General features: G+C 45.5%; 1 protein-coding gene across 3 annotated transcripts; it reads right to left on the reverse strand.

Moving 5' to 3' along the window:
• Positions 1-56,368: 56,368 nt before the first annotated feature.
• Positions 56,369-379,433, reverse strand: TCF7 (transcription factor 7). Of its 3 annotated transcripts, none has more exons than XM_086931528.1 (12): positions 378,752-379,433; positions 375,196-375,262; positions 371,427-371,533; positions 173,459-173,591; positions 155,257-155,347; positions 133,862-133,972; positions 130,279-130,441; positions 117,229-117,336; positions 84,869-84,958; positions 82,430-82,478; positions 71,137-71,209; positions 56,369-58,872 (listed from the first exon to the last, which is right to left on the reverse strand). In XM_086931528.1, exons 1-12 carry the CDS (start codon positions 378,953-378,955, stop codon positions 58,554-58,556), a joined length of 1,515 nt encoding a protein of 504 aa, XP_086787654.1. In that variant the 5' UTR covers positions 378,956-379,433; the 3' UTR covers positions 56,369-58,553. The 3 variants fall into 3 exon arrangements, with proteins under 3 accessions (XP_086787654.1, XP_086787656.1, XP_086787655.1); XM_086931530.1 differs by lacking the exon at positions 378,752-379,433 and adding an exon at positions 376,062-376,127 and having other exon boundaries at positions 58,407-58,872; XM_086931529.1 differs by lacking the exon at positions 84,869-84,958 and having other exon boundaries at positions 58,407-58,872.
• Positions 379,434-576,716: the final 197,283 nt, after the last annotated feature.

The raw sequence follows: 576,716 nt of genomic DNA on the forward strand, positions 1-576,716 counted from the left end.
GAATAGTGAGTAGTGAGTGCAGAGTAGTGAGTAGTGAGTGCAGACTAGTAAGTAGTGAGTGAAGAGTAGTGAGTGCAGAGTAGTGAGTGCAGAGTAGTGAGTGCAGAGTGCAGAGTAGTGAGTTCAGAGTAGTGAGTGCAGAGTAGTGAGTAGTGAGTGCAGAGTAGTGAGTGCAGAGTAGTGAGTAGTGAGTGCAGAGTAGTGAGTGCAGAGTAGTGAGTAGTGAGTGCAGAGTAGTGAGTAGTGAGTGCAGAGTAGTGAGTAGTGAGTGCAGAGTAGTGAGTGCAGAGTAGTGAGTGCAGAGTAGTGAGTGAAGAGTAGTTAGTAGTGAGTGCAGAGTACTGAGTAGTGCGTGCAGAGTAGTGAGTGCAGAGTGCAGAGTAGTGAGTGCAGAGTAGTGAGTGCAGAGTATTGAGTAATGAGTGCAGATTAGTGAGTAGTGAGTGCAGAGTAGTGAGTAGTGAGTGCAGAGTAGTGAGTGCAGAGTAGTGAGTAGTGAGTAGTGAGTGCAGAGTAGTGAGTGCAGAGTGCAGAGTAGTGAGTGCAGAGTAGTGAGTGCAGAGTGGGTGTGCAAAGTGCAGAATAGTGAGTGCAGAGGGCAGAGTAGTGAGTGCAGAGTAGTGAGTGCAAAGTGCAGAGTAGTGAGTGCAGAGTGAGTGTGCAGAATGCAGAATAGTGAGTGCAGAGTAGTGAGTGCAGAGTGAGTGTGCAGAATGCAGAATAGTGAGTGAAGAGTAGTGAGTGAAGAGTAGTGAGTGCAGAGTAGTGAGTGCAGAGTGAGTGTGCAGAGCAGTGAGTGCAGGTGCAGAGTGGTGTGTGCTGTTGAGTGCAGAGTGCTGTGTATTGGCAATGTAAATGACAGTGCCATTTATTTATGATTTAAAGAAAAAAAAAGAAATGTCATGAGCAATGCCAATAGCTCTACCTTTAATGATGCCAAGACCATTGCATTGCAAATGCTTGTTTTCTTCCTGTAGTAGGAGTACGGGATTTTCAAGGAGAGTCCTTTAATATTCATAAGGCCGGTTACGCCGCACAGCTGACAAAGTTTCCAACCACGGCCTCTCTGCTGCATTTCAAACGAGATGGTGCTCCTCCCAACGGCGTGGGCCGCCGTGTAAACAATGAATCACCAAATGCCCCGAGAGCTTTAGGAGGGCACACGGTAACCAGCCAACCATCCGGTCTTCTCTCTGCTCTGTCCGTTGGTACCTCCGGTTGAAGACCAAGTCTCATTCACCGAGTAGTTGGCGGGTGAGGTGAGGTTTACTCCCACACAAAGTTGGGAAAGAAGATTGCACACGTACTTACCGATTACTACGGGTCCTCACAGGTGCTGATAGGGTGGTTCATTACCACTGGTGCTCATATTTTCTTAATAGTTTCTCTGAGATTGTTGTATAATGTGTTTAATTTTGCAGTAGCATATCACTCTTTGTAGGTCCTGACGAAAGCCGGTCATGGTTACCTTTACGGCTGAAACATGTTGACCTCCCACCTATTGCCATATGATAGTCATTTTTTCATACTATCTGGTTGTTTTTAATCTTGACATCTAGACAATCCTGAATAAACATATTTTTTATCCTCTTAGTCATTTTTTGTCACGATCACTTCGCACTGCACATCATCAGCACCACTGTTTTTTGAGAGCACCCCTGGATGGATTAATTATTGGATAGAAATCTAGTGTTGTTTAGTTACTCCAATTGGGGTCTGGCTAAACAGATTTCACTCCGTCATCTCCCAGATTATGATGCTCCGCCAAAGGTGGTGGGCTGATGGGATTTGTTTCTGAGCGTGCTGCTTCTCAAATTGTGAGTGTCTGCTGTTCTTGTCCTCTTGTTCCTTTGTACTTCGTTTGTCAATAAAAGAGCTGCAGGGAATGTACAGGTATTTCTTACAAAATAATTGTTGTGACCTTTGAATTGAGGTATGAACAATTTGCAGAAATGCAAGCAAACATGTGACAGGGAGCTGTGTTCAGAGAAGGGAGGCATTCTTGGATGGGAAGTAGGAGAGTCATTTGAAAGAAAAATACTACCAATAGACCACTGCTTCATCAAGGACCGCTCATCATCTCAGGGGTAGCAAGAATAAAATAATGGCTGGATGCATATATTGGTAAATATGAAGAGATTAAGGCAGCGCCCGACAGAAACAGTAACGCGATCATAATGTGATACACGGAGTAAGCAATGCAAACATCAAGGAGATTCTGCAAATGCAGGAGAAGATGTCTTCTGCTGTTCATCCTTAAAGTTTGTCTCACCCTATTAATTACAAAAGCAAAGTAGATCCTTTGGATGCCCCTGGTTTCATGTGGTGATGTATTGTGCTCCAGAAATTGAAAGGGTGAAGAAGGGACTCCCTTCAGAAATCCCTAAAGACTTTGTTAGGAAGGGGCTACTGATAAATTCTCCTTCTGTTCTGCCGTTTGGAGGATGGTAGGGGTCAGGGTGCGACTGTAGCTTCTATATCTCAAAGTGAGGCGGTTTCAGAACCAAGCCTGTTCTTTTGTCTGCCCTAATTTTAGCCCAGGAAGGCTGAGGAGCAGTGTTTTCATGCATTGTTTTCATGATTACTGGCATAAAATGTACATTTGTCTGTTCTAGACATCTCAAAAGTATGGCATGGTTGTCATAATGTCATCTAGCACGAAGGGATCAGACTTTGATCTCAGGGCACTAAATTAGTTCAGATGCACCTGAAATGCCCCTTTTCCTTTACAGTTGCAAGCCAATCTATAATGATGCTGCCAGGATGGGCCACCAGGTTCTAATGGAATTAGATAACCTTTACCATGAGCTCAGGGGGTCGAGACCAGACTGTGTTTTTTGTGTACAAGTTTGGTGATTCTATTACTAATCTTGTTTCTAGTCATTACTGCAGCATTTGCATTAAAACCTAGGATATTGAAATCAAATGTTAATGCTTGAGCTGGATTTTTCTCAGTTCATGTTTATCAACAGGCCATGTATGTACTTTTACACTCTTGCAATCTGATGTATCCATAATACCGAGCAATTTAGGGTAACACCTCAACTTGGGCGTGGAAGAAAAAAAAACTAAATATGGAAACTGTGGTTAGCAACTCAAAGAAAGCCAGACTGCCTGTTTACTTACTATATAGAGAAAGGTAAAGGGTGTGCAAAGCTGGAAAAGTTTGGTAACGCCACTTTGAGAAGTCCATCAATCAATTCATCTTTCTTCGACTATGAAATTGCCATAAAAGCACACAATACAATACAGACACTGTGCAAAAGAGGGCAAATACACCATATTTCATGGATCTTTCTAGATCTCATATGAGCCATAAGACATTTTCTTGTATATAGCACATAAAAACCACAAAAAAGAGAAAGTGCAGCATAGCTTGTTTGGACTGGTTATTGCATGGGCATGTCCTTAGATAATGCTCATGTTGATGCCCAAATTGGAAGCATAAAAGATATTTGAGAGCCCTGAAACTAATCAGTAAAAACTGTGACCAACTCCTATTTGTATTCCACAAATAGTCTGAGCGACACTCCCTTAAAATAAAATGAAAGTAGTCTAAAACACTGGTTTTCTTACTCTCCACCCAAGTCTGTCTCTTGCAGCTTTCTCCAATAATAAATACTTCACTTGCTTACTACAAGCCCTAGTTTGTGGCCCTTTATCCAGGAACATATCTATTAGGCCTACACCTTTCAGAGAATTTTTAACATAGGCCTGCCTGGGGGTGGACAGACCCCTATCACATACCAAACAATCATTAATTATTCTCTTTATTATTGTGGCACCTATTGAACGCCAAATAGATAACCACAGGATGGCCGGATGACTCTGAATATAGTTACTCAGGTAACCTATGCCCATCTTGCTGTGACAAATGAAGTGAGAGGAGGATACAGGGATTGATAACCTCCTACAGAAGTGATTTATCTCCCTCTGGAGGATTGTAAGGTCACACAGGCCACATACTCCTGCACCATAGGTCGCAATAGGAACACACTGTGCGGAGTATATTTGAATAAGGGGTTCAAAGGCCTCCCACCCTTTGATGATGGCAAGCTAAGCAATGATCCAATTGCTCTTGAAAACGTTACTCTACACTATGCAATATTCAGGGACCGCGAGTCTGAGGAGCTAAAATGAAACCCCCAAATAGGAAAAAGTGCCAGTACTGGATAAGGTGCTCGCACCTACAGCAATGGAAAGTAATTACGAGTGCTTCGGCCTACAAGGCATTAAAAATGACTTTGTAAAATCTGTCAACAGATTATCCATAAAATAATAAAGGAATAGGTTGAAAGACGCAAGGATTTGGGAGTTCGCACAATTAAAACTGCGTCATCCTCATAACCACCCTTCCTGCCTTACTCATTAAAGTAAGGCAGGAAGGGTGGTGCCACATACTAGCGGTGTGTTGGGGGTGCTCTTAGTGAGCTCTACACTAAGCTCATTTATTTATAAGATAAAAAGTAATGGCGCTAATACACATCCTTGACGGACACCCCGATTAATGCTAAACTCGTGAGAAACTTCCTCCTTACTGCCAAATCTCACTCGAGCCTTAGTGCCTGTATGTAAGGAAAACAATAAGTGCACTATAGATGGGTCCATTTTTAAGTTAATAAGTAACTGCCATAATTTTGCCCAATTACCACACAGTCAAATGCCATTGACAAAGCCATGAAGGCAAGAAACAGACTTGACTGTTTGCCCACTGTATACTTCCCAATGATTAAACTTAAATGTAGGCATTGCTCTATTGTCCCAATGCCGCTTCTAAAACCATATTGACAGTCATTTATTACATTATTATCATTAACCCACTCTACTGTTCTATTGTACAGGACCCTCCCCAAAGTTTTTGCTGGATATCAATCAAGTAAATGGGGCGGTAATATTTCAGTTCTGCCCAATTTCTTTTCAGTCATGACAATAGTCGAGGAAGTCCAAGAAGAGGGGATTGAAGAACAATTCAGACCGTTATACACATTTGTGAACAATGGGGTCCACAATGTTCAATTGCAGGTGATGATGTTGATAGGGACACTGCCAGGCCCTGGTGCTTTGACACCTGTACTTCCTCGAATAGCGATCTCTACTTCCTGCACGGAGATAACCAAACACGGCGGGCTAGCCCCTTCCCATAGCCGCAGAGGGATCGGGTTGACTGTTGTGAGGGACTTAAATAATAGAACAAACGTTTGAGGAAGTAAAAGATTACGTTTATTAATTTAGTAAAAGGGCCCACAGGGAGCCAGCAGAAGGGACGCAGTCACTGGCAGAGCGGAACGGCATCTGACAGGTGACAGCGGTGACATCACATATGTAGTCTCCGAACATTCGGAGATGACAGGCTGTGACGCATATTCATGGACATAGAAAACATATATGATAAAGAAAGATAAAATAACATATTTAACATCTCCCCTTTTTCCCAAACTGACACAAGAAAGATTTTGTATGAACAAACACATTCATTCCATAACATAGTCCTCAAAGCGTTTAGGCATCTTGACAGCTCTTCCAGATTTAGACTGAACACCCGAGGTACTGGGGCACACATTGTCAGTCATTGAAACACAAAAGGGTTTATCATGCTCATTGGACTGTACCACTGCAGAACTGTCAATGTCAGCTATTTTGGCACTTGTCTTTACCAAAGAACCCCTTGCTCTCTCTCCATTGTTCATGGAGGTGTTGATGCTATCATCTAAAGTTGAATAACCTTGGTTTCCAGAAACATTATCCCACTCAAGTACACTCTCGTCCAGACTTTTCTCTTCTTCGTCTGTTTCTCAATATGATCTTTTCCTGCCCTTTTTTCAATGCTACAATGTCATCCTTGCTCCACCATCCTTTTCCTTCAACAAGAACAGCCCCACCAGTTGTTTCGCACACTTTCACAGGCTTGCTGAACTTTGTCTCCCCCATTGATACCATGGTAGGTTTCCTTATTAAAATCCAATCACCTGGTTTCACACTCTTCTCTCTGACTTTATTCACCATATCTGAATATCTCTTAGTCTTCTCCTGTTTGTTAACAATGCGCTCTTTAACCTTGATATCATTGTCATTTATTTCATCCGAAATAACTTCTTCATTGTACCATTTGCTAAACTTACGCATAAGTATAGAGTTACATTTTCTACCCCTCAATAGATAAAAAGGCGTATGTTTTGTTGTTTCATTTGGCGTGTTAGTGTACGCGTTTATTTTCTCCCTAATGAACTCCTTCACACTCCTTTTTGATGCAATGGCCGCTTGGACACCTTCTTTAATGAATTTGTTTACTCTCTCCACCTGACCATTACTTTTAGGGCTATATAAAGGTGTCTTCTCCGGTTTGATTCCGGCATTTGATAAGAACTCTGTCATTTTATGCGAAATTAATTGAGCCCCATTGTCTGAGACTAAGATTTTTGGCTGCCCTTCATTTGCAAAGATTTGTTCCAAAAATGTTATCACCACATCTGTTGTAACTGTACTCACAAATTTATAGTATACCCATTTAGAGTAATAATCCGTTAGAACAATTAGGTTTCTACAGTCATCCTGCAATATATTAAAAGATCCAGCAAAATCAATGGTAACTTTTGTCCATGGACCATTTGGAATTTCCACAATCTGCAATTCATTTTTAGAAACCTTCCAGTGCTTGTCGGACCTTAGGCATTGTTCACACTTGTCAATGTAGTCCTTAATTTTGTTATCTACTCCTGGCCACCAATAATGCATCCTCAGAACATTCCTTGTGGCAGTGCTGCCAGGGTGACCTTTATGTGCCAATGTAATTATTTTCTGTCTTAAACCTGCTGGTGGTACGAACAATTCACCTCTTTTCAGGAAACCACATTCAATGGTCAGTTCATCATTTACCTACAGGTAACTTTTCATTTCACTGTGCACATTTCTGATAGGGGGCCATTTGGATTTCACATGACCCATTACATTTAACAAAATAGCATCTTTTTCCGTGTTTTCCACCCATTCTTTTTCTGTAATGGATCCTTTACACATGGCAGTTGCATCCACCAATGCCACCACGCACTCAGTGTCATCGAGTGATTCTTCTATTTGACCACCAACTGGTAGACGGGATAGACAGTCAGCTCTACAGTTCTTTCCACCTTTTATGTGTCTTATTCCAAAATTGTACTCTTGAAGTTTCGAAAGAAGTCTTATCAATCTTGAACTTGCCCTGCCATTTCCACGTCCTTCACCATCCATCATGTAAACTAACGGTTTATAGTCAGTGACTAAAATGAACCTTTTACCCCACAAATAGTCTTTTAATTTTTGCACGGCCCAGACACATGCCAACGTTTTGCGTTCAATGGTACTATAATTCTTTTCAGTTTCATTTAAACTTCTAGATATGAACGCGATGGTATTTTCTTTGTTAGCATGAAGCTGACAGAAAACAGCTCCGATCCCTTTGGCGCTTGCATCTACAGTAACTACATTTTCCAGTTCAGGATCATAAGGTCTTAGAGCGGGAGCACCCGCAATTTCTTCTTTTACTACTTTGAATGCTCGCTCTTGGTCAGTAGACCAATTGTATGCCACATTTTTTTCTAAGTAATTTCCTCAGTGGTTCCACCTTTTCAGCATAACCTTGAATGAATTTAGCATAGTATTCGCTGAGGCCCAAAAATGACTTTAAACTCTCCTTATCTTTTAGATTTGGTGCATCTTTTATGGCCCTCACAAGATCATCTTTTGGAGAGATTCCTTCAGAAGACAATACATGACCTAAGTACTCTATTTGGTTTGTCATAAACTTGCACTTGTCCTTTGAGACAGTCATTCATCTTTTTTTTAAGGTACCCAATACCTTTTCAAGAATTTTCAGATGATCATGCACAGTCTCCGAATGTATTAGGATATCATCTTGGAATGCTTCGACACCCTTCATTCCACTAAATAAGATGTCCATACATTTTTGAAAAACGCCTGATGAGGAAGCCAAACCAAATGGTAGGCGGATGTATCTGTACGCACCAAATGGTGTGATAAATGTTGTTAACTTCTTCGATTCTTCCGTCAAACACACCTGGTGATATGCAGCTTTCAAGTCAATTAAGGTGAAATACTTTGAACCAGAAACAGATTGTAAAATGTCTTGAATCTTTGGGAGTGGATGGCAGTTTACTAGGATGTTCTTATTTAGACTTATAAGGTGTACACACAACCTTATTTCTCCAGTTTTTTTCTTTTTAGAAACCACAAAAGCTGATACCCACTCTGACTCATCAGCTTCTTCGATCACCTCTTCATTGCTCAATTTATCCAGAACTTCTTTCAACTCCTTTCTTATCGACAATGGAATTGTTCTCACCTTATGTTTACTAGGAACAGCACCATCTTTTAGCTTTATTTCATGCGTGAAACCTTTCACACAACCTATTTCATCTATGAAAACATCCTGGTATTTTTCAATAGTACATTTAATTTCATTCCGATTGTCATCTAAGCATACACTGTTCACCCGATCTTCACTCAAAATTATTGGATCCTTTGCCCCTGGTTTTAACAACACTCCTAATTTCGCCAAGTCTCTCCACCCAATTAAAATCCTCTCTTTTTCTGCCACATAGATCTTGGTATTAATCACTCTCCCTCTGAATGTAACGGTATCACAGAAATATCCTAACATATTTATATCATGCTCATCAAATGCTTTTGGGTTCACATCAGTCTCCATTAAACTTACATCATGCTATTTCTCCTCAAATAGTTTATCTGATATGGTTGTGATCGGTGATCCTGAGTCTGCCGTGAATTGCAGCTCAACATCACCAATTTTTGCATCTCCTATTGGTCCTTTTAATTTCCCATCAACCATTTCTACATATAAAATTATACTTGCACACATTTCTTCGTCATAGTCTACTACAGTATTTACATTTACACTACTATATACTTTTTTAGTTTTACTCAAAGTTGAATAGTGTCCAAATGTTTTACATTTTATAAATTTTTTACCTATTGCAGGACATGTTTTGCAGTCTGCTAAGTGCTCTTTTGATCCGCATCTAAAACAACTTAATTGTTTTCCTCCTACCTTTCTCTCACTCCAATTTTTCTCATTGCTTTTGTTCTCACCTTTTCTTTTGTCCTGTAGATAAAATACATTAGTATTACCACATGCGTTAGACAACTCTTTAGTAGATACCATTGACCTCTCTATCCCTTTTGCGATGTCTACAACTTCTTGCAGCGTCGGTTTTTTACATGCCAGCAATCTTTCCTGCACCTTTTTTGAGTAACAGTAAAATACAATCTGGTCTCTGATATAAATATCCGTCATGTCCTCAAATTCACACTCTTTTGCTATGAAGCGCAAACATGCAATATACTCATCAATGGTTTCCCCTTCTTGCTGTTTTCTTAGCGCAAACTTGTGCCTTCCTACCATTATGTTACTCTCTTCATCAAATTGTACCTCAAGTCTCTTTATTGCTTCCTGGTACTCATTTAATGGTATAAAGACTCCTGGAGGACTTTCATACTCCGGTAAGCTATTGAACACTTCCTGCCGGGCTCTCCCTAGAAGACCAAATAACAATGAACACTTCCTCTCAGCATCATATCCTTTCCCATCAATGGACAATATAATTCTCAAATGCCCTAATCCATTTTTTCCATCTCATTGCTGGTTTCCCAGGCTCATCCAGAAAGAGTGGTGGCACACATATGTTATTACTTTGTGCCATATTATTTCCAAAACTTTTCCTTGTTAGTTTTATTTTTCCTTAAAATTTTGACAAGTAACTTCACTTCGCAGCCTCAAGTGCTGTTCAATAGGTTGCCAGATTCCTTTATTTATTCATTTACTTCTCCTTTGTTTACTTGCTCAAGTTTATATTATGTGTAGTATTCACACTTTATTTCCTCTTAAAATTGGTTAAGCGCTTTAATTTTGAACAGTTCAAAACGCAATTTTTGCCATCACTCGCACTCTATGTAAATAGTACAGTCTCCGTGTTTACACGGAGGTAATTTTTTTTCTCCAAAATGGCCGCACACTTTTGACGCTCGATGACGTTTGTGGCTAGCAACCAATGGTTATATAGATACCAAGCCTTCATTTCCCAGCATGCCTCACGCGTCACAGCTGACAGGATTTCCTCAGCGCGCTTACGCCGGCAGCCTTTTTCTCGCAAGTGACTTCCCACGCTGCACTTACTTCAGGTTCTTTAGAGTTACTTTCTGCATCCCGTTTACCGAAACCTCCGCGGTGACTCTTCATTCAGTACCGCGATTCTTCTCATAAAGTAATCGTCACCCGTGAGCCCATGTCGGATCCCCGTCCTCGTCGCCAATTGTTGTGGGGGCCTTAAATAATAGAACAAACGTTTGAGGAAGTAAAAGATTACGTTTATTAATTTAGTAAAAGGGCCCACAGGGAGCCAGCAGAAGGGACGCAGTCACTGGCAGAGCGGAACAGCATCTGACAGGTGACAACGGTGACGTCACATATGTAGTCTCCGAACATTCGGAGATGACAGGCTGTGACGCATATTCATGGACATAGAAAACATAAAAGATAAAATAACATATTCAACATTGACATCTATGTAAACATCTTTAAAATGCGGCACACTCTCCTCCCCATGTATGTGACATTCAATTGTCTTTTCTATATGATCAAGGGAGCGCATGGTGGAGACAGCATTCCTAAAGGTTTTGCTGTTTGGTGTATTAGCAGTAACGGCCAGCAGAGCCCACTGCTGTGTCATTACTTCAGCCCTTCTTTTATTGGAGACTGCTTTATAAACCTTCTGTACGGCAGTCACTAAGTCGCGTCTCGCTTCAACAAACCAAATAATCCGTTAGAATGAAGCAATGCTTGAATGGCATTGCAGGGGATGTTTTCAAAACTCTCCAACAGATACCACTAATGTACTACTAATGGCCAATAGCACCAAGATGGCCATTCTTGGGTAATAGTGCGCTCTATAAAACTATTTAACATAACATAGCTGTCAAAGGTGTGCCGTGTAGGGAACATTATTCTTTGGGAATTCATTGAATGAGATTGGCGATTTATGAAAACGCCGAATATTAATGGTGTTCAACAGTTTTGTTTATCCTGCTGTGCAACATCAGAATTTTCAACTGGTGTCGAAAATTGAGTTTTTGGAGAAAGCTACCTCATTCAGTTACCTTTTTTGTAGTGTAGCTGGTAACCCTTACCTAGTCTTGATGATCGTCCGGAAAGGTAGGACCATCCACAAAATATCGACAGATTATATCCTTGTAGGGCAGTGCTCTTCAAACTGGGGGGCGGGCCCCCCTACGGGGGTCTCAAGTGATTCCAGGGGGGCACCAGACCCTGGCTAAAGGAAGCATTGTGCTGATAACAGTGCTTTGTTTTCAGCAGAAAACAAATGAGCGGCAGAAATCCGCTTTGCAATAGGCCATCACACACATCTTTTGTCATTTATATCCTGGCTGGGAGAAAGTGTCAAAAGGGACTCCAAATATTCTTCAGTATTGCTATATTGTTTCTGCAAACTAATTAGATCAAATGTGAAAAAACATGTTTATGAACCTGACATATTCCTGAACCAAGCAAAAAAGAGTGGAAAAGAATCATAAACTGAATGTTTGCTATGACATTCCTAAACCTCAAAATGCAACTGTACTAATTAGAAACAATTCCTTCTTGCTGCAGTTATCTATAATAAAATCATGAGCTTTAGTTTAAAAATCTAAATATTTTCCTGAGCCATGCAATGCGGAGGATACATTATTTGGCTATTGTCTTTACGTTTATGGACTCTACCATGTTTTTCTTTGTGTTGCATATGGCAAAATTATTCAGTCTTTTCTGGGACATAGTTGACCGTAGTCTTGTTTTTAATCATTGAAGACCACTGAAGCTTCTCTCAGCCTAACAAGCAGAAGCTGGAATAACTAAAATAATCTGTAGTAGCTCCCCAACCTGTGTAAAGAAAGCTCTTTCTTCCAGTAGCATTTTTTTAGTATGTCTGCCAGTTCCGGGACTAAACAGTACTTGAGATGAGAGCGGAAATAGTCTATTTCTTGGTATTGAGCAAAAAACAGCTTTTCAAGTTTTTTACAGGTTGCTTTCCTGGTCAAAACATTGTTTAAGGTGAAGAGATACTGATCTAAAAGTTCAAATTAATGAGGGCGCTAGTGGTCCCAGACTGTAACTGGATGAATATTTTCTGATGGCCAACCACTTGTCGGTTTAGAGATTCACTTAAGTTGTTGCACTTCAGTAGCATTAAGATTGTACTTAGCAGTCATATTGTTATTGGAGTAGAGCAGACTGTTAAAAAACACTGCAAAGCTTACGTATTGCACTCTTGCTATGTTTACAGCAGGTAGTAGTCCTGATATAGTTTTCTGGCGTCCTTGCATGGCAACATGCAAACCTTTCAGTAGCTGCAGTGCTTGGAACGCAATCTGAAGCCTTAGGACAGGCATGCCTTTCAAGAACACGTGTAGACACACAACCTGTGCCCTTAGAAGTTGACAAATCTTCTAAGGCTTCCAGAATAAATTTATAGTTATCCATTACTTTTTGTACAACTTTTGCACAGACCGTACAGCATGTTAAACACAATGGCTTTATTTTCAACACATTTGCAGGGCCTTCTACTGTATGCTGGATGAGGTCTGAGAATATTGTGCGGCATGTCATTGATTGCCTACACAGATTCCCAATTTCTTTAACAAAGTAGTGCATCTTCCATTATGGGAAATGTATGTGCTGCAGCCTGCAGCGCCAGATTTGTACAATGGGTTCCACAAGGACAAAGTGCAAATGGTTGTTCTTGGCATATTAAGAGTTAAGCATTATGATATTTTCTTGCTATATTTACTGCAACAGCAGATGGTTATGCTCTCAGTCTCGACAGGGAATGACCGTGATGACATAAAATATCCTTTACAAGTGTTGCAATTAGATTCCCAGCGGTATTATCAGTCTGATACTATCCAATAAAATGCCACTGTGGTACAGTCAGATGTACAGTCAGTGTACCAGATATATCCTGTATATCACCAATTACTGCATATGGTTTGTCACCAATATGTTTACAAATTGGATGCAAAATAGCATGGGACAATAACTAAAGAGCTTGATTTTGGATGTCTCAACTGAGATATTTCACTTGATTTGCTGTAATCCACTTGTTTTTTTTTTTTTTTTTTAAAGGTACATTCTCTGCTAGTGCAATGAAAAATTGATTTGAATTCCCAACACTGTCATCAGTAAATTGAAGTGCAATGCCATGGTTTGCCAGAAAAACTATGGAGTGAATTATTTTCTTATGACAAACCCAAGCTTCTTTCTGTTGTGATAACTGTAGATTGACTGGTTGGCCTCCTATATACTGTGCCAGTTTTCTTAGTGCATATGTATAAGTATAAATATTATGGTGCATTTTGAACCTTTCTATTGATGTCTTCCAATTGGTATAAACAGTGGTACAAAATGATTCCTATGTGTTCTTGGATGGCTCAGCTAAATTCAATGACTTGCACAGTGAAAGAAAATCACTCATGCTACTCTGTTTTGGCAATGCAGCCAGGAAAACTCCTGGAACCATCTTCCTAAAAAATGCAGAATGCACTTTTTCTTAGTTTGTTACTGTGCTATAATGATTTGAATGGGCACGGTGCTCATGTGATTAGTTTGGCGCCACTGAACTTCTGAGTATTCTCTCACTATCCAGAAAACTGTTTTTGTTGCATAAGTTCTGTTGAGTGATTCATCTGTAGCGGTAAAAACTGCACAAAATGTTTGTGGGCTGGGAGCACAATCACTGGTTAGGTCTAAATTTCCTGCCCCAACTCCGTATTGAATATCGGTCTGCAGCTCAGGCATGACATCACAATGCTTTGGATTGGTTTCCAAGTGATCTGCATAAAGGTTACCTTCACTTTACTGATTCTTCTCAAAGAATTTATTGATGTCCATTCCAGGAAAAGGAAAATGCTACTTACCAGTATGCATCTGTTCTTGGCATGTAGAGCTGCAGAGTCGTACACTTAGCAATAGATCGCCACCTGGTGTTGGGCTCGGATGATTGCAGGTTGTTGTCTTCTTGGAAGAAGTCTTTGTAGTCACGCGAAAGGGGACTCCTCCCTTGGACAATACTGCGCATGGTCATCGACTCCATCCTCAGATTGTTTTTCGCCATGATGGGAAATGATGGAGTTAGTAGAAGTAAAGAGAAAGGATGTCCTTGCGTGTACATCTAAGTAAGATGAGTTCTGGAACGGATACAAGTCCCGGGGAGGCGGGAGGGCGTGTACGACTCTGCAGCTCTACATGCCAAGAACAGATGCATACTGGTAAGTAGCATTTTCCGTTCGAGGCATAGGAGCTGCAGATCGTACACTTAGCATTGATTGTTCAGCAGTGTCTCCCCTAGCGGTGGTCGCTTGTATCCATTGCAGCATTCTGAAAAAGTGTTTTAAGGACAGCTTGGCCTATTGCAGCTTGCTGCTTGGCTTGCACATCCACACAATCATGTTTAGTGAAGGTGTATATTGTAGACCATGTTGCTGCCTTGCATATGTCCTCTAGTGGTATATTTCCTAAGGAAGCCGAAGGAGGCTCCTAGTTTGCGAGTGGAGTGCGCTCTAGGAGGAACCGTTAGTGTACGTTTAGCTTTTTGATAGCATATCTGAATACACTTTACAATCCATCTGGCAATTCCTCCTTTAGAGATGGGATTGCCCTTGTGTGGGGGAGAGAAAGATACAAATAGTTGTTTTGTCTTTCTGAAGGATTTAGTCCTGTCTGTGTAGTATAATAGAGCTCTTCTAACATCTAAGATGTATAATGCCATTTCTGCAACAGAGTCCGGTTTTTGAAAAAAGACTGGTAACTCTACTGATTAGTTACGGTGAAAAAGATTATTAACTTTTGGCAGGAATTTAGGATTGGGCCTAAGAACCACTTTGTTAGGATGTATCTGAAAAAATGGTTCTTCTATTGTGAATGCTTGTATTTCACTAACTCTTCTGAGAGAGGTGATGGCAACAAGGAAGGCAGTTTTCCATGTTAGGAATTGCAATTCACACTTATGTAAAGGCTCGATGGGGGGGGGGGGTGCATAAGTCTTGTAAGGACCACGTTTAGGTTCCATACTGGAGCAGGTGGTAACCTAGGTGGGATTATTCGCTTTAATCCTTCCATAAACGCTTTTATTGCGGGTATTCTAAAGAGAGATATATGTTGCCTACTTTGTAAACAAGCTGCAATTGCTGCTAGATGCAGGCGTATGGAAGAATAAGCCAAATTGGACCTTTGTAGGCGTAGAAGGTAGCAAATAATATTTTGAATGGAAACATCCAGTGGATCAATGTGATTGTTGCTACAGTATATTGCAAATCTTTTCCACTTAGCAGCATAACATGCTCTGATAGTGGGTCTCCTATCTTCTTTAATCATGTTTATACAGTCTGGTGGTAGGTTTAAGTAGCCGAACTCTAAGACTTCAGGAGCCAGATCGCCAAATTCAGTTGGCTTGGTTCTGGGTGTCTTATTTCTCCATGGTTCTGTGCTAACTGGGATGGCGTGAGCCGTAATTTCTGATGTGGAACCAGTGAGAGGTCTAGTAATGTGGTGAACCACGGCTGACGTGCCCATGTGGGAGCCACTAGTATTAGTTTGAGAAACTGTTGTCTGAGCTTGCGTACTACTAGTGGAATGAGTTGGAGAGGCGGAAAAGCGTATGCAAATCTGCCTGACCAGTTCATCCATATTGCATTCCCTTCTGACCGTGGGTGTGGAAACCTGGCGGCGAAAGTTGGCATTTTGCATTTTCGTGGGTGGCAAACAGGTCTATCTGTGGATGCCCCCACATTTGGAAGAATGGTTGAAGAACTTGTGGGTGCAACTCCCATTCGTGAATCTGTTGTGACTGACGACTTAATAGATCTGCTATCTGATTGTGAATTCCTGGAAGGTGTTCTACTGTCAGGTGTATGTTTTGAGGGCTATCCCATCTCTAAATGTTCTGTGCAAGCTGGGACAGTTGCAGAGAGTGTGTCCCCCCCTGTTTTTGTATATAATACATGGCTGTCATATTGTCCATCCGGATTAGGACAGCTTTGTTTTGTGCTTGTACTTGAAAGGTTTTGAGTGCTAGGAAAATTGCTAGCAGCTCCAGATGGTTGATGTGGAGTTGTCTTTGTTGGTTGTTCCATTGGCCTTGTGTGGTATAATGCAAGAGATGGGCTCCCCATCCTGTGAGGGGATGCATCTGTCGTGAGCACTATCTGTGGAACAGGGTCTAGGAACGGCCGTCCCTTTGTCAAGTTTTTGGTGTTCCACCATTGCAGAGAGCGATATGTACGGCTGTCTACCAACACCAGGTCTGTGAGCTGACCTTGAGCCTGATTCCACTGTTGTGCTAGACATTTTTGTAGTGGGCGCATTTGCAGTCTTGCATGAGGAACCATGAAGATGCAAGACGCCATCATGCCTATTAGTCTCATGAACACTCTGGCTTGGAGAGAGTGCTGGTGTTGAAAAAGGGAGACTAAGTTCTGAATGCTCTGAATCCTGGCTTGACTGGGATACGCTAGAGCTGTAGATGGGTCTATGGTAGCTCCTAGATATTGATGAACATGCAAAGGCTCGAGGTGCGACTTGGTGTAGTTTATTGTAAACCCTAAGTCGTGCAATGTCTGAATTGTTTGTTTTGTGTGTTGTACACACTGGTTGAACGACCTTGCTTTTATGAGTCAGTCGTGGAGGTAAGGGAAGACATGTATCTGTTGTCTTCTGAGATGTGCTGCTACTACTGCTAAGCAATTTGTAAACACTCGTGGTGCTGTTGTGACCCCGAATGGAAGGACTTTGAACTGATAGTGTTGTCCTTATATGACAAACCTTAGATACTTCCTGTGCGCAGGATGTATAGGAACATGAAAATAGGCGTCCTTTAGGTCTAGTGTCGAAAGAAAGTCTCCCTGTTGTAGTAATGGGAGTACTTGTTGTAACGTGATCATGTGAAAATGATCCGATTGGATGTAGTGGTTGAGGGGCCTGAGGTCGAGAATTGGTCTTAATGTCCCGTCCTTCTTGGGAATTAGGAAGTACAGGGAGTAAACTCCTGTTCCTTGTTCCTCTAAAGGAACTACTTGAATAGCCTATTTTTGTAGAAGTGCTAGAACTTCCTGTTAAAGCAGAGTTGTGTGTTCTGTGGCTATTGGACGCTGCCTGGGTGGTATGTTTGGGGGGGTTGCTGTGAGTTCTAGGCAGTAGGCATGTTGGATAATCTGTCTTACCCACCTGTCTGTTGTGATGGAGTTCCAGACAGGTAGGAACTGTGATAGTCTGCCCCCCACAGGAGTGGAATGCTATAGGGGAGGCAGAGGGTAGTCACTGTTTGGGAGTGGAAGAGGAGTGGTTGTTATTACCTCTACCTCTTCCCTTATTGTTGTTGCCTCTGTATCCTCCTCTAAAGTAGCCTTTGTTAGAGGAGGTTTGTGTGGGTGTCTTAAAAGATGATGTTGTATCTGTGCTGGTCTGCTTGGAGCCTCCTCTATAAAAGGAGCGGCGAAAAGAACCTCAAGTATGGGTGGATTTTTTATTTATTTATTTATTTATGCATTTTTATATAGCGTGGACTTTACCCGAAGGCGTCAGAGCGCTTCACATTAGGAACAGAAATAAAACATAATGAGAAACATTACAAAAGAGCAGATTACAAAAGCATACGTTACTTACATAAGGTAATAGTGACAATTGTGAGCGAACAAAATACATGAGGTAGTAAAAATTGTGAGCAACCAAAAATACATGAGGTAGTAAAGGTAATAGTGACAATTGTGAGCACACAAAATACTTGAAGTAGTAAAAATTGTGAGCAACCAAAAATACATGAGGTAGTCAAAAGTGCACAAGAGGAAAAGTGACAAGTGTGCAGTTATAAGAGAAAACAGAGTATAATTTGAGGTATAATACTGCAATAAGTGCTAGGCACAAGAACAAGCGTTACGTAGGCAAGGTGGCACTTGTGCAAGTATCAAAGGTAAAAACATGTGAGAGGTAGCAACCATGTGTTACAAGGGCAAAGTGGTGTGTGCATGTTTAAAAGGGCACCTAACACAAGTACATGGAGAATACTGCAAAAAGGCAGACACTCCAACCACAGGAAAACACTGGGAAGGCACTTCCATGGTCATGGAAAGTAGAAAATATCAGTAGTGGGAAGTCTTCCTCCAAATAGCAAGAGGACGTGAATTACTTTTGGAGGTGTCTCTGGAGGAGGAGAACTTTGAGGTCCCTTTTGAAGGCCTGGGAGGAGGCGGTGGTCCGGAGCTGAGGCGGAAACGAGTTCCAGATTCTCACTGCATTGCCTGAAAAGGATTGGGCCATTGTTCTTTCCTTCTTGAAAGTGGGAGGTTCAAGCAGTAGATTCTCCGCATTGCGTGAAGGTCTAGAGCCTCCAAAGAGTTTCAGTTTATTCGCCAGGTAGCGGGGAGAGGAGGAGTGCAAGGCTTTGTGGGTGATACAAGCGGTCTTGTAGATAGGTCTAGCCTTGCAGGGAAGCCAGCGGAGGGTGGATAACATCGGTGTGATGTGATCGCTTCTTTTGGCCCCATAAATGAAACGAGCTGCTGAATGGAAGACAGACTTAAGTGGGGACAGGTGAGATTTGGGGAGGCCAGTAAGAAGATAATTGCAGTAGTCTAGTCTGGAGAGGACCAGCGATTGCACCAGGGTTATAAGGTCCTCCTCCGGGAAGAAGCGACGGATTCCCCAAAGAAGGCGTCGTTGGTAGCGAGCAGATTTTGCAATAGAATTGATGTGGGGGGTTAGATTGAGTTTTTTGTCTAGAATGACACCCACGGATTTTGCGCTGTCGACAATGATGTATTTATTGTTTAGTAGATTCATCTGATCCATCCATGATTGAACCGGGGGAGGAGAGAGTGAGGAGGAGAAGAGGAGGAATTCAGTTTTGGAGGGATTCAGAATCAATTGATGAGATGACATCCAATTTTGAATGGAGTCAAGAGTAGATCTTAGGATGGTGAGATCATGAGTGGAGGCAACCTTGAGGTAGAGTTGAGTGTCATCTGCATAGAGATGATAGTGAATCCCAGATTTGCTTAGGAGGTTTCCCAGTGGTTCTAAGTAGAGATTGAACAATGTGGGTGCAAGTATAGAGCCTTGGGGAACACCTTGACCCACCGCCACAGGAGAAGAAAGACTGTTTGCTATTTTGATCATTTGAGATCTGTCAGAGAGGAAGGATGCAAACCATTTAAGCACAGTGCCCTCCATGCCCATTCTCTGTTGAAGAATATTGAGGAGGGTGTTGTGATTAACAGTGTCGAAGGCTGCGGAAAGGTCAAGGAGAATTAGCAGACAGGACCCCCCTGAGTCGAGTATCCTCAGCGCATCATCAACCACTTGCAGTAGGGCTGTTTCAGTGCTGCAGTTTTGGATGAAGCCGGACTGACAATTGTCAATAAGATCATTGTCCTTGATATGATGAGAGAGTTGTTTGGCTACACATCTTTCCGTGATCTTCGCAAGAAAGGGAAGGTTAGTGATGGGGCGGAAGTTGTTGAGGTCATTCGCATCAGCAGTGGGCTTTTTCAGCAGAGGGGTGACCTGCCCAGTTTTGAAGGAGACAGGAAGGGAGCCTTGCCAGAGGGAGAGGTTGATCAGAGTGGTCCAATAGGAGAGGGAATGGGTATAGAAGTCAAAGGCAATGGCACTGGGGATAGGGTCAAGAGAATGGTTGGAGGGCTTTGTTTCGCGTATGCACTTGAGAAGGGCATCTTCAGATATGGGGATTGTAATGCACCCATAGATTTAGCTGTGTCCGTGTCTTTCTTCATCTTTTCTAGTGTGTTGTCTACTTCTGGCCCGAACAACTGGGTCTGATTGAAGGGCTGGTTCAGGATGGTAGTCTGTACCTCTGGTTTGAAACCAGAAATGCATAACCACGCATGACGTCTGAGAATGACACTAGTATTAACTGCTCTGGATGCTGTGTCAGCTACATCTAGTGCGCATTTAATTGAGGCATTAGTTATTAATTTGCTTTTTTGTAAGAGCTCTGCTGCCTGATTTTTGTATTGATCTGGGAGGTGTTCCATTACTTTTTCTAGTTGGTCGTAGTGAGCCCTGTTATAGCGTGAAAGTAAGGCTTGTGTGTTTGCTATGCGCCATATGTTTGTTGCTTGCGCAGCAATCAGTTTCCCTGACGCATCAATCATTTTTGATTCTTGGTCAGGCGGGCGCGTGTCACCAGAGGTCTGAGAATTGGCTCTTTTACGTGCATTAGACACTACCAAAGAGTCTAGTGGCAGATGTCCCTTAATGTAGACTGGATCAGATGGTGCTGGTCTATACTTTTTTTCTATTCTGGGATTTAACACCCTACATTGTACCAGGTCTTTAAATATGTCTTGAGCATGTTTAATGACTCCTTTGATCATGGGTAATATTTGAGTAGACCTTTGTGACTGCTCAAATGTGTCCAGTAAGAAATCCTCCTCAATGGCATCAGAGTGCAATGAAACTCCATGGTAAAGGGCAGCTCTGTTTAATAGATGATTAAACCCAATACTATCCTTTAGAGGGGAAGGTTTTGTTGGGTAGTACTGAGGATCAGGGATGTCTGGCACATTGTGTGGTGGAAAATTATATACATCGTCATCCTTGGGATATTCTGGATTGACATCCTCATCTAAAGGATATGTATGTGGCTCTGGTACGTAATTCCCCCCACCTAAATCAAACTCCTCGTCAGTGTGGTGTGATGATGCAGGAGATTGAACAGGAAAAGCTATAGGTTTGATGTAAGGAGGGATAGGAGAGGAAGAAGGTGAAGGAGAATAAGGTGGTGAAGGTGAGGAAGGGTGCATTGGAGAAGTTGCACAATCCTTTTTGGCAGGAACCACAGGTGAAAGTGGTGTCTCTGCTGGTCTTTTCTTGTAAGGAATTGCTTCCACAAGTCCAGTTTTTGGATTAATATGGACATTTTTCTGTTTAGGATCTGGTTGAAACAGTTCTTCCTCCTCTATAATCTTCTTCGGCGTCGATTCTTTCGGTGCCGATAGGGGTTGCTTAGTGTTCTTTGCTTTAGAAGGAGTGATTGAGTCCTGTGGCAAATTTCTCGGTGCCGAAGGTGGTTTGGGCTTGGTAGGCTTGTCAGAGGGTTTAGGCGAGTCTGTATCAGGCCTTGGAGTCTTTGGTACCGATATTGAAGATTTCGGCGTGGTGACAGGTTTCGTTGGGCCTGCTGCGCCGGAATCTAGCTTCCAGTCTTTATTCTTGGAACCGGAAGGTTTCGGAGTCGAAGCATTCGGATCCGGTGCAGTTTTTGGCTTCGGCACCGATGTGTCTTTTGGTTCGGGTGCCGAAGGGTCCTTGTCTTTTGGCACCGAAGGGCGTTTTGGCTTCGGTGTCGAAGGGTGTTTCGGTGCCAATGGAGGAGGTGGAATTGGCACATGTGTTTTTTTCGGCACCGAGGCACCGAAAGGCGTAGTCTTTTTCCTCGAAGCCGAGCCCGAAGGCGGGGCATTTGAGGGTAGATCTCAGTCTCGACTGGGCCCCATGGACGGAGTGCCGACCGCTGCCTTTGGCTTGGGTAGTGTATGTTGTGCAGGGGCAGGGGTACTCACAGGCTGCCGAGACGGAATCAAGTCGTCTGAGTCCTCTCCCCTTGATATGATCTGGAGATCAGGCAAGTCTTCCTCTGTGTTGAGTGGAGCCTCGTCCTCGGAGATATCTTCGAGTGGATCTTCGTCTCCGGCGACGTCCTCTCCAACGATCTCCTCCTCAAAGATGGCCTCCGGTGCTGGCGCTGATCTCATCTCGTGTCGGCGAGCCCTCCGATCCCGAATGGTCTTCTTCGATCGGAAGGAGGCAAAGTCTGTGCAGGTCGACTCGTCGTGTTCTGGGGAGAGACAGAGGTTGCAAACCTCGGGATGGTCGCTATGAGGGCATTTTGCTCGACATACCGGGCATCTCTTGAATGGAGTTCTGTCCATGAGGCGTAGGCCGTACGGCGCCGATAGGCCCAATGGCCCGCGTCAACGCACCGGAATGTAGCTGGTGATGTCGAAAAGTCTATTCGATGTCGAAAAAAGTTCATATAAAGTTTTACACTTCGAAGTTGCAGAAAAAGTCTTTTCTAGTCGGAGCGGAAAACTTTCATCCGAACCCAGTGGCGGAAAAAAACAATCTGAAGGATGGAGTCGATGACCATGCGCAGTATTGTCCAAGGGAGGAGGCACCTATCTCGTGACTACAAAGACTTCTTCCAAGAAGACAACTACCTGCAATCATCCGAGCCCAACACCAGGTGGCGATCTATTGCTAAGTGTACGATCTGCAGCTCATATGCCTCGAACAATAAGTTTGCAACAATCACGAAACAATCAACTGCGGATTAAAAGTTTCACACAGTCTAGTGTGCGTATGTGCAGAATGACATGTAATCAACACTGGGAGTTTTAGGTGCAAAACTCCCAAAACCTGCCTCAAACAAAGATCCACTCCCAAGGCAGTGTAACAGTGAGAGGAACTGGTGCAAGTGTGGGCAAAGGCTTCGTAGAAGGTCTATCCCGCTGCTTTATTTGACACTGTTAGGCTTGTCCAGCATGAAGAGCATTATTAGTCCATGACTTACCTGACTAACCATATGTTTTACGGTGGCATAGATATCTACCTGAAAGATCTCCTTTAGCTGAAGGTGACAGGCAGTAGAAATAAACAGTTCTCCAAAATCGAAGTGCTTTTGAACTCCTGGCAAAAATAAATCTGATGGGGAACATCACGGGACATTGTAAGGCTTTTGATTCTGGCCAGAGTAATACAAGTGCAGTATTACATAACTGTTTAGTACACACCATAGAAAGGGAAAATGTATAGATGACATGAGGGCTCAGAAAGGAAGTGCATTATCACAGTTGACCACAAAAGTACCAGTAAACATGTCAGTAAAAACATGTAAGCATGTCCTTCCTGCACCCGTTGCAAGTGTAAATGTTTTTAGCAGTAATTCATAAGACTCCTCCCTCAGAGGATATTTAACCATATCCTTCCATTGGGAGTGATTCTTAGCATAAGAACGTTTCATGTATGAAAACTCAAGACATGTTAACATGTCTTTCCAGAGAAATGCTTTGAGTTAAATTATTTTCCCTAGTTACTTTTCCTAGAAGTAAACATATATTAAATCTAGTATGCAGTTTTTACTCCACAGTCTTTACCCTGCAGGATTATACCACACAGCTAAGAAAAATGCAGGTATGTACCACACAAGCCTTTTTGATACTTTACTACACACTACTTTACCTAGCAAGTATGATTTTTTTCTACATTTTAAATGTCACAACTATTGTGCCATTTCAAAAAAATGCATTAAAGGGTTATGGAATGGGTAAGGGTTTTAAAGGTATTTTTAGGATTCAGGGTTGATTTAACTCCATGGCTGCTAGAGCAATTCCCGCTGGGTGCTGAAATATTCAGAAACCCATGCTCCATGACGAGCTCAGCTCGTCATGAGTGTATGAGAGGAGTACATTAAGATAGAGGGTAATAAGGATCTACAGGGTTTTTAGGGTTCACAGCTGGGTGCAAGAGATTTTTAAGGTTCAGAGGTGGGTAGGGGTAAAAGTAGGTAAGAAGTTTTTAGGGTTCAGAAATGGGTAGGGGCAAAGGGAGGTAAAGGGTTTTAGAGTTCAAATTAAAGGGAGGTTTTGGACTTGGCCCTTTTGGCAGGTTCACCCCTAAACTTTCTGCTTTTATATATGACCTGATGTTAGTTGTTTTGGGCTTCTGCGGACTTTAACACTGTGTCCCAGTGTAAAGTGGGTGCGCAGCCTGAGTGCGTGTGGTGAGATTGGCCTGCCCTCCCATAGGAATGCATGGGGGAGATGTTTGTCCATGGTAATTCCTGGTGTAAGAGGAGTGCAGGGGCAAGTTTGGTATGTGCGAACTCGAGAGAATAAATGCTGCGCAATGGTGTGCGCAGATTGAATGTGTCGAGTGGAGAAGTGTCATTTTTAGAAGTTGGCATTTCTGTGTGCAGTGAATTGTCTGTCTGGCTTGTGAGTGACAGGGGCTGGCTGGTTTGCTTGGCTCCAGAAGTTAAGAAGGGTCTGCCCAGTGGTGAATAGGGAGATCTGCATGTAGATGGGAGGGAGGAGTTGCACCTGGGACCTGAATAGGGCTGTGCCTACCCTCCATAAAGCTGGCTCCGCCCCCTGTGGTGCGTCTGATGACCCTGGCCCATCCTGTGAATAGAAGCAGAGGAGCTGAGCAAAACAAAGTGCTCCCAAACCAGTTACATCTTGTTTTCCCTCAACACTGTGCTAGGAGACAAAGGAAATGTGTGTATAAAAAGGGGCTGCTGCTGGGCGCCAGGAGGAACCGCCACTGGGTGCTGCCTCCCTGATGGAGGGCCCTGTGAGCTGGCCCCTGGGCCCAGCCTTTGCCCCTCCTTCATTCAAAGACTTTCCCTCGACCTAAACTCTAGCGCCTGGGAGCGCTTTATCCCTCATCCAGAAGAGCGCTTTGGTTCCATTACTCAAGAAGCGCTTTGTTGTCCTGAGGAGCGCTTTGCTTTCCTCGGGAGTGCTTTATTTGCATTTCCCGAGGAGCAGCGCTTCGGACTTCCGCGGCAGCACGAAGCTGCGATCATCTGTGTGTGGCGGGTTCGGAGGCAGGTGGAGGTAAATGGTGGTTATAGGTTTATAGGGTTCAGGGGTGGATAGTGGTAAAGAGGGTTTTTTAAGATTCAGGGGCAGTTGACGTAGAGGTGAGTGTGTTTTAGCATTCTGGTACAGGTAGCTGTATAGGGAGGTAAATATTTTTTTTAACTGAGAGGGAGGTAGAGTTAAAAGGAGGCAAGAGGGTTTTAGGGTTGGGTATAAGTAAAAGGGGATAAGGACTTTTAAAATTCAGCCTTTGGTAGAGGTAAAGGGAGCTAATGGAATTTTACAGTTCAGAGACAAGTAGAGGTAAAGGGAGGTAACAGGTTTTAGGGTTCAGGGCCCGAAAGAGGTAAATGAGGGTAAAGGGTTAAAAAAGTGGGTGGGGAGTGAAGGTGGTTACCCCTAAACAGAAAAAGGATAACAAACAGAAAAAAAGAGTACATCAGAGTTGGCTGTGCTGGGGTTGTAACTAACTTTGTCTTTTAGGTCAACTACAGATGTCAATAGGGATCGCTTAAATTGCTGCCCCTGTCGGAGACAGGTGTTTTGGTCATAGCATTGCAGGCGCTTTATGCCTATTTCTCTATTACAATTAGCCTGATAACCTTCTCCACCTTTTTTGCAGGAATCCTTTTCAATACAGGAAGGCTTGAGTTATTCACATTGTAAGTTATCTATCATGGAATAATGGATTTCGATGATAACAGGGAAGAAATGATTGGTGATCTATTTGATAAGAAAAGTTATAATGCTGTACAATCAGCTGTTAAATTACCGTAAAATTATTGCTCAAGAAACAAATGTGTGCATTTAGAGGGTCAAGAAACAAGAACTGGCCAAATGGTGGGACGGCGCTACCTTAAAAAAGTATGTTGAAAATAAGAGAATTCCACATGGACTACACATTTTAATATTCCCCAATTATGAGGATCTTGACCCAGATCTATTAGAAGTATGGGAGGAGGGACTATATGTGGCCTCCTACAAGATGATGGACAAATTGGTAAGGAATTCAGAACGTAAGGTCAGGAAAATCAGGGAAGAAATAACAACAATTAGAAAAGGAAATAAATGACACAAATCTAAATGAAGCTATACAGAAAAATCAGGCCATTCTGAAATAAGAGCTGGCGAATTACCAGATATATCTGAAAGATAAAAAAAAACAAAAAATCCAGAGAGATCACGTTGATTATTTATGAAAGGGGTCACATATTTACCTTTGCCAAAAAATATGATGACATTAGCACAAAACCAGCATCAAATCACCCCAATGAAGGTAGGGTCTCTAGCATCTCCTCAAGTAGCACATCACTCTCCTTTATAGATAGTGGCCAAGGTGAAGGGACCAGCACGGGCGCGGTCTCCAATCCACCCTCAGTTTTTTTTACGAGAGGTAAAATGTTACCGGTTGGGCAACAAAGGAAAATTTCAACGAAGAACCAGGAGGGGTGGCAAAAAAACACGAGGGATGGGGTAAAACCCAGAATGGAGAACACCCAGAGCAAGAAATAATGGAGAATGTACACCATACTATGGGCAGTACTGGAGAAGTGAAAGGAGAAAGTACATTGAGTGTCATTACTTTGTCATCTAAAACATTGTGTGAACATGAAATGTCCGTTCTATGTAGGGGGTTACATTTTTGTCCCACTGAAAGACCTATTTTTGAGAATGTACACTTAGATTTGTTCAAGTTTGTATGTAAATTGAAATTAAAAAGTACTTTGCTGAACATCCATCTATGCAACATCCAGTACTTCATACCATTCGTGACTCGTAACTCTCTAGATCTGATTTGAATGTGACCGATCTAATTATGACATGGCATGATGAAGATCTCAGGAGATTTGGTACAATTTGCACGAGAACTAAATATACAGGAGGATGTCAAAGTGGACACTGGGTTGTGGAACAAATCTGAGTTTATACCACCAAACCGTGGCAATAATGTAATTGATGAATTTTTTCATAGAGTGACACAGGAGTTATATCTTCTAGAAGACACATATGTAAATAGCAAAAGATGCAAACATCAATCTAGCATGACCAAGGAGGACAGAATTTTCCTACAGTCAATTAGGTATGATTTGAATTTGGTAGTACATGAAGCGGACAAAGGTGGCAATGTTGTTCTAATGGATCTTAAGGATTACTTGATGGAAAAGAATCAACAACTTGGTAACACCACATGCTATGAAAGACTTAGGTCCAACCACATAGCCATGATCGAAAGAAACATCAATGGCAGATTGACTGACTGGCCTGAATCATGTCATAACCGATTTGGGATACCTATACCTTCTAGCACACAATTCCAGATATTCGAGTAAATATGTAGTTCCGAAAAATACACATGTGAGGCCCTTTTTCACCAAGGAGACCGATTATGGGGGACCAACTGATGTATTGCCGAGTATGTGGATACGTTCTTCCGACTGTTTGTTCAGAACCTTCCCTCATACCCGAAAGACAGTATCCAGTTACTATGTAAGTTGGCAGACTTCAAATGGGATAGTGACAATCTCACCTTTGTCACTATGGACGTAGAGAGACTCTATACCTGTGTCCAGAAGAGCTGTGGTCTAGAGCTTCAACACATTTTCTGTACAAGCGGAATGCAAAACATCTGGAGCATACACATATGCTTCTGGATATGTCTGAGAGGATTTTAACACAAAATGTCTTTATACACAATGATGTGTGGTATCTGCAAAAGCAGGTGACTGACATGGGCTCCAGGTTTGCCCCATCCTATGCAAACCTTTTTATGGGTTTGTTTGAGATGGAGCATGCCCGGGGCTCAGGCGTGAAGGACTGGATTGAGAACATCATTTTCTATGGTCGATATATCAATGATGTTTTTGTGATTTGGAATGGCAGCAGTGAAGAGTTGGAGCAATACTATACGTGCCTCAACAACAACAAGTTTAATGTTGGGTTGACTGTCACTTGCTCCAAACAGGAGATAGAGTTCTTGGATCACAGGTTATATATAGATGCAAATACAATACAGAGTGACATTCACAGAAAATCAGCGGCATGCAATAGTGTGCTCCATGCTGCCAGCTGCCATCCAAAATCCACAATTGAGGCCATACCGTATGGCAAAATGGTAAGGGCCAGACGCAATTGTAGTCAAGACCACAATTTTAGGAAAAGCATCAAAAAGATAAAAAAATGGATTTTAGTGAAAGAGGCTATGGGGAAACCGGTCTCAATAACACGGAGAAGAAAATAAAGAAATCAGACGGAAACTCTTGCAACCACCACTAAAAAAAGTAATCCCACCCATTAGACAGAAGTAGCATTTATAACCGAACATAGTGTGTGCAGTGTCCATATTTTTTAAATCTTGAGAAAGAACTAGCATCTTTTGACATCGAACACTTTGCCAACTGGCATTGTACCAAGTAAACCAAGGGTTACATTCCGAAGACGCAAGGCTTTAAAGAATCTGTTACGCCCAAGTTATGTTAAAGAAACAAGTGTCACAACTAAAACATGGAAACTAGAAAGGCCTCTTGGTTTTTATATATGTGGCAATTGCTGGGTATGTAGCATAGGTATTAACAAACAGGTATGCTTTCAATACAATAACACAAGGACATTTTTGATTAAGTCTTTAATGAACACCATATACACAGTATAGCTCATTAGATGTGCGTGTGAGAAAATATATATTGGCAGCAGTATACGTAGCCTTAAAGTTTGTATACAAGAACATGTCAGAGGGATTAAGAACAAAGGATGACAGATACCCTGTTGCTGCCCATATACAAGTGAATCACCCAGAAGACACTGGAATTTCTTTTCATGCAATATGTCAGAAATTGTGCCCGGTAGCGCCTTCCTGGTGAGTAGTCTGGCAGAACTACTTTTCCCAGAATGCTGTTGGTGAGGTAGTGGAGCAGCTATTCAACACCCCGACGCACCTTGGCTAGCGTGCGTAATTCTCCTATCTTAGAACTCCTCTCAGCTGAGAGAGTTCTGTTCTCTTGAAGGAAGCCCTTTCTTTGTTCCTTTTGGGCTGTGGTATTTCCTGTTTCGCGACCAGTCTCGGTGTGTTGCGGTGAAGGAGGAACCGCTTAGACGTTCTCTGGAAGGGAGCACGGCACGAACTTTGCTGCGCTGACTGCTGATCCTGGTTGCAGTCCCAGCGTCTAGCAGTGGAGTAACCGCATAGACACTTTTCGGGGTTGTGTGCGGTTTAGACCAGTCCTTGTTTTAAGGAGATTCCTGTTGGCATTTTCAGAGTGCTGCTGTGAAGTGGAACTGCGTATTTGCATTTTCCAGGAGGTAGGATATATTTCCTCTGCTATCCTTTGTTTTCCTGACATTTTCACTTGCCACCATTGGGTCTCAATTATGTCCAGAGAGGAAGTCCGGCATCTATTTGCTCTAATCTTGGGATTCTGTACATTTTTGACTTCTCATTTTTGTTGCTATGAGGAAAAGGTAAAACCGGGGGAATCGGACAATAAGTGATGCAAAAGGTTAAACCTAAAAAAGGTCATATAAAATCGGTCCTGTGCATTATGGGTCAGTGAGAGATGGGGTTCCCTTCCACTCTCCATTTTCAATAATCTGTAAGCAACAACTGTGGATTTGCGCTCTTCAGTGGCCGCCCTGCTTACAGATGTCCATTCCCCATACATTTTCTTGACTCTCGTTTGATCCTGAAGAGTAACTGCTTCAGGCTTAGTGAAGAGGTTCTTACAGCCAATGTCCTCTAGAGTACACTTTACATATTTTAGCCAGGGATTAGAGCTCCCTTTGTCTCTATTCAGACAATCTGTGATAATTTGTCTACTAAGGCCTGCCTCGGGGTTAGACCAGATCTTCACCCAGGCCAAAAGCGGCCTGACCTTGATTTGATCTTTGATGTAGGGTTCGCCCAGTTCTTCATGTGTAATATAGGCAGATGTACTATGTGGGACTTTCAGTATCCGTCTAAAGAATTTATTTTCCTCTGCCTGAACCGGATGTATGTTCGCGAAACCCCAAACTTCAGCCCCGTAGGCTGCCTTGGCGCAGCATATTGATCTATACAAATTCATCACTTGCTCGGGGGACCATCTTCCCAGCCTTCGCCCATAACTCTTTATTGCCCCAGTGGAGGCCACCAGTTTTGAGCAGTGTTTATCCACAAGGAGTCTAAACTTTTAAAGCCCGTCAAATAATAAACCCAAATAGGAGAAGGACTGAATCAGACCAATTTTATAGGTGCCTATCCTATAGGAAAATTTCTTATCTGGTCTGGCCCCCTCGAGCATGACAGGATTTGTCCAGATTTGCTTATAAATCAAGTGCTAAAATGCAGCCCAGCCGCACGCCACTGGTGCATGTGAATGATAAGGTCCTACTTCCGTCTTGGGTAAAACGGACAGACGCAGTGGTATTCCAGTACAAGGCTTTAAGGATGTTAACTAGGTCCAGGTCCGCCCCTAGGCCTATCATCAAGGCCCATAGCTTCTCCCTGTTCACATGATCAAAAGCCGCAGAGAGTTCCATGAACCCCAAGTAGACCGCCTCCTTGCTGGCTGTGGTGTACTTGGCGACCAGCAGGTAGAGGTTCAGGCATTGGTCCGTAGTTGACCTTCCCTCCCTTGTGGTAAATTTAAATTACCTATACTTAATTTATGCGGTAAAGTTCAATAAGAATAACTCAGTCAAAAAGAAGAGGCAAAATCCGTGATATTTGAGGTTTATAAAGGGGTTTTATTCCTTAAAAAGGAATTGGTATTGGTTCGAACCAAGGTAGCATACCATTCCGTCACCACGTAGGTTCGGGAAGGGACTGACAGACAATACTTTATTGACAGTTATTCGTATATATAGTCAATGCATTACAGTAAAGACAGATGCAGTAGGCGTAACAGCTGAGAGGAGAGATAAGAGTACACATACGTAATGAAAAGGCGTTACAATAGGAGTGCATGAAGGCGTGTACTAGAAACATCATTAAGAAGATGTCACAAGTAGGTGGATCCATAAGAGAATCCTGCAGTGTCAGCAGAAATACATGACAGAGATGCGCGCGCAGGCAGCATGACGTGTGATTGACGTGTAACTGGAGGGTGAAGGGGACTTGACATTTAGCCCTACATGAGGAGACAGAAGTCTGGGATGTCAGATCAACCTAATCCCAAATCGTATCTAATATCTCGTGTTTAAGGAACTGTATTATCTGGAAGGAAAGGTCTCTCGGGCAGAGGCTATTCTATACTAACTGTGAGTGCGTGTATAAGCGTCTACGTGTCTGCATGAGATGCGAGGGGGCATGGGCCTACCATGGTAACAGGAGCTATGAATTACTTGCACGGAGACAGTGAGGCCGGGCCCTTTGCTCTGCAGCTGGAAGGATGTTTACTTGAACTACTAGACAGGAATGTATTTTTCGAGGAGCGGAGCAGATAACTTGAAGGCTGAATACAGTCTTGGCAGGCAACAGGCCGAGCCAAGCACCGCTAGCCGCGCAGGGAGTGAGACAAAGGTCACGGATACAGATGCAGGCCCCGGCTGACACATTCAGAGGCAGAAGGCAGGAAAAGGCTCGATGGCAGAATTCAGGGCCTACTTCGCCAGAGCTGAAAAACGTGTAAAGTACACCACATAAAGACGTTAGCAAGGCATACTTAGGAACGGAATATTCGACCCATTCATGGTGGATCTGAAAGAGGACATGTTAACGTTGGACGCAAATGTATTTGAGTCTTCATAGCTGGAAGTGGAGGGAACATACATGTACTTGTAGCGCGTACACGGAGTCGTTGGGGTCTAAGATAGGGGACACAATTGATGATAAAAATTCATATTTCCTCATTCCCTCCTTGTCCCCTACGGACCCTTCATGATATATCGATCCTCATTAATCGATCAATCTGTTCACGTAACATCATTTGCTCTTCTTTCTTCTTATGGCGTTTTGAATGGGAACTTGAATGTGGAATACATGATGTGGCACACAGGCCGCAAATCGCTGGCCCACATTGCAGACATAGGCAGCAACTGAATACTACGAGAAGGGCAATGCCTAGGAAGGATAGGACCTTCCATCCCCAGGCGGTCAACGTGGTCCAGAACCAACCGGACCAAGTCCAGGTGCCTGGATTCTGGTGTATCAAACTTGCAATCTTATGGAGACGGGTTATAGCTTTATATACTGATGGCGCGTTTTCTGGAATGAAAACACAGCAGCTTGACCCGATGACCTTACAGGCTCCACCCCTATCGGCCAGGATGACGTCAAGGACGAGACGATTTTGAAGAACAACAACCCGCATAGCAGACTGTTCCTCTGTTAAGTTGCCTAGGGCAGAAGTAGTTTCATTCACTACTGCTTCGAGGGTTCTAGTTAATTTGCGTATCAGTTTACTATTAAAAACAGCACCTAAGTAGGGAAAGAAACCTTTATTGAAGTCTGTGTATTGCTCCCATGCCGTTTCAGTGTAATCGACAATCGGGAGATCTCTTCGGAGTCTATGGTTTACTAGATTAGTATTTCTATGATAATCAGGAGGGGCTAGGAAAACAGGTGGCAGAAGGAATGCAATGTAACAGGTACCATCCCAATCTAGAGGTAAGCGTATATATGCGGTATGACCACAAATGAAGTAGGAATGACGAGTAGCTCTGAATGTAGACTTGCCTTGATCACTGAATTCGACCACAGTAGTACATTTACTATGACCTAAGTGTACTGAACCATTTTTCCTAACACATAATTCACCTGTGACTGGTAATACTGACATAGCAGGCAAAACTGGTGCAGCTTCGGATTCAACATTCAAAATCATGAGGTTAATGGTAAAGTTACCTAATCCATATACTTCATTTTCTAGATCAGTTCCTGTCCTTGTGGGAAGTCCCTCCTTGTTAGGGTAGCAGTCTTTAAGCAAAACTAAGTTCAGGTTTCCCCAAACCCAATTTCCTTCATAAACTATAGTATCAGAATCTAAAGAATTAATCAGTCTAAACCATGCACCACATGAGCCATTGTGTGTGAACGGGTACGGAAAGAGGGGCAGAACTCCCTTGTATTTCTGGAAGGGAGGGAGTCGGCCACATATCCAACAATTTGTAGCGTTGTTGGTCAGATGGGAGTGATGTAACATACTAATGAATGTGTTGTTGCGCAGCGCAAGTCTGTAAGACAATTCATGCGGAGGCAATTCGCTAAAAGAATGTTCGGCAGTGACGTTGAAAGCAGAATGTGCACGCTTGAAAATAGGGTAATAGATATGCAGTAATATACTTGCAGCAATAATCAGAAGACTTAGAAAAAACATAATCAATAATGTCACTATACAGTGACTACGAAGTGATTTACAATATGCACGTTTCTTGAGCTGTCTCTGTCTATCTCTCTCTCTATCACGGTCTAGGGGATACATGTCAGAAACTAATTTAACCGATTCACCTAGGGGAGGACTTAAACAATTAAACTGTCTGACTTGCTAGACCGTAGTTTCAATCTATATTCTTGAGATGCGGTTTTCTCAACCAGGGGGAGTTTTGAGTCAGTCTGTGGAGGAGGGCAGGGCTGAGAGTTCAAGTCAGAAGGAAGTCCATGAAACTTTTTAATGTGGCTCGAGTGCAGCCACCCTTTCCTGCCCTCAATCTTCACGGCGGTCCTCGTCGTCAGAAGAACCGATTTCGGGGTTTGCCAGCGGGGTTCCAGCGGACTTCTCCGGTCGAAATTACGTACAAAAACAAAATCCCCAGGGACCACTTCATGGGGCTTCACCTCGGTGTTGTCGGGAAAGGCTGCAGCTACCTGTGAACGACAAGATTGTAGTGCAGACATCAAGGAAGCAAGGTAATCTGTCAGCATAATACAGTCAACATCTGTAATTTTACGAGGTATGGGCGTCCCCCACATATTTGGTGGCCTACCGAAGACCACCTCATACGGGGATAGCCCTGTTCGAGAATGCGCAATCATTCTCATGTAGAAGAGCGCAACTGGCAAAGCTACTATCCAGTCAACGCCTTTCTCTCTGCAGATTTTTGAAAGTCGGATTTTCAGAGTCTGATTATGGCGCTCCACGAGACCTGCTGCCTCGGGATGCCGGACACAATGGAATTTCCATTGATAGCCTAACAGGAGTGTAATGTGTTTCACAAGCTCGGATGAGAATGGCTGACCGTTATCTGAGTACACGATACGGGGCAAACCATACCGTGGGAAGAATTCGCGAACCAGCTGCTTGGCAGTGGTCGGAGCAGTGTAATCTGGGACTGGATATGCTTCTGTCCATCGGGAAAGTGCACATACGACTACGAGGACATATTTGAATCCTCGACAACGTTCCATCTGGATATAATCCATCTGGAGGACTTCAAAAGGGTGATCAGGAGGCTGAAATCCACCTTGCTCTACGGGAATGCTTTTACCTGGATTGAACTGACAACAAATCATGCAAGTACGCACTTTCTGTTTGGCTGCTGCTCGTAAGTTTTTATTGAACCATATGTGTTGAATACTGTCTAGCATGGCTTTTTCTCCTAGGTGTGCTGGACTATGTATCGTATTAATGATGACTTGAACCATAGAGTCGGGGAGAAACCATGTAGATTTTCCCTTAGTCATCCATCCCTGATCTGTTTGGATCCCTCCTAGTTCAGTCCATTTCTTGATTTCATCTGGTGTAGCATGTGTCTGTATGTCAATTACATCATGTGCGGGATCCCTGACTGTCATGCAATGTGTCGATGTCGGAACTATTGTCTTTGTCACGTCAGTTACATGAGTTTGATTCTGAGCAGTTTGCTTAGCTGTTCGATCTGCCAGGTCGTTACCCTGGGAAATGATATCGGTGACTTTTGTATGTGCTTTACACTTCATGATAGATATTTCAGTAGGCAGATGTATTGCATCTAACAGAGCTTGAATGAGGGGACCGTGTTAAATGTTGGCACCGTGAGAAGTTAAGTAACCTCTCTCTCGCCAGAGGACTCCGAAGTCGTGAACGACTCCGAATGCATAACGTGAATCTGTGTATATGTTAACTTTCTTATTTTTGGCTTGAATACAGGCTTGTGTCAGAGCGATGAGCTCTGCTGCTTGAGCTGACAGGGTGCCGATACAATTGGTTTCAATAACTTTGGTGTCTGTCGTGACTGCGTAGGCGGCCACTAATTCACCTGTATTTGTTCTCATACATGAACCATCCACATAAAGTGTCAGGTCTGGATCTGGTAATGGGACGTCTGTCAAGTCTTGTCTGGGTTTCGTCGTAATAGTAATGACTTCAATACAATCATGTGCCAATGGGTCTACGCCACTTAATGGCAAAAGTGTGGCAGGATTTCATGTACTACAGCGTCTGATTTCTATGTGTGGCTGAAACAATGTCAATTCATAACCTGTCAGTCTTGCTATAGTCAAGTGTTGGGTCTGTGTACGGTTTAAAAGAACTTCCACGGAATGTGGAACTTGCACTGTCAATTGATGTCCTAACACTATGGAATCGCTTTGCCTGATTGCTAAAGCTGTTGCTGCAACTGATTTCAAGCACGCAGGCAGAGCCTGGGCTACTGGATCTAATGTGCTAGAAAAGTAAGCACATGGTTTGTGTGAACCTGCTTGTTCCTGAGTAAGTACTGACAAGGCAGTACCTTCGCGTTCTGTGACAAAAAGTGTAAAAGGCTTACTGTAACATGGTGTTGCTAAAACAGGTGCTTGACATAAGGCTTTCTTTAAGTCTTCAAAAGCTTGTGTATGTTCTTGAGTCCAAGGGAGGACAGTCGATGTCGCTGCCTCCTGGGTTGTCAACTGAATGAGTGGTTTCGCTAGAAATGCATATTGGGGAATCCATTGTCTACAGTACGAAGTGAGGCCTATAAAGGCCCGCACCTCCTTTTGTGTCTTGGGTGGTGACATGTTTACAATTAACTGGATGCGATCAGGTGTAAGCTGTCTCCCCCCTTTGGACAGCAAGTGACCAAGGTACACAACTTGCTGAACACAGAATTGCAGCTTCGAAGGGGATACCTTGTGCCCCTTGTCGGCCAGAAAATTTAAAACCGTCAGTGATGCTTTTTCACATTCGGGTTCGCTTCGGGCGGTGATCAACAGATCATCGACATACTGAAGTAGGGCGGTGTTAACAGGCATATGGATACTGTCAAGTTGTCTTTTCAGTGCTTGGCTATAGATGCTGGGGCTTTCTGTGAATCCTTGAGGTGCGCGTGCAAATTTGAAACTTCGTCCATTTAAACAGAATCCGAACAAGTATTGGCTTTCCGGATCGATTGGGACGCTAAAGAAGGCGTTCTTGAGGTCAATTACAGTAAAGAACGTTGCTTCTGAATCAATAGCTGTCAGTAATGAAGAGATATCTGGAACCACGGGATAGTGTGGTACAATGCATTTATTCAATTCCCGCAGATCAATAACTAATCGATAAACCAGTGGTGCATTTGGGTCAGTACGTTTAAGAACTGGAATGATAGGAGAATTACATACATTGGAGTCGGTCTCTACGACCACTCCTTGTGCAATGAGCTTGTCAATGATTTTCAGTAAAGCCACTACAGCATCTGGGGGTCACTTGTATTGCCGAATTCGTGGTAATACCACTCCTGCTTTGAGTGTGACTCGATATGGTGTAATGTGAATACAACCTACATCAGTGGGGCCTTGTGCCCACAAATGTGCAGGGACATTCTGTAATCGGTGATCCATGTCTCTCAATACATAGTGACCTTTAAAATCTCGCAAGAATAATCGTACTCCTTCCGGAGAACAGCATATTATAGCTCCTAGAGCTTTCAGTGTCTTTATAACTAGCAAGTTTTCTGGGCATGATTTTGTAAGCAATAAATCTGTAGTCCGTGTCAGAGGACCAACTGCAAGAGGAAGAGGTTGTGATACTTCGTTAATAATAGGTTTTCCTGAGAATCCAAGGGAAACATTCTGTGAGCCTGAGAGGGGTGCCCCTGGGACCTCATCGTGACTAATCGTTGTTCTGCTTGCCCCTGTATCAATTAAAAACTTTCTGTCTTTCCCTAATACTTGACTGTGTACATAAGGACCCTCTTGATCTACAGGAACCTCAATAAGAGGTAAGCCAACCTCCCTCTCTAGGCTGTTTCATGTGTATCGCTGGTAATCGGGGTAGTCATTTTGTGCATACTGATACATCTGTTGTGTCGTGTTTTGTGTTGCGGCAATAGGCTGTGGCTGTGGTACTGCTACTGTCTGTTGTGAAGCTGGCATAGGCGGTATATGCTGTATATTCTGGGGTACTTGTTGTTGGGCTTGATCTTGTCTAGGTGGACGTGGTCTCTCCTTGGTCTTACCCGTGGAGATATTGTGTTTCAGAACTGCACAATCGTTTATATAATGACCTGGCTGTTTACAATAGTTACATATCCCTTTAACAGGAGCCGTCGAATTACTGGGCTGGGTCGCACCCTTTTTGTGACCGTCAGCTGGAACTGACTGAGCAACTAACATTTTCATTTTCGTGTCTTTCATACGTCTTTGTTCGTGTTCTTGTTCTTCTCTAATCCTATTCTGGTGGTACTGTAACATTTGCAACATTTGTGAAGGGGTATTAGCTTGCCAAGTACTCTCGACTTTTAGTACTCTGTTCTTAACCTGGGGCAGTGAATTCTCGACTAATTTTGTTACAAAAAGATGTGGATATGATTCGCTACTTGCTTTCAGGCCGCTGTTAATACCAAAACATTTTTCAAATCGGGAATAAAAATCACTAGTGTCCTCATCGGGTTTCTGTTTACAGGCTGAGATTGCACCCCAGTCTTCCTTTTTCGTACTTAATAAACGTGGCAATACTTGTACTAACAACCCTGGTAACGCTTTAACTTTGTCTCCAAGCCCTAGGCCTGGAATTCGGGTATTTTCTTCGTTTTCTAATGCAGCCCAATCAATCTTTGCATTTCCCACTTCCCATTCTTTTTCTTTGAGTTTCTCGTAAATACCAGCAGGCAGTAGTACTTTCAATATTTTCATAAGGTCAGGATAAGTGTAATCACCCATGAGTAACATGTCTTTTATTTCGCGATGAAAACCTGCTGGATCTTTGTCATGGCTGGGCACTAATTTTTTCATTTCCAATAATTCTATTTTAGTTATGGGCGTGTACACAAACACGCGTCTGAGCGTATTATCATCATTCTTAACTGGGTGCACTTCTTGTAACGGATTCTGTCTGTCTATGTAATACATTTTCCTTTCCATGGAGTGTGCTGAATCAGGCTGTGGGCACAGGAAGGCACTATATCTGTGCCGATGTTCTAGAATTACTTTAATTAGATCGGTACCTAGACCTCTCCATTTATTCATGAGTAGTTCTGCTAATATATCAGACAGGGGACCTGGATCGGAGTGTTGGCTTCTATACAATATGAGTAGGTGTTGTATCATGTATATACCAGCTAAACGCTGTTCGCTTGGTGTCATATTCAAAAATGTGTGTGCTAACGCATCATCACTATATTTCTCAGGATTGTCAGCCCATTGTACTGCTGACCTAGCTAATTCTTGTTCGTCCATAGAATCGAGTACATGGTACCCCATTCGTTCTCGAAGTCTGTTGTCAGTGGCTTGGAATAAGTGTTCAGGCGTTCTCGGATTAGACATGGCTTCCTGAAAAATTCTTTTACTTTCTGGACGTACTGGACGCATTGAATTATTATAGGATCTTCCTTTACCTACATAAGCTACCATTTCCCTGTTCGGGCGCCAATTTTGTGGTAAATTTAAATTACCTATACTTAATTTATGCGGTAAAGTTCAATAAGAATAACTCAGTCAAAAAGAAGAGGCAAAATCCGTGATATTTGAGGTTTATAAAGGGGTTTTATTCCTTAAAAAGGAATTGGTATTGGTTCGAACCAAGGTAGCATACCATTTCTCTAACTGGTAATTGTGCTTGTCCTGCTGTCTCTTCTGGTGCGTCCTCCTCCCCCGAGGATTCAAGTTTGTCTGAATCTATTTCTGGTGCTGGCTGTCTTCTTTCATGTATCTTTATTACTGCATTTCTGATCCTTCGGTACATATTTTCTATACAAGCCTGTTTATCATGATTCCCGTCTGCTATATTCTGACCCCATCTATGAAGTGCTTTTATTTCTTCCGGGTTTGCACCCGGCCTATCCACTTCTCTTATTAGGCAGTTTATAAAAAACCGTAATATCTTGCCTTGAGTATCAACTTTTTGGTAAGCCATGGCCTCGCCAATACTTTCAGGGCCTACCCCTGTTTGGACAAAATGATATATTCTATCTAGATAATCAACCATTCCAGGTAGTGTCAATAAGAAGTTTGTAACTCGTCGCAATCGTACTGATGCGAGCATCATTCTATCGTCATTCTTTTTACCGGGTACTGGATCATATCTACAATCTGCAAGGCGTTCTTTATATATGTCAAAATCGGCTGCTTGAGGTGTACGTTGTTGTGCTAGATCCCTATAAGTCCATCGATGTGTTGGTGGTGGGGTTTGGAAACCTATCGCCCCTCCTGACGCGCCTCCTGAGGCGCCGGATCCGAAGGGATTCGTTGGGTGTAAAGTAGGAGGAATAGGTGCAGGAAGAGGTGGAAGGACAGCCGGAAGGGTTGGAACGGGAGGAGGAGTAGCTTGTCGCGGAGGTGGGGGTTGACTATCTCGGGGTCGAGCGCCGCCAGTAGGGGGTGTGCGCGGCGGTGCGGTATTAACATATTCGGGGGCTACATCGTCTAGATAGGAAGAAAGGAAAATATCCTTTGCTGTTTTATGATGCATTTTAGTCGGGAGCATTGGAGGTGGCAGATCTTTTGGTACTTCCGGGGTGGCCTTAGGTAAACCCTCGGCCAGAAGAGGATACATACCATTCATAAGGGTGTTTCGTTGTCTATCTACTTGTTCTATTTTTACTCGGATACCTTCCTCAACTAATGCGTTTTCTCGGGCCTTGTCTGAATCCTCTCTACTTTTCTCTTCTTTTCTGTGTGCTTTTTCTGTACGCCTATGCGATTCTTTACGCCATAATTCAATGGCATCTTTCTGTGACTGCCTGGCTTTCTTTTTCCATAATGCTTCTTCTACTCTCATGATGCAATCTGCATCCCATGTCCCAGCAGCGGGCCATCTCTGATTCTCTGCTAGATCCTTGGTGTAGTCCACCCATAAATCGAGATATAAAACGGCATCTAGGCCATGTTTGTGGTACATAAAGTACCCTGGAGTGTCCCTAGGTGGAATGGGAACGGCTTCCTCGAGTATCCCTTTTCTAGTTTTTATCTGTCTTAATTTGGAGAATAACGGCATCTTAAAACTCAGGCTACTTGATCCTTACTTAGATATGAACACAATTAACACAATAATCACAATAATGAAAATCGAACAATCACTCATACCACGACATTTTGAAAACACATTAAAACATTTTAAAACGAACAACAATGATTAGAATAAAACTAGCTAACGACATGATACTGGATGTACTGCTAAACAGTACAGATACACCGCTACACAGTGCAGACAGGATATACTGCTAAACAGTACAGATACACTGCTAAACCAGTGCAGACCAGGTCTGTGTACCCAAACCCGTCTTGACCGGCACAAATTAATGCGCACGTCTAGATGCGTCCCCAGCAATGGTACTCACCGGGAAGCACGGAACGGAAGGCCTTGGAAACTGGACTGGACTGGACCGGACTGGACTCGACTCGTGACGCAGATACTTCGGAACTTCGGAACCTGGTGGGCCTCTGTATACCTCGGATCTTGCTCTCTCAGCTAGGCTCTGGTCGGGATCCTCCGCACTCCTCACCGCCTCGTCTGGGTGTTGATCGCAGCCTCAGTCACCTCCGTTGGCCTGAGGGAGATACAGGAAATCCTGCGGGTACGCGTAGTTGTCCGTCCGGCTGTGGCAGGGGGCTAGGCCTGCAACGCACCTCCGGCGCGTGGGGTGGGGGAGGGGTCCCTGTTCGGGCGCCAATTTCGTGGTAAATTTAAATTACCTATACTTAATTTATGCGGTAAAGTTCAATAAGAATAACTCAGTCAAAAAGAAGAGGCAAAATCCGTGATATTTGAGGTTTATAAAGGGGTTTTATTCCTTAAAAAGGAATTGGTATTGGTTCGAACCAAGGTAGCATACCATTCCGTCACCACGTAGGTTCGGGAAGGGACTGACAGACAATACTTTATTGACAGTTATTCGTATATATAGTCAATGCATTACAGTAAAGACAGATGCAGTAGGCGTAACAGCTGAGAGGAGAGATAAGAGTACACATACGTAATGAAAAGGCGTTACAATAGGCGTGCATGAAGGCGTGTACTAGAAACGTCATTAAGAAGATGTCACAAGTAGGTGGATCCATAAGAGAATCCTGCAGTGTCAGCAGAAATACATGACAGAGATGCGCGCGCAGGCAGCATGACGTGTGATTGACGTGTAACTGGAGGGTGAAGGGGACTTGACATTTAGCCCTACATGAGGAGACAGAAGTCTGGGATGTCAGATCAACCTAATCCCAAATCGTATCTAATATCTCGTGTTCAAGGAACTGTATTATCTGGAAGGAAAGGTCTCTCGGGCAGAGGCTATTCTATACTAACTGTGAGTGCGTGTATAAGCGTCTACGTGTCTGCATGAGATGCGAGGGGGCATGGGCCTACCATGGTAACAGGAGATATGAATTACTTGCACGGAGACAGTGAGGCCGGGCCCTTTGCTCTGCAGCTGGAAGGATGTTTACTTGAACTACTAGACAGGAATGTATTTTTCGAGGAGCGGAGCAGATAACTTGAAGGCTGAATACAGTCTTGGCAGGCAACAGCCGAGCCAAGCACCGCTAGCCGCGCAGGGAGTGAGACAAAGGTCACGGATACAGATGCAGGCCCCGGCTGACACATTCAGAGGCAGAAGGCAGGAAAAGGCTCGATGGCAGAATTCAGGGCCTACTTCGCCAGAGCTGAAAAACGTGTAAAGTACACCACATAAAGACGTTGGCAAGGCATACTTAGGAACGGAATATTCGACCCATTCATGGTGGATCTGAAAGAGGACATGTTAACGTTGGACGCAAATGTATTTGTGTCTTCATAGCTGGAAGTGGAGGGAACATACATGTACTTGTAGCGCGTACACGGAGTCGTTGGGGTCTAAGATAGGGGAAACAATTGATCATAAAAATTCATATTTCCTCACTCTGAACCCATATTGTGTATCCGTTATTAGCTGGTGGGTATCTGCCCATTCAGTCAGGTGATTTAGGACAACACGGCCCAGCACCTTCGCCGTGACATCAATCAAGGATATCAGGCGATAGCATTGGGGGTTGTCCCGGTTTCCTTTTTTAAATATCGGAACTATTTTTGCAGAGGACCAAGAGCGCAGCAGACCTGCCTCCACTGCCGCATTCAGGACGCTTGTGAGAATGGGAGCCCACAGCTCCACTTTACTAAGGTATAGGTCGGGAGGTATGCCATCAGGGCCAGGCGCCTTATTTTTAGTTAGTCCCAGGATGGCCCCTTCTACTTCTGCCAGGGTGATGTCTGGCCTTGCAATCAATTTTAGCCGCTGCCCTTCATCATTATTAATTTCACCCGTATGATTATATAAGTTTTTAAAGTGGGAATTCCACTGCTCTGGTAAAATAGTATTTAAAATCTGTGGGGCATTTGAGTCCTGGAAACACGGTTTATTTATAATTTTCCAGAACTCACTCAAGTCTCTTCTGTCCACCGCCTCCCTTAGGTCCTCCCAGGCTTGCGGTGGAGGCTAGATTTACGGGTTTTTCGTGCCTTCCTATATGTCCGCCTGCATTGGGCGATATGGAACTTATCCCTAGGAAGCAATTTTAGGCTGGATTTAAGCTCTTTATGTGCCTTTGAACATTCTTTATCAAACCATCTAGGGGTGGTAGTTAATATCCTAGTCTTAGTGGTCTTTAATAGTCCTTCAATGAGGTGCGCCATCTCTTCAAATGCAGTTACTACCGCAACCCCCTCAATATTGGGGTCTGCCCCTTTGGTTATTAAGGTTTTATAAAAACTATCCCCATCTATTTTGGAAAATCTAAGTCTCCTCCCCTGGTCTGATATCTTCTATACAGAACATATCCCTCGTGATACATTTTTAATAATTGGGCCTTTTAGCTCTAACACCAGGGAGTTATGGTCGCTAAATATGCTCCATTCTATATCTGCCCTGTTGACCCAAGCTTTAAGTATAGACAAGACCATGATATAATCAATATAAGATCGACAACCTCTGCCCTTAAAGGTGGGATTCAGCTCCCCGCCGCTACCTAATCCTACCAGATCCATGGTGTGGTACAAATTGTGGCCTTTCAACACCCTGCCTAAGTCTACCCCTTCAGGTGAATCCAGGAAGTGTGGCCCTTTCTCCACTGTGCAACGAGACCAATCCTTATAAAGTGGTCTTAGGTTTGCGCACAGATGACAATTGAAATCACCTACAAGAACTACGGAGCTGCTACTGACTTCACAGCCGACAACTTGGCATTTAGGGCGAGTCCAATTCTTTTATTGTATTTCCCTTCCCATTTGCTCCCACCGCATTGTACCAGTTAATCAGGGTGATGTTTACACCTTTTGAGCGGAAGCCCAAAGCCTGCATATTGTGTGATGACCAGTTGAGGTTGGACCAAACCCCTATAAGAAGATCCACGTATATGATAATAATAATACAGTTTTCTAGAACGCGAACAGTTAACTCAACCAGAGGTGTCCCGGCGCTGAGTGAGCAATACAGGAGACACTAAATAGCACCAATGGCTCAGATCTTGTGGTAAAGAGTCATGTTTTTAATCGCTTCCTGAACCCAGTTTCTGCTGAAGCTGACTGAATAGCAGGCGGGAGGGCATTCAACATCCTCACCGTGCTGGCCGAGAAAGTCCTACCTCCAAGACGCGCCTTTCTGACTCGTGGGGCGCGCAGATGGCAATAAGCATTTGACCGCAAAGATCTCGCTTCTACATACCTGGGGAGTATAGCTTTAAGATAGTTGGGACAGGTTCCATGGAGAGCTCTAAAAGCCAAGGTTAAGGCTTTAAATTTAATTCTGCTTGCCACCGGGAGCCAATGCAGATCGCATAAATGCGGAGAGACATGTTTGAAGGGGATGTGTTTTAACAGCCTCGCAGCCGCATTTTGCAAGGTCTGCAATTTCTGGATCAAATATTTAGGTAGGCCCAAGTACAGGCCATTTGTATAATCCAGCCTTGAGGTAACCGTCGCATGGATTACCATTTTGCGACAGTCATCCGGTAGAAGCATGAGGAACTTGTGCAGATTCCTCAGCTTACTTAAACATCCAGCTACAACCTGCTTGATGTGGGGGGAGAAGGAAAGGCTATCATCCCACCTCACCCCCAAATTTTTAGCCTTTGTACTGGGGACTGGTGCGGGGCCCATCTCAGATGGCCACCACAGGTCGGGAGAGGGGTCAGCGCCTTTCCCAAAGAAGATCCCCTCCGCCTTCCCCACGTTCCGTTTTAATTTATTAGTGTTCATCCAACTGGCAACATCGCAGAGGCACCCTTTGAATTTGGCAAAAGCTGCCTCGGACACTTCACAATAGGGGAACACAAGTTGGTTGTTGTCAGCATAAGAAATTGCTGTGACACCCCATTTGGCAATCAAGGTGAAGAGCGGAGCCAAAAAAATATTAAAGAGTAGCGTACTGAGTGCCGAACCCTGCGGGACCCCATACCCCAGCCGCTTTGGTTTGGAGCAATAGGGGCCCAGTGCCACTTTCTGTGAGCGATTAGTCAGATAAGACTTAAGCCACCCAAGTGCTTTATCCTGAAGCCCAATATCCCCCAAACGCTGCAGAAGTCTGTCGTGGTCGACCGTATCAAATGCGGCCGATAGATCCAGGAGCACCTGCATAGCTGATGCCCCTGAATCCAAAGACCACCTGACTGACTCTGCTACCTCAATCAGGGCGGTCTCAGTACTAAAGCCCGCCCTAAAACCAGATTGAGTTTCATGCAAGATCTTACTCTCCTCCGTGAAACTATTCAATTGGCGCTGAATCAATTTTTCCATCATTTTTCCTGGAGCAGTCAATAGGGAAATAGGGCGGAGATTGCTAAGGTCGTCCGGATCCCCGTTCATTTTTTTCTTCCAAAGGGAGTAGCGTAGCGTGCTTCCAGCAGTCCAGAAACACCCCCAATGTGATGGACTTGTTCCATATATGCTGTAGAGTGGTCACAATTGACTCAGACATCATGTTCCAAAGCTTCGGGGGAAGGGATCGTCCAGCGCCCCGTATTTACACCTCTTTATTTACTGTAATGCCTCCGTAAAAGAAATCAGATGGAATTGGCTTAGAGTCATGGTAGATGTATTTATTTCCTCAGTGTCTGCCATTACAGTGGGACTAGAATGGGAGAAAGTACCGTACACTTAATTTTATCATCAAAGAAATTGGAAATATCTTCACACAGAGTCTCAGATGGGGTGATTTCTGTTTCAATACTTCTGGGCTTAAAGAAAGACTGCACTATTTTAAAAACTTCTTTACTCGATTGTTCCGCTTCATGGATAGAAGTGGCAAAAAAATATTTTTTTGCTATTTTTATTGATTTTTGCAACTTCCGGATGGCTATTTTATAGCAAACCTTGGCTGATTCACAATAGTTTGCCCGCCACGCGCGCTCCAATCTTTTACAAGCCGACTTTTCAGCCCTCAACTCCGTTGAGAACCACGGGGCTGATGGGGATTCTCAATGCGACAGAGTGCGTTTAGCTGGAGCAATAGTCTCCACCATATCGCCTATCCATCGATTAAATGCAACTGACTCAGTATTAGGGTCAGCAGTCAGTGTGGGGGAAGGGGGTGGGGGGTTAATTGCCAAGACAGGTCCAATGGTGTCAGGCCGAAGGTTTTTCCATTGCCTATGCAGAAAGGAACGTTTGCCCGCAGCCTGGCAGCCAAACGGCAATGTGACAGCAAAGGAAATCAAAAAGTGGTCCGACTAGAGCAGTGGCTACGGTGCCTCTGCTATGGTTTCCTGAATGTTGGAAAAAATCAGATCAAGCGTGTGACCTGCTTTATGCGTGGGGCCGGTAGTAATTTGTATTAGATTGGCGGCGCTCAAGGTAGATATTAACTGAGCCGCCAAAGGGCAGCTAGACCTATCTCCATGTATATTAAAATCACCCACTACTATAAAGTGGGGATGAAAAAGGGAGCTTTGGACAATAATATCCATTAGTTCACTAGTGCTGGTCCCAATACAATCAGGGGGTCTATATATAACTATCCCGGCCAGGGACAGTTGGGGGTTGACTTGCAGGCAGAAATGTAGCCCTTCCATACCTATGATAGTGGTAGGTAAAGAGGATGTAAGCATGAATTTGTCTTTAAAGATAAGCGCCACCCCCCCATCCCTTCTGTCGCATTCCAGATTCGAGAAGCTCATTTTAAAACCCGGGCGGACAGCTAAGGCAATAGTAGTCAGATTGTCTTCATTCAGGCACGTTTCTGTCAGAAACAGGACATTATACCCTGAGTCCACCAACATGAGCCAAATAACCTGTGCGTGCCTACCGAGTGACCTGCAATTTAATAGGCCCGCCCTAAAGCTTAGTTCGGCGGGAGCGGTAGGAGGGTTGTGTTTTTGTTTGCCAGTCGAGATTGGTATTAAGTCAACCTCACATAACACTTTGCCACAATGCCGACACCCCTGAGGAAGATCAGTGTTTCCTAAATCAACCCTTTTTTCCCTACAGTGCTTCTCTGTGTTCAGCACAAGTAGATCCCCCCTGGATCAAGAAATCCCATTGCTATCATTGCCCTCACAAGCAGCGTTTCGGGCGCTGGCCGCATTCCGGTCGCGGACGGGCGCAGACGGGCTTGCCTTTGGCGCGCCATTGGCCTCCTGCTGCGCGGCCGTGCACCCATTAGTCTTAAATGGAGGAAGCCCGGAAGTGGAGTGAAATGAGGGGGAGGAGTCGCGTCCCTCCGTTCAAGCGGCACCAACAGCCGTGACGGGAAGGGGACCGACAAAGAACAAGGTGAATGCAGGGGGATGTGCAAAGTTCTGCCAGAAATAGTCACACACAATACAAATGATTAAAAAGATATAACACAAGTATTTTAAAAAGCGTTTTTTTCAGTCAACCAGCTCTTTTTTTATCCTGCAAGAAGCCTCTCACCACCAGCGCTTAGTCGCGCTGCTCACACCAACGCGGCCGATCACACTTGCGCTTTAATACTTTAATAGCAATAAGGGGTAGGAGTCATGTCCCTCCGTTCAAGCGGCACCAACAGCTGTGACGGAACGGGGACCGACAAAGAACAAGGTAAATGCAGGGGGATGTACAAAGTTCTGCCAGAAATAGTCACACACAGTACAAATGATTAAAAAGATATAACACAAGTATTTTAAAAAGCAGTTTTTTTCAGTCAACCAGCTCTTTCTTTATCCTGCAAGAAGCCTCTCACCACCAGCGCTTAGCTCGCGCTCGATCAACCCTCCCATGGCTCTCCCTGAAGCGGACTTTTCGGCAGGGACTGGGAACCCCTTAAACCCCTCCAGGGAGAAATGGTTATAATCGATCATCCAGGTTTCCTGAAGACATATTATGTGAAACCCGGTAATGTATTGCCTCCATTCCTGCTCCTCATATTTGGCCGCGAGTCCTGCTACATTCAAGGATATTATTTTTAATCCTTCCTGCCTATCGGGTCTTCTTGCCCTGGCCATGAGGGGGGAGGGGGGGGGGGGGGGGTTGGTTAGTTAAGTTTCCCTCAGTTACCGGAGTTTCATATGGGTCAGCTAAGCTATATGATTTTGTTAATTGGGTGCCTAAAGCACTGCTATCAGGCCCAGTTATCTCAATCTCAATTGCGGTACTTGATTGTGAGCTCTCTGCAATAGTTACCCACTTATCGTCCCCTCTCTGCAATAACTCGCGCCGCAGTGTTTGAGTCAGGGGTGCCTTTTCCTGTTCAGAACTCTTATCTCTGTCTTGGTTATGCCGGGGGTTTGTGTCTATCCCTAGTCAGTCCAATTCTTCTAGGGTTGACAAGGGGTCAAATTTATTCTGGAGGTCAATCCCTCCCTGGTTCCTCGTGGCTACATAGTGAGGTCTACGACTATGCCCAACCAAGTTCCACTCCCTACATCTCTGACCATCCATGGCACGCCCCCAGTTGCAGGCCCCCCTGGGATAGAAGAAGCTCAGGGGCATAGACCTGATATTACTCGAATCTGTGGTTGGGCCCCACCTTAGTATCTGGTCAACAACCTGCGTATTTTGAAAGTTCACCACCACACAATACCCGGTGTTATCCTTGGGCCTGGTTCCCACCCAGTTCACCCGTCGTACCTTTAGTATTTCCCCCTGTTCCTTGCCTACTAGGGGCCTACACTTATTTAACCAGAACATGGTTTTATTTTTGAGCTCGCCATAGGGCTTCAACTGATCTGATCTCAGCACCTGAACTCCTGTGAGGATAATTATGTAGGGGGCTGAGTCAGGAGGTAGGTTAAGGGTTACTGACGTGTTGGAATGCCCCTTAGTAGCGGAATTCTCTAATAGACACTGATTCACGGAGGGGGCGAAGCTTGTCTGTGGACCATAGATCGGTGTATGCCTTTTGGCGCTCCCTGGGGAACTTCCCTACTGGTAGCAGGCAAACTCGGGTGGGGGGGCTGAGTCAAGCCTGCTGATTGTGTGTTCGAGGGATCAAGGGGTGTATGATAGTGTTAGTTTGTTCATTTTGGGGGCTGTTTATAGATAGTATATCTGAGCTGATGCTGGTACCCTCCCCCAGTAGGGTATTTCCCAAGGGGGGGGGGGGATTGCTGCCACCGACCGACCCCTTTGTTTTAATCAGGGTTATTACTTTATCCAACCTACTGAGGATCGGTTTGGTTGACAATGAGTTGCTCTAGGTGGATCTGTAGGTAAGATATTATTTGGGCTACCCCCATTGGGGGCACTTGTGTGTTTAATTTGATCCCTCCAGGAGGCTTTGCTTCTGTGGTGGAAGTGTCTAACGGGACCTTATTCAGAGGGACCCTCTTACGCCTGGTTTTTTTCCCCGTTAGTTTTCCTAGTCTTACCCGTTTGTAGTGTTTCCCCCCCTTGATGTTGTCTCCTGTACCAGTGAGGTCCCTTCTTGAGCACAAGGGATATCGAATATCCCGAGGTCAGGGGAAACCAGTGATGGAAATGATTGGGCTTCTAGATTCTGCTGCGGAGTTGGTAAAACAGGCTGGGGGGTTAATGAGAGGAGTCTCTCAGTGCGCTCAATGTCAGTTGCTACTTCCCCTAGCGCTTTACGCAACATTCTATCGATAGCAGTTGGTTTATCCCTGATCGATGTAGGGATTCCTTTAGGTTTACTACTTTTTGGTGAATCCAGGGAGGTACATTTAGGGAGCTTTGAAGACCTGGTTTGAACTGCGCTTGCCATGTTGGTGTGCTAACCAGGTTTAATGATTCGGGCAACAGGAGGTTACCCAGGTTCCGAAACACTGTACACAGCTAAACATACAACAGTTACAGCCGCCCACTACCACGCGTCTCTAGTCCCAGTGGTGACTCACAGAATCGCCCGTTACTTCAATATACAAGATTGCTCCTTGTACTAACCAGGTGTTTGTCCAGTGGTGTTCACAGTCACTTCCAGATCCACATTTCTTAAGGACAGGGCCCGTCCCGTCATCCTCCATCCCCTGACGGCCACAGACGGCCCGGCCTTTGCCCGGGCTTAGCCCGGCGATGCCCACGCGCGTCCCAAGGGACAAGAGGCGTTCCGATGTTTAGTAGCGTCTCCGGGCGCAGCCAGTGACATCCCAGGTGCGCCGCTCGACCCTGGGGCACCTGGGAAATGCAGTCCCTCACTGCGAGGGGGAGAGCTGTGCTGCTGTTCCTGCCATTGCCCTCACGGCGCTCTGGTGTCAGGTAGGTGGTTTGCTCTGCCGTTGCCCTCATGGTGTGTATGCCACCAAACGATGTAGCCCCCAAATTCATTTTCTGTCATTGGACGTCTTCTCTTCATATTTTTTCTAAATATAGGAACTGGTATGTATCTGGGTCACATGATGTATGGAAGTTTAAAATGAAAAGAAAGAATGTTATCTGTTTAATCATAGGTTTTGTACCTTGTTGGATTATTCAACCTGACTGAAGATTAGCCTTCCTCGTGAATGGAAGATTGGTGTTGTCTTTTGTTATTGACAAAGATAGACTGAGTTTATTTGGTGAGATCACATGACTGTAGCCAATGTGTATGTAGATCTTTATTATATTGTTCTTTGTTTTTTAGGGATTCTAATTTCCCCGCTGCTCCTTACCTACCCTTCCTTCACTTGATCACCCTAATACTCTGTAAATACAAATATCGGAGTTGGGGATGTCGAGAAAGGGACCCTTTATTGCATCGCCTGGATTCTGAGGTGTTCTCATGTTGTAAGAGATCCTGACACAATAGACCATGTAAAAGGGAATGAAAGGTGTGGAGACAAGACTACTAGCCTGAGACAAGCAGATGTGAGATGGATAGGTCACCTCCACATTGTGGCATTCGGTCTCAACATCAACAACTAATTTCATCACTTTTATAGGTCTTGAAAGGTGTTTTTTGTCTGGACCATGACCAACATACTCATGTTGGACATATTTGAGTAAATCTTATGCATGCCTCTTTACGAAAGCACACGTAAAATGTGTAATACTGGTCCTCTTGGCCTTTAAAAACACTTTGGATTCTGTACTAGAGTCACTATTCTGTCCATTGTGCTTCAGAGGACTTAGGGTGTCAAATATTGTATGAAGGACGTGCTCTCTGCTGATAAGATCACTCACTATTTTGAATACAGCTTCAGGAGTCAGGTCACCTGATAGTGTGTGACACAAGCTAATTTTGACGCATGGCACTAATATATGCTAGGGATATTTTGTGATGTTTCAGATATGTTCATCATGACCATACATGAGACCCAGCCATACTGACTAGGCAACTGAGATCACATTTAAAATCCATAGTGAGATTTCTCTTGGGTAGGGCACTTATACCGTTATCTTTTCTAGTTACTGACAAGAGATGTTTTAAAATTTCTTTAATGCACATGTTTGAGGACATGTGAGCACATTATAGGTGCTTGCATTTCACGACTTTTGTATATTCAAAGATACCACCTGGTTTTGTTCCTAAAGAAAGAAGCCGTTTTTTATTCTTATGACAATACACCAGAAAATCCTTTTAGAAATACGATATATACATCGACTAGCCTTTGTGATAGTATGCTGTGGGCATTTACACCCGGCATTTTTTCTTTGTAGCACTCTTTTGGAATTACAATAGTTGCTCGCTTTGATTTTGATAATTGTCCGTCATTGGTGATAGTATCCTGAGGGCATTTATGCCTGGTACTGTTCTTTGTAGCACTCTTTTAGGAATAAACTGGTCTTTGTAGTACTCTTTTGGGAACGTAATAGTGCCTTCATCTTGAATTTCACAATACTTAACGAAATGTAATTTTAACCTTTATAAGATTGCCCCCAAATTGATCTACGTATCTCTTTCTTGTTTGTGAGAATATAATAAGGTCTTCACCTTGAATCTCGTGATATTTAAATAAACGCCATTCTAACCATTATAAGATGGCGACCAACTTGACTTAAGCTTCTCTTTCCTGTTTGTGGCAACATATATTTAACTTTCGCCAATCCCAATAAGGCGGCTGTTACGTTAGTCCTTTCTTATTGTCACTGACCGAACACAGGTGTGAGTGTCCTTTTGCTTAACTATAAAAGTAGCTTTGTTAATGGCGCTTATTTCTTTCCACTGAACCAGACGTCTTGCTGTCATATTTTGGGGCAATTGTACTCCTTAAGTAGAAGCTCACCATAATAATATTCAGTTAATTTTGTAACTGCTACGATATTGAATTGCTAGGCCAAAGCTTGTGACCGTAGGGATAACTGTTAAGAAGTAAGCACTGTGACTGATTGACATATTATTGTGCACTTTTGCTCTATTTACATATAACAGAGTGCAAATGAGACCATTGAGAAGCCAGTTGATACCAACATGTGCGCTCTTAAAAAGATAGAGAATAATAGTTCCTTTAAAAAGGGAGCTCGGTTCGCTTGAATACTACCAAACGTTAAGCCATTATATTCAGGAGCATTTTTACATCTTGAACAAATGCCCTCATAAATTATATAAATAAAGATTTGACCGTTTCATGGGTCACCCTTGGCTGTATGTCAGAGGGAACGTTTGGCGGTCGTATATGCAACATTCATACATACTGCGAAAGCAAATTGTTCAGTGATATTACACTTTGGACCAAAACTGCGTGCCATACAAACTTTATCTAATATGTCGCTATGTTTACCAGTGACTTTTAGTTGCGCTTTTACGCAATGCTTGCCTGCTATAACCGAGCTGTAGAGCCAATTGAGGAACTTGCGTATGTGTATTACTGTAACATGTCTCTTGTTATAGATTTGATCATTGTTTTTAGGCATGAGAGTTGTAATTCACATAACATGAAAAGATCTTAGAATTTCATATGCAATAATTAACAAGAGCACGATAACATGGCTCAATATTTACATTGTTAGAAACTATAAGTGCCTTTGAGAAAGAGAGCCTTTATGTACTTATGTTTCCCATGTCGAATGCACATGATTTACTGATTTCTCTTGCAGTTTTTCTGACTTAAATGTATATAATGATCCCCCAAATGGTACAGACAATTTGGCACTATTATATAACACGAATGTTTGGGTTTTTTAAATCATCAATATTAACTTATTTGTATCAATTGCCTACAAATTTCATTGGTAACAATATGATGTGACTTCTATCTTAATATTCTTACAGATATATCTTCAAAACCATTGTCTTTCCAATAGAAGGCACAAGAAGAACATGCGAGAATACAATTTTGCATGTTAAGGTATGATAGTACATCGTGGGTATTCTAAAACGTTACCACTATTGATAGATGTTATTATGAATTGTACAGCACATATTGAGTCCTCTCTCTAATTCATATTTTTCGGTATTTTCTGATTAGGAACTATGGATTATTGGTTAGCACTGTTAATTAGAGCAAAAAGGAATGATTGTACAAAATAATGTGATTAAATACACATGGGCTTGTTTCTCTCCCAGTGTAAATATGTGGACAGTGTATGTAGGTATTTCTTAGACATTCTTAACACAGATTCTGAATGGACCAGTTTATTATAACAAAGTAACGAATGGACTTTGTGAACTTAGATGGATATACTGTGCTATATCTGGTTCTTTGTACAGTGTAAATATATTTGTTTTTTAAATGTTGTTCATCTTGTAAATAAGTCTATGTTTTGTATATAATTTGTAGCCCTGAAGAAGTCCCAGATGGACGAAACGCATTGGCTACCAATCGCATGCTGTGCTTTTAACCCCTTCGGTGCGCATGACGCCCCCGGCCGTCATGCATCAAGGTGGGCCTGTTCGGAGGATGGCCGGGGGCCGTCCAAATTCCGCCCACTATTTAAATCGCCTGCAAAGGCCGAAAATGTGTGCAGCACCGAAGGGGCAAAGAAAAAGTGATGAATGAAGAAGTAAGGACTTCTTTTCAAAAGAAACAACTTTTAGATTGGTTGTCGGAGTTGGTTGTCTAAATTGATTGCTTCTTTATTCAAATTTATGAACTGTGGACTACAAATTCTGTCACATGGATCATTGACCTGGAAGTTGAGTGCCGAACCACTGGGTGTCCTATTCTTTAAAGCTCTGTTCACCCCACCTGTTTCAACCTTGTGCACTTCTACAGGTGTCTCCTCCTATGGAATGACAAATAATTTGTGCACTCCTTTGGGTGATCGCAGTGCACACTATTACACAACACACAGCATCCTCAAAGAATTTACATTTAAACGCGGGTAGAACGGTGGCATACCTTACGTACTTCTAGCACACTCACAGCATTGGTATGAACTCAAGTTTAACACACTGTAGACTACCAGAATTTTTTCTTTTGTTCTTGGATACATGGAGGTATTATTCCGTACTGACAAATGTATTTCTTAAAGTGATTGACATTTTGAGGAATATGATGTTCATATATACACACATGGGGGCATCATCATGCATTGTAAAAATCTTGTTAATGTGATTGACATTCCCAGGTATATGATGTTTATATATTGTTTTTAGCCCACTGAAATATTTCAAGAATTATTATTTTTTAGGCATGTTTCAGGCTATGAGTCACATGTATAGAAGCGCAGTGTTTATTTGCCTTGTAAAAGCGGACATGAACAAAATGATGTGCAAGTACTTCATAGAATGGAAACAGCATTTCCAGTTCAGCTCCATTCACAGTACGCGTGACTTTAGTTCATATTAACTGCATTCATTTAAAAATTGGTTTGTTATCCTTAACCAAAAGGAGTCTTATACAATGAATGCCTAGTGAGATGAAAGTGGTATTTTAATTTGAAAGTGATGGGTATTAATGAAATCTAGGGCAATATTTGAGCGGATTCCAATTGATTTTTAGGTCAAGCATGCTCCTGAACAAAACTTGATGTGACATTTCTATTTGATCTGTAAATGTTTAGGCAAAAACCAGGTTACTGAACCATACATGAATAATTGTTTTCTTTCATTCGGCATTATAAAATGTATCTCTTGATGGATAATTTTGGCAGGAACGCATTGAGGATTTGCTAAGAATTTAATGAGGATTAATGGATGAGGACTTAATGGATTGATTAAATTTAATTTCCCATGACTCTGGTAAACGTTTTACCTACGATTATTTGTCCTCCTCTGGACAACCACATCCAGACCTGCAGCGCGGGTCACTACCTAGAGCAGAAAGTGGCAGTAGGCTGATAGATGCTTTTTAGGGCTTCCTCATTGTCTACATGTCTGACTTGAAGGTGGCAAATGGATAGTACTCAGAAGTGACTGTGGCTCTAGATCATCTGGATCGGCCAGCCAGTGTGTGGCATATGAAGATTACAGTCCTCGTCAATAGCTGTGGGAAGGATGCAGCCAGCAATCACTGGTTTCTCTTCGTCACTTTCTCTGTCCTCACATAACGGCTGCATGGATTCACTCCCCACCTCTCCATACACATGATCATCACTTGGATTCATCATCAGAGACCTTTCCTTCAACACTCACATTGGAAATAAAACCTAAGTAGCTTGAGAATCGGTCTGTGTTATATGAAGTTTAAAAGCATATCTTCCATAAATCAGACAACAGACCCACCATCAAAGTCTTCTAAAGTGTTGTGAAATCTTCGGTCAGCACATGGCTAAAAATCACAGATGCACAGATGGACTGGCTTCTGAAGTGTGGCCAACATTATTTTAATTATGCTTGGTCATGTGACTTGTGGCACGGGTGAAGGCATGACTATGGTGCAGAAGTGACAGCCTTCCTGGAGAGGGACTATCCTAAAAGCATGTCATCATGGCCCTAACACCGTCTTACTTTTACGCCTCAGTTGTGGCAGTGCCATACTTGCTGTCACCTAGATTACACAGTGGCCTGTCAAAAAGCATTCTACATGCTACCCAGTCAAAAAGCATTCTACATGCTACTAACCCCGCCCTCCTGTAACATACTTATTTTTGACTATCAAACTACAAACAAGGAAATCTATCACACATATGGATTGGTGTGTTTATGAATCTATTTTCACCAAGAATATACCTACTCAAAGATTTGAATGATAAGATTTGAATGATAATGGTATCTCTGGATGGTGTACACGACCTGATGTCCTTGCAATATGTCCTAATTGACTCAACCCAAAATATTGTGTGGGAGTCTTCCCAAACTAGCAATTCAGATGACTAGCAAATCTGTGAGTTTGATGTATCCATGCACACCATAGCCTATGTGCACTGCCACAGGTTGTGGAGCAAGATTGAGACAGCGTGCATAGTTAAGATTGATATGGATGGGCTGACCAAGGTATTATTGTGCAACACACAGTAGACCAGGATCGCCTTACAGACCACATCTGGGGAGTACAGAGTGGGCTCTCATACTGTTTTTTTTGTATTTGGGGACTAAAATCAGACGCTGTGAGTTAGAGTACAGGGTACGTGTGGAGAGGTGCCATGAACATATAGAGGACATGTAGGTGTCAGGTTCGGCTTTGTACACCGCTTTCTGACAGAGACCTAATGCTTTAAAAAGACTTTTAAAAGCAATGGGCAGCAGTGAAGTGAGGTAAAATGGAAGCCAAAAGAACAATAGGTTAGAATGCTACCATGAACACTTGCTTGTGTTTATACTTATTGCAAGCATTCTTCCCATCACCGTTTGTTTTATGTATTTGGAATTGAAACCGGCTAAACCCCGCTTGTGTGGCCACATCCCTTAGGTACCTTCAGGCCTCATTCCATGCATCATCGTTCAGTCTTCCCAGCTCTTGTTCCCATTTGTCCCACAATGTATCCAGCTGTGGGAGGCAGTCAAGACGTGTGGGGTATAGTTGTGAGACTGACAGTGCAAGAACAGAAGGGCCTATCTCATGTTAGTTTTCCGTCCTCACCCCTCGGTGCAAACCTAATACTTTCCTTAGCCGGAACGCTCTATGAATTGTAACCTTACCACTGACATGCCGTACATAATTCACTGTCAGAATTTCATTAACCTGCTTAAGTGCATGTGTATATTTAGAAATCTACATGAAAAAGGATTCATTTAATTAACATTTTTATTTGATTTATATTTTTTATCCGATATGTAACAATAAAAATAATATAAAAACATTTTTAAAGAAACTTGAGCGCAGGAGACACAGATCAAAAGTACACAGTACCAGAGTTCCCAGAGATCACTTGGCAAAGTAACAGAGGTGTGGCCTACACATTGTCATCGACATAGAGAGGGACACAGCTTCCACCAGTGGCATTATGGGGACACAGTCCAAGGCACTCATGAAGATTACAGCTCACAAGGGTTTTTATTTGTGACTTTTTATTTTTCCGCCCTGTGTACACAAGTTGATCTTCAAGGACCATAGTGCGTTGTGGATCAAAAACGTTAAAAGAGGCAGAGTGAAACACTGGGTGGTAAATCCTCCACCACTTAGCTGTCCCCCCAACATGTCAACTCCCTACTTCGCTGTAAGGCTAACTAGAGGACTCTTATGAAGGGGAAAAAACAAACTTATTTAGCTAATTGATACATTTGGTCTAGAGTTATATACCATACCGAAAATCAGAAAATGCATTTTATTAAAATTGTTTTAGGCTGTTGTGACCAAATAACTAAGAACTGAATTTGCCTCGGTGGTGCTGGTACCTTTTTTACATTATAGCTCAAAGAGCTATTTGTAATGTCAGAAAAAACTGGCTGTATTTTTGAGCAAAGCTAACAAGAGCTTTTGAAAGCAGAGCCATTTGCTTGATTCCCAAGAGGTTCTAGATGGGGGGTGCTGTGGCAAACAATTTCATATCTTTGGTAGCATGCAGGCTACGAATAATCTGCAACAAAATGAAATTGGTCACGGCCATTTTGTATGTGTGGTGGCTTTGCCACCACTACATTGTAAGTGCTTACATGGAGGAAACACATCTGCAGTAGACTCTGCATACATACAACTGAATGCACCTCATGTCGCTTGAACGTGACAGGTAACTCTTCCTTTAAAACCTAAATGAGGTGGCATTTAGATCTGCCGTACCTACCCATTAAAACTCCGCGGATATATACGGTCAGTCACCTGCATTTCACTATTAATATCTAGGCTTATACAAAGGATTTTGATCCTTTCAAAAAGGGGACCACTTCACAAATACTGAAGGAGCTTCATGGGTGCAACCCTGTTGTGCATGGTCAGTTTGGAATGGGCATGTGTACCTGTCTGAACACCCTGAGACGAGCACTACATTACTAAGACGCCCCACAGCCCTATCCCTGTGACCCGGCACAGTATTAAAGCACTGGCCGAGACAAAGGCCAATGACTACTTTCTTGTGTCCTGCGCTCAATGAGCCCCCAATTGACTTCAGTTTTCCAGTGCAGCCAACTGGTCACTTTTTAAAAGTATAAAAATGTACAATTAAAACAATATAAAAAGCATTATAAAAACATTATCTAAGGGGAAAATGTATGAATTGAACTGTTTTGGCAAGTCCTTGATAGGCCAGTCTGTTGTGCTTTGCTACCACTGGTGTACAGAACGGACAATTCTGAACATGACGAGCCTGATAAGTGTAAACGTACACACATTTGTCCTGGGTCAGGATGTTGCTTCGCGTGTTATTCCCAAGTTCTGTTTTGCTCCTTCTTCATGGTAACAGAGTGCATTAAAACATCCACATACATTCCAAACTCAGTCTCAGTATGTGCTTCCACTTCCATCTTGTAAGGTCTACATACATTTCAATGTATCCAACCGGAGAGGCACTCATTGCACGGCTAGATGCAAGGGCTAGAGCCCAACCATAAAAATACAGAGGAAGTCTAAAGCTGGGGCAAAACCCTTCTGGCTACATGGGAAAGCTAATAAAAATAAAGCTCATGTGGTAGAGAAAACATTAAAGTCACATTTAAATGTGGGTATACATAAATGTCCTAAATGATTTTACCCTTCTCAGCCCGCTCCTCACCAAATAAAATTAAATAGTGCACATCTTCATCCAAGAACCCGTGATTCGAGAAAAAAAAACTGCACGGAGTGCTTGAAATTTCCCATCAAATCTCAGAGAATTAGATGCAGTTTTTTTGTATAATGTTTAAGAGACTCTTGTTTTCTGGGTGAACGACAGACCCCAGGATGCGTTTCGGGGCACCTTTGTAAAGACAGTCGACCACTGGTAAAAACAAAGTGCCAAATGCGTTTTGTATGAATTGTAAAAGATTGTGCAGCCTTTGCGCTACGTTCCCCTGGATGAGGCACTGTAGGAGGAGGAAGATGGACTCGAAGATCCAAGACCTTGCGATGCAGAATTGCAATGATGAGTAGGTGCCCGCAAGTCAATGGGACCTTTGTCATGATTGGACGAAGTCAGATGGAGACTTGGAATTTTGTGTTTGAAATCAGCAGGCCTATCGTGTTCGTCTGAAGTGAAACCAGAGGGTGACATGGACTGGAATACATCCACTGGAGAGGAAGGGAAGTCTAGAGCGCTTCCATCAGAAGAGGCGGGGCTGCCACAGCGTCCTTGTAAGTTCCGAATGCACTTCTTCTTCCGCCTAAGAACAGTCAAGAGAGTTATCTGTAAACAAAGGGTGAATGAATCATTTCACAGATTAAAAGCATGAAACCATTCTATCATTCAGTGCAAAAAACGTAAGCAAGCAAGAAAGCCCCCAAAGGATGCAACACCACCATACAGAAACCAAATAATAAAAACCCACTAGGCGCCACCTGATCAGCAAGCATTCACATATGCATGGTACCTGTTCTAATCTCATACGCAGATAACGGAGACATGAAAGCAAACAGGGTTCAGTGCATGCTTACCACCATGTCTATTAATAAAAAAGGATGATAAACACTTCTTCCACAACTGCCGAAGAGCAATGTTTGAGATGTCCCTGTTAAGATCCACCTCTCTGCGACTAAAGCAGATGAAAAGATACATTCCTCAAGGTAAACTGCTCTCCACAGAGACCGATTTCAATGTTTGCGTGCTTCAAGCCCTGGTTGTAGGCAAAAGCAGAGATGGGGACATGAGTGTTGCAAAAAGCAAACACCTACTGTACAGCATCAAGAACCCAAAGCACAAACACAGGCTTGAGAGGTGTGTTAATTAAAGGAGGCAAGAGACACTGGAAAGGCCAGGGAATGAGTGCCCTGAATTAGATATTCTGGAAGAGGCGTATGCCAAGATTCAGCGCACTCCCACCCTTTCTGTACAGGTGTCGTAATGAGTTTGGCGAGAATCACTACACCCCTGTTTTCTTGCCTCTGAGTAACTTGGCAAGTAAAACCAGATGAAATGTATGAGCAGATAGGCCTGAATAAAAGGCCTGAATAAAACATTGAATTCGATGCGTTAAGCACCGACTATCCCCTCATCACTTCCACGTCCGAATCCTTCCTTAAAATGAGTAAATATGTTCCATGTATCCATCTACACAGTTTAACTCGGGGTAATGGTATGTACCCGATGGTAAAAACCTCAGCCTTTTCAGACCTACTCGGAAGCAGGGCTCTAGAAGGTTTTCAGATGTACAAACAAGTGCTCGAGACTAATAACTGTACTATGGTTTTCCATGGAATATATACCCCGACTAGACGCCATTCTCCATGAAGCTGCACAGTGGAAACACTGGTGGCCTCACAACTCGATGAGGGTCCTTTGGGATGATCCGTAAGTGTTGAAATTTTTTATTTAAACCCTCACAGGATTTACATATCATTTTGTGTTTATTGTTATCACAATGAAAAAGTGATAGTAACTTGCAATCATGTAAGATTCATGGGAATTTAGCAGCAACAGGTTGGCTCTATTGTAAAAGTTGAGAGGTAAACGGGTGTTACCCTGTCTGTTATCCTTGTTGGGGGTGCATAGAGTGTTTTTGTTAGGTTTCTAGGTGGTGTTTCCATAGCACAGACCAAGCTTGGGGTGGTAATGGAACACTTTACACAGCAATAGTATTTCAAGACATAGGCATGGCTACATGGCACAAGGGGTAGGACGTTTATCCAGCCCTGGGGAAGTTGGACTCCGCATAGGAATGGTAGCGTGGTATGACCCAAGGTTGGGGAAGTCAAGAAGAGAAGGATTATGGTTGGAACTTAGATGAGTTTCCATATTTTCCGGACTGTAAGCTGGGACAGAAACAGTGCGGTGGGGCGTTCAGGGCAGAAGGCCACCATGAAATTGTTGGCCCCTTTGATAATCTCTAGGCACTTGGATGGCAATTCCTCCGGATTGTGTCCTTGCAGGTAAACATCAAATTAGCTCATGAAGGTATATATATATATTACCTTGACCATTAGAGGCTTTGGACATATTGTTTCGAAAATGGTACTAATGTACATTTAATGGGTATGACATTTATACCTTCACAGTACAAGCGTTGTTTAAAATACTGCATATAAAGGCCCAGTCTGTCCAGTCTACTGATACCTTAGCATGAATATTAAAAGCCCTCAGCCAATACATTGGCCTTAAAAGTGTTAAAAATGAAAAGCACGAGTTCACTTCGCACATTTGGAATACCAATACATGTTATCAATCAGAAGTACATAGCTATTTCTCGCTTGGTTTGCGCACAATTCGAAGTCCAAATTGCCCAGTAAGTACTCACCAAAGATAGATACCTAAACCTTCCTAAGCAATGTTCCAAATAATAAAAATTAACCCTTAAGATCTATGTTTACATATTTAAAGAGAATTGATGCTGCAACTATTCAGAGAGGGGAAGCACAGACATAAGTCTTAGGAAGGAGGGGTGTCATGCCATTTTCTCATCTGCAGGCAGTAGGACGCACCCTTCAGCAATGGGTGCATGAGGAAATCAAACAGTTTCTTTTCTGTCATCAATGAAAAACATGCACCAGAGTGTTCCTATTGGTCCCAATTGTTTCAGAATATTTTGTAAAGAGTTAATTCCGCTTTCTGAATATTAGTGGCTTTTAAGGTGGTTGGACCTCAAATTATGTTGCTCCATGCACGACCAGCACCACAACCACCGTTGTCTGCATCACTATCATTTTTGTATTTTATTTCCGGTTTCAAGTCTATTTACCAAGAAACATCACGCTCCTTGATATAAGCTGTGCCCATACATTGCGTTTAACAAGGTACCCCTTGACTGAAATTGCTATTAACACAGCTGATGTTCCATGACCAGGATCCGCCTAGAAGACAGTACTCTACCACACGCACCACTGGTCGCATTGCATAGTTCTTCTCTCTCTACATGCCCCCCTTCACTGATAGTCTGAAAAATATATTTTGTTTCGGATGCTTGCTTTAAAGATAAGCTCGATGTTGGCCATTCTCCTATTCGAAAGCATACTCTTGATTGACTAACACCACTCAAAATGTAGGGATAGTTTATCATTGGCTTAACATTCAGGCAGTACTGTGCACTCTTGGTATACTACTCTCGAACGTTCATGAAAGAATCTCTGCCTGTCCACTTGGCTTTCATGAACAAAATAGACTGTATTTACTCTGCTTTCCCAACTATTCAATCAAAGAATCAGGTAGCCATCTCTGGCCTCCCCAATCATGGGGTAATAGATAACAAATCACCAGTACTGGAGAAATTCCCTTTGCTGCAGTCGGACCTATAAGCCAGTCTAATGACCCAGGTAAAATCGGGCTCCCTCAGCGATTCGGCCCCCCCTAGCTTTTTAAGGACCGTTAGTCAGACCATCCTTCCGGTTATGCTGAAGGTACTCAATGCCTCAATCTCCACCAATATAGTTCCTCCTAAGTGGAAAGAAGCCAGGGTGAAGGCACTTGTTAAGAAGCCTAATTTGAGCGTTACCAATCTCAGTAACTATCGTCCAATCTCCTTGCTCCCCTGGGCCAGTAAGCTACTGGAAAAATATATCAACAGCCTCCTGACCAATTTTCTGGAGGAAAATAGTCTCCTTGATCCCTCGCAGACCGGCTTCCGCCCCAAGCATCGGACGGAGTCGGCTCTGTTGGCGGTCCTGGAGGAAACAAGGGGCATCTTGGATCGGGGAGGATCGGTGGCAGTCATCCTCCTCGATCTCAGTGCCGCTTTTGACACTGTAAATCATACTATCTTGTTGCAGCGCCTCCGGGAAATTGGGATTCAAGGAGGAGCACTGGAGTGGATCTGTTCATTCCTATCTAGTAGACAATTTCAGGTCTTTGAGGGAGCAACCATCTCAACAAGCAGGCCCTTGGACTGCGGTGTCCCGCAGGGCTCCTCATTAAGCCAGACGTTGTTTAACGTTTATATGAGACTACTGGCTGGGGTCGTTCGTCCGTATGGTATTAAGATCGTTACCTACGCGGACGATACCCAGCTGGTGGTCTCCCTCACGCGGGCTGGAGACCCTGTGGGTACAGTGGACCTGGTGGGATGTCTGAGCGAGGTCAGTAGATGGATGACCCTGTCTTGTCTCAAACTTAATGGGGACAAGACAGAAGTCATGATGTTGGGACATCTAGCACCATCTACGATCAATCAGATCTGGCCAGCGTGCCTGGGCACCCCACCCAGTCCCCAGGGATGCCATCAAGAGCTTGGGGGTCTGGTTGGACAAGTCCCTGACGTTTGACCATCAGGCCGTTGTATTATCTGCCACCTGTTTTGGCCTCATTAGAGTACTGAAGAAGATTCTCCCATTATTACCGTTTGAGGCAAGACAGATTGTGGTCCAGGGACTGATACTTGCAAGGCTGGACTTTGGAAATGCGCTTTACCTTGGGGCCCCAGATTCCACACTAAAAAAGTTGCAGGTAATTCAGAACTGTGCGGCTCGGACCTTGCTCCTGCTCCCCCGCAGGACCTCTGAAGGCCGGACTGACAAGATTACATTGGCTTCCGGTGAAAGATAGGATTAGTTTTAAATCCCTTTGTGTTGCCCATCAATCCTTTTGGGAAACTGGTCCATTGATCAGTCGCCCTTTAATTACTCCCTATCTTCCCAGCAAACAGCTCCGGTCTACTAATGCTTTACTGGCTGTTGTGCCAAAGGTAAAAAGGTCCAGATCAGGAGGTCGTTCCTTCTCTCTGAATGCGGCCAAATTGTGGAACAGTTTACCTTTTCATCTCCGGTCCAACTCGGACCTTACCTCTTTTAGGAAACAGCTAAAAACTTTTCTGTTCAACAAATAGTTGTCCTTTTGTATTCAGCCCTACTGAGAACACTTGTTAGCTTTCAGCGCTGGGACGCCTCCGGGCAGCTATTCTGCGCTTTATAAAACTGATTTTCATTTCATTTTCATTTCATGAATGCACCGCTTCTACAAACACGGAGCTTCCATGTTGCATCGCTACCTTTCAGGTGAAGGTCTCTGGTAGGTAACCAGCAACAAGGTCTTGCCTACAGAGGACTCATCCTGTCGATTGAAACAATCATATTGTGGCATCACATTCCATCACCTCCCCTACAAACTAGGCACAGGGAACAGTAGTGGACACTCGAACTGGTGGTGGGGGGAGGGGGGGGGGGGGGGGAGGGGGGAGGGAGAACACAAAAAAAAAACAAGTATAAATGAAGAAAATAAAACTTACCTGCTCCGGTGACCGCTGCCTTGCTCCAGGTCCTCACATTCTTGTCAGGAGCCTGATGCGCACTGCAAAGGTTCGAAGCTCACAATCCCAGCACTGCTCACTTGCTGGGATTGGTCTGAGCGCCTCAGTTCGGTGCTAAGACAGACTGGGGGCTTATGTTTTCTTCACTTGGCTGCAGGGCTCGAGTCGGGGTACCAGGCGGGTGGATGGCGTCTCCTCTTACTTTACCCGGTGGATGCCGTCCCCCCTGCCAAACAGCTGGACTTCACTCTTTGGGCTCTCTGGGACGAGATCGGAGCTCACAGGACGCTGCTCACGTGCCGACGTCTCAGATGCAAATCGCATCTAAGGGGTGAGCGAGGGGAGGCAATGAGCCCGATAGTGCAAACCATCTTTCGTGACCTCACTTCCTGTCAGGACGTCAATTCCGGTGACAGAGTTCCCCCACTTCTTTTTTTAGGACTTGTGCCCTGCTTAGCTTTACAACACAGCTCGGTGGAGAAAGGCCAAGTACCATGATTATGTGGGCCGGCCAAACCATCATGTTTACTTGGCGGTGCCCACCACTTCCCCCTCCTCCCTGGTGCAGCAGTCAGTATGGGATTGCCACACCCTTCCCTCAGCTCGCAGCCTGCGGGGCTAAAAATAAAACGATAATACAAATGTTTTATCATTTTTTTTGGGCCTTTGCGCCTCTGCTGGCTTTCAGCTGGGCGGGGCGCAGGGGGAAGGTCTGTTTCTGTTGCTCTGTTTTACCCACCTCTGAGTTTCCAACTTCAGACTGTCTGTGGACACACTGGTTTCTCTGAAAAGTGTGATTTTCATCTGGGAGTTATTTATTTTCCTTTGCATCCTTCTAAGTTTGGCGAATAGTTCCCCGACTCTGTGGTCTTTTTCATGTTGAGGGACTTTATTTTTCTGCTACTTGACACTGGGGTTAATTCATCACTGATTTAACAAGGGTTACATTGCCATCACCATTCAGTATTGAAATTTCATTTATATAGCACTTGCTACTCCTGACGAGGTGCTGAAGCCCTTTCACAGTTGTGTCACTCCTTACAACTTCTATCCTACTGCTATTATTCTAGGTCCTTAATCAGGCTACTTTCTTCTTTAACACTTTTTACTTCCTTTGAGACCCATAAATCGCACCATCTTGCAAGAGAAGCCATTTCTTTTGACATCCAAAATATTCATTTTAAATTAAAATCTGGGGAGGGCAAACCCGCTATTTAAGAGCGTGTTGCACATAGTTCCACATGGAAAGCTTGACCAGACAGGGGGAGCTCCTGCAGACTTGAGCAACAGTGCCCGGTTGATCAGAGGCAGGCCCGGCTTAGGATACTGTTCGAGGCAAGCACCCCATAGTGGTCAGCCAGCACTCTTCTCTTGTCTAGGCGGGAGTTCTCAAGTCTAGGCCACTGGGTAGAACAGTGCGAGGACGTCAGTGCACTGGCTTGAGGGATGTCACTGTGAATCGTGAACATTAATATGCTTGGTTACTCCCATTGCCCCCGTGATCTAGGAAAGGTACTTTAAGATCCGGAGGTGTGTGGTAAACCACAGCAAAGGAACAAAGAGCTAAGGAGGATCCTGCCTAAGAAAGGCAGCATGGGATACCTGCATCCGAACACGGACTTGTGCCCTTACCTATGCCCTGCTAGTACAGCCCAGACCCACATACACACCTCAAGCAAGGCAAGCAAAAATCTGATAAAAGACCTGAACTAAATCAAGACACTCCAAGTCAGCCTCTGAAAAAGTCACACTGTATAAAAAAGCATTTGATTCCTGAAAAGCAGTCATTTTGCTACCCCTTATCAATGCTTCGGTCAATTGATCTGCTGTGGACAGGCACATAGGTTGAATTCTGGAACAGATATGCAATTTCTTTTGGAAATTACTGGGATATTTGAGAATAGATCAGATTTGCAGTATGCTCAGTAGCCACTACCAGAAACAAAAACAGCAATTGCAAATTCTCCCCACTAACAATGGCTAAGAATATTCTCCTGCATGGAACTATTATCTGTAAGAGTGTTTTAGCTTAAAGTCATTTTCATTACATGCGACATCCAGTTCAAGGCTACACTCATTCTTTACTCCTATCCATTAGATTGTCTCTCCCAATGTCCTATTCAACGCAGCCAGAGCCCGTGGGAATCCCTGGAATCCAGCTCTACCAGTGGGGATAGGGGACATCCCTGAGGCACACTGAAATCCATCCATTCCCATTGAACTGGACCATACAGGATGTTGCCTTCATATTGCCCGCTGCAGGGGTTTCATTACGCAGGGTCACAGTGAAGTTACTTATCTTCAATAACCCTCTTTCTGGTAGAGACTATGTAACTGCAGATTCCTACCCTTTTGAATATTCTGTAGGAGTCAGACGGAATCCAGAAACTACTAAGCAGTACCTCGGTCTACACGGACAACGTTCTGCTACAGAAATGACATGTGGGACGAATATAGGTGTAACTCCCACGTGCTAACGTAAGTTGCTTTTGAGAATTTTTTTTCCCTCCAGACGCAGAGCCCCAACAGCATATTGGGTTTGACCAGTGTGCTGATTCCTAGACTTGGGATTTTACAAATGGGTAGAGACCAATTCACACAGAATGGAAGGGTCAGTGAGGAACTTGCATTTGGATAGAATTTCTGCCAGAAACAGCGTTACTGAAGGTAAGCAAGTTGTTTTTCTGATGGAGGCTTTCAACAGCAGATTTCTCACCATTTGAATATATACCAAAGCAGTAACTATTAGGAGGTGGGTATGTGAATTGGCTCAAACTAGGACACTGTGTAGGACCGAATGACAAAATGCTTTTCCAGCAAACCTGACTGTCCAGGCAGTAGTGCTTTGTGAATGTACGGAGAGATGCTCACGTAGCCGCCTAGCAGATGTCAAGGACTGGAACCCTGCAAGCCACCACAGTGATAGCAGCTTTGGGCCTGGAAGAATGGGCTTGCAGACCTTCTGGAGGCTACTTTTTGACCAACACAAAGCAGATCTTGAAACAGAGCACAATCCATAGGGAGATGGTACTCCTCTGCAGCCTTGCCTTTTTATCCCCAGTAAACCCCACAAATAGTGGAGTCCACCCGGTTAATATTGGCACGATCCAGGTAGAAACTTAACGCTCTTTTGGGGTTCAAGCAATGGAGTCTCTCCTCCTCCTTAAAGGGGTGAGGTGGAGCATAGAATACCAGCAGGGTGATGGTTTGACTGATGTGGAATTGCATCAATTTGTGCTGCACCAAACAAATTTATCTCAATAACAGTGTATACAGATTTTGTTGAGGAATGCCTGACTGCAAAGATGAGATCCACCACCTCCAGAGGAAGGTCAAAGGAGTTCTGCTGTTGTCACCGACTCCATGCACGAAGGTGGAGAATGCAAAGGCCCGGGTGTAGAAACCTTGCCTGTTGTTTAAACAGCAGGTTCTCCTGGACGGGCAGCCTGATCAGAAGACAGATGCTCAGGGCTATACGTTTTGGATACCATACACTCCATGCCCAAATTGGGGTCACTAGAATGACTTGGGCCAGTTGTTCCTGATCTTAAGACCTCTGGGCAGGAGAAGGAATATAGGAGTCCCAAATTCCCCTCCAAGCAAAAAGCATCCCCTAGTGAAAGGCCCCTTCGAAAATCCAATGCACAGAACTGCTGACATTGTGCTTGCATGTTTGGTGGCCAATAAATCGAGTCAAGTTTCTCCCCCTTCACAGAAGAGACCTTGCGCAACCTCCAGGTGAAACTACCATGCTGCAAGGTGTTGACTGCTGAGCTCATCTGTCCTAGCATTCAAAGGTATTGCCAGGTGGTTCATCAGGACGATCCATTGATGAGTCAGCACTTTTCAGAGGTGTAGTGCTTCCTGGCACAGGGTCCAGGACCCCATACCATCCTGCTTGTTGCAATAGCACATAGCGATGTTGTTGCCTGTAAGCATCTGCACCCTCCCTTTGATGGAATGAAGGAGCTCTTTCAATGGCAAGCAGAGGACCCTCTGCTCCAGGAGGATGATTGTGAGCCAAGCCTCAGTCAGAGATCAGAAGCGTCTGCTCTTCACCTCTCCCAGATTACCACGCCAGCCCTGGAGCGATGCATCGGCCTCCGCTGTCCAGTCTTGATGGGGCAGGGAGAGGGATCTGCTGTTCACCCAAGCACGGTGCAGTAACCACCACTGTAGATCTTTTGCAGTCTTGTGGTCAGAGAGGTCCCCTTGATGATGGGCACACTCCAGAGCATGCATATGCCACCTGGCATGCTGGACCAGCAATATGCAGGAGGCCAAAATTCCCAGTAGCCTAAGAGTCAACCTCAATGAAATCAGAGTCTAAAAGCTCAGAATCAAAGCCTGAATGTCCTGAACTCTCCTTTCCAGGGAAAGGGCACAAAATCAAACCATTTCCAGAGAATGGCTTTGATGAAGGGGAATGTCTGAGGAGTCAGATGTGACTTCGGGATGTTGTTAGCGAACCCCCTAAATAGGACAGGAGGTTTGCTGTACTCTGGAGGTGGCAGACAACTGCCTGGGGTGACCCCACCTTCAATAGCCAATCGTCGAGGTTGAACTCCTGACCTTTGGAAGTGTGCTTCTACAACCACCATAACCTTTGTGAACACCCGAGGGGAACTGGTGAGACCAAATGGGAGGACAGCTTACTGAAAATGCTCCATTCCCACCATGAACCACAACGAGATACTGCGATGGGCCTGGAGGGCAGGTATATGGAAATACGTGTTCTGCAGGTTCAATTCTACCACCCTTTGTCCGGGGTTGAGGGCAGCAAAACCTGGGCAAGTGTGAGCATCTTGAATATTTCCTGCCAGAGGAGGGCGTTATAAAAAAATGTGGGTCTACAGAAAGACAACCTCTGTCATTCTTGGGCACCAGAAAGTAGCAGGAATAGCAATCGCAATTTACTTTTTTCATGGCACCCTCTTGATAGCCCCTGTTGCCAAGAAAGTTGGTCCTCCGTCAGTTGGTCTGGGGACGATGGAAGGTGTAGGAGAGTGGTAATGAAAGGTAAAGTGTACCCCTTCCAGATTTTCTGTAGGACCCACCTGTCCTACTTAATGTTCTGCCAACCCAGCAAGAATCACTAGATCCTGTCTCCAAACAGGTGGCTGCGTTACGTTAATGGTAAGCTTGAGGGGTTTGGCAGGTGGCTGTGTAAGAGGTGGGGGAAGTTAGGTGGGGGGGCAGTAGATACTGCAGCACGTTGGCCCTGACAGCGGGGTCCATGGGAACTGGGGCCGTAAAACTGCTGTGCACCTGGCTATGGCTGAATTGGCTGTCTGTATACGGTACCTCTGCTGAGGCTGTGAAGGAACAGTAGGGCTGATGTTGGTGGGCAGATAAGCCTAGTGAGTGTGAAGTAACCTTACTTTTCTTGAACTGATCTGGAGCAAAATTAGCTTTCCCCAAAACAGGAAAGTTAAAGGGAATAGGATTTGACATCATCTGAGAAACCAGAGGACTGCATCCAGGTAAAGGGCAACGCTGGTGCAGACGGCTCAGCCAATCGACTTGGTGATGTCAAACCTACAATGAATTGTGAACTTGGCAGCATCACGCCCATCTGGCAGGCTTGGGCAAGGGCAGGTCGGAGGTCTTTTAAGACATCTGGAAAGACTTGCGCCACCGAGCATGGGAATAGCGGCCCAGGAGGCAGCTGGCATTCGTAGACCTGAGGGCCAAGCTGGTGGAGGAAAATACCCTCATCCCAAAAGTCTCCATTAGTTTTGACTTCCCACCAGTGGGGAGTAGTCAGGAAGGTATTTGGGTCTGTCCAACTTGTAGACCCCTTCACCACCAAGCTCTCAGGGGAGGGATGTAGAAATATAAAATGCAGGTGCTGCCAGGGAAGGGCATGGCAGTGGCGTCGCACAATCAGGTGATTGGCCAGGGCTCCAGACCGAGGTTTGGCTCCTAAAAGGGTAGGCGAAGGGCCTCATTGTAGAGCAGTAGATGTATGCCCTGGCTAAGCACCTCCATTAAGACACTGGCTGTGACCTCTAAGGTGGGGAGCTGAAGGTTACGAACTTTGGTACCCTATGCATGACTATGTTATAAGAACATTCTACCACCTGGCAGGGCCAGAGGGTGAGAGGCGGCCAGGCTCAGGAGAACTATCAAGACCAATTGCTTCTTGAAAGTCATCATAGCAATTTTGCTTCATGATATGGCTGCCCACTCTCATCACTCGCTTCTTAATCATTATTCGAATGCGTGCCAAATTACAAATGTAATGCATGTGTCCTTCCTTGTGTGGCGTCTCAAGGGAAGCAAAACTGGCCTTGGTCGAAGCTAGAACGCCACAAACTCAGACAGCACAATGGGCACCTCATCCCCAAGCAGTAATGGAGTTGGCATCGGCGCTGATGCTATGGGACCCGGCATGGCGGCGAAATCAAAATGGAAGCTGGCGGAGGCCCAGTTTTGGATTCTGAGGATCCAACTGTTGCTGAGGGCAAGCTCCAAGATCACACAAAAAGGCTTTCAGAAGGGATGGGTAAACAGTCAATTTTAAGGCGTTATAAATAAATATATTAAAGAAAAAAAGAATAATTAACTGCACATTGGAATAAAAATACTGCCCTTCGTTATTCATAAAGTGCATATCATCTTTGCTGCAATTAATCAAAGCAGGAGCTGGTGTAGGTTTCCATATATTCACTAGGGGAAAGCACTTATTAATAAAAAATGTCAAACACTAATCACAATGTTAAAACGTAAGGTGGAGGTACTCCAAACTAGTACCAAAGTGGAACACACGTTTGGTAGCTGCAGACCTACACTCGAGCAACCTCATCCCAAAAAGACGTCCCTTGCCTCATGTCACAAAAGGTAAGCTCCACCGCATGGTATTCCCTCATGCTAAACAGATGTCCTCCTCCAAACACCACCTGAAGCATCTGCTGCATGCAATATTTTTCACTGAACGCTTTTTGAATGTTTAAATTAGAATGCAAAATTAAAGCGAGAGTTTCTTTTTCTCAAATTAGCTGAAAAATGCCTCAGTAGTCTAGAATTCTACAACAGTGGAGTACAGGCATGAAGGAGAGAAGCACACAGCAATGCATACCTAAGCAAGAGGAGAGAAGGCAGCCACAAAAACTACGGGGAGAGCGGTTAATTTTGGTTAGTTTGGAGAGAAGGTGCCCTCGTATTTTCACTGGTGACGAGCATGCACGTAAGAGAGAGGCATGAACATACGCTGAGAAGCAAGTGGTGGAAGCAGACGGGAGAGTTTGTGATACACACCTGCATGGGCCGCACCAGTCCGTTTGTTGGCTGAGGCCAAAGCGAGCTCTGCATTTCTTAGGGGAGCCGGGCTCTGAACACAGAAGCATGCGTGGACGAGAGCAGGGGAGGCGAAGGCAGAGACACAAAAACAGAAGAAGGAAGAAAAGATGCAACACAAATTTAGCCACTTGAGAACAACAAAGAAACTTGCAAGCCGAAGTCAATGTCATCAGCACTGGGCAAATCCTATCTACAACTCTGAAATTAAAGAGTGGTTAGACACACCAAGAAAGAAACAAGGAAATCAATCTGAAACACCCAACAATCGCATGTATCTGGTTTCTTTACTTTGTGCGCTCTGACATCACACCGGAGTATGCTCCACGCGCCTTCATTATCTATTTGCGTAATTGTACGTAAAGTGTAAAAAGGCGGGGAACTTTAAATCCCTAAGGGTTTTCTGTAATGTATTGAACACATTTTCCAATATCCCAGAGTGACCTTGCATTTTATCCGTGACCAACTAGGTTGGCGTCAAGGCAAAATATAACTAGAAGGAATATCAAAAAGAATAATTTAGGCTATTTTTAGGGAGAAAACAAGCAAATGATTACGCCATCCACTGGATGGGAGCTGTGCCTCTCAGCTTTCAAAGTTCAAGATTTAAAAAATATCTTCAGTATGATGGTTTGGGGGAGCGACTAACTGCAGAGAACTTTTGCCTACAACTAATTCTACTTTGAGATTTAGTAATGTGACTGTAAGACCCGTTTTGAGGTGCCTCCAGGGCGTCCTACATACAGAGGTGTCACGATGAATCAATACAGGGCACTCTGGGAGGTTAGTGTCTTTTTCAATGCTGCTTGCCAGTTGGCTCGGATGCCCATGTCAAATGTTGCTACTGCCAAACAGCAGGATCAAAAAATAAAATGCACGAAAAGTATTCGCTTCACAGCACAGACTGTAGAGGCCCCTGGTCATTAACCTCTATATGACAAAATTAACTGGTGTGCAGCTTAATAACGGGACACTTTTACAAATTATTCGGTTTAATATCTTTGTATTGATGTTCAATCGAATTTCATAGACTTCCTGGGCTTACCATTAGCACTGGAGAAAACAAAGTTTACCATCTTGGACCAAACAACTGACTTATGGGACTATCAGGTCAGTAATCATCTCTGCGGTTATTGATTTGCAATCAGCGGTATCTGCAAATCAGCCGCCACATCCTGGCCTCCCATAGCCTATGAGGATTGGAAGGCAGAGAAGGAAGTAATCTAATCTAGCATGATATCAACCACAAGACCGTCCTCGAAGTATCCTGAAGGGATCCCTGCAAGGGTAGACATATTTGTATCTTGTGACTGCAGGCAAGCAGGAGTCATATTTTCTGTGAATTTCTATGCTTTTTTTTACAACTCCTTCAGCCAAAGTAACAAGGTTAAATTCAAAGCGTTTGAGGAATAATCCAGATGAAAGTCCTGTAGTTCTATTTCAAGATAGAGGATGTCTTGAGCAGTGTGGTAAATAAAGATGTTGACAAATCGTTTCATGCCAAAACGTACTTCTTTCTGTTGAGAATTACAGCTGCACACAAAAGACTATCTGCAAACGACTCCCGCTGCACAGATGTAACAAACCTTTTATCAATGATTGGCAGCCAGCACATCTTGTGACTAGTATGTCCGAGCGGGTCAAGGAGGATCCCTGTCTTGGAAGAGCTCATGAATGACTTCACAGGGCTAGTGACTAAATATAGCTAATAAACCTAGTAGTAAGCTATAAAAATAAGTATACCTGACCGCTTGTTTAAAAAAAAAAAATAAAAAAAAAAATGTAACCTATCATTTTATATTGGAAAGACTCCACTATCCAATAGGCACACACAGATTGTCAGTACATCATTTTGATGTACGTTGGGAGAAAAAAAATGGGCAAGAAAAAAAAGACAGTGACACTAATTATGTTAGATTAATGCTTCATATTTAATCAAAAGGTGTGTTCTGAGATCAACATAGTCCTTAAAACTGCAGACAATGCAGAAAACAATGCCAAAAGCTTGGAAATTAAGCTACTCTAAGATGTTTTAAACAAAATGTTTTGCTTCCAAGATATATTAATAATATAAGTGCATAGATGAAATCATGGCTATGGCAGAATATGACTCCGATCAGTATGCAGTCAAATAATTGTACTTTAAAGAATTAGTACCATCCAAAATTGGTACTTCAGAATGAGAACAGAAAAGAGCCCACTGCCTGTTTGACGCAACAATGTCTACTGGGCCGCCACTACGAACTGTTGGAAAGATTAAAGGACTGAAATCAGAAATATTCATTCTGCCCCCACAATGGGGACCATTGACTAAGTGCAGATTGGGCATGACTTCTAAAACACCACCTGGTGGGCGGTAAGTAGAGCTTGATGCCCTGCATGCTGTTTGGTCTGAATTAAAAAACATTGAGGACAGAGTCATCTATATTCCCAAACCTGTGTAACATGTCAACTCTTAGTTTTAAACTTTTATTTGAATCCTGACAGACAAGTCACTCCTTAACTTCAGATCTACCGCAACAGATTCACACAATCTACTTGAGCTCTACATTTCTGCTGATCAGATACCTCGGCCAACCAATTCCATCCAAAGTTATGGACTGGGTTGTATTGCTTTGTTGAGCATCCATCAAGGCTTTACAATATTACTTTCCATTTTTAACTGACCTCAAGTAAGTTTACACCTCATATGTTCTAATCTTCTCTGGATTCACCACACCCCCTCCTCAATCTTTGCTGGTTACTGCCCCTCCACCCCCGCCCCCTGCAGTGATCTACTCTCTGAACAAAACTTACTCTGGCAGTTTGGTAACCTAACACATTTAGGTTTTTCTAATGTTGCTGTTCCAGCTGTACACTTTATAAACTAATGACCCCTCTTTACACTCAAAATATCCAAAATCACTTTGTACCATTTTACAAACCCTAAAACAAAACATCCTAGGAAATCGAAGTAATTCAATCTTTGATGTTCAGTACAAGTTCAACTTTGATTGCACTTGATTTTCATCGTATGACAGGTCCACCAGTTTGTAAGCCATGCCACCATTAGTTGCATTCTGCTCACTGTTTTTAATCACTGGTCAACTCCTGCCATAGCAAAATGCATCCTTGAGAGGTGTATGAACTAAACATTTCACAGGCTCAGGAGTGATATTAAATATAGGGCATTACTGCCACTATACTAAATAGGAAGGTCGCTGACTTTTAAAAATGATGGCTTTGCCGCACCACTTATACCAGCTACAAAACCATTCCTTTCTGATATTGCATACATCTTTGCACATATGGATTCCATGCTTTTTTATAACAAGGGCTTCCCTTTGACTGCCTTCAACAAATGCTTCAGAGGTACATATAATGGATGGTGGTGGTGGCTGCAGACATCACCTCCGAGTGGGGGGATGACTCATGCAGTGATCCTGCCCTTCGCTCCCAAAAAGTGGGTTATGCAAGGGGTTTCAGATACCGTACCCACTATATGTCAAGTCAAGTAATTTGTATAGCGCGCTACATACCCGGAGGGTCTCAAGGCGCTTGAGGAGGGAGGGGAATTACTTGTCGAATATCCAGGTTTTAAGTTGCTTTCTGAATGCTAGGTGGTTTTGAGTGAGGCGGAGGTGAATGGGGAGAGAATTCCAGGTTTTAGCCGCCAGGTAGGAGAAGGATCTTCCTCCCATGGTGGTTTTGTTGATGCGTGGAAGAACAGCAAGGGCTTGGTTGGAAGAGCGTAGCTGGGGTGGGGGGGGGGTGTAGAAGGAGACTCGCGTGTTGAGGCATTCGGGTCCAAGTTCGTAAAGTGCTTTGTGTGCGTGGGTGAGGAGGCGGAATGTTATCCTCTTATTGACAGGGAGCCAATGGAGGTCTTTCAGGTGATTAGAAATGTGATCTTTACGCGGGATGTCTAGTATGAGTCTGGCTGATGCGTTCTGGATGCGTTGGAGTTTTTTCTGCAGTTTTGCGGTGGTGCCAGCGTAGAGGGTGTTTCCGTAGTCCAGGCGGCTTGTGACCAGTGCGTGGGTGACAGTTTTTCTAGTTTCGGTGGGGATCCAGCGAAATGTTTTTTTGAGCATGCGAAGAATATTGAAGCAAGATGATGAAACGGCGTTGACTTGTCTGGTCATCGAGAGTGAGGAGTCCAGGATGACGCCCAGGTTCCGTGCGTGGTCCGTCGGGATGGGTGCTTTTCCAAGGGCCGCTGGCCACCAAGAGTCGTCCCATGCGGAGGGGGGGGTACCTAAGATAAGGACTTCCGTTTTGTCTGAATTCAGTTTCAGACGGCTGAGCTTCATCCACTCTGCTACTTCTTTCATTCCTTGATGTAGGTTGGTTTTGGCGGTGTTAGGGTCATTGGTGAGTGAGAGGATCAGTTGAGTGTCGTCAGCGTAGGAGATGATGTTGAGGTTGTGTTGGCGAGCGATGGTCGCGAGGGGGCTCATGTATACGTTGAAGAGGGTGGGGCTGAGTGAGGATCCTTGTGGCACGCCACAGATGACTTCAGAGGCTTCTGACTTGAACGGTGGGAGGCGGACTCTCTGAGTTCTTCCGGCAAGGAACGAGGTGATCCATTCCAGAGCTTTTCCTTGTATTCCGATGTTTGAGGCGTTGTAACAGGGTGCTGTGACAGACTGTATCGAAGGCTGTGGAGAGGTCGAGGAGGATGAGGGCGACTGTCTCCATTGTCCAGTAGTTTTCGAATATCGTCTGTTGCTGCGATGAGTGCGGTCTCAGTGCTGTGCTTGGCTCGGAAGCCGGACTGTGAGGAGTCGAGGGAATTGTCGGTTTCGAGGAAGTCGGCGAGCTGGTTGTTGATTGCTTTCTCGATGACTTTGGCCGGGAAAGGAAGGAGCGAGATAGGGCGGTAGTTTTTGAGTTCGGTGGGGTCAGCTGTGGTTTTTTTTAGAAGGGCACTGAGTTCGGCGTGTTTCCAACTTTCCGGGAAGGTGGCGGAGTTGAGGGAGCAGTTGATGACGTCTCGGAGGTGTGGTGCTATGATGGAGTCCGCTTTGTTGAAGATGTGGTGAGGGCATTGGTCTGTGGGGGATCCTGAGTGGATGGAGTTCATCAGGCGGATGGTGTCCTCAGTGGAGATTGGGTTCCAGTCATTAAGGATGTTCAAGGGGGGTGAAGGTTCGGCAAAAGGTTGGGTGGGTTGGTCTTCGGGTTGGTTGTTGAAGCTGTTGTGGATGTCTGCTATTTTGTTGTAGAAGAACGAGGCTAAGGAGTCGCAGAGGGTTTGAGAGGAGGTGATGTCGTTGGAGTTGGCAGAGGGGTTGGTAAACTCTTTGAAGATGTTGAATAATTCCTTGCTGTTGTGGGCGTTGTTGTCTAGTCGGTCTTTGAAAGCGGCTTTCTTGGTTGTCCGGATCAGTTGGTGGTGTATGCGGGTGGCGTTTTTGAAGGCGTCCCTGGTGCTGGTGTTTGGGTCTTTTTTCCAGGCCTTCGAGGGAGCGACAGAGTTTCTTGGATTTCTTAAGCTCATCATTGAACCAGGGGGCGTTTGTTTCCTAGTTTGATTTGGCATTTTTTCAAGGGTGCTAGGTTGTCGGCGCTGTGGGTTAGCCATTGTGTGAGGTTGATGGCTGCTTGGTTAGGGTTCGACGAATAGGCTGGGGGGTTTTGAAGAAGCGATGTGGAGATCTGTTCGGTGGTGATTTTGTTCCAGTTTCTTCGCAGAGTGGGTTGAGGGTGGTTGTGGATTGTGGTCTTTTTGTAGGTGAAGTGAACACAGCTGTGGTCCGTCCAATGGAGAGCTGTGGTGCGACTGAAGGAGATGTGCTTGCTGGAGGTGAAGATAGGGTCGAGTGTGTGTCCTGCGCAGTGGGTGGGGGTGTTAACTACTTGTTGGAGTCAGAGGTTGGCGAGATTGTCCAGAAGGGTGGTGGTGTTGCTGTCGTTGTTCTTTTCCAGGTGAAAATTGAGGTCTCCCAGTAGGATGTAGTCCTCGGAGGGGAGGGCGTGAGGGGTGATGAAGTCAGTGATGTCTTCACAGAATTGTGCACGGGGTCCTGGTGGTCTGTAGAGGAGAGTGCCTCTGCGTGTTGTCTTGGGGTCAGTGTGGATCTGGAAGTGAAGGTGTTCGGCGCTAGCGAGGTTGACGTCTGCGCTGGTTGAGATGCGGATGGAATTCTTATGGACGATGGCGATGCCTCCTCCTGTTTGCTTGGTGCGGTCCTTTCGGATGATCTTGTAGTCTTCCGGGATGGCTATGGTGATGTCTGGAGCTGAGGAGGCGTTCATCCAGGTTTCTGTTAGGAAGGCGTCGTCCGGAGAAATGGTGTCTAGTAGGTTCCAAAGGTCGATGGCGTGTTTGTGGACCGAGCGGGTGTTGAGAAGGATGCATTTAAGGTGGTTGGTGTCCGATCTCCGTTTGGTGTTAGTAGATGTGGAGTTGGTCTTGGTGCCGTCATACTTGCAGGAGTTGCAAGTGAAGGGTCCATGGGTGTGTCCAGGTGCGGCTTGGGCGCAGTTGGGGAGTCGGCCGGGGTTTAGTGCTAAGAGGGTGGAGGCGTTGTATGTAATGCCGGAGGGGTGGGTGGTACGGGAACCAGGGGGTCTGGCGCTGGCCGCGGTCCAGGCGCGGACGGGCGTAGACGGGCTTACCTTTGGCGCACCTTCGGCGCAGCCGTAGCGCGTGGACGCTGCACGTTGGGTCATCAGCCTTAAATGGATAGTGGAGGGGGCGGAGTGTGGCAGGGGGAGCTGGGAGGCGGGAGCGTAGGGGGAGGGACGGGCTGCAGGCACAACAAAATGGACGGGGAGACAAAAATACAGGACCGGGAAATGCGAGCTGGCGCTGGGACACGGGCACAATAACAGTATGACTTAAGTGAAAGCAATGCACAGCGTTCCTAAATGCGATATGCAAATCAGGCTAAACAATGCGTAGAAATCACAGTTAAAGCAGAGTAATGCTGAGCGCTACGCAGACAGAGCGGGTGCAGATCCAATTACACATAGGGACTTGGAGGGAAGGACACAAATAGGGACTTGGAGTGGAAGCAAAATCTGAAAGGAGAAAACACACTTTGAGCTGGAAAGAGACTGCGTCAAGTCTCTGACCTGCGAGGATTTAAGTAACGGGACATCATAGGCACCATTATGAGACCTTTCATAAATGTACAAGATGAATATGACCTCCACTGACATCAGTTATTTCTCTACAGCTTTAACACACTCACCCCTCTGGATACAGGACCTGGTTGAACTCTCAGACTTCAGCAGACTAGAAGGATCACAAAATAACACAAACTTATCACTCCTCAGTTATAACCATCCCAGACTCCTACGATCAGCTGCACCGCTCCTGGCAAGAGGACTTAATATCACTGTCTAATGAAGACTGCTGGGAGGCAAGGGCATCACCACAAAACTGAGCCATCGCAGACCAATTTTGTTTAACCTAAATGAAATAGTGTTATCATACTTACCTTACCCATGCTAAGCTGTGGAAATAGTGTTACCACTTCTCCACTTTGCTTAAGATGTGCAACTCCTACTGGGGATTTCATCCGTAAACTATCGAGCTGCAATGTAATTGCTGGAAGAGGGGTGTGTACAGTCAAAGCTACAAGAGTGCTTGGCTACAAGAGTGCTTGGCTACAAGAGTGGTGCCTACCCTGGAGTTGGGTCCCACCCTAGAGATAGGTGACAGCTAAGTAGAAGTCGCACCCTGTAGATGTATGCAGGCCCTACGATTGTAGTGTGCACAATAGGGTTTTGTGGTAGTCAGTTCAACTATCTCCCCTGCTCCCTAAATGCCCCCTATGTGCTGCTCCTTTGATTCCCACTCACGTTCTGTAGAGTTTATGTTGAGGCCAAGTACTTCTGCCCAAGTTCAGATGAACATCCAATGAATGTAGCAGGAAGGACCTTTCTTTTGTCCATAGGCCTGGACCAAAACAATTCCAAAATATCGGTCTCTGATCATGCAAGAGCAACACTTGATCAATGAAGTGGTCAAAAAGCAAGGGGAAGTCTGCACACCTTATTCAGAGAAGAGGAGTGCCCTGACCAATAACCACATCCTGCACATTCCAGCAACAGCATCTGATTGCCTAGAGCTGTTTTACATGCCAAAACATAAATTAAGAGAGCTAGCTGTTCTCTACAGAGCTGTGGGCAGAACGTGTTCCCCCTAATGTTTGAGGTTAGCATGGAATCGGAGTAGACAATTGGAAGCAGGCCAACTACCCATGCCTGGATGTGAGCAGAATCTTTGCGCTTCTCCACTGATCACCTTTCATTTAACAAAGGTCTGCACACCTATATTAAAGGAAGGCAAGGACCAGAGTCAGAATCCTTGTCCATCTCTCTTTCGGGGCAAGGACTATGTCCCTAAAAGTGAGATCTATGATTCTGAGCCATGCTGACCATATGCCTTTGAATTGTCAGAGTCTGAGATCTAACCACATCTTGTGTACCATTAGGTTCTAGCATTGCTAAAACCAAGCCAGACTCAAAGAAGCTGAACCTCTTGAACGGCACGTTTGAGAAGAAACAAGTTTCTTACATGTAACAACAGTTTTGCAGATGGAATCTAGAAGCTCTTCTAGATTTACATGCTGTGCCCATATCCTGCCATTTAGTGGTTGGAGGTGGAAAGTGGTACTTGTTTCTGTTAAAACCAAACATATTGTGTGTGTGAAACCAGAACCCATAAGAGTAGACTTCTAAACCCTTTTGTGCATCTGCCCCTAATAAAGAAGGATTACAGGTCTGCGGCCGGTGTGTGGGACCCCACACAGCACTTTGGGTTGGTGGCTGATCTCAGTTTTGTGTTGGCACTGTGAACTGTGTTGGGCCTTGTGAGGCACAACCAACTATTTCTTAGCAGCAAGAGCAGAAGAGAAGTATTTGCATCACTGGCAAAGACTCCCAGGCAATACAAGGCCCTTCGAACGCTGCTCCAAACCGCGAAGGTGACTTTAAGATCCCCCTTTTCCACCCAATAGACTGCAGATTGCCTAAAAACTTACTGACGTTGGACTGTGGCAATCCCCGAAAAAAAGAGAGGGAGATTATCAACAGTAAGATACTAGTACATCTCACAAATACTCGAAGAACAGTCAGTTGTGCTTGGCTATGTTCACAAAGAATTGCAACTGAAAGAGCACCAGTGAGTTAGAGGGTGACATATGGTGTATGCTAGAATACTGTGATACTTGGCATTCATTATGCTCCATATGGTTCCTGGCTTCAGTGGTTGCAAGGACAATGACAACACCCGTCCTAAAGTTTACCCAGCTGCCCGAAGAAAACCCAACCCCAGCGAACGGGCATGACAACACAGAAAATGTGTTTCTTTTCCTTACATATAAGGAAGTCTTTTCACTTGGCTTATCTCTCAAACAGATGGAGTGACTTTCTACAGAACATCAGTCAGAACTATATAGCACCAGGGTGACTGTTCAAGATGCCAGGTCAAGAAGAACTAAAAGACCTAACAATTAACAGTTGTGCCCCAAATTTAAAAGTCAACCAGTATACGGCTTTTGTGCAGCAGGCATTTGGTCCTGAAAGTAAGAACAAGTTAAATTTTTTATTCCCTATAAGAATACCTACTTGAATCTTTAAATGGACTGAGCTTTTGTGATCACAGATCAATGAAGGTGACTGTGAAATTGATGGAACCAGTGTTTGCCAGCTAACTCAGCAGATACATCATAGAGACAAAGCGGCATCCCTGGATTTATTCTTATGATGCACATAATCCAACCAAACGCTCCCTGTATGTTTTTTTTTGTTTGGCATAGGCGAGTGTCACTACTCCCACACCTGTCTGAGTTGCCACACTTACTGTTTTGCTAAACTGTTCTTGCTTCTACACCGCATACCTGGCCCTCTTGCAGCCTAGTGCTCTACAACATTACATTCGCATTACAAGATGTGTACACCTGTTCTTAGGTATCAAATGCCTCCACTGAATAGACTCATGAAACCTGGCATGTACTGAATAAATGATTCTTAATAACTAGTCTATCAAATAGCGCTTCGTGCCCACATAACCACTTCAAAAGGATTACAAAGCATTATAGAGTGTTTTATCAAAATATTGATTTTTTTTTAAAACACAAAATTGACCTGCACTTACATGGGCTTTGCAGCCGACTACCTGCATATTGTCACAGTAACCAGTTGGGGATTTAATTGTTACATGGACAAGTCACAAAAGTAAATTTGGCCGCAAAATAAACTTACAAACAAATTTATATTTTCTACATCTACCAGGAATCTGAAAAGGGATTTCTGGCAGGCATACTCGCATTTAAGAGTGGATTTCCCCACCAGGAGTGTGGAGAATGCTGCACTCGTAAATTCCACTCAAGGGGTTGGGAGTGGGTGTTCGAGGAATGGTCCACCTTGGAAGTTGAGAAACACCCACAAAAAGGTACATTTGTGGTGACTCCCAAACTCCTATTTTTAAGTCCCCCTTCCCACTCTGGATGTGGTCAGAGGTTTTATCGAGACAAGCGTTGGAGCATTTCCCCTTCAAGGAGGCTCAATTTCCCTTATTCGATCTTCCCCATGGTTAATTCCAAAATGAACAGAGGCCTGTGAGAATAGACCCATAACATTACCAGAAGTGAGCCTGGAAAATCGTGCCTCACAGTTTTCCAGGCTTACTTCTAGGGATGTTTGGGAATTTGCAGACGTTTGCAGATCTTTCGTGAATCGGGCTCAATTGACCTATACTTCCCTGTGTATGCTTACCGTGACTACATGTTGGTAGCCGTATTTTGGAGCCGATATAAGAGCAGTTTGTTATCATTGGCCTTGATATTTTGACATACAACTCTTGAGCTGATGTTACCGGGTCCGAACTCACCGAGCATCTTGCCAACAGTATAATGGATCACATAACAGCTCATGTGTGATGTTGTCCTCAAAACCATCTGCCCAACAACTAACCGCAGAACCTCTGGTAACACCAATATGTGAAACTGATGTCTTTCATAACATTTTAGTCACTTAATATGTGCAAAATCAGAGTGCAGATCACAGTAGACTCACAAATTCTTACTGTACTTTTCTAAAAGAGAATAGTTTAACGGGCAGTATATAAGCAGCATGTATTCAATATTCTGCTTGTTGTTTAAAAAAAACAAAAAACAATTTTCTCCAAAAACAAGAGACCAATTGAAAAAGATATCAATGAACACAGGAAGATCTCTTCTGTTTAAGCCCAGACACACTGTGTCCATCGCAGTAAGATGTACCAACATGTCAAAGCCAGGCCCAGTGCTCTTATTACCTGGATTGGAGTCCTGCTGTTTTTCTCTTGTTCGTCTTTTCTTTTTGCCCTGTAGTGACAGAAAAATACATTGTCTTTCTTTTTTTAAAATTAATATGCAAATTTTCAATCATGCTGCGAGTTGAACGCTAAGAGCGTGACATGCAGAGAACGTGCATGAAGGTGCAGATCAAAGGGGGCCCTTACGAGACGCACAGGTGCCCAGCACAGACCTCTGTTTGGCACTGATCATTATTGAAAGAGTGGGAAACAGTCTGAAACACATGCTTTTAACTCGTCAAGAGATGTTATTCAATCAGCGGTGACAGCTTAGTTATTGGCACGCTATATTTTAAATCAGAAATGTTAGCCTGCTGGACGTACAAGTTTACCCAACTTCTCTTCAACCTGCCAGATAAGTGTGCTCCAGATTACAGCCAGGGTGCACAATCTTATCACGAGGGTCTACTCTGCCTTCATTTCATTTAGGAGAAAAGGCCAATTACAGGAACCAAGATGACTCAAACAAAGATTGCCCCAGTCGGACAGATAATCATTTCTAGGAATGACCCCCACATTTTAGGAACGGACAAACCACAAAATCTCACTTGTATAAAGAAACCTTCACCAATGCACTCCTGGCTACTATTGCCTCTACCCAATAGCGGACTATCTTAAAACACAAATAAATTGCTCCATCAGCACCTATTGCTCAGTTTCATCCCTCTGGTTCACGTTCTGGTAAATCTCGAAGTCTATCTAGTACCCACATTAAGAAACCACAAAGGTTTAAAGTTTATTTGCTTTTGGTGCCATTTTCTATAAACTACAGAAGCATCCATTTAGTATCATCTACCACATGTTTCTGTACAATACCTGGTCAATGTGATGCAGAAAACCTTATTAAAACAGTATCCGGTAATGAACTGCTTCATATTTTATCCTAAGTTGTATTTTAAGTGATGCGAATGATATAATTTTCCAACCAAAAAAACATGCTACACAAACGGATGCAAATCATACATTGAAACATGCCTGTGACATGCAGTACAACATTGCTAGAACAGTTAAACCAAAGCCCTGGGTTTTCAAATTGTAAGTCAAACACCCCCTGCGTTAGTTCAGTTCAGAACAGGCTGCCATTTAAACTCTGCACTCCAGAGGTCTAGCAGGGCCGGTGTCTCATGTCAGCATTGAAAGATTCCTACCCGCAACGGCACTGTGTGCAGGACACTATGTTAAGCCTTCCTTCTCTGAAGGATTTGTGTTGGTACTAGGAAGTTGTGAGCTACAGTGATCTGTATAGTTTAGAAGAGCTGTATCCGTTCAGATCCAGAGAACCACCCCGCTGGACAAAAACTAACTGTTCGGTCTTTGTGCCAAGGTTTGAAGTTAACTGATCTCTGCCAGAAGATGTGGTCTGGTCCCTGAGAAGGCATATGGCCTGGTACCTGAGAGGGCATGTGGCTGGCCCCCAAGAGGATATGTGGTCTGGTACTAAAAGTTGTCAGGTACTGAATCGTGTGACTATAGTTTTACTCAAGACTTACTGGTTTGAACAACTGATCTACAATACACTACAATAACGTTATTTGCAGGTATTGTGATAAAAACTTGGAAAGTCATTGGTACACACAGAAGGCAGAAAATAACCAGGAAAAGCCAATACCTGGGAGCTGGAGTTAGAGGTTGGCGGATGGGTTACTTTGTCACAACAAACATGAAGAATTTCACGTTCACATGATTACCAGTGCCGTAGGGTATAATGGTGTTATGTTACGGTGCACTATCCATCACGTTCGTGATTGAGTAACCAGTCAACCAAACTCTAAATCAGGCCACACGTCCTTTGAGGATGAAAAAACCAAGCTTCATTTCCATGAGTCGATAAAAACCCTGCAATAGCTCTTCATTACACACCCACTACACTGCCTCAGGGTACATCTGTGTCCAAATTACTAGCATAAACACAGAACTTTGACAGGTGGGTTGGTCCTCTGAGAAGCTTTGCCTACAATGCTGACATCAGACACTCACCGACAAAGACATACATTGAGCATTGCTGGTTTAAAAGTTTAAAATGGCAGCTCTGTAATGCCCAAAGCAGACGCTGCATCTTTAAACCTTCAGTACTTCTGTGGCACATATCGGTTTTTGACATCGCATAAAAACAGTATGTGTCTACCTAGTCGGATCTGGATGCGTAAAACATTTGCAAGCAGCAGTCACAGAGTTGTGCACACCGAATCTGCTGCACAAATGTAGCACCCACCCATGGCTAAGTCAAAAGTACTGAAAGGGTTAAGAAAATTCCATGGCCAGGGGACAATTCCACGGCCAAGGAACTGTGAAAAGCCCAGGGCTCCTGGAATTCTGCAGCTAACAGTGGGTACAGGATTGCAGCCGGCTGCAAGAAGGCAGTGCTGCAGAACTTGGATCTCTGCCGCAGAATTCTCTTACCCTTGCTGCAGAAAGTGGCCCTGTAGTGCCGCAGAACTCCAGGGACCCTGAGCATAACTGTGTGTGGTCAGAAACTGGAGAGCCTGAAGACTGAAGAGCAAGTGTTAAAATGTTAACATGGCAAGCAAAATAGATTTTAAGAAAAACTGTTCCTTGATGATAGAAGTAAATACAATTTAGTGGGTTCTGAGTTTGCTATCCATACACGGTTCTATGATAAATTGCAGAAACACTGTCCTATTCCTTACATTATTGGAGGTCTACACTTTATTTTTACATATTCCCAAATAATCCAATTTAGTGTTCGTGCTACAGCCTGTTCATCACTATAAGAGTACATTAAGAAGAACCCCGTTACTTCACGCTTTTTAAAATGGAAGCTGGCAGGTGCCTGAAAGATGTATCGTAAGAGGGCATGGGGCATCATAATTTGATGAAGAAAATCTACTACAGATAAACTACACAGTTTAATGACATTTAGGAGGATGAATGCATGCAACGAGCACCCACACCATGCTAATCGGTGAGACTCTGCCAAATTAAAGTTCTAATTTCAAGAAACAAAAACCAAAGCAATCAGGCTAAAACACTCATATGCATTTATTTTCTCAACACTAAAGCATGGAATGTACATTTTGGGTTTCGACTTTCGAGAAAAACATGCTAAAAAACATTTAGGTGTAATTCAGCAGTTTTTACGTTACACAAGGAATTCATGGCGTGCACTGTTAAAATGAATTTCTGGCTAAATACCCATGTGCAGGTAACCAATTAAACCACAAAATGCAAACTCAAAACCGGATCTCCACCGCTGATAAACCAGTGGTTCATTACAGTGCAAAATGAGAAGTGAAGCCGCCAGTGAAAGTACACCCGCCAACCTGAAACCGGGTCATTTTACGTAGACTTTGGTCACCTCCCATTTTTAGGACTGGACCTACAGACAGCTTTGGTAGTCTGATTTCCAGGATGTATTGCCCACGGTACTACGTACAGAGTACGTTTTGGATCAGTCCCTTGCTCACAACTGGATTTCGTTTTGTCCAACTCTGTTTCGGATTCTCATTCAATGTATTTGACACTTCGCTTCTTTACATCAATTCTCTTTGGAAGTCTTGCATCCTTCCACTTCTGGCATGAGGGGGCCACTGTGTTTAGTTATATTTATGGACTTTTAGGACTTCATCACCTCCCCCACCATAAATCCTTCCCAACCAGCTTGTCCACTGCACCTCTGTCCCTCCTCATGCTTAATTTTGTATTCATTTTGATTAGGCTGCTTATGCAAGGAGCCTGACACTACACAGTACTGCAGGCTGCTAGCTTCCATGTCGAAGGCTCCACATTCCTACCAATCCCCCCACTTTTAAGGTCTCGACTATTCGATCCAGTTAGGGATTTAATAGGCGAGATTATATAGTAAGCAGTCCGAAAAGTCTACCAAGCCTGTGTATCACGTACAATTCATGTGAGGCAGGCGCGTGCACATCAAACACCATCGGCTTCGGCATCAGACGTCAAAGGAAGCCGCTCGCACACCACCATTTGTGTGAGCCTAGACATCAGCCTTCAAAGGAATCCGCTCCCAAGCCGCTCCTCCGCCCCCTGCCTCAGACTTCAAAGGAATGCGCTCCCGCCCTCCCCTCACCCTCACTCACCCTCACACCCCCTCGTCCTCACCCTCACACCCCTCATTCACACCCCCTCATCCTCACCCTCAGACCCCCTCATCCTCACACCCCCTCACCCATCCTCACACCCCCTCACCCTCCCTCACATCCCCTCACCCTCCCTCACATCCCCTCATCCTCTCCCTCACATCCCCTCACCCGCCCTCACATCCCCTCATCCTCTCCCTCACATCCCCTCACCCGCCCTCACATCCCCTCACCCGCCCTCACATCCCCTCACCCGCCCTCACATCCCCTCACCCTCCCTCCCTCACATCCCCTCACCCTCCCTCCCTCACATCCCTTACATCCCCTCACCCTCCCTTACATCCCCTCACCCTCCCTCACATCCCCTCACCCTCCCTCACATCCCCTCACCCTCCCTCACCCTCCCTCACATCCCCTCACCCTCCCTCACATCCCCTCACCCTCCCTTACATCCCCTCACATCCCATCACCCTCCCTCACATCCCATCACCCTCCCTCACACACACCCTCCCCTCCACACACCCACACCCTCACACCCCCTCGTCCTCACCCTCACACCCCCCGTCCTCACCCTCACACCCCCTCGTCCTCACCCTCACACCCCTCACACCCACACCCCCTCACCCTCACATCCTCACCCTCCCTCACATCCCCTCACCCTCCCTCACATCCCCTCATCCTCTCCCTCACATCCCCTCATCCTCTCCCTCACATCCCCTCATCCTCTCCCTCACATCCCCTCATCCTCTCCCTCACATCCCCTCACCCTCCCTCACATCCCCTCACCCTCCCTTCACCTTCCCTCACCCTCCCTTCACCTTCCCTCACATCCCTTCACCCTCCCTCACATCCCTTCACCCTCCCTCACATCCCTTCACCCTCCCTCACATCCCCTCACTCACATCCCCTCACCCTCCCTCACATCCCCTCACCCTCCCTCACATCCCCTCACCCTCCCTCACATCCCCTCACCCTCCCTCACATCCCCTCACCCTCCCTCACATCCCCTCACCCTCCCTCACATCACCCCATCCCCTCCCTCACATCCCCTCACCCTCCCTCACATCCCCTCACATCCCCTCACCCACCCTCACATCCCCTCACCCACCCTCACATCCCCTCACCCACCCTCACCCTCCCTCACATCCCATCACCCTCCCTCACATCCCATCACCCTCCCTCACATCCCATCACCCTCCCTCACATCCCATCACCCTCCCTCACATCCCATCACCCTCCCTCACATCCCATCACCCTCCCCTCCACACACCCACACCCTCACACCCCTTCGTCCTCACCCTCACACTCCCTCGTCCTCACCCTCACACCCCCTCGTCCTCACCCTCACACCCCTCACACCCCCACTTCCTCACCCTCCCTCACATCCCCTCACCCTCCCTCACATCCCCTCATCCTCTCCCTCACATCCCCTCATCCTCTCCCTCACATCCCCTCATCCTCTCCCTCACATCCCCTCATCCTCTCCCTCACATCCCCTCATCCTCTCCCTCACATCCCCTCACCCTCCCTCACATCCCCTCACCCTCCCTTCACCCTCCCTCACATCCCTTCACCCTCCCTCACATCCCTTCACCCTCCCTCACATCCCTTCACCCTCCCTCACATCCCCTCACTCCCTCACATCCCCTCACCCTCCCTCACATCCCCTCACCCTCCCTCACATCCCCTCACCCTCCCTCACATCCCCTCACCCTCCCTCACATCCCCTCATCCTCTCCCTCACATCCCCTCATCCCCTCCCTCACATCCCCTCATCCCCTCCCTCACATCCCCTCATCCCCTCCCTCACATCCCCTCATCCCCTCCCTCACATCCCCTCACCCTCCCTCACATCCCCTCACCCACCCTCACATCCCCTCACCCACCCTCACATCCCCTCACCCACCCTCACATCCCCTCACCCACCCTCACCCTCCCTCACATCCCATCACCCTCCCTCACATCCCATCACCCTCCCTCACATCCCATCACCCTCCCTCACATCCCATCACCCTCACCCCCCTCACACACACCCTCCCCCTCACACACCCTCCCCCTCACACACCCTCCCCCTCACACACCCTCCCCCTCACCCACCCCTCACCCTCACCAACCCCTCACCCTCACACCCCCCCTCACCCTCACACCCCCCTCACCCTCCCCCCCTCACCCTCACACTTACCTTCACACACACCCTCACCCTCACTCACACCCCCACACCCATTCGCCATCACACCCCCTCACCCTCACACCCCCTCACCCTCCCTCACCCCCTCACACCCCTCACCCTCCCACCCCAACCCTCCCTCCCTCCCACCCCTCACCCTCCCTCAACCTCACCCACCCTCACACCCCCACACCCCCTCAACCCCACACCCCCTCAACCCCACAAACCCTCACACACCCTCACCAGCATAGTATAACAAAACATAGCATAACAAAACACAGCATAGCATAACAAAAAAAAAGCATAGGATAGCAAAACAAAGCATAGGATAGCAAAACAAAGCATAGGATAGCAAAACAAAGCATAGGATAGCAAAACAAAGCATAGGATAGCAAAACAAAGCATAGGATAGCAAAACAAAGCATAGGATAGCAAAACAAAGCATAGGATAGCATAATAAAAAACAACAAAGCATAGCATAATAAAACACAACAAAGCATAGCTTAACAAAACAAACATAGCTTAACATAACAAAGCAGAACATAAAGCCTAGCAGAACAAAGCCTAGCAGAACAAAGCCTAGCAGAACAAAGCCTAGCAGAACAAAGCCTAGCAGAACAAAGCCTAGCAGAACAAAGCCTAGCAGAACAAAGCCTAGCAGAACAAAGCCTAGCAGAACAAAGCCTAGCAGAACAAAGCCTAGCAGAACAAAGCCTAGCAGAACAAAGCCTAGCAGAACAAAGCCTAGCAGAACAAAGCCTAGCAGAACAAAGCCTAGCAGAACAAAGCCTAGCATAACAAAACATAGCATAACAAAACATAGCATAGGATAGCAAAACAAAACATAGCAAAACATAGCATAACAAAAACAAAAAATTGCATAACAAAACAAACATAGCAAAACAAAGCATAGCAAAACATAGCAAAACAAAGCATAGCAAAACAAAGCATAGCAAAAGAAAGCATAGCAAAACAAAGCATAGCAAAACAAAGCATAGCAAAACAAAACAGCATAACAAAACAAAACAAAACACAGCATAACAAAACAAAACATAGCATAACAAAACACAACATAGCATAACAAAACACAACATAGCATAACAAAACAAAGCATAGCATAACAAAACAAAGCATAGCATAACAAAACAAAGCATAGCATAACAAAACAAAGCATAGCATAACAAAACAAAGCATAGCATAACAAAACAAAGCATAGCATAACAAAACAAAGCATAGCATAACAAAACAAAGCATAGCATAACAAAACAAAGCATAGCATAACAAAACAAAGCATAGCATAACAAAACAAAGCATAGCATAACAAAACAAAGCATAGCATAACAAAACAAAGCATAACAAAACAAAGCATAGCATAACAAAACAAAGCATAGGATAACAAAACATAGCTGAACAAAACACAACAAACCATAGCATAACAAAACATAGAAAAGCATAGAAAAACAGCATTCCAAACACATCAAAACATAGCATAACATAGCAAAACAAACCATAGCATAATAAAACACAACAAAGCATAGCATATTGAAACACAACAAAGCATAGCATAATAAAACACAACAAAACATAGAATAGCATAACAAAACATAGCATAACAAAGCATAGCAAAACAAAGCATAGCAAAACAAAGCATAGCAAAACAAAGCATAGCAAAACAAAGCATAGCAAAACAAAGCATAGCAAAACAAAGCATAGCAAAACAAAGCATAGCAAAACAAAGCATAGCAAAACAAAACACAGCATAGTATAGCATAACAATTCAAAGCATAGGATAGCAAAACATAGCATAACAAAACAAAACATAGGATAGCGTACAGCATCACTCCGTACCACCACAGCATCACTCAGGGGCACCACAACATCACTATGCGCTACCACAGCATCACTGAATGCCACAGCATCACTCGTTCGGCATCACAACTATCAGCGCTACCACAGCATCAATCTGTGCAACCATTCAACAACACCTGGTTAAAATATGTTCTCTCAATGTTTTAAGCGTGATTACAAATTTAACAAAAAGATGTTAATATTTCACTTCTGTACTTGGATTTTCGTCACCATAAAATACACTGAACATAATCTTCACAAAAGTTATTTACAAAACTTTAAGCTATTGCCATTATAAGTTACAATAACTTTTATTTAAGTATTAATTATTGAAAAAATATTAAAAGCCATGGTTATTTGTAATATCAATACATGTAAGTCACGTAAATACAACACATATAGCATTACAAATGCTATAGGTGTCACATTTGCGAAAGTTATAACTATTGGCATTGTAAATGACAAAGCTATTAATTTCTCTATTTTAAAAAACAAAACCGATAAATAATGTGTCATTTACAATACCAAAAGCTCAAACGTTCCTAATGCGAGACCTATTCCATTGCAAATACTTGTTGCATGATGCGGTCAGGATGCTTGCTTTGGGGCACCCACTTCACATGCCTTTATGTTCCTTCATACAGTACCTGTTTCACGTTTGTTCCCAATTACCTTTCTGAAAGTCTGCAGCTGCACACTACTATTGGGCCACATGCTTAATCCGAAATGCGCTGGTCAGACATTTTTTTAAAACCATACTGTTCCCAGGTGGCTACCCGGCATCTTGTATATGTAAATTAAAAATAAAGTATAAAGATGGCTGCTGCAAATACCTGCACAAGGTTGCAATCTTTGAATGATTTTTTTTCTGTTTATGAAAAAATATTACAATATGGTGCCGCACCCACATTTTGCAAACAAGTGCCAGGTTGAGGAAATGATTAAAACGGCAAAAACCTAAATGTTTCACAGGGGAGAGCTGTTGACTGTACCAATGCTGGTTTAAAAAGTCCATTTAGTGCAATCTTTATTTTCATTCAAAGGTGCCAGGGGCATTCACAATTATGGACACCCTGATTCTCATTCTCAACCTCACTTTGGAAGCTCTTCAATGTCCCTCGTTCAAAGTTAAAAGTCCTTTCAATTCCAATTATGTGGACTAGGAACATAGTTTAAATGAAGCTCTCCCTGCTTAAAAATGTGTACAAGCGACCATTATACAAAGCGCTTGGGATACGAGTTCTGGTTTGCACAGCAAAGGCACGAGTTCTAATTTGCTCCTTTAACTTAAAGTGGCCAATTCCAGTTTTTTTCTTCGGTATTATTAACTTTTTTTTTTTTTTTTTGTGTAAGACATTTATTGCACATGGTCATAGAAATAATACATTCGGTAGTGCCTACAACCTGAGAAGGCCGGCCGTCCACGCTACGCACAAGCAAATCAGAAATACATCTTTACACAGCCCATCAGCCGACAACCTGAGGTCCGGCGGCGCGTTGGTATTGGCAGTGTAGGGTTGTTGTTCGACAATGCATCAAAATGGTGTAAATGCCTGATCAGTCTCACATTTTCAGTTTTTTCCCAGTCAAAACAACTCCCCCCAGAACCTTAGTGGGAGGACCTAGTAACAAAAAACAAATAACTCCCCCGAAACTCAAAGCACTGCGTCACAACATTCTCCCCCCCTCATTGCCCCGTTACGTTATGCACAGAGTAGCCAAATGGTCTTTGGTGATCAAGCGTTCAGCATGTTTCGTCATCAGACGCCATTGACAGCAGGTATTGTCTGAAAGGTTCCCAAAAGTCTCTGGGGCGGGACCCCATGGGTAGCTCTTCCTCATATGTGGTTAGAGTATCTCTACAATAGGTTAAGTCTTCTAGCCAGTTTTTAACCTTAGGTTTCCGCTTACTGTTCCAGTGTAAAGATATTCTCCTCTTCGCCATCAATAGTGCAATCACACACAGTTTACGACGTCTCGCCCTCAAGTGCGGTACCAATCCCAGAAGACAGACTTTAGCAGTGCAAGGCAATGTGGCCCCCAGCATAGTGTTGAGTATTTGTATTACCTGGACCCAGTACTGTGCCACCGCTTCGCAGCACCACGCCAAGTGTATGAAATCTGCATGTTCCTGCCCGCACCTGGTGCAATTGGAGTTATCCCATAAACCATACCTATTCAGCCTTTCTGGCGTGTGATACATGTGGTGCAAATATTTATAGTGAATCAGTCTCAGATTCCCGTTTGGCGTTAACATCCCGGTGATCATGCAGGAGGTCTCCCATTCCTCCTCCGTGAGTACATCCCCCAGTGCCATATCCCACTTCTCTCTGGCTTTTGAGGTGTTTCCCCCATTGCTAGATTGCGCGCTGCGGTACAATCGCGACACCAAATGTGATGCTGAGGGGGTGGTGAGTACGAGCGTCAGAGGTGCAAGTGCCTGTGGTTCCTCCGGGAAAGTATCAAAATGCTCTTTCACCGCCCTCTGCAATCGGTAATAAGTGAAGCCGAATAACAGCGTTGGGTTCTTGATGTAGGTCAATTGGTCTAATGTTATGAACTGCCCGTCCCTATATAAATCCCCTAGGGTATCTATGCCCGCTCGTTTAAGGAGATCCATCCCCACCTGTTCCTGTGTGACAGACATTGCCGGATGGTGAGCTAAAGGGAGTCGTGGTGCATAGAGAGGAGTACAATGCGCCATCCTGCTCAGTGTTCTCCATGCGTCTATCGTGGCGTTCACTGGGTTAATGTCATGATCGTGCAACCTGGGACGTTTGTGCGGTAATATATTTGTCAGCGGGATGGGATCAGCGTCTCCCTGCTCTACAGCAACATGTGTTAGGAACGGGATCTCATGAAACCAATAATGTGCGAATTATGCCTGCGCGCACTGATAATATAGGTAAATGTCTGGCACCTTGAAACCCCCTTCAGCGTATGGCAGTGTCAGGGTTTGCAGGTCCAATCTTGCCTGTTTTCCCGCCCAGATTAGGGAAAGTATGAGGGATTTGATGTTGCGAAACACCTCTGCCGGGGGTTTGATAGGAATGTTATTGAAGAGATACAGGAATTTTGGCAATAACACCATTTTTATTATGGCGAGCCTATCTGCTAGTGAGAGCGGTAGCCCAATCCATCTCTTAACTTTGTCTTCCAGAGCGGAGACGGTTCTCCCGTAGTTGGTGCGGATGACCAGTTCCGGGTCTCTGTGGAACCAGATGCCTAGGTATTTCGTCGGCTCCTCCTGCCATTCCAGGGGATAATCTAGTGCTGAGGGTTGGGTGCTGTCTGTCAGTGGGAGTATGAGGGATTTACTCCAATTTATACGGAGACCCGAATAGTGGCCGAATTTAATGTATTCCCTCAACAGTGGGTTGAGATTCGTCTCCGGGTTTTTTACATAGAGGACCATGTCGTCGGCGTACAGGGCTATGTGTATAGGCCGCGTTGGTAACTGGATCGCCGAGTAGTGGTGGTGCTGTCGTATTTTGCAAGCTAGGGGCTCTAGTATAAGGGCGAACAGCATTGGCGAGAGAGGGCACCCCTGTCTAGTGCCTCGCCTGATGTCTATCGGGGGGAATAGATGTTTGTTCACCCGTATGCGGGCAGACAGGCCTGAGTACAGCATTGTGATCCATCCGATGAATAATGGGGGGAAGCCCATCCGGATTAGGACCGCATGTAAGAACGACCAGTCAATCGTATCGAATGCCTTGGCCGCATCTAGTAGAACAGCTACCGCTTTAATATCTGGGGCCAAGTAGTGTGCCAGTGCGAACAGGGTGCGAGTGTTGTGTGTGGTCGACCGATCTGGAATGAAACCTGCCTGATCGGGTCGTATTAAAAGCGGCATAAGCGGCTTTAGCCGGTCCGCTAGCAAACTAGCCAAGATCTTGGTATCTACGTTGATTAATGAGAGGGGGCGGTACGAGTCACATTGTTCCTCGTCTTTGCCTGGTTTGAGAAGGGCGATGATCAGCGCCTCTCTCATGGATGGTTGGAGTGTTTGGGCTTCGTGTGCTGTCTCATATAGATTCACCAGATGCGGGGCTAGCGTGTCAGCGTATGCTTTATAAAATTCTATGACAAAGCCATCCGGGCCCGGTGCTTTGCCATTAGGGAGTCTTTTGATTGTGTCTACGACCTCTTGTGCTGTGATAGGTCTTCCTAAGTATTCCCTGTGGCCGTCTGGCAGCCAGGCGATCTCCACGTCAGCCATGTATTCCAATATCTCCTCCCTCGGTATTTGATCCCTGGCCTCGTACAAGGTTCCATAGGTTTCCCTGAATTCGCCCATAATGGTCGGGATATCGTGAGCACGCGTGCCGTTTCTGGTGCGTATAGTCGCAATGTGTTGCGGTGCCCTACCTGAACAGATCTTTTCTGCTAGTGCTCTGCCTGGTCTGCCCCCTTCCCCATATCTCCTGGCCGTGGTCCTCTTAAAAATGTACTTAAGTTCATCATCAGCAAATGTGTTATATTCCTGCAGTAGTACCTGTATGTTGCTCAGCAGTGTCGTGTCCCCAGTGTTAGTGTATCGCTGTTCCAGTTCTTGAATCAACTCCTCCCTTCTTTTAAGCTGATGTCGGATATCTTTTAGAATACCCGCTGATGTGGAAATACAGACGCCCCGTATCGTAGCCTTAAATGCTTCCCACAGGAGGCACGGGTCCCCCGTGGTGGGGGCATTGAGCTCAAAGTAATCGGTGATTGCTTTCCGGACTGTGTCAACATATAGTGGATCCCGCAGGGCCTGCGCGTTGAATCGCCAGGTGTAGGGCGGTGGGACATAGCGAGGGATTCGCAACCTTAAAAGTACCGGACTGTGGTCCGACAGTGTTCTTGGGAGATGTGTTATATGCGCCACCCATGTGAGGACGTCCTGCGTGGCTAGCCAGTAGTCTAATCTTGACCAGCTCCTATTCGCCGCATTAACGTGTGTGGCCACCTGTTCCCCAGGGTGCAGTGTCCGCCACAGGTCACGCATGTTCATGTCAGGCATTGCGTCTAGCAGCACGTCCCTCGCCTTGGTATGTTGTTCAAGTGTGTGTGATGCTCTGTCGAGCCCATCGCTTAGTGTGACGTTGAAGTCCCCTCCCCAGATCACATTATCTGCCTGTACATCTGCTACCGTATGCCATAGTCTTTCGAAAAACCCTGCATCATCCACATTTGGGCCGTAAACATTCACCAGAGCTAGTTTCTGCTGCCTCACCTCGCCCACCACAATGACATAACGCCCCCCTGCATCAGTGTGCGTGCCCCTAATTTTGAAATGTGTCCCTTTCTTGATCAGAATACTGACGCCTCGGGAGTACGTCGAGTAGTATGAACCAGTGGTGGATTCTGCCCATTTGTTCCCCAGTCGGGATGTGGTAGAGGGTGCCATGTGCGTTTCCTGTAGGAACGCCACGTCCACCTTATGTCTATCAAGATATGCAAACAGTTGCCGCTTCTTTTTTGGGTTCCCCAACCCCCTGACATTCCACGTGAGAAAGTTGAGTGTGTCAAGGCATGTCATTAACACTTGGGTTGGTGTAGCCGTGCTTCGTGTGTGAGGTGTGGCCACCTGTGAAATAGCGCAACTTTGACAGTAATAGTACAGCAACAAAAGAGGTCGCAATGTTTCTCAGACACAGTGCTAACATATGAACCCTATTCAGTGTCCCCTCCCCCCCACCACCCACTTCAGCGCCCAAACTGTGCCAAAGCCATTCCCCCCCAAACTTCAGAACTGTATTCAAACTTGGTGTGGGGTACACCCTCTGGGGGGTGTCCCCCGAAGCACACAACTCCATCCACATGGTGGACGTGGACGGGCGCGATGTTGCATAATAACCTCAAAATCTCCCTTCCCCTGCCTCTCCCCCTTCCATAACCCCCGTTAGCAATCTCGCCAATCGTGCACCCCTGCCTCCCCCGGTTGTACCAGTACATGGATATGCAGTTCTGCCCACCCTCAAAGTCAGAGTCGCAGGTTATCACAACGCTAGTGCATTCAGTACAGTCTGCCAGCTGCATGTCTATAGGCAGGTGGCCCACTGATTTCCGGTGCGGGCACCACAACAACACTCCCCAAGTGTACTCACTGCGAAACTGCCATATATAGTCTCCCGTTAGGGTGTGTTAGCAGCTGCGAGCTCACCAACTCGGCGTGTAACTTACAGTCTCGCTCCCAACGTAGCGTCCGCCGTCTGCCGCCTACTTCAACGAAGCAACCCAACGATAACAACAGGACAGCCATCTCGCATTCAGTCATTGTCGCTCATTCTGCCCGCACTTTCTCGATCTTTCCTACGTTTGATGAGGTTCTTGACGTAGTCCTGCGCAGCTTGTACCGTCGTGAGGATCACCGGCCTGCCATCTGTTAGGATTTTAAGTTTTGCCGGGTACAGCATCGCGTATCCAATCTCCAGTTCCCGAAGCTTCTTCTTCACTGGAGCGAACTCCTTTCTGGCCTGCTGCACCGCCATGGTGTGGTCTGGATAGAACTCCAGTGAATTGCCCTGGTGCGTAATGGCGCCCTTTTCCCTCGCTAGGCGGAGTATAGTGTCCCTGTCTCTGTAGTTGAGCACCCGGGCAATGATTATTCGAGGTGGGGCCCCTGGCTTCGGGGTGGGGGCCAGAGATCGATGCACTCGTTCAATCAGGAAGACGTCAGAAAAGCTTCCAGCCCCAAATACGTCTTTTAGCATGTTTTCAACGTACGTCTCCATCCTGCCAGTGTTGGTGGATTCCGGCAGGCCCGAGATGCGTACGTTGTTGCGGCGGGACCTCGCTTCCTGGTCCTCCACCTTCGCTGTCAAGGTTGCCAGGGTTTTCTCCATGGCGCTGTGGGCTTTCGTGAGGTTTCTGGAGTGGTCCTCTACCGAGGAGATCCTCTGTTCCGCTTCCACTAACCTCCCCTCGTGGTTTTCTAGCTTTGTTGCCAGGGAGTCCACTCGTGCCACGACGCTGTCCATCTTGCTGTCCATATCCTGCAAACTCTGCTGGATAGCCCGCAGCACCGAGTCCATGCCGGTGCCATCCCCCAGAGATTGATCGCCGTCCGCTTCCTGAGCCGCTCCTGTCTTCGTCGTTTGCTTCCTTGCCTCGAAGGGCAGCTTTGACTGCTGCTTGTCAGGCTTCCCCATATTTCCCGTTGATATAGTAGGAGCAGTAAGTGGCGGGCTCGGCGAGGATAGCGGCTTGGTCTTCGCCCTCGTGCGCCGAGATTGTGCACCAGAAGCCCACTGTGTGGGGGATCTATTCATCAGACGTGATTCTCAGCCACGCATCCATGCACCACGGCACCTCGCTCATTGCAGGCGGGATCCGTGTTAGGGCAGTCGTTGTGGGGTTGCACTGCTATCTGGGTAGCTCCCTGCCCGTTCGAGACTGCCTCGCGGCTGTCGGCGGGTCCGTTTCGCGCCTTCAGGCGTAGCGTTCAGTAGCGCCAATGAGCCCTTCTACTCCTCCCATCCGCCGGCATGCCTTACCGCCTGTGCCGCTGTCCCAGCCGCTCGCTGTTGCGTCTTGATACCCGGTCACAGCCCGGGGCACTGCAGCAGGGAACCGGCAGTGTCTGATGCCAGGTCGCCGATCGTGCGTTCCACCGCCGCCGCCATGATGGCCGTCCTGGAACGCACAGAGTCCGTTGCAAGTTCCACATGCAGCGCAGGTATGGGACACGCGAATTCCGTACGCCGGCAGTCCTAGCCTCTAGCGTATCTGGTCAGGGTCAGCCACAGGAGTGCCCCGAGTCGGCATCGGTCGATTCCTAGCGGCGGGCGCCGCTACCGCTGTCCGCCATGTTGTCCAGCCACACTGTGTCGCGCAGATAGTGGCCGATCCCTCCGGCGCTCCTTTGTCCTATGTGCTGGAATTTTCACAGCGCTGCGACTGGACCGTCAGGAGTCCATTCCACCAACTTGCGTGGAAATTGGGGCAGGTTGGGGGCCAGGGGGTCCAATTAAGCGCGCCCGTCCGGCGGAGCAGACTCAGCAGCCAGCCATCCCGCAGTGCGCCCTCTAGCGCCCCCCTTCGGTATTATTAACTTCACTGAGTGTTTTATTGTACTTTTGAGGCTTTTTTTAACCATATGCCTACGTCTGAGCAGAAGAATCCATCTTTTTACCATCAACAAGGTTTTCTACAGCTGCTTAGGTATGCTTTTGCTCACTAGCAGTCAGTTTTTCCAGTTTCCACAACACTGGATTCGGTCATCATTAGCCAGGCACCATGGGCCGTCCGGCTTTTGTGCTTTGGTATAGAATGCTAACAAATAACAAAATCTGCTGTACAAAATGGGTCTTGCCGAAACAAAGGACCGTCTGTAACCTGTGACTTTTTATTCAACTTTAGTTTTTTCTGTGAAAGTGGCCAGACCGTGACCGCTCTGTACTTCCCTGAACGGAAGAGGCCGCGATGGCTTGCTCTCAAAACCCACGCTTTGATTTATCTTCTGGTCGGTCAGTCAATAAACAGCAGTAAATAGTCACATGAAATATAACCAGCCAAGGGTGGCACATAAGTATATTGAAATTAAAATACAGAAAGAAATACTTAAATGATTGCAGAAGGTTTCAGATACTGTAGTAACCACCTGTCTATGGAAACTTTCCATTGGTACAGACACACCCAATAACGAAAATTGCTCAGTACAAGGACACTTTAGCGGTCTAACTGAGTCACTACATCAGGACATGCCAACACAATTGTGTGTTAAAGCACTCAGGCAAACATCCACAATATTAAGCAATGCAGACCACATTCCTGTCAAACAGCCTCTAGGCGCTGTGTCAGAATCATGCCAATACTGTGAAAGGTGTGGTACGTGGTATTAAAATACTGCTGAATATGAAGGAAGATTTTTTAGGAAATTATGAAAGATTTTGTTGAAGAAAATCTAAGGCTCCTGGAGCTATATATTTAAAAAAAAGAGCGGTGCAGGCTGAGAAAGGTCCATCCTTAATTAAAGCCCGCTCAAGTCTAGGAACTTTTCTAAGCACTGCATCATTCGATCTAAATGCATGACCAACACCACAGGTAGGATATTCACTAATCCGAAATTTTCATTGGAGACCCAAAAAGGTTTGGTGGATTATTGAGTCTTAAACCGAAAATGCCTCTCAAGAGTAAGTCAGTGGCGTGCGTGTTTGTGTGAATGAGCACTTGCAATGCAATCGGTCTTCCCTTTGGGACCTTATAGGTTTTTAGCTACGCAGCATATTATCCTGGGAGCTAAGGGGCAAATGCATCAAAGTAAGGAATTGGGATTCCTTAATAGCGATTTTTAAGAAATCGTTATTAAGGAGTCGCATTTCCTTATGCATGTGGAAATCGCTAAATAAATTGCGATTCCTACACATTCCGTATTAGCGAATTGCAAATCGCTATTAGGGAATGCCTTTCCATTCATTTCTATGGACCAAGAGGCCCATAGTAATAAATGGGAAACCAATCGCAATTTGCGATTACCAAATAGGTAATCGCAAATTGTGCATGCAATTTCAAGGGTGCTAGGGGGGGGGGGGGCAAAAGGCCACCCTGATGCACCCCTAAAATTGCCATGTGTGCACATGTGGCGCACACAAATGCCCAAGGGCATGTGAGTGCGCCACATGGCACTTAGAAAAATGCAACTTTGTGCATTTTTCTAAGGAATTCCAATTTACCATCAACTTGAAGTTGATGGTAATTTGTGATTCCTTAATGCAAAATTGTATTCTCAGAATGCTTCTTACATTGCATTTAGGGAATCGCAAATTGTGATTCTCTACATGCATTCGCAAAATAGGTAATCGCAATTTTTGCGATTACCTGTTTTGCTAATGGTTTTGGGCTTGATGCATCCCAAAAGCTAATTACTGGTCTCACAGGGGCCACATCTGCGAATCGGCCCCTTTGTGACCGATAATTAGCTTGATGCATGTGCCCCTAAGAAACGTAAGAAAGACCAATTTCTTTTTGAGTCCATGATGAAACTGTTAAAAGGTCAAACTACAAGGCCCACAATGCCACGAGCACATGGTTAAAAAAAACTAAAATAGAAGAGTTTCCATGATTCAAGAAGGTGGAAACTAGATTGCCGGTAAACAGTTTGTAGTTGGAGGAGAGAACTATTGCAGCAAGTTCTCATATAACTTCTTTTCGGCTTCACTCTTACTGTTTATAAACAAAAGGCTCCATCTTTCTGTTTTTACTGTGCCACTGGATTCAAGCTATCCTGGCTGATGAGGGGTGAAACCCCGAAACTGGCCCTAGGATGCTTGTTTCTGGTCCTGGGAGGACCTGGATAGACAGTTCAGGCTGTACTGTTCTCATGAGGCACAGGGTCAAGACCGATTTGCATATGGTCGAAACTGGGGTAGCATGGTAAGCAAAAGAATGATGGATTTAACCCAGATCTTTTGACTGAGGGTGAATGTTTTAATTTGCTCAGCATTACGTCCATCAATTGTGTATCTTTTGCATTCATATGAAGGAGCAAAAGACCAACGACTGACACTTTGAAGCTGAAAGGTAATGGTGTAGCCATATATTACAAGAAATAAAATGTGGTCAGCTATGCTTTAAGAGATTACTGTAAGCCACCTCAGAGTTCCTTATAAAGGAAAGAGGCCTTCAGCCTTGTTCTTCTATTCAGCCACAGACCTCCTTGGAGGCTCTAATATCCATGTAATGTGCAGTACGCAATACTTTACTACACAAATCATGGGTCCACTTAATAAATGTCATCCTGATTTAATAGGGCAAATACATGTAAAACAAAACAAGAAAAAACAGAATCCTACGGCCTGCATAGGAACAGGCAGAAAGAGGACAGGCAAGTCGATAGCTATTCCCAATGAGCGCACCTCATTTTGTTGCATGAAAAGAAAATTAGTTTTGGAATATTCAAAATGCTAGATGCTTACTGCCTGCCATAATGAATGCACAGATTGTCTTACATATCCGGTTGCTTCTCAAACGGTATGTGACATGCCTACTCATCAGTGATGTCACTGACCATGTCATGAGTGATGTAATATGGGAGGTCATAAGGAGTGATTTGCGGGGGCACAAGTTATAGTTAACTCAGCTAACTAGAAGGGCTGAATTTCTCTGGTTTTGTATGAGTAAAATCTGACCCCAACTATAACGTCCCTGTAACCTGTGTGTGTGTGTGTATGTATATATATATATATATATATATATATATATATATATATATATATATATATATATATATATATATATATATATATACATATATACACACACACACACACACACACCTTCCAAAGAGGAAAGGAGTGCACGACAATGACCATCGTGTTTGGAGAGCACTCATTTCCATGGAAACTCACTTCAAATACAGCACTTAGGCTGATCAATTAGAGTGAAGAGGATGTGAAAATAATATATGCAGTAAAAAGGCACCTTCTTTCATGTTCCTTAATGTATTCTGTGCACTCACAATTGGCTGTGTGTACTAAGGCACCTCTGCGTTCGAGACTGCCAACATTCACTGGGAAGGACTCTTATGTTGTTCACTTCATCTACGAAACCCAATTGTGGTGCAGCTTTTTATAATGCCCTTGGGACGATTCGAATAAAGGAGCAGAGAAATAAAGGAATGGAATAGGCTAATGCTTCTAGTATGCTCTTTCGGTTACATCTTACATTAGGTGATCCATTTTAATTCATTATCAAACATTTATTGATTTTATATTTTCTCATGGCAGGTGCAATCCACTTTAGATCACATTCTCTACGAAAAGTCAAGAAAGACCCACTGAAGATTAATGTACGGCCTGCTCTCTACATAACTTAACATCAATGTTCACATAAAATAAACTTTCACGTTGTTTTAGTCTTCAGTGTTGAGCTAACTCTCTAATGATCATCTACCCACAAACTACTGGTACGGAGGTTAATATGAGACTAGAACAAAATCTTTGCTGTGAAATTCAGATGTCCTCGAGATGGAATAGAAAGTATGCTACTCTTTTTGCTTTATAATGTTTGTCGCAAAGTGAAAGTGCAGGACGGATGCCTACCCTCCACTTTAGTTCCAAACAAACGTGGCTCAGGGATAGAAGCAAACAGTCACCAATATGTGGAATTCTGTAGGTTACCAAACCTGCTTTACGGTAGTATGAAACTGGTTTGGTTCTGAGAGCCTCATATTCCAAAACTGCTGGAACAATTGACAAGGTAGATGTATATTTACCAAGTGAAAACAATAGCTGACAAAACCAGGCTTTCATTAAGCAAACCTGGCATTTGATTTGGAATGCACACACAGAGAGCAACATTTACAGTAAATTTATTGCTAGGTGTGCTCTAAAGGGCCCATATTTCTGATCATCACAGGTAATGCTGCTTGGCATTGGTGACAGATATTCGATGTGTCAATGAAAACATTTTCAGTTACAATGATAACATTTCCATAGGTAGTTCTAGTTAGGACCTAGTTTCCACAGACTACGCTTTTGTTTTTGCTAACAACTTTGGCATCGTTTGACAAATCTTTATGAAATTTCCAAAAGTAGTATGCCAGTCACTTCAACTGCTGTCTAGGAAAGTTTGGGGAGATCTGTCAAGTGGGGACCAAGAAAAAAATGGTCTTAAAATGTGTTTTACCCATGCAATTTCCAATTGGGATTTTGAACAGGACTACAGCCGAACCAATTAATGGCATTACACCAAATTTGGCAGTAAGCTAGATCTTGTTCCAGAAAGTGTGCTTTTTGTAATTTGGTGTAAATCTGTTCAGTAGTTTTGCAGTCATTAAAGAAAAAACATTTAGGTACACCAAGAGCAATGGATCCGATCCTTCATAATGAGATCGGATTGGCTGCCAGCACTTCTAACAGGAAGTGTTGGCATCCATCTTGGCACTTGAACTCGACTGAGTCCCAAGAAAAAGAGATTAACAAATAGGTCAAGGGGATAGGGTAGGAATACCCCGACACCCTAGGACTGATGGTGGGTTCCCATAGGAATCCTGCCAAGGGGCAAAAAAACTTTTTTTTTTTTATTTCCCCACAAATTTGCAGAGGATCCGTAGGATTTTTTTGTTTTTTTTTAAAGCAAGCACGGTTACCCCGTGTTGGAAACTGGGCTGTTAGTTGTGTAGCCATCACAATCAGATCCACGGTTGTACTCAGTGTGAACAAAACACTCCATTGTAGTGCTCGACTCTCACAGAGTAGTGAAGCAGAGCAGTCTAAGGCCTACTCAAGTGCGGTGGTGTGGACAAGTAATTATAAATCAAGAGCACGAAATAATAACACGCAATGAAAGGTTGTCCAGTCAGTACTTTTTCTTAAAAGAAAAGGAAAAGTACACATTACACACACACACACACACACACACACTACTAAATCCCACGCAATAATTTACAAATATATACATTGGCAGATGGAACATACCATAGATTACATTTTATCATCGCTGGTGACCCTTGAGGGGTTACCCAAACATATCAAGTGAGTTTCAACAGACATTTTGTAATAACCACATTACTTTTGCATGACTCATTGTCATTATTATTATTATTATTTTTATGGCAGTTTATAAAGCGCAATAGTTACTCCAATACGGAGTGTCTCCGTGCTGAATTCCATTCGGGCTGAGATCATGAATGAGCACAAGTAAACAGTAACACTATAGGGGGCGAGATTTTTTCTAAACAGCCACGTTTATGTTTCTTCCTGTAAGCTGCTTCTGATTTCTCCTGTCTAAGGTACATTGGCAGAGAATTCCACCTCTTGGCTGCCAGTTACCTAAAAGAACTACCTACAAAACTGTTCCTATGAAATTTAGGCATGCAGACCAGTTCCAGCGGATCTCAGGCTGCGTGTGGGTTGGTAGGAGTGTATCATGGGGCGGAGATTTTTTGGGCCCTTGCCCTGCAGTATTCTGTGGACATAGCATAGGGCTTTGAAGGAGATACTCTCCTCAACAGGGAGCCAATGGGGAGTCTCCAAAGCACTACCTGTTGGAGAGAGTTTAGGGATGTTTAAAAGCATCCGAGCGGCTGCTTTTTGCACCCGTTGGAGCATATGAATGCTCCTCTATGGTGCCCACAGATAGAGGACATTGAAATAGTCCAGTCTGGATGTTACAAGCGCTTGTACCACTGTCTTTCTCGCATTGTCCGGGATGAGTCGTAAGATTTTTCAGCATTTTTAAAATCCCTAAAAAGGTGCCTGTGAGAGCTGAGATCTAGTCAGAGAAGGATAAAGTGGAGTCAAACCAGACTCCAAGATTTTTTACTTTCGGACTCTGAGAGGGTGGAGATTTAACAAGCTGGCCCACCACCTCGAGGACCAAATGGAGGGTTGTTTTCCTACCACTAGAATATTAGTTTTGCTGGCATTAAGCCTGAGTCAACTGTGTTTCATCCTGTTTGACATGTCCTACAGGCAGAGCATAAAATCCGCTGCCGGTTTGCCGTCGTCCTGGGCCAAAGTAAGAATCAGTTGAGTGTGATCTGCGTATGACACCGTCTGCATCCCATGTTTGTTCAACAGGTCTGCCAGAGGTCACATATACAGAGTGAAAAGGGTCGGGCTCAAGGCAGAACTTTGAGGTACCCCCTGTTTCAGTTGTTGAATAGAAGAAACAAAGGGTTGCAGAGCGGCTTGAAAGGTATGACCTTCCAAAAAGCTCACCAGCCAACCCAGGACCTGACCACCAATACCTGCATGGTGAAGTCTGTCAAGAAGTATACCATGAGAGACTGTGTCAAAGGCAGTTCTCAGGTCAAAGCTGATTAGGGCCGCCGCTTGGCCAGCCAGCAATGTTGCGCAATGAGTCTGAAGCTAGGAGTAACAATGATTCCGTGCTAAATAAGGGCCTGAAAACAGATTGTGTCTCATGGAGGACATCGTGTTCCTCTACAAACTGCATTATTTGTTGGTTGACGAATTTCTCCGCCACTTTTGCAAAGTAAGGAAGTAGTGAGATAGGTCTTAAGTTCTAAGGCAGTAAAGGGTTATTGAGATGAGGAACCAATAAAACATGTGCAATAATTCTATGATAACCTAATAAAACATTTATAAGAAATAAACTTTGCATTTGAGTATTTGTTTCATGTATTAGGCATCAAACTGTCATAGTAAAAACAGCCCCTAGAGGGCATCACCGTGAAAAAGCATTCCATTCCAACCATCCAGGCAGCCCATAGTGGGAGCAAACACATGAACTTGGCATATATACATTTTCAGGCCTTTCCTGCCTTCCTGCCTTCTTAGATGTTACCAATCAACAGCCCGTAGGAAGAGAAGCACTCCAGACTAGGGCAAAAGCTGCAGCTATGGAAAAACTTGAAACAGCATTGAAATCCAGGGATGGTGATAATTCCCCACTTCTCCAACATAGAATAAGGACTTAAGAAGTATCCTGGGGACAGAGGCTGCATTGCACTGAGTAATTTGGTGGTGGCCCCTTCGCTCAGGGTCCACCACATGCAGACATATGGGCAAAAATATGTTTCAAATGAGGCCCTGCAAGGCATTTTGGGGTGAGTCTCCGAGAAGCACTGAATATTCTAGTACAGCCCTCACTGAGCCAGGAGAGGTGTAGATTTTTTCCTTTTGTTTTTTAATGATTTAGGAGGGTGCTCAGCCCAACTTGGGCACCTCCATGTCTCTGTTCCATTAGGGGACTGTGAAGGGAGCCCACTACCTGCTGCCCCGCAACTCCGTGTGCGGCCGGGGAGCTGGCTGCTTCGTTGTACCTGCCCGCTTCTGCAGATAGTCCTATTTGGTGGCGGCCCCACTCTCCCCGGGCACAGAGACTAGGCCACCGCAGTTGGGGGGAGGGGGGGGGGGGGGGCGCACGGCGCTATCCCACCATGTTTGACCTTCGCGGTTGGAGAGTGGGTCCAGGCCCCCTACATGATAAATCCACCAGGGAAATGGGGCACCGGATGAAAGTCCAGGGAGGGGGACCCAAGCATGTCCCCTTCATTGGAAGACTTAATCCTGCACCAACCTCTGGGCCCTTGCCCACCCCGGGGCTACAGTAAGAAAACAAAAGACACAATTGATTTACGGAATGCAGAACAAATCAAAACATTCACTGCCAGTCAAGAGATTCGGGTTAAATCCATCATTCTTTTGCTCACCATGACCCACAATCAGTCTTGACCCTGTGCCTCATGGGAACAGTCCAGCCCGAACTGTCAAGTCAGATCCTCCCTGGACCTGAAAATTAAGTAAGAAACCGCAGCGGAGCCCCACATGCTTTCGTCGGTAAAAATTCACCAAATTTTAAAATGCCATACCTCTGTCCCTGTTGGGCCAATTTGGATGCTCTTGGGCTCATTTTACTCCAGGGGATAAGCTCTATCCACAGGGACAATTGAACTCGTTCTCCTGGATCCCCGGTCCAGCTCCCCTTCCGATTCTGCTTTTAGCGCACAAAAGGCCAGGGCTTTCCCCCTTCTTCTCCCTATCCCCCCCCCCCACCCCCCCCCCCCCCAACTGGTCCTCAGGGGCCATAAGGGGGCCAGTCTCACTAGCCCTTAGGGAGACCCACTGGTCCTGGGGTCAGCTGGGCAGAGTCCTTGGTCCTGAGTGGGGGGTTCCTCCTGCCAATCCTCCATGGTGGTCCCAGGATCCACTAGCGAAGCGTAGAAAACTCCACAGGCAAGAGTGTCCCTCCTTTGTGCAAGATTTTTAAAGGGGAGAGGAAGGTTCCAGAAGACGGGCACCCCTGGCCACTCCTGGGGTGCCTCATCACCTCTCCATCCCTGTTCCAATCCTCCTGCACAGCATGATGGGACAATCCAATCTGGCATCATGCAGGAGCCACTGGTCACATCGGCTTCTGGGGTCTCAGCTCCACCCCTCACTGACATCACTGCCAAGGACTTGTACACTAGAATTTCACAGAAGCCTCCCCTCTGGGTTGGCTCCAGCAGTCTGGGCACTCTCCTTTGTTTAGTGGGCTTGGCCAGGCTCATCCCTGGTACTGGGCGACAGCTGAGTGATTGATGGATATAATTCTGTCCCACCCCATTACTCCTCAGGAGCTGGGAGCTGTACTGCTAATTGCTCCTTTTGTGAAGGGGGTTTTGTTCCAGCTGCTGGAGAGAAATGTAAGTAACTGGACACAGCAGGGTGACAAACAGCCTGGGCTTTGATCATAAGCTGTTCCAGGAAAATATGAAAATGTCCTCCCTATGTGTACAATGGGGTGCCACTATAGTTAAAACAGTAAAGCACACTGACTCATAAGGCCGATCCCAGGTGAAAACCCAATCCTGCAGAGTCCCCATAGCGCCAGGCTATGCGCAGTTACAGGGCTGTGCTCAACAGTAGTCTCCCATGTGCAGCCATACACATGTGCACACGCATGTGTACATGGTCACATGTAACCAGTCAGGTGCCCCTTACCCTTGCAGCGTCACAGTGGCTTTATCTTATAAGGCAGATACTAGTGGTGAACATGTGCTGTCCATTTGCCATGTGATTACCGTGGGTGAGACACCAGTAGCGAGACACACCCACGGTAAAAAGTCCAACACTGGGTGATCACAAAAGCAAAAAAATAACTGGGCGGGCTGCGGGGCAGAAACCAGTGCAAAACAGGCACTTGCTTTTTTTTGTCCCCGGGGTAAGCCAGGTACCAGGGGGGCAATATATTTTATGGTATTATAGGGAGGGGATGCACATGGCCCCCCAGGCCAATTACGCCCCTGGGGACGCCATCCCCCGGGGCCCGGCAGATTCAGAAAAACGGGAGGAGGCAGGGTGGCCCCATGCCAATTTCATCCCCAGGGCCCGGCCATGAAAAAAAGGGGGAGTAGGCGCATGGCCCCCTCCCCGGGCCATTTACAACCCCGTGAACCCCAAACCACGGGGCCCAGCCGTGCACACAATGGCCCCCTCCCACAGCCATTAAAGGCCCTGGGAACACTATACTCCGGGGTCAGCTCCAACTACGTCCTGGGGTGCCCAACCCCGGGAGATTGTGGTTTCCCTGCTGGCACTAGTAGGGGCAGGGAAACCTGTGCCTGCTCTTGCTTTGCGGGGCCAATATCAAAGCTCCCACCAAGCAAGAACAAACCATAAGTCTGTTTCCAGCGGGCAGGAGCATCAAAATCCTCCTGCCCACTAGTAGTGGGCTTTCCATTGTTTTCCCTGCCCGCACTGAAGCTGTGCAGGGATAGCTGCCGAAGACGTGGCATGAGGTTGGCTGTATGTGGGGAATTGGCCAATCCCCCCCTCCCAAACCTACCTTGCGCGGCAGATGTTGGATTAACACATGGTAAATACATATTAGTTTACGTTAAAAACACCATCGAAACTCACTGATAAAAACAAAGGTTACTGGGATGTTCTAGTTGGGTTCTGTTTTTACACTTAGAAATTCAGCAGTTATAGTTACACTTATCTCAAGTAACTATAACTTGTGCACTGCTAATTACCCCCACATATTACATCACTCATGACATCTTCTATGACAATATTAATAATATCACTGCAACATTTGCAGTCAAATGATTGAGAAAACCGTGGCTGGAGGGGGCGCGAGTTATAGTTACCTTAGGGCGCGAGTTATAGTTTCTTGAGATAAGTATAACTTTAACTTCTGAATTTCTACGGTTTTGTTTTTGTCAAATCTGAACCTAACTATAAGGTCTCTGTTGACAACATTTTGTGAACACATTCTGTTGCTGTGTTGACGCAGTGCATTTTGATAGATGTTTTAAAGATACACCATCATTTTTTATTGCAAATACAATGTTAAACTTGAAAACATTCTTTTCATATGGTATATATTTTATTATCCAAAACTGAACATGATTTATATCACTAATTGTTCGGAATCAAACTTTCAGAATTTTTTTATTTAAATCAAATAATTAAAAAATATATATTTATATAATACAACATAATTAATATACTCTATTTGAATTACTACCAAACCTTTCCACCTATAGCTCTTAATGATCCGGTTTACAAATATAGCAAAATGTATTAAAATATATTTAACATATCAATTTGACCCGATAATAAATAATGGAATCTTAAAGTGTTCAAAATTCCAATACAGATTTCACTACACATTCTAAAACAGAATGATAAATCTAATAAGATTAAATAAATTTAGTAAATGTAAAATACATTTTGCTAATTAAAATACTTCCCATCCTTGGCTTCATATTATTTATGTGACACATTCTTACCTCACTTGTAGTAAAATAGATCTTTTTTTTTAAAAACAATTCTTCCCACACTTTGGCCAACATCTCTTTAAAAATCCCATAATAAACAGATAAAAATTAAAATTCAGATAAATTAGAAATACTTAAAGAAAGCCCCACCCCTTTCCGCATATCACATTTCTAACCAAATTCTGACATTAACAACATTCTTTACTAAAGTAATAAAGTTAAATAACAAGCATTTACAATGCAATGGTCTTGGCATTATTAAAGTTAGAGCTATTGGCATTGCTCATGACATTATTTATGTTTTTGTTTTTAAAACATGAATAAATGGCATTGTCATTTACAATGCCAATAGCTTAATCTCTCGCAAATGCAAGACCTATTGCATTTGCACCCACATAGAGCCACACACAAAGCCACCCACACACACACACATACAGAGCCACCCGCACGCACCCACCCACAGAGCGCCACACAACTCTGCCCAGTAACGCCCTAGGGAACAGTGGCACGAAAAACCGGATCACAAGCAGGGCACAAAGGCACAAAAACCGGATCACAAGCAAGCGCAACCAACGAGGGGGGGGCAGGACAGCAAGCACAACCAACCAGGGGGGGAGCAGGACAGCAAGCACAACCAACAAGGGGGCAGGGGAGCAGGACAGCAAGCACAACCAACAAGGGGGCAGGGGAGCAGGACAGCAAGCACAACCAACGAGGGGGAAGGGGAGCAACACAGGAAGCACAACCAACGAGGGGGAAGGGGAGCAACACAAAAACCGGATCACAAGCAGGGAACAGAGGCACAAGCAGGGAACAGAGGCACAAAAACCGGATCACAAGTAAGCACAACGAGGGGGGGGGGGGCAGGACAACAAGCACAACCAACGAGGGGGGGGGGCAGGACAGCAAGCACAACCAACAAGGGGGCAGGGGAGCAACACAAAAAACAGAGCGTTGAAATGCTCCCGTACCGTGAAGTGGGGTACTGGAGGATTTTTGGAAGAGACTATTGATTTCGTCTTCAATTAGCTCAAGTAACTTTGAGTTCAGGCTTAACCTCCCTGTAGGCCTGCTGAATAATAATCCCTATGAGAATAGCAAAGATGTGCCTCCAGTTAGCACCATCGACACATAAGGACAGTTGTGCATAATGTGCCCCACACTGATTTTCTGAAGTGTAAGTCTTTTAAATTACAACCCTGTTATGAACCCTAGCAGGTCACACAATATTATAGCAGCTCTGACTTCACCTTCCAGGTAACGCAGACGGTATAGGCCAATACCTGCTGCACTTCATTTACTGCAGGTAGGGCAGGTTTAAAGACTATGCTCATTATCACTGGTGTAGGTTGCGCCTTGTGTAGTGCGACTTATGCATGACTATAGTGTGTACCACACAAAGGGTGTGGAAGCTAAGAAGACGAAAACTCTGGCAGAATTTTAACAACTGCGCCAGGTTCTGCGAGAAGTGGAAGACGCCACTCTCGCGAGACTGGAGGAGATTCAGAAAAAAATCACCAGGACAGAAAAAGCAAATACAATTAAACGACTTCAGGAAATTTCATCCCTCGATGCCCTGATCAGAGAGGTAGATTTGAAGTGTGCGCAACCCCCAGAGGAGCTGCTAAAGGACGTCAGGAGCACCCTGAGAAAGTGTGAAAATGAAACGTTTAAAGAAAAAACGACCAATAAGGACCACCTTTAGCTAGTGGCTGTGTGTGTTATTTAGCCATGTATCACAGGCACCGAAGAACACTACCCCGGATCCCACACATGCAAAAGGAACATACACACGTCACGGCGCAGAGTAAAACGCAGTCACAATCACAGGCTTAGAGTTACATCCAAACAGACATGACACAAGTGCAGAAGTGCACACAGGCTTCAAGGCGTTATACAAATACATGTGCATGTACACGCGCACAATGGTGAGCACACACCTCACAAAAGGCAGATGTCAGAGGCTCTTATTGTGCGAAATATTGAGTCATTACAGACATTATAGCAGAATTAAACCATCTATTTTTATTATTATCCCTGTCTGGACAACACACATGGTTTGCTAATATGTCCGGTACAAAATATTGTTTTTTTAAAATCAATTTCAGGAAATGTGTGACTTGTACGTGATAAGAACGAGTGCCCTTTAAAGGAGTTTTACTACATTGGAATATTCGTTTATTCTCAATAGAACAGTTTTCTCTGCAGTGCAAACATACTAATTTCTTAGGCAATGACATCTGTGGAAGGCGCCTTACTCTTGTTAAAAAGAGCAGTTTCATGGCTTTGTAATTCACACGATCGGTTAGGTATAGTGCAGGATTTTTTTAGATGTGTTTTGGCAGTCTTTCTTGCTCTGGTTAAGTGCCCTGTTAGGCCACGGAATTGTCAGGGCACATCGCTCTGCTTTATTAAAGTAGAAATTTCGCCTGAATCTGTTGTGCCCCAGATCACACGTGGTAACCGTTTCTCTCTGTTCCCAGGTGAAGATCTGGTTCCAGAACAAGCGCTCCAAGTTCAAGAAGCTGATGAAGCAGGGAGGCGCCGGTCTGGATAGCAGCGCCCTCGCCAACGGGCGGGCCCTGGCTGCCAGCTCGCCCCCGGTGTGGAACACGGCCAGCTCGGGCCGAAAGGGCTCTTCGGGGGGCCCGGGCGACTACATCCCCAGCTCCACCTCGTGGTACCCCCTCAGCGCACCAGGAGGCCATGCAGCAGCCGCAGCTCATGCGAGCAAGGCAGCACGGCAGAACTGGATGCACTGAGCCAGAGGGCGGAGGGGGTGCGGGGCAGGACCCCGGCGGCAGACACCCCTCACCCCCACAGCCGGTGCTTGACTCCTGTGCGCTCTGCGGTTGTTTTTTGTCGGGGTGATGGGCTCCAGTGAGGAAATTAACTGGGAGGGGTCTGGGGTTATTTATTGACAACTCAGACTTGAAAAGTCTATCGATGAAGCACTGTTCGAAACACACCACTGAAGTACTGTTGAAAAAGAAGACGCTTTTTAACTTTTACGTTGACTTTTCTACATTTACAGAAGAACGGGAGCGTACCGGAGCGGTATTTTATTATTTTTTTTGTTACATGTGCAATGGTGATAGATGAAATGCTATGTATTGCTGCCGGGACCGGGCACTTTGCCTGACTTGCGGCACACCGAGTTCCTGCCCAAAGGAGGACTGCCAATAATGGACAGTTTGTGACACTTCAGCTTTAACCCCTACAGAGGTGTCCCCGGGGGGCGCGCTCCGAGCCGCGGCCCGCTGTACATACCCGTTGCTGTTCTGTAAACACACTGCACATGTTTAGCCTCGTCTGTTTTGGTTCGTGTGCCGTGAAGCCTGTGGATTCGCGGATCCGTGTCAATTCCGAAATATGTGATTGCCGAAGCGGCAGTGTTTTCGTGTTCTTTATATCAAAGCTTAGTTTTCTATTGAAAGTGTTAATTTATTGATTTGTATCTTTAAACAATCTGTACATAGATTATAAAGTTTCTTTATAGGCAGTAAAATATGGGTTCGAAAAAAGGACATTGTGTTTTTTTTAATATTAGCAACTGTCTTCCATTTGTTGTGTTTGCTGCAATTCTCATTTTCAGGCCTATAAACGTACCAGTCACAGAGGACACATCTGTACAACCCTGTTGCACAATCGAAGCAGCCAAACCGCAGCCGGAAGTCACTCGAATCCAGTCGGTGGTGTGTTTTCCTGAGTCAATAAACGTTAATTGTAAAAGAGTGCAGCTTGTAACCGGACTGCACCGTGCCTGGCTTCAGCTGTGTAGGGCATCTGTGGGGTGTGTGCGGCGTGGAGAGCCCGCTGCCCTAACCGGCAGCATAACCTGAGCAGCAGTGTCCTCCGGAGCTCCGACTCACAAGCGTCGCGTGGGAGGGCTTCAAGGCCCGCTTCTGAGCGCATCTCGACACCTACCGACATGGGGTAGAAACCCGGAACAGCACCAGGACAGGCGAAGCCTCTCTTCCCACCACTGCCGACCCTACACAGTCCCTAAGGTATAACGGGCACACGTTTGATTAAAGTCCGTGTACAGCGCCTCTCTCTGAGTTTGCGTATCCGTGTACCGCTGGGCGTTTCACAGTGTCCGCCTCTTATAGGAATGTACGGTTAAGAACGGATTCACAAGTTTTCCTTGATATTATAACACAGTAGATAGAGCGTTGCCGACTTGAGAAACAAGCACATACAAAGCAATGGAGGGGGGGTGGGAACGGAGACACGGACAGCGGGAGGCGGAGGGCAGGACAGCAAGCACGAACAAGGGGCGGGGGGGGCAGGACAGCAAGCACGAACAACGGGGGGGGGGGGCAGGACAGCAAGCACTCATCCGAGGACGATTTCTTCCGGCGGCGGTCGGGGGAAATGGAAACCAAAAGCGCCGGCAAAAAAAAAAAAAAGTAAACGCCCACCTCCGAATGACGGAGAGAAAAGGGGCGGGACTTATAAAAAAAAAAAAAAAAAAAAGGACAGAAACGCCCAAGAATCTGCTCCCGCTAAGATTGACACATCTCTCTTCCAATGGGTAGCCTCGATTTATGGAGCTAGCCAATGGAAGAGAGGCGGGATAAAGCCCAGTACTGTAAAACAAAATTTCTCAGCTGCGCGACACTGCTTGCGCAGTGTACGCTAGGCCGAGACCTAATTAAATAGAACACATCCCTTCCTTAAGTAGAACACAAACATAGTTTTAAAAAGTTCTGACAATGACAGCATGCAACAAAAAATAAACCTTAAATTACAATGCAATGCAAAAAATGCAAGGTAAATGTAAGACTATGTAAATAAATCATTGTAAAGGTAATATACCATTGGTGGGATATCAGACGTTTTAAAGAAAACATTTACATGGAGGTACATTACAATTTTCCAGTCATCTCACCAGCAAATGTACAGGAGCGATGTAAATGGTCTGTTGAAATATCCGATATCCCTTACCCGTTACCAAAGCATTATTTGGGATATGAAATTACAACTGCTCGGCCCACACCCCAGCTATATGATCTTCACCAGTTCATGTTTTTCTTTAAGTACATTTAAAACAGATGGTACAACTCGAAGATCCAACTTTCTCGATTCACAAACTATGGGAAAGTGTAAAGTAAGACATGGGACGGAAGGTGCAGGAGAGATTAGTACAATGTATATAATTTGTGTATTTGAGGACTCTAACAACATCAAACTAGGTACGTGTCTCAATGGACAAATGTTTGCATACTGCTAACAAAAATCAAGTGGTTGTCTTGCTTTTTTGCTCAATGATACAGGACTTCCAGTGCTTAATGTGAAAAGAAAAATAAAGTGCCAGGGATCTTGTCAAGAGGCCACTGCAGCCTAAACCATGGCATTGCCCCTGCTGTTGCTGCCAATAGCCGCACCACCGCAGCTACTAACCATCACACTCCGCAAGTGTGACAAGTCCGACTATTTCACGCCCCTAAAGCTATAAGAATGGCTTGGGCGGCAGGTATTATCATTTTTAATGTTTACTGAATTAATAAACAACTGTTGTTGTGCTCATCTCTAAATTAGACACACAGTACCACCATGTGGCAGGCTGTCATAAGTGCCGGTGTTGACAATTTTGTGCCGGTGCCGAGCACTGGAAACCACCAGCTCAAATTAAGCAAGGATGCCTTCAAAATGCATGTGAAGGCGCTTTAATTTGGATGAAACTGTAGTGAACTTCTTCCAGACTGGAGATCATCCGAATTAAGAAGCATGCTTTGAAAGATTATGTAAATACATCAACACATTCAAATTTGGTACACAGTCTGACATGCCTTTGAATGGGCAATTACATCTTTTTGAGCCGGAATGTTTTAGGCGTGTGGAGTTTCTTCTGTTTTGAAACCACCGGCTCAAATTAAGCACTGCTCCCAGCCGAACTCGGTCTTTTCAGGCAGTTTTTTTGGGGAGCCACTTGGCATCTATTTACATAAATGATAAGCAGCTAACCAGGGAGTTAAGGCTTTGCGTTTAGCATGTTCAGCTCTAATCAATGTGATACAGGAAGGTCAATAAAGGCCAGGTTTATCTCTGTGCGACGGTTAGTGATAATGTATAGCACATATTTAACATTTCACACGACAGCCACAAAGTTCTATTTTAATAATACTTGCACGTCCAAAATGTAACTAGTAAGAAAATTGAATTTTATATTTTGAATGCAAAATACATTCTTAAAAAGAGTCCTGTGTGGCTGCCTGAAGATGGTGAGGGGAATCACCTTTTGTATTTTTACAGATTTTCCACCTCACACGGTGCTGCCGTGGGGCACACGGTTTCAGCACCCTTCACATGGTGAAGAGGAGCGATAACACAGTGAGCAGAAAGATTAGCTGGAACTATGGACGTAACACAGGCCAATGCAGCCCCTATGGCACAAGAAATCCCCAATCAGCTCAAAGCATGTGAATATCTGTGAGATACAGGAGTCTGTGGCCCCTCACCACATTCTGCGAGGAAGGGGGCAAGGGAAAGTCGGCATTCTGTGTTCATGCAACAGAACGCATTGCATTGAGTGAGTTTCCTGCCACTGCACCAACCCTGTGTACCACAAGAGACCATTAAAGGTTTTGACATAAACCCTAGACTTGCCAGGCGGCTCCAAAGGACACTGCTATGGGGCATAGTAGGGGTGGGTGCTTATTTAGTGCCCGAGAGGGTGGAGGAGATCTCTCCCTCTTCCACATCTATATTGCCCCATTCCCCCCATCACAGGGTGGAAATTAATCCAACGGTGGCAGGTCAGGTTTCATACCCAAAGTCTGCACAGTGGCTTGCATCCATAGTTTCAGTTTTATGTAATAATTAAGCCACTGTTTTTTTTAGCCTTTAGCTATGCATATTACGGTATGTAGCAGAAAAGTTCTAAATGGATATCCGATATTTATCAGCAGAATGTGTATGGTGTTGAAACGTCACTTCGTGGTGCTTCTCTGCACTTCCCAAAAGAATGAAAAACGCTGAATTTTCTCCAAGGCATGTTTTTCCACTGTTTGAATTACAGACCAAGTGGAGAGTAGAAAAAAAGGCTAAGAATACCTGATTTAAGATTTGAACCGGAGGATTTTAGGTCTAGCATGACAGTGCACCTGTCTGCTAGGCCTACTGTAATCAATTCCTTGAAATATATGTAGAGCGAACTTTGCCTCCGCCCACAGCAGCAACGATCTCTGTTTAATGTATCATTCCGCTGCATACGAATGCCTGCACTCACTGTAATACATGAGGGATTATTTTTCATTTCAAAGTTACAGATTTATCACATATTAATGTATTTTGTTTCACACATGTATACAGAAAGCAAACCATTGTTATGCTTCACGTCAGTAGGATTTTTTAAAACTTTTTTTTTTAAGTTAGGACTCAATTGCAAGCCAGACCTATTGATTTTGCGAATGCTTGCAATTGACTGTAATCTAAAGCCCACCAAAGCCCTGCACCTCCCTCCCCCTCAGCACTGCACATATTCCGTGGCTCATCAAAAGAGACCTGGACATATACTCACGTAGTTGTCTCTCGCCGACCATCCTGGGTACAGCTGCATGTGAAGTTGCCTTTCCTTTCTGGCTAGTTCATAGTACTTAGCCTGTTCCTCTCGTGACAGTGCATGCCACTAGAAAAAGAGAAACTGGTTTACCATCAAGTTGCATAGTTATTGCTTACTATAGGTTTTCATCTTCAAAGTGCTCAAGTCAAACAAGCCTTGGTTGCTAAGTCAGAGTTTGCATTTGGAGAACAAGCTATTGTTCCTGCCTTGCCTGACACCTATCTTAAGGTATATATGGGCCCACTAAGTAATAAAAACGAAACCGTTCCACAAGTCAATTATCTAGGAGACAGCCAGTGAACCTGCTTAATTATATGCTATTATACATCATACTATGCTCTCACACTACAACAAATAATTGCTTTGAGTTATGGTATCATGCTGTGGAAACTGTACTGAAATAAGACCCCCATTTCTGGTACAAATTACTGGAATGAGTCTTCGCCAAAGAGGTGCACAAGGCCCTTACTGAACACTAGAATGGCCTTTACTGATGCTGGTTCAGCAGGGTTGGGAGTTGGTGCACTTGCTGAGGAAGTCTCTTCTGAACATGAAGATTAAGGGCCTACTTCATTGTTTGACAGATGTGGGACACACAAAAACAGTGTATTGTCCCTTCAGTCCTATTCAGAGTGTTTACATGTATGAACATTTAAACAAAAATTGGGGGGGAGGGGGAGGGGGAGAGGGTGCATCTGCTGCCGTTGAGCGGATATCCCGCATCTGTCAACCTCTAAAGAAGGCCCAATTGGGCAAAACATATTCCCATACAATTAAACGAGCATCATGAAGCTTTGCTGCTGACCCAAAAGGTCTATGTGCCAAAGACAATTTATCCGATAGTGTGTCTTTTGAAGTAATCACTATTTGGGAAAAGATGCAACGTTTGAGTCCGTTCGAGGCCTAAGAGGACTGGCCTGGCCCACCCCCCTTGGTTCGTGCCACTGCCATCGTGCCTGGACTTTGAGATTAGTGAGTACGCCACAGGAACTATAACTGCCACGCATCATGTGTACCCGGGGTAGTCGTAGTAAGACTGCACTGGGCCTGACCAAGCCAAATGGTACCTTGGATGATTTTCTTGTAAAAACAAACTTGGCAATAGACGCCGAAATCACTAAAATGCAGAAGAGGGTCTCTATCGAGCTAGACGCTGCGCGCAGGCTCTCCCAAACATTTGCTAACTCCAAAAAATCTTCCCTGGGAAACATTGCGTCCGCTGCATCCCCCCAACAGGTTTCACGCCCCCCCCCTCTGTTAATCCAAGCCGACATTCATCATTCTCCCCCTTCTTCCTCTTCACTCCCATTAGACTCCTCCTTTATCTTCACACCCACGACCTCCAAACCAACTGAGGGTCATGTGCCTACTGAACAGGAAAACTCTACCACTTTTCCGGACATCCCTGCCCCTTCCTTTTCTGTAGCAAAAAGTAAAAATCCAGATCGCCAAGCCCCGAAAAAGAAGAATAATGCAAAATCTGCCTACGCTCGCAAGAAAGCAAAAATTGCAAGGCAGCAGTTTTTCAACCATAGAAGAACTCTGCCCAACACAGGGGAGCTTAAACAAACATCATATCCACCCACCCAACAGGGGGTGATAGCGATCTTACCCATTCTAACATCACTACTGCCCCTGTTTCTGAGAATCTTGCTGTCCCTGGCGACAACTTAACAGGGGGAGGGCAAACTGACCTAGGGAGGGACATGGACAAGGCGGGTGATGATGAAGACTCTCAAAACAGTCTGGGTCACTTTAAAACAACTATTGTCACCTTTTGAACTCAGACTGTCACGTATTGAGAATCACCTGCTTGAAATGGATAAAACCTTAGTATCCCTGGCCACGCTTAGCCTAAAACAGCTGGAAGCAACATATCCCCATATTACTGAGGGTGCCCCACAGGTTAGTAATGATGGCACCCAACCTGCACCAGCCCCTAATGCTGGCATCCAACCGGCTCTAGCCCCCAACGAGGCCTCCCTTGCTCCTTTAATTCTGCCCTCACCTTTACCCCCCCCATTACCCAAACCTGCTCCAATTCCCAAACCCCGGACAATTGCAAATGTCCCTGCCCCCCCCCCCATCTAATCCATCAAAACCAGAGATAAAACCCCCCAAAAAACAGGTGCAGCCCAAAAATTCTTCTAGAACTGACCAGAAGGCGACCAAGCCTATCACCCCTCTTTTACAGCGCACATTTCACCAACACCAAAATCAACAGAACTTTCGCGGGGGCTATATTGACCTCCCTCCTGATGCCGGGCCCTATGTTGCCATCTTGGCTGGGGTACCTCCACTTGACCCTGACACTGTGGAAACCCAGTGGTCCTTAAAGAACAAAGTGATCTACTGGCTAAATGTCAACAGGCAGCTCCCTCATACCACCAGGAGCAGGGTCTTAATGGTCAGGCGAGTCCCATGGGTGGGTCGTACCTATAAATCCATACCGGGAGACTGTATTGTGGTGTCATTTGCAGACCCTCACACAGCCCAACTCATCACCACGTGGGATCCATATGCGACTGACCAATCCATCGTCACTAAACCCCTTACCTTTTTTTACCCTCCAAAACAGATAGTAGAGCCTCCTGGGGTCTGGTCTATAGCCCACAATCACAGATGGAAGGGGCACGGGCAGGGATGGCAACCCGCTAATAACTGGTGGGAAGGAGCACCCACTATGAACAGGTTTGAATGCCTAGATCAGGTGGATTGACTGGGAACTGTCGATCTCTCACCCCGGTCGAGTGCCCAAAATCATCCAACCAATGCCAGTAAAAGTGACATATCACCACCCATTAACAAAAATCCAACCCTACCGGGGGCAGAACAACCCTGCCCTGCCCAGCGACCCCTTGCCGTGCGGGCCACACAAGATCTAGAGATGGTACATTTCCTAGTTCCGTTAGACGTAACGGGGAACGTGGGCCAACCAGACCAGAAAAATAGCGACTTAAAGCATTCACTCCTATCCTGGAATATAGCAGGCCTGGGTAATAAGATCACCCACAAACCTTGGCTGGAGATTGTACAGAAGCATGGCATTCTTTGCCTGCAAGAAACTTGGCTTGTAGAGGAAAGTCACATTATGGGGTATCGAACATTCCATTCACCCGCTGTTCCCTCTCCCCAGGGTCGAAATAAAGGGGGCCTGTGCATATATACATCGAATGTAGGGGACATAAAGGTATATAATTTCCATTCTGATCAATACTTCCAAATCCTTTCATTCAAATGGGGCACCACACAAAAGGTGTTACTGGTGAATTTTTATAATAACATGCCAGCTAATGAAATGGAATTGATTTTGAACAAAATGTCACACCATATTCATAAAGTGAGAGATCAAAACCCGGGGGACCACACAATTTTATGGGTGGGAGATTTTAATTGTGCCATCTGCCCATCTTCTGAGTTAGGTTTGTGCGGCCCTGCAGATCATGAGGAGGATGGCCCTTTTCACTTCTCACACACCAATCTGGGGTCTCTCCTCAACAGTATTATATTCTCTTTTGATCTTACTTACATTAATCAGGCATGCTCCCCCCCAGTTCCCTTTGCCCCAACATACAATGGTAGAGGCTGTGAAACTACAATCGACTTTGCACTAATATCACCCACTAAACCCAACTTTATAACTTTCTGGGAGATTGGGGGCGACCCAATGAGCGATCATTATCCTATTATCTTTGGGGTAAGGATCGCAGAGGGGAAAGCAAAGGAATCTAACGCGCCTCTATATCCACTTGAGGTCACTTTAACAAAGATAAACGGATATGTGTTAAAGTGGGAGAAATTGAATCCCTCAATCTTCTTTCACAACCTCATATCATCTTGCTTCACAGACATATTTGTCTGTTTAGAAGAAGATATTGATCCAAAGGCGATTATGGCAGCCTTCGCTAATATCCAGCTTTACATCAAAGATATGCTAACTAGGAGCCACAATAAGAATGGGAAACACACACGTGGGTGGTTTGACTCCAGGTGTACAGCTGCCCTAAAGAATTTGAAGAAAGTTTTAAACGCCATTCCCAAAGACAGGGTCCAAATTTCCCAGGCCAGACGAGAGTACAAGAGGGAAATTAACCATCGAAAGGCAACAATGAAAAGGGAGGCCTGGGAAGCTTTGGGGGAAGCCGCCAGGAATAAGGACACTAACCTCTTTTGGAAAGTTATAAGATCAGTATATAACACAAAAGATAGTGAAAATTGCATAGACGTAGCAATCACGGCAGAGCTCTGGGTAGAACACTACGGCAAACTTTACAGCAATAGCCAGGGGGACACCCAGAACCAACAAAAGGCAACCTCATCCTTGAATAAATCAATTCAGGATGACCAGCTAAGTGACCCCCCAGTATCCCCCTATCCAATTGATCTGGTTTTTACCTCCCTAGAAGTGGAAAATGCAATCAGGGAGAGCCCGTCAGGGAAAGCACCTGGCCCCGACCACACCCCAGTGGACGTCTATAAAACAAATCTGGAATTCTGGGCTCCCCTCTTAACCAACGTTTTAAACATGGGAAACAAATGTGGCTTAATTAACACCTGGTCAGATGCAATTGTAGTGCCCATCTTTAAAAAGGGGAATAGGGACGATCCTGCTTGCTACCGTCCTATATCGTTATTGGACGGCCTCATGAAAATCGCAGGTAGGATCGTCCTTAACAGAATCCAGCACTGGGAGACAGAGAAAAAGGTCATCTCGGAACTCCAATACGGGTTCCGAAAGGGATTGGGTACCCAGGAACAATGTTTAAACCTGTCCTTATTGATCTCAAAATACACCAAGGCCAAAAAAGGGGACCTGTTTGTTACCTTTGTTGACCTTAGCTCAGCATTTGATTGTGTGGACCATCTGCAGCTCTGGTCAACATTGGAACACATTGGGGTGGATCCTACCATCATCATATTCATTAAAGAATTATACCGAGATGCCGGCGCCAGAGTGAGGTTCGGGACCCAGGGTCAATGTACACAGAAATTTGCCATAAATAGAGGGGTTAGGCAAGGCTGCATACTTGCGCCCCTTCTATTTAGTTTCTATATAAACTCCATCGTAGAGCACTTAATAAATCTGCCAAGTGACTACCCAGCTGTCAATGGTAGGCCTGTACCCATTCTTTTATATGCCGATGACGCGGCAATCATGTCTAGGACTAAGGTAGGGCTGCAGAGAGCAGTAACTGAATTTTCATCCTACATGGGGAAAAGAAACTTGAAAGTGAACACCTCTAAAACTTTCTCCATGTCCTGCACCCAAAAAAACAAAAGGCCACAATGTTCGATATATCTTGACGAGCAAAGAATTGAGTGCACGGACACCTTTTGCTACCTGGGTGTTGTCTTTGAGAGGAAAGGAGGTTGGAAACATGCAGTATCTGCTAGGAAACTTGCCTTCAGCCGTGCCATTGGGGCCCTGCGAACTTTTGCAGCTAAAATCGGGGGCAAACCAATTGCTGAGATGTTACAGATCTATCAAGCCAAGTGTATAGCGACAGTCACTTATGGAGCAGGCCTATGGGGCTTTGAAAATGTGTCCTCCCTACAAACCTGTGAGAACCTTTTTATCCGCTATTTACTAGGTGTGAGCAAATCTACTTCGACTTTTATTACCCATATCGAGACTGGCCTCAAATACCTTAGCGACACTATAAAGTTATCACCGTGTTTGCTGTGGCACAAAATCTGGACCACTATGGAATGCCAATTTAACAGAGAACTCATCATGGACTGTATGAACTTGGATGGTGCATCCAAAATCAAATGGCTACGATACGTCCACCTGATGTTCTCTAAAATTGGACCTCCCGAATTTTATGATGCCCCAGAGTCTCTAGAAAACTTGTCTAGGCCAGCTCTCAAAAAACTTTTAATCACGCACCTGGAAAGCGCCAGATAGGATACTGAGAAACTTAAGAGCACTACCCTGAGTTACCAAAAAATTACCCCTATTGAAGGTTTACAAACTTATCTCAGGATTGAAACTGCACCTTACCCTCGTATGCTTCTCACTAGGCTGCATTTAGGCACCTTCTTCCGTATGGTCACTTTCCCAAAACAGAATGATTGGACTTCGTCGAATCTAATTTGCCCATGCGATGATCATTCTTCGCAAAGTAACATTCATATCATGTTCTTTTGTAAACTGTACTCTGCCCCGAGGAAACTATTCCTTTTACCTCTTCTTAAACACTGGGGCATAAGAACATGTAAAACTGCTTATCTGAAGTTACTCTTGTTAGATGAGGTGTATGTTATCTTTGTTGTTTCTTGCTTTTTAATGTCAGTGATGAAATACAGAAACTCTATGATGTAAGCTTTACATGTTTAAATTTTCTAGTAGCTCCAACATGAGACCTTTCGGTTATTTGTTTATCTCTGACTTTTTATATATGGAAAAATGTTTTATAGATTCCTCACAAATTTTCTCGATGTGGAAATCCTTTTTAAATTTATGGTATAAACTGTACTGTATGCTTTTATGATTTCTCAGATAAATCGAATAAAGCTAAATTTGAATTTGAATTGAATTTGTTTGAAAACCATAAACCTGCGCCATGTAAAATCCAACCCCCCCCCCCCCCCCCCCCCCCCCCCCCCCCTCCCATAGCAAAGACAAAGATATTTTAACAGGAGAGGCCTCATTGAAACCAGCAATGTCAATGCCCAAGAGTTCACATACTGTGAACTCCAAAGAACTGCTCCAGATTTAAGATGTATGCAAAAAGATGAACACCAACTGAGAAAAATACTCTATCTCGTGCTCCTTCCTCTGGACAACTCTCTAGGAATTCTAGGCTGAGGAAAATATCAAAGAACTTCTATCTTCCTTTCAAAAAATCTTAATTGCAAAAAATGCATGTCCAAAGAAAAACCCACCACCTCGGGGTGGCTGCACTGGTCATGTCATCACCAAGTCATAAACATGTCGCAATATCAAAGGGATGTCCCTATTGACTTCAAACATACAATAATCACATCTCCTGAGAACATTAAAAGGCAATTCTACATTTTTGAGAAACTTTAGACCCACCTAATTTCTTCCATGCATTGTAAAGGCTTTGGAATCCATAGTTTGCATGCAAACGTCTCACCTAGAAAACAATATCTCGAGTAACATTCTGTCAGGTTCCTATCACCATTGTGTGACCAAAACCACATAGTATTACATTGGACAGGAAACGGTCTCCGAATGAGGCTAGCAGGAGGACTGTCCAAGCATTCTGTTAGATATCTCAGCAGCATTTGACAACTTCGAGCCAACATGCTGATTGAACTACTTGTATTTGTTGAAATTGGGGGTCCAACAGCTCTGGTACAAATCCACTCAAGAAATCACACCAAGTAGTTTCTTTAAAAAAATCTAATCTGTCTAGAGTAGAGTTCCACAATTATCAGCTCTCATCTATCCTTTTAATCTCAAGCATCGCAGCCTTTACTAGCAGTTTGGATACCCACTTTTTTGGCCATCGACTATACATGGACAGCACACAGATATACCTCAAGTAGAAAAGGTATCTAGGACTCGCAAGAAAGTGGCTACATATAAATTCTAGAGAAATAATCACACTATGGAACTTACTGAGGATCTGATAGAATCCAGGACCTGCAAATCAATTAGTTGTTGGGTTTCCTCTTTACGCAATTACAAAGCAGATAAACTCTACGAGAAGGTGCATGATAAATGGCAGTCTAAAGAAAATCTTCAGGTATCTATTACAACTTGAGATTGAATAAACAAGTTTAATGTTACCATATTAAAAGGGCGCATTTGCGGGAAATGTAATTTCATACCAAGTGGTTGCTTTACAGAACTCAGGCCTTTCTCCATACAATTAACCCTCAAATCCCTTCAAATAGCTTTAGGTACTCAATGGATGGGGGAGAATAGGCGGGGCGGAAGGTGGGGGGGAACTAGACCCACATTATATTTGGTTGTCCTAGATTAAGACAATTCTGGAGCGGAGACTGATCAGTCCTGTTCCCCTATATTAGAATTGGAGCACCCGCTAGATGTTCAGACAGTGGTCCTTGGGTTTTCATCGAACCTAAACGTTGGCCTCTCACAGAAGAAACAATGATATATTATTGTTTTAATAGCCAGATCAATAACCTTTCAAAAGTGGCGATCTGAAAAAAATCCACATTTTCAACATTGGTGGTCCAAACTATGCAGAATCAGGGAATCAGAAAAGATATGCACGAAGGTCCAGATCATATGGGATTTTATTTTATTTAATTTTTAACTCTGGGAGGCATTTGGTTACGAGCTGTTTTGACAATATGTACAATGTAAAATGTAAAATTATGCATTTGTTTTTATCAAGTTGGGGGAGGTCTCGAGTGTTTCATGTAATGTAAGTGTAATATAATGTCATTCTTAATTCTCTTTTTAACGATCCTATCAATGTATTTACCAAATTGAATGTTGAAAGTTGTTTGTGAAAGATTTAGGAGAAGAAAGAAGGGGAAAGAAGGAAGTAGATGATTGTAATGATTTAATTGCTATGAAAAAGATGAACTCTCTCAATAAATAAATAATTTAAAGAAAGTGGCTACCTGCTTGGAGGATAATCAGCGTTGGAGGTACCATAACGGGATCTCTCTTTTCAAGAAGATAAATCATATTGCTCAAGGGATCCTTAGATCCTTCATCACTTCTATTCATATGGCCTGATCCCATAAGGCATGCATCTGCATCAGTCACATAGGCATGCAGAATGGCTTTAGGATTTGACATTGACCTCTCAATTTTATCAAAAAAATAGCTATCACAAAAACCACGCTCTCTCACCTTGAACTCGTTGAACCTAGACCGATTACTGCATTGCAATTTATACATATCTGAAATGAGGAGCTCCCCGAGCTCCAAAGAGCAAAGAAACCACTGCTCAGCTCATATTTGGCCTGCATTGCCATGCCCACATCAAGCTAGCATTGAAAATCCTCCATTGGCTTCCCATCAAAGAAGGCAGTTCAACTCCCTCTGCCTTACACCTATGCTGGGGACAAGTCCTACAAAAAGAAGTGGGGGGATACTAAAGTTAGGTGACGTCGCGACGGGGAGTGACGTCACGACGGGGAGTGACGTCACGACGGGGAGTGACGTCACGACGGGGAGTGACGTCACGACGGGGAGTGACGTCACAGGATGGAGTCACCTCTCACTACAGGTCGTGCGACATCAGTGGAGATGAGACACAGCACTGCTCTTCATGTAGTGACTACCCTGAGCTCTCTGGCGAGGGGGCTTCACAGTATCACAGTAAAGGCCTTCGATGCACCCACGCATACTGATTTGTGTTTGGGAGATAGACCGTGCGGGCAAGGAAAGCCATCGTTAAAAGTCCAGCTTTTGGGCAGGGGGGACGACATCCACCCGCTAAAATAAGTGGAGGGACGCCGTCCACCCGCGTGGTACACCGACTCGAGCCCTGCACCTATGGCACTAAAAGGCTTTACCCCCAAATAGGTCTATGATCTGGATCTGTGCACGGGCGGCTGGTTCCAGAGCTCCTGCCGCCTGGATCCGAGCATGTGAGGGGGGCGTATCCATGATCTGGAGAGGGCTTCTCAATCCAACCATGATGCCCCTGACCACTCAGGCCTAGGGTGACCAACCGTCCGTAAATTTCACGGACTGCCCATAATTTGGGCCTCTTGTCCGTTACGGATTCTTTACGGATGCCTTTTGTCCGTAATTTCAGCTGCCCCCTGCAAGCAGTCTGAGAGTCCTGTAAATGTCACTGCAGGGGCCAGCTTGCGCTCCTGCTGTGATCAGTGGCCTGCAGCAGCCCCTCCCCAACCTGGCACAGATTGCTATCAGGCCCATTCTCATTCTGTTTGTTGGCCTAATTATCACATAGAGTGATAATGGGCCTGGGCCTCCTCTTTCACTCACTGCTCTTCTCATGGAACGATCGTGTGTGCAGCAGCATTGCTCAGTGAGTGTTACCAGCTGCCACTGCAATGCCACTTTCATCTTTAAGGCTAAGGGATTCCATTAATGGCATCAGTTAATCAGGGGCCAGTGAAGCTTTATATACTCCAGTTTATGCTGTCCCTCCTACTCGCTCAGCATTGTTAGGGTGTAGTGGATCTACTACTCAGTGGACGACTGGAAGCGCAGAGGTATGACTAACAAGCATTTGCAATGCAATAGGCCTCACATTTACGCGAGTTTAAGCTATTGGCATTTTAAATGACAATGCCTTACATTCGTTTTAAAATGAAAACAAGAAGAAAAGGCATTGTTATTCACAATGTGAATAGTTCAGATTTGCGTAAATGCGAAACCTATTGCATTTTTGTCTGTGGTATGCCCTGTTGGGATCAGTTCTAGAAGGCACTGGAATTCCTTTGTACTTGGGAAAGGGCAAACTTGTGAAGAGCTCTGTCTTGATAATGATGACTTGGGTCACGTTGGATTTTGCTTACAATGACTTCAGGGAGATTTCCTCAGATGTAAGGTTGGCACTCTGCCAGAACAAGAGACATCTTAAACCAGTGTGTGTGCTACTTGGAATAATTCCCGTACCAATAGCAGGGAGCAATATCCAACTCTTCCATTGAATCTACTGGAAAACATACTGGTAACCTGCAACCTGTTTGCTTGCTGTGTAGGTAGGTATATTTTAGCATTATCCCTGTGATTTTTGTCACGTACCATTCCTTCCCCATTTTATTATAATGAATGTATTCCTTTAATTATTTTTATTTTTAACGGCATTGTTGTTTCGTTGCTTTGCTAAAAACACCACACCTCACAAGAGGGGGCGGGGGGGGGGGGGGGGGGGGGGGTACTGCTTACGGCACACTACCAATAAACGGTTGTATGACTAAACAACTACCATTTAAACAACAAATGCCTAAACCACGAAGGCTAAACCACTACCAAAGCCAAACCACTACATTCTGTACAACGAATTACTAAACCACGAAAATTATTAATTTTTCATTCTCCGTTAAAAAAATTGCATGTTTGAAACAGAAAAAAAAATCATACTTTTAAATTAAATAATTTTATTTCAATAATCTTTAAATTATCACTGAAATAATCGTTTATTACAAGTGCTGTTCGAGCATGCTTGCACCCTCTAAGTGATTGTTCTAAAGGGCAGTCAGGAGATGCGAAGCATACTACAAACATCTCCATCAAAGAGAGCAATAACAAATATAAGTCATGTGGCCAAGAGACTCACACCCAGGTATGTTACATCATGAGCGTTTATAAACTGGTTTAAGTCTTTAAACATCAGATTCAGGGGACGCTTTTTAATCATAGTTAAGAAAGTAACAGTTCTAAACTAATTTAATTGCGGTGGGTAAATGTATTGTTAGGAGCAACAGAAAACATGTATTGTTAGGAGCAACATATGAATAAAAAATATTTTAATTACTCCAACGGGCATTCCACAAAAAGGTCACAGAATTTTTTTTTTTAAATGGATTGCAGTACATTTTTCTGGTTTGTAAAAATAATTCACTTAAATTAAACAGAAAACCGGCCATTTACTATTTTGTTACTATTTCAACCAGAGTACGGTCACATCGAGCAATGAGCTTAATCACATAACTGTAAAACAAGCCATCACTGCCATCTACTGGTCTAATACGCCAAAATATAACAAACTAATATTTCTACATCGTAATTATAATCAGGAAATGTACAAATGAATTTTTTAAATAATATTACACAGTCCTTAATTATTAAATATATTCAAAAATCAACATCCTGTTCAAAATTATTTTATTATATTTGCACTTGCATTTAAGATTAACTATTCACATTTTGACACTTTCCTCTGGTTTAGTAATAAGTTGTGGTTCAGGTGGTCGTTGTTCGTGCAATAGTGGTTAATAAGGTCGTGGTTTTGGTAAAGGTCGTGGTTAAGGATTCACTGCTTAATACACTCGTTGTTAAGGATTCGTTGTTCAGGCTGTTTCCCCCAATAAACACTGGCAAAGCCAATAGGTACGGCTTGTTTAGGTTTATGTGCTGAATGTTCTTCAGTAACATGGTTTTATACTGCATGAACAGAAAAAACACATCTAAGCTCCCCATATGCACTAGACAATACCACGATGCACATATACACTCGGAAACACACAGAGAAATGTATTTAGATATGCATTCAGTCAAACAACACATATAAGTGCCCATAGAGTCATATTTATATGACAGCTGGATTAATGTGTGAATTGATGGCTGTGTAAAGAAGGGTGAGTAGGCAATTCAAAGCTGTGGGTGTCTACAGTGTTGTGGGAAGATTGAAGCAGTTGTATTGTTGGACTGATACATGCAGACTTGGTGTGGGTGGACAGGTGAATGCATGGATGTTGGTGGTGGCTATGACCTGGAGAGACTGTGAATGGCGGGCCCATGGCCGGGATAGGTGGATGCATGCCTGTGTGTAGGCACAGGAGGCTGATGGCCCAGAAAGAGCATCAGGTGGAAAGGGAGCATACGAGCAATGTAAAGGTGTCAAACGATAGCACCGGAGACTTCTAGCACACAAACACTGTACTGGAACCGATGGAATACAGGCAGCACAAGGGGTTGACTGTCTAGGAACAAGGTGGAGATAAGGGAGAGCACAAAAACAGTAGGGCCTGGCATTAGGGAAGACAGAGGCTGAGGCTCAAGAGCCCGGGCAGAGAGAGATGGGCACCCATGTCAGACAAGCTAACAGCTATGTGGTTATACTAAATAAGTGGTTCCCTACGTCAAATCTCCTTATTGATGTAATACCTACACTTTCGCAATTGCTTTATTAACCTTCTTGCTTTCTCAAATATTCTTGGAAAGGCACCATTTGCCCATTCTTTTTGCTAACTTTTCTCAGGGAATTTTGACCCTTTGTCCTGAATTTTTAGACTCACTGTGCTGAATTTGTATCCATGCCAGTTGGTGACCCTACTCAGGCCCTTAGCTATTCCCCCACCCCCATCATTTCAGCTGGAGGTGCCTCCCCTTACAGTCTCTCGTGCAGCCCTTACCCTCCTTCCTAGGATCTGGTTAATGGCGGCGCTCTCTTTCAGCGTGCACTCGGCGATGACCTTCGCTCGCATCTCTTTCATATACAACATGAAAGCATTGAGGGGCTTCTTGATGGTCGGCTTCTTCGGCTCCTTTTCCTTCTTGGGCTCTGGCTGCGGTTTCCTGTTCAGGAGAAGAAAACAAGTCAGTGGATCATCCCTGCACACACTACATCAGAGGGCAGCGCGTGCCGCCCGGGAACACCTGGCACAATAAACGCTTCCTAATCCAAACAGGAAGAGCAGGGGGCAGGCCTCGGCGCCCCATGCAGTGCAGCCACGCGCATCAACATGCCCCCGTCTGATGGGTACTAGCTAAATAAAACACAGCAATGATAGGACTCCATGTGCCCCTCAGGGCTCGGTGCCACTGAACCTGCTGCACCAATCGCGGCTACGCCCTTGCTAATGGGCAGATGAGATTTTGCAAAAAGGGGGGGAGGGGGGCGGGAGAGAGACCTAAAATGGGTGGCCCCTCCGTGCCAACCATTTAATCGTGGAATAATCTGTTCCTTGTCATGTTTGCTCAAGAAAAAGGACATCCACCTCCAGTGAGAATGTTGAGGGATGGATTGTCTACTTACTACCGTTTATGGTTTTATTTACAATTGTCTTTTGCTCGTCATTATACTCAGAGTCTGGTACTATCTTGAAACCATTAAAGTGACATTAACCAAGCAAACAGATTTGTATTTTGTTATCAAAATGTATGTGCATACAATGGCTCACAACCGATACGGATGCATTCAGAGTAAAACAGTCATACTTATCGAGCCATCAGTGCACTAAAATGACAAAAGTACAGGTCTCAACGCAAACAGGCCGCACACATACACTCGCCAATCGAGGCACACAAACAGATTTACACACTTATATTCTGCAAATAGTTAATGCCATGACTGACACCTAAATTAAGCCAAGGTTTTTGTTATACCGACATTTTCATAAAGGAATGTTTGCAAAGTGATGTTGTTTAAAAAGACATAACTGATTGAACGCACCACCTGGCCCAATTTACAACCACACATGCACAAAATGAACACATGGCTGACAAATGTATATATTTGAAAAACATACATTTGGTCTTTGGTCACCTATTTTTGTTGTACTTCTCACAAAAGAAGGAAAGGGTTTAAAAATATAGTGCATGATGTTGATTCTTTCACTCTACTGGGGTATCAAATATTTTCAGAAGCCTACTTTAGTTTACATTTCATAACAGATAATTGGCTCCACATTTCAGGTACTTGGAGTGGCTATGAACATTTTTTGAGCAACAACAGAAGCATTATGCTGTTCAAAACGACCAAGCACTGCATCAACCCCCTGCCAGTCCCAACTATTCCACACACACAAAATGCAATCAACCTCTTCAGTATACAGATCAAACAGCACATAGATGACACCAAGCCTGCTTCAATTCTTACACCCACCCTTTCCCCTAGAATCCTGCAATGGTCAGACTTAAAAATCCTATAGTTCAGATATCAATGAAATACTCCGCTACCTCAAAGCAAATTGTTATTAAGATCCGAGATTATGATCATCCTTCATTAAAGGTCTCTGGAGATGTTCATACTCCTACTTACCATTGGCAGTACCTTCCTCACTCAATTTACCTTTCAAAAAGATCTCATGACAGGCCAGATCCTTCCACTCCTAAAGACACTTACATTATTAAATCCTGATGACCTTGCCAGCTACATGGCCATCATTGACCTACCATTCATCAGCAACATCATTGGAAAAGTAGTCTATATTCAACTACACAATCACATCAATGCAAACCACCCCCAGCAGGACTATTAACGTGGCGTCAAGCACAAAATGCAGCATGGAGACCACTACCTTATGCATCGCAGATAATGCCCTCGGCTGAAGATGAAGATGACCCATGATTCCTGATATTGCCAGACCTCTCAAAAAGACACTGACACAGTCTACCTCCCCACCCTAATCTGTACCCAGGAATTTCAAATGGGATTTCCATGCACTACCTTTTGCTGCCTCTTCTCCTATCTTTCCAACCTACACTAGTCTTCACATGGGCACCTCCAGGTCACAAAAGATACCAATCACTTGTGGAGTCCTCCAGGGTTCCATACCCTCTCTTGTCATCTTCAACCTTTCCATGGAGCCACTTAGTGCTCTACTCACAGATAAAAGCATCAAGGTTCACCAATTTGCTGATGACAAACTCCACTTGAAAATGTGCTATTCCTCAAACATTGCTTGTACATCATCCAGACTTGGATATCCAGTACTGACCTGAAGTTCAATCAAACCAAGGCAGAATTCCTGTTAGCTAACCATCTCTGGTGGTTCTCGACACACCTGCAGTCAGGACACTATCTGACTGCAGACTCAGGAGAGTAAAAAAGAAAAACAAGACAGCAGGCCTTTTCGGTCTATGCACCCAGGATCTGGAACAACATTCTAGAATCCATCACCATAATTTAGGAAATAGAAGGCGACTTACTTCTTCAAAGAACAATAGATCACAGTTGAATAACTGTCCACAACCCAGCTTTCTCTCCTATTAGCTGTCTTCATCTTAGTCTTTGACCATGTACAGCACTCTGTTGTCTCTTGGGTAGGTTTAAGCTATATGAACACCATATACATTTATACATACAAAGAGTGTTTTTCTCTTAATATTGATTCATGCTGCTTAATGTAAACTGAGGGCTAACTTTTTGTGCCTGCGCAGATAATTAGACACTGGCAAGGAGGATTGTTAGAATAGCCAACAAACAGCTGTAACCTGTACAAGCATTATTTAGCAAAGCATGGAGAAAAGTAACAAATGCTTGAAATGTCGACAACATATTTTGGACCAAATTTTTCTGGATCACTATTAAGTCTCATTTAAACCCACTATAATTTGCAAAAGAACTCTGTTCTATGATTTATAGTCATTCATAACATTTTGGATTTCTACTTGCTTTCATGTACAATCTATTGAACATGTGTGAATCACTAAAAAGCACAGAGCAACCCACTGCCTGAACATACCATGTTATCACCTAACAAACCACAACAACAACATTATGTAAAAAATAATCGGCTTTGACTTTACGGTCTATGGTTCATTTTTACATGAAATACAATATCACTCAATGTCTATGATTCCTCCATTTAGGACTTCAAAAGAACCACTATTCTTTATTTGAACAGGTCGAAAAGTTCAGGGTACTTCAAGGAGTCAAATGTTCTGGCGCTATCCAGTAGAATAATTTGATTCCTAATAATTTGATTCCTAACCCATCTGCCACCTCAAGTTGTTTTTTGTAGTCACTGGTCCGTAAACCATTCTAATCTGGTAATCTTGAACAGGAATAACTGCAATCATTAGCTAATAAAATGATCTTACATTGATTTGAGTGACAACTATTTGTCTTACCTGTGAATCAATGGTCAATACTTTCCCACTCCCACTTCAAAACCGTAATGCAATGAACCCTGCATGCCAAGACATTCTCATAGCTTTGATCCACAAAATATCACAAAATGCAAAGTTCTAGAGAGGTCTTTGGGTACTCACATGATTCTCTCATAGTGGTCCAGGTCTTGTTTCCCAGAGTGCGGCATGATGGCAGGATGAGGGATCCCTGATGGATGCATCCCGGAACTCAACATCAGAGGATGTGTAAACCTTTGTACAACAACATTTTTGTTATGGTTTATAGTATGGAAAGTGCCAACTGAATTGTCTATTACCACTTAAAAGAAAAGCGTTTTTACCCAAATCAAGGATACATCTTTTAACAATCAGGATTTGCCCTCCCGACATCTGAACCTGTGACGTGCATGTTACAGACAGATCTCTGCAGTAGGTGCTCAAACCATCTACTATGCGCATGATTCCGAGCAAAGTGCTAAACCTCTAGTATTTTGATTTATGCATTCCCAAACAGGTGATTTGACAATTAAAACTTTACAAATCTTTGAGGCGCTATGTTATGGGCATTTTACAATTTTTTCAAATGTCCTGGCTTATGCCTGCATATCCTACTCTGGCACTTGCTGAACCTCAGCATTGTGGAAAAGTTGCAAATGTATGGTTAAGGCAAAGTGGAAGCTTCTTTTTCCATTAGACTGAAAAGTATCCCTTCCCTAGGAACCTGCTTAAAAATTGGGGTGCAATAGTGAACTGGTCGTTCACTTGTAAGCTTGAGTACATGCAGTCCCACTCTGGATGCTCAATGTTGAAGCCTTTGGCGACCCGACCTATAAATATGTCATTTCAAAGGGACTGGAAGATTATATGGAGGTCAAATGGGGCTCCGCTGGCACCAGGGCGACTGAGTGGGATGCCATGAATGTGGTGGTACGGGGGATCTTTTTGTCCACAGAGGTGGGGTTAAAAAGTGCTGGAACATGACTTGCGGTGTAAGGAGTAACGGTTGGCAGCTTTGGAAAAAGAACTTCCTACGAAGAGAGGTCGGTGGAATGGGAGGATGTTCGGCGGCAGATAGGGGACATATGGGACTCTCTAGGCAAATATGATAGAATGAGTACACATCACTGGTACACGGAAGGAGATAAGGCGGGCGGCTGTTAGCACGCATGATTGGGGCAGCGACTCAGCCTTGCCCTATCCTAGCACTTAAAAACGATCTTGGCCAGACGGTGTATACCCAACATGAAATAAATAAGGTTTTCCTAGCCCATTTAAACAAAATACATTCTGTGAGTAATTTGCCTTCGACCCTGGAAGCGGTGGAGGCCTATTTGGCTGAAGTAGAGCTGCCTAGTATCGAAGCGGAAAGCCAGGAGGCCCTGGGGGGCCCCTTTAGTGGGGAGGAGATTCGGGCAGCCATTGCTCACTTGAAAACGGCAAAGTCCCCGGGCATGGATGTTATGGCTGGTGAACTCTATAAAGAGTACGGCGGAGTGTTGATCCCCAAATGAATAGAGGTCACAGTGGAGGCTGAGGAGTGTGGTACACGCCCAGACTCCATGAGGGAAGCACTGATTGTGATGATGCCCAAACCCGGGAAGGATCCCCCTCCTCCCCGGCTCTTATAGGCCCATCTCCATGCTAAATGTCGATCTTAAACTTATCAGCCAGGTGTTGGCGTCTAGGCTCCTCCCCTATCTTTGATGACTGGTCCATGATGACCAGTCCGGGTTTATCCCGGGCAGAAATACGTTGCGAAATATCCGCCGCCTGGCGCATATAATGCAATCTTTGGAAGGGCGGGCCAAACAGCACACATTGGTGTTCCTCGATTAGTTGGAGCTACCTTTGGCGGGTATTGCTCAACATGGGCCTTGGGGAAGGATTTGTCAACTGGATAAAGCTGCTGTATGCGCATCCGATGGCAAGGGTTCGCACTGGGCTTTACGTGTCCGATGCATTCCCCATAGCAAGAGGGACGCGACAGGGTTGCCCGCTTTTCCCCTTGCTATTTGCTCTGGCAATGGAGCCATTGGCGTGTCATCTGCGACAATTGCTGGATGGACTGGGTGTAAGAGTAGGAAGTTCGGAGCATGTGGTGTCACTGTACACCGATGAGCTAATATACCTAAACTGACTGTCTCAGTCATTGCCAACATTGCTAGCTGCGCTGGCCCAGTTCGCGGGGTCTCTGGGCTTCACATTAGTAGAACAAAGCACAGGTCTACGCGATAAGGACAGACCGAGAATGGGGAGGAGGCCAACGTCCAGTGTTAGAGTTGCCATGGGTTGAGGACACGATCCGCTACCTGGGGATATGGGTCGGGAGGACATAGGAGATGTTCTATCGGCACAATATGGGGAGGATAATTCGAGGGCTGCAGGGTAGCATAACTTTTTGGAACACTCTTAACCTATCCCTGATGGGAAAGATTGCGCTAATAAAGATGGTGGTCCTGCCCTGATGTCTCTACACCATGCAAGGCTCCTTCTTTGAAATTGCACACCGGGTATTTAGGGAGCTTGATAATTACTGTGGAATGGGAAGCGATGCAGGGGTAGTTTAGTGGTCATGACGCGCAGCTGTGGCAACGGGGGGGGTTGGAAATCTGACTTGGAACTCTATTATTTTGCATCGCAATTGCAACATGCTATTGCTTGGCTGGACGTTGACCACTCCTGGGAGAGGTCCTTGTTGGCAGGTACGTACGGAGACCAGCAACTGGGGGCGCTGTTCTGGCTGGCCGGGGGGCTAACGGCGCACGGTCCCCCTTTGGTGCGGCTCGGAGCTGCAATTTGGAGCAGAGTGGTCTGGAGAATAATTCGGGACAGACCCTTTGCTCCGGAGGCGGACTTCTGGATAATGCCGCCCTTTGCCCGGATTGACCAGGTGATGTCAGTAGAGGCCTGGAAGGCCGGAGGATGCTTAATGTTGTCTGACCTCTACCCAGATGATACATTTATCACTCATCAGGAGGCGGTGGCCACCTTCGAGTTGGGAACAGGGCAGTTTCTGCAGTAAGCCAAACTGGCGGCAACGGCGCGACAACTGTGGCCTACATTCCCAGACGCCACGGGGCACTCCCACACTCTAGTCACCATGATTGCTATGGCGGGAGGGAGAATGTGTGTTACCCACCTCTACAGAGCATTGAGGGGCGACAAAAAGAACGGCCCTCTACCCATAGAAGATAAGTGGCAGCAGGTGTGTCCACGAGAGGTCACAACGCGAGACTGGGAACAAATACAAGGAAGTGTGCGGAAGGTGGCGGTGAGCAATCGTTTTAAGCAGATCCAGTACAACATAATACTTATGACGTACCTTTCGCCCAGGAGGTTGCAAGCCATTGATGGTGCCAGGGACCCTAAATGCCCCAGATGTCACTATGATACGGCAGATTTTCTGCAAATGTTATGGACATGCCCGAAGATTCAGACGTACTGGGGGGAGGTTATTGTGGATCTGACCCGAATTACGGAATGGACTATAGAGCTAGATCTATGTACTGGTTTACTGGGCTTGATCCCTAAGGACCCGAAACGGAAGACAAGCAGGCGGTTCTTGATCCTGGGTCTAGTCCTAGCCAAGAGGCGTATTGCGATCCACTGGTTATTTCCACAGGGACCAATACTGGCCAAATGGAGGGTGGATTTACGTGAATGGTCCCTGGCAGAGGAAGGGCGTATGAAAAAGTACCAGGAGAAATCCTAAGCTACCCGAGGTGTTACTGGCATGGGGAGTGAGGATGCAGGAGATAGGGGAACAGGCTTCCCAAAGATCTATAGACAGTGAGGTGGATCCATCCATCATAGAGGGGAGGTCCCCGGGACAGGAGGGAGAGACGCAGGAGGAGCCCGCATGATTACTAAGTTATATGTATCCTGAGTTACATAGACCCGGCAGTGGGGGGGTTGGGGTAGAGAAGGGGGCGGTTGGGGGGTTGTGGGGTGGGCGGGGTTTCCTATAGTTGGGTAAGTTCTGGGTGGGGAACATTTTGTGAGACTGTTAACTGAAGAAAACGTGAGGGTGGTGAATCTAGTCATTATCGATGATGTATATTCTTATAGTGTTGTTGTTCACCTCGGCTGCGGTGGACGAAATGTAACTAAGTTGTTATGAATATGCATTGCAGATTTGGAGAAAACCCAATAAGGAAATAAAAACATTAAAAAAGCTTGAGTACATGCAAATGTGGCAAAGGCAGTGGCGTTCTTTATAAAGGATTACAAAGGAAAAGGTTCATGCAACTGAATTACCAAGTCCCCTTAAACCACCCCAGCTCCGGGGCCATTTACAACTCTGGACAAACGTGCATATTTTGTAGATGTACAGCAGCTGTAAGTTAGGTCTGTGTGCATAAAAACTTGCAAATGCTTAGTCTTGTGAAGTTGTGTCTGTATTTCACATACACAGTTGTGACTTTTCTGCTAGCAAGAAAACACTTGTGAAAGACAGTCAATATTAGGATGTCCAATGCTTTTTCCCAAGCCCCCAACACATTTATACCTGTTCAGTACAAGGGGCAACACATTTTGTTTGATTTAATGTGATTTTATATAGCGCGAACATACCCGAAGGTGTCAGAGCGCTTTACATAAGAACCAGTTGTGATACGTAAGGACTTAGGATTACATGAGTTACATAAAAAATGCAAACAGAAAAAAATTGCAAATGTACAAGTGGTAAAGTCACACAAGGAAGAGATACAAGCAGAAAAAATTGCAAATGTACAAGTTGTAACGTCACTCAAGGAAGAGATAGAAATAGATAAACTCCAAGAGTCACATAGGAATGGAAGAGAGTACAGGTCTACTACATATACTAGTGGTTAGAGTTATCACTATATACATGTATATACAAATAGTAGAATTTCTCAGGTCAAGGCCCAAAAAAATCACCCAAAAAACAGGAGAGCAAAGTTCCATTAAGGGGGTCAGAGGGGGGACGTAGTCACAGCACCAAGGGAGGGTGGGAGGGATACAAGGGTATGGAGAAAAGGCAAATCAGAGGATCGTCAAGGGGGGGAAAAAGGGAAAAGGGTATGGACAAGATGGCGGGTCAGGGTCCAGAGAAAAATGGCAGAGAACAGCAGCAAAAAGGCGGGCAGGACAAAAGTAGAGAAGTCCATGAGAGTGACCCAGTGAGTTCTTAAGGTGCAACGGAGTCAAGGGAAACTGCTGGGACCTCGCTGTCGCAGCACTGGGCCCCCCTGCAGACTAGTCCTGCGGTCCATTGGTTGATCCTGTCGCCCCTGAAGCTGAATCTCGATCAGCAACGGGGCTCAGGGAATTTGTTAGGTCCTCGATGCCATAGCAGTGGTCGGACCTTCCACTAACCCCCCCCCCCCCCCCCCTCCCTCCCCCCGCATACTAGTCCAGCGATTTATCCTGTTCCCAAAACCTTCGGGACACGACCCTGGATCGGACCCTGCACTGCCTCCCTGCACATTTGTCCGGCGGTCGATCTCGTACCCTGGACCTTCAGGACACGACCTCGGGCTTCCCTGCGTTGATGCTCCTGAAGCGCCCCCGAGACAACCAGGTGTTATAGTCATCGCCCCTGGAGTTACAGCAGTACACTGACTGAGCACGCGGTGGTGAATGTAGCACACATCTCGCCGGCTCCTCTCCAGGCCTCCGGAGCTCGCCTCGCCGCAGTCCTCCGCCCCCGGAGCCCTCGCACCTTCCCCCGGGCCACGGATAGCGCAGCCTGACTTCAACTACGTGTACAAGAAGTGCGACCTGCTGTTGGGCTATGCCCACCCGGAGGTGCTGCTGGCCGCCGGGGTCTTCTGTTCGCTGGGGTTGCTGTTGTCCTACCGCTACCGGGGCGGCACGGCTCCGCACCGAGGCTGCACGGGCAGCTACGGCCCCTTGGGTCTGGACACAGGCCTGGGGCTCACACCGACCCAGGACTCTTAACCCTCGATGGAAATCTATATTCGAAGACTCTCACTGCAGGGTCCGGCGCCATGCTCCAGGAGTGATGCACCCCCGGGGTGATGGAGTCTGGCCCCTTCCCGGCGTCCCCTGAGAGCCTGGCAGGTACTTTCCGCATCCGCGCACCTCATGGAATGTGGCAGACCGCTACGTGGTGGCGTGCGCCTCTTGTCACTGGGGTCAGCTGGCGACGTGCGCCACTCGTCTCTGGGGTCAGCGGTTCACAGCTGACCTTCGGCGCCTCTGCGTGCTCCGCGCCTTCCGAGTTCTTCTCTTCCGCCTTTCAGATAGACAAACCAAATAAATTGCAGTCTAGCCTAACTAATGGTTTAATTGATACCCATGTTAAAGAGGTAATCGCTACGATCACAAGTAGCAGGTCAGCGTTTGTGATTTTCCATTCTACAATACGAAATGTTCAATTAGAAACAGGGAATGCGTTGAATGCATGGTATGTCTATATCCTAACTTTCGTTGTTTCTTTAAAAATTCTTAACACTGCACATTAAGTTGGGTGGCCAATTTGTCAATAAATGGCAACATGATGCGTGCTTTCTTTTTTGCAAACGAACCAGTGTTTTTGTGAATATTGCCAGCAAAAATCAGAATCATGGACACAGTGCAGAAACATAGGTTGAAACTATTTTAGTTGTCAATTTTAGCAAAATTGGTATACATAATTCCAAAAGGTCGAGGGCACCGGCAGAATTGGATGAAAATATAGCAAACTACTTAAATAGTCAACCCTGAAACAAGGAAACCAGAGTTCAAATCCTCGAGATGCCATCATGTCACATGACCTGATCCTGAATACTTCCCTGCCTCCTATCCCAGATATGATGAAACTGGGAGTGCTTAGAAAACCGTATTCAGCCTTATGTCATGAATGACATGGGCGGATAGTTTAACAGTATAAACAGAACAGGGCGGTATAAGCAGACATGGCTGCCCTTTCACTTTAGAGAAACATTGCTGTACTGTACTGCACTGCACTGCTATTAAGGCGGTAAGTTCCTACCACACGAGAGGCTGAAAGTGCTTTCAGGGTGGACAAGCCCCAGCCCGTTTATGATGTATGGATTCAGGGAAGAGATTGCATAGTTGCCAGTGGACTTCATGTCTTGGTGTCATTCTTGAGGATTGGAGGTGTGCTCCAGCAGTGTTGCAGCAGACATGTTAGAACACAGCATTTCATGACGAACGCAGCAAAGAAGTATCAGAGATGGGAAAGCAGTGTGTCTACATACACCAGCAGAGCTTCCTGTTACTTCCTGTTCACACTACATTTCAGGAAACAGACAAGTCTAGAGTGACATTCCTCATTCTAAGGTACTGTGGATTACTTAATTTTATTGGGAATCGAGTTCTAGAGTTGGATGTCTGCACAGAGAAGGTTTGCCCACGTAGTTATGTTTTAAAAAGGAAGGATGGTCAAGAGTGCAGCCATTTTGGATTGGAGTTTCATTCTTTGGCACTAGCGGCCACGTTCAGATTGTAGAAATCGTTGTCCTGCTGCGCATATTGGCCAGTGGGCAATGCACAAAGTTATGAATTATATTTTAGGAAAGGGGAGCCACTCTAAGGCCTGGATTGGTGATATCACATTTATTTACGTGTACAACTTATCTTGCAGTGACCTTCTGGACCCACTGTAATTTCTAGACTTGGTGCCGTAGGAACACATTATAAAGCGAACGCCATAGCTGAGGCATGAAAGGACTAGACCCCGTGAGAGTCCAGGGCAAGAGCCAATCCTGCTTACGATTCCATTAGTGACCTCAGTCACTGCAGTGGGATCGCCTATGCTAAGATGCTTGTGAGCCTCAGCAGGTGTGCATAATACCCTGGCCTCGAGGGATTATCAAAGGTGTACTGCAATCCCCCACCAGTAAGGGATTCCTTTCCGTCTAAGAATTGAAGTGACATGACCAAAGTATCCTCTCTTTCCAGTGTTGTCAACTAAACATCTTGAAGTAAAACCATTTTATCACCGGGAGACTGAATCTCTATTCAGTTTTGCAGCAGTGATTGGGGATTCTTTGAGCTTAAACACTGGGAGTGGACTTGAACGAATCTGAAAATTTGACAAAACGGTGTACTACCCAGATCACTGTCAAAATCATAGGGTTTTGTCAACACACTGTAGAAGAGCATCATAAGATGACTGCACCTCATCCCCAGTAACCCCGGGGTTAATGGCACAGATTCTGATCTTTTACGTCCACACTCCTCTCTATCCTTGAGCCCTTCCACCACGCCAAGACGCCAGGCCTACCACCCTCTACAACAATTTATCCTGTTCATGATCCTGTTCGGACATTAATCTCTCTAATAGATACAGACTGGATTCCGCTTTCTGTACATTATGATCAGGTTCCAAAGTGGATTTCAACAGATCTTGATGCAAGGATAACATTTGCGCATCAAGAGAATGTCACTTTTCATGACTCGTGTCTGAGAGTGGTCTTTCTATCTTGAGCCTCTGAGGATCTCGGATTCATAGGGATCTTTTACCTCAACATGTTCTTTAAAAGTTGTTTTATACTCTTTGTTTTTCTTAGGTTTGGGGGTTTTGCTGCTCGTCAGTCTGAGTCCCCAAGAGTACAAGAGGAGGTACCCTATTAGTCTAGAGTAGTATCAGTTCCAGCGAGACGAATCTACAAGAAGTGACACTGCCACAGAAAGTTCTTAAGTTTTGTAAAACCAGTTCTGGAACTAGCCGCACTATGGGGTCAAGCCTTCCGAACCACAAATGGAATTCGGGCCCAGTCAAATACTTGCCATGTCCTTCAGCCTGAGTTCTCCTGTCCTCAGCCTGCGCTAGTTGGCAGCACAGTGCCTCTAGCGTCATGGCCAGAACTCATCCAAGTTAGACGTGTCTCGAGCGGCAGCTCTTTAATCAAGCCCTCAGGTCACTCACTTCGAAATCAAATATCCCTATGTGATACTAGTTCTGGTCTTGGAGTCAGCCCAATTCCATTCAATGCCATGTAGCCTGCTCTATACTTTTAGCTTTTTGGACGTGGACAACAAACAATCTCATTCTCCATGTAAGTAGTGGGCTCCCAAGCAGTCCTGCCCTCCAATGTCTGGACTACAGAACTGGTCAAGTACGTAGTGGGCTCCCACCACACAGCCTCGTGCCCGTCACTGTTCTTATAGACTGGCCTTTTGGCACCCTTCAGAGCCTCTAGCTCTATAATTATTTGCTGGTGTCTTGGCACAGACGTGCATTTAATTAATGCAACTGATAGTTTTGGAGGGGCTGGTAAGCTAATTAAGTTTAATTTACTCACCGGGGTCACTTTTTGGCACAAAGCACTATTAAAGCTGAACTACCTCCCAGGGCTCAGTCCGCTACCATTCTCAACATGTCCGCTGCCGTCTTGAAAAAGCTGCACGTTCTTCTCTGCATAGCCACCAGCTTCCCAGTTAGTACCGAGTAGTTTACCTGTCGGTGTAGTTTTGCAGCTTGAAGATCTTTCTGGATTCACTATGCTGTGCATATTCCGCGGTCTTGTGGTTGGGTCCGGATTCGTAGTCTTTTCTTTGTTTTTTTGTTTGTTTTTTGTAGCCCTTGTGGGCGTCGGCGTCACACCTCCCCGGGTGCATTTCCGGTGACGTCGGCATGCTTCCTGCGGAAGCTCCCACTCTTGGGCGCCATCTTCGGATTCTTTTTTCCGTATTTCTTTCTTTTCCGAAGCAATGGCAATGTTCTAATCAGGTGATAATTTCTTTACCACTTGTCCTTATATTGTCTTACTTCTTTTTTTTTGACCACCTCTTCTCTCTCTAGCCTCATCTTTCTGGTGGAGGTGGGTGGGTTCGCTAGTGAATCCAGAAAGATCTTCAAGCTGCAAAACTACACCGACAGGTAAGAAACTATTCGTTTTGCAGCGTGAATCTTTCTTGATTCACTATGCTGTGCATAGATTTCGTAGCGGTTTCTCATTTCCGTGGCGGCTGGGTGGAAGATGAGCTCTGGTTTCTGAATATATGCTGGAGCACCCTTTGTCAGACTTGTGCTTCTTTGTTCATCTGAACATCCACGCAATAGTGCTTCGTGAATGTGTGCACCGAAGCCCATGTTGCCGCCAGGCATATGTCTTGTATGGGTGTATTGGCCAGGAAGGCTATTGTAGCCCCCTTCTTTCTAGTGGAGTGGGCGCGTGCCCCCTCTGCCAGTTCTTCTCCTGCCCTTTTGTGGCAGAGCTGGATTGTTTGCGCGATCCATCGTGCAATAGTGGTCTTAGTCACTGCCTTGCCCATGTAACAGTTGGCGAACGACACAAAGAACTGTTTGGTTTTCCTGTGTCCTTTTGTCCTTTCAATGTAATGCATGACCGCCCTTCTGGCGTCCAGGGTGTGCAGAGCTCGCTCTGCGCTAGTGGTTGGTTTTTGGAAAAAACTTGGAATCTGTATGGACTGGTTCATATGGAACTTGGACACCACCTTCGGCATGAAGTGTGGGTCGGTCCTCATCACCACCCTGTCATTGTGTATTTGTAAGTAGGGCTCCTGTAGTGTTAGCGCTTGCAGCTCGCTCACTCTGCGTAAGGACGTAATAGCAACCAGGAAAGCAGTTTTCATAGTTAGCATCTTCAAGGAGGCCTTGTGAAGCGGCTCGAAGGGCTCCTTCATGAGTTCCGTCAGGACTACGTTTAGGTTCCATGGCGGTGGTGGCACCCGCTTGGGTGGTGCAATCCTTTTTGCTCCTTCCAGGAACCTCTTTACAACTTGTGATGTGAAGAAGCTTCTGCCCATCTCACCCCTTGTGTATGCCACTATGGCCGCCAGGTGAACTCTTAAGGAGGACGAGCTGAGATTTTTCTCCAGCAAGTGTGTCAGGTACTTCAGTACAGTGGAGTCCTTTCTCATTTTATTGTGGAGTCTCTCCCTCTTGCACCACATCGTGAATCTTTTCCACTTTGTGACAAACACTTCCTTGTGCTGGGCCTTCGTGCCTCCCGAAGGACCCTGAGGGTGCTCTCTGGCAGTCTCAAATGTGCGAACTCTATGTCCTCAGGAGCCATGCTACCAGGCTCATGCTCTCCGGTTCTGGGTGCAGCACCTCTCCGTTCTGCATGGAGAGCAGGTCTTTTCTTCGGCCGAACCTGTGGGGTGCACACTGCGCCATCTCCATGATTTGCGAGTACCATGTCTGTCTCGCCCACTGTGGCGCGACCAGTATCAGGGTCATGGTGCTCGCTCTGCACTTGTTCAGTACTCTGTGTATCAGTGGTATCGGGGGAAAAGCGGACGCAAATTTCCCGGACCAATCTATCCATAGGGCATTCCCAAGGGACCCTTCTTCGTGTTGTCTGGATGCGAAGTTTCGGCATTTCGCATTCTGGCGTGTTGCAAACAGGTCCACTGATGGCGTTCCCCACCTGTTGAACAGCCTCCTCGTCTCCTGAGCATTGAGCTCCCACTCGTGGGATGCCGAGGTCTGTCTGCTCAGCCAGTCTGCCTGAATGTTCTCCTTCCCTGGTAGGTGTATGGCTAGCAGGTCTATCTGGAGAGGGATGGCCCACCTCCATATCTCCTGCGCCAGCGTCGAGAGCGTTGTCGACTGTGTTCCACCCTGTTTGTTTATGTAGAACATCGCCGTAGTGTTGTCTGTCTGTAGCAACACCCTTTGCCTGTACAGTCTTGTCTGGAAGGCTTTCAGTGCAAAGAAGATTGTCTTCAATTCGAGGTAATTGATGTGCTTTGTCGCATCTGCCGGCGTCCAAAGACCCCTCACTTTGAGTTCCTCCATGTGAGCGCCCCATCCCTTCAGGGATGCGTCCGTGGTGATGGTCACTGTCGGAGTTGGGAGTGTTAGAGGCAGTCCCCTTGTTAAGTTCTCCAAGGCCCACCATGTCATCTCCTTCTGCACTGCGTGCGTCACCACCACAAGATCCTCCCAACTGCCAGAAGCCTGTGACCATTGTTCCTGGAGCCATTCTTGCATGGGTCTCATGTGGAGCCGCACATTCGGCACTAGGTGGATGCACGATGCCATCATCCCCACGATCTTGCTCGCAGTCCTCACTGTCCGAGCTTGTCCCTTCCGGTAGAGGCGAGCTTCCTTGACCAGTGCCCTTGCTCTCTTCTCGCTGGGGAACAATTTTCCCTGTAAAGTGTTGATCTCTGCCCCCAGGAAGATCTTCACTTGCTCCGGCTCCATCGATGATTTCTTCCAATGGACGGAGAACCCCAGGTTTATGAGCGTGCTCGTCACTGTATGTGCATGCTGCTTGCACTTCTGGTACGAGTTTGCTTTCACCAGCCAGTCGTCCAGGTAAGGGTATACGTGTATCCCCTGTCTTCGTAAGTGCGCTGTGACTGCCGCGAGGCACTTCGTGAATACCCTTGGTGCTGATTTCAGTCCGAAGGCCAGCGTTGTGAACTGATAGTGGCCCCCTCCGATTGCGAACCTGAGCATATGCTTGTGCTTCTCGTTCATCGGTATGTGAAAGTAGGCGTCCTTGAGGTCTATCGTGACCATGAAGTCTCCGACCTGCAATTGTGGCAGCACCTCCTGCAGAGAGGTCATTTTGAACTTTTGTGTTCTTATGAATTTGTTGAGGAACCTTAGGTCTAGGATGGGTCTCATCTTGTCGTCGACCTTTGGTACTAGGAAGTACGTTGAGTATATTCCCTTGTTCCTTTCCCTGAAGGGAACTCTTTCTATGGCCTGTTTTTGTAGAAGTTCTTGCACTTCTTCCTGAAGCCTCGCCAGCTGTTCTCTCGCTGGTGGCTTTCCCCTTGGTTTTCTGTTTGTTGGCTTTCTCTCCAACTCCAAGCAGTATCCGAATTGGATGATGTTTAGGATCCATTTGTCTGATGTGATTTCTCTCCATTCTTGGAGATAGAACTTTAATCTTCCTCCCACTGGTGTCATGTGGTCGTAGGTGTTTAGATTGTCCTGACCCCTTCGTACGTGGTGCCCCCTGGGATCCTTTCTGTGGTCGGACCCGGAGGTCTCTGAAGTCACTTCGAGGTGGGCTGCTGCCCCCCTCTTCTATTCTGGCCACGTCCATTCCTCCCTCGAAAGGACTGACCTCTTGGCTGGTACTGCCAGGACTGCTTCTGGTGACCTTGCTGAGCCTGCAAGTCTGCCTGGTGCGTCTGCTGGAAGGCCTGGTGCGATGTACCTGGCTGGTTTCCACCTCTCCCGCCGGGCCTCCGTGCCGGGGTGCCTCTCCTGTTGCCTCTGAACTGCAATGCCCCCATGGATCTTGCCGTCTCGTTATCTTTTTTGAGTTGGCATAGTTTCTCGTCAACTGTTGCTCCGAAAAGCGTTTCGCCGTTGAACGGTGTGTTCAGGATACTGTGTTGTACCTCGGGTTTGAACCCTGAGATCCTGAGCCAGGCGTGCCTCCTTTCCGTGACACCCATTCTCATGAGCCTGCTGGCGGTGTCTGCCCCGTCCAGGGCCGTCTTAAGGCAAGAATTTGCCGCGTTTTTCCCTTCTTCGATCAATTTTTCGGCCTTCTGCCTGGCATCCTGGGGTAGGTCCTTCACCAACTGTCCCAGCCCCTCCATGGTCTGATACATGTGCCTGTTTAACAGGGCGTTGGAATTAGCCATTCGCCAGTGGGTCGCGGCATTTCGCTCGATCCTTCTCCCCACCAGATCCATCCTCTTGCTCTCCTTATCCGGTGGTGGGCACGAGGTAGTGGATACGCTCGCCCTCTTCCTAGCTGTGGCCATGATAATGGAGTCGGCGGAGACCTCGCCTCGAATGTAGGCCGGGTCCTTCGAGGAGTGTTTGTATTTTTTCTCTGTTCTGGGAGTTACCGCCTTACATGTTGCGGGCTCTTTGAACGCTTCCTTTCCCTGAGCCAAGACGCTCTCGAGCATTGGCAGGAACTGGCTTCTTGTTTGTGTTGGGAGCAATGTCTCTAGCAGGAAGTCTGCTTTCTGCTTTTCCTCGTTGAGCTTTAGCTTGAATGCAGTTGCAGCAGATTGTATCGCCGAGTTGTATGCCCCGATGTCGTCCGGCGGCGAGGGTCTCAAGGGGTATGAGTCGACCGCCTCTTCCGGGCTCTCGGTGTCGACGTCTAGGTAATCCTCCTCGCGTGGGTCAGAGGTGGCCGACTCGGCGTCCAACCTATTGCCCTCATCGTCCTCATGGCTGTAATCCTCGTAGGGATTCTCTTCACCTTCCTGGTCGTCGACCATCTCGTCGCTAGGCACATGGTCGTCGACATGTTCTTCTTCCTCCTCGACCAGATCTAGCACGACGTGCTTGGTCTTGTGTGGAATCGTGAAGGCACTTATCTCGGCGGCGACATCTTTTCTCCGCTGCAAGAGGCTTGCCATCTCGGCTTCTAGCCGACGCCTCTTCCTTTCCATCTCGGCCGAGTTTTCGGCTTCGGAACGTTCAGCCCCTCTTTTCGTCGTCTGGTTCGGCGGCAAGATTTTCGGCGTCGACGGCTTGGACGTCGAACTGGCTTTCGGGTCCTTGGACGGTGCCGAGGCTTTAGGGTCTTTTTCCCTCGACGTCGATCGGTCCCTTTCGGCGACGATCTTCGACGCTTTCTGCTGCTCAACAGCTTTCGGCGCCAGGGACTCCTTCTCCGAGGATCCGCTGGGCCTGCTTGTGGTCGCGGATGGCAGATGTCGCTGCGTCGGCGCCTTCGGGCTCTTGGCCTCGTACTTTCGAGACTCAGAGTCTCTCGTGCTCTTGTGGGACGTCGAGTCTCCTACTTTATCAGGCGTCTTCTTGTAATCGGTGTCTACGACCGTGTAGCTGTCGTCTTCGGCGGCAGCGTTGTCCTCCTCCTCCGAGGACATCCCCAGCTCGTACAGCGATGGCGTCGGGGATTTTCCTTCGAGGGCGGCGTGTGCTACCCTCTGTCTCTTCCTCACACGAAGGGTCTTCTGGGCGAAGACGGCGCAGGCGTTGCAGTCCTCGCTTCTGTGTTCTACCGGTAGGCAAAGGTTGCAAACCGGGTGCTGGTCCTTCTGCGCGTACTTGTCTGCAGTTCGGGCAGAACTTGAACGGCGTGTTGTCCATCCTCGTGCGTTCAGGCCTCCCTGACCGCGTGGACGTCGACGATCGTGGAAGTTCGAGGTTTTCACCTTCTTTTCTCCTCGTCAATGTTCTGTGAAGTCTTCCTTAGTCTTCTTCTTCCAGTATCTACTCCAACTTCCACTCTTTTCAGTATTTTCTCCAAAAATGCCTGGAGCCCAACGGGAACGATCCAGAACCGACCGCGGAAAAAAGAATCTGAAGATGGCGCCCAAGAGTGGGAGCTTCCGCAGGAAGCATGCCGACGTCACCGGAAATGCACCCGAGGAGGTGTGACGCCGACGCCCACAAGGGCTACAAAAAAAAAAAAAAAAAAAAAAAAAAAAAAAAGAAAAGACTACGAATCCGGACCCAACCACAAGACCGCGGAATATGCACAGCATAGTGAATCCAGAAAGATTCACGCTGCAAAACTACACCTGTAAGCTGATTTGAGTTTTAAGATTGCACCCTGGGCTGTTCCGCTGTGTCCCCCCCCCCCATCTAATCTAGGCATTTCGTGGCTCAGACTCAGACGCGAGGCCCGAGCGCAGCAAGGATGCATCTTGTTGGGTCCTCGCCCTGGTCACGCTCCCATGTAAAAAAAAAAAATGACATTGTCCAGAAACTGTCTAGTTGAAATGGGATGAGCTAACAATTGCTCTGGCCAGTATGACTGCAGATTATGCTAAGAGGAGGTTTTCGAATTCCTTTAGGAGTGGCTTAACGATCCAGCAATGGAAAAGGCGTTATTTGTTCATTGGTTTAATTTACTCGTAATTGTGTTTAATGTGAATAGTTTTAGTTCTGGTGCAAAGATATTGCTTGCGAGGAATGTTACCAACTGTTTCAATTGAAATTGGGTCTCAAGGCTGTTTGCTTTTTCGAGGAAATGTTTGGAAAGTGAGTTGCAGAGATTCTTAGAGTATCTTTCACAGTTTAACTTTCAGTCTCAGTTTTAGAAGCTAGAGGGGACTTTAAGAGCTCTTTGGTTTGGTATGAAGAGTCCATGGCACGGTCAATTTCAGGAGCTAATTAGGGGACACGCTGTCAGAAACGTCCATGACCCTTTGGTGGAACTGATTGATGGTCTTCAGAAGGTCCTGCAGCCACTTAAACAGTTCTATCCAAAATATGCCCAGGTTGGGGTTCTTTCATGGTTTGGTAAGTGCATTTGTACAACAGACCAATTGAGAGGTGGTAGAATAGGAAGGATGAGGTCAAGGTTGATGATACCATGATCACACCAGGTGGCAGGATTGATTCTAATCTCGGACAGCAGGCCATTTGAGGCTACTAGTGTGTCAAGAACATGGACAGCAGAGTAATTCAGTCCAATAACTAGTTGGTGGAGGTTAAGGGCTGAAGTATAAGATGAGTGAGGCAGCGTGCTGCAGTTAAGGCTTGTTACACCAGGTGTTGATGTTGAGGTCACCCATTGATGGCCCATTAGGATGTCTGAAATGGAAACTCAAAGATTAGTTATGAGAGTGTGGTCAGTATGCCTATGGATTTAGTCTGTTTATTGATTGGTGATATCAGTTGTCTCTTCACAATTTAATTTCACAACTTTCTCCAGTTTAGCTAGTGACGGTTCTTTTTTCCTTTTTCAATTTTGCTCAGTCATTTGGGTATGCATGACACACTGACCTCGTTTTGTGTTGGGCTCAATTCCAATTAGCCTGGCCCTTGGTTGGGTCTTTTGTTTGTAAATATTTAGTTTTGCCCCCCCCCCCAATTCCATAGGTTATTTTTTATTTACATATTGAATTTGATGGTTGCTCTCAGACATTGTTCTATGGCCTGATGATGACCTAACAAATCATGGTCGAAACGCTGTTTACGCTTTCCTTTGGGAAACCAAGAGGAAGCATACATTGCATTCTGATCTTGTTATAATACAGACAAATATTTGCATTCTTTTCCTCTGCCATTGTGTATGTTTTTTGTTTCCACTGTGATTTGTATCATTAGGTTTGCTGTGTGTAACCTTGTGAGCGCCAATTGTATGTTTATATTGGATTTTGTTTTATTCAAGTTTTAGACAAAATATTTCTAACAACAACAAAGCTTTCTACAAGAATCTATTGTGGGTACCTTACTTTCAGTTTTTTTTGCTTCCATTGTTGCACCGAGTCACACTCTCCTGTGATTGTTACATTATCAGAGTTTTCTTTCCCTTTTTTACATTAATTATTTTCCCTGAGCCATTGTAGCAGTTATATTGTTCATTGGCCCCAGGGTCTGGGGAATAGGGCTGCCCCTGTTTGATGTAATCACTTTAATGATAAAGGGCACATAAGGGACATATAACTTGCACTTACATGTCCGCACCTTTGGTATAATGCACCCTGCCTCCTGGGCTTTAGGAGGCCTTCTTAAGGGTGACTCGCATTTATCAAAAACAGTGCATTGACTTTGCCACACAGTGAGGGTAACGTCGAGTTCAAGAAGTTTGCACTGCTCCTGCAGTCTACAATGGCAGGCCTGCTGTCAGTAGTTTATTTGCATCGCTAAGGGTGGTACAAACATTGCTGCATGCTCTGTGGCCCCTTTACCCTCCATGCCCTGGGTACTATTGGTACCATATACTAGGGACTTATAAGAGGGGTAAAGTCCTTGTCAATTGAGAGTGCTAATTTGAACATAATTTTTATAGGGAGATAGCACTGGTACTGTGGCCTCGTTAGCTGGTTTCAGTGCACCTTGAGAGTTGAAAACCAGCATCTAGTAGTCTAAATGGGGGCAAATATTGGCAGGACATCTGCAGAAAGCACTGTTTTCTCAGTGTTGGTAGCACACAATTATTGTTTAATGTTTGTTTTTGTATGATTTGTTAGCTAAGCAATTGCTTATATATGCAATTCAAACAGTTAACAATTTTTCAAATTGTTTAACGATTCTTTTGGCAAATACTTATATATGCATTTCAAACAAAATGTTTCACAGATGTAGGTGATGGTGCATGTTGATTTTTTTATTTTTAATAACAACCAATAAGACGCCTATCGTTAAAAAAATAAATCTGAAAAGAGTATTCGCTAAATACAAAGAAGTGTTGGGGAAAGGAATCTTCACACCTCCAGGGTGCTAAGAACTGAGAGCCGAAAGCTGAGACTGTTTGCACAGACAGGAGCTCTGAACACATTCTGGAAAGTCACAAGCAGGGCCCTCAGGCCACTAAACAGGCCAAATCTGCTGACTGGGACACCAACTCTCTTCCTATGGAACAGTGCCTCTGTTCCTTTAAGGTTATTGAAAGGAAAGGCTACCTAAAGGCTATACAAATGCTATAATACAATACAATACTTCTGGGCTACTGAGATCATTACCCAGAAAGTACTCATTGCTTGAGAGATGATGGGAAAGTATCTAGTGAGCTCACACCAATACCTAAAAAAATGCACTCAATTGGGGCAGTTTTTCCTACTGGCTGATGCATACATGGAGTGCTTCTTGCATTGTAAACCAGGTAAAAATCCCTTTAGAATTTAGCCCATATCACACAAAATAGGAAAAATATGGTTCTTTGAGAGTTGTAACAAATCTATACATAAATTGAAGATGTAATCACCAGAAAACGATGATCAGAACTGAATGTGTGATTAGTAGAAAGAACCCGTAGATGGTGGTGTAAAGCTTATGTGCTTGATAAAGCCCTTGGACACAGGTTAAACATTGCAATTATTTTTTTCTCCATTTAAAGTGATTGAATATGGAAATGTAAGTTTGTACTATTGTGTTCTCAGATGAGGCTATCCCTCCCTCACACAAACTGAACTCATTACCAGTCTTTAAGAATGGTTTACGCTCATACATTGTTTTTCCGTGAGTAAAGACAAAAAGTCACTGAATACGGACAAAGGCATTCCAATCACACAGCTATCTAGCTAACTGGGGAGGCATGCTCTCCTCTGAAAGCGGTCACTGAACCCTACCATCAAAGAAGTCTCACCTTTCATGACTTTGTGTAGCTTTCGCCAGTCTCACACTGTAGACCCCAACATTGAAGGGACACCAAGAATGTTCACAAGTTTAATTTGATATGTGAGCCAGGGGATTCAATCACTAGGACTGTACTGTAGGTGTGGGTGGAAAAAGTAGCAAGACTCATTCTTTCCTACATTTAAAGGAAGTTTGGAATGACAGTTTAATTTCCTGAGCACGCATACTTATCTTTGTTTGCAAACACATGTTTTCTTTCGCATTACTGTCCAGTCTAGAAACAGTGTCACTCAAGAGCTGCAGAGCAGGTGATGTCGGAGCCTCCTTCTCATGTCTAATGCAGAGGCTAAGAAAGAATGCCGAAGACATAACTTTCATGAGAAGCGTGTGTCGGGAGCTCTAGGCTCTGTCAGCCAGTGATGAAACAAATTGAAACCCATCAAATGACCTTCGCAAAGGATCACAGCTGGAAAACCTGAACTGGATCACAGCTGGTAAGCCAAAACTGGATCCCGGCTGAAAATACGGTCTGATAGTCAGATTGAAGCGCATCATAAGTCTAAACATGAGAACAAGAGAAATCCTATTAACCGGTCAACAGTCTGGCCAGTTGTGCATAGACTTCAAAGTAAGGATATTCACTTAAAAGTCTAAAGGGTTCAAAAGGCACAGATAAAAATTGCTTTTATATGCACTCTATAAAATGTTATGGTAGAAGCCACATGAACGGAATACGAAAGGTTGAACTCCAGACGGTCTGATAAATTCTCTACAAATAACTCCTGAGGAATGCTAAGTGACTGAGAGGAGTGTGATCACGTTTTATTCAAAATGTGAACATTTACTTGCATGGCTGTCTCTTCGTCAATTTTCCACATATGACTCGTTGGGTACACCTGTGACAGTGTATGTGCTGCATGTGTTTTCACCCGAGAGAGATATAGAAGGAGGTTGCAGCCCACCCATTGCTTAGCATTAGTTGGCTTCATTGTAAATCTTATTTTCTACCTTCTAACTGGCCGTCATGTTCTTGCTTCACTTTTTCTTTTGGCTGAAGCATGGACCAAGTACTGATTGCTTCAGCTTGATTGTAGCCCTTCCTCTGCTCGCGCTGTGATTGAGGCACTACTTTTATTTTTTCCTCTGCCCTGTTGAACCTCTTGCCATTTGTAGCTATGTTTTACTATGTCAAAAGCACTTAAAAGAAGCCCTTTTCTCCTTTGAAATAGATGTTTATTGTGACAACAGACGTTCTCGTTGCGAGACCTGTTGGCTTTGCTAATGCCTGTTTTTAGCTATCTAATGTTCACCCTGCACTGATTGTCACAGTTAGCAACGTACGTTTCAAGAAGACAGTACATGTTTATCACCATTCCTTTGGGACTGTAACTAGGGCTCTGAAGTGACCTGTATACCAAAACCTTTGGAGGGTCAGGGCAGTTATCGCACACAAACTTCCATAGTGTTTTGAAGCACAGATACAGTATAATGCATTATTTTGGAAGCAGTTTTCCTTCATACTACCAATACAGAGCAAATATTTTTTTTACATTTGCTCGTAACGCTTTCCTCCCTCTCAATGTACCGCCAAATTAATGCCATCTCGTCCTCCTGCTTCCACATGCTCTGCCTCCTTCGTAAGATCTTCAAGTGGATCCCCGCAGAGTCCAGGAAAATAGCCACCCATGCACTCATCAGCAGCAGACTAAACTACAGCAACGCACTCTAGGCCGGCCCCAACCCAGAAACTCCAAAACAAACTGCAGACCGTCCAGACCGCCTTAGCCAGACTCTTCCTGACCATTCTGTGCTGCAACCGCATCACCGGCCACGAGAGACCTTCACTGTCTTTCGGTCAACAAGAGGATCTCCTTCAAGCTTTTTACACACGCCTACAAAGCACTCCACAATGCCAGGCCTGCGTACCTCAACCACCGCCTCTCCTTCTGCACTCCCAGACATCTCAGCTCAGCCCAATTGGCCTTGGCCACCGTCCCACCGATCCACAACACCACGGCTGGAGGAAGATTCTTCTCCTACCTCTCTGCGAAGACTTGAAACTCCCAGCCTCTACACCCAGGTATTCTCCATCACTGCAGCAATTCAGGAAGGACCTCAAGACCTTGCTCTTCGATTGAACTGTAGACACCCAACCCCGCGTGGAGACCCTCACAGGTGAATAGTCGTTCTTCATAAGACTGATCGATTGACTAAGTGTTTGACAGTCAAACTGGAGGGTGTCATTTTTATAGTTACTCAATACCTAAATATCTTTGATCTTTGTTTGAATGCAGTCTTTAATCAGCAGTACTACAGTGGTTGTGAATCGGCAGCCGATTCAACAAAGTGCGGTAATTGTTTGGTGATTTTAATTCTTGACAGATCGTAATGCTGAAGGAGCAATGGGGACTAATCTAAGATGAAGTCAGGCTGGACTAAAGAAACTGATTCACTTTTGAGGCAGAAAGCAGTTAATGAACAACTGTCTAGTGGGTACAGGCACATATGTAAACGCATTTTGTTATATAAGGAGAATTTGTCACTTTCGTTAGGTAGAAAAAGTACAACATCATGTTATATACCTTATTAGTGCTATCATGTGAAGATTTGAGACTTACAAAGGTCACACATGGCAAAAAACACTTACCAGCCCATGGAAGGAGTCATCTGTCCAACACTGCCAGGAGGAAGGGAGTAGAAGCCGGATAAATCAGGCGATTGTGAAGATCGGTGCACACCTAAGCAGAAGACCAACATGTGAGTTAAAAAGTTAAACTTGGCATCAAAAAGTGCTTAAATACTCGGACACATTGGGTCGGATCTTTTACTTACAAGTGTGTTATGATTGGGCATGGTGGGGAAAATTTGGGTTTTGGCAACAAGCACTCTTGATATCGGTAGAATGATTACTTAATAAATATTGAATATTTCGATTATACACCATCCTAGCCTCTATGCTCCGATTGATGCTTCAAGTTTTCCATAGGAGTGTTGCACAAATTGCAAATTTACATTTCCTAAGTCTGCTACATTTTGGCAGAGGCAGGTATCTTGCATAAGACGTCTCCTCAATGATCAAGTTCTTTGGAGAAGAGGGAATTAAAAGCTATTGAACTACTGACATAAGGCTGCTTCTTTCATTGAATTAACCAAAGCCTGTAGGCTTCACTGATTTCCGGTCTGGTTTTTAAATTTTCCCCTTTTATGTTTGGGTTTTGTCAGTGCAGCGGTCAAACAGACTTATGTAAAATATACACACAGTGGACTGTACGTCGGACCATTCAACCTGTGGTTTTGTCTGACCAGCCCCTTTCAGCCACTGGTGTGAGACTGTCAATGATGTCTTGGCTCAGCCCAGGGGCGTTTTCATCTCTCTGTAAGGCTATTAGCTTTTAGGATGTATCCTTCCGCCTTCACTCAAGTGCTTGCATCAAATGCTTGAAGGACTACTTTACAAGCATAGCCCTCCCTGTCCACTCTTGCTGCCTTCCTGGTGTCGCTCTCACTCTGCTCTTCTGCACACTGTCTCCAGCTCCCCCCACCATCCATCCTCTCCTCTCTTGCTCCCATCTCCAGCTGCCTCCATTGTGCACTCCTTCCATCAGCCTGCCCTTCCTCCCAGTGGCTTCACTTAAAGGCCGCTCAGTGTTGTTTTCTTTGTTTCACAGAAATAAAAGGAGGCCGCACTGAAGATTCCCTTGGCTTCAATTGCGTCCTTTTTTCTCCACGCCAAAAGAAGCTCGGGTGGCATTGGAGCAGCTATTAAAGTCCCCACTTTACCCACCAGAGAAAATGCACTAGAAGACTAGAAGAAGGGTTATTTTGCCACCCAACATTTATTTAAAATAGAAACGAAACATAAAAATGAATGCAATTCAATACAGCCCAAACCTTCATTTCCTGTCTGGCTTTAGTGTGCTTACAACACATTAAACCTTGTCTTAATGCATGTTAGCCTCTTGCAGTTGATGGGCATTTTGGACCCTGTTAGACTTGGTACTTTACCCGTGTAAGTTTGGGACATTAGACACCATTTATACTTTACCTCCACTATGTGATAACTTTCAGGGAATAACAATGTTTTTGTAACAATATGTTTCTGACCGTAATCAGAATTGCTCTCCCTGACAACCTCCAAACCCACTTAAAATGTGGCAAAACAACTCCGTGAGATAAACACATTTTAAGAGAAGATTGAGGTGGGTTACATAAAAGAAACGGTTATAGACCAGTCCCTTGTACACAGGATAATGGCCTATTATAGAGCCCCCCAGCCCTTTTATTATCTGAATAGCAGACTGAGAAAGTACCATCTTTCTTGCACTGGTATGCCCCCACTTGTTTCTGAACTGCTGATGTGCTTTGAGTGTGCCCTGGGTCCCTGCCAACCAGGTACCCAGGGCCTGTGTTCCTTCCCTAAAAGCTGTGTTGAAACTAAAACCCAATTGGCATCTCCGGCCACCTGTCAGCCCCTAGTAAATGGTACCCTAGGTACCCAGGGCGTGATGACCAGAGAAGACTCCTGAAGACTGCAGCACTTACTGTGCCACCCTCAGGGGCCCTGTACCCTGACACCCATGCACTGCCTTTGCAGACTGCGTGTCTAGGTACAGAGCTAAACCAAAAGTCGACATTGCACACAACCCTGTGTGCCATGCCCACAGAACCCACTTCCCTGGCATACTTCAGTCACCCCTCTAGCTGGGTGCCCTATGCCAGAGGTGTGGGCACAGGTGCATGAGCCCTGTGCCCCTACAGTACCCAGGGCCATTCCTGGGCACTGTAAGTGCAGTGATGCCATTAAGAGTATATGGTGCTGGAAGGTTGACATTACGAACTCCAAAGCACCAGAAAGGCTACACTGAAGACTGACAAATTTGGTACCAAACTTCTCAGCACATTAAACCCGCACTGATGCCAGTATGGGATTTAATGTAAAATGCACCCGAGGGCACCTTAGAGATGCCCTATGAAAACCTAACCTACAATCCACATCTGGGCTGAGTGGCTGCAGAGGCTGCCACACAGCAGACATGTTGCTGGACCCCTGGGTAGAGAGCCCCCCGCTCTCCTGGGCCAGCAACAATGCACATCCTGGGCGAGGTGCTAGGTCTCCTCCCCCAGGATGGGCAGGGGGAAGCTTCAAAGGCATGCCACCTCTGAGCTTCTCCAGACCATTTGCTGTACCCAACAACTAGCCCCCACCAGTTCTGACCCCCCACTCTGGCGGGAAGACTGGTGGGAAAAACTACGTCAGGAAGGGGACTGTGCCAGCCTGTGCCAACCCCACCCCTCGGGTGGGGGAGACGAGGTGAAGCATGACCCCAGGCTCTGGCCATCTTGAAGATGGGGAGCCTAGTCCAATCCCAGCTAGGCTCCTGCCCCCCTCCCACAGGAGAGGAGAAGGCTAGGGGGTGGACCCACCCCAGGACAGGGACCTATTGGTCCCTGCCCTTGCCCTAACTGTAACGCCCCTAAATTCAGTATATATGGGCTCCCTGAACCTTCCTTCCTCAGATCCCGATATCAAAAGAAGAAATATCAAGAAGACCCGCTGCGCAGCTGCTAACAGGACGACAACACTGACTTGGCCCCAGCCCTACCGACCTGTCGATCCTGGAACCTGCTCCTGCATAAATCCCAGCGACTCCTACGGACAGCAACCTTGGGACACCCAGAGGACCTGCCTGCCTTGACCCTCTTAAAGACTGGGACTCCCATCAGCAGAGGCTCTGCTGCAACAACCCCCCTGGTGCCAGCCAGGAAGCTTCGGACAAACCCGCTCTGCACCCACCGAGCCCGGCCCGTGCCAGAGTGATCCAAGACCACGAGGACGTCCCCCCCAGCGACTGGGCCCTGAATTCTAGTGCCCAAAGACCCTCCTTGACGAACCAGACGACGCCCGCAGACTCAGAACCAGGGGCCCCCCGCAACCGCGACCAGCTGAGGGTAAGATTTTCCTACACACAAAGACACCCCTGCACCCGGCGCCCTACAGCCCCCTGTGCTTCGCTTTGGGGTACCTACTTGTGCTCCAAGATCCCAACTTACCTCTCGGCGTGCTGGTCGCCCCTGGAGGGTCTCCGCCCCGAGCCTGCAGCCTTTGTTCCCTTGTGACCTTTTCCATTGGATAACATTGAGCGCCTGATGGCTCAAAAGCACCCTGTACCCAGCCCCCCCCCACCTCCCCCCCCCCCCCCCCGAGTACCGCTGGCCGTGCCACCTTTGTCCTATCCTGCTTCCCCCTTTGCCCTGAGCAAGTGACCAGGAGCCCATCTCCCACAGCCGTGTGGCCTGCTAGCCAGCAGCCACCAACCGGCGGCCCCCCGCCCCCCATTGGATAACACTGGACCTACCTACCTCTGCACCCGGCCGCCGCTGAGGGTGAACCAACTGTACCTACCTGACCCTGGGGGACCACTGAGTCTATGCCCAGAACCACAACTTCACCAGTCAAGAACTCATCAGGAAACCGGTAACCCACTTACCTGCCATTGAATAACATTGATTGGTTTGACTCGAAAAATCTTCTCTCTACTTCTGAAAACTTGAAATATTCATATAAAATCATCCGAATTCCGATTTCATAAATACTCACCTGTGATCAGGAGAGGAGCCAGTACTGTACCTTGTAGCCCAGTGCTGAAATGCAAAAGTAATCCCTAGCCGGTTTACTAGTAACTTGTATTTTCTTCATAGGAATCCATTGTCTGCTTTTCTATGAAAATTCTTCGAAGTGTCTACTTTTGAAAACTAGAAATATTCTTTAAAAATCATACGAAATACTGAAACCTAATTACTTACCTGTTTTGAGTTGAGACCCCAGTGCTGTCCCCAGGAGACTAGTACTGGATTACAAAAGTAACAAGATGGTACTTTACCTGCAACCTGAATTTTCTCCAATTGGATAACATTGCCAGATTTCTGTTGAAAAGTTTCAAAGTGTGAACTTTTAAAATAGCTTTTTATTCCTGAAAAATCACCACAATACCTAAAACGTTTTTGCTAAACTGTTTCCAGTTTAGACCCCAGTACTGAACCTAGGAGCCAGTCCTGGAATTACCAAAGTAATCTACAAAGTAATCACCTGTGTTTATACAAGGGAATCCATTGAGCTCAATGCTAAATTGTGTGGCGAATTGTGTTGCCTACTGCAACCCCTGTACCTATTGTCTTTACAAAATTTATTGCCTTCTGCAAAGTACTCATCTGAGACCTCTCATATTGAGAGCAGTATATTTTGATGCCTGTTGGTTCTAGAAATAAAACAACTATATCTTTTAATATAAAAACAATTGGCCTCGAGTTCAGTCTTTGAGTGTGTGAAAACAAATGCTTTACACTGTCCTCAGTTACTGCCTTACTGCCCGACCAAGCTACCACTTTAGAGAGTAAGGTCACACCTGGCTTTAACCTCTGTTATATCTCTGGGGTTTGTGGACTCTATACACACTGTACCTTACTCTGGTCCAGTATATATAGAGCCACTATCACACACAGACATATAGATTAGACACAGTATAATTCAACTGAGGGAAATCTCACCTGGGTGCGGATTCAAAACTGGAAAAAAAACTGCATCAACCCTGGTGACATTTTAAAACACTTTCAGGAACTTCTAAATAATCTGAACCTCCGTTTGAGATTTGAATTTACTTCCAGAACTGCTGTTGAACAGATATCATTTTTACATGAACAGACCATCAACAATTTTTTTTGCACAATTGCTAAACAGAGTTCATCTTTGGAAAATGTCGTTAAATAGTATCGGATTATTTCATTAAAATTGCAGAAAACAGATTTCCCTGAATGCTAAATTAGGAGATCCTTTCCAAGTTTAGTTTCTTGCTCCTTAAAACCACTCAATAGAGATTAAATGGGGAAATATTATGAGGACTGCCTATATATGTTCACACCCTCACTCAATCTTAACTAATCTTTCAAAATCAAGATGAAAGTTCCAAAACAAATGCTGAAGGGTCTGTTGGACACTGGCCAAAAGAGCCAGAGGCCCCAGAGCAAAATCGTGCATTGAAACTACCCAATAGGAGTCCTTAATATAGAATCCAAAACATACCAACGAAAACAATAATGTGTATTTTGTTTGTCCAAGGGACATACATATTATTTATACTAAAAAATATTTTACTTGCAAGGTTTATGACCAATTAGGTCACTTGTGTAGACTTTCTATAAAGCAGTTGAAAAAAGCAACCATCTTATTGACTAGCACAGAGATATGAAGGGAAAATTATTTTCAGCCAAGAAGCAGTTAATAACACACTGAGTAACCAAGCTTTACCACCCCCCCAAAAGTCCCATGCATAAAAAGTGCAACCTAAAGTTATCGCTATAAGTGCTAGAGCATAAAGATAGGCTATTTTTTTAACATGAGATGGAGTTTCCAAGCACTACCTACCAGAACTGTCTGATGCCAAGATCTTCTCTAGGAGAGGTAGGTAGGACACACTCTGGCACGCAGGTGACAATTAATCAAAAAACTTTTATAAAGCCCACGGCTACCTCAGGCGAGGTGTCCAGGCGCTAGTGCAGCAGACTACAGAGTTTGAGGCTAGCGCCACTATTCCCCTTGCTTAAAGAGCCAGGTTTTCAGCGCCTTTCTGAAATACTGCTCTGAGTTCAGCATAGGTAAGTGGTGAGGGAGGGAATTCCAAAGTTTAGCAGTCCTAACCGAGAAAGACCTACCCCCCTTGCCTTGCTTTTGAGAAACCGGGGACAGCAAGGTAAAGCAGATGGTTAGATCTTAATGTCTGCTCCTGGGGGTACAGACTAAGCCGCTTCCTGAGGTAGCCAGGGCCATTACCCTGAGAGGCACGGAAGACAAAGGGGAGGACCGTGAATTAGATCCTCCTGGCTACCGGGAGCCAATAGAGTTGTTGAAGGTGAGAGGAAATGTGCTTGCGCAGCAGGACCTCGCGGATAAGCCGCCACCGTCTGCAGCCTTTTGATCAAGAACCCTGGCATTCCCAAGTAGACTGTTGGCATAGTCATGGTGGAAAGTCACCAGGGCATGAACCGTGATCCTCCGGCTTTCTTCCGGCAGGAAGCCAAGGAATTTCCTGATAGCTCTCACCTTACCGAAGCAGGCTGCTGAGACTTGCTGGACTTGTGCTGAAAGGGCCAAATCCTTATCCCATCTGACTCCAAGGTTCTTGACAGTCCTTTGGGAGGGGAGTCAAGCTCCCCAGGCCACCTTAGGCCAGGGGTGGGTGAGCGGGGTTGATGCTTGATTAAAGAATAAGACCTCCGTCTTATCGGCATTCAGTTTCATTTGTCCATTCTGCAATGTCTTTCAGGCAGTCTTTAAAAGAATCAACATCTGCAGCAGAGTGATCTTTGAAGGGGAACACCAGCAGGGTATCACCCGTGTAAGAGACCACTTTGACCCCTCTCCTAGAAATGAGGGCTGCCAGCAGCGCCAGGTAGATATTAAAAAGCAGCAAGCTTAAGGCAGAGCCCTGGGGCACTCCACATCCGAGTGGTTTAGCTGAGGGGATGGAAGGGCGGAGAAAGATTTGCTACCCACGTCCTTTAAGATATGAGGAAATCCACTCAAGTGCAGTCCCCTGTACTCCTATCTGATTAAGTCTTTCCAGCAAGATTGCATGTGACATAGTATTGAATGCCGCCGAACGATCTAATAACACAAGCATGGCTGAAGAGCCGCCATCCACTGACAATCAAACTGAGTCTGCAACTTCGAGCAACACAGTTTGTGCTGTACCCCGCCTGGAAGCCAGATTGAGAGTTATGTATAAGATCATTGGCTTCCACAAAGTTGGCTAATGGTTGGTGAGCTATCTTCTTTAGCACAGTAGCCAAGATAGGCCTGAAGTTGATAAGTACTTCCAGGTCGCCGTTTGATTTCTTCAGAAGAGGTCATAAATAAGCATGTTTCCATGAGGCTGGGAAGTTTCCAGTCCTAAGTGAAGCATTCCAAATGTGATTAGGGACTGGCTTAAGCCACTCTTGCAACAGCCTGAACTACTGCGCCGGGCAGGGTGCCCCTGGCGAACCAGATTTGCATTTTCAAAGTTCAGCCAGAGACACCTCTGTAGAGATTGAAAAACATGCAAGTTATTGGGGGGGGGGGGGGGGGGGGGGGGGGAGGGCCTTGTGAGTCTCCCATTACTCTGGGCTCTGTAACAGGGGAAAAAGAGGAGTAGAGCTGCATTATCTTCTCTTTGAAAAAATCCGAAAGATTGGCATATAGATCCTGCGAAGATTGGAAACGGCGTTCTAACGCTATGGGTTTTGTGAAGGGTTTCACTACCCTAAAAACTTCCCTTGAGGAGTTTTTAGCATTGGCGATACGGTCAGCAGAGATTCCCTCCTCTTAGAGTATAGAAATTTATGATATTCTTTCAAGGTGGTTTTGTTAATGTTTTTAGCGTCTGGCAAGAATGACTTGCTACACTCACTTTCCAGTCTTTTACACTTGCTTTTTTCCCCGTTTAACTTCCTCTGAAAACCACGGGGCAGATCTAGATAAGGTAACAGATCTTAGGGGGGCAGTTTTGTCAAGCGCTGCCGTCAGCCACGTATTAAAACATGCAGTGTTGTGGTCTGAATTGTCAGTTAAGTGTGGCCTTGAGCTGTCGAGCACTTTGCCCAGGATCTCAGTGGTGACTTTGCTCCAGTTCTTTTGACTTCACTTTAGACCACGCCGATGACCACTATAAGATAGAGACAAAACCGGAAAGGGACCAGAAAGTGGTCCGTCCAGGTCATATGCAGCGGCTGATCGACGTTAAATTCCTGCATATTCGTGCAGATGAGGTAGAGTATGTGGCCAGCCTTATGTGTAGAGGATTTAGCCTGATTGACTAGGTTGAAGCCCGCAAGTGTGGTTATAAACTTCGCACTGTAGGGGCATGAGGGGTTGTTGATGTGAAGGTTGAGATACCCAATACAGTAAAATTGGCATAGTGTGTGGATATCTGAGCGATGGAATCTGTCAATTTCGGAGTGAAACTATGGGAGCAGTCTGGTGGCCTGTAGAGAGCAGCCCCGTAAGGGAGAAGGAGGGGAATATTTTAATACAAAAGAGAAGTCCTTCATTGTTTCCAATTTGGTCCAGGTTGGAGGTGGCAATCTCCCAAGAGTTCTTATAGACAATGGCCACCCCACCCCTATACCTGTTGCACTCCATGCGAAAGTCGGAGGGTATCGCCAAAGTCACAGCTGGGTTTGTGTCCTCCCTTAGCCAAGTCTCTGTTAATAACATGATATTCCATTTGTTATCCCATAGAGATTGATAAACATCAGTGCATGCTTGGATAAGGATCTGCAGTTGATAAGGCAAGCTTTTATTTCACTAAGTCTGGAGGTCTGGGCTGTGCCATTAGCAGCCTCAGTGGCCTGAGGAGCAAGCTTAGGGTTAAGAGTGAAATCACAGGCCAGGCAGCAGTACACCCCGACCCCTCCACCAACATCAGCGAGGGGCATACCTGTGCCTTTTTCCCGTCTTAGAGGCATCAGCTCATTGCATTACCATCTCAACACTCTGCTGCTATGTATTTGGGCAGCATGGCTGGTGCTGGCTGCGATAGCTATGCTCCAGGATACAAGGATTTCATCAAACCACCTGATAGGTTAAAAAGATCTACTTGGGAATTTTAAAATAGCACTTAGAGCAGCGATCACAGGTCTTTAGAAGCTGCATGAGCAGGCCACAATACGTTGTTTATCAAGGCTTACCATGAACAGGACTGTTCTGCTATAATACAAAGGTGAGTGCCACCAATCTCTGCTTTGGTCTCAATTTTTCCCCTTCCACTAAATTAGTGGTTTATATTCCCTTAACTACAATGCATATTACCCAGGAGGCATTTAATTGCTATACAAAGCTTTATTAGTAGTAATAACGCAGGATAGCCCATCACCTTTCTAATGGAGAGTCTAGTTAAAAGCTTGGGGAAGTTAGTTAGTCTCTAAAGGTACCAGTCCAGTTCTCACTTTTCCTTTTGGGTCAGGGGTTGACGAATATAGGGAAACATCTACGGAAGGAGAAGCATTTTATTTCTCCTGCGTAAAATAATTCTCCCCCAACCTACAACGCAGAAGTTGTACTATCAGAGGGGGGAGGGGAGGGGGGGGGGTAGAAGCTCCCTTGCGAACTTTAACTAGAAAATAGAAAGAGGACAAAGCGTCTGCTGAGGTTATAAAGCCACGGTCACCATTCGGAAAATTAAAATTAACAAAAGATACAATTACCAAATAATACAATTAAACATGGTACAAAGGCCATCACTAGCAGGCAGGAAAGTACCACTGAGTATATAAAGTCTAAGTTAACTGCACTTTGCACCAAAGCATGTGGTGCCCTCATGCTGGTAAAAAATGCAGGTAAACAAAAATGAGTTCATTCAGAGAGGTGAAATAGCATATGCGTTATTTTCAAGGATATATGTTTTGTAATTGCAATGTATTATGACAGAGGGATTAAAATTAACACCAGCTTCGAGTACCAAACTGCTTGCAACCATGTAAAACCAAATACCTTGAGTGGTCTTTTTTTAGATCCCAGCTTGGAGTGGTTTGGTAGATACACATCTAGGTAAGCTGTGCCAACGTCTACTTTAGATTCTCATTTTCAAAAACGGACTCATACTTCCAGTTTGGTTATTAGTGTCTACACACAAGAACTTTCCATTTTTAGAGGGCACACCTACATTTGCACGGCTAATCTTCTAACCTGCCTTGCACCAGGCCAGTGTCCAGCGATATATTTTGAAGGTATGGACCTCCACCTTCCCCCCTGAAATGACAATTCAATTTAAATTTCTATGGGATTTAGATTTCAGCGGATGGGATATCTGTCCCCGTTGTGAGGGAGTAACCCGCCCGCCGATATCTGAATCAGGCCCGTAGTCTGATTTCACAACGATACTCATTTATGTTCCTTACCCCACTTTTTCTCTCACTCCAACACTCTTTCCCTATCTCACCTGGTCAAACTAAGCAGGCTGCTAACCACCTGAATGAATCGCCCTTGGCGATTAAACCCTTAGAGGCAACCTTCCCCACCCCAACCTCCTTTGTGAGAGGATATGTGCTCCCAGTGCACAGAGTAACATCTAAATATAAATCTGTATGAAAATAGATTTCTTCTGATTGAACAGAGGTTTAAATCCAGTAGCAGTGGATGCCTTGTGCTGCCCTTTACCAAGAGAAGCATAGTCTTTCTACCTGCTGAATGGGATACGAGGCCTTTAAATGAGCCTTCTGTGGAAAAGACAGCAACAAGGAGGAGAAAAAGCAGCTTGCCTCGCGTGTGTGACTTCAAAAAGCCATGGGGAAAGACAAGATCGATTTTCTTGAACACGCTTCGTGAAATGCGATCTTATACGTGGATGTCAGGTAGGGTTAGACAGGAGTGGCATTTGATACCACAGGCTTGATCTTTGGTAGGCCCTGTACACCTTAGCTACCCAGGTCTTGGGAGGGGCGGGGGGAGGGATAGGTCAAAAAGGTTAACTGGGATCTTAGTGCAGGAGTCAATACTGCAATGTCATGGTGTGTCAAAAGAGGTTTGATGTCTTTCCGATTCCTCAAACATTTTGGTGAATTGCTATTCATGACAACTTCTACAATACAGTGCTGCTCTTTTTAAAAATCCCCAGTGCAACCAAAAGCGTAACCGAACAAACCTGGCAAGGACAGAAGGGGCTCCTACAAGTGGAAATGAGTCCCTTGCTGCTGTGGCATACTGTGGAAAAGGGAACTATATACTGGACAAGGTCTACAGAGTGTGATATAACCAAAGTTAGGAGTCAATATTTCAATGAAACAACGCCACTGTTGCAATGCTTGAATGGGTGGATCCCAGAGTAGAAATAGTAGCTTGAAGGGGAGTAGTGGCTTTTCGTGAAAACCGGATATTTTGTGAAGCAGCATTTTAAATATAAAACACAGCTGCTGCAGTAAGTGATTTTTACTGACTACACGTAAATTTACAGCCCATCTCTTTCCTACATCAATCAGACATTCAATCGGAGACATTTATAGAGCGCACTACTTACCCGGAGGGTCTCGAGGCGCTGGGGGGGGGGGGGGGGGGGGGGGTGCTGCTACTGCTCGAACAGCCAGGTCTTGAGCTTCTTCCTGAAGGAGAGGTGGTCTTGGGTCAGGCGCAGGTCGGTCGGGAGGGAGTTCCAGGTCTTGGCGGCCAGGTAGGAGAAGGACCTTCCTCCTGTTGTCGTTCTTCGGATGCGGGGGACGGCGGCGAGGGCGTGACTGGCTGATCGGTGGTGGCGTTTGGGAGCGTAGAAGTTGATGCGGTTGTTGAGGTAGCTCGGGCCTTGATCGTGTAGGGCTTTGTGTGCGTGGGTGAGGAGACGGAAGGTGATTCTTTTGTTGACGGGGAGCCAGTGCAGGTCTCTCAGATGTCCGGAGATGTGGCTGTTTCGTGGGATGTCGAGGATGAGTCTGGCTGAAGTGTTCTGGATCCGCTGGAGTCTCTTCTGGAGCTTGGCGGTGGTTCCGGCGTAGAGGGCGTTGCCGTAGTCCAGTCGGCTGGTGACGAGGGCCTGGGTGACAGTCTTCCTGGTCTCGGTGGGGATCCACCGGAAGATCTTCCGTAGCATGCGCAGGATGTTGAAGCACGACGAGGAGACTGCGTTGACTTGTCTGATAATGGAGAGGGAGGAGTCCAGGATGAAGCCCAGGTTGCGTGCGTGGTCTGTCGGTTTGGGTGCGGTGCCCAGGGCGGGGGGCCACCAGGAGTCGTCCCAGGCGGAGGGCGAGGAGCCCAGGATGAGGACTTCCGTCTTGTCTGAGTTCAGTTTCAGGCGGCTGGTCGTCATCCACTCGGCTACGTCTTTCATCCCTTCGTGAAGGTTGGCTCTGGCGGCCGCGGGGTCGTTGGTCAGGGAGAGGATCAGCTGGGTGTCGTCGGCGTAGGAGATGATGTTGAGGTTGTGTTGGCGTGCGATGGCCGCGAGGGGGCTCATGTAGACGTTGAAGAGGGTGGGGCTCAGCGAGGATCCTTGAGGGACGCCGCAGATGACTTCGGTGGCCTCTGACTTGTACAGTGGTAGACGGACTCTGTGTTCTTCCGTCGAGGAAGGAGATGATCCATTCCAGTGCCTTCTCCTGGATTCCGACGTTGCTGAGGCGCTGCACTACGGTGCGGTGGCAGACAGTGTCGAATGCCGCGGAGAGGTCTAGGAGGATGAGGGCCGCTGTTTCTCCGTTGTCCATCAGGGCTCGGATGTCATCGGTGGCAGCGATGAGGGCGGTCTCGGTGCTGTGGTTGGCTCGGAAGCCAGACTGTGAGGGGTCGAGGGATCCATTCGTCTCGAGGAAGGCGGCCAGCTGTTTGTTGACGGTCTTCTCGATGACTTTGGCTGGAAACGGGAGGAGCGAGATGGGGCGGTAATTCTTGAGTTTGGTGGGGTCCGCTGTTGGTTTTAGTAGAGCGCTGAGTTTGGCGTGCTTCCAGCTCTCCGGGAAGGTGGCGGTGTCGAAGGAGGTGTTGATGATGTCCCGCAGGTGGGGTGCGATGACAGCGTCGGCCTTGTTGAAGACGTGGTGAGGGCAGGGGTCGGTCGGAGATCCGGAGTGGATGGAGTTCATCATGCGGACGGTGTCTTCGGTGCTGATCGGAGTCCAGGCGCGGAGGCTGGTGATGGGGGGCGTTGCTGCGGTCGTGGCGTGCGTCGGTTGAATGCTGAAGCTGTTGTGTATGTCCGCGATCTTGTTGTGGAAGTAGGAGGCGAGGGAGTTGCAGAGGTCTTGCGATAGAGTGATGTTGTTGTTTCCGGGGTTGGAGAGCTCTTTCACGATGTTGAAGAGTTCCTTGCAGTTGTGTGCGTTGTTGTCCAGCCGGTCCTTGAATGCAGTTTTCTTGGTGGCGCGGATCAGTTGGTGGTGCTTCCGGGTGGCAAGCTTGAGGGTGGTCATGTTGTCCGGTGTTGGTTCCCTTCTCCAGACTTTCGAGGGCTCGGCAGTTCTTCTTGGAGCTCTTGAGTTCGTCGGTGAACCATGGGGCTTTCTTGCTGCCGGGTCTGCTGGGCGGGGTCCTCAGTGGGGCGAGTTCGTCCGCGCAGTTGCTGATCCACTTCGTTAGTTTGTCGGTGGCCTGGCTAGGGTTCGCTGAGCTGGCGGGAGGGTGCTGGCTCAGGGAAGCGGCAAGCTGGTCGGCTGTGATCTTGTTTCAGCTTCTTCGGGCAACCTGTTGCTGGTGGTGGTGGATCGTCGTTCTTCTGAAGGTGAAGTGGACGCAGCTGTGGTCCGTCCAGTGGAGTCCTGTGGCGTGGCTGAAGGCGATGTCTTTGCTGGATGAGAAGACGGCGTCGAGTGTGTGTCCGGCGAGGTGGGTGGGGGTGGACACCAGCTGCTTGAGTCCGAGGTTGGCGAGGTTGTCGAGCAGGGTATTGGTGTTGCGGTCGCTGTTGTTCTCCAGGTGGAAGTTGAGGTCCCCCAGGAGGATGTAGTCGGCGGAGGGGAGGGCATGCGGGCTGATGAAGTCGGCGATGTCCTCGCTGAATTGTGTGCGTGGTCCCGGGGGTCGGTAGATCAGGGTGCCTCTGAGGGTGGTCTTCGGGTCGGTGTGGATCTGGAAGTGTAGGTGTTCGGCAGTGGTCAGGGTGTCGTGGGTGTTGGTCGTGATGCGGATGGTGTCCCTGTGGAGGATGGCGATGCCTCCTCCCATCTGGTTGGCGGTGCGGTCCCTCCGGGTGATCTTGTAGCCCTCTGGGATGGCGATGGCGATGTCGGGCGCTGAGGAGTCGTTCATCCAGGTTTCCGTGAGGAAGGCAACGTCAGGAGCTGTGGTGTCGAGGAGGTTCCAGAGTTCGATGGCGTGTCTGTGGACGGAGCGGGTGTTGAGCAGGATGCACTTGAGGTGGTTGCTGCTGGTGTTCGGCTTGGCGGGTGCTGGTGCGAGGCAGGTCCGGATGCAGGTGAACTTGCAGGCGTGGCAGCTGAAGGGTCCGTGGGTGCGTCTCGGGGTGGCTCGGTAGCATCCCGGGATTCGGCCGGTGTTGAGCGCGTTGAGGGTGGCGGCGGTGTACGTCCGGCGGGTGGGCTGGGGTCCTCGAGGGCCAGGGGTCCTGGCACTGGGCGCGGTCCAGGCGCGGACGTGCGCAGACGGGCTTACCTTTGGCGCGCCTTCGGCGCACAATCGGCGCTCCCGCTGCGCGCGTCCACTGCGCGGTCGCTCCGGGGGCGTCATAAGAAGGGAGCCGGTAGGGAGGGTCTGCGGGGAGGCGGGAGCGGGCCGACCAATCGACTGGCGGCGGGACGGGGCTGCGGGCTGGCAGCGGAGGGAAAAAAGAAGTCTGGCTTGGTGGGCGGCCCTGCGGCGGCTGGGGCAGCGGCGGGAAAACAGTAGGCAGAGGCTAGGAGGGCGGCCCTGCGGCGGCTGGGGCAGCGGCGGCAAAAACAGAATGCGGAGTCTTGGAGAGACTGCCGCCCTGCGGCGGCTGGGGCAGCGGCACAGAAAACAGGTAGGCAGCGGGCAGCAGGAAGGCAGAGGGGGCGACCAGGCCAGAGGCACATCCTTCATCACAAACATTTTCCACCAACCTGGAAAAGCTAATTTACTACGTCTGGTACTCCCTTTTGCAAAATCCACCAATTTCCAGGGTTGGAGGTGGTGAAGTAAAGGGCACCATGCAAATCACGCTATTGTCAGCTTTTTTACAGAGCCCAATTATTTTCATAAACCAAAATCAAGTGGGTACATATAGGTCAGTGTACTTCAGTTGCTCTGTATCAAAGAATGAGAGTTTGAGTGTGTGAGAAACAGCGAGTGTATGAGTGTTTTCATCCATGTGGTATTAAACAGGGTACACTACCTATAAGGAGAAGTATTCGTTACCGTGGAGTATTCGGACATCACATACGATGGGTGTTGAAGAACTCAATGGTACTTTAATAGAGATGGATACTGCACATAAATCAGTCATTATTCGGTCTTGCATATTGGGCAGTGCAAGCTATCTGGTTGCGAAAGACCTTTTGAGAACTTCTAGTAGGACACAGCCCGCTCATTGCTCACCATAGGCTGGGTTGCCACTCATTTAGTCTTATTCAATAGTTTGCCGCCTTCTTTTTTGTCCCTCCCCTTGAGCATAACCGCTTTACGATTCTATTGATTGGTTGACATGTATCCTTCCACTACTCCCATTTAAAGAACTACTTTTTGCAATTGGCACTTCATGATAGTGCATATGTTTTATAGCTCTCTCCCTCATGTGGTGCTTCCCCAACCTAAATGCCTACCCATCCCCCCTTGCTTCCCACGTACCTCAGCTGGTCTGCAAAAGGGATATTTTTGCTGGGGCATAACTCATGAGCATAATTTGTTTTGGGGGGGGGGGGGGGGGGGGGGGGTGAGGGGTTTATTTTGGACTCCGGCTTTCCACATAAGAGTACAAGCTTTGGTACACAAAGGGTTTTTATGGTGCTGGGCGAAGGGGCATATACTGTGATTACTCAACTGGTGTCTGAAGCAGAAGGTATACAAAGCATGCCACTGCTCCGGGAAGCCCATACATCTGCTCCCTGGGCTCCTACAGAAGACCAAATGGCTAAGGACTGTGGAAAGTAAATTAGAATAGAAAGGGGAAACACTTGTTTAGGCCTGACACCACTTTATTATTATTATTTATTTTGCTTAGGTCTTGGCTAGGCAGCGCTTAGGCTATCTCTTTGAGACATGCTGAATTCAGGATATGCAAAAATAACAATTGATGGACAGAATGCAGAACAATGTCATACATTCACCCCAGTTCAGAGATCTGGGCCTAAATCCATAGTTTTTTTGCTAACCATGCCATTCCAGTTTGTACCCAGCCAAATGCAAATCAGTTTTGACCCTGCGCCAAATGGGAACAGTCCAGGATATGGGCATGAAGTCCTGCCCACTCCCCGTCCATCTTTTTAATTGGCTCCTGTTACTGTCCTTTGTGAATGGGGGCTTTTTATTGGTCAATAGGCTTAGTAGTCCAACCTTAGTACGGCCTTTTTTTGTTGTAACTTCCCATGATGACCAGCCTTGTTACATGTGTTGTTACTCTAGATGTTCTAATTACAGCCTCTGAGCACTATTTTAGCAATGACTTTCCCCTAGCTGCAAGCAGGACACACTCCTGTTTCTGCAACCCAGGTAATGCTGTACACGACCCATTATCTTCAATAATGGTGGCCGCACCTTTGATTATGTGCGTGGCGCGCCAAACTATTTATTTTTAAAGTAGAGCGGCATGCCAATAATCTTAAACAATGGCGGCCGTGCACCTGTATTTTTTCATTATTCTTATTTTAAGCAGTGTGGCACGCCTTTCAATCAGCAACATAGGCAGCCGCAATGTGCTTTTCTCCCGTGGAGGCAAGAGCTCAAGTGACTGACAGAAACCTTTTGTTACGTCTTTTTTTTTACTATTTCTTTACTTTTGTTACAATCAAGGCACCAGTGCTTTAGCTTTAAATATTTAAAGCTAAAGCGCGGGTGCTGCAATTGCTTCCAAAGTAAATAAACAGATAAAAATTGTGGCTGCTACCAAACTAAAGAAATATGAAAAAAAGGTGTGCAATCACAGCACCTGCGCTTTAGCTTGAGATGTTTACAGCTAAAGCGTGGTGCCACGATTGTAACAAAAGTAAAGAAATAGCAAAAAGCATGCTGCTGCCATTTTTTCCTTTTATTTACTTTTGTAGCAATGGCAGCCTCCACCCTCTTAACATCTTAAGCTAAAGCACGGGTGCCGCAATTGCTTCTAAAGTCAATAAATAGACAAAAAGGGCACCTGCTCGACTTTTTTCTTATTTGTTACAATTGCGGCACCCATGCTTCAGCTTTAAAGCGCAGGTGCCATGATTGCTTTAAAAGTAAAGAAATAGAAAAATAAGCAATTGCAATACAATAGGTCTTGCATTACTAAAAGTTGAGCTATTGGGGATGCATTATTTTTAGCAGCGCCAATAGCTCAAACTTTCAGTAATGCAAGACCTATTGCATTGCAAATGTGGTTAATTCTGTTTACAGTTTCCAGAGTGAAAAGTATCACAAAAATAAACCACACCATTTTTAAAGGTTGAAAATGCTCAACTCAATCTACAGTTTTGAGCGATCATAAGATAGGTTTGCTTTTCCTGGAGTTGTTTGAAATATTTCTGCTTTTACTTTTTAACTAATACTTTACAAACATTGCAAACCAATAAACAGCACAGCACTTGCATTATAAATGCAAGACCTATTGGCTTTGCCAATGCGTGTACCTATTCCTAACCACATTTTTAGCATAACAAATCACCACGCAGGAAGCAACGGTTGAATTGTATATTCCTTTTGTGGGCAGCACAAGTCTGCTCAGAGAAGCCCTAAAATGAGTCTTCTGGCGCTCTTTAAAGTAGTGCCACTACTTCTGACTGTGCATACTCCCCCACCCCCCAATCAAGGGACTCTGAGTGCTGTAACACCATGCTATCTGTTGGGACTGTCACTGATCGCTGGATTGCGATTCAACATATGGTACGTTACAAGCCCTTTACATAAAACCCCTAATGCCATTTGAGAACTATTACATTTATTGTGAAGGATTCACGAAAACAACAACACTTCAGCTACGAGTAAGTTAAAAATCATGGTGGAATGTTTAAGTTTATTAGCTAATAGCCAGTCACCGATCAGAGAGCGCTCGTGAACTGTTTATTTGGACAACGGTATACAGATGTATAGATTAAATAAGAAATGGGTGCAGGCCAGGTGGAGCCTTTGCTCTCACTGGGAGGAGTGGTTACTGTGGTGTTCCTATGGTTTCTTCTCTGAATTAACCTGCTTTCTTGGAACAAGCTGTGTTGGAAGTTACTTCAGTTACCTGATTTCTGATTGACATCCGCTGGCAGGTGCGGTGAATGGGAGCCGTGGCTGAAGTGCTCGTTGCTGTACGGGATAAGTGGGGTCAGCGGATGGACACCGTGTGAGGGCTGCACCACAGGCACTTTGTTAGACTAGAAATAGAAGAGAAAAGGCAGGGGATGTTAGCGGTCAACGCTCATCACGTTTTTCATAGAAAAATACTGCAAGCAGCGGATCAATAAGCAAGCCGCGTTTAATGTGCATTGGTAAGCTGCGGTCGTCTAGTGGGCACCTCGAACAGGTGGAGCAGGCGCCCTTGCACCACATTGAGCGAGGGCTTCACACCCCTACAGCTCGACAAACACGTGCGGCGGCGAGGGCCCATGGCAAACACACATTGGGATCACTGTTCAGTCTAAATCAGCTAGTGATCCTAAGAGCAGCTACATGGGTGCAAACTTTAGGAATGAAGACAACAATAACAGTGCACAATTCAGAAAGCGCTTAAAAATGCTCCATCCAAATGCCGCTAAGTGCTTTTATATTGCCATTTAAATCAGTTTTTCTAGTTGGTTGATTCCTTTTTAGGTCTCACCTAGCGACGCATCGCATGCGCTGCTCGCCTTGGCGAGATCTATTGTCGTCGTTTTTCCAGCTGAAGGGGGACAGGAGATGTGCATGCTTGGACAGCAGATGTGCACGCGTAGGGCTTGCAGCATTAGCACAACGTGCGCATGGTGCGCTTTCACTTTCCCTCTCGCTCGCTCCTTTCCTGTCTCCATTAGGCCCCTTCTGTTGGGGGCGCTCACATTCCTTAGCCCCCCAGCACCCACAATTCCCGGAGACCTCTAAGCTGGCATGTGTCCCTCCCTCCCCTGGGCTGGCTGCCCTCCATGCTGCGCGCCTCATGCAGACTCACCCTGGGAAATTGGTATCCTCTGCATCACTGACCAGCTAGGATGCGCTTAGCGCCTGGGGGAGAACTACGCAAGGTCAGTGATGCAGTGAGGCCTACTGCGTCTGTAGGAAGCGGAGCCAGGCAAGAGAAGGGGCAGATGGGGCCTTGTGATGAATGGGAGGCCGGAGTAGACTGTAGAGGAGTGTCCGGAGGAGGAGGGGGTAGACTGGACATTATTCTCTTTTGCCGATGACTCGCAGCTCATAATATCGGTCACAGAACAACCACGGATCGTGGCCAACACCTTTCATGCCTGTCTGTCAGACATTATGGGCTGGGTGAGCCAAAAATGTCAAAATCTACACGGAAAAAAACGAGGTACTAGAGTTTGGGAAAGGTCCCTCACTATGGAATAAAGCCTGGTGGCCAACACAGGCAGGTGACTGCCCCTCGCCCGCCACCAAGGTCAAGAACCTTGGTGTGATTTTTGACAACCAACTTAACTTTTCAAACCTAGTAAACCGGCTAACCTCCTCCTGCTTTGAACTATTGAAAAGCCTTCGTAAGATCTTCCCCTGCATCCCACGGGAGCTTCAGAAAATTGTTGTAGTAGGGCTCTTTCACTAGACTATTGCAATGCCTCGTTTCTGGGCATTGACAAGGCACAATACACCAAACTGCAGTCTCTGCAAAACAAGGCGGCACGACTACTGCTGAACATACCCAAGGGTCACTCCACCTCGGCAGTCATAAGGTCATAACGTCACTCCACTAGCTCCCGGTTCAGCAACTAGTTGAATTCAAGCCCATATGTACAGTACACAAGGCTCTTTATGGAGGTGGGCCAGGTGAGATCCTGAGGTTTTTCTCGTGGTACTCTCCATCCAGGACCCCCAGATCCTCTAGCTTGGGCCTTGTGAACACCCCAAAAATACGAAGAGCTAGGTGGGGTGGCCGGTGCATATCGTACTGTGCGGCAAAACTCTGCAATCGCATTTTAATCAGCTTGCGACTTCAGCCCAATCAGCTGCTTTTCAGAAAAGCGCTGAAAACCTGGCTGTTTCCTGGGAAAGTAAGCCTCTGAGGCCACAGCATAGCTCTTTCCTGCTCACACACTCAGCGCCAAGACGCTTCGGCATTCGAGCGCTTTACAAGATACTATCCTATCCTATCCTACTCTGCCAGGCTGGTTTATTTATTTAATTATTTTCGCTGTTGCAGAGGTCTCACTTAATCTGGTCCAATAGCTCTGGCGCTTGCTGCTGAGAATTTAACTTATTTGTGTGCTTGTTGGGTGATGGGGAGTTAGCAGGCTGGACAACTGCCCCCGGACTGGGTGTTCAAGCTCGAGAAAGTGTTTGCAGCTAGTTCCCGGGCACAGTGCAAGTTCGAACACCCCAGCAGAAAGTGTACAGCAATATTTCCCAAATGCATCCTTAAAAGCCAAAAGGTTTTACACGTTGTTCTGAAGATGAACCCATGAAATGTTGTGACTTATTTAGCGCTGTTCGTTGATGTGCACTGAAGAAAAGTCTTATGCATGCCTGTCACTCCATCCGGGTGTGGATGTTGCACGGATGCACAGCTGTTTGCCTACACTAGGGTTCTCTTGAGACAAGTTGGATCACTCAAGGCAAGAACAAAGTCCATTTTGGGGGCTGATTTACGGACAGTCCTTCCTTGAGTGGAACAGGAGCTGTAACCTTTCTAACCAATGATGTGAAACACTTTGTGGTTACTGTCAGTACTATTCAGAAGGACACCGAACATTTCTAGAGGAGACCCCCAGCAGGTCCAAGGGACCAAAAGTGGGATGGACACACGAGAAAAATTTCAAGTAGTATTAACAAGCATTTGCAATGCAATAGGTCTCGCATGGACGCGAGTTTGAGCTATTGACATTGCAAATAACAATGCGTGTTAAAAACCTGTTTGCTAATCCAAGGGAGCGACGTAATGTCACAATCTAGCGGACTGTCTCCTCAGTGGGGGCAGCTCGCCGAGTGACGTCACGCTCCACATAGAACTCATTTCACGAGGGCACTGAAAGCCTCCTAACTGCGCAGGGGAGGCAGCTCAGCAGGAAAATGTGCAACCGCTTCCTCAAAAGGTTTGCCGAAAAGCGCCCACAGTAGGCGGTAAGAAATTTGGTGCGCAGTGGACGGTAACAAGAGCAGAGGGAGGAAGAGGGACGATTTCCAGGACCCTTTAATGTAATTGCAGAATAAAAATGCAGGGCGCACCACTAGATGGCGCCAAATACTTGCGCTGTGTGGTAAATTCAACTCTTTTCCCAGAACACACTTTTCCTTCATGCTACTTGCATCAGAATCAGGGTGGGGACCCGTATAACGTTTTTGTCCCGGGAACAATAGAAGTTTGGAAGTCTTGGGAGTGCAGGCATAAGAGGCGGCATAGTCTATGAAAGGGCGGGAGTGCTTGCAATCCTCAAACGCACAGTACTTATGTATATTTTCTTTATTTCAAAACAATCTTTATTTCAGTTTAGTGAATACAGCACAAACATAGAAAATGTTGCTTAACAAATGTAGTGGGAATAAAGTAAATATAATTACATTATCAGGACATAATGATATTTGGGAAAAAGAAAAGTTACACAAGCAGGAAATTGTTATGATTACGTTTTACAGAGTACCAGTACGTGTAGATTGCTAGATTTCTAGAGTGAATTAGTAGTTATAGCAACAGCGGGGAAGGTGTTGGATTGAGCTGCTGTGGGGGTTCATGTTTTCCTAGCACTGGTAGGTGAGAATAGGTCAGAGCAGATTATGAACTGTGTGTTCAGAAGAAGGTCTAAGTATTTGAAACAAAGCTGAAAGCCTGAGGCAGCAGGGTCAACATAGCAACAATAGGTATAGCAACACTACCACTTCACAGAAGATACATAAAAATGCAACCGAATGAACACCTGCTACTGCACAAGTTTTGTTAGCACCATTTTGAAAAACAGATTCCACTATTCACCACATTTCGAATCAATAGCATAAACCTTTGAATGGGTTCTAGCAGGATTCAAAGCAGTGGCTTTTGTTACACAGAGGTGTCTGCAGAATGTGTTAACCATCTGAGCCATCTCACTCGGGTACCAAATTTGTTACTAGGATTTATTATATAAATTTTTGCGCAGTTAACGTAAAATACCACCCCCTTAAGCATGGGTTTAAACAAACATTGCTATAAGTGAAATCAAGCATCACAATTATGTAGTACACGATGCTATTACGTGTGCCTATATAATCCTACCCACTTGATGGCACTTGAGCGCCAAGTGCTGGTGTAAATTAGGTTTGTTCTTTAGAAAGATACTGAGATCTCCACATGAAAAAGCTACATTATTTACTTTACCTCAAAAAAGATGAGGGAAGTCACACCTTAAAGAACAGCTGATCCACCTGGTTTGAAATGTACTACACTTGTAAAAACATTTACTAAAGGCAACACCCAAGAGAAACCACCTGTCCAACCACAACCCCATGTGCACTACCAGTAAGAAGAAACAAATAAGCACGTGTGGTGAACCTCAGTGCATCAAAACTTGATAAGAGGCCTCGCAGCAGAGAACTGCACGAAAACCCACAACAGCATATGTGGCTAACTGCTGATCTATTTACCCACACTTAATAAAGGTACAGCTCAGGAGATGTATTTTATTTTGCAGCAAAAGATGAGCGACAGTCCTCCGGCGTTCCTATGTGGCCCAGGTAGTTCTCTCTTACTATTTAATAACAGGGATATATAGCAACATTGATGAGGGAGAACACACATAGGAATATTTATGGCAGCAGAAGTGATGCCTCTGTTTGTCCCTCTATATACATCTCACAGACAAGCTGCAGAAATAGGACCCAATAATCCAGCCTCCACAGAAGAGAACGTCACTTCCCCAGGACCGTGCCAGAGCGTGCACGGTCTCTGCAGCCTGCTGCAGCACAGCAGCTGTGTTTTGGGGTGACAGGAGAAGGAAGCCACAGACAGTGACACGTCTCTCCAGAGAAGCATGTCTAAATGGCTTCCGATGGTCAGACTGGGACAAAAACAGGGCCGAACACCAAAATAAAAGGGACCCCAATTAGCGAAGCAGATAGCTAAAGAAAAGTGATGATTTTAGGGAAATCAACAGTAAAAACCAGTCCACCTGGCCATAAAACCGGCCCACAACTACTAAAATACCGGCCCACACTCTGATCAGTCAGAACAGCCATCAAGCACTCCCCGATTGCACTAGGCTAACCCGGCCCTGGTGAAAAAGGGAAGAGTGGGTGACTCTGGAATGCCAACTAGTGTTTGCTTTTAAGGCAGAGGAAATATGGCTGGAAATACTGGCACAGTTAGTAGCTTGTTGGAGTTGAATGAGACAAAACTCAAGCAGAAGGGACGCAGCGAGATGGGCAGAGTGGCAAGAAGGCAGCTTACGAACAGGAGAGGGTGCTGAACAGGGCCCAAGCAAGAAAAGGGAACATACGGAGCAACAATGCGGCACAGGCAGCAGGCAGGAGAAAGGCGACAGAGCACTACAGTCATCCAATCTGGAGGGGTCATTCTAGGTCACCTCGGGCCACTGAAAGAATCACTTTCAGCCTGAGCGCCGCCATGCTTGGAGTGTTAGCCCATGGTGCAACTAGCATAGCAAGAGACTAAACAAGTCATTTATATAATGTAGATCAACGACCCTCATCTGCATCAAATGGACACCTCACTCTCCATGCGTTGCATTGGAAACACGCCACTGAAAATGCAAGGATGTGTGATAGGGCAAACCACCTTCTCAGGACTCCATTTCTTGAAAGATAAAGTCCAACAATCATCCCCAAGTGGTGATAAAATATAGCACATACACCAGGATTGTATCCTTGTCACGGTGTTTAAGCTTCGACTGTCAGAGTGACCCTCGCCAGCACCCTGTTCAAGCCGATGACCAATAAATAATCCTTTCATTGTCACATTCGAGTGATAGCACCATCATATGGAGGAGATAGTTCAATAAGACCTAAAATCACATCTCAGCAAGGTGAAAATATGGATGCATTGCATTCAGGATAAAAAACTACCCACAACCAACTCAGGCTATGGGATTGGTTGAGGTAATAACAAGGATATCTTGACTTGAAAAACCTTTATTTCGGTAAAAATATTACCATAAAAGACAGTCACATTACACATATGTTAAAATGAGTTGTACAATGAATATAAAACGCATAAAAAATGCATAGAAACATTACTGGAAAAAAACTACATGTAGTACCACAGAACCATATTCAGCCCCCAGTTTTAGAGATATTTCCTTCTGGTGAACCAAAAGGCGCCCAGGTATTTGGCCATTGCAAATACAATTTGGTGGGACATATCAGTTTTTAAAACTCTGTAAGCCTGCAAGCATTTGTAGAATCCCAAGTTCCTGCATATGGGGAGAATCCAGTGCCTGCGAATCCCCTGGTAGGCAGGACAAAAGAAAAGAATGTGGAGCTCGCTTTCATCGGTAGTTCTGCAAGCAGGGCATGTACTGCTGGGATCATGGTTCCATTTGGCCGTAAAAGATTTAATTGGAAGAGAGCCATGCCTCCACTGAAGATATAACTTTCTCAGTATGTTAGGATAGATTTTATCTAGAGTCAGTTCCATATTGTAATTCGCTTTATGGGAGAAAAAGGACTCTGTCAAGGACCCAGGATCTAGATGGTTGAGAGTCTGTGAGAGTTTAAGTTCTCGATAGGACCTGGCTAGATCTTTTTTAGAGAGGGTTTGGCACTCGTTCTGGGGGTCGAACCACATGCCTGAGAAACCTGCAGCCACCAGTTCGTGCTTAATGTGGGCGAGCCATTTGATTTTTCCTGCACCTGGTGTGGCTAGGATCTCTCGTAAGCCTTGTCTGTAGCTATCCAACTCAGGGGTTGACCATAGTCTACGCCAAAAAGCCAGCGGGCGTAGAGCTAGCTCCTCATTAAGTGGTCGTAAGCCAAGGTCCATCCTCAGCGGGACGAGAGGGGTGCTCAATGGTAACCCTACAAGGTTACGAATGAATCTGTTTTCCACCATCAGTAGTTTGGATGTATTTACGTGGCCCCAGAGTTCAGATCCATAGACGGCGGCCCCCTTAGCCTGGGATTTGTAGATCTGTAGTGGGGGGCCAATCGGCCTGACCGAGGATTTATTATTTGCCATGAGCTTCATTACACCTCCCGAATGCTGGATCAGTTTCAGTGCCGCTTTTTCCAGGTGGGAGCTCCAGGTAAATTTATCATTCACAATGATTCCTAGGTATTCAAAGGTTTTTACCCTTTCTAGTTTGGTGTGTAAGATGCTGGGACGGAAATGAAATTTCTGCGGTGGGTTGAAGACCATGAATTTAGTCTTTGTTGCGTTAATTTCTAGCCCATGGGTTCCACAGAAGTCCACAAAGCCATCAAGGGTACACTGAATACCTTTTGCCGACTTTGATAGAAGCAGTGTATCGTCTGCGAACATGATGGCTGGCACCCTCTCGGAGGCCAATTTCGGTGCATCGGAGTTGGTTACACCTGCTAAATGGGCAATTACCCCATTGACGTAGAGGCAAAACAGGGTTGGTGCGAGGACACAACCCTGCCTCACCCCCCTGCCAACGGGGAACTTCGCAGACAATTCTCCCATCCTGCCACATCTAACCTGGGCGTAATTCTTAGAGTGGAGGCGTATTATCATTTTCAGGAGACCATCAGGGACCCCCAAATTGTCAAGGATATCAAATTATTAAAAACAATAGCATCCCTGCTATGGCTCTGATCCATTGTAAACATTTATGGTCTCACATCAGCAGCCAAGAAGTTAAAGTCCCATTGACATAAAAGCCTGTAGGCTACAAAGCGCTCAATGCAATTATAAGAATCAAAGGCTCGGATGTGCTGCCACAGATCGCCCAGACCACTAGCCTGATTAGCTTGATTTAGGATTGTTGCTCATTCCCATCGCAGCTAAAACAAAACTCAACTTGAAGGCAAGCGATCCTCCTGGACACCCCTTGAGGACGCCCATGGAAATCACTATATTTCTATGCTTCCCCTGAAAAGTGGTGAAGTATAGAAATTGCCCAAATATTAAGTGACAGGATAATTTATATAATTATTTTGGGAAAGTGAATTCTGAGTGTGCTCGTTATAGTTCAGCAAGCAGAGGGAATAACAGTGGGACCTTGCATGCATGTATGCTAGAGGGGTGGCGCAGTGGCCAGAGCAGCTGACTCTGGATTGCGGGCTGACGATTCGATCCCTGGCACCGCCTCAGCATCATGTGAATCTGGGCAATAGATCACTTGAACACCACCCCCCAGCGCCTGGATACCCTTAGGGATGATCAGTTTTCAATTTACAAATGTGGGATTATTGTTATGCTCGCTACAGGTTGTAGGGCATTTAAAGAGTGATTATTTCAGCACCATGACCATCTGCCTTGCCGATCACGTGTCCCTCAAAAAACGGGTTGAGAGAAGGAAGGTCTCCAAGAACTGTAACCTCAGAGTTATACCACTGACTCTTGATAATCAAGGGGTGAGGAGTTGGTCTAAGGGCTAGGGCGGTCCTCCTCGAATCTGGAAAACTGGGTTCGAGACTCGGCAACGACGCTGAACTTCCTGTGATTCGGGGCAAATCACTTGATCTACCCGTGATAAACAAAAAAACGAATGTGTCCTCATGTAAGGCAACTGGTGCTATGTAAAGCGATCTGATACCTGATTCGGGTCAAGTTGGCGCTATATAAATCTCTGCAAAAAAAACAGAAAAAGCTGCATCAAAAAAATGGTCAAGCCGGGTGCTGAACAGGAACCAGCAGAGCTGGACATCCCCCACTAAAACTGTAAAAACACCACTCTCATTCCTGAATGTAGAAGCCATTTAAGTGAATAATTTCAAAAATTGTATAAAATATGTTAGTGTATATCTGAAAAAGCACATATCTTCTCTCTAGGCTATTACACGATGAAGTCCTTTTGATTTCACTTTAGTAAAAGCAACTGAGCAATTAGTCAAGTCTTTCTCCAGGACTTGGGATGTTTGATTTTGCAAGATTCACAGGCTTGTGAACCAGCATTGAAAAGGCCAAACAGGGGCGGCAAGATGTGCAGTGACGGCACCTATAAAGTGGCAACCACTCATCTTTACTGGGTGTTTTAGATACATGGATTCTGAAAATAAATACCCATCAAAAATATGTACTTGAATACATATTGCAACCATCATCCATGTTTGAAACCTTGCTCCATGATGCAGGTCATGCAATGCCTATTCACACAAAGGTTGACTTCAAGATATTTGTGGGAAATTCCCACTCATCGCCAGATATGACTAACTAGTCACTGTCACTAACCAGAGCGGTCATACAGAGCGCCGGCTGACACCTTAGAGAAGTCGGCTGTGGTTTCAAGTAGACAGACCAAGCAGCAGTGAGAGGACTTATGCGTCACATCACTTTCTAATCTTCCCACTTCTCTGGCTTCAAGATAGCAAATTGAAAACTTTGTGGGCATGCGTAGCTGGGTATCATAGACTGTCAGAAGAAAGCAGGTTGAGGAGAAAAACAAACCAAACTGGTAAAAAAACAATATTTTATGTAACGAAGTTTGTTATACATAAACATTGGAAGTGTCATCACAACCTGGCACCATCTTAAGTTTTTAGATCCCTTAAAAATGGTAAACCCGAAGCTTCTAAGATCTTAGCGTCTAACATCGAAGGACTAAACTTTAGCACTGGAGGATGTTAGGCACGGTGTAGAAGGAAATGTGAAAAACCTGAATTTACAACCTCTTGAAATCAAAGAATTGTGAATGTGCTTCAAAGAAAAAGCATTTTCAAGCTTTGTAGCCTCTGTCCTTTGAGCTGTTGATGCACTTGGAATTCAGGTATTAAAGAAAAGCACAGCAAGATTTTTGTCTCACTTTTCATGTTGTGACATCTGATCACAAAGTTATTTTTCCACAAAAATCAATAAGGTCCTCCTTGAAGAGACCAAGGGCCTGATTAAGAGGTTGGCGGCCGGACTGCCACACGCTGGCTCAGCCAGCGGTCTACCATTGAGCTGGCGATCTCACAGTGGTGGACTTCAAAAAGAGGGGCACCTTAGTGCTAGGAATCTCACTTAGACACATTTGCATTTGCACTGTGGCAAAAAAATACAAATATTTTCAATAAATAAGTCTGTAAATACACACATATATATTACACCTATGGAATACTAACGTTCTCTTACAGCATGGGGCTCTGTAACGAAAAGAGGAGTGGAAACAGGAGACAAGGTACGTTTTTTCCTTAAATCTTGCGTTTTTTACAGGTCAGGTGTGGAGGTCTTCCCGCAACAGTGGGCTTGGAGTTGAGGCAAATCATAATCTCGACAGAGGGAACAGGGGCTGGACTCACTCAGTCAGCTGCTGGCCCCCCTGTGCCTGCCTATGAGACCGGAAGAGAAATCCTGTTGCAGGCGGTCTTTCATCTGTGGGACCACTGACGTAATTTAGCTGTCAGACCACCTAGTCAGTGGGCGGTGAGTGGGACGCAGAAGCTACGGTGGTCCCAAAATCAGCGAGCTCTTAATCAGGCCCTAAGTGTTTGCCTCTCAGAGTAGGTGAAGTCCCACGCTGTTGCTATGCTGCAAAACCGCACACAGATACAGATTTTGGTTGTATTCCCAGTCAAACATGAGGCGAAAAACGAGATTTATCTACAAACCATTGTTCATATGTAAATGAAAAAATAGGGCAGACACCACTCCACACTTAAATGACAATGGACCTTCAAAGACGGACTATTTTTTATGTAAACATGTATAACCCTTATTCACTACAAAAGTTAGCATCCTTATATACTCCTCTGCAGCCATTTCCTGTGGCACGGGAAAGTCTAACTCATGGAGGCACCTCATTTGTACTTCGTCGGGTGGTACTGACAGGCTTAGCTTGTGCTACATTTAAGTCTTCCACCATCATTGCATCAATGAGCAGGCACCGGACCACATTAACTGAAGCAACTTATTGTAACTCATTCTCCTCTGTAGCTATACATCCCTTCCCTGCACAGCCGCTGAACTTACTGCTCATACATTTGGTGCCTTATCAGGGTTCACAACCTCACCCTAATGATGGCAGTGTTCAACAAAAAGCCCCAAGGTGTCTTCCATAGCCGCCCTTACAAATGCTTCCCTGGGAGGCCGAATGAAGCACACAAGCCCAGTGGCACTGAACCCTCAGTATTCCACCAGTGGGGCAGCAATTGAAAGCAGCCATGCCTTCATCAGCCCTCAGTTTCGGATTTGAATGAACTACGGTGGTGGGAGGAACATCCATACGGGTTATGATGGAAACACTGGTTGCTGTTTCTTGGAGGGCCACAGAAGGTCCGACCCCAGTCATTTATCGTTGCACGCACTTCCACGTTCCCTTGTTGGTGACTGGGGAACATATGCTTAACATCAGGAAAGACTGGAAATCTGGGGTTCTGGCAATTGACCAGCTTCAGGGGTAATGCATGGATGGCAAGGCATGCGTGAAGAGGTAAATAGAGAAGATAATGCACAGCCTGCTAAGAATTCGCATCAACTTAAGTGACCATGCATGCAGACCAGGACCACACCACAGATTTGTTAATCTGAGAGATAAGACACATATATGGGGGTAAAGCGTTTGAGTTGGAGAAGACTATAAAATATTCTTCACCTCGCGAGTCTTTTGCTTTGCCTCGGTCTTTGGGAATGCCCACAAAAATGAAAAGGGTCGGACGCAACAGCTTTCAATTCCATCTAGTTTTTCTTCTGTTGTTCGAGCTCATCATTCTTCAAGATGGTTAACATTTGAGGAATGTCATGCGCAGCTGGGTAGGTTCGAAGTGTAATGGGCTAGTCAGACCTCTTACCACAAAGTGGACTCAATCTCGCTATCCTGAGACATGTTATAATTTACAAAACTGCATCACTCTCCTCAGATCCCGAATCTGGTGGCTCAGTGGGCTAATGCGTCCATTGCAGGGGGCCTGTGTTCGACCTCATGGTCACAGGTTCAAATCCCGGCGGGTCCACTAAGCCTTTCATCCATCTGAGGTCGATAAAATGAGTACCATTGAGTTGGGTAACGATAAACATCTGTTACTCAGCGTCAAGACACCTATGGGTAATCGTGCGCATTACAAATACACCTTTTATCTTATGTTATGTAGGGAGATGAGCCATGCCCCAAAACCATACCTATTATAGCAATTATCTTTCGAAATTAGCAGCATTCACTCTATAAAACAAGGGCACTCATAAAAAAAAAAAAGAGGCAATCATGAGTAGATCAATGGTAAAATGCACAATAAATTATGCCACTTTGCTCGACTTCTCATCAAGGTCCACACATTGGCATACTTTTTCCACAACGCATTAGGAGACTACCTTTCCAAATACGAGTAAAGATGAATCTTAAATGTTACGGAATTTCAATTTGGCAATTGAAATTACTCTGCGCTCTCTCTTCCTTACTCCTCCTTAGGAACTGTGACTCCCCTCAGCAACAATATTACTATTCAGTAGCAGGAGTCACTGGACCTGGCTCCAGCTCCTTGTCCCCCCTCCCCCATTTCTTCGGATGTAAAAACAGGTAGGCTGCAAACCGTACATAAATCGCATTGGTTGCCACATGTTGACGTGCAATTCTCACGACAGTTTTTTTTTTAACCCGCAAAATGGTTTTATACATCTGGCTCTAAATTCCTGGGCATTACTGGCGATACGAAAAAAGTAGGTATTTTTAAATTACAGTTAATGCATTAAACAGAAGAACTGGGTTAAGACACGCTAATTGACAAATTCAAGCCCTGCATGTGACTTTCTAACGTTCTGCTACTTGCAGAAGCTCGAAAAATACAACATTCAATTATGCAGATGAGTGCACAAAGTTTGATGCATACAGGGTTCATACTTCATGTAATTGCAAATTGGTGGACATATAAATCAAAATAATCCAAATACTGCACGTCATCAGCATATAACTTGACTGAATACATATAAGTTACAGGATCCGGTAATAAGAATTCAAAGCAGTTGAAATGAAATTCCTTACACTAGCTACACTACTACAGCCCGCAGCTCACCGAGAATCCTTGGAAAAATAGTCAACTTCTTATAAAGGGTGAGAGAGTTGGAGGCATGACGCAAGACCTGAAACCCAAGAGGCTATTGGCAGGTGGCTTACTAGACACTAGGCTACGTTTTGAAATCCCACCGACCTCCTGTAGTGTGCAACATCGGCACCCTCCAATGGTGACGTCATTTAAGAGTGGAACAAGGGAGTGGCACAGGTGCATTTAAAGAGTACAGTTGTAGAGGGATTTGTACCATTTATTTTAAATGGCATTTAATACAGTTTGTTGAGTCATCTTTGAAATTATCCCTTGGCTTTTAGTCATTTGCAAACATTAGCCAAAGGAGTAATGGTATTCCGAGCTTTTTGCTTGGAATCTCCAACCCTAGAAATATGCATACTTCAGAGTAAGAACGGTCTTTTTAACAGCTTTTTTCCTCTCCCAGGGGTGAGTTCTCTAAATAAAGGACTAGAGTGTGGTTGGAATGTGACCACAGACTTCATCAATTCTTTTGAAATAGTTGAGGAGTGCGCTGCTGCATGGTGTGTGCTATACTGTAGAGAAGTCCTAACCTCTTTCCAACTCACCCAAAGCCATGTCTATAAACATGGCAAGCCCAGAGTTCTTAGAAAACTGTCAGACACAGCAGTGCTACACCAGTGCTCAAGGACCATTACACGTCTGCAGGCCACCTCCAACTCTTCCATGCAGTCAATATGTGAACATCTGCAGTCTTTATAAAAATATCAAAATCATCAGTGTTGACTTGTTTTCCTGTTATTACGAGAACTGCCTAACCGAATGTTCTCCTGTTCAGATGATCAACAGGAAATGTATGCTCATATGTATACATGGCTTGATACTAAACAAATATTTGAATCTAATTACTCAGATGGAAGTACCTTCTTCATCCTCCTCCAAAAACAAAGTAATTTCTCTAGGCCAATATCGCAGGCGAATATAGGCCAAGCTATCATGAATGTCATTTTTGATGCATGGGATTTTTTGTCATGTTGGTTTCCACTTTTGATTTTCAAACCAGGTCTGTTTTGGTATATCTTGGCTTTTGCTTTCACTCTTCTGCCCATCAGTTCGAGCAGCTGAGGCATGGCCAACGTTTGAGTATCATCCTAGTACTGCTGTTGACTAGCATGCCTCAGTTAAGGACTCATTTAAACTGTTGGCCACTTCTAAGTGGTACTCATCTTGCTATACGCTTAAATTAATAAGACATTAAAAATGGGCACACATTACAAAACCAACACCACCCCCTGGCAAAGTGTAAATGAGCATTAAGTAGTGTAGATTCTGCAACTATTTCAAGGCTTGTTTGCACCAGCATAGAAAAATGTAGGAAAAATTAGCAAGTCTTATGCGGTTGCATTAGATTTTTATGAAATAATCTAGCGTCACAGACAAAAAGTAGAAGGAACTGTGAATATACTCTACTCTTATTTTAGCTTTTTATGCCGACTGCTTAGAAACATAATCCATCACAAATCATTACACTTGAAGATTGCTTTTATGATTTGTACAGCAGTGTTTCTAAAATACTTTAACATATTGCAAATGCTAGATATTCTCAAAATTGCGGGACGTGGACTGAAAGAGTTGCTACGTTTGTAAACCACATCAAAAACCCTGAAGCCAAAGCTTGGCTTAAGTATGCATAAATGTATGACTAATGTGGTTTATGTTAAATTTTCCCCACAAGTTTCCAAAACCGATGTTTTTCTTTACCAACTACTGTACAGATATGAGGCAATGTGCTAGCAACTGAGCAATGCTTAAGAGATCCCCTCACAACTGGAGCACACCCGTAAAGCCGACAGACAAATAAGGAGCAGTGCCCCTGATAAACGCTACTAACTACACAAAGAAATCATATATGCAGCTGAGGATACTTTGAGCTACTAAAACAAACTACTAAATTACTTCTACAACTAATCATTTCATCTGGATCTTATTCCTAAGGTAATCAATTAATAGTTTTTTCAATGCACTAAATACACAAACACCAAGACCAGAGCTTCCTCATGATCAAGAATACATGCGTTCGGGCCAATGTTGTTAGCAGAGTTAAAACCATTGAAAACCACTGTAGATAACCCAGATACATCCAGGGAACCACAGACTTAACACATATCCGGAATTGGAGTCCTTTAAAAATGAACATTTCTAAAAACCAGAGGTGTGAGTCGAGTCTAAACCACCATCCTCCATGAAAACATAGCAATTTGGAAGGGATTCTTGAAACAACAACAAAATGCAACCAAAGCCCAAATTTCCATTCCCCTAATGCAGAGTTCTACAAACTTTACTGAAATATGAGCTACTTCTGCTCAATGAATTTTATCCTGAGCTACTGATATTCGAGTTGTGATAGTAACCACATCAGACAAGATCACATTAATGGCCACCAAATGAAAGATTACCAGCTGTGAACACATCAGTGCACCAGACATGGTTGCCAGCAGTGATTTATAAAATGCTTTGCAATGTGGAATGCCTGTTCATGGTTAATATGCAACAGCCATAGTTGGAATGCCCTGGCACCAAGTCAATACTATTAGTAATAATTATATCCAAAGCTGTATGATTTATCACTCAAATATCAGTTTTAAATGTGATTTGGAAATGCAACAAAGTTTGTCCAAACGCCTCAATTTCACCCAGCTGGCAGTTATGAAGCAGTCCAGGTTTGGAATGGGAGCAACTTGAATCATCTATAGTTTAACAAGAACTAAGTCCTTACAATCATCTCCTTTAAAGAAACAAACGTCAACATTTCACAAATCCAGTTATTCACGGAATATAAGATTCCATCCCAAAGTATGCCATCTACAATGAAGCAATGTACTGTAACATATACTTTCAAGTGGTAGATATCAGATAACGAGGCCAATGCAATAGAGAAGAAATACTTTCTCACACATGACTTCCGACTCTTCACATATAATATACCTGAATCCATACACAACTCCAGCCATACACTGGGTGAGAGGTGACATTTCTACTCCCTCCTCTTACCATGTCTGGACAAGATCATACTTAGCAAGGGCGCCAAACTTGGATCAACATGATAAAAGCACACCCGTGGACCCCAGTGATGACCTCACTGGGAGCCACCAATATAGGATACACCTTATCCACACAAATCTTACTCATGTCAGCGCTAACCTGCTAAGCTCTCAGACAAGGTAACAGCACATATGTGGCATACTAGTGGCAGCTGTGTAGTAAACAAACACCAAAGTCAATGGCACTTAGTGGATTTGTACTTCGCTGAACACCGCTGCGAAAGCAAGGCCAGGGCCCACTATGGGACTGCAGCCCTCCACACCGCCACCTGGTTTCATAATGTAGCTGAATGAAGACCACATCTCCTTAAAGAGGTACCGTAGGTGAGGCTGTGAGTGGGGCTTTGTGAAACAGTTAACATGCACAACAAAACCCACCTTGTGCATTTCAAGATTAACTCTGCATTCATAAATACAGAGATTTACACTCCGCGGGTTTTTAAATGCATAGTTTTTTTAGGACTGGTATTAGTCAAGACCTTAGATTTTACTAAAATCATGAATGCAGTATAATCAAGTATAATCTAACAACTTGAAGGGACTTTTTAGCCATGTCTCATCATCCACCGGTCTGTTATTGGGCCATTAACATTTTTCTTCCACCCACTACAGCATGCAACATGAGGCAATGACGTCAGTCCACGTCAGCCACTTGCTATCTTCACTGAGTAGCAGCATTCCGCCCTATCACAAGGAGTTCATCTGCACACAAACTAATTCCCTTCGGTGCCAGTGACTAACACATATTTTGACTTTTTCCTATTGAATTTTTTTTATTAGACTGATGAAAGAAAGCCTGTCAGCTTCCCCGACATTGATTTGGCAAAACCATGACAAAACAAACAAGAAATGACGAAGCTAAAATGCAGACAGCCAATGTTAGACATATTGGCTTTAAAATGCTCATTTCTATCTGGCTCCCGGCCCCGTTAAGATAAAATACTACACATTAAAAGACTCTTTATTTCACTCCCTCTTCCTTACAAGCAAAGCCTGTCGCTGAAAGTAACCCAGAAAGGAGGACACTTCCTCTTTTCCTGTTTTTACCAAACTTGCATTTCCCATTCACACGCGGTAGAAGGTAACTCGCCTTCCCTTCCCTATAAAAGGAGCGTCTATTTCAGTTGTGCTGCAACGGATTGCTGAGGAAATATATGTGGTCTCGAAAGTTATAAAGCACAAGATGAGATTAACCTGATAAAGTTACCATTTTAAAAAGACTGAAAGTTCGTTATCTAATAAAAAAATAGGTTACTTCGGTATCCCTATAACGTTTGAAAGAGGAAACGTTGGACCACAAGCTGTATGTCCACGTTCAGAGACTGATGGCAGTCATCAAAAGTTAATTCATGTTCGTTGCGGAGTACAGACGACAGGGAATAACATTTCACAAACCACATCATGCCCCCACCTCACCTGAATGGAATGAAAAAGTTGTAAAGAGCCAAGTGACTAACGAGTTACTATAGGATTTGTTTACGAGTCCATCATTAAAGCCTCGTTACCAACCTGGTGACTGGTGCAACAATTTTCGAGTCCTGCACTTATATACCTGGCCTTAGTTATGGTGCAGGGCCCGTGTTATAGCAAAGGTACTCGAACACTGGGAGCCTCTGTTAATGATCTGGAGAGCTCTGCACAGCCATTCAGAGAGCTCAGAGGGCTCCGGTATGTCTGCAATGGGCAGTCGATGGCGCAGAATCAATAAACAGAGAGATCAAGCGGAACTAAGCGGTGTGGAGATGAAAACTCTTCCTAGTTTGGCTTGTACGGATGATGCAAGGTGCTCTAGGTCCACCCTGATCGGGCAACAGCAACATAGGCTAAGGCGCTTGAGCAGGTCCTGTTGGCGGGGTCACCTCGGGCGTGGCTTCAGGACTCGAAAGTGTTGCGATAGGTGTTTAAAATGTGAGGTGTCCTGAGTGATGGAATGTATAGGACGATGTGCTGTCACCATATGTCCCTTGCACACCACAACCTGTAAAGGATCGGCGGCAAAAAGGAATGTCCGTTTTCAGTCTTCGTCTCTGCTTAACCAGTACCCAGTCTCCCCCTTCAAAGACTGTTTCATGGGTATGGCGAAGCTGATCTGCATGCACTTTCAATTTTCTTTTCCGAATCGCATCCGCGTCTCGAACCTTTTCAATATCCACTGATCGATTCGGGGACCATGGAGGCAGTTTTGTTCTGATGGCTCTCCCAAATAGCAAAGTGGCTGGACTCTCACCCATTGTGGAATGAGGTGTTGATCGATAGGCCCAAAGGGCCTGGCACATGGCTTGGTTCAGTTAGATTCCCTCCATGAACGCTCGTTGATGACCCTCTTGAGGGTGCTCATGAATCAATCAACTACACCATTGGCTTGGGACCAGAGGGGTGTACTTGGTGTTGGATGTGGAGTAAGACAACACATTCTTTTAACTCAAAAGGCAGGCCATCATCAGATTGGAAGATTTCAGGGATTCTCCACATTGCAAAGATGTCATCAAGCCATTCTAATACTTTGCCAAGGGTTGTCGAAGATAAGTCTTCCATCAAAGGAAAATGTGAATATTCGTCTATGACTGCCATGAGATAGTGTCCATTTCCTAAAGGCCCAAAAAAGGAAACTGCAACCTTCTCCCAAGCATAGACATGAAGGTCAGGCATGGTCACTGGGTTCTATGTCACATTGGGGGACAAACCATTGCAAATGAGGCATGCCTATAACTCCTTTTCAACTCGCTCATCTAGCTGACAGACCCACACCCTATTGCTTATGGCTTTTTTAGTGGCTACGATACCACAGCGTCCTTTTTGGTCCAGCTCTATAATCCACAGTCTTAGACTTTTAGGTATGATGAGTCTCGAGCCTCATAGTATTATGCCTTCTTGGGTGACTGCCGACTCATCTTGTACAATTTTTAACTTTTGGAATCGGCAAGGGGATGGGTAGGTCTCCTTCAGCATGGAGTAATAATAAGTTCTTTGATACGGTCATGTCTTTATCTGCATTGGTGGCAGCAATGATTTATTCCACAGACAGAGTATGCTGGATCTCACAATAACGTTGAGATATGTTTCAGCTGTCTGGGATGTCGAACTGTGACAAGATAGCGGCACTCGTGAAAAGTAATTTGCTGGTGTTTTATCCTTCCCAGGTTTGTGTACAATCTCATTGTCGTACTCTTGAAGTCTTATCCCCAACCTCTCAAAGTAAGGGGGCATCTTGGACTTCAGGTTTGTAAGAATTGTAAGCAACGCCTGGTGATCTGTGATGACAGTGAATCGCTTTCTGTAGAGGAATACATGAAAATGTTTGCAAGCCCACACCAAATCCAGACACTCCTTCTCTAGCTGAGAATAGGCACATTCTGTTTCACACATGTTTCGTCTGTCATAGTCCACAATGAGTCTCTGAGCGTTCAGATGGCCAAGCTGAACTCTAAAAAAAAGACAAGTAGGCTATGACCACTGAGTGAAGAATCTACAACTCTGTTAAAAGGTGAAAAATTGTGTAGGAAATAATGTAATCAATTAGAGAAAATCTCTGTGGTGATTGATGTGTAAGCATTCTAATTGAATCGTCCATTCACAATCCGCATTCATTCTTTCTTTCTTTATTTCTTTCTTAAATGACCAAGGAGAAAATGTTCTCTTTTATCAGTTCTCAAGTTCGGCAGAAAAAGTAATGGTGGCATATGAAATGCTGCTTCTTTCACTGAATCTAATAAAAAATTGGTAGAGTGGTTGGAGACTTTGCAATTTAAGTCTCCAACTAACAGAACTTGACATTCCCTCTTTTTTGTTTATAGTTTTAGATTAGGATAACATTTCATAAAGCTTATTGTTATAAGTTTTGTTTAGGGGAATATATGCATTCACCACTAACAGTGGGTCTCTCACACTCCAATACTTTTGGTATAATCTTTAGGACTTGAAAAAGACTACAGGGGTCTATAAAACTATTATATACCCAATTTATATCATTACTCAGAACAGCAGTACCTTCCTTTGCATGCCCTTTCTTGGATGAGATAGCATTACAACTTAGAACAAAGTTGCCGTCACACAAAATACTTGAGGAGAACCAGGTTTCCTGGAGGCAGATCATATCTGCTTTTAAGCTATTTAAAAATTCCAATTTCTCCAGAGTATTCATTAGACCAACAGCATTCCAGGAAACCACTTTTCTATTATTGCTAATTATAGGGCTTGGATAATGGGCCCATGCACGGACACAATTAAGTGTACTGGTTAACCAATTCCATTTCACACACTCATGCTCTACTGGGGTGGGAGGGGGCAGGTATGCTAGACCCATAATGCCCTACTGGGCTCCCTCCATTCACAATGGAGACCGGTAAGAGTTTTAAGTTATCAGCAGTTAGCTCATTTAAGGGCATGTGATGGTACTCGGAAATTGTTGGTTTAATGGTATCGTGTTGATGTTTGGTGATTTTATGGTCTCTAAATAAAGGGATTACATCTATCACTCAACAGTGGGAAAAAATTTGGAGAACTAGGTTTACAAAATTTTTAGATTGGAACGAAGACCTTGTTTTTAGCACTGCTGATAAATACATTGGGGAACAAGAGAAATGTCACTGATTTGTATCTTCTAATTTTCAATCTCTACAAAACAGGTTAATGAAAAAGAACGGTGTATAATTAATTCACAGTCAAATAAGGCGACAAAATCCAACATAAAGGTGATCCGCTGGGATCGAGGGGAGTAAAAGGTCATTTCCACTACACCATGTAGGGTTCATAGTTCCCTTTAGTCCAACACAAAAAGGTTCAGCCCTGAGATTTACTTCCGTTGACTCCGGTTAGTGGATAATAGTTCTACTCTGGATGCACCAACCTCACGATTAGCCAGAGGATTTATTATGGAGCAATAATCTGAATTTACAGCAGGGCCCCTATTTGCTCCTGAGATTATCACATTACAAAGGGGATTAGCTGGATTATCCCCGGTAGCCTTTGGGATAGGGGCACCAATGTTGCCAGATTCTTGAAAGTGCACTTTTTTTGCCCTTTTCTTAGAGATTCTACATTTGTTCTTTTTTCGCAGGCTCTTTTTTTTTGCTTTTGCTTTTGTCTGACCAGGTTCCACATGGACAGCTGAGCTTGTTGTAGCCCGGTCATGAGGCCTGAAAATAGGAAAAGCCTCAAACCTGGAACAGGAGGCCATCGCCGGTGAACTGGGATCTACAGTACTTTGGAAACCTGAGTCTGATTTTTTAACAAATAGGAAGGATTTTCTACAGTCTGCTGCTTCTTGCTGGGAACTGTCACCAACATAACTTGAGGTTTACCAGCTTGTGTCCCCTGATCAAAAGCTTGGGGTGGTGGTCATCAATCTTCTGGTGCTTGGGGATGCCAACTTGCGGTCTATGATCCATAGGACCCAATTTTCCACATGCCGAATTTGTTGCAAATTGTAGTGACTGATTGGGGTGCGCACCCTCACCCTCTGTACTCATCAGCACTTTCAGTATTACCAGTAAGATATCTTGGATGTGATCCGATTTGTTCACAGATTTTTCTAGAAGTGCTAAAACAGATGACTGGATTCTTTCTGCACACTTAAGAGATTCGGAGACTTGCACATTTTAACCAAGTAGGTCACAGGACAGGTTCCCAAGCAAGGAGTTTGCTTGCATGTTTACTTCACTCCTCTGAAGGTAAAAGCTCTGAAAACATAATTAAACTATTGTTCCAGATCAAAGATGCACATGTCGCAATAGGCGTAGGGTGGGTGGTGGCTGTTATTCTTCCCAATTCCTAGCAAAATTCTTTGAAAGTATGCATCTAGAGGAACGACAGCCAGGGTCCCCAGACTACTCCATCGCACTACCACATGGAAAGACCCCATCTCTACTATTATTGCCTACATAACATCTTCAGAGATTTGAGTAAAGCATGACTTCCTTTCTTTCGACTTTGAACAACGCGCCATAGGGGAAACTACTTTTCCTACACGATATAAGATATTGCAAGATTGAAAATCGTATTTTCCAAACAAAAAATAGAAGACATCCTCTAAAAAAACGTTTCAATAATTGCGTCACTGCCTTCGCTTCCTTATTGGTTTCAGAGTTTAATCTCAGCTCTCATCCAGGCTCTTCCAAAACTCGCCCCATCCTGTCAGGAGCTAAACTCCAACCGCTTATCACCAGACTGTAAAAAACAGATTCCATTGTACTGCCAGTCGCTGGGACATCTCACAAAAACACTACGCTTTTTTTTCTTAGGTCAGGTGTGAAGCCAATCAGGATATATTAAGTCAGTCTGCATGCGTGGTCTACAAACTTAGCACCAGACCTAATTTCCCAGTGCCTGAAATTGCAAAATTAAAATTGTAAACAAAAACGTTGATGTGTGCGAAAATTATACACAACACAACCATTCCGCTGGCTACATGTACCACATTTCTAATGGAAAAGATTTAACACTAGATTTTCTTTCTAATAAAAATGCCCTCTAATTTTTCATTTTTTAACAAATCACAAAAAAGTAATTTAGCAGAGGAGCAATAAATGGGTAAAATGAAGGTGCAGTTGATTCTATGAACCTGGAGGAATATGCAGCCGGAAAGAAGTACCTGTGACACTTTGCACGAATACAACAGCATGACCACACAAGAGGATACAGGTACTGAAGAATAGTGTCAATCAGGAGGGAGAAAGTGGCGGACAAAGTGCAGCTGGTAACTAAGAAGTGGTTCTTCATGGAATGCTCGATACACCTACCCAAAGCCCTGCACGTCAAATCTCTCAGGCAAAACAGACAAACAGAGTGCCATCATGATTCTAGAGTGACCCAAGACTACGGTACACCAAACTATGGGATCCAGGAGCCACCACACACTGAAATGAAAGGTGGGGCCAGCAACGGGAACAAGTACTACTCTGTTTAATGGGGTTCTCTGAAGGGGCTATTCTTTGCTGACCTGATGGAGGTTTCTGGAGGTCAGAGGTTGGGTGTGGTCATGTGCAGTGGTGGGCATGCACACATTTTTTCTTCCAAGAGTGGTGCGCATACCATGACATCAGGGCATTGGAGTTACTGGCATGAAAGCCCATTGTAGGGCCGGCCACATTCAAGAAAAGAGGGCCACCTGCTCATTAGAGATGGTGCGCTAGGCCACCCCAACATTTCCAGCATGCCTCCCTCAAAACGATTCAGCGATGTTGCACTAACTGCCTCCTCTGGCACGGACTTGGCCAGATCTAGATTTAGAACGCCAGCCAAAACAAACAGTAGCTCTCAGTTTAGCCCATGGCAGGCAAGTAACCTGCCTCATGATATATAGTAATAAAATTACTAATATGTACAAAATTACAGTTGTCAAAAGTGTATAGAATCCTCCCTAAGTGGGCCTTGTAAGAATGATCATATTGCAATTCTTATATCCCATGGTTTGTTCAAGCTAGTCACCAATGCCAAAACGTTAGCCTACTATGGAAATTGTAGAGATTCCACTGAGCAAAATACTTGTCAACAGGTTTTTAAAACGGTGTTAAAAAAAAATCGACCAGCAAAGGCTTTGGCTTTAACGAATGCTTTTCACAGTACGTCAATCTGTCCTACTGGATTCTTATACCTTTTAATAAGAAACAGATCAAACATATGAAATCTGGCATAATGTTTCCCAATTAACCAATAACCCTTATAGCCCTTACCATTGGCCTGACTCATACCCAACAGAGGTTCACTGAAGTGTGCATATTCTAGTAACTATCGTTCATAGAGTTATAAAATCACAAGCATGCACAAAAGTACAGTTGGCACAACAATACACAAACTCTTAAGAGGGCCTAATGAGGAATATTACAATGAAAAAAGATGACGAACATCAAGCCCCTTGATTACTATGGTGTTCTGAGATTTCATGTAACAAAATACCTGTGTACATTCCGTGTTATAGTGAGCTTACAACCCCCGTTAAAGGTATATCGGCGTCAAAAATGCTTTCCACAATAAATAAACCAAGTCTACTGACTTTGGTATAGGGTTTTATAACATAGTTCAGCTCTATATCTTCGGATATAACTAATCAGGCCTGTACTCTATCACTGGTTGGTCACCACGTACACTCTGGCCCACTGTGTTGGGCATATGCTTTTCAATGAGGTTACCATATGGCAAAGAGTCACACAATTCTAAGAGTTAACATTACAGTCAGCAAAGCGAAATACCAGATCTCCTAAGAGGGCTACAGTGCAAATCGTTTATTCCCATGCTGCATCAGAGGGGGTAACCAACATTAAAACTCTTGCCTTCTATGGTAAAATGTGAGACTATGTAACAAAATAGCTCTCTGCAGAATTTGATAGAGTAATAAACAATCTATCCTTAAAAGCCCATTGGCTTTAAAATATCCTCTTCCAAATAAAATACGTCTGTCTGCCCATTGACTTTATCATAACTTTTCATAGTAAACCGATCTTTGGTACAACACCGGAACTAACAAAGCCTGGCAATATTGGGCCTAGGCTTTCACACATGACAAACAAAGAAGAACAAACGCCTTAATTACCTGGGAGAAGATGTTATAATGTAATAGCACGGAAGTAGCATTTGTGTGAACCTAAAGGGCAGCTCAATCCATCACAGTAGTGTGTGAGCGACTGAAAGGTCAAACGCAATAGCTTTGCTTGATAAAAAGCCTGGCTTTAGGAGCTGTATAAACACATGATCACAACTGCTTGGAGCGTCAGCACTCTGTGGTAGCACGCAGCTTTTAACAAATCGAAAAGTTATCCTCCAATGTCCCAACATCTTGCCGTGACATAGTCCCTTTCTGTGGCACTTTAGAAAGTTGTTTATGTTTTTTTGCTTTTTCTTTTCAATCACAAAGGATCTGGTGATAGCTTTGCTGTCAAACGAGACCTTAAAAGTAATAAAAAGCTGATTTCGACTAAATGTTTCAGGCCATGATGTCGCAATTGGGATGTAACACATACCACGATATTTATTATACTTTTTAAAAAAACACAAATCAGGATTCGACGGCCACAAAACATACATTTACTATGGAAAATTCCAAATCCAACCACACGGCGGCAGGAATGTGCAAAATATGTTAAAACCATAAAAAAACACAACACTCACAAAATATCGGTTCTATCCCGGCTCTAATTAACGGGTTACTCTTTGCAGTATAGTAAATGTTCTCGGCCGTCTATTCTAGGCTGCCCTGCTATACAGCCTACAGGCTGCTGGCGTTTCAGGACTTCCATCCAGATGCTGAGTGCAAACAAACGGAAATGTTACTGTAGTTTGCAGCGCCCTGGGAAGCCAATAAACAGAATGATGTGTTTATTTAATACCGTGGTCTTCAAACTTTGCAAAGCTGACCCCCGCTGAGCAAGATATTATTAACCCCCGCCCCCAACCACAACCAATGTCTGTGTGAGGATTTATATTTTGAAGGAAGTGTTTTATGTAGCGGGTATAATGTAAACCTAGCTATCCTTTTAAGAACTTCAAATACAAACTCGACCATTTTATTCAGTTTCAAAATTGGTTAATACACACAGGGAGATGGATGCTTCATATCCATCCTAGATTTTATGTAGCATCAGATGGTCTTTGTAAATCGCCCTCTAGGTAAAGGGGTACCAGGCATGTGTCTGCATCTAAAAACTAGTTTAGTATACAAGATTCATGTGTTGTGAGGAAATACAGCAGCCTCTATGGGTATGTTTGAGCAAGGCACTAGAGCTAGTTTACAGGGTGTTTCACAGCCGACGTTACTGGCGCCATCGATGCCTGGTGCAAGCACCAGCTTAGCAAGGCCTACTTCCATCTGTGTCTTGAACAGAGCTGTGAAAACCTTTCATGCAGTGGTGTCCAAGTACCATGAACTCTGTACAGCTAGTGTAGGCCTACTAGGGCCTGAATCTTACGCAGGGACATGGATTCTCAACACCTTTGACACTTTTGTGAACTCAAGTTCAAGTTCGGGCATTTGTATAGCGCACTACTCACCCAGAGGGTCTCAAGGCGCTTGGGGAAGGGGTACATTATTTGTCGAAAAGCCAGGTTTTAAGTTCTTTTCTGAAGGTGATGTGGTTTTGAGTAAGGCGGAGGTGGGTGGGGAGTGAGTTCCAGGTCTTGGCAGCAAGGAAGGAGAAGGATCTGCCCCCCCATGGTGGATTTTCGGATGCGCGAGACTGCGGCGAGGGCTTGATTGGACGATCTTAGTTGGCGGGTGGGTTTGTGGAAGGACAGTCGAGTGTTGAGGCATTCGGGTCCTAGGTTGTAGAGGGCCTTGTGTGCGTGGGTGAGAAGACAGAATGTAATTCTTTTGTTGACGGGAAGGCAGTGGAGGTCTTTTAGGTGTTCGGTGATGTGATCCAGGCGAGGGATGTCCAATAGGAGTCTCGCTGATGCGTTTTGGATGCGTTGGAGTTTCTGTAATTTTGCTGTGATTCCGGCGTATAGTGTGTTGCCATAGTCCAGTCGACTCGTAACCAGTGCGTGGGTGACAGTCTTTCTTGTCTCGAGGGGGATCCAGCGGAAGATCTTTTTGAGAATACAAAGTACGTTGAAGCAGGAGGATGAGACTGCGTTGACTTGTCTGGACATCGAGAGGGAGGAGTCTAGGATGAAGCCAAGGTTACGTGCATGGTCTGTAGGTGTGGTGCTGTGCCCAGGGCGGATGGCCACCAGGAGTCATCCCAGGCAGAGGGGGAAGTTCCTAGGATGAGTACCTCTGTTTTGTCTGAGTTGAGTTTAAGGCGGCTATGTTTCATCCATGCGGCTACTTCTTTCATGCCTTCGTAAAGATTGTTTTTGGCGGCGTTAGGGTCTTTGGTGAGGGAAAGGATTAATTGGGTGTCGTCGGCGTAAGAGATGATGTTGAGGTTGTGTTGGCGCGCAATGGATGCGAGTGGGCTCATGTAAGCATTGAAGAGGGTGGGACTGAGTGATGATCCTTGTGGTACTCCACAGATGACTTCAGTGGCCTCTGAGTTGAATGGGGGAAGTCGGACTCTCTGAGTTCTCCCAGCTAGGAACGAGATGATCCAGTCCAAGGCTTTTCCTTTTATGCCGACGTTGCTGAGGAGTTGTGTGAGGGTGCTGTGGCAGACTGTGTCGAAAGCGGCGGATAGGTCGAGTAAAATGAGGGCCGCTGTTTCTCCGTTATCCAGTAGTGTTCTGATGTCGTCGGTTGCTGCAATGAGGGCGGTTTCGGTGCTGTGTTTGGCTCGAAATCCGGACTGTGAGGGATCGAGGGAGTTGTTGGATTCAAGGAAGGCGGCGAGCTGGCTGTTGACAGCTTTCTCAATGACTTTGGCTGGGAAAGGGAGGAGGGATATGGGTCGGTAGTTTTTAAGTTCAGTGGGGTCTGCTGTGGGTTTCTTCAAAAGGGCGCTGAGTTCGGCGTGTTTCCAGCTTTCTGGGAAGGTGGCAGAGTTGAAGGAGCAGTTGATGACGTCGCGGAGATGGGGTGCGATGATGGAGTCCGCTTTGTTGAAGATGTGGTGGGGGCAGGGGTCGGTAGGCGAGCCAGAGTGGATTGAGTTCATTAGGCGGATGGTGTCTTCGGTGGTGATTGGGCTCCAGGCGCTAAGGTTGTTAGTTGGCGGAGTAGGATCTGAGAGTGGTGGGGAGGGTTGATCGCTGGGAGAATTCTCGAAGCGGTTGTAGATGTCGGCAATTTTGTTGTAGAAGGAGGATAGCGCATCGCAGAGGTCTTGGGAGGGAGTGATGTCGTTAGATGCTGCGGTGGGGCTGGTGAATTCTTTGACGATGTTGAAGAGTTCCTTGCTGTTGTGAGTGTTGTTGTCGAGACGATCCTTGAATGCTGATTTCTTGGCGGAGCGAATCAGTTGGTGGTGTTTGCGGGTGGCTGCTTTGAGGGTGGCCATGTTGTCGGTGGTTGGGTTTTTTCTCCATGATTTCTCCAGGGTGCGGCAAAGCTTCTTGGATTTTTTAAGGTCATCATTGAACCAGGGAGCCTTTTTGCTGGCTGATTTGATCTGGTGCTTTTTCAGGGGTGCTAATTCGTCAGCACTGTGGGTGATCCATTGCTTGAGATTGGTGGCTGCTTGACTTGGGTCCGATGAGAGGGTGGGAGGGTTTTGGTTAAGTGATGTGAGGAGTTGCTCGGTGGTGATTTTGTTCCAGTTTCTTCGCGGGATAGGTTGTGGGCGGTTGTGGGTCATGAAAGTTTTGTAGCTGAAGTGAACACAGCTGTGGTCCGTCCAGTGGAGAGCTGTGGTGTGATCAAAGGAGATGTGCTTGCTGGAGGTGAAGATAGGGTAGAGCGTGTGACCGGCGACATGGGTGGGGGAGTCAACAAGTTGAGTCCGAGATTGGCCAGGTTGTCCAGAAGGGTGGAGGTGTTGTTGTCGTGTTTGTTTTCAAGGTGGTAGTTGAGGTCTCCTAAAAGAATGTAGTTCTCGGAGGCGAGGGCATGTGGGCTGACGAAGTCCGTGATGTCATCGCTGAATTGACTGCGGGTACCTGGAGGCCTGTAGATGAGGGTGCCTCCAAGTGTGGTTCTAGGGTCGGTGAAGATCTGAAAGTGGAGGTGTTCGGCGGTTGTAAGGTTATCGTCGGAGCTGGTCGAGATTCTGATGGTGTTCCTGTGGATGATGGCGATGCATCCTCCTGTATGGTTGGTGCGGTCTTTCCGGATGATCTTGTAATTGTCCGGGATGGCTATGGCGATGTCGGGTGCTGATGATGTGTTCATCCATGTTTCTGTAAGGAAGGCGATGTCCGGTGATGCAGTGTCGAGTAGGTCCCAGAGTTCAGTAGCGTGTCTGTGGACCGAGCGGATGTTGAGTAGTATGCACTTCAGGTGGTTAGAGTCGGAGCTTTGGTTGGAGGAAGTGGATTTGGTGAGGCTCCTGATGCAGTTGAACTTGCAGGAGAGGCAGGCGAATGGGCCGTGGGTCCGTCCTGGGGTGGCTTCGCAGCATAGTGGTGTGCGTCCGGGGTTGAGGGCGAGGAGAGTTGCGGAGTCATATGTGAATCTAGTGGGCTGGGTACGGCGAGGACCAGGGGGTCTGGCGCTGCGCGCGGTCCAGGCGCGGACGGGCGTAGATGGACTTACCTTTGGCGCACCTTCGGCGCGCATGGGGCGCGACCGCTGCGCGTGAACGCTGCACGAACATGCATCAGTCATAAGTGGATAGTAGAGGGGGAGGGGCGGGGGAGGGGCGAGGGAGGAGCAGCTGGGAGGCGGGAGCGGGGCGGAGTTCAGGGCAGGGAGTCACAAACAACAACAAGGCACAAAATGGCAGACCGCTCAAAAGCGCTATCGGGTTGGGGCGCACTATAAGCAACAGAACGAGATCAGTAGGTCAGTGGAACCGGCACAAGTTACAGTCAGGCACAGAAATCCCACACACAGGCAGCACACTAAATCAGAGCGTTGTAGCGCGCTGTGTCAGACTAGCGCCGTGATAATATGCTAATGAACGCTCGTGACCTCGGCAGGGCAGCGCAACAATACGGCAATTAAATCGAGCATTCTGACTCGAATTGGCACAACGAGCAATGCAGTAGTTTAATTAATGCAGGCACAATTCTAGCAAGCTGTGGGCGCTACGATACCAGACAGTCTCACAGGGCAGGGAGCAGCGTGGAGGAGCGACCGCCTCCGATGAAATCACAATTGCACCATGGTTCAGTCGGCTCTGGATCAATAACAATGTGGTCAAAAGGCAAAATAAAAGTTTGGATCTGTTTTGGTCTTATTAGTTACTATGTGGTATTGGCCCTTAAAAAGTAGTTTGCTGAATCTGGAGTCTTGAAGTAAATAGGGATAGGGAACAGCACACCGTTCTCTCAAGACCGAACACGGACAGTCCTGCGTGCCTCGCTGTGTGAAAGCTCCGGACCTCATGTAAAGCCCCAGGCTAGGGGTTTTAAGCATAGCGGGTTAAGCCTACAAAAGGAGCCAATGAAGCCTTTAGCAGCACACCACTTGCCAAGACACTTTCTGGGGCATCAGTGGCACATCTGCTGCATCACTGTTAGACCTGACATCATTGGCTTGAGTCTCTCCTCCATTTTTTCTGTTTGCCTCTACTGTGTTACGATGTTTTGCTGGTATATGCTTTGGGCGCCGTGTCACTGCTGATCAGTGCCATAGCGCAAGTGCTCCCTCTGTTAAAATGATGCATCTATTGTATCCATGTTTGGCTTATTTGGTTTACTGTCAGTCCCTAGTCTAGTGCACCAGGAGTGCCAGGGCTTGTAAATACAAATGCCGCTCGTGGGCTTGCAGCACGTGTTGTGCCACCCACAGGAGCGGCCTTGTAAACGAATGTCTACGGGTCGGTCATTGCGAGACCCACGTGCAGTCCTGCACTGTCACATCGGCTGCGCAGGTATACCTACCTGCCAGCCCCTCCAACCTTCCCTTAGCTTCATGTTAGTCACCCCTATGGTAGGCCCGTGGGCAGGGTGCATTGTAAGTGTAAGGTAGGACAAGCCTGACCAAGTTGGCATGTCCTGATAGTGAAGTGCCGCCATCTTAGGGCTTCACTATTGCGAGGTAGCCTGCTCTCCGTTGGATAGAATGGGCCGCCGGGGTTATTAACGCTATAATCCTAGCTGGCTCGGGGAGCATGGTGCAATGTCGAGTTTGGTATCCCTGAACTCGGGGTTTAATTACGCATCCGTTGGTGTGGATGGTTTTTGGACTCTGGGTTCGAAAATAGCACTTTTTAGAAAGTGTCTATTTTCTTGTCTAACCATATCTGGTCTCTGCTGGTCTTGCGTGTATGTGACAGGAGCTGGGTGGCTCCAAGAGGTCTGGATGAGTCAGTGTGGGATGAGTGGGACATTACGTTGAGAGTAGGGGGAGAGTAGTTGTTGATAGCCTGCCTTGCCTGATACAATGCTGGCTCCACCTCCTGCCGAGCGACTGATGGCTCTGTACCTGCCATGGACGATCCTAGCCCCACCTCCTGCCAGGAGGGCGATAGCTCTGCTCCTGCCAGTGTCAATGCTGGCTCCACCTCCTGCGGGGCGTCTGAGGACCCGGCCCGGCTCAATGAATAGGCCAGGTGCTACTGCCTAGCTCCACCCACCACAGACCCAGGATGTTGGGAAATCCCCGGCATAGACAAAGGGATCAAAGACGAAAAGGGGTATAAGAGAAGGACCCCTGAACTAGGAAATCAGATCACTTCTGACAAGGAACCCTGTAACCAAGGACAAGAAGCCTGCTGATCTAAAGGACTGCTTACCCCTTCTGCCAGTGTGCTGTTGTTGGGGGAATCCTGCAGCGCTTCTTTATTTTTGCCAAGGAACCAGGAGAGAGGAACTGTGTGTGTACTCTCACGCTTGCTAAGAAAATCTCCAAGGACCGGAAGAGTGCCAGTCTCCTGCCGAAGTCACAGGGCTAAAGGACTTCACCTGCTACAAAGTGCTATCTGCTGGAAGTGTGAATCCAGCATCTCTGAAAGAACCAGCAACCACGACGATCGGACGCTGGGCCCAACCGACGCCAGCAGCAACGCCAGTGAGTAGGAGTACGGCTCTAACTCCAGGGGACCTCGTGTCTGCTCCGCTGCTGATCGCATCAACCGTGTGCCCTTCGACGCCGTGAGCGCTGCTCACTCTGTGCAACTGCATCATCGACAACGCCTGCTGAGGCCTGATCGACACCGGAGACGCGACGCCGGATTGCTCGACGCCGCTGATCATCGTGTGCTTCATTTTCCTAAGGTACTGTGTTGTTGGAGGTCCGTGTGACTCCAGGCCCGACGCAGCGCTCCTCGCGGTCGACGCCGAACCTGTGGATTATCTTTGCCCAGCGTTGTGTAGCTCCCGTGTGAGTTACCCTGTTGCTAAAGAACTGTGTTTCCAAGAAGAAGATTTGCTTGATATAAAAGACTCTTGTGCTAAAGAAGAACTACCTTTGAACTATCCTTTTTCCTTCCCGAACGTATTTATTCCGATTGTGTACAGTTTTGCCGTTATTTTGGTCTTGTGCTAAGCCTTATATAAAAATACTTATTTTTATAATACTACGGTGTTGTGTCCATTTGTAGTGTATTCACTGTATTACTGTATGTGGTCATAATTGCTTAACACACAGCCTCTGAGATAAGCCTGTTCTGCTCTGCCAAGCTACCAAGGGGGTGAGCAGGGGTTATCGAAGGGTGTGATCCCCTTGCCCTGACTAGAAAAGGAGTGTCCCTATTTGTCAGAAGTGTATACCTCTGCCAACTGGAGACAGCCGGTTCTAACAATCACTATACAGCATGGCTACTCCTGTATTACGTTTACCTGACGCTGCGGCTTGTATACATTATTTAAGACAGAAGTCTAGTCTGATATTCACTTACACTGAAGAATGCAAAAAAGTCACAGGTGAAGGAACAGAATGTTTTGGCTTCCCAGAATGTGACTGGAAGCGAGGAATCTCTACCTTACAACTCGCTAGAGCAACCAACCAGTCTAGCAATTGTAGACGCGGATGGGAGATGCCCATGGTACCAGTAGTGAAGGGCTCCTAGTTTGACAAAACTCGTCTATTTTCACCCTAGCATGAAAAGTACCCACGAGATCGTTATTTTACAGAGATTGGACGCTTTAAACTACTCAAATCAAACTAAAATGTGCAATATATATACATAGGATCAGTTGCTAAATTCATACATAATAGCACACACAAGAAATAAGTTCTTTCAGGATTCCAAAGTTAGCTGCACACACAGGAAGTGCGGTGCAGTGCCACATATAATGTACAGAGGCCCTCGACACAAGGATCTCTCTCTTCTCGGTGTCCCTGGACTGCTCCATTCCATTGCTCAGCTTTCTATGGACGTTTCCACAATACAAGAACAGCAGCCTGTGGAAAGAGGTCCAAAACAAGCCCACCCTACCCAATGACACCACACTTGTTTTATCACTCTGTGGACTCTGCTATTTTTGGGGCTCGTATCTACAAATAGTTGTGCTTTTTTTTCCAACCTAGATTCATTGGGTTGCGAAAAGATAACAAATATATTCGGCATAGAAGCGCATCTCCCAAAAGAGGAAGCCAAGGGTCGCACCAGGGGTGGGCCCAGTTTGAAGACTCAGGATTTACTGCACGGAACTGCCTCACTACATTTCTAGATCTGGGGTTGCTATAACAGTGCATTCTGGGAGTGGTGGTCTTGGTGATTCGGATGCACTAGTACTGCTAGGGTAATTCCATGGTTTTTGGGGAGGGCAGTTTGTCAAGAAGGTTGGTGACACCTAGAGTTGAGGGAGCAAGCAAATTAACAGGGCGAGCCAAGATAAGTGTGTGTCTTGTCTCTAAAAGCATAGCATAAGCCCAGCACATATCTGTCATGTAAATTATGCAATGGGCGCCATGCTTCAGAACTTAATACAAGTATTTCTTAAACATGCAGAAGAATTTAACTTTTGAATAATAGAATGTATAGTTGCACTGAGTAGCATTTGTTAGAAGTGGCGGCTTTCAAACATGACCTTACAAACATTCATGCACACAACCCTCCTTCACCACCCACCCGACGATGCTGTTGGCGTTTCAAGAAGCAAGTCATTTGTGATATGTCCCCTATGTATGGCCTACGTTATTGAGAGAGCGCAAACTGACCAAAATGTAGAAGTGCATCACACTTACACGTAGTAAGCACAAGTCATGAAGAGAAATGCCATGAGTGCTGATAGTACCTACAGTTATATTCTGAAATGTGTAGTTAATGTAGAGATTTAAGTAGAAGTGGAACTAATACAGAAATGTGTGAAACAAATGATTTAATTAAACGTGATTATTCCTGAATCCATGTTGTGTAGCTGCTAAAATATAAGATGGCATACGGAAACGCTGAACGTGGTAGGCCTCAGGGCCAGAGCTAGAAGGGAGGGGGAAGGTGGTTCGATTTCACAACATGGATTGCACTAATGTTTAGTAATAACAAATAGACCATGATTTATAGATGTGTTTACTGAATAGCAGAATAAGAGTACTAACATGCCATAATTAAAGAAAAAGTCGAAAGTTATAATCATTATGAGAAATGTTGTAGGCCTGAAAAGTTTAACGTTGATTTACACATATTAGTCTGGGCCGGGGAATGTTGCAACGCGGTTGGAAAACTATGAGAATTGGGATTTGGCTGCAAATGTCTGTCTGTAAGAGAAAAGGGGGTATTCAATTAGAAATAAAATGAATAGAGGTTTGTTCAAGAAGCGGACCAGACATGGAGGAGGGTTCCGGAATGTTTAAGGGGTATCAGCGGGCCGGAGAAGAGTCTGAGAAGCAAGGTCGACGCTAACCACAAGGCCTCATCATGGAAAAAGCCAGAAGCTACACCACGTGAGGGGCGTCTCACGAGGGGCGTCCTAAATGTTGTTGTATTTTTGTATTAGGGACAGCACCCCTGGGTGGAGTTAGAGCAGAAGCCTGAGGACCCTTAAGAGAGCGGATGGGTAGGCAGAGAGGGGTCATGATTGAAGAACTATAGGTTTTCACCAAGAGACTGAGAGTGGGTGACTTCCCTTGGGGGTCATTCACTGCTGACACCTTTGTTAGGTAGGGACCTGATTAAGTAGGGATACCATCTAGATCAGGGTAGGGACAGCCTAACCTGTCTTTTCCCTCCGGCTGTAAATGACTGAGAGATCTCAGTATGTGTCTATGCTAATAGCCCTATTATTTTTAGAATTGGTGCTGGTAGTTTCCGTTGCTCGTCTGAGGGCTTTCAGAGAGCACATGTATGTAGTTGGGCCCGTGTATCTTGTGAATCTCATCTTGAGATGCTTGTACCTGCAACTTATCTTGACTTTATAATAAATCCTTGAAAGCTAGAAGTTGTTTGTGATCCTTTGAAGCGGAGTCCTTTATTGGGTGAACTAACTTGGTAAGAGATGCACTTTCTTCCCTCAATGACAGGCAATAAAGATTCAGTCGACCAGATCGGGGTTTTAGATCAATAGTGATAAGATATCGATCAAAATCTCGCCCTTCCATTATTAAGAATGGAGAAACAAATAAAGTCTACTAAAACACGCACAAGTATTTTTGGTACGGCGGACATCTTCAACTGATGCATTTCAAGTTGCTCGCAAACGTGATAAAGGAAAAGGAAGCACAGTGAAATGAGACAACTGCCTTGGATCAAACACTTTAGTCAACCAAGGAAGCCGGGATTTATCCCGAATTTTCTTAATGCGCAATTATGCCTACTAGAAGGGTATCTTTTTTGTCTCCTGTTTTCCATCAAAGGTTCAGACAATCTTTATTTTTTATTTTTGGGAGGCACCACTTCAGTAGACTAGGTTAAATAAATAGACGTATTGCATGTTAAAGTAATTTGAAATAAGCCCACTTTCTCAAAATGGTGATTAATGCGAGAGGAAGGGCAGCGGAAATGAAACCATAGGAAGGCTCTGCTAATTTGAGGCTCGAGGTACCAAGGCGGCCTGGAGCTTAGGCAAAGCCGGGCATTTGGCTCGAGCCATCCATGGCATGCCCAACTCTAGTGAATCCCGGTCTAAGTAGAATGGGGGTGGGCGAGGGAGGGCTGAATGAGGGAAGCGCATGTCTCATGCATGACTCCGCTGTCCCTGCGCAACTGAAGGAAAAGGATTAGAAAGGCCACACATACCATGGAACTGCAGATTGGTGGATGTCAAACATGGAAATTTACCCTTCGGGGGTTACAAGTGATGTCCTAGTCAATTCCATACATGCTGGTGATAGCACAGTAAGAAGGGAAACTTTTTGTGTCCTCTATTCAATCAGGTCTTTACACAAAAATGGCTACAATTGCCGCTTTATAAAAAAAAAACTGGATCCCCTGTGCACTGTGCATTTCTGGACAGGTGACCGACATAGCAAGCACGAGACTCACGTCGTTAATCAGAGTGCAGGCCTCGGGGTCTGGGATGCGCGTCTTTGTACATTTCACGGGCCAGCCCCAGGCAGCACGATCATAACAGCACAATTACAGGTTTTCAACAGAACAGACCTAAAGGACGGCTCCAGAAACCTGTAAATGGCGCATTCCAGACTAAAGTGTCACATGTCTGGGGCTCTTCTCTTCAGACGGGCTGTCTGTTCGCTTCCTTGGCCCTGCAGGGCATGGTCCCTTTCGGCTCTCGAGCTGGGCCTCAGTGAGCAGCCTTTGTGCACCGTGCGTTCGCAGCACCCGCAGCTTCGGCATCGCAGGTGTGTGCAAGGAGGGGAAACCGCCTTTACAAAGAGGTTTTTACCTAGCTGGGCCTTTACCACGCATTTTGTAGAGCACATATTTTTACCAAGTGCATGCCTTTACAACGCTGCCTTTATCACACATTTAAGGTAAGTTGGGGGTGTGTGGGGTCTCCCCCCACAAAAACATTGTATTTACAACGTATGACTTGACCACGCATTTAAGTTAAGTTGGGATTGGGGGGGGGGGGGGGGGGGGGGTGACGGGTGTTGAGGTCTCCCTCCACAAATACATTGTTTTTATATATAAAAACAATGTGTGGTAATGGCATGCGTTGTAAAAGCATGTTCGTGGTAAAAACATGCATGGTAAAAAACTGCATGCTAAAGGCATACAATGTCTTTACCTGCGTCATACCATCGTACAACCTGCAAAGAGAACACCTATCAGCCTACACGTGGTGCAGAGTATCCAGTTGCCCTACATTTATGCCCATATTCCTCTCACTCCCACAAACTGGGGAATTTTAATCGCACACGTTAGTTGACTCAAATTGGATAGGTTTTCAACAAGTGCCTTTTTTTCATTTCAACTTTAAAGGTATTACAGACGCTAATGCTAACCTGAAAAACCACATGCAGATAACTTTGGGAACTACAGGTATTATCATAGTATTTGTATAAAGTACAGAAAGTTTGTATGAGAAAGCTTTGCAATGTTGGATGGAGGGGTGTGTGAAGTTGCAGTGAGCAACTGCACCAGAGTAAAAACTCTGTTTTCTTAGAAGCCCATTTCTTATGAGTCAGTGTGTGTAACGAAGAAACAGGGGCATAGCTTGGTCAGTGAGATTTGGGGTTGGGGAGGGTGGAGGGGTGGGACCTTCAGATTTCCTAACAATCACGCTGGCATATAATGTTTAAATACATTATAATACTGAGATTTATAAAGCGCAAACAGCTACCTCAAACAGAGGTGTCCCGGCGTTCTACCAGCAGGCATTTCGCGCATAGAATTCCAAGCACTGCTCCCAAGCCTAGGCTGGCCGAAAGAGCCACGTCTTCACCGCTTTTCTGAAGCAAGTCTCTGAATCAGCTTGGCGGAGATTACCAGGCAAGGCGTTGCACATTTTGGCCGTCCTCACTGCAAACGATCTGCCACCCAGAAAGGCTTTCGCAAAGCGCAGGTTGCAAAGCAGATTTTGTGAGTTTGACCATAAAGACTGATTTTGCTTATAGCAACAAAGCTTATGTTTAAGCTATCCAGTGCATTTTCCCTGTAGGACCTTGTAGGCCAGAGTCATGGCCTTGAATTTGATTATTTTGACTACTGGGAGCCAGTGAAGTTCGAGTGGATGCGGAGAGACGTTATGCCGAAAAGTTATGCATCTGATCAGTCTTGCAGCCGCATTTTGCACCTTCCTGAGGCATTTAATCGAATATTTAGGTAGGCCAAGATATAGTCCATTTGCGTAGTCCAGCCTAGATGTCACTGTGGCATGGACTATGGATTTGCGGCAGTCTTCTGGGAGGAAATATAAAATGTTTCAGAGGGTTCTCAGTTTGCTAAAGCAAGTAGCAGAGAGCTTATATTTATTCACTATCTAAACAACTCGTAAGAGAGGGTCCGAGGGAAGTGTTTAACGACAAAACAGGCTAATACCCCCTGTATAACTAACTAAATAACAACAAAGCCTGTAAGTCAAATGGTGCTGGGGTATGACAATTGACACTGGTATAATTGCACAGGAGTGAATCCAACAAAAGACTATCAACTGTAGCTGATTAAGTCCTATCAGCCCACCAGATGGCGGAGCCTCATCATGTAGGACTCCAAAACCAAGGTAAGTGTGCAGTCGCCCGGTTGTAATTTAGCGACGCATTACTGAACCATGGTATGGTCACCACAGTTGTTAGACCAGAAGGTGAGGCTGATATGTGCAGTGCAAGAAAGTAAAATAGAGTGATGTGTGTTAAAATGGCTATCGAGGCAAACAAAGACCTTTATTAGCGTTTGCCTGGACGTCAGATTAAAAATAGTGAAATAACAGTGTGAAAAAATCACTGTTTGACTTGCTTGGTAGAAAACTAAGTAAGATATAAGAGGGCCAACATGTTTCTGCCTTAAATGTGAAGGGTCACTGGCATTCGTCAGGGCCAAATTAATATCTGCTACTGCAAGGGCACTATAATATGTGCTGAACTAAAGAAAATTAACAACGAAGTGAACATTACAGAACCATCCTACCACATCTTTTCAGTGTTGTTCTGGTGATGCGATAGGTCTTTCCTGTACAAGAACAAGAAGATGAAAAAGAACAATGTAGACATTGCATCTAGATACTGTTCAAAAATTAAATCTACACCAACCATTCTGTAGTGGATGATGTACCGTGCAAAACCAGTGAAAACTATAAAACCTCAGACTGGACCATCACTCATTAGTAATAGTCACATACAAAGTGCATTGTAATACGTCACCCAGTGGTTGAAATGATGTACACAAGTTTAACACTTACCCAACTGTGTGTGGGAAGTGGACCTCACCTCACCCGGCAACTGCTCGGACGGATAAGGCACCGCTCTAAACATACAAAGACAAACTCTGTAAAAGATGCTTGTCTAGAGGAAAAGACCTCAGTATATTATTAAAACCCACATACTTTCTCAACTGTCTGTCACATGTACCCCACCGGTGTCTAAGGTGGCCACATCTTACGACTACGGCATCTAACCCCTCCAGTGCATTCAAGGGGATGCTCAACAATTGTACTAAAGCAACTACTGTTTCCCAGCTAAACTACTAAGTAATGATATTAATTACAGCTGTTTAGAACTAGTGGGGAGATATCCCCCTCATCTTTACCTACTAAGGTCCATCTCAACAGCAGAGTAAGGATGTTATTTAATGCTGTTCAAAACTTGGTCAAAGAGAGTCCTCCTATTCTTATCAGTTAACTAAGTGGAGGAATCAAACCATGAACCACTTGGCCTCTTCAGTTTAAGTAACCCGGTCCCTGCTTACCTGTCCGTCGGTACCTTGAGGCTGAATAACGAGCCGAAGGGGAGGCACCGAACGGACGGTCTGGCGTCTATTTATAGCGCTACTCCATCTGTAATGAGGCTCAGCTGAGTATCAATGTGAACGCGCTGCAATTGCGCGATGCACGGCTTGCTGAACCCTCGCGCATGCAAAGCTGTCATCTAGCGCGCATGCGCGAATACAAGTACGCCTGGTAACGCGTACCGCGCATGTGCGTTAGCACAACGCTGACTAGGCCTGCCTCGGCAAGTGGCGAGACGCTGCCTGTATGCAGCTGTATCGCGCTTGCGTAATGCGGCCCCAATTCAGCATTATCGCGTGTTAGAAGGCAATGGGGACGCGATTGTGTTACAGATAACACCGCGACTTGCTTATTAAATTACCGGACAGGAGCCATTTCAAGGGATCTTATTTAGCAGTATTATAAGTTTGAAGACCCATTTGTTGATAACCTAGCCTAGGGAGCGTAAAGCGCTATGTTGCCAAAAACGGCGGTGACAAAATGTTCACCTGAGAAATTAACAAAGTCCTGGGCCCACTTCCAAGGAGACCTTGACCCCTACTATGGATATTAATTCCTAGTGGGTGTGGGTCGATGATGCATATCTGATAAAGGTGTCTGCTATAAGGTCAAAAGTAGACCAGTAGACTGCATATAACTTAGGAACCTGAAAATGGTTAACGGAAAGCCTGTTGTCGTTAGCGCCACAGATGTGTAGCGGTTACTTACACCAAACCCGATTCGTTGTGACAACCGAGAGTACACATGGCAAGTGGTCCACTCAGATAGATAACCATGGAATATTGTCATTCAAACCATTGACAGATTGCAATCTGTGAATCCACCGTTGCTCCTTCACAAAAAGGAAATGGGAGACATTGGTGATGTGTGGTGGGATGTATGGCTGTTCCAGCACTAACCAAAACAAATCCTCAGGTTTGTGTTTCGCTTCCAGGAAGTGATTGGTAAGGCCTGTAGATTGCTTCCTACATCGGATAGTGCTTTTGTGTTCGCTGATGCGAGCCTTAATCATCCGCGTTGCATGGCCCACATACTGTTTTTTGCATGGGCAGGTGATCAAATAAATCAGTTTCTCTGAATTACAGTTCGTGTGCCTTGTCAATTTCCAGGGTCTATTGGTGCCAATGTCTACTGTTAAGGTTTTACGTGTCTGTGGACAGGCAGCACAATTCCCGCACGGGTAATGGCCTTGAACTGGATTGCTGTTCCAGATAGTATTAATAGTTTGTCTCATTTCGGTGCGAGGTCTGGTATGCACCAGATTATCCCGAATAGAGGGTCCTCTTTTGAACGCAAACAAAGGGCGAGGTATTGTACCTGCTGCTGTATTCAGGATCTTCCAATGCTTGAGTATGGTTTTCTTCACCTGATTGGAAGATGTGGTGAAAGTTTGAACCATAGTCATCTGGTCTCTTGTGGTCTCTGGCCTCTTGTGTTGCAGAAGTGCCTCTCGATTGTTGTTAAAGGCTCTCTTCCGCGCGCGGCGTATTAGATGATTCGGATAATGCCGATCTTTCAGACTAAGCGCTAGTTCCTTCGCATGTTGTTCGTATAGGATGTTAGATGAACAATTCCTTCTCACCCTAAGAAATTGTCCTACAGGTAAATTCTCGCGAAGGGACTGGGGGTGAAAACTCTGATAGGACAAAAGCGAGTTGCGTGCCATTGGTTTCTTAAAAAGCTCACTCTGTAGGCCTCCTTCTGCCGGGAAGATCTGGAGATCCAAGTACTCCAATTTCTCTTTGCTACTCTCCATGGTAAACTTAAGGAACTGATTCCTGGAGTTTAACCATGTATGATAGGACGAAACCTCCGTTGACGTCCCTCTCCAAATCACCAAAATATCGTCGATGTATCGTTTCCACAGTAACACCTGGTGGATAAAGGGGTTACTGTGGTTCAATACATGATCTTGTTCGAATTGGTGCATGTATAGGTTTGCCAAGCTCGGCGCAAACACACTACCCATTGAGGTCCCTGAGACCTGGAGGTAGAGATCATTTTGGTATTGAAACTTTTTTTCCATCATGGCGATTCTCGCACACTCCATAATGAAAGCGACGGGTGTAATAGTGTCCATTTGTTTAGACTCTAAAAGGCTCCTGACGCAGTCCAATGTTTCTTGTTGAGGGATTGACGTGTACAACGATTCAACGTCGAAGCTCACTAGTAGATCTGTCTCAACATTGAATTCCGCATCGGCCAGGAGTCTAAGTACATCACCAGTGTCTTGGAGGTATGTTGGTGTTTCCTGCACAATGGGTTTTAGGAAAAAATCTACAAAAGTAGATAGAGGCTCGAGTAACGAACCTATGCCCGAGATGATGGGCCTACCAGGAGGCGGTCTTTGTGCCTTATGAATTTTAGGAAGGCAGTAGAAGTAAGGGGTGACCGGATGTGTGGTGATTAGATATCTTGCTTCATGAGAAGTGATCCAGCCTTCTGCCATTCCTTCTTCAACCAGACTCTTGATTTCATTGGAGATTCTAGGAGTAGGATCTTCATTGAGGAGACGGTAGGATTTAGTGTCATCAAGTTGTCTCTGACATTCTTGTTGGTAAGCTATAGTGTCCTGTAACACTATAGCTCCGCCCTTATCAGCCGGCTTGATAGTAAGAGATCTATCATTTGACAGAGTAGCAAGTGCTGATTTCTCCAAATTGGACATGTTGTGGAAGGTCTTGCGTCGTTGTTCGGTGTTCATAACGTCATGTGTCACAGCTTGTTCAAAGGCTAAGACATTAGCTGGTACTTGTTGGTTCTGAGGAGTGAATGTTGACTTAGGTCTAAGGCCAGTGTTCTGTTCGCCTTGATCAATCATGTTAGGCTCGATCATGTTGGAACTGGATGACTTGAAAAAGAAATGCAGGCGTATTTTCCTGTAAAAGCTTTCAAGCTCGCATCTCAATTTGAACAGGTCACCTGTGTTGGTAGGGACAAAACCCAGCCCTTTGTTGAGGACAATTTTTTCAGTAGGTGTAATGGTCCTCGAACTCAGGTTTACTACTAAGTCGCAGCTCCTGTTGTTGGGCCTGTCTTGTTGGGTTGTGGAGCCCAATTCACAGTCTGTTGTCCTCTCCTTTTGCCGCGGTTCCTGCCTCGGCCCTGCCATAAAAAAGACTGGTCATAGTAAAATGACGGATTTGGAGGGTACATAGGCATGGGGTGACCCATCGGTGGGGGGCCCATTGCCCCCGGATTGTAGTTCCATGGGCCCGGAGGCCACCACTGTCCTGGGTTAGGGTACTGTTGTCCACCCCGGCCTCTGTAGGGTCTACGTGGGAAAACTCCGCCTCGTGAGCCGGTATTAGGGCCTATGTTGGAGTTCCCTTGGTCACTCGAGCCCGAGTCCGAGCCCGAGGAAGAGTAATTTGACCCATATCTTCTCCCTTTCGAGTTGGTAGAGGGGGCTACATAGGAATCACTCAAATATGGGTAAGCCAATTCCATGGAAAAGCGTGCCAAATCTTTTTTAAACTTCTCCACTTTATTTAGCAAAATGTTGTCATAATAGTCTTTGTTCGTTTTATTAGCATCTTCTAAGTTCTTTTTGTAGATCACGGGCCGCACAGCTGCATTGATTTGTCCCTCCAGGACTTGGATCTCTATCAGTAAGGCATCAGCTGTTTTTTTAGCTGTTTTGATGATTAAAACCAGCCAGTCGCGGGTGCACCGCCAACCAATCAATGCCCAGTTTTTCAGGAATTCTTTGTCTTTCAAGAAGAGTCTGGGCGTCGTAGTGACGATCAAGCCTGATGGTGCACACTTGCCATGTAAATACTCGTTCATAATCACACCGTGCAATGTAATCCGAGAGTGATTCTTTTTCAGGTTCAAAAGTTTAACCCAATCATCCTCTGTCGTGGGAGTAGAGGTGGAGGGTAAATCGTCTAGTATACTGGGGTTGTTGCTTAGGATGGTATTCAAATCCTCATCGTCAAATGCTAAGCCACCAAAGTCCTCCATAGTGAGGAACTGCAACAGACAGACAGCTAGATGAGTGAAGTGGGTTAGCTGAATTGCACTATAACATTTGCTGTGTAGTGCTAAATGGAGAAACAATGACCCGCAGCCTAGGCTGCTCTATACACTATCTAAACAACTCGTAAGAGAGGGTCCGAGGGAAGTGTTTAACGACAAAACAGGCTAATACCCCCTGTATAACTAACTAAATAACAACAAAGCCTGTAAGTCAAATGGTGCTGGGGTATGACAATTGACACTGGTATAATTGCACGTCCAGGCAAACGCTAATAAAGGTCTTTGTTTGCCTTGATAGCCATTTTAACACACATCACTCTATTTTACTTTCTTGCACTGCACATATCAGCCTCACCTTCTGGTCTAACAACTGTGGTGACCATACCATGGTTCAGTAATGCGTCGCTAAATTACAACCGGGCGACTGCACACTTACCTTGGTTTTGGAGTCCTACATGATGAGGCTCCGCCATCTGGTGGGCTGATAGGACTTAATCAGCTACAGTTGATAGTCTTTTGTTGGATTCACTCCTGTGCAATTATACCAGTGTCAATTGTCATACCCCAGCACCATTTGACTTACAGGCTTTGTTGTTATTTACTTATATTTATTCATCCATAATGCCATGTCTCTCAGACAGACTTTAAAGTTCTTGAAGGAAGCTGCTGTCTGCTCTTGAAAAGGGAAAACCAACTGGGTATCGTCAGCGTAGGAGAACGCCTTCACCCCCCCCCCCCCCCCCCCAGTTGGCGATCAGAGAGAAAAGCGGAGCCAGGTACAAGTTAAAAAGCAGGGGGCTCAACACTGAGCCCTGAGGAACACCACACCAAAGGTGTTTAGGCTTTGATTCAAATGGCTGTAGGGCAACTTTCTGAGTACGACCACTCAGATAAGTTTAAGCCAAGCCAACACCTCCCCCTCCAAACCCATGTCACATAATCTCTGAACCAACATGGCCTGGTCAACTGGGTCAAATGCCGCAGACAGATCCAGGAGCAACGCTGATGTCCCTGAATCAAGAGACCCCCTCACCAACGCAGCCACCTCAAGGAGAGCAGTCTCTGTTTTGAAACCCGCCCGGAATCCGGATTGGGAGTCATGCAAATAGCCCTGGCTCTCAATAAAGTTAGTCAGTTGGCGCTGAACCAGCTTCTCTAACATTTTCCCCAGCACGGGCAGCAACGAAATTGGCCTGAAATTATGGAGGTCTCCTGGGTCTCTATTTGTTTTTTTCCTCAGAGGGAGAAGGGTAGCATGTTCCCACTTGTCTGGAAAAATGCTGGATTCCAGAGAGGTGTTCCAGATATGAGATAGCGCACCAGTAAGAGTGAGCCAGCACTTTCCAAAGTTTAAGAGGACAAGGGTCATCTGGGGCACCTGATCTGCATTTTTGAATTTCTGCCAAAGCATCTTGCGGCGAAATTGGCGCGAAGTTTGTAAGCACCGGTTCTGCCGCAGCTCCCAACGGCCTATCTAATTTCTCTGTTGCCATTGGAATAGAGAAAGATTATACAACATGCAGTACACATTTGGGGCAGTTTAGGGAATGCAGATTGGTAGGAGTACTAAGTGGGAAAAAAACAATATTTCGATATCCCAAGAATTCATGTAGATAAAATTACGAAGGAGAGAATCCAAGGGAGAAGAAGAGACTACTAGTAAAAATAGACCTTGCAGGCAGCAGCTATCCCAAACTCAGTAGAAAGCTGTGAGCTCATCTTACTGGATGAATCAATGACCACCACAAGGATGGTCTTCTAAGCATCGTGTTTCAAATCCTAAGCCGCCATTGGCTCAGACTGTGCATGCTGGAGCCCGATACAGGATGAAGGTCCTATTGTGGAGCAGCCTTCTAAAGCAAACAGACATTAGTCCAATACACGTCCATTTGGTGCTCCGCTATGCAGGACTTCCTTTCCTTTATCCAAATATACTCCATAGAATTTAACCCTTACATATTGTACCAAGTGGCACAATGGAAGTGGAATTTAGCAATGTTTTGCTATAAGGTTAAATAGAAGATGAGGGCTCCAACTCCGTTAGTTGATACTGTGTCTAACCAAAGATAGTAATCCCTTACTTGACCTATAGGAAACTGTTGCTATGCATTTCTGGAGGGTAACTTTTGTTTACATTCATGTGCCTCCACTTTTTTTAAACCTTAAACATATCTCAGTTCAGCTTGATGGGGAAAAACACCAAATACATTAATTTATTATGTGCCCAGAAATCAATCAATCAATATATTATTGTCCAAGCTGATAATGATTCATATTGAATTTTACTGGGTACTTATTAAAAACTAATGCAATAAACACAATGGATTTTAACCCCTTGACCGCTGCGCAAATTCCGCTGCGGTGCTGGGGAAATGAGTGGGCAGGGTTTGGACGGCCCCTGGCCATCCTCAGCACACACCCACTGTGACGGACGGCCAGGGGCCGTCAGACGCATGCAAGGGGTTAAGAATTCAAAACATCTTCAAATGTTTTGAGCCAGATATTTGAGCATGATAAAATATAGTCAGCAATGCTACAGGCAAGCAACATTATTATAATTTAAAATGTTTTTCAATATTATAAGCAATCGTCATAGTGATACCGCTCCACTGAGTACGATCACTCCTGATAATATACATTACAGCATCTGTAACACTCAGAAATCCCAGTGCTCTAAATGATGGAGCAACCACCTCCTATCTCGTAAAAGACCTGGGCAAAAAATAAGTTCATGGGACAAAGTCTCACGATTATAACCTCTAGTGATTATCTCAATGACCGCCAAATGCCAGAAATGGACCTCACAACAATGCAATTATAAAACATTTATGCTGATTACCTTTAGGTGCAGAGTCATTAAATAAGGCAGTGGTATTAATTCATTAAATAAACTCAAAATGTATTTGTTTCTTTTCAATTTCTAAAGGTTCCTTGGATCATCCAAATTGGGCATCAATGCATATTTGAAGACCTTAAATTCCATTTTCCCTGAACATGTAGTTGCAGGTCAAATATATGCAACAAATACAGAGTAAGAGCATACCATATATTGGAATGTGGCATTATGTTTTCCAGATCAAGCCCTGCAAGAATTGACCTGGTGATTCTCACAACTTAAATTCATACTTCAGCTATTCTGCATCTAAAGGAAGTGATATACTAATTAGCAATGGACATGCCAAGCAGGGGATGAGACTGGTTCAAGCTGAATGTCTGGCTCAGCCATTGTGCCATGGGCACTGGTGAGCCAAAATAGAGCAAAGATAATCCATGCCAGGTTCTACCCTTCCCCCCCCCCCTACCTACTGCAGTTTTTAACGTCAAAAACAAGCAGAAGCGGAGCACAAACTCTAAATAGGCGCTTTTCCGCTGTGTGTGTGCATCTGCAGCGGAGTTGATCTGCAATTCTCTAGAGCCCTCTTTGTTTTGCTAATTGAATCCTGGGCATCATTTAGGGACTGACCCTCTCCCTCTTAACTGGTAAGTCAGGGAGAAGGCAGTGATACATGCATAATAGCCTACAGTCTTCCTTTACTCTTCGTTTTTTATTTCTCAAGAAATATGTGGTTACATTTTATGAATATAGGTCACCATAGATTGAATTAACGCGTGATACTTGCATTTACTGAATACAGCGTAGTAACTTGAGCCTTGAAATAAACACAAAGCATTGCCTTTTGGTAGCAAAGGTGTGGGGTGGGGGGGCGGGGGGGGGGGGGGTGGGAGGTATTCGTTCTGTGGCAAATGTGTAACTAGGAAATTTGGGTTCACATCCCACCTTCTTCACTTGATCAAATTGTATGATCCTGGTAAATCACTTTACTTCCCTGCCGCTCATTTTCATGTCAAGTCGGAGACATTAAAAAAATTCAGTTCCGGGTGTGTGCTGTATAAAAACCTCACTAGTGTGAGGTTCAATAGACAACAATATTACATCAAATGTAACAACAATCTTGACCTTATATTTAGTGCACATGATGAGAAGAACTCCTGTTTTACTCATTGCAGTGTTGTTAGGGCACAGGAAATGGGGCAAACCTGCAAAGTTCACAAGCATTGTCAATACCAACAAATCTAGCTGTAAAGGAATGTTGTATGGTGATATGAAGCTTTGACAGTAAACAGCATTGGAAGGGATATATATTTGTGGGGAAGCAAAGAACTTCAATAATATTGGAGGTTATAAGACCAGGTGTCAGTTGCACTGTCAAGCCAGATCTAAAAACCCATGCAGGTTAATGACTGCCTTCCTCCCATGTTATTGTTCGGGGGCTCTTATATAGCACACGACTCACCCAGGGGCATCTCGGCAAGTACTTAGAAGATAGCACGAGGCGGGCAGAATAGGAAGGTAGGTGGAGCAAACAGATTAAAACAAAAAGGCCTTTAGTTGTTTCCTAAAGACTAAATAGGAGGTGCATTTACGTAAGGCCTCTGGTAGCGAGTTCCAATACTTGGGGGCAACATACGAAAAAGCTCTGCTTGCCGTGCGGGCAAGACTGATCCGGGGGGTGTTTAAAAGGGGGGTAAAGGTATGAAGGGCATGTGTGCTGCTGCCAAAGAAAAACAAGATAAATTATTTAGTTATCTAGGACAGTTTAATAGTATTGCAATGTCACATGTGTGCCACTGAAAGTTCAAGCTTAGGCAGCTGGATAAATAAGCAAAAAAATGATCACAGCTATTTGGAGGTCAAGCACTTTTTCATGGAACCGCGCAACTTCTGCACAAACAAAACATGTACTCCTGGCTCCCAACCATAACCCCCCTCTAGTGATGCTCACATAATTGTCTCGCCACAGCTGCGCTGTAAAGTCCGACCATAAAAATACTACTTTTAACTGATGTCAATGAAGTGATATAATCTAATGTACTAAAGTGAAGAAAAAACAAAATAAATAATACTTGTTAAATTTGATAGTGTTTGATCATATTTTTGTGTCATTTTCTGCATCACAAGCATGCCAAAACGTTTGATGCTGCGGCTCATGACCAGCTCTTGGCGCCATGCCAGACACCTTGGTGGGCTCTCTTTGAAATTCCTGGCGTGCCCAGATCAACTTGTAATTAGTCCAAATTTCAGTCCAGCCCGAGAGCATAATTTGGACGAAGATACCAAAAACACTATTGTCAAACAGCAAATAGACCAATAATTAAAAACACCTCAAAATGTGATTGTTCCATGTAGCAAAGAATGGATAGATTTTGCTTTAATTACCCAAAGTAAAGATGTTACGGTCGGCCCCTGATATGGGTGTAAAGCGTAATACATTTTTTCAGCTTTATTTTGAACAGGTAACCAACTATTAAGTGGAAGACTCTGGTTGACAGGTGTATCTCTAAAACCCTTCATTAATAGAACTACAAGAAGTATTTTTTCAAGCTTGTCATTTTAAGTTATGACCGCTCCCAGACAAAACCAGTTTTAGGTATTGGTTTTAAAAAGTCGTCTTCTTCTCAAATACCATCATAATTGTGGTGCCCGGTAAATACCCTATAATTTAACACAATACTAATATTTAGTAATCCTGTATATTCCAGGTAAATTAATATTTTCCTTGGGGCTGTTTTGTCTGGTCACATTGTATATTCTCCTCTCGTGGTTAGCCGTTTTACTCTTTTTGTTTCTCATTTTACGTATACAAATCCCATGGTAGCAAAAGAAATTGCAGAGTAAATTGCTATATTTATTTTTGCCTACTGTTATTCTTTTATGTTTGTTCCATAATTACTGTTGCCATATGTTAGTCAACCTAGTATTTCCACTTTAAAGAGCTCAAATGCTCTCAGGCCATTTTTGCTCAGTATAAAAAAAGGCATACATAAAGCCACAACTAATAAATAGAGGATACCTCACTGCATTGTCTTTCTGAATGTATGCATCTTTCTGAACTCTCTGAATGAAGAAAGTACCTCAATGGGAGTAAATTACCTATGCTAATCGTCAGTTATTTCATAACCCCTCTATCGGATAAGACCAGCTTTTTTTGGACTACTCACAAACGTTTCCAAATTAATCATTTTTCCCTGTCTGTCCTTCACAGTGTCATCCATCAGGTCAAAATATGGGATCCTGATGTGGCCACGAGTTCCCTCAGTTGCATCGCTCAACCTGCAGTTCTCAATCTGAGAAAGGGACTTTGGTTCACTGGAACACAATTCATCATCCCGGGAACCTGGGCCCAAGAGAGGGCGGAGCATAGATCCAGAGTCACCCAAGGGCTACCTGTGCAAATGCATCTTTAGGGTAGCTGAGAAAGAATTTGCCTCCTGGCCTCGACCCCTCATCTCTTGACTCCAAACCTCAACCTCAACCTCAGAGCGGCCCCAACAATCTGCTGAGGTGACATCACAGAAAGGTTCAGATCTGGCTGGCATGAGAATACTCCGCACAACAGTTCACATATACACGTCATAGGTAAAATGTACTCCCAATCGGTAAACAAATGGCACCTTGAGCTCTCCTCAGTCACAAATGACTGGGGCTCTGGGATCACAATGCAGTGGGCGGTCATCACCTGTAATACACAGCCCTTCCTGTGCAAGCATCTGAATGGTCATCCTCATCAGTGCTACACTGAAATAGGACACAGACCCCTTAAGGGTATTCCCCCGTGGTCAATGTAAGATAACCCAGACCAAAAAAGAAGAGACATTATCACTAACTGAACAAGCCAAGATATTTAATGTCCAGTAGTAAAACCTCAGCCAGTTCAGCAGAATCGCCTTAGCTTCACACTGGCCTTTATAATGACACTGAGGTGATAAGAGAGTTAACAGCGGGCTCATGAGAAACACAGCCCTAAAATTTAACATGGGTAGGAATAAGGTGGTGAACGTTGCCTTTGTACTACCAACAGGAAACCTTTATCAAAGTAAAGGACGGGAGACTCTTCTACAGCAGATTAAGGACATATAAGAACTAAAGCTGATGAGGCCAAGAAGTGACAGCTAGAACGAAGGAGCACATGAAGTTATAGCAGACCTCCAAAGGTTTACAAGAACCGAGCCGGACAACCTCTTCACAAATACAGCGATCATGAAGGCGTTCGGTGCTGTTCCTAGAAAGAGGCCAGTGGGGTGGAGGTGGGAAGGTGGGTGATTGTCATGGAGTCCATATCCTCACTTCACATCAGTGGTCGTTACAAAGTTCCCCCTCCACTGGAAGAAGATGTCCTTGGAGACTCACAATAGCTTGATATGATTAACTCCGGCTAACTGGACATGGACGCGGCTACTATCTACAACTGACCCAAATCTCTATTACATGCTGGGCCAGAGAGTTGTGGCAAGGACAGATTGTCTCTATGTACAATATTTATTTAAGTTGACACTATGCACTTTCCAAGGAGGAAGTACTTCAGTGACATGAAGATCTCCTTCAGCGTGATGGACTGATGGGCAGCCCACTAAAGGGAGCACGATCCACCATACCAGACTCCAAGAACCATTTTTTGTCTGCAATAAAATGGTGCATTGTCTGTCTTGCAGCATTTTTCGGTTAGCGAGACTCCATGCAAGTCTACATTTTTGTAGAGGGATATTATTGAAGTTTTCGAAGATTTTGCTTGTCAGTGTTTTGGAGTCCATGTTTTCAAACACTCCTGCCCGCCTTTTACCGGTTTATGGCACCATTCAGATCTTATCAGTATGTGAATCCTTGTGTGCCTTATGGAATCCCACAGGGAAATGTACGGCAGTTTCTGGAGGACCAGTAAACAGTGTTATTGACATGGGTAGGGAACATTATTTTGTGTTTGTTTTTAAGTAAAACAACACGGGACGACAAATGTAGGCTCTACATACATACATCAAGAAGAAGAAATAAAATGCTACACGTGCCTTTCTAATCAGGCACAAATAGCTACAACAATGTCAAAAGTTCAATCACTGCATTTTATTTTTCTTGTTCATTTAACCATTAATTATTGAATACAAATAATCCTGCATGATAACGTTCTCAGAGCAGTTTTTATATTTTTATTTACATGTTATATCTGTTTTTTTTCCGATTAACCTCACGTCTCCAAGCTATAGACCGGAAAATAATTTTATTGTCCATTGCACTGAAGATTTTTTTTTAAATAATTTGTGAAAAGCTATAGCACTCATACTGGGTTCAGAAAATCAGGACATCGGAGGCATGTTGAAAATAAAGACACATAGCTGTGTTGGACAGAATAAAAGAGGCAATCTTCATACTGCTAAAAGTGTAGGCACCCAGACCTGAACAGCCTTTATAGAACTCACCAGGACCCCACGCAAGAAAATGGTTTCTATAAGTTAGATATTTGCCGTCTCCTAATTACTGAGATCTGTTTTGTATCAATGCCTATACCCACTGAAATACTGACAAATTAATAACACAGAATGTGCGGTATAATTCCTCTTTACTTTAATGCATTTGCCACATAAATAGACTTCTCATTGCTACACAATTCATCAAGTGGTGATCAAGAATTCGATAGTGTTTTGCCTCATAGTTGAACTGGTCCTGCCCATACCCCAGTTATTTTGTTTTTTTTTATTTGCATTTTGCTATTGTACAACATTGACAATATATACAGCAGGGACAAGTGTTCTCAACACATGTAATGTTGCTACAAACAACGGTCAAACATTTAACATAGCATCTACATAGAATCGCCATCTTTAGAATGAGCTCAAATATCTCAGTAACATTGGAATTGAGCACAACTAAGAGGTTTCATCCACTGAAGGATGGAAAATGCATCACATCCGATAATGCTATTGAGAGTACCAGTCACACATCAACAACTAAAGAAGCACAAAGGCAGTGGCAGGAGGGAATACACAAGAGGGGTTGTCAGAACGCCTTTCAGAGGGCCATGGGGAATGCAGGGACTACTGGGCCCAACCCTAGTAGTGGAGGCCTTTTGCTCCTGATGTCCTGGGGCCTGAACTACTATGGATCCTAATCAACTGGGCCACCTGCCCCTTCGGCACTGGAGTACAAGAAGTAACATGGCAGAGCAGTCGAAGGCTCCCTCGGGGTGGAGGTGGATACAGATTAGTGAACATGGTCTCAACTCAAAATGTCCACAGCAAATGCTTTTTTTTTTTATAAGATTATTTTTTTCTATCACTAACCAACACAAAGGAAAAATACAAGCTTCACAAACAATCACACAGTCCCCACTGAGGGCGGAGCTCTAGCGGTTTTGTGGCGCTTTCCTGTCCCACTCGCTCTAGCGATCCTGGTCATTTCCCATTCACTATTGGTAACATCCAGGGTATGCCCTGCTAATAGTCAGAGTCTCGATAGTTAACTTTGACTCCAATTTAAAGTCAACAATGTTTCAACGCCACAGCAATAACTAGCAGCAAGTTCAGAAATGCCCCTGGGGCCGAAAGGTCCAAAACCAGACTCAGCCGCACCAGCAGATGTGAAGCGTCTGGAGTTCCTGAGTGCGCCCCATCTGGGTGTGCTTGCAACAGCTGCAGCTGAGTTCAGGTGAGTCAGCCATACGCAGCCCATGTGACTACACTCAGCTGTTGTAGTCGCTCTCCCTCGTGATCACGCTTTTGAAGTGACCAATGGCTTTCTGCGGTTACTTCTGCAGGGTAAGAGTCTGGTTTCTCTCCCTGTGGGGGTATGCTGAGAAAATCCCGTTTTGGGTCCCTCGCCTGGGTGATTGTGTGCAGGTGCTCCCATGGCGGCCTTACTTCTCCAGCTGGAGTTGGCAGATCAGGTTGCAGTTCTTGATGCTCCCAGCGATCTCCTCTGGCATACGGAGAAACCATATCTCCCAGCACACAAGCTCTTGCCCAATAGGCTCCGATCTTGCCGCATGGCAGTCGTCTTCAAGGTGGCGTCGACTCGGCACTACACCAATTCATGAAGCAGTCTCCTGGCATAAAGGGGTCGCCAACTCGGTCCTGAAAACGGACAAAGATCCAAATGGCGCAGCAGGCGTTTCCTTAAACAGGGATCAACTTGATGGGCTCCCCAGTGGACCTTGCTCCCTCCAAAGCTCTCCTCTTCCTCACAGGGCACACTGCTGTCTGCAAGCAGGCAAGGGCTGGTACTCCAAGCTTCAGGGCTAGTGGTCTTGCATTCCCAGAGTGATGTCCACTCACCCAGCACAGAGACTAGCACGCCTTGGGCTCCAGTTCTGGTCAAAGGCAGACATCTTGCAGAGCTTCCCCTCTCACAGATGACAATTTTTGGTGTCTCAAACTCCACTTCCATTTCCAGATACCATATGTGATTTAGGATCAGAGTCTTTAAAGTTATAGGTTGGGATTCTGCTTCTTTCGAAGTGCCCACTACTCTGCTCTCTTCCTCTTGAAAAGCAGTCTGTCCCTGCAGGAGTGCCTCTAAAGCGAATTGTCCCACAACATAGGCCATGGGAGTGACTAGACTTCACAACTTTATGTCAGCCACGGTGATATACGCTTCAAATTTTAGCCTAGGGCCCCTAGCTTTACACTTTAGGATTCTCATATCAGACCCAACTCCTTACTGAGATGCATCTACACCCCTTCCTTGTGACCTCTCCCGAATCAAAGTACACCCTTTGAAGTGTACAGGGTATGCCCAACTTTCCCCTCTCCAATGTGTATTCCACCCAGCTAACAGGAATGAAGGCATACACAAATGTTTGTCTGGGGGATCTGTCTACATGTGCTACCATGCAGGCCTAGGTCTCCAAAAATGCAAAACAGGGCGCCCATGCATTGTACCATTCACAGGCACACATACTCACAGTGCATGTGTACAGTGTACATGCACTGCGCAGATCTGCATCTATGTATTGTACCACCTACATGCACACATACACCCAGCACATGCATTCACACACACTGCACAGAACTGCATCCTTCATGTATTATACCACTCGTAGCCATACATTCATCTAGTGCATACATTAACATGCACGCACTGCACAGCACTGCATTATACCTCTATTATGCCCTTCCAAGGAACACATACACCCAGCGCAGATAGACCACTCCTGTGCTGCGCAGCACTACACCACCAAACCAATGGAGACATAGGGTTAGTTAAGCACACAGGAGTGGAGCTTTGGAAATGAGTTAACATGTAGTCCTCACTGCAGAGACAAAAGTTAACAAGCATTTGCAATGCCATAGGTCTCCCATTTACACACGTTTGAGCTATTGGCATTATAAATGGGGGCAGTCCGACGCACACAATGGGTTAAAACATAAATAAAAGGCATGCTCATATACAATGCTGATAAACTCTCACAAATGCGAGACCTTTTGCATTGCAAATGCTTGTTTTATTTTGCTTATTTTTTTTTTTCATCCTTGCTGCCAACTTGTGCTCATACTCATTTTGTCCCTTTCACAAGGACTTCTCTGGTCTCATATGAACCCCAACTGACTGGATTTGTTAGGGTTTGTTTCGAAAAGGTAAAGAGCTGTGCCAGTACATTTCATCATTTATTGTTTCCTCGCATTGGTTTGTTTTAGTATTGGTTTTATTCCCGAGTGTTTTTAAAAGGTTGGCAAAACAGACTGGGCGGGGATTTCAGCAGAATTACCCAGTGCTGACAGATGTACATGTAATAATGGGAGTTACACACAGTGATTATGTCACAAGGGTAGTGTAAAAGTTAAGGCAGAGTGCGCTGGGCATTTGCAATGCAATAGGTCTCGCATTTGTGAGAGTTTAACCTATTGGCATTGTAAATGACAGTGACTTATCTATTTTACTAATTAACACATAAATAAAAGACATTATCATTTACAGTGCTAATAGTTCAAACTCTTATAAATGCGAGACCTATTCTAAGAAGCGGCGGCCATTGCCCCTGCTGCTCGGAAAGTGAAAGCATGCATGGTGCGCTGAATGTTAGAGGAAAGCATGTCAAGCCCGCAGTAGGAGAAACTCATTAAAAAAAATAGTGCTTACTGATTAAAAAAGACGTACTGTGTAATAACCGAAGTAAAAGGGCCAGTTCTCATGGGAGGATACAAATGAAGACAATGTGGTACTAAGGAGGGACAAACAAGGCTTTAAATGAATCGTAAGCCAACTTTTATGAAGTTCAATGGCAGAAGCCACTGACAAATATGGGCAGAGAGTGGGCGGGGCTTCTATTCCATACTCCTATACAGCATGCGCTGCCAAGGCTCGACCTAAAAAGCACCCGTTACATCCTACTGATCACTACACAGAATGCAGTCACCATTGCCCTCGTGCTGCTTAACTCCTGGGGAAGGCAGTAGCCTTCCACCACTATGACTACCCACTTAAATGGTTTCCATTTTATTTTACTTCGAAATTACTAAAGCCCGAGTAAGCCCAATCAGGAAAGAAACCAGTGGCAGTAGTTCGCACCAGTCTCGGCAGCAAGCACGGAAAACATTGAGCTATTATACCACTGACTATACTCAAACCTGGCAGAGGTCTCACGGTGTCCTCTATGAAGGCCCGATTCCAGCTCCTTTCTTTTCAGCTAAACGGTCATGTGTTGCACAACGCTCCAGCTTTTGACATTTAATCCACTTGCCTCGAGCCAAAGAACAGTCGAGAAGACTGGACCCATGACTAGTGGCGTTCAGCAGTCTAAGGCCAGAGCCCCGACGGCAGCCAATGAGCGCAGGGGATTCCGGTGTGGACATTCCTCGAGGTTTAGAATGCAGTTTTCCCAGGCACAACCCATAGGCTGACGTTCACCGCGCTCGATGAATGACGCACTGTTTACATTCACAGCCAGAGTCAAAGGGGAGATTCCGCGTCAGCTAGTCAGATAATCCCGAGTAACACTGCACCACGAGAAACTTCGTATCCACAAACTGTGGAGAAGGCGCAGCGCGCACAGTATGCCAGGTTGTAGATACTGCATAGGATTCTATTGCCATTAGTACCGTATTACACCGTTTGTTGTACAAGAACTTTAGCACCTGGTTACTGTCGCCCCTTTTGGCACAGCGTATAGACCCCATTAACATACCCTTGGGCCCACACCTGTCCTACCACGCACTACACAAATCAGTTCTTGGGTGACCCTTGCTTTACTCCATTTCTTACAAGGGCAGCATCAGCATGAGCCGCATTTTTTTCAGAAAGGAAGAAGAACAAATCGTGAGAAAGCAAGCAGCTCACTTGCTCTGGCCTGAATACATCGTGGCTGACCCAAGTAGGCTTAAACTGGAAGCAGATTTTGTTTTATAATGACTTTGTAATATTAATGTTACACAATGGAGGGAGTAAGATAATTGATCATTTAACACACCTCACAGGCGTCGGAGAATTACACCTGATGCTGCACAAGCTAGCGTCACCCATAGTGCATTAAGAGAAGGGTCACCCAAGCAGGTACAGTGCAGCGGTGGGGAAAGGAAAAATACAGTAGCGTCCAGCAGTGCAGGCAATGAGGGGGGTCGATTGGATCGTGGATCGGGCTGCCCTTATTGAGCTGGATCTGGGTTAGACCCCGGGACAAATACTGAATGCGTCCTGGTGTAATCTACCAACACCAGAACACATTCAGCCGCACCCCACAGTGATTTTCAAGCTGGGCACAAACCACAAGCCGAATTGAAGGGCCACCAGCCCTCCTTTTCGTAGGAGTCTCATCCTGGCTTGGAGCCTTATAGAGACAAACACCTAGGTGCCAGTACAATGGAGGGAAACAAAAGGCACACAGCTTGTTATCACTGCACAAGTGCTTAGGGAAAAGTAGGATTTGGAGGCGCCTTTTTGACTTTGCTACATTCCTGTGTGGAATAGATCCATGCACTTTACGATTGTTAGATGAACCGGTCTACCTGATTAATTAGACAAAAAGATTTAAATCATTCTTACTAATGTAGTTACTTAATGCTTTTATAGGGTTACTAACGTCAATGTAGGATGTCGGAGAGCTTTACATCCCTCAGTAGTGGAGCTACCCGGCACTTGGGAGAGAAGGAAAGCTCATATATGTAGAGAGACAAATAACTGAAAACCGTTACCCATGGAAATAAAGGAAATACTAAGGTTTCAGATCTGAGTACTATGCAGAGGTATCTAGAGAACCGGGGTCATTTTTTTTATTTAATGTGTTCTATCAAGTTTGAGGGAGCATATTGACAGAGTGGCATGAAACGAAGGGTGGTGTATGATTAGTTGGAAGGACATTGAAATGAAACTAAAATGATAGAACAATAACACTACGGGAAAGAGGGTGAACAATTGCATGTGTATTTAGGCGGTTGACGGTAAGTAAACAAAAGAAAGACTGCGTGCAACTCAGACACAGAAGTTAGGGGCTGGTGACGGGGACAATGAATTATTTTGATGCAAGGCACAGTACATTTTTAGGGCAGGATATATGGATATTAATAGGGGAAGATAGCAGGGGTGGATTTATAATTAATCGGAAGTATGAGCGGATATAAGGGTGATGACGTACTTACATTCTATGGGTTGTTTTCAAGGTAATTCATTCCAGGCAAACAACTGTTTCCACGTGCATATGTTTTACAGAGATAACAGATTGAAGCCTCTGATGAAGATCCGATAATCCCGAAATGTATTGGGTTATATATTGCGGATATCCTTGAATGTGTTGGGAACATATAAGATTTTATATGAATACTAAAGACATAGGTGCAAAGAGCGAAGAGTAGTATTACAGCATTTACCATGGAGTGAAAGTGTACCGGCTGGAACAAAAAAAACCAAGCATTTGCAATGCAATAGGTTTCGCATTTGAGAGTTCAAGCTATTGGCATTGTAAATGACCATGCCTTTTATTTATCTGTTTTGATAATTAACACAAAAAAGGCATTGCCATTTACAATGCCAATAACTCAAACTCTGGTAAATGCAAGACCTATTTAATTTCAAAGAAGCGGCCGCCATTGTCCCGGGCAGCTTGGAAGGTGAAAGCACGCATGACGCGCAGAATGTTGTAGGAAAGCATGTTGTGTCTGCAGTAGGAGAAACTCATTAAAGGAAATAGTGCTTACAGACTAAATAAGACCTACTGTGTAACAGCAGAGGTAAAAGTGCCAGTCCTCATGGGAGGTTACAAATGAAGACAAGGCGGTATTAAGGCGGGACTAACAAGCCTGTTAACGAATCAGAAGCCAGCATTTACAAAGGACAATGACACAAGCCAATGAGAAATATGGGCGGAGAGTGGGCAGAGCTTCAAGTCCATTTTCTAATACAGCAGCCTCACAGAGCAGTGCATGCGCTGCCCAGGCTCGACCTAAAAAGGGGGGGGGGGTGATACAGCATACCTACTAGTGACCAAAGTACCAGCCGTGGCACCCAATGACTGCATTATAATCCCAACATCCCTTCTTCATTGTGTTTCAATATGGGAAAATTCCATCAATTCTCTGTGCCACTACTGCCAAAAAGGTAACACAAGCTGCTTGAATGTTAATAAGAATTTTGTAATTTACTGGCTGCATTAATGAAAGTCCAGACCCAGCACACCAACTGTGCCATACCCAGCATTTCTTTGTCTGTTGCGATTTTAATTATAGCCGTGTTTATGAGGGTCCCTAATTACTAGGGATCGCTTAAGCTACCTCTCGTACTTAAAGGTCACCCTTGGTGTGTCTTGCAAATGGTGAAAACAGTGTTTGGCGTCCTTTCCTCATAGCCACAAAGGGGGTAGCTTCTATGCCCCCTCTGCCCATGAAGAGTGGAAGCACACTTTTTTCTAGGGGGCCCTAACTGCGCCAATGGGAGTTGCCTACCATTCTTCTGTGTGGTCCAGAGGATGAAGTCATAGGGGTGCCTTCATGTTTATGCTTTTTAATGAACAATGTCTGTGAGCATGTGACCATTACAAGCATCCATCAATGGCTTTGCACATATTATGGAAACACTGGACATTAGGGTTGATCCCAGTTCTTGAATTTGTACCTTAGGGCACCCATGGAATTTCCATGTTCTTTGTTTAGAAACTACAATGCATTTTGGGGAGATGACCTTCTCACATTTCTCTCTGAGCAGGGAAAGGTTGACCTAGCCTGACTAGCATGACAAGAGAACTGGATATGGGTAGATGGGCAGACGCCCACGTCTCATCTAACTGCTTGCTTTTGGAATCTGAGCTGGGGTTGCGTCACGGCTCAATGATCCTCTGTACGAGTTACACCTCTGTGGACCCGTGTGCTATGGTGGAGCTGGCATTGTGCCCATGGCTTCTAGGCGAGGTCTAAGCAAGAAGGTCCTCCCTGAAGCCCTGCTCGCAGCAAGCCCAAGGAGATTCATGATGCCCCATTCTACCCCAAAACTCGAGCCTGGAACAACTAACCTGAGTAACTACCAATGTTCGCCAACATCTGCGGAGGCCCTGTAGCCCATCATAAGAGATCGAGACAGGCAACCTGAGAGATCAGCTGCAGTGTATGCATGTTAGATGGTGCATCTTGTCCTGTGAGCCACACCTCCATGCACAGGCTTTGTTATTTAGTCCATTCTGTTGATTTAGTTTTTTCAGCCTGCAGTGTGCAACATTCAGGATCTTGTTAGCTAGATGGCTAGCCAGTTATTAAAGTCTTTGTGGTCTGCTGTGACCTCTGTGGGCTCCTGGGCTTGATATCTCCGTCTCATTGCATGACTCTAAAGTCCATGTATCTACCCAGTTGTCTGTCACGTCAAAACCCATGACCTCCAAGATCATCCTTTCCATTCAGGTGCTCAACACCGCAGGGTTCTTTGGATTTGTCGGAGTTTGTGCAGTTTACATGTACAAATATTTATTGACCCTCAGTACTTAAGAGACACAAAGTAATCCATTTTGGAAGCAAGCTTGAGTCTTCTGTTTATGATACAGTGTTGGTTTAGTGCTTGCATATATTAGTAAACTGCAATCTTTGGGTTTCATTATCCATAACGTCTGCATTGATTCTATATGCTTCCATTCGTGGCATCTTCCAAGCGTTGAGCATTTCAGCTTCATGAAGGTTGTGTTGTGTCTAGCCAATGGCCCTGGTTTTATTTTCGAATGGGATGAATACTATCGTCTTTATCCATTGGCTGGCTCCCTCATGAAATTACCGTTCTCACTGCGAGATTACCAGTGATTGCATCATTATAGTCTACATAGAAGTATGTTGTTTCTGGTTTACTGGTTATAATGTAAATACATTTATTAGAGACTAGATATTAAGTGTTATATGATGTAAAACCTTGGTGAACATGTATACTGTATTGCAGCTGTGAAAACAGAGGTGCACTGTCCCCAGGTCCAGCTTAGAGGCCTCGCCTGATACAACTGCACTGCTTGGTTTCTTTCTCTCTTGTGTGTTTCTACTCCTTTTTTGTTGGTTTGTGGCTTCTTTATTTGCGCCGTATTCAGGTGGTTTCCAGTGAGATGGTTTTAACTGGTAGGACGTAAAGTCCTTTTACTGTGCAGTGTTATACCCAACGTGATCAATATTGTATAATGATATGATCTTGAAGACGGTGTTAAAGTCACACCATAAACACTCTGTGCAATGTTTACATCTTGGTGGCGCTCGCTTTGAAGGCTGGGGACAAATCTGAGAGAGTATGCACGGTTTGACTTGGATTTGACGCACTGATTTATACTGGTGACACACAGGTTTTCCAAGGGGAGATAGTCAGTCTGCAGCTCGCCTGAGCTGAGCCTTGCTGCTGGGGGCCCCAACACATTCAGGCAAGGGCCACTTTATGTCCTCGACCTTGAGCACGGATGGCCAAGGACCCTCAGCTCTGTCTCTTTAAAGCACCCTCTGGAGTGCTCGCCCAGTCACTGGCCATGTCCATTTATTAGACTGAATATTGTAGGACATGCTACAAGCAAGGGATGCAATATCTAGGACCGTGCAATAACACCCATATAGCGCTGACAACTTCTAAGCTAATACTGAAATGGCAGATTTTGAAGGAATGTGGTCATTGTTATCATGCTATCATTGTTGTTATTCACGCCATCGTCTTCCTCAGAGGCACGTCCCAGAGAGGAGACTGCAGCAAGGCTCACTCACGGTTTACTGGCAGCGGAAGTCGCCACCTCACTTCTCAGCTCTGCACCTCTTGAGAAGAGGTAGGTGTTCGTCACCAGGCTGTGGAACAACCCAAGATCAAAGAGCCCGCAGAGGCCGCGCCGCCCCCGCTCTCCCCGCCCCTCCGAGTGAAAGTTACGCGTGAGGGCTTCGCAGCCCACCTCAAATCTGCAAAGAGGGCTTTTCATTTCACCGAAAGCGGATACGCTTACAGTAAAACAAAACTCGCTTTTTGCTGCAGGCCCAGTTGTGGGCTTTCGATTTACAGCGCATTAAAAAACACGCGCCAGGGAATGCACGGATGGGGCCACGATCACACGTTGTGTGAAAGCGAGTCTGGATGGGGGTCCGTGTTTTTATAAAGGGCTAGCTTTCGCCTCCTGCGTTTAAAAATGCAGTATTTATCAAGCACATGCATTATTTCTCGCAAGCTCCCCTCTCTGAACGTCCATAAATAACAGGGGTGGGAATTCCTTTAATGGACTTTGGTGAAATTAATTCTTTTGGTAGGTTGTAGAGTCAAAAACGTTCTGTGGCAAAGCTCCCAAAAACCTTTGCCAAAGGCAAACCGATAACTCTTTTAAGAATCCCTAGTCTCACTCTTTGATAGTGTGGGACCAACCCAGTATTCTGAGTAAAGCGCAAGGTGTAACACCCCGAACAATATCATTTGGATCTTTATTACTAATTTCCTACATAACAGGTGTGGCTGCAGGTTGAGCAACATGTCAAGGTTTGGTTGTTCAAGGAATTTGTTGACTTGACTTCCATGAACTAATTATACACCAGTGGACTATTGTAGTTATTGACGCGTGTCTAAACAGTTTCACAGAGATCTTTTGATCCTGAAGAGGGTGACCATGGTGGTGGGTTTGAGGCAGCTAGACTTGAGGAAATACCAGAGTAGCTTTCTACCAGACAGACCTTTGAAGAAGTTGGCTGATCAAAGAGGGAGGGAGAGAGAATGGCTGACTTGTGGTAAATTTCTTCATTCTGAGGTAGTGGAGAGCTACTGACCGGTCCTGCATTTAGTGCTCAAGGTATTCAGAACGGATACTGCGCCATCTGAATTGCAGCAGGGTCGACCAATCAGCTTATCTGACTGAAACCACGACCTTCTTACATGATGAGTGAGAAAATAGGGTGCCTTTCTGTGAACAGCTCTAAACACGTCGGTGGAGGCCTGCAAGGACAGCAGAGCCCCCTCCCTAATCTGTATGCACCAGCCTAACACACCTACACCGCAACATCAGGCTGTTAAAGAGATGGGAGTGACAATATTAAAATAAAACAAACTGGAAGCAGTTTACAAGGCTAATCTCAGCTCCGAGCTGCTGCCACAAGTGAAGTGCATGGACAACTTGCACTAGACAAATGGCTAGCAAAGATGCCTCAACCATCAGTGACCATTTAAGGATTGCCATCGCAGAAGGAGCTGCAAACTATTGATACATTTACCTGGGAGCTGCAGTGAGGGGAAGGGAAAGGCCCCGGCCCCATACACTTACTTCTCCCTTGCAATTCGCAATGACTTATTTGCGCATCACGGTTTGGGCTTACTTGTGCAGTGCACAACTAGCACGTGTAGAATGACCATTGCCATACGAGCCAGAGGCCTTGTTAAGGGGTCACTATTTACCCAAATTCGCTTTACTTAGGAGCCATCCCCTTTAAATCAAGTGAGTTCCATAGTGCACATTGGTCCCATCAAAAGGGCCGTGGGTAGTCACTATTGGTTGTGAGTCCATGGGAAGACTGCTCCTGCCCCAGGCAGCCGGGCAGTGAACAGATGCCTCTTAGGGTACTGGGACCCCTGCAGCTGTCTGAAGGGCCAATATGCTCCCCTCATCAACTCATGGTGCCTACCCCAGGCATCTCCCTCGTTTTCGAACCCCCTACAGCTGACAATGTAAACATTGCCCTCTGCAAGCACAAATGAGGTGGTCTCTTAGTTATTTCTCTTCCTTCCCCCTTTTAAAATGAAATCTGAGCTGTGCATTTAAGTGAGGAAATTGATTATGTACTTACCAGCAAGGCCTTTCTATTGGTAGGGGGTGAGCAAGGGCTGTGGAATGAATGGGGTCTACTGTACCGGAAATGCCCTGATCCCCGGTAGCGTTCACCGGAGAAACGTCCCCGTGGCAGCCACGGTTTCAGTGACCCTTGGGCGTGGGGTCGGATTTCAGAGTCTTGACTCACTAACCTTTGTACAGACAGCAGCGGGCCGGCGACTGCAGGGCCCAAGTGAGTCAGTGCCGACACACAGACACCAGACATCAGACATGCCTTCAAGGTCGAAGGGCGGTCTCCGCTTCCATTCAAGCAATAAACACTAGTGTGCCGTGGCTACACCGTCGAATGAGGGGCTCCCACTACACCTAAGACGAGCAGAGCCTGCCCCGCCTGGCAGTCTGCACCCAATCTCTACTGACTGACTTCAGAGCTGTGACTCCACCCGGAAGGAGACTCTTGGGAACAAATGACCACACACAAGAAGCGAACCCTACATCAAGCATTTATTCATGTTGTGCTTCGTAGGGATCAATGGGATAATTTATTACTTTATCAATGTATTCATTTGATTTTCATAGGTTGTTCACGTACTTTATTTTTTAACCGAGTCAATATATGTTACTATTTCTGTCTGAGCTTCTTGTGTTTGGTTCTTCCGCTACTTTTGCCATCCACGCATCCCTACTTTCCAGTCTACCCTCCGTTCTTGGCAGTCTCACCTGACTCCGCACACCTCACTTCAACAGGATAGAGCACGTGGGATGTGCTCTCTGTACACAGATTCTAACCCCTCCAGTGACACTCAAAAGTGCGGCCCTCCCGACCTTCACATGCAGCCCCCTGGTCAACAGCAGCACTGGTCTACTTTTACAAGTCTCAGCACTCTTTTCATCTTTACCAGAATCGATTCTTGATAAAGGGGTAGCCACACTCAAATCTATAAGCACCTTTGGTTAGAACCATAGATAATCCCCGGATTTCACCTCAGGAGCATGTGTTTCTAGTGTATTTTCTACGAGGTAGACTCCTTGCTTCTTGTTGAGACCTTGAGGTTTTCAAGTTCCGATATAGCCACTACCACAATACAGCAACTGTACCGTACTAACATGCGGCACCATACTAACATTGCAGTACCTCCCCCACCTCCCAAACAACTTTGGAATGTCCTGTTTGAAGTCTTCCACATTGACTCAGGTCCCCAAATTTTAAAGTACACTCACAGTCTGAAGACATTACACATTACTTCACCAGCTATCAGCAACACTATTCGTGCCACTTGTTGACGAACAATATTAATACATTATGTGCTCTGGGTTGGTCGTGAGGTACCACTGAGTTTTTCAAGCACCACAACATGTCACATCTTCACAAGTTGTACATACGAGGGCCTGAGTAGCATACAGGCTCACTCAATGACTATATTACAAGATGGCTGCCACTGACAGACTGATTTGAAGCGGATACTGAAGCCGCTGCTAACTCGGATCTACCCAAGCTCCCATGACCACATGAGCTACCCAATCACGATCCACCCTTATGGCTGAACACTCCACACCTGAGGGCAAATTTGCCATCAGTCGTACTTTAAAAGCGGGCCATCTCTTCTGTCTCGATACGGACGAGCAGAGGAGGGTAGGTCTCTCGCACCTCATGCGTAGAAGCCATGTAAATATAAATACCTCGGATGAGTTTCCAAGGTCCGTTTGACGCTTGGCTCTTTTATACTTCATTTATAAGTTGTTCGAGCCTGACTGTCATTACATTTCCCTTACAGTTAGCAGCTGTGCGCTAACCTCTGTTCCGACCTATGGGACAATTTTGATCATTCTAAAGGGTAAGATCCATTGTTCACATTTGAGCTTACCAGTCACACTGCAACACTGTGCGACTCTTGCACAGGTTTTAATTACATGTTATCTGTACCACATCGGTCTAATTACCTGCTGTGTCGTGTGTACTAGTTTGTCTTTCACTGTTCTATAATTTGGTAGCTATTTAGTGCCAACAGTAGCATGCGCATGTCTACCATTAGAGACACGGACATTGTATACCGGGAGAGCGATCCTGATGACGCATTAAACCAGATCTGCAGAGACAATGCTCGATTGTTCCGGCTATTGTTTTCTTTTCCTTTCCAGGTTGGACAACTAATTTTTAACCTAGAACCAGGTATTTTTTAGGGGAATACCTACACTACATATGATGGTATAGGTGTGGGGTAGGATTAAAAACTAATTTTTTAGGTCCTGAAGAAGCGCCATGGATCATTCTTGGCCTGTAGGGAGCAAAACCGGTCTACCCGAATATAGATTTGAAGCTACTCTGGTATATCACACCCTTAAAGTAGCCCCGACCCCTTTATAGGTTTTTAAAATCCTGCAAGGAGAACCATCACATGAAATGGTTTTCTGGTATCTCCTAGAAAGTTTGATCCTATATTTCCCAACTCCTAAATACACAATCACTCCACCCCACACATTTAAGACACCCTCATACTAGTACCCCTCATCATACAGCAAATACAATAAAAGATTTAAAACACAGGCTTCTAGCACAGCTTATTGTAATCATTAGTAATTAATGGTATTGCCTGTGAAAGCACGTACTGGCCCTAGCACACAGCGTCGGCACAAGGATTGCTCAATGCCAATTTCCCCAAAAAACAACAAAAAAAAACTGTCGCCCGGGGACAGAGGAACCGATTCCATGGCTTGCACTGAGCGGGACAGATCAGAGCATTGCACTTGTGAAAGATGACAGGCTTGTTTCTGACTCACTTGCACGGCTGACATATTTACAAAGAACGCAGTTCTCGGTAATCCAGGGTGACACTGTCGACCTATCTGTGGGAATCGGAATGTTCGAGAAGATGAGATTTGGAACCGTGCAGCCCAGCGCCTTCTTTTCAGATCGTTCTCTGCAAGTGCATAGAGAATACTACACACTTGTTTAAAATGTAAACCAGCTCGCAATACACTCACGAAAGCTCAGATCTGACAGACACGATGAATTTGGATGAGAAACGTCGATTTAAACCTTCCTTCCACGGATTTGCATAAAATTACATCGTGTTTGAATTAGGCGTTGATGTGAAGCGATGTGTTTCTTAGATTAAACGCTGCTGAACTGCTTCTGAAGTGCATATGTACTTCAGTTCACATATTTGTCCGCCATTATGTGCTGTGTCTCGCCTCCTTCCCACTGATTTTAAAGAACATGTTGTATTTGGACCTCAAAAAGTTCTCCCTGAGCACTCCGAACCATATAAATAAAGTATCTCCAAATTCAAAAGTCATCCAAATTGTCACAATGCAGGAAGTCAAATATATTCCAGTCCTTTATATTGATCCAATCCAAAAAATACTTGTATTCCAGTTAGACTTTATTCTTCCAATGTTCACATCCAAACCGCAGCCAACACGTGTTTCGTCGTGCTATGTAAGGCACAATGACTTCATCAGGGCTGTCCTACAAGGTCCCAACAAAAATCCTCTGCTCCTCCATAAAAAGTCTCCACGATCAATAACCGTATATGTGGTATCCAACGCTGTGTATTCGTGGTCATCCAATATCTTCTAGTAACATATTCTTTAAGTATCAGTCACTCCCCATGGTTTCAAATGTACATTTAAATCTCCTCAGATCCTTGGCATCGGTTAACAATCTCCCCGATTGCAGGTCCCCTATTCTTATCCGAGAGCGTCCGTACACATGATACGAGGACATGTGTACGGATGCCACATATACGGTTATTGATCATGGAGACTTTTTATGGAGGAGCAGAGGATTTTTGTTGGGACACTTAAACTACTGCCCTACCCCGATGCGTTATATGGCGCTGGGGGCAAGATACATTTGGTTTAAAAATCTCGGTTGAAGGAACTAACCAGCGCAACTAGGCACAAGCAGGGCTCTGTGATTAACGAGAAGAGAGGCCAGTGAACTTGCACAAGCCGGCAACAAACCTCCCATGACCAGTCAACCAATCCATTAAAAAAAGGATTTAGATTTAGGAAGAATTGTGACCGCTTAGTAAAACATTTTAACATACTATCAAGCTCTGCAATTCTCCTAAATACAATTACAGGCACTGCCCTCACGCATTCAACTAGGGGTAAAGGTAAGATGTACTCCTGCAGCTAGGAAGAGCCTGAGGAAAGGTCAGGTGTTGCTGGGATATTGGACAGAGGTAGTCAAAGCTTTTGAAGAAAGGATCCTCAAATGTCTTCCAGCACTCATGTAATGCACTTGTAATGCTCATTCCCTCTAGGTCCTTTTGGAAAACGGGAACACAGGAGCCAACTTGACTTGATATTCAACTGCGTGCAACTTTCTACAACAGCCAGATATTAACCAAATTATCCATGTGATATGTGAAGCTCTGGTGTCAGAATCTCGATAAGGAACATTAGTAGAATTCAGAAATGCACCATGTGCCCTGGAAGTCTCTCTGAAAGTTTTAGGTTCGATGCCTCTTAGAGACATGCGTGGGGCAGTTCAAGCGCACCTGGTATACAAAAACGCAGACTATCAACTAAAAGTTGTGGAGGTTTGCCAGATGACCACAAATGGACATTTTAAAATGCTCACCTTTGAGATCCTTGCATTTAGCTGTAAAGCGAGCCATAATTGGAGCAGGCACATTGTCCTGTCACGCTCTGTTCACTGCGCCCACCCCTCAACATTCCATCAAAGAACCTGCAATGACCCAACACCGCTATTAGCTCACTGAAGGCCTCGTTAATCTGACAAGGAGACTATTAACTCATCCAGGTATCATCCTGCGCCATCAAAGAACTACGTACCGTAATACACAGGTACGAGGGGAGGCTCCTCAGGGCTTCCTTCCATCAATCTGTGGGTTATTTAGTCTTCAGTCAGATCCCTTTGAACACTAATCAGAGCACAGAAGGAAACAGGAGTTAAAAAAAATAAAGCAGGACACTACAGGGCTGTGGCTGAATTTAGAGAGCCTCTGGCATCTTCATAGATGTACCATTTCTATTTAAAATTTCTCTGAATTGCTGGGTTTCTAAAGTTAAAATCTTAGTCTATCACTAGACTCATCTACTGTTTCAAGCATACAGAATACGTTGAATTGTAGATTGGTAACTGTGAATATTGGGGATGGATTTCAATAAGGGGTTCTGAGTGACATCAAATAGACAACAAGAGAAAAGCTTGAATTGTCTATGTCATCAATCATAACCCATACGTTAAAAACATACAAGTTATACACTTTTTAGTCCTCTATAATTTAATGTTATAGAGGTCCCCCCGAATTCATCTACCCAGGCTTCCAACATATGCACATGGGGAAAGGAGTAATGCAGGAGTCATGTATAACAGGGCCTGCCCTCCAAAGGTTTGAAAGAAGTCTTTGGCTGCCTACCGCTCACCCTCAAAACCTTTAACATATGCCTTCCCCACCACTGACATATATATACCAGACCTCCTGCCACCCACGCCACCCTCTGATAATTGTTTACCCCACCCAAATCCACATCCAAGTATATAGATTCATCACAACTTATCAAAGCCAACATGATAGATAAAGTGTTTTATTAAAACACTGGTATCCCATTAGAAATTAATCAATTTTTGGTAAAGAGGTAGGCAAGAAGCCACAGATTATTTTCAGGAAGGCACCATCTATGAGAAACAGGCTAGAGAAAAGTGAGGTGATAACAAGTAAGGAACAGTGCTTAAACCACAAAATCGGTTCACAAAATGTAACAAATATAAAGCTTCTGTTAATGGTGTTAACACAGCAGAGAGAATTACCAATTTCAACAAAAAGATCAACAGGAAAACATCCCTAAACAGCAGGACAGTGTGTGCAGTTTACGCCTTGTTGTGCCCCTGTCCCAAAATATATGTAGGAAGCAATAAAGTGGCGGTACATAAAAGAGTTTAGGTCAACAAAAAAGAGGTAGGGAGAATGTGGCAACACTCTTAGTCCCCGGTTATATTTATTTCAACAAAGTAAGAGTGTCCAAGGTCAGTCAAAAGCAACAAAGGGAGCTACTGTATAGAGTAAATACACGACCCCACTCAGGTGTGTATAAAAAGCCCTCACTCACCTTCCTGGTAGGTGACATGCTTCATCATTGGGCCCCACTGGAGAGGCCGAGTACCTCCCCAGTGTGCTACAACGCCAGAACTACTGCGGAGCAGGTTTTTAGTGAGTAGACGTGTGAGTGATTTAAGGTGATAGTGATGTTAAAAATGTCTATAGTGTATCAAAAAAGAAGATTTAATGTTTGATCACTTGGACATATTAAAAGTTAAGGCGTGGAAAATTCGGCCACATAAACTGTCCTTCTACACCCCCTCCCGCCAACTTCGCTCTTCCAGCCAAGCCTTCGCCACTGTACCTCGCATCAACAAGACCACCATGGGAGGCAGATCCTTTTCATACCTGGCTGCCAAAACATGGAACTCCCTCCCTGCTTACCTTCGCCTCACCCAGAATCACCTAGCGTTCAGAAAGCAGCTTAAAACGTGGATATTTGACAAATAATCCTCCTCCCCTTCCTAAGCGCCTTGAAACCCTCTGGGTATGTAGTGCGCTATACAAATTTTATGACTTTTTTATGACTTGACTATAAATAGTCAGTCAACATGTTTCAGCCTTGGAATGGTGTCAATTTACCAGGCATTCATCAGGACAAAAGTTGACTAAACCCGGGCGGTGTGCACGCGCCAAGGACCACCCTAACCAAGGGACGTGAAAGTAAAAAGGTGTACAAAAAAGTGCAAGTGGAAGGAGGATCAGCCTTCTAAAGTACTCCCCGTTTGGGAGACTAAAAAATAAAGCACTTGTATGGTGAGGAGTAAGTACATCATGGATCACGGGAGGGGGGTGGTGGCGTAATTGGCACACCGCCCTCGACGCCAAGCACCCACTTGGAACCTTCCTCTACCCACGTAAACCGGATCCTGGTTCTAGGTTAAAAATTAGCACTTTTTTGTACACCTTTTTACTTTCCCGTCCCTTGGTTGGGGAGGTCCTTAGCGCGTCCACAACGCCGGGGTTTAGTCCACTTTTGTCCTGATGAATGCCTGGTAAATTGACACCATTTTCAAGGCAGAAACATGTTGACTGACTATTTATAGTGGAAATAACCAAACAATTTATTTGGCCGCTTTTCCACCCCTTAACTTTTAATATGTCCAAGTGATCAAACATTAAATCCTTTTTTGATACACTATAGACATTTTAACACCACTATCACCTTACATCACTCACTTACACGTCTACTCACTAAAAACTTGCTGCGCAGTAGTTCTGGCGTTGTAGCACACTCTGGAGGTACTCGGCCTCTCTTTGGGGCCCATAAAAGAGTTCAACATCTTAAGGAAATTAAAAACAAAGATGCTAATTATTCAACTGCATGCCACTTCCAAGAATTTTAAGAGGGCAACCACAATAAACGCAAGCATAGTGTGATAGACTGTAACAAAAGCAGTAAGAGGAGGCAATAGAGAGAAATAACTTAGAAGGTTGAAATCTATATACATCTTGGAGATGGACACTAGAGAATCTCATTGTTTGAACATTGATGAGGAAATGTTTATACATTTATAAGTTGTCATAGTCGGAGCTGTCTGCAGCAGTATGTGACCGCCATATTTCAGTGCAATTTTAAATCTGGTTTATATTTTTAGGAATGCGGCCTGCGTGAAGAGAGTAGGCAAGACTACAAACAGGGGTGAATTCATTAAAATTAATAGAGTGGCAGGAGGTGTCAGGATAAGCTTTCAAATAATTTTTATATGGAACATGCCCACTTGGGCTTTATGAGAGATAATTTGCATTTCATGTACATAAAAAATTAACATTGAATGAGAAGAGGCATGCCATCCAAAGAGTTAGTTTAATATTATTTTATAATCTTTTGATAGTGTTCACTGTATATGTGCGGTTTCAACCAATGGAAATGTTTTTGGAAGAAAATATTGGCGTTTACCAATTTTATTTTTTAGAATGTGTATGAAGAATTCTATATTGGAATTGCAATATATTATGGCATAGCTCATTGTGAGGTGGTGTGCACAATTGAGAACCAGACTAGCCCACTTTGGGATTATGGGAAAGGAAAATGTTAGGGCTGAAATTGATTTTGGAGGGCATCCTACCTGTGGGCAGACGCTGGTTCTCTTGCTCCTGGGCTCCTGGGCTCCTGACGCTGTAGTCTCGCCGCCGCCGCTTTCCACCTCGCGGCTTGAGACTACAGCTCCCAGGGTGCTTTGCGCCCACTTCCTACTTCCGGCTTCCGGCCACCGCGCGCCCGGAGGCGCTACTTGAACTGGACGCTCCCTCGGTGGAGCGGGGGCTGAAATTGATTTTGGAGGGCATCCTACCTGTGGGCAGACGCTGGTTCTCTTGCTCCTGGGCTCCTGACGCTGTAGTCTCGCCGCCGCCGCTTTCCACCTCGCGGCTTGAGACTACAGCTCCCAGGGTGCTTTGCGCCCACTTCCTACTTCCGGCCACAGCGCGCCCGGAGGCGCTACTTGAACTGGACGCTCCCTCGGTGGAGCGGGGCTGAAATTGATTTTGGAGGGCATCCTACCTGTGGGCAGACGCTGGTTCTCTTGCTCCTGGGCTCCTGACGCTGTAGTCTCGCCGCCGCCGCTTTCCACCTCGCGGCTTGAGACTACAGCTCCCAGGGTGCTTTGCGCCCACTTCCTACTTCCGGCTTCCGGCCACAGCGCGCCCGGAGGCGCTACTTGAACTGGACGCTCCCTCGGTGGAGCGGGGGCTGAAATTGATTTTGGAGGGCATCCTACCTGTGGGCAGACGCTGGTTCTCTTGCTCCTGGGCTCCTGACGCTGTAGTCTCGCCGCCGCCGCTTTCCACCTCGCGGGCTTGAGACTACAGCTCCCAGGGTGCTTTGCGCCCACTTCCGGCTTCCGGCCACAGCGCGCCCGGAGGCGCTACTTGAACTGGACGCTCCCTCGGTGGAGCGGGGGCTGAAATTGATTTTGGAGGGCATCCTACCTGTGGGCAGACGCTGGTTCTCTTGCTCCTGGGCTCCTGACGCTGTAGTCTCGCCGCCGCCACTTTCCACCTCGCGGCTTGAGACTACAGCTCCCAGGGTGCTTTGCGCCCACTTCCTACTTCCGGCTTCCGGCCACAGCGCGCCCGGAGGCGCTACTTGAACTGGACGCTCCCTCCGCGTCGCGGGACGCGCGCGGGACCGCGCCGGGCTAAGCCCGGGCAAAGGGCGGGCCCTCTGTGGCCCTCAGAGGCACGTGGAGGCACGTGGAGGCCGGGACGGGCCACCCCTCTTGGCCTCCTATGAGGAGGTAAAACCACTTATTGTCCACTCCACTGACTATTACAACTGGCCTGATACTGTTACTCATACCCATATGGGAGTTGTTACTTGCTATATCCCCCTGGTTGAACCTAAACCCTAAGACACAAGACGGGCATAATATTGTCATGGTGGTTCGATTGAACAAATAGTACAGCTGTTTGTCTTGTTATTCTTACATTGTTCACCTGACACTTTCCCCTATCAGCATGGATCTCCCCTCTGAAACGTCTAATACAGCGTCCAATCCTACCTGGCTAGACGATCTAAACAGTATGTGCAACATCAGGTATACCTTAGTTACCTCACCCCATCTGGTAGCTAACGTCAGCTCGCTAGCCCACATTGGCAGCACACAGGGGCTTCTTCCGACACCCATAAAAGTAATTGTAAAAAGTACTACTCCCGTTATGGTTACTTCTGGTAAAAGGAAACATGACGGGGTTGGAGAAAGTGGGTCCCCAAACAAAACATCTAAACTGCAAAGGGCATCATCAGATTTTAACCCGCCTGTTTTCATGGATCTGTTAACTCCTGAGCTGGGCAAAAAAGTAGATGACCCCGCATCCTCTCCCCAATTGGTCTTACTGACCATGATTGAACAGCTGATCAAAACCATCATCCACCCTTTGATCGACAAAATTAACACCTTGGGGGACAGACTGACGGGGATTGAGGAAATTGTCAAACTTAACCAGGCAAACACAGTAACTTCTAAGTGTTTACCACAGGTTGGTCTTCCTGAGTTGCCCAAACAAACTACGCAAAACCCAGTTCCCCTATCACCTGAAACTGTCTCCACTACTGTGTATCCATCTGTCCCTGTCCCTAAAGCTCCATCTATACCTGCCCCAGAACGTATTGTTGAGCCTAGATTAAAAAGTACTAAGACTCTTCGTATCAATCTTCCCCCAGTGGCCGCTCCATTCGTGTCCATTCTATCGGGGGTTCCTCCCCTGAAACATGGAAAATCTGAGAGATCGACTGATTTGCTAAATAAAGTTAAGTTCTGGCTATCAAAGAACAGACCCCTACCCCACAACCTTGATGGCAGGATAGTCAGCGTGAGGAGAGTGGGATGGTTGGGTCCCCTACGTAAAGATATTGGTGGGGATCTGGTTTTAATCAGATTCAGAAGCAGACTAGTTGTCCCATATCTCCAGTCTTGGCAGCCCCAGGAAGGTGACGGTCCTATAAAAACTTGGGACCTACATGACTTCTATCCAAGTGATTCATTTATCCCCTCCCGGAAACAAAATGTCGATCACAACATTAAGCAGGGTTATAGATTCTGCCCATCAAATGAGCACATTTTCCCCTTTCTTAACTTTTATCCGCAATGTATTTTGAAGCATAGCAAGCTACCTCAATTCAACCCTTACCCGCCATATAACAACTGTCAATACTAGGCGGGTGCTTACCATGTAAACTTCTTAGTCATTAACAACAACTGGCTCAGCATATTTTACTGGACCTAACGAAATTTTGTTGCTTTTAAAAATGTATGTTGTTTGTTAAATTATGATTGTATTTTTATTTTATATTGTATGCTTTTATGGTTGAAACTAAACCAAATAAAGCTTAATGAACTGAACTGATTAAAACAGACGGGATGACTGCCATAAAATGAACATTTCAATTTAATTACCTTACACTATTTAACAGAGTGCAAGTTTAAATATGGTTTTTAAATATTAGATACATACTTTGACATTTTTTATTTTGGTCTCAATTATTAATCGTTACTTTGCACATATAATGTGAACATTCTAACGATGATTGTAAGGGTATATGAAGGAGCATCCTATTTAAAGATGGCACCGCATTTCTGAAAATGAGATTAGTCATTGTTTGTGTCAGTACTTGCATTATACATAAAAGTATGTGAAAAATGGCGGTCAGTGTCCTGAACAAGGCGATCTGGAGCTGCCGGCATATATACTGCATTTACAGGCTGCAGCCCCCCCATGCAGTCCCCAAGACCACCACATCCCTGGGGCTGACTATCTGAAATGAGAGGGGGGGGGCACATGGCCACCACGCTGCCCCGAGGACCACCACCTCCCCAGGGCTAGTATTAAAAAATTCAGGGCGGCCATGAGCCTCCCCTCTGCCCCGGGGCCCACTTTCCCTGCCCACTGCCCCGGGGGCCATCACTTCCTCAGGCTATTTTTAAAATGGGAGGGGAGCCGCAAGGACCCTGCTCCTGGAGCCATAAATGCCCTGGGGACCGCCAACTCCCCAGGGCCTGCTCCAGCAATGTCCCGGGGTGCCCACACTGGGGACACTGCAGGTTGCTATGGGATGGCGGGAGCAACGCTCCTGCCATCCCATAGCAAGCAAGTGCTCCGGTTTGGGCAAGGGAGAGCATTATGCTCTCGCTTGCTCAAAGCGGAGCACTTTGCTTTTTACACCCAGGTAGCTGTAGGTCAGTAGCTCCCTGGGGGTAAAAAGCAATGCTGGCTCCTGCAGGAGGCGGGTGTCGTCCGGGACCACAGCTCCCCCGCAGTCCCAAAGGAGATGACCAAGCACCTGGTGAAAAAGTCAAGCCTAACATGTCCTAAAACCAACAAAAACAGGAGGCCAAAAAGTGTGGGGGTAAACCCTCTGAAAAAGCAAAGTTTAACATGTTATACATGGCTTTTTCAGCAGGTTCACCCACACACCTTTTCTTTTTGGCCTCCTGTTTTTGTTGGTTTTAGGCTCTGGGCACTTTAACACTGCAATTCAGTGCCAAAGTGCATATGCTCTCCATGTAAATAGTGTTTATGGATTGGTGTTTCGATGGTTGGCTTATTTTATTTGCCACTAAGTCCCTAGTACAGTGCACTGTTTGTGCCCATTGCCTATAAATCAAATGTTGCTTGTGGGCCTGCAGCACAGATTGTGCCACCCTCACAAGTAGCCTTTCAAAGGGTTCTCAGAACTGCCACTGTAGTGTCTGTATGCAGTTTTAACAGCCATGTCGACCTAGCAAGTGCGCCCACTTGCTAGGCCCTTACCTTCCCTTTTCTTACATATAAGGCACCCCTCAGGTAGGCCCAAGGGTTGCAGTGTATGTGAAAGGTAGGAGATGTACTGGTGTGTTTTACATGTCTTGTTATTGAAAGACTGTCTATTTCGTATTTCCCTATTGAAAGGCCATCTGTCCCTTGGGGTATAGTATTTGTAAAGAACATGGCTGCCCCAGCGCTAAATCTAGCAGAATGGGTAACAGGGAAGCTCAGCGATTAGAAAATAGCCATATCTTCACCATTCTTCTGAAGTTCTTGTGGTCAGACATAAAACAGGCAGAAAGAGGTAGGGAGTTCCAGAGGGCAGATGCCATTGCTCTAAACGACCGTCCGCCTGCTCTTGCCCTGCTCACCCGAGGTACTATGGTCAGATGCAGTTCCGCAGAGCGTAATGCTCGTATAGGGATGTAGAGGGAGCACATATCGCTCAAGATCTGGGGCAGAGGCCAGAGAGGATCTTATGAATTGTGCAAAGAGTTTTAAAATAGACTCTCTGCTCAATTGGGAGCCAATAAAGTCGACGAAGGAGGTCCGAGACGTGACAGTACTTCAGGAGTGCAAACATGTCGCGGGCTGCCGCATTCTGGGCCCGTTGAAGCGTTTTAGTCACTGATTTATTAACGCAGAGAAACAGCACATTACGATAATCTAATCTTGACAGGATGGTGGACTGGACAATCAACTGTCGTGTGTGGGCGTCAAAAAGTTGCTAAATGGATTTAGGCCATGTAACAGGCCAAAGCAGATGTATGCCACCGATTTAGCATGCTCCTCCACTGAGAGAGCGCCATCTACCATAACTCCAAAGTTCTTCACCACAGGTTTAGGTTGGGGGGGGTATTCCAAGGGCCACCACTGGCTGCCCCAGAGATGGATATCTCTGCCCACCAGGAGGATGTGTGATTTGGTGGAATTTAGTTGAAGATAGTTGACAGCCATCCATTCAGAGATGGCCGTGAGGTCTTCCTGAAATTTCACAGAGTCCTGATTAGGATTACTGGAAAAGGTGAGCACCAGCTGAGTGTCATTGGCGTATGATACCATAGCGATGTTCAGGGCTTTGGTCATGAGAGCCAGAGGACAGATGAATATATTAAATACGGTGGGGCTCAGAGCAGAGCCCTGAGGAACACCACAGTGTAGAGAGTGGACACCGGAGGAGAAAGGAGGAGCAGAGACCTGGAAGGACTGGTCAGAAAAAGGTGGAGAACCAGGAGAGGGCCTTGCCATTGACCCAGATCTCGCCTTCACAATATAGCAGGATATTATGGGAGACTGTGTCAAAGGTCGAGCTCGAGTCAAGTAGAATCAAAGCTGAGGTTCTGCCCTCGTCGAAGGCGGAACATAGCTGCTCCGTAGCTGCAAGCAGTGCATCTTTGGTACTATGTCTAGGCAGAAAAGCCATTATGGGACGCATCCAGAACAGAGTTAGCTTCCATATGTTGAGTTAAGATGGTATTGACGTGGGATTCGGAACATTTTACAAGCATAACTTTCCATTGGGATAAGATAGAGAAACAAAATTTAGTATGCCTGAACTCAGAATTTAAAGATGTCTTTTAGTAAAGATGATTTTTATATTCGGTGTTTGAAAATGCCACTTTTAGAAAGTGGGCATTTTCTTGCTTAACCATACTGTGTGCCCCTACTTATTGTGTATTCCCTATCTGTGTTTAGAATGACAGGAGCAGGGGATGAGTATTCAAACTAGACAGACATTAAGAGGGAAGGGTTGAGGTGAGTCCTGCCTTTCCTCAGTGACTCATAGTCAGGCTGAATAGAGCAGTGGGAGGAGATGTTGCTTGCACTTGAATGGACTGCCTCTCACAAAGCTGTCTCCACCTTCTGCAGAGAACCTGGCCTGAGCCAGGCTGAACTGGTTTGTGTGTGCCAGAGGAACTTAGTACCAACTTCAAAGGAAACTGTGGTATAAATATTGGGGCCCTGACCCTAGATCTTTAGATAGCTGCTGGACTAAGGAACCTTCCAGGAAGAAGAGCTGGAAGAGCTGTGAGGAATACCACATTGGTGGATTGGCCTGCAGTTGCTGCTTCTGTCTTGGGCAGAGAAAGGACTGGACTGTGCTTTCTGCATCATAAGTATCTCCAAGGGTTTGATGTAGAGCTTGCCTCCTGTTGGAAGTCTCAGGGAAATCAAAGACTTCAACATCTTCTGGGTACCAGCTTTAGGAACTGAATGTTTCAGCTGCCACAGAGGTGAAAAGGTAACCGGACGCCGTCAACGATCCTGCTGCCAGCTCTGTGACCTTAAAGCACACCGAGGGCGCGGCTGCACTTCGCACTGCAGCCTAGCCTCACCGACATCTGCCGTCGTCACCTAGCCGCTGCTTGCACTATGACCTCTGGGCACCCCACGCAGCACCGCCTAGCTTCACACAGCTGCCCTGGTATCCTCGAAGACACCGTAATGCCGTCACAGATGCCGCTGTCTGCATTGTGGCATGTGGACGTCACTCTTTGAGAACACGGAGCACCGTCCTACTTTGTGCAGCAGCCCTTGTCTCACGGACCATGACGCTCTAAGCTGACATAGATGCCACTGCCTGCACTGTGGTTTGGGGGGCATCGCTCGTAGGTTACTCGATGCACTGCCCCATCCCACACCGCAGTTTTGTCCCACCAACACCATCTCCATTGACTTCAGATCGTCAACCGACACCGCTGCTTACACCGCGACCTGTGGGCCCTGCAAACGCATTGCCCTAGCTCGCACTGCAGCCTTGGGACTACCGTCGGAAGAGCTTCAACGAGGAGGATGCTGCTGCTTGCATCGTGACCTGTCAGCACCGCAACGAGCACCACCCCACTTCGCACCGCAGCCCTGGTCCCACCAACACCGCTGGAGGACCGTCACTGAGCCGCTGCTTGCACCATGACCCGAGGGGAGCGCACCGCAACCTGGGGGTATCGCAAGTCATGCTGCTCCGCTTTACACCACAACCCCAATGCCTGCCGGCACTCCTGACTTCAAACTGACAGTTTGAGCTGCAACGCATGTGACTTAAAGGGCCCAACAACTCTTGCACCAACGTCTGGAACCGACACCACTCCTCCGGAGCTCTCCGCATGGTCCGACACCCTGCATCTCCAAAGGTACTGTTTTAAGGGTCTCCTCGACAACATACCAGGCCGCGACCAGCTGGAACTGCTGGATTGGTTTGTTCACAAAGCCATGATAGCCCCGGACGGAGCTATAGACTTTAAGGAACTATATAAAGTCTATGTTTGCATTCGTATTTTGATCACTGTATGTTAGATTTTTATCATTTTGGTCTTGTTATACTCAGATAAATATTGGATATTTTTCTAAAACTGGTCTGGTGTGGTGTGGTGTCCTTTTGCAGTGTTTTCACTGCATTACTGTTTGCTAATGCTTTACATACAGCCTCTGAGATAAGTCGGACGGCTTGTGCAAAACTACCAAGGGGGTGAGCCGGGTTATTTTGGAAGATATGATAATCCCCTTATCCTGAGTGGAGTGGTGGATTCTTAGCACTGTCCATAAAACATGCACCAATGTCCTCACTCTGCAAGGATGACAACGCAATTGAGTTTTTTATTGACAGGCTACCATTAAGTGCTTTTCGGCTGGAACACAGCCCTGTTGGCTAAATGATGTTATTTATGTTTGACGAATCTGCACGAAATTTTCCCCAAAAAGTGCGCCAGTGATTCTAGTCCATGGAAAGTTTTGAGGTGATCTGTCAAGCGGGGCCTGGGAAAAAAAGGGGGAGTTCAAAGAAATGTGTTTCCCATGTTAATTGCCATTGGGAATTTAGACACTGCTTTAGCCCGAACCACTGGACAGAATTACACCAAATTTGGCTGAAAGCTAGCTCTTGGCCCAAAAAGAATGCTTCTTGTTATTTGTGTAAACCCATTGAGTAGTTTATGAGATATTAGAAGAAATATCTCCCTCTCCCCCTCTGCCCCTCCTCCCACCTCCCCCCCCCCCCCCCCCCCGAATATAAGCCTGGACATATTAGAAAATCTGCGTCCGATTTCCCTCTTGCCTTATATGGCTAACGTGGCGGAGAAGGTGGTCAATAACCAACTGGTGGCCCATTTGGAAGCTGCTCGTCTCCTTCACCCTTCAGTCTGGTTTTCGGGCAGGCCATTCCACAGAAACTGCATTACTTTGCGCTACGGAAACCCTTAGACAAGAGGCAGACGCGCGACACCATGGCACTGATCATGCTTGATCTCAGTGCCGTGTTCGACACTGTGGCACACTACACCTTGCTACATGGTCTGAACAAGAGTGGCGTCTCAGGTGCGGCCCTGAAATGGCTAAAATCTTTTCTAATTGGGCGCAGTTTCCAGGTCAGGCAGGTTGTACACTACTCCGAAGATATGAGATTGGAGCAGGGAGTCCCCGAGGGCTCTGCCCTCAGTCCCTCCCTGTTCAATTTATACATGTCTCCGTTAGCAGAGATTGTGCAGGGCTTCTGAGTAGATGTAGTCTCTTATGCTGATAACACCCAGCTATTGATTTCCCTTTCACAGGCACCTGGAGTGGCGGCTTCCAATTTCAGCGCCTTCATGCAGGAGCTTGCCTCCTGGATGGATAAGAACTGCCTGAAACTGAATGGAAGCAAGACAGAGGTGCTGGTGGTGGGAGGTAACAACTCTAGCTGGACCTCGGAATGGTGGCCTCCGAGTTTGGGTCCTACACCTACCCCTTGTACTGAGGCAAAAAACATGGGGATTTGGGTGAATCCTACCCTCTCGTATGAGGGTCACATACGACGAGTTGTGGGGCAATGCTTTGGCGTATTAACAAAACTACGGAAAACGCTTGATCTTCTCCCATTAGGGGCCAGGAAGACGTTGATACATGCATTAATCACGTCTCACCTGGATTATGGGAACGTACTTTATCTGGGAGCCTCTGCAAAGGGCCTTGGGAGACTGCAGATTTTACAGAATGCCGCTGCTCGGCTGACTCTTATGCAGCCCAAGAGAGCGGCTTCAAAAAAAGGCACTTGACTCGTTGCACTGGCTCCCAGTCAAGAAAAGAGCACTGTTCAAAATGTTTGTTATCTGCCACCGGATTGTCCATGACAAGGGCCCGGCTTATCTGAAAGATTTTGTTACCAAGTATGTTCCCAGTAGATGCCTCAGATCCAGTGGGATGGGGCAGCTGGCTATTCCAAAGATAAAGAAGGCTAAGATGGGTGGTCGTTCTTTCCGGTGTCTAGCTGCTCAGAACTGTAACAGACTCCCGATCCCCCTGAGGTTGGAATGTTCTGAAATTAAGTTCAGAAAGCTGTTGAAAACCCACCTGTTCCCAGGTTAGTCTACGGTACTTGCTGTTGTTCTGCAGATGTTCTCTCACCTAGCGCGGGGACACGCCGAGATGGCGTAACCATGCGCTTTATAAAATGTATTATTATTATTATTATTATTATTATTATTATGTATATATGCTCTTAGTAAGTAACCTTCTTAACTACTGCCGTAAAGGGCATTTCTCAAGCATTATTCAGTTCACCTCTTGGGCATTCCTCAATGGCAATGCTTCATCATTGTGTCCAGGTTTGGGATCAACTTACTTAATGGATAAATTGGGTTACTGCTATCTTCACTGTTAGAGAAGAGAGGCATGGCAGCCATGATATCGAAAGGCCAGGAGGGTGTGATGACAGATGCATAAAAAATGCATGATTTGTCTCCCAACCCCATCAGAAACCAATAGTTGAAAGCCCAACTTGGATGTGATCACAGGGCCTCAGTTGGGTGTAAGGTGCGTGCTTGTATCCAGCTGAACAAAAATATGTTAAGAGGCTTATGCACATTGTCTCTAATGGGATAATTTTTGATACACCCACATCTAACTACCCGTGTACAGGATCTTGGAACACATTTAATTGGAAACATTTATCATCTTTGTTCCAGAGTAGCATGCTACTCGTAGAAAATGCACTTCAACACCTCATTAGGGGTAGCAAGCGCTAAATAAATGCAAACCTTTTTACCTCTTCTAACCCTACAGTAGCCTTCTAAATCCAAATAACTGACTAACATGTCCACCACTAAAATTACTTACATATTTTCACTATACTAATTCACCACTAATCCTTTATGGGTAACAAAGTAGCGTGCTAATCGCCAAAAAAGCCTTTTGAAGCCTCGTTAGGGGTAATAAGTGCTTTATAAATGTAATTACAATACACTACAATACAATAAATATATCCTCCGAAGATCAGATAGTCCCCGTGCTGAAAGCAGTTTGGCTGCCAATCATTCAACCAGGAAGTCTTAGCAGACATCTTGGGACTCTGCTTCAGCCGCGTCCCCAAATAAAAAGTTTACAAAAAACAAAAACAAAAAATAAAGGGGTGCAAGAATACCCTGAACCCTCCCACCCTGCCCCACTTTTTCAAGATTTTGCCATGAAATTCCGATGGAGTCACACATCTGTAGCAAAAAAAAAGTAATTTGTATAGAAGTGCGGTCTTCTGTGCTGGTTTACGTTATAGCCCCCAGGTAGTCCAGGCCATTTAAAAATAAAAGGAAGGGAGCGCACGGGCCCCCTCCAAGGGCTGTTTTAGCCCTGGGGACCACCACCGTCCTGAGGCTTTACTTAAATATTGGAGGGGTGCAGCACGGATACCCCTCCTGCTAAGAAACCAGGGACCACCATCTCCGGGGGCTTTTTAATAACAATAGAGGAGGGCTGTACAGGCCTCCCTCTTGGGGCTATATGTCCCATGGACCACCACTTCCCTGGGGCAACATTGAATAATATACAAAGGGGCCACAAGGACCATCAACTTCCCAGGAAAAATACACTTATAGAAACTGGAAGGGGCAACGCGAGCCCCCCTCCAGGGCTATATAAGGCCCCAGGGACCACCACTCCCCGTGACAGAACTGTGAAAGTGAAAGGAGGGTGATAACGCTGCCCCTCTTCTGGAGCCAATAATGGCCATGGAGACCACCCCCCCGGATCAGCTCCTGCTATGTCTTGGGGTGCCCACCTCCGGGGCATAGCTATTTACTCTGACTTGGCAGGAGCTGTGACAGCTCCCGCCAAGGCAGAGCAAACACCAAGTCTGCTTCCAGCAAGCTGGAGCTGTCCAACCACTCCAGTTTGCTGGGAGCTGAGTTTTTGTCTGTTTCCCTGCCTGCTGTCATGCAGGCAGGGATATGTAATATTTGCTCCCACACAGTGGGAAATGCATGTATAGCAGCTCCGTGTGTGTGGGAGTAATGCCAGCTCCCGCTGGAGGCATGGATCGCGGGGCATTCAGGCTCAGCCCGCGGTCCCAAACAGTGCCGATTGGGTGCCCCGGGTGGGTTCCAGGGGGCACCCAGTATAACAAGGCCAGGCTATGGGGAATGGGGTCCCCGGGTTCGAATGGGGCGTTTCAATAGTAGTCTGCAAAGGTCTTCCCCTCTTTTCCTAGGTTGATGTAGAAATTAACAATAGGCCCCCGAATTCATTTCCAGACAACTTTGCTGATGCATTATTGATGCGGAGGAGTAAGAGGACATCTCAATCAAACAAAAAACCACTTCATTTAGTTAAGAGGAAGCATCCCTCTTTGGTGGTGTTTCACCTCTTTGTAGTCTGTGACTTCTTTGATCGAGGATTCACGTAATCACACACTTGTGGATTAAGACGCGCGAGGAACAATCACATTGCCGAAAATACATGCACACAAGATCACTGGAAACATTACCGCGTGGTCCTTTATGCAGCTGTAGTGCAGAATATGCACGAGACATTTACCCCAGAGAGATAGCACTTACCAATTAACAAGATGAAACTACTCCAGTTGGGTAGGCATTTTTGGCAAAATTGCATAATCTTATTGGAAAAATGAGGTTTTATTATGGCCTTGATGCTTATTTCAACAGAAATTAAACCTCAATGGATAGCACTTAAAAATGTAAACATATCAGGTGCCCCTGTGGAAGCTCCACTTCAGTAAAACACTAACGATCCTAACTTCTTAGACTTTGCGAAAGCAAAGCAAGTGTGTTTCCTCTCGTATTTCATGTTGAAAAATTATCTGAAATGCATATTGAAGAGCAATCTGATCTGGGTGATTGTGAGGCGTGACTTTTTTTTATTGTCTTCTGGTGAAAGCAGAGCTCATGATTCTCCCTTTTACCTACCCTAAGTATGCAAATGGCCAACATGCAAATCACCACTCATACACCCACTCGCAGAAATACAAAGCCACTCACAGACTCATTCACAAACCACACAGGCACTCACAGACCCATTCACAAACCACACAGGCACTCACAGACCCATTTCACAATGGCACACAGACCCAATCACAGGCCTACAGAGGCACTCACAAACCCACTGACAGACCCACATGGACACTCACACAGGCACTCTCAGACCTACTCACAGACCCACACTCAGCCACTCTCAAAGGTGACAGGTTGCAAATAGGACGAAAAAGTTTTAAATCTAATAAATTCACTGAAAAAATACAAAGGTTACAGGGACGTTATAGTTAGACTCAATTCACTTGTTCAAAACCATAGAAACTCAGCAGTTATGTGACCTGAGATCTAACTTACGCCCCAATAATGCACTGCTTATGATCTCACATAAGACATGACTGATGACATGGTCAGTGACATCACTGATTACATCAATGATATCTCAAATAACATCCCTAATTACATCATCCACAGAACCACTCACACCCCTATACAACCTCTCATACACCCATTCACATACCCGCACAACCACTCACCCCCCATTCACAGACCTATACAACAACACACAACCAACTCACTCATCCTTTGAACCACTCACACACCCACTCACTCATGCAGCCACTCGCACAACCACTCACATATCCACACAGCTACTCCTACAACCAGCAACTCATCCTTACACCCACTCTCATACAGTCACTCTCATACAGTCACTCACACACACTTATGCACCCATACAACAACTCAAACATAGTCACTCACCTATAAAGCCACTCAACCACACACCTATACAGCCACTAAGTCACCCACTCATTCACTAAGAAGGGCACTCAGACAACCACACACTCACCCATACTGCACTAGCACAGCCATGCACACAATACAGCCACTCACACACCCATTTATTCACCCATACAGCCATTCACACCCATACAGTCTCAACACAGCCACTCACTCACCCATTCAAGCACACACACACACACACACACACACACACTTACAAACCCATTCACACATACATACAAGCACTCCCACATCTGCTCACTCACCTATACAGCCACTAACACACCCAGTCACTCACTCATTCAGACACCCACTCACTAATAAAGCCGCTCACATAGCCACTCACTCACCCATTCAGCTACTCATACACCCACTTATTCACCAATACAGCCACTCACACACCCACTCCCACAAGGATACACAGTCACTCACATAATATATGTTAAAAGTAGTATCAGTGATTAGTAGTACAGCTAGTATACTAATTTAACTTTTCTGGTACATTAGTATATATGTTTACCATCATAAACTCTTAGAAAATACTTATTCACTGGATGATGTCATTTGAGCTGTCATCAGGGATGTCATTGACCAGGTCATGTGTGATGTAGTATGTGAGGTCATAAGCAGTGTATTGACAGGCGTATTTTAAGGTTAGCTCAGGTAACTAGAACTGCTAAATTTCTAAGGTTTTTTATGAGTGAAATGTGAGCCCGACTATAACGCCCCTGTAACCTTAGGTTTGTTCAGTGAAAGAAAAAAAGAATACACACACACGCAATGCAGTGGGTGGCAAAAGCATAGCTCTGCTTTCGTTCTCCTGACTCAAGGGTCTGTGGCGAGCAGAGAGGCAGGAGGCAGACAGCGTGTGATGCCACCAGCTGCCATTCTGCCGCCTCGCTCAGGTTTCCATAGACCTGAGTGAGGGGAGGAAAACGCATGTAAAGAAGTAAGCCCTTCCTGCCTAACCGGACAACAATGGGAACAAGTTTTAGTTTACCGTTGTAAACCATAACAGTGAATAACAAGATTACGTTTCAGTTATCAACACCAAAAGCACTATACACACGTCATATACAATGACAGGACTAGTTTAATAAGAACGGTGTGCATGCTTTTTTAATGCATACATTACATTTCTTATACATTCATATTGTGTTTTATCAGCAGCAGGGTTAAAAATCAACCGACTCAATTGTAGAGAGTTTCTACAAAAGTATGTGTCAGGGCCATGGTACTACTTAGGATGCCACCGCAGCGTACACCTCTCACTGGCCATGTCTGTGCTGCAAATTGGTGCTACTAATGACATAGAAGCATTGCTAATAGTATAACTAAGTGCATACTGTATTGTTAAACTGAGGTGCTCTGCTGACAACAGGCAGACAGCGCCAACCTGTGGTGACTGTCATCGGTGTCCGGAATTAAGTGCTGGATCCGAGCACCGGAGAACACTGGCACAAATTTTGCAATGTTTGTAGACTATACTACAAGGGCAATGTTAAAATATTATGTTATTACAAGTACACGTCAAACCATGTAGTACATGTATGAGAAAAATAAATAAAGGGCCTTGTCGGTGATTTCTGACCCAGTGCACTATGTGACACTCGAGTAAATGCCCCCGGGTCTCTTCAAGGACTACGGGCATGGGTGTAGTCAATATATTTTTGATGGTTATAGGCGGTGCGACAATTGCACTGATGCTCAGAGTAGATGCGGTTATAGGAGATGCACATGGCATGGGCAGGAGATGTGCAGAGTGCAGTTTGGAGTAGAAAATTCACATGTTAAAGGAGAAGGGATACAAGATACACACATTGTGTGTGGCCCAGGCATGAAGTGGAGTGGTGGAAGGCACCTCCAGAGGCAGGAGACGGCCATAGACAGATGCATAAATTATGCAGATTAGTGAAAGGATAATTGTGAGAGAAGAAGTGCCAGCACTTGCTCACTTCTCATAGCGGTGAAAAGCCTTCCACTGAAGTTGTGCAGCAGTTTAGTGTTAATCAAAGGACGAATGTGCAAGATTTTACTGAAGCAAGTGTGCAGGGGGCTTCTAAGGAATGGGCAGTCCAAGCAACAAAGGATTATAAAATTAAGCAACCCACGCACTAACAAAGAAAAAAGGAGATGCCTCTTCATTTTTTATTTCAATTGTTTAGACTCCGTAAAACAATAAAAACACTGAGTTGCTTGCGGAAGGTGCACTGGAACTGGAAGAATGAACTAGTAACTAATTAAAGTCACCAAGAGCGACAGAGTCCATTAAGGCCCATTACTGCCTCGTTAACCAATTCACTAGCCCCGTAAATACATATCATGCCCTGTTAAATTGTAGTCTGGGTGCTAATGCTTGATTTTTTTATTGTGCTTCTACTACTTGGCAGGCGCAAAAACAAACTAAACCGGTACACCTAAAAAAACGCCCAAACAAGCCACTGTCGCACTACAAATGCAAGCGAAAGACACACCTGATCCCAAAATCCACAGATGTCCGTAGTCAAACACCTGCGCAGATTTGACTTTATTGAGTGGACCGGGACCCGGTCAAGCTTAAATATGGTTATATTTCAGAATCTCTGAAGTGTTTTGGAATAAAAACAATCTCTCGTATTTTTTTTTATTCTCAACAGGTTTCTGGAGCGACACCACTGGAGGCGAAAAGGGCCTCTTTAACTAAACTTCCACCTGCAAGGGCCAGCATGATGTAAATAGGTTATTAAACATTGAGGGGGGATGCTTTGAGCTTGGGAGCACCGTTTATGAAAGTCTATTTATATTAAGTACATTAATTAATTAGGTGGGAGTGGAAAGTAAATAGTATGTAATTCCTGAAGGGAAGGGTAGAGAACAGCACTGCCAACGTACTCTCCCGTTGTCATTCTGCGACATCTCGCTCCATGCTGCCTGCTTTTAAATAGTTTATGATGTCTAAAAAGTCCAACGAGAAGGCAAAGGGAGAGCATGTGTCTTGTCACGGGTAAGAAAAAGGTTATAGACTACACCAGGTTACCACCACACCATCTCCAGCGCGTGAAGACATACGACTGCACCCCCCCCCCCCCACACCTCCTGATGGCCCTCCACTGGCTCCCCTTGCTAGCCGCACTATCATCAAAACCAGATGCATCATTTACAAAGCAAATCCCTGCCGACATCCAGACCTAGCTTCTAAGAGACTCTCCATCACTGGTGGATCTCGGCACACCCACAACCGGGACCCCCTCAGGCTGGAGGCAAAGAAGTGTGGAAAAGAACAATTCCACAGGGCTATTCTATGTACCCAGCTACTGGAACGTCCTCCCGGTATCCATTAGGATCGCCCCAGCCTCGCTGATCAGGAAAGAGTTGTACCTCTTTAAAGAACACTACATCCGGATCCAGGAATAGCACACTTCTGCTTCCACAAATCCACTAGATTGATCACCTGTTGATGGTATTGGTGTCCTTGCCTTTGACTGTGTGGAGCACTTCAGTCTTTTGGATAGGTTTGTGATAAGAAAACAATACACACATACATGCTAAACACTGGAACAGCACTTAAAAATCACCACATTGATTTTTTTTCCACCGACACAATTGAGGCAAGGCTGGGATAGAGGTATGTAATGTTTTAAATCAGAAGAGATTCCAATTTCTTTCTGTGGTTTGGTACTCCATGTTAGTTTGACTTGACAACAACTTTATTGGAGCCCCATACCTGTTTTTACATTTTTGGACAAATCCTGGGAATCCAAATTTTATAAACGTTCAGCTTGGCTATAAATGATCATTGTTTACCGTTGCCTTTGACAGCTCACTTGACTGGGGAAGGCAGGGCTTCACTCCGAGAGCATGAAGGAGGAAATGTTATGTTAAGTCTGCTTGTATAGCGCATGGCTACCCCAGCAATGGCTACAGTAGTGCTTTTACTCTGCAATCAGCCATCTCTTTCTGCGTGCATGAACAGAGTGCAGAGGTCGAGCCACAGAGCAGGAAAGGAGCAGGACGGCTCTTCACTTATTTCTGTCCCACCCCATAGGTGGGTATCCCAGGATGAGAGGATTTGGGTTATTATGTGGAGATGGGTCTGGTAACTAGGAGTTATAACTGTTCCCAAGCATATGCCAGGATGTTGCATTTTAAAGTCATACTGGGTCCAGCAGTATTTCATAATAGTGTGGTGCCCAAGCAGAACACTGAGCAGATCCAGGAATTTGAAGCACCTTGTACCACCTAGTCGTCCATTTCATTGATATGCGCCGGGCACACTGGTAGTTAAGGATAAATTAAGAGATCAGGTCAGTAGTGACCGGAGGTAGTCATTGAACAGGAGGGGAGCAATGGTTGAACCATGTAGCGCGACACCTGTTGAGCTCAATGCTTCAGAGAACGGTGGGGGGAGGGAGGGGGGGAGGGTTCTGTAAAGTTTTTGAAATCCTATGCCATTAAGTCCCCAAACGTGTGCAGTCTGGTGAACCACATCAAATACAGAGAAGCGCTCGAGTGGGAAGGCTGCCACTCCATTGGAGTCAACAATTGTTCATGCTATCAACGCCGATTCATCACTGCATCTAGGAAAGAATCCTATTTTACAAATTACTAGCAGGTTAATATTTCTAATGAATGCCAATATTTCAACGTGAAGTCATCAGTTAGTAGGGGTTAAAAAAAAGAGCAGCTTTACCATGACTTCACGAGGGGGCAATAGAAGGGATGGACGACTGGGATAAGATGTTCTCTTTCTTGTGCTTTTTTAAAAGCCAGAGTTGTACAATTCATGAGAGTCGGTCACTTTTCTTTAGATGAATTCTGGACGGGCAAGAGGCTACTGAAATATTGAACAACCAGTGGGATAATCTTGGTCTCTACCAATACCAGCTTTAATACCTCTAGAATAGTGCTAGATTGCTAAATTGTTATTGCTTTGAGAATTCTTCTGAACTCTAGAGCTTTTGCAGGTTCTTTCAGTTTGATTTTTTGTGATTTTTAGATCACAGCCTACCAGATAGCACAGCTGTCTGGTTTGCTAAATTCATCTTGGAGACATTCACAAAGTTGACCTAGGAATGCATTCTGCTTGTAGCCTGCCATTAGCTTTGTAACTCAAGGCTTCTTGCTTTCCATTCGCTAACTGTATTTGTTTTACGCTGTCCAGCCTGAGATTGTACCTTCCTTTGCCCAAACCTTATTTACAGTATCCTTCTGAGTGCTCCCTTTCTGTAAACAGGCCGGTAAATCTTGTTCTTATCTTGTCACATTTGCTGTGCATTCAAAGACCAAGTTCACATGTCAGGCATTCAAAGACCAAGTTCACATGTCAGGCTTTGTCTACCGAGTGCACAAGCTTATTTTTCTTTTTCCAACTTCAAAGTGAGAGGATTTGTGTGACAATCTTGCTGGATACTGGGGGTTAGAAAGTTTTTTTTTGTAGCACACAACATTTAAATAATTTGTGTAAGTATTTCAGAATATATCAAAATTAGGGACACAAATTAAGCACATTTGTTATTTCTGAAGTGTGTTGGAAACAAATACTTTAATATGATCAAAACAAATCATCACGCTTCGTGATGTAATTTTTACACATTTTCGTCTGTGCGCAGTATAGTTTTATTAGTAAAACTTTATCTGTGCAAATCTAATGGTCATTTCAATTGAAAAAGTGTTGTCTGTAATGTCATAAATATGTCACTCTCCTATATAACAGTCTACATCACAGCACTCTACTCTGTAGCACTGCACTCTGCACCACTCCATTGGAGGCCAAACCAATCTATTCTGCAGAACTCCACTCTACTCCACTCTGCAATGCTGCACTCCAAGCCAAAACACTTTAATCTGTAACACTCAACTCTGCCACTGCACTCAATGCGAATACACTGTGCGCCACTCTAATCTACTACGCACCACTGCACTCTACACCACTTTACTCTACACCACTTTACTCTACTCTGCACCACTCCACTTCGCTCTACTCTGAAACAAACTGCTCTATGCCACCGCACTCTAAGCCACTGTATTAAGTGTTACACAACCATATTCTGCAACACTCTACGACAAAGCACTCCACACTAGTCCACTCTACTTCACTTCAGTGTATGTTATTATACGCCACTCCACACTATGCCACTCCACAACACTCTACTCCACTCTACTCCACGCCATTCCAATACACAACTTCCACGCCACTCACCTCTGTGTCACTAACTTGAACCACAATGAACAGCAGGCACGGTGATGTACAACACGGCTAAAACACATTCGCAATGCCTAAAGCTCTTGCATAGGGGAGACACATTGGCTTTGCCAACGATGGTTTCTTTAGGTGACATTCGGCTGGATTTTTGGGGTGGTTTCTGGGCAGGGATGCACTGAGTCGTAGGTCAGAGGCAGTTGTCTGTTTGTGATAGTCTGTTGAACTGCTGCTGAGCTGGTGCTCCAGGAGGAGGTTAATGTGTGTCAGGAACTGGATATACACAGTTTACAAGGAATCAATTGGGGTGACTATTTTCCCAGATTAATCAGAGGTGTAGCGAGATTTTAAGAGGAGTTTTTTAGTCGATGGAACAGGTATCAGTTTAAGGAGGTGACCTGGGAGAGGCAAATATCACATCTGGTAAAAAGTGCCCAGAATTCAAGATACAATCAACAAAACTAAGGCAAATGGAGTCGACATGGTCTAATGATCAAGTTATTGATCAGAGTCCCAGGATTGAGACACAGATGTCATCCTCTGGAAGCATGGTTAAAACAGGCTGGCTACCAGTCATCGTATACATCATTCAAAAAAACGAACAATAAGGCGGCCGAATGCGGATTTCTTCACTTAAAGTATTGGCACAATAAGCCCCATTACCTTAAGCTCCCTTGACATTTCACAACAGTATGCCGAGTTAGCAAAACTGTTTGTAAATCAATGTACATTGCATCTGAATAGTGAGTCACGCTCTCCAGTGCGGAGGAAATCCCTGTAATATCAATCTACAATTATCTGCTACAGCTCCAGGGGAAGAGTCTTCTTGAGCCACTCCAAGACATTGATATCCTTGCCAAGCATGATGCAGAAACGTGTCCACGCCTCATGCAGCATTGTTTGTGAAGCGGTGCGTTTCTACATTCACTTTGACCGGGAGTAAAGCTGAATGACTGGCTATACTCGGGATACTGGCCAGAGGCAAAGAAGGCACTTTAATGTACACAACATCGTATGAAGTTACCGTCACTTTCAGACTCTCATCAACGCAACCGATGTACAACAGAAAGGATAGCATCAGGCGGGAAAGGAGTTCCTGGCAGGTCCCTGCGCCACAGTGTAAATATAAAGCAGTTTTCTTCTTAGGACAGCCACCCACGCTTCGGATGTCAGTAAAAGTCCCAACAGGCTCCCCCTATCTCCGATTGGAATAAACGCCTCACACTGCTGGAAATTAATGTGGATCCTACACTAGCCAGGAAAAGCCCCATCCAACGTGCGCGTGTTCAGTTCTCAGTAGAACAGACGCACTAAACCCAAGTTTACACAGATCAGTTTTAGTAGAGACACTTCTGGATACCATCTGATATACAGAAGTAGTGTTTTAAAAGGAACTTAAATGGTAAGGAGTCAACCCACTCACTTATTTTTACACCTCGCTCTTGCAAAAGACATTTTCTAGCAGTGGTCAGTTGCTTCCCACTGGTTGGCTTCACTCATTTGCTAGCTTCATATTGGCCAGCTACCTGTTCATGCATTTGCCTTTCCCCTCGAGCATCAACGCATTAGTTGATTCCTTCCACTGCTCACGGTTGTAGGTGCTACTTTTTCTTTGGGGGTCAAGGTTTTTGCAGCTGTTTACATCAAGTACTTCTCCTCCCTCTGTATTCTTCCAGCTGTTCCTCCATCCATGGTCAATGATACTTGCATGACCAAACATCCATCTTTCTGTTGTCTGTGTAACTTGTCCTGTCCTGCCCTCCCTCCATTCCCTGTATTGCATGCCCCCACCCACCATCCCTCCTTCCATTGTCTGTGTTGCTTGCCCCCATCCACCCAGCATCATTCATATGTCCTTGTTGGTGCACTCCACCTGCCCTCCTTTCATGTGTTTTCCCTGCTGCTCCGCCCTCCGTTGTCCATGTTTCCCCCCCACCGTCAGATTAAAAGAAACACTGACACAGACTCCACTCTGCTTTTCTTTCCCCCACAAACTCAACTCTCCGTGTTCTCCCTCCCTCAGTGTTGCCAAACTGCAATATAAAAAAATGTGCTGTGATGCAGCCAGTGCTGAATGGGTCATAGTGCTTCTTTTCCCAACACCTATTTTCCATGTAACCTCCGACCCTGGTGTCCCTCCCTTCAAGATTTAAAAGAAAAAAAGTACTGACTGCATCATAAAGTTTTAAAAAATGTTAAGCCTTGCTGCATGGCAGCCGCACGGCTGTACAGCATGGCTAAAAACATACTGACAAAGCCAATACCTATTGTGGATGGAACCTATTGGCTTTGCCAATGCTTTTCCCCCCTTAAGTTGCTCAATATAGAATATCAGTGGCTCTAAAGAGCCACAGAGCGCATTACAGGGTGCACATTTATGGCAGTGGGATCATACTGAACATTAAGTTGTAGCTTGCAGAAGCCTTCTGGGTAGGTTCCGGCCAGCCGAGGCCCGTGCAGGTAAAAGCGGTGGGGTTGTGGGCCGGGTACGGGGGATTCCGACAGACTATGACGAGGTAATATGAATTCTTTAATTTAATTTTTACTCTGCATGGTCACTTGAATTCCCCCCAAACTGTCCCCACCACCGTTACCTGCACAGACCGCGGCTTCTTTCAGCCTTGAGTTCATTTTTAACTAATAACTGCAATAAAATGTGTTGTGTTTTCATTTTAAAGTTAAGGAAAGGATTAGTTCATTTTACATTATTGTGAGTGGTACACCACTCAGATTTTTTACCCATGTGGGTCATAGAGGTTCAGAACTGAAGCACTGAGGTATTTAAGTCTTAAATAAATTAGTTCTCAACTCAATATTGGTGCATGAGAACTAAGTGATATTTCTGAATGCTTTTAAATGAGACAACAATAAAATAAAGAGTTGAAGTAATGATTAAGTTAACTCTTCATTTAAATTTTCTCCCTTTTCAACGTATCACATTCACAAACAGCAGGCATCTTGTTCCCAGTGGCTGGTAGGTACAGGGCCATATTTATAACTGAAAAATACTGTCATTTTCTTTTAAATTGGAGAAATTTAAAGTTAAGACAAATTTTTCTATGAAACATTGTCTGAATGTTTGTCTCTACTTTAATTTAAGCCAATTAAGTCCAAATGTTTCATGAAGCATGCTTCTTTTTAGATACCCAACATGTAAACAAAAGACTGTATTTTCCTGGCACCATGTCTACAGGCCTCTGGGAGTAATATGCCTGCTGTTTGGAAGACATATTGACAGGGAAGAAAATTCTAATTTATGAGTTTTATGCAATGCATAAAAACAAAGTTAACTCCTCAGTTGAATTTTCTTCCGTTTCAAACGGTTACATTTGCACACAGCAGGCATCTTGCTCCCAGTGCCTGAGAGACCAGCTGCCATTTTTATAACTGAAAAATACAGCCATTATTTTAAAAATAGGAGAAATTTGAAGTGCAGAAAATGTTCCTTATTATGAATGTTTTTGCAGAAATGTTTATTGCACTTTAAATTTCTCCCATTTAAATAAAATGGTTGTACGTTTGCATTGTACCTGTAACAGCGACACATAACGATAGGTAGGTCCTGTGCCAAAAGTACATAAAAAAACAGGCTCTCAGTCACCCATAGACATGCTCCCCATTCATTCACACACGTTCATACATTCCACACAGACCATGTACTCACTGACGCAAATGGCAGCCCTCTCATAGAACCCCCTAGTCACAGTATTTTGTTCAACCCATAGTATCGGGCTCCATGGCCATTAGGTTTAAGTCAATGAAGCTGGTCGAGGGGGGGTCTGGTAACAATGTACGAGTTACTTAACCTTCAGTAGCTCACAACAATTTTAACTGATCAGTAGTAGCTCTTATTGCAGAAATGGTTGGAGACCCCTGATAAAGAACATTGCATAAACACACTTCGGATCAAATCGGAATAAGTGGGATTTTCTGAAAAAGGCCAGGGTCAGCCTAATTAGGGGCAGAATGACTTCTGTAGCATGCATTCTGCACCAGTAACCGATTGCTGGAGAGTGTCTGCTTTCCGACACGGATCTACTTTTCGCCAAGAAATCTCAGAGCCAAGATGGAAGTTTTGAGCAGGGAAGCCAATTGATATGTCTCAAAATTTACAGTAACCCAATATGGTGGAACACCTGAAGGAGTAGCATCTAATTTGAACACATGCTGGTAAAAATGGTGGTCTACATGTGAAAAACTGACAATATGGCGTGTGATTTTTTAATAAAATCAGCGCTGCTGTTTTGCCATCATCCAGGAGCCGCCTAGATGTTCCTTGACTCCTAGAAGGACGGATTCTACTCTGTGACCCGCTCTAAATCCTGAATGAGAGGGGTGTAGGAGGGTATGGGTTTCCAGAAAAACAAATAGGTCTGTTAACATGCTTCTGAAGGATTTGATGTATAATGGGAAGCATGGAAATCGGTCTATAGTTGGACCAATTCAGAGGATCCAGGTTGGATTTCTTCAGGAGGGGAAAGACCATGGCATGTTTCAAAGGTTGAGTAATGCAGCCTGCCTGAAAAGAGGAATTAAGACGGTCCATCAGTGGCTTCAAAATATCAGGATCAAGAGTATAAAGCTAAGCTGGGGGAAGAGGGTCTATGGGGGGGGGGGGGGGGGGGAGCCAGATTTTATAGACTGTATCAGTGATCTAAATAACAGCAGATCCAGCAGGTCAGGTCCCATACGTTGAGGTTCAGAGAAGCGGGGGTATTAGGCACATTGGTGGAAGTTATGGCTGAAAAGATAGAGGCCTCCATGGTCAAGGGCATTATGTTAAGACATGGCTGAGGCAAAACATGCCTGCCTGGTTTTAGTGAGAGTTGCATGTTCTCCACCTTTTCAGCAAAAAAGTGCCACTTCCTCGCACTGAGCCAGAGTGTGTTTCTCCAATAATGTAATCTGCAGTAAAAACTGCACATGTGGTTCTCAACTCTCACCTGCATAGGATTCAGTGTTGTGGTGCTTTGCAATGTAGACAATCAGCGCCAACCCCTTCACAGTGCATGTATACTTCAGGCCACAGTAACACTTCCATTGCATGATTTAGAACTAAAAGGTTTGTCCTCATACCTATGGTCCTCCCTAGAGCTGATCTGAACCGGACAGGCAGGCTGATCGTGGATCTATACATACTCAAATCTACTATTCACCCAATCCTTGCAACAGTCTGCACTGTCCACTGCAGGATGAGTGTTAAGGCAGAGACAACTGTTTTAAAGTGCTTCAAAAGGATGACCTTTGCATTTTTGGGAGATGGCTGCATGGCATTTACTCTATACAGCTCGTTTGATCTTCAAAAGAGTACTCATTACAGACTTGAAAGTATCTTCTTTGGTGTGACCCCTACCAGTTGTACAGTGTGTCACACTAGACAAGGCCTACCTGTTTTACTCAGTCCACACACGCACTGCTAAAAAAAAAAACAACAAAAAAAGAATCCAGCGATTTAGCAAAACTTTTTTTTTTTTTTAGTTCTTGGTTCGTCTATACATTTATCTTAGGTAGAGAGTGTATCTTGTGTGTACAATGCACATTGCAACAGAACAATGTAACAATTGGACTCCGTAGCTTTCTTAGATGTTTTTTAATTTGGTTTGTAGATATCATACATTTTGGGCAAAAAATTTGCTTCTCCGAGTGGGTTATAAAAAAATTGCTGTCTTGATCGAGGCTTGTTCGCAAATGGAGTCAAGAAACTTCTGCGCCAGAAGGGGCTAGTGACTGATTTATAACGAAAGAAATTGTCAGACCAAATGTATGAGTTAATAAGATTGTGAGAGCATTTACTCTAGCATGAGAACTTTACCCCTTGGTCCACGTTTGTGTAGATTACCAATTTGACTGGTTAGAAAGAACTACAATAATTGTACAAAATATTTATAAAATACCTTGAATTACATGTTTTATCTATTTTAATATGAAATAAGCATCATAAGTATACCTTTTTGCTTATTGGGGTTATGTGCCTACATAATAGGACGTCTGTCGTTAAAAAACAATGGCATGTCTGGATTAGGTCAGCTTAACTAAGTATATTGTTCGTACGTATAATTGATAACCTCTTCCTCAACTGAGAATATCAGGTCATAGATGACACCAATAAAAACAACCACGCCTCTTCTGTGGTAGGAAAGATAGTTCAAAAGAAAAGGGTGGGGAGGGCGGGGGGGGGGGGGGGGAAGCAGAGGGTTTTCCAAATTGTTGCATCGGTCATATCAATACTGAAACCACAGCTAAGATGAGCGCTTTGTTAATATCATCTTAGAGCCTCATGAGGACATTTTACAGCATCTGATCGTCAGATATCAAATCTCAAGTCACGTGAATGTGGTTCAATACACTTTTCAGGGGTTTGAAGGAAAAGTTTGGCGTAGTTGCTTTTATGTTCACAAAGGTTTTCGGTTTTTAATTAACCATAGAGTAAATGTGCCTTGCCAAAAATAAATATATATATATGAATATATGTTTCCTCCAAAGATTGCACCAGTATCCCAGCACTCATGAGCGGGTGCCTTTAAGTGGGTGGTGCCCCCGCATCCATGCCTGCACCAAAATTTCGTAGTTTACACCACAAAAGACCAGCACTCACGGTGGCGAGCTTTAAGATTTTATTGTCAAGCTCACGGTGTCCAGAAGCGTTTCGGCATTCGCCTTAGTCGATGGTAACATGGCGTCGCCAAAACAGCCTTTTTTTATGTTCGCACATCATTCATGGACAGTCATAGGACAACTGCGCTCATTCAAAGCCGCCATCTTAAAGTGGTGCATCTTATTGTAACTCTTTGCATTCAATAGAAAGCGTAATGGTGTTATTCAATGTAACCACTTATTACAATTTCATAATGCCCATAAATGAGCTCACCATGTCATACTTATTGATGCATCGCTTGTATCACATTCATAGTGCCCTTAGATGGGCTTAGTACTTGCTCATCTCATTACAGCCTGTTATTCTCGTTCCAATAATGCTCTTAGATGAGCTTTAGCACTACAATGTCCATAATGTCCACAACTATAATCAACCACCTACGATTGAACAGCAGAAGGTCAAACCATAAAAGATCAAACAGTATAATCATCCATCAACCCAAGTTACAACATTTCCTTCCAGTGCCGATCTTCATTAATTGTCCCCTAAATGTACTGCCAGTTCCTCGAACGAAAATATAGGTAAATTTGAGTCACACCCTTTCTGGAGACCTAAAACCATCCTCCTCCCTCATTACGAGGTTTTTAAAAAAAAATGCATAATCCCACAATGATAAAGACATTGAGCAGTCATAGAGGAAAATATCAAATAGAGTACGAAGAAAAAGCTATATCAAGTGCAAATAAGTAACATAACATGTATATTTGTAAAGCACAGGATCACCGCAAATAGTATCTTGGCACTGAATAAAAGATGTTTGTTACCCAACTCAATGGTACTCATTGTATCGACCACAGAACGATGACAGGCTGAGCTGACTCGCTGGGATTTGAACCTGTGACCACGAGGTCAAACACAGGCCCCTACAGTGGATGCATTAGTTCACTAAGTCACCGGACCCGGCACAAATAAGAGACTGCAGTCCTTTCAAAAAACAAGAACAAGATTCTAGACTCCATCTAGAGAGGAGCAAGGTTCCGCGAGGATACAAGTTTCCACAGGGGCACTGTGTCTGCATTCAAGGTCTTCCCACTGGCTCCAGGACCGGAATCTCACCCCTGTCCTCCTTTGAGGCGCTATCCTGACGGCTGTATTGACATATGTTACAGGTAAGAGGGTAATTAAAAGTCCGGCGGTAGCAGGCTCTGGTAAATGTTTCAACATTTGAAGGCAAAGTGCCCCGAGGGACTCTGTGCATTATATTCTGTCGCAAGCCGATATGTGTAATTAGGCAGACAGGCCCATGGGGGTGTGGCTTTTCCACCAGAGGGCGCCGCGCCCAGGAGTGCTGCTGGCATCCTTCCCCCGCGCGATAGCATCAAAGCAGCGCTTTCCGGCACTAATTGGCACTTGCTCTCTGAGGGGCCCATATCAGTGGCTGTATATTACAGTGCATAACCCAAAATGAAGCGCGCCCCCAGTGCATAATTTGTAAAATAGTAAGTGATTGGACCCAAACTATAGATCAGGGGGTGCCGCCGAAGGTCGTGGTGGCGATTACCAAAGCTCTGTGGTCTGGATTCATTCAACCCCATGCCTCCAGTCCTTAACCCGTCGCCAGTGTTTTAAATGGACCGGTACTGCCCAGCACGGAGTACCAGCACTTTTTTTTAGAGAGAGAGTACCTGCACTTCTCAAGAGTGACGCAATACTTTTAATTGGAGAGTGCCAGCACTTTTTAGAAACAAGCAGGTACTCCGGTACAGAGTACCTGCACTTCTAGTTTCCTATTTCAAGCACTGCCATCGCCAGACACCCCCTGCTGCTCAAAGTTGTATGCTCTTTCTCGTCTCTGCTTTCGCCCGCTGTTACTGTTTCTTAAAGAGTTTCGAAAAATAATCGTGAGAATGTATTTACCCCATTTACTTCTAATGAAGCAGACGCCGTTTCAGGCTGGAGACAGTCAAAATGAAGCTATTCTTGCCATCAAACCTCGGGAGTCTTCCGCCTGAATTTGGCCTTCAGGGTGTCTGCACCCACTGGGCCGCAGAGTCCTGCATTGCACCCCTAGCATGTGGCGCACTCAGACAGGATTATTTAGTGGGGATAGGCCTGGTTCACACTGTTCAAAACAGATATAACCCCACTCAGCCGAAGAACTGATCTTGCTAGATGGTCATTGCGACTTCCGGAATCCAGGATAAAACTCCGAGAGATAAATGAAGAAAAGAGACCGACATGAACCGACCATACAGAAAAGGCATCAGTAGGCCAGAAGACTGTTTTAGGTTTGAAGAGACGAATTCTCAACCCACCCAGGTCCGAGTATCCAGCCCACAATATTTTATAGCCTGGCTCATTATTTGTTTCTGCAGGGAAAACATGGGAACCGCACCAATTATTAAGAGATTGGAAAATGTCACGATTTTCGGGTCAGATCAGCAAACAAAATCTGTTACGTTTTAGCTAATATGTTGGGAAATTGTCTCAGAAAGTTAATGGGATCCTCCCAAATTTTCCATAGTACTTTTCACAGAGGAAGAACACCCATGGATTGTCTTTGAGAAGCTTACTTGCTCACTAGGTCAAGGGTTATTGTGGGTCTCCTAGGCCAGTACTGAAGCTGGCAAGGAAAGGCAAAGAGCTGCACTGGCGGAAGGATGGAAGCGAAGAGAGAGCAGTAGGAGCTGCCAGAAGGGATGAAATGGAAAGAAAAAAACTTCAGAAATGAGGGACAAGCTTCAAAATTAATAGGGAAGATGGGATGAAGTGAAAATGGGAATCCTGGAAAAGGGGCACAGAGATGGGCAGAACGAGTAACAGTGTGGGAACAGGAGGAGGGGGGAGTCAAAAGGGGACAGTGGAAGGAAAGAGTTGCAGAAGGAGAAGGTAGACCTCAGTATAAGAGTTGGAATAAAAGCTACATGTATTTTCTACATTATGCCCATTGATTGCCATTACACAATCACCTGCCACTCCAAACCTCATCTAGGCACTGCTGATGCACAGTAATGCAAAGCAATGAGTGGACAAGAAATCGCGAAAACTTGTAGCAGGCAAGGTGCTCACCATTACTATAAACAGGGCAGCGCGCTAGGAGAGGGGTTCACCAATGATTTGGACCGTGGGTGGAGCATCAGAGGATGAGCTCGCTTCTGCCAATATGGGTGACTGGACCCCTAAAGTATTTTAAAGAGATCTGTCTATCCAATTCAATCAAAGTGCCTTGGTGCACATACGATCAGCCAATATGAGCTACGCTCGGTGCGCACTGTTCGTGTCCTTGTGCACCAACGCCAAGGTTTGGACAATTAGTCAACTGAAGGTGTGCATCATAAAACACAAACCTACTGTACAAACTCTCTGCAGATCTCTGTATGTGGTGTCTGCTTCATGCCTCATTCAAACAGCGATGGAGGAGGCACCAATTGGCAGCACAGGCGACATGGCATGCTTGTCAACGCATAAAATTGCTGGACCTGCAAACCTATGCCAATCAAAACCTTGGCTTCAGGTTCAAATGCTGCAATTTCAAGGTCAGCCTCTCAACTCAACTAAGTATTCTTTTTTGCCAAAGATGTCAGTCAGTTTGTTGATCCACCAGTGGGTACACAACGACAGATGCGCATGGCGGTATTGGTCTTGCGTTCGCGACAAGTTGACGGGATTTGGATTTTCTGCACACGAAGCCTGAGCAGCTACCATGTGCAGAGTCACCACCTCGGTATTTGTCAAAGCTGCTCTGCGTCCTTTCCACGTCAGCCGCGCCAACACCAAGTTATGTGGAAGCCTGAGTGGGGAATGCAGATCCTGTCCAAAAGCAGCAGCTTGTCCTTTCAACAGGCAGGCGTTGAGCTACAGAAGTTGTGCCAAACTGTAGAGTGTGGTTTCAATGGTCACCTCTCATCTCCTCCACGAGAGCAGCGAGGGCGAACAGAGAAGAGAAATAAGCAACTCATGTCTGCATGGGAGACACTTACCTGCTAATAAACTAGCTCAGTGCAAACTCCGCGAGCTCCGCCAAGGGTGCAGAGTGGGCATATCATTGTAGGTGTAGCTCAGGTGATCTTCAAGCTTTCAGGGGGCAACATTTTTGTAACCCTAGAAGCTTCTGCAACAAGCAAGCTTTTTAGCATTTGGTTCAGATCAAGTCTTCAAACGAGTGTACTATCTGGCTTGTTCAAAATGCGAGCATACACCCACCCATGTAAACCGCACCTTGACGATGAACTAAGTTTTCAAATGAAGATGTTAATTCTGCCGCAACCCACAAATGGGAACTATTTGAGTGCATTTGAAATTCTGGGTTTTTATTTTACCAACTAAGTTAGCATTTTTATGTAACACATTTTTGTTAATAAGAAATCAATTATGCTTAACAGCAAGATAATGTTCGAATTAATGTTTTCACATGTTTCAACATTCCAACATGTAAAGTGCATGTATGTTCATAACCCGTCTTGCCATTTACTCACTGTGTTCACATGATGGCCCTTTAAAATATATATTAAAACCAAGAATTGGCGGATTAAATCGCAGAACTGGAAAATAGTTTACAATCAGATTATACGGTAAAATATGTAACTTAACTTTTTCGTATGCAACAGGAAAACCTCAATCCAGATGCTATTCTTTCAACACTGAAAACTAAAGTCCACTGCACGGGTTTTAAGGGCTGATTTGGACACTTCCTAAGCAGGGCTGCATTATGCCTATTATAAGAAATCGGAATTAAAAAAAATTAGAGACAGATAAAGGAAAAGGAAACAAATTGATTAATTGAACCGTTTTCTGAAGGAGAGAGGGACTATACTGCGGTGAATACGCCTCAGGTACAAGTGGAGTGAGGAATTAACCACTTACTATTAACTAGAAGCGTACATTGTTTTTTTTATTTGGTTTATCCGTTTCATAGAGGCCTTCTGGCAAAGGAACATTGCACAACGTCACCTCACTTTTTGACAGGTTTTAAAGGTAGCAATTTTAAATGTGGGTCCCTTTAAAGCAGAGAGGATTAGGTACTTGGGTGTGTAAAGTAATCACTCAGCAGTTTGCTGAAGGCACAAAGAAGAGCTAATTTACTCCTCAATTAAACTAGTCTTAATCAGGGTTTTTACCTATAGCTTGAAACTGAAAAGGATCTAAGGGCCTCCGAAGGTACTCAACGAGAACAGGCCGTTCCACAATAAAGCCCACCCTGCTCTGGTTATACAGGATTTTTTATAAAGTCTAGGATGAGTGTGTTTGGCCCTTTATAAGCTAATAGAAATAAACGAACTACACTAGTTAAGACTGTCTGTTTTGTGGCTAGGTGGTAACATTAAAGTTGGCTTTGTTGTCCTCTGCTTAATTTGCGCCGGTGTTTACCAGTGCACTTATTTCTGAACACCATAACACATTTAAGCCATGTCAGGACGTGGCACAGACTTTTTAGGTCTCGGCCTAGCGTACACTGCGCAGCAGTGTCGCTCAGCCGAGAATTTTTGTTTTCCAGTACTGGGCTTTAACCTGCCTCTCTCTTCCATTGGCTAGCTCCATAAATGGAGGCTAGCCATTGGAAGATAGATGTGTCAATCATTGTGGGAGCAGATTAGTGGGTGTTTGTGTTTTTTTAAGTCCCGCCCCTTTTTGCCATCTTGAAGAGGTGGGCCCATTGTGGGTGTCTCCTTTTTTTTTCTCTTCAGGAGGTTTGCGGCCGCCATTTTTTCATGGAGCTCGGGCGGGCGGGATGATTGCGGTCCGTTCGAACGGGGCCTGGCCGTAAGAAAAGTTAGCTTTGTGAGTGATGAATTGCACGCCAAGAACTGCGGCGGGAGCCTAGTTCCTGCGGGTGGGCGTGCGGAAGGGAATGAGTGCAGGCGCTGCAAGAACTTCTCTATTGTTCTGCGCGGTCCGCGGCACAGGAGGCAGTTAGGAAGGAAGAGGCTACAGCGCGCAGTCACCGCGACAGGAGCCTCGGTGCCGAGACTCAGCCTCGGGCCTGCGTGGGCTGCTGACTGGGCTCGTGCGGAGGAGGGGTAGCGGAGGGCTCAGTTGTCTGAAGCAGAAAGGTCAGGAACTCGTCTGTGGTCTGAACTCCCAGGAATTCCGTGCTGGCTCCCTCAGGGAAGAAATGAGAAACAGCTGTGCTGGTCTACCTGCTCGGAGGAGGCCTGGCATTGCTGCTAGCTGCGCTTGAAGTCGCTGGTCTTTGTATGCCCAGATGTGACGCGAGACTGCCGCGTATTTCAAAGACTTGTAGTGTAAGGGAGAAGTTCGTGCAAGGCCAGGCTGTGCTTGCCATACCGATTACCAGACATGTCCATATGTGTGTTCAAACTACGTGGAAATGGCATACCCTGAGGGCGGGTTTAAACTGCTTTCATTTTGCTGGTCAAATGACGTTAGGCTGGCGTCTTTAGGATTAGGGGGCACATTAGAATACCCAGGTAGGAGGAAATGTTTCTGTAACGATTGTTTTGGTACTTAAGTTCCGTATACCACTTCCTGCAGATACTATGTGTTATTTTGAACATGTCACATCCTCGCCATGAGGGCATCAATTTAACTTGCACTATTTAGTTGGCAGCGAGTCCTTCTGAGGCTCCTTGTCTCTTGTAGTCAAAGAAGTGCGGTTATTTAGGTTCCAGCATCTAAGCGCGTCCGCTCTGGCTGGATTAAGTGTATGGGGCATACATTAGAGCGAGTGATTTACTGGTCTGAAGTCTAGAAACCCCAGTCCCTATACATGTATATTGGCACAGTTGTTGATAGAAAAGAACGATGGATCTTCACTGTCACTATGCACTTACTCTTACTCCCCTTGATTCCAGCCCCCAATTCCAGCGAGTACTGGAACGTGTTTTGTATGGACCTTATTAAGTGCTTGTTTCTGACTGTGCTCTGATGACTCTACTCTCATTTTGGCTTTTCCTACCCCCGCCCCCTCCGCCACGCTCTCCCTCCCGAGTGCCACTTTTGTTTCTGAAAGGCCCCCCAAGTGCGTGTCCATTCACACACCCCCAGGCCCTGGTTGTCTGGGACTGCCCTGGGCAGAGGATGTGCTTCACTGGACTGTGGAGAGAGCGCCGCCGCTGAGCTACAGGTCCGGGCACTCGAGGGCAGGGAGAAGCAGGGCACGAGGAGCGAGGGCAGAAACAGGGCAGGGCACGAGGAGCCAGGGCAGGAACAGGGAAGAGGTAAATGACAGGGGACGGGGAGGGCACACGGTTTGGAAAGTGATTAAAAGGTAGCGGACAGGCATCAGAGAGGGGCAGAAAAAGGAAGGGGCAGAGGTGCAGGACAGTTAAGACCTCCGTCCGGCACTCTACCACCATCTCTACACTCTACCTCCGTCCGGCACTCCATTGCTTTGCATGTGCTTGTTTAAGCTGTGTGATTCACTAACAGGGAGGCATGTTTATTTTGGTGCCCGCTGTCTTCTGTCCCAATCCGACCTTGTTTATGGGTGCGAATCTTGGGCCGGACAAAGGAGTCACCCATGACACCAGTCCCCTTTGCATCTAAGGGGTTTTATTCCTTGCTGCTTACATGGCAAAGTGGTTATCGTGTACATGACAGCTTTTGGATTTTAACGATTGGTAAATGAGTATAGAGTTTTGACACCAACAACTTATTTGGTTTTCACTCACAGGACCCTATAGTGGCACTGTAAAATTACACTGACACTGTTAGGTAACACAGTGGTAACATACCAGCAGATTGGATAGTGGTTTCTCTACAACAACGGCACACGTATCGGTAGAATGTTTTTTTTAACCCATTCGGTTGAACCGGTACCATAGGTGCACCTGTATTTTAGATGCCACAAATCCACCCTCTTACTACTGTGTATATAATTTTTAAATTTTACATTATTGTTAATTGGCCTATCGAAGTTAAATCTATCTTTCAACGAAATTGAATAGCCCTCACACAAAGCATGGTGGCATGAATTCCTGAATGCTTTTTCTAAATGGCAATGGTTACTCTGCATATCTAAATTTCATAAATTATCCTGTGTTATGTTCCGTGTTGTTTAATACATCCAAATACACCAGAAGGGTTCTTTTTCAACTCTTGATTCAGAAAGGTACGTGTCCACATAAGCCAAAACACTAGGTACTTTGGGAATTTGTCGGTTTGAGGGGAGCCAATCCAAATTCGACAGTGCCCCTTTGCAAGGGTCATCATTTGTCATACATCTAACTTTGCATAATCCAACTGGATAATGTAATTTTGGATATGATGACAGCAACAAAGCTAAGAACCATTTTTAAAATGTAGTTCTTTCCCGATTCCCGGTTCATAAAGGAGATCATTTAACACCTGTGTTGAATGTATAGGCATTGCTAATAATTCCACAGAAGCACGGTACTACTATCGCCTGCACAATTAGATCTGCTATGAGAGATTTGCATCCCTCCAGAATTCATGAAGCGCCACATTTTTGGAAGACCTTTTTAGTTTGATCTAAGAATTTTAGAAATTGATGTACATTGTGTAACTTTAACTCTTGCAAACACTATAGGTGCTCATCAAATCTTCAGTCGTTCTTTAGCAGCTATAGCAAGACCTGCGTATATACACACCTCTTGCTTGTTTGCTAGTGAGCTGCTGTTTTTCATGGTCCCAAATTTTTGTTCAGCAGTGTCTCAAATAAGTGTGTTGCACAATTCTTACTCAACCATATATCCCTCAAATCAATGTCAAATCGCTTCCAAAGGATATTAATTTCTTGGTGTGTGTGTTGGGCTCCGTCTGTGTGTGTGCTGGGCTCTGTGTGCTGGGCTCTGTGTGCTGGGCTTTGTCTGTCTGTGTAGCTTTTTTTGTAGGTGGCTCTGTGTGTGTGGGTGGCTCTATGTGTGTGTGGGTGGGTGGCTCTATGTGTGTGTGGGTGGCTCTATGTGTGTGTGGGTGGCTCTATGTGTGTGTGTGTGTGGGTGGCTGTGTGTGGGTGGCTTTATGTGTGTGTGGGTGGCTTTATGTGTGTGTGGGTGGCTTTGTGTGTGTGGGTGGCTGTGTGTGTGGCTGTGTGTGTGGCTGTGTGTGTGGCTGTGTGTGGGTGGCTCTATGTGAATGACTGTGTGGGTGGCTCTGTATGTGTGGGTGGCTCTGTATGTGTGGGTGGGTGGCTATGTGTGTGTGGCTCTGTGTGGGTGCAAATGCAATAGGTCTCGCATTTGCGAGCGATTAATCTATTGGCATTGTAAATGACAATGCCATTTATTTATGTTTTAAAAACAAAAACAAATAAAAATAATGTCATGAGCAATGCCAATAGCTCTAAATTTAACAATGCAGATACCATTGCATTGTAAATGCTTGTTTTTTTTAACAGAGCACATCAGGAGAATGTTTAACAATGTAATGCATTATAAAGGTAATACTAGCGTGCACACGGGCCAATCCGAGAGGTTTTGATTACTTACAAATGGTCAAATTTGAGGATGTGTGTCCGTTAGTAGGCAGTTTCGGTACTAACATTTGGCAAAAACGGCATGCACAGGGGATTGGGAAAGCTGCAGTGGTCATCTGAGAAATACCATGGCAGTTTTCTTTTGTTTTTTTACAAATTAAATACTGCGACTGAAGGAAACGGTCCTAATACAGACCTGCCATGGTTTTACAGTAGGGATGACAGTCTGACTGACACACAAGGGTAATGACTGAGCACTGTAGGTGAGGGTGGGCCAGACTATAAATCCCTTTCTCAATTTGCAGCTCTGGTAAAGGTGCACTTTGCAGAACAACGTCTTGTGGCAAACTACACCATCTACAATGTATTCCTTTCCTTTTGGTGTGTAATATACTACCTCCTTTTATCATAGAGGCAGCGAGACACAAAAAGAGAACAAAGGGGAGTTTTAGCAGAACATTACATGGCGGGGAGTGGGAGGAGCGAATGGCACACACAGCACACACAGCAGCAAGCCCTTGGTATCAAGGTGGGTTGAGGTGTGAGCTGAACACAGGGGAAACGCTGCTCAAGGGAGCAATTGTTTTACATTTTAATATTCTGGGGTTTTGCGTGACAGCACGCGCAGAGAGGAAGGCCCACTAGTTCACCTCTAGCCAGACAGGACGTGACATTAATCCTAGCAATGATGCCCCATTTCTATAACACAGAGACCATGCATATGCACGTGCTCTGGCAGTTGGCAGGGAGGGAATGGCTGCGTCACTCGGTCCTGGTCGAGGAGGCCCACTAGATTTCGAACACAAATTAAAAATGTAAGCTGTTCTTTATATCAAGCTTTTTTAAATTGAATTAACTGCCACGTCATTTTAGCACTACTCATACATACTAGACTCGTGGTCTCCCCTGGCCTGCCTGCCACAGGGCAGAGAACGGCCGCCAGACACACAGACGTCAGGTAGAAAGTGCTCGAATAGCTGTGTTTTTCCACGGTAAACCACAGCGGGTCTAACCGCGGTGCACTGTACGCACACCAACAGCTTCTGGGCGGAAACTCGCTGCTCGTGAACAAAGGAGCGCTTTAGACTTCTCGCAGCTATGGCGTATTAAAATAATTAATAATGACACTATCTGAACACAGGAGCAAGAATTAAAAAAAAAAAAAAGTGAGAAAAAAAAAATCACGGAAGGATGGCGACCTCATTAGGCTAACGCATGCTACCAGCCACAAGCCTCTTCCTCATGCAAGGAGGATGAAAGTCATGAAATCATGACACCTATGGAGCAAGAACATTGCTTTGCACAATAAAGAGAAATGATTCAAAACTTCATTTGTTTTTTAATCTTTTTGAATATTCGTCTGGATTAGTCAGAATTCCCACTCCCTGAAAGCTAATGCGCCGTGACCGTCACGACACTGTTTAAGAAGTATATGTTAATTTTACTTAAACACATCTTTAAATAGATCCCTTGTTGACAACATTACCTGGAACGTATCTAATCAAGCCCACAAGGGTATAAAGGGTTGCCCATTTTGACATTTATACGTCATGAGACTGTGGTATTGTTCAAAACAGTCAAACTTTTATTTCATTATTTTTGTTTGAGGTTTTTTTTAATCCGGGATTCAACAGTGGTGATAGGAGACCCAATATACCCTCTCTCCACATATCACTAGAACAGGAGTCTAAAAGTAATGGGACATCATTAGGATGGCGAACGGACTTTGTACGCCAGCCATCCTGACGGTAAAAGGACCGCCTGCCATATGTGCGGGGGTCCCGTGGGGGAGATTAGGATGCGCCCGCCACACTGGCGAGCGCATCATGCAGTTCTAACATTGCGGCGAGCAGTGCTCTCAGCAGCACCCGCCGCAATGCCAAAAATGCAGGTTGTGCATATGCATGCACAAATTGGCAGGCACCGCGCCACGGAAAGGCTGCCCCCCTCCCCCCCGCCTTCATCCTGATATGGATGGCGGTGTCTGGAGACACCGCCACCATATTAAACCCTATTCCGCCCAGTCGACTTATCACCGGCCAGAAAAGCTAAGCTACTAATATGGCGAGGGAGGACTGGGTGGTAGGCCTTTTGAAAACAGACAGAGCGGTCTCTTGAGGAGACCAAAAAAAGGGAGCATATTATCGCCGACTACTCATGTAGGGAGCCTAGAAACAGGTCATCAGTGGTGGAATGAGTCTTTAAAGCTGAATTTAGTACAAACACTGGCCTAATATTGTAAATATTACTCTTGTACAAAAACCCATCCATTTACTCTAGGAGACTGATTGATAGATAACGCAAAATTGTCTGCAATTCTGTGCATGTGGTTTTACAAAAAAATTAAAAGATATGGTGACTGGGGGTGCATCAGAGTCAAGTTCTTTACTCAACTGGGTCCTTCTTATATATAAATTAAGTCAGTGAAGTACAATTCCTATGAATAGGTCTTCTGTTGAAATGACTAGTTGTTAATTGAGATTCTCACTGCAGAGTGCATAATGCTGCGTTTATACTTGAGACTCATCACTTTTTGTTACCTTCCAATAATTGCTCCAACTTACAGTATTTTACTCTCATCACCCTTGAATGGTTTCTCCCGGTCATTTTTAGGTCTGGCCTAAAGACAGCTTCAGGTCGTAGGCAGCCTTGTGTAATGAAAATAAACAAACTAACTACTGGCAAAGCAAATTGGTCTTACCTTCTTCAGGGGGTGTGATAGTTACACTTGCATTGCAAGCCCATGCCACACAAAAATGAAAAATACTGAAACATGCCATGCCAGTGCCTGAACGTGGCGGCCCTAAACTTACAACAAAAAATAACATTTTAAAAAAGAACTATCCGAGATTGTTTTTGGAGAACACGCGTTCCACAGGAAGCAGACAGGTTCCGAAGAGAATATACCCGGGTCAACCCGAGCAGGACTCTCCTCCTGAGAACAAGATCCATGCTGTTCAAGTATAGGCCCATCCAGAGTCAATGGCAGCATTTTCTTTGACAGACACTCTATAGGATAGGAGATACAGTTAACTTAAATGGCAACATTCAAATCCCACATTGTCAATCTCCCATCCTATCTTGCATAATGGTGCACTCCAAACGTTTGTGGACAGTTTGGGGTTAGGTGGCCTGATCGTATCATCATTGAATGGCTGGCATGATTGGAGTACACAACCTGTAGATCTAAGTGTATCAACCAGTTAACTTCTTGCTGGTGTTGTGGGTTTTCTTTCGACGGGTGCAGAGTTCATTCCAGATTGCTGCCAGCCCACTGTGTGAATAAATACCAGTAGTCCTTGCTTTTAGGGAACTTCAGCAGTCCTTGCTTTTAGAGAATTGTGCGCTGGGGCCTTTATGAATTGTGAAATTGCCAAAAAACAATTTCACATCAGGTCCTATCTATTGCATGACGAAAAAAAGCGGTAAATGTCCATGCTTGTAAGGTGGTCTAAAATTAAACCGAACAGTAATCGTAAAAATCTACCATCAAGTACACTTGATACTGTGTGTGCCAGAGGTTAAACACTGGTTTATTCATGCAGTCACACAAATGGTACTGCTGTTTCCACATACTAATGTGTTTTCTTGATGAATATTAAATTTTGAAATCTGATATCAGGCATTTCCCATAATTTGTTTCCCATATTTAATTTCAAAAGCTTACCGGGTTGAACAGCTGCCAACTTATTGATGTGTTAATACACACTGCAATCTAACTAGCAGAACAAGTGTTTGTGCCAACACCTAAAGCAATTTGTGGAGTGAACATTAAATGTTGGCTGAATTCCATCTGCTGACAGAAAGGGGCAAAGTTCTACCTGGGGCCTGATTTACGAGTTAAGGGTGGAAGGTACTCCATCGGTATGGCGGAGGACATTACCTCTGCCATCCCAAGGGACCTCCGCCTGCCAGGACAGGGAACAATTCTTTACATTGATAGGAACTGCTATCATAGTAATTCCTGTAAATGCAAGAAAAGTTTGATGGACAATACCATCAGATATGATAGCCGGCCGTCAAACTTTTCAAAGAATTTTGTTTTCCCAAAACTTTGTGAAAAACAAATGGCTCTTACAAGGTGTGGGGGTTATTTGGTTATCCCCTTCCTATCTAGCAGGTTTTTCCTGGTGGTGACTGAAACGAAAAACCTACTTTACGCCTTCCAGCATAAATAGGGCAGACAGTGGAAAGTCCTTCCTATAAAAATTCCTACGCCATAGGAGAAAGTATTCCGCCTAAAGAGCCATTGGGGTTCCGTCAACGGAATACTTATGGTCCACCCGACTCCAAATGAGATGGGGTATGATGGAACGTGTACTCCATTACGTTTGTGATTGAGTACCCCATCTGCCAAACTCTCAATCAGGCCCAATGTTTCTTAAGTTTTACACTACTTAAAAAGTGGGCCACAAATGTTCATGGTAAATGAAGTGCTGAAAAGTATTATTTTAAGGTCCCAAATGAAGTTTAGAAGTGGTGGAAATCCATAAAATGAAGCCTTCTGGTCATTGCTCTGAAAATCCCTTCAAATGAGTTAGCATAATCATCTGTCAAGTGTTCAAGTGATATAGGAGATAAAGTACCCACTACATATGTTACAGGGATTTTGAAAGTCACCAAGGAATTCTATGACCATTAAGAGGAATGAGGCCGAAGACAGAGTTCCTCTATGTGGCCAAGAAGATCTGATGCAAATTGCATGATCCTTTTAACATACAGCAGAGGGTATTGTATTCCTTATAATACGTGGTCACTGCATCACTCTTCCCAAAAGCCTCTTAAATCCTTGAGGTCTTTGTTCTCTATACGAAAGGTAGAATGCTTGTACATATAAATAATAGAAGCGGAATCTGTAGTATGAAATTCAACACACCAAAAAGCAGTTATTCATTTGTTGAACAGACATGGCCAAAATAAGTAGTAACATGCAGGCAGATTACTTTTTCCTGTGATGAACTATGTGCGAAAAAAACATGTTGCCATAAATTTCTTCTTTTTTCTGATCACAGTTCATTTTAGAAAAACAGACCATAAAAACGAAAAGCCAGTCCTCGTTGCCTTTGTTTAAAACGCAGCTGCACTTTAACCTGCTTTTCACACCTTAGTAGCTGACGAACAGCAGTCACTACTCATCTGTAATAACCTATTACAGATGGTCAGCTACATAATTTTCTTATTACAGTTGACTAGAGATGTCACAACTAGACACCATAATTAAATTAGAGTTAAGGTTTTTAAACTGGGATTACAGGCTCCCATGTATTATATCGCGCAAGAAAGACCTTGCAGGAACACTTACTCTGTTCACCTGCTCTATTACTCTTTGCACTACTAAGTCTACAGATGGTTTGCCGACTAACTATTACTCCCCTTATTAATCACAAACTTTTTTTAATATGCTGTTTTGGCAGGGACTTCACTTTGAAAATGAAGCCATCTACTTTATGACTGACTCCATTTAGGATTGCCCTGCATGTGGTTTCGCCTGCACCCAAATTCGATCAAGGAACAGAAGTAAAGAGAGCCATCTCTTTAAATCGGCACAGACACGTTGGTCTCAGATTGTGAGGGTACGGAATAAGTTGGTTTCAGGTCCACATGTCTGTATCAACTTCTGACTAATACCAGTCAAGAGTCACCGCTAACTGCTTCAGTAGAGAACACTTCCAAGGCGGCAAGTGTGCATCGCTCTTGGGCAAAGCTTGGCCGAGACAAACACTGCCCTAAGTGGAGGAACATGGCTCTTCTGTGGAGTGTGTGGGTGAGTCTGCCAGGTGAAGGGATAGCCCGCATCACAATGTGAGAAAAATCCAATGGGATGGGCAGAGGAACCACTATGCCAACTAAGGATGGATTAATGGAGCAGGCCAACAGTTTATGCATAGAGCTTGCAATAAGGCTTTTAGAATGAGGCTGTTGAGGCCATTCAATACAAGTAACTCTGGCCTTTTCAACGTATACATGACCGCTTCAAAAGGTCACCCCTTCATTTGTCCATCCAATGGCAGCAATGCATCCTGTGCAACGGAGATAAGTAAATAAACAAGGGTTAAAGGGAGCCGCAGCATCCTATCATTAAGGGCAGAGGGGCCACACCCAAAGCTCCTTTTGGACATAAAGAGTGTCTTTCAGGTTGAGCAAAGGTCGGCCTGACAGACACTGTTCATTTTCAGGTCAGGCAGCCATGAGCTAGATATGCACATTTAAATGCACAGGCTCCTGGCTGCCTGAGCAGAACTTTTCTGGGCAGCGAATGTCACAGCTCCTGTGGGGATGACCTCCTCAGCTCAGCAAAGGTCCTCATGGCCCTCCTCCTCGTGAAGAGGGGAAGCATCTGTGATAGCCTTGTACCTGGCTCTTCAGTGTTAAGCCCTTAAGTGCCCAGGGCAGAGTAGCTATCAGGCACCTTGTCACGGAGTGGGTGGGGCCAGCAGTCTCTGACCCCATCCTACTCTGAGGATGTAGGAACTGCTGGCTCCCCTCACTGGCTGATCTCAACCCTCCGGCCACCTCGAGGATTCGCTCCTCGAGAGCTGCAGCAGGTAAGGGTTTTGTTTTTGTTGGCTGTTTGGTGCATGCATGTATGTATGTATGTATGTATGTATGTATGTATGAATGTATATGTATTAGTGAGAGTTGTGAATGGGTGTTTGTGTGATATGCATGTGAGTGAGTGTGTGAGTGAGTGCCCCCACTGAAAGGGAGTTAGCAAAATAAATTGCCTAATCAAAAGATATGGACAATCTCTGAAGAATAGTTTAAAGAAAAGCTTTCATTTGTTTTTTAAACATATTCCCTGGTCTTCAGGAGGGAGACAAAAGCTGTGAAATCTCCTGAACAAGGCAGCACACTCCACCACAATCTACACAAGCAGACACTGCAGTGCCAGGTGTGCGTGTGGTTAGCAGCCCTCCTCACCGGCACCTCAGTTTCACAGACCGTTTACCTATCCGCTTCACAATCAGATAAGGAGGTATGTCGGTCACAGCACCTGCAAGACGCCATTTTCACACAAAGCAGCCCACCTTCGAGGCCTTGGTTCATGCGGGCTCTGGAGAGGCCTCACCGCGGAGCCCCTGGGGGTTATCCGAGGGCACGCGGGCCGCTGTCCCCTGGTTACAGCACCGAACCTCAGCCCCCGCTCTTACAGCCAAGGTTCAGATTGAGGGGCGGCTTCGGGGAAATGAGCTCTCAGAGCCGGTGTTTTTGTAATTTGCGCGTGCACTTCCACGGATGCTTTGATGTTCAAGTGGACGGATATTTCCTTTCTCAGAACCATGCACTGTTCCATGTGAAGGCGATGCATGTCCTAAGATGAACAGAACAAGGGTCTCTGCTGACAGCTGCAGGGGCACTGGACAGTGGGCGGGCTCCCAGAGGCCTCTCAGGGCAGTAACAGAAGCTAAGTGGGGGCAGCGGGGAGTTGGGGCGAGAGCAGGAGTGAAACGTACCCCCACACCGCATAAGTAACACTTCGCATAGCCCCCACAGAGGGGGAGTGCGAACCAACAAACCCTGTGGAAACCACTCCGCTAAGACTGTGTGGCCAGTCGCGTGACAGCTTCTAAGACATTGATCAGGCTGTATATACACGTCATTCCACAAAAAGGTGTATAAACACAAGAACTGAAAATGCCGGCATAATGTACATATGAATAAAGATAATTAATCTAAAGGGTGGGAAGACGAGACAAGACTGTTCTGTAATCTACACAAATTATCACAAAAACGGACATCTGCCCAGTAAGACACAACATCCCCTAGAAATAATGCAAATTAAAACGAAAGCGGCCATAGATGTGCATGTAAGCACACAAGCCGGCACAGACTATTTTGTTAAAAGTAAAGTGGAAAAAGCGTTCCTCTCCAATCCCTCAACTGGCGTATTATTTACACCGCAGATTCTTTCCCCACTAACGCCTATAAAACTTAAAATTTTTGTTTTACCACATAAGCGCAGTTATTCATCACATTTTAGCAAGACAAGAGTGTATGAACATGACAATACACCTGGAGATTCAAACAGTAGCGTAAAATGGCCACCCTATGTGAGGCAGGAATCCGTTATGATCCGCATTTGCAAATGGACTAATTTGTTGGAGCTGCAGGGGGGAGAGGGCTGCCATGTCTACCCCTCCACCAGCGCTGGCAGTGCTGCTCGTGACACCACCACCACCACCACCACCCCCCCCCAAAAAAAACTTTGAGTGCTGACTTCATTTGGGGCGAAGCAGGACACATGCTGTGCTGAGTTTGGGGCAAGTGACGCGTGTCCTTGACAGGCTGGGCAGCTGCATAGCATTACCCATTGTTCCAGACTTATGCCAACACATCTGTAAGGCAGCATGCCTCATAGACTAGGTGAAGATTCAGAAAAATCAATAAGTTCTGCCCTAATCGAGCAGAAGGGCATTGTTTAATTTGAGCCAGTGATTGCCAATAGGGGGCACCAGCCTATTACCTTGGGGCCTGGGACTTATTTTTCTGTATCAGATATTTACAGAGTGCAAGAGTAAAAAAAAAAAAAATGGCGGGAAGACGGAGGAGCAAAAAGATGGCAAAACTATCACACACAAAAAGGAATAACCTGCAAGAACAAGGGACAGGGTGTGCCTGGTAGTGGATTAAAGACTACTACCGTCCTAGTTATTCAGAGCACCATAAATCAACTGCACCCGGTCGGCGGCTTCTGATCAGAGCTTCAGGCTCTTTAGTTTCCAAATTAAGCACGGATGGAGGGGGAATACAGAGGCTTGTCATGCAAACTTGAGAAGCAGGATGGTAGATTAAAGAAAAAGCAGAGTAGTGAATTTCAACAACAGAGGGCAACCTTGCTTCAAAAAGTGAATCCTAACTGAATACAGAGACTATTCTTTGGGTAATTCCAATATAAAAAGATATAGAGGCAAGATCCCAACGAAACAATGTTTGTATACTGAAGATACCTGAATCCAGCAACATGGGCATGCTGGGAGACTATATGGAGCGACTGCTACATACGAAGTACAGTGCAGACGCTTTCTCCTGTATGATAGCGGTGAGGAGAACACCGCTGGGTAGTACAGCCAGTCCCATAATAGCATGCCAACTTAACTTCGGGGACAGAGCTACAGCCATCTGCTTGTACCGTAAAAATCAAATCCTTAATTTTACCAGGAACAGATCACTCTTTCCAGACTTCACTATAGCAGTTCAACAGGCGAGGAGATGCATAAATCCATTCCGGGCAAACAGCAGCTTCACAAAGTGTACCTCCGGCATCCCATGTAATACCCAGCGTACCTAAGGATTACCCACCAGGGGGGAGCAGCGTATATTTCAGACACCAAGGCAGACCCACAAACTTCCTTCTGAAACAATCCAGCAATGATTCACAGCAACAAGACTCTTCTGGGTCGCCTTTACCACACGGTGACCAGAAGTATACCTCTGCTGCTCTGTAAAGGCTACATTTTCACTCCATTGTTTTGCCTGTGAAGCACAACCCCTTCCCCCTGCAGTGAATACTTGTTTGATTGTAAAGGAGATAAGATTGCTGTTACTACACTGAGCATTTTTAAGGTTTTCTTGATATATTGTTCATTATGAGGGGCGTGGCACCACCCATCTAGCTCCACAGTATAATTTTACTGAATGAGCTTAATAGTGACCCTCCTACACCCTCGATAATGGTTTGAGGGAAAGATACCTGTTCTGACAGTGGTAACCAGGGGTCACATTCAATGTCAAATACAACCACGAGTTGTTCAGTTTTACCTAGATTGTTCCTGTGGGTCCTTGTTCTACGGGGGCGGGGTAGGGGGAAGGATCGGATTGCTGCCCTTGTTGTATTGGGTCACCAGTGTGTGAGAGCTAAGGTGTTTTGCTCACCAGGGATATTTGATACATCATTACCTTTGATATTCATAAAGCAAATGAGATCAAATAAGATGATGGAGTGCACTGATCCACTCTGGCACACCACACCCCACCTTCCGATTCTCACATGCACCGGCTGTGAATATATTAAGCATAAATAAACAGTTATCCCATCTGACATGGAATGTACAGGGTCTTAATAACCTCTGTAAAACCAGACAGGTCTTCGCATACCTTGACAGACACCATGTTATCGTTACTCCAGTTCCGAGACTTCAAATTAAGGTTAGAACAGACCTTTGCCAGCAGATAGGCCTCATGCTGCGTATCATTCTCCACTTATGTCAGAGGGGTCGTTATCTTAATAGAAAAGGGCATACAATTTAAAACAATGGATTCTCTCCGAGACGAGCACAGCAAATATACTGTTTTGTGAGGTAGGCTTGGGTATGTTTGGTTCACTGCTGTTAATTGTTCTGGTCATATATAGATGACCCGGAGTTCTATGACCCGTTGTGGGGAAGGGTGAATTCTACAGAACCACAATCACCAATATGAGTGGAGATGATTTCAATTACACACTACATGAGCAGATAAACAGATCCCAGACTAATAGGATTGGTAGAACTGCCGAGCCCATTAATTAAAAGCCATAATGTAGGAGCACAGTCTAGTGGATGGTATGGAGACATGGAAACTCACTGGCCAGAGAAGGCACATTTTACTCTACCATACACATTAGGTTTTTCAGACTGGATTACTGGTTGGTTTTGAAAGATGTGGGTCTTTGGGTCCGCAATATGAAACAACTGGTACGCACTCACTGACCACAAATCTGCACTAATTTCTTTGGCAAACCCTGGGGTTGACTCAAAAGAAATGAATGGTGTTTAAACAATGAGCGCATCTGAAATTGCCCTGCATACCAGGGAGTCCGACATGAAATACTAGAATTCTTTGAAGTCAACCTGGGCACTGTGGATCTGCTAGGCATGGTATTGGAGGCCTTCACGGTGATGTTTAGGGAAGATGCATAGCCAAACACAATGTCATATAAAGGGCTCTCCAAGCACAATTGTCAAGATAAGACGGAGAAATTAAGACTCTGGAACGAGTGTTCATGCAGAGAGGAGTTGGCCTCATAATGGAACAAATACAATCTAAACTTATTAAATTCACAGATGTAGGGGTTAGAGAGTGCCGATACTGCAGTAAATATACATGGGCCAGCAGGGCATGGCGAGGAAAACGGCCAAGTAAGTACCTTGTCAATATGATCAGAAGGCCACGAGGGCTAACATAATAGAAGTTCAAGACAAGCAGGGAACTCATAATCAACATAACACTCAGATCCTTTTGGTGTTCTCAACATACTGGATTAATTTAAACACAACCTCAGAGCCATGTTCTTTGACTCAGATTTCTGAGTACTCAGTGCATGTGACACAGAGTTGGCTGAATGCGGCACATCGCCTTTTCCTTGAAAATCCTTTAATCTTAGATGAGTTCCTAGTAGTGGTTTATGAACTCCCTACAGACGGGCTGCTAACCAAATTTTACAAGCGATATGCTAACATTTTGGCCCCCATCTGCTTATGCTATTTGAGGAGCACTGCAACAATATCCTTTCCCCCTCCATGCAGGAGGCAGTGATTCTTTCTATAAACTGTGACATAAAAGGCTGACGCTCTTTCTGACTGATCTCGTGAGGGCATGTCAGTCAAGTTAGGGCCCTGACCATTTCAACACCCATAATCTGCTTACTCTATTCACCTGGTTACAGGACTTAAACCTGGAATTAGACGCTGACGCTGTATTCCCGATTGCCTCTAAGGCGTTTGATTCCTTGGAGTGGGGATAACTTATCACTATACTGCATAGAATGGGAATGATGCCCCCCCCACATCCCCAGACTAATTTTGGACCCCAGTGACCCCATCCCTAGAGGCCTGACCAAAGTTGAAAAAGGGGGAGGGTGGCATGCAGTCTCCTCCCCAGGTCGACTTTGGCCACAATTTGAAAGCTGGCGTGGGGGGAAGCAGCCCTCCTCCCAGAGCCAATAATGGCCCTGGGGACCCCACCTCCCAGTGCCGGCTACAGCTATGCCTTTGGGTGTCCCCCCCAAGGGACATAGCGGTATACCTGCCAACACTGGCATGGGCAGGATACCTGCGTTTACTCTAGCCTGATGGGAGCAATTCCGAAGTTCTTGCCAAGTGAGAGCAATCACAAAGTCCATTCCCAGTTGGCGGGAGCTTTAAAAATGAAACCCGCCAGCTGGGAGCGGACTTCAGATCTGTTTCCCTGCCCGCAGTAATGCAGGCAAGTAAACAGATCTGAATATTGCTCCAGTCAGCAGGGAGCAGCATTTTTAGGTACTCCCTGTGGGCGGGAGAAATGCTGCCTCACACTGGCTGCAAGTAGCCAGCTGGGGCTCCCCCGTGGCCTCCAACAAGGAGATGGTGGGTTCCCAGGTGGGCAACACGGCACCCACTCCTTATTGCCTTAGCCCCACGGAATGGGGTCCCTGTGGACTAAATCAGTGCGGGGAGGGGTCTGTGTGGTCCCCCTTATTTATTTTTATTTATTTATTTACAGACTTGTAACGCGCTAGGAACTCGACTCCCTAAGGAGTATCTCCGCGCCTTTTGGCAGCATCTGTGAACAAAAGCCCTGACCAGTGTATAACAAATGCCCTAACAGAGCTAGTAATTGAACAAGAATGTTTTTAATTTTTTTCTAAAAGGAAAATGTTCCTTACACACTCGGATGTCATAGGGAAGATCATTCCAGAGCTTCCCCTGGAGTAAGTGTCTGGGCCTAAGGGGATGGGCTCCAAGGGCTGATATCGGCCCAGGGAGGAGGGCTGCATGCCCCCTCCCCTTTTACAATATGTCCGGGCCCTGATAGATGGGGTCCCTGGGACAGAAATCAGCCCGGGGACTGCATGCCCCCCCTCCCATAAATCCAGTGGTGGGCCCCAGCGGATGGGGTCCCCAAGGCCAAAAATGGGCCTGGAGAGGGGGCTACGCATCCATTTCCCCCTGGGGGAGCATGGCTGTAAGGCCCCCTCCTGGTAGGCTGCCTTTGGGGGTTGCCACAGAGCTTGGCCGTAGGTGAGACCATGTGGCCAACCTTCTGCTGCGCATGGCCAAAGTCCATACACAGCATGGGATTGGCTGCATGCAGGGGGTTGGCTGCATGCCGGGGGTTGGCCGCAGTGGAGGCGGTTGGATTAACGTATGGTAATTAAATATAATTTTACGTTAAAAAAAACTAGAAATTCACTGGAAAAAAAACCAAAGGTTACGGAGAGATATAGTTCGGAAACCGCATTAAAAAAAATTGAAATGCACTAATTAAAAAAAAATGTTACAGGGATGTTATATTTAGGTTCAACTTTTAAACACAAAATCATAGAAATTCAGTAGTTAGAGTTACTTATCTCAAGTAACTATAACTCATGCCCTAAGGTAACTAACTAGATCCCTCGCCATGTACTGCCAATTACCCCACTTATTATCAATGTCATAGAAGATGTCATGAGCGAAGTAATATCACTGCAACATTTGCTGTAATTGTATTGATGAGAAAACTGTGTATGGTGGGGGCACGAGTTATAGTTACATTAGGGCATGAATTATAGATACTTGAGATAAGTAACTATAACTGCTGAATTTCTATTGTTTTGTTTTGTGTGTGTAAAAATCTGAACCCAATTATAACGTCCATGTAACCTTGATTTTGGCATTTAAATTAAGGCCCTTTTTGGTGTTAACAGAAGCAAGTCACACATTTTCCCCATCACAGATACCACTATTCTGTTCTTACCGGATTTCCCTTTGGAAATGTGTACAAGCTCATAAAACACTTAGGCATATGGTTACATTGCAATAGGGAAGTTGTGTGCAAAAATTATGGTACGTCAGTCAGTAAAATCACAGAGTAGATCACACGCTGGATTTCCCTTCCGCTTTCACTCACTGGCCATAATGGCCCAATGAAGATGGCGATACTCTTGAAATTATTTTCACTTGTTCACAAATATAACCTTGCCTCTTACCAATGCAGTTTTCAGCACACTTAAAACCCAACAAAAAGACTGGCATGGGATGGCAAGTAACCCAGGGTTCACTGGGAAATATTTATGCTACACTTCCGTTGTAGTGAGTTTGAGGCTCCGGACCTGGAACTGTACCATCTCTCTTCTCATGCCCGCCTTGCGATCTGCTGGTGTCAGTTGTCATCTTGTCTCCCTCACAAAGTGGTAGAGCAAGATGGGGTTGCCTCTTTCCCACTCCGATTCCTTAATGGCCCATTGGCTACAGACACACTCAAGACATGGCTACCACCACAGGTACGACTAAGGCATGGGACAGACTACGTAAGAAAGCGAGATTGGATTTAACCTACTCCCTCCGCCCCCCCAGCTTAATAATCATCGCTGCTCATCACCCACGAAGCGGAGGCGATCTCCTGCGGTCTCCAAGAGGGCTAAGCACCTGGGGTGAGCTTTTTAGAAGCAATACTTTTCTGACGCTAAACAAATTCAAAACACACCCTCCACTTCCCTGGACATCTTGCTCTATTTCCATCTATGGGGCATGTACAGATCAGCCCTGCCGGGTTTCCATAAGGAGGCAAACACCTTACTAACCTTAGAAAAGGTTTTAGTTGCTAATTCCACTAAACATATAATATCTAGTTTTAACCGCTCTGTACAGGAGGAGATGCCCTTGATAGAACAGATATCAGGACCAGGAATGGTAGGGTAAGCTAGGCCAGGAGTTCCCGGAAACGGTGTGGAAGTTAAGTTGCACTCAAACGGGCTGACTGTGCATTACTCATTATGAATTCCTCCAGCACACCTTCTATACTACCATGGCTCTTTGGAGCGTGGCCTTAGGGAGGATTCTAACCGTGCTCGATGCAGTTCCTGCGACGCAGGTTTTCTGCATTTGGCATGGTCATGTACTAGAGTCCAAGCATGCTGGCATAAGATCATGTTTGCCCTAATCACTACGACACACTGCAACATACAAATGGACCCTAGAATTGCGCTGCTGGGATCGGTAAATTATGTTGTCTCCACGCATAAGAAATTCACTGCGATACGAGCAAGTACTTTTATTGGCTAACAAACAAGTAGCCGGTCAATGGCACAGAGAGAGAGATCCCCTAAATGTGAACATTTGGTCAGACCCAATACCCTTGACATCCAGATTCAGAGACATTTGGAGCACCCTTACATGATATTTACTACACCAGACTGTATTAAAAAAAAAATTTGATGTCACTGCTGTCCTGTTCTGTACAAATGTATCCTTGCCTCCCCGGGCTTCATTTCTTTATCTGAATTGTTGTATAATTAGTAATATACATTGATCGGGTGTCCTCCTGCTTTACGTATGCCGCCTCAGAGATTCTACATGAAGCTGATATGCCTCATTTGAATAATGATATGATGTACGCTAATTGAGCATGCTTTATAAAATTGTGGACTGTGATAACATAACGTACTAATAATGGAATACTCCTAGATCCATTATTATTACTGGATTTTTTCTTTGGTGCAATGGTGTGCCTCTTTATACTGTTACTTAATAAAATGATAACATTTAAATATAAAATAAATTGTTGCTAGATTGGACACTGGCTTTTACAGAGCATACCACATGGCAAGGGTCAGGAGGCATAAGCCATACAAACCGCCATTGAAAGAACACCCCATTTAAGGGCATTAGCATCCTACTTTGGCTCCCTCTTTATTCTCCAAAATAACTTTCATTTTTTAAGAACAGGTTTATTGCAATGTTGATACTTTGTCGCTAATGCCTGGGCGTTACGCCCTTTTCTTAATGCGTTTTTTCTCCTACAAATCTGGAGGAACATATTCTCTAGAATCCCTTCATAGAGCTGTTATACACGCCACCCTATTTTCTGAACTAAGATTATGGGGATTATTTGTACCTGGGTCTCCCTAAATACTGCTATCTAAGCTCCAACTTAGGCAAAATGTTGATGCCTGTCTAATTTCAGGACAAAGTAGTCTGCTTTCCATCTCTATCAAACTGCAAGTGAAGCCTAACACCAAATACTTAATTTTAAAGTGAATATAGATGTGCCTTTGAGTACTCCAGAAGGCATTACCGACCCTGTTGTGTTGTTCTTCTATATAGCTTTGAGATGTACACTATCTTGTGTTCTCCTTTCCTTACTTCCAATGCCAGTTGCTCCTTGCACGTGCTGTGGCGGGGGCGCCATCCTATATTTTAAAGCCAAGTTCTGGAACTCTACCCTCGACACCCTTTGCACAGCAAAACAACCTATCCATTCGCAAACAGCTAAAAACCTAGTTACTAATGACAACAGCGCTCTGCTTTCAGAATCAGCATATCCATCAGTTTTTATAGTTCAGAGTCTATAAATTATCTATTCATTTATTCAAGGCGGTTCAATGTTCCCAAGCAGATGCCATCTCATACATGCAGAAACATGAACAATAAGACACCTTCATTAATTACCCAGATGCTAATAGGGTTGATGCCTGATGCCTATGTGCAAGATCACATTTAACGCTGACAACGCACAAACGCGTCCAACATTTTGTCAGTATAGGTTATGATCCAAGTGCGAAAAAAGAACAGACATTAATCAAAAAATGTCCCCCTCATTTTCATTAGTTAGAACCTTTAGCAGCAGCTCAGCTTGAATTACCCAAACACTGTTCTGCCTGGGACTCAAAGGCCTTGTAAGGGTGTCATAAAGCATCTATATTCCCTACAGAAAGTGAGAGGGAATACCAAAGATGTGGCAATCAGAGGTCATCTACAGAAAGAGCCAAATCTAATAAGTTTCTTGGGGGGGGGGGGGGGGGGGGGGGGCATTCCTTATGTTCTGGCTTCTCAAACTTTGAAAGTGTCATCCCGAGCAGGACCACGGCAGCGATCCTCACACATGCGCCAATAACGATGACAAGGCTAGTTATCACAATTCTAGCAAAAAAGACCCCAATCAAGAGCAATTATAGGCAATGTTATACAGTCCATGATAAATGAAAATCAAATTTAGGAGAGGAATCGTAGATTGCCCAAAAATGTAAACAATGAATCAATGTGCATTCTAAAGCAGAGCTTATTCCGCTGAATTAATACAACAGACCTGTGACTGAACAACACGATAGGAGTGGACAAGCGATAGTGATCTGAATTTTTGGGTATATGTTCCAAATATGAAGAGTAGTAAATGTTGCACCAAAAAGTCACGGATTTCTTAATCCCCAGCATGCTCCCGCGATTCTGCGCCTGTGCGGCAAAATCGCGAGTGGGCGGGTTTATGACTGCCCCCAGCCGTCATCAGCTGTTGAGCGCCGTAGTGCATGACGGATGGGGGCCGTCATCAGCATGCAAGGGGTTAAAGTCTAATTGTAAATTTTTAATGCAACTATGTTGTTGCTAATATTCCCACATTTCCTTCACGTCACTTTTGATTGTGTCTCTATTATTGGTGGACAACCCCTTAGCCCCCAGCACAATCTGTGCTCTCTGGACCTACTCTTGCCTTCTTTGGCTCTTCCCTCCTCATTCTATTTTTTAAATATTATTAAACAAGAGGTGACTAGAACCTCTCGTGCAATTCTCTCCTCTCCCCATCCAATACTTTAAAAAAAATATATGGTCATATACAATGTAATGTAAATTGTAAATGTAATGTAAATTGATACTTGTATAGCGCACTACTCACCCGCAAGGGTCTCAAGGCGCTTGTACGAATACCGCTGTTATTGTTATTGTTATTTTAATTTTATACCGCGCCTAATCACCTGCAGGTCTCTAAGCGCCAGGAAAAGATGGTACAGGACAACAACATAACGAAGTCAGAGCAAAGAGCAGCATTCCGGTTATGCTATGCTCAGGCTTCTCCTAAACAATAGCGTTTTTAAGCTCTTTCGGAATCTTAGGAGGTTTCCTTCCTCGCGCAACCCTCCAGGCAGACTGTTCCACAACTGGGGAACCAGTACTGAGAAAGCTCTCCCTCCCTTCGTCGCCAGCCTATAGCGAGAGCAGGTCAGCAGCTGCGAGTCCGAGGACCGAAGTGATCTCGTCGGACAGTACAGCTGCAGGCGCTCCTTGATATAGGCTGGAGCCTTACCGTAAATTGCCTTATGAGCTGTACACAAACTCTTAAATTCCACTCTCTCTTTAATTGGAAGCCAATGTAGGCTTTGTAGTAGGGGAGTGGCTCTAGACCTCCTAGGAAGTCTAAAGATCAAACGGGCAGCATCATTCATCAAAACCTGGAGCCTGTTGGTGAGGGTTTTCGGTAAGCCAAGATAGAGAGCATTTCCGTAATCGATTCTGGAAATGATGGTGGCAGCCACTATTGATCGCATCATGGGCTCTGAAAGGATAGGGGATAGCTTCCGCAGTTGCCGAATGATATTAATACAGCTGCCTACCACCGATGCGATCTGAGCAGCCATCGACAGGTCGGCATCCAGTTTAATCCCTAAACTTTTCACAGCCAGGCTTGGTTTTGGGGCAGGGCCCAACTCCATAGGCCAGTAAAGGTCACTCCAAGGTGAAGAAGTGGATGGGATAACCAAGATCTCAGTTTTGTCAGGATTGACTTTTAAAAGGTTATCCGTCATCCATTGCACCGTGAACCTCAGGATGTTCTGGGATTGGAGTTGTGCCTCCGTGGTGTCATTTATACTTAGCAGTAGCTGCGTGTCATCAGCGTAGTTAAAAACTTTACAGTTCATCGCAGCTAGCGAAGCAATCAGTGGTTGCAGGTAAAGGTTAAATAGAAGCGGGGACAGGGCAGACCCCTGCGGTACCCCACACTCCAAGATCCCCACCTCTGATGTTGTGGAACCCATCCCCACCTCTGATGCTGTGGAACCCATCCTGGCTTGCCCTGTGAGGAGTCCACTCCTGGGCACCCCCAAGGTGGAGGCCAGGCATCCTTAGCGTTGTGGGGGCCGTTGTGGAGATTAAGCAAGCTATTGCCCAGAGTTGCAGAGTGGGACTCCATGAATGGAATAGGCACCGAGGCGAGAATTATTAGGTCCGTGGAATTTTGAGCCCAAGACCCGCCGAGGCGGGGAATTGAACCCTGGTCCCGGGCTAGACCTCTGCATCAGGGTCTGCCGCTCTAACCATTGAGCCACACTTCTCCACAATTACAGATGGTTCAGAATACTGCAGCCCATCTTGTTCTCAAGCTCCTACCTCGCATTTTCTCAGAACCTATTCTGAGATCACTCTACTGGCCTCCTATTAGGAAGCGAGCTATTTTTAAGCTACTGTGCCTGGTACACAGATCTCTTTTAGGTAAAGGGCCAGCATATCTTCAAAATAAACTCTGTTTATCAGCCTTCCAGAAACCTGAGATCCAAAGATCAATTCTTGCTCTGCCCATGCCGCATTCGTAAAGTCACATTTGGTGGCAATCCTTTTTATATCTGGGCCCTTTTCAGACTCCCGCTTGCGTCTGTTCCAATTTTGTCCATTTTAAAAAAGCGACTTAAAACCTGGCTCTTTTGATCGCATTTCTTTACTTCCTCTTTCTTCTCGGTCTGCACTTCAGCGCCGAGATACCCCTTAAGGGGTGATTTGTTGTGCTATATCAAGTTTTGATAACATAACATTGCCACTTTGTCCTCCACGGCTAATACGTTTCATTACTTGTTCTCCTAGAACTCTGCCTTCCACAAGTGCATGTCTGTGGTTGCGGGCTGCCTGTGGAGGGTCGTTCATGCAGGTGCCGTTGGACCATGCCAAGTAATGAGTAGTGCCATGGCGAATGTTATGATTTACCCACAGTTGTTTTCCAAAACGTTTTGTGACCTGCTGGCCACACCCATGTGAAGCGATTTCAGGATTGCCTCTGTGGTGTGCATCACAGTGGAGATTCATATGGTTTGACCCATCTTTGCTTTTATAACTTTACATTTCCTCCTTTGAGGTACGTTTTTCACTCTGCAATATATTTATTCTTGCTTTCGACTATCATTTGAATATTTCTCCATAATGGACTCATTCTGCTACATGGGGCTGCAGTGTAAAAACAGCATGTCTGGATGTGCCATGCCAGAGGTTTGGAGGATGACCCAGTTGGCTTTCCACTTGCAGATCATAGTTTTGTGTGATGTGTAAGCGATAGATAGTCACAAGCAAACAATGTCTGCAGTTAAATATATGTGGCAACTGGACAACAACCACAAGGGTGACAAGTACAGTGCGACAAACTAGAAAAGTAAATATTTTGTTTGCAAGGGAATTTTAATTTGAGAGAAAGCAGATGCGAGGAGACCGAGAACCACCTGGAGGAACCTTTCTTGAGGAGACATCTTGTTTGGGCGAGTGTGGACATGTCACCAGTTCTCTATCTTTTTGTTACTCTATCATATTCTCAAAGAAATGTGCCTTGTAGACAAGGGGGAACTTCACAGGGGAGCATTGTGGTTTCTGTCAGCAACTCTAGTTCCAATTCGGTTTTTAAGTACATCGAGTAACCCCAACCCTGTCGCAGTTAGGCTGTATTATGTCAGACAGCAGGTCTCCCTTTTTCGCCATATCAAAGTCATCTTTGTCACAACATACAACAAAACAAGCATTTGCAATGCAATAGATTTCACATTTACGCAAGTTTAAGCTATTTGTATTGTAAATGACAATGCGTTTTATTTATGCTTGAAAAACCAAAACATAAATAAAAGGCATTGTCATTTACAATGCCAATAGCTCAGACTTGAGTAAATGCAAGACCTATAGCATTGCAAATGGTAGGCATCACGGAGACGGGAGGGTTGGCGGAGGGGTAAAGGCACCAAAGCACGTCGTGCCTGCAGTAAGAGAAACTGGATAAAGAAAACATAGCTCATAGCCTAAACAACACATACCGTGTAACAACCAAAGTTAAGGGGCCAGTTGCCATGGGAGGTAACAAATGAAGAGGAGGCGGTACTAAGGAGGGACTAACAAACTTATTTACGAATCAGAAGCCAGCATTCAGAAAAGACAATGATACAAGCCAATGGCAAATATGGACGTAGAGTGGGCGGGGCTTCTTTTCTCTACTCCACAACAACAAGTCTTGCAGAGCAGCGCATGTGCCCTGGCTGTAGGCTCGACCTAAAAAGGGCACTGTGTAATATCTAGCTGAAAGAAAAACTGTATGCTCATAGTATTTCTGAGGAGATATTTTCCTGCTGAAGGTTATTTATTGCACAGGATGTATAAACTTCTTTTATGCTGGCCCATGACCATGGGCGGATAAGGCCCGGTCAGCTGAATGTAAAATGTTCAATTAAAAATTGCTAATTTGGGGGCGTGTCTTCGAGGGCGACAATAGCGGGCGTGGCTTCTTAGAGCTCCCGCCGGCCCGTTATTAATCCTGCCGAATTATCCTGACCCCGAACCCACAACTGACTATACAGCGACGGCGGCGGCTGTTGGGGACAGGGGGCACCCTCCAGTGCTACATTTGAGGCCCCCGGTTCCTGGCTGGTGACATTATTGGCTGCGGCACCCCCCCCGGGCCTACCTGCCGCGTGGAGCGCCGGGGCCTCGATTTCCTGCGGATCCCGACTGACTGCGTTGGACGCTGGCTGGCTTGCTCGCTGGCGGGCCCCGTGTGTTCCGAGACGGTTGGTGTCTGGCTGCCGGAGGGGAGGCGGCGGCGTCTCGTGCCGCCTGGAGGATCACTGACGCCGCTGGGGGCTGCAAGGGTGCGGCGCTAGTGGAGGGCTCCACGGGCCCCGGGACCGGTCGGGTCCCCCTGGGCTGCGCTGAGGCGGGGCTGGAACCGGACCTTCGGCGGAGGAGAGGGCACGTTCTGCCCGATTGCCGGCATTTGTGAGCCCTGCAGTGTGGCCCCTGGAGGAGGACAGTCCAGTGGCTTGGGTAGTGGTGTGGTGCCCTGCGCCATCGTTGGGGGCGCCCATCTCCTTGCTCTGCCCACGGAGCGGACTGCGGGGCATTGGAGCCTGTCTCGCCCCCCCAGCGCTGGGTCCGGATTTGGGGCTGGTGTGGCCCGGAGAGAAAACGTGGCCTGGTCACCCTGGTCCCGGCGCCAGACTGTGCCCGCCTTGGCCCGCGGCTGTGGGTGGATATTTGGCCGGAGAGGACGGTGGTGGCCGATGCGGGCCTGAAGAGCCCCGTGAAGGTGAGGGGCCGGGACTGCTGCTGCACTTACTGTTGGAGACCCGGGGCTTTGCTGGGGCCCTGAGTGACATTCGTGGCCATTGATCGCTGGGGACTGGAACAATAGACGTGTTTTGTGGTGGCGAACGGGTGCGGCAAAGCGCCCTGCGGGCCTCCCGGCTCAGGCATCACCCCGGGTGGTCTTTAGTGTTGGGTGATGGTGAGAGGAGGGCCTGCTACAGACACGGATCGGCCCGCTTAAACTATCCTGACCATGACCAGAGGCGGGGGCGGCACTGGCTCCGCCAAGCAGGGGCCGATTGATAAATTCACTGGACCCAGCGTGGGATTGGGAGCTGCCGGAGGTGGCCAGAACACAGGTCCAGATAACGCGGCTCTGATGGCGGCCATCACAAAGTCAAGGGGCATGTTGGATGCCAAAATTGGCGCGGTGGGAGCTGATGTCATGCTATTGCGCCAGGATCTCCGCAACGCTGTCGCCCGCATCGCGGAGGCCGAGACCAGAATCACAGGAGTGGAGGGTGACGTCGGCGCCCTGAAACAGAAAGTGGCGGAGATGGATAGGCTCCAGAAAGGACTGGCTCTTCGCGTGGAAGACGCGGAGGGGCGGGCGCGAAGAAATAACCTGCGCTTCGTGGGCTTTCCGGAAGATTGCGAGAAGGGGCCCATGGATGCCTTCCTGACAAGGTGGCTAGAGAGCTGGCTTCCCCCGGATGCTTTGTCATGCTGCTTCATAGTGGAGCGCGCACATAGAGCCTTAACGCAGTAACCACCGGTGGGGGAACGGCCTCGGCCGGTCATAGCTAAAATCCTAAACTTCCACGACAGGGACACCATACTCCGGGAAGCGAGGGCCAAAGAGACTGCTGTTCGACAATCACAAGATTATGATCTTCCCGGACTATACCAGGCAGGTGCAGCAGCAGCGCCATTCCTTCCTGGCTGCAAAGGCCAAACTGCGTGGCCTAACGATCCAATATTCACTGCTGTATCCGGCCCGTCTTCGAGTTGTCTTCAACTCCAAAACCCACTTTTTCGACTCCCCGGAAGACGTATTCAAGTGGACGGATGAGACGGTCAGGATCCGACCAAACGCTCAGCCGGGGCTGGGCTCTGGACCATCGCGTGGATCATCGCAGGAGAGGGGTGACTCCGCCGGCAAGGGTAAACGACATCGGAAATCTCGTTCACGACGACACTCCCTGTCCCGGGAAGGCCTTCTGGATGGGACGCAATCCGACACTGATCAATCGGGGAAGGAGAACTAAGCACCGTGTGAATTCAGCCTTCATTGCTTAACCCCTGTCCATTGGTGGACTCCACGGAGGGCCTGGTGTGGAGGCTCCAGTGGCTGAGCAGACGGCAGCTGGTGCAGTGTGACCTGGACCTTGGTATGGCTCAAGGGTCTTCAGCCGGGTGGCGTTTGACTGCATCGCTCTCCTTGTGGTCTGGAAATTTTGGTACAATGGGGTTCAGGGTACTACCCTATAGGGCGGCCTGATCCTCCCATGGTTGGGGGGTGGCCCTGAGGGAAGGCTCTGTTAGTTGGGGGGAGTAGTTGGGATCCATTGGTATGGTGGGCTTTAGGCGCTCTGTTTTGGGCCTGAAGCTCCCCGTGCCGCGACAGGTACTTCAATGTTTCATGAGGTATAGGGGTGGGGGGTGGGGACTTTGAGTTGGGTTGTTGGGGGGACAGGGTTGGTGGGTGGGGACGGGGGGTTGAGGGTGTTCTAAAGGGGGTGCACCTGATGTCTGCTGCATTGACATGTATGGTATTGGGTGCCTGGGCCGGGCCCTGGAGGCCTCAGAGACCTTTTCATCGGGACAATGGTTGACATTTCAGGGCAGGACCTTGCTGGTGACTATGCGAATATTGAGTTGGAATGTTCGGGGGATGTTGGACAAAGTCAAGCGTGGGGCGGTTTTGCGCTGGGGTAAAAGAGACTCGCCGATGTGATGCTACTCCAAGAAACGCATATGTTAGGTACAAAGGCACTGAGTTTGCAGCGATTTGGTTTCCACCAAGTATTCCATGCGGGGTTTTCCAGGGGCTCGAGAGGGGTGGCCATTCTTGTCCAACGACGGCTGTCGTATACCCACGAGCGTCACTGGCTTGATCCTCAGGGTCGGTATGTGTTTGTGAAAGGCAGGATTGGTGCGGAACCAGTGGTATTTGGCAGTGTGTATGCCCCCCCCCCCCGTTACAGTGGTCCTTGGCGGAGAGACTATTTGACCTGTGGGCCGAGATCCCGGACTCCTTGGCCGTGATTGGTGGTGACTGGAATGATGTGGTGGATGTGTGCCTGGACCGGCAGCGGTCGCAGGGATTCGCGGCAGCGGCCTCCCCTACACGGCTGAAGGCGATGATTGATGGGTTGGGCTGGGCAGATGCCTGGAGGCACTTGCATGCCAGGGCGCGTGAGTACACGTATGTGTCAGCTGTACATGGCTCCTTCTCACGACTGTTTGTGCCAGGGGCCTTCCTCGACAGGGTAAAATGGGCTGCAATTCAGCCTCGGGGGCTGTCTGACCACTCCCCTGTTGTGATACGGATCGGCTTGCGCAAGAGACGTGCCGACCATTTCGGTGGCGGATGTCCTCGTGGCATCTTCAGCAGGCAGACTACACACAGCATATGCGCAGCGCGATCGCCCACTATTGGCAGGAGAATCTGGCGGAAGGGGTTGATGGTGTGACTATATGGGAGGCCATGAAGCCCACTCTGAGAAGCATTGACATTGCATGGTGTGCTGCTGCCCGTCGTACTCGACGGGAGGCCATTGTCGCAGCTGCGGAGTGGGTGGAGGTGCTGGAGAGACGGTGTCGGGGGGAAGGGGACGAAATGGCGCTACTACTACTCCTACAAGCGCAGCAATCCTACGCCTCGGTCTTAATGGACGAGGCTCGCCAAGCGTGGCTGGCCACGCGGAGCAGGGTCCACCAGTGGGGTGATAAGTCCTGCACCATGCTCCATAGGCTGTGTCAACAAACGCTGCAACCGATCACTTCACCAAGTCCCACTGACGGGGAGGGAACCGCGATAACTGACCCTGCGACTCTTGCGGCGTGCTTTGCCAACTACTATGCGGAGCAGTATGCTCCTCGGGACTGCCTCCCACCGGAAGCAATTGATAGGTTCCTCGCCGACATTCCCTCTCGTGCAATATCGGACGAGGCAAAGGAAGCCTTGGACCTCCCCTTGACGGCGGAGGAACTGGGTGATGCACTAGGCCAACTCAACGTGGGTAAAGCGCCGGGACCGAGTGGATTCCCCAGTGAATTCTACAAGAAATTCCACCTGCAGCTTGGGCCGCACTATAGGCGGGCGTTGGAAGTGGCGCGGGAGCGTGGTAGCCTGCCGTCGGACTGGCGTCAGGCAGAAATTGTGGTTTTCCAGAAACCGGGTAGGCCCCCCAACCGACACGAGTCCTATCATCCCATACCCTTGATCAACTTCGAAGCCAAATAACAAGCCAAGGCGCTGGCGAACAGTCTGCTCCCATATGTTGTGGAACTGGTCCACCCGGATCAGGCGGGCTTCATGCCGCACCGGGCGACGCAACAACATCAGGCGTGCACAGGCGGCGGTGGATGCTGTGGGAGCAACTGGGGATCGGGCAGCACTGTTGCTAGCGGACATTGACAGGGCGTTCGACTCGGTCAGCTGGACCTACCTCTTCGCCCTCTTGCCGCGCCTCAACCTGGGACCGGTGTTCATCTCATATATTAGGCTGCTGTACACGGGCATCACCGCCTCAGTGCGTATCTCTGGAGCGATCTCGGAGACGTTCCCAATTGCCAGGGGGACCCGACAGGGATACCCCCTATCCCCCCTATCTCTTCGCACTGGCCATGGAACCATTGGCCGCATGGGTGCGTCTCGATGCACAGCATCGAGGATTTGTATGGGGGGCGGAGCTCACAGACAGAATCGCATTATATGCGGATGATGTCCTTTTCTTTATGACTGACCTTCACCGCTCTGGCCCTCGCATATTAGAAATGATGCATGTGTTTGGTGAGGCTTCGGGACTCTTAATCCGCGCAAATCAACCCTGTGGGTGCTGGGTGGAGAGTCAGAGACGTACCCCTGGGCTTCGGCCCTACAAGTAGCGGTCGGTGGTCTAAAATACTTGGGAGTCTTCCTGTCCGAGTCTGCCGCAATTGCATGGGAGCGCAACGTGCTGCCGGTGTGGGACAAAGTCCAATCGGACATCAAGACCTGGTCTCGCATGCCCCTTAATATCTATGGCAGATCTGCCATCTTCAAGATTGTCGCCCTCCCACGGCTCCTATATCAATTGCAGAACCACCCGTACAGGATTGACCCACAGTGGTTCCGTCGCGTGAATTCAGTACTGTGCCGCTTTCTGTGGGCCGGGGGCCTCTAGGGTGGCGCTGCGGACTTGCGTCCTATCCACGTACTGTGGAGGTCTGGCTACCTCTGACCTTCTGTCCTACTACCAGGCCTCTCATCCATTGGTTCTGAATGAGTGGTGGTACGGCGATCACAGCGACCCGGCATACGCACTGGAACACTTTTTGATGGGCGATGCCACGCTACATACACTGTTGTACTCGGCCAGGCGGCGGAAGAAATTGCCGCGGGTCACCCAGGTAGTCTTTGTGATCTGGAGGCAGGCGTTGCGCCGCATGGGCTGGTGGGGTAGGCTGACAGCGGAAACTCCGCTGTGGAATAACGGACAGCTTCCCGCACTGGCCTCATTGTCGGGGTTTGGTGGCTGGGACGCCATAGGGATTTCCTCACTTGGCCATGTCCTCGCAGGGACTACCCTCAAATCCTTTCAGGACCTCAGCTCCGAATTCAGCATGTCCAAGACCCAATTTTTCAAATATCTACAATTCCGCCATGCACTTGCACCGAGTCTGGTGGGGCTGGACCAGCTTCCCGAATTTAGCCCTGTGGAGGCCAAGCTCTTCATGGGGGACCTGGGGGATAAGAAAGTCTCCAAAATCTACCAAACGCTAGTTACTCACTGCTCCTCTTCTCTCCTGTCGTTGAAGGCCTCCTGGGAGACAGATATTGGCCCGTTGGATGAGGATGACTGGAGGGAGGCCCTTGAGTCCCCCCGTGGGGCTGCCATTGCTGTGCGACTCAGGTTCTTACAGTTTAAATACCTACATAGGGCCTACTACACTAGGGAGAGACTGTGGAGGGCGGGCCTCATTGCTACCCCGGAATGCTTGCGCTGTGGGACTGAAAGAGGAACGCTGCTGCATACGGTGTGGTCTTGTGCGGGTCTAACCCGATCCTGGAATGGGGTGTGGAATTGTTTATCGGAGGTACTGGGGTGGGACCTTCCTCGTACACCCAGGCTGGGTCTCCTTCATGTCCTAGAGAATGTAGGTGGCAACATTTACAAGCGTCACCTCCTGTTGCTGGGTCTGGTTGTGGCTAAACGGGATCTGGCGAGAGCCTGGAAGAGCGACCATGCTCCCCCACTTAGCGCCTGGAAAGCAGGCTTAGACTTTCTTATGGGGCTTGAATTGCCTGTGTTTGAGGCCAGGGGATGCCCCCGGAAACATTACAAGATCTGGAAGCGGATTACAGGGGGTTGACCTTGGAACCCCCAGTTGATTTGGAGGATGTACAACCTCCTGATGGGGACCTTGGGACCTAAGACGGTATCTGATGCCTGCTATGCTTTACCTGTATATTTTGGCGGAACGTGAACACGTGCACTGGGTTAGGGTGGGATAAGGGGTGGGTAGCGGGGGGGGTTGTTTTTCGGGGTGGTTGGCGGGGTATGGGGGATTGGGAGGGGGGTGATTCAAAAGTTTAGGTCATATACTCATCCTGCTATGTGTTTGCTGTTGACAGTGTCCTCCTGATTGTGAAGAACTGTACCTATGCTATGCCTAAACTTTCAATAAAAGCAGTTGTGAAAAAAAATTGCTAGTTTATCAATTCTTTTCCTCTGGACCTTGGTTTTGGAATTTGGATCTTCAGCTTTTGATCCTCATGTTTATCCTCTTCACGATGATTTTTCTTCGCAGTTGGACAAAGAAAGATGACAGTTGGTCTCCAAGGAACGTTAAACTTATTCAGAATGTTGATTGAAGTTCTATGTTCTTCAATTGTTGCTACTGAGCTGTGGTAATAAAGGAGATTTGCATAATATTAGCCTCCGTGTCCTTAATAAAATCCAGATTTTCTGCCCAGCAGGCTGTGAAAAATCTAAATTTCCGGCCAAAATAATATTGCCCATAAACAAAGGTGCTATAAACTTTTCCACCAGGTTGTGATTTGAAGAGGAGCTGGCATCCAGAATTCTGTTTGCAAGAGCATCATTAACCTGGGTTAAGACACATTTAGGATGCCAATCGCTATCGCTTGTGAGATCTTCTGTGGCTACTACAAAGACTGCTACAGGTTTTAGTCAAAATTCAGAGAAGTGTATCAATTATTAACATTGCTCATTATTTGTCACTGCAGACTAGCTCAACTTAGCAATGGGTCAGTAAATGGCAAAAGAGGGTGGAAGGCATAGCAGGACAAAAACTGCATGAAGAGGTGTTTCTTCGAGGCCTTCCTTATAGTCATAACTGTGGGCAGAGTTTAGATGATAAAGGCTTCTATAGGTCAAAAGTCAGGGCATGGACGTGTTTAATTCTGCGCGTTACGCTTGGGGATGCTCAGGTCTGTAGAGCAGGTTTTAAGATGGGCAGGAGATTTGTGGGTTGTGCACTGACAGTATGGAGCACTCTAGGAGAAGTATTTGCAGGTGAGACGAGGATCACTTATTTATTTATGCAATTTATAGCACAAATACCCGGAGGTGTCTCGGTGCTGAACTTCAATTCAGAGTTTCACCAGGAGCAACTGGCGGTGTCTTTAAGGGGGGCAACACCGCTCGGCCTACGGCCAGCACTGAGTGGACCAACTGTGTATCATTCCCCTTGGAAGGCCATCATTGAGGGAGTCCCTGGAGTCCAACTCGGATTTTATACATTTGTTCTTGATAACTGCTGAGGGCCTAGTCGAAAAAAGGGAGATACAAAGAAGAGTTAGCCAAGCTGAATGGCGGCTCCTTAGTCGCATTGATTGGGGTGTTGCTTTTGAGAACAGGAGGCATAGAGGCAGTTGGTCACCAAACTTGCAGCAAGGAACTGTGCTTAAATGTGGTGGAGAACGTGGAAGGTATTTGAGGGGAGATTTTATTAGGCCATAGTGTCACAGGTTAAGAAAAAACTTCATAGTAAGCAGAGAGCAACCGGCTCCAAAACAGCTGCAAGAGTTGTGGTTCAAAGCAACAGATTTAGTCTTCATGCACCTCCCAAAGGCACAACCCAGCATCCTAGTGCTTAATGTATGCACAAATAGGAGCCTGGACCCTAGGTTTTTCTTTGGGGGTCTTCTCGGGCACTGCTGTATGCCAAATACCAGAGCTGCATAGTTTTGATTCTACCTCGAGCCACTTTCTTCCACCACTCAACACTTACACTCGTAATCTCACTTGTGAGTTATTTTTCATCCCTACTTTCTCCCTTTGACAATCTTTTCCTATCTTTCTCTTCCCACCTTCGTTTTTTAAGCATCAGACTTTGACCTACAGTGAGTGGAACAAATGTAGTAAGAGCAAAAAAGTGCCAATACCCCAAAATGAGTCCGAGGCCCACCAACAGCAACCACTGGCACATACTGAACACTGCTTTAGGGCCTTGTCACATTTGCAAAGAATTCTCAAGAACACATTCCTCCACCCAGTCAGGTTAAGATTTACACTATCCGGTTATACCTAGCCCTCCTATCAGCTGCTTGTACATCCTTTAAATCCCATATCAATGTACTTAAGACAAGCTGCTGCTCAACAGTGGTATCCGGGCCAAACACCAGTAGTCTCAATCCTGTGAAGGTTCAATACCACCCAGAATCTTACTTACCGAAGTGACGGCAATGATGGGTGCCTTCCATCAGATGCCGGTACTCTCTGCACCCCAACATTCCTGCACAACGGGGTCTGTTCTTCCCTCACTGGCAATGTAAGACTCAAGCAGATATGAATGACTAAATCATCATTTTGGGTTTCTCGTTTCCTCATACTGCAAGGTACTAATGGCACGATGACCAGGCTTCCTGGGTTTTCCAGGACAATCCACTGTTTTTCCCCTATCAGGTCAAGCCAGGTAAATTCCACTAAATGTAGTTCCTGTCACAATTGTCAGGGAGAGTCGGCTGAACACAGAGGGCACATTTTCATGCGTTTCACAAAGTCACGTAGTTAACAGATGGTGTGTATAAGGTGCATTGTCACATTGTGTGTTTTCTACGTATCAGAGTGCCATAAAAAAAATCTATATATAGTCCTACTTCAATGTTTGTGGAATGTTTCAGTTTTGTTTTTCAAAATCTTATCATGGTATTTAATTGATGTTCTTCTATGGTGCCAAAGCTGAGGAAGGGCACTGCTCACTCCCTACAGTGCTTTCAAGCGCTACACATTAGCTACTAATAGGGGGCGGGGATTTGAAATGTTCCTTTCCCATCCTTAGTAGATTAGGTTAGGTAGTTCAAACGTGGGCTTCCATAAGAAGCACCAAATTTTAGTTTCTGATTAATCCGTGGTACAATGTGTGATCTTGGACGCAGCACTGCTCTTTCGCAGCTGCCTGCATTAGGAATAAACTCAGAAGCGGGTTTTGTCCACATGAAGCACTTGAGAAGCTAAGTATCAGCCAATCCAGCATGCATCTATTTCACCCCCAGTAATTTGCCGAAAAGCCGCATCCACATGTCTCGATAGCACTCGGGTTCTCACTGCCCTCGCATCTGCCCGCCTGTTGCAAACCTCAGGCTTCCCATCGCCTTAAGGGTCCAGAAACCGAGCTCTGCTGGAACCGCAGCTACATCTGACTTGAATGCAACTCCAAACCCACCGCCCTTCATGCCAGGGGCCCAAAAACCCAATGCAATTTTCCGACTCAACCTATTATTTGGTTTAAGATCTACAAAAAAACACTCCCACATTCCACAGCAAAACTTATTTTTAGAATGAAAATCATTTTCCAGTGGTTTGAGTATCGAGGACTAAGGGGGAGGGGTGAAGCAAAAATATACCATATTACTGGGAGTCGGTCAGTAGGTAAAGAACAGAACCCTAGGAAAAGGAACCAGTATGACTGACGACAGCACTCTGAGAACTACAAATAACAGATGTGGAAACAGATGTTTAGTAATCTTAATATGAACGAGGAGATTTAAAGAAAGTAGCTGACGTGGTCATACCGAGCTTTACACGAGCTCTTTATTGAAATAAAAAATGAAATAATTGTATCAGTATGTGGTGGCTTTTTACCCACGCAGTGGTCCTTTGGCGCGTGGGGTGAAGAGGCCACGGTTAAGGAGTCTGATTTAGCGAGCCCTGCATGTCAACTCAAACGGCAATGCACAAATATACTCCCAGGCAGCCTGGGAAGGACAGGGACCGAGCGGTCCCATCTCTGGAGCGCCAGCGGCGGCGCCCCGCAGAGAGGCGAACGGGAACATTCTGGCGGTTTTTATTCAGTTCCCGGAAAAAACGGAAACGACAGCTGCGCTTGGCACGCGGCCTCTGGAGTGCTTTTAAGAAGGAGCAAATGTGAAGTACACAGGGAAGAAACCACAGAAAAACACGTCAGAATAGTCTATTTTAACTCATCCGTGCAGCCACCTTGCTGACAAAGACACCTCACATTTTTCCCACAGGAAAACATGAACTGTTCAGAAGTATACTCCGACAGTGGCACACCCGAGTAGTTTGTTTTTCGTGAAAAAACTGCCTAATCGACTTGGACCCTGCAGATACTCCACTGGCATTAACGGAGGGAGTGGGGCATATTTTCTTTCTCAGCAGTGCAAGTTGCCCATTAACGGTTGTTAATAATGAAGAGTATACAAGCTAGCATGGTCGACAGTTGCCTTTTGATGAAATTGCACGACGTTGTCAGACATGTCACACAGTCACGCTTAACAGCGCCAGGTGACTTCACAGCAGAACACGAATGTTATCCTGCACAGTTTGAGACCCCTCCTCCCGGGTCCACCTCGAATCTCATTGGTTTCAATCTCACTCCTTTTAATATCTGACTCACAGCACCATCCTGCATGGTCCTGTCATCTGTGTGTGCAAAGTTCAGGCTACAGCCCCTGCAAAGACCTCCAGAGAGGGTCTGGGAATCTGGTGCACCCAATGATCCTTACCCTACAAGGCACCTTTTCAGACAGAGAGAGTGCCACGGAGGGTTCCCATGATCCACGCCCAAGCTCTACCTCAGAGGACTGTTGAATTATATTCCAACTGCACAATCAGCAGCATCTTCCATCCCTGGTGATTGTCAAGATCACACTTTTCAGTGCCAGGCAGTCAAACATGCAGTCAAAAATAATCATATACCCCGCTTCTTCTAGTTTACAGCTCTCACTGATATCCTGCTAGCAGGTTAGAGCACCACGCTGAAGGACCAAGGCTGTGGTGATGGTAAAATTGCGACTCTGATCCAACAGTCCCAAAAACCTGCAAAGAACTAGAGGGCCCACCTTAGGAACCCTTTGAATTCTTATATAATTATAATAATTCACATTTGTAAAGCGCAAACTATCACCCGTAAGGGTCTCTAGGCGCTGGGGGCCGTCGGGAAGATTAAGCAAGCTATTGCCCAGAGTCACATGGTGCTGGGCTAATCTGCCGCCGGCGCCGGGGATCGAACCGTGATCCCCAGATTCCAGCGATCCCCAGATTCCAGCGTCAGTCGCCCTGGCCGCCGCGCCACACCTCTCTCCTTCGTCCTGCAATGCAGAATTTCACCATGATTACTTGCAGTCACTTGGACATGGTCCAATTCATAATGTATACCTTGAAGCACAATTTCCACCAACATTACTCAACTTATTGGCAATGACCTTTCCAGCATCCATGCCCATGTTGTAGTATACCAGATAGGTAATCTGGACTGGCACCCCTATCAATCATGTAGGAAAGGCAATCGATTTCCTTTTAGGTCTCTTCCACAGGTACTATGCTTTGGCATCCCCCAATCGGCCTACTACCCTCAGGTGTGTCGTCAGTCATCTTAGCTTATATTAGAAGAAACATCAGCCATTGTCCTTGATGTAAAAGGAAACGCCAGATGAATGAGAGCCCTCAAAAACAAATGGTTATTCAGAAAGCTCTACCTCGTGAACAATGAGGCTGGAACCTTCAACGGTACTAGAATGCTGTGTGCCTTCTCGCTGACCACCAAGCATGCTTTTCTGATACCTGCAGCTACAAAGTTGCAATCTCAGAAAAAAACAAGCATTTGCAATGCAATAGGTCTCGCATTAGTAACATTTGAGCTACTGGTATTGTAAATTACATATTATATTTATGTTTTGTTTTTGAAAATAGCGAAATTAATAGCTTTGTCATATACAATGCCAATAGTTATACTTTTCGCAAATGTGACACCTATAGCATTTGTAATGCAACATGTGTTGTATTTCCTTGACTTACATGTATTGAAATTACAAATAACAATGGCTTTTAATTTTTTTAAAGAATTAATACTTCAATAAGTCTTTGTAATTTATAATGGCAATAGCTTAAAGTTTTGCAAATAACTTTTGTGAAGATTATATTCAGTGTATTTTATTGTGACGAAAATCCAAGAACAGAAGTTAAATATTAACATCTTTTTGTTACACTTTTAATAAAGCTTGAAACATTGAAAGGACATATTTGAACCAGGTGTTGTAGAATGGTTGCACAGATTGATGCTGTGGTAGCGCCGATTGATGTTGTGATGGCGAACGAGTGATGCTGTGGCGTTCAGTGATGCTGTGGTAGCGCAAAGTGATGTTGTGGTGCCCCAGAGTGATGCTTTGGTGGTGCAGAGTGATGCTGTAGGCTATGCTTTGTTATGCTATCCTATGTTTTGTTTTGCTATCCTATGTTTTGTTTTGTTATGCTATGATTTGTTATGCTTTGTTGTGCTTTGTTATGCTATGCTATGTTGTGCTTTGTTATGCTATGCTTTGTTGTGCTTTGTTATGCTATGCTTTGTTGTGCTTTGTTATGCTATGCTTTGTTGTGCTTTGTTATGCTATGCTTTGTTGTGCTTTGTTATGCTATGTTGTGTTTTGTTAGGCTATGCTAGTTTTGTTATGCTATGTTTTGGTATGCTATGCTATGTTGTGTTTTGCTAAGCTAGTTTTGTTATGCTATGTTTTGTTATGCTATGCTATGCTATGTTTTGTTGTGTTTTGCTATGCTATGTTTTGTTTTGCTATGCTGGGGAGGGGGTGTGAGGGTGGGGGGGTGAGGGTGAGGTGAGGTGTAAGGGGATGCGAGGGTGAGGGGATGCGAGGGTGCCAGGAGGAGCAGCTGACGAATGGTAAGCAAAGAAGCAAGAATGACTTGCGAGTCTACCAATGGTAAATAAAGATAAGTAATGGGCGGGCTCTAAGCTCCCTTTTTCAGATTATTGTTTTCACTGACAGGGCATGCTCTCTTTAGGTGAAACCCAAAAAAGGGCGAGACAGCACTGAAGAAGGCTTAAGAGGATACAGAGAAGGAAAGACTACAGTGGAGGTGCAGAGCACAACAGAGGAAAGAGAGCAGGGAAAGACAATATAAAGGAGAGAGAAACAGGAAGACAACAGGGAGGGAGTAAAATCACCTCGAAGAACAGAGAGCTGGGAGAGAACGGATCCGTAGGAGAGAGAAGGGAAGATAGAGTGGAGCACACCGGAAAGAGGGGGAGGAGAGGCAAGGTGGGCGGTAGAGAGAAGAAAGACTGCAGAGAAGGAATGAAGCTCAGCTAAGGACCCAGAGCTGGGAGAGGGCAACCCTGTTGGAGACAGAAGGGGTGGACGGAGAAGAAGGGAGAGACATACCTGTAGATGACAGCAGGAAAGAACTGAGGGATCGCAGAGGAGAAAAAATCAAAAAAAAAAAAAATCAGAGAGGTAACATTACGAGGAGACAGAAAGGAGTGAACAAGCGGGACGCCACAAAAGACAGAGGACAGGGACAGACACAACAGCTGGAAATAGAATGAAAGACAGCAGACAAGCAGTGGAGTAACAGATGAGGGAAAGCAAGGAGAGGCTACGTGGGTAGTCAAAGCAAAGAACAACGGCAAAGAAGGACTGGGGCATAAGAGCGCCGAGGAAATAAACCGAGAGGAACTGCAAGATTAAGAGAGAAAGGAGAGTCGAAGAGCAGAAAAGTGGGACGAGGAAGACGAAAATAAATGAATAAGGAGGAAAGAATGAGGCTAGAGGCGAGGAGATGAAAGGAGTGAGTGATGGACTGAAAATAAAAGTGCAAGGGAGAGAACGGAGAAGTTAGACAAAGTAGGCAGAGGATGTATGGAAAAGATTGAGCGGAAGGTGAGAGGGAACAGGAGCAAACATTGTGTAGGAGCAGAAATACTGGCAGCGCTGCACAAATCAACAATACATACAAGTGTGTCACAAAATTACATAACGTTGTATAATATAACATACAAACAGCACAACATGGAATGTTAGGTGGAAAGGTGGGGAAAGGAAGTAAGAGAGCGGGGGAAGTGAAGACAGAGTAGGAAGAACTTAGAAGGGATTGAGGAGAAATAGGAAACCAGTAAATAAAGGCTCACGAGAGCGAGGCCAGCAAGTTTGGGAGCGCATTCCTCTGAAGTCTGATGGGGGGGGGGGGGGGTGCGGGGGAGCGGCTTCCTTTGAAGTCTGATGCCAAATGGTGGTGTGCGAGCGGCTTCCTTTCAAGTCTGATGGGGATGGGGGGGGGGGGGGGGGGGGGGGGGCGGAGGAGCAAATGGCGAGAGCGCGCCCGGCGCACATGCACTGGCCATAATCCACATTCCAAAGCCCTCTGGCAGGCTTTCCTGGAGCCCCTACATAATTCTTGCCTGAGCAATGCTCAAGCGCATTGGCTCAGCGAGACCTAAAAAGTGCTAGTTTAAGACACTAATTGGTAATACATGACCCATTTAAAATATCTCTCTGGATTGGTCAGCAAACCTCCCCTAGTGCCATCCCTACAATCCGATATCCTTGATTGACGTAATCCTCTCACTTCATGCTAAGTTCAACCATTCATATGCGCCACAGCAGGACTGAACGAAGGATGCACCAGCCAATACATAGCCTTTGGCAATTTTTCACCAGTATTAGAAGGAAATTTCATTAATAAGATCAACAACCTCAAACCTTCCTAATCACCAACAGACCTCTCCAATGCAAAAATGATCAACCATCTCCAGACCCCAATTAGGACACTTGTCACATGGTTTACCCATGCGTCACCAGTTTCTGAGAAGGTTGCTGTGAAATGTAAGTATCCATCAATACCCATTTGTGAAAATCCCAGCTATCAAGAGACAAAATGAAGGTTATCAACCAAATCCCTGTCCAATTTGAGATGAATAACTTCCTCAGTAACTGTCATGCTTCGGTTTATCTAGAGCAGGGTTCTCCAGTGTCGGTCATTGAGAGCCGGATCCATGGCAGATTCTTACGATGACTACATTTATCTGAATGTTGAATGCTAAAAGTCTGGCATGGATCGGTCCCTCCAGGACCGACACTGGAGAACCCAGCTCTGGAGGCAATGCAAATAAGTATTAGCAAAGAAATTCTCACCACATGTTATTTGGGGCAAGTATTGTATTACCTGATCCTTCTCAACTCTTGTACAGTGTCCAACATGGTGGGTACTAATCTCAGGTGACTGGAATGAGGAGTGACTTGAAGCATGTGAAACTGTTCCATCCAGAATCTTGGTAATGTCATCAGAGCCATAGGGTTTAAATTGTCTTTGTTCTCTTCCTCATTTACATAGACTCATTCACAGCCAACCAAAGCATAGGTTAACATGTCTATACGGAGGATACAGATGTCTATCTTGGGACACCGCAGGATATGGTAAATTACTTGAGTGTAATAGAATGATTCACCCATGCTCAATGGATCAGCTTCAACTGCCTCTGCCTCAGTGAGGCTAAGTCCATGACCATGCTGCTTGGCTCCTGGAATGCCACAGTACTACTTCTGACCTGTTTGATCCCTTCAGATCTTTCACACAATTTGCAGCATCACCTCCAACTTCACTGCAAAATTAGTTGGGGGGGACATGGGGGACGAAATTAAAAAATAAATTGTAAAATTTGATAGTTATGGTTTTCCAAGATTCATGAAATGTGTGACTTTTTGCTAAAAATTGGGTGGACAAAGGAGATATTTCCCAATTTTGCAAACATATACAGTTCAGCTACTTTACTCCTATCCGGATGGACACAATACTGGAGGTTTTACCGGAGCCATAGTAGAGCATACCAGTTACTATGCTTAGTCATTTTTATATTCTTCCTCCACATTAAACAAGTATGAATCTCCCTTTCCAAAAGTAAGCTACCATGGTCAGATACATTGTGTTTAAGAAAGACAAAGGAACCCAAAAGGTATGCCATAGGGACCTTGGGCAGTATCATGTTACAAAAAACAGTGGTCCCTACTCTTGGACACAATGGTATAATCACACACCTGATAAGTGTTATGTCTTTTGTCTAGCCGGACAAGGAATTTATTTAACAATTTTCTTAATAAAGCTGAATGAACACATTAACAACAAGTGGGCACAGCCGTGACCCACAACATTCAGACAAAACAACGAACAGAATGGTAAAAGGAGCAAAGCAAAAATATGTCTGTGTACTTAGTCAGTGTTACAGACAGAGATTGTCATAACCACACCATTGCATTTCACAATATTTTAAATGTCATATTGCATAAGGGGTTTTTTTGGTCGACGACGTTTCGATGCCTAAGTTAAGTGAGGGGCATCATCATCAGGACAAAAATATAGTCATTGTTGCCTTTAAACATTACACTGCCTTTTAACACAATTGCGTATTACAACAGGCAAATCATCGGATCAGCAGATACCATGAACAATGGAGGAATCGGTACTGCCTTGTCCAGCGTGGAGAGAAGTCGGCGGCGCTGTGGCGGATGGTGGTGTTCTGCAGAACTGGCTACAAGTACACAGACATATTTTTGCTTTGCTCCTTTTACCATTCTGTTCGTTGTTTTGTCTGAATGTTGTGAGTCACGGCTGTGCCCACTTGTTGTTAATGTGTTCATTCAATTTTATTAAGAAAATTGTTAAATAAATTCCTTGTCCAGCTGGACAAAAGACATAACACTTATCAGGTGTGTGATTATTAGCTCAGTATACCATTGTGTCCAAGAGTAGGGACCACTGTTTTTTGTAACAGTGTCGGATACACTGGTATAATGGGTGATAACATCCATTTACCTGCAATGGTAGGGCGACTGACTGCCCAGTAGTTGCCCTCTCTTAAAAGTGGTAACATTGTCCATTTAATAGCAGTTTGACAATGAAGTGCTACTGCTGACCTTTCTTAAAACACTGCGGCCCTACCGAAAAGTAGTTAAAGAGTTTCGCCTTAACCCCTTCCACGCTGATGACGAGCTGGGCTCGTCATGGCGTAGCCTCCTCGCACGCCGATGACAAGCCCAGCTCGTCATGTAAAGTGCGTTTTTAAAAATCTCAGCGTGCGAGCAGAATAACGCTAGCCCGCATGAGGTTAAATTCCCTTTAACATGCCCAGTCATCCCAATGAAGAGAACCGATCTGTTCCCAATTAGTAGGCCTGCAAAAAGGGCCGATATGGCCTTTTACTGAAGTGAAGTCATGTGCAGAGAGCAGTGGACGCTGGACTATTGACTGGACTGTTTACCAGCACAGAAATGGATATTGAACTCTATAATCTTGACTTGTAGGTACTTTCAATATTAAAAAAAGGAGAAGAAATGCAGGGAAACTGTTATAGAAAACACCACCTTTGTGGAAAAAACCCACTTCTTAATATTTAAATATGCTGCTGCAAATGGATAATGAGCAGAACAGTTAGTGAAACAGAAGCAACAGATTATGTGGAAGGATTCAGCTTTACGTGCTGTGCTAACTCCAAGCCCCGTGTGCTCATGCGGCGTCTGCGTGTAAGGGTATGTGAGCTCATGCAGCCAGCTGAACGGCTTCCACTGTGCAGCCCCCTGTGCACACTTATATTTAGAACACTGCCTTTTGTGTGGTTAAAGGATGTGTATTTTATAGGAACAATTTTAATAAGTTTCATATGGTCGGGAGTTCCAGTCGAAGCTGCTTTGCTTAAAAGAACAGATTTGACAGAGAAAGCCTACCAGGAACAAAAAAAAAATCATTCCTGCAGATTCTATTTCAGCCGGGGCGTTCTAGCCCACAGCCCCCATTACCACCTGGTGTTGGTGGTGGCACCATGCCACTTGCTCAAAACCCTCCTGCCTGACCAGCACTAGCTGTGCATACAGTGCAGACTCGCAAAACTACTCGTAAAATTACCTGAATTACTTTCTTGTTGAACTTCATTCCTCAGACATAACAAGCATTTGCAAGGCAAAAGGTCTCTTATTTACGAGAGTTTGAGCTATTGGCAATGCAATAGCTTAACCTCTCGCAAACGCGAGACCTATTGCATTGCAAAGTACTAGCGCCCCTGTGGCGCTTTCACATTCGTGGAGGCCGCACCTCTTTCTTTAGGCAAGCCTAAAGAAAGGTGCACAGGCGACATTAATTGGCTGCTATGGCTTTTCCCCTCCTGTGCTGTCAATCTGTGAACTCTATGTTTCATGACGAGCTCAGCTCGTCATCAGCACAGCTCAACCGTGCCTCATGACGAGCTGAGCTCGTCATGAGCATGGAAGGGGTTAAAGTGAAACTGCAGCAAGGGACACTTTGCCCAAAAAAAAGCATCTGTTTGTCAAGTTGACAAACACTTTTTTTTTTTTGTAAAAGCGCCCATGCAGCGTCTTCACTTTAATAGCGGCCATGCACCTTTCTTTAGACATGGCTTGTCTAAAGAAAAGGGCGCAGCCTCCATGAATGTGAAAGCGCTGCATTGGCGCTAGTAAACAAGAAAAAAAAATAAAATGTATGCACAGCCGCTTTACTTAAAGCGGACCGCGCTGATAAAAGAAAGAAAGAAAGAAATGCTGCCGCTATAGTTAAAGCAGACGGCTATTAGTAAATAAAATAAAAGCGTGCTGCGATGTAGTGGGTGGTACAGTGGCAAATCATTAAACAAAATAGTGCTTACAGCCAAGATAAAGCAGACCATGTAACACGACAAGTAAACAGTCCAGTCGTTATGGGAGGTAACAAATGCAGACAAGGCGGTACCAAGGAGGGACTAACCAGCCTAATAACGACTCGAAAGCCAGTGTTTATGAAAGACAATCGCAAGCCAAATAAAAAATATGGGCGGAGAGTGGGCGGGGCTTTTAAGCCATACTCCAATACTTCATGCCTCACAGCAGCTCATGCGCTGCCCAGGCTCGAGCCTGTATTTGAATTTCCTAATGGCACTTGTGCAAGAGTCAAGAAAAGCATGGAGTGAATTGCCACTAGCGGGAGGGCTGCACCTCTACGTATGGGCCAGTATACTTCTGAACATAATCCAGACCGTGGACATTCTTGGCACTTGCACTGCCGAAAAGAGCCATACGATAGGGGGCACAGACAAAAGAGGCCCAATGGGGTCTGCTACATTCAGACTATGTATAGAGTAAGTAATTCGTCAGTTCATACCAGACTAAACAAAGTTGATGTCCTGCTCTCTGACAATCAAACAAACACCAATTATCCGCCCAACCTACCCTGACTCCAAGTATAGATCAGAAGTGCACTCTGCATGTAGAAGCAGCAGGCGATATTTGAACCAGCAAGACAGAGTAGACGTAACTTCTTTTGGAGGTATGTGGCTGAAAAATAAGGAAATTACTACAGGATTTTAGATGGGCATTTCTACAGGACATGAAAGGAGGTGTATGTAGAAAATTGCTCCTAAAGGCACTTCAATTATATGGAAAACTAACATGCCAGTAATTATTTGTCAATAAAAAGCGGACTAATTTAACTGAACAGGACATCCTTAACTCCTTTTGGTCTGGCGTATGCCTTTATACATTGAATCTGTACTAGCAATGACCACAAATGAGATTTGAATGGTCTAAGAAGAGAGAATCCAAGCTACCTTAGCAATACTGCAGCACAGACAACCTCAGTAAGAGTTTCCCTCAGTTTGAGGTGAGAATCCGCTCTAGACTGGCTGATCCTATTACTATCGGGCTGTTCTCCAGCTTCTTCCATGTCATTTCATAGATCGTGGTTTAAATATCTGTGTGTACACTCTTCTGCATCTGTGTGCCCCGTGGCCTCTTTGATCTTTTGGAATTGGTTTCTTTGCAAATGCTGATTATTCTCAGCTGACTATCCAACTTAAAAGTAATGGCACTACTTCGGAAAAATTTTAAGGACTATATGAGTGCCATGGCCTCTTGGGTGGATATTAACTACCTAAAGTCTTAATTCAAGTCAAACTGAAACAAATATTGTTGGGAATTCTTCTCCATGGACTGATGTCTGGTGGCCACATCACCTTGCCCCCCCCCCCCCACACACACACACACCAGTTGGCTCAGCACAAAATTATTTAGGAGTCATGGTTGTCTCATTCTGTGTTATAAGGCTCATAATAACAAACAAATGCTTGTATTTCTATTCCTGCAAACCCATAGAAAAATCGTATTCTTTCTTCCGGTTACAAACCACTATCAGCTCTCACTTGCACTACTGCAACTCTTTTTCTTGGTTTTTCCCCTACTTTTTAGACAGAATTCAACATATTCAAGATACAGAAGCCCAGTTGGCTATGGAAGTGACAAAGAATGCACATATCACCACCAAGGCGCAGCATTGGCTTCCTTTTCAGCAACACTGCCTTTTCAAGACATATGCGCCATGCTCTGGTCATCATGTGGCACCACAATATCTGAAAATGTTTCACCCTGTTGCTTCCTTCTAGAACATTATGTGCTACTTCAGCCCATGTGCCTGCTGTGGTACGTTATAGAAGCCATAAACTTAGCTTTTTTGTGATTACAGCCAACGGAACACTTCTCTTCAAATTAGCCCAATTACAGATTCCACCTCTTTTCTTAAATTGCTAAAACTTTCTATTGTATGCTGTTTTATCACTCTTCACTTTTAGTACCAGGATACACGGTCCCTGGGTAACTGTGTGCTTTTAAATTATGAAATCAAATCAAGCAAGACCAACAAGGAAAGAAGAAATGAAAAATGGGAGACTAAATAGTCAATTGGTCAACCTACAGTGAAACCGTATGATTCTACGATTACAGAAATTATGCATACAATCGCCCAGTGGTAGTGGTTTAATTCATGGAAAAGAGTTTGAAAGGGACCTAGAGTTCCCCAATGGCGGTTCGATAGACTTTACAAATGTAATTTTCTGTCTCAGCAAAGGTCTTCAGGACCCACACAATGGCACTACTTATGGTCATCCACGGCCTTATGCTAGGAGTCCATGAGCATGGAATCTCAGGTTTTGCATTGCCCTTCCACTTTAATGCTTGGAATGCTTAGTGAGGTGGGAAATGAAGACGATAGAGAGATTGAAAAGAGATAAGGAGAGAAAATGAACAAAGAAATGAGTATCAAACAGAATAAAAAAGGAGAAAAAAATAGGAGTACACACCGTTATTTATTTGCACTTGTATTTGTACATAAGCATCCTGCCTCTAATCAAATCCTTTATCTGATTTTAAGCAATATTGCAATTAAGGAACAGAAAACAGCAGTGTTAACAAAAGAACACTAATGTATGTGACCCAAAAATGCCATATGGACCAGCTGTTGTCCATATCTAACCTTGCATGTTCATTTGCAACCAGCACGAGAAACTTTGGAGAATGTTTGGCCTTCCACTTTATTTACCTGATCTAATAGATCAAACCATCAAATGTGTCACTTTAAAAATAATCCTACTACATCTCTGCTTCCCAGGCCAATAAACCGTGATTATAGCCTGTGCATTCGCTCACAGAGACTATTACAATGTCCTCAGCTCACAAAGAAATAAACTTTAAAATTCTCAAAAATATTTATTTTTTTGCATGTGCTCCATCGCTTTGGCCGTGTCTAGCTAGCTCTCCGCACCTTTTATTGGCACCCCGTCGTATGACATATCCAATGGTTGACACTGCACTATATGCAGTGAAAGTAACAAGACCCTCCTCCCCATCCCCTACCAAACCACAGGATCTAAAAGCGATCCTTAAGATCACCAACATCCAACCAAAAATAATGGCTAGTGGCCAAAAACAGGTCTTGCTCTATAGATGCCCACAGCCACAGAAAAGCAGCTGAAACAATCACACTCAACCACCCTCCTTTCTGGTTTGTTAAAATGTTGCCAACTCCACTGCTATTAAGAGTCTCCTTCGTCGCTCACCATCGAAGGTCAATTCTGAGTTTTCAACGGCGGGGTCAGTTTTTACTTCTTTGTATATGTTGCACAACTGCCCACTCACCCACAAATGCTTTGAATGTTCACTCCAATTCATAGTTTAGAATTCAGAAAGGAAGGCCTTAGTTCACTCCTAGCAAACCCATTCATTGATCTGGGTACAACTATAGTCTGGGGAATGGAAACCCCACCATGTACTGTGTCCAGGCAGAAGTTGTAAGTTGATGGGAGAGAGTGGTGGCTATTTACAGGATTATTTTTGCCTCCACCCCATCCAAGCTTTAAAACAATGTAGTTTGGGAAAGAACAAAACATCCCGTTTTTTCTACTAGGAATGTGAATATGTTGTTAATTGCTCCAACAGATGCTTGGGGTATTGATGCCAGCAAAGACAGACCTACACATTTAAAAATGAATTTTAAGACTTTTCTCCAAGGCAACATCCCTGAGCATCAATAAAACCCTCTCCAGTCATCAGCTGTCTCTGTATAGTCCCTGCCAGACAATAACTACTTTTCATTAAAAAAAATATGATGCAAACCTGCTAGTTATCTTTCATTAAGCCACTAATCTTTTGTCAACTTCTTGCTAATCAGTCTAATTTTCTACATGTTCACTGATAAAAAGCATTTTTCTTCAGTGTCTGTCAATGTGTGATCTTCGAGAGGTCTGAAGTTCAGGGTGGACTAGTATATTGGTCTTTGACTAATGTAGCAAGACCGATGGGTAGAGCACCAAAGCAGGATACAGCTTAGGACCATATTACGTGTTTGCGCCCGCTTTGCATGCCCTGGGGCACTTTGGTATTACAGAAGGGGTCAAAGTCGCTTGTGCGGCCCCTTATGTGCTACCGAGAGCGCTGGCGCACATACAGCACCAGCCCTTTCTCACGTTGGCATTCCCTTATTTGCATGAGGGCATGGCCCCATGCAAATGAGGGAATCCCTTTGCCTCTGTACCTGTGCTGTATTATAGAAGTGGGCGCAAAGGCAAAGCACTGTCAGTGTACCTCCTGATAGAAGCCCACTGGAGGTGGGGGGGGGGGGGGGGGAGGTTCTATTGATATCTCAGACATCCCCTTGCAGACAGGTGCACTCACTCACTGCAACCCCCTGCAAGGGAATCTCAAATCGCCTTTAAAAGTGCTGGCAGGTTGCCGCCTGCACAGTGAAACACAGAGTGGCTGCTTCAAAGCTGCTCCGTTTTTCACCTGAATTCGCAAGTTCGTGGCTGCCCTGGGAGTAGTGCATTATATGTAATAGGGTGCACTTTCCCCATTTGCGCCCAGTGCACGTTTTAAGGTTCAGCGGGTGAAAACGGGAAAGTGCCCCCTATACATAATAATACCCCAGGTATTCTAATCTAAATGGTGATGGCATGGTCTTGCTTTCACTGTAGAGTAAGACGGCGTCTCTGGTGGGCCAATACTACAAGTAATGCGATTACAACCAACTATGAAAGTGCCATTAGACCGGTAAGAATTTAATCTGTGTGCAGTAGTTGTGTGCTGCAGGGGGCCTGGGTGGTAGCACAGAGATAGTTTTGCTGCTACCCCCATAGAAAAAAATAAAGGTTGTCACACATTAGCATGCCAGAAGAGGGAAATAGACTGAGGGATTAAGTTCTGACACAATGAGATCGGAGGTCCTAATTTTTCCTGGAACTTCTATTTCCGCTTAGTGTAGGAAAATAACTAGCTATTGGTTAGTTACAGAGATTTTTATGGCATGTACAAAGTAGGCAATTGTCTAGGGGCCCCAACTTCCAAGGGCTCCCCTGGGAAAGTGAGCTTTCTCTTCGCTTGATGTATCTTTATCTAAATCTCTCCCCTGCTGCCTACCTATACCCATTGTCATCTTAAGGACTGTTTCAGGTCACGGACAAGATATAGCTTTTTAAAAAATGTAGCATAATTTAGAATTATTTGTAATCATGCAGGATTGAATTGGCATGATATGAGTAAAGGTGGGTGAAATACATCATTTATTGGGAGAGCCGAGACGGGTGTCTGACTTGGCTTTAAAAGCCCAGGCATGACCCAAGCTCAACCAAAAATCCTCAACGTGTGCCATCTTTCACTAATAATGCTCTACGATTGCCACATTTCTGCCTTTATCTTCACACCCTCACACATTTACTTCCGTTTCCTCTCTCAAACAAACTTTCTGCTTTTTTTAATCTCACTAATTTTTTTATTCCCCATTCCCATACGCTTCCTCTTTTGTCTCACTAGATCTCTTTTTCTCTCTGTTGATCTCTTTTTCTCTCTGTTGCTCTCCATTTTTCTCTCTCCTTTCATTTCATGCTCTGTGACTTTCTCCTCCATCTCCTATTGGAATCATGCAATGCTGAAAAAAGGAATAAAAAGGAAAAAAACAGTCCCGTAATGTAGGTGCAGTAGTTAGTTAGGGAACGTTAGCCCCACAACCCCCAGAAAGTCGTGTCTAGCACAAAACAGCAGAGGTGGATGATTTCTTCTTGGTCTGCATCCTAGGACAACCTCACTTGAAAGAGCAAAGGATGCCACGTTTTGGAATTGCAGAGTACAGTATGGAATTCTCTGCAGTGTTGCAGGTGCTAACAGCAGCGATGTAATGCATGCAGCATTACCCCATGGTAAAAACATATTCATGTCCCTTGATGATAGGTTTGACGGTCTCATTGCTGAATGGCAGAACCAAAGAGAAGAAAACATTTGTTGGCATGACCATGCCATCTGCTCTCTTTTCTCTCAACCATCGGTCTTCAGGGTTCCTTTCCTCTTCTGTACTTTAGGACTCGCATGAGCCAGCGCGCATGCGCTGCTCTGCAAGGCATTTAGTAAGGGCTTGTGAGCTCTGAACACATGCTCATGCATGTGCTTTTTTTTTTGTTGTAGTAGCCAGCAATTGGCCTGTTGCATGCGTCTTTTATAAAAACACAGCACGCAATTGGTCCAAGGCGGGCAATTATCCCCCCTGGCTTGTTCCATAAAAAATGCCAGTACGGATAGATAATTCACCTCCCATCAACAGAACATTGACATTAAACAATGTCACCACAGGACTTCTATTTCCGTCCGAATTAATCAAAGTTTATTCATAGCCAAAGTAATTTCTGTAAATTCATGAAATTAATTATCAAACATTAAAGAACAATCTTCTCACCATATACACACTCATTTTTCTTCCACATTCTACCCACACATTACTCTCATTCTTACACAATCATTCACTGGTACCATTCTACACACATTCTAGCAGCTATACGCACAACATGCTTATCACAAATAGACTACACATTGAAAAACTACCATTCAACTGAATAAAGCCAACAGAAGAAAACATTCTAAGTACATATACAAGATTGTACAACACTTTTGAACACTTATGTACATTCAGTTGGCTTCAAACAAGTCCACATGCTTCGAACACCCTAAAATTCCTGGGTTCTACTCAAAACCGACGAGCTGCAACAAAAAACACAAAACATATGCCTTGATACTTCTTCAACTACAATGTCCCCTCTCTCCTGCCCTACCCCATAAGGCATAGACCGCTTACCTCAAAAAAATATCTAGATCAACTGATCTGGATTTCCAATGGCACCAAACTCTTTCTGTAAAAACAGTGGTGTATATCTAATTAGTGTCTAAGGGAACCAAGTTACAAACAATGTCACAGCTCCGTTAATCACGAGGATCTCCTTACATTAATGGCGCCCGGGAAACATGAACTTCACGGGGGTGGGTCCCCACTGTGTTCGATCAGGATTTTTTTCTTTAGTAGGAGTGAAGAATGAGTAATGATTGGGTAGAATGTGGATGAAAGTGAACTGACGGTGGGTGGTTGAGTGGTTTAAGAAAAATTAGTGTGTGTATGGTGAGAAGATGGTTCTTTAATGTTTGATAATTAATTTCCTGATCTTATAGAAATTACTTTGGTTATGAATAAACTTTGATTAATTCGGACGGGAATAGAGGTCCTGTGGTGACATTGTTTAATGTTGATGTTCTGTTGATGAGAGGTGAATTATCTATCAGTACTGGCATTCTGTTTATTATTGATTAGGGGCTCAGCCTTACTGATCAGAGTCCAAACCCTTCCTTGTTTGTTTGTTCCATGGCCTAGGATCCTCCGGAACAAGCATTGATGAAATCGGTTTACAATTATCGTGTTTATTGGAAACCGAGGGCGCGATGGCGGTCAGAGCTGGCCATGGTGAGTTTTCGCCTGCAGCGGTGGGCAGATGCCCGTGCTCCACTCCCGGGCTTGTTATAGTCTTCTTAGATGTAGCAGTTACATGCACTGGATTCAGATTCAGTTCGCAAGCAAGAGGTTGTCACTTGGCACTGCAGCTCTCAAGCAGTTCTGGCTCCGCCCCTTTCCTGTCACTCGCCTCTGACACCTCAGAGGCCACCTGCCCCCTTCTTGCCCTAAGACTTGTTGGGGTCGTTGCCCGCACGTATTTCCGGGAGCGTAGCTCTACACAAAGCAGGAGGGATCGGCACCACTTGGCCGGAGTGCGCCTATCCCTTTAACCTGCCAGGCCTGAGGAAATGAGACGCTATGTGTGGCTGGCGCTGCTTGCTCGGCAGACTCTGCTCACTTCTTTTCGCCGCGCTCTGCCAGCTCCGGGCACGCAGCAGCGGCAATCTGACATCTTAAACATGACTGGATGCTCCAGAGGGCGTATGTAGACGGAAATGTAAAGCGCGGACATGGTGATGCAGGGCTCAAGACCAATCACGGAGACCATTATCGGCGAAGGTAAATGCTGCAGCAGAGCAGCTTCTAACGCCCTCTCTGCTATCAGCAGCTCGGACAGCAGACATTTTTAAATATTACGCTGTGCATCAGGGTGGGGGGAAAGGTGACTGCTTTGCGGCTCCATTTTAAATCCTGGCAAACCTGTCGCTGTTCTATTGGAAAGTGTTTCTCAAAGCATGTGACATGGTGCCAGTATTAAAGATCGCGAACGCCTGACGCTAATGTGACAGGAGGCAATTAAAAGCGCATTTTAAACCGTAGACACATTTGAGGAAAGTAATAGATAATAGTTATAACAGACATCTAGAAACCAGAACGTTACCAAAGCGACCCTTGACCTCTGGTAGGTCGCTCCCCCCTCCGCTGCTTCGCCACCAACGCTAGTGCCAGCCTTTTGCTCCTCTGCTGTTTCCTCCCGCTCCTGGTGCCTCGCACTCTATCTTCGTTCCTGCCGCCTCCTGCTACCGTGTGCCTGTGCCCCTTCCATTGCCGCATGTGCCTGTGCCCCCACCCATTCTGCCTTCTGTACCCTGTATGCCTGGGCCCTCGCCCGCTTCCCTTCTGTAATCCGGGTGCCTGGGTTCCTCCCTTAGTTCTGCCGCCGTTCTGCCCGCCGATTTTTCACCGCTGCCCCCCCTGCGGCCCGCCCCCCCTGCCCAATCTTCCCGCCTCCCAGCTGAGCCTCCCTCCCCCTCATATGGCGGCCGCGTCGCTAGCGCCTAAGGCAAGCCAGTCTGCGCCCGGACTGCACCCAGCGCCAGTACCCCTGGCCCCAACGCCATCGACAAAGCCCGACTCCACTACGACGCCAACACCCTCATGGCTCTCAACCACGGACGGACCACCAACTGCTACAAGGCCATCCCCAAGCGCACCCACAGCCCATTCACCTGCCAGAACTGGACCTTCGCCTGCACCAACGACGTTGAGGCACCCACTGCAACGGAACCCAACCTACTGCGATACATCCTGCTCAACACCCGCTCCGCACGCAATACACTCCGTCGAGCTCTGGGACCTACTCACCGCCACATCACCTGACATTGCCTTCCTGACTGAGACCTGGATGAACGAAGCCTCCGGCCCAGACTTCACAGTGGCCATCCCCGACAGATACAAAATCTCCCGCAGAGATTGCACCAACGGAGTCAGAGGAGGAATCTCTATCATCCACAAGAACACCATCAAGGTCTCCACTAACACCGACGACACCCTCACCACCGCCAAACACATGCACTTCAAGATCTACACGGACCCCAAGACCACCCTCAGAGGCACCCTCGTCTACAGACCACCCGGCCCACGTCCCCAATTCTGCAACTCCATCGCCGACCTCATCAGCTCGCACGCACTGACCTCCACCAACTACATCCTGCTCGGCGACCTAAACTACCACCTGGAGAACAACAATGACAGCAACTCCTCCACCCTGATCGACAACCTCGCCACCTTCGGAATGAAACAGATAGTCACCACCCCGACCCACCTCGCCGGCCACACGCTCAATGCCATCTTCTCCTCCAGCCCCCACGTTGCCTTCAGCCACGCTTCCGAGCTCACATGGACCGACCACCGCTGCGCCCACTTCACCTTCCAGAAACCCATCACCCACCACCGCACCCCACAGATCCCCCGCCGACGCTGGGGCAAAGTCACCAAAGAACTACTAGAAACACACCTTACGCGCAACCCACCGAGCTGCCCCACCGACATCCAGCCGTCGCAAGCCCTGTGCGACACCCTCACCACCTTCTTCCACCGCAAGATCACCGACATCCACAACAGCTTCAACCCCCGGCGGCATCCCACGGACCTTGCCGCGTCGAACACCCCGAACCCCACCCACCACGATCCTGTGACCACAATGACCAATGTGAGCACCAAAGACATAATCAAGACCATGAACACCATCCACTCAGGCTCCCCGTCCTACCCCCTACCTCACCACATCACATCACCAACAAAGCTGACAGCCTCATCGCACCCCACCTACGCAACATCAACCTCTCCTTCAGAACCGCCACCTTCCCCGAGAGCTGGAAACACGCTGAGATCAACGCCCTACTAAAGAAACCCAAGGCGGATCCGAGCGACCTCAATAACTTCCGGCCAATCTCCCTGCTTTCATTCCCAGCGAAAGTCATCGAAAAGATCGTCAACACCCAGCTCACCCTCTACCTAGAAGACCACAGCATCCTAGACCCCTCCCAGTCAGGCTTCTGCAGTAACCACAGCACTGAGACCGCCCTCATCGCCGCCAGAGGACATCAGAATCCTACTCGACAATGGCGAGACAGCAGCCCTCATCCTCCTGGACCTCTCTGCCGCCTTCGACACCGTCTACCACCACACACTACGCACACACCTCTACGATGCAGGGATCCGAGACAGGGCCCTGAACTGGACCACCTCCTTCCTCACCGGAGAGTCCGCCTCCCCCCCGTTCCATTCCGTAACCACCAAAACCATCTGCGGCATCCCGCAGGGATCCTCACTCAGCCCGACGCTGTTCAACGTCTCCATGGCTCCCCTCGCCCGCATCGCCAGACTACACAACCTCAACATAATCTCCTACGCAGACGACACCCAGCTGATCCTCTCCCTCACCAAGGACCCCCTCATCGCCAAATCCAACTTGCACCAGGGTATGAAAGCCGCCACCGATTGGATGGAGGCAAGCAGGCTGAAACTGAACGCGGCAAGACAGATACTCATCCTTGGGACCAACCCCCTCAGCATGGGACGACTCCTGGTGGCCAGCATCACTGGGGAACCCCCCCCGGCACCTACAAACCACACACGCAACCTAGCGGTCATCCTCGATTCCAAGCTCAGCTTGTCCAACGAAGTCAACGCAGTCTCCTCCTCCTGCTTCCACACCCTTCGCATGCTCTGCAAGATCTACAGCTGGATCCCGACGGACACACAGAAAACCGTCACCCACGCCCTCGTCAGCAGTAGTCTCTATTACGGAAACGCCCTATATGCTGGAGCCCCATCCAAACTCATCAACAGACTCCAAAGAATCCAGAACGCCTTCGCACGCCTGATCCTAGACGTCCCGCGCCGAGACCACATCACCCCCCACCTGAGAGACCTGCACTGGCTCTCAGTCGACAAAAGAATCACATTCAAACTCATGATCCACAACACCGGCCCAGCCTACCTCAACGACAGATTCTCCATCTACACACTCAACAGGAAACTCCGCTCTGCCGACCTGTCCCTGGCTGCCATCTTGCGTATCCACAGAACCACCTCCGGGGGCAGGTCCTTCTCCCACAGCACCGCCAAGACATGGAACTCCCTCCCTCTCTTCCTACGACAGACCGCAGACCTCCCGGCCTTCAGAAGACTGCTTAAGACCTGGCTCTTCGACCACTAACTGCAGCTCCCCAGAACCTCCCCCCCCCCAACCCTCCCACAGCGCCTTGAGACCCTAGCGGGTAAGTAGAGCGCTTTACAAATCCCTGATCGATTGAACGTTGATAATCAAAGACTCTGTGATATATTATTTGTTTCGCCACTGATCCTCCTCTCGTCTCCTAATACCTCCGGCTCGCTGCCTCTCTTTGTACCCTCAGGTTATGCATATCTTTATCCATGAGACTCCAGCGTTCCTCCAGTCTCTCTCCCCCACTCTCTCGCTTTCTGTCCGAGACGCTCTCAAGCACTCTGTGACCCCATTTGTCCACCACCCACTGTCTCTCTTGCCCAATCTCCCCAACCCCCCCTCTCTGTGTGTGCGCTCCTCTGTTTCCTCTTTGATTGTGTCCCTCTTCTCTCCCATTGTCCTCATTTCAGCCGCCCCCTTCTCTGACTTGCATTTCTCTGACTGGTCCTTTGCCTTGTGGTCGGTCTGTGACCCATAGTCACAGTATTTCTGCATTTTCTCACTTTGGCCATCATCTCGTCAAAACACACACACACACACACACTTTTATTGTGAACTCTCTTTCTCCCTTCAGCTCAATGTCTTTACCCTTCATGCTCTCTCTTTCCTGTACTTGTGCGACCTTTCTCCCACTCCCTCACACACCCTCTTTCGTAACAAAAATGCTTAACACTTTTTATTATCATTTTTCAACATGATGCACACAATGCTCTACAACATAGCCAAAAGTTCTGGCTAAACACATAACGTCCCAAAGGCAAGACCTATTGGCTATGCCAATGCTTGTTTTAATCAACTGTGCTATGTGATGGTTATTTATCCTCTTTTTGTACTACTTTCATCCATCAATTCCCAATCCTTCCATCCCTGGAAAGAAGGCCAGTTTTGCAAAAGCACCACAATGCTGGAAGGATACACTGGGTGCAGCAGCAGAAGAGCGGACCAGAGTATCTTGGCTTTCTGTATGTTGATTACCTCCACTAGCAACATGTAAAAAAGACCAACTGTGCGGCCCTCTTGGGTGCAGCAGAAGTAGTTACCAGAATGCAATTGTTTTTCACAGTTTTATAATGGGTAACCGAGATGCAAGTAGCCTACAGCAGTTGCCTGGCTCTCTTTTGCTAATCCTACTGAGCTCAACATAAAAACTTGCGGGGGAGAGGGGGTGAAAAGCAGAGGGAAGCACACCAAAGCTCGGCTCATTTTTTGGCCTAAGCGTACTACAGGACTTCGGTTTAAGCCAGAGCCAGCCAGCCAGTCTCGGGCATTTAGTGGCTCGCCAAAGTTGTTCGGTAGAGCCCCCCCACAAATACGTCCAGCCCAGGGTACCCAAAACCCTTAAAATGACATTGAATACATATGCTCTGCACACATACATACACAGGCATGCATTCGCAGAGGAGACATTTTTAGGCATAGGGGTCATCCGTTGTAAAAGAACATTAGGAAAAGTTTGTACAATTTATACTTTTGCTAGTGAGGTGGTGCACAGTGGTTAGGGCATAAAACTTCCAAATTGGAAGACTGAGTTACAGATGTCAGAGAATGGACGCCAGCGAAAGACATATGAATATATAGGACGAGGATGGATGAAAAGCTTCAGAAGATCTGAAAAGAACAGTCTACTGTTCTAATATGCTGACCTCACACCAGGCCACCATGATCAGGAATGGCCGGGCCTCTCTGCCGCTTTGTATGCTTCTACTTGTCGTATGTACAGAATAATGCTGTATTAAATAATCCACGTTTATAGATATACCCACTTGACCAGATTTTGATATAATGACACTAAAGTTAGGCATTGTTTAACTAATTGATGTAAATGTGAAAAGCAATATATATATATATATATATATATATATATATATATATACATACACACACACACACACACATTTGCACTGATGGTTGGGGGTTGGGGGGTCTTAGGAAATTGAAAAAATGCAAACATTTCGTTTCTGTCAAGGTGGGTGGCCAGAAGGAAAAGGCCACCATCGGGGAAAATTCGACTCAAATGAAATGGCATTTATTTGAATGAAAACCATGGCATGAAGACTAATACTACAGGAAGGTAACAGTGTGGTAATTTGAAAGAACGCAAATAAGCATTTCCCTATGGTTCTTCGCAAAAACTGGAGGCAAATTGTATATGAAGTAAAATCGAATAAAATGTGTTCCGAATGTTTTGCTTGAGAGAGGAGCCAAGCACGCTGTGTGGTTCAGACGCTCAGAATTTCCTTTCATCCCCCAAACCTTTGTATACACTGACTCGAGGGCCGCCAGACAGCGGGCCACTGCAGAGCAGCACAACGCAGGTTTTGTTGCAGAGTTAAAATGGATTACATGGCACGCACTGATTGGTCAGGGCGGGGCACTTAATTTCCTGGATCCCTGGGATTCTTAACATGGCTACCTACAGTTTTGGCAGCCATGACAAAAGACGAAAATTTCGACTGAAAAAGTCAGAGGAAAACAGTTAAAAGTAAAATGGGTGTTGCTGGAGATCGATTTGCCTCCCCAGAAGACAAAGAGGTTTCGGTTTATAAGGAAACAAAAAAATATCTGGAGGGAGCTGCACACTTTACACGTTCTCAGTAGTGCTTGTAAACACCAACATCAGAGTGACAGGATAAACCAGGGCAGCTGCAGCTTCTACTGGTAAACATTTCCAGATCACCTTCTTCTGACGAACAGTGTGTTTCTGGGGTGGTCAGGGAGCAGACTGGATCAAACTCAGTTGGATACATTGAAATTGAAAATTGAAAATATATTTATTGAGCGCGATTGCTGCCCACGGGCGTCCAAGCGCTGAGTTGAAGCAGAGAGGTGACGGAGAAGAGGAGTTAGGGCACAGAGGATTTGGCAAACAATAGTGTCTTCAGGTTTTTCCGGAATGAGAGCAGGTTTGGGTTGGACCGGAGTGAGAGGGGGAGAGCATTCCAGAGCTTGGCGGTATTCAAGGAGAACAACCTACCCCCAGACCTAGCTCTCTTCACTCTGGGAACAACAGCAAGGAAGGCCTCCGCGGACCGAAGGTTCCTGTTTGGGTGGTAGGGGATGACCAGATTGTTGTTGATGGCTGGGCCCGTTTTCCAGAAGGCGCGATGCGCCATGCACAGCGCCTTAAATGCCACTCTCTGCCTCACTGGCAACCAATGGAGGCTTTTCAGAGCAGGTCTGGCTGACTGGGTTAGCGGGATCTGCAGCAGGGTACGTGCTGCGCAGTTTTGTACGACCTGCAGTTTCCGGAGGGTCATCTTAGGTGCCCCAACGTATAGGGCATTGTTTGAGTCCAGGCGGGACTGGATGAGGCCTTGTACCGCCACCTTTTTGGCCTCTAGAGGCAGAAGCGGGAGGACCTTCCTCAAGGTTCTGAGTAGGCCAAAGCATGTGGCAGACAGCTTAGTGGCCTGGGTGGAGAAGGAGAGTTTGTTGTCCAGCCACACTCCTAGGCTCTTAACACTATCCTTAGGGGTGGGGGGAGGGCCCAGTGCGCGGGGCCACAAGGAGGTGAAAGGCACTGGTGAGGCTGGGCCTAGGAGCATGAGCTCCGTCTTTTCTCCGTTTAGCTTTAGGGAGGAGTTGGTCATCCACCCTTTGACGTCCTCTAAGCATTTTAGCAGATCTACCGGGGATTGCCTGTTGTTCTCAGTGGCCAGCGAGACCACTAGCTGAGTGTCGTCGGCGTACGACACGATTTTAATGCCGTACGGTTCGACGACACCCGCCAGCGGCCTCATGTACACGTTAAACAACACAGGGCTCAGGGAGGAGCCCTGCGGTACTCCGCAGCTCAGAGGTTTGCTGGATGACACTGTTTCGCCGTCGAAGATCTGAAAAGATCTCAGACAGGAAAGAGTCAAACCACCTTAATGCATCACCTGAGACTCCGATGTCGTAGAGACGGTCCAGCAAGGTGGTATAGCTGACCGTATCGAAGGCGGCACTTAGATCAAGGAGGATCACTGCCACTGATCCTCCTTGATCCAGTACCCTTCGAGATTCTTCGATGACCGCTAATAAGGCGGTTTCAGTGCCATGCTTCGGTCTGAAGCCTGTCTGGGATGTGTGTAGTAGAGCATGATTCTCTAGGAACTGGACCAGCTGGGCATTGATATACTTCTCTAGCACCTTGCTAGCCCAAGGGAGAAGTGAGATGGGGCGATAGCTAGAGTGATCATCGGGGTCTAGGCTGGGTTTCTTCAACAGCGCCCGCACCATGGCTTGCTTTCAAGCTGTGGGGACTGAGCATGCGGATATGGACGAGTTTAGAAGCTCCAGGATTACAGGCAGGGTGGCTTTGCTTGCCTGCATCAGGACTTCTGGTGGAGCAGGATCACATGGAGAACCCGACTTGACTTGGCGTGCCACTTTGCCTAGGGTGTCGAGGTCCAAAGGAGGGAAGTGCTCCAGGGAAGGCTGTTCTGGGGGAAGAGACGGTCTGGGGGGGGGAGGGTGGGGGGGGGTGGATCAGTCGCATCCGGGTTTGTGGCTACTGTTGAGAGGGTAGAGTAGATTTTTAAAACTTTATTGCGGAAAAATTCCGCAAGCTCATTACATTGGTCCAGGGTTTTGTTCGGAGGGGGTGCAGTGTTGACACTGGTACATTGCTTTATTATATGGAAAATTTCCTTGGGCTTTGATTTTGCTTCAAGAATTTTATCAGAGTAGTAGGTTGCCTGGGCCGTCCTAATCCCTTCTCTGTAGGCTTTGATCGCCTCTTTGTAGGAAGCCTTTTTGTCTGGGAGGAAGTCTAATCGCCAGGCTCTCTCTCGTTGCCTGCAAAGGCGTTTTAGCTCTCTTAGAGGGTCGGAGAACCAGGGAGCTGATTTCTGCATTCTCTTTGAGGAGGATCTGCGAAGAGGGAGGATAGAGTCTAGCGAGTTTGTGATCCAACCTACATAGTTTTCGTTTGCCACATTGGGGTCTAGGCAGGGTGGTGGACGGGAGGAGTCCAGGTTGTGGATCCAGGGCTCCAAGGGGAGTTTTGTCCAGTTCCTCCTAGTGGTGACTTGGGGGAGGTAACTGGGGGGCTTTATGTGCCACCCAGGTAAACGGGACAAAAAAATGGTCCGACCATGGGAGGGGGATGGGTTGGTCAACAGTTAAATCGAAGCAATTGCTAAATATAGGGTCAAGTAAATTGCCCTTTTCATGGGTCGGGCTGACACCAGCTGGGACAATTGAAGAGCTCCAAGGTCATCTATTAGCTCCTTAGCAATGTGGTCTGAGGGGGAATTGAAATGGAAATTAAGGTCCCCTAGGACCGTGTGGATGGCAGAAGATAGAATTCTTTCCGCTATAATCTCTGGAAGAGACCTATGGAACACTTTTACTGGCTCAGGGGGGCGGTAAATCAAGGTGCCGGAGAAAGAGCTATTTGCGTTAAACTCTATGCAGAATGCTACACTCTCACACTCAGGGATAGTTTCTGCTGTGGTACGGCATCGGTACTGGTTCTTCAGTATGATCGCCAGACCTCCGCCTCTCCCTTCCGGTCTATCCAGTCTGAAGATATGGTAACCTACGGGTAAGGCTAAAACCACATCTGGCTCAGATTGAGCAGTGAGCCACGTTTCTGTCAGGAAGACAGCGTCTGGCTTTTGCTCCTCGAGCAGCATGGCAATCTGTGTGCTATGTTTTGGTAATGATCGGCAGTTTAGCGCATACATGCGGTAAGTTTGTGCCGAGGCCGACGGGGAGGTGTTGCGGAAGGAGTGTTTGCAGCCCGGACAGCGAGCGGGGAGCTCTGTAGGTGCATAGATATGGGTGCACTGGGCAGCGGCTCTGCTACCTATGCTGAGTATGGCCGCCGAGCTGTATGTCCTGCCCTGGATAGAGTGGGAGCCAGGGTTTGTGGCCCCTGGCCCCGGCTGGTCGCAGACGGGCTTGCCTTTGGCGCGCCTTCGGCGCCCCGCCGGCGCGCCCGCTGCGCCTCCGAAACCAGCACATCCTTAAATGACATGTTTCTGTATTTTTTTTTTTAAATAGTTGTGAAGTAGAAGCTAGAGGATTCTCTTATAACTTTGTAGAATATGCAATAATCTGTGACCCCCTGAAACTCGCAGCAGGAACACAAGGCGGTAGCTTTGACGCAGCCAACTATCACTTGAATAATCTCAGTACTGGTCAAGCTGCGGCTCATTAATGATAAGCAAACATAATGTATGTAGCTTTGCCTGCCAAGCCGTGCAGAAACTAACACCTGTCTAGATATGTCCTGATGAGGCCTTGAATTAAGTGGCCGAAACTTGTCAACCTTACTTAAGAAGAGTTTGGAAAAAAGGAAAAGGCTTTAAAACTAAGAAAAGGAGGGTCTCTTTCTTTGCTTTCTCCCTGCTGGACTGCATCGAACCACCGCTGGGTGTATTACAAGCAACTTATTTGGGCCAACACTTACCTGGCTTTGAAAAACAAAAGACTAGGAGTGTGTTAAAAATCATCACAAAACGAGATTGATAAATCCACTCAGAAAAACAAATGCATTTGAATCTGCTGCATGATCCATTTAAATTTTTTAACTGTTTTGTGTTTTTCACACTTTGAAGTTGGCTTTTTGTGACCTTCTTAAGTATATTTGTACTCATGCCCTGCGAGATCTGTCTGGAGTACTTAAAAGAAAATGCTCCAAAAACAAACATACGTATGAAACATGTTTTCCAATGATAAGTAAGACTATATCATTGTCGAGAAAGGATGCAGACATAACTCATCTCTATAGAAAAACATTCTCCTTATAAAATAGTGTCGCCCGCTTCAAAGCACAACCAATTTTTACACATCTAACAGCCAATGCCAACTCAGCCTATTTGGACTCATTCCAGTGAGATTCACCTATCCTCTTCTATCAAGCTTTATACATACAATTGTTTCTCTTCTCTGCATGTTTTGCAGTGCAGTGCTGTAGCAGAGTTTGTGTGGCAACTATATAATGAACTATTATAATCCACCCAATCCTTTCCAATGCAGGGACTTCAGCTTGCCCGAACTAGCCACCCAATCGACCATGCCCATGATCCTCTAGAGTGAGAAGAGCTCAAAAGTATTTCATTGACAAACATATCCTACCCATTTTGGCATGCGCGATACATAAATATGAAATAGAGTTTACTGCACAGACAGCTTCAGCTGTATCTGAAAATGTGTAAGAAGCTGTATGAGCCAAGTATTACCAATCAAAAAGCTCTAGCACATATTTTCCCCCAAGGTATAACCCTTGATGCGCCATGGTCAATCTGTTCTCCACCACGTTTGGATCCAATTTTGTTTTGGCATTTCACTCCGCTACAGACCATCATGGCACTCTGCAGCATGGTGGCACTGTAGAAGCCAACTTACCAATCAAACTTTTAGTAATACTAGTTCCAGTATATGGTCCCTGCAACCAAATCAGGAGGTACTTTTTTGCTATGTCCAGACACAGCACCTCCATCCAGTCTCAGTAGTGTTGCCATATTTCATTCTTCTTTCCAATCGCGGCATAGGTCACCTCCATTCTCACACACACGCACCCCTTCCCGTCCTTCCCACACCATGCCCTAATTTGCATACGGCTGCTCCATTCAAGAGTTGGCCACATGACCATCTCTCCTCCATCAGTCCCTGTGCTCTATGGTCACTTCCTATCGCTCTCCATGCACATCAGGTGATAACCTTCCTTCCTCGCACACTTCCTCTAATTGATTTGTGCCGTTCTAGCAAACGTTCTTCCACATTCAATTCATTTTGTTTCCATATAACCATCTTCCCATAAATCATGATATTTGCACGATTCCTCTCACAATCCATGTTGTTTCTATACTTACCATCTCTATACTTCCACGACCTCATTGCTACTTGTATTTCAATGTATACATCTGCAATGAAGAAATGGCCGGGCATGTATGGTACCAGGTATAAAATGTTTGCTTTAGCGTTTAATTAACCAAAGGTAGGAGGGAAAAGGAGTGGTAATGTCATGCAGATTTAAACACACATACCCAGGCAGGACGCTAAGTTTGGGGAGGAGCGTGGCTTGGGCTTCTGGAGTAAGTTGAAAGTTTGTGGAAGTGAAGGCGGGTTCTCAAAGTGTAGCCTTCAGGGTCAAGAGGTGGGGCTTGTTTGCTTCTTCCCGCCTGCCAACTCAAATGGTGCGTCTGAGACACAGAGCCATATTCACAAACTGCATTTAGTAGTGCATTTAGTAGTACTCCAATAGTACAACTCCAGCACTACAAAATGCTATTCACTTACCGACGTGTGGAGGTCTCCGCTCTCCTATCTTTAGCACAGAGATCTCCGTCCTGACATCAGAGATCTCCACACACAAGCCTACATTTTAGCAGTTCATGTGGGAGGGGTGGGGAAGTGGCTGGAAAATGGGGACTACATGCTACAAAATGTGAGATGCTAAGGGAGGAGGAATGAAGGCTTTAGCTAGAGTTAAGAAGGGGTTTAGGGATGGACATGCACCCACCCCCAAAAGACCAACGGCATTGCTATTCACAAACTGTACTTCTGTAGTTACTACAGTCAAAAAGAACCAAAAACAGTTGAAATGTACTTCAGCTCAGACCTGGACTAAGACTTGCAATAGATGGCCAACCACCAGTACTTCAACATCGTCCCGCAGAAAATAATGGAGGCAGGGATTTAAAAAAGAACCCTATGCAAAATTATGTTAAAATATCTGAATATTACTTTGTTTTCAATAAATAAAAGTAATGTGTGAAAAATATTTTAAAATAAATATTTTAAAATATTTGAAAAACTTGAATTGAAACATAAATGTAACTATATTTTAACCCATTAAAACAATGTATATGGATTCTTTACATAAATTATAGTAACTTCATACATGAAAAATAAACATTTTACTTTGTGTGTGTTTTTTTTTTAAATACCTGTTGACAATTTTAGTTACAAATATTTCATTTATCCTGGGATCCCCAATTGGTGACTCATTGGAACATGTTCTGCTGTGAATCCACGATCCACTGCTTAAGTACCAGACACACGGGAATAGATCCATCATGTGGAAATGCCTGGGTGCCGCGAAGATGGCTTTGGCCGCAGCTTGGAAGAAACACGAGGCCCATTCGCTCATTCAGTGGCATGCCCGCCTGTGGTACGTATTGGCCCTAGAACTCCTATCAGACATAGCGGATGACTCTTGCAAGGGCTTCGATTATGTTTGGAACTTCCTGGTCAGTTACTTTCAGAGGGACTTCCACTGTTTGCCTGCAGTCTCAGATTACGAACTTTACACCTCTTCCTGATTTAGCCAAGGCCCTTCTCTCTAGGTTAAGACCTATTGCCCCGCCTACAATTCCCCCTGTGCTGGTCACAGGGGGTTCACGCTAAAGTATGGCTTCCCTCGCCCCCCCCCTTTCAGATCATTACATTGCCTCACAAACCTCCCTGGGTAAGGTTGTTGCTGGTTCCTTTTTCTTCACTGTTGTGATTCTCATTTTTATTTTTTCTGCCTTAGGTTGCCGATTACAGGCAGCCTTACATACCCATTTGGGGTTTAGTTGTTTTTCCACCAAAAGCGCCCAGAAGCTACGTAGGGAGTTTGTGCTTATACTACAGATTAGATGTTGGGATTACTCACCATATCAGCGCAAAAACTCCTCTTTGAGTTAAACTACAGGAGCCGTTTACTGTGTAATGTGAAACTGTGTGACGTGAAACTGTGACCATTCTAGATATCAAAGGACTTCTACGAGCAGCTGTAGAGAAAGCCTGAATGCATTATAGGATTTGTTATGTATTGTTTGTAATCTGTGAAATAACACAAACAGATTTTGACAAAAAATATTTAATTCAAAATTAAGTCAATAGTGATGCAGCATTTATTTTTTTCTACATTTAAAATTAATTTAATATAAATTAAGGAGTTATCATAACAATATTTGAACTCTACCGTTAAATAAACGTTTCCCTACATCTTCCCATACAGAGAGCTCCACCCTGGCGGCACAGATCTTGTGTGAAAAGTTACTCGTAGCAAATTTGCACTTGGTTAATTAGGCATTACACCCACTGAATTCAGTGGGTAGAGGAGCAAGTTTGCAGTAAATTTACATTCATAAATGATGAAAGGCCAAAAGTATAAAATTTACTATGAAGTGTAATAGTAAGCTTACAGGAGTAGATCTACTCACATATAAGTTTAATGTTGTGAATAGGGCCTACAGTTTAGACACACATCATACGGTGGAGATCCACTATCACACAGTGTGAACGATCTGCATAAGAGGGCTAAATTTACATTTTCCGCAGGACATGAGAGGTGACTGCAAAGGACTTCCTTCTTGCTGTGGAGAGGATAGGTGTGGATGTTTGCGCAGAAGACTCCAAAGCCCCACTTTGTATGGCCTAACCCTGTCCCCGTCTCCCTCTACAATCACAAGCGAAAACGTATTGAAAGTTTGGCAGGTCTACTTCATGCTCCAATAAACCCTGCTACACATTCTCCATCTCCCAGTCCATGACATAAATGCAAGCTTGCTTCTACAAAATATGCCAATTGCAGGTTTGTTCAATTTCTCCCATTAATAAAAGCCCCCCAATCAATCCCTGCCATGTTGCCCCTTTCATGCCCCTCTAAAGCTCTCATCTTTTTCAACACTCTTATTATTCATTCACTGCTGGAATTTCAGCATGCAGGCGTAGTTGTTCCATGGACCTACCAGGACCACTAGTGAGAGAATACAGATACATATTGCATGGGTTTATTGTGTTGTATTGTATTGGAAGTGCTTTACATGCGACGTGCAAGGCCTAAAGTGCTTTTTGGATTGTTTAGTAAGTATGGTTTATACCATTTGCAGGGTTGTTGACTTGCTGATCAATATTCTCACCTCTTGTCCCTGTAAATGCAACAGCACAGCATCCTATATGGAGAATAACATTCCAAGCATGTTGCTTGATATTAGTAGCTTCAGGGCATATTGCGGTATTAGAGGGCGGGGCAAGCTTTAGGACTTCCTGCAAAATACTACAGCCTGGTGTGTTTGCTACCACTGTTCTTTGTTGGTACCTCACAGTCAAAAGACAAATCTAGAGACATCTTAACGCCGAACTAGCCTGAAGAACCCATATTTTAGTTTGGCCAATGGCACCCATGGGTCTAAAGGAATGCAACAGGGAAATGCATCCGGATCAATGCTCCTTCTACGCCCCATTCCGTCCTGAGAGTAGATGTTACCGAGTAGCAGCACACGGCTGTCGAACCTCAGATTATTTATGTGGGGAGTAGCTAGTTTTCCTGTTTGGAGACGGAGTTGTGGGCCTAAGTTATCTTATTTATGTTATCTCAGCAATATTTATGTTAGACATGCAAGAATACGGCCGGATGTGAAATGTGCGGTTTTAAGGTTTGTGTTGTTTAAATATTAGGAGGGAAGTAAAGTAAGCCATTTTCACACGGTTGGAAGCTTGGGCTGCTATTTGTGTGTTTAGGTTGCCTTGACCGCCACAATATTCTTCTGTCCCACTTTCAGAAGAACTAGAGAGGACGAAGGATCTTCATATACCATCTCTCCATCCAACTAAAGAAAAAAGGTCCTCTAAATCTTGTTAAAATCTGAGTGAGTATAGAGAACTTTAGATGGGCGAAGCAATCCTCGAATCTAAGAGTGGCGTTATAAAACAGCACTATAGCTGGTAAAAAGTGATAATGAAGACATTGAAGAGAAAAAGGACTAGAAAAGCCTGATCTACTATTTTAATAATTCACACAACCTGTGCCCAGTTTGCAGCTATCTTGCTTATGTTGTATCAAAGCCTTATCTGCGTATCCAGCACTCTTCACTCCATCCGCCCCAGTCTCATTCACAGCCTCTTATTCGTGCATCCCACTTGCACCTCCCCTTATTTTAGGACACGTTTCAATATTTAATTGATGGGGCTATTTCAGAGCCCACCCACACAACACAAAGCAGCCATCCCCAGGAGAGGCGGCCCCGTCCACCTAGGGTTAAGTAAACCTTACGATGAGGACAGGGGAGCAAGGAAAGGCTCTCATCTCCCTCCACAAATGAGATGCTTTGTTTCTCCGAGGGGTGCTTATCACAGCTCCCTTTGGGGACGGTTCTTTAATTAGTCTTCATAAATAGAGGAGTCTTTGAAGATTTTTTTTTGTTTGTGGAAAGGCAAGATGTATCCCGAGGACGCAGGAGCAGATTCCCAACATAACCCCTTCTTTGATGTTACCTCTGGCAAATCGCAGTAGAACGACACAGCCAATCCTGTTGCTGGGAATGCAGTTAACCACTATTAAAGCAGGACTGCAGCTGAAGCTTTTGCACAGTGGACAACTTGCCATTGGAGGTACAGGCCAAGTGAGCTAGTGAAACACAATAAGGCGTTGGGGGATGCTTGCATAGAATGATAGTGTGGAGTGCTACCCCGAGCTACTGCCAGTGGGTAGGCTTATTAGAAACAGCCAACGGTCACCTTTTGTGCGTTTTATGTACCGCCCAAAGTTGCATGGGTAGGCACAGACGTGGGCCACTTGCTCACTGTGGGCAAGCTGTACCTGGCTGATGAGCCATAATTAGGGCGAAACAGGTTCTGGGTTGCGTGAGTCCGGTTGGACCAGGCTTGGAAATTTGAGCTGGGCTGTTCTCATGAGGAGTAGGTTCAAGACTGATTTGCATATGGCTGGGTCCAAACTGAGGTGTTATTCAGAGTAAAAGACTGATGGGTTGGCGTGCTACCCTGAGCTATTGTGGTTAGACTTATTGCAAGCAGCCTTCAATCAATCAATCGTTAGATTTGTAGTTTGCTTCTGGTCACCCTTGAGGATATCAAGGCTCTGACAGGGTTCAGATGATTAGAAGAATAGCCAGGTCTTCAGGGACTTTCAGAACTCTGGAAGAGATGGGAAGGTCTGTAGATGACAGGGTAGCTTGCTCCATGTCTTCACGGATAACTTGGAGAAGGAGTGACCTCAGCACCTGCTATGTCTGATGCTGGAGGTGAAAGTTAGAGAAAGGGAAGAGGAGCAGAGGTGTCTGGTGGGCTGATGGAAGTTCAGGCGGTGGTTCAAGTAGGCGGGCCCGCAGTGGTGTAGGGCCCTTTATGCATGGGTCAGGAGCGTGAACTGGCATCTTTTCTGTACAGGGAGCCAGTGGAGTTCCGTGAGGAAGGGGTTGATGTGGTTTTGTCTAGGGAGATCCAGGATGAGTCTGGCTGTGGCGTTCTGTATGGTCTGTAGTCATTAGAGGAGACGAGCGTATAGAGAGTTGCTATAGGCTGGAGATGAGGGACTGGGTGATTGTGTGTGTTGAGCTTTGGGGTAGCCATTTGAATATCTTACAAAGCATGCAGAGGATGAAAAAGCAGGAGGATACTGTGTTGACCAGAGTCATAATGGTTAGCTTGTTGTCCAAAATGATGCCTAGATTACTAGCGTGGTCAGTGGGAGTAGGAGTAGGTCTGAGTTCAGAGGGTTGTCAGGATACGTCCCATGGGGAGCTTTTGTTTCTGAGAATCAGTACCTCTGTCTTGTCCATGTTGAGCTTCAGGCAGTGTCCTTCATCCAGTTGACAATGTCGGTCATGCAGGTGCGGAAGTTGGTCTTGGTGAGGTCTACGGAGAGGGAGAAGTTAAGTTGTGTGCCATCGGCATAGGATGTGATTTTGAGTCTGTGGGTTTTGGCAATGCTCCCCAGGTGTCATAAGTGTTTAAGAGGGTGGGACTAGGCGAGGATCCTTCAGGTAGTCCACAGATGATTTCCTTGGGTTTAGAGGTGAACGGGTGTGAGTGGGGGGCCTTTTGCCTTCGTCCAGTGAAGAAAGAAGCGATCCATCTGAGAGCGGGTCCGTGGATGCCTATATTGTGCAGCCTTATTATGAGTGTGTGATGGGAGACTACATCAAAGTCTGCTGAGAGGTCTTAAAGGAACAGAGCTGCAGTCTCTCCTCGGATGTCATAGGTAGCCTCAATGAGGGCTGTCTCAGTGCTGTGGTTACTGCTCAATCTGGATTGGGAGGAATGGAGTAGGAGGTTCCATTCGAGATGTGAGGAGAGTTGTTGATTGATGGTTTTTATAAAAACTTTGTCTAGGAACAGGAGCAGGGAGATCGGTCTGTAGTTATTGAGTTCACTGGGGTCTGCCAATGGTTTCTATGGTAGGGTGTTGACTTCTGCTTGTTTCCAGTCCTCAGGGAAGGTGGCTTTGACAATTGAGGTATTGAAAATGGTTGCGAGCACGTAGCTTTTTCTAGCTTCACCTAGGTTAAAGATGTTGGGAAGGCATGGGTCAGTGAGGCCCCTGAATGGACCGAGTTCCTGATGGAGGTGGTGTCCTGTGGGGAGAACTGCCACCATTTGGTTAGTCGGATGTCTGTGGTGGTAGTAGTGTCATTGTGTTGCCAGTTGGTGGCCTTGGGCTGGGGTTTGAAATTTCTGTAGATGTTGGCGATCTTGTCGTGGAAGAGGTTTGCAAGGTTGTCACAAAGTTCCTATGAGGGGGTAATGTTTGTTGCAGCTGAGGGGGTTGGAGAATCCTTTGATGACGTTGAAGAGTTCTTTGCTGTTATTGGAGCTCAATTTGATGTGTGAGGCTAAGGCCATTTTTTGCTTTGATTCTCTCAACTATCTGTGGTGGAGGTTGAAGTCTCTTAAAGGTGGTCATTTCCTTACTGGTGCGCCATCTCCTTTCCAGGTATTTACAGTGTCGTTTAGGGGTTCTGAGTTCTTCAGTTTACCAGCTAGCCTGCTTGGTGTACCATCTGTTGGGGTTGTTGCCGATGGGAGTTTGGGATGAAATTGTTGAAGGTTCTAACATTCTGGTCTAGGTTGTTTGAGGAGCTGGGGCGGGTGGTGCTCAAGGCGTTGCCCCATGAGTCCTTTGAGACTTTGCTCCAGATGCGGTGGAGGGTTTTGAGAAGACGGGGGGAGGGGGTTGGAGGTACATGAGCTGGTGATATTGAAGTGAACGATGGGGTAGTCAGTCCAGGTGAGTTCCGTGGCTTGGCGTGGCTGTACCGGACGCATCGCTGGATGTGAAGATGGGGGTCCAGATTGTGGACTGCGGTGTGCGTGGGGTCATGGACGAGTTGGGCGAGTCCAATGTTGTTAATGTGATCAAGGAGGTTGGTTTTGTTGACGTCATTGTGGTTGTCAAGATGGAAGTTTAGGTCGTTAAGGAATATGTAGTCACCTTATGCGTGAGGAAGTGACAGTGAGCGTGTATCCATATGCGAGCAGTGCTACGGACTTTGGAGCAGGTCAAGAACTTTAGTCAATAACTCCTGGCCTCAGCAGGGGTCCAAGCTTGTGGCTCAAGCTCACAAGTCTGGTCAAGGCTACTTTCAATGATACATTCATGAGAGAACAAGATTTCTGCTTTCTCGGATTAGACTCAATGTGTAAAAGGAGACAACAGAAGTTTGAAATAAAAGTCAACTGAGGACATACTGTAATGAAGAACAGCATGCAAATCATAAGTAAACAGGGAAAGAGGCTGCTCTGCAGCCGGGCATGGCAATTTATAAACTGGCTCCAAAATGTGAAAAATACCAATTTATGTTTGCAAGTGCTGCTTGGACAGCAGGCACATTCATCAGAGTGGCTTCAGGACAACAGTTCTGGTGACGTGAATATCCTGCAGCAATATAAGCACTTTACCGCACTTTAAGCACTTACTCGCTTTGCTCTCGAGCGGAGTGGTCGCTCCCCTGCCTCGCTGGTGACCCGTGGTATCGTTGCTCATCTTTTACTCTATTCACTGCCTCATAATTGCTTCCTGCAGTCTGCCCTGCTTGCCGCTTGACTCGATTTACATTTTGTAACCGCTATTGCTTATTTAACCAGTATTGCGCGTTTCCCCACAAGCGCTCCGCTCTGCTGACCCCTCCGCCTCCATTTTGAGTGTTGTGGTCGCCCTCTGGAGCCCGCCCCGCCTCCCAGCTGAGACGCCCTCGCCCCTCCCCCTCCACTATCCATATATGACAGTTCTTCCCGCGCGCAGCGTTCACGCGCAGCGACCACACCCAACTCGCGCCGAAGGTGCGCCAAAGGTAAGCCCGTCTACGCCCGTCCGCGCCCAGCGCCAGACCCCCTGCCTCTCGCGCTGCCCAGCCCTCCCGCATTACCTACGATGCCGCCACCCTCCTAGCCCTTAACCCCGGTCGCGCCCCCAACTGCGTACAAGCCGCTCCTGGACAAACCCATGGACCTTTCTCTTGCTACTCCTGCAAATTCAGCGGCACCGACAACATCTCCGCTACGACCACACCACAGACTCCCGACCCCAACCACCTACAATGCATCCTTCTCAACACCCGATCGGTGCACAGGCACGCCATTGACCTATGGAACCTACTAGACACCTTCTCTCCAGACGTCGCCTTCCTAACAGAAACATGGATGAATGCTTCCTCCGCACCAGACATCACCATTGCCATCCCTGAAGACTATAAGATCACCCGCAAAGACCGTACCAGCCACACAGGAGGAGGAATCGCTATCGTCCATAAGAAATCTATCCGCATCTCAACTAGCTCTGACACCAACCTCGCCAACTCCGAACACCTTCACTTCCAGATCCACATCGACCCCAAAACAACACTCAGAGGCACTCTCCTCTACAGACCACCAGGACCCCGCGCAAAATTCAGTGAAGACATCACGGACTTCATCACTCCACACGCGCTCCCCTCCAAAGACTATATTCTTCTAGGAGACCTCAACTTTCACCTTGAAAAGAACAACGACCGCAACACCACCACCCTCTTGGACAACCTCGCCAACCTCGGACTTAAATAACTGGTCACTTCCCCCACCCACATCGCAGGTCACACACTCAACCCCATCTTCACATCCAGCAATCACGTCTCCTTCAGCCACACTACGGATCTCCTATGGACCGACCACAGCTGCGTTCACTTCACCTACAACAAGCCGAAACCCATCAACCACTCCCAACCTACCCTGCAAAGAAACTGAAACAAAATCACCACGGACCAAATCTCCGCATCGCTCCTTCGAAACTCCCCAGCCCTCTCTTCTAACGCCAACGAAGCCGCCGCCAACCTCACCCTATGGTTATCCAACACCGCCGACACCTTAGCTCCACTGAAAAAACGTCAAAGCAAACCTGGCAGCAAGAAAGCCTCATGGTTCAACGATGATCTCAAGAAGTCCAAGAAACTCTGCCGCTCCCTTGAAAAGGCCTGGAAAAAAGACCCAACCACCAGCACCAAGGACGCCTTCAAAAGCGCCACCCGCACTCACCACCAACTGATCCGAAAAGCCAAGAAAACAGCATTCAAGGATCGACTTGACAACAACGCCCACAACAGCAAGGAACTTTTCAACATCGTCAAGGAATTTTCCAATCCCTCGGCCAACTCCAACGACATCACCCCCTCTCAAACCCTCTGCGACTCCCTAGCCTCTTTTTTCCACAACAAGATTGCAGACATCCACAACAGCTTTGACAACCAACCCGGAAACCAACCCACCCTACCATCTGCTGACCATCTTCCCCCCGTGAACACCCTTAACGCCTGGAACCCAATCTCCACTGAGGACACCATCCGCCTGATGAACTCCATCCACTCAGGATCCCCCACAGACCCATGCCCTCACCACATCTTCAACAAAGCAGACTCCGTCATAGCACCGCACCTCCGAGACGTCATCAACTGCTCCTTCAACTCCGCTACCTTCCCAGAAGACTGGAAACACGCTGAACTCACCGCCCTTCTGAAAAATCCAACAGCGGACCCCACCGAACTCAAAAACTACCGCCCCATCTCGCTTTTTCCATTCCCGGCCAAAGTCATCGAGAAAGCCGTCAACAACCAGCTCGCCGCCTTCCTCGAAGCCAACAAATCCCTCGCCCCCTCACAATCTGGCTTACGAGCAAAACACAGCACTGAGACCGCCCTCATCGCAGCAACAGACGACATTCGAACTCTACTGGGCAATGGAGACACAGCCGCCCTCATCCTCCTCGACCTCTCTGCAGCATTCAATACAGTCTGCCACAGCACCCTTCTACAACGCCTCAATAACATCGGAATCCAAGGAAAAGCACTTGAATGGATCACCTCGTTCCTCACCGGAAGAACCCAGAGAGTCCGCCTTCCTCCATTCAAGTCCGAGGCCTCTGAAGTCATCTGCGGCGTACCTCAAGGATCCTCACTCAGCCCCACCCTTTTCAACGTATACATGAGCCCCCTCGCGGCCATTGCACGCCTACACAACCTCAACATCATCTCTTACGCGGACGACACTCAACTGATCCTTTCTCTCACCAATGACCCCAGCACCGCCAAAACTAACCTACACAAAGGAATGAAAGAAGTTGCCGAATGGATGAAACAAAGCCGTCTGAAACTGAACTCAGACAAAACAGAAGTCCTCATCTTAGGTACATCCCCCTCTGCTTGGGACGACTCCTGGTGGCCGGAAGCCCTCGGAAAAGCACCCATCCCGACAGACCACGCACGGAACCTGGGCGTCATCCTGGATTCTTCACTCTCAATGAACAGACAAGTCAGCGCCGTATCCTCTTCCTGCTTCAACATTCTTCGCATGCTCAGAAAAACATTTCGCTGGATCCCCTCCGAAACAAGGAAAACAGTCACCCACGCTCTGGTCACGAGCCGACTGGACTACGGAAACACCCTCTACGCAGGTACCACCGCTAAACTCCAGAAGAAACTCCAACGAATCCAAAACGCCTCAGCCAGGCTCATATTAGACATCCCACGCAACGAACACATCTCTGGTCACCTTAAAGAACTCCACTGGCTACCCGTCAATAAAAGGATCACTTTCCGACTGCTTACCCACGCACACAAATCACTCTACGACATCGGACCAGATTGCCTCAACTCTCGACTGTCCTTCTACACCCCCTCCCGCCAACTACGTTCTTCCAGCCAAGCCTTCGCCACTGTACCTCGCATCAACAAGACCACCATGGGAGGCAGATCCTTTTCATACCTGGCTGCTAAAACATGGAACTCACTCCCCGCTTACCTTCGCCTCACCCAGAACCACCTAGCGTTCAGAAAGCAGCTTAAAACATGGATATTTGACAAATAATCCTCCTCCCCTTCCTAAGCGCCTTGAAACCCTCTGGGTATGTAGTGCGCTATACAAATTTCATGACTTGACTTGACTTGAAGGACTGCTGTTGTTGCCAAGAAATGCAGTTTCAGCCCAAGCTATAAAGTGCTGATACTCCCCATTAAAAGTAGCAAGCACCGCAGAGAAATACCTGTACAGTTTCCTTTAAAGCACAGATCCTCACTGAGGTGTAGCAGACAGTCCATTAACAGTTCCTAGCTCCATGAAGAGTGGCAGTCTTTTGAACTATCATTATGGTCCCTTTACAAGAATGAGAGTTCCAATGAGCAGTTTTGTGCTACTCCACTAACAGCATCCATAATATTTCATTATATGAATGAGTGAATGAATGAATAAAGAATTTCTATTGGGGCGGCTACTCAAAGAAGTGTCCAGTTTTTTTAGGCATGCAAAAGGTGAACAGAAAACCGGTAGTTCGCCCATACTCCCTAATAAAGTCTGAATAAGAATGTTTTTTACTCTTTTTTTTTAATTTAGCTTCTTCAGAGATCCTTCTAAGATAAACTAGCAGTTTATTCCACAAGATCACTGCTTTGACAGTGAAGGAGGAGCCTCCCCTCCGCGGTTTCTGAAAGCAAGGAGTCACAATAAGAGCGCTAGAGGGCGCACAAGCGGAATGGCTGCTTAGACACGCAGCTCCCGCTCCTTGGTCTTTAATCCTGCAGTTATCCTCAACCACAGGGTGCAGACTTGCCCGATTTTCGCCTTACATGCTGTAAGGAGCTACGATCCACACTCGACCCAAGTTTGGGGTCGCTACGAGGAACGGTGCCGGAGATATCGCCCTTTGAAGTCCTGCCGGCGATTGCCCTGGAGCCTTATGTGGAGGAGGACGGCTACAACAGCCCACGCAACCCCGGGGATGACCACGAGGTGGTAGGCCACGGAACCAAGAGCAGCCCGGGATCGAGACACCTGCTGCCCGGGGACGCAGGACGGGGACGCTTGGCTGTTGCCCCCATCCGTGCACGCCCCCCCCCCCCCCAACATCAGAGTCTGCTGGCCGTTACTGCAGGTGAGCGGCTGCTTGCACCCAGACGAGCGCTGTGAGGCGGGACGACCTCGGGCGCCCAACGCGACCTTCATCACGCTGGCGCCTTCAGCACTTGGGGACACGGATTGCGGGAGGTCCACATCGGAGGGCGGAAAGCCTGCCTGAGGCCCACGGCGGGGGAGACCACTATGCCTGCGCTGTGCCCCTGAGCCCGCTGCGCACTGGCCTTGCCGCTGCGACGCTGCTGCCGGCCTCTGCACCCCCGAGATTGCACCGCGAGGGATCCAGCCCCCCAAACTACCTGACCTTGTTCAATCACCTGTAGCAGCGCTGCGGGACTGGGATTTGGGCTGCCCCGGTCACGGAGAGACCCCCAGCGGCATCCTGCCCATATCGGACCTTGTTTCCTTCCTGGACCTGGCGCTCAAGAGTCACACCCCACCCGCAGCTACATATGCAAGTGTCCATAGCCAGCCTGTACCGCGAGGGACCATTACAGCGCCACTGAAGCCCGGGCATTCTCGGCCCCCTACCACAGGACCACCTGGGGTGCGCGGGAGGTGCCTGAGACCTACCACCGGACGCCTATGTGTCCCTGACGGCAGTGCTTCTCTGGCAGTTGTTGCGTGGCACCCTACCTGCGAGGACTGCACGAACCTCCTGCCTTGGTGCTCCTCTATATCATCTCTGTGACCACTGCGCTGACACGCCGCGGTGCCCCAGCCCTGCGACCTGTTGCGCCATGGTGAGGACTGACAATCTCCAATCTAAGCTCAGCTTCGATGGAGCCAAAAAAGGCGCGAAATCGGTGCCAGCGGACCCTGGGCCTAGTGCAGCCGCTCCGAAGGCCATCTCATCCCCCAAAGACATTGATTTGCACAGCCTGTTTCAAGAGATGAGGCAGGGGTTTGCCATCGTCGTTGAGAAGGTCGATGGGGTCACTGCCCGGCTGGATGCATTGGTGCATAAGGTGGAACACCACGAGGAGAGGCTCACGACGGCGGAACAACGCATTTCCGATAACACGGATGCCACCTCGACTCATACGACGCAATTGGCTAGAATGGACAATTTGCTCAGGGTCATAGCGGCCAAAAACGAGGACTTGGAAGCCCGAAGCCGCCGGAACAACATACGGGTCACCAATGTGCCGGAATCCACAGACACAGGCAGGATGGAGCTCTTTATTGAAAAGTTGCTGAAGGGCTCGATCGGGGAGGACGCTTTCTCTCCTCAATTCATCGTAGAAAGAGCACACAGATCCCTGGCGCCTGTGCCGAAACCTGGACTCCCGCCGCGGCCAATAATTGCTAAGCTGCTGAGCTATAGGGACCGTGACACTGCCTTGCGGGCGGCCCGGTCTCCAAGAACATTGCAGTTTAATGGCATCTCCTTCTCCATATACCCGGACTTCACAACACTGGTGCAGGAGGAACGACGCAAGTTCCTCCCAGTAAAGAAGAAGCTGCGAGAAGCCCAAGTGGACTATGCGCCGTTATACCCGGCGAAGCTGCGAGTAACACACCAGGGGAAGCAACGGTTTTTCACGAACCCGCAGAAAGTGGAGGATTTTCTGAAAACGCTCCGGAGAGCACGCAGGGAGGATCGCGATGCGGCAGAGGACCAAGAGGACGGATACCCTCCTCCGGCGCTCCATGAGCGATGACCGCTCGCTTTAAATGCCCTGGGCACATCATATGTGCTGCTTGAACCTCCTCTACTGCTACGAGCGCGGACAGAGCGATGACTACGTATGCTGGACCTACACGGACTTCGCGCACCTGTGGTAATGTACACCAAGGACCACTCCCTCAGACCTAGCCTCCACCAAGGGCGGTATAGTTCTGGAGCCATGGGCTGGGAAGTGGCTGTGCGTACTCTATGCTATTTCCCTATTGGGTATTTCCCTTAAGACTGCTGATGTTTTTGTTGTTGTTGCTGAGGTTGGGAGGGTGGGGGGGGTGGCGTGCTGGGAGGGGCTCATTGGCTGCTGACATGATTGGGATGCTGCATGGGATGTTCTACGAAGAGGCTTTCATCGAATGGACTACTTGCTTTGATTCTAATCTGGTGTGTACGCCGCAGTTGGCGGGACAGAACGGGCCCTCTACCTTTGCCCTGGCCGGGACTATGGTGCCTGATGTTGGACTATCTATAACTACTCTAAATGCTAATGCACAGTTAACTTGCATTTCCTGGAATATACGGGGCTTGAACGATGCAAAGAAATGTCGTAATGTCCTTGCCTATCTTGATAGACATCACGTCCAGGTTGCCATGCTGCAGGAAACACATCTGTCACCACAGGGTAGGACCACTTATGCAAGCAGATGGGCTGGGAATCGCGTTTTCTCCTCATATTCCACCTACGCGAGGGGGGTGGCTATCCTTATAGCCCGCAGTATACCGTTTCAGAGACACGGGGACCTGATTGATGGGGAGGGGTGCTATGCAATGTTGTGGGGCAGACTGGGGCACGACACTTACACATTTGTTGTCACATATGCACCGAACATAGATACTCCTGAATTCTTTACTACTTTATGGGGCAAGATCATGACTACCGGGTCGCGACACATCATCTAGGGTGGGGATTTCAATCTGGCGATGGTGCCACAGCTAGATAAGGCGGACGGAGTCTGCTCCTATAAACCTAGAGCGCGTGAGGCACTTGAAGGGGTGATCATGGAGGGGGAGCTGCTAGACTCCTGGAGACACTTGCACCCAAATGGGAGGGAAGGCACTCATTTCACCTCACACATGGGAACTTGGGCGCGCCTGGACTACTTCTTGATCACCAGCGGTATTGCTGCGGAGATGGTAGGGGCAGTGCAACTGCCGAGAACATACTCTGATCACAGCCCAGTCTTGCTACACTTCCGTACACCAGGATGGGACAGCCCAAGACCTCACTGGAGACTCCGCCCTGACATTCTATTGGACAACTTATTTCGTACTGTACTTGGGGAGGAAATAGAAGCCTTTTTTCCCAGGAATAAGGGGTCAGTTGACTCGGTAGAACACATATGGGAGGCATTCAAGGTGACCATTAGGGGATACTGCATCTCTAAGAGCCACGGGGTTTTGCGGGACATCCTCAACACGATAAATACGCTAGAGAAAGAATTGCGTGCACTGGAACTCCGCATGGTTGTCGAGACTGGCCCCGAACTGCATGCTGCTTTCAGGGAGACACTGACGAAGTATGAGGAGGAGGCTATCAGGGAGGCCAAGTTCCGGGGTAAACACTGGCAAGCCCGGAAATATTGTGAGGGGGGACAGGCCTGGGAAGGTACTCGCTACACTCACACAACCTTCACGCGCACAACATGTCATACTCGAACTTGCAGACGATCATGGTTCTACAGTCAGGGACACAGATGAGATACTCACGATATTCACCACACATTATCACTCGCTCTACACTTCCACCGCGGGGCCCGACACATCTTATGCTGACTACTTGAGAGATGTGGCGCTCTGCTGGCTCAGCGATGGGGATAGGGCATTTCTGGCGGCACCCTTCGAGTTGGACGAGGTCCGGGAGGCCATTATGTCCCTCAAGAACGGCAAAGCCCCGGGCCTTGACGGCATTCCTGCCGAGTTTTATAAAGCCTACATTGACATCATGGCACCTGTTCTTCGCGAGGTTTACTCGGAATCGCTTTGTGATGGTGTACTCCCTTGCTCTATGCGCGAGGTAGTGATCACCTCTCTTCTGAAGCCCGACAAAGAACCCACCTCCTGCAATTCCTACCGCCCACTCTCCCTCCTGAACTGCGATGTCAAAATACTCGCTAAAATTCTGGCCACTCGCTTGTGACCAGGATTGTGTTGCCCGATCAGTCGGGCCGGTCCACCTCTCACAACCTCCGCACTCTGTTCTCTCTGCTTCGTACAGTTCATCCTGATATGCCTGTTGCGGCTGTATTCCGACGCATCTAAGGCTTTTGACTCAGTTGAATGGCCCTACCTGTTCTCGGTGTTGGATAGCATGGGGTTCCCCAAACTGTTCATATCCTGGGTTCGCCTCCTTTATACCAACCCCACGGCGAGGGTGTTAATTAACGGCCGCCTGTCACAGCCCATTGCAATCACCAGGGGCACGCGCCAAGGTTGTCCACTCTCTCCCCTGCTTTTCGCCATAGCAGTTGAACCTCTTGCCTGTCGCTTGCGACAACTACACCGAGATGGAGCGGTGCAGTGCTTACAACGTCAAATTGATGTGTCTCTATACGCGGACGACATCACGTTGTACGTTAAACACCCCGAGATGCACCTTAATCCCTTACTCAGGTAGCTGGTTGTTAGGTGTACATATCAACTGGTCCAAGTCGCAGTTTTTCCCCCCCAACGGATGCGGCCACTGACTTTCCACTCTATTATCCCCTGGAGTGGTGTAGGACTGATCTCCGGTACCTGGGGATCCGCATCTCCCGGGACAAGGACAAGACTTTACGGTCCAACTATGGGGTGGCGATAACCAGGCTGACTGCTACTGTGGATCGCTGGATCACCCTGCCGCTCTCCATGGCTGGAAGGGCATCCCTTATTAAAATGGTTATCCTGCCCCGATTTCTTTACTTCTTCCTCAATATTCCTTATTTCCCCGGCGCATACTTCTTTAAAACCCTGAAGATGGAGTTGCGCAGGTTGTTCTGGGGTGGCAAGAGTCCCCGGCTCAAATGGTCCATGCTCACTCTCCCCTATGACAGGGGAGGCTTTGATGTCCCCGATTGAGGCATATTATCAGTGCGCGCAGGCACACTTTGCCTATCACTGGATGGCTCCTACGCCTTTCATGCCGCACATCGCGGTGGAAGACTGGATAGTGCATACTCTCCCACTTAATGGGTTGTTGCACTGCCCCGAAACATCCATACCTACGCCGATACCTCGGTCTCTTGCACATTGGACGCGTGGCGCCGTATAACCAAGAGCTTGTCATGTCCCCTGCTCTACTCGCCCAAACTGCCACTCACCTATCATCCTAATCTTACCCTACTGTTGGAGCAAGGTTTCCGCAACCTATGTGCGAGGATTCGCATTACCTGCTGGGGCGACTTATTTTCTAACGGTCATTTTAAGTCGGCGGAACTCTTTTTTGCGACGCATAGCCACACCCCACTAGAGCTCTTTTATTACATACGCCTGCGGGCGGGGATGAGGGACATCCTGCCCGACTTTCCCGATGAACCTGAGGTTCTATCTCCACTTCATTTCATGCTCTGCTCGCAGGATGGGGCTCATCTGGTCTCCGGCCTTTACCGCCAGCTCCAGGGTGCAGCTCCAACGCCGGATTCTAGTGCCCGAACGCACTGGACTACGGAATTGGCCACTGACATTACTGACGAGCAATGGCACTATTGCTGTGCGCTCACCTCCAGCATCTCTGCCAGTAGCAGACTGAAAATTATACATCATAAATTCCTGCAGAGGGTGTATTACACGCCGGCGAGGAAGCGCAGATTCGGCCTGACGGAGGATGATCGCTGCGAGCGGTGTCGCGCTGAACATGCGGACTTTCTGCATTTGGCATGGGGATGCCCCCAGGTTGAGTGCTACTGGAGACAGGTAACAGAGGCCCTCACTGAGATGACGGGAGAAACGGTGCCCGCAGATCCATTGGTGACGCTCCTTGGGTACACCTTGCAGGTCCCTAGATCTTGCCGAAAATTTGTTGATATTGCACTGCTCTTGGCCAGAAGGCGTGTGGCGTGCCGCTGGGGTCGTGGCAGAGCGCCTAAATTCAAGGAATGGCTGGCAGACCTGACCTACTGTCAGGATCAACATAATACATTCGCTGAGTTACTGCCCATCTCAAAGGCCTAGCGACATCTGGGGTCCACTGGTGAGCTATTTGCATGCACGTTCGGATGGCGCAGATCCGCCTGCAGACCCCCTTGCTGCTGTTTAAAATCCCGGTCTGAGCTCCGGATCTGACCACTGATCCCCTCCATGTGTTCGTAGCACCTACTGGATAGTCCCCGCCGGAGCCTCCTGCCCTCTCAGCATGCCGACTAGGCCTACTTCCCGGGCCCCGCGCGGCCCCCACAGTCGTGGATCTCTCTCCCTCCACTTGCCTGTCACACCCCCACGCCCCCCCCCCCCCCCTGGCCACTCTGGGGTTCCATACGCTATGTTCTACACGCACCGTTATTCCTTCTACTACGTACTACTTCATAATACCACATGCATTGCTCCTTCTAGAACTGATGGGTAGACGCTAGATTTGATATGACGTGACTGTAGTACCATGCCTACCTCTGCCTGCCTGGGTTGACACCAGCATATTACTATTTTCTTTGACCGGACGTGAATTGCCTCTTAGTTTCTGTACAGTTGGGGGTTTCTGTTTACTGTTACGGGTATGAATAACTCTAGAAAAGGACCACAAAGGGGAAAAAAAAACCCTGTTCTGCTGCGGTTTATCCTTCATTGCCCTACTACACCGGCAGTGTTCTTCATCCTTAAGCTTGGATATGCTATGCCGCCGGGCCTCAGGGATGCCGGCCACGGGGCTGTGTTATGACTACCTTTCTATGCTGCCGGCCTCCGGGTTGTAGGCGTAAAAAGCTGTATATTGTGATTCCTATCATACAATAAAGCAGTGTTTTGACCCCCCCCCCCAAAAAAAAGGAGTCACAATAAGATCCCCAGAGCTAGAGCACAGCAGCTTTCCTGGGCCGTATGCCTCATAACTCTGTCATTTAGGTACCTTGGTCCCCTATTGTGGAGGGCTTTGTGCGGCAGGGTCAATGCTTTATACCCAATACACTGATGAACTGGCAGCCAGTGAAGCTTGTCCCGAATGATGACACAGAAATGTATTTCGAAATATTTAATAATAAGCGGACTGCCATATTCTGCACGACTTGTAAATGCTGGATCAAATATTCAGGGAGATCAAGGTACAGGACAGAGTAGTCCAACCTGGATAAAATCAGTGATCGGACCATTGGAATTTTTACCTCATGAGGAAACAAGTGAAGAAACGTCCTCCACATGTGAAAAATCTAAAAACAGGATTTCACCACTGCGGACACCTGTGCTCCAAATGAAAGCTGGGTATCAAACACACCCAGATTTCTGGCCACCGTCGGAGGTGGAACACTGTCGGGCCAGGCCCCAACCCAGCCAGGAAGGGGATCCTGCTAAAATAATAAGACTTCCATCTTATCAGAGTTGCAGCAGTCTATTGGCCTTCAAACAATCTAGCAGCGCCACCAGACAGTTAGCGAAGGCTGCCCTCACACTCTCAGGCTCCCCATCATACGCAAGCAGGAGTTTCGTATCATCAGCAAAGGAGAGGATCTTGATATTAGGGGATTTCACCAAGTTTGCCAAAGGAGACATGTAAATGTTGAAGAGCGTGGGACTGAGAAAGGAATCTTGCGGCACCCCCCACTTAAACTCTTTACCTCCTGAAGCCTATGGCTTCGTCCATATCACCTGCTCGCGTCCTTCGAGGAAGGAGCCCAGCAAACTGAACGCAGAGCCCGTTATTCTCAAGTGTTCCAACCTGTGCAGTAAAATGATATGATCCACAGTATCAAATGCTGATTAAAGCACAGTAACCCTGAATAAAGATGCACTAGTACCATGTCTGTAACAGTACTGAATACATGCTGATGGGCACTTGTACTGCCCCACAGAAATTACTGGGGCCCTGAAAAGAAGTGCTAGTATAGACCAAACAAAATACTTCGCTACTTGGTCCATTGCTGTAAAAGCTCCATAGAATGGCACTGCTTTCCCACTCAAATATGGGGACCATGGTGAAATGTGCCTTGCCATCCAACATCCAACTCCGAACAAACCCAATAGTGAAGTATTGATAGAGGCCATTTAACATACCAGCTGCAGTCTCTAAAGCACTGGTTACACTGTCACAAGCAAACAAGAAGATCTAAAAACAAGCAGTGGCAAAGCCAATAGGTCTCACCTGGTGTACGGCAAGGTGAAAGTTAGGTAGGTAAAAAAGCATTATGACGTGCCTAGCATTGACCGCGAAGGACAGTGACCCATTTTCATAGTATGTGATTACTCTTCACCCTCACCCTAAAAAAAGTTTAATTATCTTACATTCAAGCTGAAGCTTGCCTTGTTGGCCCCGCTGAAGGACAGCACCGAAAAGACCATGCAGAGCAGGGAGTGCAGCGCCATTTGCATCTTTGTAGCATCTTGAAACCTGTTGCTTTGATTTTTTTATGCTTTTTTCATCGTGGGGGCACGCAAGGAAGGAGGTATGGAATGGAGCGGTCAAGTAACAACGCAGGAGCAGGGTGGAGGGGCTGGGGAAGGGCAAGAAACAATGTGGGAGGGACAAAGAGGGTGCAAGTAAAAGGAAAAAGTTGAGGCCAATACTAAGTAATGGGCGGGCTAAAATCCCCTTTTTGCAAGTTTTTTTTTGTAAACATTAGGCTGTAGCAAGTGACTGTGCATGAGCGTTGCCCAAGGTAAGGCCTAAAAAAATCCCTTCTCAAAGAAAGCGATCAAGCGATGGAGGAGCAGAGGATGCTCGGAAATTCCAGGTTATCAGAGAGTGTACAGAAGCGACATAAGTACATAATTGAGCACAGAGCACCCAAAGGTGAGCATGCACAGCAAGAGGATCAAGTAACTGAGATCAGGCACCCTAGATAAGTGCAACACAAAAAGATAATGGATGGAATGTTGAACATTGTCGCGAATGTCTCAGATCCCACTGTAATCGATCACCCATCCGATCTCACTTCCCCACACCCCTCATGCACGGCCGAATATCACCCACCATCACAAATACCCTATACCCCCACCCTCCTTACCCCCCATCCCCCACCTCACACGAGTCTCACAGAACCCACCCACAACGCACTGAGCATTTCTCTCACGCCCCCCTACACGACCAACTCTCTCCCTCTCTCCCCCCCCACTCTCACTCCCCACTACCCCACCCCACCAGCCAGACTCACGGAACATTCCACCTCCCTCAACCCAACACCCTACCCTCTAGCCCCCCCCACTCTTAGCCCCCACCATCCTAATGTCACCCCTTCCTTCTCCAGCCTACACTCATCCCTCAACTCACCTGCGCCACCTTCCTCCAGCGCCATCACCTATGCTACTAACCTCCCCCTGTCCTCATCCACGCCATCCCCGCCCATTGCTCACAAACTCTCTCATCCATCTACTATGGCCACAGAGCCCTGTACCCCACCTTCTACGGCCGCAGAGCCATGTTCCATCGCGTGCACATCCCGCCCCACGCGTCCCACTGCCCACCCTTTTGCCCCACTCAATGACGCACCCACTGCTCTCACTCCCAATACCATCCCCAATCCTACTCTGGACATGATCATATCCACCCTCCTACAAGTCAAAGAAGATCTGCACTCCATCAAAGAACTTCTGTTCACATACCCCAGACACCCCCTACCCTTCACTTCTGTGCCCAATAAGTACACCACTCGCCCCTCAAACCTCTTCACCCATCACTCCCCACGCTGGCCCTCGATCCCCGACCGCAAGGCCACCGGCCGCCCCCGTCGCACCCTACACCCCCTCTCTGACCGAGACTTGCATTCTCTACTCCGCTCATATGGCCCAGGTCCCACAAAACTCCCACCCACTACACACCTTCCCATACCCACGATTATCACAAATCCCCTCAGGCCCCCCACACGGAGCAATAGAAGTTCCGTCACCTGTAATCTCAGAAAAGTACCCCTCGCCCTAGAACACTCACCCACTCTCTTCACCCCCAAACTAAAGTGTATCCTGCTCAACTGCAGATCGGCCCCGAGACACTCCGCCAGCATCGCGGATCTCGTATCATCAATGGACCTCGATCTAGCCATTCTGACTGAAACGTGGCTAACTGAAGCCTCCACACCTATAATGGACATATTAGTCCCCCCCAACTATCACATTATTAGACTCGACAGAGATGGCAAGACGGGCGGGGGAATCGCTTGCATCTACAGGAGCAACCTCGTCATCACTGAAGGTCCCTCCCCCTCCCTCTCCTCCTGCGAACTCATCTGCCTCGATATTACTAGCGAGTGCAAACCTGTGTGTTCCCTTCATGTTATCTACCACCCACCCAGGGACAACCTCACCTTCTCCCAACAAATCATGGACACGATATCCACCAACGCCGGTCGACAGATCAATCAAATATACTTGGGAGACTTCAACCTCCACTGGAACGACCAGAAAGATGCTGTGGTGAATAGTCTTAAGACTTTCCTCAACGCGCTTGACCTCACCCAAATCTGCAACCGTCCAACACATGTAAAAGGCTCTATCCTTGACCTTATCATCGCCAAAGAAGACTCTACCCAGCTGGAGGCAATCGAACCCTGTGATTGGTCAGACCACCACATCATCACCTTCTTCATCAACGAAAAGGTCAAACTTAACCCGGCTCAACCTGCCAAAACCAAGATCTGGAAGAGGGACATGAAGAATCTTAACCCAAACTCCTTGCCTGCCCACACAGGCAATCTCCTTCTTCCCCCGACGGGCGTCTCTGATGTGCATTCACTTACCGACCACTATCTAAACACTACAATAATCAATGAAGCCGCACCCCTGCAAATGAAGAGAGTCGCCACCAAGAACTCGAACCCATGGTATGATGGTAGACTCAATGAGGACAGACGTGCTATGCGCATGGCAGAGCGCACGTGGAGATCTGACCCCTCAGCACGGCACCTTAGAGCGCTTAAGAGTAAGAGAAACGCTTACTTCAGAAAAATCAAACGATCAAAATCAGGCTTCTTTAGCCAACAGCTGGACCAAGCAAAAAACCGACCAAGAAAACTGTTTGAGCTAGTCAAAACCCAAACCAAGACGCAGCCTCCACAACCTAACAGCTCAGCAAAGGATATTCCAAGTTGCGAAGACTTCTCTGCTTTCTTCAAGCAAAAGACCGACAACATAAGGAATGATCTCATCAACGACGTAAGTCGATACTCCTGCTCCATAGGCATAACTAACACTCAACCTAAAAACAACGCTTCATGGACGTCCTTTGTCACCTACACTGAAGAATCAATTCAGAAGCTGCTCGGCAACCTGAAACCCGCCAATCAACTCACAGACCCCCTACCTGCCAACGCTGTTAAAGCCCTCACCCCCATGCTCCTCCCACTCTGGACTAAAATCATCAACTGTTCCTTGCAACAAGGAGTCATCCCAGACTCCCTCAAAATAGGGCAGGTCACGCCTATACTCAAGAAACCCACAGCCGACCCGGCCGACCTAAACAATTACCGACCTATCACCAATATCCCCACTCTGGCCAAATTGCTAGAAAAATGTGTACAACTCCAACTGACAAAACACATTGAGCAGTTTGACCTCCTCAACCCTCACCAATCAGGATTCAGAGCAAAACATAGCACGGAAACGGCTATGACACACATAATTGATGACGCCCTCGAAATCCTTGATCACAACGAGTCCTGCCTCCTCATCCTCCTTGACCTCTCCTCCGCATTTGATACGGTCAAACACGAGAATCTACTGGAGCTGTTAAACAACAGAATGGGCATATCTGGGACGGTTCTCAAATGGTTCACTTCCTTTCTGCACAACCGGTCTCAGAAGTTCAAGATCAACAATGCATTGTCCTCGCCTGTGCCCGTAACACTAGGCGTCCCACAAGGCTCCTCCCTATCGCCCACACTGTTCAACCTCGTCATGGAACCACTCACCACCTTGCTTCAAGCATCAAATGTACACTTCCATATGTACGCAGATGACACTCAGCTCTACCTCAAACTTCAATCCCCTGAAGACATCAAACTTCTGAATGCCACACTAAGAAACACTCAAGCATGGCTGGCCGACAATCACCTTAAACTAAATGCTCTGAAAACTGAGTTCCTTCTGATCTCGCCTCCTGCGAAAAAGGCCATCACCCAAACCTGGCTCAATCATCTAACCGCACTAAATGTCCACCCCACCATCGTGGACTCGGCGAAATCCCTTGGCATCACACTTGACTCCAATCTCGACATGCAGCAGCATATTAGCAAAGCAACCAAGGGTGCCAACTTCCAAATCAACACGCTGAGAAAACTCAAACCCTTCCTACCACCCAAGGACTTCCGAACTGTTGTACAAGCCCTAGTCATTCCTCGCATAGACTACGGAATTGTGGCTCTCAGCGGGCTCCCCCTAACAACAACGGTGCCCCTACGAGCCTCCTTGAACGCGGCCGCAAGGCTCATCACTGGTTCAAGAAAACACTCGCACATATCCCCTGACCTAAAAGCCCTGAACTGGCTGCCGTTTGAAGCCAGAGTACAGCTGAAAATTGCCTGTATGACACATTCGGCCGTACACCACAAGGCACCCAACTACCTCACTCACAAACTGACTATATCAGGAGGCTCAAGATCCAACAGAAGCACAAAGAATCTCCTCCTGAAACCTCGCAGATTTCGGAAGGAAAAAACATACAAACGCTCCTTCTCAGGAATGGCACCCAGGATCTGGAATGCACTCCCGCCAGAAACTAGGCTTATCCCCTCCTCTGTACTTTTCAAGAAAGAGGTAAAAGCCATCCTTATGGCTAGGTTCACCTGAACCCTATTGCTACTGGATCAATGACAGTACAGGGCTCCTAGTCTACCGGCTACCTGATTGCTTATCTATATTAGACTCTTATACGACTGCTACTGGACTAAAATCATAGCACGGATGCCTTAATATTTGTTTCCAGAGTGTTACTAGGGATGTACACTGTGACTGAGTGCCCTACTAACTTGCAATCCATTCACTACTGCCTATTATTCCGTTCTCAACAGTGTGTTTACTCACCCTCTGGGGTGCTATAATCTTACTCGAATCGTCATTGCACGGCCTCAATATTATTGCTTCTAGATTGTTATTAGTGTGCATACTCTTGTGCAAGTACTACCCTACTTTGCAACTCACTCCCTACCGTATATTACACTGTTTTCAAAAGTTTGTTTTCCTACCTACTGTTTCTGTAAAGCGCTCTGATATCTGCCAAGATCTTGTTCGCGCTATATAAAACTCTAAAATAAATAAATAAATTCACCCCAGGCACGAATCTGGGTTTAATCCATTGTTATTTTGCTCGCCACACCATTCCAGTTTGGACCCAGCCATATGCAAATTAGCCTTTACCCGGTGCCCCATGGGAACAGTCCGATACAAACTGCCAGGCCAGTTCCTCCCAGGACCGGAAAACAAGCATCCTGGGACCGGTTTCGGGCATCACCCCTCATCAGCCAGGCTAGCTTGAAACCGGTGGCGTAGCGAAAACAGGACCCACGTCTGGGCATACCCTTCCCACTTAGGGCGAAAATGCAACATGAGTCTACCCAGATCTGTGACTGGAGGAGAGTGTCTGAAAAGTGTCAGCGCTCCGTCCATCATCTCCTTGTGTTTGCTTTGTTCACCCTAAGTTGGCAGGGTATGCACAGACGTGGGTCCCTTGATCACTTTGCCACTGGATTCAAGCTAGCCTGGCTGACGAGGAGTGTTACCCCAAAACCGGTTCCAGGATGCTTGTTTCGGGTCCAGGGAAGACCTGGCTTGGCAGTTTGGGCTGGACGGTTCCCATGAGGCACGGGGGTCAAGACTGATTTGCATATGGCTGTGTCTGAACTGGGGTGGCAAAGTGAGCTAAAGAACGATAATGGATTCAACCCAAATTGTGACTGGAGGCGAGTGTCTGAAAAGTTTCATTGCTGCATCCAGGAGCTGCGTCCATCATCTCCTCGTGTTTGCTTTGTTCACCATAGATAAGTAACATCTTTTCCGCGAAGGACACTCACAAAAGCATCAGCACAGCATCCTTGTAACATCAGGGAACCATCACCACACACAGACCTAGCCAGCTGCACACGGTGGTTCATTTATACTACTGCAGAGCCAAATCCCTGTGAGTTAGGTCACCACTGACAACCAAATCGCTGCATCCCAGACCCCATCAGATCATTCCTTCGATGATGGACAGTTTACATGAAGAACATGCAACACCCTTTCAAATAGAGCTTTTGCAAGCTAGACTAAGGTTTTTGTTTTTTTAATAGGTTTGCGTTTGTGTACCCCAATATAAGGGCCCTCAGGCAACAGAGTACTGTACAGGGAAGAAAGAGGGTACAGCATACAGAAATAATAAAAGCAAGTTAACCGAAAGGGATGATACAAGTACTACAGAAGGCCTAGCCTTCCCTTTCAAAGAGGAATAATTATAACCAGGCCAGTGGTTTGGCAAGGGTCTGGTTCCCTTTTTTTTCTTTACTGAGTCCAAAAAACAGTAGGAGGCACACCACACAATAGAACACATGATTGTTTTCGTGTGCACTTTTTGTGGCTTGGAAGGACTGCGACACACTCTGAAAACAATGGATTAGATTGTGGCCCGAGCAAATAAACAGTAACTGAGATGAAATCAAGCATTTCACCCATCATGTTTTTGTTTTCTGCTGTGACACCTTAAGTGCAACAGGTGTGCCCAGACATGGGTCACCTGATCGCTGGGTCACAGGAATCAAGCGATTCCTCGCTAATGGGGGCTACAGAGGCTGAAAGCAGGCTGGGCAGCTAGTGTTCCCTCTGGAGGGGTCTGGCCTGAACCATGAACCAAATCTGGTTCGTTTACGGCTGGTCTCCATCTAGAGCAGAATACTGGGCATCTGGAATTCAGCCCGAGTAATTGCATGTGGCAGAGATTACTACAAGGATTCCAACCCTTTCCTTTGTTTTCTTCTATACTCCGAGCATTGTCGGGCCTTCCTTGAGCTCGGAGGAAGACGGCATCAGGAGCGTCTCACTAACTCTTACCGCCCAAGAAGCAGAGGAGCCGGCCCTTCCTCCTTCGGTACTAACCCAGCAGTGCTGCCTTGCACAGAGACATGAGCAGCACTAACCCTGGCACTGCCTGTACACTGGTCATTGACGCAGGGTGTATTCCCACCCGCCCCCCGGCCCATACAGCAGTGAATCTGTCTTTTACCTGGTCTCTTGCCCTCCGCCACCTGGGCTGCTCACATCGTGCCCACATTTGAACAGCATCAGTTATCGGAGCCCTGCCCACACTTTCACAGAGACTGAAAGTCCCCACCTTGAGCACCTCTTCTGTATCAACCTGGCAGAACCACCTCCTACTAAGGCTTTACCAACTTATGGTTACGAGGCACTCATGCCTCAACCCTGCCAGGTCCTCCTACAAATCACGACAACACTAATGGCTGCTGATTCCGCCAGGGCCTCCTTCCTTCACTGCAGCGCACTCACAATGCTAATCCCTGGCCCTATGTGCTTGAAATGGGCTCACAACCTATCAGCAGGTGTCGACTGTTCCCGCTCGGAGTATAAACGTCAAGCCCCACAGCGCTATATGCACAAACGCTGGTACTCCCCAGCCCTGTATGCACAAACGGTGGTGTCCCATGACCCTCGATGCACAAACACTTGTACACCACAGCCCTCTATGCACAAACGATGGAACACCCCAGCCCTCTATGCACAAACGCTGGTACTCCACAGCCCTCTATGCACAAACGCTGGGATTCCACAGCCCTCTATGCACAAACGCTGGGATTCCACAGCCCTCTATGCACAAACGCTGGGACTCCACAGCCCTCTATGCACAAACGCTGGGACTCCACAGCCCTCTATGCAAAAACGCTGGTAAACCAGAGCCCTCTATGCAAAAACGCTGGTAAACCACAGCCCTCTAGGCACAAACGGTGGTGTCCCATGACCCTCTATGCACAAACACTGGTACTCCACAGCCCTCTAGGCACAAACGGTGGTGTCCCATGACCCTCTATGCACAAACACTGGTACTCCACAGCCCTCTATGCACAAACGCTGGTATATCACAGCCCTCTATGCACAAACGCTGGTACACCACAGCCCTCTATGCAAAAACGCTGGTAAACCAGAGCCCTCTATGCAAAAACGCTGGTAAACCAGAGCCCTCTATGCAAAAACGCTGGTAAACCAGAGCCCTCTATGCACCAACGCTGATACACGACAGCCATCTATGCACAAACGCTGGTAAACCAAAGACCTCTATGCCCAAACGCTGGTATACCAAAGCCCTCTATGCACAAACGCTGGTACACCAAAGCCCTCTATGCACAAACGCTGGTACATCAACGCCATCTACGCACAAACGCTGGTAAACCAAAGCCCTCTACGCACAAACAATAGTGTCCATTAACCCTCTATGCACAAACGCTGGTACACCAAAGCCCTCTATGCACAAACGCTGGTACATCAACACCATCTACGCACAAACGCTGGTAAACCAAAGCCCTCTACGCACAAACAATAGTGTCCATTAACCCTCTATGCACAAACGCTAGTACACCACAGCCCTCTGTGCAAACGGTGGTGTCCCATAGCCCCCTGTGCACAAACCCCAGGGTCCCAAAGCGCTTGGCGCACAAACTCCAGTGTTCCACAGCCTCCTAAGCACAAATCCCAGGATACCACAGCTCTGTCAACACAAACCCGGGCCCCACCGATCTCTACACATAAATCTCAGCGTTTCACAGCTTTCTGTGCACAAAATCTAGTGTTCTATGACCCTCTGTACACAAACCTGTGTCCACATCCCGCTGTAGCCAAACCTCTCTGCCCTACCGCCCTCTGTACAAAATACCCCCGGCCGTGCCCCGTAGTCTGTGCGCAACACCCATGCCCCCCCCCCCCCCAAAGTGTCCTTTAGTTGCCTGTGCACAAGCCCCAGTGTCTTGCAGTCCAGTGTGTACATCCCCCCAGTGCCCCATAGACCTCTATCTGCAATCACCGATTTCATGATCTATGCTGGTACATCCATGAATGTTTTAAGTAAACCAGGTCAAAAACTGATGAAAAATGATAGTCCATTTACAGTACTGAACCACAGAGAAGAATTCCACAAAGGTTTCTGTGCTGAATTCTGAAACCGAATCTCGAGTGAAAACGGCGCTATTCAGGGGCACAGCACTTTTAGCCAAACCCAACTGAAAGTAACCAAAGCGCACCCTTTGAAAAGAGTGACGTGGGTATAGAAAAGCCTCTTTTTGGAAGATGGTGGGGAAGGGGTGGTCCCTGAAAGCAACTCAAACATATATGTGCCAGATTCTTTAAAATAGGAACCATGAAAGCAAAAAAAATGAGGAAGACCTCAATAAATAGCACTTTTAAGAGCAAGTGCAGCTTTAAAGAGACTTTAGAAGGAAGCGTCTCTGATAGACATCAATCTTCGGCCTCAAAAATAGGTCCAGGTCCGGCCCGTAGGCCATGTGTTTAGACTAGTTAGGATGCTGGTGGATAAGCCCACCTCTCGCCTAATGCCTCAGCAAACGAAGACTCATTGCACATGTACAATCAGCACCACATCAATAGAGAGTCATGCATCCTTCTCTACACAGTAGTGCATCAGTGGCCACCATCTGGGTCGTGCTACAGTTCACAGGGGGGGAATTAACAGCCCTCAAACCAGTGTCAGGAAAAAACACAATTTTATGGTGCCCTGCACAGATTGCTTACTGCTTCAATTCTTGCAGATGCTCACTTGTCGCGCACCTGTGGAAGTTTTTCGCAAATCTGTTAATACCCTTGTGTTGATACCACACTTCTGCCATTTTGTGGCTCTTTTAACACGAAGCGTTACAATTACACAGCTATTGTTCCTCATTTTTATCAGACTGGTTAAGTTGAGAGAGCCCTCACAAGACAATAGTTTGTGACTATCAAGTTGCACTTCAGTGCCCACAGCCATCACTTCTTCTTCGCTACAGAAGTGTGGCTCAATGGTTAGAGCGGCAGACCCTGATGCAGTAGTCTGGCCGGGACCAGGGTTCAATTCCCACCTTGGCGGGTCTCTGGCTCAATTTCCTCGGACCTGATAATTCTCGGCTCGGTGCCTATTCTGATCATGAGCCCCACTCTGCACCTCTGGGCAATAGCTTGCTTAATCTCTACAACGGCCCCAACAACGCTGAGGATGCCTGACTTCACCTTGGGGGTGCCCAGGAGTGGGCTCCTCACAGGGAAAGGCCAGGAAGGGTTCCTCAGCGGTATTCGTACAAGCGCTGAGATACCTCCGGGTAGTCGTGCGCTATTATAAGTGCGTAATTATCCTTATTCTATTTGACCGACTAGTTGTGGCGCACGGAGGTAGCGGCGACCCCAGTACCACCCATGGAACTGTTCCTAGGACGCAGAAGGCCTGCTTAGAGCCTTGCTTGACCCAGTCGAGACAGCCAGCGCCCAACAGCAACCACTGCGGACTGGTGCCACTGGTTATCACTTGGGCAACAAATAAACAGGAGAAAAGCACAGCCAATGTACTACTTCCGGCCCCTGTCTGCCAGTTATTAATAAATAGCTTCTGTAACCCATCTCTCCCTAAACATAAAAATAACGCCCTTTCGGGTGTACTGGCATACTTAAGGAGGGGGCTCTCACTGACGATTGCGAATGGGGGGCTGCGGTCGTAGGCGCTCGTGGAGAGGATGAAAAAATAATTTCCAATTCCTATTTGGCCCATTCACTGCTTTTATATATTAATATATCTTTGACACCAAGCTTCATTTATGACGATTACTTGAGCCCGATTCAAATGCCAGCCCTGTGCTGCCGCGAGAAGGTACAGGTGTCCAGCAGTCCATCTGCTGCTCGGTGTTTGCCCTCGGTTCGCTGTGCAAACACCGCAGCAGAGGGGCTGCAAGGGAATGCCTCGCGCCGCCGCGGCGTCAACAAGGACTGCCTCGGAGGCCGATATGACATGTTGTTTCAAGTCGGCCGCTGCATGAAAGCGCAACAGCTGGCACACGACGTGCCCGCCACACACACGCGTCTGCAGGGACAGAACGGCCCACAGAGGAAGTCAATAACAAATGGGCGACAGTGACGTGTTGTGACGCACTCAAAAACAATACCAAATCTGTTTACTGCAGTACGCAATGGAAGTAAATCCAATTAAAGTGAAAGTTGGGAGTTATAACCGGAGATCCTTCCGCCCAAAAGGCAAGATAGTTCTGAAATTGAAGTGCGTGGCCTCGAAGTAAGTAAATCAGCACTAAATCTCATGGAAGGAAACACACGATACGACAATGAATTGAATGAAACTACGCTATTCTACTAAGGTCACACGTGCACACAGCAAAACTGTATCGTGTAAAAGTGATTAATGTTGTGCTATCTTGTCATGTTGTGCCCTGCAGATGAATACGGAAACTTTAAACAAGGTCGAGCCAGGCACACGTGAGGCACAGGCTGGCATTTGAGTGACACCTCGCTCGGCCATTCACCTGCTGGGAAAAGGTGACGGAGGAGGAGAACAGAAAGCCTGCCCCAGAACTTGCACTGATGTGTGCTGTTCTTCAAAGGGTGTGTGTACGTTGCCAACTGTTATCCCTGTGAGTGTAAACACACCCGGCACTGCTGCCCAAGGAAGAGCAGCACAACTTCTGAGTGTGGGTCATTCTGCAAAAGTCTGTAGCTTTGAAGAAAGAAAAAATAAAACATGCTCAGAAACTACTTTTCTGAGGGACTTATTTGCCATAAATAATCAGTCAGAGGTGAGAGGAGAAACAAGGAAGATGTGAATATGGAAAAAAAGTTTGAGGATTAGCTCACCAAGTGAGACATGGGCCCGTTGGAGAAGCAAGGGTCCGACAGCATAAGGAAGGGGTAGCTGGAGTAAGCCGACGACTTGTACATGCCTCCGTCTTGTTGCTTCAAACCTGTCGAACAAAGCGGGGCACATTAATGATTACAGCACTTACACAAAACACACACATATAATTGTATCCACACACAGATTCCCATATTTATAAATACACGTCATCTGGACGAGAATACCACCCTATCTGAACCTAAAAGCCATAAGACTTATCATGGACACAGCTAAAAAGGCAACATTGCGCACCAGGCGCTATAATATAATAGACATTTTCAGACAAAATGATGGAAACGTTGTTTAGATTCTATCTTTACAAAACAGTCTAGCATTGCTTTCTAAAACTACCTCATATTTGGGTAAAAGTTTCTTAGAAACGTGCCAACAACCGCCATATTTCATACTCTGCTTTTGTATTCCTGTAATCTTCTAAAGAGAAATGTCTAGTGCTTAGAGGCGTTGTTTCAGGGCTGGGAGGTGGACAGCACTCACGTGGACAAGCAGTCCATGACAGGGAGCCACAGATGGCACACTGCTCTACCATCAGAGCCCTGCTCACACCAGCAAAGCGCGATTAACACTTGAGAGGACCCTCTCTGCTGCACACTGCCCTCTCAGGCCACTCGTGGAGGCGGCCGCCACCTCTGAGAACATCCCAGTGGCACAAGTCTGAGAGTCTGATGTAAACCGTCTCCTCTGGGGTGGGTTTACAATACTGCAGCTCCAGACATCTCTCGTTACACAATCCTGAAAAACGGGAAGGGAAAGGCTCAATTGTGTGGAGGCGGGGGGCAATGGTCCATTAACGTATCTGTTTATTAAGCGCCTTTCCCAGCAGTCTCTACTGAGAGGACATGCAGCAAACAGGCAAGAAATCTGGACCTTTCGCTCTGGAAGTAACCTTTATGTGGTAGACTGGCAGGGAAGTGATGCATCAAACTACACAGTAACCTCACTATTTTCATTTGTTGATAATAAAATAGTGGTCACCAGCTCTCACTTTTTGAAAGAGGTGGGCTAGCCACTGAAAGCTTGAGCCAGGCTTGAGCCTGAAGCCTGGCTCTGGCTCTGGCTCGGCTCTAGGTCCTGTTGGAACCTCGAGCCACACTTTCAAGTGGCTTTTGCCAGCTTGCCTTCTCTCCTTCTATCGAGGATGTGGCCCTACGGTCACAGCTGCTGACTCTGGAACTGGGGAACCAGGTTCGAGTTTCGGTGTCAACTCACCATCCTGTGATTCTGTACAAAGCACTTAACCTCTCCACGCTTATAAACCATGAATGTGACCTTGTTCAATGTAACTGGTGCTCATCTAAAAAGCTACAAATTGACGCTATATAAAAACGCACAGAGGTAAAAACAAAGCCTTAGCATAAGGAAAGCCAAATAGACACTTAATTACACCCTGAATAGTACAAAGAGAAACCAGAACACCTTGATAAATCATTGCGTCCCTATCTTAAATTGTGTGATCTCAAGCAAATATTTTATTTCACCAAAACTTTCTTCATTATCTCCTATGGAAGCACTTTTAAATAGGAGTTCAGAATGCCAGTTGTACAAAAAACTATTGTGTTTAATTTAACAGAACTATGATGTTGCTCTATATTGCTATGGGTCAGGTACAGGGTTTACATGATAATCATCTTGTCTCTTAGTTCACTAATAGTTCATGTTTAGACACAATCACTTTTAATAGGTACTTCTCTGTGCTATACTAATGTGACATTTATAGTAAAGCTTTCCACCGGTTTCATAAATACATTTTTTTGAAGAGACTATCATATTTTAAATGTTTGTTTGTTATATGATTTACTTTGCAAACATTTTCAGGGCCCGGCTCAGGCACAGGCTCTAAGATCCGAACCAGATCCTTAGCTCGGCTCACCATGTAAATTTGGTGGCTCGCTCATCTCTACTTTTTGGGTACTGTCATTTTTGATCATTAAACGTTAACCCAGGGCAGGAGAGAAATAGAAATACAGAAAAGGGAGAAAGCTGGTGGAGAAAGACAAGAAAGCATTAACAAAGGGCGAAAGCAGGGGTGAGAAAAACCTACAAGAATGAAAGAGACAGGGGCATGGGGTGAAGGCTGGTGGAAGAAAGAAGCATGAGGAGGAATCACAGCTAAGGAACCTTGGTTTTGGCAACCCCGGTGGATCCCTGTACTTATTTTATTGAGAAATTAAGCACTTCACCCAAGGAGGACACGTTAAGTCTGAAAAGGCGCAGCATGTTTTGTAAAAGTGATACATGTAAGTGAAAATAAAACTGTGTGCTGTAATAGTGAAAGGCTTCCCTCACGAAGGTAGAGCATATCTGGGGCAGATATTTTCTGCGACAGCATCTTTGTTGTGTTTGCTATGTACAGTGCACCGTGCTGCCTGGCGCAAACTTCACTACGCTTTAGTGCTCTGCAAACAATTAAACGAACCTGAAATGAGAGCGCCCAGAAATATCCTACGGCACGCAAAGCATGCTGGGGTGAGAAATGGAAGAGATGTCTTGCTTTTAATGCCTTGTGGAGACACTATGGACAGCGCTGCGAGTCCCGAGCCAGTTTGCCAATTGCCATTAACGCCATCATACTTTCATGCAAAACGTTTGTCACCTAAGCGCTGTAATATCAGTTTAGAATTTAAAAGGTACTCAATATACCACTTCAGAAGGCTGAATCTGCCTAACCTGGGGGGTAAATACGTGGTCTTTCGATCACCGCAGATGTCAACTGTGAGATCTTGCTGCCTTAATAAACGTTCTATGCCACGTATTAATGACCTCCCCATATCTGGTGGTGTGTGTTCATTCAACACCGGCCACAATAACACTAGGAACATATGACGCGCTCTCCTCGTGGGCGAGGACAGCAATCATTCCTTGTGCATTGACACATGTGGTGAGGTCACTGGAAGGTCAGGGTGCAGGGGAGCTAGCAGCTAAAAGTGTCGCCTCTCAGGAGGGTCAGACATGTATTTACATTTATATATTGGCACCTACTCTGATAAACTAAGGGTTCTGCAAACGAGAACACACTACCGCCCTTAGCTGGGGCCAATCAAAATGGCGGTAGAGCAGGGAACAATTTTGGGTTGAAGCAGGGCAGATGACCCTCTGCCATAGGTCCTGCATAGCCCTAAGGCAGTGGCCTTCAAACTTTGTAATGCTGCGCCCCCCCACGGAGGGAAAAAATAATATTCACTCGCTCCCGCCCACAAATTGTTCTCAATTTTTCTATTAGCAATGTTTAAATATGTGTAGACATATTTAAACATCACAGTTAAGTTCTTTCACCGTTTTCCAAATACAAGATTGACAAACATACCATTCTGGTCAGGCAGACCTTTCTAACATGTAAAAGTATCCACAGTGTGATTATTGGAAATGGGGGTGGGGCTTTGAAGAATATTTTGGAGTCTCTTTACTTTTGAAACCTTCCCCAGCAAGAATATAAATGACATAAGTTACTGATGCCCCACTACAGAGGGCTTACTTAAGCAAAAAAAATTGCAACTGAAAACAAAGAACTATTATGAGCATAATGCTTCTTTTGGCCAGAACCTGGCGCCCCCTCCCTGGGATCACTTGAACGCCCCTAGGGGGGGCACCCCCAGTTTGAAGACCCCGTTGCCCTAAGATCTAGACCAGAGGAACTGCGCCCAGTACAGGACGAGCCAGCGACCAACCAGACACTCACACCAGAGGAGCTGTAACCCCGCCCTGCCCACTCACCATCCTCCATAAGATCTGCCAGCTTCTCCTGGTAGGCCCGCAGCGCATCCTGTGCCCGCCTGGCAGCCTGCGAAACAATGGAAAGAAAGTGAGACACAGCACCTGAAGTAGGGGAGGGGAGGAAACAGACGTCACAGTCTCATGGGCTTTTTTGATGTTTTTCTTTACTTTTTTTTTATTTATTAGAAAACGGTTTTTGCTGCAGATACAGGGCCCTCCCAGACAACCAGGGGAGGGACTGAAGCTCGTCCGTACTTTCATACCAATTTCCACTCCTTTAAACAAGTAATATTTTGTAAATTATATATTTATTATTATACACCATGAGCGCCTGTGGCCCAAACAACTCACAGGGCCGGCCTTAGGCATGTGCAAGCTGTGCACCTGCACAGGACCTCCAAACCCCAGGGGCCACCACACCAATATGTATCCTTAATATATTTATCCTCTGTGGATGGATACATATTTGTGTGGCGGCCCCTGGCAGGGATTTGGCGGCCTCCGGCTCAGTTCCACGTCTAAACACCCTGACCCCCCCCCCACCCCTCTTTACTGGCCTCCGCGCTCTGCCCCACCCGGACCCCCTCTTCCGGGGCCCCCTACCTAAGCTCCCTGCCCAGGGCCACCATGACCCTAGAGCCGCCCCTGCAACTCAGCACCATGTACCACAGCACCAGCTGATTACCCAAAACAAAACAAAAGTGGGCAGATGTAAAATGTGCAAACTGAAACAGCTTCCCAAGATGCTCAGCGGAGTGTAATGTCTATTGTAGGGTCAGGAGATCTGGAGCCATGCCATATGTCTAAGTTAACCATATAATAATACTTCCACTTACATACAACGAGGAATGATTGAAAATATTTACCTAGTCTCTGAACTCCCGGCAGGTTCATGTGACTATACCTCCCTCCTTCCCTGACACCTTTCATATGGTCATGATGTGCCCAAGATTTAATCACCTTACACACAGATGTATCCGCCCACTTCTCCTGCCTATGAATTTCACTCAAGTAAGGCCTGCCTTTTTCTTTCTTCAGCTGCTAAAATCTCATACTATTTGCTTTTATCTGACTCGCTTTTTATCCGGGGTTTTCTGGGGCTGAGACTTTTTGTGCCTGGGCTGGAGATTAGCTGTGGACCTGTTTCAGTTTTACAATATACTTATTTTAGCTTCAAACAAAGCAAACTGTTTCCAAAACGTTTTTTAAGTAAAGACATTTCAAAAACTGTTAAAAAGCATGAAGACAGTTTTGCAAATATACTGATTTTTTTTTTATTCATGAAAATTGGTCTCAAACCATCTTCAATATTTGCTAACTTTAAAATACATGTTTTAAAGTACTTACTGCAAAATCTATGCATTTGTAGAAAAACATAATATGGGGAGCAGGAAAATTAGAATCATAGCTTCCCCACTTGTTCAGCTTCTGCGATGTTGGAAAAATGACTCCCTCTCTGTGCCTTGATTCAGTGTAGCAAGCTAGCGACATCGCAGCCACCTAGCGATTTCAAGGTTGGGAAGAGAGGGCTGCTCAGCCCGGGGCCCGGGCGTCAGTGACCTTTGGTGACTCGTCGCTGGTACAGGTGATACGCATGCGCAGTTAGTCTATAAAAACTAATCTCTGATTGAAGCTGCCCTGTGTGGATATTACTAATGATAAAATAATATGCTGGGGCCCTGTCGGGAGTAATAATCACGAACATTTAAAAAATACATTTAAAAAAAATGACATTTTGGCTGAGGAAAGAGTCTTTATCATGTCGATCAGTGATTGAAATATATGTGTCGATGCTGAACAGTAACCATATTGGTGGTGGGGTGTATCTTCATTTGTGTAAACATTACTGAATAGTGCAAGCTCCCAAACCTCTGTAAATATCGCTACTAACATGCTTTTTGCACAGAAAAGTTTTCCGTTACCATAATCAGTACATGGTTGACTTTCAGCCGCTTGTTTTATATATCCACTACACAGCGCTCTGAAACCCATTTGTGTGGAGTCTGCGCATAAAAAGAAGTTCTTAAAGCACTGTACTCGGAGTTGGCACACTGAAGGAGGCATCACTGTAGCATTAAGGAGCCCCGGGATCAGCCTCACTTCCGCCTATGCAGCTGTTCTGCGTGGACCTGCTCCAGAGGAGTGCACTTGAGCTTCTCTTACAGAGAATATGACAGCATTTTCTGCTGCGCAATGAAAAGAGGGTGCTTAAGACGAAAGAGAGGAGGTGGAAGACATGCACATGGGTGAGGTGCGCATAGTAAAAAAAGGCCTCCATGTGTAAGAGTGAACATAACACGAGTGATGGAGACACTCTAAAGACCGCTGTCCCTTGCACACACCTCAATCATGTTTTATTCAGACTCACAATTTCAGATCTGAAACATTTTCAACATTATTAATTTCAACAAAACCATATTGCTCATTTATCTTAAACAACAATCAAAGCCAATAGTTCTGGCTGAATTAAAGTGGTGTCATATATATGGCTGCAGTAACAGAAAGTAGCCAAAATACTGGCTGGGTGGCACACTATGGTAATCACAGAAATGCAGTTGCAGTGTTAAAGCCACGCCCTTAATTAAACACAAGAGCCATGTCCCCTTTATGAGCCCCCCCCCAACCCCTTTCATCAAGTTTAAAGTCCTGGCAACACAGTATACCTGCGACTGACTTATTGCACACAAAGTGAGTGAGCCATCTTTAAAGGTCCCCACCACCTTTTGTTATCGGATTCCTCTGCCAACATTTCCCTTCTACCTCACATACTGAAGGATGAAATGGTTACGCTACCTCATTCGCCTCCTAACTCACGTACTGTTAAAGAGGTATGTACAGTTTCCGCACCCTGGTGTACCTCACTGCCTGGGATGACTACTATTCCCCCATTGTAACTCTGGTGGGAGTTACAATCACACCACCCCATGCTAGAGTTTACAGTGGCGTGCCTCCCCTAGACATCGCGTTTTCTAGGGTTTGTAGTTAATTCGCTTTCCCTGTACCCGTTACTTTAAACGGAAATGCTGGGAAACGCTATCCCAGACACCCCGGTTGCTGCTGAGAAGTGCTGGTACTTTCCCTCGCACATCAGAGTAGCGCCGGCACACAGCACCTGCCAGATCACAGCACCTGTCAGTCTAAAGCACTGGTCGTATCTTGAGTCTGCTTACGTGTCCTCGCCCTCCCCCGTGTATCACACCTGCGGCTGGGGTACCTCTTGTAGGAGTTAAACATTCTCATCACAAATCGCTGATGACTAGTTTTGTGGTGGAAGTAAATGCAAAGCCAGTGGTGGACACGGCTCACCTCTTGCTTCTTACACAGGCAGCGGGGGTCCCTGCTCTCGTCACCCCTCGGGACCTGGAGGGGTTTCCCACTCGTTATCTTACAGTATCAGCAGTGCTCTTTCCTCCTCTCACTTCCGGGTGAGCGGGTCAGTGCGGGGTCTCCCTCACCTGTTGGATATTTTACAGTGATACCCAGAGACCTCACCGGCTGCGACCCCCCCCCCCCCCCCCGTTGCTGCGGTCACACAGCCCCCCACCCACCAGCTCACCTCCTGCTGCGGGCCCGGCCGGGGCTGCTGCTGCTGCCGGCCCTCGGACTCGCTGACCAGCGAGGTCTTGAGCTCGGCCAAGTCGCGTTCCGTCAGGCCCCGGCTCTCCCGGCTCTTCTCCTCCTGCTCGCCCTCCTCCTTGAAGGAGATCATCTCGTCGTTGGCCCCCAGGTCATCGCCCCCGCCGCTGCTGAGCTGGGGCATGGTGACGGCCGGGGGGGGGGGGGGGGGGGGGCTCCGGGTGGAAGAGGCCCCTGAGGGTGGACTGGAAGGGTCCGGGCTGCTCTGGGAGGGTCAATCACTAGAGGGGGCTCTGGATCCTTAGTGGGGGCGGGGGCCCTCCATGTGCTCGGGCGTTACTTCGGGGAGGGGGTCGTTTCCTGCTCTGTCCGGTGAGGGTAGTTTTCTTCCCTGGTTGGGGGTGGGGGGTGCTGGGAAGAGTGTTGTTCTTTCCTTGCTCGTGGTGGAAGCGGTGCGGACTCCCCTCTTCTGTTCTCCAGGTGGGGGCTGCTCCCCACGCTCTGCCCCGGGCTCTGCTTCTCTTGGGGCGGGGAGCTCCTCCCTCTCTCGGTGGTGTGCCGGTCGGGGGGTCTCCTGTGTCCCCGGAGCCGGGCTCTATGCTGGCTCCAAAGTTTCCCTTCGCCGGCTCTGCTGCTGGGAGTCTCTGGGCGCCGGAGCGTGTGAGCTGCTGGGAGCACAGGGGGCGGGGCCACGACTTCAAAGCACGCCGTCGCTGATTGACAACGAGCGCCGCGGGGAGCAGCGCATTCTTAAAGGGACAGGAGCCGATAGAGCCGCATGCACAATGCACTGGAGAAACGCTGGGCATCCAGGCACCAATCACTCATCCCCCATGCCGGGAGACCCAGGCTCAGTGTGTGGTGGTGTGTCCCACCGCAGCTTCCTGCTTCTCTTGCTGAAACCCACACAGCCGGGGAAGGGGGGTAAAGGGGTGTCTCGGGTATTCTTAGGAAGAGGGACTTTGGTTTTTTTCATTTTCTATATACCTGTGCAGTGTGATCCCATGCAGTGCTTAATTTGTAAAAAAAAAATAAGTGACCGGGCTTTCGTCAGGAGGCAACTGCAGGTTTCATCAGTGCCCCAGCAAGAGCTGCAAATGATAGTAACAACACAAATAACCATTACACTCCCCTAAGCGTGACAATTGGCACTATTTCTAGCCTCAAAAGCTATAAGAATGACTTTGGGAGAAGGTACTAGTAATTTCTAATGTAAATTGAATTAATAATTACCTGTTGTTGTGGTCATCCCTAAATTAGCCAAGCAGCGCCACCATGTGCCAGACCGTCACAAGCGCCAGTGTTGACAATTAGGTGCAGTTGCCGAACACTGAAAACCACCGACTCAAATTAAGCACTGTTGCTATGTGATGTAATCTTTGTAAGAAGGTAGGTTCCAGTAAATTAAATAAACTAGCAAATATGTGAGTTCAGTGGGTTGAGGGGCTGATAAATGGCCCTGCACTAATCTAGGCAACTCATATAGTGACGTTAGTGGTCTTAGACAACTTTAGAAAGCTCTCTAAGTGGTAGCTGTGGAGAGCAGCCTTCAGGCTTAGTCCAGGAGTGTAAAGCAGCTTGTTTTACCAGAGCATATTCCTATTGGTATGGATTAAGTGAAAAAGAACCACACAGTGTATTTATAAAAATGTGTATGTATTATACGACTCTCACTAACAAATACAGATATCTCCTACCCAAAGATATACACAATGCACACAATATTTCGCAATAGAAACAGGTAAGTAGCAGAGATACACAGTGGTGCCAGGGGAAGAACAAACCATTTACTAAAATAGTGGTATCCGAAACACGACTCAAGTCAAGACTATACCCAGAAGACTTAGACGTGTCTGGAACCCAAGGAACCACCTGAGGTAAGTAACCAGGAACCCCACGGAGGCCATGTGCAGAGTGGGAACACGACCGCTGGATCAATAAGAGTCACTGGGTAAGTAGTGGTTGCAATTTTAAAGAGGAGGAACCCTTCCCAGTGGACCCTGAAGAAACCCTGTGGAAGACAGAGGGTTGGAGAGCCACCACACTCGTGGATACCCTAGGAACCAGGATAACTACACCAGGGAAGTCTGGTGCATTGGTGTGAAGTGGTGTCGGAAGCCGCTGTCGAACTCCATGGAGGACTTCAGGAAGATGCAGCTGCTGGTGAAAGTGTCCGGTGGACCCCAAAGGCGGATTCAAGATGAGAAGTACCTGCAAGCAGCGGGGTCTGAGTCTATGTTACTTGGGAGTGACCAGAATGCCCGGAAGACGATTGCCCACCGAAGTTGAGTGTTGCAGGAGAGTTGACGATGACCTTGGAGCTGCAGCTGTGTGGACCAGGCAATGCTATGGAAGAACAGGAGCCATTCACGAGTTGTCCCACATTGGATGTCGAGAGTTGAGGGATTGGTGTCCGTCTGGAGCTCAAACAAGCCTTGGCAACTACAAACAATCTGGAAATCGAAGAAAGAACAGTGTCGGGACCAGCAAGGTCCAGGTGACTCACCACAAGCAAGGGAGTCAGAGCAGGCCCAAGCAATCAGGGGAGTCCATGGAAATGAAAGAAGACCCTAAAGAGGACCCACAGGCAGGAGGCACTGGAGTTGCAAGAGGACCTTGAGCAGCTCACCAAAGATGCAGGCCCACGATGCAAGTGATATGGTGAGGACAAAGATCTTAGTCACAGGGGATGCTTGAGGGTGGGGCTACTTGGAGCCCACAGATATTGGTGAAAGGAAGCCAACAAGCCTTTGCAACAGCAAATCGATGCTTTGCACAGGGGGTCAGTTTCTGCAGCTCTAACAAGGGAAACTGGCCTCAAACTTGGTGAGAGGGCAGGGCAGGCCTTGAAGAATGTCAAGAACCATCACTTGTGTTGCTGAGCCTTTCAGAGTCCATGGGAGCTCAGGATCAGCAGACCGGTCAGCTTCATTGGGGTGCCTGCAGATGCAGGGAAGTGACTCCTTCACTTCAAGGGAGATTCCTTTAGGTGTCTCAGATGTCCACAGGTCTTGGAAGGCTCCTCTATGGAGCCCAGGCATGAACGTTGCAGCATATGAGCAGGGCGAAGAGACCAGGAGCAGCAGGAGTCTTCCCAGTTGCCGCCTTGATGCCCAAAGCGAAGTCCAGAGTGCCCAGATGGTCAAAGAAGAAGCGGTGTCTTAATATGAATATTGTCCCGCAATGAATCTAGGGACCCACCCACAGGTAAGCCCTTAAGTACCCTAAGGAAAGGGTTAGGACAATTCAGGCCTCCCTTCCAGGGGAGGGATCGGACAGTGGGGTGGATACTCACATGTCCTTTGTCCAGTTTCGCACCAGAGCGGGAGCCAACGGGTCCCTGAGCTGGTTTGAACCAGACTATGCAAGGAGGGCACCAAATGTGCCCCTCAAGCAGACTGAATGGCGCTGGCAAGAGCTCACACTACAATACACTAAACCCTGTCTGGGAGGTGGTCACACCTCGCTGTGACAGGATACCTTTTTTTCTGCCTTCCCCCTGCTCGAGCTTGGCTCATCAGCAGCAGGGAAGAATCATGTCTCTGATTGGCAGCAGCCATGTTGTGCTATCCGGGACTAAAAGATTGGTACCGGGAGCACTGAGGGTGTCCCGGAGGAGCTTTACAGTGCATTGAATAATAACTCCCACACCGTTTACGGTATGGGGTATGATTCCAACATGTTTGATACCATACATGACAGGATTTGTTACAGACAGTTTAGAGATGGTCATCATACAAAGATGCATGGCTACTCTATGTATTGTAATGGCTGATGCACTTACAACCCGGGAGAATGGACTCAGAGGTTGTAGGGGTGTCCTGCTCATTCAGGGGCACCCTACCTTCAGGATTGAAAGGACAGCTTAACCCCTTCGCTGCTCATGACGAGCTCAGCTCGTCATGCAGTACACTGGTCGTGTGCTCATGACGAGCTGAGCTCGTCATGAAATAATGTATTTCAAGGATCTGCAGCACAGGAGGGGAATTGCCTTAGCAGTCATGTGGTTAAGGGGTGACTTATAGGCTTTATGTGCAGTGACCTTAGATATAGGGAAACATATATCTGTCATAAGTGGTGCTAGCACTAGGTGACAAAGGCTGCAATGTCAGGCCTGTAGTTACAGTTTGAGTGGTCTCTAATGGGTGGCATAATACATGCTTCAGCCTATGGGGGACCCCTGGTGTACCTATGACCTGGGTACCTCAGTACCATATACTAGGGACTCGTGAGGGTACACTAGTATCCAATATGGGAGGTACCTAAGTGCTTTCCATAACCAATTTAGGGGAGAAAGCACAGAGACTGTCGTCCTGATTAGCAGGATCCCAGTAAGACTAGTCAGAAACAGCATAGCAACAGGCAAAACGTCGGGGTAACCATGCAGAAGGATCCTACCTTCCTCCAGAGATTTTCTGTGCATAAAGTCTAGTTTAAAAACAATTACTTTTTTTTGGGCCCTCCTGAGTACCCTCCTGAGTACCTGGTGTAACACTAAAGAAAGACAATATACCATTATCTGAATTTGGGAACTGTTTGATCATACCTTAAAACACTTCCAACTTCTCGGGCTACTGACAGACAAAGCCAGGTCAGAGGAAATCTAAATCAAAGTCTCAAAATATCAAAAAAGGAAGTTTTTGAGCAATAGTTCTTAGAACAAACACACTTTTCCCTAATCAACAAAATGAGGAAAAACCTGTTGTATAAAAATGAACTGCCTGCTTCTTCAAAATATTCTGTTACACTTACCACCATCCTTTTTAAGTGGTAGTACCAGTCATTTTCTCTGTACTGTGAGTCACTGATGCAGTAAAAGTTAATCACACACAGTAGTTTAAGGACGACATCATAAATTGAAACAAGTTGTAATTAGTACAATAATAATTTAAGCACTTACATTTATTGTTTGGATCATTGGTAAATGCTCACTTTAATTCTATGTTTTCCATATATCCATGCAAAGTATACCATTGAGTGGGTAATAATAGCACCTAGTCGCATTTCACAAAGAGACTCATGAATTACTACCTGCAATCATGCATATTTTGCACCTAGACATGGTGGCAATTTACAATTGTTTGGGCAACCCACAAGCGTTCATACTTGCAATGACATGATTTACACACCTTAACCCGTTCCATGCTCGCGTCAGCCGTTGGCCGACGTGAGCAATACTTTCCGGGTGCTGCGCACGACCAACGGCCGATCCAGCCCCGCCCACTGTGTTGAACATAGCATAGTGGCGGAATGTCCACCGCGGAAAATGGGTTAAATTACCTGTGCAAGCACATGTAAATTGCCAATGAATTCTGCTTTACAACTTAGGCTTAGGCCTAAACTTCGTGACAACATTCGTGTTTTCTTTAACATTAACACATTGTATGTACATATGTGATTTATATAACACAGCTTTAATGGCAAAGCAATGGAGCAATGCACACATGAGAAGTCTACAGTAGTATGCTCACATTTTTGTGAGTGCCCATTGTCTCCTCTGCCCAGTCAATAAACAATTCACAGTGGTGACAGCTTAGTCTGTAACTGGGCCAGCAACCTTTTTGCTTTTACTCTTGTGGACATTTGAGTGTGCAGCACTCCAGGAAGCGCGGTTGCAGAGTGGTGGAGAAAGAGGTTGTGGCCTCTGATGACCTCTCAGCACTACTGTTGTCTGGGACATACTGGAGGTAACCAAAAAACCACAGGGAGTATGAGGGTCACAGGGATATTTACAGACCTGCCCTGGTTGAATCCCATATTCTATATATGTACAACACAAAAAACCAGCTTCTCGGGGCAAGACTCCATTAATTAAGTAAGTCTAAGGCACCAAGTCCTTCACAGCCACAACAAATGTAAGAAGCACAATCAAAAGGGAGAGAAAGCAAGAACGCAAGTGATTGTTGGTGAGACTCAATAAAAAGTCAGTGGATTCTCATCAATCTATCGTAATGATCAAAGCTTCTCATTTGGCCCTCCAAACTTAGGGATGGTATGTCTCTTGATCATTGAGACTATGAACCAAACCCGCTGTTAAAGACTCAAAAAATGGGTCAAGCCCACAATCACATTCCGACCATAAGAGAAGTCATCAAAGGGAATAGTGCAGTGCAAAAAGAAGTGGTGAAATAAAATAGGGTAGAGAGTCCAGAAAAAGACAGTATTTTATTAAAGTACTGGCTCGGTCCCTAATTAAAAACCAAGAACAGTGCAACAAAACAGTTTTAACAGAATAACTGTCAATGGGCCAACATATTTCAGCCAAATGGGAACCGTCCCACTGCTTTCTTCAGGGCCTATGATCGATATGTATTGCTACTGCAAGAACGTGATAAAAATAAGTACAAAAAGGATATAAAAAAGTTTCTTAATGTTATCCATCCATCTCAAGTGTCGTGTTTCACATCCAGCTTGACCGGGGACCGGACCTCACCTCTCCTGGTGCAAGCTCAGGGAATGGGAGGCCTCGGACCGAACCTGAGACAAGGGGGAGGCCTACCCCTTGTACTGTCTTTTTCTGGACTCTCAACCCTATTTTATTTCACCACTTCTTTTTGCACTGCACTATTCCCTTTGATTACTTCTCTTATGGGGCGAATGTGATTGTGAGCTTGACCCATTTTTGAGTCTGTAACAGCGGGTTTGGTTTATAGTCTCAATGATCAAGAGACATACCATCCTTAAGTTTGGAGGACCAAATAAGAAACTTTGATCATTACGATAGATTGATGGGAATCCACTGACTTTTTATTGAGTCTCACCAACAATCACTTGCGCCCTTGCTTTCTCTCTCTTTTGATTGTGCTTCTTACATTTGTTGTGGTTGTGAAGGACTTGGTGCCTTAGACTTACTTAATTAATGGAGTCTGGCCCCGTGAAAATTGGCAGTTTATATCAGTCTTTTCTATCCCAACTTCCTGATGACCTAGATGATCAGAATAATAAGTGGGCGACAACATTTGGAGTACCTTCTATTGATTTAAAATTTCCATTGGTATTAGCTAGGTCTGTCTTGGTATCAGGTACCCTCCGCTCACAAAGCTATATGGCTATATTCAATCTCTATTACACACGTGCAAAACATGTTAGATGGGGGGTCGTCTGTGGGGGTAAAGGGTCGTTTTTTGCAAGATGCAAATTTCCCTCCGCAGATTCTGTTCATATGTTCTATAGTTGTCCGGAGTTATCTCTTTTCATTAACCAAATTGAAACCTTTCTCACGCAGATTACTCAAATTTCAGTCACAATTTCTGCTGAAATGGTTATCACTGGCTATGAATATTCTACGGCCGTGGAAAAAACAAGGCATTTGCAAGCTTTTCTCTTTATCGCTATGGCCATGGTCAGACTCTGTATTACAATTTTGGAAAGAAGGGGACCCCTACTTCTAATGCCTTCACTACTAGTAGGGAATAAATTGAACTATTTTTTGGAAGAACGAACAGTAGTGAACTTAATATTTAAGCCAAAAAGCCCAAGAGAACCAATGAACTAAATAGATGAATGTTGTGACATGAAACCAAATTAATAGAACCAAAGCATACTATATATAAAAATAATTTTTGTGGTTTATTTAAATATTTTCTTCATTTTTCTTGAACATTTTCATTTATAAAAATACACATATGATCACATAAAAATTCAATAACATACATATTGTGATTCCAGAGAAGTATCTACATATAATCAAAAACACGAAAAAGAAGGGGAAAACAGAAAACAGTACAAATGACTATGTACTGTCTTAAATCAATTATGTCTAGTACATCTATATATCAGACAATAGATCATCCTATGTAAACATAATAATGATTTCTGTACAATATGTAACTGCTCTTTGATATAGTATTAGGAGACATCATTCGAATCAGAGTTTAGACAATTTATGTCTAGAATGTATATATATGAATTAGACCTAGGCCCAAGGTTCCTACATGGTATCTATGATTATAGTATGACACCACTTATGTACCAGTTTGTGTGACTTGATTTTTATATGTTTTTCAGTGTATGTCCTTGTCCTAAATGCAAATGACGGACTCCTGAAGAAGGCAATAGCCGAAACGCGCGTAGAGTCTCCACCCACCGCTTTGCTTACTCCACTAGCCCAACCTATCACCATAGTCATTTGTACTGTTTTCTGTTTTCCCCTTCTTTTTCGTGTTTTTGATTATATGTAGATACTTCTCTGGAATCACAATATGTATGTTATTGAATTTTTATGTGATCATATGTGTATTTTTATAAATGAAAATGTTCAAGAAAAATGAAGAAAATATTTAAATAAACCACAAAAATTATTTTTATATATAGTATGCTTTGGTTCTATTAATTTGGTTTCATGTCACAACATTCATCTATTTAGTTCATTGGTTCTCTTGGGCTTTTTGGCTTAAATATTAAGTTCACTACTGTTCGTTCTTCCAAAAAACAGACTCTGTATTACATCACTCTGTATAAATCTTGAACCTCCTACCTTTTGTCATTGGAAAGCCTGGATGTTGGCCTGGTACAAACTTGAGACTTCAGTTAAGGCTTTCAGAGGAAAGAGAAGACGCTTAATCACTTCTAAGAACTAGGCACTATTTGAAAAATGGGTCGCAAATTAATTATGATTATTTCTTCATTCTATTTGTTATGCTTATATAACTCTTTTATGTATGTATTTCGTATGATGTATGTTTTGATGGTCTACTTTTCTCCCACCACCATGGGATAAAAGGGGAAAAAATTCAATAAAAAGAATAAAAAAAAAAAAAGAGACATACCATCCTTAAGTTTGGAGGACCAAATAAGAAACTTTGATCATTACGATAGATTGATGGGAATCCACTGACTTTTTATTGAGTCTCACCAACAATCACTTGCGTCCTTGCTTTCTCTCCCTTTTGATTGTGCTTCTTGCATTTGTTGTGGCTGTGAAGGACTTGGTGCCTTAGACTTACTTAATTAATGGAGTCTGGCCCCGAGAAGCTGACTAAAGAGCTTCTTATGAGACCCCCTGGTTTTTTGTGTTTTACATACTGGAGGTAACAAAAGGAGTTCCTGGACCCCAAGGACCTTCTGCATCAAAGGGGAGTTCATCCCCCAACCAACATTGCGCCAGGAGGCATGTTTGCAGAGTTGTGGTGAAGGGGGCGTAGCCTCCGGCGACTTGCTAGAGTTTTTTTTTGTTGCTTATTTTATTTAAAAAAAGTTTAAGGGATGGGAGCTTCATATTTCGGGGGCTGACTTTTTCTTTTTTTATATAATTTATATGGAGGGGCCTATTTTGGCTCCGGGGACCCTATCACCGGGGCCTGGCATTTTTTTTAAAGTAATGGGAGGTGGGTCGCCCGGACTCCCTCTGGGCCAATTTCACCCCAGGATCCCAATCCCCCAGGGCCCAGCCTGTAGTGTGGGTGCCCTGGTCCCACCCAGGGCCCCCATTGCCACTGATGGGGACCACGGGGAGCTGAATGCCCCTGCGGTTCCTGCCGGCTCACAGCATCCTTCGAGAGTCGGCATTGCTTTTACACTTAAGGAGCTGCTAACATGCTGTTCCCAGTGTCTAAAAGCAAATTGTGCTCCGCTTTGAGCAAGCGAATGCAAAATGCTCTAGCTTGCTCAAAGCAGAGCACTGTTTGCTATGGCTCCTGCCAAGCAATAGCAAACTGCAATATCCGGGGGTGGGTACCCCGGGACATTGCCGGAGCTGGTCCTGGGGGTTGGCGGTCCCCAGCCGCGTGGCGCCCCTCCAATGTTAATTTAGCCCCTGGAAGGTGGTGGTCCCTGGGGCTACGAGGGGAGAAGCGCGGCCCGCATTATTTAAAATTAAAGCCCTGAGGGGATGGCAGCCCCCACACATTTGTTAAAGAAAGAGCCCTAGGGAGGTGGCTGTCCCTGGGGCAGTGGTGGCAAAGTGCCCCCTCATTTATAAAATAAAAAGGTCCGGGGAGGTGGTGGTCCCCGGGGAATTAGTAAGCCCCAGGAGGGGGTGCCCATGCACCTCTCCTCCTATAATTATAAATGTCCCCGGGACGTGAAGTACATGGAGGCCTATAAACAATGAAGCGCTGCAGACAGCGCATAGTTTTTTAGGTCGAGCCTGGACAGTGCACGAGCTGTATTGGAGTATGGACTTAAAGCCCCGTCCACTCTCCGCCCATATTTGTCATTGGCTTGTGTCATTTTCCTTTGTAAATGCTGGCTTCTGATTCGTTAATAGGCTTGTTAGTCCATTCTTAGTATCACCTTGTCTTCATTTGTAACCTCCCATGAGGACTTGCCAATTTACTTTGTTTGTTAACAGTGCGTCTTATTTAGTCTGTAAGGACTATTTTCTTTCATGTGTTTCTCCTACTGCAGGCACTACATGGTTTCGTGCAACATTCAGCACATTCAGCGTGCCTTGGTATTGTAAATGACAATGCCTTTTATTATTGCAGGTTTTTAAACCCATAAATAAAAGGCATTGTCATTTACAATGCCAATAGCTCAAAATCTCACAATTGCAAGACCTATTGCATTGCAAATGTGTGTGTCTTAATTTTCTGTGGGATTCGCTGATCCAGTGCGCCTCCCCCGAAATTGTTTCGAAATAATGCTTTTGTGCCCCTAGGGTGTCCCTGTGGAACCCACCCAGAGGCCTAGGGGGTCATGCTATTTGGACCCTGCAACCTTTTCTTTAAAAAAAAAATGTTTCTGTGACTCGGTTCAACCGAGTCACGAGATGGCTGCCAACACTTCTTGTTTTTTTTTTTAAATGTTTTTATTAAACATATACAAAAAATTACAATTAACAAGACCATAATGCCATGGACGTCTGCAAAATAAAGTCGGTGAATGTGAGTTCCAGTAATACAGAATCATAAAGGAGTTAAACAAGTGGGCTCATGGTGCCTCTATGTCCTCACATGTTGTATCTATTTCTGGTGGTGTACAAATATCCCCTCGGTACGCATTCCAGGCGACCCAGATCTTCCCTCATTTACGGGGCCTCCCTCTGGCCACATAAACAGCTCTTTCTCGAAACATACACCAATCAAGGTCTTCCAACCACTTCCCAATATGGGGAGGACGACAAGCACCCCATAGTTGTGCAATATTTCGCTTAGCGATCATACAAGCGAGAGTGACCCAAAGCTTGCCATGACTCGTGAGGTCGGAAGGCTCCCATACGTTAAGTAAGCAGCGGCGTGCTTCAAGTGCAATCTGAACACCCCACACCTCACTCATTTTCTCATGGATCTTAGTCCAATAGTTAAAAATCTCTGGGCACTCCCACAAAATATGCATAAAGGTTCCCTGTCATGCCACAACCTCTAAGACAATCTGCATTTGAGGCGAGCTCCATGCGACACAACCCAGGGCCAGTGGTGTAGGACCGGTGAAGGATCCTATGCTGCACCAGCCGAAGTATCATGGAGATCGCCACTTCCCGGGGGGAGGACACAGCCTCCACCCAGTCCTCATCTTCCAAGACCAGACCATCCGCAACCCATTGTTCCTGGGCTTTCACCAGGGGATCTTCTGTGTGGTTGACCAGCTTTTTGTAAACCAGAGAAATCGCCCTGGTGGGAAGATACCATCCAGGATTCGATCCTCCAACGGAGAAGCCTCCGGAGGCTTCACATCTCGTGGGATGGCCGCCACCAGCGCGTGTTTAATTTGCGAATAGTGGTATCGCTCACTCTCATTCAGGTGGTGTCTGGTCTGCAATTCCTCAAAAGTCAGTATCCCGTTCTTGCCACATATATCACGGACCTGCGAGATACCGATCAGGTCCCAGCGATCGAAACCCTTCGACTTCCACAGGCTACCCAGAGCTTCCGAGTTCCATAATGGTGTGGCCATAGTTATCTTGCCCTCACATTTAAGAGCACGGTTGGCCTCATGCCACGCCCGCACCGAAGCCGACGCCAGACCCAAAAGAGGAAACCTGCCTCGCCGAGCATACAGATCCGGGTGTACTCACCCCCCGGCAACTGGCCGCGATCCATGCCGAACCCGGGGTCAGCTGGGGAGCCATAAATCGCATGATTGATTGAGGCCAGTTGGGAGGCCCAGTAGTATTTCCTAATACTGGGCAGTCCTATCCCACCGTCATACCAGGGCAACATCAGTTTGTATAGCGCAATCCGCGGCTTCCCGACCCAAAGAAGTTGACGCTGCAAAGATTCTTTCTCATTAAAGTAGGAGGGGGGAACGGCATCAAAAAAGTTCTGCAAGACGTATAATAACCGAGGTAGCGCCATCATTTTAAACAGAACCGCCCGACCCAGTAGGGAAAGCAGCAGTTCCTTCCAGTTTGCAAGTCTGGCCAGGGAGGGAACCAAATTAGCCTCGAAACGCGTCTTTGGATCCAGAGAGATGAAGACTCCGAGGTAGCGGAAGCTCACCAGTTCTATTTTGACCGGACAATTCTCCGTTACTCTTAGGGGGTCACCACTCACCACGAAGAGGACCGACTTCTTCCAATTAAGGGCAAATCCCGAATATCTCCCATAGATCACCAAGATATCCATGAAAACAATTAGGGACTGCCGGGGGGAGGTCAAATACAGAAGGATATCATCTGCATATAGCGATATTTTGTCCTCCCACTCTGGAGTCCACCTCAACCCTTTGATCGATCTTTCCCATCGCACCCAAGCCGCAAGCGGCTCCAAGGCCAGGGCAAACAAAAGTGGCGAGAGGGGACATCCCTGACGGGTGCCCCTCCCTAGCTGAAAATCACGGGACTTATGATTGTTCACCACAACCCAGGCCAACGGAGCTGAGTACAGGAGACGGATCCACCGTATTAATTCTGGGCCATACCCGAGTTTCTCCAGTACCGCAAAAAGATAAAACCATTCCACTCTGTCGAACGCCATAGTGCCGTCCAACGACAGAAGTGCCGCAGGCTCATGAATGCGAGCGGAACCCGCCACCACCCCGTGAAGTCTACGAAGATTAAGAGCATTGTTGTGGTGCGGCATAAAGCCGGATTGGTCCGGATGCACCAGCTCAGATATGACCTTCACCAACCGATTCGCTAGGAGCTTAGCCAGAATCTTAGGCTCCGCATTTAAGAGAGAAATTGGGCGGTAGGAGGAGCAATCCAAACGAGGCTTGCCCTCTTTATAGATCACAATAATATTTGCGATACGTTGGTCATAAGGGAGTACGCCATTTTCCCGACTCTCGAGATACATAGCCTTCAGGAATGGATCCAGGTGGTCCGCATGAAGTTTATAGAGTTCAACCGGAATACCGTTCGGGCCCGAGGCTTTCCCAGAGTGAACTCCGCGGATTGCCATCGTGACCTCATCGTTTATTATATCAGAATCCAAAAACTCCCTGTTCTCGGCCGATAAAACGGACATTGGGATATCTCGGATGACCTACGCATTCTCTTCCACCGTAAACAACCCTGCTAAAGTATAGACCTCCTCATAATAACGGGCAAACTCGTCCACTATGAGCTGTGGGTCCGTCGTGACCCCCAAGCCCGCAATCTGCAGCTCAGGCACCAGACGCGACTCATCTCGAAGGAGACCAAGGCGGTGAATCTCCCCCGGGTCCCCAGTGGTGGAGACCTCTCCTTCCAAGGCAGATAGCTCCGCCTCAATCCTGTCAATTTCCGCCCTGCTCTTCCTCTTCTACCCCGATATTAAAGAGAGAGCCTCCCCTCTGATTACAGTTTTGTAGACCTCCCGGAGTGAGCAGTCAGAGTCAACCGTCCCTGCGTTCTAACAGAAGTAGCTATCAGTTGCACGCACCAGTTCCTTTTTGGTAATTGGGTCTCTCAACCGCCAGGCGCTAATTGGGGCGACCCTAGCTACATCGCCTGGACCAACTTTCAGTTGCAGCCAGATCGGCGAGTGATCAGACACACCTCTGGCCAGATGGCGCACCTCCTGAACAAACATCATCTGCGACGCAGGCATTAACACATAATCAATTCTGGAAAAAGTGTGGTGCGCTGCTGAGACATGCGTGTACTCCAAGTCACCAGGGTGACGGAGTCTCCACCCATCGACCATGCCCGTTCCGGAGACAAAATCCGACAACCATCTGCGAGAGGGCAGTAACACACGGGGGGACACCTATCCAGCTCCCCATCCATGACAGCATTGAAATCACCCCCTATTACCATGATACCAAGGGGTAGCGACAAGAACACCCTGCTCAGATCACGAAAGGTGTTTGTCTGCAGTGCGGGGGGAACATATACAGAGAGGAACGTGATCGTTCTACCCTCCCATAGTCCCGAGACGCCGACATAGCGGCCTCGGTTATCGGACGATGTAGCTTGTATGGTGAGCGGAAAGGAATTTTTAACCAGTATCCCCACCCATCTGGAGCCTGAGGTGAAACCGGCATGAGCCACCAACTTATACCCTCCTCTATGTAGCGCCATACATCTCTTTCCCATAAGATGGGTCTCAGGAAGTAGGACCACTTCCGGTGACCGGCGCCTGATCAGCTGCCCCACCGTGGCACGTTTGATCTTGTCTCCCAAACCATTCACGTTCCAACTGAGAACGGACACTCCCAAGCCCAAACTAGCTGAAGCCATACTCATCCCCCAAGAATTCTGAAGCATACTGTGACATCCATTGCAAGCATTGGTCATAAACAAAATACAAATCAACAAACAAAAGACCCCTCAACCCAACCCCCCACCCTGCACCCCTGAATGCAACATGTGCACATCCCCAACTAGCAGTGTGCCTGTCTCCCCAGATCTAACTATGTAATCTAAACGTAGAAAACGGAGGAGGACCTTACAGCAGGCCACCAACCTCCACCATCCCAACCCGCCCGCAAACCCCACCAACTATGCACATACGGAAAACCCCAAAAATATTAATAAAGTCAGTGGGGAAAAAGAGAACTCCCCAAACAAACCGGCGCCCCGCCACTGTAGTCAATTGACACGACCAACAAGTGATCATTGTTCCTCGTTGTCCATCGGGGTGACCCCCTCCTTGCCCAGTCCCTGAACTCGGTCCAGCCAGTCCGCTGCAGCACCAGGATGATCAAAGAACTAAGCTTTGCCGTCGCGTTCTATCCGGAGACGGGCAGGGAACAGCATAGAGTACTTAATTTCTGAGGCGCACAGCCTTCTCTTAATATCCATGAAACCCTGCCGCTATTTCTGGACTGCCTGGGTAAGGTCAGGGAAAAATAGCAAGGACGCGTTCTCGTACGCCAGAGGTCCAGATGATCTTGCGGCCTGCAGAATAGTGTCTCGGTCCCGAAAGTTCAGAATGCGGACAATCATAGGACGAGGAGGAGCCCCCGTCCTCGGTCATCCGCCGGGGACTCTGTGGGCTCTTTCGACCGTAAAAAAGTTACTGAGGCCCTTAAGTTTTAGATGATTCAAAATGAGATCCTCCACAAACAGATCCGGGAGCTGTCCCTCCGATCTCTCTGGTACGCCAAGAATGCGGATGTTATTGCGCCTCGTACGTCCTTCATATTCGTCCAGCTTACGAGCAAACTGTGTCCGAGACACCTTGAGTTCTCTCACCTCTCGCTGGAGTTCCGACACATCGTCCGTGAGACTCGATGTTTTGAGCTCGAGTGACTTGACCTTCTCCGAGGTTTTAGTCAGGTCAGCTCATCCATCCTACAGAGGGAAGACTGGATCCCAGTGATCGCAGCCATCAGGTCTTTTAGTGTTGGGTCCGCTCCGGAAGGGCCACCCTCCTGGCTACTCACTTGGATGCGCTTCTCGTCCACCGGGGAGCCCTTGGAGAAGCTATACTTTTCCAGTCTATTGGACTGAACCGGTCTGTTAGACTTCGATGATTTCGAAGGTAGCTTTTCGGGGTCCCCCCTCGCCGCCATAATCAGATTCTGCACCGCCACCATCCGCCACCCGAGCTAGGTCTGTGCTTCGCAAAGTCTATCGAAGCAATCGTGCGTCGCTTCGTACTGGCAGGGGTGCACTACGCAAGTTTGTTAGAGAGGGGAACCCCGAGGCCCCGCAGATGCAACACGACTTCTGTGGATCGAGTGCCACCGCGCACTTCCGGTTCCACTCGCCGTTGTTGTTAAACTCCGGAGCGGGCAGTGCCACACACAGGGTCCTGGTGGCGCGCCCTGTAGGCCCAAAAATTCCAGACGGTGGATTTAGGTTGTTAGAGCACCCAAATCGATCGGGATTGCGCCAAGTGGCTTGGGCGCTGGTCCCCCACCCGATGGTGGGGACGGGGCTCAGGATAATGTGCCGGATGGCGAGTCAGGATGTGGAGGCCGGCAGAGCCGATGCTCAAGTGGCCATCTTGGTCGCCCGCGCGGCTCCTCAACACTTCTTGATTTGAAGTGTTGGTAGCCAATCAGATCTCAGCACAAGATCGGGAGGGGTCGCGGATCCATCACATTTCTATATATGCAACTGTAAATGCCTTTAAATAACTCCTAAACTACTGAACAGATTTACACCATTTCACAAAAAGGTCGCTTTCTGGATCAACAGCTAGCTACCTATCTGACAAATTTGGTGTTATTTCGTTCAGCAGTTCGGCCGTAGCCTTTTCTAAAATTTCCTATGGTAATTAACATGGGAAAAATGTGTTTTGAGACCCTGCTTTTTCTCAGCCCTCGCTTGATGGATCACCCCGAAATTTTCAAGACAGGGGCTGAAGTGAGCAACAAACTAGTTTTTACATTTTCGCGAGGATTCGTCTAACAATGCCTAAGTCGAAGATGCGGCAAGCGCAAGGTAAGTGTTTTTTATTTATTTAACGATTCCGTCATTTGTCACTTACACCCCCAACCCCCGCCCATCTCACTTACCTGCACGGGACGCCACTGGTAATGCTGTTGGCATGATTGTAGCTTGCAGTGAGGACTGAGTGAGACTCCATGATTCACAGACGACCAACAAGGTTCAAATGACTGTCACCCAAAGGGCGTGATTGGAAAACAATAATTTGGAATAACTTAGACTCCAATGAAGATTAAGATGCTTGTAATGTAGAATGAGAGAGTCTCTGAAGTGCAGGGGCAGCTCATCCACTTGAGCGGAGGAGCGTCATCGTACATGCCCCAGAGCTGAAAAGTAAAAGGGTAATTAGTAACACTAACCCCTGCTTGTGCTATCTCTGCCCGAGGGGGGCTTGGCGGTTCGGGCTGGACTGTTCCCATGAGGAACAGGGTCAAGACTGCTTTGCATATGGCTGGGTCCAAACTGGGGTGGCATGGTGAGCACAAGAATGATGGATTTAACTCAGATCTCTTTACTGGGGGTTGAGTGTTTGATTTATTTAGCCTTCTGCCCATCATTTGTTTGCGCAGCATTGATTAAATCAAAGCGTTCTATTTCCTTTTTATTACCATGAGTAACTAAAGTCAACTCATCGGTAGAGTGAGTAATTGAACCTGAAATCAAGGCACTACCATCAATAGTTTTGACCTCATCTGCGATTTCCTTAGGTAGAAATGGAAGCCTGTAATGAGCGGTTAGATCAATATCCATAAAAGTACCTGTGGCCCCAGAATTTAATAAGATATGAAAGTTTATGGATTGATCTTCCAACATCAGCTGTGCTGAAAAGTAGAAGCTGTTATACATAATATTTGTACTCATCTGTTCCAAGGTTTTGGAGACTGGATTCTTTACTTGACATAAAAAACTTGTCTCCAAAGTTTTCGGGGTCTCTAGGTTCCCACTTCAGATCTCCTTTCTGGTTTCGACATGCAGTCTCTTAGCAAATGTCCCTTCTTGCCACAATAAAGACAGAGTTTCATATCTCGATCTCTCTGTCTTTCTTCATTACTTAGGGGATCCTTAAGGCTACCTATCTGCATGGGTTCTGGGTATTTGGATGTTTTTTCAATCTCTACCTTTTTCTCCCTGATAACCACTGCTCTAGTGTCTGAATGGCCTCTATCATGCCGACGTTCAGAAAGACAGTGAAGTAATTTCACTACCTAGTTAATTTAGTCCCTACAGGTTTCTGGAGTATTTACAACCTGAGCTAACATATCTTTTATCTCGTATTTCAGTCCTCTGCAAAACAAAGAACTACATTTATCTTCTGGACACCCTGCTTCAGCTACCAATCTATTAAAATCTGTAATATATGTCAGAAGATCCTTACTGCCTTGCCTTAAATTTAAAAGTTCAGTGTCTACTGATTACATGAACGTATGCTGATCAAGTAGTTTCTTCAGTTCTGCTTCAAAGGTGGTATATTTGCAAAATATGGGATTGTCTCATTCCACTAAAGGAATCGACTGTGAAACCTCAGTGCCACCTAAATACGGCAGCACAAATGCCATTTAAGAAAGGTTCATTGGGTGACTAAGTGGGTTTACACATAATATGTAACTGACATTGGTTAATAAATGTTGCAGACTTAATGGATTCTTCTTTAAATCTTTCTGGGGGGGAGCAAATGGTACTGCTGGAGGAGAGGTAACATGTATTACTGGACTACTTCAACCCGGAGTAATCTCAGACATGATAGGTTGTGGAAGGTACTCCTAGTAATTTTTGCACTTTGAGCATTTGCCAGTGTATTTTTTCCCACTGCACCATGCTCCTGTAGTGCATCTACTCACTGTGTTAGGAGCCTGAGTTTCCCTCTGAAGGTTACCGATCATATATGGATCACGTCAGCCAGGGTAATCACGCCTCCATCTCACTCGGGCAGAAACTCCACTTGGGATTGCCTTCTGTCAGTAATCTCACCTGGTTTCTGCAGGAGTGAGCGGATGATGTGACGTTAGGTCCCAACTTTCTCAAAAAACAGGTAAGCCCAACATAAGTCAAAGCTACCCCTGCCCAAAAGGGAAGAGGTGAAAGGATAGGGAAACAAAACACTGTTTCTATTGACGGCAATGTCTTGAGGTACGTTCTGTACTCCTTGATTGCCTTCAGACTCAACACCTAGAACATGAATAAAAGAGATTACAAAAGATCCTAATTTTGTGTTTCAAACTAACAGTTAGATGTTATCTGAATAACTACCTGACTAGTCCCCTCTCCTGTCTGTGGGGTGTTTTTAGGCAATGGTCAGTTGCGTACGCTCCAAGAGCAGGAAATGAGACTTCTGGAATTGATCATTCACACTTTATGAAACACAAATACCATCAATGAGAGGGTATCATTCAGCCCCTATCCCCTTTTTCAATTATATCAATATGAAAACGCACACACTTCCCTCATTCCTCCAACAGGTCCCTGAAAGGTTTGAAGAACAGTTTCCCTAGAATGCATCTAGCAGGTTATATAATCGCCACAAAAATATCATGTGTGGAGGACACAGAAACATTTGCACATAATGAAAACGATGTGTGTAGAAACAGAAACGCAATACATCATGCATGAGCAATACTATTACAAGGAACCTTAAGATCCAGGGAATAGCATACGAGCGTCATTTTTAGTTAGCCCCCCTAAATATATATATACCCTCAGAAGCATACAAGGATCCAGTCCTTGCTGTGTAATTGCAGTTAACTCCAAACTATAGACTCCAAAGCAAACAAAACAGACTTGCAATCATTATCCATAAAACAGCGTACTGAATGTTTACCACACACCGTGCGTTACCCAACAGATGTAAGTTCTTACTGCCTTTGCTTCAGGTTTGATAGAATATGACTCCTGCTGTTGGGCGCTGAGGACGCCAAACAAGTACCAATGGCAGCGCTGAAGAAACATATAGGAAGACACCAAGGCAAGATGTGAGAGAGGAAGCTGTAGACCAGTGAAAACAACTACAATGGGAAGAAACTTCCTCTGGTGCTGAGCATGGCTTTATAGCTGACGGGCGCCTCCTTCAACATGGCCACCAGCCTCGCCGACGCCAACCAGGCAGGCCTGACAGCACCTCTGTGCACTTCACTGTTCTTTGAAGTCACCCCAACTTCAAAGTCAAGGGTACAAGGGTACTGAACCTCTGACCCTACCAACTCAGTACACTTCTGGACCTGAAACCAACTTGCCAAGAAGAAGAACTGCAGTGCTAAGTACTGCCACTCTGCTGGACTGCTGCTCTGGAAGACTGCTGCCGTGCTGTGCTGCCCTGCTGCCTGCTCCTCTCTCCAATTGGACCTTCATCACTTGACCCAGAGTGACTCCAAGGGCTTGCTGACTAACATCCTGTTCTTAAAAGACTCAGGGACATCAAAGCCTACAATCTTGCTACTTGTTCATTGGAAGGGGATCCAGATTCTTGCTCCAGCGGAAACTATGCATCCTCTGCTGAGAGAGCAGAAGTGATGCATCACGGCTGTTGGGGGAACAAAACTGGAACATCACACTTTAAACCAGCGTACCCTCATCCAAACTGCCACATCGAAAGCATCCCATAGCCGCCACTTCAGAAGAACAATCGACGCAATCCTTCAAATGCGTGGAGAAACCCAGTGCATCGGCTTCGGAACCAATGCATCTCAGAACTGCTGCATCTCCATCGTTATGTTGAGAAAATCAATGCATCTCCTTGACTACGGAATCAACACTGATGCATCACTCAGCTGTACCCCGCATCTTGTTCTTTGTTACCAGGAATAAGGTAGCTTTGCTCAGCATCCCTGCGTAGGTCTTTTATCCGACCCGCACCACATTGCGGTCAGCCTGAACTCTTGACTATGTCCCAGTGTGACCAATTAACTCTTTATAATTATAATGCAGGGTTAGGATCCTTGAAATCCAGCAAGGCTGAACCATCTCTAAGTCGACAATAAAGAAAATACCTTGCCACAATCAGTTTGAAAACAACTCATTTGTTCATACAATCAAGAATCTAATTTGCATGGCCACATTGATTAATCAACGATAATGGTCATCTTATTCATCACTCTTTTATCATAGAAGAATCTATTACATGTCATAAACACCACAACAAGAAACAGAAATACTTTTACAATGTACTTTGGCCCCTCTAAATCCAATTTTCTTTTTAAGAAAACCTACACCACTAAGTACAAAGTAAAAACATTCTGTCACATTGATATGAATTAATTGCGATCCTGTTCAATTAATTTGAGCAAAACCATAATAAGGAGTAAATGTCTTGTTTAACTGACCATACTCCATTATTTTGCAAAATACTAGGTGTTGAGAACCAGCCCTTTAGGTATGGAGAGCCTCAACCTTCACCGGTTAACTCCTCATATTTTGTTGTTCATTCGACTCCCTAGTTAGAAATACCATATGCCGACACTCTTTGACCCACTTGGTTAAAGGGTCTCCTCAGGCCATAGAATTGGGGAAGGCTGTGTAAACATTAAAAATAAGCAATAACATTTAATGAATTTTGTGGAGAGTGTTCAATTTAATTGTGACCCATCCAATCTCTTTTATCTTTGCTTTCAGGGAGTCCCTCAAAATCCAAACTGAGATGAGTCCTCACGGGGTACTACAGGAGGTTTGTCAAAGGACATGGCACCATTGTTACCCCTTTGACAGAGCTGACTTTAAAGAAGCGATCCAAAATGTGGGTTGGACAGAGGCATGCCATAAAGCTTTTGACTCCCTAAATCAGGCCATGTGCACAGCCCTTGTGCTCAAGCCCCTGCCTTTTCCATGGAAATCATTGTACGAACAGATGCCTTAGAACATGGCATATTGGCAGTTTTCTCACACTAAATAATTAGGGACTAGACCAATCTGTAGCCTTCATCTCTAGGAGGTTACTCCCCTCCCAGGGAACACAGGTGGAGTGCTATTGAAAGGGAAGCCTTTGATGTGGTCTGGGCACCTAAGAAGTTGAAACCATACCTGACAAGGACTCACTTTCTGATTCAGGTGAACCAAGGGCCCCTCGGAGGCTAATGCAAATGAGGCATGAGAGTACAAAATTGTTGAGATGGTCAATCTCCCTAAAGGGAATGGACTTTATTGCGGAACACAGACCTATGGTAGACCATGGCGACACTGACTGTCTACTCAGGATCTTCCACCTTAGTGATGAGAACTCCCAAGAGGTTGGGTAGCTCGCCCCACTTACAGCTGGGGAGGGACACATGTTAAAACTGACAGCCTTAGGGTTGTCTACTCCCAAACGTTTTACCTGCTTCCCTTCAATTTTGCTGTATTCTTTTTATTGGCCTTAGGACTCTGAGCAGTTTACCAATGCCAACCAGTGCTAAAGTGCATGTGCTCCTTCCCTAAAACATGGTAACATTGATTCCTACCCAATTGGCATATTTAATTCACTTAAAAGTCCCTAGTAAAGTGCACTACATGCGCCCAGGGCCTGTAAATTAAATGCTACTAGTGGGGTAGCAGCACTGCTTGTGACTCCCACTCAGGTAGATCTTAAACATGTCTCAAGCCTGCCATGGCACAGCCTGTGAGTGCAGTTTACACTGCCATGTCGACTAAGATACAAGTCTTCTATACAAGACTTGTGACAAATACAATACAGTCTTATTTTGCATGTATAAAACACAAAAACAAAACAATCTATTTAATAAAAATGCCCATTCATGATAAACATCACAAATCCAATTAAAATTGTAATTAAAACCATGCACATCCTTCCAAGATCTCGTGGGAGCATTTTAAGTATGAGTGATTATTATCACTGTAAGTGAAATGACAGTTAAACATAATATATGGAAGTGGATTTATGATTAAAAATTCATGAATGGATTGGAAGTTTGGACTGGAGTGACTACAGGGTGTTGGGAGGATGTCTATGATTTTAATTCCAATTTTAATTGGGTTTGTAATGTTTCTCATAAATGGACATTTTTTATAACTAGTTTGTTTTGTGTCTGGAGTTAAAACATGTAAACAAAGACTACATTGTATAGTCAGATATCTAACTGTTTATTTATATTTAATAGATAATGTTCAGAAAGAGGTTGGGAAGGAGAAATATATGCAAGTCCAGCAGAAGGTGATGTTTACATGTTAGGGCCACCAAAATGCATTAACAGAATTTGAAAGCATAACCTACAGTGCATGGATGATATCTATTTTAAGTTTCAAAAACCTTTATTGGTAGTTTATACGTTACACAGCATCGTGCCTACAACCAATACGTGGCCGGCAGCGCCATTATGCATCTGACAAAATAATCAGGTACTAATCTCTATAGTCAAGGAGTTAATACAGCAAGTCGCCTACAACCACTTTGGGCCGGCCGCGTTATAATAATTAACATACATACAATCGGATGTAATTGGCATTAGAACATGGCAGTTATTAAAATTAGTAATTTACGTGGAATATCATAGACTAGATTCAGTCCTCCCTCGATTCACAATCCACAGTGCCTTTTAGTCTTAAGATGCAGGAAAGCTACCGTTATGAAAGGGAATGCAGAGAGGCAGCGCAAGTCCCTCAGCTGTGCTGTACCGTACACACTCTCAGTGAAAACAGCGCCATGTAGTCCATGTCCCCTATAGCCCAAACCCGTGGGTGGCGACAAGTGATAGTGCACATTGAGTAGTGTATCTATTTTAGGCGCTAATGGTCTCTTCCCTGGGCTGCCTCCTGCAGGTAGGATACTAATGGTGACCATATATCTCTGGGTCTAGATGTAATAGGTAAGAGTTCAGCATACAATGCAGATTGTTCCTGGCAGTATATCATGTCATTAATCCAATCTTTAAACTTAGGGGCCTTTCCTCTGCTCCATCTGCAGGCTATACGTCTTTTTGCCATTAACAGTGCCAGTGCCGTATAACGGCGGTATGCTAGTGGGACATGTTTAACATAGCTCAATAATGCTACCAGTGGTGTGGCTTCTATACATGCATTAGTCATGTGATTCAACGCTGTAAATGCATGGCCCCAATAGTCATGAATTGCCGGACAATTCCAGGCCAGGTGTAATAAATCGGCCTGTGATGCCTGACACCTATCACATCTATCATTATCCCGAAGCCTACGCTTGTGCATGCTATCCGGAGTGTGGTACATTCTGTGGAGATATTTGTAGTGTATTATCCTCAGTCTGCTGCTGGCCGAAATTCGTTCAGTTTGCGAGCAGCAGTATTCCCATTGCTCCTCTGTTATGGCGTGCCCTAACTCCGCCTCCCATTTGGAGTGAGATGGTGTAACCCCGGCAATTTGCTGAGCGTGCACTGTGCGATAAAGCAAAGATACCAACCGCTTTGACGAGGGTCGCAGGAGGAGTGCTTGTAGCGGCGGGAGAATCGGAGGCTCATCCGGAAAAGCTACATGTAAGGATTTAACACCCTGCCGTAGGTGGATGTATAAGAACATATCCATTGGAGTACCCTGTGCTCCTTGAAACATGGAGTCAAAGTCACGGAAATTTCCATTCTCATACAGATCCCCCCCAGATTTTAAGGGAAATGCGGTCTCGTATTTTATTAAGTGCTTCCTGTAAAAGGGGCATGTCTGGATGGTATTTCAGCGGCAAAAGTGGTGAATAAGGTATGTGGGTCTCGAAACGGCGCACAATACGCTGCCACGCCGTGACAGTGGCATTGATAGTGGTCTGAGTGCGTTCCTGGGTAGTCAGTGGCATATATATGGTGCCATCTTTCGTTATGGGGTGTGCCAGCCAATGTTCAACTGCCAGCTGTGGCATATATTTAGGTTGGTGAATCCAAAAATACAAATAGTGTGCCTGCGCACTGATGTAATAGTGTTCAAAATCTGGTATATCAAATCCACCAGTCGAATAAGGTCGTGTCAGTACAGACCATTGTATTCTGGCTTGCTTGCCCCCCCACACCAATCGAATCATCTCAGACCTAAGCATCTTGAAAACATTTCGACCCGGACAATATGGAATATTCAGGAAGAGATATAGCAGCTGGGGTAAGATCACCATCTTAATCAATGAAGCCCTGCCTGCCATAGACAGCGGGAGTCGCACCCAACGATTTACCTTGTCAGTTATGCCGGTAATGGCCACCCCGTAGTTGAGCCGCATGAGTTCTTCCTTATTTCTACTAATGTGAATCCCTAAATAGCGGAGCTCATCCACACACCACTCCAAAGGGTAGTCTAAAGGAAAACATACCACTGAGTCAGTCAGAGGGAAGAGGCACGACTTTCCCCAGTTGATCTTAACGCCAGACAGGTGCCCAAAAACAATGAATTCCCGTAGGAGTGTATTTAGATTATATTGCGGGTCCTTCACATATAAAGTGATGTCATCAGCATACATCGAGATCAAGATTTGTCTCATGTTGCATTGCAGAGCCACAGCATTGTGATGTTGTCGTAAACGCGCTGCAAGAGATTCCGTGGCCAGAGCGAAAAGAAGGGGGGACAGCGGACACCCCTGGCGCGTACCTCTAGTTTTCGAGAACTTTTGAAGACAACTGGTCGTTCATCAGCACTTTGGCTCCCGGCATATATAATACAGGAGAATCCATGATAAAAAAGGCGGTGGAAACCCCATACGGTTCATTACCGCAAATATGTAGTGCCATTCGATAGAATCAAAGGCCTTTGTGGCGTCTAAAAATATCGCTGCAACGGGTAATTCAGGGGCAACATTATTCATGAGAGTAAAGAGGGTTCTCATATTATGAGAGGTGGCTCTACCCGGGACAAACCCAGACTGATCCGGGAGGATAAGATGTTCTAGTAGAAGACTCAGACGCTTGGCAATAAGTTTTGGCAAGATTTTGGCATCACAATTAATCAAAGAAAGTGGTCGGTATGACCCGCACTGGTGGGCCAGTTTATCCGGTTTTAACAAGGATATAATAAAGGCTTCTCTCATAGACAGGGGGAGAGATCCTACCTCCAACGATTCTTCATGGACTTCACGAAGGACCGGGGCCATGACATCAATATAAGTTTTGTAAAATTCTACAGGGATTCCATCCATTCCCGTGGCCTTCCAAGATTGCAGCCCCATTATGGCCTCACGGATCTCATCCAATTCAAACGGTGCACACAGGAATTTACGATGAACATCACTTAGCCAGCCAAGAGCTACATCCCCCAAAAAATCATCCAAGTCCATATTCGGAGCACCCGAGGTGGTATATAGAGTTTCATAGTGACTTGTAAATTCTGCTAACAGACTGACTGTATCGCAACAGCGCGTCCCGTCCGCCCTTTCCAATTCCACCACATAGTTGGAGTATTGTGGTCTACGGACAACGTCCTCTAGTGTTTTCCCAGGCCGTTCTCCCTCCCCGTACCGTTGAGCCTGCCAGTGCTTTCCCCGAAAGTTGGATTCCCTCTGCGCTTCCTCAGTGTATTCTGTGAGTTTAGCCCTGAATTTTTCTTGCGTGTCCCGATCTGGTGCATGATGCAGTGTATTTTCCAGTGTCTTCAGTTCGCGCTCTATCTTATGTAGCAAATTCATGATGTCCCTAGGTACCCCAAAACCCTTGGAGATACAAACACCTCTCAGTGTTACCTTAAAAGCCTCCCAAATGGTTTCTACGCTCTGTACCGATCCCTTGTTGCGTGCAAAGAAATCTAGTATCTCCTCCCGCAATTCTTCCTGGAAGATTGCATCCATCAACATAGGGGGATTCAATCGCCAGGCTCTGCGCGGTGGGCTGAAATCCGCAGAAGAGAGTGTTAACCTAACAGGAGCATGATCAGAATACGTCCGAGCCAAATGCTGTACCGCACAGATGGCAGGTCCAAGCCCCCGAGAAACCAAAAAATAATCTAGTCTCGCCCAGGTGGCCGCATGTGCTGTAAAGTGTGTTCCCTCCCGCATCAAGGGGTGTATGTGCCTCCATGCATCTAGTAGTTGCTGCTCTGTGATTATATCTTTGAGTAGAGTACCTGCCTTAGTGTGATGTCGCAGGGCAGGGTGACACCTATCCCAAGTAGGAGCATATGTGACGTTGAAATCCCCACCCCAAACAATGTGATTCGATCCAATGGCTCTCATTGCTTCCCACAACTTGAAAAAGAATTCAGAATCATCGACATTAGGCCCATAACAACACACCAATGTAATCGATTCAACACCCAATCTCCCCCACACCATGCAATATCTACTCTGATCATCGCTGGACGATCCTACCAGGTGGAAAGGTACTTGCTTCTTAATCAATATAGCTGTGCCTCTAGCATAACTGGAATATGAGGAGAAAACACTGTGCATGCCCCATCGCGAGGCAAATGCATTAGCCCATTGGGGTGAGAAATGAGTTTCTTGTAGCAAAGCTATATGCGTGTTGTGTCTATATAAATATGCCCGCACTTGACGCTTCTTACGAGGATCCCCAGCCCCCTGACATTCCACGTGATAATGTTCAGTTGCGACGTACCATCGTTAGCCATACAAGTGTCAAATAAAAAGAACAGAAACATCTCGTGGAATACCGCAACATTCAGATATAAGTACAAAGCTCTGTAAGTTGCTGCGCGTCCGATGCATATGCAGTCTTCAATTTTAAATCACAATTGTTCAGCCCTGCGCTGTGTGTACCTACCATGATCAAAACAATAAAACCACAAACAGCCTCCCCTTTCCCTTCCACCCCCGCGTCTCTCCTCCCTCCCACTGAAGCAACCCCAACTCGCCTGTATAGGAAACCCTCCCAGCCCTCCCCACCCACCCAATCAATCCAATACAAAAAAGAATCCTCGCCAGCTCTTGTGGCAAGGCATTTGAGAGGGAACACCCTATGGAGGCCATCTAGGCGGCAACACGAACCACCCCTCGCCCTCGGAGCCTGTGTAGAAAACACAACAACTCCAGAGAGCATATGGGGGGGCCCGGCCAAGCATCTGTCAGCAGCCCAGAGGGATCCCCATCTCTGCTAGCATACATTTCAAACAACGTCTGTCTCAATCTGATCCGATTGTACTTACAGGAGCCAGTGTTCAACTGAGACCAATCATAATATTGGACATCTTACTGTTCATCTACATCCGCACCCTTCATCGGTGATCGCCGTCCATCATCTTCTCCCTCGGCAGGTCGAGCTGTGTGCCGCGTACAGGAGAGCATAATCGATTTGGGCATTTCGCAATTTCGCTTTAACGTTCAGGAATTTCTGCCTTTCTTCCTGAACCAGGGGTGTGAAGTCCGGGAACATGGTGAAGGAGTTACCCTCATAAGACAGGGTCTGCTTGCCTCGGGCGGCTCGCAGCGCAACGTCTCGGTCCCTGTAGTTCAAAAGTCTGGCAATTATGGGCCTCAGAGCCGCACCAGGTTTGGCTCTAGGGCCCAGCGACCCGTGTGCATGTTCAACAATGAACTGGGAGGAGAAGGCCTCAGAACCCAACGCAGCCAGCAGAAGTTTTTCAACATACTCTTCCATGCGACCAGTGTTTATGAATTCCGGAATCCCTAAAATACGTATGTTGTTTCTTCGACTTCTCGCTTCCAAATCCTCATTCTTGGAAGCTATGATGCGTAGCAAGTTATCCATCCGAGAAAGTTGCGAGGTGTACCTGGCCACCGCGTCGTCTGAGTGCAAGATACGCCGCTCCGCTTCCGTGATGCGCTCCTCGTGTATATCAATTTGGTGGACGTTAGCATCCATGAGGGAGGACAGCCTGTCGACCTTGTCCGCAATGGTTACAAAACCCTGGCGCACCTCATGTAAAATGTCCTGTATATCTGTGGGTTGCACCGCTGCGGCATCGACCGGGTCATTAGTGTTCAAGGTGGCAGGTGGGTCTTGCCCCGTCCGGGCATGCCGCTTAGGAGCGTCAAAGCTGATCTTAGGTTGTTTGGCATCTGTTTTGCCCATGATGGCGTATAGTCAAGCCCAGGGAGCAGGCCTAGACAGAAATGGGCGAGCGTAAACTGTCACCGCAAGGGGGGGGGGATTGCGGCGCTGGGACTCCCAATGTCAGAGCAATTCCTTCAGTGCCCAAACCGTGTCCTTGTATCGATGCCCCTTGGCAGCAGCCTATGTGTGAACCTAAAGCACCTCGCAGATGAGCAAAACAGCTTCCGAGCCTCTCATGGCGTATACCAGTGCAACTATGGGGGGCTCAGGTGTACAACGCCGGCAGCCGCCACCTCAGGAGAGACCTCTCATGTGTCGGCGCAGTCAGGAAGGCTTCCGCGCAGCAACAGGGCTCCGCAGGGCAACCCGGTGGTCAGGCAGGCGGCCCGTGTATTCAGCGCAGTGGGTACGAGCTCATCTTTGTCCAGGGGCTAGTCAGGCCCAAAGCAGATGCCCATAAGAAAGCCAGCAGGACCGGCCCCAGAATCCGCCAATCGCAGCACAATCGCCGGTAACAGGGCCGTGAAGGATGGGGGAGGAGAAGGGGGGGCAGCCGTCTCTGAGTCCAGAGCCCAGAAGACCCGCGGGGGCTGCGGAGGTCCCCCCCTCTTACCGCTGGTTCCTGTGTGTCGCCGTCCTCCCCCCGATGCTGTTCCGGGTCTGGGGGGGTCCCGCTGTAGCTGCGGCAATGGCCTCAGGCTCCCGGGCCACAACACGAGGCAGGCAGGATAGTCCAGGCGCAGGGCCCTCCCCCGCGCGGCCTGGTTCCTCGCGTAGTGCCACGGCCTCACTTAGGCGGCAGGGCCGACAGGCACTCAGTGCGCGCTCCGCGGTCGGCCGCCGTCCTATGTCGTAGGGCGGACTTCATGGGTTCAGCTGCTCCGATTAGGTTGTAACTTGCACACTTGATTCCTTGGACCCCAGGAATGGATTGCTGCTGTTGGGGGCCTCGGGTTGCCGTTTATGAGGAGAAATACAGGATTTTACTCGCTGGGCGGCGAGAGCCTCACGCAATGGCGGCCAGTCACCAGTGCGCCACCTAGCGCCCCCCATGGATGATATCTTTATGTTATAAAATGTCTCATAGAGATCCAGTGACATTTAAAAGGTAGGAGTGCTTCTATTGCAAAAAGACGAATTGGACTGTCTTGGAAATTCTCCTCGTTTTGCATGTTATGTTTGAGTATTTGTGTTAATGTTATAACATGTCAAATGTATGAATTTTTAAGAGAAAATTATAAAAACTGTATATCATGTTTCAAATGTTATGGCATTTGGTTATATTGGATTACATATCCTAAAATTGGGACACCCCAAAATGTTCCTAAATTGGATTTCCCTACTTTTGCTGAATCGGAGATAGTGTTAAACCTCAATTTCATGAGGCAATATATCCCCTCTCATTAAGGCACCACCCATAAATCAAAAATCAGAAATTAAATTAATTAATTAAATTATATTGCTTAAGTGGACTCACTCAATAATTGAGTTCAAGATCAATGGAAAGCTAAAGGGTTTTACTACAGAATTTATACAGAGTATATACAAATCAGAAATATATTTCAAGTTTTGATGATCAGCAAAATCAGAAAACAAATTGGACAGCATTCCTAGTGGAATAGGAAGTCTTCTGGCTCATCCCAAAAATGGAGGTTTTTTAATACACAATTCTTGCATATATGATACGAATTTTTGCAGATTAATGATGGTGTGAGCAAATGCATCATTTCTTCAGCAAATAAAAGCACATGAAAACATGAACGTCACATTATAGGCTATTAGAACATTCTGTCACTAGAGGACAGAATGTTCTAATAAAAAAAACAAAGCCTTTTGGAAGCGTGAGGGGATTGGAATCCCCTCAGGCTCCCTGAAGCCTTTGTTCACAGCCAGAGCTGTGAACAAAGAAACATTGGAATGTTGGAGCTCCAGGCTTATACCAGCCATTATAAGCCCGGAGCACTCCATTGTTTTCAATGGAGCTCCCAACATTCCAATGTTCTAATATAGCATTATAGCCTGCCGTAGAGGGCTATACCGGCTATTAAAGGCCCTCTCCAGCGTTAAAGGCCCCGAGCCAAAGACGAGGGCCTTTAACAAGGGAGAGGGACTTTAATTGCGGTAGAGCCCATCTACGAAGGACTATAAGGCTATTAGAACATTCTCTTACCAGAGGGCAGAATGTTCTAACAAAAAAACAAAGCATTTTGGAAGCGTGAGGGAATTGGAATCCCCTCGGGCTCCCTGAAGCCTTTGTTAACAGCCAGAGCTGTGAACAAAGAAGCATTGGAATGTTGGAGCTCCAGGCTTATACCAGCCATTATAAGCCCGGAGCGCTCCATTGTTTTCAATGGAGCTCCCAACATTCCAATGTTCTAATACATTTTATTGGTAATGTATCTTGTTCTGTTCAAGCATCACTGGATGATTTTAGCATGGAAGGTGCTTAATAATATGAAAGAATAGGTCTCAGAGAACAAGCGGAAGACCTTGCAACATATTGCAAGTTACAGCTGAACTGGGAAAGGTTAATCGAGAACAGAACAACAATAACAGTGGAAGTGAACAACCCATTATATTTCAGCTTGACTGTTCACTGCGAAGTTTGAGGTTAGAGGACGTGTGCAGGGAGGAGGAGAAACAGGATGAATGACAGAGATTACTTTCATCTTAGTCAAGATGTCATTTTGTACTAAAATGTGGCCTAGTTAACAGATATTTGAAAAACACAGTTCTGCACACCATAGGGAACTTGTTTCAAAAACAATCATGCTGCAACTGTCTATGCATATGAAATTAAGTGTGAAATTACATTATGCTCATTGCTAATAATACACAAAAATGTGAATCCATTAAAAACAATCTCATAAAACTGTCTCCTGAGAACCGTGCATTGCACACACTGTGAGTGATATTGGTGCAAGGTTGGACCTCTCGGGTAATCCTGTCATCTATTGGTGTCACTCTTTATTATCAGGTGTACCAAAAAGCCATTCTGTGGGCCCATGTCTTTCTTTATACCCATCAATGGCGGATGCTGTCAAATAAAAGTAGTGGGACAGAGCGGGGAGAATAAAAAAAAACGAAAGAGTACTTACTTGACAGCCACCGCCTCGGTGCTCTTCTGCTCATGTCCCAGCCGTCCATGGGCTGGAGCACAGGCTTCCACACTCACCTAAGCCAATTCAGACACTGCTCTCATGCTGGTAATACTATTACCCAGCATGAGGGAAGCACTGGGATTGGTCTGAGTGGACTGGTTTGGCACTCACTCAGGGACTGGGAGCCTGTGTCTGTTCTCGACCTGGCTGTGCAACACAGCTCGGATTGTAGAGATCGAAGTGCGCATGTCAGTTTGGCTGTCCTAAAACAGCCGGCCAAGCCGACATGCGCACTTGCAGTGCCCACCAGTCCTTCTCCCAGCTGCAGCTGTGCTCCCTCAGGTTGGCCCCTCCCTAAGACTTGGCTCAGCTGGCAGCCTGCAGGAGGAAACATGAAATGATAATAAAATTGTTTTATTATCATTTTATTTTTCACGTTTGATTCTGCTGGCTCTCAGCAGTGGGGTCGACGCTTCTCTGCGGACATCAGCGGAGAAGCCGCCGCTAATGTCCATACTGAGAGAACCGACTCACTCAGGAACCCCTCCCACTCCACATGTTAGTCTCAAGTTAAATCATCATAAAGACTTGGCTCAGCACCAGTATATAACATACAGCAGCTGTCACACAAGCCAACACCGAATGGTCCTCTTTAGGATTGTGAGGATTGGAGCCTACAGCACTACGCAGTCGTGTGGTGCTTGTTATGAGAATGTCCATTTGAGTTGTTGGGAAACTACTGAACTGTGCGTTTTTTTTCAAAACTTCTGCCACTTACTTCTATAGTTTGTTTTGCTTCACAGGTTATTTCTTTTGGAAGTTGTGCTTGATTTAAAAAAAAAAAAGGAAGGACATAGCTTGAGTGAAAATCATCATGGGAACATAATGCGGGAGGGCCTCATGCTTTTTTCCAAGGCCTAATAAATGGTAATTATATATGACGTTGGAGGGGACTCCCTTACTCAAAAGAACAGGCGGCGAATTCTTAAGTGAGAATAAATAGCAGCCTATGGGAGACATGATGATGGTGACAATTACCACAAAAGGCTTGTAAAAACCTGCTTTCTCAGTATAGAGGGTGTAATGCAACAGACAAAATGCTGTTTTTCTTGGAGAGCTAAAAGTCCTTGTGGCATTCTGCCCAGACTTGGTCACCCTGGCACAGCAGTGCCTAACTGAGGGCCAGGAGGACACATAGGAGGATACACAATTTCCCTTGTACCGTATTGCTCTTGTCAATGCAATCTAAAGTTCTCTAACTTGGCTTGTGTGACTTTCTTATTGCCCGAATTCTTCCATAACAATCTACTTTCTCCTTATTATCTTAGGTTGACTAAGGATCGCCCCTTTCTTATTACCTGGGTTGGCTGACTTGCCCATCAAACTTCCAAGTCATCTCTGCGGCTTTGCTCTTCAGCCCTGCAAGTCCCCCCAAGGCCACTTTTGTTTCCACGAATGAGGATCCAGAAACAAGTAATATGGATCAACTTCAGGCCTCGAAATGTGAATGAAAACGCTGCAGTCTGGGGGCTACCCTCTCTTCAAGGTGTCTGGATGCGAGGGGTGAGGCCACCAGGGATACAATTAATGTAATATGCTCTTTTTAAAAACTGTCGCTGTTAATGAGTCTTCGCTTTTCTCTATAGCACCCGTTCATAAATATCATATTATTGACTTTTTAAATTGTGTAAAAAAAAGAACAATGCAATCTGGTTTTGCTTATGTCGGTTTGAATTACAATTTAATTTGCTCCAAAGTATTTTGTAAACTTCCCCCGATACAAAGGGATTCTCTGATTGCAACAATGCACCCTCTCGCAATCACAAAGGAGTAGAAAACACACAATTAACATGCTCTCAAGATGCAAGGAGCATGCAATTACATGCTACCCAGAGGCTCAAACACACAATTAACATGCTATCAAGAGGCAAGGAACACAATTATCTTGCTAGCAAGGGGCGGGGACCAGACAATGAACAATCCGAAAACGACATTCTCATAGCAGTAAAGAGCAGTTTCCAGGGTTCCCGCTCTGTCGGAAACGCTTTGGGGAAGCTGAGCAGGACTTTTGTTTCTTTGTGATTTATGAAAACCTGCTTCTCACTGCTTCCTCGTAGCTTCCCACATTCCTGACGTTCAACAGATCAATGTGATACTCTTGTTTTTCGAAAACAATTGGTTTCACAAATATAACAACGTCCTGAAACGCACAGTACATGGTATACTTTCACCTCACGTGTTCTACTACACACACGTGGCATTTGGGGTTTCTCTATGCATGAAATGTCATGGTCCGTGAAACATGGAACAGTTTTCTCCATTGGATGGTTGTGTGGCATATAATATGCCTTATCTGTTAGTACAGTATCTGTGTGTACAGTATTTTACTTTAGAGTACACCAGAAGCGCTCATAACTAGATTGTTGTATTGCCCATAGGATGTCCCTGACCATAGTGTGTGTAGCTAAGTACCTTCACATGGTCACTCAATGTCTATGTCACTTGCACTATCCTATTTTTGTCCACAGCTGAGGTGTTTTCTGCCTTAAATTATGTATGCATCCTCTTCTCTCTCTCTCTTTTTGTTGATAAACAGATTAAAAGCCTATTCCATCCATTTTCAGAAACTTTTTATGGCCCCCTCTTTTTCCAAACATTATTTGTTGTTTTCCACCCCATTTCTTTTTTCCCCTAATACTTTCATAACTTATTCCTCCTTTCCTCAAAACAGCCGTGGCTTTCAAAATATTCAAAACGCCTTCAGTTCCTCGACCGTCCTCTGTTCCTACCAACCTTCTCCGCTCCCTAAATATAGTTTTAAAAAACATTTCTGACTGGGGTTGTTTCATCAGTGCCGGGTGCAGGAGCCACCACTGGGGGCGTGCCTGTCTTCCTCTGAGAGCGTCATCAGACATGCTCCTTGAGTGTCCAATTGCAGTGCCTGTTTTCTTACTGTTTTTTATCAGTGCTATTTATGCATACTGGCTAACATCCAGTAATCAAAAAGAGGTAGAATGTTTCAAGTTTTAAATTCTCCAATTTGCATAACGATGACGTCTCTAGACATTCCAGTGCACAACCTTTGTCCTGATAATTCCACACCGGAATGCAGATCCCAATCAGAGACAAGGACCATGTAGCTTTTGACCCAGATCTCACAAAGAATAAATATATTCCACGAGTATAATGGCGGCCCTTAGTGCACTGGGTTCACGGTTTACCTTATTATCTCATCTCTTTTACAGCACAAATACATATGCGTTGCAGTGACGCCATATCTCCAGTACATGCATCGAGGACCCCATTTTGGAACACGGCACCACTCTTAAAGACTCCCTGGTACTTCTTAATGCTCATGGTGCTGGGATTCACTTCTTCCTGGTTCAACCAGCAGCTTACCCAAAGACAACTTGATGACACAGAGAGATCTGTAGACTAGGGAAAGCAAAAGCATACCACCTGTAGGGAAGTGTTGTAGATTATGGTATGGGCATCTCACATATTCATGAAGCCAAGATCTCTGTCCTTAATGAGTACGTTTCAGTTCATCCTTGGGCTGTCCATGTGTCCTTCTTTGCTTTCACTCATGTTTTGCATGTTTCCCTCGCTTTCCCCATAGTGCCCCCTTTCTCCCACTGTTGTGTCCTGACTGCCTCTTTTGTTTGCCCCTATCTATGTCAGTAGGTACCAATGGATGTGTATTGGGAGTGCACCATCCCAATCTCTGATGCTGTATCAGCCCCCACCACGGTTCAAGAAGTGCTGAGAGAAAGATATGCACACAGAAAAAGACCAGTATTTCTGAGATATTTGTACCTCCAGAGGGTAGAAGTCTCATGTGAGACATGACGACCTCAGGGTATGTCCGACAGTGAAGCAAGGCTGCGGAAACGAATATTCACGCAGAGTCATTGTGCAACGACTTCTGTATTGGGAGTGAATGGATAATCTGTGCAGGGCTGGGGTGCATACATACACAGCAACAGACGCGTAGTGAGAGGATCGTTGCAAGAGATCACTTCATCATCTTATAGCGCTTTATTAATTAGTCTTTCAGAATATGATAAACACAAGTAGCCAGGGAAAACAGTGAATGTTCTGAATAGAGTGAAGTGGAGTGGCGTAGGGTACGTGGCGTAGAGCAGGGTGGGGAAGAGTAAAGTGACATAGAGTTGGGTGGACTGAAGCAGAATGGCGTGGAACAGAGTGGAGTGGCCTAGAGTGGCATAGAGTAGAGTGGCAGAGTGGTGTAGAGTACAGTGGCATAGAGTGGAGTGCCATAGATTGGCATTGTGTGGAGTTGTGTGGAGTGGTGTCGAATGGCATAGAGTGAAGTGGCATAGAGTGGAGTAAAGTAGAGGAGCATAGAGTGAATTGGCATAGAGTATGTTATGTTATGTTATGTTATATAGTCTTATAGAACGCACTATCACCCCACGGGTATCTTGGCGCTAAGATTGCATTAAGTTCCATTGTACACACATGTTGCCATACCGGTCAGATGTTTCATAAGCAGTCGCTAGGCTCCATTATACCCGAGGAAAGAGTCAAGTTTTTAGCTTCTTCCTGAAATGTAGAAGATCTTCTGTTTGCCTAAGATTGGGCGGAAGTTTATTCCATAGCCGAGCAGCTACAGTAGTGTGGAGTAGAGTGGCATAGAGTGGAGCGAAGTGGCATGGAGTGGTGTAGAATGACATAAAGTAGAGTTGCAGAGTGGTATGGAGTGGTGTGGAGTGGCATAAAGTAGAGTGGCATAGACTAGCATAGAGTACAGTGGAGTGGCATAAAGTAGAGTGGAGTGGCATGAAATTGCGTAGAGTGGAGTAGAGAAGGGCAGTGGTTAATTTGTAGAAAAATTAATAAGTGCTGGGGCTCTGATCAAGAGGCAGCTTGCACCAGCACATTTCTCCTGTTAGCGCTGCCTAAAACAGAATCAACAAAAGTGGGGATAGGAAGTGGCATAATGGTCAGAGCTGCAGAAATCAGAGCTGGGGAACCAGGTTTTAGTCTCAGCATTGGCTCAACATCCTGTGATTCTGGGCAAATCACTTAATCTCCCCGTAAATGAAAATGTCCTTAACTGGTGCTCATAAAAAGCACCAGTGTTTATGATTAGGTGTAAGTGCTGAACACCAGAAGCCATTGGTTCAAATTAAGCATGGGAGAAAAGTGGCATATAGTGAATTGAGGTGGTGTAGAGTGATGTTGGGTGGAATGAAGTAGCATATAGGTGTGAAGCTTAAAGTAGTGTGGCATAGGATAGAGTGGTGTACAGTAGAGTGGCATAGAGTGGGGTGGAATATAGCGGTGTGAGTAGAGTTGTATGGAGTGGTGTGGCAAAGAGTGAAGTAGAGTAGTGTAGAGTGGTGTGGACTGGTGAAGTGAAGTGTTGTGGTGTAGTGTAGAGTGGCATATAGAGGAGTGGCGTAAAGTAGAGTGGCAAGAGTGGGGTGGTATGGCATAGAGTAGAGTGATATAGAGTGGAATACAGTGGCATGTAGTAACATAGAGTGGAGTGGAGTAGAGTGCAGTTGTGTGGAGTGGGGTAGAGTGAAATTGTGTAGAGAGGCATATTGTGGAGTGTAGAGTAGAGTGGAGTGGCACAGAGTAAGTTTGTGTAGAGTAGAGTGAATTGAGTGGGATCAAGTGGAATAGAGTGCAGTGGCCTAGAGTGTCATAGGGTGACATTATGTGGAGTAGAGTGGTGTGAAGTAGAGTGGAGTGACATAGAATAGCATGGTGTAGAGTAGAGTGGCATAGAGTGAGGTAGAATGGAGTAGAGTGGCCTAGAGCGGAGTCGAGTGGCCTAGAGTTGAGTAGAGTAGAGTGACGTAGAGTAGAGTGATGTAGAGTGGAGTAGCATACAGTGGGGTGGAATGCATAAAGTAGAGTAGCATGGAGTGGCATAGACGAGTTGCGTGGAATTGCATAGAGTGGAGAAGGAGAGGAGTGGCATAGAGTGGAAAGGAGTAGCATAGAATGCTGTTAGGTAGAGTGGCATAGAGTGGGTGTCGTAGAATATAGTGCTGTGGAGTAGAGTGTCATGGAGCGGCATAAAGTGGAGTGGTGTAGAATAGAGTGGCGTGGCTAGCAAAGAGTTGAGTGTTGCGGAGTGGCGTAGAGTGGCATATATTAGAGTGGCACAGAGTAGAGTGGAGTGGATTGGAGTAGAGTGAAGGGTTGTATGATGTTACAACGCGTGTTATTACAACGCGTGCTGTTACATCGCATTCGTTACAACGACTGAGATGTTACCACACTATGCCTTTACAACGCAAGTCTTTACATCGACTTGCGCTAGGTGGCGTGCTAACATTAGAAAAGAGTAATTTACTATTCCAACTCCAGTCCACTTATCAGTAGGGAAGGTGTTGGGATAGTAAACGACACTATTTTTAATGTCAGCACACCATCTAGCGCTAGTCGATGTAAAGACTTGCTTTGCAATGGCATATCGTGGTTTCATCGCGGTCGTTGTAACGACAGCGATGTAACAGCATTGCGGTGTACTGACCACGTTTTTAAGGATATTTCCGGAGTGAAGTGGTTCAGACTGGTGCAGAGTAGAGTGGCGTGGAGTGGAGTGGAGTGGGGAAGAGTAGAGTGAAGTGGTGTAAAGTACAATAACATAGAGTGGGATGGAGGGGAGTGAAGTATAGTGGCATAGAGTGGAGTAGCCCAGAGTGACATGAAGTGGTGCAGAGTAAATTGGTGTAGCATGGAGTGGCGTAGAGTGGAGTAGAGTGGAGTGGTGCAAAAAAGAATGGAATGGCATGGAGTAGTGTGAAGTGGCATAGGGTGGAGTGGCACAGAGTGGTCTCTAGTAAAGTGGCATGGAGTGGCATAGAGTAGAGTGTCAGACGTCCTCATCTAACTATTCAGGCCCTTTTGAGCTGAAATGAAATGAAACTGGTCACTAAAGAACCTTTCTATATAAAAGCCCATTCAATTCTTGACATGTAATTGACGATGCGTTTTCAAAGGCAGAATATGCACAATATCCCTATACCTCATATAATGAACTCTGGGAGTACTTTTGATTTCACTTTATCTATCATCATGTTTCCCATCCCCTCTATTGGGCATTATCAGTTGTATACTATACACCTATTCCTCGTTTTTTTGTAGCCAGACATAATGTGAAAGCTATACTTCAGATGGGCTATTGAAGTGTTCAATATATTATGCTCTGTTCCACTTGTCAGGTATTTTTAGTTATCAAATGGAAAATATCAAACATCAAGAACACTTGGAAATGGTCTAAGATTTACTTTGATATTCAGCTGCTTCACCTCGAAGTTTTTGTAGGTTCTGAGAAGGGTTATTGTATAAGGATTGAGGCCCGCAACATATGTGTGGGTGTAATGTCATTACTGGACTACCACATTAGAAAATACGAATACTGAGGATATTAGAAATTGCATCACTGTGGGATCACAAGTAATCCTAGGTAGTTTCCTTGCAGAATGGGGAATTACGTGAAAAGGGTGTTACTGGCCCTATATCCTATATTGTTCGTGAATTGTGGGTCTTTAATGGTGACATATTACACCTGCTTTGATTTGGTGGATTTGCCGACCCCATCCCCACCCCCTTACCCATAGTAATTTTGCATGCAGTTATTCTATATGCAAAACTACAACACACCCACAATACGGATTTGGGCGGAAACTCTAGTTTGCGCCCAAAAACCCAAAGTGTTGTTATCGGCCCTCCTGCAATTTGGGCCTAAGACACGGCATAAGCTTTTGCAGTCTTCAATATACTGCGTACAACTGAAACGTTGTTACATCATATGATTAATATAAAGAGATCTGGTATCTACCCATCCGGCTCCAAATTAAAACACTGAAGTCATACATTAAGAAACTATATTTATTTGTTTCTGTTACTATAGTTTGTTTTTGCTATGCTCTTCTCACGATGTATTGGTTGCTAAAACGTAGAGCACTTCGAAAAAACATCAAATAATTAGCTAAGTGAACAGACCCTCAAAACTCCATCCTCTGTGCGCTTCATCTTTCAGTATTTTTAGGTCTCGCCTATTCTATCCCGCAGAGTTAAATAGGCGAGATTATAGTAAGCGGAAAAGAAAAGTCTACCTAGCTGCGGATCGCGTACAGTTCATGTGAGCTATGCGCGTGCACATCATCGCCAGCTACATCACACACCACCATTTGTCTGTGCCTCGGCATCAGTCTTCAAAGGCTGCCGCTCCCCAGCCCCTGCATCAGACTTGAAAGGAATGCACTCCCCCGCCCCTGCCACAGCAATGCCGAGAGCTTTTTTGTTTTCTACATGGCTCGTCTTTCTCTGGCTCACATTTTACTTTCTTCTCTGACTTATGCATTTTTAGTCGGATCGTGCATATCTTTCCCCATTCTTTTGTCTGCTACTGCTTTTTTTCCCCACTCTTGTCGGCTGAAGCTTTTTTCCCCCACTCTTTCGTCGGCTCGTGCTCCCCCCACTCTTTCTCAGTCCATTTTTTTCCTGCATGCCTCACACTGCTGCACGCCTCACACTGCTGCACGCCTCACACTGCTGCATTACTCACATTGCTGTACGCCACACTGCTGCACGCCTCACACTGCTGCAAACCTCACACTGCTGCACACTGCTGCATTACTCACACTGCTGCACACTGCTGCATGCCTCACACTGCTGCACGCCTCACACTGCTGCACGCCTCACACTGCTGCACACTGCTGCATGACACACTGCTGCACGACACACTGCTGCACGCCACACACTGCTGCACGCCACACAATACTGCACGCCACACACTACTGCACGCCACACACCACTGCATGCCACACACTGCTGCATTACTCACACTGCTGCATGCTGCACACTGCCGCACGCCTCACACTGCCGCATGCCTCACACTGCTGCATTACTCACACTGCTGCATGCTGCACACTGCCGCATGCCTCACACTACTGCACACCTCACACTGCTGCATGCTGCACACTGCTGCACGACACACTGCTGCACGCCACACTGCTGCACGCCACACACTACTGCACGCCACACACTGTTGCACGCCACACACTGCTGCACGCCTCACACTGCTGCAAGCCTCACACTGCTGCATGCCTGGCTCGCTCCCTCCCCGCATGACAGGGCCCGGACGCCGGCTCTCCAGGTGCTACCCACAGAAGCAACCCGCAAACCGTCCCCTACGGGACTCCTGCTCCCGGACATCTCTGTATCACTGGCCCGGGCCACTGTCAGCTCCATTGCCCGGCCCGGCCGCCATCTTGGACACTGCACCACGAGGCCGCGTGGCCTCAGCTCGACCCTAACCCTGGGCCTGGCCAGGCCCCGACATCCCGGCACCACCATCCACCCAGGAGGTGAACGGACCACTTGGCAGGTCAATGGGAGAAAGGAGTGTCGATGGCTCTCCCCCGCCAGGTGCCGATCGCCCCCAGCCTTCCCGGGCGCTGGCTCCACCCCCTGCTGGGTGTCTGGACTCCCTCATCCCGGACCTCCCGACCTCCAAGTGCGAGGGTCCGGACATCAAAGGGCGCCAGACCTATAACTGGGGCAGCTCCAGAGCAGGAAGGCAGTTGTATCTTGGAGTCGAGAGACACCGTGAAGAACTCATCCTTGACGGACTGCTGGCGCTGCCGCAGCCCTGCCTTGTGAACTGTCGTCCTGCCTGCTGGCGCTGCCGCAGCCTTCTGCAACCTTCATCCTCGTTTGACCTGCTGGCGCTGCCGCGGCCTTTTGCAACCTTCGTCCTCGTCGGGACCTGCTGGCGCTGCCGCGGCCCGTTCCTATCTACGACCACCTCGGGACCTGCTGGTGCTGCCGCGGCCCGTCCCTCTCGAACGCCGAGCTCGAGGATTGTGAGCTACCATCATCGCATCGCAGTACCAGATTGGTAACAAAGACTGTCCCGCTACCCCTTTCCTTGTCAAGAGACTAGAATTAAGAGGACCCTCGTGTCCTGCTCCATTGTATCGTATCACCGTACTTCAAGAATTGCCTATAAAGAACGTTAACCTTATCCTTGTGTGGTGTCCATCTGTGGGGGGGAAGTTACTTGTCTGTACGATCGCTGGAGACGGCCCTCACCGGAGGCCTCTCCCCTTGTCCTCGGCCGACCCTCCCGGTCCCCGTCTAACATTGGTGGCCAGCGGCGCGATCCGAACCAACGCGTAATCGTACAGAAAGCAACTCACCCCACGACTAAACCACAATGTCGACCAAAGAGAGCGGATCTACAGAGAAATTCCAAATGGAAAAACTGGAGGAGTACAGCCATCGAGAATTAAAACAATTTTGTATGGAACTGGGCATTGCTACCACCGGTCTGAGCACAAAAGATGACTTTAAACACGCCCTAGAATCGTGGGCAGAAGCAAATGCCGCCGGTCCCCGGGACCAAAACATCGAAGCACCGGAGACAAGCACCGCTCCGTCCGAAGAAAGGAGAGCGGGTCTCTCCCGGGAAGAGATCCAAGAGCGAGAAAAAAGCAGACTGCACGAATTAGAGTTGGCACGGCTCAAGTTGGACGGAGAACTAAAACTAGCGGAACAAAAAATGAACCTAGAACACTTACGGCTCCGAGAAGAGCGGGAAGAAAAGCAAAGACAAAGAGAGCTCGAAGAAAAAAGACTGGCATACGAACACGAGCGCAAACTGGCAGAGATAGAACTGCGGAAGCAAAACAAAGACCTGGTGGTGCCCGAGCAACCGCGCACCCCAGGAGCTACAGAACCAAAGGTCCACATCCCCAAAGATGTCGTCCGAGAGTATTTCCGAAACGACGACATACAACAGTGGTTCAAGGCCTACGAGATCGCCATGACCTCCCACCGGATCGATCGAAGTGACTGGGGAGCCGGTCTATGGGGGAGGTTCGTCAATGAAGGCCGCGATGCCCTGTTACAGCTCCCGGACCATCAAATGACGTCCTATGACCACATGAAGGCCGCCCTCCTCACTCGAAATGGGCTTACACCCGAAATGTACCGCCAGAGGTTCCGCGACTGCACCCGAATCCCGGGTACAACTTGGGTGGAATATTTGAACTATTTCAGCCGAGCCTTCGAGGGATGGATCAAGGGGAGCCGCGTAACGACCTACGAGCAACTTTTTAATCTCATCGTGTGGGAGCACCTCTCCAACAACTGCTTCGTCGAGCTCAGGCAGCACCTCCTCGACAGTAAATTGACTGATCCACGGCAGCTCGCCGCCGAGGCTGACCGATGGGAGAGCACCCGAGTGGGCCGGGGTGGGCCGAACGAACAGAACAGGAACAACCAAGGTCATCACCGTCCCCGAGGAGGAGGAGGAGGCCAGGGCCGGGGGAAAGACGCCGTCCCGGCCGCTCCCGCTACCAGCACCCCGCCCCCGGCCGGCCGGGGCAACCCCCCGATGCGCCCGGGATTCTGAGCCAATGTCACTTGTCACCGATGCCAGCAAGTCGGCCACTACGCCAATGACCCGAACTGCCCAAAGAACCAGACTCCGGGGCCCCGCCAGGTAGCTGCCGCCGCCCTAGGAGAAGAGCAAGTCTCCGAAGAGCATGAAGAATACGAACAGGAGCAACCAGAGTGGGAACCGGCCGCCATGGTCCTGGCGTGCCTAGGGGGAAGAGACATGATCACGCGGGCTCCCCTACCCGCCAACACCAGAAAATACAGTCAGTGGGTGAACATAAATGGGCGCAAGGCTGAAGCCCTACGTGACACGGGGGCCAGTGTGACGGCCGTCCGCTGTCACCTGGTGACCCCGGAACAAATCCTGCCGAACGTTCTCTGCCCCGTCCGTTCAGCCGACAATTCTGAGAGCCTGTGTCGGATGGCCTGCGTCCCATTCGAATGGGGAGGAGTATCCGGCATGTTGAAGGTGACGGTCCGCGATGATGCCCCCGTGGACTGTCTCCTGGGGAACGATCTCGAGAGTTCCCCGTGGGCCGCCGTGGAAAGAAGAGAGCACCTGGGGATGTTGGGCCTCCCGGACTGGGCGTGCGTAACCACCCGGTCCATGGCCGCCCGCGCCATCCCCCGACCTGAAGAACCCGAATGGCCAGCACCTCCTCCCCCGATCGCTCCAGTGGGGGACGCCGACCATACCGACCCCCCGGAACAAACCCAAGAAAGGCTCGCTCAGCCCCAGGACCTTCCAGACCTGGCTCAGTGGCGTCAAGAAGGGGGACCCACCCAGGAACAATTCCGTCAAGAGCAAAAGACCTGTCCCTCCCTCGAGGGACTACGACAGCAAGCCCTCGCCCAGAGCGCGGGAAATACCGCTGGGGCCCACTGGATCTATTGGGACAATGACCTATTGTATAGCGAACAAAGAATCGCGGAGTTGGGGGCCAGTCGAGTGTTGGTGGTGCCCCTCCGCTTTAGAGACTTCCTGTTGAATTTGGCCCACGATGTCCCCCTGGCTGGACACTTGGGACAGGACAAAACCTACAACCGCCTGGTGACCCACTTTTACTGGCCAAAAATGAGAAATGACGTCCTCAACCACTGCCGGTCCTGCCCCACTTGCCAGGCCAGCGGGAAGAGCGGCCGCAAACTCAAGGCACCCCTGCAACCATTCCCGGTTGTTACCACCCCGTTCGAAAAGGTGGGAATAGACATTGTGGGGCCCCTGGACCCCCGAACAGCACAAGGGCATCGATTCATCCTGGTACTGGTGGACCACGCCACCCACTATCCCGAGGCTGTTCCCCTTTGAACTGTAACAGCACCGGTGGTCGGCCGAGCCTTAATGGGGATCTTCTCCCGGGTGGGCTTCCCCCGGGAAGTCGTCAGCGACAGGGGCACGAACTTTATTTCAAAATATATGAAATCCCTCTGGCAGCAGTGCGGGGTCACCTACCGATTCACAACCCCTTATCACCCTCAAGGAAACGGACTGGTTGAGCGGTTCAACCGCACACTCAAGGGAATGATTATGGGGTTGGAAGAGCCCCTCCGCCGCCAGTGGGATGTGCTACTCCCGTGCCTCCTCTTCGCCTACCGAGAAGTCCCCCAGAAGTCCCTCGGCTTCAGCCCCTTCGAACTCTTGTACGGACACCCTGTTCGAGGGCCCCTCAGCCTAGTCAAAGAAGGTTGGGAGATGGCCCCCCTGAAAACCCCTCCAGACGTCTACAAGTACCTCCTGACCCTACGCAATCAGACCAGACGATTCAGAGAGATCGCCAAAGCCAATCTTGAGGCCAGTCAGGAGGACATGAAGAAATGGTACGATCAGAATGCCTCCTCCATAGAGTTCGAACCTGGCCAGCAAGTATGGGTGATGTCCCCCACCGAACCTTGTGCCTTGCAGGACAAGTGGACAGGGCCCTTCAAGGTAGTCGAGCGCAAGAGCCCCGTCACCTATCTCATCGACATGGAATCTCCCCGGAACCCCCTCCGGGTCCTCCACGCCAACAGACTCAAACCCCACTTTGTGCGCTCGGAGCTCAGCCTACTGATGGCTACAGACAGTGGAGCGGAAGAAGACTCCGAGCCCCTCCCTGACCTACTGAGGACCCAGGAGAAAGATGGTTCAGTAGACGGGGTCCGACTCTCAGATGCCCTAACCCCGGAGCAGCGCCAAGACTGTCGGGCCCTCCTGCTGCAAGTTGCGACCCTATTTTCCCTCACCCCAGGGGTCACCCCCTGGTGCTTGCACGACGTGGACACTGGGGACAGTCCCCCTATCAGACATCGGGCGTACCGCGTACCAGATCGGGTACGTGCCTGCATCCAAGAAGAAGTGTCAAAAATGCTCACACTCGGAGTCATCGAGCCCTCGGACAGCCCCTGGGCCAGCCCAGTCGTGCTGGTCCCCAAAACTGCTGCCCCAGGCACCACCCCTGAGCTCCAATTCTGCGTCGACTATCGGGGTCTGAACGCTGTCACCCGAACCGACGCTCACCCCATTCCCCGAGCAGATGAACTGATCGACCGCATGGGGGCTGCCCGCTACCTCAGCATCTTCGACCTGACAGCGGGCTACTGGCAGATCGGCCTCACCCCCAGGGCCCAAGAACGATCCGCTTTCTCCACCCCGGATGGCCACTACCACTTCAAAGTGATGCCATTCGGCATGAAAAACGCTCCAGCCACTTTTCAACGACTTGTGAACCAGGTATTGGCGGGCCTCGAAGAGTTCAGCGCCGCCTACCTGGACGATATTGCTGTGTACAGCCGCCACTGGTCAGACCACCTCCGCCACCTCCGAGAGGTCCTGCAGGCCCTCCAACAGGCCGGCCTCACAATCAAGGCCAGCAAGTGCCAATTTGGCCAAGGGTCCGTGACCTACCTCGGACACCAAGTGGGAAGCGGTCTGGTGGCCCCCCTTCAGCTCAAGATCGCTGCCATCCAGTCCTGGCAGCCCCCCGTAACGCAAACCGAGGTCCGAGCCTTCTTGGGGCTCACCGGATACTACCGGCGGTTTGTGAAGGACTATGGCAGCATTGTGGGGCCCCTCACAGAGCTCACATCAAAGAAACACCCAAAAATGGTCAACTGGACTCCAGACTGTCAAGCGGCCTTCGAGAAGCTGAAGGCCGCCATGTGCACCGCCCCTGTGCTCCAGGCTCCCGACTACAGCCGGGAGTTCATCATCCAGACTGATGCCTCCGACCATGGCATCGGGCCGTCCTCTCCCAGCTGAACCCCGATGGACTTGACCAACCAGTGGCCTTCATCAGCAGACGCCTACTGGCCCGAGAACAGCGCTGGAGCACCATCGAGAGGGAGGCTTTCGCAGTAGTGTGGGCCCTCAAGAAGCTCCGGCCCTACCTCTTCGGTACCCACTTTCGGGTGCAAACAGATCATCCTGCAATGGCTAATGCAGATGCGGGGGGAAAATGCCAAACTATTGCGATGGTCCATCTCCCTGCAGGGGATGGACTTCACTGTGGAGCACCGACCTGGCCAGGATCACGCCAACGCGGATGGCCTGTCACGCTTTTTCCGCCTCGACGAGGAGAGTCCCCAAGAGGATGGGTGACTCTCCCCGCCTTCAGCTGGGGGGGACGCATGTTGGACAGGCCACATGAAGGGCTCGCTCCCTCCCCGCATGACAGGGCCCGGACGCCGGCTCTCCAGGTGCTACCCACAGAAGCAACCCGCAAACCGTCCCCTACGGGACTCCTGCTCCGGACATCTCTGTATCACTGGCCCGGGCCACTGTCAGCTCCATTGCCCGGCCCGGCCGCCATCTTGGACACTGCACCACGAGGCCGCGTGGCCTCAGCTCGACCCTAACCCTGGGCCTGGCCAGGCCCCGACATCCCGGCACCACCATCCACCCAGGAGGTGAACGGACCACTTGGCAGGTCAATGGGAGAAAGGAGTGTCGATGGCTCTCCCCCGCCAGGTGCCGATCGCCCCCAGCATCCCCGGGCGCTGGCTCCACCCCCCTGCTGGGTGTCTGGACTCCCTCATCCCGGACCTCCCGACCTCCAAGTGTGAGGGTCCGGACATCAAAGGGCGCCAGACCTATAACTGGGGCAGCTCCAGAGCAGGAAGGCAGTTGTATCTTGGAGTCGAGAGACACCGTGAAGAACTCATCCTTGACGGACTGCTGGCGCTGCCGCAGCCCTGCCTTGTGAACTGTCGTCCTGCCTGCTGGCGCTGCCGCAGCCTTCTGCAACCTTCATCCTCGTTGGACCTGCTGGCGCTGCCGCGGCCTTCTTGCAACCTTCGTCCTCGTCAGGACCTGCTGGCGCTGCCGCGGCCCGTTCCTGTCTACGACCACCTCGGGACCTGCTGGCGCTGCCGCGGCCCGTCCCTCTCGAACGCCGAGCTCGAGGATTGTGAGCTACCATCATCGCATCGCAGTACCAGATTGGTAACAAAGACTGTCCCGCTACCCCTTTCCTTGTCAAGAGACTAGAATTAAGAGGACCCTCGTGTCCTGCTCCATTGTATCGTATCACCGTACTTCAAGAATTGCCTATAAAGAACGTTAACCTTATCCTTGTGTGGTGTCCATCTGTGGGGGGGAAGTTACTTGTCTGTACGATCGCTGGAGACGGCCCTCACCGGAGGCCTCTCCCCTTGTCCTCGGCCGACCCTCCCGGTCTCCGTCTAACACTCACGCTGCTGCATGCCTCACACCGCTGCACTCTGCACACTGCTGCATTACTCACACTGCTGCATGCTGCACACTGCAGCACGTCTCACACTGCTGCATTACTCACACTGCTGCATGCTGCACACTGCTGTACACCTCACACTGCTGCACCACTCACACTGCTGCACGCCTCACACTGCTGCAGGCCACACACTGCTGCACCCCTCACACTGCTGCACGCCACACACTGCTGCATGCCACTCACTGCTGCACGCCACAAACTGCTGCACACTGCTGCACGACACAATGCTGCACGCCTCACACTGCTGCATGCCACACACTGCTGCACGCCTCACACTGCTGCACACCACACACTGCTGCACGCCTCACACTGCTGCAAGCCTCACACTGCTGCATGCCTCACATTGCTGCACGCCACACACTACTGCAAACCACACCCTACTGCACGCCACACACTGCTGCACGCCTCACACTGCTTCACACCTCACTCTGCTGCATTACTCACACTGCTGCATGCTGCATACTGCCGCCCGTCTCACACTGCTACACGCCCCACACTGCTGCACACTGCTGCACGACACACTGCTGCACACCACACACTACTGCATGCCACACACTACTGCACGCCACTCACTGCTGCATGCCACACACTGCTGCACGCCACTCACTGCTGCACACCACACACTGCTGCACACCTCACACTGCTTCACGTCTCACACTGCTGCATTACTCACACTGCTGCATGCTGCACACTGCCGCCCGCCTCACACTGCTACACGCCTCACACTGCTGCATACTGCTGCACGCCTCACACTGCTGCACGGCTCACACTACTGCACACTGCTGCATTACTCACAGTGCTGCACACTGCTGCATGATACACTGCTGCACGCCACACACTGCTGCACGCCACACACTGCTCCACGCCTCACACTGCTGCACGCTTCACACTGCTACCCGCCTCACACTGCTGCACGCCTCACACTGCTGCACGCCTCACACTGCTGCATGCCTCACACTGCTGCATGCTGCACACTGCTGCATTACTCACACTGCTGCATGCTGCACACTGCCGCACACCTCACACTGCTGCACGCCTCAAACTGCTGCATTACTTACACAGCTGCATGCTGCACACTGCTGCACAACACACACTGCTGCACGTCACATGCTGCACGCCACACACTGCTGCACACTGCTGCATTACTCACACTGCTGCATGCTGTACACTGCTGTATGACACAATGCTGCACGCCTCACACTGCTGCACGCCACACCCTCCTGCATGCCACACACTGCTGCACGCCTCACACTGCTGCACGCCTCACACTGCTGCATGCCTCACGCTGCTGCACGCCTCACACTGCTGCACGCCTCACAATGCTGCATGCCTCACACTGCTGCATTACTCACACTGCTGCATGCTGCACACTCCTGCATACTGCACACTGCTGCATGCTGCATACTGCTGCACTACTCCTACGGCTGCATGCCTCACACTGCTGCACGCTGCTGCACGCTGCGCACTGCTGTATGCCGCACACCGCTGCACACTGCGCACTGCTGCACACCGCGCACTGCTGCACACTGCGCACTGCTGCACGCCACGCACTGCTGCACGCCTCGTACTGCTGCACGCCTCACACTGCTGCACGCCTCACGCTGCTGCATGCCACACACTGCTGCATGCCTCACACTGCTGCACACCACACACTGCTGCACGCCTCACACTGCAGCACACCACACACTGCAGCACACCACACACTGCTGCACGCCTCACACTGCTGCATTACTCACACTGCTGCACGCTGCACACTGCCACACGCCTCAGACTACTGCACGCTGCATATTGCTGCACGACACACTGCTGCACGCCACACACTGCTGCACGCCTCACACTGCTGCATGCCACACACTGCGGCATGCCACACACTGCTGCACGCCACACACTGATGCACGCCACACACGGGTGCACGCCTCACACTGCTGCACACTTTACTCACACTGCTGCATGCTGCACACTGCTGCACACCTCACACTGCTGCATGTCCCACACTGCTGCACGCCTCACACTGCTGCACGGCTCACACTGCTGCATTACTCACACTGCTGCATGTTGCACACTGCTGCAAGCCACACACTGCTGCATGCACACTGCTGCATGCCTCACACTGCTGCACGCCTCACACTGCTGCACTCCTTACACTGCTGCACACCTTACACTGCTGCATGCTGCCCACTGCTGCACGCCTCACACTGCCGCACGCCTCACACTGTTGCATGCCTCACACTGCTGCACGCCTTAGACTGCTGCACGCCTTACACTGCTGCATGCCACACACTGCTGCATGCCTCACACTGCTGCACGCCTCACACTGCTGCACGCCTCACACTGCTGCACGCCTCACACTGCTGTACGCCACACACTGCTGCACGCCACACACTGCTGCACACTGCTGCATTACTCACACTGCTGCATGCTGCACACTGCTGCACGGCACAATGCTGTAAGCCTCGCACTGCTGCACGCCACACCCTCCTGCATGCCTCACACTGCTGCACGCCTCACACCGCTGCACGCCTCACACCGCTGCATGCCTCACACTGCTGCACGCCTCACACTGCCGCACGCCTCACACTGTTGCATGCCTCACACTGCTGCACGCCTCACACTGCTGCACGCCTTACACTGCTGCACGCCTTACACTGCTGCATGCCACACACTGCTGCATGCCTCACACTGCTGCACGCCTCACACTGCTGCACGCCTCATACTGCTGCACGCCTCACACTGCTGCACGCCTCACACTGCTGTACTCCACACACTGCTGCACGCCACACACTGCTGCACACTGCTGCATTACTCACACTGCAGCATGCTGCACACTGCTGCACGACACAATGCTGTAAGCCTCGCACTGCTGCACGCCACACCCTCCTGCATGCCTCACACTGCTGCACGCCTCACACCGCTGCACGCCTCACACCCCTGCACGCCTCACACTGCTGCATGCCTCACACTGCTGCACGCCTCACACTGCTGTACGCCTCACACTGCTGCACGCCTAACACTGCTGCACGCCTCACACTGCTGCATGCTGCACACTGCTGCATTACTCACACTGCTGCATGCTGCACACTGCTGCACGACTCACACTGCTGCACGCCTCACACTGCTGCACGCCTCACAACACCACCACATCACTCAGGGACACCACCACATCACTCTGGGACACCACCACATCACTCTAGGACACCTCCACATCACTCTAGGACACCACCACATCACTCTGGGACACAACCACATCACTCTGGGACACCACCACATCACTCAGGGACACCACTGCATCACTCAGGGGCACCACCGCACCACTCAGGGGCACCACCACATCACTCAGGGGCACCACCACATCACTCTAATACACCACCACATCACTCAGGAACAGCACCACATCACTCAGGGACACCACCACATCACTCAGAGACACCACCACGTCACTCTGGGATACCACCACATCACTCTGGGACACCACCACATCACTCTAGGACACCAAAACATCACTCTGGGACACCACCACTTCACTCAGGGGCACCACCGCATCACTCATGGGCATCACCACATCACTCTAGGACACCACCACATCACTCCGGGACACCACCACATCATTCTGGGACACCACCACATCACTCTAGGACACCACCACATCACTCTAGGACACCACCACATCACTCAGGGCCACCACCACATCACTCTGGGACACCACCACATCACTCTGGAACACTACCACATCACTCTAATACACCACCACATCACTCAGCCCAACCACATCATCACTCAGCACCACAACAGCATCACTCAGCACCACAACAGCACTGTCCTTGCTTGCTACCAACAAGCATTGCCATAGCCAATAGGACTCGCAGTAGGAAAGTGTAAGATATTGGCTTTGTGAATAACAATGCTAATAATTTATATATTTTCAAAGCCAACACATATTAAAAAATTGCCATTTACAATATCAATAGCTCACACTTTCCTAATGCGAGACCTATTGAATTGCAAATGCTTGTTTTTATTTCTTTCTTTGCATACGTTCTCCCCGCCGAGTCACTCGCCTTAATTATCATTGCATTCGGCTCCTTCGAAGGCAGCTCATTTTCGAGGTCACCCGCGCGCTCCGAGTGCGCACGAGCCCCGCGCGGGATTTCAAGCCCTCCCAAATGGAGCTCAAACCTTGGCACTGATTCGGAGACCTGTTGTAATCTGCGAGCCCGGAAACAAAGGGCCTCATTAATGCAGCGACTCCGGGAGCCTTTGATGTGCGAGAGCTCAGCCTTCACTCTCGGTGCCATTTGCATCTGAACATTCATAAAAACATCATGTCTGCTTCCTCTGCCCCGGGCAATTTAGGAGCAAAATATAGCTTCTATTTAAAGAAACCCATTGAGGTGAGGCTCGGAATACAAATGTCACACAATCTCCAGACAGAAAAATACAGCTGTATTTAATATTATACACGAGCTCAAAGCAATTCTGAGCATGTATCCGATTTCCATCGGATTTGACCGGCTTTACGCACGAGAGCGAAAAGTGAACCGCTGGCAACCCGCACTTTAAATGCCGCAACCTTCTAAGGGAGACAGACACATACAATTCATTCTTTAATTTTTACAACAATCTTCACAAAGCGAGTTCTGTTTGGAATGTTCCCATTCATTAGTGGATGTAATAACCAAACAATTTCACATTTCTAAAATCCTAATCTATTTGCTATATTTATGAAGAAAATGTAAACGCTTTTTATTCTGACCACTTCAATTTTTTCCTGAAAATAAGTCGTGCCTCCAAAGAGAGGGGCGAATGTAGGCAGGGAGTTGGAAACTCCTCAACAAGTACACTGCTCTTAGCTCCCTCGAACACGTGCCAAGTGCTTAACAGGTAAAATAATAAGTGCCGGCGCCTAAACTTTTGCTCTTAGTGCAGGGAACTAAACTTTTGCCCTGAATCTGCCGCGCTGAAGAAGGTGGTGGCGTCAATACCAAAACTGCGTCTTTCGATTCCCCCTACATCCTTAACACATCACAAGTTCGTTCTGGGCCCTGCTTTCTAACTTTGTCACTCTCTTTCTGTCTTTCTCTTCGTCCTTCTTTCTCTCGTTTGTATTTTTCTCTCTCTTGTTCTAGGTCAACGTCTAAGTGCTGGTGGGCCCCACCTGCAACCACCAACTCAAATTAAGCACTGCCTGTGCCCTCACTTTTCAAGGCCACCCTATATGTTATCTGGGAGATGTCCTAACGCTGTGGGCTACAAGGGGTCCTCGTAAGTTTAAATTTTGTAGGTAAAAGTAGGCTTTTTCAACAACATTAGATGCATCCTGGGATAATTCAGAAATGTTCTAGATGTGTAGGGTGAGGGTATTAGGATGAGAGGTGATTGGGGGCGTGGCCATGGACACCACCAAGATGGCCGTGTCTGACTGAAGCTCCACCGACCGGGCACGGCAAACTCCGTTTTTGCCCATGCAGGAGCCCTAGCATGACTGCACAATTCACCATCCACTTAAAATAATCAAATTTGTTCCTAAACCCAACCATAATCTTTCTGCCGGAGAAAACATAGCGCTTTAAAATCTGCAAGACGATCAACAACTTACGATCAAACCTTGCGACAAGAGCGGGGGAATAGTGGTTTTCAATACCCCAACCTATGTTGACAAAATGACCACCCTCCTCTCCTCAACCAGGCACTATAGACGAATTGTTAGGTGTCCGGAGGAGCCCCTTAAACAACAGATCCTAGCTCTTGTGACAAGTGCTGTGGAAGAAGGATATATCTGTACCAAGGAGGCGGAATATCTGACCCCTACCCACACTCGTATGTCCATCATTTATGGTTTGCCAAAAACCCACAAAGATGTCCTTGACCCGCCCATGAGACCGATCGTATCTACGATTGGTGTGGCCACTGAACCTCTTTCGAAGTATGCCGACCAGTTTCTTAAACCTTTGGTGAGCAATTTACGGTCCTTTGTCAAAGACACTGGACATTTTATTTCCAAAGTGGAAAAGATGCCATTCGATTGTGACAAGGAATTGTTGGTAACCATGGACCTGGAATCGTTCTACACCAACATCCCTCAAGATGGAGCATCCAGGTCCTGGAATACATTCTGTCCACTCAAAGTGGGCTCTCCAACGCCCCCTTCATTGTTTAATGTTTAAAAACAGTTTTATGTGAGAACTACTTTGAATTCAACAATGAATATTTTCATCAAATTCAAGGCGTCAGCATGGGGGCATCTTGTGCCCCCAGAGTTGCCTGTCTTTACATGGGCAATTTTGAAGATTTTAACATTTACAATGAAATGGCACCCTTTTTTGAAAATGTCCGAGCCTTGTCTCGCTTCATCAATGATATTTTTTTGTATGGGAAGGAGACAAGGCATCCTTGAACGAATTTGTCTTATGGATCAACGCTGCCCATCCTAACCTTAGATTTACGGCCAATTCTAGTAACACCAGGGGCGAATTTCTTGATGTTTGGGTCGAGCATGCGAATAAGGAACTTCTGGTATCCCTATATGTGAAGCCGACGGCCAGAAACACCCTCCTTCAATATGGGAGTTTTCATCCCCGCTGCCAGAGGAATGGTATCCCATTCAGCCAGTTCCTTCGCTTGCGAAGGAACTGCTCCGAAATGAATGATTATGATTTTCTCTTTCAGGGGGATATTTTGAAGAACAAACTGGCCGAGCGGGGTTACCCCCATCAACTTAGTAGGGACTCCTTCAAACGTGCTAGATACTTTGACAGAGAATCAATGTTTCGGGAGCGAAACTTGGTTACGCCTGACAGGCTGGTATGTATAACCAAACATTCTACGATCAACCACAAGGTGAGACAAACCATCAACTCCCTTTGGTACCTTCTGAACATCGGAGAAAATTAAAATACGATCCCCAAGCCTATCTTCGCATTTCGAAAAACCAAAAACCTCAGGAACCATCTGGTATGTGGCCGCTTGCCTATGCCCAAGGAAATGCGCCAAACTGCGGGGGTGGGGATGGCTCCTATTACGGGCAACCACCGCTGTGGAACCTGTCAAGCGTGTCCCAATGCGGTGGTAGGAAACCAGCTAGTGATTGACAACCGAACCATACAACTGAACAAAATGAACAATTGCCCCTCGTCTAATGTGGTGTATGTCATTCTGTGCCCATGCGGACTCCCGTATGTTGGAGAAACGGGCTGCGAATGTCGCCTTAGAATTGGCGAGCATTAATCCAACATTAGAAATAAAAAAAATGGGACACCTTTGGTTCAACATTGGTTGAACAAGAAGCATGATGAAAGGGACCTTAGATGGTCCATCCTTGAAAAGGTACGGACACCAACTCCATAAGAAGGAAGAGAGAAGTCTTCTGGATTTTCCTCCTTAATACCACCAATAAGGGCTTAAATGAACATTGTCCATGAGAAAATGCCATTCTATGAGCCCTCGCTCTAATCCTTATTTTAAATATTCTGACCGATTCATGGACGGCCTTGACTTGAGGGTTACCTGCCTCCTACGCTTGTAATTTCTGATGTGTTCTATGACCTTGCGTGGGTCTGCTATTCTCATTGATCCTGACTCCTTTTCAAGTTCATGTACCCTGGCTCTGTTCTGCCCCTTCCCTGCCCCCTGCCGTCCTGGTCTCTCCTCCTGCCCGCCCCCCCTTTACCCCCCTATCCCCCTCCCCCCCTGCCTTCACCGCTACTCCTTTCCCCACCTCCTCCCTGATCGTATAAAAAATGTACGCCAGCATTTCCATGACTGACTGTGGCCGCTGAAGGGGACCGTCTATATTATATTATAATATTAATATCCCCTGTGAATTGCTGGCGGATAGACCAATTTGGAGGCTCCACGGTCGCATCGGCCATTGTTTACAACATACTTTCCAGAGCACTTCTGGTTCTGTTTTGATCCGTTCCGGATCTTGTTTTGAACCCTTCTAAATCCTCTTGTTGCTCGCCACCCTGTGACCACCGGGAGGGACCTTTAAATAACCTTGGTTCTGTTGTTGCCAATTCCCGGCCCTTTATCTAACTTTTAATGGCTCGCGTCTCCCTTATCTATCCCGACAGTTCCTAATGGATGCCGTACCTGGATTGGTGTAAACTGTTGGAATCGTAGACCCGTTGTTGATCACATCATTAAGGTAATGAGATTCCGAAGCTCCTATTTCGTTTTCACAGTGTTTTCACAACAGAGTTTAAGAGCTAGCCGTAACTATAGAGTCGGTTGGTTCGTGTACTAGGGGGGTTAAGCCACCAGTTAGGCCTGGAGCGATAGAGGGAGATCCGGCACCGTTGTCAGTGTTTCATTTAACCTGCTTATGGCTGTAATTTCCTTGCAGCCTCCGCTTCCCCCATAGACCCTGGAACTTTATTTTTTCGTTAAGATGATGCAGAACTTTAGATTGGTTTTAGAATATATTATTTTATATTATTTTCATGTAATTCTTATTTTTCACAGAGTTTGAACCTTTAGTTTCGTTTGAAAATAGTCGGGAAATTTGAATAGCATCTGCACGACAGTGAAAACTCTTTTTACAATGTCTGGCGTAACTACCGCGGATAAGTGTATTCCTTTCCGCTTACCATCCTGTGTAAGTATTCCTTAATAGGCTGAATATGAACCCCGCTGGGGATACGATCTGTAGAGGTCCTACATGATTAGACCTGTTTGACTAGATTTGGAGCCCTTTCTATCTGTTCTTCTTCTTTAGGCCCGCCTACTGGCCCCTGTGTGACTGACGCGCTCCTTACTTGTGCCTGGGGTGCTACCCTATCTTTCCTAGGAGCTCCACTATTGTCTACAACTTAGTGCCGTGCCCCTCATCCTAAGTGGATGATTGAAAGGTTTAGGTGAGTATTTCTATTTTTATTTTTAGCTTTTGTCACCCTTCTTTGTACTTTATACTGTTCAGTTATTTTGATTATCTCAACTTGATTATGAACCTTAACTGAAACGTTGTTTTCTGTAGAACTTTTAGGGTTGGGTCTCTGATTTTTCTGTTACACATTTCTTTGGGTTGATGCTGTGATGGTGTAAATCATTGATGTTGTATTGTCTCCCTGTCCTATTATTTTTGCTCAATTAGCTTGGTGTCAGTGCCCCCGTTCCACCAAATTTAAATTATTTTTTTTCTTGAATTTAAATTTTGTGAAATTGTGTGATCTCTCAGTACTAGGCTCACTGCCATAGACCAGACCTACCTGATGAGGAATTTGTTTGTTGTATCCATTATGAGATTGATTTTGATAATTTAATTGCAAAGTTGATAAAATAGATAAATGATGAAATTTTAGCTATTGCAGATCCCTGTTGTTGTTCCCCTCCCCTCTATTGGTTGCCCTGATGAAGGTGTGGCCTTTGACCTGGCCGAGCACCGAAACGCGCGTTGGCGCCTCAAGTTTGTCCTATGATTGTACCATCTAGTCTCAATTCCTTCGGGAGACCATGCAGGACCTGATACATCATAAACAACTCGCACCTGTAGTGTGTTATGTATTGGATGTATGAAGAGTGTATGAGTAGGTGTGATTTGGAATTGATTGTGTGAAGGGAGGTGTGGGATTTAGATTGAATGTATTGTTCTTATATTATGTTTATGTATTTATGTTTGTCATAACTTAAAAATATATATTTATATCATAAAATAATTGAATAAATACTGAATAATTTTTTATAACTCCATTGTCTTGGTTGTTATGATTCATTACTGGTCTAAGTCAGGGCTCAGGCGGTCCATCTTGCTGGTTTCACTGCCGCCTCCCGTAAGGTTGTGTGCGGGGTTCCCCAGGGTTCTTCACTTTCCCCTCTTTTGTTTAATTTATACATCTATCCCCTCATTTTTATGTTACAGCAGCTTGAGGTCACGGTGTTTAATTACGCCGATGACCTCCAGCTAATTTTCAACCTTTCTCACTCCCCCTCATCCTCCCAGAATGTCCAAACAGTTATGTTGTTCATTCAGGACTGGATGAACTGCAACCACCTCAAACTCAACCCGGACAAGACGGAGTTAGTCTTGACCGGAGGTGGTTGCAGCCCCTGGTCCCCGTCCCACTGGCCCCTCTCACTTGGTGTCCCTCCACTCCCCGTTCCCAAAGTCAAAACTCTCGGTATCCTCCTTAGTCCCCTACTTTCTGTCCACTCACAGGTTAGTTCTGTTGTTTCCTCTTGTTTCTTCTCCCTCAGAACAATCAGGAAGATTTCCCGTTTTTTTTCCCTTCCTGCTCTAACGATCATAGTGATGGCAATGGTGCTCTCGCGCCTTGATTATGGCAACATTATCTATAATGGGGCGCCGGCCTATGCTATTCACCGCCTGCAACTAGTGCAGAACCAGGCTGCCCGCCTGATCCATGGCCTGCCTAAATTCCATCGTGCCACTCCTCTATTGCAGGCACTACACTGGCTGCCGGTGAAAGAGCGAGCCTTGTTCAAGCTTGGTTTCCTTACTTTCCAGGCCAAAATGGGCACCGCTCCGGAGTTTATTTGCTCTGCCATTAAGCCTTACACACCGGGTAGAGAGTTTCGCTCCACCCACATGGCACTTCTGACCACCCCTCGATTTAAAAAGAAGAAGGCTGGTGGAACAAAATTTGCGGTTCTCTCTCCTGCGTTTTGGAACTCCCTCCCTGTGGCACTCCGCATCACATCCTCTTACACAGAGTTCCGGAAAAGCCTTAAAACCCTGCTCTTCTCCCGAGCCTTCGTTGTCTAAGTTCCTCTGCTACTGCTGTTACCTCGCAATCTGAAAAGCGCCATGAAACCGCGTGGTATAAGTGCGCTATACAAATGTTTTTAAATTCAAATTCAAATTCTAAGTGAGCTTACTACTGATGATTTAAATCTTGGGACTCTACCTGAGCCCTATTTATAAACCAATGGGGAAGATTGCTTTTCTGTATTGAACTGTACTTGATTCCCCTGCCCGTCTGCCCTATATTTGCTTCTTCAGGGGGCTCCTATTCTCATTGGTACCATTCACTTCAGTAAGCTGTGCCAACCGTCTGTGTTCGATTTGGAAAACCCGAAGCCCCTAGACACAGGAGAACTTGACTCTGCGTGTGACCGTGCTGCTGCTCGGGTGCCCGGTGGGCGGCTGGCGTCGTCCCGCACATCTGTTCTGGCCGGTGCTGCAGAACCTTTCCCCCCCCCCGACGTTGCCTTTTTCGGGCCCCGCTTCGGTGCGGTGCCCTCGGGCCTCGCGGGGACTAGTGGGCGTGTCCGCGCCGGGGCATCGATTTGCGGTGGACGGCGGGGAGTGAGGCAGGCTAGTGGGTGGGCCCCGGCCTCTCCCTTGCTGATGTTGCAGTGGTGCTTGCTCTTACCTCGGGTTCTGCCTCCCCCGTATGCCTAAAAAATGTGTCATCTAGTCCCTGTGTATGAGTGATGGGGTGGAATAAATTGGATTATTCTGAAGTGCACTAAATGGCATTGAAATAGGTGAATTAATTGTCCCCTATTTAGATAAGTTATTGTAGATCCTTTCCTCCTTTTTCCATTGTTTTTTTCTTGCATATTTTCCCCCGTATCCCTGGGCATCTGGTTGTGTGCTACGGGAGCCGCCCGAGGTCTCTGGGCACTCCCTTTGTAGTCCGGACTGCGCTGCCTGAAGCTGCCGTCCGTTGGTGTCACTGCCTTGAACATACTAGAAGCCTTCGACCTCTGCTGCCGGGACCCCATGGAGCCGGCTCGCGGAGCGGCCCTTTCACTGGATGTCTACCGGCGCACATGGAGACCATCCTTTAACCATATGAGCTGAAGGAGAGACTGCTCGCTGGGTATTTATTTATGCATTACTTCACACTGCAGGCCACACAGTGCTGTGCTGCACTCCGCTGCCCTCTCCCTGCTGGCCCGGCCACACGGAACCCATCATTGGTGCCTGATTTGTTGGTGTGCTCTTGGGGTATGCGGCAGTGGGCCCTGGTGCGCCTGGTCCGCTCTTCATTGGCTACCACCCCCTTTAAGCACACGCTCCCACAATGAACTCTGCACCACTAGAGCCGAGTTCCATCCTCGTTTGCTAGACATTAATATCATCATCCCTGCAGGTGGCCCCCTGGGCGGATTGTGTCATCTCAATGGCTCCTTGATATTCCATCCTCCCCTACTGTGTGCTGGACGATCGGGCACGTTGGTTCTGCCCTGTTGCTGTCCTGGTCTCTGAGCAGTGGTCACTATTGCTCCCTGAGTGGGATAAGGGGTGTCCTCTGGGCGTTCAGCTGGCGATAGTCTACTGGCCTCCGGCCCCCCCGTGGGGGTGGCACTGTCGGCGTAACCTCATCCCGTTTTCTCTGCGGTACCTCGTGCAATAGGAAAGAAAGACCCCAAACAAAGCAAATTGCCATTTGAAAAGTCCACCGCTCCGGCCTTAGACGCCCCTCTGGTCTTCTCTAGTGTGTCTTTGAACCCTGTGGCCCCTGGAGATCCTGCCTCCCTCGCATCCTCCATGCTTGCTGAGATTAGGGCCGGCTTCAGGGCACTAGACAGCCAGTTTGATGACCTGGATAAGAAACTGGCGGACATGGGTTCCAAAATACAAGTGCACGACCGTCGGTTGGATGTTATAGAGGCGAGGGTTTCGGACACTGAAGATGGTGCCTCTTCATCGCTGATAAGATTGGAGCGAGTTGAGAAGATTCTTTAAAGCAGTGGCTATCAAAAATGAGGACTTAGAATCACGTAGTCGCCGCCACAACATTCGTATCCTGGGCGTTCCGGAGACGACAGCCACTGGGCGGATGGACACCTTTGTGGAGCAACTACTAGCGGACCTATTTGGCAGGGAAAAATTTACACAGTCCTTTCTGGTTGAACGTGCTCATAGATCCTTGGGCCCTGCCCTCGCCCGGGCCATCCTCCTAGGCCCATCATTGCCAGGCTCCTGAACTTCAGAGACAGAGATACGGCTTTGAGATCGGCCCGCGATGTGGGAGATGTCCAGTGGCAGGGCAACAAATTGTCCTTCTTTCTTGACTTTACCATCGTGGTTCAAGAAGCGAGACGGAAGTTTCAGGGGGTTAAGGCGGCCTAAGGAATCCAGGGCTAAGATATGGAATGTTGTACCCTGCAAGACTGAGAGTTGACATTGATGGTAAATCGCGCATTTTCGACACTCCTACGGATGCTCAGGAATTCTGCCACAACTACAAGAAGAACGCTTCCGCATCCCGGGCATCTCCTGCCCGGTCCCCCCCTCCGAGAGGTGACTCGCAGGACAGTGTTGAACTCTTCTCCCAACCTGGAACTGGCTGACGGGTTTGCTATTATTTTTGATTATTGATGGTGCATTTGCCACGTAGTATCTGTTTTGCATAATCGGCTCTTACAATATTTACCAATGCATCCTGTAACTGCCCGGTTGGCGTGTTGTTGCCACGCCCTAAGTTGTATACCACTATGTGTTTTCTTATTTTGTTCCTGCAGCTTTCCGCTGCTGTTAGATTCTCAATTGGTATGCTTGATTTACTATACAAATATTTTTGGCACATACCTTACGCCCCCCACTCGACCATGCGTATGTCACCAAAATTACTGGCCCGCAAAACACCTTGCTATACACCTCCACTGACATTCGTGACCAATTCCTAAGCTATTATAAAACACTGTACACCTCCAGAATCAGTGGCAGCCTACAGGAACAGGGGGAATATCTATCTGAAATAGCAATAGTCTACCTTGAAAGATACATGCAGGACTTCCTTACTGTCCCTTTTTCACCTGATAGCATTATTGAAGCCATTAATGCACTGCGCGGCTCCTCTGCTCCGGGACTTGGCGACTTCTCAGCCGACTTTTATAAGGAGTACAAGGCCATCCTGGTCTCTAGCTTAATTGAGGTTTACGCGAAATCCCCTGAGATGGGCACGCTCCCCCTACGTTTAGAGAAGCGGTGATTATTCTTCTTTCAAAGCTCGGGAAAGACCCTGCTCTCTGTGGCTCCTACCGGCTGTTATCGCTTCTAAACTCAGACTATACAATTTTGGCTAAAGTCATTGCCATACGATTGTCATTGTTGATGGAATCCATCATTGCCCAGCGCAATCAGGCTTTGTCCCGCACTGGTCCACCTCACTTAATCTTCACACCCTGTTTGCCGTGCTGCACAGATGCGACCCTGACACACCAGCGACCGCCGTCTTGTTAGACGCAGAGAAAGCGTTTGACTCTCTGGAGTGGCCCTTCTTTTTATCAATTATGAGACGCATGGGCATGCCGGGATGTTTTGTCTCCACCGTGGCGCTGTTATACACTAGGCCCACTTCCAGACTTCTCTTAAATGGCACCCTCTCTGAGCCCTTCGCACTATCTCGCGGCACTAGGCAGGGTTGCCTGCTCTCCCCGTTACTATTCATATTAGCTATGGACCCTTTAGTCCGACATTTCCAAGAGAAACACCTTCACCGCGGACTTCAGTTCCACACCGACCCCCTCCTGATCTCCCTTCATGCGGACGATACTGTGTTTTACATCCAGGACCCTCAAGCCAACCTGGAGCCCCTGATCCTTGAAATCATTAGATTTGGTAAATTCTCAGGTCTCTGCCTTAATTGGCATAAATCGGTTATTTTTCCTCAATGCCAGCACGGTGGTCTGGCCTTGTGCGTTCCCAGTAACGTGGTGCAGCGACGCGGTGAAATACCTCGGCGTCTTTATTCATCTGGATATTGAAACCATGATTCGACTGAACTGGTATACACCTGTTACAACGCATTTGTTACTCCGCACTACCATTACAACGCGACTTTTACAACGCATACCATTACAACGCATTGCGCTGGGGGGCGCTCTAGGATAGGGAATAAGTATAATTTACTATCCAACACCTTCCCTAGGGTCCACGGGGACTGGAGTTAGAATAGTAAATTATACTTACCACTATCCAGCACCTCAAAGCGCTATGCGTTGTAATGGTATGCGTTGTAATGGTCGCGTTGTAATAGTAGGTAGTTGTAACGGTATGCGTTGTAACATGGTACATCCGACTGAACTATGGCAGAGCTGTTGGGGATCTAGACTTGCAGATCTCGAGACGCCTTCCTCTGTCTTTGGCCGGAAGAGGGGCAATCATAAAAATGATCGTTCTTCCTTGCTTTTTATATTTGTTCAACTACATCCCAATCCCCCTCACCAACACTTTTTTAAACAGATGCAGTCGTTGCTATCGCGCCTTGTCTGGGCGGACAAAACTCTTTGGGTCCGCTGCCAGGTGATGGTGCTTCCGTATGAGAAAGGGGGGTTCGGAATCCCTGATTTTCGCTTATATTATTTAGTAGCACAATGCTGTTTGCTCACGTATGGTTTCACCCAGATGCCCGAATCTTATATTCTAAACCGGAGGCTGACCTTGTACTCCCTCGTCCACTTTCCACTGTTTTGCCTACGGGCTTTCCCCAGGACCCCAACAGGGTTCAGACAGTCTCCACCACTTGCTGGGCGTGGGAACGGCTGCGCAGGCTGCTTGGTCTAGAGCGACTTTATTCTCCATCTGTACCCCTCCCCAATACCTCTTGGTTTCCAATTACAGTGGAAGTTCTGGTCCAACGCACATTGAGGAAGTTTAGTGTATTGACGATCGGAGATCTATTTCCAGAGGGCCATGTGTTTTCCGTGTCTGAGGATGCCTGCTTTTCTGTCCGCTCTTTTATGGACACCTTCGTGCTAAACCGCATACATTCAATGCTCCGCACCACATTTCCTTAATTTCCAATGGCACCTGTACCTACTACCCCACTAACTGTATTATTGCAGAACCCTACTGGTGCGCACTTGGTGTCTAAACTTTACAAATTATGCGGCATCCTCAGGCGGATATCTGACTCCAGAGTGAGGGAAGCTTGGGAGGGTGATGTGGGTGGACCTATAACTGATGATCAATGGGAATGATGTTGTAGAGCCACTAAAGAAGTTTCTTTGAATAGCAGACACAAACTTCTCCACTTCAAATTCCTTCGCAGAATGTACCACACACCCCCCCCCGCTCCCACAGGATAGACCACACTAGACCTCATCACTGTCCTAAATGTCAGGCCCCCTTTGCGGACTTTGCCCACTTAGCTTGGACCTGTCCCAAGATACATCAATACTGGATCTCGGAACACCTTACATTAGTCGATATCCTTGACATGCAGTTGCAGCCTATTCCAGAGATTGCATTGTTGGGATATGTTGCTAACTTCCCCAAGAAAATCAGGAAATTGGCGGCTCTCGGCTTCCTTTTAGCTAAGCGCGAAATCGCGTTGTTGTGGGGCAGCCAGAGGATTCCCACCTCTCAAGCATGGCTCCGCAGTCTCACTTATTGCAACATACACAGTGAGGAGTATTCCACCATGGTCCCCAGTGCTTCCTGGCCCACGGATATTTGGGAGCCATACTGTACATACATAGCAAGACAACGTGCGAAACAGAGGTCTCCACTTTCTAGCGGACTTGTGCCCACTGGGGTTGGTTGAATCTCTATGTGTAGGATGGTAAGTGAGGGTCATAATTTTATTATAAAGTGCTTCATATAGCACTTCCTCAATTCTAAGGGCTTTAGAAAGCCAGCAGTACTGTTAACTATCATAAATAATTTTATGCATTTTATCCTACCTCCGAATGATTGGGCTGGCATTGCTGGGATTCAGACTTTTGACCTCAGATCACTGTGTGTTTCAGTGGTGAGCGTTGAAATCAGTTAGCCGTCCTGCATGAGCTAGATTCCTCCTTTTTCATATGCCTACAAATCGCTTCTCCTCAAGAGCGGAAGCGCTCTTTAGGCAGACCTACTCTGCAGAGCACTGTGGGCCTCTTGTGGGTGCACCCTTATAATGTCCATGTAGGCATGACGTCCACAAGAGCTTGGACGAGACCAACAACCTCATTTTACACAGTCCCCAAAACAATCAGGCAGGGTCAACATCTGAACCTGTGTACCTGGAGGAAGAAAGCTCATACAACCATCCAATTCATGTTCAGAAGCCCTAGACCCAAAGCTTGAAGTATCTATGTCACAAGACGAATGAAAAAGAAAGCAAACACCCAGGTACAACTTAACATCCTAGACTGACCATTGATGACCATTGAGAAACCCTGGGCTAAGATGCTGGGAACATATCTATGGGTGGATTGGACTACAGAGCCCCAGGTTGTACTTGATTATTAATAAATTATCAATGCTACTAACAGTAAGCTAATTAGACAGTTTAAGTATTTTGTGAAAGGTTTATCATATCTTCAGTCACTATAGTAACAACTCCTTTCTTATTGCAAGGAAAGCTGTATTAGATGAGTGCATTTTCACAAGGTTGAGTAAATCTCGCTGCACACCCATTTCCAGTGGTAACCTTAATACCAACAGGTAAATGTAACTGCGAGCAGTGCCAGCTGGTGATCTAATTGGCTCATCATTAGTCTCGTTACAAAGGGCCATCACATGTAAATGTTTCAAAAAATACATAGTGAACATGGAATATGCAGTAAATTAAGTTGTTCCAAAGTTAACCAATATACTATCAAGAGGTACTGCCCAAACCGCAAAGCGCACTTTCACAACAAATTGATAAGATTTACATGCACACTGAGGTACAAGTGAAGTAATCAAATCCAGCAGGAGTTTATTAACTTTATTTGTGATATTTAGAACATAAGCATCATCTCCTGTTGGTTCTGGAGTCTTTACAGAGATTAGAGGTAAGTGGAATAGTAAAGATCCTGAAGACAAGGCTCAGGGCAGAAAGGAAGGTGTGCAATACAGGTGGGGTCTGCTGGGGAAGTGAAGGGGACGTGAGTCAGGTTAGGTTTTCAGATGAAAAGTTCATTTTCCTTACCAACCATATTGTCGAAACATAGGACATAAGCATGAGCCAAGGTGAAAAAGACAACTAAAGTTTTGTAGCAGCTAGGAGTGGCACGTGCAGGTAAGAGCAGTGGAGCAGTGGGGGGAGTCAACAGATGACGTAGAGGGAAACTTAAAAAAAGAAAACCACTTACTTTGTGCTTGCCATATCGCAGACTTAGCGGTGTAGCGAGCGCAAGATAAGTGGTTTTCTTGTTTTTAAATTTTCCCTCGTTGTTTTCTCTTTAATCCGCCAACCCTCCCCACCGCCCCACTGCTCTTACCTGCATTGGACGCTCCTGCAAGCCCTAGCGAAAGCCCTAGTGATAGGACATAAGCATGAGCCAGCGTGAAAAAGACAACTGCAGTTTTGGAACAGCCCTTGTGAAAGCTTGATTCTTTGTCATCTCAAGAGGTTGTTTCTGCTAGCTAGGACCGTTTTTTAGGTCTCGCGTTGCGTAGGCTGCGCACATGCGCAGTATCGCTCACGAGATTTAATGACTCTGAGTAGCAAGGGTTAACCCCGCCCCTCTTCTCCATTGGCTGGCCTCCTAAACGGCAGCCAGCCATTGGAGAAGAGGTCTCAGTGATGTCCTTCTCTTCTTCTAAGCCCCGTCTTTTTCGGATTGAGGGGCGTTTTTTTTCAGTTTGTTCTACTTTTTAAGCCCGTCCCTTTCAGACTGGGGGGCGTCTTTTTGCTTGTTGTTCACATCCTAGAAAACACGCCCCCAATCTGAAAAGGACAGGGCTTATACACAAAAGGCGAGCGCTCGAGTTCTTGCTTAAAAAAAAACCAAACCTGTTGTGTTTTACTTTGCTTCCGGCAGACAGCCTTCAGCAGACAGTCTTTTATTCACTCACACCATTGAAGGTGACAGGCGACATCCCAATATAAAAAATAAGAGTTCTTCACTTTCTAATTTTGAGCTAAATATTTGGTTTAAAAAAAACTCTGATGACTAAAAAAAGACATGGCGCAGCAGTAAGTCAATAATGTCACACACGTTTTTATGGCTGTGAAAAACAGCAAACTGTCAGTGAGGCGCTATCTAACGAAAACAAGGCATGGGATGGACGTGAGGAAGGTGATGTGGTGAGGTGACGGCCTCGCTGTTTACCGATGTTAGGAATCGCAGCAAAGCCGCTTGAAACACTATATAGAAATACTGTTTATATTATTGTGTTTGGGGGCTCTCGAAAAGGTGTGTGGCCAGTGAGAAGATGCTGCACTGTGATGCCCTATTGTTTTACAGCACTTAGAAACCACACCACTGGGGTTGAAGCGCTATATAAAAGAGGTTAATATTGCTGAGGGCTCCCTTTATGGTTGACGCATGGGCACCGAAAGGAGGTTTCTCTAGAATGTGCTATTTTTGACAGTGGTTAGAAACCAGACAAGTTCAGTTTAAGCGCTCCATAAAACAGGTTATCGTTCTCATTACCAGGGCCATTAGAGGAGGCTGGCTGAGCTGACGGGCTGAATTGAGCGGCTCCCAGGTACAGTTTCGGTTGTCTTGTGCTGCTGCTACCTCTCCCGCGAGCTCCACTCTAGCGCTGCGCCTGCACCTCTGGGCGCACAGCGAGGCTCGTCTTCAGATGGCACGTGCAAGGGAAGGAAATGCGAGCTTCTCTCTGGAGCCACGAGGAACTCGGAAAAAGCGGCGGAGGTTGTATGAGTTTAACAAGGAAAAAAGTATCCACGTGGGAAAAAGTTCAGCGGAAAGGTGGTGCAGCAGGCTGTCTGACAATGGGGGTGCAGGAATTGGGCCGATAACCATTTACCTTCCAGTCTACCCTATTAAGCAATCCATTATTTGATGGCCGCCTTGTATGGGGCGCACTTTGAAAATGGTGTTTTTACTTTGTTAAGTGTCCGATTTGTCCGAAATCCTTTGATTAACGGTGGCGCCCACTTCACATAGAATTAGCACAGTGAAAGCGATCCGAGGCGCTAGCAAATCTTTTCCAAGAATATAATCTGACTGTCTGATTATAGTCTTGGAAAAAGCTTTGCTTGCGACTCGGGTCGCTTTCACTTCAGACGCCACGCAGGATGCCAGGGACATTATTGGTGGCATAAGAGTGGCCGGAACCGACTGTGCATACCTCTCACTAGACCAGCCCTCCCTCCCTTGTCATTTAACGGATTTAACTTTACTCACTGAAACAGCAGACAATACATTTTATCCATTTAATCCAGGTAAATGTTCTACTTTTTAGGCCCGTCCCTTTCAGACTGGGGGGTGTGTTTTTGCTTGTTGTTCACATCCTAGAAAACACGCCCCCCAATCTGAAAAGGACGGGGCTTATACACAAATGGCGAGCGGTTGTTATTTTAAATTTCCTGTTGTGTTTTACTTTGCTTCCGGCCCCCTCCCGGTGTTCGCATTTCCTTTGCTCACGCCCCCCTCCTGTTGTCAAAGCGGCAGCTCTTTCCATTCATGCGCTCTGCAGGTCACCATTTGCCAGCATGCGGCTGCTAGCGCTTTCATCCCTATCACACCCCCCTCTCCTACTTCCCCTCCCACCTCCCAAACAGCATCGAGCCGCGAAGACTTGAAGGGAATTCGCTCCCCGCCATGGTCTTCCACCTGCTCCCTTTCCGCCGGTGTGAGGGCTGCGTGTGGCCCCTCCCCCGGCCTGTGCTGCGCACACTGCTTTCCTCGCTCCGGAGAGGTCAGCGGACGGTTACCGGGGCAGAAAGGAAGCGGGCGGACCATGGCTCTCTTCCTGCCGCGCGGGCTTCTCCGGAGCCTCCGGGTGAGCTTAAACCGACCCAGGCCCGAGGGGGAGCAGGGGCTGCCTGCCGCCGCCTGGAGGATGCACCGGAGCAGAAGCTACAACAGTGGTGAGTGTGGCACGGGGCTAGAAGGCGGTGGTATGAGGAGAGGTCCAACACCCCCATGGGGAAAGAAAAACACGGCAAAACAGCACATTTGCTCCTAGTATCAAAATCGACCCCCCAGTACTTTTTAACTTTTTACTTTAACAGTGTTATCAATGAGGGTCTTCTCGTGTGATTTTATACCTTAGATTTTCCATATTTTCCATTCTTCGGTCATTGAGCACTAGGTCGCTGTTCCCGCACAAACTTCAAAGGCAAGGAAACCTTGCACCAACAACGCGACTCGCTTGCTAGAGGGCCTTGCATTATTATAGCTGCTTATTCAAGAACGTTAATGTGCAACTAAACCCACTCCCAAAGGTGTAAACCATGTCGCTTCATCACACTTAGAACTCGTGTTTTTACACAAGGCTGATCCATGGCAGATTTTCAAGATAACTACAGACTGCGCGCTCCTATCTGAGAACTCTGTGTGTGTGTGTGTGGCTCTGTGTGTGTGTGCGTGTGGCTCTGTGTGTGTGTGGCTCTGTGTGTGTGTGGCTCTGTGTATGTGGCTCTGTGTGTGTGTGGCTCTGTGTGTGTGTGTGGCTCTGTGTGTGTGTGGCTCTGTGTGTGAGTAGCTCGGTGTGTGTGGCTGTGTGTGTGGTTGGCTCTGTGTGTGTTCATGTGTGGCTCTCTGTGTGTGGGTGTAGTGCAAATGCAATAGGTCATGTATTTGCGAGAGATTAAGCTATTGGTATTGTAAATGCCAATGCCATTTATTTATCTGTTTTCAAAACCAACACATAAATAAAAAGTTTGTCATTTACAATGCCAATAGCTCTAACTTTTCCGAAGGCGAGACCGTTGCATTGTAAATGCTTGTTTAATGTTGAGGCACTGAGCTATAGAATCCATTGTAAACGTGGCTCCTAGGCCTTAAAGGAGTGCAGTGACAGCATCTAAGTTACCTACTTCAAGGAGTAGTTGCTCAGCTTTGTTGTTTTTCACTCGTGGATGTTTAGTTGTGTTTGTTGTGTTTGTGTGAGGCCTCCAACGATGGTGCCTTAAGAGTTCAGATGAAAGAGATCATTTTGAGTTTAAAGCAGTATATTTCAATTCTCATCCACATATATACCAGCTAGTTAAGTAGTTCGCTGATTCAAAATAGAAAGTAGCATCTGTTTGCTTCTTGAATAATATTGCAAATCTGTCAAACACAGGTTATTCGAGCATTGTTGATCCTTCCAAAATTCTGAGTTTCCATGTTTACTTTATTTGTCTTGAACTTCATCAGCACAGGTGGAAGCGAAAAATGAAAGACAAAATGTAACACATCAGTAACAACAGATGTTTTGCCTTTACAATATCTCTACAAATGAGATCTAAATTACTTTACTATATATTAAAATTATAGGATAAGTTCCATCGTTAAGGGGTCAAGGCATGTGATTATTTTAGGCCAACGTATAATCTAACTAATTAAAAATGTTCCTTTATTTCATATTCTGTGTCTTATGATGTAGGCCCATTAAAAATTTTGTAAAACTTTCTTGAGTGCCATTGAGTTTGAGGTCATATACCAGTTGCGTCTTCAAATCATCATCATTTTATTAAATCAACTCTGCAAATAATTAGCATAAACATGCTTCACATCCCTAGTTGCAAGCTACATTGCTGTACTGGCAGAATCCAACCCTCGAAGGGGGCATAGAGGGCTGGCACATTAACCAGGCGGAGCGAGTGCAGCATAATCACCGACGCGAAGCAAGGAGTATGGCAATAAGTTTAACAAGCATTGGTGAAGTCAGTAGGTCTCGTCTATGCGAAGGCTATTGGCTTGTTTAGCCTTGTTGTACAGCAGCTTGCCTGTGTAGCATGGGTAAAAGTCAAGTTAAAAAAAAGCGCTATGACACCGCCAGCTCTGGTGCTGCACTATATCGCTTTTTCAGGCGGGGCAGGCAAGCGAGGACTGAGGAAGGAGGTGGGGGTACGGGAAATCAATGAAGACTGTGAGGGGTGGTTGCAAGAGGGTAGCAACATGGGTAAGGGGTGGCTGGGAGGTGAAGAAACAATACGGAGAAGGGAGGAATGGAAGGGGAGAAATAAATAGTACCTCAATCACAGTTCGAGTGGAAGGGGAGAAAGAAATAGTACCTCAATCACAGTTCGAGCAGCAGGCGGACACTAATCAAGAGGAAGCAATCTCTGCTTGGTCCATGCTCCACAGAAAGAAAAGAAAGTGATGCCTGACAAGCCTGGCCAATTAGGAGGCAGCAAAGAAGAGTGATAATGAAGCTAATGAATGGTAAGCAGTGAGCAGGAGACAATTCTTTATTGTAAACAATACCCCTCACAGTGGCAGTACATGCACTGTTGGAGGGCGAGACCTAAAAATGGTAAAATGGCATCAGGCTATGGAAAAAGGGAGCTAGGGCCAGAAGAAAAAGGGGTCTCCTGCCCCAATAAAAACAGGGGGCAGAAGCCACCAAAGGACCCTGACCAAACCCCTGGCGAGTGGCAGAGGGGGGCAATATAGGCGCATAGGAAAGAAAGGAATTTAAGGGCACAATGACTTTTACTAAATGCCCATGCAACTCAATAACGCCCCAATCCCAGTTGCGCCAGTTCATTTTCTATGAGCTGTATAAAGACTTGAGAATGCACATTTTAAGTCCCTTATTGGGGAATCTTAACATTAGAGCGTGCAAAACGGCACTTGAATATTTTCAGCTGCTCCAAACTGACGTGGTCTGTCACACACTTTATTGTCTCTGTAGTAAATCAGGACAGGCTAGTTGAGAAGTGAACAAAGATATGACCTTAGCATGTTGTGTACGTAGTACGAGAAGGAGAGTTGATTGGGGCCTATTTTGTTTTATTACTGTTTTGGGACCGTTTCTCTTATATACTGTGTTTTATTCATTATTGATGGTATTTTTAATAATTAAACTCATTGAGACACTTTATGTATAGCAAGGTTTGCAAAGGACCTACGATAAGTTCCACAATTGAAATGTATTTTATGGATTTTAACATGTGATTCATTTAAAAAAATCTTTGTGACCCTGCACGAATATGGAGCAATTTTGTGCTTGGTGAGTTTATTACACATGACTGTTTTTTTCAAAGATTATAATGTATTTTATATTTTGCTTTTCTCGTTTGTTTCAAACCGAATAATGAAATTTGACTGACTGACTGACTAGACCACTTGTCTATTCAGAGTGGGGTATTGAGCGCGTTAATTCCTTGATGATCACCTAACCACTAAAGAGACCTCACTACAATGGAGTGTCGACTCAGGTGAGTTATGGCTTGAAGTTGGGTAATTGATTCATGAGGTGATTTATGATTCAAACTTAACATGCTTGTTTTATGAGATGATATAAGGCTTGACTTTTGGGTATAACTATGGCATAAATGGTTTATTGGTCACTTTATGGCGAGAGTGATTTACGACCCACCACCTGTGAGAGGTGATGGAGACTGATTACACTCTGGTACATACGGATTTCAGAAGGTGTCGGCATGTTTTTTGGTTGGGAGTACACAGAGTCCCTGAGTTAAAGAACAACTCCACCCCATTGCCCCCACCATCTCAACAAGTTATGCCCTTGTGATGTTTCAGTGTAGTGGCTCATTAGATCCCCTAGAGCAGATGTTTTGTAAGCAAAAGGGCCTGAGTGCCTTTTGCAGTATGCTGTTTGAGGTATGACATCGGGTAGCAGCAATGAAAGAGTGCATCAGGCCGCTTTTCCCATCTATACTTCTATAATAAAGGATATAAAAGAAGAACTTTGAGGCTTTGAGGCGGGTAAACTCGGGAACCACAGCGCCAATCCACACACCCGATACACCGTTGTAATCGTCAGGGTGTGCAGATGGTTAGAGGCTATATAAATCAAAAAAAGAAACGTTATTTAAAAAATGTATATTAAAAAAAAAGTAGTCCCTCCGAAGTAGCGCCGGCAGCGACGTGCGTGCTCACGTCAGTAGCGCGGGTAGGAGCGGCGTCCAGGAGCGCGATGAGAAGCGGCGGACATGGCGCGGGGGAGGAGCGGTGACGTGAGGAGCAGCGGACAGGCCGGAGGAGCGGTGACCAGCGGCGGTGAGGTGACAAGCAGCGGACAGGCGGGAGGAGCGGTGAGGTGACGAGCAGCGGACAGCGGCGGTGAGGAGCGAGGAGCGGGAGACCGGTAAACTGAGGAGCACGGGGAGGAGCGGCGGCGGAGGTAAGGGGACCCACGGACAATGTCGGGGCAGGTGGGGGTCGGGGCAGGCAGGGGTCGGGGCAGGCGGGGGCCGGGCGGGGGGGCCCGGGCCTCTGGACAATGTCGGGGTGGGCGGAGGTCGGGGAAGCCTGATTGCTCCCGGACAAGGTCGGGACGGGCTGCTAGTTAGTGATACATCTGTTTACTACTGTTAATGAGATAGCCAGCCTGACATGCTGCCTTTTCCTTGAGGGCTGCATTAGCAGCCATTCACAATAAACAATGCGTACATTTCTGCAAGCAAAGCATCATACAATTGTATTATTGTTAATAAATATTTAAAACTGTTGAAGTTTGTTGAATCACTCCTTAGTATGTAAATAACTCAACAGTAAACGCTGTTTGTTCAGCCATTACAACGCTGGAGCTTCTGCATCCACATTCTCATAAGCAGGCAGGTAGGAGGGAAAAAACGATGTCAGATTTGGAATGTATGGTGACTTTGGATTGGAGGAGAAAACACGCACTGCACTGCAGTGTCGGTTGATGATCCCTAAAAGTGGCGAGGCAGAATACTTTCTACGAGTTTACTTCATTGTTTTCAAAATTTGCCTTGAGTGCCCTCACACACAGATATGTCTATACTCACACTCACTGTTTCTCATCCACAAATGCACTTGCACACACTCATGCGGACACTTTCATAATCACTGACCCTCACTCACAACTACTGGCGTACAGGGGCTCTGACTTGAACTCCTGTGGTACAGGTGTTGTGCTTTAATAGTGCAGCAGGTGCACCAGGGCCTCTGCTCCGTGGTGCAACTGCACCTGTTGAACCATTGAAAGAGACACTCGTGACTTACTCCAATTCCCTCTCACAACCTCCCCCACACTCACTCATTCTAATTGACTCCACTGTTTTAATCACTCCATCTCTTCCCCTTATTCATATTCACTCTCACTCAAGCATTGGCTCGCACTCCTTCATTCTCATTGATACTCTCAAACATATTAAACAAACACACATTTTCACTCCGTCTCATTCTCTCTCTCTCAATCACTCACAAACACACTTTACCTCATTCACTCACAGAGAAACAACACTCTTTTTTAAAGTTACCTTTCTTTGTTTTATAGCATCTCAGAGGCTCCAGAGCAGCAGCTGAGCAGGAATCTGGTGCTGGTCATAGGCACCAGCAAGCCATGATTCTTAACGAGAAGCCAGACAGAGCAGCGGGGTCAGGTTTCATAGGAAGATACACCTTGCGCCCCTTCCCAGCTTCCTGATAGGCTGGAAGCACAGTCCTATCAGAAGCTGGGGCAGTGCTGGGGCTGCTCCCCTGCTGCTCTGGGTGGCTCATCATTGGCCTCAGAGATGCACTGATGTGCACTGATGTGCGCCCTTACAGCCTCAGTTTAGCAGCTATACGGTGCTGTCTCAGGCATGCACAGTATGTCTGCTAAAAATCGATAGTGCTTGTGTGAGGGGATCGTAGCTGGACTACCCCCCCTCAGACATGCACAGTCCAGGCACCGCCTACAGAATGTTGTGTTTTTAACAACACTGTAGCTGGATCATCGCTCAAACCCCTTCTCCTCCTGTCATCAGGACCCTTGTGAGCTCTGCAGAGTTCATGTAAGCACCAAAGTTGTGTTTGCATGAACACTGCTAAATCAGAGACGTTTCAAGGCATGGGCTAAGTGGGCTCTGGCCCAGGGCCCCACCCTTTTAGGGGGCCCTGGGCCAGAGCCCACTTAGCCCATGCCCTGAAAGAGCCAGTTCTCTTCTCCAGATGCTCATTGTTTTAGGAGTCAGGTACGGAGGAGACCTGCTACAAAGTTGCAATGATATGTGATAACGAAGCATTCATGCTGGAGACGCTTGGGAATTTAAGAAAGAGGTGATGCCAACGGTATTGTCTAAAAAATGGTTATTTGTCAAGACAAACACTACTAATTATCTGTCTTCATCATATAGTACATGATATAATCAATATCTCATCTAATTGGACGTTCATCTACTAGCCATTACAAAACAACTAAAACTAAAAAGGACACCTGCAAACAAAAGTGATTCACAATTTTCTTTTAGAAATCCTTTTTATATGTTTACATCATACATACAATTCACGCAATATTTAATCTTGTGTGAAACTATTTTTCAAAATTCAAAAGCAATATATCCTGTTCAGAATCCAAATACTCAAATATCTTATCGTTGTAAATCCTTAATCCACGAGATGTATGAGAAGCCCAATAGTTTATATTCAAGGAAAATCTGGCAATGTCTTTTCCTGGCCTTATTTCCTTGTTCGAACACCCAGAGGGCAAGGAGCATAAAGAAGCCAACAACAATGTCTTTGTGGCTTGAAATCAAAATAATGCTCCTAGAGATTATATCCACATGATTTCCAAATCAAAAAAGAAGGTGTCGAAATCAATGGTAACTGTCCGTCACGAGCATGCGAGCGCCGCTCGGGCCCAACCCCCCCCTAGCACTACGGCAGAATTGCCGCCGCAGCGAAGGGGTTAAGGTTGCAAATCAACATTTGTGTATAGAGAGATGTACCCTGTGTTAACAGTGGAAGAGCTTCCACTGGATCTGAGAGACTGTATCTCACAAGATGTGTGGGATTTCACAGGAGAAGAGTTTGGACTGATCAGGGGTGTTGAGCCGGTTAAGATCCAAGTTAAGCAAAATGTTCAGTTTCCAAGAACACCTCAGTACAATTTGTCGCCAGAGACATTGGCAGGAATTAAACCTGTAATCGAGTCCATGATTAAGCAGGGAATTCTGAAGGAGATAATAGGCAGCCAATGCAATTCACCCATCATGGGATTACAGAAGCCGAGTGGGAAGTTCAGGATTGTGCAAGACCTTTGAAAGGTAAACACGATTGTTGTTCCATGCTGTCCAGTGGTACTGAATCCATCAGTGATACTATTTCAGATTCCATGCAAAGCTGAGTGGTTTACAGTGATTGACCTATGTCAAGCCTTCTTTTCGATACCCCTACATAAGGAGAGCCAAATTTATTTTGCTTTCCGGCAGGAACACTGTGTGTTAACGTGGTGTCATATGCCCTCAAGGGTATACAGAGAGTCCATCAATCTTCAATCAGCTCTTGAAGAAGAATCTTGAGAGTCTTGTGTTGCCGCAGAACTTTGTTCTCATGCAATATATTGACGACCTTTTGGTCGCATCAGAGACGGAGGATGCTTGCAGGATAGATACGATTGCCTTACTGAATCACTTAGCAGAGAATGGACATAAGGTGTCCCCGAACAAGTTGCAGTAATGTTTGAGTGAGGTTCAGTACTTGGGTCAGCAAATTGAGGAGGTGAAAATGTTCCTAGGGATGGTTGGCTACTGTCGCCAATGGATTCCCAATTTCTCCTTGAAGGCAAAGCCTTTGCATAGACTGACTCACAAAGATGTGAGCAATCCGGTACCATGGAACAACGATTGTTTGAAGGCTTTCCTAGACTTGAGAGAGAGCTTATGTCGTGCTCCGGCTCTGGGAATGTCTGATTACAATAAATCTTTTTCACTGTTCTGTTGTGAGAGGCAATGTTGTGCATTGTCAGTTCTAACTCAGAATCATGGAGGTGTCCGTAGACGAGTTGCCTACTTTTCAGCTACTTTAGCTCCAGTAGCTTCAGCCTTGCCCGGGTGTCTCAAATCCGTTGCTGCAATCGGTATCAGCATTGAGAGATGTGAACGCATTGGGATGGGTCATACGTTGATTGTGCATGCTCCACATTCTGTTGAACTGTTAATGACGAGGACTAAGACGCAGTACCTTACCAATAACAGACTCACACGCTACAAGTAGGTTATACTTGCCGCAGAGAATGTGACTCTAAGAAGGTGTTCTGTCTTAAATCCCGCTACATTGATGCCTTTACCAAATGTTAATGATGAAGATTTTGAAGACCATGACTGTCTCGATGTGACTGAACTCTGCACCAAACCAAGACCTGACATTGTTGATGAACCTGGTCGATGGTTCATGCTTAGGAGACAGCGTGGGTCAGTTGAGAGCAGTATTTATCTAGAAGGAGTATACTCGCACATGTGGCTAAAATAATTGCTTTGACTCGAGCCTGCTTAGCTGCTTATCAGTTCGGAATCACCATCTACACCGACAGCCAGTATGGTTTCGGTGTGGTTCATGATTTTGGTTTGCTATGGTCTCAAAGAGGTTATATAACATCACCTGGTTCCCCCATTAGGAATGGTGAATATGTTAGACAACTGTTGGAGGTGTTACAACATCCTAGGGAAATTGCAGTCGTAAAATGTATGGCGCATGGGGGAACAGATTTTTTTTCTCTCAGCAATTAGTATGCTGATGAGATTGCACACTTTTGTGCTGAACACGGGTGTATATTTACAAGAGAGTACACAGGAGTGAGCCAAGAGGGAACCAAACTCAACATGATGCTAGCCATGGCAGACACTTGGGATGAACTCAAGCTACTGCAGGATGCAGTTCCTGAGCAGGAAAAGAATGTGTGGATCAAGTCTGGATGTGAAAAAGGGGATGTTGACATTTGGGTTTCAAATGATGGACAAACAGTATTTCCAGATGATCTTTTGAGTCCGATGGCGAGACATATTCATGGTGCGGTCCACCTTGGAAGGGATGCGATGGTACGAGTATTCAGACAGACGTGGTAAAATCTACGATTTCGTGTAGATGCTGAAGCTGTGTGTCAGAGATGTGTTACCAGTCAACAAATGAATGCTGGTAAAATGATTGTGGTCACTTTGAGTCACGTTGGAAGGTCGGGGGGCCTATCAATAGAATGTAGTTGGACTTTATTGAAATGCTGAAGTGCAATCTATTGCGGTACATATTAGTGGTGGCTTGTGTGTTTTCACGGTGGGTGGAGGCTTACCCAACTAGGAGATGTGACACCCTCACTGTAGCAAAGCTCTTATTGAGAGAACTGATTCCTAGATGCGGTTTTCCAACCTCTTTGGAGTCGGACAGAGGAACACACTTCCTCAGCGAGATCATGAAGTTGCTTTGCACTGCTTTAAGCGTTGATCAGAGACTTCATTGTAGTTATCGACCAGAGGCTTCTGGGATAGTGGAACAGATCAATGGGACTTTGAAAGCTTGGATGGCAAAGGTGTGTTTGTCTAAATCCCTGAAGTGGCCTGATGCATTGGCTCTGGAGTGTTCGCAGTGTGCCAGAATGGAGGACCGGTCTTTCGCCACATGAGATTTTAATGGGGAGGGCGATGCGGTTGCCAGCAGTGCCAGCCACAGCGTTCATAAACATCACTGATGATTTGATCCTTGATTACTGCAAAGGACTAGCTGATGTGGTCCGTTCTGGGTCTCAGCAGGTGCAGGCTTGCTGTCGCAGCCGCAAGCGACCTCTGCTACGACTTGTGTCCAGGGGTTTGGGTGCTTGTCCGTAAGTACGTGAGGAAGAGCTGTTTGGATGCTCAGTGGCGAGGCCCCTAGCAGGTGATACTGGTGACGAACACAGCAGTGAAGTGTGGAGGACTGTTAAACTGGGTGCACGCTTCTCACACCCGCAGAGTCCCAGCACCCTTGGAAGAAACAGCACCTCTCCCAAATGAAAATCCAGCTGTGGTGGCAGAGCCACAAGAGAGGTCAAGCCAAGCTGTGCAGGTTGCTGACGAAGGTATTCGCTCATCAGGCCTAGCTGAGGTGGATTGTATTGTTCAGAACCCGGATACTGACTCTGAGGAAGAAAACCAGTCTGGTAGTGGTTCAGAGTCAGACTCAGCAGAACGAAGTGGTGCACAGTGTGCTCAGCCAGAAAGCAGAAGGGCTAACAGTACAGAAGAAGCTTGGCCTAGGAGAAAGAGAAGGTTAAATCTGCGACTGGGTCCCGAGAGAGACCTTGCTCCTGTGTCTGAAGTTTCAGAATCAGAGGAGAGCGATGAAGAGCGAAATCAAGGCTTGACACGGTCCAAATGGATGAGAGTGCCTTGCCAGAGATACACTACCCCAAAGTGGACTTACGCAGTCACTGATGCCGGGGGTAGTGAATTCCGTCAGGCTGAGGTCTGTGAGTGTGATCAGCAGGAATCCGCTATTGAAGATCAAAGTGATACTGCTGGTGCACGGACTTGAAATCAAAGGGACACTGACGATCACGGTTTCAAATCCTCCAGTCCTGAGTAAGGTACAACTTTTGATCTTACACCGATTCATTTTTCTGTCCTTTGGATTCGAAGCATCGACTCAAGATCTGATAACTGTTCGCATTGAAATCTTGCAACATGTGTTGGCTGCAATAGGATCTGAACTCATTGTGGATTGTCAATAAACTGTCTTTTGTACATAAGCTCAAAAGGAGATAATCTAGGCCCGAGTGGAAGAAGAATAAAATTAGGAACTTTCCGTTGGAGAAGAAAGTGGGTTAGGGAAGTCTTTTGTGAACAGTGTCAATAAGGAACAAGAACTGTAAATCAAAAAGGGGGATTTCTAGCTTCTCGAGGATTGGCGTTTGGACTTATTAAAGCTGTGACTGGTGGTGGAAAAAAAGACTAAAGTTGGTTGCAGAAACTCGGGAGCAACAGCGAAAATGGAGACAGGAAACCCGAACCGGAGGTCTAAATGTATGATAGTCACACTCGTAGTAGGAGTGGTAGTTTCAATAGCGATAGTTATTATAGTGTCAGTTGTCATTTTACATGAGGAAGAAGTTAGACAGGTGCAGGGAACACCTAAGCCTAGTACTTCAACCAAGAAAGAGGGCATCATAGGAGCTGAAAGGGCTTTGCTAAACCAAAATAATAGTTGGTTGCATGTAGATTTGTTAAAGGGGATTTTAAGCTTAATGCATATGCCAAGCTGCAAATGAGTATGTAGAAGCAATGGATGCTAAGCATTGTTATGTGTGTATGCAGTTGCCTGCTTTGGTGGATGAGGGTATCAAATATCATCATCTCCCGCTGTCTTATGGCATTACATGTAGTCTGTTGCTTAGTCTCCTTTATGGAAGAGGTCATTATGAATATTTATTTTCAAATTATGATGCAGTGCTTTCAGAAGTACCAGCTTATAAGCACCTGAATAAATATGAATATTACAAGCAAGAAGAAAGGGTTGGGAAATATATCATACCAGATACCACGCTAGATACGTTCTTATGCTCATAGGCATAAGCTAACCTGTTCCCTAACAGATGTGGAAAAGAAGTTTGTAGATCAAATAGAGGATAGGTATAGGCAATTAACACAAACACGTCATACAGGAGATAGTCCAGTAGATTGGACAGATGAAGAGAGAGCTCATAGAGCGAAGGGAAGCTATGGTCCTATAGCATTGGATTTTCCGCAGAAGGGGAAGTTGTGTTTGAAGTGTGTGCAGACATATTATGATAAAAACTATGTAGGACAGAGTTCGTGTGATCATGTGTTCACCATAGAAATGTCTGCGAAGGACTTTTTACAAGGTTCAGTGCAAATGGTGCTGACTGGGTACTACGTGTGTGGGAGGAATGCTTATGTACGATTGCCTGCCAATTGGTATGGCACATGTTATATGGGTATGATTTTTTTCCCAAAATTTATCATGCAGAAGATTTGGAACTGTTGGAGTATCAAAATCATTAGAGAGTAAAGAGAGCTGAGAGTGCAGGAGTAGTGATTGGAAACATTTTTGGAGCAGCCATACTAGGATTGGGAGTGATCTTGAATGATGTGAAGATAAGAAAATTGGCGACTGTTGTGGATCGATTATCGACAAACACAGCTAAGTCCTTGATTCTCGTTAATGGGGAAATGTTGTCGATAAGGATGATGGTGATGCAGAACCTCCTTGCTTTAGACGTCCTATTAGCCAAAGAGGGTGGAGTCTGTAAAAGGTTGAAGATTCAAGAGTGCAGTACTTATATTCCAGTTAACAGTAAGGATCTGGAGACGTATATAAGTAACATTACTATGATCCATCATGAGATTAAGGATTTGAAATAGGAAGGTGTTTGGGAAAAGGTTGGAAACAGGTTTGGAAAGGTGGGAAGCCGGGTATATTCTGAAGCCTATCATTATCATTGTGGTTTGTTTAATTTGTCTGTGGGGATTTGCGAGATCATATCAGTGGTACAGAGGGAATCAAGTTGAGAGATCTCTTAGAGCCCAAGAAATAAGAATGGCCAGACTTCAGGAGAGTCATTATCAGAATATCAGGAATTTAGAGAAGTTCCGACAGGGAAGAGTGGCTACAAGTTCTGTTTAGATCGGTTCTTTCTCCAAGGAGTTATGATTTTGGAGATGACACTAGTCATCAAAGGGGGATCTGATAGAGCGCCATGTTATTCTGAGATTTGTAGGGGTGCATCATAATCACCATTAGTCCGCACCCATGTGTAATCTGGATTGATTTTAACATTTAATCAGTAGAAAATGTAAATTTAATAAGGAATGGTGCATGTGTATTGCTAGAAAATTAGCTTGTATTAATGGAAAATTTAATCAACATTTAAAATGTGACTGATTGTTGCTAGTGCTTCATGAATTATTCGTGTGTAATATAATGCATTAGATTTAAACATGCATTATAAAAGTCTGCACGTGTAGGGATGATCATAGTGCCTTAAAAGATGGGAAATGCAATGCTTAGAAAATGTAATATTATTAACATTGTGTAGGTTTGAATGTGTAAAGGCCTGTATTAAATGAGGATTCACGTTTTGTCGCAGGGATTCTGCTCCTACACAGAACTGTGCATAGAGACTTGGAACCTCAGTGAATTAGGGTGTGCCAAAACTCACCTTAGTATCCAAAATCCCCTGCTAGACTAGCAATCAGTGTCTCATGGGTTCTTACACACCCCCAATGATTAGAAAACCCAGAACATGAACTTAAAACACCTCAGGTCACGTGGAACACATGAACACTCTTTGGTTATTCTAACATACCAGTCCAAAACGAGGAGTAAATGAGGACACATGCAAGTTTGAAATATTTATTTCTAATGCCGTGTTTTCAGGCGCAGTATCTTAGCTAATACAAGCAAACATATTATAAGCAACAAGGTTATCAGCATAGTTACTACTCCATAAAATACGGTATACCGTCATAATATCGAGTAAAAAAAATAGAATGGGCAAAATATTGAGTTAAAAATATAGAATGTGCAAAATATCGAATGGACAGAATATAGACTACGAAAATATGGAATAGAATAGCAGTAATATCGAATCCAAAATATAGAATGGACAAAATATCGAATGGACAGAATATAGACAACAAAAATATAGATGGACAGAATATAGACAACAGAAATATTGAATTTTAGGTAAGTTAATATTTAGTTTTTAATAATATATGTAATATTTATATTTTAATAATATGTAAGTGTTTTTTATGTTAGTATATGTGTTAAAAGTGTATTTTATCATTTATTTTGATTAATTAATTTTATGGTATTTAATTTTTTTAGTTATAATTCTGGAGTGGGTTGTGGGTTTATGGGGGAATAGGGTGGGAAGTAATTTAAATATAATTAATTAAATATTTTAATTTATTGATATTTATTTTGAATTAATTGTTAATTAATTTTTAATTGGTAATTAATTAAAATATAATTGGTATTTAATTTTTATTAATTGATTAATTTATTTTCTGTAGTGGGTTGTGGGTTTATAGGGGAATTGGGTGGGAAGTAATTTAATTGTAATTAATTACATTTTTTAATATATTAATTGATATTTATTTTTAGTTAATTGTTAATTATTTTTCAATTGTTAATTAATCAATTGTTATTGGTAATTAATTTGTATTAATAGGTAATTATTTTTTAGTAATTAATATTTTGTAATTATTTTTTATTGATTTAATATTATATTAAATTGGTAATTAATTTTAATTAATTTGTAATTGGTATTAATATTTAAATTATTTTTAATCATATATGAAGTATTTACTTTCCCTACTGTTGCTCTCCTTGGAGTGGGAATAGTAATTTTTACCCTCCTGCTATGCAGTGCTTTCCATACTGTTGCCCTCCCTGGAGTTGGAATAGTAATTTTTACTCCTACGCTAGCCAACGCTTTCCCTACTGTTGCACTCACTAGAGTGGGAATAGTAATTTTTACCCCTACGCTATCCAACGCTTACCCTACTGTTGCACTCTTTGGAGTGGGAATAGTAATTTTTACACTCCCGCTATCCAATGCTTTACCTACTGTTGCACTCTCTAGAATGGGAATAGTAATTTTTACCCCTACGCTATCCAATGCTTTACCTACTGTTGCACTCACTGGAGTGGGAATAGTAATTTTTACCCCTACTCTATCCAACGCTTACCCTACTGTTGCACTCCCTGGAGTGGGAATAGTAATTTTTACCCCTACGCTATCCAATGCTTTACCTACTGTTGCACTCTCTAGAATGGGAATAGTAATTTTTACCCCTACGCTATCCAACGTTTTCTCTACTCTTGCACTCTCTGGAGTGGGAATAGTAATTTTTACCCTTCCGCTATCCAGCGCTTTCTCTACTGTTGCACTCTCTGGAGTGGGAATAGTAATGTTTACACCTACGCTATCAAATCCTTTCTGTACTGTTGCACTCTCAGGAGTGGGAATAGTAATTTTTACCTTCTCCCTATCCAACGCTTTCCGGATCTTGCACTCTCTGGAGTGGGAATAGTCATTTTTACCCCTACCCTATCCAACGCTTTCCCTACTGTTGCACTCTTTGGAGAGGGAATAGTCATTTTTACACTCACGCTATCCAACGCATTCCCTACTGTTGCCCTCCCTGGAGTGGGAATAGTAATTTTTACCCCTACGCTATCCAATGTTTTCCCTACTGTTGCACTCACTGGAGTGGGAATAGTAATTTTTACCTCTACGCTATCCAACGCTTTCCCTACTATTGCACTCCCTGGAGTGGGAATAGTAATTTTTACCTTCCCACTATCCAACGCTTTCCCTACTGTTGCACTCTCTGGAGAGGGAATAGTAATTTTTACCCCTACGCTATCCAACACTTTCCCTACTGTTGCACTGTCTGGAGTGGGAATAGTAATTTTTACCCTCCTGCTATCCAATGCTTTCCCTACTGTTGCACTCACTTTAGTGGGAATAGTAATTTTTATCCCTACGCTATCCAACGCTTTTCTTACTGTTGCACTCTTTGGAGTTGGAATAGTAATTTTTACCTTCCCGCTATCCTACGCTTTACCTACTGTTGCACTCACTGGAGTGGGAACAGTAATTTTTACCCTTACGCTATCCAACACTTTCTCTACTGTTGCACTGTCTGGAGTGGGAACAGTATTTTTTACCCTCCCGCTATCCAATGCTTTCCCTACTGTTGCACTCACTGGAGTGGGAATAGTAATTTTTATCCCTACGCTATCCAATGATTTCCCTAGTGTTGCACTCTTTGAAGTGGGAATAGTAATTTTAACCATCCCGCTATCCAACGCTTTCCCTACTGTTGCAGTAACTGGAGTGGGAATAGTAATTTCTACCCCTACGCTATCCAACGCTTACCCTACTGTTGCACTCCCTGGAGTGGGAATAGTAATTTTTACCCCTACGCTATCCAACCCTTTCCCTACTGTTGCACTCTCTGGAGTGGGAATAGTAATTTTTACCCCTACGCAATCCAACGCTTTCCCTACTGTTGCACTCTCTGGAGTGGGAATAGTAATTTTTACCCTCCCGCTATGCAACGCTTTCCCTACTGTTGCACTCCTTGGAGTGGGAATAGTAATTTTTACCCCTACGCTATCCAATGCTTTCCCTACTGTTGCACTCTTTGGAGTGGGAATATTAATTTTTACACTACAGCTCTCCAACGCTTTCTCTACTGTTGCACTCCCTGGGGTGGGAATAGTAATTTTTATCTTCCCGCTATCCAACACTTTTCCTACTGTTGCACTCACTGGAGTGGGAATAGTAATTTTTATCCCTACTCTATCCAACTCTTTCCCTACTGTTGCATTCTTTGGAGGGGGAATAGTAATTTTTACCTTCCCACTATCCAACGCTTTCCCTATGGTTGCACTCACTGGAGTGGGAATAGTAATTTTTACCCCTACGCTATCCAACGCTTTCTCTACTGTTGCACTCAGTGGAGTGGTAATAGTACATTTTACTGTCCCGCTAACCTACGGTAAAAATATTGTATATTTTTTATTCATATTATGTTTATATATATGTATGTATTTAAAAATTAAATTGTATGTTTATTTATTTTTAACATAAATTAATTATTTGTTAATTTTAAGGTTATTTAAGTATTTTAAGTATGTTTAAGTTCATTATATTTAATATTTTACTATTTTTCAATTACTTTTAAGACATTTTAAAAATTCGATATTTTGACTATCTATATTTTTTACAACGATATTTTTGATTTGATATTTTTGCACTTTCCTGTTTGGAGATGGGAGTTCGATATTTTTGTATTCTATATTTTTAATTCGATATTTTGCTACATCAATATTTATGTTATCGATATTATGTCAGTGGTCCATAAAATACAAAGGGAGAAAGCATGGTCAAATGCTAAAGGGAAGAAGGCTAAATTACACCTAAGTCTTACCCTCCTTTGCTAGTATATTATATTATATCTAAAGAAGGTCTCTTTGGGATTAGCAGGGCGACCTCATACCTCTGGTTTTAGTAGAAAGGGATCACATCATCTTCTACACCAACTTTCTGCATGAGAATATTCATCAAGTGTGTCTGCATGCTCTGCGCAGTGCATTATTAAACATGCCAAAAGCCAGAGTTGGCCACAGCTGTACATGTGTTATGTCTAAGACGTGCGCTGATCAGACCGAACAACAACCACTGTGTTGAAATAACATTGAAGGTCTCGGCACTCACTGTACAGACATAGCTTACAAAGCAAAGCTGATACTATAGGAAAAAACATATAATTCTCGTGTGAAGCAAAATAGTCTACTAGGCTCAAAGCACCAATAACAATGTGCCGTGTGCAGAAGCAGCAGAAAGGAAAGATGGCGTTTAAACTTCTAATAAGCTCATGCTAACTTAACACAGTGGGAAGGCAAAGCCTATCTCCATAACACCCTTCCTTGATCTGAGCACAGATAAGATAAGATTAAGATAAGACAAGGGGCAAATTTAGGAATGCAGAGTTTAAGAACAACAGTTCGAACATAAGTATCCAATTTGTTCCTAGAATTATAGAGATAAAAAATTTTGAAGCCAAAATCTCATAGTCTGCCAACAGTTCAATTTGTCAAAAAGAAATTAAAATGTAACTTCCGGACATAGCGAAGTCAATAGGTCTGGGTCAAAAAAATATTGATGAAAAAAGTAAAAAGAAATATATATATCCAATGTCCAATAAGTGGAGTCGGTCATAGAGGAGCGAGAGTAGATAGAACTCATCCCACTAATGAATATGCAAAATATGCAGCATCCGTAAATAACTCGGCCATTCAGTTTAACAAAGGGAAAGAACATACATGTTCCTCAATTACCAGAGCCTCTGGCACCATCAGAGGACAACTCTGTGGGTTTTCAATGAAGCTGCATGCCATGAAATCTTGCCCCGCTGCAAATACATTCCAACGACCCAGTATTCCATGCATCGCTGCAAAGGCCATAATCCCTCCATCAGAACAAAGCAATTTATAAGCAACTAAGGAGCTCAAAAGTTGATTATAATCCGCATTGGGAGACAACGTAGTGCAGAGACACAAATCCTGGGCCCATTCGAAGTCGCAACTCAGGCAATGAAAGACAGGCATGTAAAGTAGGAAAATCGAAATGATAATCCATAAGCTGCACTCAATGTAGCAAGAGGCAGCGCTCCAAAGTACTCAAGCATTCGGGCGCGAAGCAGCCCCAGCCGAGACAGCTCTCCTTGTAACACAGGATGTGCATCCATTTTGAGACAAGCAAAACAGTAAAAGTATGCCGGCAGCCAGAGCCAGCAGTAAGCGAAATCCACCAAACAGGCTGGAAAAAATAGAATGAAAAAATACTGGAAAGACACCAAATATAGTCTGAAAAGAAGTGACAAGGCCACTGCTTACAACTTTAAAAAAGCGAGCCAGCCCAGTTGTGGAGGATGCATTGAAGATAGTGCGAATTAACTCACCGAAATGCAATGGCCAATCAGTATTTAATAAAGCATGCACTTCTGTGCGGGTGTTAGCCACGTGAAGGACAAATGTTTCATGAGCAGATGTGAGGGCAACTTCTTTTTGAGACAATAGAGCTCTTATGCGACTCATCTTGTTGAACTCTGCTTTTAAGGTCGGAATCTTGGGCTAGATGGAAACATCAAGTCTCCCATGCGGAGGAGGATACATTACATTTTTACAGCAAACCACCCTTTCACTGACGGTAACGACATAAGCATTTCCCGCTACTAACCCACAACAATCTTCATTATTTAAAAGTAAATAACTCCTGTTTGCCAGTAATGTGAATGTGGGCACGATAGCGGGCACTGGTGTACCTTTTAAAATACAAGCCAAATTCAGCTCATTCTGATTACAGGAGCCGTGTAATTGGATATGTCTACATATCAACAAGTGGTCTGGTGTTTCAGTGCAATCTTCACCATTCAAATAAACTTCCTTTCCCTCCCTAAGGCATCTACAGGTAAACGGAAGCGACCAAGCTACATGGAGATAAGCACTACCAAGAGGCTCATATCTACCAATGGCAAAGTACTTCATACATCCCTCGAACTTGAACAGAGGAAACGGGAGAGCTATTAAACCGTGTATAAGCCACGTTGCAGTATTGGTTTCTGCCACAGAGAATGGTAAAGGTTCCAACTTTTCAATGTGTAACATAGAAAAAGATGCATCTTTCATCAACAGTAAACGTTGCTTGTCAGTCAAATTGAACGGGGCAAACAAGGACGATGTATTCATGCAATGCCAGGGCACTTTTCCTGCCTTCAGGGTGTGCTGTGTCCATGCAAATTGCATAATAGAACGCAATTTATTTTGACCATGGTACAGAACAGATACTTCATCTTGCACAATATCAACAGCAGATGATACAATATTGTCTAATGTGTAAATGCGGGAAGAGAGCGTGTTTCTGCTTTTATCTACAACCGCCAGCACTTTTTCTGAATTGGCTTGATCTATAGCCCTAATGCGGGTAGCTGCCTCAATCTGGGATGTTTTCCAGACTTCATTGTAAATAGCATATATCCATCTTTTAGATCCGTCGTTAGCTGGGCCCTTAAGAAAATCATTCAGATCAACATCGTCAGTCAGTTTAGACAAATGTGGTTTAACGGACGCCAAGGTAGAATGTTTGAGCCAATTCTGACACAATTTGCCTACAGAATAGGTAGTCACAGAATGGCCACTTTCAAAATGGGGATCCACCCTGACCTTTGTAAAGCCTTCTGCCAAATCCAGAAAACGATGCTGGCAAGAGTCAGCACTTTTGTGCCAGAGCAACCAGCCTTTGGGATCCAAACTGGAAATGTTAAAGAAAGAATTCAACAACAGAGTTTGTAACTTTCTCATAGAAAATTTAGTGACATTATTCCAAGCGGAATATTCTTCTAATTCAGGAAAAGAAGGAGCATGTAATATTTTAGTAGTAACCAATCCAAAGCAAGTTGTCTGTGAAATTGAAGAATTCAAAAACAACATATGGTTCGGGATGAGGCATGCACGGTACAAAGCCTCAGTGCCTTGCACTTGCCAGTTCTTAGAACTCCAAACTGATTTAAGGTCCATGGTATCCTTCCACATCTCATAGCCCCCAACAGCCAACTGGTCTAGAAAGGGCTTCGAATACAATAATTTGGTATCGGTAAGACTAACTTTAGATGTGGACTTTTCAGTCATTTTAAAATAAAAAGCATTGGGATTCGACTGATTAAAATCGGTAAAGTAAGTGAACCTCTTCAAAAAGGAAGCAGAACTGCCTTGTATAAGAGCTGGACAATGTTCCCACTGCGTATAATTCACAGTGTTCCTCCTGGTATTAGCTTTATGGAGGTAATGATTGCGAAAATGTTGGTAACAATATAAATCACCTTAATTAGCAGATTCTAAATACAAATCTTCAGCATCAAAGGCAACATAATATTTCAAATCAGAAAACAAAGCTTCTACGGCCTGAACATCCCAATCATCAGAACGTATATTTTGTTTAATTACATCCCCCATAGAAACTCTAAGCACATTAGGGACATTCATAACCTCAGTGGGCCCATGGATTTGAAATCGAACAACATCCCATACAATCCCATCTAAGACAGGCCAAGCACTGATGTTAACAAAGGCCAAGTCTCTCTTCAATCTGGGTGATGAGGAATGGGGAGCCAATGTTCCATTGATATGTCGGATGCATGTTCTCTCCTCGACATAGTGTCCATTCACGAGTGGAAAGAAATACCCCACAAAGCCAATTGACATAAAAAGTAAATTGAAAAAAGCACCAGCCAAATGTAGGTCCAAGGGGGAATCAAAAAATGTTTTTTAAACAGTCTTGCCAAAACAGAAATTCTTGAATGTTTCCCCGATGTGTGTGAATCAGAGTCAAATGAAAATCTGGATTCCGTAGCTAACCGAGTTTGCAAATCAGGCATCGATAAGTCAGTTGGGTAAGCGTAGCCTTTTTCATTAAGTTCAGTACCAGGCAGTGTACTCAATAAAGGACTAGAAATTGTAGGCATCTCGATGGCAACATCAGGCATTGGAACAGAAGCCGTAGCCAAAACAGAAATCCTCAAAATCGAAGGACATGAGACCGCCGGTGTCATACTAAGAAGAATCTGCCACTCTGTGTATCTTGACATTGTCAATGGAAATGTACCTGTTTTCCTTATGACCTGGAAGTGGTGGTAAAATGACTGTTCTAGTGCCCTTCACACCAAGCACTGGAACCAGAGCTCGATAAGAGGGATCAAATTCTTTCTTGTTTTCGATCTTCTCTCAAACCAGTTCTCCAACTTGGGGTAGCCAGCCAACTACCGGGATCTGCAGCGCATCATCCGAGGTGGAGGGCACATGTTCCTTTGCAAGACTGTCTCTTGTCTTTTGTAGATTCTGTAAAACAATGCAATGTTCATCTACGGCAAAGGAGACAGCAACAGCCACCTGGTCTAGACCGTCAAGGTCCGGTACAAACATCTTGATACCAAAGAGCATTTCGTATGGGGTCCGCCCACCCAGAGACCTTCTAGGGAGATTATTAAGAGCACGGTGCACGCCATTGAGGTGGGCCAGCCAGTTCCTGCCAGTGCCTACAACTCTAGCTGTCAAAGGCTGCTTTAAATCTCGGTTCATTCGTCCCACAACATTATTACCCTTAGGTCTGTATGGAGACCAAAATTTGACTTGGACCCCCAACAAAGTCATGGCATCCTTATACGCCTTAGAGGCGAAAGCCGGACCCTGATCCAAATGGAAGGTACCACAGGCAAAAATCCCTACAAAGACACGCAAGTCTCTTATGACAGTTCATGAATCAGGGCTGCGGTGTGGCCACACCCACACAAAGCGTGTGCATGAATCAACTGCTACTAAGATGTACTTATACGCAGTATCAGAAGAAAAAGGACTGCAGTGATCCAAATAAACACACCCAAGTGGTTTATTAGAAATGTGTAACTGTGTCTGGGGCGGACGCGTAGCAGTTGAAGGCTTAATCTGCTGGCAAATGTCACATTGAAGGACATAATCACGCGTCTGTTTGTACATTCCCTGCCACCAGAAACGTTGTTGTAACTGAGCTACATAGCCAAATTGCCCACATGCGCAGATGCAACACCTTCATGGGCTGCAGTAAGCAGTTTGGGCCTGCGGTCCGCGTTGGGAATTAACCTTTCACCAACACAAACAAGTCCTGTGCACACGTAATGAACAGTAAGTCTTTTAAAGGTTTTCAAAAGTAAAGCGAGCAAAGTAATAATCGTTGAAGCAAGATGGACTCATAACTATACATTTTTCAAAAGACATGCATTAAGCCTCCCATTCTGGAGGGGTGACATGAATCAAGGATAAGAAAACAACGAACGGGTACATCCGTTGTATAGGCTGCTAGTGTAGGAAAGCCAGTGAGGGTGGATCCGTGGTGTCTTACTTCCCTGTTGAAGCTCTTATCCTTGATTTTGTTACGCTGTTCGTTTTACCCGTTACAGCCGGGTTGGAATTATCACCGGCCACTAAACCTGTTACCATTGATACCACTTACAGCCCTGAAGAGTCACGAGCCATTGACTCGCTTGACGAAACACGTGTCGGCTGGTTGTGTTTTTTTCTTCAGGTCACCCCTCCACAATGGGAGGCTTAATACATTTCTTTTGAAAAATCTATCATCATGAGTCCATCTTGCTTCAACGATTCTTACTTTGCTCGCTTTACTTTGGGCCGTTGGAAATATCAAGTGTGGTTTTAAACCGCTTTCACACAAGACCATCCACAAGAGCAGAGCTGTGGGTATTCTGTACTGCACAGGTACGGCAATGCGAGTTTAAATGCCGGTAATCCAATACCAAACGGTACGGACCGTCTGGCTTGGTCACAGTAAAGTGAGGGTTATTCATCGGTGACACACAAGTTTCAATTACACCTTGATATTCCAATTGTTCAAGGATTTCCGCGATGGAAGCCTTAGCTTCACGTCGGATGGGATATTGAGGTTGAGACTGTGGCATAGACCACAAAGGAATCTCGTGGTGTGGGGAAAATTTATCCCACCCACAATATGAATATGTACGGTACAAAGCCGCCGCAAGAGCCTTAGCCCACTCTTCTGCAAAATTCAGCACATGCTCTTTCGAGACCGTGTGCGCGAAACTAGGGAGGATCACCTCCTACCCTCTCGGAGCTGCGAGAACAAAAGGTGGGGGCCAGTCAGCCTCCGCTAAAAAAATGTCATAGGTAGATTTTCCCAAAATACTCCTTTGATGGTACGCTGTATGTCACCTTCAATTAAAAGGACTATTTCATAAAGTCTATCAGGGAGAGCTACCCTAGTATCAGCTGCCTCCACACCAACATATTGGTCAGTCGCTGTCACCTTCAGTAGTGGACGCAGGGCCTCTCGCACTATGGTAACGTCCGCCGCGCTGTCCAACAACGTCAGCACCCATGTCAGATTCCGAAGCCGCGTTCTCACTATCTGTGGCATATCTCGCTGTTAAAGCGGCAACTTTCTTTTTCTGAAACTGGGGTCTTTTCGGTGTCGAATCGTCCTGCTTGCCTTTACTGTCTTTCGGGCAGGGCTGGACGCGTCCCTGCTTCCCACCCCGACCTCTGCCGCCTCCTCCACCACCAGTCGACGAGGCCGATGAGTCCTGAAAAGAACGAGGAGAGTGTTGTTCAGAAACCTGAAAACGATCAGGTGATTTTATCGTCGCGCGATCGCGAAAGTCATAAACACGTTCTGTAGACGCAGGCACTGGAGATGCAGGACATGACTCCTGTTTCTGCTGTTGTTGTTTACCCTGTTTTTTATTTTTCACCCAATTTTGTTTTTTAGCCTTGGGCTGTTCGTCTGTGTCTGACTTTGGCCCTTGGGGTTGCTTTTTCTCCTTAACAGAGAAAGGCTTGACACCCAAACTATTGCAGCCCACGGTTTTATAAGCCGCCACAATAATTCTTGGTAACTGTCGAGGTTTATCGGCATCGGGAACCACCAGCAGAGCATTAGACACCTGAAAGCTTAATGCATCTCCTTTGACATTAGCAAGTACGAGATCACAAACTACGTCAATACTGCCGCATAGGCGCATATCCAATTCAACCGCTGCCTCAGGTCTGTGCTCATCTTGAACACGCATAATGACCGAGGGAAGGACAGTCATTGACGGGGGGCCGAAGCACCTTGTATACACCGCCGCAAAAATCTTACCCCAAGACTCACAGTCACCAGCTTCTGGGATCAAGTCTTTAAGCATACTAATTGTCAGGATCCTGTGTTTTTCACTAGGAGTCGTGTTGGGAAATACTGCTTTCAGCTGGTCAAACTTCTCGGCAAGCCAGAAAGGAAAGTCATCCTTATTCTGGGGGCGCTTGCCTATCACTGCATTTACCATCACAGGGCTAAGCTTTATTCCGCCCTGTCCGGCTGGAAGCGCCGCAAAATCTAGGGCTCCGCCAGGGAGATTGCGGGTAATGTATTGTACTAACAACCTAATAACACTAATAGCGACTGTATGTAGTCGTCTTATATCTGCAAGGCGGCATGCTCCTGCGTGAGGATGCGGTGTAAATCCAGCCAAAACAGGCCAAGTAGCGCCTGTAATGGACAAAGGACCTAATCTCGGAGTTAATAAAGTGTGGGGTAGGGCGCCATTAAACCAAACTCGGTGCTGCCAAGCATTAATCGGAACTTCCTGTGTCCTATACGGAACATATTCCTGTGGTACGGCAGTGGGAGTGTACTCGTCGAACACATTAGTATTTGCGTTCACTGCTGCGAAGGTCAACCATGAGTAGAAAATCTCAAAAGGGTAAGCCACTTCCGCACTCACAACCAAAATTACTGCCATGTCATCCACGGGGACGTTATAAGTCTGCAAATGATTGCGCACTGCAATGCGACTATGCTGCGGTATGTCAACGCCAGCCATAACGACACAGAAAGAAAGCGGTACAACAAGAACCTACGTAGCAGAACTAGGTAGTAATTCAAAAGGAAACCGTTTGAATAGACTCAAGCTTGGAAAGACCTATGTAAATATAGGTAGGTTTGTCCGACACAATTGTCTTCCGGAAACAATAGCGAAGGGTGTTAAGGACTGATATAAGTACTACTCAAGTGTCATGTAATAAGACCACCAACGATTGGGTGCCATGTCGCAGGGATTCTGCTCCTACACAGAACTGTGCATAGAGACTTGGAACATCAGTGAATTAGTGTGTGGCAAAACTCACCTTAGTATCCAAAATCCCCTACCAGACTAGCAATCAGTGTCTCATTGGTTCTTACACACCCCCAATGATTAGACATACCCAGAACATGAACTTAGAACACCTCGGGTCACGTGGAACACATGAGCACTCTTTCGTTATACTAACATACCAGTCCAGAACGAGGAGTAAATGAGGACACGTGCACGTTTGAAATATTTATTTGTAATGCCATGTTCCCAGGCGCAGTCTCTTAGCTAATACAAGCAAACATATTATAAGCAACAAGGTTATCAGCATGGTTACTATTCCATAAAATGCAAAGGGAGAAAGCATGGTAAAATGCTAAAGGGAAGAAGGCTAAATTACACCTAAGTCTTACCCTCCCTTGCTAGTATATTATATTATATCTAAAGAAGGTCTCTTTGGGTTTTAGCAGGGCGACCCCATACCTCTGGTTTTAGTAGAAAGGGATCACATCATCTTCTACACCAACTCTCTGCATGCGAATATTTATCAAGTGTGTCTACATGCTCTGCGCAGTGCATTATTAAATGCGCCAAAAGCCAGAGTTGGCCACAGCTGTACATGTGTTATGTCTAAGATGTGCGCTGATCAGACCGAACAACAACCACTGTGTTGAAATAACCTTGAAGGCCTCGGCACTCACTGTACAGACATAGCTTACCAAGCAAAGCTGATACTATAGGAAAAAACATATTATTCTTGTGTGAAGCAAAATAGTCTACTAGGCCCTAAAGCACTAATAACAATATGTGCCGTGTGCAGAAGCAGCAGAAAGGAAAGATGGTGTTTAAACTTCATGCTAACTTAACACAGTGTGAAGGCAAAGCCTATCTCCATGACAGTTTCGCCATGAAAGGCCTGTTCGTGGTTTCTTATGTTTGCAGAGTCGAGGAGGCCTGAAGTGTATTTTTCCTTGGGAAGGCTCTCAATAGAATGTAGTCAGCAAAATTTGTACGTGCAAGGTTGTTCTGTTCAGATGCTTTCCGTTGCAGGTGCAAGGACATTTTCCTTGTTAGCTAGACTGATGCTCATTGTTTTAGGAGTTAGGTATGGAAGAGACCTGCTACATAGTTGCAGTGGTATGTGATAATGAAGTATCCATGCTGGAGACGCTTGGGACACAAGGATACCTCAACTGTTTTTGGATGATGCACAAGTTGTGGAAAATCACCTGCCGAAGATGTGCGCCCAAAGGAGGAGTGTCGTGGCATGTGTTTTAGGAGTTGTGCATTTTGTATTAGGGACTGTGCCCGAGGGATGAGAGGCAGATGAGGCATTGAGGGTTGATGAGAGTAGAGAGTCATTAGAACGGTAAGAGAAGGGTTTGATTCTAGGAATGAAGACTTAGACAGATTGACTCATTTTCCAATGTGAGTGCACTTCTGAGGAAGTCTTCACAAACTGACACCTTTTCTTGGTTTTCTAGGAGGATGCTATGTAGGGATGTTATCCTAGTGTTACAGTAGAATTAACTAAATTGATTTCCTTTCTGTAATCTGATGAAGACTACTTTAGATATTGGATCAATTGTTGCTTGTTTAATCTTTTTAGAATTGCCTATTCTTTTTACTTTACATCGAATTATGTTAATCAAGAGAATGAATTTTGTATTAGTGCCTACGTATTTTTTCAACCTCGTAATGAGGTCTTTGTATGTTCAGTTGTTTTTGGACTTGTAATAAAACCCTTACATTTTAAGTTAGAGTCAGTGATTTTTCCGAGTTTCATTGGTGAGTTTTACTGATGAAGGTGATATTTTCTTGTGGATTTCTCCCTTTTACACTTCTTAGCAGATAAAAAGATCCAGTTGACCAAGATCCTTACAAATGGTAAGATCTGATAAAATAGAGATAAGGATCGGGGGCAATCAGTAGATTTGGCATGGACATGAAAACACTGTTTCTCGCAGTTTGTTCACAGTGGCGCTTCCTCCGCTAAGGCGGAGGAGCGTCGCCCCACTGCCAGGAAGCAGGAAATGAAAGGAAAAATGAAAATGATAATAACGGAATGTAATAACCTAACATGAAGGGGCGGGTTGGAGGGCAGGAAAGGAGTGGTACAACCCTCCTAAGTGCTCAATGACTGTTTGATCGTCCCTCTCGGGCCGCCCAAAACAGTCATGCGCACTTTACCTGTTTCCATGCAGGTTGCATTACAGCCGGCATTGAGAACATGCTCATCCCTCCAACCACTGGCTGAGCACTGTGTCACGGCGCTCAGGCCAATCACAGTGCTGCATTGCAGCATTGTGGTTGGCTGTGTGGAGCGTGGGAGGCCTGTTGTTTCCTGTTTCTCACAAGAAGGCAGGAAGAGGACTGGATGGGACACAGGAGAGGCGGCTGCGGCCAGCCAGCTGACTGGCCAGGAGGTATGTGATTTTTAAAAAATCCGATTTCCCATCCCCCCACACCTTTGCCCCCACCCGCCCCACTGCCGCTTCTAGGCAGCAGCCGTGACTGTTTGTTCCCCCAAAACAGGTAATGAGGAGTTTTCCCACTGATTGGTGTTTCCGATACCTCCGGAACTGGGGGATATGAGGCCGAAATCCACCCTTCTCGTAACAAAATCCTAAGTGGTTCCACATGCAAGTTATTCAAGGAAGCTGCAATCGCCACCACTTCCCAGGGATATGCCTGACATTTGTAGGTCTGTTGTTAGCAAAGATCTTTTGATTTTACTCCATTTTACATATGACATACATACTTATAGGGAATTTCAGCCAGCCCTCTTCATCCATTGGTTTTTTGTGCCGTTCACATTTTACTTCAGCCCACTACAGCATACAGCATTAGGCCTGGGCGGTAAATTCTGTTCCGCTCGTAGAATTTGCGGAATTTGGGTAATTTCGCGTTCCGTGGAGAATGTGGAATAGCCAAAAATTCCGCAATCCGCTGCTTCGCTGAATTTTTGGCTTGTTCGCGCTTTCAAAATGCTTGCTCATGAGATATTTCCCCCGAGCATGCAAACAGCGTTAACGAACAGGAAAAAAGCATTGCGAACAGGCGGAACAAGAAATTCTGCGTGTTTTCGGAACTCTGCGTGCTCGCGGAGAGTTTTTACCGTTTTGCTGAGCTTTGCATAGCGCGACTACGCAAATTCCACTCACCTCTATACAGCTTGAGGCAATGGGTCAGCACTCTACCCATTGGCTAACTTCACAGTGAGTGAGGCATTCTGCTCTCTTACTAGGAGCACATCAGCACAGAAAGTAATTCTCTTCAGTGCTTAGAATTACTAAGGGAGTGTGTGCTTTTTTTGAGATAAACCATTTTTTTCATTTAGTCAATATTTTTTGGGCAAAGGCCAGATAGCTCTCCCAACGATAAAGTTTTACAACAGCATGGTAAAATAAAACAAGCATTTACAAAGCCATAAAGCTAGCCCCCAAATGCAGATCTTTTGGCTTTGCCAATGCTTGTTTGCAAAATGTTGTATTGTCAATATTAGGTTGTTTGACTTATTTGAGGGTTCTGCTGGAAGACAGTGCTTTTATGCATTTTTCCATATATTATGATGGATTATGACATTCGGGTTCTTTGAATCAAAGTATAAATGTCCTAATGCAACACTTTTGCTCACACATCAAACCAACACATCTTGAGAGCACCTTAAATTCACGATCACAATAACCATTAAAATAGTACATTATAATCTTTGTGGCAACAATTTCACATACTACATAGTTCTGGATGTTGAACAATGTCAATCATATCCTTTAATGTGGCCAACAAATGGTGGGAGCAGTGAGAAACGCAAGTGTGGGCAACATTTAACCCTTTATGAATGTGTGACCACAGGGAGATGTTTTTTCTCCTCTATGATGGGCCTTGTCCCTAATTAAAGGGAAAACCTCATATAACAGATCCAAAGCGAATATCTTTTCATGTGTATGTTTTGTTTGTTTTGTGTGATGACTTTAAATCAAATAAACCAGGAAATACCAACACTCAAGACTCTAAAGGGATCACACTGCTGATAAAATCCTCCTGACCCTTCTGGACCTTTGAGAAGGCTGTTGACTACTAAATAGGGCGGTGGGACAATCATTTCCCACCCCATCCACGCATATATTTTTATTCGTGTTTGGAAAGTCCCAGAAGACAATAAACTATTGAAGGCTGCTTCTAAACAATTCTACTAGCAGTTCTTCCGGATCCCTACAAAAATGACTAAGTCCTCTCACTAGAGAGGTTGAGCCCATCCCTACAAAAATAACATCAGGATGTAGCGACCGATGAAATGTGGGTGAGGTCTTTCGTTCAAAACAAACAAGTGGGCATATTAGCAAGAACCTCGTTAAAAACGGCGATAATGGGCTTGCTAATATGCGTTATAGAATACCAATAGAAGCCCAGGTTAGATGTGCAGGACATCTAACCTGGGCTTCTATTGGAATTCTATAACGCATATTAGCAAGCCCATTAACGCCGTTTTAGCTGCAGATTCCTGCCGCTAAAACAGCGATAATTTTAGCGAGGTTCTTGCTAATATGCCCCTAGATTTGTGAGTCAGATATAGACCCTCAAAAGACCTCACTGAAATATGTGATTTGTTTTCAATTCCGTTGTGTGATGCTGAGTAAAGGCAATGTCAGTAGTATGGCCGTGGCAAATCTGTAGGTAATCCAGTTTAATCTGCGCTCCCTTAGATTACTATTTTATGCAACAGACGCTGGAGATCATGCAAAGGTGTATCTACCAATCACTAATCGTTTGTGTACAGATATGTAACATAAATACAGTAAAATATCAACTTATTTCTATTATTTACAATAGAAGATCCTTATACCTTTGAATTTGGGAGTAAATAAAAGTGTGAGACCAATAATAGATTTTAAGTAACAATATAAAACAAACAAACAAACAAACAGATTCAACACCTGAATGAGGCAACACAATGCCTTAAACTTTAGGAGAAATACACTGTTTATGAAACTATATCTTTCTCAGTGGGCTCCCATATGGTTCTAGTGATGTGTTTGTTGACTAATAGCGCTTGGTGAGGTGGATGATTTCTGTTTAAATGCAACGTTTATAGAGGGGTGGTGCTAAGCACGCTGGGTTACTTCCGCATAGTGCTGAATGTACTCTTTTTCGTAAAATAGTGTGTCAACTAATAGTGATAATGCAGCAAATTGTGAGTTATAGTGCTTTGTGCATGCACTCCCACTTGTAGTGCTTGTTGAGCTGCATTACTCAGGAGTGCAGGACTCACAACTTGCCACAATCTAAACTGTAATAAGTACATAACTTTCTATGACTATGCCTTTAACTTAAAAAAATGCATATCGAGATCAATTCTAAATATCGAAACCAGTGTTTCTGCGATCGTAGCCCAAAGCGCATGCGCACAAGCGAAGACGTAATGGTCCAATGACTTCCTGATACAGGCATGTAAAATACATTGCACCGACTGAAGCATGTCGACCAAAACTGGAAGAAACAATATGAGGGAACATCAGACTCTTTGCAACTGTACAAAAAATCCAAATTAACTAAATGCAACGTTTAAGAAAAAAAATCACATAAACATTGGATTGATTTTGTCAAACACACATTACACGGAGCACATGGCTTTGGCCTCTAGGCCTAATGGGAACAATTATACAGTCACCATTGTCTGAAAAGTCAGGACTGCCCAAAGGCTTCACACCAGGCGCGGGGCCACTTGCCGTCCGTCATCTTTTGGGGATTTAAGCAATGACGTTTCGTAGCAAACGCAGAGTGTTCTGGGTATTTTACAAGCCCCCTGCGCCGCCGGTACATCACTTTTAATATGGGGAAAAAGTAATTCACCAGCGGCGCAGGGGGCTTGTAAATAAGCCCCTGTGGGCGCCTTTACTCAGCAGGAGGCCGCACAGCATTACCAGCTCATAAATAAACACCTGACAGTCATCTGTGAATAAACATATTGCGGTTAAGGAGGCAGAAATGTTCACCTGAAGGAGATTGTGTCAAGCTGCAAAAGTCTTGAATTATTTATAGCTTATAGGTTAGACTAGGCACTTAACACATTACTGTTTTAAATAAATATTTAAGGTAACACATCAGAACGACGTGTACCGTGCAATTGGTTGCTTTTGAAGTTTTATTGACAGAACTCAGCATTTGATGGCAGCAAATCAGCACTGGAACAATAAAGTCTGTACGTTTTGTGCTGGCTCTTTGCACTGGTGCAGCTTTGCCTTTGTTTACCCATTTTCACTGTCCACGCGTGTCACGCCAGGACATTTATCATCTGCTTCCAAATTTGTCCCCACCACTCCTGCTGGCAAGTAGTTGCTTGGATTTGTCACTCTTAAGTTTTAATTCATATCCACCAGTTAAGTCACAAGGAACTGTTCATTTGTTGGACAACATACACTTTGGGATGGTGCCAGACTGATTCAATGCACCCCCTCTGGATATGTTGGCCTATAGACCTGCTAGCTCACAGTGCCACCACAAGTACCCCTAAACATGGCAAGTTAAAAATTGCTTGGGAAACCTCAGAACATGACAACCCTGATTCCCCCAGGAATCGTGGTAATCGACCTAGAACCTTTTTGCCCAGGCACTTGTGCTCACTCAGAGAGATGCACATGAAATGCACAAAGGGGGTTTTTCAATATTTATTGAACCATTGTGATTCTTGTATAAAATATATGTTCCTATTTCTCATATCAAAATATTGCAGATCCCGGAAGCATCGCAGTAGTAGGAGCAGGGAGGCCGAATCACAAATTTAAGTGCAAGCAGTATCGTGCTAATATAAGGAAGCAATCTTTAACACAACGCCAATTGAAAAGGTCGTGTTAAGTTGGGGATCCAGTAATTCTAATTCTGGCCCTACGGAAAACCCATATCGGTGGCTCCTACTACTAGAGTGTGAAATCACTCCATGAAATTACAAGGTACCACAATCATGTCTATACCTGGTAATATGCAGCTTTGCTGAAACCCGAAAAGTGTATCTGGGCAGACAGTCCTCCATGATTTATCTGAATGACAGTTTTTGATAACAAAGAACTTGGTCCTGAAGAAGGTTTTTAATTGTTTCTCCAAAAACCGAAACGCCGCGTCGACCCCTGTTCTTGTGTAATTTCTTGTGAAATCTTTTTGTATGAATTATTTGCTTGATGCGTACACCAATGATTTTTAAATGTTTTTAAATTTGTTACTGAATAAATTGTTTTTATTACCTGTGTTTTTTGCGATTTACATGTGACTCTGAAATAAATATACATTGTTATATTTTTCTAAAAATCTAATGTCCTGTCCTCTTTAAGCTTGACAAACTCAAGGAGAGTATGAGTTTAAATAAGTCTGAAATTTTTTGTATTTAGATGTTGGCTGTTATATAATTTAAGAGAGCTACAAATAAGATTTGGTTACAATATTGTGTGATTGGTATTGGTAAAAAACAAGACTCTGGGCACCTACAAAATAATACCACCCAACTAGGGTTACTTGTGGGACCTCCCTGTTTTTTCATAAAATATATGTTCTGCAATGATCAATAGACAGAAGCAGATAAAAGTGATTAGCAACATAAGGACAGTGAAAAGAATGAATGATTCCACCATTGTACTAAAAACAGTGCATATATGCTGGCATATAAGTACTGGGTATAGTGTACTCCTACTATGCGCTACCTAACCTAGTTGCCTAAGGTGGGTGTTGTGCGAAGAATCCATTACTGGATGATTTTGTTTCATATTACCCGAAGGCACGGTATGTAGGTACCTGTCTTGGTCACAAGTTTAACATCCCTCCTCGCAGAGGATAAACAGGAATGAGCTGGGTTGAGACTCTGACACAGCAATAACCTCGCAATGACAGCAGAGTATTCCTCTAATTTGAGCACAGAAATGCATGTGTATTTATAATAACATCATCCATGTTTCTGTGTCGAGGCTTCAGCTGGGCTCACATTGTTTATTGCCTTTGTGATAGCCATGTCGTCTCCTGGGCAAACAACATACAACATTTGCACAATGTGTGTCTAGGCCTTGAACTAAATGTTCAAGTTGTTGTGATAGGGTACTTACAAAGTGGAATTGTAAGCAATGTTTATTCTGAGAAACTAATCCTGTGCTGTCACGCAAGCAAATGTGTGTCAAAGTCATTGTGTTGAAAAGAAGACAACTTAAGAAATGTGCAAATGTAAAATGGCAGTGTTTCATCCTGGGCCTAACCTAGCAACTTGACACCTCATTCTAATTTCTGGTAGTTTAGCCTTTTCTCCACCTATCAGCAAAATTGTGGTAATCATCACCTATGCACTAACACTCATCACTACATCCACAATCTAAACAAGCATTTACAATGCAATGGTCTCGGCATTATTAAAGGTAGAGCTATTGGCATTGCTCATGACATTTTTTTTAATCTTAAATAAATGGCATTGTCATTTACATTGCCAATAGCTTAATCGTTAAATAAATGGCATTGTCATTTACAATGCCAATAGGTTAATCGCTCGCAAATGCATGACCTATTGCATTTACACCCACACAGAGCCACACAGAGCCACACACACAAAGCCACCCACACAGAGCCCCACACACACACACGCCCACACACACACATCCACACCCACTCAGAGCCCCCCCACACACAGAGCACCACACACACACTTACTAAAAAGCACAAAGTCTTCATACAAATAAAAATATAATCATGGTACATCAGCTATAAAATAGGTTCCTTTACCTCAGTGTGTTGATTCATGCATTTTTAAATGACACTATTATGAAATCATGTGATATTGTTTAGCAAGGTATTCCCAACCTGAACCCTGTATTTAAAAAAAAGTAAATTGCACTTTAAAAACTAACTTCTTGCTTATTTTATGTAAAAAAAATTATATCAAATATATAGCAGTTTTGATGAGATTTGCGCCTCATTAAACTCACTTAACAATGGCAGAGGTATTTATTTAAGTCCTGCGGAGTGTGACGTTGCCGCCAAAGTACCACCGAGTGAAAATCCCGGACAATAGAAGCAGAAAATATAACAACTGAAAGTTGTCCTGCAGTGAGCACTGCCACTAAAGTACTAAAAATAAACCAAGCTATGGCCATGCTTCGAATGACAAATTAAAATCTGGGACCAGGGCGACTTGCGGGATTGTCTTTCAGATGTGTAAACCATATGTATATGAAAACTTATTTTTTTCTGGAAAAAGTAGCCTAAATGCTAAAATAAATCGAGAGCCATCCACTTAAAAAAAAACTGATGTGACAAGTGGCATTTCGCAGCAAAAATCTAAATCCGAAACCATTGATCATGGGCAAGTACTGTTGATAGCTGGCACTTGCTCTGTGCTGCTACATTCCATTACTTTATGTCACCTGACGTCACTGGCACCTAAAAGTCACAAAGTATTAGGGTCGAGTGAACATTATTTCTGTGAAGTGCACTGAGGATGTGCTAGTTCGGTTCACACTTTCATATGAGGGGAGGGGCGAGCCACTCCGGCCCTGCATGCAGCAGGCACCAGGCATGCTGCTGTGGCTCCAGATGGGGCCTGCCTCCGCAGCTCACCTGACACACTGGGTGGGGGTCAAACAGAAGCTATGCCTCTTCGCCGTAGGATTTTCCATCTGATGTCCACTAGGAGCTAGAAGAATGCATGTTGACAAGAGTGTATTCAGTAGATGTCAATCTAAACCATTGTTAGTCATGCAGATATGATGCCCGTGATCGCAACCCCTTTCAGAGGCCGCTCCATCACTACTCAACCGGAGTACAAAGTGTGGACAGAGCTATTCCAAACCACGAAAATGCTTGTAGTAAGGGGCAAGACCCAACGGAAGTATATCCGGTACACAACACGCAGCAACCACATATATCCACAAACTCCGCAAGGGCTCTTGATTTCATAAAGTTGACATGTTCGATAATATTACATGTGTCCAATAAAGTAAGCTGTGTCCCTTTCACGCCCTGAGTCTGGCAAAACTCGTAATATCCCTGTGCCTTAAAAAAACACAAGCCTTGTAATGCAACTGGTGCTCATGTAAAGCCGTCCAATATCATCAGATCAAGTTCGCGGTGTATTAAACTACAAAAAGAACAATACTTCAGGGACACTCAGCCCCCAAGATTTTTTTAAATGAGGCAAGCCACTAAAAATGGTAGAATAAACGCAGGAGCGCGCTTTCCTGATTGAGTAGCCTGCACCAAAGCTCCCAACTCCACGCGTGCAGGCAGGCGCACAGTGTGATTCCAGATTCCATTCCAGAAGCTTTTATGTACAGCATAAACGATCAAAAACTGAACACACATTTAATTATTTTGTGGTAGGCAGCACATAGTTTGGCGGACTCAGGTAAGTTCATACAGGGGTGGAGGAGGGGGCGTGATATCCACAAGTAGCCTCACACAAAGAAAGAGGTGCCATGTCTGAAGAAATCAGTGGGGGGCTGATGAGCACAGCCTCTGGGGGGACAAGCTTTGATAAGAGCAACAATATCCTTGGCGAAGGGCAGTTTCTAAATGATGGGTACTCACCACACGCCCCCAGCGATTCCGATGTGAGCGAAACCAAAACCTTCCGTGGGGCGGGACTTCCGGCTTTGGAAGCCCGTGCACGTGCCCACAGAGAAAAGCAGTGCTGGTGTTGCGGGGCTCCCATGCCCGAGGGAGATCCCCGCGGTGGCGGCTGAAGTCCGGAGTGGCGGTAAGTAGGCCGGGGGGGGTGGCGCTCGGTGCACTTGTGTGTGTGTGTGTGTGCGCGTGTGTGTGTATGCGACGGCGGGTTCTCTGTATGTGTGGGTGCGTGCGTGCATGGGCGCTCGTGTGTGTGTGCGTGTCAATTGAGCGCTCGTACTTGTGCGCGTTCTTACAGGTGCAAAGCCATAAAGTCTGATTTCCACTGAATTATTACAAATACAATAAACGATCAGTCTAAAATATAAGGAATTGTTTTCAGATTTAAATTCGAAGCCAGACCATGAGAAATCTAAAGGCTTCTCAGTTCAGGAAAGTGCCAAGCTCTACATTGCAAAAATACCTCATAATACTACGTGCGGTATAAACAAAAACGAAGGAGTTAAATGTCAATTATATTTTGTGGGCTGGAATATTTCGCGCCATGCGGTGAAATACATTTTGAAATAATATTACCTTAGGAATAGAGATTGCCATTACATCAAGCCAGTCAGCATGATGGGGTCAAATGCTGACTCTGGAGTACAGCAGCTAAATCCGTCATGTTTTTTCATGGTCAAGGAACCATTCCTAGCTACAAAACAACTTACTCCAGAGTTTTTATGGGCGGCAAGCTTTTTTACTGACGAGGTGGCATGGTATCTCGTTGGGTGCAAGGTGGTAGGTAGAGGCCTCTCCTCCAACCAAAATGCTGGATCCCCTACCCAGTGCCCTCCTACCCGAGAGGATTGTAGCCCTGATGTGGTGGTTCTACTACCTCACTAGGAGTTGAGTGGATTGGGTTTTGAACGGCTTCTTTGCACTTTGATCATAGTCCTGCAGAACTGAGATATCTAGGGGGGCGCTCGGTGCACTTGTGTGTGTGTGTGTGCGCATGTGTGTGTATGCGACGGCAGGGGTGGGTTCTCTGTATGTGTGGGTGCGTGCGTGCATCGACGCTCGTGTGTGTGTGTTTGTCAATTGAGCGCTCGTACTTGTGCGCGTGCCAGTTTCAAATCGCCTCCAAGGAGATGCGCGCGGCCAGGATTGTCTCCTGGAAAGCAGACACGCCGACAAAAGGTCTCTGGTGAGCACGCGCTTCCGCACGCTTAGCCGAGACCTGAAAAAGAGGCATTTACAGATTCCTTTTGTGTTTTCTTCAACCAAAATGGATAAACCTCACACCTTTGCAGGAGGCATTTTTCCAACAATTGAGCACACTTCTACTACATGTTCTTGAGACACAGAATCCATTGTGCACATACTTGCCTGCTACTCAACACCCACAACACTGGATTATTGCTTATATTTGCTCATTGAAAACCAAGGGGTGAGTGCTTCTTTGCAAATGGCACCTACATTTGACTTGTAAAGATCTTAAAGTTTATAAACGCACCTTGGGAACACTTTGTGTAGTCCTAGATAATGTAATTCACATACTTTGAAATATCACCTCACTTTGGTCCTAGCCTCAATGTCCTGCACTTGCAATTAACCAGGAGCGGCTGGTCCATTAGGGCTGAGGGACCACACCCCTCCACCTTTCACCCCTCATGAACAGTGTCTGTCAGGCTGCACAAAGGTCAGCCTGACAGACACTGTTCACATTCAGTTCAGCAGCACGGGACACACGCAGCAAGAGGAAGTGAGTGTGGAGCGCGGGTGGGAGTATTGCCAAGCCTCAACGAGGAGCAGGACCTAGGGATCAGGGTGGTATATGGGACCTTGTTCAATGTGGCCTGGCTTGAGCGATGAAAAAGATGGCAGCGTCTCTTTAAGCTCCATTTAGCTTCCATCATGTAGGCTGGCCCAGACGACTCCTGAAGCCACATAAAACATTTCTCATGCGGAGCAACATATTACGATCATAAAGCGAAGGCTCTGGGGACCTTATCTCAGCGAGTTGTGTTCCCTGAAACAATCTTCTCTGCAGCCTGTCACACTCAAGATGGTGGCTTTATGGGCCTGGCCCGGTTTGGCTTCGAGGAGCGGGCGTTGCACTGCGTAGACAGAGCAGATCCCATCACTCATCACCCCATCCCCTACCTCTTCACTCCCTCACTTTTTCTACCTCCCTTATTCCTTTCCTCTCTCCCCTGAATTTGACTCGCTTGCCTGCTTTTTTCCCTATGCCTGAGCCATGCTTCTGTAACTCAAAATATATATATATGTAAATATGTAATATATAATTGTCCAAGCCTAATTGCTGTCAAAATGTAATCCTGAGTGAACTTACATGGAGAAGTGTGGCTCAATTGTTAGAGCGGCAGACTCTGATGCAGAGGGCTGGCTGGGACCAGGGTTCAATTCCTGACGCGGCAGGGTCTTGGGCTCAATGTCCATGGGCTCGATAATTCTCGCCTCGGTGCCTACTCTAATCATGGGTCCCCACTCTGCAACTCTGGGCAATAGCTTGCTTAATCTCCACAACGGCCCTAAAGCGCTGGGATGCCTGGTTTCACCTTGGGAGTGCCCAGTAGAGAGCATCTCACAGTGAAAGCCAGGACGAGTTCCACAGCGGTATACAGCGCCAAGATGCCTGTCAGGTGCGCTTTACAAGTATACATACATTTGTATGTATATAACTCTAACCACTTGTATTCGTAGTAGACCTTTGTACTTACTACCATTCCTGTGTGATTTTAGAGTTTTCCGTTTGTATCTGTTCCTTGAGTTACTTTACAACTTGTACATTTGCAATTTTCTCTTGTTTGTATCTTCTCCTTGAGTGTCTTTACAACCTGTACATTTGCAATTTTTTCTGTTTGTATCTCGTATGTAACTCAGTAATCCAAAGTCCTTATGTAACGCAACTGGTTCTTTTGTAAAGCGCTCTGACACCTGTAGTGTCCCACTACAATAATACACGGACACTGGTGTGTATATATTCAACCCTTTATTCCTATGTCCACCCTGTTCCCCGTCCCTACTTTAACTAACCCCTTCCTGTCCTGTCCCCACCTCTTCCCCTCTGCCCACCTAGCTCCGCCCACCCCAGCTACTGGACTGCTAACTCCTTTACATCTCCCTCTTTCTTAATAAAGTAACAAGTGAAATAGAGATTAGTCCATCTCAACGATCAGTCTCTTAGGAGGCTGCACGTGACGTCGGGGTCTCGCTGGTGTGGACACTATGCTTTCAGCTGGTTGTTCCTTTGCCGATGGATGTCCAGTGTCAGGTGTGACAGACTCAGGATTGTCTCGACCCTCAGGCGTGGGGGTATTGGTTGTGCTGTCATGATCTTCAGGAGGACACTTCTTGAAGTGAGAAGCGTTGCGGGTGACTCGCCGATTCTCCGATTCTGCGGTCACCATGGTGCCCTTTTGTTGTATAATTGTGAGAGGCCCGTCCCTGAAGCGACAGTCAGTCTTTTGGCGCTGTTCTTGCTTGACGAGGACTCTGTCGCCTTCCTTCAGGGAGGGGGACCGGGCTCTTCGCTTGTGGTCAGCATATTCCTTCATTTTGTCTTTGCGGCGTTGATCAGTGGCGGCCATTTCTCTGTGTTGTTGATCCGAGAGGGGTTTCCTCAGGCCTCCGTCCCATGTTGGGATCCGATTTCTCATTGTCCTCCCGAGCATGAGAGTGGCAGGGCACTGGCCCGTTGTAGAGTGTGGAGTGGTTCGATAGGCGCAAAGGACCTCGTTCAGCGCCAACCTCAGATCTTTCTTCTAAGCGGTGGCTTGCTGGAATGTTCTCTTGATGGTGGACATGAATCTCTCCACAGTGCCGTTGGCCTGGGGCCAGAGGGGTGTGACTTTGCGGTGTTGAAAGTCCATGTGCTTCGCAAAGTCGCTGAATTCGTGACTGTTGAACGGGGGCCCGTTGTCCGTCTTGATGACCTTGGGGACGCCCCATGTCGCGAAGATTTCTTCAAGTACCTTGAGGGTGCAGGTGGCACTGGTGGATGATACGAACTGGGCCACTGGGAATCTGGAGTACTCATCCATGATGACAACTACGTACATCCCTGATTGCAGGGGCCCATAAAAGTCCATGGCAACTTCCTGCCACACCCCATCGGGTAATGGGGTCATCTGTAGAGGCGCAGGTGGGTTATTGTGGCTGGTCAGTTGACAGGGGAGACAGTCTTTCAATGTGTCCTCAACCATCTGGTCGAGGGCTGGAAACCAGACACGCTCTCTCAGTGCTCTTTTGGTGGATACGACCCCTCGATGTTCTTCGTGAGCGAGGTCGATTACTCCTTGTCTCAGTGTCGCCGGGATGACTAGTCTGTGATCTCTCAGAAGGAGGCCATCGCCAGTTACAGAGAGTTCGTCAGAGACATGTCGGAAGGCCTGGAGTTCTTTCTTGACAGCGGGGTCTTCCTCTTCCTCCTGCAGGTGGTATCTCCACCTGTTGGATTGGATGCGCTTCAGTACTGTCTGTAAGATGTTGTCTTGATTGGTCGCTTCCCGAATGGTGTGCATGGGGATAGCCGGTGGACGAGCATGCCCAGTCACAAAGTGAATGTATTCTTCCGCGATGGAAGGTGCAGTCTCTGAGGATTCTCGGGGGTGGCGGGACATATAGTCGGCTGGATTCTCCGCCTTCCCCGGTTTGTGGACGATTGTGAAAGTGTACTCTTGTAGCCGTAAGCCCCACCTTTCGATCCTGGGGGGCATCTTGCATTTGGGATTTCCGTAGATCGTGACAAGTGCCTGGTGGTCGGTTATGAGTGTGAAATGTTTCCCGTATACAAAGATGTGGAAGTGCTCACATGCCCACACAACGGCCAGGCTCTCCTTCTCAGGTTGGGAATTTTTCTTTTCGGGGTCGGTTAAGCTCCGATTGGCGTAGGCGATGATCCGCCTCTGATCTGATTCATTGTCGTACTGAGCCAGGATGGCTCCTAAGCCCACGGGGCTTGCGTCCACGGTGATTTCTGTTTTCCTCCTGGGGTTGAAATAAGAGAGGCAGTTGGCCGATTCCACGGCGTGTTAGATGTCTCTGAAGGCACGCTCACATTCCGGGGTCCAATCAAAAGGCTGGCCAGCTTTCGTGAGGAGCCTCAGCGGGTGACTTACGGTGGCGTAATCACGAATGTAACGGGCACAGTAGCTCGCCATTCCCAGAAAAGAGCGTAGGTCATTGACGTCAGCCGGACTCTTGGTGTTATTGAGCATGGCGATCTTGTCAGGGTCCGGTTTCATGCCATTGGACGAGAAGATGTGACCGAAGAATTTCAAGGTGGATTGATGAAATTCGCATTTTCCTTTGTTGAGAGTCAAGTTGGCGTCCATCAAGGCGTGGCAGACACGGTCAAGGGCGATGTCGTGCTCTCGTATGTCAGATCCGTAAACCAAGATATCATCGCTGTAATTGAGGGCGTTAGGTATGTGTTGGATGACAAGACGAATCGCCTCTTGGAAAATTTCAGCAGCCGATGAGACGCCAAAACTGAGCCGCTTGTAGCGGAATAGACCAAGGTGCGTGGCAAAAGTTGTGATGGAGCGAGAGCTGTCGTCCAGTTCGAGCTGATGGTAGCCCTTGTTCAGGTCCAGTTTAGAAAACACTTTCGCCCCATTGAGCGCTGTGATCATGTCGCTCAAGTGTGGGCCGGGGTGTCTCTCCCTTTCGATGGCCGTGTTCGGCAGGCGCATGTCCACACAGAGACGGACCTTGTTGGGGGTCCCTTTCTTGGGGACAATGACCACCGGGGACACCCAGGGAGTGGGGCCCTCAGTGCGCTCGATGATGTCAGCGTCTAAGAGTTCTTGCAGTTCATCCTCAACCGCAGATTGTAAGTGGAAGGGCACCCGCCGTGGATGCTGTGCCACTGGCTTGATTTGTTCATTTATGTGCAGATGAATTTGTCGGCCTTTCAATTTACCCAGGCCCTGGAATAGCAATGGAAATTTCACAACATAGTCTGAGCTGTCATTCACATTGAAGAGGACATGCACCAAATGAAGGCGTTCAGCGGTGGGGAGGCTCAGCAGACAGTCGACATCGGGCCCTTTAATGACGTGGATGACTGCCGGGATGGAGATGTTACCGTGCGTGAGGGTGGTGTCGAACTTGCCGAGACACGGGAGAGGTTTCCTCGACATCCAAGTGTACACACGGACAGGCGCGAAACGCAAGTGAGGTTTTGGGTCCATGCGTTCATGTTCAGCAACTGAGATGTAGTTGAGCGACGCGCCACTGTCCATCACGAATTTGGCCGCGTGGTTGCCCACCTTGATGTTGAGATGTGGGTATCGTTTGAGCTGATCGTTGTCAGCGATGTTGATGTACTCAGTGGTGTATGAAGACCGCCTGGACGAAGATGATCTTGATTCTCTTGACGGAGAACGACGGTCCCATCTGGAGCGTCGAGACTCGTGGCTGGAGTGAGAAGACGCGGGAGATCGAGTAGATTCACCCTGAACCGCTCTGATGTGGTGACGTTTGGTCTCAGATCTCGAGGGCCTCTGCTGGCTATCACGTCTGTCATTGTCACTGCGTCTTTCTCTGTGGTATTCACCACACATGGCCTCAAAATGGTTTGACCGTCCACATTTTCTGCAACGTTGGCCCATGGCAGGGCAGGAGTCGATGTGAGGGTAGTCGTATCCGCACCTGAAGCACCGCCTCGTGCGATCGGGTTGCCGATCCCTCCTCTCAGGTTCTTTCCTTCTGTAGTCCGGGCGTCGCCGGGGCGAAAATCTGGAGCGACGTGACCTATCACGTGGGTTGCGTCTGCTGTTGTCACGATGATCCTGTCTTCCAGGTCGTCGGTCAGAGACGCGGTTAGCATGTTCATTACTGGTACTGGGTCCGGTTTCGATGTCCGCTGCATTTTCTTCAGCCTGGTCGTACAACCGGGAATTCTCCTCGATTTCTGCGAGTTCTTGCGGTTTTCTTAGTAGTCGTCGTCTCAGCGACTCCGAATGACATCCAGTGATTATTTGGGATTTGATGGCTGCATCAGGCGAGAAATTTGTAAAATCACAGTATTGGGACTGTCGTCGCAGTCGATGTATGAAGGAGCTCAGGGGTTCCTCTTTTCCCTGGCGCTGCTGGTGGAACTTGTGTCGCTCGTAGTCGACGTTTCTCTTGTGCAGAAAGCGGTTGTTTAGCACATCTCTCACTTTGACATAGGTGCCGCCTTCTGTGGTTGGGATCTCTCGCACAATCTTGCTTATTTCACGCCCCCCTAAGTTGCGAAGGGCTATTATCTTGTCTTTGTCCGGCTCTATTTTGGACCCTTCAATATAGTCCTCGAAGTCCTCTAGCCATTCTTGCCATTTTAGGCCCATGCTGCTTCCAGTTGTGACTGTTAGTGGCTCCGGTGCTCGTAGATGCGTTCCTCCTTTGACTTCCTTTGGTGCGGGAGGGTTGGACATCTTGACGGTGGGTCTTCAGTGCTTGCTTCTGACTTTTATTTTCTTTTGTTTTGGTTGCCGGTGTACGTTTCCAAGAGTTGTTGTTGTTTTAGCTACCAATGCTTGTTTGGTTCTTGTTGCCAGTATTCACTTGTCGAGATTTGTTGGGTTCTCTTGCCACTGCTCGTTAATTTTCACTGCCAGTGCTTGTTTCCGGTTCTTGCCTGACTCAAAGATGGCCGCCGCCCATTCACATAGGATTTGTCTTCCAAGCTGCCTGACCTTAAGATGGCCGCCCCCTCTGCAGTACACGAGGTTCTCTCCCTCGCTCCAGACACACACATTCAGGGCCACTGGACTCACGGTTGCAGGCCTCTGCTCTTCAGGTACGTTTGAGGGGTTTTCCGCTGCTCGGCGTGGCCTTCTGGTCTTGCGCGCCGACCTGATGCTAAGTCTCACGCATCAGGCGGCAAGACTTCACTTTTCCGACGGTGTCAGTGCTGGCTGGGGGCGCTTCGCCGCTCGCTTGTGGGGCGCTTCTCCCGCCCCCGCAGTGCTTCAGGAGGTGCTGGGGCAATGTCGGAGTGGGCTCCCGACCTTCACTCACGTTCCCGTCGTGTCTTCGCGCTCATGGGTCTCGCGCGTCCAGCGCGACCGGCGCTCTTTCTTCTGGCGCTTCGGCGCTTTCGTTTCGCTCTTCCTTCTGTTCTTCTGTTCTCGGCTCTTCCCGCTTCCGAGGGGTTGCCAGGTCGCTCTTGGGGGCCTTGCTTTTGGCGCCGCAGGGTCACAGTCGCAGCGGAGCTCTGGACGCTCCACGCTGCGGGACGGGGCTCGCTCTGGTGGGTTATTGTTTCTTTATCCCACCCTCGTCGCCAGTTGTAGTGTCCCACTACAATAATACACGGTCACTGGTGTGTATATATTCAACCCTTTATTCCTATGTCCACCCTGTTCCCCGTCCCTACTCTAACTAACCCCTTCCTGTCCTGTCCCCACCTCTTCCCCTCTGCCCACCTAGCTCCGCCCACCCCAGCTACTGGACTGCTAACTCCTTTACAACACCTTATATAAAATCGGTTTAAATAAATAAATAAAAGCCAGGAGCCACACATGCGCATTTAGCGCAGGCTCCTGGCTGCCTGATCTGAACTTTGCTGGGCTGGGCTGAGGAAGTCACAGCTCCTGTGGGCATGACGTCCTCAGCTTAGCAAAGGTTCCTGAGACCCTCCCCTCAGTGACGAAGGGTGGCGTCACTGATTGCCTCGCACCTGGGCGCTGCAGTTTCAAGACCTGAAGCGCCCAGGGTCGAGTGTCAATCAGTGACACTTCATCACAAAGTGGGGTGCGGTCAGCAGTCTCACTAACCTCATTCCACTCTGTGATAACGTTGGGACTGCTGCCTTTCCTCATTGGCTAACCCTAGGTCAGCCAATGAGGAAAGGCAGCAGTCCCAAGCCTTCAGGACCCCAGAGGCTGAGCTGGCTGCAGGTAGGTGTTTGTTTTAGTTTTAAACTCTTTGGCGTGTGCACGCTTGCATGTATGAATGTCTTGTGAAGAATGTTGAGAATGGACGTGTTTGTGTGCGTGCGTGCGTGCGTGAATGTATGAATGTTTGGTGAAGAGTGTTGTGAATGGATGTGTTTGTGTGCGTGCATCTATGTGAATACATTGCTTTAAGTGTTGTGTGTATGTGTGCATGTGCGAGAGAGTGTGTTCCGTCCGCCCCTTCCCTCCAAATCTTACCGACTGCCACTGCAATTAACAATGTCTCACTAATTGTTTGCTCTCAGTCAAGGTCAAGCTCCTTTGCTTACTGTCCCTCCTCCTCAATCCCTTACCCCAAGTCCCCCAACCGCACTCCACATCACTCTATGGCTTTACTACCAATTGATTCCATCCATATACCCATGTTTGTGAATCCATCACACCCCATCTCATCCTTTTGGCTCACAAACTATCAAACCTTTCAGTCTCTTCTACCTACCCACAATGTTTCAAATCTCTGATTGCATTATTTTTCTTAAGAAACACTATTGAACCTTCCTTTCCTTCTAAATATCAACCTTTATCTTCACTTAGCTCGCATTCGACTTCAAGAAACTGGAATACCTAGATGTCAATCGATTTACACATGTATCTCCAAATACGCTTCTCAGTTCCCCCAGTTGGCTTCCATACCCTTCATTAAACTGAAACTGCACATTTTCATGAAGTCAATATTATCTCCTTGACTTATTGCATTCAGCTGCGATCCATTCTTGTACTCCTTGATGTATCTGCATCATTCAACACTGCAGGTCATCCAGCTTTATTAGTCCCACTTCCATTACTTCATCTGTCCTAAAATGGTTCTTCTCATATCTCTCACATTGCTCTTGCCTTTGGACTCCAGGATGTCAACACTCACCACCCCCCCAGTTGGAGTCTCTTGTTTTGGCTTCTTCTACCATCGTTACACAGACAACACTAAAACCTTCTTCACCCCCGAACCCACCTCCAAGGTCTCCCTTTCCTCCAGTCAACCATTACTAACTGCTTCACTGCAATTCATCACTATATGGTTCTCCAGTTTTTTTCTGGCGACTTCTTCAGAAATTCAGTACTTTGCATCACCTCTTCATCTGCACCCATCCCTCCACCTGGCTGAATCCACTTACACCCAGCATCCTGACATCTGTTCACCTAGAAACACCATAGTGTTATTCAACCCCTCAATACATATGGGATTGTTTATTACTACCACTACGACTGCCGCATAGTTGCAGGTACTACGCATAACAAAATACACTGTTTACTCACATTCCACACAGATAACTTACTAAGCGATCATAGGCAAATCAGTGAGCAATCTGCACATGATTGGATTAATGCACCAGCCTGCCTGTGTGTCGTGCTCAACATTCCTTCTCTTTATTGGACATAGCTCTTAAAATTGCTACCAGAAAAGAGCCAGTTGCAAACTACTGACATTACTGTGACTATGGTGCAGCTCCTGATTCTCTTGTTGACACTTTGGCTTTATTCACTATACTACCCACTATGAGCCGTCATCCTGCCAATCAGAACTTTCTGGTAAGAACCAAACCACCTTGTGTGGTGTCCAGGGTCAGAGTTTTTTACCTGCTATGCCCCCTCCACTAGAACTCAACCACCTGATATCCAGGCTCTGCCATCACTCAAACACTTTAAAACTACCTCTAATAGCCATTTTCTGCAATCAAAAATTAAAAGGAACTAATGCTGCTTAAGGGACCAAAAATTGATAATTAGTTTACTGCTAAAACTGAACTCTGTATCTTCACTGCTTTCTACTCGCTGTTTAACTAACATATAAAAGCACCTTTAGAAATATGATTTGATGATGATGAAATACCCCAATCACTCAGTTTATAATATGTTAACCATCCAATCTGTTTACTATGTCATATATGGCTATTGTTTTGTGTATAACATTTCTGTTTAAAGCATAACTGCAGTTTAATCAATTAATTTCAAAAGACAAATTTAAATATCACTTCTTATTGAAGAGTGAGAAATAATACCAAGATATTAAAAACGCCATAAAGTAATAAAAAGAAAAAGGTGACGCACCCCTCAAGCTTAACATAACTCTTATCTTCACACATTATGCTAGATGTGAGATCAACATGCTGTTGGACTGATGCCATAAATTGCAGATTGCCTTTTATTCTATGTTGGTGACAGTGGGAGAAGATTCCAGTGGAAGGCCATCTGTCCTCGAAAAGAACACCCTCTGGACTTTAATATACAGCTCTAAAACTCTCTCTCGATTCACTTGCTTTTCCTACATAAACTTCACTTATCTGAACCCTCACTTTCCATAGAGGAATCAGAAGGTGGCATCACTACCAGCCCACTGCTCTTGCTATTTCCTCCTTTGCAATATACAATAAATAATAACTTAATTAATATACATGGCAGTTAATACTCAGCTCTGTCATTTTCTCTTATGTAAATAATGGGTGTTTACCTTCCCATCACAATGTCGCTCAACTTACCACGCCCCAATGAATGAAGAGTTGTTCTATCCCTAAGTATGAAGAGTTGGTCAACCTATGGCTATCAGTTACATGCAGGTCGCAGAAGTGAGATTTTAACACAATAAGCCATCATACCAGCATCATTTAAATGTCATGGTCTGGAGAAATTGTCTTTTTAAATGATAGAGGACAAGAACTATCTGGTTGTGCTCAAGTAGTCCTCCTACATTGTGTAAGGCTGAATCATCCTGCCTTCATTACATTTTTCTGGGCTTGCTCTATGCTTTACCCCTTGCCTCAACTGGAGATGCTCCAGGTTTTTTGGATTGCCCACTCGGTGGGTCATGGCTCTGTTAGACTGAGGGTGACCCAAATGTGTACCATAGTGGGTGATAGTTGCTGGACTCTCACTGGCTGTTTGTAGTTGAATGTCTGGTGATGGCTGAATAGTATTGTTGGGACACAAGCGCTTTTATCACTATTTGCTGGAGAAGATTACCAATCCCATAGTCAAAAATCAATTCAGTCCCCCATAATTGGGACCCTTCATCTCCAACTGAGTGAGTGTGGTGTGTTTATGCATGGACCAATACAGAAGATTTTCCCCTAGACTTGTTGTTAAAATGCAAACCTTCGGTATGTGGCCTCTTAAATATCAACCTAAGAACAATAGATATAACATCGATGTAAAAAAATAACCAATTATGCTTCAACCACAATATTTAGAATCTCATAAATATTTAATAAAATACACATAAAATAATAGTGACATTTGTTAATATAGTTTATCATCCATTGGACTAGAAAAGCACTGTATGCAATCTTGCTTGAATACAGTGGTTTTCTATGTTATTTTTAGGCCAAATGTTTTTGATGATGCTTCTGGTCAAATGGATGATAAACTATATTAACAAATGTAACTAGTATTTTATGTATTTTTATTAAATATTTATGAGATTCCAAAAATTGTGCACAATTGGTTATTTTCTTACTTCGAAGTTATATCGGCTGTTCTCAGGTTGATAATTAAGCATCCACATAGCGAAAGTTGGGATTTTAACAAGAAGTTCAGGGGGAAAACTTTTGCATTGGTTTGACTGAACCCTATTCCATGTGCCTACATAAAAGGAGTTACTCTCTAAATTGTTGATGATGTGTTTATGCATGAAGACACAGTGATGTATATCTGGTCTCGCTTATAAGAACATTTAGCAAGTGATAGTGCTTTCCTGCATTACTGTTAAGGCCATTCTGGCTTCCCTGTCTTTGGAGCAGACCCTTGGGACTGCATCTTATGGGCCCTGTATAAACTTTAACTGTGCCCAATTTTGGACTTCACTCCAAAACCAGATGGAAAAATAGCATGGGACGATATGCTCACTGCGACCTGCGCGGCTGCCTGAGCTACCTTGCACCAAGAACTGCCCATCAACTGCTCAAAACACTTGCCATCCCACCAGTGCATATGGTTTGTCATATGTATGACTCAGAACATACTTAGGCTATCCTGTTGTAGGTTTAAACCAATAACTGATAAAACCCCACAGAGAGAGGAAAACCTCATCAATGTAAACATATAAACACCTTCACAATCACAAGCTAAAATGCCTTTCAAAGAAAGCAAAGTGAGATAGAATGAGTCATTTGTAGGTCTTTCTGGATGGGCCAACACAAAGTAACTTTGTTATACAAGATAGCAGCAAGAAAGATTGTTCTACAATTATCCTGCTTGAGTTTTGTTGTTTAGAGGTGTCATTAAAATATTCTTCATTCTTCCTTTTGTTTCCTCCAGTTTAGTGTTCTTTGATTAAAGGTGCAGTGTTTAGAAGCAACCTTTAGTCCCGATCTAATTATTGTATACACTGTAGAGAGTATGGGAATATACAAATCATATTTGATCTTTTGTCAGTGTTTAATTCTTTCACTGATTGGTAAAATGGCTGGCTCCAAAGAATCTTGCCAATATGCATTATTACATTTACCAACAGACACAGAAAGGGTAAAAAACTTTGATACATCAGCTCCTTTTCTAATAAGTTAATATTAAAAGCAGGTCAGTTGCCAAACACTCTATTGAATATGGAGCTTGAGGGGTTCCATCGGGGTCAAGTCAAGCCCCCCACTCAATACTACACAATACAAATGACATGACCCTTCTATGCCGAACAGATTACTTTCAACCTCATGTATGTCTGTAGTCACAGAAACTTTGTGTACTACACAGGCAATTGTTTGTATCCCAATATGCCACTATGGGTCCCTGTTCCCTTATTAGTTATGTTCCCCACATGTACTCATGCGGTGCAACACTAATCCTCCTTCAATACTGTGAGGGAAAATAAACATACATAAAAAACATGAAAAAGTGTGCACAGGTATGGAGTGCCTCACGGAAGTAACCCCATGCGAGTCCACTGGTAGGTTCTCACCAGTGGGCTCTGGTTCTCATCATTAGCACTTCCATACCAAACAAAAAAGTGTATAAACACAAAATATGTAGACAAAGTGCGCAGGTGTAGTGAGCAAATAGTAACCAAGTCAAAGAGTTATTGTTGACTGGTAATGTAAGCACTAGGACGTGTCTCCCTATTGCTTAAACTCCTGACCCAAAATAAAGTGGAACCTACTACTAATAGGACCACCTAATTATGTTAAAATCGAGCTAAACCAACATTGGCTATTGTCCTTTACTCTGTGCTGTGGGTTTGCTCACTTAAAAGACACTCAGTTGCCTTCTAGCTATACAGAGGGCCAACATGTTTCGTTGCCTTGAGTTGTTTCCGGCAATTTCTTCAGGGCAAGGGTCAGTTCTCACCTCTCTGCTTTAATTTCATATGCCGATGAGTACCTAGGGAACACATTTAAAAAAAAGCACAAACAACACATAGTCAGTATATCACCCCGGGATGGTGAATCCCATTCACATACCATGGTTCACGCGATAAGCCACTGTGTAGTTACTGCTAGGGTGCCCCGCTTGGGCAAACCGATGACCCTCTTTCAGTGGTCACTGCAGCAGTATTTGTCCTGTTCTACCTTTGGTTAGTCTGTGGGGACAATACAAGTGTTACTAAAATCTGCCCGTAATCCTGCTAGATGTTAACTGATTCTTCCATCATCTGCATTTGGTGTAACCCAGTTCACAGTATTATTATAAACGCGGGGAAACAGTACATTGGTGTCCCGCGACCTAGCCCTCACGACTGCTATGTCCACATACTTACACAGCGGTTCCGACCATTTCAACCCTTTATTAACTGTGGTACCAGTATTCTTACTTGTCTGCATACTTGTATCGCAGACTATTTACATGTAAAAAGGCAGCGAGTACTGTGCCTCTCACATGCCGCCTGTAAGCCTCTAGAGAAATATATCCAGCTACGGAGCCCCCTCCCGCTTCTCCTTACCGGGTGAGTTTGGATGCAGCGTATTTCATCGTCCGCTCGCTCGTGTAGCGGGGTGATGTCGGTTAAAAAGGCAGCGATGACGCTGCCCGTCAAGCCCCGCCCCTTCATTCTCCCGGAAATGCTAAACACCCCAGGATTTAAACATTCAATGCAAGGTGTAGTGACAGGTACTTGTGAAAAGAGTGCTCTTCCCATGCACATGGGACAGAGGTGAAAACATGATCAAAGACTTTCCACATACTAATAAAATTCATTTCTGCAAAGTGCCCCATTGTTATGTGTGATACTTTCAGCTATTCCTGGCTTTTTACCCAACTGCACTTCATTTATGGGGTGTTTGAGCCCATAGTTAAAATGTTAAGAACAACATTTCAATGTCCCAGAATACAATGTGATGTCTGTTAAAAGATCTGAACCCACCTAAAGTAAGATATTTGCCATTGAGATACTTTGCAGTTATGATGTCCACACAAAAGCAGCATCATGTTAATATGAGTCAGGTAAGGAGTGCAGAAAAGCAGCGACAACTATACTTAAGGTTTCAGGTGCCTTAGAATGCGGGCTACAAATTAATTTGGCGTAATTCAAAATGTTGAAAGCTTCACAAAGTACCATGCTGTTGGAAGGGTTGACCAACCCTACAATGTCATAATAATCAGGAAGGAGTAAGGAGTAAAGATATCCAACACTCTCCCTACTGTTGCACCCTCTGGAGTTGGAATAGTAATTTTAACACCTACGCTATCCAACATTTTCCCTACTGATGCACCCTCTGGAGTTGGAATAGTAATTTTTACCCCTACGCTATCCAACACTTTCCCTACTGTTGCACCCTCTGGAGTTGGAATAGTAATTTTTACCCCTACGCTATCCAACACTTTCCCTACTGTTGCACCCTCTGGAGTTGGAATAGTAATTTTAACCCTTATGCTATCCAACACTTTCCCTACTGTTGCACCCTCTGGAGTTGGAATAGTAACTTTAACCCCTACGCTATACAATATTTATTGTTTTCGTTAATTTAGTGTGTAATTTATTAAAAAATTATTTTTAAACTCTGTTATATATAATTTCGATATTTTTATTTATATTATTGTTGTATGTGTATGTATGTATTTATAAATTATAAAATGTTTTTTAACAATTGATAAGTTATTAGAGTAATTAATTGTAAATAGTATATATTATATTATATATACATATATATATATATATATATATATATTTATTTATTTGTTATATTATATGTATTATTTATAATGTTAAATATATTTTTAAGTATATTTATGTTATTTATATGTATTATTTATTTAACTTTAAATTATTTTTAAAGATGAAAAAAGGCCAATATTTTTTACAACAATATTTTTTACAATCTATATTTTTTTCCGATATTTTTGCACTTACCTAAATGTAGATAGGATTTCGATATTTTTGATGTCGATATAATGCCTCCGATATTTTTGATGTCGATATTTCCAATGTCGATATTCTGTCAGTGATTCATAGAAGAGATGTTGCCATTTCAGCTGGCACTAAGCATCTGAACCTATCACACAAGCATAGCCCAAGAAGGCCAGCAAATTCCTCTTTATTTTGTGGGAGCCTGTATCACCCCCTCATGGACCTAAGAAGAACTTTTGTTGTGTTTTGTTGCTCGAGGCTCGGCACCAATATTTGTGAATCATTGGAACTACTAATCTCTGTCTTTATAAATAAAGGGGGTTTGTATGCATACTAACCCTAAACCATAAGTGCCTGGTTGCCCAGTGTGGGTTTAAACTAACTCAGTGGGTATGCCAGTCCCCTGGGCGACACCACCACTCAAAAAGCCTGACCCAACTAGCCATTTGGAGACAAAGGGCCATGAGGTTTGTGACCAGAGGCCTACGACCAGTTAGAATGCAGTACCTTCTGTGAGATCTCTTTTGAGATGGTACTGGTCCCTGAACTGTAACTGGTTACACTGATTACCAGCACATGAGTTTGAAGGCCCTCGCTAATTGAACCCCTCCGGATGCTTCTAGATATGATTTGGTTGGACTCAAATTGACTTCAATGGGAGCATATGTTCCTAACCGCATCATAATTGGGCCCTGGGTTGGGAAGACACGTTCCCGATCCGATTTGGAAGGAGCAAATGCCATTAGGAGGCCTTCCTAACCGCATCTGAATCAGGCCTTAGGTGGGAATGCTTTCATAACCGCATCAGAATCATGCCCTTTGAGATATAACTCCCAAAAATTAATATCAGTAAAAATATGCAACACTGTAAAATAGACGTGCAAGCACATTCTAGTAATCATATATGGCGCCAAACCTTGTTCTATGACTTAGGCAATGATGGTGCCAGTGGCGCAATGCCTGCAGGGAAACTTTATGCTGTGTATGCATATCTTAGCAGTCCAGTGCTCATCTTTGAGTAACCCTGGGGACTATTCTCAAATGTACCAATTAAAACCCAGTAAAACAAAGTGATGCAAAGTGCCCCTTGTGCTATGATATGTGTGTTAAGGCGGAGGAGTGTCGGCCTACTGCTCTTAGAGCAGTGAAAAAGGGAAAAATAAAATGATAATAATGTTAGGTTGGTGTTAGGGTGGGGCGAGGCTGGTGACTCAGGGTAGGTGGAGTGGTTTGGGCACACTTAAGTGCGCATGACTGCTTGACCGGCCGTCTTGGCCGGGCCAAACATTCATGCAAACTTTGCACATTCCCCACCAGGCTGCAATGCACAGCCTGGTGAGGAATATGCACAGGATCCCTGTGCCCATCTGTGCACTGATCCACAGCTCTGAGACCAATCACAACACTGCATAGCAGCATTGTGATTGACTCAGAGAGCCTGAGTGCCTGAGTGCTTCCTGCAGCTTCTCCCAAACTGGAGTCAGGAAGAGAAGCAAAGCGGAGACAGGGGAGAGGCGGCAGAAAAGGTAAGTGCATTTTTCTTTATCTTTTTCAAATCCATCCCCCATCCCCTCCACCCAGCCCCGCCACCCCCATTCCCTACCAGCAGCCACGGACTGTCTCTCTCCTTGTTGGGACAGTAGTGACTGCTGCATGGCAATCGTGTATGCACTCTTGCCCTGAGTGTCTGACTTCATGTGAAATTGGTTTCCTTATTTGCCTTTAGCCCTGTTAATATGCTAATCTAACATGTGTGCTGTGCTTTGTCCTGTCCATGATGACTCTGAGACCCAAACCTGTTCTGCATCCCGAAGGGGTGCACCAAGACTTCTATATTGTCATGAGACTATACTGTCTATGCGGTGGGTGTTAATGTAAAGCAGCAGCAGCATACCCCTTTTTTTGTGGTTTTTAAAAGTTCCACTTGAATTATGTGGCTGGAGGAGCAAATCAAGTGGCAGGGTTTACTAAATTGTTTGGCAAGAAAATCAATGTATGTGGCCTAATGCACTCATTTTGTGATTGTATTACCTCATTATTTTGTCATTTTTACACATGTTAACACTAAATAGGCACAGGTTTCGCATAATTCGAACCTGTCTGACCTCTAAATTCAGTGATAAGCAACATTAAAGTACATCTACTTTTACTAGTATAAACACTGGGCTGAGCAATTAATTATTGGTTCTATAGTTGGACTGTGTGAGTTCTGAAACACTAACCCTCACACTAGCTCACCAAAGAAGCATCATAAGGCTCTAACTTGCTACCCTGAGAATCAAGTGCAGAAAGGCTGTACTTGGCCCAGTTTGCAGAGCCATAATAAGATGAACACTGGAGGCAAACAGTCCCAACCAAAGTTGTGGCTTAGGAGCCCTTGCCTGCCCTGTGGCCTCCCTGAACAAGGTCTGACACTTTTTACAAACACCGGCCCAATCAGTCATCAAAACAGAAGGCGTGGATGTTGAAATTGACAAAGAAGAGGCTTGGATCTACCTCCTGCTTTGCTGCTCAGGTAGAAGGTGAGTACAGAAAGGAGTGTGGTAGGGCATAGAGCAAAACCGTCCACCCTGCAACCTCTTGAACAAAACTGAGAATTAGTTATGTCATCCATAAGGAAAAAGAGGCAGTCAGTTTAGAGGCACAGGACCGAAGGATAGAGACCTTCCAAAACGGGAGTGGGTCAGAGATGTCACAATCACAGAAATAAGAGATGGGGAAATCACAAGAACATGGGTGAGAGGGGTACACATCACAGGGCGTGGAGCAACAGAGAGATCGGACACACTTGAGTGAGATCACAGGGGTGAGAGGTAAGAGGTAAGTAATAGACTTGAGATGTATAGATCAGAGTTACAGGGGCAAAAGAGTCACATTCTTAGGAGAGTTCAAGAGAGATAGGAGGCATAGAGGTGGACAAGACATAATTCAAGGCCTACGAGTGGGAGACCAACTAAATCACAGGTTTGAGAGAAAAAGACTTTACACAAACACGTGAGAGATGTAGAAATCACCAGCTCATGGACAAGACATAGAGATCATGTGCAAAGGTGAAAGAGCCTGACAGATGTGAAGCTTGGATGTGAGAAATCAAAAGATCAAAGTCACAGGTGTAAGAAAAATCAGAGGATCGGGGAAAAGACAAAGTCATCACATGCGCAGGAGAGAGTGTGTATGACATCAAAAGGTCTTGGGTTAGCCAGATCGATCAGAGACTCAGAGATGAGACATTGAGAAATGAGCGGCTTAGTCATAAGTAATGGAAACCCACAGCACAGTGCTGAGGAACGAAAGATCAGAGTCACATGGGACAGCAACAGAGGGATCCAAGGCTCAGACATCAAAGGTGAATACATCATAGACAAATATGTGACAGTCGGCGAGATGTAAATCAGAGCTGAGGCAAAGAAATCAGCACTGTAGGAGTAAGAATTGTAGAGTAATGGAGAGGTCATAGTCGTGAGCAGTAGTAGCCGACATGGCTCCAGGGTGGGGGTGCGGGCGCTGAGGGTCGCACCAGGAGGGGTTGTGACACGGGTGGGTCATAATTTAAAAAAAAAAATGTAATCCTTCCTTCCAGCCGGGTCCTGAGTCTTCTCTGCTTCTGCTCTCCTGCCTCTGACTGGAAAAGGAAGCAGGCAGCCAGGCTCCCTCCCCTAAGCCAATCACAACGCTGCATGCAGTGTTGCGATTGGTCTGGAGCGCCGTGCTAGAGGAGTGGGCATGTTCTCCATGCAGGCTGCAATAGAAAGGCAAAGTGCGCATGACTGGTTTGGGCGGCCCTCCCCTGCCCTGCTCGGAGAGCAGGACAGCTATGCACACTCGCACACCCGCAGAGCAAACATAAAATGGTAATAACTAAAAGTTATTACCAATTTATGTTTTGGCTTCTCGCACTGCGCAGAAAGCAGTGGGGCGACTCCCTTCGCCATAGCGGAGGAGCCGCCCCTGATGCTGAGTAATGGAAAGGCCACATGTTTTTGAGATGGAATGATCAGAAGCTCAGTAGCATGAGCTGGCAAAGTCAGTGGTACGAACATGAGAAATAAACACAGAGATACATAGGGAAGAGAATGACAAATCAAATGCACAGACTTGAGGGACGGAGATATCAGAGATAAATTAACGAGAAATTAAGAGGCATGGGACTGACAAAAAGTTCCCAGGTTTTGCATGAATGTAATGGAGATCTGAGGAAGGGAGTGTTAGGAGAAATCAAAAGCTTAGGGATGAGTGCCAGAAGGCTGGAAGAACACGCTAAAGATTATTTGAGGTTACTGAATAAGGCCATGATGTACTATGGTCTTTTGTAATTGTGTAACTGTAGATTGCAAAATCACAGGGCTTGTGACTGCTAGCAACGTTTCCACAATGCACATAGGCTTTGTGGTAGTTTGAAAATGGTTTTTATGAGTCTCTGTGATTCATAAAAATGCTTTTGCACACATCCTTTCTGAATGCTAAGTGGAAGTTGGCATAAAAGCGGCAATCTTATTACGAGTCGCAGTAGAATGTATCAATAGTTTGTGGCCTCAATAGTGGTTGCGGACTATTGCTCAGTTACCAGCGTCCAATTTTGGATAGTAACTGGTTTGCAGAGAGGATTGTATCCCAGGGGGACATCTTCTTTAAAAAACATGTTGGCAGCCTCGAGGAGCAGATCATTGGATGCTTCCCCTGATCCCACCTTGTCAAAATGTTTGGTATTAATGAAGTCCCTGCCCCATTTTGTGGATATGGTCTGCTTTTGAAAACAAGCATTGCCAATTCTTTTTACAGATACTGAACGCCATCTGGAAACAAGCATTGCCAATTCTATTTACAGATACTGAACGCCATCTGGAAAAAAGGCTGGCTTAATGATGTAAATGCGGCTATGCGTCATCACGCATGCAAACATATGCGCCATGATACTACAGCTCCCTATTGTGATAACGCATAAGTGTGAATGCCTCACCAAATACGTGTGTACAGATATCATGACACAGAGCATTTTGATTTTTTTCCCATTTCAAGACGTCGGATATCTATCTTGGAATGTTAAAATTAAAAAAAGAAAGAAAGATGAGATACACAAAGGCTCATCTACAGAAAGAAGCAGCCAGGTAGCAAAACAACTGCTGGGAGAAGCAAGAGCAAATTAGTAATTGAGACACAGAGCACAGGGGCAAGGCAACAACTAAAGGACACAGAGGAGCAGCTGCACTGATCAGGGACAGGTGGGGAGCAACAGAAGGGCTTTTATTAAAAACAAATCAAGCCAGATGAGGAGGCTTGAGGGAAGCAATGGGTGAGCCTTATGTGGTGGAAGTGTAACATGGAGATTTCCTGGAGCTGGTCAGTGACCAAGAAAGCAGCAAACGGAGGTGGTGTGAACACAAAAACACATGCATGCCCATAAACTGATGAAAGCAAAAAAAGCTTAGTTTCCTGAATCTGAGCCGTGGCGATACAAGTCATATGATTAAAAAGATGATAAGAAAGCTATTTTCCAGAGACGGGACAAGCAGAAGAAGAGGAAAGAAATCCATTGAATAAGTAGCAAGCAAATTAGGTCGGCAAAAAAGCTAACTGTTAAACTTGTCAGCCTTGGGGTGGTCTTCCTCCATATGTTTTGCATTCTCCCTTTCTGTTTTGCTGAATTTATTTTTACGGTCTTAAGAATTGTGCACTTTGCCACTGCTAACCAGTGCTAAAGTGCTTGTGCTCACTTCCTAAAACATAGTAATATTGACTTACACTTGATTGGAACATTAATTTCACTCATAATCCCCTAGTAAAGTGGGCTATTAAAGAAAAAGCTACTACTGGGCCTGCAGCATTTATTATGCCACCCACTTAAGAGACCCTTTAAAGCATGCCATTACGGCTTGTGTGCAGTCTAAAACTACCAATTCAACCCGGCAAAATAAACCTTTTGCCAAGCCTAAACTCCTTATTTAATACATGTAAGCCACCACTCGGGTAGGTCCTAAGCAACCCAAAGGACAGGGCAGGGTGCATTGTATTTAAAAAGTTCGACATGCACTTTTAAGTTTTAAATCTACTGGTATTGAAACACTCACAAATTTGCTTTTCACTACTACAAGGCCTACCTCTCCCATATGATAACATTGGGCTGCCTTATTACATTTAATAAGTGATAACTTTTGTTAGGGAGTAGGTAGAACTATCTTGTTTGGTGCCTAAAGAATTTTAATTAAAAACACCCCTTTAATGGCAAAGTCGAATTGTAAGTCACAATTCTGAAGATGCCACTTTTAGCTACTGGCAGTTCAGGCTGGTCTGTTCCTATTGGGCACAGGGTCAAGACTGATTTGCATATGGCTGAGGTCAAACTGGAATGGCATTGTGAGCAAAACAACAATGGATTTAGGCCCAAATCTCTGTACTGGGGTGAATGTAGGAGATTATTCTGCATTCTTTCCATCAATTGTTGTTTATGCATTTGTCACCTCAAGTGGAATGGGTATGCCCAAACGTGGGTCCTGTGCTTTCCATGCCACTGGAGTCAAGCTATCCTGGCTGATGAGGCTCAGAGATGAGACATTGAGAAATGAGAGGCTTAGTCATAGGTAATGGAAAACCACGGCACAGTGGTGAGGAACGAAAGATCAGAGTCACATGGGACAGCAACAGAGGGATCCAAGGCTCAGACATCAAAGGTGAATACATCATAGACAAATATGTGACAGTCGGCGAGATGTAAATCAGAGCTGAGGCAAAGAAATCAGCACTGTAGGAGTAAGAATCGAAGAGTAATGGAGAGGTCATAGTGGTGAGCAGTAGTAGCCGACATGGCTCCAGGGTGGGAGTGCGGGCGCTGAGGGTCGCACCAGGAGGGTTTGTGACACGGGTGGGTCATAATTTAATTTTTTTTTAAAATCCTTCCTTCCAGCCGGGTCCTGCGTCTTCTCTGCTTCTGCTCTCCTGCTCTCCTGCCTCTGACTGGAAAAGGAAGCAGGCAGCCAGGCTCCCTCCCCTAGGCCAATCACAACGCTGCATGCAGTGTTGTGATTGGTCTGGAGCGCCGTGCTAGAGGAGTGGGCATGTTCTCCATGCAGGCTGAGAAAGGCAAAGTGCGCATGACTGGTTTGGGCGGCCCTCCCACGCCCTGCTCAGAGAGCAGGACAACTATGCACACTCGCACACCCGCAGAGCAAACATAAAATGGTAATAACTAAAAGTTATTACCAATTTATGTTTTGGCTTCTCGCACTGCGCAGAAAGCAGTGGGCCGACGCCCTTCGCCATAGCGGAGGAGCCGCCCCTGGTGCTGAGTAATGGAAAGACCACATGTTTTTTAGATGGAATGATCAGAAGCTCAGTAGCGTGAGCTGGCAAAGTCAGTGGTACGAACATGAGAAATAAACACAGAGATACACAGGGAAGAGAATGACAAATCAAATGCACAGACTTGAGGGACGGAGATATCAGAGATAAATTAACGAGAAATTAAGAGGCATGGGACTGACAAAAAGTTCCCAGGTCATACATGAATGTAATGGAGATCTGAGGAAGGGAGTGTTAGGAGAAATCAAAAGCTTAGGGATGAGTACCAGAAGGCTGGAAGAACGTGTTAAAGATTATTTGAGGTTACTGAATAAGGCCCTGATGTACTATTGTATTTTGTAATTGTGTAACTGTAGTTTGCAAAATCACAGGGCTTGTGACTGCTAGCAACGTTTCCACAATGCACATAGGTTTTGTGGTAGTTTGAAAAGTGTTTTTATGAGTCTCTGTGATTCATAAAAATGCTTTTGCACACATCCTTTCTGAATGCTAAGTGGAAGTTGGCATAAAAGCGGCAATCTTATTACGAGTCGCAGTAGAATGTATCAATAGTTTGTGGCCTCAATAGTGGTTGCGGACTATTGCTCAGTTACCAGCGTCCAATTTTGGATAGTAACTGGTTTGCACAGAGGATTGTATCCCAGGGGCAGCTCTTCTTTGAAAAACATGTTGGCAGCCTCGAGGAGCAGATCATTGGATGCTTCCCCTGATCCCACCTTGTCAAAATGTTTGGTATTAATGAAGTCCCTGCCCCATGTTGTGGATATGGTCTGCTTTTGAAAACAAGCATTGCCAATTCTTCCATATGATAACATTGGGCTGCCTTATTACATTTAATAAGTGATAACTTTTGTTAGGGAGTAGGTAGAACTATCTTGTTTGGTGCCTAAAGAATTGTAATTAAAAACACCCCTTTAATGGCAAAGTCGAATTGTAAGTCACAATTCTGAAGATGCCACTTTTAGCTACTGGCAGTTCAGGCTGGTCTGTTCCTATTGGGCACTGGGTCAAGGCTGATTTGCATATGGCTGGGTTAAAACTGGAATGGCATGGTGAGCAAAAAACCTGATGGATTTAGGCCCAGATCTCTATTCTTGGGAGCATGTATGAGATTGTTCTGCATTCTGTTCATCAATTGTTGTTTTTCCATTTGTCACCCCAAGTTGGACGGGTATGCCCAGAAATGGGTCCTGTGCTCTCCATATCACTGGAGTCAAGCTATCCTGGCTGATGAGCCCCGAAACCGGCCCTAGGATGCTTGTTTCCAGTCCAGGGAGGATCTGGCCTGGCAGTTCGGGCTGGATTGTTCCCATTGGGCACAGGGTCAAGACTGATTTGCATATGGCTGGGTTCAAACTGGAATGGAATGGTGAGCAAAAGAACAATGGATTTAGGCCCCGATCTCTGTACTGGGTGAATGTATGAGATTGTTCTACATTCTGTCCATCAATTGTTGTTTTTACTTTTAGCTACTTGGCATTTTCTTGTCCCAACCATTTGGTTTCTGCAGCCTGGTCCTGGGCCACATGTCTAGGTGTAGTTGGCAGTTGGCCTTTGTGTATTCCTCCCAGACAGTAACACAATCAGGGGACTGGATGTTGGTGGGATGGTGGGATGGCCATCCTGTCACGATGGAAGGGGTAGAGTTGTGTACAGACAAACTTGCACCTCGAAGACACATACAAAGAACTTCACACTAGCCATTTGTGCTACCAGACCAGGGCAGGGTGGTAAGAAATTTCAACTCCATCTGTGGGGGGTAAAACTCTAGAAGTTATATCCACTTCAAAGCCGGCACCAGGTAGGATCCTCAGATCCTTCATGTTTGAACATGCAGAGGGTTCTCTGAGAACAGTCCTGCTGCCTGTGGCCTGCTGTGTACTTTAGAGGACTGCCCTGCCGCACCAAGAGGACTACTCTGCTGCTCCAAGAGACTCCCTTGCTGCCTGAAGCATTCCCTATGCCCTCAGAGGATTTCCATGCTGCTTGAGACATGCTTTTCTGCTTGAACCCAGGACTACCAGAGTGCCTTCAAGGACTAGCTGGCTTGCCTCCTAATCAGAGCCTCAGAGAAGGAAGAGGCCCCAGAGATCTTGAACCTACACCAGCCTGAGTGAGTGCTGGCCCTACTAGTGGTGCCCCTCCAACCCTGGACCCTTGGAAGCGGTGATGGTGCTCAGAACTTAGAGCATTTCGTGCCAAACAGTGCTCTGAGAACCAAGAGGAGATCGGGACATACCTGCTTGCCAATCTACTGAAGGTGCACATGGATCGGCCTGACTTCACAGTAGCTTCAGCTACGTTCTCCTCTGCAGCAGCAAATACTGTTCAGGGTTTCCTCACAGAACAGTTATCTGGCCTCATGGAGCCCTCGTCAGCCACAGCCTCCAACTTCATCCCGCTGGAGAATTTTGACTACCAGAAAACAGTCCGAATGTAAAAACATTCACCGCAACTATGTCCAGTGGCTTCCCAATGGCGACGTTACCTTCTTAGATACCGCTGCATTCCCCTGCTGAACTTTACCCTCTCAGACATTTTTTTTTAATTCTTCCAATTTTGAAGGCAGGTGGAGACTGGGCTCCATTGCGGTTGGCCATACCTTTTGACTTTGCCCAAGTCTTGTGGGAGTAGTTATCCACAGTTGATGCTTTTATCCTTTAGGTGCTAATTTTCACTTTTACCTTTAAAAATTAATAACTTTGGTTCAACTGATTGGAGTATTGCTATATTGGTGTCAAATACGTTATGAACATTCACTCTGTTTTTCTACATAGATGTGAGTTTTTTCTTGTGTTGTGTTTTGAATTTATTACTGTTTCATTGCCTCTAAATTAAGCATGACTGCTACCAGGGGGTTAAACAAAGGTTAATTTAGAGACTTTTTGTGGTTCACCCTGACAAGGATGTGGCTGTTGTTTTGGTAAAGAAGGGGACCCCTAAAATGAACAATTAAACTTGCTAGCTGTAGGGAAAAATTACAATTAGGTTTAAGGTAACGGCTAAATGCAAGTTAAATAATCATAAGAAGCATATCAGGCCATACATTTCTATATCTTATTCAGCATGAAACACAGTAAGATACATTTAAATAGGCATATACATATGCCAGAGACCGTTTATGTATTTTTAATATAACAAAATATATTTTTTATTTTATTCAAGCTATTTCATTAATGAAAACTCTTCCAGATTTATTTTGAGATAAATCAAATATATAGGTTTGTGTACATTATTATTCTCAATTCTGTGAGAATCATATACATAATTATATGCCTATAACAAGACAAATACAAACAAGCATATATATGACAAAGATTATATGAAACAACACTATACATAAAGTTAAAATACATGAAAAAGTGATCAGTTATAGAACAGTTCAAAGGCTGGTGGTAGATGTAAACTATGCTCGTTTCGGCGTGTGTGCCTTCGTCAGGAAAACCCGGCACAACTTTTTCTACAACAGAATCGTCAATAAACTAGGTATGAACTTGTATGCATATAACTAGGCCTGAAACATAAGCTTATTGGAAATGAAGAGCAGATCATGCTTCTTGAATAGATCATAAGATCATCAGTGCCGGTGGTACTAGGGAAATACATAGTGAATTTTTATGTATGTATATATATATATATATATATATATATATATATATATATATATATATATATATATATGCAGAAAAGTACGGATTAAAAAATGATAATTAGGCCAAATATCACATATGTATAGGAGGGTTTATGTACAATATCTACCTCCTCTCTTGTTATGGCCTATTTTGATTTCAGTATAGGCTACATGTGTGCCATGATGTCATGAATATTATTGTCACCTGTGATTTAAAAAAAGGGGGGTGTATGTACCTTCTATGGATGTAATCAGTAATAATCTTTTCTTAGCTTACAAGACCAATAGCTAGAACCTTGTTGTCTGTGTTGGTACTAATATACATAAGGAAGGATAATAATTCTGCCATTTTTAAACTACTACACAGGTATATATGCCTTGAAGTCTCCTGACTTAACTACAATTAAATCAAACGACTTGTTGATAGACCACCATAAATCAGTCGCTAAAACATCATTCTTTTCCTTCCTTATGTATATTAGTACCAACGCAGACAACAAGGTTCTAGCCATTGGTCTTGGACTCTAAGAAGCAAAAATTGTCATTCCCAAACCTGAAGATCATTACTGTTAATTCCATAGAAGGTACATACCCCCCTTTTTTAAATCACAGGTGACAATGATATGCATGACATCATGGCACACATGTAGTCTATATTGAAATCAAAATAGGCCATAACAAGAGAGGAGGCAGATATTGTACAGAAGCCCTCCTATACATATGAGATATTTGGCCTAATTATCATTTTTTAATACCCTCTCAACATCTTCTTGGTTATCACTAGGGGACTATAAGGTCATTCTTTCAACTGCTTTGGTGAAGGAAGCACGCATTGACTTTATCACTCGACGAGTAATGACTGTTTTTAATACCACTTCAATTCCAGGCTAAATCCGTACTTTTCTGCATATATATATACATAAACATTCAGCATGTATTTCCCTAGTACCCCCGGCACTGATGATCTATTCAAGAAGCATGATCTGCTCTTAATTACCAATATGCTTATGTTTCAGGCCTAGTTATATGCATACATGTTCATACGCTGTTTATTGTCGATTCTGTTGCAGAAAAAGTTGAGCCGGGTTTTCCTGAGAAAGGCACACACGTCGAAACGCGCGTAGTTTTCATCTACCGCCAGCATTTGAACTGTTCAATAACCTATCAATTTTTTGTGTATTTTAACTTTATGTATAGTGTTGTTTCGTATAATCTTTGTCATATATATGCTTGTATGTATTTGTTTTGTTATAGGCATATAATTATGTATTTAATGCTCACAGAATTGAGAATAATAATGTACATAAAACTATATAATTGATATATCTAAAAAAACTATCTTGAAAAATAAAAATATTTTCATCAAAGAAATATTTTAAATAAAATAAAAAAAATATTTTGTTATATAAAAAATACATAAACGGTCTCTGCCATATACATATGCCTATCTAAATGTATCTTACTGTGTTTCTTGCTGAATACGATATAAAAATGTATGGCCTGATATGCTGCATATGATTAATTAACCTGCATTTAGCCGTTACCTTTACCCCAATTAAAAAGAATGTGGCTGTTCCCTGAGTAGAATTTTACTCCCATCAACCAACATCCTAATTACTCACACTAACCCATGATAAGCAATGCGTTAATCCATAGGATACTAGGTAGTATCTTCAATAGATCTTTTGACAGCAGACAGCTAAAGCTGTCTATAGGAGAGACATAAAAATGTCTACGTGTTGGTATTAGAAATGCAAGGATGAATGTGTTCTGCTCCTTACAGACATTCATAGTGTCGCAAAAATCCTTGCCTAATTATAATTCATATGGTAGGATATTTTGTAATTCTCAACAAATATTCAATTTTGCAATTGGTTGATTCGGACTTCAATTGTGTAAACAAATACTTGACATGTCGCAGAAATTCAGCGTGTGATTTCCACCAATTATTTGTGACACATTCCACTTTCATTCTCTAGAATGTTTGTGCTAGCAGGATGGAGGTCATGGCCGGTCAGCGGGTTGGGCTGTTCCTTCCCACTTCTTCCTCTCATCTCCTGGAAGTTGAATCCAATTATAAAATCAAAGTAAATTGTGGAGTAAAGTATTATTCAATGTCAATGTTTATTATCCAGAGGTGGGTATGGTCATCCAAATGTGGTGGCTAACATAGTATGCAGTCTCCCATTGGTTTAACAACAAAAAAAAAAGGTGTACTCTTAAGGTCATTGGTTTCCTCCATGTGCACCTAACCTTCCTTATGCAAAGACAATAAATGTTGGGACTACTTTCAAAATGATGGCTCCATACTACACATTAAGCGATTTAGCATTGGTCAAATAGTTGAGCACATGTAAATTGATGACTCTAGGAGATAGATAGTGATATATTTACTTGTGGCAGTGATCCTCCTGGACTTGAGTGCTGCCTTTGACACTGTGAGTCACCAAGTGCTCCTCCAACGTCTGTCAGAGGTAGGTGTCTCAGGGACGGCCCTGAAATGGTTGGGATCTTTTCTCTCTGACCGTTTCTACCAAGTCTGGGAGGGGTCAGAGCAATCTGCCCTAATCCCTCTTCAATGTGGAGTCCCGCAGGGCTCATCGCTGAGCCCTACTCTATTTAATATATATATGACTCCACTTGAAAGAGTGGTCGCCCCCTCGGGGGTGAAGATCATCAGCTATGCTGATGATACTCAGCTGGTGGTCGGCCTCACTCAGCTGGCGGAACAACCTGAGGTTTTACACGACTGCCTCGCCAATGTTTATCGTTGGATGTCTATCTCTGCCTTAAAGCTCAATGGTGGTAAAACCGAGCTGATGCTCCTGGGCAATCCCAGTCCCTCCATTATTGCGACCTGTTGGCCCCGGTCTCTTGGTGACCCACCATCCCCCAAGAAGGAGATAAAGTCCTTGGGAGTATGGCTGGAAGAAGATCTGTCCTTCAGGACTCATGCCAGGAAGACTGCAGGGGTTTGCTTTGGCTTACTGAAATCAGCCCGAAAGGTGCTACCTTTGCTTCCTGATCCAGCAAGGAAGCTGTTGATACGTGGCCTAATTCTATCGAGGCTCGATTATGGGAATGCGCTGTTTCTCGGTGCCCCCGAAGCGACCTTCAAAACCCTCCAACAGGTGCAAAACGCAGCTGCGAGAATCCTTATGGATGTTCCCAGAAGGCAGTCTGCTGCTCCTGCCCTCAGAGCGCTTCACTGGCTCCCCGTGAAGGAGCGGGTGAAATTTAAAGCGCTATGTACTGCCCATAAAATTTTACATGGCAAAGGCCCCCCTATCCTTGCTAATATGGCCCATCCCTATAAACCCCCACGTCTGCTGCGCTCGGACCAAAAACACCTTTTGCAGTCAGCCAGAGTAAGAAAAGCCCGTTCTGGGGGCAGGCGTTTCTCGGTGCAGGTGGCGTCTCTTTGGAACTCTCTCCCCCTCAGGATTCGCTCAGAGCCCAAGATCCTACCATTTAGGAAACTTCTTAAGACCCACTTGTTTCCACAGTAGTGATTAGCTGAGTCTCCCCTTCTGGTCTGTTGCGCCGGGACGCCCCTGGGTAAGCTGAGCGCATTATAAATTTCATATTTCGTTATTAAGTTTAATGGTTTAAGAATTAATATTCTTTTAATAAAAATAACTGAATTAAAAAGTAGCCACTGCCTGAAAGAAAGGCAAAAATATATTGTTAGGTTAATCTAGTCGGAGAACTTTTAATCTAATTTCATGTTTGATTTTATTTTTGAATTTAAGATTCCGGTCTTTTTTTTACTCGGAGAAAATTTAGTATGGTGAAAATAAAAGTACTGGGCTTTATTCACAAAGTTTGTTAGGCAACTACATTGAAATTAGTAGTCCAAAATAAGTCAATATGTAACTTATGAAGCCCTATCCATGTCAAGTGGAATTTTAGATTTGCTGAATTCGTAAAAGAGGGTAAACGGGCAGGAAAATGGATATTTCTAGGTGGGGCACCATGCAAGCGTACATGAACAACCACAAACCTCTACTTTGTGAGTATTCATATACCCATTACACATTGTTCTGCATTCTGGAAACACACACACATTCTCTACTGTCAAAGACAAGAGTAACTGTGTCTCCAGAGTGGAAATGAAGAGGGAACACCAAATTAACAGTGAGGTAAATGCTTTCCACTGGCATACAATTTATGGACTATTTTTGTGATTCATTCTAAATCTCAGCAAAGTTTGAAAATGTGCCCAAAATGAAGGAGAAATCATGGATGCAAATGTTTAACTTTTCCAACATGCACTTTGTTAATTGTGGCAATAATAATTATTTGGAAAATTCTTGAAAATCCAGTCTTGTAAGTCCAACCAGTCAGAAATTCCAACAATTGTCCGGAGTAATTATCCTGGGGCAAAAAAAGATCAGAATAATGTTTCAGTCAAAGTGGCACATTTACTAATAAAGCCCGCAACCTGTGCACTGCATTGCATGAAAGGGAGAAAGCAAAAATGCTCCATATTTACAGAGATATGGACATTTCCACTCTCTCCTTGCGCAGACGCACTGTGTGCTGCATAACACCAACCAGGGCCAGCCTGGCCATTTTTGGTATCGGGCATTTCCATGGGAGACTGGAAGGGTGGGGCTGGTTTTTTAGCGGTGGTGCAGGTTTTGTTATTTAGGGGGATGGTTTTGCAGCCGTGCTGCAGTATCGACCCCCAGTAACAAACGCAGCAGTGCTTCACTCTTGAACCCCCTAACCCTGGGGGCTGGTCTCACCAAATTGCCAGGGCTGCTTTGGGTTCCCAGTCTGGCCCTGACACCAACACAGGCACCTTTGCACTACTGCCAGGATTATTTTCGTGCAGGAAGGGATAACTTCCTGCTCAAAATCAATCCTTAGAGGAATATTCCTCTTTCCATGGATGCCTACGCAAAATCATAGTACATCTGGGCCTTACTGTTCAGTCACTTCATTGTGACTATGTCAGCCAAAGGCAGACATCTCAGAGAGGTGTCCAACATTGACACATGTCTGTTCAGTGGTAATAATGCTATCAAGGAACAACCTAAACCTGATCAAGCTCGCATTGTAGACATGCTCTTCTTTTTGTATAGTGTTGTCTTTGGGTGGCATACAATGTTCAAATCCTCTACACACATTCCTTCGTATCATGACACACAGACCGACATTGTTGATACTAATAGAGGCCATGGTGGGACATACAGTTGATCTTGTGGCGGGGAAATGTGGAAAGAGAGGTTTCCAAATTGACAGCAGCTATACAGGGTGGCCTGCCACTGGAGGATGGGATCTGCAGGGTCTTTAGCTGAAAGTTTAATTACATATTTACCATATCATTACAGTGCAAAGTTCATATGTTCAGTCAGTTAAATGTACCTTCCCTCAGTGATTATAGAGTACTTTTCATGAGTTTTGAAGAGCTAATGTTTTAATGGTAGGTGATGTTTTTTTAATCTTGGTGGTAAACTAGGATAAATTATGGAATCACAGAGCCAGGACGTATGAGTTGGCACACGGAGCAGCCCGAAAACTCCTTCATGCCACCCTAGACGAGGAAGGAAAAGGTGCTTCATATCCTGCAAACACAAGAAAGAAGTGCCGTTCAAAGGACCTCAGCTCTTGCGCGCGTTTTAACAGGGTCATGGACATGAAGACTGTATTTTTAAGATGCACATCAGACGGGTCGGATGTTCTATGTAACTTTTAAGATGCACATTAGACGGGTCAGATGATCTAGTCCTGTAACCTTTGGGTAATACGAGGACCGATTCAGAGGCTCTTTTTTTGAAAAAATATACTCTTATTTACATAAATAAGAAGCTTGTGTACCTCTGGTACATAATACACTCATTACATTTATTAAAACCACAACACATTTTATTAACAAGCATTTGCAATGTAATCGGTCTCGCCTTTGGGACCTTAGATGTATTTAGCTATGCAGCACATTAGCCTGGGTGCTGAAACATCTACTGTTCTTTAACATGGAGGAAAAGTAAGCACCAAAGTGCGTGACACACAAGGTATGGGAACACATGGAGAAAAATCTTGCCTTTCAGCGGAAAATTGTATAGTCTAAAGCTCTGGTTTTAATCATGACCTTCGGTGGTCATATCACTGAAAATACAAGATTAAAAAAAAATATTGTCTCAGGGTGCTTGTGGAAGAAAATTTCGATGGACTGGACTCTATAGAATAGCAATCCTGGTATTTTACTGACCTCTACTGGTCGTTTTCTATCAAGACAGTTAAATAGAGGCGTTGAACAAAAAAAGATACCTAAGCGGAAGCAGACAAGTCCTAGGGCTGATCTCCAGAGCCCACAAAGTACATACACATATAAGCATATACTAATGTATACACAAGAGGTCGCGAATGCTCGACCTAAAAATGAAGTGGAGCACTCACCCATACTGAATGGCATGTTTCTTCATATGGGTGCTCCTTCGCCAATTATGAGAGTGTTAAGTGGGCTCATGTAGAGTTCTTGTCTAAAAGTATGAATTTGAAAGTGTATTAAAAATAGGGTTAATTACACTGTCTTATTAGGCCTAGACTATATTTTGCACAAGATTAAAAACTTTTAAAAATGTGGTAAACAGTGGTTTTAGGACACCTTCCTCATCCCCACTGACCTGTTATACCAGATCCTGGGAGAAATCAAATATAGAAAGGAGAGGGGTGATAAGGAATCCTACCTCAGAGCATTTAGCATTGGGCCTACAAACTACAGCCTACAAAATACCCTAATTTATTTGGGAATGCGTGTGTTGTTAACTAGCCTAAACAGGTATTTACCACATTCAAAGTGGACAGACTTTAGTAAAGGCCACTGCTTTTGGCATTAGAATATCAGATTCTATGCCAAGGGGTTCAGTGATTGAAGATTAGAGTTTATGTGTGTCAATGTGGGCTTCAATGTATAAGACTGTGTTGGGAACAGTGCACTGAGGAAACAAAACATGTCGAACTTGTAATGATTCAGTATTTGTGAGCATGATGTCGAAGGAGGCCTTCTGCTTAAAGCTATGATAGGTATTTGGGGTAAATCAGCGACAGCCATAGTACCTTGGTCACTGAGCAGCAAAGCAGCTGGCTAGCCAAAAAGTGTTCAGTAAATGTATGGAAGGTGGAGATTCCCCTATTAGCATTCCTCTTCAAAGGGGTACATTTTGAAACCTAATAACCATGTATTTAGAGGCACTTTGAGAATCTTCATTGGCTGAAACACATGAATGCCCAGATATTTTGCCTGACTACACCCTAGTTCTGAACTGCAATGAAACACTCAGGTCTATATCTATCCTCTCTGGCCACTTTTGCTTCTCAGCTACAACCACACTGGTCCAATTAGTTACACCTGGCTTACGCACTGTTGCTGGTTATCATGAGTTTATTTTACCACAAGAGAACACATGTTTACTTAGCAAGTGTGTCTGAGGATCATTTTACAACTATTATGGTAGATCTTACAAAATTGTACCCTGACCTGTATCTATGCTGTCATCCCCCAAAGAGAGACAAAGGCCCACATGGCATAGTGCCTGTAATCTCTAAACCATGCATATTTTGAATGTTACTTCTTGGCAGCAGTCAAGATTCAATCAACCACTCAATCAGGGATTTGTAAAGCGCAGCAAATCACCCATGAGGGTCTCAGGGCACTGGAGTTGCTAGCTTCTTCTTGGGGATGTTTATTTGAACAGCCAGGTCTTGAGTCCTTTCCTGAATTGCTGGAGTGATCAGGCGGTCCTGAGGTGTAGGGGAAAGTTTTTACAAGCTTTGGCTGTCAGGTGTGAGAAGGAGCGTCCTCCACTCTTGCCTTGGTGGAACTGGGGGGTATCTGTGAGGAAGAGGAAGGCCGACCATAGGTACTTGATTGGTTTGTGGAAGGTTATGCATTTGTTGATGAATACTGGTCCTTCGCTGTGCAGGGCTTTGTATGAGTGGGTCAACATCTTGAACTGGCATCTCTTATATACGGGAGACAGTGTAGCTTCTTGAGGTGGAGAGGTGCTGTTCCCAAAGATAAGTCTTCCGTCTTGTCTATGTTGAACTTGAGACAGTCGTCCCTCTTCCAGTCGGCTTCGTTCTTCATACATCTGTGGAAGCAGGCGCTGGAGGTGGTGGGGTCTTCTGACAGCTACAGTATGAGCTGGGTGTCATCAGTGTATGAGATGATATAACGGTGTTGACCAGGGGGGTCATGTATGTGTTGGAGAGGGTGGGGTTGAGGGACGATCATCGGGGTCACCGCAGATCTTCTTGGGTTCCGAGGCGAACAGTTGGAGACTGATTCTCTGGGTTCTTCCGATGAGGTATGAGGCGATCCATTTGAGAGCGTCTCCCTGGACTCCAATGTGGTGGAGTCTGTTGATCAAAATGTGATGGGTGACGGTGTTGAAGTCAACGGGCAGGCCCAGGAGGATGAGGGCTGCTGCATCGCTGTGGTCCAGGAGGGCCCTGATGTCATTGGTGGCTGAAGTCAGGGCTGTCTTGGTGTCCTGGTTGGTTCAGAATCTGGATTGAGAGGAGACAGGAGGTTATTGTGTTCCAGGTGTTCAGTGAGTTGCTGGTTGATTGCCTTCTTGAGAACCTTTGCTGGAAAAGGGAGCAGGGAGATGGGCCGATAGTTTTCGATTCTGCTGGGTCGGCAGATGGCTTCTTCAAGAGGGGCCTCATGTCACTGTGTTTCCAGTCCTCAGGGAAGGAGGCTGAGGTGATGAAGGTGTTCAGGACTTTCTTGGGCTTGCCACCAATCGTCGTGCTCCTGAGGTTGAAGACGTGGTGGGGTCAGGTGTCTGTGGGTGCTCCCAAATTCCTGGAGTTCATGATGGAAATTGCGGCTTGAGTCATGAGAGGATCCCAGTGGGTGAGCAGGTGTTCAGAGTTCAAGTTTGTGGGTGTGAGCAGGCTGTCGACGGCAGAGAGTTGGGGCTTGAAGTTTTCGTAGATGGCTGAGATCTTGTTGTGGAAAAAGTCTGCCAGGGTGTCACACAGTTCTTGGGAGGGGGTGATGTCATTCCAGATGACTGCAACTTTGGAGAACTCCTTCATGATGTTGAAAAGCTCCTTGCTATGGTTTGTGGTTGCATCTATGCTTTTTTCTAGGGCGTTGTTCTTCGTTGTTAAACCCATTCTTCCTGGGCACAGGGATTTCTGTACAAAAACATCTATAAATCAATTGGAATTTGTCATATCCTTAACCAAAGTGAGTGTGGGTAGGTTAAACAAACTTATATTCTTACCTCAGCTAATAAATGTTCTTTACTGCCACCATATTTGGTAGAAATATATCAGTCCTGTTGGAAATCGTCCGGTGAAAGGATTTTATGAAGTGGAATATCTATGTGCTGCTTACACCAGACGATATAGTTTTTTTTCTTCTAAAAGGGCCCATGGATCTGGGTGTGGGGACGTGGCCTTGCATTCCTCCATTGGCAAATCTCCACAATCTGGCAAATATCTAAACATTGAGACTGCAGAGGCTATCCCCACTCAGTGTTCCAAATTGCAGACTTGGAGGTGCAATTGAGTGCCTCCATTTTCCTTGCTGGTGCAATCCCTGAACTTCAACCTGAATGACCGTTGTGAAAGTTTCCGGCTATTGAAAGGCCCAAGACATGGCCCTTTGATTAGGGAGACTGCAAAGGTGACTCATGAATGTTACATGACCCTCAAAGACAGACATTACCAATGTGGATAACGGCATAGAATGACTGTGGTGGGAATGGTCCACCAGCCACATGCTGGGCCCTGGGGCATTTCCCAGGCTGCTCATCCCTGGTGCCAACTGCAGCTTAAATCAAAGGAAGAGGCCTCTGGCATCACCAGCAGGGAAATATTCCTGGATGAAAATGGCAGGGAGTGTCCTGGTGAATTGGCCTTCTAGTCTTTGAGAAACCATGAACTAAGGGTCCTTCAGAGGGGAGGAAGCAAGCAAGATTGTATGGTCTGATATTAGGGTGTTGGCAGAAACTTGCATGATATTTCTCTCTTTTCTACCCTCCCAGACACTAACACAGGACCTGAAGAAAAAGGGGCACCAATCAACCAGCACCTCACCAATGACTCCCATGCATGCATGATGCGTCCTGTTTCTCCCCCAAAGACTGGTCACATGAAGAGGCGAACCCAAGGGGCATACAGGTTATCACAGACTGTAGTAGCTTAATGGCATGACCAGCAAAGAGGTCAGTGCCTGAGCGTACTCTTGAAGCACACCCACTGCATTGGCAGCAGGTCAAGTGTGTTATGTGGGAGGTCACACACAATACCACCCTTCCCTGGTAATGTTGGAAGTTGGCACAGACCACAAGACTGTGGGTGATTCCTCTCCCGCCCCAGAAGGCCATGGGCAAACCCAGAGTGGCCACCAAGTACCACACACACACTGGTCATGCAAACTGGGTAATGGAAGTGCCCCACCAACCAGGAGCCATCATATCTAGGGCAGCACAAGTTGACACCTCTGATAGTCTGGACAGAATCCAGTTAACTTTTTAGGAATCGTGCAACCTCCTAGAAGACAAAATCAACATGGTGGCAATCAATGTCCTTGTCCTCCGTGCAGATCATGGGTGATGTCTCACAGGGTGAGTGCTGTCTACACTGAAATGTTGGTAGAAGAAACTGACTAATCTGACTCAAGAATGGCTGGAAGACTGGCGATGGAGAGCTTGTTACCTTGAATACAATGCTGCAGATACAGAGGCAAGGCGAGGAGGAGCAGCTTACAAATTATTGGACAGCCGGAATGAACAGAGGGCTCATGTATGAAATTATTCCTGGAAGAGTGGCTCAGAGACAAGGTTGCACTAGAGGGCTTATGAAAAATTGAGCAATTAGTGCCGTAACCGATTCCCATATTTCCTTCAAAGGATTGCATTTACATTTCTTTTAACTATTGCTTTAAGTCTGTTGATGAACTTCCTCCTGTTGGTCCATGTCTTTAATTGATATTCATTTGCTGCTACAAGCAGGACAATTAAAAGTATCTTCTCTTTTAGAGGGATTGTTAGAGTCTATAGTTAATGTCTTGTTGCTAATAAGGGGAATTTCAGTATTTTCTACAAAACACTAAGGGGCATATGTAGGTAATTCTGTTTTTGCGGATCGGAAAATGTGATTTTCGGCGAATCGCACTTTCCGAATCGCAAATTCGGATGTAGGTAAAAAATCACTATTTTTAAGCGATTCTCAAAAATTCGCAGAATATTTGTGCGATTACTGAAATAGGGATTCCTTATTAGCGAATTCGCTAATAAGGAATCGCATAAACGGGAAAGAGCAATTCAGGTGCAGAATGATGACATGACAACCAGGAAGCGTGAGTCTCCATGCTTGCACTGATTGCCTGCACCTGTCCCAGAGTCAGTTGCTGGCTGAGAGACAGAGAGGAGGGAGTGCGGAATTGCCTCTAACTCCAAACTGAGCAAAATGCAATCACGGGGTGCTGAAAAGCAAGGTGGTGAGAATCAGGCAGAAGAACAATGCAGACAAAGGAAACAGAAAATTTCTGAGAGGGAGTTGGAGGTATTAACAGAGGAGGTGGTGAGGCAACATGACCTCCTGTTTGGAAAAGCCTCAATGCGTGTGCCTAAAACCAGAAAAAGGAAAATATGGTCAGACATACAGGAAAAGGTAAGTGTAATTGGCGTTACCCATCGTACCACCGAGGACCTCAGGAAGGGGTGGTATGATATGAGACAAAGGTCCAAGGAGAGGGTGGCCACGAGATTGCAGAAGCCAAAGCAACTTGAGGTGGAAGCTCCACTACACCTGAACCGACGCCCCTGGAGGAGTTGGTGGAGACATCCCTCCTGCCTGAAGCAGTGACAGGCGTGGCCGACCTGGACAGCTCTGAAACCAGAGACACCACAGAAGGTAAGATGCATGCCAACATCACCTAATGCATTTCCATCCCACCCAGACCCCAAAATCCACATGCATGAATAGGAATCCGGTCCATGTTTTTAGGAATACCCAGTGAGGCATAATGGTAAATGTAGTCCTATGTAATGTAAATAGGGGCAGATAGACCTACAAAGGTTACATAGGGAACAGTTCCAATAGCAATATGCAAAGTACACAATATAGACAAGCAGGCATGTAAATAGTATTTTCAAAAATGTATTGAAAAAAAATTCAATTGACACACAACTCATGTGTGCTATTTTTTGACAGATGGACCAACAACACAGGACACTGTTGCAGCAGTGGGGGAGACAGATTCAGTAGAGAACCAGGCTGGGCAGGAGAGCCAGACATGACACACCTTCTGCGCAAAGCAAAGGGCGCAAAATAGTACCTGCATTGATTCAAATGCCATCTGAGTCCACAGATGCAGAAGATGAAACACAGGCTGATGCATCACAAAGCACAGCTCAGGGCAGATCCCAAACACCAACATCCAACACGACTGGCAGTGGAGCCAGACAGAGGGCACGGGCCAACACCTGCAGTGCCGCAACACGTAGTGATTCAGTTTTTGCTGGGCTGGAGGGCCAAATTTTACGTGTGCAGCGCCTACAACACAAAGGCATATCATCAATACAGCGTCAGCTGGCGCAACACAATCGGCACATGTCAGAGATGAGACTTGGCATCACAGCTATAGCAACAGCAACAGAGGCAAATCTAAATGAAGCAAGGATTGCCAGGCAGTCTCAGCGCAGGGATCAACAACGCTTGAACACACGGCTAGACCAATTTGCAAGGGCTGTGAGCCGACAATCAACAGCCATATCCATGCTTGCTAGAAGAACTGTGAGCATGCAACATGAAATGGCACACTACTGTCAGGACGTTGCAAGCAGCCTGGTGCAGGTAACCCATGTACTTGATCAGCTGCAGGCTGCTGTTACTGGGGGGATTGTTACGCCAGGTAGTATAGACACTGATGGCCAATCAAGCAGAAGCACACCTACTCCACCAACACCAGCAGAAAGGCGTAGGAGTGGCCCTCAGGGCAGAGGTGTGGACAACAACACTAAAACTACAGAACAAGCTGACGTTGGTGCATCAGGGCGTCCACCCCGTAGGTGAAGGGGCAGAATGGACAATGGTATGTGTGAAGCAACACATCCCATGAGTACTTACGTTAATGATATTTGGGCACTGAACACGTGCAAATTTCAGACTTACAGTCGCACTGTGTGACATTGCATATCCTGCATTTAAGGAAGTAAACTTGTTTTTTGAACAACAATATTGGTCATTGTGGTTTTTTATCTCACCTAGAAGTAGTTTTGTGTGATGTCATCACGTCTCACGCTCCCAGCAGCTGCCCCAGCTCCTCCTGCACATCTGCATTGGGGGGCTGGTTCCTCCTCATCGGATGTGTCAGAGTCAGTCAGATCCACTGGGGTGCCCTTCTTGATAGCAATATTGTGTAGCATAGCGCAGGCCACCACTATCTTGCAGCACGTCTCCGGACTGTACTGTAGAGTGCCTCCACTCTTGTGGAGGCAGCGGAAACGGCTTTTGAGGATTCCAAAAGTTCTCTCTATGGTGGCTCTTGTGGCTCTGTGGGCAGTGTTGTATCTCCGCTCAGCAGCTGTGGTTGAATTTAGGTAGGGTGTGAGAATGTAGTCACGCACAGCATATGCACTGTCTCCTGCATGGAAGAAGAATGTTGATGTTTAGTGAGATGCTGCAAGTTGAAACATTTCAAACTACTGTTTGTGTGTGCCATGAAATTACCTAGCAGGTATCCCTCTCCAAAATCGCCATTTGAAAGTCTGCGATGTAAATCACAGTGTCTAAAAATGAAGGAATCAGGAGTGCTTCCTGGAAATTTTGATACAATATCGGTGATGAGATTTTTGAAATTGCAGACTACCTGGATGTTAATTGAATGGTATGATTTTCTGTTTCTAAAGACATACTCATTGTGTGATGGGGGGGACAGTGAGACGTGTGTTCCGTCCACACAGCCAATCACATGGGGGAATTGGGCAATTTGATAAAAATCCTGATTGGTTTGGTCAAGGTCCTGCTGTGTGTCTGGAAATTTGATGTGGCCATGCATCCTCTGCATCATGGCATTGAGAAAAGCATGCAAGAAATGCAAAAGTGCGCTCTGGGACACCCCTTCCGCTGCAGCAATTACCCCCTGGAAACTCCCTGACGCTAGGAGGTGCAGTGAGCACAACACCTGTATGTGTGTGGGAATGGTGTGGGCCCTGTATGTGGGGTGCTCAAGCATGAGTGTCAGCTCCTCTATCAGCTCAAGAATACTGTCTGGATGCAGCCTGTAGTGTACATGGATGTCCTCCTCAGTGCGTTGGAAGAGGGTTATGCGTGTCCTGTAAATCCTCTCCTGGCGTCTCCTTCTCTCTTCAGCCTCTCGGATACGCAGCCTCCTGGCTACAACATAAAGCCCAGCCATTGTGAGAAGCCACTGATGCATCATGGGCAACTTTATATAGGTTGCACCTAGTTACCACCTGGCCAGAGTTGGTGGTAATTGAGAAGTGCAAAATATCAATTTTCGTAAATTCGCTATTTGCAAATTTTTCATACATTGGAAATTGCGAATTTGCTTTTTGCGTGACGGTATTTGCGATTTTCGCAAATATTGTTACGCAGATTGCAGATTTGCATATTTATTCGCAGAACCCATTTCTCGCAAAATTGCTAATCGGAAATTTTGCGATTAGCAATTTTGCATTGAACATTTCTTACCTACATAGCGTCACACACCTTTGCGTTCGCAAACACCAGTAATTCTGCAAATTACGGCATTTGCGATTCGCAAAAGCCTACCTACATATGCCCCCAATTCTCTTAGAATCAAGGGGGTCATTTAAACCTTGGAAGTCTGTATTCTGTTCAGCCAGGACAGCAAATGGACATACTCCGCTGCACTTGCAGACTATAGCCCACCATATTTAGAGATCTTCTCCTGCCTGACTGAGATGTATCTGCTTTCAGAGAATTTGCTGCCATGGTGGCTCCTTTGAAGGTACTGTAGCTGCCATGTTTCATGCGGCCTCTCAGCAAACTTTTTTAGTTTTTTCAAAAACAAATTTTGAAACCAGGAGTTTGTTTATGTAAAAAAAAAATGACTCTGGAGTTGTATGCCATAGTTTAGGAGTCATGTTTATTTTTCTGACTGGTAGCAGCCGATTTTTCCCACGTCCTTCAAACTCTAAAAAGCCCCCTCAAGTTCTCAAAGATGTTTGAATCTGGACATATATTGGTAGCCAGTGGCTAAAAAGTGGAATTTCAATAAAAAAAGTAGGGCTTTTTTACCCACTGACTGTAGATTCCCTAAAAGTATCTTTACATAGGAAGGCAGTTACACTGGCTAAAAACAGGCACCTTATTTTAGTTGGCTGCTTATCTTCTCACTCTTTATTAGGGATTATAAAAGAGTCCCTGTAAGTGAGGTTCCATCCTCATCTGCTCCTCAGAGTTTCATAGAATATAATTGCATATCAGGGGCCCTCTCTTTCTGCCACGCCAACCTTTACTAAACATTGAGTATTTTCTACTTGACAAGAATATACTGTACAGTTCCTTCTGACAGATCATCTGGGATAGTGGCATGCAGTTTCTTCTCTCTTATGCCACTACTCAAAATATAATTTTATAGGCTTGACTGACTGTACGTTTGCTCTGTTTTCTATGTAGATTGTTGTTCATAATGTGTTCAACCTAATGTTCTTCTCATGTGCAAGGATACATCTTCCCAGCAGACTAGTTAGCAAGAACTATCATTTGCATACATTAATCAAGGTAATCAATTATAGCACAGACCACTCGAGCCGCATATGTGGGCAAAATCATATTGGATCATAGTGCCTTGGAGATTACCTTCTCCTGAAGCCATGTTCCGATGCCGGTACTCAAGTGGAGCCTTAACCCTGTTCATTTAGAAGATGGGGTATTTCATGCGACGCTTGGTCCACTATAACTCACCATTTTACGGAAAATGCTGGCACATCGTCCTCGACAGACATAGAATGGGAGGCATTTAAAGTGGTAATCAGAGGTACAGCCATTAGCACATCCACTGAAGCCCGACAACAGGTTCACCGCGATTTGCAAGATATAGAAGATAAATTACACACACTAGAAACTAGGATAGCCCGAGACCCCCTGACTATAACTGATCTCCAAGAAGCACGTATTAAATACGCCGTATTCAATTGCGCATAATAGACCATAGCTCGTACCTGCACAAAACACACGCAGAATCAGACTGGCCAGGTACTTTATTGGCACGGATACTGAGAAATGCAACCCTCCCTACCCCAATAACGGAAATCTGGTCTTCCGAACACACTAAAGTTGTTACACAGACTGATATTAATGCAGCCTTTTATGGTTATTACAAAGCACTATATACTGCTCCTCCACAGGTTGACCACTCAGAACTGTTTTTCTGGACTCAGTAGAGCTACCGCAGGTATCGGACAAAAACAAGAAATTATTAGCTGACCCCCTAACAATGGTAGAAATAAAAGCAGCAATTGAGGACCTCCCTAGGAATAAAACCCGGGACCTGGATGGTCTTCTTGTGGAATTCTATTCAACGTATGTACAACAAGTGACTCCACAATTTCATAAATTATACAATGAGTCTCTTAAGAGGGATACACTGCCCATCTCTACAACACAAGGACTGATAGCTTCACTCCCTAAACCCGGTAGAGACCATTCTCAAGTATCATTGTATTGCCCGCTCTCACTGCTGAATATAGAATTGAAGATTTTAAGTAAAATCTTGGCTAACCGCTTACAACCTCTAGTACCAAAGCTGGTACCTACTGATCAATGTGGCTTTGTCCCTGGGCGCAGCACATCTTGGAATATACGTTGACTGTGTAACATAATGTTTTCCTGTACCGTTGAGACCACCAAAGCAAGCTGTATCACACTGGATCTCACCCACCCAATCGTTCAATACATTGAGCTGGGGTTACATGATGGCCACACTAGTCAAATTTGAGATACCACATGAATATATCTGTTGGATCCATCTCCAATATCAACTTCCCACAGCAAGGGGGCATACAGGATCACATATCTCAGAACCCTTTCAAATACAACGGGGCAAGAGACAGGGATGCCCCCTCTCACCTATACTGTTTGCCCTGGCACCCTTAGCTCACAAACTACGAGCGTCCTCTATGGAGTAGGGGATAAACATTAACAACAAGCATCATGCTATATCTCTTTATGCTGATGATTTTATCTTATACACTAGGAACTTTCGAACGAATTTAACCCCTGTGCCACAGCTGTTCGGGCAATTGGAACACATTGCTGGATTAGCCATCAACTACGAAAAATCTTATGCCTTCCCCTTCAGTTCCAATAACTGACCAATCTATACCATTTGGACAACGTGAGATAACTGTAGCTCATCACACTTTCAACTATCTAGGGATAAAGATATACAGAACAAAAGCTGGTCTCATAGAGGGCAACCAACACAAGGCGATCTGCTCACTGAGGACACAGATAGCGTTTTGGACTTCCCTTCCATGGTCGATAGCGAGGCGCTTGGCGATATCTAAAATGGTTATGTTTCCACGTCTATTGTATTATTTTGTCAATCTTCCCGAAAGCCGTATTTATAACTCTCACTGCATTACTAATTTCACTAATATGGGGGACGGTCAACAGATGCCTGAGTTTAACAAAGTTGCAACCTCCGTCACACAGATTTCATTACAAGACCGGAGGCTACCATTATGCATACAACTTTTAATGCAGTCCAAGCATAGCCGCATATGTCACAAAGCAAAAGTTCCAACTTAGAATACATATGAACCAACAATAGCATGAATCACTAGGCAATCAGCCTCTTTTAAATGCGGCTCCAAGCAAGATAAGTCAACTTTCTACTTAGCTCATGAAAAGTCTCATATTTTAGAGTTTAAGATTAGTATTTTATTATTAATTTACCTTAATACCGTATACTGAGTAACCCTCTTTTATCCCTACAGGAGTAAATATTTATATATACAATTTAAGGATATATATATGCAATGTTATGTTATAAGGTACAATGTTATAAGGTACAGTAACACCTTTTCACTCCTTGTTTTCGGTTTCACAACCTCCAATTTACGGAGGTTGGCTTCTGTTTTTTCCTTCCCTTCGTTTGTCTTTATATTTCATGAATGATACTAAGTCTTTGAAACTAGCGCGTGAAATGTTTAAAAGCACACATTGACTCGCGTCGCAAGTGTAGTTACCTTCCCCACTGCTTTGGAGTTCATTTATATTTTCGGAAAGCTTTGCCATTCTCGAGGCTTCATGTTTCTTACTGCGCTTCATTTGTTTGATTATAAATTGGGAAATTATAATATTTAGTTACCTCTATTAACATAATCCGATTATCTGTGTAACCCCCCCCCATAATCAGAAAGTTTATTATATTATCAAAAAAAAAAGAAATCAGATAGTTATAATTGATATTTACAAGTTTATTATATTATAAAAAAAATAAAAAAATAGAGGATCAGACATTTATATATATTTATTTGACTAACCTGTCTGACTCAGATTCGGATTCAATTCATGGTAATACTGTTGAATCTGATTTTACTAATGATGCCATCAAAAAACTTATCCATAAGGAAATGAGGTCATGTATGTTTTCTACTCTCTCTCAAGTTATGTCATCTAAGAGATCCTTGATCCATGAAAACGATTATTTATCAGATCTGGACATAACAGAGGTTAATGATCTCACTGAACAAAGGGGTAAGAGGCATAAAAAAAGTAAAAATATTGATTATACCCCAGAGAGCACGGGAGGTCCTAGCACCTCAGGTTTTACAGGAGGTCCTCGCACCTCATTTGCCTCAGGTGTCCCTTGCGGCACAAATTTGAAAGGTGTCCTTAGCGGCACAAATTTAATGGGTGTCCCTTGCGGCACAATTCATCAAAGTGCTCTAGACAATGATCCTATTGATATTGATGATGGCTCAGAATTTCCTGACGAAAATATTCTTGATCTCGATGAGGATGATCAAGATATTGATTCCTTTCTCTTAAATGATAATAACGGTCCTTCATCTTCTAAGGATAGTATTTTGGACCCTTTGGGGGAGGAGATGTTCTCCCCTTTTAACATTAAACACCCTAGAAGCTCAGAGTGGACCCCACAGGAGCACATATCTAAATTCATAACTAAATGGATTAGAAATCCTTTAGAAAGAGAGACTCGTAATCTCTTAAGAGCAGAGTGTACCAGACCTTCAATCGAAGGTTAAGTTTGTCAAACTCCTAACCTTGACCCAGAATTAATTACCTACCTATTTAAATTAGGGACAGACCCGCATAAAGGCCTGGAAAGATCGCTTAAGATCTGTCAAGATAAAGTTCTCGACATTCTAGGACCCCTAACAAAAATAATCGACGCAGCAGAAGAGAGTTACCTTAATGACTGCCCTCTTGATACACACTCCATTCGGGGGTGGAGCCAAAGGGCACTAGTCCTCTTAGGCAACACGAATGTGGGACTTAATTGTGAAAGAAGAAGAGTGGTCCTCACTAAAATTAGCCCTAAACTAATCGATATGGCTGAAAAGGAAACCTCAATTAATCCAAAAGGTTTACTTTTTGGAGAAGATTTAATAAAAAGTTTGGGCAAATATGTATCGACCTTTACCGCTTTAGATAAAGCGCACGAGAACATGAAAAAAGTTTTTAACTACAACAGCAACCTTTTTGGAAGGGCCGGTAGAAGGGAGCTATCTTCCTTCCGGTTCAACTGACGCCCCTTTCCAAGAAACAGAGGGAATTTTGTGAGTACAGCTTCCCCTTCCCCTTCTTCGAACCTAAAAGTGGATGGGAGACTGAAATTCTTTTGCCACAATTTGAAAATTATTACACTAGACCCCTGGGTTCTAAACACTGTTCTCGGTTTTTCAATAGATTTCATCCAGACTCCAATCCAGAACTCTCTCCCCTGACCGATTCCCCTTACACTAGATCAAGAAAAAATCATAGAGGAAGAAATTTCCTCAATGCAAAAAAAAGGAGCAATTTTAGAAGTTCCCATGGAATTTATGAGATTCATAAGTACTCTCTTCCTTGTGGAAAAGAAAGTCAAGGGTTGGAGACCGGTTATAAATCTCAGAGAACTCAACAAATTCCTTGTCTACCGACATTTCAAGATGGAGGGCATCCATCTTCTCAGAGACCTCTTACTAGATGGAGACGGGCTGGTCAAATTAGATCTGAAGGACGCCTACTTTACCATTCCCATGGCAGAGGAACACCAACACTTTCTTCAGTTCATTTGGAAAAACCATCTCTTTCAATTTCAGGCTCTCTCCTTCGGTCTCTCCTCTGCCCCATGGTGTTTCACCAAGGTACTGAGAGCAGTTGCCTCATGTCTAAGAGAAAAAGGTATTCGTCTCATCATATACTTAGACGACATCCTGATTCTTTCTCAAGATTATGCTCTAATCATCAAAGATCTCAAGACAGTTATAGTCCTCTTAGAAAGTCTGGGTTTTATCATAAACAGGGAAAAATCCATTCTAATTCCCTCAAAGAAGATGGAATTCCTGGGTTTCACAGTAGACACAACAGAATGTCTTCTCCTTCTCCCTCCCAAGAAGATTGCCAAAATCATAAAGGAGATAAGACATTTATTGAAACAAAAAAAATCTCACCCTAAGAGAACTAGCCAGACTTTTAGGACTTCTATCTTCTTCCATTCAGGCCATTTTTCCGGGGCCATTGAATTATCGAGCCCTTCAGAGAAAAAAGCAAGAGCTCTCAGATCAGGTCTTTGGTACGGAGATCGAATTTCCTTAAACCCAGAAGCAATCTTAGAACTAACATGGGGGTTAGACAATCTAGATGCATGGAATGGGAGAGCGATCTTTGGTTCAGCACCAGATTTTATTCTAGAATCGGATGCCAGCCTTCATGGCTGAGGTGCTTGTCTACAGGACCAAAACACTGGAGGTATTTGGTCGCAGCAAGAGTCCCTGCACCACATCAATTATCTAGAATTAACTACAGGGCTTTATGCTCTAATGAGCTTCAAACGCTTCCTTCAAGGAAGATCAGTCATATTGAAAATGGACAACATGTCTGCCGTCGCTTACATAAATGTCTAGGAGGGACCAAGTCAGAAGACCTCTCAAATCTAGCAAAGAAGCTTTGTTTTTTCTGCCTAGAACATAAAAATCTCTCTGAGAGCAGAATACCTTCCCGGAAAATCCAATCTTTGCGCAGATTGGAATTCAAGATTCATCTTGGATTACAGCGATTGAAAACTCAACACTTCTGTTTTCAACTCCCTGAATCATTTCTGGGGCCCATTCCAAATAGACCTATTTGCGAGCAGATTGACTACCCAATTGGTATCCTATTTCAGCTGGATGCCCGATCTCGGTGCTCTAGCAGTGAATGCCTTTCTCCAATCTTGGGAAGGGATCAACGTTTATGCCTTCCCTCCATTCGCAATGATCCAGAGACTCCTTCAGAAAGTGAGACAAGAACATTCTTCAATTGTCCTAGTAACTCTGTTTTGGCCATCCCAAGCATGGTTCCCAACAGCTCTGGAACTAACCTACGATTTTCCCTTCCTAATTCCTCCTCTGAAAGATCTTCTCACAGACGCAGACGGTCAAATTCACCCTCTTGTTCAGACAGGGAATTTGAACCTTCTTGCTTGGAAGGTGTCAGGAGATCTAACGATCTCGCAAGACTTTCGTCAACAGCTTCAACTCTCCTTGGAGAGTCGTGGGCCCCTGGGACACATTACCGGTGCAGCAACATTTGGAAAGTCTGGTCACATTGGTGCCTGGAAAGGGACTTGGATCCCGTGGAGGCACCTATTGTTAATATAGTTAATTTTCTTGGAGAACAATTCGACAGAGGATTAAGTTACAGATCTCTCAATTGTTTTAGATCTGCTATTTCTGCTGGACATTCTCTAATTAACAATAAAACAGTAGGTAAAAATCCTATTATTTGTAGAATACTTAAGAGTATCAGACTAAGAAGACCTCCTCAACCTAGATATCAATCTCTTGGGGATGTTAATTTAATTCTCAACCTTTTCTGTTCTTGGCCAGTTAATTCTCTTCTCAGCAGGAAGAATCTATCAAATTAGCTACTCTTCTTTGCTTAATTTCATGCAGAAGAGTTTCTGATGTTAAAGCTCTTGATATTTCTTATACATCGTATGATATGTTTGGGGTTAATTTTGAAATACATAGAAGAACTAAAACTATGTCAGATTCTCATTTCTATCCTCGTTTTGATAGTTGCACTAAACTCTGTGTTGTTCAATGTATGAAAGAATACGATGTTAGAATGAACTCTCTTCGTCCTTTGAATGTATCTCAATTACTCATCTCTTTTGTTAAACCCCACAAAGGAATTTCTTCTTCCTCTATTGCTAGATGGGTTAAGACAGTCATGAAGCTTGCTGGAATTAATCTGGATATTTTTAAATCACATTCTATTAGAGGCGCAATGGCCAGTAAGTCATTCTGGTCAGGTGGTAAGTTAGATGATATTCTAAAGGCTGGTGATTGGTCTAATTCTAGAACCTTTGCTCATCATTATTGCAAACCTGTATCTCACATGTCTGATGTTGTTTTACATGGCTACCAACATGCATAATGGTAGCCTCCGGTCTTGTAATGAAATTGCGATTCTCCTATTAACATGACCAGAGAATCTGGATTTCATTAAAGACACGGAGGCTAACATTATCCCTCCCACCCTTTCCCTGGGTGGTTGATTATATGATATATTACGGTACAGGTTGATGTTTATGATATGATATGCTTATTTGAATATTTTACTTACAAGCTTACATTCTTTTCCTTTGCAGGACTGTTTACTTTCTTTTCCTTTTCAGGACTATTATTTAGCTGATTGTTTATTATTCAAATCCTTAATATTTTTATTTGAGTTTATTAACAACCTTTCTTTGTTTTGCAGATAACCTTTCTTGATTTTGTCTTCTTGATTCCACATCTGGTGAATCAATCGTGGATGGTGTATTCTTCCGTCATCCTTCTTCAAGTTTGATGTTTCATTGGAGTTGTTTGGACATTTTCTTTCTCACTGTCACCACATTTAAAAGAGGCTGATTGCCTAGTGATTCATGCTATTGTTGGTTCATATGTATTCTAAGTTGGAACTTTTGCTTTGTGACATATGCGGCTATGCTTGGACTGCATTAAAAGTTGTATGCATAATGTTAGCCTCCGTGTCTTTAATGAAATCCAGATTCTCTGGTCATGTTAATAGGAGAATCGCAATTTTTATGCATACTGTTTGGCCTCAAATCTAAAGTGGTTATCATATTGGTTAGCTCGTCATAACTTGCAGGAAATAGCATTTTTAGACCGAATGTTGGCCCAAGGTACACTACAAAGACTTTTTTCCCCGAGCTGAACATTGCCACATGCAGCGGGTACAATTCTCAGAATCGCATTTGCGTATTGGAAACGAGCATTAAAATACACAAATACTCTCTCTGCATATGCTCCAAATGTGCCATTATTAGGTATCCCAAATAATTTAGGCACCACTCGTAAGTTAAACCCATGGTTGCAAGCCGGGGTAACAACCATAGGAGATCTATTTAGCGATAACATGCTACTCACTCACACAGACTTTGTAAATGAACGGGGTGTCATGGATACCTTGTTTACGACACATGCAAGTCTATTGTGCTGTTTTAAAAAACATTGGGCTTCTAAAGGAGCAGAACCGGACACTCACAAATTTGTTCATTTACTGTTCCTCATGGGGACAGGCAGCCACTTAAAACGTTGGTTCTACCAAGGCATACACACACCGTCCCACCCACCTTGCTGCAACCCGCGCAAAATGAGAACAGGATCTTGACAGGCCATTGACTGACAAGGAATGGGCAACAGTACTAGAATATTCAAAACGCATTACTCGCAACACACGTTTCAAGTTTATTCAATATATGATTACGCAGAGAGCGTATCTAACACCGCACAAGTTACATGCCATCTTTCCTGCAATTCTGCCACACTGCCCTAGATGCCCAGAACAAGATGCAAACTTGTTGCATATGCTTTGGGATTGTCCCGCTTTGAAAAGTTATTGGGAGGGGATACTAACTGTCTTAAAAGAGGTCGTAGGAGAGTTCAAATGGTCTAAGGTCAAGGCAAGTATACTAGGTCTATACAAGAAACGCAAAGAACTGAAAGTGCAAGCCAGATTTGCGGACTTAGCTTTACTCCTAGCTAAACGAGGTATTACTCGACAATGGAAATCCCCAAGACCTCCCACATTACTTAGTTGGAAAGAGGAAGTAGAGAGGTGGGGACTGGCAGAAAGTGTGGCGATCCGTAGAGAGGAGAGAAAAAGCCTTAGAAAGGAACCAATAGCACTACACTGGGACAAATTACTGGAATCTTTCAAAGTATCTGACACGTTTGCGTCATAGGTTTATATATATGAGGTAATCTATCCCGTCTTTAAACCTGAACTGAGTACAGACATCACTTGATAGTCTAAGTTAACAGTTGCTGGGTTCCAGAGATTCCACTACCTTCGACTCCCCGAAGCATATACGCCCTCTTGTTACAGAGATTGTATTTATGTTATATAGGTGAGCCTAAAGTTGAGTCCTGGATTAATCCTCATTTATTACTGAGCTTCTCATACCTCTGTGACGGCTTGTCAGCGGGGTGGGGGGAGGGAGTTAATAAAAAGTATGTTATTGAGTAGATAATTAATCAGGAAATTGTACAACTTTTTACACAATATAGCATCAATAGATTGTATGTCAATGTGATAAACACTATACCGGTACCAGAAGCCATGGGGCCAAATTGTTGAATGAGGGCACGATTTGTAGTGTCTGTTAGAAAACATGAATACTACCTTGTACGTATGTATGCACATGTTAAGCTGTAATTGTAACATTGAACGTTTACTCCTTTTGTACTGATTCCGGAGAAAATCAATAAAGTTTGTTAAAAAAAAATCAAGGTAAAATGTATACAGCAAGTAAGGTTTGCTAGCGCACCATTGAGTGGTAAATGTAATTTTCTGTTTACACTTCTCCCCTTGTACACTGTGTCTCTGTGATTAGAAGTAAGTGAACATTAGAAATGAAGAAGGTATTTACCTCAATGAACCTACTGCCAGAGTAGGGGGAAATGATGGTAGCTCATCATGACAAAAGCTGGTAATAACTATGTCAGCTGAAACATGTTGACAGATTTTAAAACAAGTATTGGCATAGCCAATAGGTCTAACTTTTGGGAACTTATAAGTATTTTGTTATGCACCATAATATCATTGGTACAACAGCATCAACTGTTGCATGGATAAACACTTTTAATTTCCCAAATGCGAGACATATTGGCTATGCTAATGCTTGAGAAAGTTACTGAAAGTTCGAGCTATTAGCGTTGCAAATAATAATGCAACACCAGTAGCTCAAACTTTCAGTAATCCGAAACCTATTGCATTACAAATGCTAGTTTTTATTACAGCTGAGATGAATACTGGGCAAATGCTAATGGAAGGAGGCCAAAATATGGCGTTCCGTATCTTATCCCTGCAATGAAACCCCAATGAACCACTAATTGCTGAGATGCATCTAGGAAATGTATAGGAAGTTGATACTACCCCCGCCCAGGCCTGTGCAGAAACTGACTGTCATCGAAGCGAACTGTTAATTACCTGACAAATTGGACAGAGTCAGATTAATACAGTTTACAGGAGCGGTAAAAGGGGTAAGTTGCGTGGACCATCATAAGACAAAAAACGAAATTGGAAACAGAAAAGGGGCAATGAGATTGCCTGAGAAGGTGTATAGAACTGCCCCGTTTCCATTAATACGAGGTTTGCTGCTTGACAGATTCTGGAAGTAGAGTAGCACAGGCTGAGGCTTTGCTGTTATTCATGGAAAAGCAGTAATCTAACAAACCATGTCAGGGGCACATGTGTTGTGATCCACAGAAGAATTGTACTGGGTAATTTCATATAACCTTGTTTGGAGACTTGCACCACATGAGGTCAGCCTCTTTAGTTTGATAATCGTCCACTTATGAAAAAGTATGCCCAATCTGCATGGTACAGAGTCAAAAGACTGCACTCCGTGATAGGCGTCTGGGGAGGGGGAGGAACAGGCAGGAGGTGAAATGGAGGTGTGCAAAACATAAGTAAGGCAGTGCTAAATAGTTGCAGATAAAGCTGGGCATGCCTGCGTTGCAATAAAGAAAATAAAGCGCAGCGCCCATTTAAGAAATGTGTACATGCTGTTTCAGCACTTACAAAGTGCAGGTTGGTACATTAGTGCTATGGTGAAGTGGGGAGATCCCCGGGAGCAGGAGTGAGTTAACCCAAAGAAGCGAATGCTGCGGGAGGGAAGAGGAGTGAGGATTGAAGACGTGTTGCTGCCTCATTAAGGGAAAGGCTGCGACTATTGTGAAAGTAAAAGCGCGGTGTGAGTCACATGATGTTTTTTCTGCGCAGCGGTCCTGCCTGCTGCACATGTGTGCTCTGTGGCAGGGGCGGTTGAAACGAGGAGAGGAAACCAGAGCAGCCACAACGAGCATGCAAGCCACAAATGCTAACAAGCTTAAATCAAAGCAAGCAAGACGCACGGCCACGAGACGTGCTCTGTGGTGGGAGAGGGGGAGGAACGCTGAAGCGCGTGCTTGGGAGAGCAAGCAAGATGGGGCCTGATCGAGGAATGCGAGTTACTGTGCGCGTAACTGCACACTCTAGGCCACACAAAAAGCTGTGGTCGGCTTTTTAAAGCCCACTCACTAAATGTATCGCCAGTACAGCACATGCGCTGGCTCAGGCGAGTCCTAAACAGAAGCTAGACAAGAGCATTATACTCAACAAATCAAAATAAATTTGTGACACATTGTTTTCAAATCAGTTCTTTCCGATCGCGTCCTTTCAGTGTTTTCATATTGAGCCCAGACTAGTAAACCCACAATAGAGTAAGAAAGAAACTGAATACTTTTAAAAGAAATTACTATTCATGAATGAAATAAAATCAAAATTTTCAACAAAGAGAACAGGGCAAGGACATGGTGTTATTGATTAAAGCATTACCCTCGTATCAACTAAAAAGAGGGAACCACACTCAGCAAGAGGAGGAAGGCCCTTCAGAAACCTTCTGGACATTTTCCCGACCTGTAGCTGGTTTGTTGTGCAACGAGACGCTACCTGCTTGTGCCCATTCCCCTGGTGGGACTCGTAGTCCCAGGGTTTACCAGCTGTTTTCTTCGCCATCAGAGGGCCTAAGTGTCATCAGCTGCTGCTGCTGGGGGAGGCGCTGTCATCGAGCTACAAAGCGCCGCCTTCCCCCATGCAGCGCAGGCCCTTCAGAAAGCTTCTGGACATTTTCCCGACCTGTAGCTGGTTTGTGGTGCAACAAGACATTACCTGCTTGTGTCCCGTTCCCCTGGTGGGAATCGTGGTCCCAGGGTGCACCGGCTGTTTTCTTCGCTGTCAGAGGGCCTAAGTGTCATCAGGTGCTGCTGCTGGCGGAGGCGCTGTGTAGTATTGAAGCAGACTCCACAAAGGTTAGCTTGTAGGTTAGGTTTATTCAGCTTAGGAGAAGCACAGCGACAGGAACCAGGCAAAGGCTATCAACTGCCAGAAGGCAACATTCTACTACAGAGCCATGGAACATAGGAACACAAGGGTTCTAACTACAGGTGCCAGGAAGGCACAGAACAGTGAATACTACATTATCCTCTTTTCAGTAAAACAAAAGAAGAAGCGTTCGTACTAGGAGAAGAAGAAGAAGAGGGGAAAAGGAGAGAGGAGGAGAAGAAGAAGAAGAAGGAAAGAAGAGAAAAGAAACCAGAAAGCTAGAACAAGAATAATGGAGGAAGAAAAGCACAACTGGTAAAAAGAAAGAAGAAAGCAGTGGCAACAGATTATCTGAACCTGGCAGGAATCCTACACACTCTATGACTCCTGCGAGGTCCAGGAACAGAAGCATCAACAACATTACCACCATTACCATCAATAACAACAGTACCAGAATGTTTGTCATTAGAAACAGAGCAGGGTTTGGGCTGAGAAACACCAGTGTGAGCATCATCACTACTGACTTTAACAATTTTGCAGATGTTCCACCAATCCTTATTATTAACCCGTACAGCATTTCCACAGACCTTGTCAACCACAACAGGTTGAGAAAATTTGCTCCTTCCTTTGGTGACATGGACAGGATTTTTAATTCGAACCACATCACCAACACAGATGTCATGGGCAACAGATCTCTTCCTTTCATCAAAATAGGTCTTTTGCTTCTTCTGAGCTTCGGACACATTGTCTCTGACAAAAACATCAACTCCATCCATAACATTCATTTTTACCCACTTGGACATCCAACCCGGACAAATTTTGGTGGAGGGTTTTCTGCCCCTCAGGAGCTCAAAAGGGGAAACCCCAGTAGAAGAATGGGCTGTAGTACGATAAAACCACAACATGGAACGCACAGCATTCTCAACTACACACTTGCTAGCAATGGCCCACTGGATGCAGTTGTTGAGAACACGGTTCATCCTCTCAACAAGGCCATTGGCCTGGGGGTGGTAAAGGGAACTTTTCTTATGTGTCACACCACCTTGTTTGAGGAAAGATTCAAACTCACAACTGACAAATTGGACACCATTGTCAGTCATGACAACAGAAGGAAACCCCTCTCTCAAGAAGATGTCTTTCAAAAAAGAAATTACACTAGCAGAGGAGGCTTCACTGACAAAGCGAATTTCCGGCCATTTGGAGTAGTAATCAATGGCAACAATGGCAAAACGGGAACATGAAGGTAAAAGGTAAAAAGGACCAACCAAATCAATCCCAATCTTTTCCCACGCCCTTTCCGGAAGTTGAACGGGCTCCATGGGGGGAGACCTAACCTTATGACTTTTATCTGAGGACTTGCAAATTACACAGTTGTCAATCAAGGAATCAACGCACACATCCATCTGCGGCCACCAGAACACATCTCTCAACCTACGTTTGGTGAAGGTCTTCCCTAAATGCCCTTCATGTGCACCATCCACCAGACGCTTACGCAGGCTCTCAGGAGGAATGAGTCTCCCACACCGCATGAGAATGCCATCCTCAACAGTGAGCTCGTCAGCAACCTTGACAAAGGTTTGAAAGAGTCCAGTAACATTCTTCTCCTTGGGCCAACCAGACTTCAGATAGTCGACAACTCGTAGAAGAACTGCATCTTTCAATAACTCTCTTTTCCACTCACCCTCACTGATTGCACACATGCCCTCAAGATCCAGACCCGCGACAAAACAATCCTCAAGGTCTTCATCTTTTTCAACCTCAGAGTCATTATCAGTTAATGGAAAGCGAGAAAAATAGTCGGCTCTGACATTCTTTGAGCCTGGCAGATAAACAACCTTAAAGTCATACTGAAGAAGCTTAGTGGACAGCCTCGCGATTCTAGGGGTGTGTTCCTTAATTTTTTCCCCGGACAAAATAGAAACTAGTGGGCTGTGATCGGTACGAATAGTGAAATGACTACCCCAGAGATAGGGATTGAACTTCCTGACCGCCCACCAGCAGGCCAAAAGCTCCTTCTCAATAACAGAGAAGTTAACTTCTGCTCCACGCAGTACCCTGGAGGCATATGCGATGGTGTTGTCGACCTGTCCATTCCTCTGAGTAAGGACAGCCCCAAGTCCAAATCCACTTGCATCAACAGTCACCACACACTCCTTGTTGGGATCGAAGGGTTTGAGAATGCTCTCCCCAACAAGCTGAGATTTGATCCACTTGAAAATCTCTTGGCAATTTTCATCCCAAACGAAAGGCACACTTTTCTTTAACATGTTAGTCAAAGGCTGAACCTTTGACGCGTAGTCTTTGATGAATCTGGAGTAAAATTCACTGAGACCAATAAAAGATTTTAGTCCAGACTTATCGGCAGGTGGAGGAGCATCAACAATGGCTTTCACTAGACCAGGACGTGGTTCAACACCAGCATGAGAAACAACATGGCCTAGAAATTCCATCTTTTCTTTTAAGAAGACACATTTCTCTTTCTTTAAAACAATACCCTTGTCTTGCATGATTTCCAGGACCTGATTCAAGGAAAAGTCATGATCCGCCTTGTTCTCGCCAAAAATCAAAACGTCGTCCTGGAAGACAATCACTCCAGGAGTATCCCTAAACATCTGACTCATCAACCTTTGGAAAACTGCGGCCGCTGACGCAAGGCCAAACGGCATCCTGCAGTACTGAAAACTCCCAAAAGGGGAGACAAAAGCAGTCAGATGTCTAGAAGATTGACTCAACACCACCTGGTGATAAGCGGAGGCCAAGTCCAGCTTAGTATACCATCTTGCCCCCCTGGTAAGGGACAACAAATCAGTTATTTTGGGTAAGGGGTGTGAGTCAATCCAGATGTTCTTATTGAGGCTGCGTAAGTCCACACAGACGCGCAAATCCCCATTCCTTTTTCTGGCGACAACAAGGGGAGACAACCACAAAGACGACTCAATGGGTTCTATGACTCCTTTCCTGCAAAGGCCCATTAACTCTTTTTCTAAATCATCCCTCACGCTGAAAGGAACACTCCTCACCTTATGTTTTACAGGGATGGCACCATCCTTCACTCTAATTTCGTGGTTAAAACCCTTGATGATGCCAAGGCCATTACCAAAAACTCTTGGGAATCTGGAAATCAAACTCTCAACATTGTCACCTGAAACGATAACAGCTAAACTCTCTACGTTATCACAGGATTCATCAATACTGATCTGTTCTTTGGACCCTGGTCTAAGGATCATCTTGAACAAACCCTGGTGGAACCAACCCAAAATGTTTAGGCCCTTCAAGGAAACATACACTTTACCAAAGATCCTCCTTCCCCTGAACTGAATAATGTCTTCAAAGAACCCTAGAAGAGCAATTCTACGCCCTTCATAAGAAACAGGGGTCCTATCAGGAGGTAGGAGGTTCCTTTCAGGCCAAGTTACATCGAACAACTTTTGCGTGATCATAGTTACTCTAGCTCCAGAGTCCACTAATAGGGTAATTATCTTGTCACCCACACCAAAATCCTCGAGAGGATCAACACAGTCAGATGGATCACCTATGATGACCCCATCGTCTCGTACTACTACAACCATGTCTCTGAGATCGTCTTGAATGCCATTTATGGAGTCGGAGTCATCATCGGTATTACCATAGGACTCTGAAACATTCCCAATTGTGTTGACGGTACTCAGACTCTGAGACTTGTTGTTGAAAGTGGAATTTCCCTGTTTAGAGATCTGGCAAATTTTCGCAAAGTGCCCAAACTTCCCACAGTTGCGACAAGTAGAGTTCCTGGCAGGGCAAAACTTGTTACTTTTATTATGGGAGGGATTTCCACATCTGTAACAAATGTCATTTCTTGAAAAGGCATTCCTTTCAAAGCGTTGAGAACCAGGAGTGTTATTTCTATCAAAACGTTGACTGCCAACCACTTTACTGTCTTTGTTCTCCTTGGTTCTAACTATCGAAACTCCCTCATCACATTTCTTTTCAAGTTCCTTTACTTCTTTTTTTGACAACTCTATACTCTTGGCCACACGAATAGTCTCTTCAAGTGTGGGATTGCCCAAAGTAAGAAGCTTCTGCTGAATAGATTTATCGGAGCACTTGCAAACGTATTGATCCCTTATTAACTGCTCTCGAAAGCCTTCGAATTCACATTCAGCACTTAGTTGTCTGAGACAGGAAACATACGTTTCAACATCCTCCCCAGATAGTTGCTCTCTCTTGAAGAACTTGTGTCTTATGACAACAAGACTTGGCTTGACATCAAAACGTGACTCAAGCCTTAATCTTGTTTCTGTGTACTCATCTACATCCTCTTCAGCATTGTTCCTTACTAAGGGAGGTAAATGTTTGAAGATTTCCCTTCCCTCGAAACCCAAAGAGTGCAGTAGAAGACACTTCTTCCTTTCTGCGCGATATCTGGACGCGCCTATAGCCCCCAAATAAGTCTCAAAGGCATCAAACCATTTTTTCCAGACTATAGGAGGATTGCCTGGTGTCTCGAGAAAAGGAGGAGGAGGAGAAACAGACTGCATACTGGAAAAGATTGGAGATTTCCCTCTTTATAGACTCTGCCGCTGTGTAAAAGAAATTCAGTATGCAAAAATGTATTTTCCTTGAGAAAGGACCATGAGATAATTTTTCCACCACTAGATGGCACCAGCGTGTTAATGAACACCTTTCCTAAAGAGGAAGTGAAGTCTGTGATTGAAGATGAAAACGCTTTGCTTTATATTTATTTGTCTTTATTTCCAATAGGAATGGTGCCAAAGCGTGGACGATGTAGGCCGCTTCTGAAGGGTTAGCGCTGGAAGAAGACACGAACAGGCTTGGAGACGCGTTGCCAGGGAGACGCGTCTTTGTAGAGAGGAGCGCACGTCAAGCGAGACACGAACAGGTTTGGAGACGCGTTGCCAGGGAGACGCGTCTTTGTAGAGAGGAGCGCACGTCATGCGATTGTTGTGGGTCGCTATGGAGACGCGTCAGGGGAACGCGTTAGCAACTGAGTCTCGCGCTGAAGTCGATGACGTGGCGCGCTCGCGCTTGAGATGAGCCTCGCGCTGAAGTCAATGACGTGGCACGCTCGCGCTCGAGCTTCCTCGTTAAACAGTCTCGCGCTGACCCCAATGACATTGCGGGCACATAAATTAAGCAGATTAATGCCTAAAAATAGCTTAAGACGCGCAAGACCAAAGCGGACCACTTATCTTCACTGAAGATCTTCACCAGAGGGTCGAACAGCTGCGCTTCAAGTACACTCGATCCACAGTGTAATCTCGGCAGGAATACGAGGAGAAACGAGGTAAAGGCAGGTTCTTTTACCTTCTCCTAAGCAGCATCGTCGCCAACAATTTTGTAGTATTGAAGCAGACTCCACAAAGGTTAGCTTGTAGGTTAGGTTTATTCAGCTTAGGAGAAGCACAGCGACAGGAACCAGGCAAAGGCTATCAACTGCCAGAAGGCAACATTCTACTACAGAGCCATGGAACATAGGAACACAAGGGTTCTAACTACAGGTGCCAGGAAGGCACAGAACAGTGAATACTACACGCTGTCATCACCGTCTTCCCCCATGCGATGCGGGACACGCACGGGCGACGCCGGGAGAAGCCCGGGACAAGGGCGGGACCGTCTTAGGCCGTCCAAGACCAGAGGAGGCTGGGCTGGGCCACCCCCTTGGTCAGCTTTGAACAAGGTACTGGTTACGTTAAACTTTGTTGTCTAACTGCCGGAGGTATTGTTAAATACTAAAGTGATTGGTGTTGGTTTCTATACTGAATTGGAACCCCGTTTTGGCCCACAATGAGCAAAAGGAAAGGTGCCACCGGGACGCTTGATGACTTCTTAACCAGAGCTGAAACAGTACCCTGCCATGAGATTGAAATGACTCAGAGAAGGCTATCACTTGATCCCTCTAATCTTCCAACATATAGGCAATCCACTGTATCATCACTGGTTGTTATTACATACGAGAACAACGGTAGATGTTCGTAAACCTCCCCTACTACTTCAAATCAACCTGTGACAGAGATACCACAAACTAAAGAGGGACAATTAAGTACAATCGAACCAGGGATTGCAGGGATTTTTTCGAGACTAAGACTCCAAAAGCAAGTAGAAGTACTGAAACGGAAAACAAAGGAGAAAAAAACTGGAGATAAAAAAGGGAAGTCTGGGTTATCTGCACAAACTAAAAAAGGGGACGCAAATGTACAAACACATAAGGAGGGCTCATGTACAACAATTGGGGTTTTAAATGGACATTGATCATCATCCAAGCCATGGAAGGCTAAATATGACGGAGGAGGGGGAAGATCGTACTGTCGTGGACATTTTCAAAAATACTCTAGATTTGATACAGACCAAAATAGATGAAAGTTTAAACACGAAAATGATGGTATTAGATAATAAAATTGATCAGTTGAATCTTACCATAGCTAAACTGTCTACTGTAATTGAAGAAGGCAACAGAATGATTGAAGGGGGGGGCCTGTCTACTTCTAGAGTTGAGAGCAGAAAATAAGGAGATTGCAAAAGCGAAAGACATGGTACAAGGCCCTAATCAATTATGTCCTGTTTTTGTAAATCAAACCAGGACAGGGACCAGACCAGAAGGGCTAGGGGACAGTGTGCCCCAGAGTAACCTTTCCCTCCAATTTGACAATAGAATAAATCATGTGGGGAACGATAGCCTGAGGGGGGTTATTCATAGCCCAAAGGGGACTGATTTGGTACCCTATCCTGATATTCTGAGCCAACCGCCAGCTGCATGTCCCTATATATTTGTATTAACAGGTGTACCTGCTCTAAGGAGAGACCAGAGGGAAACTTGGGATAACCTCAAGAATAAAGTAGTTGACTGGCTCTCGAAAAATAAAAGGTTTAATCTTCACAAGACGAACGAAATCCTGATGGTAAGAAGAGTAGGGTGGGTGGGTGATTCAACAAAAGATATACCAGGTGACTGTATTTTTGTAAACTTTAGGCACCCCCATATTGTCCGTAAGCTACTGAAAGCATATGAAGAGATATCAACCCAAAACTCCCGCATCTATGCCCTACCACTAGGGTATTTCTACAAACCAGTTGTAAAAAGACCAATTTTTAATCCTGACAATTTCACATTTCCCGTAGCCTTGAATAGCTTCCAAGAACTAGCGTCTTTGGAGGCTGTGGATTGACCACAAACGATAAATAATACAGTTTCGGAAATTCAGGAGACTCCCATAGAGTGTGACTCAGAGGGGTTCCATACTCATTATGAAGCATCAGTGGTGGGAACAGAGCTACAGGCTCGTGAAACTGCACCCTGTATTCCTATAGTAAACGTAACATGTGAAAGTTCACTTTTAAGGGTAGTTAACGGCACGGAAAACTTGAAAAGGAATGTGTGCTCTAGTGTAACAGGCCATACATGCAATGCTGACCTAAAACTGATATCCTGGAACATAGCGGGGTTGGGCAGAAATGTTAGTGACCCAGAGTGGAATAATTACATTAATACGAGTGATATCTGTATTCTTTAGGAGACATGGGCCATTAAGACCATACATAGGGTAGGGTATAAAACTTTTCAAAAAGCTGCTGTTCCTTCTGTGAGAGGAAGGCCATCTGGTGGCCTTATAATTTGGGTGAAGGTGACTCTCCATATCAATGTCACCCAATTATGTATTGACTCTGAAGATGTTCTAGGGATTAAAATTGTTACAACAGACAAACGGGTTGTACATTTATATAATACTTATAGCAGACCATGCACATCACATAGGGAGTCACCACAAATAGAAAAATTGGACTCACTTCTAAATGCGCTAGGTCCTGGAATAAGTATAATATTAGGCGGTGACCTTAACTGCAATTATGAATCAATCACAGGGTTTGGAAATGTATTAGATGATGAGGATAGGGCTAATAAGATACCACCAATGTATAGTAGTGGGACAGTCCCAGGAACCATCCTAGCTCTCCAAATTACAAGTGTATTGGCTGGTAAAGGCTTGAGGGCATGTAACAGTTGTTTACCATCGGACAGTCCTAAGACCCCCACCTTTTTCAGAAACAAGTGCCAGAGTAAAATTGAATATTTTATTCTGTCATTAGATATCTGGCCGTTTGCTGTAGACATAGAGATTAGACCTAGAACAGAAAGCGACCACCGTCCACTCGAGCTCCTTCTTCGCAGCAGTGTGGTGCATAGCGAGATTGAGAGAATAACTCATATTAGTCCAGACAACATTATAGTCAGCAATAATCGTCGCTCAGTTAAATGGGCGTACCTGCTGGGGCATGACGACTTGCTGACAAATATCTATAACATTTTTGCAAAACGTTCAGTCTTTATGATGCCTCTAAGGATGGGGAAAAATCCTAATTCAAAGGAAGGCGAAAGCATCTTGGGATGAGGAGATCTGGTCCAGTATATTAATTGCAGCTAAAAATCATGACCAAATGTTGTTCTGGAAAATAGTGGCCAAAGGCAATGAAAAAGAAAAAGGATCCAGGGAAGTCTTTCTTGATGAGACTACCTGGATCGATCATTTTATCAAACTATATGACGCTTCTGTGGAGGAACAGGTTTCAATTGCGGCTGATACATTGTTAATCTCAAGCATGGATAGTTTAGCCTTTGACCTACAGGAAACCGAAATAGCTATTTATTCGGTTAAAAATGGGAAGGCACCTGGACTAGACAAAATTCCTGGTGACTTGTACAAACACGAGCCTAGTATCTGGGGCCCATACATCAACTGTTTATGTAATGCTGTAGCAGTAGGTGCAGATCTCCCGGAGACATGGAGGGGAGCGGAAATCATTAAAAAAATTTAAAAAGGCAATAGGAATGATCCCGCAAACTATCGGCCCATCAGTTTAATCGATGTTTTACAAAAAATGTACGCAAGGCATATTTTTAATCGGATAAATACATGGATGGAGGAAAAAGCGATGCTTACAAAGTACCAAGCAGGGTTTAGAGCCAAAATAAGTTCTATTGACCAGGTGCTAAGTTTTTGTTGCCTGTGCTGGAAATATGTTACTTTGAGAAAAGGTCACCTTTACGTAGCCTTCATAGACCTTCGGGCTGCGTTTGATCTAATTCCTCGTAATTTGCTATGGGAGAACCGTAGAGAATTAGGGCTACCAGATAATCTTTTAGAGCAGATCATAAGGCTACATGATAATAACTATGCAAAGGTTAGGGGGGGCCCAGGAGGAGAACTGACAGGACAAATACAAATAAAGAGGGGGGTTCGCCAAGGACGTGTGTTGGCCCCCACATTGTTCTCCTTGTTCTTCAATGATATTCCTTCTAGTATGGAGGATTGTAATAATGATTCTCCTAAACTGGGGGGCGAGAGGGTTCCAGCCCTCCTTTTCTCGGACAATACTATACTTATATCTCAAACACCTAGGGCCCTACACAATCTATTAAACACATTTGAGGCATATTGCAGTAAAACGGGCCTTGAGATCAATTCTAACAAAACAAAATACATGGCTATAAACCCCCATAAAAATGTTAAGGAAAATTTTACTCTAAATGGTTGTAAAATTGACCATGTACATAATTTTAGTTATCTAGGTGTCACCTTAGATTCTAATTTACTATGGAAATCCTAGCTAGAAAAATGTAAAGAAAATTCACGGAAAACATGCTACCCATCATGAAAAGACATGGAAATAGTCTAAACAAAGCAGTTTCGCCAGCTTTGGAAATTTTTAAGTTCAAAGCACAGGCAGCTGCATTATATGGAGCTGAATTAGGGGGACCCATGTGCAAAAAATCCTTTGAAGCTGAGGAAAACAAATTTTGTAGAGCCTTGTTGAGACTACCGATCAGTATACCGTTAGTACCACTCATCTTAGATCTTAACTTGAAAAGTACTGACTACCATGCAATGGTTTGACCTCTGATGATCTGGGTCAGAATCTGGTCGACTCCTGAATTGTTAAACTACAAGGATGGCCTGAAAGAAATAATGGACTTGAACTGTAGCAACGCAATTTAATGGCTCAAACATGTTATATATAAACAACAGGATTCTATCAATGTGCATTGGTGAATAATTTAAATTCTTGTGATGATAATCTAACAAATAAGTGTGGGACAAGGTTCTCTCTTGAGATGAAAAGACGAGGGCACTATGTGCTTTTAAAATACCCCTCACACACTAATAACCCCTTAGTGTCATGCTTCATCATGGGGTTCTTCCCGTCCCTCTATGGGGCGGGGCGTGCTGCAACCTACGAACTACGTGGGAGCACTAGTTGGTGTGACGATAGGCTATGTGTGCAGTGTAGGTGATATCAGTGAAGTGTAGGGACCTATATATGTGAAATGCAAAATTAAAAATTCCCTGGCTAGTAGAAAAAATACACTTTATTAACTTCTCTGGCTGGGAACGTTAAAAAAGGGGGTTTGTTGGTAGAGCTTATTGCTTGCTACCTGGTCAACATGTTTCGTAGGCAGTCCCCTACTGCCTACTCATCAGGACCGTCTGATGGTCCCTACAGAAAAAATACTCAATTTGGAATTCTAAACAATATATGCCTAAAGTCCTATAACTAAGTAGCAAAAATCGGCTACCTAGTTAGGCTTCCGGGCTTGAGTGGGCCCATGGGGGAGCGTGGAAAAAACCGACCTCATTTAGTCTCTCTAAAGAGAAATGGGAGAAAAAAGAGGGACAAACAAAAAACATGTAAAATCAATGCTACACGACTCTTTTCACATAGTTCTCAACGTCTGTTTTATGCGAGGAATGCGCTGTCATTTCGTTTCCTTTTTCAAACATAAGCGTTCATGATTAGCTTAATGTGGGGAGAAAAGGACATAAAACACTTCTCTTGATGGTACTCTTACTCGTATTGGCAAATTTTGTCATACGGTACATTTTAACCACACAGTATGTGGACACGCTCATCTCAAATCGCACATGCTCATGTCTCAATGCACCCGATTCACACACCTAACAAAAGGGTAGAACAAATGCTTTTGCCGATAATCGCGATGTAGTGGCTCAGGATTTTAAGAAAGTTGGTGCAGGGAAAATCGTTCTTTATCTATCAATGGTTTGCTGAGAAAACAAGTTTGTATAAAAATGTGATTTATCACGTGTAATTGAATAAAAGCATATATACATACTGGTAAGACACATCTAGCGTGCCTCATGAGCTGGCAAACGAAGGGTGTTCCACGCGGTACACTGAAAAGAAAAACCGCATCCTTCAGTCACTCTACGATACTCGCAAGTTCCTTTACCTTAGTAGTGTGCACGACCAAAGTTTAAAGACTCGTGGTCGGAGTCTATTACTTACGTTACCACATCATAGAGCAATGCCTTATTCCTACCCTTGTGCCACTCCGAGGGATAAGGTCGCCGTGCCTCTGCCGTCTTTTTACATGAGTGAGAAACTGTGTTGTCATCACTAAGTCGTGTCAGCGGTATAGACTAGAGCGCTCACCCAAGATGGCCGCCGTTCGTGGCAATACCGTGTGAAAAAAAGGCGTGTTTGTAGAGTCTTTCTTCGATATTTTCGTCAAATTCCAAAATGTTGAGGTTAATTAATTCTCATATTAACAGTGATGAGGTGGACCCATTTTAATCGTTTTCGATAGTAAAAAAGGCCAAAGTTGTTCACTGCGCCAAAGTTTGAAAAAACCCGTTGACATATCTAAAATTGGGAAAGGGCGGTTCCTACACACTCTGTATAGTCTACCAGTGTTTGTTTATTCTCATAGTGGGGGAAACCAATAGGACGAACAAAGTTATTCACTACGTCCAAGATTGAAAGAGCTCATTGATATATCTAATGATGGGGGCGGTTGCTACACACTCTGTATAGTCTACCATTGTTTTTTCATTTTCATTGGAAAGGGAAACCAATGTTATTCACTGCGCCTACGTTTTAGAAACCTTATTGGAGTATCTGTATAGTCTACCAGTGTTTTTTCATTTTCATAGTGGGAGAAAACAATGGTATTCACTCCGCCCAAGTTTTAGAAAGCTTATTGAAGTCTCTGTAGCACGGAAAGGTGGTTCCAACATGTGCTGTATTGTCTATGTAGGTTAAGACGAAGGCAAAGGTTAGTTCGTGGTACATTGAGGACGCATTGTCAGGACGCAGTGTCAGTATATTGGTGTTGATTGAAGGCAGATACTAGTGCACTTAGTTGGTATTGGTCTAGCAGGTCGTGCTCTGGAGGTGGTAATGCTCGTGGAGCACTTTTCATGGCGAGTGTGTTGTATGCAACCTCCAAAGTTGTATAATTGCGAGTACATACTATAATTGACTCCATGGGATTTCGTCGTTCAGGCCAGTTCTGTTTGAGTTAATGGGGAACACCCATCTCTGTTCCTTCTCTCAGAGGTGCTCCTCTTTTTCCACTGATTCAATTATTGTCCAAGTAATGTCCTCAGGTTTATGACCGCTTTCCAAAAAGTGGCTGGTCAGCTTGGAACTGGCTTTTTTACATTTTATCGTGCTCTTATGTTCTCCTATTCTGGTTTTTATGGCCCTGCTAGTCATGCCAACGTATTCCAGGTTGCAAGGGCAGGTGATAAGGTATACCACATTGAGACTGTTACAGTTTGTGAAGCATCTCTGCTCCCAGGTCAGTCTTTTGCTCCTTTTGGTTAGACGATGCAGACAAAGTGGTCCCAGGTACAGAAGCAAATGAACTAAGATTAAATAATATCTCAACTAAATTCAAGGAGAGTATCACAGCATTGTTTTGAATCACAACGTGTACAGATATTCAATAAAAAAGCTATTCATAAATTACATCAATATTTGGTTAGACAGCAGACTTTGCATTTACCACATGGCTGGTGTCCTTGTACAAAATTAGGGTTTTATTGGAGTCATTTCTTTCAGCTTTAGGTCTTGTATGGACCAATATGTCCCTTATGCTTCGCCCCTTCCTATGGGAGAAAATTGGTTTAGGTATCTGAAGGCCTCCACTGTTGAGGATCTTCCAATTTTTATTCAAAATGTTGGTGACCTGGTTGGAACTGGTATTGTATGTGGTTATACAAATAGGTCTATGTTCCTCCTCTTTTGGTACCTTTTCTTCCAGGAGACTCTCTCTGCAGTTATTTCTCGCCCTCTTATACGCCTGGTTGATGATTTTGTCAGGATATTGACGGGTTTCCAATTTTTTCTTTAGATCTTTGGACTGGAGCTTAAAATTCTCAATTTCTGTGCAATTTGTCCACAAGCGCAGAAATTGGCCATAGGGTAGGTTGTCCCGCAGATGCTTAGGATGGAAGCTCTGGTACATAAGGAGGCAATTTTTAGAGGTGTTTTTGAAATGGGTGGTGGTCATCAGTCTACCATTCTTGGGGAAGATGTTCAGATCAAGAAATACGAGGTTGCTGTTTGAGCTGGTGCTGGAAAATTTGAGGAAATCATCCTGTAGGTTCAACCAGGTTAGAAATTGTTGGGAGGTTCTTTCATCTCCATCCCAGATGATGAGGATGTCATCGATGTACCTCTTCCAGGTTCTGATGTTGTCTCTCCACGTCACAGCTGATTAGGAGCTGGGTTTTTGGATCAAAAGTCAGGTTCTCTAGTAGGTTCAGTACATCTTTGGTGTCTCTGAGGTAAGTGGATGTCCGTTGGACCATCGGTCTTAGAACAGCGTCAGCGAACTTCGAAACCGGTTCCAGGACAGATCCAATCCCAGAAAGAATGGGACATCCCGAGGGTTGTCCAGACGTTTATGGATCTTTGGTAGTGTATACATATAGGGGGTCCTGGGGTTCTTTTGGCATAGGAATTCACCTTCTTTCTTGGTGATCCAATTGTGGGCTAGTGCCTCCTCCACCATTGTATTGATCTTAACCTTGATACTCTCAGTGGGATCAGTGCGGAGAATTTTGTAGTTCCGTTGGTCCTGTAGGAGTCGCATACACTCATTGTCGTATTGCGTCTTAGTTTGTATCACCGTAGCCCCGCCTTTATCCGCTGGTTTTATTACCATTTCGCTATTACTACTAATTTCTTGTAGTGCTTTTCGCTCCTCATTCGAAACGTTCTGGAACACTCGTTTATTCAGCGGATCAAGTTCCTCAAGATCTCTCATGACCGCTTTCTCAAATGTAAGGAGTTCAATTGGTAATGCGTTATCCATTCGAGTGAATTTGGATTTCGGTTTCAATCCAGTATCTCCTTATTTGGTAGTATTTTCCTTATTTTTGAAGAAAGCCTGAAGTTTCAGGCGTCTCCTAAATTCCTGCACTTCTTTACAGAGCAGGAACTTATCCATGTTGGTGGTGGGGACATATCCTAAGCCCTTCTCCAATACTCTTTTCTGGGCTTCAGACAATTCGATCTCTGTAAGGTTAACCACTAGGCTCATTTCTGGTTCTTTGATGCTCCTCGTGGCCACCCTTGGAGGTTCTTCTTCTCCGGTGTTCCAGTGTACGTTGGTTCCTCTCCGGTTTCTTACTTTGTTTCGTCCTTGGCGCGTACCTAAAAAAGACGTTTGGTCGAAATAGCCATAAAACTAAGACACAATACGACAATTAGTGTATGCGACTCCTACGGGACCAACGGAACTACAAAATTCTCCGCACTGACCCCACTGAGAGTATCAAGGTTAAGATCAATACAATGGTGGAGGAGGCACTAGCCCACAATTCGATCACCAAGAAAGAAGGTGAATTCCAATGCCAAAAGAACCCCAGGACCCCTATATGTATACTCTACCAAAGATCCATAAACGTCTGGACAACCCCCCGGGACGTCCCATTGTTTCTGGAAAAGGATCTGTCCTGGAACCGGTCTCGAAGTTCGCTGACGCCTTTCTAAGAACGATGGTCCAACAGACATCCATTTACCTCAGAGATACCAAAGATGTACTGAACCTACTGGAGAACCTGACTTTTGATGCAAAATACCAGCTCCTAATCAGCTGTGATGTGGAGAGCCTATATACTAGTCTCCCACACAATGAAACCTTCGCCATCATTGAAGATGTCCTATTTGAAGATGATTGGGAGTACCAAACACCGAGAAACGTGATTATGGAGTGCTGCTCCTTGGCATTAAAAGAGATTTTTTTTTAATACAATGGAACTCTATATTTACAGAAACACAGGACCAGCATGGGGAGCACGTTTGCTCCCAGTATAGCTGGTCTCTACGTGCACCACCTAGACGTAACCAGAATATTGAACCCCAGAAATCCTTTCAGAGACAACATCAGAACCTGGAAGAGGTACATCGATGACATCCTCATCATCTGGGATGGAGATGAAAGAACCTCCCAACAATTTCTAACCTGGTTGAACCTACAGGATGATTTCCTCAAATTTACCAGCACCAGCTCAAACAGCAACCTCGTATTTCTTGATCTGAACATCTTCCCCAAGAATGGTAGACTGATGACCACCACCCATTTCAAAAACACCTCTAAAAATTGCCTCCTTATGTACCAGAGCTTCCATCCTAAGCATCTGCGGGACAACCCACCCTATGGCCAATTTCTGCGCTTGTGGAGAAATTGCACAGAAATTGAGAATTTCAAGCTCCAGTACAAAGATCTAAAGAAAAAATTGGAAACCCGTCAATAAAAACCCTAATTTTGTACAAGGACACCACCCATGTGGTAAATGCAAAGTCTGCTGTCTAACCAAAAGGAGCAAAAGACTGACCTTCCAGAATGGGACTACCTGGGAGCAGAGATGCTTCACAAACTGTAACAGTCTCAATGTGGTATACCTTATCACCTGCCCTTGCAACCTGGAATATGTTGGCATGACTAGCAGGGCCATAAAAACCAGAATAGAAGAACATAAGAGCACGATAAAATGTAAAAAAGCCAGTTCCAAGCTGACCAGCCACTTTTTGGAAAGCGGTCATAAACCTGAGGACATTACTTGGACAATAATTGAATCAGTGGAAAAAGAGGAGCACCTCTGAGAGAAGGAACAGAGATGGGTGTTCCGCATTAACTCAAACAGAACTGGCCTGAACGACGAAATCCCATGGAGTCAATTATAGTATGTACTCGCAATTATACAACTTTGGAGGTTGCATACAACACACTCGCCATGAGAAGTGCTCCACGAGCATTACCACCTCCAGAGCCGGACCTGCTAGACCAATACCAACTAAGTGCACTAGTATCTGCCTTCAATGAACACCAATATACTGACACTGCGTCCTAACAATGCGTCCTCAATGTACCACGAACTAACCTTTGCCTTCGTCTTAACCTACATAGACAATACAGCACATGTTGGGACCGCCTTTCCGTGCTACAGAGACTTCAATAAGCTTTCTAAAACTTAGACGGAGTGAATAGCGTTGGTTTCTCCCACTATGAAAATGAAAAAACACTGGTAGACTATACAGATACTTCAATAAGTTTTCTAAAACTTAGGCGCAGTGAATAACATTGGTTTCCCCTCCAATGAAAATGAAAAAACAATGCTAGACTATACAGAGTGTGTAGCAACTGCCCCCATCATTAGATATGTCAATGAGTTCTTTCAATCTTAGACATAGTGAATAACTTTGTTCGTCCTATTGGTTTTCCCCACTATGAGAATGAACAAACACTGGTAAACTACACAGAGTGTGTAGGAACCACCCTCTCCCAATTTTAGATATGTGAATGGGTTTTTTCAAACTTAGGCGCAGTGAACAACTTTGGCCTTTTTTACTATCGAAAACGAATAACATGAGTCCACCTCATCACTGTTAATATGAGAATTAATTAACCTCAACATTTTGGAATTTGACGAAAATATTGAAGAAAGACTCTACAAACACGCCTTTTTTTTCACACGGTATTGCCACGAACGGCGCCCACATTGGGTGAGCGCTCTAGTCTATACCGCTGACACGACTTAGTGATGACAACACAGTTTCTCACTCATGTAAAAAGACGGCAGAGGTCGGGCGACCTTATCCCTTGGAGTGGCACAAGGGTAGGACTAAGGCATTGCTCTATGATGTGGTAACGTAAGTAATAGACTCCGACCACGAGTGTTTAAACTTTGGTCGCGCACACTACTAAGGTAAAGGAGTGACTGAAGGATGCGTTTTTTCTTTTCAGTGTACCGCGTGGAACACCCTTCGTTTGCCAGCTCATGAGGCACGCTAGATGTGTCTTACCAGTATGTATATATGCTTTTATTCAATTACACATGATAAATCACGTTTTTATACAAACTTGTTTTCTCAGCAAACCATTAATAGATAAAGAACAATTTTCCCTGCACCAACTTTCTTAAAATCCTGTGCCACTACATCGCGATTATTGGCAAAAGCATTTGTTCTACCCTTTTGTTAGGTGTGTGAATCGGGTGCATTGAGACATGAGCATGTGCGATTTGAGATGAGCGTGTCCACATACTGTGTGGTTAAAACGTACCGTATGACAACATTTGCCAATACGAGTAAGAATACCATCAAGAGAAGTGTTTTATGTCCCTTTCTCCCCACATTAAGCTAATCATGAACGCTTATGTTTGAAAAAGGAAACAAAATGACAGCGTGTTCCTCGCATAAAACAGATTTTGAGAACTATGTGAAAAGACTCGTGTAGCATTGATTTTACATGTTTCTTGTTTGTCCCTCTTTTTTATCCCATTTCTCTTTACAGAGACCAAATAAGGTCAGTTTTTTCCACGCTTCCCCTTGGGCCCACTCAAGCCCGGAAGCCTAACTAGGTAGCCGATTTTTGATACTTAGTTATAGGACTTTAGGCATATATTGTTTAGAATTCAAAATTGAGTATTTTTTCTGTAGGGACCATCAGACGGTCCTGATGAGTAGGCAGTAGGGGACTGCCTACGAAACATGTTGACCAGGTAGCAAGCAATAAGCTCTACCAACAACCCCCCTTTTTTAACGTTCCCAGCCAGAGAAGTTAATAAGGTGTATTTTTTCTACTAGGCAGGGAATTTTTAATTTTGCATTTCACATATATAGGTCCCTACACTTCACTGATATCACCTACACTGCACCACACATAGCCTATCGTCACACCAACTAGTGCTCCCACGCAGTTCGTAGGTCGCAGCACGCCCCGCCCCGTAGAGGGACGGGAAGACCCCCATGATGAAGCATGACACTAAGGGGTTCTTAGTGTGTGAGGGGTATTTTAAAAGCACATAGTGCCCTCGTCTTGTCATCTCAAGAGAGAGCCTTGTCCCACACTTATTTGTTAGATTATCATCACAAGAATTAAAATTATTCACCAATGCACATTGATAGAATCCTGTTGTTTATATAAATCAGTAAGGAGGGTGATTCTATCATTACCTCTACACTTCCTCCACTGTTGTTTTGGAGTCAAACATGTTATATCCTGGTTAATAAAAATTGGGTTACCACATTTTTGGGACGATCCATCTACATTATCGTCAACCTCAAAGAAAACTTTAAAATGATCATTTTGGGCCTACTTAAACCAAAACGTATTGAATGGAGGAGTGTATGGATCAATAACGAATAGTTTCCTCACATTTAAAGACATGGCATATTATGAATGCTTTTTAGATGAGGTAGAACCACCGCTAGCCAAGACACTTTACATGAAATATAGATATGGCACCTTGCGGATAAACGCTTGTGTAGCAAGGTGGTCTAATACTAATATCAGCGACCAATGCACTCTATGCCATGGTGAAGTAAAGGAAGATGAATTACATATATTGTTTTTTGCCAGGATTATGTGGCTCCTAGAAAAAGATGTATCAAACCTCTTTGCCAAAACATAGGTGTAAGATCATGTAAAGAAGCAGGAAGGATCCTGAAAACGGATACTAGCCAGGTTATTGTTTTTGGCATCAGCATATTTTTGTTAGCCACGAATTTTATTAGAGTTAAATAGGCTCTAAAATTCTAGTTTAAATCATATGCTGAAAAACCTAGTATAAATGTCTTGCTGCTTTTTAACAAACCACAAGCTGCTCCATGTTTTATGGTTATATATGAACTGGTAGGCTGTTTATTCATTTAACCGACACTAACTATTATTAAATGTAGGAATGTCGGGGTCATATACCTTTTATTTGTATATATGCCCTTTTACATTCTTAATTATTTATAGAAGTTTTACATGTAATGATGATCGCCAACAAAACTGTCTCCCCTAATCTTTGCTAATTGTAATACACCCTGCTTGTCATTGTATAGCTATGCAAATCAAGTTTAATGCTTTGAGCTAAAATGTATATGTATGTGCTTTTTTTAATGTAGCTTTTATGGTAAAAATGTACCGAAATAAAGAATTTGAAATGAATGAACTAAAAAGTCTGTGGAAGATTTGCACAAGTAGATAGAAATTGACCGCCCTAGTGCAACAAAGAGGGAGATTTATCTGGCATTTTGAAAATGTGGTTACAACAACAAATTTGAGAACTATATAAAATTGAAAAAATGTACTCAATGGAATAGAAAACCTGAATTGCAATCCATTAATTGGCTCCTAAAAGCTACCATATTTCAATAGTTTCCCGACACTTCCATAGATGAGATCTGAGGAGAAAGAGTGACATTGTAACGTAGTGTTTACATATTAGGTGAAAAAAGTACCTCTATAAAACATTACCTGTCTGGATAAAAATAAGCAGGGGCGACTCCTCTGTTCGAGCTGAGGAGCGTCGCCCCACTAACCAAAATGCCCCAAAAACCCCCAGAGATGAAAAATAAAATGGTAATAAAGGTGTTCATTTGCAATTTATTTTTCATCCTCCCAGTCCTGAATCATGTTTCAGGACGGTGCGGGGCTTATTGAGTGCTAGCAGCAGGAAGAAGGGTGGGCTGCCTCGGCACTTTTCAAGATGAGCATGTCCCTATGGCTGGCCGTCTTGTGACTGCCAGCCACACATGTGCGTTATGAAAGTCTCTAACCCAGCTGTTTAAGACACCTGGATTAGAGCAAGTGCAGGGCCCCAGTCTCCTACAGAGCACTGAGAGAGGCCGCTCCCTCCAATCCTGGCGCTGCTCTCATGCAGCATGAGAGCAGCGCCAGGATTGGTTAGGGAAGTTGTTGAGGGTCCCGCGCTGGGGAAGAAGACAAGAAAATGAAAACTGGGCCACAGCGTGAAGGACGTTGGTGCAGGTTAGTGAGTTTTTCTTTCTTTTCTTTATTTAATGTGTCCGCCACCCATTTGCCCACACTCCACTCTCTCGTGCTGCCAGCCGCGACTGACAATAAGTGATGAGTGTCCGAACAGGCAACCCACTAATAGTACAATTCTCACTGTATTGTTGTCAGGACGCCCTAACCTGAAAATTCGTATGTGATGAGAGTGAGGATATTTTCTACACCAGGCTAAACCCCCAGTCAACCCCATAATACTATTGTAGAGTTATGCAGTAGACAGTTAAAGGGGGAATGGCCCAAAAGAGGGAAACGGAGACATTGGGTATCATCACAGCCCTGGTGGCACAGCTGCTCTTATCAAAATTTTATATCTAAAAAGCAGAGCATTTACAACTTCGGTTTAATCATTGATGTTTTTAACTTCAAGTATTGTCTATGCTATATTTGGTGACATTAGCTGTATTTCCACTCTCGATTGCAATTTTAAAGTCAGTATTCTGAGCTGAAATGTTACTACGTTTTGATTAGTAATTGAATAACCATCACAATTACTTTAAGCTTTTTTACCAACAAGAGCTGCCTTCACTGTTAGGAAATTAAATGTCATGCTTGGTTTGCATTCAATGTGGCAAGTGAATAACTGTATCAAATACTTAGATTGAAGTTTACAATACTTCACAACCCATACAGTTGATTCCTTGTGGAATTACCAGTGCATTCGATTTTATAGTCCTATGGCGAACTCTTGAGAAACAAGCAAATGCTATAGAGTTTGTAATCCTTATTGACATCTTCCTTAGTAAAAAAACAAGTGCAAGCCTATTCCTTGCAAGATACTTCATGGTTCCTAGATGTCTTTATCAACTCCACAGAAGAATAGATAGCAGGACTCCTACAAAACGTTCCGGCTACAGCAGCTACGTACTGTATCACAATTGCGTATTAATATTTTGGGCCTGATGTACAAAACAATATTGAGTTGGTAAGCGGTTGCAAACTGGTTAGAGATCACTAAATATGGTGATTGTGATGTACAAACACTTGTAAAGGTGTATTTTTTTTAAAATAGCACACCACACCAAATAGTAAGCGATTTCTTATTTTTCCACTAGAAAATACTGAACGTCTAAATGCGATTACTAAATAGCGAGCCACTATTTTGTTGTAGAAGGAATTGGCAAATAGGAAATTAGTTAAAACTCAGCATCTTGCACATGCAAAATACCATTGATTGGAAACAAGTAATAGCCAGGTGCAAAGTATAAATGGGGCCCCAAAATGCATTGCAATTTTTGGCAATGGCTGGACTCTATGCTGCAGTGAGGAGAATAAGGATTTGTTCAGATCTACAGAGAAGGAAGAGGCGAGAAAGGATTTTCAGAAAAAAGTGTGAAACTGTCTGGCCAAACAGGAAAGGAGGTTTATGAATCTCTCTGGCCTCCGCAGTTGCCTCCTCCCCTTTGTATCGGTTGAAGGCGGCAATATGCTCAAGGTCCCTCTCTTCCCCAGCGTCTTCCGGCTTCCTCCTAGAGCCAGCGGCAGTGTTTACCGGTTGCCATTCTCCTGGTTTCTTCCCTGGGTCTGGGGCAGTGTCCACAATGCCAGGTATTCTGGTTTCACTTTCTTGCGCCACAGCGATGTCAGGTGGGATTTCGACTTTTTCCTGGGTTTTCCGTTACTTGCATCCCTGCCCACACCATAAGAGGATTGTCGTCAGCTTTTTATAGTTTATTTTATGCTTGCTGTTTATCTGTTTGTCCCTCTCAGCTTTCCTTACTTTTCTTTTCCTCTAGTCTGCCTTCTCTTTGTAACACCAGGTCCTTTCTGTTTTTTTGCAGGTTGCAAGTACAAAGAGCATTGAAGCAGTGGACTCAACACCTCAGGTATGATGGTGCCACTGAGCACACAAACAAATAGTAAGTAAAAGTATGCCAAAACATAACTTGGAACCTTATCATGATTATCAAAATTCCACTTCAGAGAATGGGGAGGGCAGGAATCTGCGGTCAGAAGTAGCGTTACTAAAGGTGAGTAACTTTTCTAGATACTTCCAACCCCATATTCCTCACCTTCAGAATAGATACCACAGCAGTACCTCCCAAGTAGGAGGGTCTGAGGAGTAAATTCAAATCAAGGTATCGTGTAGGTCCGAGCAGGACAAATTGCCCTCGCATCAAACCTAACTGCCAAGGCAATATTGTGTTCGGGTACATAGATACCAACGCCCACATCACAGCCTGGTAAATATCCAGACCCAGCACCCCACTTGCCAATTCCATTGCAGTGGTGGCCTTGTCCCATTTGGAATGAGCCCGCAGTCCTTCAGGGGGATGCATGTTGGCCAGCACGGATCAGATTGTGATGCAGAAGAGTATTCATCTTGACAGGGTCCTTTTCTGTATCGCCTTCCTTTTCTTATCTTCAGAGAATCCAACAAAGAGCTGATCATCAACACAAAGGTTTTTTGTGCGATCAATGTAGAAACTCAAAGCCTTTTTAGAGCAATGTTTATATGATACAAAGTAAGATTGGGCATAACTCCTAGAGATATATTGAATCAAATTAAATGAAATTAAGTTGAATTTAAGGCATTGACTCAGCTGTATCCTGGGAACAATTATTTGTTGAAAGTGTTATCCTTTGACAGGTCTTGTAACAATTATATGTCTGACATGGATAGCTGATGTAAGTATCTACTGGACACAGGGTCTAAAATGTCATCAATTTAGGATGAAGAACAAATCCACTTATGAAGCACATATACAGAATACGTTTCTTCAATACAAGGTGTAGTCTAAGATGTCTCCACTGAATGGGTAGATCAGTAAAAATGTCACATGCAACCATAAATTACAATAAGCACTTTACATAATTCTCTGCATGTGTTTATGAATGGCTCAATGTCATCAGTTCAAGGGTCTGCCAATGGTCCAATATTTATGTTCTGCACCTTTGACAGAAATCTCCCTATTGTAAATTATAGGCAAATCTATAAACGCTTATTAAAGTTTAAAAAAAATTGTAAATACATTTTTAAATGCTAATTTTTATATATTTATTTAAAATGAAGAACACATTTTAAAAAATGTTACAGCAATTTTAACTTACTTTTGTAATAAATAATGAATTTATTAAAGTATATTATGACAATTATTTTTTAAAGCTTTATTAGAACAACGCCTGAAGTAAAACAGCTTATACTTATTCTTTATGTACTAAAAATGTATAGAAGTTTTGTATGGTATTAATCAAAAAAAAATGTTTTAATAAAATTATTTTTGCTTTAAACATAATATTACAATATTTTATGATACATTACATCTATTTACAATTTATACTTCATTTTTGAAACATTACAATAAAAGTATATATATATTTAAAGTTTGAATACATTAAATATTGTGAACATTATTTCCTACAGGCTTTTAGTTTAAGTCCCTATGTGAGGGTGTTGGAATACCTTTGGGTGGCCATGTGTGGTGCCGGATTTGCTTCATGCTTGCACTGGTGTACAGTTACTACTGCCTTGGGTAATTTTTGGCTGTAGTAACTAAAGAAGTGCAGTATGTGAATAGAAACAAGCCTAATCTTTTGTAGATGGGTGTATGTCCCTCACAAAACCTCTCCGTAGTCCTCCCTCGACCCACTAATTACACCTCACTAAACCCCTCCTATTTGTTCATGGTGGCGATCATCATACATAAAAGGTAGGAGAGGCAGAGGTGTAGACCTCCACATGTAGTTTAGTGAACAGCATTTTGTAGCACGCTAGTAGTACTATTGTAGTACTACTGATCCAGCGGGTTACCAACCTCAGGAACTCATTCACCATATATTCACCTGGGCCCATAAACACACACTCACTCACATAGGCTGGTTATCACCGCTGGGGGTCAATTTGTTTTATAAATGCTTTAATAAGATCAGTTACCTGTTTCATTAGCTAATCTTTTCACTGATCAAAAAGTTCTTTCCTCTGGTCAATGGACCTGTTAGTTGGAATAAGTTGATGGTGAAATGACATAGGTTTATTTTATCATCTATTTTTATTAAATAACCAGAGACTCTGGAGAAGTTTAAATGTTTTATCTAGTTAAAATCATATGAGCCAAACAAATTACAGTACAAACTCCATCTTTCCTAGGAAGTAAGATCAGTTTACCCAATATTTAGTTATCTATTTTAAATTAGATTATCACAATAACAGTACCTCAGGAAAAAGAGGATAGAGAGAGCAGCACATTGACATACTTCACAGAAAATATATTTACCTAAGATGGTGTGGAAATCATCCCCCTCTGGCCAAGAAATTAATGGGCCCCCATGGATAGATCAGGTGACAAAGACTTCAGAACAGGAATCAGGACAGGATAGATGACCTCTTCTGGATTCGACGCCTAGGTCGCACCCCTCTCTGACACTAACTTCCTCCTCGATTCTTCTGCGATCTTCTTCTAATTATTTGTCTTAAAAATGATAAGTCTGCTGCTCCAATATTCGATCAGCACCCGGACAGCATCCCAGTCTCTCAGCGTTCTAGTCTTGATGCGACTGCCACACTCTTCTAACTAAACTACCTCAATTATACCTTTCTAATGGCATGTACCACCCCTAAATGTTTCAACTTTATGAAACTCCTACTTCTGATTCCACAAGCTAAGGGGAAGGATCATCACACCATGCCAAGTTTTAATAATTTTCTTTAGTTCTTTGTTTTATGTTCCTGCCCATCAATTTGTTTCCCCAAGCTTTATTTCCCACCTGTATTCACATTTTTATCAACAATATATACATATTACAGTTGTCAATTGAGTTTGCAGGATGTCCAGCAGGTTCCCAAGACATGTACCCAGGAAGGCCTTGGACGGGTTTCAAGATTTGACATCATGGCGTCTGGGTTGGCATCACTGCGCGTGCGTGAGGAGTCATGTTTAGTGTAGATTTTAGCATCGTTCAGAGGCCCAAATGCGAACTATTCGAGAGGTCAAAAGAAAAAGTATTAATTTCGAAGTAAAATGATTTCATTGTTTACCACCTATCTCTAATCTAATCCCATTTACTTATAAAGACTCTCCCCGCATTAGCATTTAGTAAATACCTCATTTTAGTTTCAGCAAAGCAGATGCTTAGCATGTGAGCTTCCAAGCGGCCATTTTAGATGCATTTGTGCAGAAGCAGAATTTTTCCGACAAGCGTAAAGACGTCATTTTGCGTAGATGCAGTTGATGCATGGGCAGTACAGTTTCCAGCTTTAGCAGCCATTTTGAGTTCCACTCGGGTTACTAGTTAGTAAAACACATATGCAAGCTTTGTCTAGCTAAAAATAGATGTAATGTGGTGCATATTAGTTACAGAATACATTATTAATACAACATTACAGGTTTATATGAGAGGATTGCATCCGAGCAAGGCTCTTTTATACGAGTCCGTTCTCTATCACTACTAAACATATCGCAAAATGCCATGTGTGAATAGGACCCCAAGCAGATTGAGAATATTGAGCATCAAGGGGGGATGAGGCCAATGGTATTACTGTGGTGAACTATGTTTGCATCTATAGAAATTGCTATTTTCATTCACAAGAGGAGACACAGATTTGTTAGTTTGGTTATTTTAAAAATTCATGTTAAATGCTATTACTGCTCCCCACTTGAATACCCTTAGGGTGGGAGGGAAGGACATGTAACACTATCAGTGTATCTCAAAGAGGCAAAGTCATCATTCAGATCTCAAGAAAACACAAGGGCTTGTTCACACATTACAATTTATTGTGAAAATGGACGGGTTGATTTTACCATTTAGCAGCTGTTGTACGTCCTAATCAGAACAAACACTAGAGCTGCATGTCGGCTGCACTTTGTACCGTTTCTTCCTGTTCACTTGCCTAGACTGATAATGGTAGCAACTCAGTCTCCTTCTACCAATGAAAGGTGGTGGGTGGTGCATACATTTTCACTGATAATGGTGTGGTAGTTTTCACTCTGAAAAATGAGTGTGCTTTTAGGAGACAAAGGACGGCTAACAAAACATTTTTGACTGGTTCTATTTCATGTCCTTGGTGGTCTGTTAAGGAAGTACTCACTCCAACCACATCCGCGATGACCTCATTCATGCTAAGAAAGAGCAGTGTAGCTGATGTCGATTGGTCCTTATAGCAGGAATGCTGAAGTTGGAACAGGGCGCATAGCTATTAGCACCTACATTTTTGCATGATAACAATCACAGGCTTCCTGTGAATCACATAAAATGATGGTGTGTAGCAGTCAAGAGGTTTTGGATTTATATTACTTAAGTCATTGTCTAATGTCCATGAGACATTCGACTGGCTCAAGCTTCAAAATAGAATATAATGTTAATTTGGGGTTCTGTCATGGAAGGGAACTGTTGTGGAGATTCTGCACTTGACAGCTGCCAGTTGTTCTGGTCCTCTATAAGGATGTACCCAAAGACACTCCCAATGAATTCTTGTTTATTCATATTCATGTCTGTGTCATCCTACTTTATCACCGCAATCAGTAGCAGCTGGTACCGGACCTAGGTGGTGGCGGGGGGCATGGGCGCGCCAGGAGGGAGAGATGATGAAAAACAAAAAATAAAAAAACGCTTTCCTTTAACAGCTGGCCAGTCGCCGCCTCTCCTAAGTCCTCCGTCATCTTCCTTCTCTTCCTGCTGTCCGGGCCTGCAGCAGGAAGCACCCGGGCTCCCAAACTCCCCTGAGCCAATCATAATGCTGCAACGCAACGTTGTGATTGGTCTGAGCGCCACGGTTTGGCGCTCAGGCGGGGAATGAGAGACTTTGCATGTTCCTCACCATGCTGTGTAATGCAGCCTGGTGGGGAAGATGCAAAGTGCGCAGGACTGTTCGGGCGGTCCAAGAGGGACGACCAAGCAGTCGTGCACACTAAGAGAGTGTAAACCACTCCTCCCCCTGCTCTGCCCAGCCCCGCCCGTGAGCCACTGATGACAGAGGAAAACTAAAATGATAATAACGAAAGTTATTATCATTTTATTTTTCCTTTTGTTCAGTGGGGCGACATTCCTCCACCTTAGTGGAGGATCAACCATGGCTGGCAATGAATGGGTGCTGACATGGGGGAGGAGGAACACTCCCTAGATCGTCTTGGACTCTGTTTGTGGCAATCTGAAGAAGCCATGGAGAGTGCCTGGAAAGGCCAGATGTCAGGGCTCCCTACAGCAAGAACACTATTCAGTAGTGGTGAAAACGGATCTATGATGTTACAACGCGTTATTTTACAACGCAGACCGTTACATCGCAATTTTTACAACGCAGGATCCATTACAATGCATGCCTTTACAACGCATGTCATTACATAGCAGATACTATTACAACGCATGCCATTACAACGTAAGTATAGGTAAGTATATCTTTTAAAAAAAAATGTAATTAAGTTAATTTAATTAATTTAATTTAATTAATGTAATTTTATTAATTTAAAAAAAGTAATTAATTTAATTTAATTTAAGTAATGAAATGTAATTAATATTAAAATTGTAATTAATTTAATGTATTTAATGTAATTTAATTAATGTAATTTAAATAAATTAAAAATTGTAAATAATATAATTTAATTTAATATAAATAATTTAATTTTAATAAATAAAAATTAATAATTAATTTAATTTAATTTAATTATTGTAATTTAATTAATTTAAAAATTGTAAATAATATAATTAATTTAATTTAATTTAATTAATTTAATTTTTTTAAAGTCGTAAATACCCCTGTACCCCAAAAACCAAACCCAGCCCTAAAACCTAAAAATACCCCTGTACCCCAAAAACCAAACCCAGCCCTCAAACCTAAAAATACCCCTGTACCCCAAAAACCAAACCCAGCCCTAAAACCTAAAAATGCCCCTGTACCCCAAAAACCAAACCCAGCCCTAAAACCTAAAAATACCCCTGTACCCCAAAAACCAAACCCAGCCCTAAAACCTAGAAATACCCCTGTACCCCAAAAACCAAACCCAACCCTAAAACCTAAAAATACCCCTGTACCCCAAAAACCAAACCCAGCCCTAAAACCTAAAAATACCCCTGTACCCCAAAAACCAAACCCAGCCCTAAAACCTAAAAATACCCCTGTACCCCAAAAACCAAACCCAGCCCTAAAACCTAGAAATACCCCTGTACCCCAAAAACCAAACCCAGCCCTAAAACCTAAAAATACCCCTGTACCCCAAAAACCAAATCCAGCCCTAAAACCTAAAAATACCCCTGACCCCAAAAACCAAACCCAGCCCTAAAACCTAAAAATACCCCTGTACCCCAAAAACCAAACCCAGCCCTAAAACCTAGAAATACCCCTGTACCCCAAAAACCAAACCCAGCCCTAAAACCTAAAAATACCCCTGTACCCCAAAAACCAAACCCAGCCCTAAAACCTAAAAATAAATATATTTATGTACATTTAATATTAATCAAATTAATTAAATAATATTAAATAAAATAAAAAAAATATATATACTTACCTATACTTACGTTGTAATGGCATGCGTTGTAATAGCATCTGCTATGTAATGACATGCGTTGTAAAGGCATGCATTGTAATGGATCCTGCGTTGTAAAAGTTGCGATGTAATGGTAGTGCGTTGTAAAAGTTGCGTTGTAACGGTGCAATACCGGTGAAAACACCAAATTAGTGATGAGGCTATAACAGATGATTACCACACCATTGTCGTTTTGGAGGGCCTATGTACCAAGACAAGCATCTCACTGGACATGTGAGTAAAATTGTTAAGCTGCTGGAAGGTGAAAGGAAGAACATTTCTTTATAACGCACGGCCCTTTTTGGATTCTGGGTGCCTCTCCCAAGTATGCCAACAGAGTGATGGATCTATTTTCCAAATAGTGTGAGGTCAAATGTCTTGCAGGTGAACACAGGTGAAGTAAATACATATCTGTTGAAACTATGTTCGAGAAAAAAGTTTCCTCCAGAAATGGCTTTGAACAATCGTGTCCCATTGACTTCTAATGAAAAGGAAGAGTTTTTGAAATATCCTGGAATTAGACATGTACAAAGGTTCATTAGATAGTCCTCGGTGTAATTTTTTGGTAGAGAGTTAAATGAGGGGTTACAGCTGGCTTTGCGTGAAAGAGGAGATTGGAGAAGAAATATGGAGGAAATATTGTGGCCGTACCAAACGATCTTGTGAAAATGGTGATCGATCACTTTTTGAACAAATAAAAGCAGTAAGGCGGGTACTGACTTAAATCAGTTTTGGATGGAGAAAGGAAGGAAGGCTTTAAAGTGGTTTATTGGTTCAGAACACGATATAAGAAAAAAGACATACATGGAAAGGATTTTCTCTATTCTCTGACATGCTAAACGTTGTGACTGTAGATAGATATCTTGTAGAATTATGTCTGGAGCAGGAGCAAAGTGGTAATGGTTCCTCATAGTGTGATTCCTGATGAAGACAATCTGATGAGTGGTGAACCTAGTAGTTCAATTAGGGAGACCGTTTGGTTTGTGAGGAGCGGCATTCAGGTTCAAGGCTCCTGATTGAACGAAGGACTATCTGGAATACTGAGTGAATTCCACCACTTCACGTTGAGGTTGCTTTTTTGTATGTGGTTCAACTTATATGTCTCCCATCCTGAGTTTAGTTTGTGATTCTACAAATGTTTATTTTTTGTGATGTTGCATCTGTATATAGTGTGTCAAAATATATATATATACTTCTTGTTTTCCTTCTTTTCTGGGCTTTGTTAAAATGTCCGCATTGTTTAAGTTTATCAAACTCCTTGTATGAGTAAGAGGGATGTGCGGTATTCCGGAATGGAATGTTATGTGGAGTTTTGTTGTAGAAGGAAACCACTGCTGAGATTCTGCACTTGTTGTTGCCAGCACTTCCCCTCCTCTAGATGGAAGACCCAGAGGACGCTCCTAATACATTCTTGTTTATACAAGAAAAAGGTTCACCGATGCCCATCACTGTCATCCCATGAATACAAAAAAGGGTGGTGTGTTCCAGGCTTTGGATCTATATCACTTCGGTCATTGCCTAATGTCTCGGAGTCAGTTGGATTGGAGATAGGTTCAAAAGAGAATGCTGGGAAGTGGATAATCATCCTGTAGATAGGCAAGGACTTTCTTAAGCATCTTTTGCCGAATGGCCTAAAAACTGGAGGGAGGGGGCAGTAACAGTTTTATAGGAACGCCGCAGTTCTGTGGTTTTTCACCCAGAGATTTCAGCTGCTGCAAGCAGGCAAAGCCTCCAATGGAGTAAATTAATAAAATGTAGAAATTGACTCAGTAAGTCCAGTATCTGCATGTCATGGCTACAAAAGTCACCATTCCTGTTATTTGCTCACACCGGAATTACCAGAATGCCCGGTAATGGTAATTCTGGGTCAAGGATTGAACCGAAATTAATGACGGCTATCGTTGGTTCTACGTCTCCTACATCTGATTCAGAAGACAGTTTGAACATTTCCTGAAGTACGAACAAATCAGGGGCGTAATGGAGGCACCTGCTGCCTCTGCAATGCAGGGGGGCTAAAACCCCAAACCTTCATGCGGGGTCCATTTAGTTCAAGGCCAAAAAATATCTGTGAGATATAGGAGACTCAAGGACCCTTCATCATATTTTGCAGGGGGGCTCCACCATTTTGGATTACACCACTGCAACACACAACAGCTCACAATGAGCCTTAGGAATTAAAGCACCTAAGGAGGTGTGCAATTTTGGTCGCCATGGCTGCAAAGTTGACAGATTTTTGGGAAATTTTATGTGAGAACTTAGTAGGTATTTACATACAAGGATTATTAATGTGCTTGCGTTCATCTTATGAATATTTATGTTGGTTATTGTGATATCTTGATGCTTTTGACTCCTTGTTGCTTGAGCTGGACATCAACTATGAACCTCTTAAAATCTTTTAAGAACCAAAATTGAGTAACGAGAACGCACACCAGATAAGCTTTCCAAATATTTATTGAAGTACAGAAACAACTCTCAACGTCAGGCAGCAAGCAACTTCCGGTGAACAGAACCCTACACCAACACGTCCTAAATGGAAGCAGTGCCTAATTTGTGCCCGTGGTTTCTGGTACTCGGCACCTGCACTTAATTGTCAACACCAGTACCTATGGCAGTCTGCCACATGGTGGCACTGTTTGTCTATTTAGAGAACAGTACAACAGCAGTTATTTAATAATTCAAAATACATTAAAAATAACTAATGCGCGCTGCGCAAGACATTCTTTTAGTTTTGGAGGCCTGGAATAGTTTGAAGTGTCACACTTGTAGGAGCTAATGGTTAGTAGTTGTGTTGGTACGGTCATTAGCAGCACTGGCAGGGGCAATGGATAGAGCGACTTTTGGTAGCTACCTGATGAGGGCCCTGGCACTAATTGTTTTACAAATTAAGCACAGATTGGAACCCTGGGGACACCCGTGAGCCCGATGTCCTTCGAGTTCAAAGTACACTTTAGAATGGAAGTGTGTATATTAATCAAAGTATGAGGACACAATATTAAAAACGCACAAACTGCACAGAATACAATCCTCTCACCAAAGAGTTTGAGAACAGATCAGCAAAGGATTGTATTTCACAGGGTTTGCATTTGGAACAAGGCACATTTTGTTTCTAGGTCAACAGATGAAAAACATGAAAACACTGAGTAATCTTCCAGGGAACCTAATCCAGCAGTCCTGTCCACGGTGGATTTTGAAAAAGACCTACATAGATACATCGTTTTCTTAATGCAGGTGACGTATTTAATAATTAAAAGAAGAAAAATTGAACACAGGGAGGAACAAGCATTGGAAATGTCAATATATCTGACCTTGGCAAGCCTACAATGTTAATTTCCTTTTTTTCCAACCATATACATAGGGCATTAAGTATAATGTAAATGTAAATGTATAGGCATTTATATAGCGCACTACTTACCCGTAGGGTCCCAAGGCGCTTCGACCGCTGCGAAACCCTTCCTGGCTTCCCTGAGAGATGGTCCCTTAATGGGTATCTCCAGGGTGAGACCAGGCATCCCCGGCGGTCTGGTGGGGCCGTTAGTGAAGATGAGGCAAGCTAATGCCCAGAGTTGCCGAGTGTGATCGCTGATCAGAGTGGGCACCGAGGCGAGAGAATTATCAAGTCCGCTGACCCTGGTCCAGAAACCTGCCGCGCCGGGAATCGAACCCTGGTCCCGGGCCGTCCTCTGCTCTCGGGTCTGCCGCCTCTAACCAGTGAGCCACACTACTTCACAGTACAATAGTATTAAACAGTTTGTTTTCATATGTTTGCTAGAAAAATAAGTAAAAGAGACCAATTGCTAAAAATAAATATGCAGAAATATCAATGGAAGCAGATCTTAACCTCCCAGCATTGGCAATGAAATGGACTAACTTTTAGGCAGATGTACACATCTGCACCAAAGCAAAATGCGTCACTCGCAGTGAAGAGAACGGTGTCAACACTGGGCTCACCTATTGCCTCATACAAATGTAAATGGCACTTGAAAAGACCAATAGCTAGGAGAGCTGTCTCACAGGCGTAATGCAAAATGATTCAATACAAACCTTCGGACATTGATGGAAAACTGTAATTTGAAATGTTAAAAATAGATGCTAATGGACAAGGGCTAGTTCTGGAGACGCACATGTGTGCCATCAATCACGATGGAAAATCAGCAGAAGCTTGAAAATTGATTTCATTTTGTTCAATGCAAGTCAAGTGTCCTGGTAAGATGTAAGTAACTTATAGAAACTTCACAAATCAAGGCAGATCAAAGTATATATTGGAATTTGGATCTCATTTGACTATATGATATGAACAAAAAAGAATAATACTAGTAATAATTCCAGTTTTAACAATGATACCAGTAAGAGAATCAGGTGCCTATCAAAGACCGAATGCTTCGAGGACCAGCTCAATTCCCATGTCACGCTCGATTAACTCGTCACACTATGTCCCCCACACGGCCCTCCATTCCAATCTCCAGATGCTGTACATCTTACTTCTGAAGATGGACACCTATGCGGGGCCATGAGGAAAGGCTTTTCAGAGTCACTGGGGAGGTTTGGGCTGCTAGCCTCTTTCACTCGCTAGATTTCAATGACTGAATATGGAATCAGCCAGTGATGTTGGGTAGAAAGGTGAATGCAAATATTTTGCCAATTGCTTTGCAGAAGGCATCGGGGATGGACGTGATAACCTTCACCAACTGAAAAGTCAGAGATAGGTTGCATGATATGTGGCAATCCAAGACCTTAAACCAAAAACTCACCTACTCCTATTCAGTTCATTTCAGTAGTCATTGAACGTGGTGCCTGGAAGTCCCAATATTTACAGAACTTTCTATCGCAGCACCATCCTCTCTCCCGTGGATGCCCAGTTGCCCACCTATGAGCCATGTCAGTTGTTGTTTGAGAGACGAAAATACTTTGGGCTTGATTCAGAGTTTGGTAGATTCCCCCACCAATGTGAAGGATATCCCTTCAATCCTATTAAAAGTGCCAGAGATATACTGCCTTGTAATAAGGAGGACTTGATACTCCTTGTGTTTTTGAAGGGTAGCCTGTCTGCCAAACCCTAATTAGGCCCTTTGAGGGGATTTGAGTAGTCTTTATATGCAGCACGCTGACACCATCTTGGTATCAGTTGCCCTTAACGCATTAGCCGAGCTTCTCTGTAAAGTTAGCCCAGAGCTGAAGCTGGCGTGCAGCAGGATGGAACAGTTGAACAGTCTACATTGCCTTATATGCCCACTTTTAGCCAAAGTCTCCATGCAATGCGCCCCTCACTCACAAAACTCCCACTGATACAAAGGAGGATGGATGTCTATGTTCAGATGAGGATGTCACACGCTCACCCATCCACTGACCACACAGTCACTTCTTCAAACAATTCTCAACCGGTGATACTGTTGACTTGAGAATCTATAATGCCCCAGTCCTGAAGGACCATGGCCTTGTCTTTCTACACTGCGGGATTCCCGTGGGAAAGCTGTGGAGTACAGCACTATTATGCAGTATGCTCGTAGGAAAGATGTAAGTTTGCCTATAGGAAGTAGTGGATTTTGATACTCTACACTGCAGCATTGATAGAGCAAGAGGGCTTCATTCGTGCTGTGGTGTAATGATTGTGTGATAATGCTGTATTGGTGGCGCCCCGGGCTAGTACAGTGAGTTCACCCATTCGATTGTAACAACGGTATGACAACGCAATCTACCTGCAAACAGTAGGGTTCCCATGGCGGTGCAGTGCTTTTGACCACCAACAAGTGCAGTATTTCTATAGCAATACAAGGATCTTGACACTTGTGATCTCATTCATTCATGTGAGAATGAACTCACAATATAGCACAGCGCTCCCAGGTAACGCAGCACACTTGACGCACTTCAACATGGCTGTTGATCTGATGTAATGAAGTATTCTCTATTTTTCCTAGAATTATGAATTTGGCACTCATTGATAAGTGCACAATACAAATGGCAATGTGTGAAGCTGCCACTTTAAGTATTTTGTAGTCAAGAGTTCTTTTGTGTTCTGTAAGTCTACTGGCTTGCGCTCGTACAACAGTACCGTAGGGCGGGAATACGGGTCTTTTGAGCCGTGCTAAAGTATCTCTGTGAATGGTGTGGGTTTTACACCCTACAGTATATTCCACATACGTGGGCAGTTTGTAAGATGCACAGATGTCGCGATGCTAATGGTGTGTGCATGTTGGTCAGATGTCTTAGATGTGGTCACAGCAGCTTTTCAGCTGCACGCTCCCTCACTTGACTTCTTTTCTTTGTGGTCGCTGCTCATAATTATTGGTATAAATTATTCGTTGTCTGTTGCCTTTGAACTGTCAGCACATGTCCTGGAACACTATTTCAAACCTTAAAGCTGCAGAACTAACATTCACAAAACATGTTTTCGACCATAAATCAATGCACTGATCCAGTGTATATAAAACATTGATTTTTGATAACAAGATGGGTCCCTAATGTAAGTTTCTGCCTTTGCTTTTAATTTAGTACCACGGGGTTGATGAAACTTCTGTCATAACGGATTAGTCATGTGGAATTCATTACTATTTAAAATACTCATGCAATCATCATTCCCGGGCTTGTACTAAAGTTGAAAAAATGACCGCTTCATTAGATATGTAAGGAAAGAAGCAACCAGCGCCTAGAGGCTTCTGTTTAGTGACGAAGTACATACTTACTTCCCCATGGACTAATACTGTCCCAAAACATACATTTGCCATTTTCTGAAATTACACCCAATTTGTCCTTGTTGTATTTACTAAGTACAAAAATGCCACCAAGACTAATCTTTACTGAGAATGCACCCGTTTTCCCTAAAACCCAAGCCTTTCTTTTTAGTAAATACATTATTTTGTCTCTAAACATCAACTTTAATGTTCCAGAAATATATTCAGTCGCATAGCTGTAGTAGAAAACTCTTTCAGCGAATTATTGTTCTTTTAAAAGAAACTCGTGTTCAAATCCATTTTTTACCAGCTCTATCAATTGTAGTTCAAGCTATATCCTCAACCTGCTGAAATTTGCACCTTTTGAAGGCCAGGAAGTGGCAAAGATTTTGTCCACCCTCAAGCAAGCGTTACCACTCATAATCGCTAACTTGAGGCTGGCTAACTTATCACCTCGCTCAGCATTGCCTCTGTTTTCTGCCACAGGAAAGGTTGCTCAGAAGTTGAAACGCATCATGATCACACCCACCGTGTAGAGCATATTACAAAGAAGTGGCAAAGTGTGTTCTGAGCCTCCTTGGGGGACCTTCCTGTACATAAACAATCATTGGGATTCTGCTGTTTTCATGTGTGCTGCACAACACAGCACACATAAAAACAGCAAAAATGAGGAGAAATGTAACTTTTCTCCTCGTTGCACCAGGGTAAGACCAAGTTTTCCCTGGTCCTAATTCTGGCGCTGCCTCTATTTACGCCTCCCTTGTAAATAGGAAGCAGTGTCAGAATCAACGGGTGTTGTGGTGGAATGCCCACAGCAACACCAATTGCCCTAAGCATAGGGTGAAAGGGGGCATAATTTACAAGGCAGCATTAAGTCATGTTAAGTGGCTTAACGATGCCTTGTAAATAAGGCAGAGCCCCTATCGCCACAGGAAGGTCCTAAAAAGTGACTTTCCGTGGCGATAGGGGTTTGTAAATATGCCCCTAACTGAGCTATTGCCCAGAGTCACACAGCGCTGAACCTAGCTGCTGCTAGTGCCGCGGATCGAAACAATGAGCCCCGTGCTCTGGAGTAAGACGCTTTGGCCGCTGCGCCACACCTCTCCCACCTTTGAGATCATAACCACAACGTTCTTCTTAAGACTCCATCTCAGCCTCAAAGAACACTTCTTGAATTTTTCCACACAACTGAAGACTTATTTTCTCACTGCTGCCTATGGCAAATGGGGGTCTTAATGTTAATGTTAAATATTTATAGCCTTTGATCACCATAGAACGCTCTCTTTGAGCTGAGGATCTCAATAAAAATCAAATAAAACAAAGACTGAAAGTGATAACTAAATGCCTCTATAGGCAGGCTGAGACAGAAATAATTTAGTCTGCATCTGAAACCATAGGGTCTTCTACTGATTTATGATTTGGGGAAAGAGCATCCAAATGTCAGTGCGCTCACTGGAAAAGCTCTGCTACCCATTTGTTATGGTTTAATTTGGAACATTGAAGTAACCATTCACGTGCTGATCGCAGGTTCCTGGGTGGAGGGATATATCTTTTTAAACTCTTTGGAAGAAAGGATGACCACCTAAACTAAAAGACATTATGAAGCAAAATGAGTGATTTATGTTATGTTCACTCCTGAGCCTACACCAAGTGCAGACTCTTTCATGCTAGAGTTATATGATCACATGACCAAACATCACAAAGGATCCAGAGTGCAGAGGTATAATTGTCCCAATCCGAAAGTAAAAAAAAAAACCTCATACACACTATTGACTAAGTTCAGTCACGAAACAACTATCACCAAGATTGTCCATACCCTTTCAGGCCAAATTAGGAAGTTAACAATTTTATTGAGCAATTGTGGATGGCACAACCCAGAACATACCACAAATGAAATGCTGTCTGTTATAGTAATTTCATTGTCCACAGTTTCTTGGTTTTGACTTTGTAGTGGGTACTTAGCAGCTGGCCGAATCTCCTTCTGCTACGTGTCGGGTGGTGTGGCAACCATCATTGTGTCTGTTTTTATTTAGACTCAATTAGATGTGGATGATGGAACATCCACCGGTCAACCTAAAGGGAAAAGCTTTCTTATCCTCTTTGGCGGAAGGATCGTCTCTAAAGATGATTTCAGAAATCCTCATCATGATTGTGTGGAACCATGTCTGATAAAGAACTAGCACCCGTGGCTCCCACACATGCACATATACTGTCTCATACTCCCATTTGTTATCTCACATTGGCCCATCCTGGGTGAAATACCCATACACATGTCTAAATTATGTGTCTATGTGACAGGGCAGGTGACTGGAGGGCACAAGATTCACAGGGAACTGCCAAGCCTCATTTGCAGCATCCACAGGACAGGAAACAAGGTGTGAGGTCCAGTCTTAAAGGAGCACCCAGCTTGAGAGCCGAGCCAGCAGATATGCTAGCTCCGAGAGCCATACTAGAAGTAGCCTATATCTGTGAACAGGAACCACGTGGATGGTGGGATAGTTACCAGAAAAGGAAGGCCAGACGAGGACTAAAATGCCCACAACTACTTCCCATGTGAGGAACACTGGACTGTCAATGAGGAAGTCTCAAGGGCAGACAAAGCAATGGACAATGGTCTCCCTTTTTCAAAGAGACTTTAGAGCTCATAGCTGCCGTTCAGGGATGACCTCAAAAGGAAACAGAGTGTAACCCAATTGTAATAAAAACCATTGGAAGGGAGCAAAAGACAAACACAGAAATAGGGGACAGGTGGATCTCAGGCACGAGCCCTGACCACACAGTCGGTTTCAGGTGCCAGGTTAGAGTAATATATTTGAGTATCAAAAGACAAGGGCAGATGTGAAAGGCGAGGGCAACCACTTATAAAAGGAGACACAAGTGGAAGGAAGAACCCTTGTGGCTACCTAGCAAGCAGGAGAGAGTCACCCAATCAGACCTGGCCTTGCACTTAACATCACTATGTGAGGCAAGGGAACGGGCATCGCTCTAGTAATTGTTGTAACAACTATCTTAAGTGACCTTGGAATCAGGACCTTGTGCTCAGCCATGGACCATAATTTGGGCATTCTGGAATTTCTCTGGTGGATCACAAGCTAGGAGCTCCTGTTAAGGCTGGATGAGCTGCCATGACACAGCCTTTAAAGCATTTAAGCAATACATTTGAAAATGTGTACTATGATATACACCAATAAGATTAATTTTAGCCTTTCTACTTCTCACCATCAAGTGTGGAGCTGATTAAACATTCTTGTCAGGACTGGTTTTGCTTCCCATGTCCACCGCTGGTTGAGGGAGCTATGCTGAAGAGGACAAGGAAACACATCATCACACTCACCGTGAAGAAACCAATGCACAACTGGGAACAAGGAGAACTGTAGACCAAAGGAAACCTATGTCTTTTTCTTCTGTAGATGCAAGTTCATTAGAGAAGACATTGGGTATAAGTAATTAAAAGGTCCAAACAAGTGTCCTCCCTCCCTGAGATAATCACAGACACAATTTATCTTTTTCCCTTTGATAGTCTCAGCTCATCGTAGCGTAAGCACATCCTCACCCTCTGTAAATGCTCCTGGGATTCATGAACATGGAGGGGGGGAAATCAGTCAGGGAGAGGATCCATATGAGGGCAACTTTGCTATGTATCCTGTGAAGGGATTTAATTCCCCCATAATTCTTATCTTGTCTTTTTCGTGAGAGAAGTCATCAGCGAGTTCCTAAAAGTCTGACGGCACTCCTTGGCATGAATTGGAAGAGAAAGATAAGAGGAAACTCTTAAAACTATTTTCATTTTCTTGAAGAAAAGAGACAAAGGAATGCATTTGTAGCATACCTCAATTAAATTATATTTTCAACCGCGAAAATGTGGCATTCCCCAAAGTTGGCTCAATATGCCAGGGTGTTATCCACATACCAGGGATTCCTGCCACATGTTAGAGATTACTACAATATGCTGGCAACACACGCACATACAG

Source organism: Lissotriton vulgaris, chromosome 7, assembly GCF_964263255.1.
Source record: "Lissotriton vulgaris chromosome 7, aLisVul1.2, whole genome shotgun sequence".
NCBI lineage: Eukaryota > Metazoa > Chordata > Amphibia > Caudata > Salamandridae > Lissotriton > Lissotriton vulgaris.

Coding starts and splice junctions, on each gene's coding strand:
- TCF7 (XM_086931528.1), bottom strand. CDS start 378,955: ATGCCCCAGCTCAGCAGCGGCGGGGGCGATGACCTGGGGGCCAACGAC. Junction 155,348..173,458: donor GGATGTCAATCAGAAATCAG/GTAACTGAAGTA, acceptor TCTTCTGCTTAG/GTGTGCACCGATCTTCACAA. Junction 71,210..82,429: donor ACAGCAGGACTCCAATCCAG/GTAATAAGAGCA, acceptor TTCTGTGTTCAG/AGCCCGGCTCCCCTAAGAAA.